At 44.3% G+C, this 567558-nt stretch overlaps 38 protein-coding genes and 2 non-coding genes across 53 annotated transcripts in view; 15 read left to right on the top strand and 25 right to left on the bottom strand.

The window, feature by feature from the left end:
• The window catches only part of s1pr5a (sphingosine-1-phosphate receptor 5a), a 3404-nt gene extending 3011 nt beyond the window's left edge, over window positions 1-393 (top strand). For both annotated transcript variants that reach the window (XM_070922811.1, XM_070922810.1), the window contains exon 2: window positions 1-393. This exon is cut by the window's left edge and continues 2327 nt beyond it. The gene's annotated coding sequence lies outside the window, so the exon portion shown is untranslated.
• Window positions 394-2493: 2100 nt separating this feature from the next.
• On the bottom strand, window positions 2494-5023 carry spc24 (SPC24 component of NDC80 kinetochore complex). Its single transcript, XM_070923762.1, has 6 exons — window positions 5003-5023; window positions 4023-4205; window positions 3702-3846; window positions 3460-3564; window positions 2842-2918; window positions 2494-2761 (listed from the first exon to the last, which is right to left on the bottom strand). Exons 2-6 carry the CDS (start codon window positions 4186-4188, stop codon window positions 2655-2657), a joined length of 600 nt encoding a protein of 199 aa, XP_070779863.1. The 5' UTR covers window positions 4189-4205; window positions 5003-5023; the 3' UTR covers window positions 2494-2654.
• Window positions 5024-6019: 996 nt separating this feature from the next.
• Window positions 6020-12742, bottom strand: kri1 (KRI1 homolog). The gene is made up of 17 exons (XM_070923270.1): window positions 12594-12742; window positions 12395-12471; window positions 12182-12284; window positions 11984-12083; window positions 11244-11360; window positions 11047-11161; window positions 10865-10942; window positions 10668-10777; window positions 10345-10573; window positions 10024-10194; window positions 8848-8923; window positions 8450-8568; window positions 8178-8340; window positions 7962-8092; window positions 6987-7051; window positions 6804-6899; window positions 6020-6699 (listed from the first exon to the last, which is right to left on the bottom strand). Exons 1-17 carry the CDS (start codon window positions 12676-12678, stop codon window positions 6195-6197), a joined length of 2340 nt encoding a protein of 779 aa, XP_070779371.1. The 5' UTR covers window positions 12679-12742; the 3' UTR covers window positions 6020-6194.
• Window positions 7179-7278, bottom strand: LOC139300839 (Z30 small nucleolar RNA). Its single transcript, XR_011598859.1, has one exon. It is a non-coding gene; the product is annotated as a Z30 small nucleolar RNA (small nucleolar RNA).
• A 6737-nt stretch (window positions 12743-19479) lies between the features above and the next one.
• ldlra (low density lipoprotein receptor a) lies at window positions 19480-28951 on the bottom strand. Its single transcript, XM_070923944.1, has 18 exons — window positions 28867-28951; window positions 25534-25659; window positions 25283-25405; window positions 24720-25100; window positions 24504-24626; window positions 24271-24393; window positions 24006-24125; window positions 23789-23914; window positions 23070-23241; window positions 22758-22985; window positions 22549-22667; window positions 22294-22433; window positions 21984-22125; window positions 21179-21316; window positions 20686-21051; window positions 20223-20303; window positions 19934-20097; window positions 19480-19810 (listed from the first exon to the last, which is right to left on the bottom strand). Exons 1-18 carry the CDS (start codon window positions 28949-28951, stop codon window positions 19754-19756), a joined length of 2814 nt encoding a protein of 937 aa, XP_070780045.1. The 3' UTR covers window positions 19480-19753.
• A 4239-nt stretch (window positions 28952-33190) lies between these two features.
• Window positions 33191-47129, bottom strand: smarca4a (SWI/SNF related BAF chromatin remodeling complex subunit ATPase 4a). 4 transcript variants are annotated; one of them, XM_070922660.1, is made up of 34 exons: window positions 47028-47129; window positions 45015-45278; window positions 44506-44638; window positions 43249-43707; window positions 42976-43074; window positions 42640-42895; window positions 42263-42389; window positions 41953-42126; window positions 41565-41738; window positions 41256-41423; window positions 41111-41161; window positions 40857-40987; window positions 40580-40637; window positions 40366-40478; window positions 40057-40204; window positions 39784-39947; window positions 39622-39688; window positions 39403-39513; window positions 39046-39288; window positions 38846-38959; window positions 38273-38380; window positions 38035-38121; window positions 37882-37928; window positions 37617-37783; window positions 37336-37499; window positions 36860-37126; window positions 36239-36316; window positions 35933-36151; window positions 35563-35825; window positions 35267-35375; window positions 35010-35111; window positions 34733-34865; window positions 34516-34655; window positions 33191-33901 (listed from the first exon to the last, which is right to left on the bottom strand). In XM_070922660.1, exons 2-34 carry the CDS (start codon window positions 45234-45236, stop codon window positions 33869-33871), a joined length of 4929 nt encoding a protein of 1642 aa, XP_070778761.1. In that variant the 5' UTR covers window positions 45237-45278; window positions 47028-47129; the 3' UTR covers window positions 33191-33868. The 4 variants fall into 4 exon arrangements, with proteins under 4 accessions (XP_070778761.1, XP_070778762.1, XP_070778763.1 ...); XM_070922661.1 differs by having other exon boundaries at window positions 35267-35372; XM_070922662.1 differs by having other exon boundaries at window positions 35267-35372; window positions 36899-37126.
• Window positions 47130-48298: 1169 nt separating this feature from the next.
• Window positions 48299-49957, top strand: LOC139299912 (galactose-3-O-sulfotransferase 2). The gene is made up of 3 exons (XM_070922863.1): window positions 48299-48417; window positions 48634-48957; window positions 49048-49957. Exons 1-3 carry the CDS (start codon window positions 48299-48301, stop codon window positions 49955-49957), a joined length of 1353 nt encoding a protein of 450 aa, XP_070778964.1.
• Window positions 49958-50876: 919 nt separating this feature from the next.
• LOC139299766 (cysteine protease atg4da-like) lies at window positions 50877-57325 on the bottom strand. Of its 2 annotated transcripts, XM_070922665.1 has the most exons (11): window positions 57242-57325; window positions 55438-55685; window positions 55255-55338; window positions 54998-55171; window positions 53910-54207; window positions 53757-53821; window positions 52796-52923; window positions 52404-52482; window positions 52225-52301; window positions 51799-51918; window positions 50877-51671 (listed from the first exon to the last, which is right to left on the bottom strand). In XM_070922665.1, the coding sequence occupies exons 2-11, from the start codon at window positions 55625-55627 to the stop codon at window positions 51489-51491; spliced, it is 1398 nt and encodes a 465-aa protein (XP_070778766.1). In that variant the 5' UTR covers window positions 55628-55685; window positions 57242-57325; the 3' UTR covers window positions 50877-51488. The 2 variants fall into 2 exon arrangements, with proteins under 2 accessions (XP_070778766.1, XP_070778767.1); XM_070922666.1 differs by lacking the exon at window positions 51799-51918.
• Window positions 57326-59500: 2175 nt separating this feature from the next.
• On the bottom strand, window positions 59501-89409 carry LOC139299911 (microtubule-associated serine/threonine-protein kinase 1-like). Its single transcript, XM_070922862.1, has 27 exons — window positions 89380-89409; window positions 89242-89273; window positions 77781-77875; window positions 77068-77143; window positions 75545-75617; window positions 73101-73261; window positions 71916-71991; window positions 70944-71153; window positions 70238-70339; window positions 68414-68546; window positions 68251-68318; window positions 67699-67775; window positions 67320-67528; window positions 66337-66475; window positions 66122-66254; window positions 65197-65362; window positions 64943-65044; window positions 64129-64251; window positions 63697-63806; window positions 63428-63588; window positions 62992-63251; window positions 62667-62891; window positions 62347-62576; window positions 62118-62240; window positions 61874-62007; window positions 61583-61770; window positions 59501-61167 (listed from the first exon to the last, which is right to left on the bottom strand). Exons 1-27 carry the CDS (start codon window positions 89407-89409, stop codon window positions 59501-59503), a joined length of 5103 nt encoding a protein of 1700 aa, XP_070778963.1.
• A 22112-nt stretch (window positions 89410-111521) lies between these two features.
• Window positions 111522-121140, top strand: rtbdn (retbindin). Its single transcript, XM_070923194.1, has 6 exons — window positions 111522-111681; window positions 112929-113108; window positions 113243-113342; window positions 113896-114024; window positions 114950-115046; window positions 119742-121140. The coding sequence occupies exons 2-6, from the start codon at window positions 112949-112951 to the stop codon at window positions 120096-120098; spliced, it is 843 nt and encodes a 280-aa protein (XP_070779295.1). The 5' UTR covers window positions 111522-111681; window positions 112929-112948; the 3' UTR covers window positions 120099-121140.
• Window positions 121141-126258: 5118 nt separating this feature from the next.
• junbb (JunB proto-oncogene, AP-1 transcription factor subunit b) lies at window positions 126259-128073 on the bottom strand. 2 transcript variants are annotated; one of them, XM_070922723.1, is made up of 2 exons: window positions 127803-128073; window positions 126259-127710 (listed from the first exon to the last, which is right to left on the bottom strand). In XM_070922723.1, exon 2 carries the CDS (start codon window positions 127700-127702, stop codon window positions 126791-126793), a length of 912 nt encoding a protein of 303 aa, XP_070778824.1. In that variant the 5' UTR covers window positions 127703-127710; window positions 127803-128073; the 3' UTR covers window positions 126259-126790. The 2 variants fall into 2 exon arrangements, with proteins under 2 accessions (XP_070778824.1, XP_070778823.1); XM_070922722.1 differs by having other exon boundaries at window positions 126259-128073.
• Window positions 128074-163636: 35563 nt separating this feature from the next.
• On the top strand, window positions 163637-175446 carry hook2 (hook microtubule-tethering protein 2). Of its 3 annotated transcripts, XM_070922776.1 has the most exons (23): window positions 163637-163681; window positions 164567-164649; window positions 165192-165264; window positions 165416-165466; window positions 165568-165700; window positions 166072-166139; window positions 166465-166530; window positions 166673-166753; window positions 168627-168793; window positions 169137-169277; window positions 170415-170616; window positions 170781-170891; window positions 171598-171685; window positions 172031-172097; window positions 172462-172599; window positions 173371-173458; window positions 174007-174012; window positions 174161-174195; window positions 174287-174369; window positions 174462-174565; window positions 174784-174891; window positions 174982-175053; window positions 175318-175446. In XM_070922776.1, exons 1-23 carry the CDS (start codon window positions 163637-163639, stop codon window positions 175444-175446), a joined length of 2139 nt encoding a protein of 712 aa, XP_070778877.1. The 3 variants fall into 3 exon arrangements, with proteins under 3 accessions (XP_070778877.1, XP_070778876.1, XP_070778875.1); XM_070922775.1 differs by lacking the exon at window positions 174007-174012 and having other exon boundaries at window positions 172034-172097; XM_070922774.1 differs by lacking the exon at window positions 174007-174012.
• A 2740-nt stretch (window positions 175447-178186) lies between these two features.
• On the top strand, window positions 178187-179906 carry trir (telomerase RNA component interacting RNase). Its single transcript, XM_070923612.1, has 3 exons — window positions 178187-178944; window positions 179264-179335; window positions 179421-179906. Exons 1-3 carry the CDS (start codon window positions 178663-178665, stop codon window positions 179526-179528), a joined length of 462 nt encoding a protein of 153 aa, XP_070779713.1. The 5' UTR covers window positions 178187-178662; the 3' UTR covers window positions 179529-179906.
• A 611-nt stretch (window positions 179907-180517) lies between these two features.
• LOC139300200 (ubinuclein-2-like) lies at window positions 180518-189185 on the bottom strand. Its single transcript, XM_070923214.1, has 17 exons — window positions 188738-189185; window positions 187848-187976; window positions 187630-187731; window positions 186854-186985; window positions 186603-186709; window positions 185993-186488; window positions 185381-185451; window positions 185155-185284; window positions 184843-184949; window positions 184581-184691; window positions 184349-184492; window positions 184170-184220; window positions 184036-184078; window positions 182505-183800; window positions 181623-181830; window positions 180961-181029; window positions 180518-180694 (listed from the first exon to the last, which is right to left on the bottom strand). The coding sequence occupies exons 1-17, from the start codon at window positions 189056-189058 to the stop codon at window positions 180648-180650; spliced, it is 3564 nt and encodes a 1187-aa protein (XP_070779315.1). The 5' UTR covers window positions 189059-189185; the 3' UTR covers window positions 180518-180647.
• A 1866-nt stretch (window positions 189186-191051) lies between these two features.
• On the bottom strand, window positions 191052-193665 carry rpsa (ribosomal protein SA). Its single transcript, XM_070923283.1, has 8 exons — window positions 193626-193665; window positions 192858-193029; window positions 192641-192759; window positions 192116-192361; window positions 191681-191809; window positions 191412-191571; window positions 191282-191320; window positions 191052-191189 (listed from the first exon to the last, which is right to left on the bottom strand). Exons 2-8 carry the CDS (start codon window positions 192988-192990, stop codon window positions 191095-191097), a joined length of 921 nt encoding a protein of 306 aa, XP_070779384.1. The 5' UTR covers window positions 192991-193029; window positions 193626-193665; the 3' UTR covers window positions 191052-191094.
• Window positions 192439-192578, bottom strand: LOC139300847 (small nucleolar RNA SNORA62/SNORA6 family). Its single transcript, XR_011598867.1, has one exon. It is a non-coding gene; the product is annotated as a small nucleolar RNA SNORA62/SNORA6 family (small nucleolar RNA).
• Window positions 193666-195387: 1722 nt separating the features above from the next.
• LOC139299713 (mitochondrial glycine transporter A-like) lies at window positions 195388-198557 on the bottom strand. Its single transcript, XM_070922570.1, has 7 exons — window positions 198487-198557; window positions 197540-197664; window positions 197341-197425; window positions 197029-197208; window positions 196709-196877; window positions 196417-196577; window positions 195388-196234 (listed from the first exon to the last, which is right to left on the bottom strand). The coding sequence occupies exons 1-7, from the start codon at window positions 198499-198501 to the stop codon at window positions 196112-196114; spliced, it is 858 nt and encodes a 285-aa protein (XP_070778671.1). The 5' UTR covers window positions 198502-198557; the 3' UTR covers window positions 195388-196111.
• A 1946-nt stretch (window positions 198558-200503) lies between these two features.
• Window positions 200504-231002, bottom strand: LOC139299712 (myosin-9-like). Of its 2 annotated transcripts, XM_070922568.1 has the most exons (41): window positions 230846-231002; window positions 219187-219518; window positions 217533-217689; window positions 216350-216377; window positions 216151-216244; window positions 215485-215505; window positions 213948-214040; window positions 213772-213835; window positions 213518-213616; window positions 213260-213403; window positions 213065-213160; window positions 212683-212954; window positions 212399-212572; window positions 212053-212226; window positions 211786-211900; window positions 210414-210601; window positions 209994-210115; window positions 209837-209906; window positions 209588-209748; window positions 209221-209329; window positions 208950-209081; window positions 208507-208713; window positions 208251-208388; window positions 207894-208017; window positions 207625-207796; window positions 207229-207441; window positions 206975-207119; window positions 206681-206887; window positions 206431-206535; window positions 205915-206067; window positions 205533-205781; window positions 205229-205441; window positions 204918-205130; window positions 204523-204684; window positions 204291-204419; window positions 204102-204190; window positions 203890-204013; window positions 203547-203755; window positions 202829-202937; window positions 202418-202590; window positions 200504-202240 (listed from the first exon to the last, which is right to left on the bottom strand). In XM_070922568.1, exons 2-41 carry the CDS (start codon window positions 219511-219513, stop codon window positions 202132-202134), a joined length of 5883 nt encoding a protein of 1960 aa, XP_070778669.1. In that variant the 5' UTR covers window positions 219514-219518; window positions 230846-231002; the 3' UTR covers window positions 200504-202131. The 2 variants fall into 2 exon arrangements, with proteins under 2 accessions (XP_070778669.1, XP_070778670.1); XM_070922569.1 differs by lacking the exon at window positions 215485-215505.
• A 5992-nt stretch (window positions 231003-236994) lies between these two features.
• On the bottom strand, window positions 236995-241830 carry txn2 (thioredoxin 2). Its single transcript, XM_070923368.1, has 4 exons — window positions 241778-241830; window positions 240068-240345; window positions 238120-238243; window positions 236995-237902 (listed from the first exon to the last, which is right to left on the bottom strand). Exons 2-4 carry the CDS (start codon window positions 240343-240345, stop codon window positions 237786-237788), a joined length of 519 nt encoding a protein of 172 aa, XP_070779469.1. The 5' UTR covers window positions 241778-241830; the 3' UTR covers window positions 236995-237785.
• A 9003-nt stretch (window positions 241831-250833) lies between these two features.
• Window positions 250834-256257, top strand: LOC139300112 (CCN family member 1). Its single transcript, XM_070923108.1, has 5 exons — window positions 250834-250884; window positions 252122-252335; window positions 253042-253482; window positions 253980-254158; window positions 255952-256257. The coding sequence occupies exons 1-5, from the start codon at window positions 250834-250836 to the stop codon at window positions 256255-256257; spliced, it is 1191 nt and encodes a 396-aa protein (XP_070779209.1).
• A 2971-nt stretch (window positions 256258-259228) lies between these two features.
• Window positions 259229-265896, bottom strand: ddx39ab (DEAD (Asp-Glu-Ala-Asp) box polypeptide 39Ab). 2 transcript variants are annotated; one of them, XM_070922719.1, is made up of 10 exons: window positions 265848-265896; window positions 264683-264900; window positions 264240-264367; window positions 262457-262733; window positions 262207-262325; window positions 261936-262067; window positions 260818-260927; window positions 260489-260633; window positions 260148-260295; window positions 259229-259767 (listed from the first exon to the last, which is right to left on the bottom strand). In XM_070922719.1, the coding sequence occupies exons 2-10, from the start codon at window positions 264888-264890 to the stop codon at window positions 259751-259753; spliced, it is 1284 nt and encodes a 427-aa protein (XP_070778820.1). In that variant the 5' UTR covers window positions 264891-264900; window positions 265848-265896; the 3' UTR covers window positions 259229-259750. The 2 variants fall into 2 exon arrangements, with proteins under 2 accessions (XP_070778820.1, XP_070778822.1); XM_070922721.1 differs by having other exon boundaries at window positions 264683-264895; window positions 265848-265882.
• Window positions 265897-267377: 1481 nt separating this feature from the next.
• LOC139300774 (volume-regulated anion channel subunit LRRC8D) lies at window positions 267378-271075 on the bottom strand. The gene is made up of 5 exons (XM_070923959.1): window positions 270746-271075; window positions 270060-270638; window positions 269643-269893; window positions 268649-269026; window positions 267378-268500 (listed from the first exon to the last, which is right to left on the bottom strand). The coding sequence occupies exons 1-5, from the start codon at window positions 271073-271075 to the stop codon at window positions 267378-267380; spliced, it is 2661 nt and encodes an 886-aa protein (XP_070780060.1).
• Window positions 271076-282896: 11821 nt separating this feature from the next.
• On the top strand, window positions 282897-285815 carry LOC139300662 (zinc finger protein Gfi-1b). The gene is made up of 5 exons (XM_070923819.1): window positions 282897-283164; window positions 283474-283643; window positions 284995-285144; window positions 285246-285411; window positions 285507-285815. Exons 1-5 carry the CDS (start codon window positions 282897-282899, stop codon window positions 285701-285703), a joined length of 951 nt encoding a protein of 316 aa, XP_070779920.1. The 3' UTR covers window positions 285704-285815.
• Window positions 285816-286888: 1073 nt separating this feature from the next.
• Window positions 286889-298807, bottom strand: engl (endoglin, like). The gene is made up of 17 exons (XM_070923036.1): window positions 298696-298807; window positions 297134-297251; window positions 296553-296725; window positions 296085-296222; window positions 295733-295907; window positions 294899-295070; window positions 294650-294794; window positions 293965-294157; window positions 293559-293728; window positions 292613-292768; window positions 291340-291423; window positions 290981-291235; window positions 290140-290670; window positions 289144-289288; window positions 288976-289077; window positions 288649-288763; window positions 286889-287461 (listed from the first exon to the last, which is right to left on the bottom strand). Exons 2-16 carry the CDS (start codon window positions 297204-297206, stop codon window positions 288651-288653), a joined length of 2625 nt encoding a protein of 874 aa, XP_070779137.1. The 5' UTR covers window positions 297207-297251; window positions 298696-298807; the 3' UTR covers window positions 286889-287461; window positions 288649-288650.
• A 3373-nt stretch (window positions 298808-302180) lies between these two features.
• On the bottom strand, window positions 302181-317235 carry pkn1b (protein kinase N1b). The gene is made up of 22 exons (XM_070922411.1): window positions 317109-317235; window positions 314267-314567; window positions 313618-313763; window positions 313352-313472; window positions 312329-312474; window positions 311551-311764; window positions 311232-311426; window positions 310759-310868; window positions 309670-309813; window positions 309367-309442; window positions 308311-308452; window positions 307557-307647; window positions 306108-306199; window positions 305649-305721; window positions 305022-305113; window positions 304712-304888; window positions 304495-304557; window positions 304307-304383; window positions 303984-304126; window positions 303436-303543; window positions 303224-303304; window positions 302181-303150 (listed from the first exon to the last, which is right to left on the bottom strand). Exons 1-22 carry the CDS (start codon window positions 317196-317198, stop codon window positions 302947-302949), a joined length of 2886 nt encoding a protein of 961 aa, XP_070778512.1. The 5' UTR covers window positions 317199-317235; the 3' UTR covers window positions 302181-302946.
• Window positions 317236-338795: 21560 nt separating this feature from the next.
• Window positions 338796-367777, bottom strand: prr36b (proline rich 36b). The gene is made up of 5 exons (XM_070923830.1): window positions 367656-367777; window positions 352341-353063; window positions 351872-351950; window positions 343130-343353; window positions 338796-343033 (listed from the first exon to the last, which is right to left on the bottom strand). The coding sequence occupies exons 2-5, from the start codon at window positions 352963-352965 to the stop codon at window positions 339918-339920; spliced, it is 4044 nt and encodes a 1347-aa protein (XP_070779931.1). The 5' UTR covers window positions 352966-353063; window positions 367656-367777; the 3' UTR covers window positions 338796-339917.
• A 7102-nt stretch (window positions 367778-374879) lies between these two features.
• Window positions 374880-381093, bottom strand: mcoln1b (mucolipin TRP cation channel 1b). The gene is made up of 14 exons (XM_070922580.1): window positions 380952-381093; window positions 380008-380090; window positions 379819-379968; window positions 379507-379668; window positions 378897-379053; window positions 378274-378355; window positions 378074-378170; window positions 377876-377975; window positions 377662-377768; window positions 377269-377418; window positions 377070-377171; window positions 376835-376957; window positions 375720-375926; window positions 374880-375014 (listed from the first exon to the last, which is right to left on the bottom strand). Exons 1-14 carry the CDS (start codon window positions 380992-380994, stop codon window positions 374880-374882), a joined length of 1698 nt encoding a protein of 565 aa, XP_070778681.1. The 5' UTR covers window positions 380995-381093.
• A 1130-nt stretch (window positions 381094-382223) lies between these two features.
• On the bottom strand, window positions 382224-384846 carry LOC139299720 (trafficking protein particle complex subunit 5-like). Its single transcript, XM_070922582.1, has 3 exons — window positions 384794-384846; window positions 383146-383441; window positions 382224-383055 (listed from the first exon to the last, which is right to left on the bottom strand). Exons 2-3 carry the CDS (start codon window positions 383413-383415, stop codon window positions 382759-382761), a joined length of 567 nt encoding a protein of 188 aa, XP_070778683.1. The 5' UTR covers window positions 383416-383441; window positions 384794-384846; the 3' UTR covers window positions 382224-382758.
• A 1591-nt stretch (window positions 384847-386437) lies between these two features.
• On the top strand, window positions 386438-389570 carry pglyrp6 (peptidoglycan recognition protein 6). Its single transcript, XM_070922763.1, has 5 exons — window positions 386438-386504; window positions 387191-388012; window positions 388132-388342; window positions 388427-388721; window positions 389489-389570. Exons 1-5 carry the CDS (start codon window positions 386438-386440, stop codon window positions 389501-389503), a joined length of 1410 nt encoding a protein of 469 aa, XP_070778864.1. The 3' UTR covers window positions 389504-389570.
• Window positions 389571-391468: 1898 nt separating this feature from the next.
• Window positions 391469-408160, top strand: wizb (WIZ zinc finger b). The gene is made up of 16 exons (XM_070922762.1): window positions 391469-391576; window positions 391669-391870; window positions 392161-392236; window positions 393169-393317; window positions 393421-395046; window positions 395560-396000; window positions 396672-397082; window positions 399114-399263; window positions 399754-400317; window positions 400408-400857; window positions 400990-401490; window positions 402272-402847; window positions 402958-403169; window positions 405667-405988; window positions 406663-406828; window positions 407286-408160. The coding sequence occupies exons 1-16, from the start codon at window positions 391469-391471 to the stop codon at window positions 407656-407658; spliced, it is 6327 nt and encodes a 2108-aa protein (XP_070778863.1). The 3' UTR covers window positions 407659-408160.
• Window positions 408161-435848: 27688 nt separating this feature from the next.
• Window positions 435849-441015, top strand: LOC139299598 (prostaglandin E2 receptor EP1 subtype-like). The gene is made up of 3 exons (XM_070922412.1): window positions 435849-436086; window positions 437660-438583; window positions 439938-441015. Exons 2-3 carry the CDS (start codon window positions 437708-437710, stop codon window positions 440211-440213), a joined length of 1152 nt encoding a protein of 383 aa, XP_070778513.1. The 5' UTR covers window positions 435849-436086; window positions 437660-437707; the 3' UTR covers window positions 440214-441015.
• Window positions 441016-441765: 750 nt separating this feature from the next.
• Window positions 441766-452539, top strand: LOC139299599 (interleukin enhancer-binding factor 3 homolog). Its single transcript, XM_070922413.1, is given in 17 exon segments — window positions 441766-441811; window positions 443326-443416; window positions 444224-444447; window positions 444575-444749; window positions 445142-445286; window positions 446723-446814; window positions 447947-448042; window positions 448343-448454; window positions 448583-448680; window positions 448761-448872; window positions 448997-449110; window positions 449389-449588; window positions 449761-449931; window positions 450034-450315; window positions 450803-450935; window positions 451049-451096; window positions 451653-452539. Coding segments are annotated over 16 exon segments (2052 nt in total). The 5' UTR covers window positions 441766-441811; window positions 443326-443413; the 3' UTR covers window positions 451700-452539.
• LOC139299909 (interleukin enhancer-binding factor 3 homolog) lies at window positions 451789-454222 on the top strand. Its single transcript, XM_070922858.1, has 3 exons — window positions 451789-451861; window positions 452662-453075; window positions 454059-454222. Exons 1-3 carry the CDS (start codon window positions 451789-451791, stop codon window positions 454220-454222), a joined length of 651 nt encoding a protein of 216 aa, XP_070778959.1.
• Window positions 454223-455934: 1712 nt separating this feature from the next.
• farsa (phenylalanyl-tRNA synthetase subunit alpha) lies at window positions 455935-463486 on the top strand. Its single transcript, XM_070923039.1, has 13 exons — window positions 455935-456087; window positions 456298-456435; window positions 457431-457529; window positions 457632-457750; window positions 459446-459538; window positions 460408-460536; window positions 460625-460740; window positions 460830-460914; window positions 461003-461102; window positions 461515-461683; window positions 461987-462064; window positions 462291-462405; window positions 463009-463486. The coding sequence occupies exons 1-13, from the start codon at window positions 455941-455943 to the stop codon at window positions 463112-463114; spliced, it is 1494 nt and encodes a 497-aa protein (XP_070779140.1). The 5' UTR covers window positions 455935-455940; the 3' UTR covers window positions 463115-463486.
• A 2332-nt stretch (window positions 463487-465818) lies between these two features.
• Window positions 465819-466902, bottom strand: LOC139299908 (uncharacterized). The gene is made up of 2 exons (XM_070922857.1): window positions 466674-466902; window positions 465819-466126 (listed from the first exon to the last, which is right to left on the bottom strand). Exons 1-2 carry the CDS (start codon window positions 466900-466902, stop codon window positions 465819-465821), a joined length of 537 nt encoding a protein of 178 aa, XP_070778958.1.
• Window positions 466903-470367: 3465 nt separating this feature from the next.
• On the bottom strand, window positions 470368-475681 carry gcdhb (glutaryl-CoA dehydrogenase b). Its single transcript, XM_070922804.1, has 12 exons — window positions 475628-475681; window positions 475057-475172; window positions 474691-474720; window positions 474415-474555; window positions 474193-474255; window positions 473606-473776; window positions 473314-473443; window positions 472592-472808; window positions 472261-472364; window positions 471975-472100; window positions 471603-471763; window positions 470368-471445 (listed from the first exon to the last, which is right to left on the bottom strand). The coding sequence occupies exons 2-12, from the start codon at window positions 475157-475159 to the stop codon at window positions 471372-471374; spliced, it is 1320 nt and encodes a 439-aa protein (XP_070778905.1). The 5' UTR covers window positions 475160-475172; window positions 475628-475681; the 3' UTR covers window positions 470368-471371.
• A 1735-nt stretch (window positions 475682-477416) lies between these two features.
• On the top strand, window positions 477417-494553 carry LOC139300787 (choline transporter-like protein 2). Of its 4 annotated transcripts, none has more exons than XM_070923974.1 (22): window positions 477417-477503; window positions 484236-484284; window positions 484383-484456; window positions 484555-484639; window positions 484944-485028; window positions 485184-485301; window positions 485431-485481; window positions 485635-485758; window positions 485907-485990; window positions 486131-486243; window positions 486988-487119; window positions 487224-487323; window positions 487513-487605; window positions 488519-488603; window positions 488854-489116; window positions 489288-489382; window positions 489676-489779; window positions 489889-489962; window positions 490098-490168; window positions 490691-490779; window positions 490935-491019; window positions 493725-494553. In XM_070923974.1, the coding sequence occupies exons 1-22, from the start codon at window positions 477476-477478 to the stop codon at window positions 493829-493831; spliced, it is 2109 nt and encodes a 702-aa protein (XP_070780075.1). In that variant the 5' UTR covers window positions 477417-477475; the 3' UTR covers window positions 493832-494553. The 4 variants fall into 4 exon arrangements, with proteins under 4 accessions (XP_070780075.1, XP_070780077.1, XP_070780078.1 ...); XM_070923976.1 differs by lacking the exon at window positions 493725-494553 and adding an exon at window positions 491568-492192 and having other exon boundaries at window positions 485184-485297; window positions 485421-485481; XM_070923977.1 differs by lacking the exon at window positions 477417-477503 and adding an exon at window positions 482408-482447 and having other exon boundaries at window positions 485184-485297; window positions 485421-485481.
• A 6931-nt stretch (window positions 494554-501484) lies between these two features.
• Window positions 501485-516484, top strand: LOC139300040 (ral guanine nucleotide dissociation stimulator-like 1). The gene is made up of 17 exons (XM_070923013.1): window positions 501485-501826; window positions 504621-504910; window positions 505822-505866; window positions 505987-506186; window positions 506312-506469; window positions 506556-506804; window positions 506958-507061; window positions 507419-507503; window positions 509068-509139; window positions 509803-509889; window positions 510552-510584; window positions 510952-511073; window positions 512167-512256; window positions 512515-512644; window positions 513222-513560; window positions 514395-514509; window positions 514617-516484. Exons 1-17 carry the CDS (start codon window positions 501803-501805, stop codon window positions 514754-514756), a joined length of 2283 nt encoding a protein of 760 aa, XP_070779114.1. The 5' UTR covers window positions 501485-501802; the 3' UTR covers window positions 514757-516484.
• Window positions 516485-539631: 23147 nt separating this feature from the next.
• On the bottom strand, window positions 539632-541519 carry nfil3-2 (nuclear factor, interleukin 3 regulated, member 2). The gene has a single exon (XM_070922855.1). The coding sequence runs from the start codon at window positions 541435-541437 to the stop codon at window positions 539632-539634; it is 1806 nt and encodes a 601-aa protein (XP_070778956.1). The 5' UTR covers window positions 541438-541519.
• An 11304-nt stretch (window positions 541520-552823) lies between these two features.
• Window positions 552824-556072, bottom strand: nfil3-6 (nuclear factor, interleukin 3 regulated, member 6). The gene is made up of 2 exons (XM_070923265.1): window positions 555856-556072; window positions 552824-554977 (listed from the first exon to the last, which is right to left on the bottom strand). The coding sequence occupies exon 2, from the start codon at window positions 554865-554867 to the stop codon at window positions 553638-553640; it is 1230 nt and encodes a 409-aa protein (XP_070779366.1). The 5' UTR covers window positions 554868-554977; window positions 555856-556072; the 3' UTR covers window positions 552824-553637.
• Between the last annotated feature and the right edge of the window lie 11486 nt (window positions 556073-567558).

Here is a 567558-nt window from a genome sequence, read left to right as displayed (position 1 = left end):
TGTGGACAAAAATTAGAGCGTTCGGCGCTTTCTTGTTGGAGGCTTTCTTGTTGACCATGAAATGAGATTAAATCTGTTGTCCTTGTGAAAGAGCGCAGATATAATCTTGTCCCACACAACAAGAAGTCTGTCAAAGCCCAGACGACAGTGTGTGTGGGCTTCAAAGTGCTGGGGAATTTCCTTGTGGTCATAGTGACATAAAAATGGATAGTTTGCCAGTTCTAATATTGTACATACATGTAAAAGAGAAAAAATTAACTGATTTTTTAAAAAGTATATTTTGTAAATATCTATAGCCTTTTCTGAGCTGCGTTTTGTATTGTAAAAACCTCACTTAAGTTATGATGCCAATTTTATATGTGCACTGAATAAAACATACGTGAATGATGTTTACATGGAGGTTTGTTTATTCTTTATTCTACGAGTCACCTGATTCGGTTTTCAATCGTTGATATCTGAAAGTTTCATATCTCAGTGATCGGCATCCTTCCCCTTTCTCACTGCTCAACAGAACTTGAATATATACGTAGCACTCACCATTATACAAAGTACAGTAAGATGAACTACAGAAAGAATACAAATAATGTAAATTACATCCATAGATTAACTCAGATAATGTCTAATAAAACTATATCTATTCCACATATTGAGACAAAACTAATATGTATATTCTGTTTACATTATCTCGTTAAGCCTCAATAGTTGGTTGCTGGCATGAAACTAAATGCTCTGCGAATACTGAATACTTCTTTGGCCCCAAATGAAAACACACATTCAAGTTTATTAATATAAATGCACCATGCACATAAATATGCAGAGGCCGGAAAATAGAAACAAATGGCACTGCAATAAATCGTTTCCCTGTGGAGCTCATTTTTTATTGACACTGTGCCACAGAGGTAACTTTAGGTCGGGGCGATGCTGAGGCCCTACGAAGGAATATTCCATAATAAACCATATCACACTTCAGTTGATGTTTAGTATCAAAAGTACACTAGTTCATAGCAAGTTAAGCATCAACAGTGAATCTAATAAAAAAAACCCAAGTGATGATTAGTCGTGTGCTACTTAGTAGCACTTAGAGTATCAACGCTGAAAGGTGCAAACTGAAACCTCAACACGGACGACTTCGACAAGATAGTGATGAAAGTGTAAAATTAAAGACTCAGTCTTGCCTTAAAAAAAGCCCACCTCCATGTAAAACCATGTGTTAACCGCTTGATGTGAGGAACTGATGCAGTTGCAGAAACAGGCTGCTGTAGCTGGTGCTCTGTTTACCGTAAGGAAACCACATATTGGTGCGTGGTTCTTCTAAGTTATGGTACTTGTGATTATGAGCCACCTCGACAACGTGTGTCATCCTGCCCCCTCTTAACCACTCGCCATGCTGCAGTGGTACACAATGGCAGCTTCAAGTCCTTTTCAGAGGAGGAGGAAGTTTCAGTTCTCAGTAAAAACACACACACACACAGTGTTTTCAGCAACTTGTCCTCATTACTGATATACAATGATGCCACCACTATCACGCCGGAGTTTTGACAAGTTAGATTGTTTCATGTGGTACAGTTACAGTTATAGACGCTTATGGCAAGAATGTGTTGGCACAGGTTGATTCGTAAATACATCAGTAACAGATTTAAGTGTCAACCTGTAATCAACAATATTACTTTTTTAAAAACAATAAAATGTCCTCAAACTCATCTGCCAATGTGAGCCAGGCTTGCATTGGCTAAACCAGTGACTCGGCGTGTGCTACTCAACTAAAAACAGCCACACTTGTGATTTGATTTAAAACTATATATCCACATATTTGTGCCAGGGATGGAAAATAAACAACAGCCAAACAGGATTACATCTGCGTGATCTTCAGTAAATTTACAATCACCATTAAACTGCCCATTAATCTGAGTCAGTTGTCACCACATGTAGCAACTGACAGTGCAAACTAGTTAGCAAGCAGGCAGAGACATGGAAAAAGCAATGACCAAATGATTGAAATAGATTGTTAAAAGAAAGTTATGACATGACTGGTAGTGTTGGTGAAGGGGTGCTTGAGCTCACGTGACAGGGATGTGAAGATACGTGAAACATAAACGTTTGGCCTAAACTTTAGTAAAGTAGTCTGACTAATCCACCTACAAGCCTCTTCTACATATTTCAACAGCATCTCACAGTCTTCCTCAGCAAAGGGGTTTCGCTCAGTTGTCATGGAAATGGCTCAGCTGTCATCATGTAACCCAAGTACGGAACTATAACAAAACCTCTATTTGAAAAACTGCGATTAAAGAGTTTATCTCTCCGCAATGTCTCATCTGACTTTGTGTGATTCTGAGGAAACCATGCAGGCATTTACAAAACAAAACTAAGTAGTTCTGCAGTGACATCTAGTGGCCGACACCCCACTCAGCCTCGTCCAACACACATAAAGAATCCATGTGGCTGAAAGACAATTAGAGAATAACTACTGAACCAAAGGTCGGAGATATTTAATTTTTGAAGTAATATGAATGTTGTATAGAACATAAGAAAACAAACACATTTACAGACAAACAAAGACAATGGCCACAACATTTGTGAGTACTTCACTTTTGTGAATCATTTGGTCAGAAATCAGAATTCTGATTCTGATTTCTAACACCACCACCATCCTTCATCTACCACTCAGTGCTGACAAAGCCCCACAGCTGGTCGCTTACGTCACTCCGAGGTCGCATGGAGGTGTCAATGTTGATGGGAGTGGCCAGGTCTGCACCGTAGTGCACTGCAAGAGGAGACAACAGTCAATCTGAAGCCACGCATGCACTGACACAACACACAAGATATAACAGAAAACAGCTGTACCTCCTTTTAAGATGTTGGGCTGTGTGTCATATTCCCACTTGATCTTGGTTATTAGGTAGAACACCTGAGCCACATATCTGATGAGAGAAGATTAAAAACAAAAATCAGAAAATACATCAAACTACTTACAACTCCCACGAGCAGTCCATTACTGTCAACTAATTGATTCATCGTTTCAGCTCTAAGCTGCTGCCTCACATGTAGCAGACAACTATTTTCATTTTTTTCTCGTGTGTAACTTTCCCAATCATTCTGCAATAATGAATGTGTGGATATAAACAAAAAATTTACTTAGAAATGGAAACATTCAAATTGTTACATGATGGCTAAAAAACACACTTTCAACTGGGGAGATTCCTGAACTATTGAAAAAAGGACTCATCATTTCTATCCAATGTTATACAAAGTTGAATCAACACCTCTCTGAACAACTTCATAGACATAAACTTCAGAAAGACAGCATCTGCTACAGGACCAGAAAACATTGTAGTAAGTAAGTAACTGATGCCGTCAATAAGAGGGAAAAGGTTAGAATGTTCACATTGAGTTTGTGGTGACTGAAGGCAGCAACAGCAGCGGGACAAAGGACCATTTCATTACTCAGTGTCTGAGACTCACACTGCCGAAGGGATGACCTCAGTGGTGTCTTCATCTACTTCGCTCTGAAGAGTCTGAAGCTCATGTTCGGTGTTTCTCAGACTCTCCAACTCTCTCTGCAGAAATCTGGAGGAGAATTAAGGATGCTAACAAAGAAAAGGGTAAATAACAGCAAGACGGGATTCCTAAATGACACTGAAAAGATTTGGAGTGTTTTTTTCATTGCATTTTCCACAGCGAACACAGATGTATAAAAAGGATACTGTAATTCTGAGTCAGTGATCTGGCTCTTGGCTGTGCACTGCCTCAGCTGCTCATGCAGGCTGTCCAGCTCCCCCTCCCTTTGCTTCTTCTCCTCCTCCATGTCCAGCAGCCTCTGGCCCGCACTCTCCTCAATCTGCGCCACGTCTGGGGACCGAGGACAGAAATAGTGAGGTGACACAGGAGTAAGAGATAGATGATGAGGATAAAGATCAGAGGGACTCGGACCAAGACTGAAGTCTTTATGCGGCGGTGATAATGCACCTAAAAGAGAACACTGACAGCTTAAAAACAGTAGATCATTAAAATGTCTGATTTCTTGCCTTTTAAAATCTGCGTCACAATCTTTTTTTTCTCTAGATGTTGGTCAAAAAGGGCCTGATGTTCGTCTTTCACTTGTCTCAGTTTCTCAGGTTGGCTGCTGTTGATGAAGGCCACCAACACCTCCCCCGTCTCCTCCAAGTCCTGAAATTTGTGACCTTGAGCCATCGTGGTGGCGCTGGCAGCTGGACAGCACATGACAGAAGAGGTTCGACTGAATATATTGTGCGTTTTGTTCATCCAGGCTTGTTAAGCTTCACTTTTTTTTAACGTCGATAAACATGCAAACAAGTGGTGGGAAAAAAATATTATTATAAATAATACCAGTGTAATAATACGCCAAAACCTGTAAAGATCCTGTAACTTATCAGCAAGTGCATTGTTCTTTTTTTGTAAAAAAAAAAAGAAAAGGTAGTAATTTTAAGAGTTGACTTCCTGATTGATACTTAATATAATACTTGGTAGTTTGTACTGATAATAATACATAGTAGTATTTTGGTTTCATAAGAACAAGTACATAAAGTAGTATCTTTAACTCTCGGATAAATGCAGTTGAAAAGAAAGTTAAGTATTTTCCGTTATGAAGTGAAAAGGACAGAAAAGAAGAAATGTTATAAAAATCTGAAATATGTACCAGTTAGCTACAACGAAACTGCACGTGAGAAACTAATTTTAGGAAATGTATATTCATTTACAACACTGACCCACTCGTTGAACGTTTAATATGACAGTGAAAGCAACACACTAGACACATAACACTCCGGATAAAATGCACGAAGCGCTCGCTGTGTTTTGTTTACAACGTTAGTCATACAAAGAGTGTTGACGTAGGCTAACTTAGCTAACTTAGTATGATAAAACAAAACTGACACACAATTCAACTTAAAGCAACATTGTCGACTCCATAACTAACTAGTAAGAATGAGGTTTGTGGGAGATAATAAGCTCATATTTGGTAAAAGAGAAGCAGACGACAACATACCGAACAGCTCTTTTCCGGGATTCAAATTCAGACTGTGAGCGCGCCTCTTCTTCTTCTTCTTCTTCTTTGGTTGTTGGCGGATATGGAGCAGCCTCTCGCGTGCACAGCGCCACCTACTGACCGGGAGTGAGCTGTCACACTGCAATACCATGTACCTGTGGTACCATACTCTCAATACTACTAACACTACTAATAAGTACCAAAAGGTATAGTGTGTCCTACGTTCCTGAGTTTATGAAGTAAAGAAAAATTCAAACAGCCCTTCCTTTCTCATTATATGTCATCCCCATTCAATCTCTCCAGTTTGTTTTGACATCCCACTGGTTTGGTATATTTCCTCCATTTACTGAAAAAGTACAATGCATTGGAATGTGGTTTCAGTATGTAGTTTGTTTTAAATGATTTGATGTATAGTGCATAAGAAATATTTGAAAAAATCTGAAGGCTAAATGTAGCAGCACTATCAGTTTATGCACTGGTTTTTAGTTTTTTTGTGGAAATGATAGATAATTGCTTAGGGTGCACCACCTCTTCTTTTGATATTCAACATTATATTCTGGTATCCTTAAATGCGTTAGCATGCTGAATATGCCACCAGTTCTGGTTTATGAAGGACCAAATTTAAAATACAAATGATTAATAATTAGGAAACCTATGAGATTTATTTAATCATTTCCTCCAAACCTTTTGCTTCTTACTTTCAGGTAGCAAATATTAAAATGTTTAGTGTGGCCCAGACACAAAGGTAAAACTAACTTTCAGGGTGGTGCGTTTATCCATCCATACATGTATTTTTGCTCCAGATGTGAAGGGTTGCACCTCTACACAACTGCTTCTATCCAGTCCACACATAAGCATGTACTGTTGATGCACAGGGATCAAACTTTAACTGCATGTTTATTACAGTTTGTAAAATCTAAACACAATATAAATGTAGCAATAAAAATAAGGTTCAACCCCATAATCTAATTTCATACTCAACTGTAAGTATAAACATATGAACAATTACAGATAAAAATTCAGCCATTTAAACATTTTCATCATATTTCTTTATGAGAAGGGTCCATGTGAAGCCATAAAACAATGAAAAATGAACAGTTTTTTTCATATTGTATTTCATTCTTGGACCATAAAAATCAATGGATTGTCCTGTCGACTGTCATCGGAGATGGCGGCTCAGTGCAAGCAGTCATCACTCCTTGTTTTTCTGCTTCTCTTTCTTCTCTTGTGCTTTTCGTTTCTGCCTGCCGAGCTGTCTGAAGAACAGTCTCTTGGGGTTCAGACCGTAGGCCTTCAGTCTCTGTCTACTGAACTCCCGGCCGCCTATTTTCACCCCGACGGATCCTGACGCGAGGCGTCCACCTGAGTGCTTGTGCTTCTTCTTGGACCATTTCGGCCTCTCAGTCTTGTTTTTCACCTCAGCAGCTTTATCTACTGCTTCCTCGGCAGTCGCCGCTGTCTGGGGCTCCTCTTCCTGTTTCATCTTCTTCTTGGGTATCAGAATCTCTCCCTCCTCTTCTTCGGCGGGCTCGTCCGCTGCCTCTCTGAGACCTTGAGCTAGTGTCTCTTCTGTAGAGTCAATAATGGAGGCGGCGTCACGCTCCTCTGCTCCTGTGTCTGGCTTCTCAGCGTTCTTCAGATGATCTCTTCGCTTCTTCCCCACCTTAGTCTTAGCCTCCATCTCCTCTTTATCTTCCCTGTAGATTCAATTCAGATTAATACAGTTACATACGGCTACAGTAACAGCGGATTTCTTGTCAGGCATCCAAGCTGATTAGTATGTGCATTGTGTTATACTCACTCAGAATACACAGAGCTCAGAACTTCTTTCTTCTTCTTTTCATTCTGGGCCTTAATTTTATAGTTCTTCAAATCACTCATCTCTTCCTTGTCAGACCTGCGAGAACACAAGATGATGCTAGTGTCGTAGATGAGCCGAGACAACAGGACAGGTGTTACACAACATGAAGGAGAGAGCCAGTACCTGAACATGCAGGTCTTCTTCAGAGAGCACCAGTTGTTCAGCTCCTTATCGTTAGCATTTAAGATCTGAGGGAAGAGCCACAATCTTTCATTAGGTCAAATCAACAACTCCTGTCTTTCTGGGTCGACTATTTCAGAGGTTATGTCTGCTTTTAATATTAAATTCAAATTCTGTGTCTGATCACGGGGTGGTCTGCTCAGAGAGAAGATTAAGTTGAGATCATTCCCTGGTCAGAGCTCTCCCCGGAGGAAAAGCAATACCAGATCAGTCACCTCAAGACTCATCACTGCAGCATTATCAACCAACGTCCAGTCAGCCCACACAACAGCCATTTTTCCTCCTTTTGTTTAAACCGTATTACAACTGACTGTTCGCTAAACCCCTCCTCTGAACAGCCACTGTCCAATCGTAGCTTAGCAGCCGTAAATAGGCGTGGTCTGTCAAGCTTTGGATTTCTCCGTGTGTTGAAGTGGTGTGTGTGTGTGTGTGTGTGTGGGGGGGGGGGTATCTAACCTTTCACAAACACAAGCAAAAGTGTAAGGAATGGATTAAAATGTGTTTATCTGCTCTATCGTTAGCTGCAAACTGTTTACTGCAGAGTTAGCAAGTGTAACTAGCTTACAATATACTGCAGTGAGCTAGCTTTACTTCCAAAGCCAAGGAGCATACCACTAACTAACTCCATTAGTTATGTTAGAAAAGTCGTGACCAGCACATCCACTGTGTAGCGCTTCCCCACCGTGTCCTGGGTGCTATCAGAGTTTTTGTTATTGTATATCTGGGGAAGTTTACACTCCAGCAAACGTGACCCAAGATGGCGTTACATTTTTAAAATCCCATTGATTAGTCGTCATCCTCAAAGCCTTTCCTCTTGTGACATTAAAACTGAAACATGCCGTTTGAAAATAGCAACAAAGAGGGGCGGGGCTTAGCAAACAGTCAATTATTTTGAGTTGGAGGTCCTGCTGGTCTCACCTCGTCGGTGGTCAGGCCGAAGTCGTTGGGCAGGACCTGCCTGTAGCGGAACCTGCATGGGAGGTCGTCAATGACGTCCTCGTAGTCCAGCTTATAGTACTCATCCAAGTACTGCTCGAAGCTTTTCTCCTCTGAAACACAAACAGGCTGCAGTTAGACAACAACCGCAACACAGGGCGGTTATGTTTCAATGGCAGGACGTTTACTGACACTCACGTGGATCAAACACAGGCTTGTTTTTGGTGACGACCTCTGCAAAGTGAGACTTTTTTCTCTTTTTGCCCATTTGTGGCATATCCTCTTTCTTCATCTTCATCCTCTCCTTTTTCTTCTTCTTCTTGGAGGCAGCCTGCTGGCTGGGGTCGTAGTCTGCATCCATCTGTTTCAAAAGCATGAAGTTCTCTTTTCACCAGAACAAAATCAAACATGACAACATTGTCCAGCTGAGAGGATAAAATGATGCTTTCAGTAAAAGTGAGTTGACTAACAACGAAGTTTTCATCATCGCAGTGGGGGCCAGAGTACTCCTCGCCGCCACACTCTCCTTCCTCTTCACCGTAGTCCTCCTCTCGTTCCTCTCCAGTCCATGTGTCCCAGTTCCAGTGCTCTGTTGCACACACAAGAAGCCATGGCTCACATCTTCAGACTGTAGGTTACATTAATGCAATTAACTGAACTAAAATTCAACCAAACTGCAATCTACCTCGGGGAGAGTAAACATATGAATAATTACTCGTAGTCAAACTAGTCATGTTTTAAATCTGGAGTGTTGATATGAGTTTTCATTCAGGGCCATCTGCAGCACATGGCGATTACCACAAAGGTGATGAAATTGCTACAGCATTCCAATAAAACATCAGCTAACATGAAGAAAGCACAGGCTCACCCTCAGGTTCATCGTCATCATCAAACTGAGGCTTCTCCTCTTCTTCTTCTCCGTAGTATCCATCTCCGAAGAATTTCTGCACACAGGAAGAAAAAGAAAAGAAAAAAAAAAAAAGAGGACTTTAAATGTAACTAGAAAAGGAAACATTTTGTCTTTGACCACCAACAGGAAAGTTGGCTGCACTGAGGATCGAACCACCCAACACGCCTCCCAGACAAACTGATCTGCAGGAGCACACACACACACACACACTTGTTGCTGACCACTCCAATCAGCCAAACACAATACACCTGTGAGCTGGAAAATGACAGCAATCAGTCCTCGATTTCAGACGTATCATTTAAAGCTAGCAGACGTTTTTTTTGCCGGTCTGTCGCTGGCTGATTTAGCGAACGTTAGCTTCACGTCTCTGTCTGACTTTTTAATGTTTCCAGCTGAGGGAAAGAGTTCTTAAATAATCACTTGACGGCTACACACGTGATATCATGCTAAAGCTACATGTCCCAGGGAAAAAGTCAGCATCCTCACCAGCGGGTGACCCATGTTGACGGAAGGGAAATAAAAGAAACAGCATTGATCTTGTATTGAAGTGTATTTTTTTCCCTTAACTGTTTAGCTGCTTGGCTTAAATACTTGGACAAGCAAGACAAGAGGTTAGATTTACACTTTTTTGTATGTACTTTTGAAAAGTGTGTTTCACTTTTACTGTAACAAGAGAAAAGGCTTTCAGGATGAGGACTAACGCATGTGTTGGGCAAAAGGTCAGAGCCGCTAACATCACACTAAACTCTGATGTGACAGCATCCAGGACTCCAGCTTCCACACAGCGGAGGAATACTACACCGTGGATGTACAAGTCATGAACAGGGCTTTGCTGGGTTAGGTCACTACTGTACGTGGCTAGTTGGTAATCCATTCCTTACATTTTTGCTCTTGTGTTTTGAGTCCAGGCAAGGAAATAAATTCCTATCAGCTTCAAAACTCCCTAAACTCTTCTTTCTACAAGTGTAGAAATCCAAAGCTTTGACTGACTTGCTGATACCTACTTACAATTCCTGAGCTATGAGTCACTGTTTGGTCAGCCAATGAAGCGAGCACACAGATACAAATTCACGCAGAAAAACTGTCTTGAAAATCGGTCATCGTCTGTCTGTATCCGTGTGTGTATACACCCACCTGCATGAGCTGGTCGTGTTGTTGCGGATCAAAGTCTCCCTCCAGGTCGACCTGGCTGAAGGCGAGCTGCTCGTTGCCAGTCAGCTCTTGGAGCCTCTTTAGCTTCTCCATGATCTCATTTCGCTTCAAGTTCTTCAGCTGCTTCAGCTGCTCCCGCTTCTGCTCTTTCTCCTGAAATAGTTGTAGGGAAAGGGAGCGAAAGAAAAGCAGAGAGACAGGTTGGTTTATGTTAGCTAATGAATGAAGGCATGTTAGGATTTGGTGAACACTAAAGGTATCGAGGGCTTGGCTACATATATTTTTTTTATACATGATACACACCTTTTGCTTCCTTTCTTTCACTTCCTCCCTTTTGCGTTTCCTGCTGTCGTCTTTGGAGCGCACGGAGGTGGCGATGCTGCGGGGGTAGGTCTTGATCTGCTGAGCGTCGGGCTCTTCAAAGCGGAAGTTGTAGCTTCTCTCAAAGTCCGCCTGCCGCTCCAAGAAAGTCTCCCCTTCCTCTTCAGAATCCTCCACATCGTCCTGGACCACCTCATCGTAGGACGGGATCCTTAACGCGCGAGGAGCGTTTATTGTACATATTGCAACATTGCAACTGCGTATGAATAGGACAGACACTAACATCCGTGCAGGTAGCAACATACCGCTCGTCGTCGTGGTCGCCATCTAGGTAGCCCTTGTTGAGGACATAGTCTCTCAGGAAGCACTCCTTCTCATCCAGCTCGGGGTCATTCCAGTAGTCCCGTAAGTATTTCTGTCTCAACAAAAAACAGTCTAAGTTAAACACAAGCCTCTAAATTCATTTCTTACATTCTCTCTTGTATATTTCCAACACACTCACCATGTCCTTCACCTCATCCGCACCCTCGAGGTCAGCCTGGCCTTTCAGCCACTCCACATAGTCTTCCTCCTCTTTATCCTACAAACATACGGGAGTGTTAGTAGTAAGACGTTTATTCTGACCCGAGATGTTTGTGTATGTCTCAAGGTGATTGACTGAAGTAACTGCCGACAGATTCGGACCTTCTCTTCCTGTGTTTTGATCCTCCTGGTCAGCAGCTGAGATCTTTCATCCCTCTCGCTGCCCTCCTCCTCCTCCTCGTTATCATCATCGCTCTCCTGGATGAACTGACGGAAGCTGAAGAGAGAAAGTTGTGGTTTGCATAAATAGCCTGCGAGTTATATTACCAGAGACACCTTCAGGTTGTTTTGAGTCTCACCTTTCCCTCAGCTCCCTCTGCTCCTGAATGTAGCTCGGAGAGGCAGCTCTCTTTTCTGCCTCGATTCTCCTGGCGATGGCCTCCTCGTCATCACTGTCGTCATCATCCTCATATTTGCTGTACAATTAAAATGAAGACGTTATGGGTGCAGGTAAATAATATTGGTGACGAAGCTACCTAAGTTATACATGCAAAAATGATGTTGCCAAAATAAATAAAAAGCTGATATCTCATAATGATATCTACTAATAATCCACTTGTGAGTAAACACTGTCAAGAGTCTCGCGTGACTGAAACAACGTGTACATACAACACAAAATAGTAAATAATCTGATTAATCCCAATCCAATCAAACTGTTTTCAATTGCCCTTAATAGGGACACATCTCACATGCACTGTGCAATACAGGACAACCAGTGATTGATGTAATTAAATGATTGTGACAGACCCAAAACATCACAGTTCCAGGTCCTGTAGCTTTATGGTTGCTACAGTATGTCGTTTTTGCGTTAAGAACATGTGCTTTCTTCAGCATCCCGCACAAGGTCAGTCAAACACAATTTGTTTACATTGCATATCATCCCAAAGTGATATTTTCTAGTGACCTTATTACCTCTCCTGGCAATTTCTAACAAGGACACCTGATGTGAGCAAAGACGTGTGTCTGTCACTCTGAGATCTTATTGCAAGTTGACCGATTTCCTACACCTGGATGAACAGCACATCAGCAGCTCGCTCACCCTTCCTTTTCCAGTATGACTTTACGCTCATAGTCCTTGAGATACATGGGCTTCACGGCTTCCTTCGAGGTAGAAGGCTTCTCCTCGCTGGTGGATGCATCTGAAAGAGAGAGAGAGAGAGTTGGATCTCCTGTTTATAAAGATAAAAGACGCCCCAGGAAGCTGTGACAGCGACACCAATGACTGAAGGTGAATCACCTTCTGAGTAGAAGGTAGCATCTGTCTGGTAGATCTTGGGGTCTTTCTTCTTCAGCAGTGACAATGTTCTGTAGAAATCCCTTTCAACTTCAGGGTCCAGCTCCTGGGGGGGGGGGGGGGTCACAACAGTGAGACAACCTATTAAACACAACGGCACGTTACTGAAACACCGTTACCTGTTGCTACTGAAAGAGAAGGAGCAGCGATGCTAACCACTTCACTGTCATCAGAGCTGGACTCAGACGACTCAGAGCCGCTCTCGCCCGCTCGGTCTCCGTACCGGTCCTTCACTGCACAACAACACACACATGTTAACATTAACGACACAGCGTCGTAGAAAACAACTTAAAGCTAGCCGCCCGTCCCCACGCTGGCTTGTTAGCCACCGTTAGCTAGCGGCGACAACACTTACGTCTCTGCAGCTCCTCTTTCTGTCGGTATTTGTCATATTTCTGCGCGAACTGGGAGTTGATTTTCAGTTCCGACCTGCCTGACATGGTTTTAATGAAGGAGACAGCTTTAAGCTACATTTAAAAGTACACACTGGTGGAAGGAAGTCGCTCCAGCTGCAACATGCGCGTGCGAAAAGCTGAACCACGTGGTTTCCGGTGTACAGCTCACGCGTTACATACAGTGTCCATTAGGGGGCGGACTTGTGCTAATGTTCCCTAATAAAAATTGTCAAAAAATATTGTCAGCTTCATTAATGTTGCTCACCACTTCAGCCTTGAAGATGCGACTTGTTACTGTGAAACCTCAAACAAAATGTTGTTCATTTTCATATTTTATAATTGGGTGAAACTCACTTCTTAATTAACTTGGTCTTAGAAACAGTAAAAAAAAAAAAAAAAAAAAAACACAATAGCTTCTTAAACATTATAGAAATACATTTGAATGAACCCCTGAGAAGAAATTAATTGCATTCCTCTTTCATCTTTTTGAATCTTTTCTTATTATCTGCAATGTTTTTTATCCATTAATTTACTTTTCAACTTGTTTTATTTTTGTATGTATTTATCTTTCATTTCATTATTTTATTTATTCTAATATTGTATTCAATAAACATTATTTAATAAATACTTAAACTAAGGTGTAGTCTTTATTGTTATAACAGAAATAGGCATTAACCTACACATGAACCTACAGATAGCACAGAGGCTACAAACTAAAGTTTTGTAACTAGCTGTAACCCAACATTACTCACAAATGAATACCCACAAACTGGACATTTTAATCATGTCAACAGAGAAATGTTACTTTTTGTTCAATTCAACAGCCAACATGTCATACTATTTAGGCCTGTCCTGTGCACCTTTTAGTATCTTTTAAGACTTGGAAGACGTCAGACCAAAAATGTTCCCACAGATCTAGTGTTAGCTATATGAAAATGACATATTTTAAATATTTTATTTTGAATATGACATATTTTCCCATTTAAAATCAATTAGTAGGGCTTTGTTTACAATACGAATTGTATTTTAAGAATAGTATATACAACTTCACCATTAAATTCCAGACATTTAACCAAAACCACTCAAATATAGTGTATTACAAATGTGGTAAAGCTCTCTATCAGTGTTTATCAGTCAGTCACCTTCACTGTGTGTAAATAAGTAAAATGACCAGTAACCAGTGATCGGACAGGACGCTTTGTCTTCCCTGGGTGACCGTAGAGGATGTTTACACCATGTTGGAAGAGCCGAGGGGGCGAGACTGTGTGACGCATGAGACTAAACAGTAAAATGTCATGTCCCATCAGAGCAGACTGGGATGTACAAGAGCTTCCAGAATAAACCGACTTTGACTGACGTGCCACAGATATGTCTCATGACAGCAGCCATACACATCACGGATGTCCCCTGAAACAGAATAACACAACTCAGCAGATAAACACACAGCTTTGTGTATTGTGAGTATTGATCATCCACACATGCTCTGGTGCATGGCGTAAGATGAAACAACAGTATGGTGCAAAAAAGACACAGTAGTCCATCTCATATCCTTTGTAATGTCCCTCTAAATACCTGTTGAGGGAAAAAGGCTGTTTTGTCAGTGACTGAAAACACACATTGTCACTCCTGTTTTTAAATCTGGAGGACCTCCACAAAGCCAAAAACTACAGACCCATTAGCATCCCACCAGTACTTTCAAAAGTTGCAGATAAAGTCATTGAACAACTGACAACTTATCTTAACACAAGCAGTTTTTGTTTATAATTATATACAGTTTGGAAACAGCTACCTCACACCTAACAGAGCAAATCAAATCTTGGCCTGTTAAAGGAGGAGTAGTTGGTGCTTATCTTCATACTTGCTAAAGCACTGGTGTCTTCATAGCTGTCTAATTGAATGCAGGGTGCTCAAGCTAATGATGCAGTAACACGACGTGGATGACGGGTGTACATCAAGGATCAGTGTTGGGCTCCCTGTTATTTAGTCTCTATTATATTCATGATCTTCCACAACAGTGTCACAGGAAGTAATGGCAGATGAATGCCGATCACACTGTTGTATACACATATGCAAAGTGTGCTGAGCCAACAGCTGCAAAGCTAACAACTGCTGTGGAGTTTTGATTATATTCACATTTGTGTCTTGTGTATGTACTTATTTGCATCCTTCATCGCTCTCCTTTCATGTCCTATCTCATAAAGCCCCCACTTATGTGAAAAAAGAAATTGATAAAACTAGAGGGTTTTCTGAGGGGACGATTCTGAGAATATACGTGAACAACTTTGATTAAATATTGTTAGCGGCGTCATTGGTCAAGCTGTTGTCTGGTGAGCGGTGTGCGCCTCCCAAAGGAGGCTGGTCTCTCTGACAGTCTGAGCAAAGGTCAGTGAGGGTCCAGGGTCTGGGACTGGCTGCCCCAGCTGTAACGTTGTATCCTCACACTTTGGGAGATCACATGTCTTAAACAATAGGTGGAATTTGTCGGGACCTGCTCAGAAACGTCATCAGAATGTATAATGTGTATATTTATATGTATGAATAATGTTATGATGAATGGATTTATGTGATTGTACAAAATGGGATATCCTGTGTGTCACCAAACTAGCTTTGATTGTCTAACTGTTTATGAATGAAGTTGAGTCATACACATGTAAAAGTAAATAAAATGTGCTGCAATCAGACACAACTGTCTTGAGTGATGTTCAGGCTTTCTGTCAAACGGAAAAACACACATAGCGAGTAGAAAACATGACTTCAGCAGCATTTATTCCATTCATCTGTGGAAGAAACTGGACTGATCCAGCCGGCTGTACACAACCTCTGTGGTGGAATTAATGATTAATGGTGTCGAGGGATTCAGATGAAACTTTTCTTTGAAAAACAGATATTTCCGGCAGTCTGTGCAAACAAAAACAAACTGTGCCGCAGGATTGCGAGCCTGGATAACTGCTCGGGAAAGATTCACCCTGATTGATGATGTGGCCGTATTAATAATCATATACAGTGTTTAGATTTTCCACAGGGGGGGGGATCTGAAAGTCTTTTCTTATCTGTATGTTTAGCCACATGTCTACAGATGTGTCACTGCATCTTATCAGCTCAACACTTCCGCTCTTCCTCAGCCTTGAACTTTGCACATGACATGCCTGTGGGGGGGGTTTGACCACCGGTCGGCAGGGTCACAAAGCTGTTTGTTTTCCTCCTCTTCTCTGGTAGCTGTTGTTGTGGCTCGCTCTCAAAGCTTCCACAAAACATATTGTACAGCTTATTTAAGTTATGGCCACATGATTGTCAACGTAATTTCATTTTTTAAGAGACGGTAACTTAAATCTCATTAAATGAATAGTCCCAAACTGCTCATGAATATGTCTACCAAGCATCATTATACTGTGTGCTTCACACAAGCACCCGACAATTTACCAAGTTAGTCAAGTTGACAATGCTCCAATAAAATTATACATTAATCAACATGTAAATAAAAAAAGCAATAATATAATGTATAAGATTTTCCAGCTCTCATGTATTGGCTATTATATCTTTTACTTGTATGTGCAAATAAATACAAATAAAGGAGACTTTTACACACTGATAGTGTTCTTGCTTTTCCTGTCTGTGATCTTAAAGTGTTTCTAAGAAGCTGTGCGGTTTTGCCGTTCTGCTGTGACGGCCTGACTTTCTAGGAATCGGGTCTTGTTTTCCATAGAAGAACTACAAAAGCACAGCAGCCAGCCCCCCTGAAAAACAGAGAGAGAGAGAGAGAGAGAGAGAAAAAAAAAAAACCTCACTTCACGTTTACTGCCATGTCTGCATACCAAAGCTGTGGGATGAAAACATTGGAATATGCTGCTGTACATTTTTCAAAACCTCTCATCTGCCACGTACCTTGACCAGCATTTCAGAGAAGAGAGGAGGAGGAAAGTAAGACTCTGCTTTGCACCGTGTAGTAATAAAGGAAGAACGTGCCAATAATACAACATCCAAATCTGTTTGAAAGAAAAATAAATCATGACCTTGTCTCATACTACTTTTTCACTTTACACGAGCTCTGCTAAATTGAAAATTAAATGAACACCCAGTTCCTTATTATATATAGAGAGCTCTTATATTGTTTAAGGCAGTGATTCCCAAACAAGGGTACTTGTACCCCAAAGGGTGCCGGGGTGTGTGGAAACACTGTAGCTCAACTAATTAACTCATTAAATCAAATTAAACGCAACCAACTCAACTAGTGATTTGATTAAAAAATATATCCAGATAGTTATGTTAAAGAGGATAATAGGCAGCCAAATGGGATCACAAATTGGTGTGATGTTGATCTTAAAACGTACATTTTCAATAAATAAACTGCCCATAACCTGCATGTGTGAGCAGGGAAGTTTAAATCGATTTCTAAAAGTAATGGATGAACGGTTTGAATAGTTAACTAAATGTAATAGATGGATGGTCAAACTAGCTAGATAAAAGTAATGAAAGTATTTGGATAAATGGTTAAAACGTATTTTGCTCTCATGCTTTCATTCATACATGTCTTGTGAACATCTTTCAGCAGCCTGTCGGCTGTCGTGTTGTTTTCTGTATCCCTTTATTTTCTGTTCTTACTACTGTACTTGCTGTTGCATCACTTGAAGGGAGAAGTGGAAAACATGGGGAGAGTGCTCAGCACAAGAGCATTTAGTTTAAAAAAAAAAAACGAAAATCAACCGGCAAGAGTCTAATATGAATTTTAACACATTATGCATCGAAGTAAATTCAGACATGAGTCTTGAAAAACTGAACCAAGAGAGAAGTGATTCTATAATAAATAGAAGCATTTATTTATGTACATCAAATGTTTAAAGTTTACAACAAAGTCTAAAACACTGACATTATTACCAAAAAAAGAACAAATATTTACATTTATGGACATTATATTTACACTGTTAGTCAGTGATTGTAAAAATGACTTTATGTACAGCTTCACTAGCACTTTTTTCTACCTAACAGCCTCACGGCGGTCATCAACCCACATCACAATAACCTCTTTGTTAGGTGGAGCCTCACTTGCATGTAACACTGCCACATCCCTCAAACAATTCACTGTAAACAGGCAGACACGCTGATTTCATACATATCTACTGAGTTCAATAGCACCAACTTGAACGTGTGAACAAAATATGTCATTAAAAAAGGCACACATTTGTCAGCAATACAAATAGATGAGCTCGAACTGCTGGTGGGAAGTGTGTTTCAAAAAACCAGGCACATGGCTTTCCTTTTTGTCAGGAATGCTGGAATACGGCAAGTTCAAGTTCTGGTCCTCCGGGAGGATGTAAATATACACGTGCCATGGCACAGAGCATTAGACACGGCCCCGTTGGTCCCACGTGGGTTGCATCAAAGCTTTTTCGGCCTTTGAGGAATGCGCTGGTCCTCCCAAGAGGGGCATGGGGAGGGAAAATTTAAAGATGGTTCTCCAATGCGCAGACAGCCGATCACAAATCAGGAGGATGGAGCAGAAACTCAGAAATGACAGACAGCTGCTGAAGAACGCTGCGCTGTGTCGTGACCATATGGTGATATGTGAAATCTTAAAGCTATCACAGAGTACAATATAAATCAAGGCACAGACACAGTGTGTGTATTCTTTGAGGTTAACTACGGCAGTGTCTTTAGGTCCCTTTGGATGATATTTGCGCTCCACTACTGAGGCAATACACACTCATCATTATCAGACTTATTGAGGTCACGCTGGTTAAACTGGCACATGCTGTTTTAGTATTACATTCACCTGCTGTATGCTCAACTTTAAATCCGCTCTAGTGTTGGTGTTTGTCTTGGGGTAAAAGTCAGGTTCAGATGAACAAAGACAAACAGGTGGTATCCCATTCTGGAAAATACACTTATTCGCCTTCTTGGCCGAGAGTTAGATGAGAGGATTGATTCCACTCTTGCGTTTGTGTGTTCGTATGGAGCTAGGGGCATAGAGTGATTAGCTTAGCATAAAGACTGGAAACGGGAAACAGCTGGTTTGGCTCTTTCCAAAGGTAACAAAATCCACCAACCAGCAATGCTCTCTAATCGCTGTAATCGTTAAACCTTGTTTGTTAAGTACATACAGAAAACGTAGTGTAAAAACGACAAGCCTTAATGCTAAGCTAAGTTAATCGCCTCCTGGCTCCAGCTTTGTAATCAAAGGAATAGTACGACTTTTTGGGAAATATGCTTGTTCGCTTTCTTGTCCCGAGTTAGATGATAAGGTTGATACCACTCTCATATCGGTTTGTTAAACATGTAGATGGAGTCAGCCAGTTAGCTTAGCTTAGCACATAGAGTGGAGGGTAAACAGCTAGCCTGGTTCTGTCCAAAAGGTAACAAAATCCACCAACCAGCATCTCTGAAGCTCAATAACAAACATGTTATATCTCGTTTATCATGTACAAAAACAACCAACCGAAAAAGGGCAATTCTCCGTTTTACAGAGGATTGTGCGCCAGGTTACTCCAGGAAGTTACACAATAATATGCACAAGAGATGCTGCTCGATGGGTTTTGTTACCTTTGGACAGAGCCAGGCTAGCTGTTTCCCCCTGCTCCCAGTCATTGAGCTAAGCTAAGCTAACCTGCTGCTGGCTGTAGCTGTATATTTAACGTACAGACGTGAGAAACCCAGAAAGCGAATAAGATTTGATAAGGTTCCACGAACAGACAAAAATAATAAACAGTGATATTTACAACACTCATTTGTGAATTCTACCTTACACGAGAAATTCCCAGTTGTAAGATGCATTAAATGAGCTCAGTTAAACTGGCAAGACATTATGTGTCTTTGACAATGACACAGTTCTCCAGTTATATCATCAGCATCAGTTAGAAGTAAAACAAAATGTTAGATTGAGGAATCCTTCATCTGATAATTTGGTATGATGTGGTGAGGATTGTGAACTGTTAACGTGACAGGAAAAATGTTTTTTTCACCCTGGTTTTTCCACTGCAGAGCGCCTGTTTGTCTGTGAGGATATAGTGGTTCAAGCTTGTCTGATACTGGCTTTGACTTCCATATCTTTGTGCTCAGTGAGGTAAAAATACAAAAGGACGTCCAAGGTAGCTTATCATCGAGGCGCTTCTTCCCACTCTGCCCGACATCAGTTTTCTGTGAAGGCTGGATTGTCTGCCTCTTCATCCAAGCTCACAACTTGTCTCTGATGGGACAGCAAATAAAGGACGTCAGACACAACATATAATGTCGCCTGTGTGTGCCGATTACAACAAAATGTATGAAGCTGCTGAAGGGAGGGATCCCACCAGATTTCATTAGCACTCACTTTTGGGTAGGAGTAACCATCAGGGCTGTGGCTCCTCCAAATGTGCACTTGGTCCTCGGTGGTCTTCTGATAGACAGGGTTGTCGAAGTGAATCGTGTTGGTGTTCTTCAGCCTGTAGTTCCTCCATAGCAGCACGCTACCGACAGCCACCAGACAAACGATGGCTACATGAGGCAGATCGAGAGACCCAGAGGGAGATGAGACGTGGTGTTTGATACTGTTATCATTTCAAATAATTTGCTTTTTCTGTGAAGAAGCTGCCTTTGCAGCAGCTGCCGGAGCAACTCACCCAGAGGTAAGATAATATACAGAGCCATTGGGGTGGTGGAGGCAGTGTTGGGTATAGCTGCAGCAAACCCATGTCGTAAATCTGAAGGAAAGGTAAACATGAGAGAAGAAGTTAATGATACATGAAGCTGACCTGCACTATACACATTGTATGTCAGAGCTGAGGGCAATGCACTCAAAGTCCTGCACTGCTGGTCTTTTTGCATGTTTTTACCCTGCTTACCTCAAAGAGTATATAGTATATATTTCCCCAAAACGTACCATGCTTACCATTCAGATCAGGCCAGTGCAGTATGAAAATCAACTTGCAGAGACTTGAAAAATGTTTTGAATATTGAAATTACTTGCAGTTGGGAACTGTTTTGCATTTGCCTGTTCAGTGGTGCCTTCAAGTTCTTGTGAAAAACTCAGACATCTAAGATCAGCCGCCCACACAATTTGAGCATTATGGTACTTCAACTTGCCTGGAGAGGTGACCGGAGCCTCTGTGGTGGTCTGGAGAAGTTTAGGCTTCATCGGCTGGGGTGACGGGGTCCTTGGTTCAGGTGTGGTGGCCCGTACAGGAGGCTTGGTGGTGCCCGGCACAGGCTTGGCCGTCGCGCTGGTGATTAAAATGGGCACTGTGGTGGTGCGGACCAGGGGCTTAGGTGTAGTATGGAAAAGTGGCTTAGGTGTGGTATGGACCAGGGGCTTAGGTGTAGTATGGAAAAGTGGCTTAGGTGTGGTATGGACCTGGGGCTTAGGTGTGGTATGGACCTGGGGCTTAGGTGTGGGGCTAGCTGGCACTGGTGGTTGAGGAGGCTGCACGGGAGCTGCAGGCGTTGGCACAGCTGGTAAAGTACAAAAACAGAGGAGGAGGAGTGAGAGTCAGAAACAGGACCGCTTGAGAAATCACTAAAGAAAATAATTTTCTTTCGGAATTTTCTTTGTGTATTTGCTCTTTGATCATTTACGCACCAGGTACACATGACCTCATATCCGTGGCTAGCATCATGCTATCTGGACAGACACAGGTGTATTTGGGGGGATGTCTGCCCACTTGAGGAGCTGCCAGGCACAAATATTCACAGCTGGATACCTGGCACCAGTCTCTCCCTGCAATGGAAAGGAGGTGATGAAATGTTAGTCCAGTTTGAGTGCTTTACATGTTTTGAAGCCATTATCAGCGTTATCACACTTAAGCAGTAGTTTGACATTTTTGGGATATTGGGATATTCTTTTTGCTGAGAGTTAGATGAGAGGATTGATACCACTCGCATGTCTGTACATTAAATGTAAGCTAATAAGCTTAGCTAATTAGCCAGTGGGCTGTTAGCTTAGCTTGGCTCAAAGACTGGAAACAGAGAAACAGCTAACCTAGCTCTGTCCAATGGTCACAAAATCCAGCTACCAGCACCTCTAAGGCTCACTAATGAGCTGGAAACAGTCTTGTGCTAAGCTAAGCTAACTGGCTGCTGGCTCTAGGTGGCTACATATTTAGAGTGGTATCGATCTTCTCACCAAACTCGCGGCAAGAAATCAAATAGGCAGATTTCACAGAACTTCAAACTGTTCCTTTAAAGTCCATCGAATTGGCAGTGGATGACAATGTTTGGCTAATATTCAATATTTAATAAAAGGTCAATATCTAATGACTATAATCTGACATGCAAACTAAAAACCTGTTAATTCTGATAAGAGCGCTCAATGACAATGACACAACCAAATAAATCTGATGTTTGCCAGTTTTTCCGAAGCGGTAGGTGACGGTGGTGTCTCTTACCAGCAGGTTGTTTGAGGTTATGGTAGAGAATAATGTCTTCTGGTGATGATAGGTGCTCCGCCACCGGTGTGATGTCACCACCCGTCAGCCTGTTTGCACTGAGGATGGCGTTGTTACTGACGTCTGTCCAGAAAACACTTTCCTAGAAGCACAAAAAACAACCAAGCATGAACATTTAAGAGATTGGGGACAGAGTAGTAGCAGTGAGGGATACTACTGTTTACACGTGCCGTGAGGAGTTTATGGCATGTTGTATTGGACAGGCTCTGGGTTGATGTGTAACAGGGTTTATCAGGTGGTGAACGTCTACCTCAAACACAGTGAGTCCCAGAGGGTGAGCCAGCTTGTGTTCGTCAATGATGAGGGTGCGTCGACCACCGCCCTGCACATCGATACTGGAGAGGGTGTGCAGCTTAGAGTCCACCCAGTAGAGCCGCTGGTTCAACAGGTCTGGGGAGGAAGCAGATGGGGGGGGTCAATAGGTCAGACCAGAGTGACCCTTGACATTCACATGAATAGATTAAAAAAACTACTTGAAACCGGAGAGACATGAATACTAGTTTACCAAGTGTAATCCCATTAGGCCACTCAATGTTGTCAGTGACTAGAGCAGTGCGGTCTCCTCCGTTAAGACCCCCCTTCTCAATCTTAGCGGGATTCCCCCAGTCAGTCCAGTAAATGAAGCTGGGAGGACAAAGATAACATCAATTAAAATACTGAAATCAATACATTCCATTAGATAAAAAAAGAGTCTAAGAAGAAGGAAGGACTTACTTGCTGTGGGGGTCGACCACAATGGCGCGGGGTTTAGATAAGTCTTGGTGGAAGAGAGTTTTGCGGCGGCTACCGTCAGCAGTTACCACGGAGACGGTGCTGCGAATGCTGTCAGTCCAGTACAGGTTACCATGGATCCAGTCAAAAGCGATACCCTCTGGAGCATCGACGTCGCTACCGACGACTATGCTGTGACGAGTGGAGTCTTCAGCCGAGTCCATCTGAGCTCTGGATTGAAAGTGAAGAGCTGACGTCAAGCAGGAGTAAAAGAAACAAAAACACAACTTTCGTTCTGATTTCGTGCTCGCTCACCTGTAGATCTTCTTTAGGGAGATGTCGGACCAGTAGATCTCTTTGGCGGCCATGTTCATGTCGAGAGCCACAACGTTCTTTAGACGGGGGATTACTCTGGTGTACTCACTTTTGTCCAAAGTCATCTTTCTGACTTCGTGGCGGTTGGTGAAGAAAAGGTAGGCTATTGTACCTACAAAATCAGAGGGACAAATGATTTCTTTTAAAGTTTGTTTAAAGGTCGAACTGAAATTTCAGTGAAATACAGACTTAACGACTCAACAGTGAAGGGTCCTCCCAAATGTTGAATGTCATAAAGGGACAGATGCCTTAAATTGCTAACATCTGATAGCTAATGCTGTGTATCAACGATTGTAGGCTGTAAAGGTCTGTACCGTGCTCCAGTTAGTAGAGCACCATAGAAGTTGATAACCCAGTTAGAGGCCCGACGCTTCAACACTGTTTCCACAAATATGTCCATGAACGGCTTTATCCTCTTTTGGAAAATTAAGAATTATGTAGTTTCTTGTAGTTTATATTTTCTCACACAAAAAATGCGGAGAATTCAAATTTCAGAAGTTCTCTAACAAGTATCCAGCCTTGCCCTGACTAATCCACTCTGGGAACATATGAGGGAGTTCAATTCTTTATCTCCATTAACGTAACGGGAAAAATGACACTTTGGAAGACTATTCCTCATCTTTGAACATCCAAGTGTTACGTAGAGAGCTGATATTTACCGATGGCCTTGCAAGCTTTGGTTGCCGGGTCAACCTGGTAACCCTCCTCACACTGGCATTTGTAACTGCCTATCTGATTGATGCAGATCTGGCTGCAGGTGTCCGGGTTGGCACACTCATCGATATCTGATTGAAAGAAGAGGGGAAAAATTGAAATCAAACAGGATCAACGCCGAGTCATTGAGTCCGAAAGAATTACGGGACCCCCCCCCGTTACCTTCACAGCGTTTTGTGTCAACCAGGCGATAACCAGTAGGACACCGGCACTCGTAGCCGATCTTCAGGTCATTACAAATATGAGAGCAGCCGCCGTTGTTGTACAGGCACTCATTGGAGCCTGCAGAGGGAAGAAGAAAAGGTTCACCATCTTTCTTTCAGAGGTTGAACAGTAACTAGCGTTCTCAAGCTGCCGACACCCTCAATTAAATACAGAAATGTAGTAATTAACCAGACAGTTGCGAATGAGAGGCCTCTGTACTCACCACATTCCCTAAGAGGCTCATCTGACCAATCCCTGCAATTGCGTTGCTTGTCACACACCTTCTCCATGCTGATACATTCCCCACTGCGGCACTTGAACCTGGTCGGGCCCTCACAGTGTGTTGCTGTGCACGAGAAATAAAAGATTCAGTCATGGACACAGACTAGAGATGTTGGGGCTCATTTGGTTGCTAGTGATAGTCAGGATAGGAAGGGTGGGCAAGGAGATTCGCACCATTGACACAGCCAGTTTCATCACTCATGTCCCTGCAGTCGTATTGATGGTTGCACTGGCGGCTACCATGGATGCAGGTGCCATCGCCGCATTCAAACTCATCTGGACGGCAGGTGGGACGAGCTAGAGGGATCCAGCAGGTAGAGATTTGGAATGACTACAAGAGATGATGACTTTATGACTAAAGACAGCATGTAATCGACAGGAAAAACTTACCACAGGCAGCTTCGTCTGATCGATCGAGGCAGTCAGCTCCTCCATCACACTTCCAGCTGCCGTGGATGCACTCTCCACTGCCACAGCGGAACTCCAGGGCTGAACACTGATGAGTGCCAGCGGTGTCAGGTGCCTTTGTACCGCAGGTCTGGGGCCACTCGTCTGAGCCGTCGGCGCAGTCGGCGTCCCCGTCGCAGGCCCACAGGCGTGGAACGCAAACGGTGTTGTTGCACTGAAAGGATGCAGCGCTGCAGGTGACGGGCGGGCAGGAGGCCTCGTCGCTGCCGTCGTCACAGTCCGCCTCGTCGTCACACACGAAGGAGGACGACACGCATTGGCCATTCCTGCAGCGGAACTCGGCATTGGTGCACTGCTTTGGCGCTGAGAGAGAGGAGACATAACAGAGAGTAATGAAAGACCAGGAACACTTCAGAGCAGGGAGGAAGGGAGGGGATGAAGGCTGTGGATTCTGAGAGCCATAAAATAAGATATATCACATGTGATTGAGGAAATGGTGAGACAGATGTGTGGGCCTCTTGCTGCCTGTGGTTAACTCCACTTACCACAGCTCTCTTCATCAGCTCCATTCTCACAGTCAGCTTTTCCATCACAGCGCCAGGTGCTCGGTACGCACTGGTTAAGGCGGTCCGTGCAGCTGAACTCTGTCGGCCTACACGTTTTGGCCACTGGAAGTGAAACGCACATAAAAAACGGTAAGCGAGACTACGTAATCATCAGACTGAGGGATTGACAGGTATGTATGCAAGGCAGTGACAAAGTCCATTCTCATGTTCGAGCGCCACACAATACTCACTGCAGGTACCAGGAAGTTCATCCGTGCCGTCTCCGCAGTCATCTGTGCCGTCGCACACCCATCGGACTGTGATGCATTTCCCATTCCCACACTGGAACTGCTTCGTTCCGCATGTTGTCAATGCATCTATGACAGACAGACATAAACACACAGTTCAGCTAAAAGGGCCATTGTTTTGGTTATCATCTATCAGGGGCCAATACAGGAAGACTCCCCATAAACACAGACGTGGCTGCAAATGAAAAGAAGTAGAGTCACGTAAAATAATGACTCTGCAGAACGCTATTAAACAAGACTAAAAGGCTACAGCCATGCTAGCTGCACTGCGCTAATTGCTAACGCTAGCTTCACAACGTGCGCACAATGAAAATGCTAACATGCTGATGTTTAGCAGATATAATGTTTTTACCGTTTTCACCATCTTAGTTTAGCGTGTTGCTAACATTTGCTAATTACCCAAAGTAAAGCTGAGGCTGATGATAATGTCAGTGGTTTTCCAGCCATAAACCAAAGTTTTGACCACATGATGATGCTAAAGGAAAAGTTAAGAGATCAACAAAGTTATTACAATTCATCCTGCGGGGGGGGGGGGGGGGGGGGGCATGAACATCTGTACCAAACATAATGGCGATCCATCCAATAGTTGTCAAGACATGTCACTCAAACGCACAAATGTGAACCTCACAGAGGTGCGAGAGGAAAAATCAGGGGATCAAATGACCAAAGTCATTAGGCCTCATCCTCTGGGGACCATGAATGTCTGTACCCGATTTCATGGAAATCCATCCAATAGTTGTTGAGACATGTCACTAAAAAATGAAGCTGTGTCATCCCCGGTTGGGTTTCATGACAGCATGGGAGGGGCTATGCCTTCAATGGTGTCAAAGATGGTGATAAATATGCTGCCAGAGGAGAAAAGGAGCTGAGAGGTAATTACTCTGGCATGACACACACATGAACAAACGCACACGTGCCTGTTGGCACTTGTTTAAATAGGGCAGATAAATGGTTAAACTACTGATCAAACAGGGATACTTACTGTACCTATTGTAAGCAGTCCAGCCTGCGCTTATCAGGCTTTATCAGGGAGCTGCTGATATGGCTACGTTCATAATCACAATAGGAACCAGCATTCACGGTTCCTGCCGGCAAACATTCAGACACAGAGTGGCTCTCCCAACCCCCATCTTTAATGGACCCAATCAACCCACTGAACTGGAAGGAGCAATTAGACTGTACATCAGAGAGACAGCCCTTCATGAAAAGGTACTAGAGGCCATTCCTCCCTCTGGCCTCCGGGGGCTCAGAGCCCTGGAGTGCCACCTGTTTCTGAAAGGGGGCACAGGGGGGTGTTCACCAATAGCAGCACACAGCGCCAGCAGCTAGGCATTTAGCCTCTTCATAGCCTGATACAGAAAGTGCAAGGTTGGCTTTTTACCAAACAATTATGAAATATTTACGTGTAAGCATTTCCATTTCCATAAGTTTGTGTCGGGGGAAGGATAAATCATAAATTATGCACGGCTGTGAATGTCTTACAGCACAGCAAATCATAACAGCTTCTTGGTGAAGTCAAACATCTGGTGCCATCGGTCATGGCTGATGCTTTAGCAGTAAACAAGAGGCTTCTGTGGGTTGAGGAAATGGTTTTTCGACACTAGTAGTATTTTATATGACACCAAGGTGTTATGGCTGACGGTTGAGCTAATCACTGCTTTATGACTGCATGTGAAAGGTGGAGCGTTATTGCCCTTACCATAAAGATAGTCATCATTCTCACGTTGGCAAACCTGCTCTTATCGAAGGGACATCCTTGTGGGAAATACAAAAGAAAAGAAAAGCAGCACAAAACTCTCAAGTGGTTTCTCTCAAGGTCGATTTCAAACTTTCCTTTTCCCTCAGTGGTGGAACCTCACTTTACAGATCAGCTCTCATTCCCTGAAACCAACTCCATGACGGCTGTTTACTTAATGGGCTTAAAGTTCAGGCCTTGCCAGACAAAACGGGCCGACTGGCAGCGTTAACATTGATTGAGGGAAATTACAAATGTGCTCACACTCGCATTTGTTGCCCCATTCTGTGACGTCTGGTGTGTTTAATTGATTGGCCGTGAGGTGAGCAGAGAGAGCGACAGGAAACTGCTCCTACTGTTGTAAATATATTAGAATAATGTGTCCGGAATATATCAGGCGATAGGAAGGTTGAGATTAACACAAACATGGGTGAGAGGCAACCATTTCACAACATGGGGGGAAGGGGGGGGGGGGGCATACACGTTTCCATACAACACATGTCTCTGAGGCTGGTGTGGAAAGGTGGATGGGTGACAACCAGTACCAACATGTTTTTCACCACACACACACGCACACACACACACACATTTCCCAGAACCAACATATACTGGGAAACAGGTCTGACAGTGACTCCACGTCAGACGGAGCGTACAACCAAAAGTAAAGGAATGCTGCCTGCAAGACAATGTCTGTGTTTGTGTTGGCGGAAGAGTTGGAGGGCCTCCATTCATTTCCACAATATAGGGCGTTTCAGGTGATGGGAACAGGCTGGATATTGCAACATGTAGGAAGAATACACTACGTGAAGTTGCAATGCTGATAAAAAAAAAAAAAACAACCCCAAATGCATCCAAAGCGCCCCCCCCCCATACATTTCCTACAGTGATTTAAATGTAAGTGGCGCCCATTCCCGCATTATGAATGGCAACAGCTTAAAAAAAAAAACGGCTTTTCAGAAACCCCGCTTGACATCTTTCCACAGACAGTATTCACACACACACACACACACACACACTCTCACACACACACACACACACACTGCTCAAACCTCATTGGCTGCACGAGCTGAGCGCCAGAGAATGAAAAGCACAAAACACGCAGCTTCATTCAAAAGCCGGCGAGGATAGAAAAGAAAAGAAGAAGATCAAACGTACAACTGAAAGCTGCAACCATCAACAAAAAAAAAAAGAAAAAGAAAAAGGACTCATAGATTCATAGAAAAATATCACGTTCAGTCGACGTGAAACATCTTTTTTTTTTTTTGTTTGTTGTTGCCCTGAATATTCATTGTGAAAATAAGCGAGAGAGATTTGACCTACATTCTGGGAATGACTGCGCCCCCACCCCCCCGCCACCCCCATCACCCCCATCACCTTGCATCCGGTGCTGTCAGAGGAGTGGGCAATTTAAACCCGCACTCATCATCCTGTTTATAACGCCATTTAAACACGCGTTTGTGTCAAACAACAGCAAGCTCTCATTGACGCAGATGCCAAGTCACCAATGGCGACAGAACATGATACGAGAAGTTGGAACTTACTCGTCTGAACAAGGGAGCAGATGAGAAACAGCAGCGAGGCGTAACGCGGCCGCCCCATGTTTTCCAGCCGCACCGGAAGACGCATCTCCTGCACACTGGAGGTCTGTGGTGGTCCCTTCTGCGAGCAGCACCGTCAGTAACACAGTCAGTAACACTGTCAGTAGCTCTAGACGCTGCCTTCCTGCGCTCTGCTGTACGAAGGGATGCTCCCGCCGGAGGACCTGGGGAGGGATGCTCTGCACACTGTACTGTTTGACAACAACATCAGACCCATTTCAATGTGGTCCAGGGGTGGGCGGGGCCCGAGAGGGGCCCGAGAGAGAGGGAAGGCGGGACCTGGAGTGGTGTGATTCCTGAGGCAAACAGCCCCAACAATTGGGAGGCGGGGCGTCAAAGAGATGGATTTTTTACTATGAGTTTAACCCTTTCAGAGAGGCAGGATACACTAAGTTTCATTCGCTGGAAGCTAACTCGAACTAGCCCAACTGACTCTCACTCTACCCTTACCCCCAAGACATGCTTCACAGGGGCCTGGCCAGGAATTTGGGGGACCTGGATGAAAATGTCTCAGGGGCCGTATTATGACAAGGGTTAGGGGGGGGGGGGGGGGGGGGAATAATAATCTGAGATTTCGAGAATAAAGTAAAATAAATTAAGAGAAAAAAAGTCATAATATTTCATCTTTTACGTGCCAAATGAGGGATGTGGATGACCTGAAGTTATACCACGCAGGGGGGGGGGTCTCCAGACACAGACCAAACCTATGAGTATGCTCATAGGAAAGTGACTCTACAGTAACTATACAGTAGACTAGCAGTAACACTTGTAATACCATGACTTAATGCTCAAAATATTATGACTTTTCTCTCAAAAGAATACAACTTTTTTTTCTGAATACATGCCATTCTGGCAAAAACATTTCGACTTCATAACTAAAATATTATAAATATGAAATATTAATAACTTTTCTCTAGAATCCATGTGACTTTTTTTTTCTAGAGATTGTTTTCCCTTTCCCCCCCCCCCCCCCCCCCAAGATATTCTCAGATCAGTTTGATTCGTGGTGTTGTGAGTGGGCACCCACTTTCAAGTAAATAAGATGTCCCCAGTCAACTGGTTTGAAGTCCAAAATGTGTCCCCATATATGGCCTGGGACTGTCTATAAGATTGGCAGCTGGCCGACTCCAGCAGACGTTCAATATTTAAATAAAACCAAACAACCTGGTCAACACAAAGCAGTGGTCCACTTCATATGGCGCCGTTATACGTGGGGAAAGGAGATAACTGACTTCCCCAGAAAACACGTGTAATGTTCATTTTCTTCTTGTCATTTCTTTGATCACTAAAATACCAAAGGTAAAAGATAGATACAACAAACTAACTGACCAAAATACTGACACAACAAGCTCATTTCTAAAAACAGTCCACAAAGTCATTACACCTGCCTTTATCTTCATAGGACCACTTCCTGCAGAGAGGTTGGTCACCTCTCGCAAAAAAAAAACAAAAAAAACAGCATGTTGTTTCAGGTTCAAAGTCTTTGCTGGGTCCATAAGATAGTTTACAATGAGATCTACATCAGAGGAGGCGCGGCAATAAAGTACATCTAAAGAGATAAAACCCGAAAACAACAACCTTGAACCAAGCGGGGAGAGCGCCATACAGTTCAGGAATACACCTCTGTAACTGAAAACAGATAAATAATCCAGATGTTCCCTTTGAACATACTGCACGGACGAGGTACTGGAACCTCGACGAAAACAAGAAGCTGAAGCAGGGAAAATATAAATAAGTTGGTCACAGTGGTAAGTAAATACATTGACCCTGTTACTATCACAAGGGAAGGGTTACGCATTCAGATATCATGGAACCCCCCCCCCCCCACTGGATAGTCTTCATTGGCCAAGTCCATTTTATGATATCATGTGTGACCTTCAGTGTGAACTGAGCACGTGCGAGATCCTCACAGTGAGAAGAAAACACCATCCAGTCAGTAATCACAGAGTCTGGTTACCTCCTTCTTCACTTCAGAGCTGGAGATCTGCAGCGCACAAGCCACACATGGAATTCAAGGCTCAAGGCCAAGGCTGTCACGCTGCTGCCAGCGATAATATATGTACACGAGGGAAGAAATAGAGACAAGGTGTACGTGTTATAGACGCAGTGCGCAGATCAAGCACCCAAAGCTTTATCTAAAAGTGCCAAAATATTCGGCACAAGTAGAAGTCTTTCATTCAACAGCTCAGCTCAGTGGAGTGACACAGTGAGTAAGAGGACAGGCAGGGCATCAGGATGAAACAGCCTCTCCATTTTAAAACCTCCGCACCCCAGAGCCGTGTACAGTACAAGACACACATTTCCTGTCCAGTGTTGGCCTTTTCCAGAGCGTGAACCCGCCCACCTCTAACCCCGCTGTACTGCACATTGGGGTGCATTTAATAAGATGTGACAAGGAATTTTCAGGCCTCTGCTAAAACTGGGTCCTTTGGGTGACTGACACGAAAAGCTCTAACTTCCTGTGGAGATGTTCGCCGATTGCTGTGTGGCCCCGTCCCAAAACATACACACACACACACACACACACACACACACACACACACACACACACACACAGCCCATCCTCCTCTCTTTCACCCCTTTATGAGACGCTGATTGAAATGATAGGTAGAAACTCCTGATGACAAAGTCAGTATTAATAGAAACAAGAGTGCCGGTGAACTGGTGAGGTTCCACACCCCTCTACTACAACACATGGCCTTTCTCAACCTCCTCACCTCAGCCTCTGTAAACAGTTTCTGGTTTTTCCAGTATGCCCCCCCCCCCACCCCATCCCCTTCTTTCACATTCATCGCTTCACCTGACAAAGCAAACAGTGTGTTGGCTGCAACTGATTTTCTGTCTCTGTCTTCAATTCAAGTTCAGATCAGGTTCTCCCAGATGCAGTTGAGCATGTTTCTGCGGGGGGGGGTTGATGTTCTTTGTTGAGCATTTCAGACATAACTTTGTGTGAGTGTTCAGCTATCCATCATCCACTGAAAATGCCATTTTCTGGGTTGCCCTGCTGTTATCGTGGCTCATGGATAGGGGAGTGCTGCCCAGTAAATGACCCATTTCTTGGAAGAAGTTACATTTGGCGTCATCAACTTGGCCCGGCAAAAAAGATAAGACTGACACTGTGTTGAAAGGAGATGAAACAATAAAATGATCGCGGGGGGAAGCTGTTGAAAGGCCTCCTGTCCTTGTTAGTTTCAGTCACATTCAGCTCAGATTTATTCCAGATTCAGCAAAGACATCCTGTAACACACACAGCTCCTGTCTAATCTTTTAGGTGAGTAACACAAATAGATCTAAACAGAGAATATTTATCATGGAAATGGCGAAGGGATCCTGAAATAATGACAGCCGCAACTGTACAAACACACATTCACACAGGAAAATGAGTCTGCAGGGAGAGTCGTGCGGAGGTTCCTCTAAAACCAAGCCGAGGCATGAGAAATCACCCAGAGCAGATACATAGCAGATATAACCCGTCATGTTTGTTCAGGTGTTGGAGGCATGTGCCCCTAGATACTATGCAACATCACGTGCGGGAGAGGAGATGTATGTGTGTCAGGGTCATGGAGTAACCTCCGAGGAGTGAGGAGGGTGTTGGAAAACGAAGACTACTTGACTAAAAGAAGTATAGCCCCATGTTGAGTCAGCTGCAACACCTACAGGATGTACAGGATGTCGCCATTGAAAATGCACGAAAACTAGTTTGCAAGCAGCTATCGGAAGATTTATCCAAGAGTAGTGGATGGTTGAAATAACTCCAGTTAGCCAAAAGTAATAAACAGCTCAAATAGGGAAAAGTAATGGCTAAACATTTGAAAAAAGGGGGATAAAAGTATTAGATAAAGGGTGAAATAGCTGCAAGTAATTGATGAATGGACATCAACATTGACAGTTTACATTGACACTTACAATTAGCGTGAAAAAATGGACAATATCCACTTTTATATAAATATATAGAGATATAGAGATAAATAGTTTAAAATCAGTTCAAATGAACACATTTGGAGCATGACTGGTGGTGTTGATGAGCGGGGTACTTCAGATTATCTGACTGGGTTTGATAACCACTATAATCTACTGTTTAAAACAAAGGAAACGCAACAGACACCAGGACTAAAAGTGAAAAATGGCCGTGACTTGACCGAAAACTGTGTTGTACCTGAAACATCACAATGTTCTCAGTAGGCCATCTAGTGTACAGATGTGATGAGTGCAGTTCAGAACCTCGTCCTGGTGCGTTTTGACAAAAGAAGAAGTCAAGAACAGCAGATTAATTGAGATGCCTTTATTGTACTTTTTGGAATCCAGTGACACCGACACGAGAAAATGGTCCTATCCCTCCCTCCCCCTTTACATACACAACCTGAGAGGGAGGGGCTGCAGGGTGGGATGTACCGTGATCCCGCTTGTAGTCTTAAATTAAACACAGAGATAATAGTGAAGACACATCCAGGTGCATTTTCACAGACACGCACGACATGCATTCAAAAAGGGACTTCAGGGAACGCAGTGACTCCTGGTTCACACGTACGCTTTGTCTTAAAGTAAGAGACGACAAAATTAATACCACTTAAAAAAACAGTTAGCTGTCTTTATGGCCCACGATCAGTCTATAATTCAGGCTCTGTCAATATTCCACTTACAGGAGAAAACAAAAAAGGCAAAGAGACACACTACTATTCATACTGGGAAAAATGGTTTAAATATGGAAGTGGGTGGTTCATACCTTTCATATTTTATTCTTCTTTTTTTTTTTTTTTTTTTTTTTAAATTGGTTTTTAATTAATGGTATACTTTAATGAGAATACAATTGTCTCACTAAAAATCAGCTCATCTAGGTAAAACTAGGCCTTCTCCACTGACTGTCTCCCTGCTGTATCTAAGTAAAATATATAAAGTCCAGTCGAGGGGCTCAGTGGGCCGTTGGTCCGATCACGAGTGGTTCACTTCAGTCCTCCTCGCTGCCACTGGCCGAATGCTCCTGAAACACACCACAGTAAGGGAACCAGATTTACTTGCACTGTCCGAGAAGTACACAGAGGGACGGGGACGGAGTATCCACAGGCAGTATTACACATTTAAACGTTACAATCAAATAATGTGTGATGAGTAATGGCTGCCTCCCTATTCTGATCTTGATTACAGCGAGCCAAGGAGTTTTTTTGTCACCTTAGTTGTGGCTTAATATAATTTCAACAACTGCATCATTATGGCTATGCAAGAAATTCAGTTTGTTAATGCTTTTCGATGCATACGGACCTGAACTCTGGAGAGATTCGAGTCAAGTTTTCCCCACAGCAGTAAAATAACCAGCAGATACGTACAACACAACCAGATGAAACCCAAAAAGTCAGAACTTCGCAGTATTCCTTTAACTGATAATCATTTTCATTATCGATTCATATGGGGGGTTATTTTCATTAATTGTTTAGTCTCTAATATGTCAGAGAACAGTGAAAAAGCCTCCGCTGAGGATTGTCAAAGTGCTACTTTATTTACAGCACTGAATAAAACGTAAACACATTGTCAGCGTTCCATTCAGGGAGGGGGTTTAAGCTCAAAGACTGACGTCGTTCCTGTATGTTCAACTCTCACCTCTTCCTGTTCCTCCTCACTGTCGTCGTCGCTCACCACGGGTTTAGCCCGGGCACCGCGGCCCCTCCGTCGCTGTCCTTTCCCGCCTCGCTCTCCTTTTTCTTTCCGGCTCAGCTTGATCTTCACCTTCACTGAACGAGCTGCCGGAAACGGGGGAATCATTAACGCGTCTGTGTCTACTGTGCAGCGTAGAGCGCTTTGTGTTTGCCATACTCACATTCAGACTCGGAGCCTTCGTCTGGCTCCTCCTCCTCCTCCTCACTTTCCTCTCCTTCGCTCTCGTCCTCCTTCTCGATCTTCTGCCTCACACTAGTGAAGACAGACTGCAGCACAATGGAGTCCTCGTAGATCTGGAAGGTTTACAGGAGGAGAGCATGTTACCCTGCAGTGCAGAGATCTTTCCTTGGCTCTGGTCACCATTCAGTCACTGACTTCTTGTAAATACTAGTGCCTTTAAGCTTATTTCACTATTGGTAGATGTCTGAATGACTCACCAGAGACCCCTCCAGGTTGAAAGTCTGGGCATTTTGACACAGCAGCATCACATCCTTCTCCAGGTCGTTCAGGCTGCGGTACTTGTGGCTCCGGATCCTCTCCTGATGGACGGAGGGAACGACAGAAGGCAGCAGTCAGACGTACAGTAGACAATCACATGCAAAAGCACAAAGGAACAACTGGTAAACCATTTTCTTTACTCTCTTTATTCATCTTAACACGCAGAGCAGGTAGGCAGGTTACTTCTTGTCCTTACCTTGATCTTTCTGAAGTCCACCGGCTTGCGGATGAGCTCATAGTACTCCGGCAGCTCCTTACGAGACGGCAGCTGGATGAAGACCTCACTCAGCTGTCGCCCATTACTGCTGAGACAAGGCAGCTGGGATCTTAGTATGCATCATCACTTAATAAATCACTCATTTTAATGTTTTTCTTCAGATTATAGTCACAGTCACACACACACACACACATATATATATTTCTGACAGTCCTCTCAGTGAGGTCAAAAAGCACTAATATTAGCTGGTCTGCTGGCAGAGAAACGGTTCTCACCCATCCTTGTATTTGATGACAGCGTCGACGATCTTCTTCATCTTCTTAGTGAGGGAAAGAGGGTTGGGGGAGAGCTTCTCAGCAGGCGGGCGGCCACGTTTCTTCGCTTTCTTCACCTCCTCGTCCTTGTCCCGCCCTCGGCCGCTGCTGGAGCTGGGTGTGGCCGGGCCGATGTCATGGTCCCGGTCTCTCTTGCGCTTTCTGGTGGTCTTTTTGTGGCGCACTTCCTCTTCGATGTCCTCTAGATTCCCCTCTTCTATGGCCTGTGGTGAGGAGAAATCATCATTGAACTAAGCCAATTTTACACGGGTTCACTTTAGCCTCATGCGACACAAAGATGCTATATTTTCTAAACATGACGACACCCCACCTTGAGCCATTGTTTCTCAGTGAGCGAGTCGCTGTAGTCCACTTCCTTGCGTTGGCGGGATCCTCTGCCAAACATCTTCTCCTCCTCCTCTTCGCAAGTTAGCCTCTCAACCTCAGCGTCGTCTTTCAATATCCAGCTGGGCATATCGTCCTCCTCCATCAGACGAGGCTTCCTCTTAGGGTTGCGGGCTTCCTCGCGGCGTCTGTCTAGATCCATGCGCTGGAATAAAAAGAGCGCAGCAGGGGGTCAGTGGAGTCAGACTACAAAGTATCTAATAATATCAATTCATATGGAACTGGGACTAACCATGAACTGTTCAAACTCCTCCTCACTTCTGGCGATCATCTGATTGACAGTCTCATCATCAGGCACCTCGTCCTCCTCCTGCAGACCAATGAGACCGCGTGAGCAACAAGAGACTCAAGGCAGATTTATGTGGCACCTCAGAGACAAGTCTCTGAACTTATGACTCTCACTTACACAAAACGGAAAAAAGTCATTTAATGCATGTTATTCTTTACCTTAGGTAGGCATCGTAAATATATCTTTATCTGTATTACACAACTAAATCTGAGCATATTCAACTGCTTGACTTAGCACTAGAACTAGATTAAAAAGTAAAAAGCAAGGGGAAAAGCCAACAGCAGAAAGAGGGAAAAAAAAAGAGGAATAAAAAGGGGAAAGTTTGTATGCTAGAGTGAAAGATAAAGTATCATATTAACCATCAAAGGTTTGTGTAGAAGTAGAAATACATAAAGGAGAAAAGTCTGGATTGATGAAAGCTCACAAATCCTGAGAAAAAGGGGGAAATGAGGAAAAGAGACAGAAGAGGAGAAAAAAAAAAAAAAGAGAGGAGAGAATGAAAAGGTGGGGCAGCGCACAGGGGGGTGGGTAGGCAGTGTGGGAACAGGTTGAGATCACACCCACCCACGCCCCCCTAGAGCGGCAGCCTCCTCGAGCCCCGACCTCGTCCTGCTCCTCGTGCTCCAGAATGGCCTGTAAGAAGGCCCGACGTTCAAAGCCTGAAGACTTCTGGTCGAACATGCCGGCCTGGATGACTTTCTGGTCCACGTTCAGTTTGTACTTGGCCGCCGCCAGGATCTTTTCCTCCACGCTGTTGACGGTGCAGAGGCGGAGCACGCGCACCTCGTTCTGCTGCCCGATACGGTGGGCTCTGTCCTGGGCCTGCAAGTCCTGTAGGAGTACGCACATGTGATTAGAACAGGTGGAGCGATTGTGTGTGGCGATTTTGTTACTTTTACACGATATTAAACAATAACCGTCCAAAGGACGCCACATTCGTGTTGTTGATGATATGGAAATTCATTGGACTCGCTGGACCACCGGACTGCCAACATAACTGAGACGTGTGCTGATGCCAACATATATTTGCATTTGAGTACCTGATGTGGGTTCCAGTCACTGTCAAAAATGATGACTGTGTCAGCAGACTGCAGGTTGAGGCCCAGGCCTCCTGCCCTGGTGCTGAGCAGGAACACAAAGTACTCAGAGGCCGGGTCATTGAATGTCTTCAGCAGCATGCCACGGTCCTCTGCCTTGGTGGTTCCTATAGGAGGGGAAAAGATTAGAGTGTTAAAAAAGTGAATCTCAATCGTTCCATATAAAGATACTTAAGAACAGGCAGAGCGCATTCTCATGTTGGACTTGGTCACAGGTGTCTCACCATCCAGACGCAGGTACTTGAAGTTACGGTAGGCAAAGTAGTCCTCCATGATGGTCATGAGTGTGGTCATTTGACAGAAAAGCAGCACTTTGTGGTTTGTGGCCCTCAGCTTGGGCAGGATGCGATCCAGCAGCTCAAACTTCCCAGAGGAGCGGTACAGGTCAGGGCTGGACGGGAAGAAGGAGCAATATGAGGGAAGAATGAGCCAGTATGCAACATATAGCCACACCCACACAAGACACACACAGCTTCAAGCTCTACGTACCCGCTCACAATTCCTCCAGAATAACCAAGATGCTCAGAGAAAGACTCCTGCAAACCAAACAAATAACAAATGGTCACAATCATTTTGCTATGAATTCTATCTGCATGGTTTGTGCTCTTCTAGCGTGCTACAGGTGGAGCCTCTGTTTTGTACCTCAATGTGCTGGAACATGTAGGGGTGGTTGCAAATCTTTCTCAGTTGCATGATAGTGTTCATCAGGGTCTTCGTGCCACCTTTACCCTACAAAATTTAGAAAGGAAAAAAAAAACACATTTAAGTTTCAAGTTATTTTTGAGCTTTTAAAAAGACATAAAATTGTACTATACTTTAAATTTCTACAAAATAATGTTTCACCGGTTACATTTAAAAGACATTTTCTTCTTCCCCTTACCTTCTTGTCTTTTTCTGACCCGTCTGTGAGCAACACTCCCTTGGCCTGCATGTGTCTGTACAAAACCCTCTGCAGGGCTGACATGTCGCACTTTATCACGTACTCCACCTATAGAGCAACAACATGGGAACATCTTAGGAAAGCCACCAAACTACATCAACTACTTGAAGTAGTCAGTTTATGAAAAAACGTTTTGATAGTTAGCCAACTGTTTGGCTAAACAGTTGCAATAGTTGGCTACAAGTAATAAATAAAAAACAATTAGCCAAGTAAACTGTTAAATGAGTTAGTTTAAAATAATGAAAAACTGTAGAAATAGTTATCCGTGTGGATAAACAGTTGAAAGTTAGCTAAATGTAATGGATAAATAGTCTGAGCCTCTGCCACTACGAGTGGTAGCAATAGGAAAAGCACATTTGACAAAAACAACCTAAACATTGTCAGTTCAATTGTTTGTAACAATATCTACTTTTATATAATCAAGGGCTATGCGAGTACATGAAACAAAAAAGGCGGGGAACCACTGATCTAAAACATTCATGGAGGAATGAAATCATTTGGATGCGGGCTGACCTTCTCAGGCAGCTGGGCCTCGACTTCTTTCTTGAGTCGGCGCAGCAGGAAAGGCCTGAGCACTTTGTGTAAACGTCGAATGATCAGGATGGTCTCTTCTTCATTCAGGTCAACCTTGAGGGGAGACGAGGAGGGTACATTCAAAATCCAACAACAGCTCATTGTTATGCGGAGGTCTATTTGAACAGACCACAACTCACCTTCTCTCCAGTCATGGCAAAGGGGGCGTTGAACCACTGTTCGAACGTACTGCAGCTCTTGAAAATGGTGGGCAGGAGGAAGTTGAGTAGGGCCCAGAGCTCAGGCAGCTTGTTCTGCAGCGGAGTGCCTGTGAGCAGCACACGCCGCGGGGCCAAGTAGTGTGTGTTCAAGACCTGGGTCAGCTTACAGTGGTGGTTCTTCATACGATGGCCCTCGTCCACAATCATGTACTTCCAACGAAGCTTTGGGAGGAAATACAGAAGTTAGAGAGAGAGTGACAAAAGACTGAGAAACTGATGCACGAACTAACGCAGTTTGTATGCAACCTAAAACTAAGTCGGAGGATGCTCCCTTACCTTTGCTAGCACTTGCTTGTCTTTGATAATGTACTCGTATGTGGTGAGCAGCACGTTGAACTTGCCACTGCGCAAGATGGGAACGAATGCACGACGAGCAGCTGGAGACCCCTGACAATGAACAGAATTGTTTTCCATTGAGGTTCAACAACAGAACTGCATAAATGTAATTGTGTTTTTTTTTGGTCATGACTGAATATCCAAGTAGCTGCCACTGACCTTGTAGGAGATTTTCACGACAGATGGCGCCCACTTATCAAACTCATAGACCCAGTTTGATAGAGTTCTGAAAACAAAAAAGACACAACAGAAACGTTTTTTTTTAATCTGCTTAACATTATGACACCCACAGGGAACTGAGGAAGACGTGTTGGGGCTTACGAGAGAGGTACAATGATGAGGAAGGGCCCGTTGAGGCGCTTGTACTCCATGAGGTAAGTGATGAGGGCAATGGTCTGGATGGTTTTCCCTAGACCCATCTCATCAGCCAGGATGCCATTCAAGTTGTTGTTGTAAAGCGACACCAGCCACTCCAAACCTTTGATCTGAGCAGAAGAGGGTCAAAGTTAGCTCCAGTTTACTCCGCTCATTAGACCATGCACTCCTGCACAAATAATGTTATTCTACTCTTTACAGCATGTCCTGGTTGGATACCTGGTATTGCTTAAGCTGCCCATTGACCAGCAGTGAGGACTGTTTGTCCACTTTCTCAGTGACAGCATGAGCCACAGCGTAGTAGGACTGCAGGCCTCGGTTGAAAGCTGCATTACCGTACTCATCATCAACATCCTGCTTGGCGTGTCTGGTGGAAACGGGGAGGGGGCACAAAAAGAAAGCCTAAGGTAACATATCAATGCCTTAAAGGTATCTTTGTGTTGTTTAATCATGACTCATTTATTGCGAACAAAACAGCGGTGAAGCAGGAACTAGTAACGCCTATGAGTCTCAGTGGTTCCATCTTACTCGATGATGTGCTGGACATCCACTTCAGATACGTCCTCACTGTCAGGGTCAGGAATCTTCTTCTTCTCCTCTGCTAGAGCTGACGAGGGGTGAGGCTGCTCCTCTTCATCCTCCTGCCAAAAAGAAAAAAAAAAAAAAAAAGGGTCAGAAAACTGTTGGCATGAAATTACAAGAGACCATTGAGCTTTGATGTAGAGATCACTGTGCTGTGTACCTCCTCCTCCTCTTCTGAACCGCTGTCTTCGCTGTCTGAACGCGGCGCTACTTCGTATCTGCAGGGGAACAAAATGTTTTGGACAAAGGTTGAGATAGAGAGATACAATGTGTTTGTCTCTTCTGTTCTGCCAAAGGACAGCCACTAATTCATGTAACACTCTGTGATGTGTGTTGTAACTTTTAACCTTCATTACAGAGCATCAGCTTCCAGCAGTACAACTACAATCTAATATCTCCCTTGCTAAAAGGTATTAAGGGGCAGACGTGACACTGACCCCGGGTTCATTTCAAGCCAGGCCTCCAGCTGGCCTGCCTTCGGTGCTTCCACCCCAGTCAGGATCTTTCCACTGTCCATATGGATGACCTTCACCGGTAGGTCACTCATTTGACTGGTCTCATCCAAAGGCTGGGAGAAGACAGGAAATGAGAAACATTCATGAGAACCGGAAGAAATATAAGCATGTTAGAAATATCAACAACCTGTTATTAATAATGACATCTTATTCAAGTGATCCTCTTTCACACTCACCTCTCCATCAGGTCCCAGGGCAGCAGCACCACCCTCCACAGGCTCTGGCTTCTGAAAATGTGGAAAAAAACAAACAAATGCACATGTAAAAACGCAATTCTAACAAAGAGACAAAGAGAAACCCTAACCCTTATGAAACATTTACCTTCTTTTTCTTCTTCTTTTTCTTCTCTTTGAGAGCTTGCACGGCTTTGTGGGCTCGCACCAGCTCGGTGAGGTTGGCCACGTACTCGTCCGTCTGCTGCAGCAGGTAGGCCAGACGCTTGTCTTTCTTTTGGTCGATAAGTTTACGATAGCCTTCTTCATCTTCAGCCTGGGGAAAGATTCACAGACATGTTGGATGCTTGTGTTGGACTAATATATGTCTGCCACATATTTCTGGAACTGTCCACCTAACAGCAAACACAGACTTGTGCTGTATTTTAGGCGTCTCCTTAATAGATTTGAGTCTCACCATCAGCCTCCGCATTCTCTCCTTTTCAATGCGCTCGTTCTCTTTCTTCTGCTCGCGCTCAGTGTTGGCATGATAGGTGGCGACAGCTTTGGTGGCCTTCTGGAGCTTCGCTGTGATGGAGCGGTGGTACTCCTTGAAATCCTTGGCGTGCTGCAGGATGCTGTTGAGGTATTCCTATCAACAGAAGGACGCACAAAGCCACCACTGTTACTCAATACTGGAAATAATGAGAGATAGAAATTCAGCTTTTTTTTTTTTCCTCCTAAAATGAAATCGACCTCACTGAAAATAAGACATGGGTTTCATTAGATACAAGTGGGAAAATTATGCAAATGGCCAACTGAATCCCTGCTATAAACCACCCCGCTTTACTCCACCCACAGTGTACCTGGTGTTTCTGGCGTCGTTTACGCTCCTGTTCGATCTTCTGCTGTTTCTCCAGCTTCTCGGTGATGCGGGCCTCGCGTAGAGACTGGCGTTTGCTGCGTTTGTAGGCCTTAGCGTTGAGGGCAGTTTCCAAAGCTGTGTCCCGACGCATGCAAACCACCACCTCCTGACGCAGCTGTAGGCACGGAAAAGTCAACATATTAAGTATCTATCAGGATCAGGATCAGTTACGCTGGAGGCTGATTTAGTAAGCAGACGTTAAATATGTGCTACACTTGTCTATAGATACTGTAGGTAAAAAACATGGCTACCTGTCTCTGGAAGTTCAGCAGCCTCAGGGCCTTGAGCTCGATTGTGGCCTTGGTGCGCAGGTCACCAGCTAGAGAGCCAGGCAGGTTCTCCAGCTCCTGGATACGGTGAGCAATACGAGCCTGTAGCCTGAAGAACACAGATTTTAAAAGTCATATTAATGATGACCAAAAATTCAAACCACTATTTTTCTCCCCTTCAGGATGATCCTCCACAATGAGAAGGCAAAATACTGGAAAAATAACTTAAACTCAACTATTTCTGACGAGGGTTACATGAGGCCAGATATGCTGTGGTATATGGGATTGTTCTATTCAATTCAACACCGCTCCAGTGTGTTTATCCACATTATTCCCCCCACCCTGTCCCTCTCCCTCACCTGTACTCTCTCTCCTGGAGGATCTCCACTGGGTCCAGCCCGCGAGGTTTTTGAATGGGGGTTATGCGGTTCTGCTTCTGGTGAAGCATCATGGGAGGGGGCTGGGCAGGCTGTCCGGGGGACTGCGTCTGAGGGGGCATTACTGGGGAGGCAGCAGGGGGCACAGAGGGGGGAGCGGGAGAGGGTCTGCCAGTGGGTTGAGGTGGAATCAGCTTCTGAGGAGGGTTGGATGGAGCAGCAGCGTTCACCATTGGTCCTAGAAGAGAGAAATCAGTAGAGGTCAGTTTGGCTGCATGTGCACATAAACATACACAGTACTGACTGGACTAAGATTACCTTCAGGCCATGATTTAGGGGGTCCGTTGGTAGGCTGGCCTTGCATACCTGGGGGAACTCCTGCAGGTCCCGGAGGCGCCATATTGGGACCTACCATGCCTATAACAATGAGATTTTTCAGGTAATTAGTAAATATTGGGACTGCTAAAAACAGCCACCAGGTGTCTCTGCTGAGCTATCAAATATTTAGCTTTCTTTGTTTAAAGCTTATGTTACAAACGTGTACAAATGAAACGCATTGTAAAAATACACAACATAGGCTTCCTGACTCACCATGTGGTCTGTTGTAGTTGGCCTGAGCTGGTCCCGGACCAGCCCCAGGCCCACCTCCAGGCCCCGTAGAAGGTGGCATGTTGGGCATCGGCGGTTGCTGCATCCCTGGCATGGGCCTCTTCCCCTGCACGGCCATCTGCAGGTGCTCTGGTAAGGGCTGACTGCGTGCCAGCATCTTGTAGGCCATAATCTGGGCCCGGAGTTGGTGCAGCTGGTTCTGGTTAAAAGGGGTGGGTCCCCCTGCGGCACCAGGTCCACCTCCCGCACCACCGGGTCCCCCTGGACCCTGGGGACCGCCACGGTTAGGTTGACCCATACCCTGGTTAGGGTCCCCGCTGCCCTCCATAGGGCCAGCCCCAGGGCCAGAGGGACCTCCGGGCATCATAGGACCAGAAGGAGGGCCGTTGGCTGGGACAGGGCTAGGTGCATGTTCCGAGCCTCCCAATGGAGAGGGGTAACCTGGGGAACACCGAACAGATGCATGATGGGTATGCCAAAAAAAAAAGATTTAAATATTGTGCTTAAAAAGTTCTTCATATGATAAAAAGGACATATTGACTATGAGCTTCAACACACTTTAACAACTAAGCCAGATTTGGCCATAATGACAATTAAAAGCTATTAAGTGACACGCAGTTTTATTCTCTTTAGTTTATGTCGTTTAAGTCCAAACTGTGGGCAGAAAATGTCGACTGAACAAAATGCTCTTCACCTCTCTGAAACATAGAACCATCTCCACATCATACACACTGCTGTCACGTCGTGTTAGTGTTCCTATGTGCGTCTCTGGCTTCCTATCGTCTTCTGCTTACAGACTCTGTGGTTTTGTAGATGCAGCTACCTTTGTTGCTGTCTGAAAGGGAAAGCCCCTCAACCCCGCCCCTCTTGCTGTCCTGCCCACTGCTGTCTGCTCAGGCTGCCAAACAAGCAGCAATACAAGAAGAGAAACCGGCTGGATGGGTTCACACACACACACACACACACACACACACTGTACAGTACGTCTGCGTGACTGAGTTATCTGTTCTTCCTGTGTGGAGCTTTTCAGGGACAAAAAGCAGATCCTTCATTACCCACTGCGTGTTGACTGTGTACACAATTCAAGTTATCTGAGGATTCAAACTGGCAACCTTCATAAGGCCCGCACACTGCGAGCACACAGCAAAGATATTAACACAGGAAATGTATTTACTCATGTTACAACGCAGCCTACATAAAACACTCACACACAATACTGTTGTGCTGCTGATGTGTTACCTTGGGAATGTTGGTCCATGGGGCTTGGAGGGGGTCCCATCCCACTGTGCCCCCCTGGTCTCATGCCCATGCCCTTCATCTGGCCATAGCGGGGGTCATCAGGCATTCCCTTCTCGTGCATGGCTTCCATTGGCTGATTAAAAGAGAGAATAATCATACATGAAGTTAATTTCGATACGAGGTTGGAACTTTTATTTGACAAATGCCACAAAGCTGTGTCGGTTATACAGTCTTAGTTTTTAAGCTACATTGTGAAAGACGTAAACTCTGAAAGGTCGTGTTTAGATCAAGACTGTCAGTAACAGTTACCAACACATGAGCAGGAAATTACAAAATAATTAGCAAACAAATGGAAAGTTAGTCGTTACTGAGAAATCACAAAACGTTAGATCAAAATATGAACAAAAACATTACTGAATTTATTTAGTGCATTTTCAAACTAAGAGGAAAATATATTAATGAAGGGAGGGTAAACAAAGGAATAAAGAAATAACAAATAGTTTTAGTACTTTGTGCATCTGGTGCATGTTGTCCTGAGGATATCCTGAGGGTCCCTGTGGAGGGTGGGGGTGTCCAGATCCAGGAGGTCCTGGGCTGGGCCCCATCATGCTGTGGGCTGAGCCTGGAGAGGGACCCGGGCTCGGGCCCATCATGCCTCCTGGAGATGGCCCTGGGCCTGGGGAGGGTCCAGGCCGAGGTGTCCCTCCCATAGGGGGGTCAGGGGTGGACATCTCTCACAGGAAACTGAGAATGCGTGCCAGCAGCAAGAACCCCTGTGAGGAGAGATGACAGCAGGAATTAAGGCGATGATCAGGATCCATCTGTGACCAGATGAACATGCAGATTTGTGTACATTAAAAAAATATTTCTCACTGCAGTAGTCATCCAAGTCCATTTCAAAATGATTATTTTAGAAGTGCACCAACTTTGATTACAATAGTAGATATAGCAAAATGGCCATGACAACTCTTTATCTTCTCTTAATTTAAGTTAATCCATTTTCATCTTTCCTGAAGCACGAATTCACCAGACAAGGTCGGCTGTGATCTGCCGAGGCCAGGAGGTACCAGCCAACGCTCACCAAAACACAACAAGCTCCCAACACTGTAATATTACATTATAATGAAAAACTCAAACATTAAGTCTCTTTAAAACTACTGTTGATCACAGTCACACATATACTGTGTAGTCAACAGTTAAGACAGATGGGCGGTGTGCTCTGAAAGTACTTCTCATAACCGCAGTGGATCATGGCTCATGTTAAGTAATTATTTTAACAAAATGATGCTGTTGTGTTTTTCAAATGGATCGTTTGCTTTGCAAACCACACACACCCACACACACACACACACACACACACACACACACACACACACACACACACACACACACACACACACACACACACAGCCTCTCTGCTGTTGTGTGAACTAGAACCAAAACCTCGAAAACCACAATAGGAGAAAAAAAAAAGAAGTTTTTATGTTGTTGTGGGATGCACTGAACCTGAACCCTTGTTAATTCAAATAGTGACAGTTGGCGACATTTCTGACTTGTAAGCAACAAGTCCGGCACTGAAGAGATATCACTGTATCTACATAAAAGTAAGCTTCATACACACAGTGGGTCTCCAAAAGATCATTTAAACTGGCCCTTCATGGATCACAACTATGGTAAAGAAAAAAAAACATGTAGACGAGGCTGTGTTCAACAAGATTGCTTCCCATTCTGATAACGTTACACACAGAGACGTCTACTAAAAGTGATTGAAAGGGCAGCTGTTCAAAGTAAAACATGTGTGTCCGTCGAGTTGTTGCAATGTTTACATTTACAAGGAAATAACAGTTAACTTTGGTTAGCTATTATTAGCATTCGTAGCTTTGCTACTGTTAGCCAGGCCTAGCCGGATTTAATAGTCAACGTTACATTATGTTCGTTCGCAAACTGTAAACCCAGAGTTTTAGCCTCCTGCTTCACATAATGTAAGACAAGTTTGCTGGTATTCACTGAGCTACTGGTTCGCTCGTAAAATTGCACTAAATTAGCGGTAAAGCTACAAAGAACACAAGCCCCGACTCGGACTAGCCTGCTAGGTAAAAGCCTGTATGGATACCACAACATAAGCTGGCTGCTGACGGTGCCTAGCATGCTAGTGAGCTAGTTGGGTTAGCCTAGCCGGCCACGCTCCGCCAGGCCAATTAGGCACGAAAAAATGTGTTGTTTATCGAGATGTTTGGCCAGATGCGGCGACATGTGAAAGGTTAGAGCATCCCTCGTCGCCGGGGCTGATTGATCCAACGCGCCTCCCGTACCCTTGGCTCGGTGCGCCGCTCTAAGCACATTTCCAAAAACAATTTTCATTCATTGCACACTGTCGCGCCACAGCAGCGGCACTGTAATGTCGGTCTCATCTTTTTCTCAACAAAAAAAATACCATATAAAAAGCGCATGTATCCTCTCACAGCGGCGCAAAACACAGACAAAACTCTCCGGCGCACACAGCACATTTGTGATTGACTTACACAAGTGGTGAAAGGTGATGTTTGAATCCTCACCGGTTGCGACGTCTTTTGGTTTTCCTCCTAGCCAGAAACAAAGACAGACCTACCCAGTTGGTTTTTTTCCTTCACCCCCCTCTCTCGGTAGATTGTATCGCAGGGACCGGCCTGTGCGACTCTGTAGCGCCCCCATCCGCCGCCTCACTCACTTCCCGCATGCCCAGTAAAGGCTGCGCTACAGTGGGGGATGAAAAGAGCGAGAAGCCCGGTGTGGGGGATGGGAGAGCGAGTTACACACAGTACTGTGGAGGAGACAGCCACAATGAGCGTTTAGTAGTGGCGCCTTTACCTCAGTGTGAAAACACTCAAATGCTTTATAATACGTGCAAGAAATCAAAGTCCACAGGGCAGTGAGGAAGTAGCGGGGCGATGCAGAGAAAACAGCATGTTTTCAGTCGGTCTGTCTCATTACTGCCGGCCTGCATTTCTATGCTTGTGCTTGAAACACACCAATTATTCAATAGCCAGGGCTGCAACTACAGATAATGTTCATTATGGATTCATCTGACGAACACTTTGTAGATCAGTCTGTTCTGTTTATGTTTGTTTGATCTAAAAAAAATAGGAAGAAATATAGTGAAAATTGCCAAAAGATGACTTCTCCAAAAATAAGCATTTTGTATATTTAGTTCACCTTTCCTGTTAACATTACTTAAATTGTTATGCTAATCGAGTAACAAAATTGTTGCCAATTCATTTTCTAATAATCAACCAATTGATAACTAACTGTTTAAGCCCTATTCAATACTTTTGTGTACTACTCTAAACACGCTTTATTTGATTTATATTATTTACAACACAGAGTCCCTTCTTATGTTGCTTTTGATGGACTTATACTTACATTTACCTACAAAAAGGAGGCCATGCTATTTATTTACCTTAATGGTAGAGTTGAATGCTTTTTTTTTTTTTGTACTAATCAGTTATTGTATATATACGTGTATGCACAGCACACACACACACACACACACACACACACACACACAACAAAGATCTTCAAACGTTCATCATTAGTGTCCGAAATATCGTGAAACTTCTACGTCCTCCTTGTATGATAAACAGTTACTCACTGCTGCATGCTGGAGGCATGTTAACATGTGGCTGATCAGCTTAAGGAAGGTGAGCTCAGAGCTGTGACAGTGGCATTAATCTGCAGAGCCCCATGCTGAGGAGGAGCTCTCCACAGAGAGGAAACCACCAAAAGGCAAAGCGCGGCCGGGTTGGACTGCTGAGAGATGACCCTCCACTGGTTGGCCACCCAGCTTTGGAGATACCGTGTGGCAGGTCTCATGGTGACCTTGGGGGTTACCTGTCTGCTTATACTTGTGGGTAGTCATTTGTTGCAGCATTCAAGGTAAGTAACAGGATGTAACTTCTGTCTGTATGGCTCAGTCTGCAGTCATTCTGTAACCTGTGACTGTATAAGAATGACAACACTGAGCAATGTAGAATAGTTTGAAATCCAGTTTACATTTATTATTTCAACAAGGCCCAAAATCTGCATCACACTCATTATTGTGAAATATTGAATTGTTTTGTTGAATCCTTGTATTTTCGTTTCTTTCCAAAGCTCTCATGATTGGCACAGAGGTTGGAGTAAGCGGCCGGTGAGGGACAGAGAGGGACAAGCTGCCAGTGCCAATCAAAGACCTAACAACCAGTATCGAGACCACAGGAGGAGAAGTGACTCTCAGCCCTCTGGTGCAAAAGCTAAAAAAGACGCCAATCTCTACAATATACTGAGGACAAGGACACGGAGTCCTCCTGTAGTTTTCCTCAAAACACACAAGACAGGAAGCAGCACCGTCCAAAATATGCTGTTCCGCATGGGAGAGAGGGACAGATCCACGTTCGCGTTCCCTCACTACACCTACCAGTTCAACTATCCAAATAAGTACGCCACTGTGACTACGCTTTGGTACACATATCCTGAATCTCTGTGATGGTTCTGCTTGACATGATTCTTTCCTTGTCCTGGTTTCAGATTCAGAGCAGAGTTTGTGGATGAGTTGCCCGATGGTTCCTCTCAGTACGACATACTCTGTAGCCACATGCGTCTAGACGCGGGACAGCTGAAACAGGTGATGCCGCCTAACACCATCTACATCACCATCCTTCGAGAACCTCTACGGACATTTGAGGCCGTTTTCTCTTATTACACCTCCACTGTTCCTGCTTTCACCTTAGCCAAAAAGGCAGCAGAGAGAGCAGAGCACAAATCGGCATTGTCAGTTTTCCTGGAGTCCCCAGAGTCATTCTGGGACCCTAAAGAGCCTGGTAATGGCCTGGGAAAGAACCCCCAGAGCTTTGATTTAGGTCTCAACAGTCGGCAGTGGAACTCTTCCTGGCCGGCTGACCTGATGCTGCTGGAGGACACCTTCCAGCTGGTTATGATCGCAGAGCATTTTGACGAGTCCCTGGTCCTCCTGGGGGCCCTGCTGAAGCTGGAGCTTGAGGAACTAGCCTACGTCCGCCTCAACGCTCGCTCCCCTCAGGATGTGATGCCGCTGGACAACATAACCAAAGCCAGGATCCGGGCCTGGAACAGCCTGGACGTGTTGCTCTATGACTTTTTCCTCCAGTTCTTCTGGGAGAAGGCGGAGCGGTATGGGCTGGAGAGGCTGAACAGAGAGGTGGCTCAACTGAGGGCCTCCACGGACACAATCAGACAGAAATGTGTGGCCAGGAAGGGGGTGCCCCCTGGGGAACTGGAGGACCTAGTAAGACCATGGCAGACTGATTCGGTCACCATCTTGGGTTATCAGATACAAGGGAACCTGACCAAGCAGGAGCAGGGATTCTGTACCCGTCTAGTATTACCTGAACTTCAGTACCATGCCCATCTGTATTTCCAGCAGTACGGGCGGGACATGAGGGCTGTGCCTACATTGTAATGCATGTAAGGGACGGTATGAAAATGATCAGGGGTGGTGATTTTTCTGGGAGAGCTGGGTACAGTGTTTCAACTTTTACTAATCCCAGAGTGATATTTTTATCATTGATTCTGTGAAAGTCCATGAGCCCCAACAGAGTTGGCACCTGGGCCCAGTGCACGCATTAGGTGTCTGTAATAGGCCTTACCAGTTAGAAGCTCTTTATTTAACAAGACTACGAGTCTACAGCCACGCTAGCGGCTCTATAAGGCTGTACTTAGGAACAGAGGTGCTTTGAGCTGAAAATCTTGGTTAAGCGCGCTGACATATGGTGATTAGCAGGAAACACAAAGTTCAGCTGAGGCTGACGGGTATGCTTCGAGTTTAGCAGGTATCTAGTCATAGAAATTTAGACCAGATGATGACGCAAGATGAAAAGTCTCCAAATTGATCATACTTCAACCTGAGGGGGACATGAATGTCTGCACCAAATTGTATGGCAACATATCCAATAGTTGTTGAGGCATCTTACTCACTAATGTCAACCTCATGGTGGCGCTAGAGGAAAAGTCAGAGGATCTCAAGTCAACAGGATTCGTGCTCTGGGGACCATGAATGTCTGGACATGGTAATCCTACCAATATTTTAGTCTGGACCAAAGTGATGGACCAAGCGACCGTGCCATCCATAAAATGTATTTTGTTATGTTATGTAGATATTGAGGGGAGGGGGTTGTGCTTTTTTCTGAGTCAGGGACAGATTCCAAAGAAAATATTAACAATGCTGTGGAGGACCTTGCTTTTTTATAAATTAAAGATTCTGCTTGCCTGCCCACCCCAATAATTTTCATACAGTCCCTAAAAGCCCAGAAGGCAGCACTTCAAATCAACACTGTAATTATAGTTTCCTTGACGGTGTACAGAATCAGAATATAAGTTCCTTTCTTGTTCATAAACTGTTTATTCACATAAAAAACAGCAAAAATGATCCAGCTCAAAAGAATATTTTCAGTAAATGTTGTCATTTTCCTGCGAGAGTACATTCACAACATTTAACTTCTTCTAAAGTGAAGTCATGTTTTTTCGAGTCCCATGTTAACAGATATCCAATTTTCTAATCCACCCAAAGGCAGCACATCCTGTCATATGACATGAAACAGTGAGAGACTGTGTATCTCACAGTAATACTTGCCTTAAGTTTGTCCCAGGGAGGAATTCATCATCGCTATTATTATTCTATTTTTAGTCTTTTCAATAGATGAAGTTAAAAGAACTCATGGATCTCATGAACACAAATGGCCAAATAGAAAATGTCCTTCATCCTTCTGTCCTTCAATTGAATGATATTCATTTCAATGTTTGGCTCTTAAAACAATAAATAAAAATACAAAAACAGCAATAAAAATATATTAGTGTGATTAATGATACCTTTAGGGAGTCCCCTGAGGTTGTTACTTGTGGGTGTGGAGGACATTGTTTGTTCAGTAGTGGCTACACAGTGTAACTGTCCCATCTATGTGTGAGCATTGATCATTTATTTGATCTCCTTCTGTTCATAATAGAACAAATTCGTCCAAGCTGTTGCTAGTGTCGACTCTCCTCCTGTCATTCTTCCTCTGGATGTAGGTGACAATGTTCGTGGGTGTGTTGCTTCCCACCTCCTCCTCCTCCTCCACCTGACTTTTTCCTTCTGAAAATATAAACATGGGGTACGTCTCTGCAGATGTGGAGACAGCCTATGGGAGGACGAGACGGAACAATAACTCCACCAGTTACAGCACAATGCAGATTCAAATCTTTGTGTACATTCCAAAAGCTACACAGCAGCGTAATAACAAGCCAAATGTTCCAAATAACACATACCTCATTAACAACTGTGCACAGAGATTCAAAGTCCTTTTGGCCCTGAGCATAGAAGCCTATAGTACAGCTGGGGTCCATGCGAGAGAAAGCCATTTTCCTGGGATATTTACAGTGAAACGACTGCAAGTGGTGCGGAGAGGAAGCATGAGAAAAGATCTCATTAGAGTCAGAGAAAATAGTCCTATAAGGTCTGATGTGGATGTTATCGATTCGACCTGTAAACTCGAGTTTATAGCAGTGATACCCAACCAGGTTAAATAACATGACAGGTGGTGTTGATGAAGGGATACTTGAGCTCATCTAATAGGGCTGTGGGGGTATAAAAAAAAGGTTGGGGACCACTGGTTTACATGACCGAGCACAGCTGTCACAGGAGGGAACAAAACAGAAAGCAAAAAGAAGAAGAGAAATGGTACTTCCTCATACCTCCAAGGGAAAGTTCTCCTTTGTTATGTCCACTGTGGGCTGACAGTAGTGAGGGTCCAAGTACAGCAGATGGTCATCTTTTTGCACAGCAGGGCCAGAGGCAGAAAAAAAAAGGGAATGGACTGACATGAAAAAACAGCTGAGCGCAGTAATTGCGGCGTACAGTGTACTGCACATACCCTGGAAGCCGACGAAGAACAAAGAGTGCTTCGGTTTGCCCCCAATGATTCCAATGCAGCATTGTAACGTCAAGAGTTTCTGTGGAAAAGAATGAGGAATGAGTTCTTTGTACTTGCTCGACACTCATTCTTTTGCTCGATTTAGAGCAGAGATTTCTCTGTTTTCAGACTACAGAGAAACACATGCAGGGGGATGATGGTTTATTACTGAACTGCAACCACGCTGTAAAAATACTGTAATGAGTTACTTTATAATAAATGATAGTGCAAGCTGTACTGCTTTTTCAGCAAACTCCCTGGAATCCCCTGCAAAGACCCCACTTTGACACTGGTGTCAAAAGTGTTTACACAGAATCACCCAGGAGTTAATGCATAAAATATTGCTTGGATACTTTGACGCAAGTGATGTAGGAGGGATTGAGATCTTGTCCTCCAAGTCGCACAGGAACCAGGATGATGACGGACTTCCAGGACTGAGGGAGAGGCCGCTCGCACAACCTCGTCACGTCCTCCAAGTAGACTGAACACAGAAAGACAGACACACATGCAGCGAACTGACATGATTGTACTGGCTTACAGCAAAGCTACTGTATTATTACTACTACTATTGTACTGTCCTGAACGGGTTCAAATCCCGTGTGGCTTAACAAAGCTTTGTTGGCTAATGTTAACAGGAGCAGACAACGAGTAGTTACATTACAGCTACCAGAGAAATATCCATAGCATCATAGATTTCAACCACACACGCAGCCGCAGTCCGAGCAATAACCACAGCTTCACCCAGCACAGCCAGGCAGAGCAGCCGCAGCTGCGCTCACAGCCAGTGGCTGTATACTGTCGGCGCTCGGCCTTTTGAAAGGAGTACTGAGCTGTAAATGTAAAGTGTCAGATCATCTCTCCTTTGTGTAGAATGTGCAGAGCAGTGTGTTATAACTGGACTGGACCAACACACTAACTGCTCCTATGGATCAGGGGGAATGCAAAAAAAAAATACTGCAAGGGAACGCAAAACCGACCCGTGACCCTTCAGGGCTCCATAAACTTCTACTGAAGTTCAGGAACACCAAACACAGAGCGGGTTACTACCCAGTCTCCTCCTTCTCATAGCAAACAATTCACAGCTCAAAAGAAAGCTAATTTCATTTTACGATGTAATTCAGGATGGCCTTGTTTCACAAACTGCTCCCTAATGTTCAACTCTCTGAATAAAATGGAAAAATAAAATACCTCCTCAATAACACAAAGGAATGTCTAAACAGCATAAAGCACTGATCCATTTCTTTATTGGCACAGCTGCATTTGCTATGACCTGCAGAGGAGAGAGCAAATACACTGATGAAAGACATGACTCACTGGTGCAATCTTGAGCAACATACACGACTAGATTGGGAGGGTCTGTCGATGCTGCCACAGCTTTCCTGAAACAAAATGAAATTTACTGTAGGATGATACATCTTGATAAAAGCTGGGATAACTGGACGGGCATGTCACGCCTTCAGGTCTCACCGGAGGATATGTGCCGCGATGGAAGGTCCGTACCAGTCCCCGGCCTTCTTCCCTGAGCTTTTGCCGAGCTCCACCAGCTGGTGTATCCCAAAGGGGGCTGTAGGATGGTCTGCAAACCATGATACCACCTTTCTGTGTTTAGCCTCCATGGATCTGTCCAGGTGGGAATCCAAGCTCAGCTTTCGACCCCTCTTATTGGCGGCTTCCTTCAGTCCACGCTCTCCACTGTCTGTGGGGCGACTCACCAGCAGGTCCATGTCATCTCTGACCGCATGGTGGCTCCCAGACCAAGTCCAACCTCCAAATGATGTAAGGATAAAGTAATATGGATAGAGTAATATGAGTTTTGTACAATGGCACTAAAACAAGATACCTGATATCTACTTGAAATGTGTTTATCATACGGCCGGGACAGACTGCTTTGTTTTCCTATTGTTGGTAACATAGAGGAACCTCTGTTATCTCTCACAATATGTCATCAGGGGTGGAGGGAACAAGATAAAAGCGTGTACTGTAAAACTGTAAAAGAGTACAGCTTTTGATATTTCAAGTATGTATGCGTCACTGTTATTCAACTACTTAAGTTTCAGTCCAATCACAAAAAAATGAACTTTAGTAAATGTAGGATTATATTCATAGATTTGGCCATGAGTAGACTCTAAGTGACCTGCTTCTACCCATGTTCAGCAAAGTAATCTCAATATCATCTTTATTTTGTTCTCTTGTGATGTGATGACACACAAATAAACAGTAAAATAACTGTACAATGTGTGTGAAGTAAGGTCTTGGTTCTCCATTATCTGGCTTTGAAAGATAATTCCCTCTCATAAACATTGCTTTATGACCCAAAACCTATATCTATATTTTGTGTGCATTTTGAAGCCTATTTGTATTCACTGTAAACGTGGCCACACTGTACCGTACTACGTACTACATATTACGTACAAATTCCAAAAACCTGAAGCTGTCTTTTTGACATAGCCTAGCTTAGATGCCCCTTAACAGTGTCCAAACATAGAGTACAGTATCTGATGATGGGCTATTGGACTACATAGGTGACATTGCTTTGTGCCTGTGTGTGTGGTCACCTGGTGACATCAGGTGCAGGAGCAGGCCTTGTGCCAGCAGCATCTGCCCCGTGCGTAGAACACAACTCCAGCCGCTGTCGGTGGTCAGAGAGCAGCCAGCCAGCTGAGGGAAACCCCGTCTGTACGTCAACCAGAGGAGAGACCTGAAGGAGCGGCGGAAGCGCTCTCTCTCCCCTGACACAGTTACAGAGCTTGAATTTAAATTTCCTGTTGCTTTTTGAACCACATGATCATTTCAGGAGGTATGAAGGCCTCACCTTGATCCCTGAGCTCATAGGATTGTCCAAGCATGACCACAGGAGAGCTCTTGCTGAATTTGGATTTCTGCTTCAAGGACCAGCCTGAAACGTTAAAATGGGAAGAAACTGTTTTATCTCACAAAACAAAAGAGAGCAGTCAGATCTGCTCTTATTACACAGTAATAGAGCGGTAAAACGGACCATATTTGACACTGTTCCATGCTGAGACCAACTTGGATTTGAGTTTGCCTCTGTCCTGTGCCTCCTCTATCCTGCTCACTGCCAGGCCCTGAGGCCCAGCAGATTCAGAGGACAGGAAGAACCAGTCGTCCATTAGGTCATCTGATGGGGACTGGCCCTCGCAGTGAGCAGAGGAGGTGCTGGGATTCATAACAACTGGAGATGACCAAGACTGAGGGTGAAGAATGACACCATATCTCCACAGCAGCCTTACGAAAACACACACAATGGAAGGAACATGAAACAACATTATAAACACGTGACACAAGACCCTGATGGACGATGCAGCCATGCACAGTAAATAACTTCTGCCCCTGGAACTGATGGGTTAATGTTACCCACAGCAAAGTCACTAATTCTCCATGACAGTAAGTAAAGAGGGAAACCATGTGACTGCACCGTGTGACTCAAGGAATCTCAGATATGCCAATTTAGCAGCAGCAGGGGAGGTGCTGGCAAACTACTCTCACTCACAGTTGGCCTGCTCCCTCGAAAACATCACATAGGTAGATACAGGATGACTGCAACAAGCAGCACAACATGAGCAGCTACATAGGTATATGATGTAGAAATCAGTAGTGCAATCACTGGTTGAAAAAGTACTCCACTTCCTCTACTTAAGTAAAAGTACCAATACAACAGTGTAAAAACGCTGCATTACAAGTAAAGGTCCTGCATTCAATCCTACTGAAGTAAAAGTACATTAGTATTATCACAAATGACTTTGATTATTAAATTAATTTGTCAATACTTATATACATCAACGTGTACAGAGTATTTTGCTGTTGTAGCTGGTTGAGGTGGAGCTAGTATTTTATACACAGTTTGGTATTTTAGTCCAGTGGTTCCCAACCCAGGGGTCAGATCCCCCCCAAAAGGTCACAACAAGATAAATCTGAGGGGTCGCAAGACGATTAATAGGAAACGAGAAAAAAAACAAGTTCATCTACATAAATCTGTCCTTCATTTTTTCTCCAACTAAACACTGCTTCTTTGTCACAATCCAAAAAGGCTGGGAATCTGGTTTAATCTTTACAAATGCTGTGTATTGTATAAGATTGTCATATGTTTTATATATAAAATCTATACAGAAAATAAACTGGTAACTATAGCTGTCAGATAAATGTAGTGGACTAAAAAGTACAATATTTCCATCTGTAATGTAGGGGAGGGATGAGGTAAAGTGGCATAAAATGGAAATACTAAAGTAAAGACCAAGTACCTCAAATTAGTGGTGAAGTACAGTACTTAAGTAAATCTACTTAGTTATTCTCCACCGCTGAGTGATATATACTACATGCTTTGTAGTGCTGATAGAGAATAACTCAATGACAACTCTGTAAATGATTTAATCATGACAAGTGACTGTAAAATGCTGAAGAAAAATGGCCATTTGTCCTTTGTAACATGTTATTCTACAAGATGAATTAAAGCACACACTGCGTGTAGACTATGTGTTATCTATGTATGTGCTGTCTACGTCACAAACATTAGCTATCTTACTCATACAAAAGGGCATATGTTAGTATACAACGCAATTACGCGAACAGTGAGACGTCCATAAATATATAGTGCACATTTTACAACCACAAATATGGGAAAAACTACAAATTAAATATAACCCGAGGTCTAAAACCGTTTCGTGCAAAACTGTCATCCGTGTGTAAATTCTCCATTTCCAACCGCTAACTAACCGCATCTAACTCCAGAGCGGCCAAACTAAGAGCATTTATGAACTTATCGGTGCATGACAGTCATATTTTACCTTCATTCGGGCATCGTCATTGTGTCTCCTTTAATTACAGCAAGTCATTGAATGAATTTCACGGAAGGTGACCGTCTGTTCTCGTTTCTTTGGCATCAAATAAACTACTTGCTTGAGCTTCGAAAAGGGGCATCGCAACGAATTCGCACTCACTTCCTGTTTATACTGGTTACGTGTTGGCACTGCTGTGATTGGCCCACAGAGGGCCAATGATAGCGAGCCCCCGACCATCCTTCTGAATGATCATTTTATACACATTATGGTGTTTTATCTCCAAAAAGTCAGACAGGAAGAGGGGTTTCTCTGCATTTTATTACATCTCTGCACTATAGGCTTTTTTGCATTGGTTTTTCACAACGGTGGCTAATAATAAATGTGAAGCAATGTAATGGACAACAGCAGTCAAGAGATAGTTGTAAAAAAGAAAAGAAAAAAGGCAAACAGACAAAGAAGGACAGCAATATTACAAGTTCAGACTTGTGGAATGACAGCGTCAAAACTACACACAATGGGGTAGCCACACAGATTTGGTAAATTTCTCAGTCTAAATGTAAAATTTATAAATAACTAATTTCAGTAGTAAAGCAGAAATTCACTAACTGGTGCATGTAAAAACGTTTGAATAAATAAAAAAAGTGTAATAAATAGAACAAATAGAAAAGTAATGAAATAAATATATAGAACAAGTAAAAAATTAAATAAAGTGCAATTTTCTCAGATCACACACAGAAACACAGATGTTAAACGTCCAAACATTGGGTTAATGTCTGATGACCACTACACCTTAATGGATAAAATAAAGACTTTTTACGCTCAGACTGCAAAACTCATCTGAAATTGACCTAAATGTGTTCATCAACAAAGGAATTATGCATCATGAAATGGAAAGAACCACAGGCAGAAGATATCAGACTACACCTATCTTTCTTTGAAACCTCAGGACTTTTGGTGTCATGCGATGCCGCCCACAAGGTGGCAGTCTGAGACAGGTCTGAGCCTGGTGTCCCAAAACTATCAAGATCGTTTTTCTGTAACACACGAGAACAAACAAGACCTCACCACTAAGACGCTCTCAACATATCTACTCCTGGCTTCGTGTATAGTCTATTACTATATCACTGGCAAGGGTGCTCAGTTTTATGGAACTGGGCACTGTTGGATTGCATATTATTATACATTTAAGTGTAAACAAAAAAGAAAAATCACATTATCCCTAAATAAAAAGACTGGCACTTTCCTTCACATATAACATTACACAATATACCGAACAACTGCATAAATAGAAAAGAGTGAGTGAAAGAGCATTTCTAGCCTACTCCCCTATAAGTGCTACTTTCCTTATGGTTCTTGACGCACTTTTTCTCCGAACACACTAGTATATTCACTCAACAGCCTAAAATATATCATTGCACATTTCACTACGATCAATGGAGACAACGTTTACGACAAAATGCGTTTGCTTGGCTTATTGCAACCCTTTCCTCTGTCTTCTCTTCTTGTCTGGAGCACAGTGTAAACTAAGTAATTGGGGACACTCGAAAAAAGTGGCGTTATTAGCACATTGCATAGTGTCCCTGTGCAAGTTCATCTAATCTACCTCTTTCAATTCCACTGAAATTCAGCCCTTAAACAGATCTGAAGCAAACCCGCTGATTCACCCTCATTTTGGTATCTTGGTCCAGTTTCCTGTATGTTTGTTCTGCTCCTCACTACACGACACAAGCCTGACCTCTTTTAGTAACTGAACTTGAAGGAAATACAGTATGTGTTGTTCTTTTACAATTACATCCGAACCAACCGATGGCACTGGAGCTGATCTGAAACGTGGGTAATGCCCATTTATAACAGAATCCCGCTTGTTTACACGCCGTACAGTTTGCCTGTTGTGGTGTGTTTAAAAGTTGTTCACAGTGTTCACCACCTTAAGGTCTGCGTTATATTTTTCATCTTATTTTTAAATAGTCTTTCATTCTCCATGTGCAGCGTCAGACATGCATTAAGACATATGCATTTTTTTTTCCTATATACAACACGTTGTGATGAACATACAGTACATACACGGGCCTACATTATGATACCATGAGCGCACATTTTCCAACATGGCTGTCTACATGTCACATGTCATCTATTTGGTGTTATTTCTTCAGGCATTTATGTCTCCCCTCCGTTTCAAAGTCATGTTACTTCATGATATGTCAGTGTGATGCTACAGTAGAAGGCATTGCATGGGAGAGTCTCACTCTGTCTGCAGCTCTCTTATCACGAATGATGCTTGGAGCTCCGGCTGTTTCCTCTGTCAGACTGGACTGTGCCAGCGCTGGCTGAGGTCGCTGTCTGCGCCCCCCGACGGCCGCCCCCAGAAGAACCCTCTGGTTTTCCTGGCCCGCTTCCTCGCTTCTCCTCACTCGACTTGGAGGTGTCTTTTACCTTGGCCCCCTCTTGTGACCCTTTCATAGGTCCGAGCACTGTTTTGGCCACGCTCGTGAGCTGAGTGACAAAGCTGGCTTTATCCCCCGGGGACATGGGGCGAGACTTGCTTGAGCAGGGCGAAGCTGCATTAGAGGAGGGCGACATGGGATTCTCTTCCAGGACCTCCAGGTGGGCCCTCTCCTCCTTGACCCCGCGGTAACTGCTTGATACCTTCTCCGCTTTGGATCTGGCAGCAGCTGGCGCATGAGCTGCAGTGTGGGTTTGAACCTGGGTGGGAATTGGGGGTGCAGGTCCTTTGACCTTGGTCGTCTCAGTTGCATTATCACTGCCACCGGTGCCTCCTTTCTCTCCGGTCTCTGAGCCTTTATGTGGCTTGGACTGCTCTGCAGATGATACTTTCTGCATGCTTCCTTTGTCTGCACCTGCAGGGCCTTTCGCTTTCTCCTCAGTCTTCTCCTGAGCTTTAGTTGCAGGTCCGCTGTCTGTCTGTGTACTCCGCTGCTTGCTGTCTTGTTGTTGGAGGCCCTTTGAGGTGCTGGGAGTTGAGATTTTCTCGCTGACTTTAGTCTTGGAGACCGTTGCCTCAGAACTTGAAGCGCTTGCATTTTGAGGTTTGTCCCCTGAGCTAGGCTTGGCCTCTGCAGTGGATGAAACCACTGCTGGACTAGACTTGGTCTCCACTGCAGCTACACTTGTGCTTTTCTTTAAAGCCTCAACAGTGGATAATGTTTTACTTGTTGTGTCAACAACATTGGTCTTGGGCTCAGCTTTAGCAGCTATGCTCTCAGTTTGCGACCCGCTGAGCTCAGACGCTGCGGTTTGCGTATCTTTCTCTCTTGCTGTGAGCAACGTGTCACGGCTGAGCGGTGACTCCTGCCTTCCAAGCCTCCTGAGAGGCTTCAGGCCTCCAATCTCCCCTCCCATGGGAGGGGAGGGGGAGGAAGATGAGGAAGGAGATGGGGGAGCAGGGCCATTCTCTCCTTCCATCTCTAGCAGGCTTTGCAGGCTGTGCTCACAGTGGAAGGACTCCCTCCTGTAGTCCCCATGTGCCACCTCCAGGCTATGCTTGCGTAACGACACCCCACCTGTCAGAGGAGACGGCGACGACGACGATGAAGAGGAGGAAGGCAGAATTGGTGCCCCTAGCTTTTCCGCCGACTGCACCCGCTGCAATAGGGGCGACCTGGGAGGCTCAGCACTTTTGGGACGGGGGCGGGCGACAGGAGGCGAGGAGTGCAGCTTGACAGGAAACATCTGTGTGGTGTTGGAGCTCCCTACAGTGTGGCCAGTAAGAGGTGGAGGAGAGGAGGTGGTCGGGGAGGGGGTGTGAGCCAAGGGGGACAAGGGGATGTTGCCGGCAGACTTGCAGCGTGCAGAGCGGTACTGTCGGTGGAGTTTGGGAGACAGGCCGTGCAGGGAGCTGGGCCTCATGTGGTGAGAGGCTGCTGGGGAGTTCGGGGTACTGGTTGCTGGGGAGCTGCTCTGGGAGGAGGTGCCTGAGGAGAGGAGAGGAAACAAACTTAACGATCACAACATTGCATTTCTGTTTCGTCAAGAATTTAAATTCTCATTAAATTTCTCTTTTGTTTCTTATACTTTTTAAATATTTGTACTCTTCCAGAAACTATGTATTGGATCAGGACAGAAAAGAGAAAATGGGATGACATGAGATAAAGGACAAGAGCATGATTAATGAGTAACTTAACACCCCCTGAAAATGTTGTTTTTGCTGGCCTCCAGTGGTTTAACTTCTCAACTTGTTGTCGTGATGTAGCAGTGTACTCTAATATACACAGAAGACGTCAGAGCCTTTCTGTTTCGTGTTTTCAAAACATATTATCTTCAAGAAGTGTTTGTTTTCAGGCCTATCAGAAAGCCAAATGACATTTATTCTAGGCCTTCCACACTGACCCAGGTAAGGGGACTCAAGAGTGGAGCGGTAACTCTGAGTGGGCGAGCGGGCGGAGAGGCTGTGGGTGGGGGAGCCTGGGAGACTGTCTCCAGAGGAAAGAGAGCGATTCAAAGAGGAGAGGCTCCGGCTGGTGTGGAGCAGGTTGGACTGCTTGGTGATTTTCCTGAACAGGGAGCTGCGCTTCTTCCTGAAAAGACAAAAACAGAATGACACGGTGAGGAGAATAAAGGCATGCACATGAAAGATGATGTATTCTTGTAATGAAATGCATCTGCTCTGCAGTAACGCACTCTTGTCCCTCCTTGGCTCCTGTCCTCTTGCTGCGCCGCGCCATCTTGGATTTATAGCTGGACTTGCGGGCAGGACCCACTTTTATAGAGGTGTTCTCAAATGGAGTAGTCGTTACTGTCACCTTGTTTCCACTCTGTAGATAATATATATATTTACATGAATCACATTATTTTATAAGCAAATGTGAACTGAGCCATCTTATAAAAAATGTATATATAAATTAGGTCGGTAGGCAGTGCTCACCTTCAGGATGAGTTCCACCACCTCTGTATGGACCAAACCATGGACTGACTCCCCATTTACGTGAGTGATGAGGTCACCAGCACTAAGTCCAGCCTCCTGAGCAGGACCTCCATCCTCCACATGCTGTGATTAGAACAGAGGACTTAATGAAACAGATTTAGGCATTTACACACAAAAGCTGTTTGTGATTAATCCATCAAGAACTCTGCACACGCTCTTGCTCTCTCACCCAGACCATGTGATGCACACTGTAGACATCACTGTCTCCCATGTAGACTCTGATGGCTCGGAGAGTGAAGCCATACTTCTTCCCGGAGCGGTGGATGGTGATTGGAGAATGCGGGATGTTGACCATGGGAGAGTAGTCTCTGCTGGGGGAAGAGTCCCGGGAGGAGGGGTTGGACGAGACGGAGCGGGGAGACATGGGGCTCGCTAGAGGGGAGGCGCCATGTTGTTCCACTGAGGAGAGAGGGGTGGAGTTAAGGTTACGTCACGGGGTTTATCTCTAAATATGTTTTTTACAGTTCATTTGCATTCCAGTGCATTTACCTGCAGGAATGATGACAGACAAAGCAGTGGCAGAAGCAGATTTGATGACTTTGGTTCCCGGTCGCGAGTTGCGTTTTTCTCCTTCAGCTGAGAGCTGCTGGTGGCGAACCCTCCGTAGAACCAGGTCAGTGGTGGCCCCACGTGGCCCCTGTGGGTCTGGAAGCCCCAGAACAGTAGCACTGCCTGGTAGAGGCAACGATGCATCAGCAGGTCTCAAAACCTTGTCTGTGACATGGAAGTGATACCCAACAGTAAATAAATGCTCTTGTTATAAATCAAACTGTTGCTAGACTCAGAGATGTAGTGCCGCCTCATCCCTTCTTACCTCCAGCTGTGAGCCCATTGCTATCTTTAAGGAACGGTCTCAGATCACCTTGAGAGGTGACGGCACCCATGGCTCCTTCCAGGGAAGTCCCCCTTGCCTTCACGGGAGGCTGTCTCATTTGGACAGGCAGCTCAGAGTCGACTTCCAGAGGGGAGGCCAGGCGGTGTGTATCCATGAGAGCCGAGAAGCGTCTTCGGGCCCCGGATGGTGGGCTGGAGTCACTCTCGATAAAGGAGGTCTCAGAGCAGGACAAGCGCTTCCTGAAAAAGCAAGGCAGTCGTGCTTTGTTATGTTAAGTCATTCTCAATGAATGTGTTCACTGGTATTTGATATTAAATTTATTGTGTGAGGATGACTCTCTATTTAACAAACCAGACCTACTATCAACTTCATTTGAAAAACAGTTTCTGCCCTATTTATTGTGTGCTGCACTCACATCTCGGGCGAGCCTGTCCTCCAGCTCTTGTCCCTAAGGGTGAGGCTACCCAGGCTTTCTCTCTTGGCCACTCGATCCTCCCTGGGGACCTTGTGCTCCCGTAGAGTCACGCCAGGGGGTTTATGCTCCAGCTGGGACAGATGCTCCATACTGCTGTACACCTGCAGGTCCGCACGACAAGAGAAGTCGACTTTTTTGGGGCAATGATTGCATTTTTATGTGGACTGATGAACAACCATAACATTCTCCATGTAGATAAAAAGAGTGACCTTGCTGAAGCGAGGGGAGCAGGATGAGAAGCGATGTAACTCCACAGGCTCGTCGTCGTTGGTATCGTCTTCATCGTATGACTGAACATGATGGTAGCGCTCAGACCGGGCTGTTGAGGAAAGGTACCAACACATCATAGCTTTAGGGCAAATATTCAGTGAACAGTGGCATTATCTTTCTCTCCGTGCTCCTCACTGTGGACTGAGAAGTTAACCTACATGAAAAGCAAATTACACCAATAACTGCCTTTCTACATTTACAGCGGTTATCATGGTAACATGGGAGACTTAATGAGGGTGTTGTGGCAAAGATGGCGATGATTCAGAAGACCCCGAGTTGCTTTGATGAATAAGGTTTTCCTAAGATCAGGGATCAAGGGATATGTGGTCCGTGCCTGGAATACATTCCTGAATTCCCAACAGTAGACTTACTGTCAAAATAACTGGTGTCTTCCTCAGACTCCAGGTGAGGAATGAACTCGGCCTTCTGTCTCAGCAGGCTGTTCCAGTTCACCTCTGTGAAGAATGAGTGCTGCCTCACTTCAAAAGCACCACCTAGAGGGCAGAGGAAAGGGGGGGGGGGGGGGGGGGGGGGTAAAGAGGGGGAGACAAAGACAGACAGGTAATAACTGCAGCCTTAAAGCAAGTAGAGGCACTTTGAACCAGACAGAAGTTGACTTATTTGGGTAAACTGAACCTGTGGGCCTACAGGAAGGATGACAGTTAGGGTCAGCAATTCCCAACCAAGGTACCCCATGGAGTATGTGGAAAAATGAGTAGCTCAGCTAATTAAAAAGTAGAAATAACGATTTAATAAAAAAAAAAGAAAATCATATTGAGTCAGCTGTAAAACCTCAACATCATGTTTTGAGATTGACAGCGCATGCCTGAAAATGTGTTAGCAAGCAGGCAGAGAAGTCTAAACTAAAGATAGCTAAAGAGTGGATAAATGGATAAATCCAAATAACTAACGTTAAAAGTTTGAAACGTCCAGCTTCTTCCTCACCAAGTGGTAGTAATACGAATGCAAACTTGAGAAAACAACACTGACAGTTCCGTTGTATGAAAAATGATTGTAACAATAATATAGTTCATGTCTGTAGCGTTAAATAACATCCAGTTTAAAATCAAACATCTAAAAAAAGGTACCACTGGTCCAAGCCAAAAGAAATACAACAGAGACCAGGAATAAACGTGGAAAATAGCTGTGACTTCAGGTTGGGAACCAGCGATCTAGGAAACTGACCTGTGCCCAGTCGAACCAGTGGATTCGTCTGCAGAAGGGAGGAGATCAGGTGCTGGGCATCAACAGGGAGAGCCTCATCCCCTTCTGGCCACACTATGTCATCTACCAGATACAGCACAGAGAGAGGGAGGAAGAGGAGGAGGACATGAGGAAACACAGTTTTGGTGAAGAGGTGAAGAAAAAATATTTGATTTAGCCATGTTTAATGTGTCCATCTAAAAATACTCGTCCAGCTCAGACCTTTGACCCCTCACCTGTAATGACCTGTCCGAACAGCTCCTCTGGAGTGTCTCCAAAGAAAGGCACACAGCCCACCAGGAACTCATACAGGATGATGCCCATAGCCCACCAGTCCACTGGCTTCCCATAACCTTGACGAAGAATAACCTCCGGGGCGATGTACTCTGGAGTTCCACACACCTAAAGGAAAAGCAGCAACACAAGTCCTGTGAATTACATGCAACCCTGGCCCGAGTGCGTTTTTGCTTCTAATAACTTTATTGTAACATATATTTAACGTCACATAATTTTACTTTGATGGTTGTTGGTTCTGAAATAGATGTAGACTCCACAGATCAGATTATTCTAAACCAGCGAGTCATATCAGTTTATTTTCGACCTGTTTTAAAACTCCATGTACATCATAGCTATGCTGACCCTGAGTGAGAGGCACATGTGTATGGAGCATGCGTACTCCTGCCTGGCTAACTAGATCACTTCAGAGATGCCAAGACAAGATGAAAGCCCCGGTGAGGGTTTTCATGTGCAGATGGGTCTGCGCTGAATGCAAACAGATTTCTGGCCGGCCGTAACGCGTTCACAAGAAATAATGAGGCTTGGATTCAAAGCATGAGCACAGAATAAAAGGCTTGAGAAAATACACCTCACCTAAAAGAGAAATGATTATAATAACTGAGGAAATACCGGCCTATTGTTCTGCCAACTGTTAACGGCCTCATTTTTTCATGCCTCAGATATGCCTGGCACACAATGACAGGGAATATCTTTGCATAGAAATGACATCAAAGGATGTTTCATATCTAAAGTTTACTTGGATCATGGTGTCGTTGAAGTACATTAAAATGACTTCAACAAACTGTCGGTGTAATATGTGGTTACTTCAAATGGACTGGGATTTGAGTATACAGCTCTGCCATCGTCTGTATGTTATTGTCATACCTGTTTATCCAAAAATTCCCGAGTATCCTTCTCAATGTGTCCCTCATACAGGTTGGTGGTCAGACTCATCAGACCCATCTTAGAAAGGCCGAAGTCTGTGAGCTTGATGTGGCCCATTGAAGTAATCAGGAGGCTGAGAACAGAAACAGCAAAGTAAGTTCAAGCTTTTGAAATCGCTCTTTGCGGCAGTTTGATGAAAACGAACTCCGTCTTACTTGTCAGGCTTGAGGTCACGGTGCACAATGCCATAGTTGTGTAAGTACTCTAGTGCTAGGATGGTCTCTGCAAAGTACATGCGCGCCATCTCCACAGGCAAAGCCCCGATGTTCTTCAGCAGAGTGGCACAGTCTCCACCTGCCAGCAGAATTTGTTATTTGATTAGTCTTGCTGCTGACATGAGCAATTACCATGAATGTCTCCTGGTACCTCTTGTCCCAGACCATTTTGGTTTCCACTTAGGCTGATGAGCAGCACGCACAACAGAACGCAGCCATGCAATCAAGACGACTGTGATGTCAGTGCAGTCAAGGATATCTGGCACATTTCACTTTGACTGGGCATTTGGAGTACGTTCACCTTACTGACCAACTACTCTTTTAATATAAGACTCAGACCATTCTGTTACCTATGAGCTAGGACTGTAGTAAGATAGCAGTGCTATTAGATTATTAGCCATGCTAGCATTGTGGCTCGATCTGTCGCTCCACCACTCCTGACTGAAACATCTCAACAATTGTTGGATGGATTTCCATGAAATTTGGTTCAGACATGAACCAAATTTGGTTGGTTCAGACTCAAACCAAATTTGGTTCAGACTCAAGGTGGACTGTAATCACTTTGACGAGTAACTTTTCATCTAGCGCCATCATCAGGTCAAAATGTCCATATGTCCACTTGGTTTATGACTAAATACCTGCAACATTCCCATCAGCCTCAGCTGTACAGATGGCGACCATGGTAAATATTATACCTGCTTAACATCAACCCGCCAACATTGTCATGAGCATGTTGCATTGTGGGAGAATAGCGTCCATCAACAGCACACTCAAAAAATGGCTGTGTTTACTACGCATACTGTCTGCTTTGAGTATATTTCATTTTGCCATTTTTGCTGTGAGAACACACTACATGCTCAAAACCTGCTTAGAATTAGTTTGTTGAGGGGATTTGGGACACAACATTAGTAAGATATTCTCACCTTCTACATACTCCATGACCATGCAGAGGTGCCGACGGGTTTCGAAGGAACAGAACATGGACACGACAAAGGGGTTCTCTGCGAAGGTGAGGATGTCTCTTTCCACGAAGGCCTGCTGGATTTGGTTCCTCAGGATCAGGTTTTGCTTATTAATCTTCTTCATGGCAAATCGCTGGCGTGTCTCCAGATGACGCACCAGGTACACAGCGCTGGTACAAACACAGACACACACACACATTATATTTTACTTTATGCCCTCTGTGTTGATTGCAAAATACATTTAGGTCCATGCCCGACTTACAGATGTAAAAATGAATCACTTCCATATCAACACGTCCTCATTAGGAGAGTGAACGGGACTTCCTAATGCTCTACTCACCCGTATGCTCCATTACTGATCAGCTTGATGGTCTGGAAGTCTGCTTCTCCCGGTGGTTTCATTGCTCTAATCTTACCCTGTGGATCAAAGATCAGTGATTAAATATGATCTAGTGGTTCTGGCTAACATGGCTGCTTAACGTGACATTAATAAATCATTAATATTGTCTCAATCACTTATTCTTTTGCCACTGTAACTTTGGTGATGCACATTCAAATCATCTGTACCGATAACTGTGAGGCGTCGTCAGTTCTGGACTATATCTCCCCCCATCTCATTTTTTTGTCTACTCAGCTTAATTTTAGCAGTTGGAGGCGAGCCTAATGCTGGAGAGATGGCCCGGATTAAAAGGAGGGGGGTATCCTGTTTTTTGTACTTCAGCATAAATGATATAAGCATATATGCCAAGTCATTAGCAGATGAAGCAGACATTTTCAACAAGAACAGCAAGGACCTTGGTGGGCCAGACCTTATACTGACGCTCTGCTAAAGTAAGGAAAGGGTGGATGAATGTGGAGAAATGACCAGAGTGAGGATTATCTCGGATCTCACCTCGGTCGAGTCATCTGTTTCAGGTGTTAGCGGCCCCTCGCTGTCGTAACTATCGAGGTTTACCATCTCTGATGACAAAAACATGTCACTTTAAATCAGCTGTCAGTTCATGTATTTTCTGATAAGTTAAATCTCGATGCTTTACAAAGTCTCTCTCCTTCACCTTCAATAGGGTCTCTGGTCAGTCCCAGCTGGCTGATGATGTAGCGAGGAATGTCCGTTTTCATCAGGTGGCCCTCCTTGGCGTGGTCCTCTGCCGCCTCCAGCAGATGGTAGAACTCCTCAGGATTAAACTCCTGGAAACCAGAGCATTAAGGCTTGACCATGATGTCATCAGGTGGAAAGGTTTGGAGCTGGTCCATAAACGTTCAATTAATGACATTAAATTAGGCTTTTGTTTGAGAAATTGCTTCCAGATAAGTTGATTTGGATGTGAATCACAAAATATTTCCATTTTAGCAGTTTTTTCATGATTCACTGCCTCTGGAGCAGTTCCAACATTCGTTTCTGGAAGACTCCATCACTGCAGTCTGTGCTGCTCAGCCTTGGGCGAGACTTGGGTGAATTCACACAATTCAGAAGTCTATTTTAGGACTGATACCCCACTGAAAGCTACATTTTACACATACGTGACATGACATTTAAACATGCCCCTTCATTCAACCCAGCCCAAATCATTAGGTCAGGGCACGGCGTCAGCAACAGACCAGCAGCAAATGGTAGAAACATAGCAGCTTCCTCAGGAGAGCTCGAGCACCTGTCTGCTTGCCAGAACGAGAGGTAAGGGGGTATATTTGTGCCATACTTCTGAGCTTATGACAGAACATTTTAAGCACAGAACTTTTTTTTGTTTGCTCACACATGAGTTATGTTTTGTAGATAAATTATCATAACACAGAGAATAATTCAACTTAAGCAAAAAAAAACAACACCTCAGAAAAACCCTGACATTGTGTATGTGTGTGTGTGTTACATTGTGCCACAATTTCAGCCAACCGGAGAGTTGAAGTGGAACATTTCTGTTGTTTTGTCTCCAGTCAGCTCGCTAGTAGAATGAGAGAGGTTGTTATTGTGCCCCTCTCTTTGCTCAAATTTAAAGATTTTATGTGTGATAATAACTTCTCCACAAAATCTTCCTGGGCTCAAAAAGTCCCTTCGCATGCTCGGATACGAGGCACAAATGTGTGAGCCCCCATGCTCCACCAAAGACGTCCTGACCTGGCCAAACATTGGATTGACATGCTATACTGCAGAGGAGGGTTTCATCTGGCCGCTGATCCGAACGTGGTTGCTAACGACGGCAAAAACGTGTCATGGATCACTCACACACACGCACTGTAATCCCAATGCAGCGACACGCCGAAAACGAGGGTGGAATTAGACGGATGAATCAATTCTCCATGTCACTGTTTCAGCTGTCGCTCATAATCAAAAGCCGCATCAGCGTGGCATGACTCATCGAGAGGGACGCAAGACTGTTATGAAACACACATGGTCACCCAGAAAAAACAACCAGCTAGACACTCACACACACACACAGAGGCATCCTCCAACTTAAAATGACACCATGGTCACGGTCTGTCTGAGTCAGGCTGGAAGGCGGCCCAGCAGCAGGGGGCCGCTGCCTGGTATTAGTCGTACTGTGGCAGGACAAATTTTAATCTAAATGCAAATGTCTCCGCCATCCAGACAGACTCGACCTTTACTTTGCTTGTGTTTGCTTGTTTTGATTTTCTACCCATGCTGCTGTGCAATACATCAGAGTGATTAAATGCTTATAATGGGCTATCAAATGAGTATCTGTGCTCATGTTTATTTAAAGATATTCAATTTGTCTTTAAGTCACAAGAGGGACGTGAACTGTGAAATGTTCTGCGATGAAGGGCGGGGCTGCGATGAGGATTGTGAACATCGCCATAGGATTTTGACAATGACGGGTAAATACTGAAAAGTGTTTGTGTGCGTGTGTGTGTGTGTTTTATCTTACCAGACACTCCAGCAGCCTGGCAGGTCGGGAGATGATGATGAGAAGCTTCTTCGCCAACTCTGTGACGAAGGCTACCTCGGAGCTCTCTGAACGCTCAAAGCACTGACAGAGAGAGATACAGACAGAGAGAGGTAGAAAGAGAGAAGATTAACATTTATAGAAGACAGACAGACAGACAGAGTGACACAGGCAGAACAGGTGTTCAAAAAGCTGTGAGATATGAGAACACAGATACAATCAAACCAAAACCAGCCACACACCCAGAGCAATCACAGTGATGCAATCAAGCTGCATCAAGCAAAATGGGGTTGGTGATGAAACTCCTTGATACCTGTTATCTGCTCTGGCAAATCACAAGCACAATTAGCCTCCATTTACCGCGGCCATTTCAATCATGTCTCTCACCAAAGGCATCGCGAGTTCGACTGAAATTAGACGACTCGAGCTGTCCATCAATAACATCATCCCAACCAGCAGAGGATAGATGGATTTGTTTCTGTGTCCGTTTTGGTTGTGACTCATCTCATACATGTTGCCGTACGATGGAGTTGCTTATTTACACATCCAGCAGACACGGAGCAACATTATCATTCATTTGGAATCAGGGTGAATCTAAGTCCAATATTCACTCTCCTTTTAATGAAGTTATTAGAAGGGGCAGTCCGAGCTCTTACAGTCTGTTGGCATTTTATTTTTTCAAACTCACATCATGAAGTAGTTTCTCCAGGTTCTCCTGCAGCTCAAAGAAGTAGACAGAAGTGATGAGGCCCTCGCGGGCTTTGGCCAGGCAGTCTCTGGACAGCTCAGCTATCTGGTGGTGAATGAAGCTGAGGACTCCGTCGGCCAGTGGAAGGACGTTCTCAGGGGAGAAAGCCTGGATGAACTCGGCCAGCCTCCCCTCCATCTGTGCCGTGGCCTGGAGGTGGACAAAAGGTGGGGGGCACGAGAGAACAGGAGCAATACGTTGGGACAGAGAGAAGGATGGAGGATGGAGAGAAGAAGAAGAAGAAGAAGCGACAGAGATTAAGTTAGGAAAAAGACCCAGAGGTATGTGACAGAAAGTTCAGAAAGCAATTTCATTTGTGGCTCGGCTGATACAATGCCATTTTTCCCCCGTTGGACTTGTGTGAGAACAAATCCAAAGAGCCTTCACCTCAGATGAACTCCATACTATAATGCCCAATTTCCTATGGCTTGATTTTTATCGCTGTGGAGGCTTTCAGCCCATTTCCTTTTGATACCAACCTCAGCCCGCCAACAGAGTGAAAGGGAGAAAAATGAGGCTTTTATTTGACTGTTCATAGCTGTGGCAATATTTATACGAGCGGTTAATTAATAAACAAAATATTCTCTCTGACAGGGTGAACTTATCGCGACTTGGCAGTGTCACATAATCCTGTTTGCTATGGTTTAGCAGTCCCCGTGGCTCCCTTTTTCAACTGTGTTTGAATGTGTGATATCAAACAGTGGTATACACAAATCACTGAATGTTCAATCATAAATTATACCCCTTTTTATTTCTCTTATGTTTGAGTTCTGACTTGATAGGATTAGGCAGTTATTGTGTCTTGAAAGATTAGTTTAATGCTCTGTAGGTTTACGGATTGGCTCACTATTGTGTGTATTTTTATGGAATATGATGTTTATCATGAAGCAGCTTTGCATGTGTGTGTCTCACCTTTGGAAAGCGCTCTTTGTACACATGGTTCATCATGACGATCTCATTATCGTAGCAGGAGGAGGAACGCCCAGGGCTGGGGGGGGGGGGGGGGGGCAGAAAAACATGGAATACAGTCAAAAAGATTTGGCTTTTCCACACAAAATGAATTCAGTAACATACTTCAGTGTAATGTCAGCCATCAGTTACGTAGCCAGACTATAACAAATAACACACTCCTTCTCTTAAAAATGAGGTCAGGTCATGCTCAGTTCACTCCAAGGGTTTTTTTTCTGTTACAGCCTTCTTGGTTTGGTATGACCAGTAGATTATGGTTGCTAATATTAGCTAATGCTAGAAGCTTAAGCTAGATGTTGCTTTGTAACTGACATTACTGAGTAAGTTTGTTGACTTTATGTTATTGTCACTTAGGCTTGCTTTAAATGAAGTAAGAGACTTGTTTTATATATTATTCAAACTTTTGCTGAACAGATAATGCCATAGAGCCAACTCCAGGACAACTGTTTTGATCATTTGAAAATAAAATTGAGTTTTGATCTTGAACTTAAACTAAAATACAACTATGTATTCAAAATAAAAATACGTGTAGGAAAAGTTTTTTCAGTTTAAACATAATTTTGATTCAATTCTGGAATTTGCTTTTGAATAAATAATGTATTTTTATTTTTCACTTTCCTATATATATACACATATATATTGATATATATATTGATATATATTTATATTCTTATATATATTGATATATAGCTATAATTTTCTTCTTTCAAATTATCAAAACTATTGGCCGGGATTTAGCTCCATATAATGCTAATACTAAAGCATAGTAGCACAAGCAGAGCAAAATAACAAAGGCAGCAAAATGTCAGTTAAGGCAATATCTACCTAAAGTTTGCCAACATTAGCCCACATGAGCTACTGGTTTTATTGATAAATTCAACTTTTTATCCGTAAGAGGAATGTTTTATTTCCTCCTTTAAAAAGTTAAAGTCTCACTTTAATGATAAGCATAATTCCACATGTTGGCTTCAAAACAGGAAAATTCTCGTGGTTATATAAAAGCAATAACAAGATCAACCAGGGGCAACCCCTGTAAATCTGCTTTGAAAGCTCCTCTTTTCAAAAGAGGATAGTGCTTTTGGGCAGCTGAAGCCGCTGTTTAATCTCATGGGTGCTGCTGCTGCTGACCTGAGACTGCGGGAGCGTGGGCGCATGTGGGGAGAACAGCGGCCCCCGTCATCATCTGTGATGCTCTCAGTGCTGCCAAAGTGCTTGGATAAGAAGTGGAGCTCGTCCATGGTGGGCTGGAAGGGCAGCTGGTGCAGCCGCTCCTGAGAGGAGCTAGAGGACTGCAGAAGGGAGAAGAGGAAGAGGAAGAGGAGGCAAGAGGAAAGGGTGGAGGACGAAGAGGAAGGGTGGGGAGAGGATTAGGAGGGGAAGCAGAGGGATAAGTTGGAAGGGAAACAAGAATATTAGATAGGGTGGAGCTGGACGGATCAAAAACAAATAAGTGCCAGAAAATTCACGACAACAAACTGACAAACACTTCAGCATGTGATGTCCAGCCTCCAACTGTGGGATAATAAGCAAGAAATAAATCGATTATTACAGTACAAGTTGTCTTTCCTTGTGGTAACCACTGATGACAAACGGAGAATTGAAATGTTAATGAAGTTGTCCAATGAGCCTTGGGTCAGACCCATCAATCTGTCTCACCTCCTCATCTGCCTTCATCAAAGGGGCGAGACTCCGCCACTTACTCTGCTAACCGAAAGATCGATCACTGATCAATCACAGGTGACAGACTAATTGAAATGCCAGGCTCAAAAGGGTGGATGAAACAAGCTTGGAGACATTTTTCTTTGTCTGTTTCATGCATGTCAAGGTTTTCTCTACTGATTGTATTGAGTTTGCTCCACCTATCCATTCCTCTAACCACTGTCTCGGTAAGTTTCTCGTTGTGGCAGTGTTTTTGCGCTTCACCGGGACTGTGGCATCTTTATACTTGGATTTTCTGTTCAAGTCTGAGTTTTTGTAGGTGTGGCTCTCTTGTCCATCCAGCCACAGCAGCTATTTTATTGTTTATGTTCATAATTTCACAAACCTTTGGTGTGTTTCCGAGTATCTTTCCGAGATCTTTTCTTCTAACTCTCTGCAAGAAAGCGAATAATCTCCCAAAATGTCTAAACTATCGCTTTAGAAGTAAGAATCTGGCTGACGTGTTAGCAAGTGAAATACGGTATCAAACAAGGATAGAATTCTTAGAGTGAAAATGTTTTAGATGATCACTTTAAATGCAGCAGGGAAGTGAGGAGCAGACAGTTTTCTGTTCAGGGAGGGGAGCTGGAGGAAGCACTGGGCACCACAGCTCAGTCTGATTGATAGAATTCAGAGCATTTATTTTAATGAAATATCTTTTTGCTTCTAATGATAGTATCTGGCTAAATTAAGCCCGTGGTAAAAATGACTGTGGAACAGAATGTGCTCTATCTAATGCCAGCTTCTCCGCTCTAGTCCACGTTTCTCATGTCCCTCTCATCCCACCGGCCTGGCGCTCATCACTTTCCCCTCCTGTCCTCCTCAGTCATCCATCCAACCCTCCATCCACAGCCAGATGGAGAGCAAGAACCAGCCTCTGACGTCGCTGTTACGCAACGAGACACCCCAAAAGACATAAGGGAAAGAACTACAAGTGACAGCATGCTGGAGATGGAGAAAGTTTAAATGTACTGTGTGTGTTTTAAGTGAGGGATTTGACGACAGATGATAAAGCTTGCTTTATAGTCTACTTTAAACAACAATGCAATGACGATGATGGAGTGACATAAAGGCATGGTGGGAATCTGTCAAAGGTTACATTTGTGCCAATTATAGTCATTTATCTCTGTATTTCCCAACATTTTATGTCTGATCCCCAGTCATGTTCCAATATGTTCTTCTGAATGGATTATAAACTGCATGTTATTAATATGATAACAATAATCAATATAAAAGTGAATATTGTTACAATAACTTTTACAATTGAATAGTCAATGTTTTTTCGAGGAGTGAGTTCAAGGTCAAGTTTGTATTCGTGCTACTATTATTTGGAGTGGCAGAAGCTACATTTCAACCTTTTAGCCACTACTTTTAGCTAACTATTTCAACTTTTAGCTGTGTCAACTGTTTCATTACTTTAAGCTAACTATTTCAACAGTTTATTCAGTACTTTTAGCTAACAATTTAAACTTAAAGCTAACTGTTTCATGACTGTAAGCTAACTATTTCAACAGTTCATTCAGTACTTTTAGCTAACAATTTAAACTTAAAGCTAACTGTTTCATGACTGTAAGCTAACTATTTCAACAGTTTATTCAGTACTTTTAGCTAACAATTTAAACTTAAAGCTAACTGGTTCATGACTGTAAGCTAACTATTTCAACAGTTCATCCAGTACTTTTAGCTAACAAACAATTTCAACAGTATATCCAGTACATTTAGCTAACAATTTGTGTTCATTAGCTACCTTTAGCTGACTATTTCTCCAGACGTTTAGCTAGCTTCAACTGTTAACTAACCCTCTGCCAGCTGCAAAAGTACCCCTGGCTGGGAATCACTGATTTATGTGATGGGAAGGGAGTGAAGTTAGTTACCGTTGAGCTGGGAGTGTTCGTGCCATACCCAGAAGAAGGCAAAGATGCTAAAGACCATCGCCGTCCGTCCGCTCTGCAGAGAACACAAATGTTACATCAGCCCAGTACGGTGCATACATTTGATCATAAAATCCACATATTAGCTTCCATATTAGCTTAGCTGTATTGTGTTAACTGTATCCAATATCCCACAGCCTGAAGAAAATATTGTTGAACTGAAATACATGTGGCTATTCGTGTTACCTATGTAATAATACATTTGACTGTGAGACAAAACCCTGACAACCTATTTTCACATACAACCTGGACACCTGTCTCAATTTCAGCTGCACTGAAAAATGTCATTCAGCAGACCAATGACTTATAACACATCTAGTTTGTCCCAGGGGCCTTCCTCAGTGAGGACAGCACATTCATTGTGCTTCTGTGTGCCCCGACCGCACAGTGACAGGCAGGCAGAAGGATTTGATAAATGAGGACAGAGGATTTAGAGGAGCGCCAATCCCCCAACACTGTGTCTGACTGAGGAGAGATCGAGGTAAATAACCTAATTGGCCTTCTCCACATACATCTCTGCCTATAGAACCCATGAGAGTGCATTCTCGCCCTTGTTGATGCATCCATACTACCGCCTGACCCTTATTGAAGACCCTCACACTACTGCAGTCACTTTGGCCTCTTTAGATATGATATAAGGGCTTCAGAAAAGCCACAAGAGCGTCAATGTTTCAGTTAATCTCAAACGTGTTGGATGGGGTTGAGGTCAGGGCGCTGTGCAGACCAGTCAAGTTCTTCCACACTAAACTTTATGGACCTGGCTTTGTGCATTGGGGGGGACACATGTTGGAATAGGAAAGGGCCTTTCCCAAACTGTTGGATGAACACTACTTTCTAAAATATCATTGTATGCTGTAGCATTAAGCTTTTGCTTAATTGGAATTAAGGGGCCTTAGCTTAAACCAAAAACAAAACATCCCCAGACACAGTACAGTACACAATAGTATGTGGACAGGGTTATATAGTGTATTCATGAATGCATGAACAGGCATATTTGCGACACATTGAGCAACCTTCTACTATAAACCCAAGTGTAAAAACACATTCATGTGAGCAGATGCACACATTCATGGCCACCCGTCCACACACACACACCAACACACACGACCTTCCTGCTTCTTCGACGGAGCAGCGTGAATAAGCACAGAGGCACTGTGAATGTAATGGCTTGGCCCTGTCATACATGAGTCAGCCTGTTACACTGCGAGAACCTGCGAGTGCAGCGGGAGGCTCCCTGCTCCCCAGGATGTGCGAGACCTCGCACAACTACAGATCCACACCTCGTCTGTTCTCTGATGCTTGCCCGCTCGCTCCCCTCCCCTCCCTTTGCCTCACGCTGACTTGACTTCTGTCTGTCTGTCTGTCTGTCTGTCTGTCTCCTGTCTCACTTTCTGTCCCTCTCACATCTCTGGCACAAAGACAAGTGAGAGTAAACATGTGTAATCAAACTCAATATATGTAGTGACCTTCTGGAGGAGGCAAACGAGAAGTGCGCCGGGTTGCTGGGAGAGAAGTTTCGTGGGCTGTCCAGAGGGCTGCTTCCTGGTGGGACAACAAGACATGCACAGAGGATCAGACACAAATGTGGGAAAAGAAGACGTGACACAGAGTAAACAAGCCTTTTCATTCTGTGACCAATTGACCACAGGGAAACTAAGCCGACTTTAAACCTTATTGCCATGGTTTCCTCTTTTCCCCCGTGAAGTGTAGCACTAAAGCTGACTCAGGCTTGTCCGATTCTGTGGTTCAATAGGACAATGTGACTATTCATAATCACTGGGTAGGGTTTGAAGGGGTAGACAGGTGAGAAATTGATTTTTTTCCAAGTCATAAATAGATTTTTAGACCGATGGATGCTTTGTAGCCTAAGCTTTTTATGTATCCTGTCTTACACTAATGTGGGTGTTTTGATTAATGCACTGAGAGATTTGATTGGGGGCTTTTTCATAGATAAAGGAATCAAGCCATCTAATTTGAGAGAGCAGCCAAAGTAAAGACGACGTACAATCTACCAGTCTCCACAGTTTCGGGGGTCGGAGAGTATGTGGCACCCAACATATGAGCACCTTAGTTAAGTAAGTAAGTCAAATTGAGTCAACTGAAAACTTCAGATCTAGACACTAAAGCAAGAAGCGGCTTCTTATGGTTTAACTGAGGTGTGATGTGTTACTATACGCACCGAGGTGTCCAGGGAGCGGAAGAGGGGAGTGTGGGCGAGGCAGCGTGGGAGACGTGGTGGTCAGGATCAGACTTTTCCTGTTGCTTGTGCGGCAACTATAAAGAAAAGGAGAGAGAGAGAGAGAGAGAGAGAGAGATACATGGAAACATGAGAGGATATTGCAGCAAGAGTGTGTGAGTGCTGTGTCTCTCTGCTTGTCGCCGTGCATGAATTATGTGCCTACTCTCGCTGCGTGTGTATAGGTGCAGTAGGAGCGGCCATGTGCAAATGCGTGGCTCGCTGCAGGAGCACAACAGCGATAAGGGGAATTCAATTTCCTCAGCCATCCATCCCCGTCTGCCTCCTCTCAGCCGAGATAAGAAAGAGGAGAGAGTGCGCAACAAGATGAGAGAGTGGCAAAGTTAGAGAGAAAAGTGGCAACAAATGAGGGAGAAAGGAAAAGATAGCGATGAGAACCGTTTAAAAAAAAAATGGACTCTGTTCCCAGAAAAAACATCCACTTTTCCATGACCTCAGTTAATTATGTTTGGGGCGCTTAAAAGCTGTCATTACCACACTGAGTCACCTCAGATCTGCCTGTGGACTCCAAACAGATTCACACTGCACATGATATTATTGTATCTGACTCACACACCATTAGGTAGTAAATTGAGCCAGCTTTTTGTATTTAAGCCCACTTATTGTGCTGGAAATGCTCACACATCTAATTCGAAGGCTTTTAAAACATGTGCGGCACAAAGTGCTTCGGTTTCCACGGCGGTGAGGGGGAATAAATAAATGCAAATACAAACAAAGAGGAGAGAACAGATGAAGGGAAGAGAGCCTGGCCAACCTGGCTTTCCCTCTCTCCTCTTTCAGACCCTGTCACATGGGTTCACATGTGAGCAGGACGCACGGCCTCTACACACACACACTCTCACAACTTCAGTGTAGAGACGCGATGAACACAGTGAGCTGAAGACGCACAGAGGCGGAAGGAGAGGGAGACACTGGCTGAAATACTTCTAACATCACAGTAGTGTTCTACTTCACATCTGGGTGCCAATCGTTCATCCCATGATAGAATGAATAACTGATCTCACGAGGAATTTGTACGACACAGAAAAAGAACTGATTTACTAATATCACACAATAAACCTGTAAAAACTTAAAAAAAACGTTCAAAAACAGAGCACATTGCAGCTTCACTTCCCGTGGATCCCGTGGATATAGATGGAGACACACTGTTTGTGGCTGTGTGCTGACAGGCTGTCAACCAGCGGATTGAATGCATTATACATTTTCATCCCTGCATTGTAGGGGTGTGACACACAGCTACTGTCTGTGGCTGTTTATGTCACAAAATGTGACCTTCCAGCGGAAGTGTTAAATTGTTTTCAAGTGCCATTTATATTCCTCATTCTCTTAGAGCTATGTATACATATATATACATAAGTATAACTGACAACAAAATATACTAAATAATGATTTACCCATGTTCCTGAATGAATCAAATAGTAAAACGTGATTTGTATTAGAACCCTATCTTAAAATAACTCTGCTGGCAATGAATAACGTAAGGTTTTAACAGTAAGAAAAGACAGATTTCCATTGGGCCATATTGCATGATTTTTCTGGGGTCCAGATGAATGTAAAGTTGATCAAAATGTTCTACGATTAAAAAATGATACAGCCTATATGCAAGGTTGTGCATGCAGTGGGAGGAGATCCACATGGAAATAAAGTTGGAATGAAGTTGTGAAAAAAAAAATCAGAAAGCTATACACAAAAACCTGAGAAGCTCTCTTGGCCATTTTTGCATGCCCTTTTAAGACGGTCGCTACCTTCAGATCATCAGCTTCTCTCAGGTATCAGGTGGTGCAAGGTGCCAGATCATGAAGTAAAAATAATGCCTGCGAAACTATATCTGTACATCTATACTGTACATCTGGTGAAAACTGATAAAACGTTACTGAGGTCGAACTGAATAGTGAACTTGATACCATCTAGTGGTTTTAGCCTATTTGTTTTAGATTGGCTGTCGGAGTATTACCAGCAGCCAATCACGCCTGGCTTTTTCGACCACTGATTGAGCTTGTTACTCTGCAGTCCGATAAAGGAATTTAATTTCATATTGCCACCTAAATTATTACAATAAGGTCAGAAAACAACGGCAGCAGCATCTCATCCATCTGTTTTCATTATTTTAACTGCACGTGGGATGTCCTGATCGATCAGATCTATAACTAGCCTTATGGATATTGATCACATATGCCAATAGGTTGGATTTAACGTGCAGGTCCGATAACTGCTGTTGTGCCATTTCACACTTCCTCAACTGGATCAATTATATCCTGACATTGTTCTATAACCTTAAACCTTTTTCTCTGAAGCTGCAATAATCTCACTGTCACACACTCGCTGCCCCACAGCTGATCCAAATCATCTCAGTGAGTGTGTATATGTGTGTAAATGTGCAAGGTTCAACATAGCTTCACTGGCTTTCATTGCCTTCAGAGTAAAGAGGAAGGCAGAGAGAGACTAAAACTAAAACAAAGTCAAGGCGAGCAGCAGGACTGTTCTTTGCTAATGGATTCTCAGTGCTGCAGGAAATCAATGAAGGTTCGGCTGTAAACACACAAAAACACACAAGCGCCTGGCCTTGAATTTCCCCTGTAACGCTGTCAGTATTCGGTGCTACGTGTCAACATGCAGACGCTGACTGCCGTGCGTTTACTTTACACATCCAGCAAGTATGCAGCTGCAGAGTATGCAGAGTCCAAATTTCAGAGACATGCCCGGGGTCTGTTTCTTGCTCGATGGTCATTCAAGATCAAGAGTGGGGAGGGAGGGAGGGAGGGATGCACTCCACTGCACTCAGTAAGTCTGGATTCTACTGGCTGTTGCCGAGGGCTGGAGAGAGGGGATGGAGGTGCGGAGGATGAGGAGGGAGGTGTACAGAAAGATAGAGAGGTTAGCTGGTGCCGTCGTGACATGAGAGCGAGATGAGGGAAAGCAAATGTTTCGGGAAAAGGAGGGGGTGGGGGACTCAGTTGAACAAAACAAAGAAAAAAAGTGAGAAAAACAGGAATTAGAGATGCAGGTTGAAAGCGCTCTCGGGGGTGCTCATCACCCGCACAGGCGCAAGGTAAACATGACCCAGTTTTTTTTCACCATCACACACACATGTATATTTGCACACTGCACACAGGGAATATTGTTCACTGGAAGCTTGAGCAGATGACACGTGGGGGGGGGGCATGGCTCTAACAAAGCCAGACAAACAGGAGCCTTCATCCTCTGCATGTTCATACCCCTCCCTCTACTTAACGGCAGGGGGACCATTAATATTGATCAAACCAAACCGCCCATTGATGTGAAACCGCACAAATGTATGCGATATACGGAGTAAAAAATAGAAGGCATGGAGGAGGAGGGACTGGAGCAAAACACAGAGACAGATAAGACAGAGAAAGTAAGGCTAAAAGCAAGAGCACTTCAAAGGGAGGAAAGAGAGAGGCGGAGGCAGAGAGGGAGGACAGAAGTGCTGATGAGGAGTTGGGGAAGACTGGTGTGTTTACCTCCACAGCGTGAGGAGAGCAGCGAATGAATGGGAATTGGCCGGAGATTGAATAGCCGTGTTGGTGGAAAAGATGAAAGGGACGGTTCAGGAAAAAGGGTGGAGGAGGAGAAAGGGACGCAGAAACAAGCAAATGTTGAGTGTCTTTCCATTTTATTTTCTTGGTGAAACTCACTACACTCATGAAGCGTGCGTCAGCCCCTTTTTCTTTCGCTGTATACATGTCTGTGGTAAAGTTTTATAACTGCATGAGGGGACCGCAGCACTTTATTCCAGGAACAAAAACCAGAGGAAATTTATTTGGCTTCTACAACCCTGGAGGGAATGGGAGAGGAGGGAGCCACGGTCACATGACGGCTTGTTGCTACGCAGCGTGCGGCAAGGAGGCTTCTGATAACGCCGACCAGGGACCACAGCGAGGGAGAGGAGAGGGGGGAGAAACACTGCTCGGTATAGATGTCACTCAAGTTCACTGTTTGAGGGTGGAGGGACTGGAGGAACAATTTTGTGACACAACATGAACAAATGAAACAAATCACCTACCATAAGGTAAAGAAAACCAGAACTCAATGGGCCACTGGCCTGTGACAATAATCAACAATCAGCCGTATCCTTCTCTAAAATGAAAATTATGAAAAAGTGGAAGAAAAAAAAAAAAAAAAAGAACCACAACGCGAGATGGGAGAAGAGATCAATAGGGGCTTTTAAGAGTGGAGGCGGCAGCAGCAGTAGAGGAGCAGAATCACTCACAGGGAAGTGAACCATGAACTCACCACAAAAACAATAACCATCAAGGAAAAAAATAAGGGAAACCAACATGGCATGCAAACAAACAACTGAACCAAATGACAGGTTCTGACAAAAGAACATGCTGGATGTGTAAGGGCACTGAAAGGGAAAGAACGACATATGTGCTTGCAGTTTGTGCTGTAGCAAGTTATAAAACGTGCAGACATTGCGGCATCTGGGAGATGTTCTCATAATGTAAATATACAATTTATGGTGGAACAGATGAACTATCTATAATATGTTATATGTCTTGAAAACAGTTTCAGATGCAGACAGTGAGCTAGTTAATTGCAGCTTACGTTAGAGCAGAGAAACACACCGTTTAATCCATCCCAGTTTGGTTTTGTCTCTCCTACTACAGCCCCATATACACCGCTTCAACATGCGGAGGAGCCCAAAGCTTGACGGGCCTGTCGTGCCTAGTTACGGTTGCTAAACTATGATTGGACAATAATTAAGCAAACTGTCTATTTACAGTTATATAAAACAGAGAAAGAAAGCAGCAATGAATTGATTATTTAAACTGTTGACGATGCATTTTGTGTAAATTGATGGCAATTAATTGGCAATTGATCAAATAATCATTACAGCTGTAGCGCTTTTGGGTATGATTAGGCTTGATGTAAACAGTACATAGAGTGGTGTATGTTCTTTAAATAAGTAAATCTAAAAACATTGTCTACCGGGTCACGTGAGCAGCAGTAAAAGGCACAGACAGAAGCTAAAATGGCCATGGTGAGGGCCTGAGGCACAACACTGTCCTCACACAGCTCCATCACAGCTCCACTCGACTGCACCAAGCATTGTGTTAAATGTCAAAATCCTCGCCTGGCCTAATACACAATGGCCAGGAGAAAACAGACACAATGACCCTCCTTTTGTGCCTCTTTCCTTCCCAGGTTCCTCAGCTCTTCGGGGGCCCAAACATCCCTGACAGCGCTTCAAAGCCACTCAGCCGGGATGAAACGCACTATTTTCTTGTTGTGTTTTTTTTTTTTCTTTCTTTCTGTAATAGCCTCAAATCTTCTGTCTCAGTCTGGGGAGCTACACAGCAGCTGACAGTAGCAATATCTATCAAGTGCGGGTAAATTCAGTGCCGTTGAGAAGCCTGTGTCCTCAAAAGTGTTTTCCTGTAAGAGAAGCCCTGAGAGGGAGACAGCGGAGGAGAAGGAGGATCAAAGAGAATAAGAGTACCATTACTCCGAGAGGAGGGGAAAGACAGGGTCCTTTACTGAAATCAGGAGCTAATGGGAGATGTAGCGCCTTCTGTGTAAGCTCGTGTGCACTGAACCCTGTGCTCTTGGGGAAAGATGCAGCACACAGAGGGAGAGACTCTACAGTCTGACTCAGGTGTCACGTCCTCCCACTGACCTCCTTTGGTTGGCACGTAATTGGTGAAGCGAAGCGTAATGGCTTATTTAGTTACAGAGGAGGAGAGTTTATGAGCAGAGGACGCGGGTGCGACTGTGTGCGTTGAGAGGATGCACTGTCACTGTTTGTGCATGCAGGGTGCGCTTATGTCAGTGTGTGAGCTGTCTGCCACACAGCACAGTGCACCTGAGCCAAAGCACCTGAGGGAACCACACACACACACACACACACACACACACACACACACACACACACACAAAATATTTAATCTCTCCAATTTACTGCATTGATATTCAAGGCACTCCCCCACTTTCCTTTAGCATCCAATCACTTGATGGTTCGCTAACCGCTGCTCTCCTTAGTAACTGTTACTGTTTTTCATTCTGCAGTGGCAGACTTACCCCTCGAAACAATGGGACCCTGATTCAATTCTGGCGGGTTTTTGCCAGCTGAAATGATAAATGTCGCCAGCAGATTTTATCGGCCCAGCTGACTCTTTAAAACGGTGTCTTACAGTAAATATGCACGGGGCTAAACACGTGAAATTATGCTAAAAGACCTTTGCTTTTGTGATTTGGGAAAGGCTAAAAAATAAGACACCAACCTCCAAACTCTTACTTTAACCTCCTAAGACCATCACATTTTGGGTTGTCTATACCATAATACTTAATTCTGCTCATATGGCTTATACGAGTGTCCCCGTATGTGGACATCATTTTTCTCAAAAACTACACCATGTCATGATGCTTAGTTTTTATACTTATCAGGTCCCAATAAGCCCAGATAGCATAGAGAAATTAAAAATGCATACCAAACAAGAGCTTGGGTCTTAGGAGGTTAAATTCAGAGTATCTCTCTTACTACAGCGGCATCAGCATGTGGAGAAACCCAAAGCTTAGTCACGGTTGCAAGAGCTATGACTGGACAATTGCTGTTCGGGGCAGAGGTTTGGCTAATAGTCACTTAGTGAACGTGCTCACGAGCACAATCTCCTAATTAAATAGGCGGTTATGCCCGGATCTCTCCTCGCTGGACATGGACAGGACAAATGCAGAAAGGGTGAACGAAAGAAAGGAGGAGGAGAGAAAGTGAAAGAGACTAAAGAGAGAAGACAAACAGTGAGAGCGAGGCAGTCAAAGCTAGTATGAGTGTGTTGCATGCTCACGTAACCTTGGTGAGCTGGTCCCTAATGGAGGAGCAGACACAGATATCACCCCAGGGCCCTGCGCTCTATCTCAGTCTCTCCTCCTTTCACCTCTTGCACAACACTCCTTCCTTTTTCCAACTCCTTCACTTTCATTATCTTAATCACTCATCCCCTTGTTCTTCTCTCTTTCCTGGCTGTGACGTAATAGCCTTTCAGCAACTAGAGGGGAAACTGTCTTTCACTTCACATATTACACAGTAGTCATTTTAGGCATTTAGCTCACTCTGCATACACTGAACCCATCCCTGCATTTGATACACGTTGTTGGATTTTCAAAAACGATTCCTCCTTGGGTTTAACTGCAGGAGTGTGGCAGAGACTTGTGCATTATTTCCATCTGTCTGCCTGTGTGTCTGGGCTCAGGTGTGCCATAGCGAGTGTCTCTGCCATAATAGAAGCCGGTTTAATCCACGATCAGCGGGGGGAGAATGAAGTCACTCCATGAAGAGACTCAGCACGACATCCACTACTGCCGCCGCCGAAGAGGAAACCCCCGCTGCTTGAATGTCAGCTCAAATTTTCAGGCTGTTGACATCAGAGTGATTAAAGGTATCAATTATAAGCACAAAATAATGGTGCTCATATTATTTATTTAAGAAAATGCAACAATGGGACATTTTGTTGATCCCTGCAGGGAAATTCTGTTTTTACTTGCCGTGCTTCGCAGTAAAATCAAAAATGCTGTTGCAACTATGGCTGGTAGGGATTTGAGCTGGGTCAAAAACCTCCCCCAAGTGACCCGACAGATCATCCGACTTCAGAAAAACCTCTCTCACCATCAGTGACTCAGACTCCGGAAAAGTCCATCTCGAACTTGTGCGTCTGTCTGACTCATCGTTGGCTCATGTAACCGTTGACTGATCACTTCAGACGGTGAATCAGACTACCTGCAGGACACTGGGATGAGTCACAGATTCCCCCTTTCAATAACTCCATGTTACAGTCACCATAACCAGGGCCAAAGATGTAGCGGTAGAAGAAACTGTGAATCTCAATCTGAAGGTTCATTTTTCAAACGTCGATATGTCGCTCTGTTTATTTCTTGGACGTATTTACGTGATCAAATGCAATGCATGATGACGATTACAGGAAATGTGACTGTTAACCGGATTGTATGCCATTAAATGAAGGTTGCCTTCCATCATACGACAAGGCTAAGAGTCTACGGCCAGGCTAGCAGCTCTGTGAAGCTTCACTGTTAGCTCACATCGCCCAGCTGTCGCGCATAAAACAACAACAACACTGACATGCTTACGTTTAGCAGGTTCCGAGTTAGTTTGGCATGTTGCCGTGCTTACGTTAGCTAATTAGCACAAAGAGCAGCTGAGGCTGATGGGAACGTCTGATTTGTTCTGTCAATGACCTGACGATGGCGCTAGAGGAAAAGTCGCGATCACCTAAGTCAGTAGGATTCATCCTCTGGGGACCATGGAGCGACCGACCGGCTGACCGCGCTGTCCATAGAGCCACGCTGCTCGCACGGCTGAGCAGTGATCACGCAACCGTGCCGGTTTTAAGGACTCTCTTGAAACAGACATTTAACATTACATTGATTTGGATGAATATCACTTCAGTAGCACACTACCACTACTATAATGCATATCGTACAACTTGAACAACGGTTTCACATTGCACCCTTTGCTCGGACTTCATAAAGTGACCTACACACAACCTGCAAGACCTGCGGGTAACCATATACTGCAATACACAAGAAATCACTGTGACTCCCAACATGCACACTCAGCAGAACAGATCAGACATCTAAAACCAAGTTAGACACAAAGGCAAGCAGTGACCTCACACACTAGTCACACTGTCAATACGAGCCTCTTTGCAACGTACACTGCAGACTCACACAGAGAAAGGACGGAGCATCAGGGAGGCTACCACACCTCACGTCACAGAAACCCAAATCATCTCCACTCTGCCTGCGTCTCTTGCTGTACCTTTTAGTGCGTCGGAACATGTTGCTAGTCGGGTATCTAGGCGTAGCTCCGAGCAACGGGAGCAGCAGCAACAGCTGAGCGGTGAGGCAGAGCAGTCAGGAAGCAGCGCGACTCTGGGAATATGTCATCGCAATGCAAACACATACTGTAGCTCCCACAACCTTTAGATGTGCGCCGGTGTCTGAGAGTCAAGTGTGGCCAAGAACCAAAGGAGAGAGAGAGAGGGAGGGAGGGAGGGAGGGAGGCAGATAGGGTGGGTCTATATTTTAGAGAGGATCAACAAAAGGCAGCAGGGGATTGTGGGTCATTTTCTCAAGGCTAAGGTGGCGTGGTACAGAGTGTAATTTTGTTTTCCTCCTTTTTCTTTGCTCTCAATGTCCGTGCAGTGAAAGAACCTGATGGGGAGTTAAGAGCTTTTACTGCAGGCGATGGACACCATGAATGACTGAAGCAGAGAGTAAAGGGGGGGGGTTAATTTATCGCAGCAGAGAGTGAAGACACGACTAAGAGACAAGGTCATGTGGGCTGTTACATAACTGAAAAACAGATGTTAGAAAAGAATCAAAGATCGAGAAAAGCATTACAGATGACGATGTATGCCACACACACACGCACACACACACACACACACACACACACACACATACTCTGAATGGCTGTGTTTTACCCATGAATGGGCATTGGCGGATTGAATGTGAAGCCCACTCCACCGAGCTCATTCATAATGGATGGTGGGGCTGATAGCGTCCTACACAGGGAGACGGGATGCGATGCGAAGGAGACGGACTGAATCCAAATGGAGGCCGTCTCAAGAGAGAGGGCCATGATGGTAGAAATGGGAAGTGTGAGAGACAACAGCGAGATGGACAGGAGAACAAGGCCCGTACACAAACAGAGTTGGTCTGTGGCTTCATTTCATGTTTGATTACCCGTGATGACTTGGGATGAGGGGGGCAGCGTGGAGAAGATGGATAGGACAGGTGAATGGGGACAAGAGGGTGGAGACAGAGATAGTGGGCTGTGACCACTTACACACAAACATAGACCCAGACACACACACACACACACACAGATTCACTCTTACTCAGTGGAGCAGAGAGATTATAATGAAACACTTTAAGAGCCTCATTAACACGCTATTAGTGTTTTTTAATACTCTCTTCATAGTAATCTGTACATCATGCAGCGATGGAAGAAATGTTCAGATGCTTTACCGAATAGGAAATAATGAGTTGCATGAGAAGATTGACACCACTCTCACGTTTGTACGCGGAACATGAACGGCCAGCAGCTGGTTAGCTTAGCTTAGCATAAAGACTGGAAACAGGGGGAAACAGCTAGCCTGGCCCTGTCCAAACAAAATCGTCCTACCGACACCTCTAAAGTTCACTAACAAACACATTGCACATCTGACCTAAACCTGCATTCAGTCATTTTTTTGACCACGTGGTAGCAGCAGAAACAACCTGTGATATATCACCCCATGGAGTTGTTATGACGAACTGGTTGGCAGTTTTTTGCTGAGCAGGTGGCGTACAGTGGATGTTTCGAGCTCTCAGCTGCCTGTGGAGACTCAACCAAAACAAGAAACGGAAAAACAAAACAAGGAGCTGAAAGACGCTGAAATGCTGAAGGGAACTGCAGAGTCAGGTGATAATTCTCTGAGGGTTCATCACTAATACTGCGAACCTTTTCACATTTCATTTCATCTATTGTTGATATGAAACGTACTGGAATTATCCAAGTAAAAGTACTCATTATGCCGCAGAATGGCCCCACTGTTTTTGATATTATTATATAGTGGATTATTGGATTGTTGATGGATTACTGTGTAAGCTACTATTAACTATTATTCACACTGTTAAGTAGTTTAATCTATAAAAATGGATCATATTCTATTAACTAATAATATGTTTTTATTTTAAATCTCAATACGCAGAGAAACTGGATGTGCAGAACAGTGTGTGCTTTGCCGCTTTAATCCTTATTTTGTCTTGCTGTGAGTAGTGTAACTGTGCCGTACGTTTTACTGAACGTGTGCGTGTCTGTTTTACTGCATTTCAATCAATATGCGGCTGGTTTTGTAGTTTTTATGTGCCCGTGGGTTGGCTAAAGCTGACCGCTAATATACTGATAAACCAACAACCAGACTAACTCTAAGTGTGTGAGAGGGAGACAGAAAGAAGAGCAAGAGAGGGGATTTAGAAAAGATGGATAGGTAGAGTGCAGCTGGAAAAGCTGAGGGGAATAGGAACAGATTAATAACCAAGCAATAGGAGGAGATAAAGAGCGAGTAACTGAGCGACTGGAAAAGGCAGAGCAGCTTTCAGCACCATGGACAGCCTCCAGAGCTCGCGGCTGGCCTTAATCAGACTCCGACAGACTCCCGGCATCGCCCCCCAGCCGACCTCCTCCTCCTCATTCGCACAAGGACCACACGCTCCACCACCACAAACATCAGTCAAGCAATCATGCTCTGCAGCCTCTCTTGGTGTGATTGTTTTTCAACATGGAGGGACCCGGTCTCTCCCCAGAGAGGAGAGAAAACGCAGAGGGAGGGAGGGAGGGAGGAACAAAGGTAACACTCACCTGCTGTTCTTGCGAGGCAGAGGCAAATCCTTCTGGAAGAAAGACAAAGAAAAAGAAAGAAAAAAAGAGATCAGGTACAGACAAACTCAAATGTACACTTGATAAAACATGCCATTTACAGACTTGACAAAGGTCTACTAGAGCAACAGGTGGGGTGCTGCAACCCATGACTAGTAAACTGGCCTTCATGTGTAAAATGTGTGTAATTCCTCTTCAAAGTCACCGTAAGCCTTTTGAGAACAAATTCATTCTTAAATGTGACGTCTTTCCTTGAAACAGGATGTTGAGATTTGACTATAAAACGAAGGAAGGAAGGCCCTGAATGCTGTATCAGGTAGAGAGAAGGGGGAAGGGACTGTATTGTTGTCATGCTTTTAATGGTTTGGAGGTTTACTGTTAAATCAAATGACGTAACCATTACAATTACAGTTGTAAACTTCTGTATTTTAGTTTGGATTTATCTGTATCATACGGCATGAGGGGTAATGCTGGGCCCAGATGAACCCAGACCCTTTGTGCAGTGTGTATTTCTATGGTGACCCCAGGTTGGCTGTGTGCTACTTTGATTAAACAAATTAATTTAGGAGATCCACCTTAAGGCCTTTATCATGTCCGTTGAACTGTCCAACCAATAGCTTAGCAACCGTAACGGGTTCTGGATGCTATCAGCGTTTATGCTAACGTTAGCAGGTTTATTGGAGCAGCTCCAGCCAGCGTTACGTTTGTCCAACACATCCTTTAGTCCACATTAGCTGCACAGCGAACACAGCGGGTTTTTAGAGGCCCCTGCAGGGTTCTGGGGCCCTGGAGAAGTTGTCCAGCAGGTAATCCAGACTAATAAAGTAATAACTTGAACCTATCCTGGTTAACCTTGCAAATGTATGTACATTTTGTATTTGCTTCTATGTTTGTTTTCGAACCAATCAGTCTGTTCCATTTCTGCCACTGAGCCAGCCCCCCCCCCACCCCCTCGCTCTCCCTCTCTCTCTCTCTCTCTCCTTCGATCCTCCCATCTCCTGAGTCCAGATGGACAGAGTACATTGGGCTGAAGCAGCAGCAGACACTCACTGCGCAGAGTGAAAACACAGTGTGAGCAGAGCCAGATCTCATGCCAGCACAGCCTGGCTCTTTACAAAACCCTGCACACTGAGATAGAGAGAGTGGGAGGATGTAAACAAGGATGAGAGGAGGGGGGGGGGGGGGGTCATGCTTTCTTGCCCACAGCCTTAGTCTCGAGCCTGAGTATGTTGGCCTTCAACTGCACGTGTGTCTGTGTGTAAATTACACAGCAGCAGACGCAATTAATGCATTTGCCGCTTCACACCTCCTCCTGTCACACGCAGGGTAATGATGTTAAGGTGCTGTTAGCGTCACATCGACCGCCTTCCAACCACAGTCAATGCAATTATTAGCTCAACCTTCAGATAAAGATTTTGTGTGTGTGTGTGTGTGTGAGTGAGCATGTATGTGTGTGGACCTGCTGCCAGTGATCTCCTGTGAAACACAAAGTATGTATTATACTGTGGCTGAAAGCTCTGTGTTACAAGGGCAAACCTCCGACACAGCAGAGTGTTTTCATGTTGTCAGTCACCATCCATAAGGTCAAGACAATGTCACGGATAACAATAATCGGCCGAGCGGACAGCTGAGTAGCGAGGCGCCACGATATAGAGAGTGGGAAACACTCCCCCGATAAAGAAGAATTGAAAGTAATCGTCTCGCCTTCTCCTCACCTCAGGATCATGAGCCAGTCACAGGTTACACAGCGCTTCCACTGCATGTGCCGAGACGTGTTAACAGAGACAAATCCCACTTTGCAAGGACAACTGAATATTCAACCTATTGATCCCTCCTAACTTTGTCCTTCATCGATCAGGCTAATTGACCCTGAGCCGTCAGAGCCGAGGAGACGATGGCTTACAAGAGGAAGAGGCGTCAAGAAGGGCTTCTCAACGACGAGGAGGGTTAACTACACAAATGACTGGACCTGACAGGCAGTGCTATTACAGAGCGGCTACACAGTCCAGTGTAAACACAGCCACATAAAACCTTTTCATGTGTTCTAAACACGGAAGTCACCAGTCCAAAGTCCCCCAACGCTCCGCCTTCCCCCCGCAGATACTTCTGACCACAAGAACTAGACGTTTTAATTTAATCGTTGTTATTTTATGTATTTTCAGCAAATAAAATGTACCATGATGAAGGTCTAAATACTGTTCCAAAATCTGCTATAATCCTGCCAGGATTCAATTCTGTATAAATAAATAGTGAATCCTTGGCTTTAAAAGCAAAATTCAAATATATAGACTCTAACAACATTGCAATCACTCAATCAAAGTCACACCATGTGTCATTTTTTGGTACTCGGGTGGCGAGCTCTAGCAATGGCAAAGTCTCCAGTCCAGATGGACACATCTCAGCAAGTACAGGATAGACTACCACAAGGTTTTATACAGACTTTTGATGTGCCCGGAGGATGAATCCTACTGACTTTGGTGATCCCCTCACTTTTCCTCTCGTGCCATCGTGCTAGGTTTTTTGCTACCTGCTTCAAGTGTCGCAGTCAAATAAAACAACAGGACTGTTTTGGCATAAATAGTCCATGTAGAACTAAGTACAAAAAGAAAATCCAAATGCATTAAACCCATTAGCGGAACAGAGCAGACTGCTATACCTCTTTTGTATCTGAATCCAGACCTGTGAACATCTGCTTACTGTCTGTCTGATGTCCCTCTGTGGGGCTCTTTAATGTTCAGGCATGTCTAGACAATAAAAAGAACCAGTTGGCACATTAAACAAAGTGCCTGAAATAATAAATAGGCACCATGAATATGATGCCTCCATCTTCCCTTCCTCACATGACGTCTCCCCCTGGTTCAAGGCTGCGCACAGTAAACGTAGCAGGCACAGTAAAAGTAGCTGCAAATGCAGAATTATAACTGTAAACTGTGCAGGACAGTAGATTACATCCCTGCGCTACGGTAGCTCAATTATTAAATCCTCAAGTGGCATGGTCTTTATTAACCCAGTAAAAATTCCATTAAAGTAGTCCTGTGTCACCCTCACTTACATATTATAATTCTTAGGAATCAGTGTCACGTCGTATCTGCCTGAATTTCTCCTCATAATCCTCAATTCCACTTTAATTTATGAAAAAGGTCAGAAAGCGACAGCTCATTCCCCAAATCCAATCTAGACTTCGTCAGTGGTCATTGTGCCAGGAGACTAGCACACCAGTCCGCCTCTAAATCTGCCTTTTGTGACTCACAGTCTCAGCATTTCCACAAAGTACAGAATAAGCACACAATATATCATTAAGGAGATGATATCCACAAGGAGGAAGCCTGAGTTCTCTGTGACGTGATTCTCCTGTGGTGTAATTAGTGGCTCAGGATGCGTGGCCGCATCTCCCGCGTCACAGCACGCAAAAAAAAGATTGTTTAAAAAGAAAAAAAGCATCGTCTGAGGCTGATGTGCAGCCCGGTTTAGAGCTAAAGGCTCTCTGGGTCCTGCTAATGAAGTCTGGCTGTGGTGACGGGTGACTGACAACAGATGGGAGGCTCTGTCACAAACATGACATGCCCACCGATCACAGATTAGAAAGCAACACAATTCCACGCCATATTCGCTCCCATTTTCTGACAGGAAACGGCTGCTCTTTCTATCCAGGTTTAGCTTCGTCCTCTGGCGGAGTGAGCTGAGGTTTTGAGTTTATAAACGATTGCCTGATCCCCTTTTAGTCCCAGGCTAGTCCCACGCTGACAGGAGAGTAGGTGTTTATGTGTTTGTGTAAAAAAATGCTCTCACTGGAGGGTGATTCTGCCACTGTCTTGTAATGTCTATGGTTTATGTATGAGCATTCTGCCTTAAGATTACTTCAAGTGCTTACAGATACAGATTAATGTTGTGCTTTTTAGTATCTAACCTGCAGATGGCCTATTTCTGTCAAAGCATGTTCACTTTGACAACAAACAACCCTGTTTATGGTTCAACTGTATGTACTATATGCGTGCGTCTGTGTGGGGAGGCCTGTTTTTATGTTTTGAGTCATTGCCTCGATGCATCATCTGTTAATTCCCTCAACCTCAGGCAAGAATGTAGAGATGAAAAGGATGTTGAAATTCAAGTTATTTTCATAAACCTTATTAACATCCTTTTAATGCAAAAATGTCTCTTTTGTTGTCTTGAACCAGTGGGCAGATGTTAGTGTAACCATTAAAAATGATGATAATGGGATTTGTCTGGCATGATATTCTTCAGCTAGTCAGCTAGTTTGCTAACCAGTGAGTCAATCCGTCATCCCTCCATCCATTCAAAAAGCCAGGGGGTAAAACACTTTGATGCAGGCAGTAAAACCGTAGCTGAGACTTCAAAGTCCAGTGAATTCTGTCTCCTGGTACACGTTTCCCTGCCATAAACCTATGAAAGGTCCTTTGCCGTTGTGTCCTTCAAGTCGTTTGCCTGCACTAAAGGAATAAAAAAGCCCCCGTAATAATGAAATGGCATTAGCAGAGCTGCATGCCTATAAAGCACATTGCTGCTATGTCAGGACGAGGCAGCCGGTGCAATCATTTTGTGGACACGCTGCACAAGAAAAATGGTGGGGAGGAGGCCAACAGAAGAAGAACAACGGGGATCAATCAAGGAGTGTCCTGCTGCCAAGAGACAGTGACCGCCCGGGCCAGTCATCATCATGTACAGCAGTGACTGACTAACCGGTGTGGGTTTGACGGATGGAAAAGGCGGAGGGGCTGATGGGTAGGGATGAGGGATGTGTGTCATGCATAGTAGATGGTCTGGTGCTCTTTATGTTTGTGCAGCCATTTATTTTGTCATGTGAACGCCATGCCTGTGGTAACAATGACTGGTGAAGAAGACCTGTGAATGCTAAACTTAAAGTCGAACTGAAAAGAAAAAAAAAAATCAGTATTCTATTTAGTCAAAACTGTACTTAGAAAAAAGAAGACGTGGAAGTTTTATTTATTTTTTGGCAGCAATAGAGCCCCCTGCATTAGTGTTCTCCAGGGGGTTTGAATATTCGGTTATGATTGACGATGTCAGTACTTTTCTTAATTTGACTGGTCCGATATCTGTGTGAGCGGGCACTTAAAATAATTCATAATGTCGCTTCCAGTTCCAACTGCCACACGGGTAGCTAACCAGTTAGCAGCTGATTAGCCCCATCTGTAAGTTTGTCACTCTGAACGTTACCCTGTACTTTATTCTGTATGTTATTCTGAACGTTACTCTACGTAATTCTGCATGTTATCTATTTCGTCTGATTTGAATCATGAAGGGAACGTGCACAGTGTTGAGGTCACAGGACTACAGATTTCCAGTTTCTGGTCATTTGCCATCGCCTCAACTGGACCCACGAAAAAGAGACAGCTAACGCTAGCTAGACCCGCTGATAACTAGAACTATGGGCTTGTTATAAAAGGGATAACTTCTTATCAGCATTCAGTTCAGCTTTTCATAGAATTATTTATTAAGCTAACCTAATAAAATGGTTATTATTTCTAAATATATGCTTTGTACGGTGGGACATGCATGATGGGACATAAATGTGTGCCAGCAAGCCAAATGCAGGGTCACAGAGTGCAGCCGGCACAAACATGTTCATTTCATGTTAATCATGTTGAAGCAATGCATCATGGTTGTGACCTCTGACCCCAACTGCAGGGGAGTGGGGTGTGTCACCATATGGTGCTGAGAGAATGATTGTGTGTGTGTGTGTGTGTGTGTGTGTGTGTGTCAGAGAGAGAGAGAGTGACGGTTGGGATGATGGGACTCGGGGGAGTGACAAGGCAGTTGAATAGGATACGCAGAGCCAATCACACGTCAACACACAATTATATAGACACTCACACACACACACACACACATATGTAATGACATCACATGGGTATAAAGCACCGTGCAGATAAGCTAAATGCACAAGTCTACACACTCTCACACACACACACACACACAGACATACACCAAATCACTCCGCTGGCCTGCCTATATCTATAAAACGTCAGTGACTTTGTGAGTGTGACTCTATGATGATTAATTCCCTGCCAGCTCCTGTCATACATCACAGCAGCAGAGCAGTGAGCTGAGCGCCGGGGATGATGAGACATGAAACCATCAGCACACCTCACTACTAATCCTCCCCTGATTCCTTTAGACCCTCTTCCCTCTCTCTCTATCTTTTCAAAGTAACAGGGGTCAATTTGCCTCCAAGCGGCTCAGAGGTGCAATTCAGAGCACTCGCTGACAATTCTTCTTCTTCTTTGTTTTTTGTTTTTTTTTAGCAAAATAACCACCATATTAAAGACAAACTGACTGAATGCGAGAAAATAAATGCACACGCACATACTCCGCCCGGCCTGCAGGCTGCTCATCTCTGCTCAGTTCACTTGACTGAATCACACAAAGATGGAGGAGGGGGGGGGGGTGTATGACCCGTGGTTAAGCAGGCTGCTTCATAATGGATGAACACAGTCATTTGAACACGTCATATGAGTATGCATGAGCGACGATTCATTACCATCATTTTGTCAAAGAGACAGTATAGCCTGCATGAGCTAAACTGAATAAAAAGGATCCTGAAATGAGATTTTTAGCGGTGACGGGGGACGACAAGTCTAAATATCACAGTAATTCTGCAATTACAGCCGAAACAACTGGCCTAATTAAACTGGTTAGCCAATTGACAGAAAATAAATGGGCAACTATTTCAAGAACTGATTAATCAGTAAGTCTGTTTTTCTGGCAAAAATGCCAAACATTCGCAGCTCCAGCGTGAGGATTTGCCACTTTTCCCTTTTCTCTGGATTTGGACTGTTGGTCGAGCGAAGAAAAGCTATCTGATCAGACATCTCTGTGAAACTGTGATGTGCACTATTTTCTGATGTGTTACAGACCAAAGATCATATTCAGCAGACTCATACACACATACACACAAATGCACGTTTGGATCGTGTATCTACTGTATCAAAGCAAAGTGTAATATTATTGCTGTATTCTTCACAGATAGCCGGTTCCATTCATTTTAAGTGGCAGTGTGAGAGCTAACAAATACCATGATGTGGGCCATGGTAGTAAGGTAATAAGGTAAAATCAACTTGTGTATTTGCTGTCTCGGTGTATACTGAGGCCTGTATTACATTACATTGACAGGTTGCACTTGCTGCCGTAAGGATTCCTCTTATAAAGCCATAACATTCAAAGGGAAAATCACACTAACTTGTCATTACAAATGCATAAAGGAGTCTGACTGTGTGGCCTAGGGCTGGAAACAATGGCAAAGATGTTTTTTTAGTAGAGGAAGAGACACATCACAGGGTGATGATGATGATGATGATGTTGTTCAGCCAACACCAGCTCACCTGCAGCCTCCGGCGCCGTATTATCCCCGAGTCATCCATGGCGTAACGACGAGCGGCGGGGCTCCTGGCGGGGATTTCCCCTCACTGGAACAATCCGTTGACCCCTCACTAATCTGCGTGTTGATCCAGCAGGGCTGCGGCATCCACCCGAACTGCACGGCAGCGGCGGCGGCGGCAGCGGCAGCGTCCAGGCGCACTCGGAGCCAAAGAGGCGCACAGAGGGAGTCCCGGTGTCACGTCGAAGGAGCCCAGGAAAATACACAAATGTCAAGCAGTCCCATTCCGTGTGGTTGAAAATGTCTCCGAAAAAATAGCGGTTCTCTCAGCCCCACTTCTGACCCGTGTCCTGCGCCTCAGCGTCGCCGGCCATGCTGCTGCCGTCCCTGCGCTCCCTCTCGGAGCATCCTTGACATTTTGCCAGATGTTTTTGTGCGCTTTGATGCCGTCCAGCCGAGCGACTGTTGGGCCTGAGCAATCGCTGCAAACACAACGTCCATGCAGGATCAGCCGAGCCGGCACTGCACCCAAGTTCCTCTGTTGTTGTTTTTTTTAGCAACAAACCCCCCACCCGAAGAAAAGCGAGCTTTCTTCCAACGTTTGGTCACAAAGGACAACGTGTTCAAAAGCTCGGCGCAGGCGAAAACAACCAGGCGATTATTTTTACACACTACTGCACCGGAGTTGAGCGGCGCTGCTCCGAGACGCGCCTCATCCTCGAGCTGAGCTGTCGGGCTGACATTGCCGCTGATTCGCCGCGGAGGAGCCTGTCTGGTCCCGTAAACATCAGCGCGAGAGAGGAGAGCGCGCCCTCCACCACCCCCCCCGACCACCACCCCCGCCCCTCTTCTTCAAAAACACACAAAGTTGGAACTCTGGTCCGTTTCACTCATCCAGTCGCTGCTCCTCAGCCTTCGCTGCCGGTGAAACTGGCGACAGGACGGGGCGACAGCAGCAACGCGATAGCCTGTTTGTAACCCCTTCCCGGGATTCCCTCTCGCCCCTCCTCCCACACGCACAAGCGGAGGGGGGGTCTCTCCTCAGATGAATGAAGGAGATTGCCTGTCGAGATTGCTGCTGCTATTAAATCCTGAGCATTGCTCACATCTCCGGACACCCGACGGCAGCATGGGTGTGTAAATGATGTGTTTGAGGCCGGCTGGAGCCACATTCAGCACCACAGACAGCGACACGGGGTCCACAGTAAACCGACAGCGTGGGGGAAAGTTGCCCGACGCTACATGCGACCATTTCAGTGAGAGTAACCGGGTCCTGTTAAGGGTTAAGAATCCCTCGTACACGGTGGTTTACTTACTTAAGTGCAATGCGGTCCACGTTTTAGGTTAATTCAAGAGACTGAACCTTACCTTAAAGTGTACGGGGCTACATTTTGAGGAAGAATGTTCCTAAAGTCCTAAAGTTACATTATTTGGAAGGTTTTATTTGTTACAGACGGACTTCAAGAATGAATAATGATGAATTAGTCTACAATAAGTGCACACACACACACACACACACACACAAAATAAATATAGGCCCATGACGCTACTAGTCAGCAGGCGGTTAGCTTTGCTTAGCATAAAGATTAGAAACAGCTAGCCTGGTTCTCTCCGAAGGTCACAAAATCCACCTAACAGCACCTCTACATCTCACCAATTGATAAGTTATGTTTTTGTTTATTTGGTACAAAAGAATGAAGTGTAAAACTGGCCCGGACCAGTCACTTCCTGGTCCAGGTCTTGTGTGGAAGAATGCTAGTGTTTCGCTTCCGTTAGCATTGTGTAGCGCAACCCACAGCGCGCCCCTCCATTAGGGCTTAGGTTAGATTATGGTTAGGCATGGTCGAGAGAACTGGTTGGGGCGAGGGTTACGTTAAGAGGAAACACATATTGACTGGGAAACAGAACTAGTTGTTTTTACACAGACAAACAAGAACATGTTGACTGGTGAGCTTTGAAGGTGCTGGTAGGCACATTTTGTTACCTTGTGGACAGAGCAAGGCTAGCTGTTTCCCCCTGCTTCCAGTCTTTATGCTAAGCTAAGCTAACCGGTATCAGGCTTTACTTATAGCCTATATTTAGCATATCGAAGATGAGAAGGGTCCTAAATTATTAGCTGGTCTTGCGGCCCTGTCTCGTCTTGTCATGTTAAAATGTCTCTCTCTTAGATTATTATTTTAGTTTCTCTTGTGTTCACATGCTGCATATTCCTATTCCTAAATTTTGTTAAATCAAGTAAACAAATAGGCCAATTATTTGCCAGTTATCCTCCATGTGTGCTAAAACTATGATTTTATTTTTTCACGTTCGTTATGTCATGGTTCAGCTAAGGTGATAAAACCAGACGCAGGTAACAGAGCCTCTGCATTATTGTTTGTTTAATACTAAGGGATTCCAGTTAGGCTGTAATTTAATCTCTCATCCACATGACCTCTGTGACCCCGAACACAGGATTATGGTGTGTGGAGAATAGATGTACCAACAGTTCACATACATCTGCGTCACTATCATTTAGTGTGTATCAAAATATACAGAATGTGCCAACTACTGTTTATTAATGTATAGTATTATATGTCTAAAACAAGATGCCAGATCTATATCAGATAGATACTTCTGTGATTGACAGGCGGGGGGCCCTTTGGTAGAGTCATTGCATAATGCCTTGCTGGGGATTAGGACTTTCACACAGTTTTTATGTAACATATGGTCCGAGCTGCCCACACAGCCATGACCTTATCAGTGCCAGGCACAGGGAGAGATCTGCAACAGAACGTCCAAGCCCGACCCATGCTGACCAGTCCGAGAGGAAATGGGCAGGAAGGCTGCGGGGATGCTGCTGGTGTGTGTTCAAATGACTGGCTGACATTTCTTTTTCTTTTTTTGTGAAGAAAAAGCTGTCTGCAAATAATTTGTAGCTTGACTGACAAACAAAGTGGCCCATTGACTTCATTTTCAACTAATCTTTTCCTCAAAAGGTAAAGCGAGTGTCTTTAGCTATGCTAGCAGCATGGCTCTATGGGTGGCCATGTAGGTTTGTCGGTCTGTCTTTCAGTCCGCTGCAAGCATCCAGACTTAAATATCTCAACAACTATTGGATGGATGGTCTTGACATTTTGTACAGACCTTTGTGGACCCCAGAGGATGAATCCCACTGACATGAATGATCCTGACTTTTCCACTAGTGCCACCAGCTGGTCAAAGGCTTCACTTGTCCTGGAAAGTTTCTCAAATTTGTTGCCCCCAGGATGAATTGAAGTCATTTTGGCAATCGATTAACTTTACCCTCTAGAGCCAAGTCAAAATCTACATTGTCCAATACTATGGTTTATGACCAAATACATGTAAAACTACAAAAAAACAGCAGTACTTTGAGTACTTTACTGACATTAGCATTTAGTACAGCCTCACAGAGCCACTAGCATGGCTGTAGACTCTTAGTCTTGTTAAGAGATGATACAAAACCAAGAAACAAGCTAAGATAAGCAAAACGTTGCAGACAGACCTCATACAGTTACTAGTAGACAGAAAATCACATAAAAATAAACATGCATGGCTAACGGCAAAAGATAGATAGATAGATAGATAGATAGATAGATAGATAGATAGATAGCAGAATGTGTCCAGAGATGCACAAATCTAGTACAAAAAAAAAAAAAAAAGCCCCAGTAAGCAGGCTGTTCTTTGTGTTATTTGTTAGATTAAATGGAGCTGTCAGGGCAGTCAGACAGCCAGATCGTCTAAGTGCCGATGGCTTTGCTTTGATCTGTGGTCTGTATGCTGTGTAAACTCTGACAAACAGACAAAAACTCTTGCAGCACCGTCAACTCCCGTTCATGCACAGAAAGCCTTGCTGCCTTTCCGCTCCTCTCGGCTCTGTCGAAGTCATGAGCGTTGCTTGTGCCGCAGTGGAGCCTGTGGACACACAAAGCAGGCCGGAGAGGCTATTGATTTCTGCTCCGGCACCGGCTAAACTCAGCTTACAGTAAAAGGCCAAGCACAGGTGGAAGTCTGGCCGGGGAGACACACTTCATTGAGCTTCATAATGTCGTCATTATGGTCGCTGTAAAATGAACTGCTGGTGCTCATTGGGCCGCTGAACACAGAAGTGATGCTGCTCTCATATCCTCTTACGTAAGGATTTTGTAAACTCTTTGGAGACTAACAGCTGTTCAGTTGTTGATCCTATTCATCACTGCAAAAATGAAGGACAATCCATCCTAATTACCTCAGTAGTTATATTCAAAAGAAATGCTCACATCTATCTTTAAAGTGGCTTTAACCAATGTTTTTAGATTAACAATGGACCATGTGACTACTTGTATGTGACAGGGGATACTCCTGGTGACTCACCTAAAGAATTATCACCCGACTCGGCAGATTCTCTAAGCTCTACTGGGCTTTATGACATCTTTGGGCTCATTGTTGTTTTTTTACTGTTTTGGTTCAGTCCCACAAACAGCCGATGGACAAAGTTAGCAACTAGCTGTTGAATATGGCTGAGCAATTAGCAGCAAAGAGCCAGATATTTCAGTCAGGAGTTGGTGGAGAACAAAAACAGAGCTAAAAGAGATATTAGACCTGCCAGGTGGCCAGAAACATGACTCAAATGAGCGCTAATGTCGCTGCGTATCTGCTGGTTGAGTGAATAGGCGGCTGTTAGCTAACAAGTTCACCATATCAACGTAAAGAGTAACTTAAAAGCAGGCTGAAAAGCAGTGAATTGCTGCCCCCTCTGGTTGACAGTTTCAAGGATGTTTCAGGTCGGAAGTGTGCCCTGTTGCATCTGCAACCACAACCAACAGCGATGTCACAAGGTCACTGAAGCAAGGTCAACAAAAACAAGATGTTCAGGGGGTGTTAAGTTACGCTTTAAAAGGTGTTAATATACCAGCGTTGTGTTCACAGCTTGTTCCCACTGCTCCGAGTGCAAAACTGCGAGTTTAAAGTCGTTTAGTATTATGAAGTTATGGATGGTAGATGTCCGCTGTACTTTCTCCGGCCTCCGAAATGTAAGGATTAGTGCCATTACATGTCCCATTACAAAACCTCACATCATTGTCCAACTTTTCTAAAGACAGAAGATTGGACAAAAGTCCCTCTTGGTTTCAAGCACAGCACTGCTGTCATCTGAACACCTCAGCCACCTCAGTGTCAGTGTTGTCAGGGATTGTGTGGCCTTGAGGAGGATGAAACCCTTTTAAAATCCATAAGATGAACAAAAAGTTCATCATCACCACGTTGAAAGCAAGTGTGATTCTGGTATGTTCCACACACGCACACGCACAGAAAGTGAGCAGATGGGAACCACGATGCTTCGCGGGTCACAGCCTCCTCTCTCATCCAGCAGCACCGCAGAAGAACAACTGTACAGCTGCCAGTCCTCAGTGCACCCAGCGTCAGCACAAAACGTGAAACTAACATACAGTATAATTATGTGTCCATGAGAGAATCCATAAAACAGGCTAATTCATGCAGCGGGTGGCACTCTTACCATCACTGGAACAGTATAGAAAGGAAATAGGAAGTTTGTGTTTCTACAATCAGGTCTTCTGTGGCTCTGGGGGGCCGGGGGGGGTTTAAACTTCAAATTTAATGAAAGACGACACTGAGTTGCATCATGGTAAACGTAGGGTCCAGCGTTTGGGAAGTTTGACTCATACTAGAGAATGAATGTCAGGATGTTTTGGCCTCCACTGCTGTGATCATTCTTTTTTTAAGTCTGCCTCCCACGAGTCCCCCACCGCCAAGCGCAATACTAAATACCGGCTGGAGAATACCTTAAAAACAAATGTATATATCATATTAAATTATTATTGCTAAAGCTGACAGACAGTCTAACATAGCCAAGCTGTGTAGGTTGCTACTCTTACGCATAATAACCCTTAAAGGCCGCCTTCACTTGAACCGAATATTCTATTTTTTGGATTAAATGCAATTTTGAGATTTTTTTTGACCAGTTAATTGAACTTCTTTTGTGTTAAAAAAAAACCCATATCAGGCACAAGTTATTCATCAAAGCAGAATATTTGAATAGATGTCAAAACATTTCTGGAGGGGATCTTTAAACTGCACAGCTCCTTGCCATCCCCAAACATAATTGCATCTCCTCTGAGCCCTATGCCGTGTTAAGGTTAATGTGCAACATTAAAACACGGTGTCATCTGAAACACTGTAAGTCTCAGTTCATGTTTTCTGCGTCAACAACACCAACCAAGTCCTCTGTTCCGAAACACTCTGTGCGCCTCATGAGCTCCCACGTGTGTGTGTGTGTGTGTGTGTGTGTGTGTGTGGACTGGGCGCACATGCGAACACACACACACACACACACACACACACACACACACACACACACACACACACACGATGCCTGTGTTGAGGGAGACCTCTAGAGGATCACCATTACCAGGAAACAGACACAGCGGGAGCAAACAGCTTGCTGCAAAGGATCAGGACTGTAACAATGTAAAACAACGAGTGTGTGTGTGTGTGTGTGTGTGTGTGTGTGTGTGTGTGTCACTATTATGGCAATTATGGTGGATTAGGTGAAATTATTATAAGCTTCTTTTAGCTTTTTGTCTCACCTGCACGGTCCGTGTTCGGCTGCTGTTGTGTGCTGTCTTACCTCCGAACAGCCGCCACTATGACGCCTTGTGGTGAGAGATGGCAGTGCAACAGAGACGTCGCATGAATGCTTGCAAAGTATTGTATGTTGCTCTGTGTGTGTGTGTGTGTGTGTCATATGTAATAATAATCGATTTATCCTCAAATATGACAGTGATTCATCCAACTAGCAGACAAAAATCAGTCTCCCACCTTTTCTGTTTCTGTTGAATTGTACAAGGCAATAATCTGGGATTACAAATTTAAGCAGGGATATTTGTCCTCCTGGTTGATTTAATTCATGCTTGATTGATTTCTTGGAATGCTAACAGGATGTTGGAGCAGTGTTTTGGTCTATTTTCACACTCATTCACAAGTACACGTCAATCCCTTCATCGGATGAATTAGAGTGAGCACTGGAGGTGCCGCTTAATCTGTAAGACGATCACGGGGTCACGATGGGGTCAGAGTTAAGCACAAACACACACACACACACACACAGTACTGGTGCCTCATTAAAGTCAAGGTGGCAGCTTGTCTTAAGTCAAGGGTGTTTAGTGATTGTCTTGTTATTCCTGTCTGGAGAAGATGGATTTTCATTGCTCTTCTTTCTCTAATGCAGTTCATAGTGTTTGTTTCAAAATGTTTCCATCTCATTCTTTATTCCCTCTGTGTCACTCTTGCCATCCCTCCTGCCTGTCTTTGTGCTACAGTCTTTAATTGCACACACCCACGGACTGACGTCACCAATTAGAGGGCTAGACAGAATTGTGTATTGGTAATTGGTAATCCTGGTGGCCACTGCGTCTCATTCTGAATCGGGAGGCACCTCTCCCAAAGGCCCGGGCCCAGCAGGATATCCCTAAACCGTCCTCAGCGCTGCATCACACTCAGCTGCTCCTGACGAATGGACACCATGGTAAGAGGATTGCTCCGTTCACTCCGGCCAAAGTCACAAACCCGTGCACACAAGGTCAGTACATCCAGACATGTCATGTGCAAATGATGTTAGAAAAAGTGCAATCAGAAGAGGCCCTGGTCTATTAATCAAAGCAAATGTATCCATACAGCAGAATTCATTCACAAGGCAGCTTTAAAGTGCTTTACAGACACTTAAACTGTTAACAAACTAGAACAAAAGACAGTGTGCAGATATATACAAATGTGGAGGCAATATTGACATAAACAAGACTAGCGCCGGAGGAAAAGTCAGGGGATCACTCAAGTCAGTCGGGCTCATCCTCCAGGGGACATGAATGAGTTTCATGGAAATCCATTGAATAGTTGCTGAGATATTTCAGCCTTGACTGAGGTGGTGGCTGACTAACAGGCTGACATCGCCGTCCCTATAGAGCTAAAAATGAAAATTAAAGCAATAAACACAAGGCAGCAGAAAAGTGCAGTATTGTGCGGCAAAGCAGTGATATATACAAGCAATATGATTTTAAACTCTTTTCTGTGACAAAGTGTAAGAGCTGAAGAACTGTAAGATGGGCTCTACTCTCTTTGTCAGGATTTTTTTTTTTGGGGGGGGGGGGGGGGGGCATATATACCAGGAAACACCATTGCAGGAATCAAACTTTTTGGTAATGAAGGCAAGTATTAGTTTTTCCAGGTCAGCTCTGGACACAAGGTCTCTTATTCTTGTTCTAAAAGGGTTAACAGTATTAATGTGGTTGCTAAAGCTGAGGTCAGAGTGTATGACTGCGTCAAGATTCCTGACTGGATTTAAGCTTTTAACAATTCAACAGTTACTCCTGTTTTGTCTGTATTGAGTCGGAGAAAAAGTTCTGCGTAACTACGACGGGAATTACTGTTATTGTGAATAACATGGCATGTGTGAACACATGCAGAAATAAAACAGGACCAAGAACCCTGTAGAACTGCGTATAAAGGATTGTTCAGACCTCCAACAGAGACGATTAGTCCCACACAATATTCTAGTCATCCGCCGCACCAAAGTCCAGAAGAACAAGGGCAGAGTGCTTGTCTGCGTCGAAGCTTGTGAATAGATCATTTAAAACTTTGAAAAGAGTCATCGCAGTGCTGTGACTCTGACTGAATGCAAACAGGAAGATGTCATGAAGGCCATTGGTAACTAGATCATTATTAAGCTGATGGAAAATGACTTTTTCAAGGATCTTTCGCATGAATAGCCTCCCTTTGCAGCCTGTGAGCATTTTTAAAGTGGGTTATCTTGGTTTATGGCAGTGTAAACAACACCGACGCTGGGAGAGCTTGAGCTGTTTCCTTTGTACGGTATCAGCTGATCTGCGGAAAGATAAACCAGGGAGAGAAGAAAAGCAGGCAGAAGAAGTGACAGGAACTTTGTTGTATTATTCATCATTACTTAGCAAAAGCAACAGGGAGACAGAGCAGTCAACAAAGAGACAGAGAGGAGAACAAAGTGCTTTTAGAGAGCAAGCTGATGACTTGATTACAGTCGAGGCATTTATTTCGTGTGTGTGTGTGTGTTTGTTTTAGTGTTTGATATGAACGGTAATTGGGTGCAGCTTCAAAGCAGCATTGGCAAAGACCCAACCAGTGTTTTTAGTCCCACAAACAGTTGATGAAAAGACCTACACACACACACTCACACACACACACACACACGCAGCTAAGCCTATTACGATGACGCAAAGAGCCCTGCTAGAGTACACAACAACATCCAAAAAAGAAGCTCACAACTGCGGCTTTGAGCTCAGACTGATGCAACCTCCACCCGACCTCTTACATGTGGATGAAAATGCTCATGTGGTTAGTTAACTGTGAGCACTGTGTGAGGGTTTGAAATATCAATCATTTAAAAAGACGTGGACGTGGAGCGTCGAGCTGCTGCTGCTGCAGACAGACCCGAGAACAGGAGTGTTGCAGAGAGAGAGAGTGGCAGGGAAGGCGAGGTTTGTCTATTGATCGGCTCCCGCTAAAGTGTCATTTCGGAAGCAGAGTTATGGGACAAACACAGCTGTTTGTCGGGACGTTCGCTTGCCATCCATCTTCCGCCGCAGAGCCTGAGCTTGTAACACAAACATGAATCTGTCACTGGATGTGTTTTCCCGAAAGTGCACCCACACACCTCAAACATTAAGCTTTGTCTCCTGTGTGCGTCTCTTTGTCCCCTCCTTAAGGACAAGACTCAGTCTGATCATGATTCAGTGTTTCATTTTCCTAGCTAGTGATTTCCTTCTTGTGCGAGCAGAGGAAATGAGATACGATAAACAACGGACTCCGTCCCAGAAAGCAATAATCTGGATATGAGGGAGATGATGAGGAAGACAACAACGTACAGAAGCAGCTGCTGTGAAGTCACAGAAACTGATTTTCACTCATTTCATCAATTTTGCATTTGTGCTTTGTTTTGCACTTCCTAGTTCCTTTGGGCACTAACAACAAAAATACATATATCATTTTCTATCTGACCCCACAAGTTTAAAATTGTGAGCCTCCACCAAACGGCTGATACGTCCATTAAAGGTAAACGTGCATGTCTCTTGCAGCAGCTGAGATGTCCATTTGCAGTAAATGAACACTTTTAACAATTTGCATAGTTTTATTACCTGTGGCAATCTCTTCAAACACAAGAGTAGTCAGTCTGGACTCACAACTGTCATTGAGTTTAAATTTGGATCATTATTACAGCTATTAGCAGCATCACCCTGGATTTACCTGATGTCCAATGACCAAAGTCCAACGTCCAGAAAAGTATAGTGGTATAATCATTTAAACAAATGGAATAAATGGAAAGACTTATTGGATTGACAACAATCTATAATCAGTCAACTGCCTCTTAATCACATGCACAACTGTTAATGTTAGTATTTTCTGATTTCCAAGGACTTGCAACACTGTAAAATGCTCCCTTTAAATTCTTACATTACATTACATTTCAAAAAAGAGCATTTTTAGCCCAAATTGGCTCTTCATCAGGTACAGAGCTTTCTAAATGTAATAAAGTAAAATAAACATTAAAGATTTATCGTGTCTCGAGTCCTTGGGAATGATGGCCCAGTCAGGTTCAGTTAAGTACAACATTTTCAACAATGTATCACAATTTAAAATGTGCTCCATAAGACCATTGAATGCTTAAAACACAATAGGGTACATGTAGTAACTTTAATACTTGGCGTACAGGTGGTTTAGTTTCTCAATGGATAATCTGTATTCAGGGTTTTATTCTCTGGTGCTGACCTTGGTCCTGAAATACAGGGAAGAGCAGACTGAATGACTTCTGTTCGTTCTATTATTGAGCACCGTCGGTACAGTTTGCCCTGCAGGCTGGAGACCTTGTTCATTCTGTCAGTCGCCAACAGGTGCTGTTGACGTACTCTGGCACCCGGCTGAGTCAGAGGATTTGACGTACGCAAACACGGCAGGGTAGATAAAGAAGCATGTGTGGAGAAGGTAACCAGGTGTTCTGAGCTTCAGCAAGAAGGACACCATCCATCCTGACAGGCAGGCAGACAGACAGACAGGCAGGCAGGCAGGAGCGCTGACATTTTGAATTCATCAACCCTTCCAGGAGTTAAAGGAGCTGCCCGTCCGAGCCACAGGTATGGAGCCCATCGCTCACACAGTGGAGGCAGCAGACACTCACTTACAGAGGCGAGGCTGGAGGTTTGTGGCCAAGCGGGGAGCCTCGTCGCAGTTTGTGGGGAGCACCATCATGGTCTTGTCCACTTATGCCGTCGCCTCCCTGGCTATGAACTTTGGGAAAAACATCCAGGAACGAAGATTGAGACCAAACGGCAACTAGCAGCGATGGCCTCATCGAAGAATCTGGACTCAACCGCATTGGCAGAAAGAGCTGAAATGAACAGAACTCAAACGGGTCACTCTAACTCATCTGAACTGCAGGGATGTGAAAGAAAATCTCAAATCAACTACTGTCAGTCAGGACTCCTGTAGAGACACATTTTTTACAAAGAAGACAATATGATCTGGCTCCAAAGTAAGTGTTTCACATGAAACGGGGGTCCTGGCCACTGATGAATGCGCCTAAAGACTCTGTTTGCAGTGCTGCCGTGTGACCACAGGGTGGAGAACTGGGACTTCTTCATGACGACAACAACAAACCACAGGCTCACTGGAGAGTGGATGTGTCTGCCAGCTCGACAAAACAGGACAGCGACATGGCTGAACACAACCCTCTCAATAGATGAGACAGCATGGAAACAAAAGATATTCAGATGCTCTACGACTGGCAACTAGAATTTGAATTATTTGTCTGTGTGCTTGGATGTTTTGTTTTTTTTATCTTTGTCTTGAAATTGCCTATTCATTTTCTTCAATGCCTGTTTGATTGTGTGACAGTGGATTGCAGATGTCTATGTTTTGAATATAATGTCGTATTTCTCAAATGACTGTACAGAGAATGACTTTTATTAAAATCCATGTTGGGTCGAAACACTGTCTTTGAATAAATGGTGAAATATATTCCAGTTTGCAGATTATTTGTTGTCACCTCACACACCCGCGTCGGATGGACAAGCATTAGGACAAAAAACGTCACAGTGGTAGGTTTTAGAAGGTACAAAACGGGAAGAGTAGTCCAGTCCAGGTAGACATGCTGCACACTAGCAACTAACGCTGGCTTTAACTCATGTAATGAAAGAATAACATAAATCTGAGTCATTGCTCTTATTTATCCAATTGCAAACCTCAGACAGGTGATATTTGGAACATTTCGTCTTTGCAAAAACCTTCATTAGCAACACCACCGATTTGGTATTTGACCAGTGACATTTCTGTCGACTGAAAGGTCACTGAACTTGACCTTTCTTTGAGAGTGGCTACCACACTCGCTGTAGTTGTGGTTTTTGGCTTTCACCATTAAACGTCAGAGAGAAATATAAACCACAGCTGGCTGAGACAAAATGCAGGATCATTTTACAACCAGATAGCATTTAATGAGTTCAGGAGGTTTTCCATGTTTCCACGTGTAGGATAATCTCGGACATCCTCTGCTTTGGATTTCCTCTTGATGAGGAAATAGAGTCAGATCCTGAAGTCTCTCCGACTTTCTTCAATATGATTAACATGCAATACACCAGTGGTTCCCAACTTTTTATGTCTGATGTACCCCACAGCAATCAAGTTCCCCCGATACCGCCCGTCATGTTCCAAATATGTTATATCTCAACAGTTCAACCATTACTTTACTTTTAGCTAATCATTTCAAGCGCTTATCCATTACTTTTTTACATTTTCAACCATCGATCCATTACTTTTAGCTATGCCGACAGCTTATCCGCTACTTTACTTTTTGCCATTTCAACTTTGCTTTTAGATAACAACTTCTCTGCTCACTTGCTAACTCGTTTTTACGGACTTCTCTAAAGATCAGCATCACAGTAATAACTCAACTGAATTTGATTAAGAAGTTAGTTGAGTTAACAAGTTGAGCTATCCGTGTACTATCAGCACACTACTACTACTGGGGCAGGCCCACAAGTACTTTTGGTTGGGAATCACTGCAGTACACAGCCCGTCTTGTATTCCTGCTCTCATGAAGAGCTTTCAGACAGGTTCTCCACGTCTCACCTTTCATATTATTTCCAAACTTCATGCAGATGGTTAAAGTGCCTGCCATCCTGGAGAAATAGGTCAGTGGAACAACAAATCAAAGAAACCCTAACTGGCGGAAATGAATGTCTGTCAGTTAGTGAGTTGACAAGGATGGGTGACACTGTTTGCCAGCTGAGGGCCGGCCTGAGGCTCAGGCGCAGGCAGTGACCCAACCTTGTTAAATGAGAACGACAACAAGGGTACACAGAGAGCAGCGATGGCCTGCTTTGTCCTCCCCCTCTCTGTTCCCTGAATAGCTCTCGCACAAAGGATATCGTTATTCCTCCTCTAATTACCAGATGGAGAGCTGTTTGTCTGCCTCTCGCTCCTCTGCGCTCACCCCCAGAAATAAAGTGCACTGTGGTGGCGACCCTCTGCAGTTATGAAACAGTCTGGTGGACAACAGGGCCCGGGCGAGCCCTCATTTCCTCCTTCTTTAGCTCGTACAGTACGAATCTCGAGTCTCCAGTGGGACCATTTCATCTGCACTCAATCTGTGTGTTTATGCGATGGCCAATCTGTCTGGTCCCTTCCTGTCCCTGCATGGTTTTGTTGCCAAAACCAATCATGTCTTAGGCATGTCACCAATTTCACAGTCTTGGCTTTAGGCAGACGTATCTAGGCCACAAGACACTCTCCATCTGCTCTTCTGTGGCCGAAAGCCTTGGGAGGTCACTCAGAGAGAGAGAGAGACAGAGAGACAGAGAGAGAGAGAGAGAGAGAGAGCCAGCCAGGGATTAGGCTGGTACAGCAGGTCCAAGGGGAGGTGAGATTAAAAGCCAGGAGAAATAACACACACATGGTGGAAAAACACACTGGCTGGCCGCGCTCATGTGCCCATAAACACCCCATCCAGACCATGTACTTTAGTGCTGCCGTCAAACGTTTAAAATGTTTGGCACCAAACGAAAAGAATGAACAACATTGCTTTCAGGGATTACACCTTTTGGTAGCATTGCTGGCAAGGTCACAAGCTCAGAGGTCGCACGCAGGTGACCCACATGCGTCCATTGACACAGGTGGACAAAAAACCCCCCCCCCAGCAAAACAGCATCCAGAAAAAGCTGAACTGAACTGAAGTCTTTATTATAACAGGAAGGGTTTTGCAACTCGCAGCAGCTTCCCGAGTGAGTTTGTGGTGTTTTGTTCCTGCAGAGATTTGTGTTCCTCGCCCTCAGCATATCACGCAGTATTAAATCTCACCTATACCCTCCTCTAACCCTGTCATCTGGAAAAAGCCCTGACCTCGTTGTGTGTGTGTGTGTGTGTGTGTGTCGAGAGAGAGGAAGCCCAGGGAGGACAGGTGTGACTCAGCACCACCTGTGAATGATCCTATCAAAATCAAGGGCAACACATCCTTTATGGAGTCGTTTTTTTTGTGTGTTTTTTTTGCCTTTAAATCAATTTGAGTAATCGTTTTTGTTTTTCTCTGTTTCCATCTACGACACTGCTGGGACAAACTCGGATGGAAGGCTGTCAACAAGGAGGATTTGGTAAACATCTCATTGGGAGATTAACAAGGAGGGAGTCTTTTTCTGTGTGTGCGTGTGTGTGTGTGTGTGTGTGCAAGAGAGGGAGGGGGGAGAGGGAGAGAGAGAGAGAGAGAGAGAGAGAGAGAGGACTTCCCAGCATGGGGCAGAGGGAGGGGGTGAGCTGCCTGGTGGAAGGAACTGAAATGTCCTTCATATAAACCGGTGACAAAGTGGCGAGCAGCGGCCCCCGGGCAGCAGAGATCACAGCCAGCACAGAGAGAGGCGGACGCAGAGAGCGAGCAGGAGACCGGAGCACCGAGCACCGCGTCCAGGCGCTGCATCACACCACAGCAACACACCGGGGAGATCCACAGAAAAGCATCAAAACAGAGGAAACTCATCCGGACGGAGAACCCTTTACCCCGCCGACAGGTAAAAAAAAACTCAACAACAACAACAACAACAACAACAACAACAACCCCGATCTAAACTGTTAGAATAACAAATAGATTAAGAGAGATTAACACCTGATTGGTCAGGTCGTCGTAATGTTCAGAGTAACATTTAGAAGGGTGTAACATCATTATCACAGCAGAATGACAGGTCCATGTGAGGATACTACATATATATATATATATATAAAAAAAATTAAAAATCATTGTGCCACAGCTGCTACACCAATTGAAAAAAAAAAAAACCCATGAAGCGCCTTGAGGTCAGTGTGAACTCATTAAGAAGCACCATAGGAAAAACTGGACATTTCATTTGGTCATTTTGTTCCAAGGTTTTGGACAGCTGCGTGATTATTTACCTGTTTGAGTCGCAGCTTTTGCCAAGATGCTCTTAATATGTTGTAAATCATACAGGCTACTACTGTCCGAGCCTTACTTTTAACATGTTTTGTGTATCTTGGTGCCCGTGGATATATTTTAGTGATGAAAGAAATGTATCCCGTGCAATAAGTTACAGAATTTCATTTTTCAGTTTTTTTTCTTTTCAATGTTGGACCAACTGACTCACATTCAATCACAAATCATTTCATTGGTATTGGTGAGAAACTGCATAAATGACTGACTGTAGCCTATTGCATATGCATTTTTAATTATAGGAATATAGTAACAGCAAACTGGAAGTTAGGAAAGTAACCCAATGTGCCAAAAGCTCTCAGTGTTTTCTGCATTTTATTGCTATATGACACTCGTTGTGTAAAATCAGGGCCACGCTCGGACCTGTCCAGGTCCAGGACGCGGCCGTGTCCAACAGATTTGTTTAATTCGTGTTATGTGGGCTACACATCGGCCAGCCGCTTGTCAGATTAAACAGCCGGGCATGTCATCCAGCTCAGCACGGTGCCTCAGTCCCACCTAATTAGGCTCACCCTGTCTACTGGGTCACCACACGCAGAGCTCACACGGAGCTAAACAGCCTGCGCCTGATGTCTCACTCACACCGTGTAACTCACTATATGGCATAATTGAAACGAGGAGGCGTGAGTAATAACTTAGATGCGTTTGAGTTTTGTACATGTCTCGACAAGAGTTTTTTTTTTTCTAATTCTAAATCGTGTATGAACGTGTGGCATTGGATTATGTGTGTTCTTTTTTTTTTTGCGGGGGATTCAGTGTGCTGTGTTTGCTCTGCCTCTGTCCAATGTCCTGAACCTTGTTTTTTTTTTGCAGACCTGTTCGTGGCTGTAGAGATGGGTGTCACCTCTCGCCCCCTGCTATTGGTTTGCGCATATTTCGCGGCTGCGCTGATTGGTGGAGCCCGCTCGGAGGGGGTGTGTCTCCAAGACGGCAAGCACAAGTCCACGCCCAGCCCAGAGCCGCACCTGAGGGAGTGTGGGCTGTATGCTGACAGTGAGTGACTGTGGGGGGAGGGGGGGGGGGGGGGGCTTGAAACACTGTGTTTAATGGTGTAATGATAAAAATACCAAAGTAAATCTCCTGACTGACAGCTGTCTGAAATGTTCTCCCGTCCTTGCTGCTGACAGATAGCTGCTGCACAGAGGAAGACATCCAGGATATCTCCCACGTTCCCTCTGCTAGCAATAAGAACGAACCTTGGGACAAATGCGGGCCTCTGAGCTCCGAGTAAGTCATGACTACTCGTTGGTGAAAGGTCGTAGTGTCGCATTGTTGTGTCTTTCAGCTCATTGTTTTTGTTTTATGGCCAGCAACTAAAAATAAGCTTCCCACCCTCAACCAAACCGCTAACAGTTAGCAGCTAACGCTAGCTAGTGAACACAGTAGCCGCTCAAGGGCAAGATATTTCCCCAAGGAGCTGGTGGAGACCAAAAACAGAGCGAAAACAAGAGTGAATATTGGACTTACATTTGTTAGGTGGCCAGAGAACTTGAATGCTAATGTTGCTCTGTATCTGCTAGGTGTGTTGCTAGGCAACTGTTTAGGTTAATGTTGTGCTTACAGCCCATCTTCATTGCCCCAATCTGTTATTGCATGTTTGAGTAGCTTCAGTGTAGCAGCAAATACCATGATCACCTCCGAGGTCATGTCATCATGCCTGCCTTGTGACCAACTATGCTGAGTCAGCCTTCCCAGGTTCAATAAAGGTTTAAATACAGATGTCAGCATGCATCGTGTTAGTGCTAACTGCCCCCCCCCCCCCCCCCCCTCTCTCTCTCAGGTGTGAAGGCTTCCTGAAGCGTGTGTCGTGTTTTTACCGCTGCTCCCCCGATGCCGCTCGCTGGCCTCATCCCCACCGCCGCTCGTACATCCAGGCTGTGCCGCTCTGCCACAGCTTCTGCCGTGATTGGTGAGGTGGCCAAACACACACCGCCAAGCAAACCTTAAATCAAAACCAGTGTCTGTCTGTGAGGATTAGCGGCCAGTGTGACAACGGCATACTGTGCTAACCATAGTAAGACAGAGCGTCTAATAAAACTGTATGACACAGGTGAGACCAAGGTTACATATATCAGTCTTTTCTTATAAAGTGGAGTAACGGTGGCTCCCAAGCTGGGGTTCACAGACAGTCAGGGGAATGAGGAACAGCTTTGTGTCGTGGTTGCTTTGCTTTTACACACAAATCAGGATCTATACGTTCCTGAGAAAAAAATAACTTGCACTAGCAGTGGTTGCTGTCACGTAAAAATATGAATAGTGGCCAGTATACTTTCTTATAATTACACTCGTGTGTGTACAGTAAATATGACTCTAACTCACTGATTAGAATGTCACACCTCGTTTATTTTGTATGTACAAAAACTGGTTATGGTTTTAAAGAGAGTGAGGACTCCAGGAAGGTACTGTGCCCTGCTAAGAAATAGTCTGGAACATAACCTCTCACGAAACAGCAAATTGTTGTTACACGTCACTTTTTGTACTGATTAAACAAACAAGATGAAACCTGTTGATTAGTGAGCTTTAGAGGTGCTGGTAGGCAGATTATGTTGCCTTCGGACAGAGCCAGGCTAGCTGTTTCTAGCCTTTATGCTAAGCTAAGCCAAGCAACTGCTAGCTGTAGCTTCATATTTAGCGTGCAGACTTGAGAGTGGTGTCGATGTTCTCATCTGACTCTCAGCAAGAAAGCGAATGAGCGTGGGAACATAGAACCATTCAGACACAGTGGGCCGCTCAGTTGTCTGGTACGCAACATGAATATTCAAATGAGACCATTACAGTTTGATGTTTTGCCATTTCAGATGTTTTATATTGAGAATTTACATACCTTTCTTCAGGTTTGATGCCTGCAGGATGGACATGACGTGTGCTCGTAACTGGGCCAGAGACCCCCGGGGACAGAACTGCACTGGAACCTGTGTTCAGTATCAGCAGGTAGGCTTTTGATCTGTGATTGGCTGCTTACATAACTTGGAACTGTTTTCTTTGAGGAGGGTTGGCATCAGTAGAAATCAGACACTCTAGCAAGCATGGCTTGGATGGATGGTAATTAGCATCCATGTCTACCCACCGCTTTGGTCCAGACTGATATTCATGCTGCCCAGGGGATTCATCTTGAGTTTAGTGATCCCATGGTTTTTCCTCCAGGTTGACTCAACAGCTATTGGATGGATTGCCATGAAATGTGGTACAGCCATTCATGTTCCCCTCGGGATGAATTGTAATAATTTTGGTGATCCCTTAACTTCTCATCTAGCGCCGTCATCAGGTCAAGGTTTGGTAAAACACGGTCAACATTACACCTGCTAAACATCAGGATGTTACCATTGTCACTGTGAGCATGTTGCCATGCTGGTGTTAGCATTTGGGTACAGGTACATTTGTGTAGTCTTGTTGTAAAAAATATCATATATAATATAATGGGTGTAGCATTAAAATGTAACCAGCTGTTTTATTATTAGCAAGAACATCATGTGAGTACCTGAGATTTTCTTGCCAGCGAAGGAGGTGCCACAGGTTTGAATCCCATTGACAAACCTCAGAGCTTGTCATTGGAGCCGTGTGGTGCAGGTAGAAGGTCGGATACTGGGTCACAGTAGAGTTAGCTTGTTGGTGGTCAAGAGAGTGTGCGGTAAACAAGGGGTTAACAGCGCAGGGCGGCACTGTGGGCTGAAGCATGAAAAGGTTCGGCCCCGCTTCGGTGGGCAGAGGCCAGCTGGATGATTTAAAAAGAGGCAGAGTTACTGAGGGGCTGCTGTGCAGCTGAGGCCGACAGTGTACTAACTGTCACACAGCACGTCATGACACTCTATCTGTCTGTCTGTCTGTCTGTCTGTCTGTCGGTCTGTCTGTCTATGTATGTGAGCGTGTCCCTTTTGTCTCTCCTTCTTCCTGTCTTCCCTCTTTCTCTCCTCTTATATCTCTTGTATGTGTCTCTCTGTCCCTCTCTCTCTCACACACACACACACACACACAATTACAGTGAAAAGGGCACACCAACAAATGAACCCCCCCCGCCCCCCCAGACACCAGACCTATTAAGGCTCTCTGGTGGATAGTAGATGATTACTGGAAATGACAGATTTGTAGTAAGAGAGAAAATGCAAAGAGAGAATATCTGAGTGCTAGAGTGTGTGTGTGTGTGTGTGTGTGTGTGTGTGTGTGTGTGTGTGTGTGCCTCTGCGCCTGTGTATTTCGGTGCTTTGTCTGCTTGCATTGGCCCATTTTCATGTAGGGCGCCACTAATGGCACAAAATAGGCTCCAATAAATTTAAAGTAGCTCTCAAAACAGAGTGTTTTAAACGGCTCCTGAATACAAAGAAATGAGTCCCCTCATTCAGCACATTCAACAAATCACCCCTCCTAGAGAGGCCGCAAACAAGTGCCTGCCTCTCGCAAACATTTTTAGAGGTCACGGCAGTAAAGCTTCCTGTTGTTTTCCCTTCAGCCGGCAGAGATGGGGAGATTTCACAGTGGCCTCGTGGTCTGAGCTCACAGCGCTTTAGGCCACCTCAGGAAAGCAAAACCGCAACAGACATGTCACCACATGAAGACTTCTCACAACTCTGAACTTATACATAGAATACACAGATTCACTGCTAAAAACTCTTCATGACACCTTTTCAAAATCCTGAACAGTTCACCCGATAGATCGAAACAAACTGGAGGTGTGTGCGTCTGTGTGTAGGATAAATATACACAGATACAGTCTGGATTTGTAAATGCTGACTGCAGTGGATGTCAATTTGCATAGAAACAGGCTAATACATTTAAAGGCATGCATAGGCAGACACACACACACACACACACACACACATCCGCTGCATGCAAACATCCCTCTGGCACTCGGCACCTCACTCTCTCTTTGTACTCATTGGTAACATTATTTGCCAGCCAAGGTCTGATTTATCTCAGCATTAGACACTCTTCCTGCTCCGGATTTTGTGGGAATGAGGTTACATCTGCAAAGAGAGGCCTGGGTCCGTGCCGGACTCTGGCACAACACACATCTAGAGCGGCATCTGTGTGAAATGATGGTCTGAAAGGAAAGGAAAAAAATATCATATGTGGTTTTACAGAACATCTTCTGGTAACTTTAGAATATGGGAGTAATATTTTTGACACTGTGAGTACTTTTTAAATGACCAGGTATATAATGAATAATTACAGAGTATGTACAGGGCACCGATAGGAGCCTCTAAGTCCTATCACAGTAGCTGTTTTCACTTTTCATTATTAATACTATATATTAAAGCCAGAATACACGATACTTGTGTAGCAATTACCTTGAAAAGGGGCTGAACAAGAGATCATTTTACAGCTTGCTCACCACGGACACAGTAATGAGGACGTTTCCTCATTCATGTTCAATGCTTTGTCCTGACCGTGATATTCTGTCACTAAAAAGTAAGGGCCAGTACCTCGGCTGAAGTCCCCCATGCAGCCTTTTCATGCACGGCTGATTCAACAAATTGACACGTCATTTGTTAAATTTCATGGACAGCTCGCTACAGTGATCTGTACACTGTGTGTTGTCCAAAGTAAAGTTAATACTGTTTGTTTGTGAGTGAGGTTTTTCAGCTTTGGATGTGACAGACGATCCCAAAGGTGCATGACTGTTCCCCAGTATTTCATCATCATTTTAAAAACATACGCATGTCTTTCCTATAACTACAGCTATGGAGGTGCAGCCTATATTTGCAGGCTTAGCTGGATGTTTTGTTCCCCGGCAGCGATAATTATGTAAACTGTATTAATTAGCGTCCCCCTAAAACACAAAGATGTTACCCCTGTATTCTCTCATCTCTTGTCTTCTTCCCCTCTACGGATTTCAGTCCTTTCTCTTTTCCGTTTCCTTTTCACACTAGGTGTAATGTCATTTCGGACAGCGAAGGGCAGAATTGAATACGATAAGGATAGGAAGGACAGGATAGAGCCCCGGGAAATTTCACTATCTCACTTCTTCCATCACACCATGTCGTCTAAAGCCACTTGTGCTTGTACTGAATTAGCTTTGGCAGCAAACCATGTCTGCCTGGGGAAGGACACACGTGTGTGTGTGTGTGTGTGTGTGTGTGTGTGTACCCCTGTGTGTATTATGGGGTTGCTGTGATAAGACCTAAGTGTCAGACAGGGAGTACATGTAGTGGAGAGAAATAGCCGTCATCTTCTTTGTCCTTCGAAACACGGTAAATATCTTACAGCTTTCTCTTCCCTGAGCACCCTGTGCGACTCAAGTCTTAATCCCCCAACAGACAGGAGGATGAAAGGAAGCAGACGTTGAGGGGGGGGGGGGGGGGGGGGGGCTGGGAGAATAAGAGAGGTACACAAACAGAGTGCAGCAATAAGCGAGAGCAGAAGGAATTGCAGTGAGGAGGTATATTGGAAGTTATGTAGGGGACAAGATGAGCTGTAGTAGGAGACAGAGACGCCGACTTGGCAGCTCATCTTAATGATGGTTATGAGGCCGTCACAAGAGAGAGAACGGGAGCTTAAACACAGGAAAGCACAGCGTGTGTCGCTGAAACTTCACTAATTAGCTTTCCCAACTATTTCTAAGTGTGTATAGGCCCACGCCGTTTACAGTCAAACGGCTTAAATGTTGAATTGTGATTTGTTTTTTTTGCAGCGTTAAGCAATGTCCCTTTTAATCCGCATACGTGTCTTATTAGAGAGGAGTATCATTTTCTTTATGCTCCAGAAAACACAAAGCTAATGTCAGCAGTAATTGGGAGTTTTTTTGTCCCCTCAAAGTAGAACTTGAATTTCTTGTCCGATGGCAACAGAAAATGTTAGTTTGGATCTGTCCGTCCTCTCTGTGAGGCTCGACAGAACCGTCGTGCAACCGTAGTGATGGCGCCGAGATGAAGTCTGACTGATACCAGTGTGAGCTTTTCAAGGTCATCGTGTTTTATAATTTGCTCTCAAGGCTGGTGGAGGCGAGGCGAGAGAGGCGGACAAAAAGACGCTTGCGAGAGCAGCTGCCAGGTGCCTGCAGCCCCCCCCAACACCTGGCAGAGGGTGTTTGTTTTCAAGGCCGGCGCTGCCCTGAAAGGCCAAAATCAATTATTCCAGTGGATGTTTGCAAGCAAAGAAAGGCTGTACTTGATGTATGTTGCAAAAAAAAAAATGTAACATCTGATTTCAAAACAATATTTCCGAAAATCTGCATTATTACAAATGAAAGGCCTTGCAGACCCACTTCAGTTATATCCTGACCCACTCACGTCGGAGTTGTGCAAGGCTGTACTGGGATTTGTGTGGGATGTGAGGTCACCGTGTGCTAATAGGGATGATAAAGGAATCTATTATTTTATCATATTTTATTATGTTGTGCATATAAGATTAAAACATGTATAACATTTGGGAACATGGGGACTCCATAATGAAACCTCTGCAAGTATGAGTGTTCTGCATAATGAGTACATTCGGCTGGTGTACTTTTACTCATGTAGAATTTTAAATGCAGGACTTATAATATATTTTTACATTGTGGGATTCTTTGACTCACCAGTGCCCATTACCCATTACCCAGCCATCATTTTGTCAGAGGAGGTAGATATCTCTTCACTCCCTATTAATTTTGTATGTGTGTGTGTGTGTGTGTGTGTGTGGTGTGTGTGCATGTAGATGTACCAGCACGGCAGGGATCTCTGCGAGAGCCTGTGGGGGGACGCCTTCATGACAGTGGAGGACGAGCCAGAGGAGTTGGGAGAGGCGGGAGAGGTTGGAGCGGAGGGTGACGGCGGCCGCCCCTGCGGCTGCCTGACCCTCAGTCCCTCAGACAAGGACGTGATCGCCGCCCTCAGGGCCCAGCAGGACGATCCGGAGGAGCTGGACACCACCAAGAGTGGCCTGCCTCAGTACCGGGCCCCTTGCCAGACCAAGCTGCCCCTGCAGGCCAGGAGCGGCAGGAAGGGGAACTCTGTGCTGCGTAAACGCTCTGTCGTGGTGGACGACGTGGAGGGGAGTGGCAGCGGCTTGTAGAGAGGGGCGATAGATGGCAAAGTATGTAGAGATAATTGTCTAGATCCTAACATACAAAATCTGTCTCTTGAAATGGAGTTGTAACTTTGCTCCCCTAACTAACCTTACCACACAAACCTAAGCTCTCATTATCATTATCATCACATTCTACACTCTAGTCTCTATGGTTTTAAATAATATCTGGTAAAAGACAGACTGACAAGCTTGTAACACTTCCAGTTAACAGCTATTTGAACAACCTAAACAGCCAGGGTTTTAAAATAAAACAATTAAAGATGCCACAACTGAATGATACAGTATGTTCAAAATCCTCAATTCTGCAAGGGCTCTGACTTCAATGATACAAATATTGATAATATCTCATAATAGCTGCACAAATGTTTTATTGCCAGCTAACAAGGTATTTTTTCTTTATCAAGGTCAGACATTTTATTTGCTTTGTGTGGCTCAGCACAACACATTACCGTACGAGGTGTGTGAAGTCTTGCACGCGGGAAATGTAAAGTCCTGTAAAGTTTTAGCGCCTGTGCATGAATCAAACATGTCGTCATTAACCAGCGGACTCTTCATGACAGTGTTGTAAGCATGATGTACCTGCACTTCACTACCCTGCTACTCTTTTCAATCATCTAGGTGACTTTAATCTGTGCATTAGTCTGATGTTAAACGCAGATCTTGCTGTTGTGATGCCGTATCGTGCAGTCTACACGTCATGAGGTATATGATAGTGGGGAAGGTCACGCAGAGTAATGATAATAATGAATGTAACTTAGGCTTTCTAACAGAGACTACTGGCCTGAACGTAAGGGATTCGTATTGATAATGACAACAGAGAGGTATGCTTCATGCCTGAGGGAAGGTTGTTGTGGTAGTTCGATCATGTATATCACAGATGTACTGCGGATGTTTCTTTTATAATTACGTCATGTATTTCTAGAGCGAGGCACTGATACATGTCAATGTTTTGTAAAGGGAAACTGATTGCTGAAATGGGTGTTTCTGTGGTTTACGTTCTCAATAAAGACAACATTTCTAAATGCCATCCCTGAGCCTGTCATAGTTCCTCAAGCCCCTTTTTCATCCAGAAGTCCCTAAAACAATGAAAGATGATGCATTACATTAGATTGATCCTTGTGTTTCTGTGTGTATATCCACGTCAGGGAGACATAGAGAACAATAAAAATATTTTCAAGTGTTTGTTGATGTAATACTCATTTCATCCACAAGAGGATGAGGTGCACCACTACCCCATGTTCTAACCAGGACCTTCCAAGTGAGTGTTGATGTCTCATGCACTCTAAACACAAGATACACTGTACGCTGTGTGTTAGCAAGTTATGTAACATTACTGTCACATTCACTAATTAAATCAAACCCAGCAACCATGCCCCCCCCCCCCCCACCCCCGCGGTGCTCGCGATGCTGAGATACTGAGAAACTTTTGACTGCAGCGTTGGCATCTTGAAACATGGCCCCCGCCTCCACCTCCACCATTATGGGAGCAGACAGTGTCTATGTGATGTCTTCTCACCACTGTCAGCTCCCCCTATTTACTGACATAGCATGACAAGTGTGTTTACCCTCCTGCCCAGACAGCTGTCACTCAGTCTTGCCCTTTCTTAACCTTAGCTTTAAGGGAGAAATTCAAATAGTCATATATTTAAATAACTATCAGGACAATTTATTTGAACACTGTCAAAGTCTGGTTTTATCATACGGCCACATTTTAAAATAAATGCCTTTTGGGCTTGGAAGGATTTAAGTCCTCTGCAGCAATTGAACTGACGGCCGGACATCTATCTGAATCCAGCAAATAGGCCCTCCCCGTGAATAATGTTTAAGTTAACCAATAATATCACAATGTGGCATGTCTCTGCCTCTCATTAAAAGTGACTAACACGTGGAGTTTACACATAAATCATCGTGGAGACGTGTTTCTCCGTGGAACAGTGTGTGCCCTCTGCAGGTGAAAATACAGTGAACACAAGCTGTGCGTCATGTTGATAATGCCACACACCACTTGACATTTTTCTGTTAAAAGGAGGAACAGTGTGTGTGTGTGTGTGTGTGTGTGTGTGTGTGTGGGTGGGGGGGCTATTTCTGTAGTGAACTGGTGCTACTTGATGATGTTAGCTAATAACAGTCCTCTGTGAAAGTCATCATCACAGCAAAGGACAGAGCTGGACAGAGAGGGTCACAAATGAGCGTCGTTCAGCACACACACACACACACACACACACACACACACACATTGAAGTTGATGACTGCGAGTATGTGAGCGCCTCAGTGATTAGACAAACTGTAACATAGATGAGATGAGGTTGTCGTTTGAATTTGACCTTCAAAGCCCAAAAACACTCTCTGCCTTTGCTTTTCCCTTTCACTTACTTCCTCTCACACATACACATGGTGCATCTGAGTGGTGACTAATGCCTTTGTGTGTCTTATTCACGTCCTCTGTCTGTGGATTACCCTCACATCAAAGAGGGAATATACAGTACAATGCTATATACACAATACAGTATGGAGAATACCACACAGTACTTTAGGGACTGTATGAAAATTGTTAGGGTGGGGGGAGTGGGGTTGGACCTTATGTTTCACACAAGACCCTCCACAGCATTGTGAATATTTAATTTGGACCTTTGGACTTACCCCAACCTGAACCTTAATATGTTAATGTAATAACAGTTACATTAATTACATTACAAATGCATTTGTTTTTAGCAATTAAAAGAAAAATATATATATTTATATACAAATCTGGTGTGAGACAAAAGTCAGACTACATTGCCTCCAGGAAAAAAAGAAGTACATAAGCCTCCCCCTCTTTTCTAACCCCCCTCCTTCCCTCCTAATTTTCATACAGTCCCTTATTGAAATGAAATACATAATGTATTGTAATCCTATAAGCTGTGCAGACAGGCAGGTTTGCAGTTATAAATATAAATGATGAATGCACTCTCCCTGTGTAACAGAGAGCTGTTGAAAAACATCATCCCATCTCTCCACAGTAAACCAGCAGACTGACATGAAGTATTGACGCAACAGGGGGACTCATTTGAACTTGAATTATCACACCCAGCTCCGATGACAACAACACACTTGTGCACCTACTGCAGACCAAAACTTCACTGAGTCGCTCATTCAGGTTACATTCCGAAAAATAAACACATAACAAGTGTCCTGCAGGCCAGTATCAAGAAGTCATTATATAAAGTAGAAGTTGGATGAATTCTTTGTGGGCTTAACATACCTCCCCCACACACACATCTTCCTTTAGTAACCAAAATGTGCCCTTTACTTGCTGATAAATAGTTTGTCAGTGTGTGTGTGTGTTCATGATCATAGCAAAGGGAGCCTTTGAAAGTAGGACAGCTATAATTGGTGCTAAATCTCTCTTGTCTGCTGCTCAAGAGTTACTCCACTAGATGGCGACGTGCGACTACCAAGACCCTTCAAACTGCACTGTGATTCACTGACGGGTTCAGGCTGTGCAGTATGTGTGAATCTATAGACCTGCTCTCCGGGGCTGCTGTAGTGTTAACACACCAACACACACTGGAAGGTGACCACGTTTCAACAAATGTAAACGCCAGCGCTCTGTTTGCTGTATATTCAGTCCCAATGTCCAGTAGGTCCGGCAGCTTTGTCTCGCCTCCCAGCCAAACTACTGGCCTCATCTGAGATGCCCTGATACATTACTGCCACTGGTGCATGATTGTGTTGAATTCATGGGACATGATGTGTTTCATGTATAAGAACCCCCCCCCCATTATCATCATAAGAGAGCTTTAAAATAAAGAACCTGGCTGTAGGCTTCAAAGTGAAAACAAATACAGATTATATAGCCTTAACACACACAACAGAATGTATAACCCTACTTCAATATGGTTTTTATGATAGCAGCAAACCTTCCTCAAACTAGGTCTCATGGCAAACCCCCCCCCCCAAAATTAGCCGTCTGAGTGACGCAACTTGTCATCCAACTTCTGTAAGAGCCTCAGATGGTACAGGTGGGAGGAATATTCATGGTTCTCGAGAAGAAGAAGAAGAACAGAAGACCGGAGGAGAGAGGGAGAGAATGAGTGAGAGAGCCGGGCCTCTGTCTGTCTGTGGGAGGGGAAGGGGGCTCGTGGAGAGGGAAAAAAAAGAAAAAATAGAAAATCAAACCCACCCAGAGCTCTTCATACGTCACCGTTCGCATCACAGATGTTCCCACAGACACTCAGTGTGGGTTGTGGGCCGAGGCGTGTGGAGAGCCAGCATGGCTTCAATTGGCTTGTGTGTGTGTGTGTGTGTGTGTGTGTGTGTGTGTGTGTGTGTGTGTGTGTGTGTGTGCTTTGGGAGTGTGTGTGTAATATGTAGGCCTCTGCTGTGTGCGTGAATGGAGACTATTTGAAAGTATTCCTTTGAGTAGGAGCGAGCAGCAGAAAAACATCGAGTGAAATAACAGTGGAACAGAGATGTTATTGGTTTTGACTCTGGTGACACTCTCATATTATTGTATTCATGAATATTTCACGGGAAATGAAACTTCCTTCTGGGCCACAGTGACACTGTTATTGATTCTTATCATACATGCTTGAAACTGTTGAAACAAAAACAGGCACTGAGCTTAAAAAATAACGTACATCCCCTGATATATATATATATATATATTTTTTTTTTTTTTTCTTTTTTGATAAAAACAAAAAAGTCACATAAAAGGAGAACTTGTGTGGGCGTGCCTGGTTCTGTTTCCACGTCCATGGCAAGAAAAAAATAACGAAATAGGAGGGGGGAGGGGGGGGGGGGGTTGTTATTGATGGAAATTAGGCTATTTAAATGGAGGTGTCGGATAAAAAGAGGTTCAAAACTTCCTCTCCAAAACAGCTCGAGGTGAGAGTGCGCTCACAGACCGCAGCCTTCTCTCCTAGGCTCGTTTGAAGTGGTTTTCGTGAGTACTGAGAGACGTCTCTCGGTCCTGGGCCGGCCGTCTTGTTGACTCGTACGTCACGGGCTGCTTTAACAGAAATCCCCCCTGCAGCTTCCCTGAGACCAGCGTCTCTCTCGGGCCAACGGTCACAAAAAGCACTGACTGTTTTTAACTCCGCAGATTGTCCTGCGGGGGCTCCGAACGGCCCCCTAAGTCAGTATGGTGAGCAATTAGTCTCCCCTCCGTCACCCCCACCCCCACCCCCCCCCTCCCCTCATATTATCATTATCATCTCTGTTTGGCGCATCTGAGGCCCGTGAAAACATTTAGTGACCCCCCCCTGGCTAATGCTTCGTGACTCACTCACATCGTACTTAACGCGGGACTTTCCCTCCCCTCCCTGCATCCATCTTTTGCGCCTCCGGTGCCGCACATATTTGGCCTCTGACGCGTCCCACCAGAATGTTGTCCTTGGCGCACCTCCATCCATCCATCCATCCATCCACACAGATGTTCCCGGGACGCCGACTCTCGCCCACCGCTCTGCCAAGCGGCGTGCCATCTTTGAGACGCCCCCGACATTCCCGAAGCCACCGTCACTTCCACTCGTGTGCGAGCTTTCAATTACACTGACACCTCGATTGCGGCTTTCGCGCCGTGAGTGGCACCGGCAGCTTTGGACAAAAGGACGTTGTGTTGAAGGACCGCAAACGCCGCATCGCCGAGGTTTTCACCTACTTCCTGGTGTCCCTCGGCAAGACGGACAAACTTTTAACCCTCTACCTGATAACAAGGCTGCGCTGTGTGTGACATGTTAGTCTAAAGAGAGGAAATTCCGCCAGCCTCATGGAGGAGCTCGCAGACCTTATCGATGCAATAGAAGGGGGGGGGGGGGGGGAGGATTGAGATCAAATCTGGCTGCATTACCTGGGCGGGGGTTCCCAGAAGTCCTCCCATATGACGAAGTATTCACCAACATGCCCGTATATGGACATGCCCGTGCGTAATTAGGAAAGGCCTACGTACGCGGTGCTACGCTCTGTGCGTAAAAACACCGAAACCAGAATGTGCTTGTGTAGGGGTTCCTCACCGGGACCCATAGAAACTGTTATGGTTAACAATATGGTAGGAAAGGAACCTCGCTCGTCCTCCCCACTCTTTCCTGCATGTTTACATGTGTGCCGCGTCTCTCCAGTGAAATAAATGTATGTAAAACAAACACTCCAGTCAGTCAGTTTCCGTTTCATTTCAAGACACTTTACTTAAATACACATCACAAATAATAATAATAAAAAAAAAAAAAAAAAAAAGAAGACAGTGTAAACATTGGACATCATTAGTTTGTCTGGATCAACCGGACGAACAAAAATAATTTACACAATGAATAAATGCAGCATTGCATGACAATATCAGTTGCAAAAAAAAAAAAAAAAAAAAAAAAGGTACAAAGAAATACAATAATCATTTCCCATTTTCTACCATTAGTAAACCCGACTTCTGGGCCTGTGCCCGCCGTGTTGCTCAGTGTCTGCTCAGTCTGGATGCTGCCCCTATGGTGTCTAGGGTTGAATGGTCCTCTGAGCGATGTCCAGCATCCGGAAGTACCATTTCAATCAGTCTTTTCACCCTAAATAGCCTAAAAGAGTTGTCTACACGTCGCCCTCGGCCCTGTGATGCTGTCAGTGCAGACAACACACCGGCCGGTGTCCCAGTGCTGCGTGTGCAGAACTTGACTCCAGTGTTATCACTTTTCAGTCAGTTAGAAGTCTCTCGCTTAGAATGCTTCCATCTTGCTCGTGAGCATCAGCTGACAGCCGCTGCTCACGTGCGTCAGGACCTTCTGTTTGAGCTGGGCGACTTGGTCCCGGAGCACCGATGCCGTGTTGGAGAGCCCCGCGTTGTCGTTCTTCAGACCTTTCACCTTGTCCTCCAGCCGGGCGATGCGCTCCAGCTTGCGCCTCCGGCATTTGGTCGCCGCGAGCCGGTTCCTCAGCCTCTTGCGCTCCGCCTTGATCCTCTCCTGGGTCTCCAGGTCGATCGGGGACATTGGGGGCGAGCCGTCGCTGCTGAGGAGGTCCGGCACGGTCTGGGGTTCCTCTTTCAGAGCGACGAGCCGCTGCGGATGGAGCCCGGAGCCGTGGAGAGTGTGCTGGAACGGGTGCGCGCCGTGCGTCGAGGTCTGCGGGTGGCTCTGCTGGTGCGGCGGCAGGTAGCTGATGGTGGCTGTGGGGTAGCTGGATGCGGAAGAGAGGCTTGTGTTCGGGCAGTAGGCGTTCAGTGTTGTGTAGATGGGAGGCTCGGGCTGCAAGGCGGAGCCGAAGACACTAGAGGCCGCCGCCGAACACGTCGTAACTCCACCGGCTCCGATGGACACGTTAGGAGGGGGCATCTGGTTCATCTTGTGCAGCTCGTCCAGGGCTTTCACAAACCCCTCGGCGAACCCCTCCTGCTCATCGGTGATGCCCCGGTTGTAGAAGTACTGGCCCGGGGTGGGAGTGGTGATCACGCCGTTACTGTTTTGGATGATGAGCCTCTCCAGCTCGGGGGATGCGAGCTTCAGGGACCCCACGTCTTGCTGCCCCCCTTGGTAATGGTCTGCCTCGGCTCGCAGCTGTGATTTCAGGTTGCGATAGGGCTCTGTCAAGTTCAAATTCATATTCTGCTTCAGCAGCTTGTAGTCGTGCATGGCTGCATCTGAGTGGCCGTAAGCCGACAGGAAAGAGTCGTCATGATAAAAAGGCTGTTCCATCTTTGTAGACATAAAGTCGTAGGGACAGTAAGCTTACCAGCTGCTCACAGAAACGCAGTCTCTGGATAATCAACAAATGTCAGTGTCAACAGAGAACATGCGCCCGTCGGCTCTCTTCTACAGCGTCCCAAAATCACAAGGGAATCGAGGATCACTCCAAAAAGAGAAAGAGTGAAAGTCCAGGGTCCGACCAAAAAAAAAAAGGTGTGCGCTGCTCAGTGTCAGCTGCTAAAAGTCTCTTCCAGTGTCCGATTGTTGAAGGAAAAGTTACAACTCGGAATCCCTACTGGCTGGCGTGCTGGTCTCGGTGCTTGTTGAGGTGTGTGCGGACCGGTCTCTTCGTGCCTTTTTATATAGGCATAGACACACGCTTGCTGCCGGGGCAGTGAAGCGCCGCGATTGGCCGGCAGCGCTGCCTCCACGCCCAGCGAGAGCGACGTCATGTGACGCTGATGCCGGGAAGAGGCGACTGTAAACAAGCCTGTAGGCAAGAGAGCGCACCGAGGAGGCATCGCAGCGGAGACCGGTGTCAGAAATAGAAGAGCCCACTTCATTTACGCCGCTTCTTTTTGCGCGTTTATAGGTTGAACAAGCGGTGGTTGCGTAAGCGAAGAAGTGAGAGTACTTTGTCGGGTCAAATCACTGCTCTCACTGCATTCGCACATGCGCTACATTGTTAACAGAAAGCGCCTTTTTTTTGTCAGAGTTCGTCTCATGAAACCAGCGTTACACCGAACACAGATCAGTTCGTCTTCAGCCTGGTGTTGGGTCCCTTACATAGGAATTACAGCCTATATCAAACGCCGGACAACTGTTCTGTTTATTATGATCCATCCTGTGGAGGAAGTCCTGATGCCTTATATGGGCATCATGACGCAGCAGTTCCTCTCCGGGAGAACCGGGAAGCCACGCCCACCGAGGGGGGGGGGGGGGGGGGGCTCATTCCAGCAGCAGTGCTGCTCCTGTATAAACCCCATCCATGAGAGTGAGTTGGGGGCTTTCTGTCTCAGCAGGGAGGAGCAGTGAGCGTCCATCTGTGTTTCACTGACCAGGACAGATCCTTTAAAAGGAGCTGTGTTAGGAAACACCCTAGAGCTCACCGTAGGAGTCTTTTTATGTCATTGATGCCGACATTAAAATCAGATTGATTCAAAATGCCTGGATGCCTCCATGTTTAGTGACACACACCACTGAGGCAGCAAACGGAGTCTGTGATCAGTGACGGCACAAACACTTCCTCCTTCGGTATCCCGACAGGTTCGTGAGGCACTGCTGATGTTGGACACGTTTCTTGAAGCGTCAACTCTGCTTTGATCCCGAATAGAGAGGGAACATTGTCAATTATCTCAAGCGGGAAGGGCCATGTTCCGTGAGTTAGACTGTTGACCTGCAAGGCCGGTTTCACAAAGATTACCTTTGATTTTGGTTTTGCTGTCTACAGGTAGAAGTGTTGTGGTTCTCTCTCTTAAGAGCACGGTGCGCAGAGAAAGGAAATGTGATTCCTCAATAGTGCACCTGTTTCGGCCGTGAAGAAGGGAACCTTTGTCTCCTGTTTGTAATTCTTCCAACGCCCACACTAACACAAATACCTCCCTGCACCAATGTATCCCGTATCCCTGCACAGACAAAACAAGTCAGGTCGGATGCTTTGCTTCGGCAGGCGCTAAATCCTCTGGCTGCACCTGAGGGATGAATCTCTGATCATGTTCAACATGTCGTGTATACCGGGAAACACATCAATAACAAGTGTTTTGTTTACAGGTGTCAGCTGGAGAGGCCAGAATAGATTACATATTATACAGCTGAATAATGCAATATAGAAAGCGACAGATGATCAGTCAGTCTGGATCAGGCGTACCCCTTCATCCCCACTGTCACGTTCCAAATATGTTCTTATGAACGGATTACAAACTGGATGCTATTTAACACTATTCATTTTTACAAAAGTTAATATTGTCGCAATCACATTTTCACAGCGTTGGAACGGTCAGTCTAGGCTGATTTGGTCAAGTTTGCATTTGTACTGCATCCACTAGGAGTGGCAGAAGCTGAATGTTCCAACCATTCATCTATCACATTTAGCTATTTCAACTGTTTATCTGTCACTTCTAGCTAACAATGTCAACTGTGTAATCCTTACCTTCAGCTATGCTAACTGCTCATCCGCTGCTTTAACCATTTCAACCGTGTATCCATTACGCTCAGCCAACTATTTCAACTTCTCTGCTCGCCCGCCAACTAGTTTTCACTGCGTGGCAGTTGCAACATGTGGCGACAACGGACTTACTGTCGGTTCACTCAGGATCAGTGTCACACCCATTTGTGAACCTACTTGGGGTTTTCATACAAATACGGATACAAATATATTTCACAAATTATCAGTCACAATTACTTATTTTTGGTTCATTATTTGAGCTTTCCACGTATCCCCTGGGGTACACGTTTAACCCCTGGGTGGGAACCACTGGTCTAGATGACAGAATGAAACCCAGAAAACTGCCAAATTAAACAAGACTATAATCATATTTGAATATTTCAAAACAAGTGCAGCCCCACCTTTGATTATTTAACCTTTGCCATTTCATCCACAGAATGTCAGCTTGTGTGTATCCAACCTGCGCTGGAGAAGGGGGCTGGATCACGTCTTTCAACAGGTTTTCCCTTTGGCAGGGAACAGCCATAACTACCCTGTAACAACATGTACTCGTTGTAAAAAGCACATACAAATATATTTGCTTAGACAGACCCTGTTATCAGGTTTAGGCCTAAAGGGAATACTCCTGTTAGGACAGAAGTTACGCAACAGCTACATCAAAATGTCACAGAAAGGAGAATACAACTGTTTACCATCTTCTTGACGTGACTTGGAAAGTCTGAAATCACCACTTTTAGGGTCTCCATGCCTCATCATAATGGCCTCATCTCAGGTAATTCTCTGGTATTCAGAGCGACTATTTTAATTCAATGCCTTTTTGTCAGTATCCATGGGAATATGAATAAACAGGGGAAAACAACAGTTCCTGGCAGTGTTGTGTCTCCACTTTGCCACCTCCCTTATAAATTCTATTCTCTGTGCAGCTGCCTGTTTCTGCTGCTGCCTTGCTCCGCTCCGCTCTGCTTGGGTTTAAGTTTTATTCAGCGTTGCGGTGGAGGTTGACCACAGTCCCAGTGACATTTTGGCAAAGCGCAACAGTATAGGGTCCAGAGTGGTGAGTGTTTACGGGAACACTCGTGAGGTGGCACCGTGCCATCGTGCCAAATGTTAGTCAAAAACACTCATGTTACCCAACCAGTGGGAGAGACAAATGTGTGAACGTTGAGACAGATGTACGACGTGTTATAGATTAATATGCGACATTGTTTTTGTCCTGAACAATCTCTATTAATCACCCCATCATTTATAAACAGCAGTGCTGTGAATTTTTTTGGGGCGGATTCGGCTCTAAAACAACGACATGTGGTGATTAGCTGAACACTTCAGTTATCAGGTTTCAGCTTTTGCGAAAACCAAAAAAATGTGGCCGACGTCTTAGTCACATCTTGATTAGTCACATCTCTGTTTAGTCTGTTTAGATTTAGAGTTGTTCTGCATACTCAAGGACAGAAATTCCTTCCTCTGAGTTCTGCTTTTTTCTACAGAAGTCCTACTTATCGGCAAAAACTGCTCCAGGATTTTTGTGTTGATGTTTTTTATGCATATTTTTTGGGCAAACTTTCAAAGAGTTCCAGGGCAGGACGAGCTGCTTGGCAACAGACTCGGTTTTAACAGTCGGGATCACATGGACGAGTGCCAAAACCAACTGAGTGTTACCTGCTCTTGTTCCTGGGTGAGTTTGGGAAAGGCAAGGCCTGAGGGTGAAGGGAAGCTGTTTACCGAAAATTAAGCAAAGTGTGAGTGCGTGTGAACAAGCACGTATATTGCTTAGGGTGGAGTATTCATGAGTGTCGAATTTTTCATGACCACGATGTGAACATCTGCATGAAGGGAGTAGATAAGAAAGACACATTTCTTTCAGTGCAATCGTTTATCCATTGTCTCCCACATCTCCACTGCGGAAAAATGTAGTAGAGACTCCCATAATAAATAATGTAGAATGGACTTTAGTGGCTCCCAAAACAAGTAGGAAATAGTTTATGATGTGTGTCAATATTAGTGCACAACCACAAGGAATTAAGTGCATCTTTTCCCTCCTCACTTATCAGCCATTTCCTACACACAGGAAAATCCCCTTAATTTCTTCACCCTATAGATTCTGACTTTTAACAAAGCAGGCTTTCACAATAAGGTGCTTATGGTGGGGATTGAGCTCTCCTCACCTCCTCCTCTCAAACCGTCCCATTGTGCCTCGCCACCTCCGCACAACTCTCCTTTTGTCAGAGCCGGGCAGCCTAGCCTACTTGTCGTCTGCCTCTCCAAAACACCGGGGCCCTTTCGGTCGGCGCGACGGCTCCATCTCCGTGACTCAGAGCAGCTAGGGCAGCCGGGGCCAATCAGAGGTCAGAGCCCCGAGCTCGCTCCTCACTTCAGAGTCTTTCCCCTGACCTTCACAACTCCTCCAAACACCCACTCAGCAGAAAAGAGTGTGGGTTAGCGGGCGGGCAAGGGGAAAGAGAAAGACATGCTCAGTCAAATGAGGTTTGTTTGTAAAGTGCCCTCTTGACAGAGCGGCTGACTCCTTCATTTGGACATAATGGGGCCTCTCATCCATAGCGTTGCTGTTCTCCTTTGTGACTGTGGTCACTTTATTGCCAGGTCTATTAATAGAGGGATCCATCATCATTTACATCATCATCATCATCCTTGTCAACATCACATGATGGCCTGATGGTGTTTTCCTCCACTCCACTCTATTAATCCCAAACAGACGATGTTGATCTATTAACACTTAGCCTGCTGATGTTACTCTCATTTAACCTTTGTGTGCCACTAATCTGAAGTTCATGAGCTCCAAGCCTGACATGCATCAGCGCATCTAATATTGCGTGACAGCATCAATGTAATAGCATCTTTAAGGTCTCGCAATCTGCCTTAGTATTGTAGAGGAACTGGAATTGTGTTGAAGTGAAAGACCATGTCCTAACTGTACTGGTGCTTGTTTTCAAACTAATAGAATAATTATAGAAGAGATCATGTTTTATGGGATTTGATTAGATTTTTACTTGACTCATGAGTGTCTAATAGGATTTATTTTTAGCTACGCTAGCAGCATGGCTCTAGGGATGGCAATGTCAGGCTGTTGGTTGGTCTTTTGGTCAGTCGGTCCACTAGCCTGGCATCGTCAGACCAGCTCGCAAATGCAAATTAGTCTGGGACCTCTCAGTTCCCTTTCGATTTCCAAGGGGCGTTATCAAAGAGCGCTGACCAAAATGCCTCTGGACGCTACAACCAATCAGAGCAATGGAACGTGTGATGTAGCGGTAGGCTGCTAGGCTAGGTAGCCAGTTCCAACATCCAATTCATATGGCTTCTAGTTCAACAAAATACACAGATGTTTGGCATGACATGATTTAGAAGCCAACACTTAACATTTGTACGTGACATTAACTACCATCCAGTTCTTAATACTGACGCGGTTCAGAACACTCCACATCAGCGGCAGCTAACGGCGCTCCTCTGTCAGTCATCATATCAAACCAGCCCCATTTTAGATGAACGGTTGGGATTGGCCCGACCTGGGCCAGGTCGGATGGAAATCTGTCTGAACGGGAGCTGGACGTTTCCGCCAGAGTAAATAAAACATGAGCTCGCAGATTAGTCTGGTTCCCAGGCTATCGGTCCACTGCAATATATCCGGAATAAAATATCGAAACTATTGGAACGATTGCCATGAAATTCTGTAGAGACATTCATGGTCCCCAGAGGATGATATTTAATCACTTTGGTGATCCCCTGAGTTTTTGTCTAGCGCCGCCATGAGGTTCACATTTGTGGTTTTTAGTGAAATGTTTAACAACTATTGGATGGATTGCCATGCCATTTGGTCATTTTATTTCCCCCTCAGGTTGATCCCTTAAGTTTTCGTCTAGCGCCATCATCAGGTCAAAATTTTAATTTGTCCAATACTTTGGTTTATGACCAAAGACCTGAAAAAGTAATTACAGTCCCATCAGCCTCAACTGTACTTTGTTTTCACACTAAACTAAGATGGTGACCATCAGCAAGATAGGGACTGTACATAAATTATTGGAGAGGGGAGGTGAGCTGAATCCTGTATTTCATTTAAAAAATGCCCTCCCCAGCCCTATTAATATTTTATTTGGACCCTTCTCTTGACTGCTTTACCCGTCCCCTAATATCTCAAAGCAATATCTTTATGACAAACGTGAAAATACAGCCACCCTCATCTTGTCATTTTGAGCACGTTAGCATGCTGAAGTTAGCCTTTAGCTCGAGCACCACTGTGCCTAAGTACAGCCTCACAGAGCCACTAGTGTGTCTTTCGACTCTCTGTCTGGTTACATTTTTATTCATTTTTTTATGTATGTATAAATAGGACTGATTAACACAATTTCAACGCGGGTTTGACAAATTGCTGGACTGGAATCATAATATATCAGACACAGTGATGGACACATGTAAGACTCAAAACACTGCCAAAGCAAATTAAAAAAAGATCTTGTGTGAAGAGATAGTTGGAGGGAAAAAGACTGCGCCTACGCCCATGCTCGCGGCAGTGAAGCGGCGAAATCCAAATGGGCTGTAGTGGAAAATCTATACATCTATCATTTGGAGACACATTTAACATGATATGTCAGTGAAATGTTTAAATTGTTCATCTTCGCTCTCAACGGGTATGTGCCATGAAATCCATGCTGACACCAAACTACATTTCATTTTTTTTGCTGTTTTTCCCAGCAAAGTCAAATCCTCTCATCATTTTGGAGTCAAAAAAAGGGCAACTTGTCTTTCACGTCCCCCAGAAGACTTCTGTGTGAATCAGCCTTGTCACAACCTCTTGCTCACTTCTTTATGATAAAAGGAGGCGCGGGGGTAAAAAAAGCCTGTTGGGCAGCCTCATCGTCTCACGCACAGCGCTGTCCATGGCCGTGCTAACAGACGGGACTCTGAGATCTCCTTCGTAAGGGTCCCGTGTCCATCCTGCTCAGTGAACCTGAAACTGCCCTTTAGGAGCTGTTAGTCAGGTAGCTGACCGGAGCTTCGGGGGGGCAGCCTCGCTCGCAGGCGGTGGGCCATGTCCTGCAGAAGTGATAGGACAAGTGTTAGTCAGTCAAGAGTGTGGGTCACCGATGTCAGCGCCAGAGGTCGACATGTCTGGCTGTGTCTTACGGCTCCATTCGACCCCGTTTTGCCGTCTGTCCTCTCCTCCTCCTTCCGTCCCTCTTTCTCTGTTTATCGGTCTGTAGTGCAGGAACGTGCAATCGCGGTAATGAATGCAGAATGCGCTCTTAATGATCTTGCCCATTTCAGGGTTATAAGTTAAAAGCCAGCGAGCCTGTAGCACAAGAGGACATTTAGCGTAGCAGAGGGGAATGCGGGGGTGAGAGTGTTGTGGCATGAGAGAACAATTGGCTCCAGATCTTTCCTCTATGCGGGAGTGTGTGTGTGTGTGTGTGTGTGTGTGTGTGTGTGTGTGTGTGTGTGCATCTCAGGGGAGGAGGGCAAAGAGATGCAGGGATTTGAGATAGCTGACACTTTATCCACATAGTCTTGAAGTGGCAAATAAAAAAAAACAAAACTGCAATTCCTCCTCTCCAGCGAAGTCTACACACATTTGATCCCAGTGTGTTTGCCGTCTGCCAAGCTACTTTGAGATTTCCTTTGAGTGGGTCTTCTCAGTTATGGTTTTGGCTCAGTCACACAGCCACAGCCGCTCAGCTATGTGTGTCTCTGTGTGTGTGTGTGTGTGTGTGTGTGTGTGTGTGTGTGTTTCCTCTTGGTTCTTCATCTGCCACATGGTCAAAACATGGCTTTGGCTTTTATTAAAACAAAATGCCTCCAGAGTATTGCCATGTCAGCCTCCGTGGAGCAGGAGTTTTTTTAGAATAACGTAGATCATCAACCCGAGCAGTTATTTCCCTCTTTGGTAGATTTTGAAAGCAGCTGCTCAATCATTTCTGCTCCCACTGCACCCACATCTCTTTGATAACCAATAAAATCTCCTTTATCAGAAATCTGTGTGTGTGTGTGAACAATCGCATATGCTCTGCAAAACTCCCCTTTCTCTCTTTGCCCGTCAGCAGTTGTTTCTTGTCTGTGTTGAGTCTTATCCTCGGTGTCTGGTCCATTTCCTGGTTTCTCTCCTAGTCAGAGTCCAAACAAACACGGCGGAAACTTTGCAGTGCCAGACGCCAGGACGTCATACCGTAGGTAAAGCCAGACCAGGGAATCCCTCCAGGGGGGATATGAATGATAGGAAGGTCATGACCTTGACGGGAATGACGTCACTGGTTCGACAAAGACGAAGAGATGCAAAGTTCGGGCCGATGACAGCGGAGTGAGTAAGTATCAAGTCACACACACACACACCCTAACACCTCATTAAGTAATATAAACAAACAGCAACACAATCAATCATATGACACACATGTGCTTTTGCTCTGCTTGTGTCGGTCCCTCAGGTTGAGGGATAGTTTGGAGAAAAGGTGCAGTGCCAGCAGTTTCTGGGGGCAAACACTCACATGCAAGTTTTTTTTTTTTTTCTGTCAACATAAAAGACCACAGATTCTCTGACTTAGTCTGCGTCGGCAACTCCTGTTAAGCCTCGGGGAGCCTTTGCGTGATCCTGTAACCGAGCGCCATTCCCGACGCCTGGGACCCGGCACGTCTTAAACAAGCCTGGACACGGACGCCCTCGAGTGAATCAGTGCCTGTAAAAATCATCCAACTCCCCCACAAACACCCACATATTTCATCCGCTCACCCCTCCTCACACAAACACAGACAGTGCGCTCCACTCTCGCTCACAGTCACACTCTTACTCACACATGTAAATGCACTTTTGCTGGTGCACCAGCTTGAACTGAACAGACACACACACACACACACACACACACACACACACACCCCATAGTGCCCCTGTGCCTCAGCTCGGCCTGTTATCAGACATGTTTTTTCGCATCTCGCCTCGGCTGAAAATTATTGTTTGCGTGTTCTGCGCCCCGGACAATGATCTCGTGCAGAATAGATGCCGAGGTTAGCATTAAGAGCAGTCTGCAGCTTCTGTTGGGTGGAGGCAAGCAGAGACAACCACAGGCAGCGCAATTAGCAGTTTGTGGTCTGTTATGTGGCGCACTAATCACCTCACATTTAATGTAGTTTACCTTAAGTAGTGCATTTAGGAAGCTCTGCTCCAAATATAGACTCTCTATGGGCAATTAAAGAGTCTCGTTTGGTCACAAATTACTGCTTAATTGTTTGCATGGCAGAGTTGTTTACTAATGTTTCAAACAGAGACGGTATCGGACCAAATCTGAGAGGTTTTGAGGCAGTCACAACGTTAAGAAAACACTTAAAACTCTTTGGTTCTTGTACTGATTAAACCAACAAGATATAACTTTATTTATTAGTGAGCTTTTTTTGGTGCTTGTAGGTAGATTTTGTGAGATGTTTCCCCCGTTTAGCTAACCGAGCTATGAGAGTGGTGTCATTCTTCTCATTTAACTCTCAGCAAGAAAGCAAATTACACATATTATATACATGTTTACCAAACTATTCCTTTAATCTTACAATTATGTGTAACACAGAATTACCAAACCAAACCCTCTCAAGGAGCCTAATATAACGTGGTCGGTTTAATGTGGACCAAAACACAGGGGGGAAAAAAAACTTCAACTAGTTTTCCCTGAAGTCAAGAACAAACAACATCTTCCCCCTTCATATCTCACTCTGAAAGTTTGGACTTAGTCATCTTCACAGTGCCTGTCAAACAGTTCACTGCTTTGTCATTACTCATCACCGTGTCAGTCTGGGCAAAGTCAGAGGTGTCCTCGTTTTCTACCTCCATAATAAAGAGAAGTTTGTTGTGCTGCATCTTTGCAGAGCTGCACGAGCGCCATCCTAAAAATGAAACACACTCGCTGGTGGAACAATCTTAAGGAACATATAGTTCAGTCGTTGCCTCAGAAAGCACTATGCAGGATCGTGTTTTCCACATGAGAGAAAAAAAAGGAGAGTCTGATGTGCAAGACCTGATGTTTCCTGTCGTGGCTGCCCGTGTTTTGAAGCGCAGGTTTTAATGGGGCTTTTGCTCGATGTTTCACTGTAAAGCGCGAGGACAGAAATAGCTAAACAATGCCTGGCGGCGAGAGGCTCGCATCCATAATGACCCCAGCCTTGTGATTGAAGAGGCCCCTCTAAAAGGCAGAGCAGGTGGAAGTGTAGGTGGTCTCCCCCCAGCACTCTCCTAACACTGCATATGCACACACAGCTGCCCCACAACCTGCACAACACACACACACACACACACACACACACATGCAGGCATACTGCTGGTGTGTGTGCTGCTGTGGATGTTTTTCACTCCCTCACTCTCTAACTCTCACTCTCATAGATACACAATCTCCCTGGTTCATTTCATACCTGCACAACTATTAGCTACCGGACCCCCTCCACACACTAAGTGGCCCTGTTTCACTTCATTCTATTTCAGGGTCTCTCTGTGGCTTTGTGATTAGAACTCCTATGATCCGCTCTTGAGAGACTGATGCTAATCACCAACTCTAACTGCACTTGCCTCCGAGTTCCTCTCATTTTATTTAACATTGTACAAGCGTGCAGCACTCTTGCATCTCCCGGAAGACAGAGCAGCTGTAGGGAGCTGTCAACTTTCTCTTCTGCTGTGAGTAATAACGAGAGTTGTACTCTCATGCCATTGACGTTCTGAGACAGCGATGCGGTGCAAGTGACTGTTTGAGAGTATCTCCGTTCATCTATTTGAAACGCAGCAACGCCCCGAGACACTGGAGAGGAAAATGAGTTTCGGTGTCAGATGCAGAAGAGACTTTAAGAGCAGACTTGGCTGGCATCTGCGCAATCGGTTGGCTTCTACTTTGTCCTACCGCAGGCACTCGATAACTGACTTCTCAGCTCAGCTTTTGCAGTTACTCACATAGAGGACTGTTCCAACTGCGCATTTGTGCGTGCGTCTAACTTTCATTTGATGCTATCTGGCCGTAACCTCTGCCAAGACCATGAGCATTCAAGATCTGTGACTCACAAACACTCTTGACACCCGATCCTGAATATATGGGCATGTGTGCGGCGGCTCAGGATTGAAATGGAAGAGTAATTTTGGCGTTTAAGTGTGGTATTGGATAAGTAGATTGGTTTCTTTGTGCTTACTGACAGATAAGCGCGGATGTTGTGTGTGTGTGTGTGTGTGTGTGTGTGAAGATGATTGCATGCAGGTGGATCCACACACAGATGTTTCGCTCTGCTGAGTGGCTCAAAACCCCACATGCACACACTGTGGTTGTCTCCCCCATCTGCTTCTCTTCCCCTTCACATACACACATGTCTACACTCGCATATACTGTTTACTATAGAATAATAGAGTTGTTTTGGGAGAAATGCTCATAAGGCAAAAGAGTTCAGAATGTATTATCAATCATTTTCTCTATGATAAGTAATATTGACCTTAACCAGTTAATGATATTTTAGGCCTACATAAGCCGCTTTTTTTGTGGGAGTCCATGCTTGTTAATGAACCTCCACTGTCAGCGCATTGATGAATAAATGTAGAAAAATGTAAGGAGAAAGACGTCACCGTGTGACAAGTGTGGCATAACAACAGGGCAGCAATGACCTAACCTACCCGGCACCAAACGTCTGTCAAAGTCAGCATTTAGCAGCTTAATCAGTGTGATATTGTTTTTCCTGAAAAACCTGATGCCCCTGCGAAGGTTTCAAGCTGCTGTTGGCACCTCTCTCACAAGTGCAGGAAAGGGCAAAATCAAGTGTGGCAGACCACTATCCTCTCCAGAAGCAGGAGGACCCCCCCACACCCCCCCCCCCCACCCCGGAAAAGGCCAACCTCTAGTGTGCCCCCTGATGTGAGAAAGGATGGCATTGAAACTCAAAGTTTAATGGGTTAAAGATGTTGTGTTTTATATGTTTTTGTACAAAAATGATACAAATTAAAACTCATATATGCAAATTGATATTCAATTTCTTTTTTCAATGTTCAATGAACAAAATTAGAATTTTCTGGCAATGATTTCATGGTTCAGGCTTTTCGGGGTTAAAGAGCCAGACACTTCCCTCAGGAGTTGGTGGAGACCCAAAAAACAGCTCAAATGAGAGTGAATACTGGACTTACATTCACCAGGTGGCCAGAAACATGACTCCAAATGAATGTTAATGTTGCTCCGTATCAGCTGGATGTATTAATAGGCAACTGTTGGCCATATCACCATATCGACTAACAAGGTGGTAATGTCCCGGTGCTGTGCTCACAGCCTGTTTAATCAGGTCATCGCAGGTTATTTATGTGTTTTAGTTACCTAACCTTAAACCAAACCATCATTTATTTGTCATTATATTTGATTAACCTTAACCACCCTGTAGTTGCAGATATTGTCGAGAGTGAGAACTTTTTAAACGTTGGCTTTGGCATCTGTCTATGCTCCCATATCTGTTGTTTGCTGTACTTGTTTTTTTCCCCCTCCCTCAGTTTGTCTCCTTCTTCCACTCTTCTGTATCCCCATTTCACCCTTAACCATCCTTCTTTACAACATGCACCTGTGCTTCAACTCCCTCTAAATAGAAAAACCTAGCCCACCATCCCTGGTCCGCCCCCCCCCCCCCCCGGATAACACAAACCATCTTGCCAATAGCCTTGATCAGAGGCACCATGTGCTCGCAACCACATTTGCTCACAGCAGGGGCAGCGCTTCAGACTGATGTGTGCGTGAGTGCAGCCACTTAAACTGGGCCATTCAAAGCCATGTGGACCCAGCAGGTGCCTCTTCTACCCTATTTTTGTTTTTTTTGCATATACATAACCCCCTCTTTTTACCCAACGTCTTCATCCTCCACCCTCTCCCCTTTGCTAGCAAGCCTTAGCCATCCACCCACATCCGCATATCAATTAAGAAGGATCAGAGAGCAGAACAATGTCCTGAGGCAAATCATCTGCAGCATCAAACCTAATTACGTTAGTAGTGACTCTTTCACACAGGTTGGTACGCTCGATCAGCTGGCTGAGTGTCTCGTGTGGTAATGAATGGATGTTGTCTAACGTCTGTCAGGCGCTTTTCAACTCCCGGCTTGCGTACGGCAGCAAGGAGGAAGTTGTATTGAACCTAAACTCTATTAGTATTGATTGCAATATCTGCGTCATTTTTTTTTTTTTTTTGTCATTCAGCCCGGCTTCACTGTGGTGTAGTCATGTCATGTCCCAACTAACCCCTGTGTCCTTCCTCACAGACGCGACTTCCTGCGCTGCTGCGGTAGTAGGGTTTTCACACAGGATGTTGAGGGGGCAGAGAGGATGTTCGAATTTTGCTCGCATCCTGTGGTTGTGTGTGTTTGTGTGTATTCCTGTCTGTGTCTGTTATTTAATTCGGTGGAAGACGCAAATGATAAAGGACAAACGTAAACTCTAATGTGTGAGCTGATTGTGCCTGCGATAGACTGCCAGCAGTCGCCTCTGCCATCAAAGGACACACGACTGCACAGATTATTAACGTCTGATTTTCCACAGGTCAACCTTTTCCGACTCCTACCTGTTTATCACAGCCGAGGTGTTTTGTGGGTGTATTTCATATCTGACATTTTTTCTGATGCTATGTATTAGATGTTTTACCAAATGTTAACATTACCCACTGCACGGACGTCACTTTTTTATTTTCTCAGAAAACAAGCAGAACAGCTTCACAAGACTTGTTTTACAGCTGCGTGACCTCGTCAGCTGCAGTCTTCGGTGGTTTCCTAGAGATTGGAGACAAACCTGAAGGCTAGCTGAAACCTACAAAGACTGAACAAACCATGTAAAGAGATTGTTTCCACCATCTTGCACAGATCGTTGAGTCTTTGACAGTCAGCAAGGAGTATAAACCACTCGACTGAGTAAATGCAGTAGACAACACACTGAACGACTGGTCAGCAACCACTGGAGCTCTGGAGGGAGACGACCCCAGCAAACACGCCATCGGCTGCCAATGTTGGTCGCGAATATGAAACATGTTTAAGAAAATCTTAATGAGAACGACTGCCAAAAAGGGCTCACCTGCTGAACATGTTTTGTTTTCTGTTTATTAGTATTTATTGTAGTAATAAGGCTGTACTGGTTAAATATACCAGAATCACCCTGTACAGACTTACACTGTCATAGAGGAGCTTTCCCCCACATTCCGGTGCTTTGTCCTGATAGAAGTATATTGTCCCTCAAAGGTAACGGCCGTTACCTCAGCTGGAATTACTCAAGCATGCTTTAAAACAGCACAAGTTGTTGCTGTTGCCAGGTCACGTCTGTGTCAAGACCACAGCTTCCATACACCGCGAGGCTTCCTGCGGTAAAGAGCCCCCACCCACCCACCCACCTCCACATCCATGGCATCATTTTGAACTTTAACAGGGCGGTTAAGAGCAGACAACGAGTTTAAAGTGAAGTTAAAAAAGAGTTTGTTAAATAATAGAATTAAGCATTCCTTTTTTAAAAGTAAAGTTCTTGTTTTGTGCTGTAAAGAAGTGATTTCCCACATAATCTGACCTGATGCAGGGAGCCGCAGCGATGGTATTGCTGGTTTACTGCCATGAAATTTTTAAAAGGTTAAAGGCACATTGTGACTATTTCAGTGAGGTCACGTGGTGAATACGGGACCTATATCAAGTAGGCAAGTGAAATGTATATATATATAATATATATATATATATATAAAATAAAATGTACTGGTTCACTTTGTGTTTTCTAATGCTGGCCTATCAGCTTTGTTACTCACATCAACCTGTGTGACCATCCTGACAAGTGTGACATGTTTGGGTTTCTCAGCACAGGTGAAGAAAGTGCTTCATTTAGAAAACATCATGATTTTTGGCCATGCTAGCAGCAATGGCTCTAGGGTTTGCACTGTTTCTCGGTTGGTTGGTCCACCACTTTTAATCCAGACTGAAATATCTCACTCCCTCTAACAACTATTTCATGAATTGCTATGACATTTTGTACAGACATTCATGGTCTCCAGAGGCTGAATCCTAATGACTGACTTTCCTCTAGTGCCACCATGAGGTTCACCTTTTAGTTTTTTAGTAAACTGTAGTTGATGATCCCCTGACTTTGCATCCAGCGCTGCCTTCAGGTCAAATTTTTAATTTGTTCATTTTCTCAATCAAACACCTGCCAGTGGCAAATGTTAGCATGCTACCAAGCAAGACTATGGTGAACATTATAGCTGCTAAACGTCAGCATTAGCGTTTAATTGTTGGTATGCTGTTATTAGCATTTAGCTCAAAGCACCAAGCACAGCCTCCCTCAGCTGCGAGCGGACTCCTCGACTTGTTAAAATTCTAAATACACTTTAGCCCACCCCAGTGTAATCACATAGACAGGACAAAATAGGTAGAGAGAACCATCGTAGCCATTGACGGAGATCAGGAAGAAACAAACGCAAAGCAAGACAGATACACAGACAGGCAGACATGGGCAAAGACAGGCAGGCAGAGAAGCGATGAGAGGAGGCCGACAGGAAGGATACAGGCCCACAATGGCTCGTCTGCTCGAGTGCCAGAAGAACGTAAGAAATAGGAAGAACGGCATGAAAAGAAAGGAAGAACAGGAGCCACGGGGTCAGACAGTACACAAACCTCAGACTGGAATACTTTACACAGTTCCCATTGAAGTAGCCTAACCCTTCTTTTTCCACCGGTGCCATTGTTAGTGAGCGAGGCTCAAAAACACCAGGTCTGAAACTCGGCAGACAGCCGCGGTTAAAACAGGAGGAAGGCCATTGAGCCAGAGGTGATTGTGCGCAGTGCTGCCTGCAGATGATACCAGAGGGTTTTACAGGAATGTGGACAATGTATCGCTGTTTGTTTGTGTATTTCTGTGTGTGTGTGTGTGTGTGTGTGTGTGTGTGTGTGTTCGTATTGCTTGTGTGTGTCATGGGGGAAAACGTGTGTGGGTGTACTCGAAGCCCTAGGAATAGCATTTGCGTCGTAAATGCTCTGTTTAAAACAATCAATATCCACTCTGGTTTCTACACAATAAAAGAGCATGAGGTGTGTGTTTTGATGTGTGTGTGTGTGTGTGTGTGTGTGTGGGGCTGTGCACTTCCATGACGGGAGCCCTGATGCGGCAGGGTGAGCATGCGTGAGCGTGTGTGTGGGCTGCGGGGCCACCCTCTGATCGTCTCCTTGGCAGCCGCTGTGCTGAAGTGCTCTCTGGGTGCTGAAGAGGCCTCCCAGAACGGGAAGAAAACGCACACACACTCCAAACTCTTTATCAGAGCTGACAGCCTCTTTTTCTTGGGCTGGAGCGGCATAGCCTAGATGCATCTCTGCAACTTCGTGCCATGTTGTGATGCACGCACACGCATCCATGTACATGCGCACACACACACACACACACACACATGAACCCAACCCAGCTCCCTCCCTCCCCCATTCGCCTCCCCTTGTGTTTGATGTGGTCTTTGGAGAACCATGTTTAAAGAAATTCTTCTCCAGCTTTGAAGTCGCTCTGTGTTTCCCACTCTCGTTCTGCCATGTTTCCTCTTTTATCTTCTGACAGTGTGCGAGTTGGGAGGGAAACAGGCCGGTGTGGAACAAGATACTCGCCCCACATGCGCTATTTACCATGTGTTGTACCTGTGAACTTGAGAAGTTTCCCAAGCAGAAGCTATTGTTTTCTGTAAGATATGGGTATACCCCCTGCCTCTTGCCAAAACACTGCGGTCGCTTTCTTGCTTTCTGCCTTGAAACAAATGCCTCGGGAGCAAAGTTTTGATGTCATTCCAGGCATTTATCAAACGCCATTCGTGAGGGAAGCGGCTCTCAGCCACGTCTGGTATGCTTCGACAAATATGCCGGGTGTCATTATGGCTTCTCCCTCTACAAAGATTACAATTACTTCAAAGCATCCATGTGCAGCTAAAGAGTCTTTGCTATCACTCACACGTAGAAAAGTCATTCACAAGCGGATGGATGACACCACAAGAGTAGAAAACTCTCTTTTTCCAACATGGAAAAAGAAAGCCATCCACCGATGCTGACGTGGCCTTTTTTGTTTTTTTCACAGTTGAAAATTACAACACACGCTTGGCTTGGATAGAGAAATTGAATACATCATGTGATGCAGATGTTGCCACACTATGATGGCTCTTTCCACTGAATAAGGTTGTTGTGCAAAGTCCCAGCTGGTTAAAGACAACACAGCTGCCACACCTGCGTGAACTTCAGCTTGAGGAATCTGCGCTGATTTATTTGTTCTCAGCGAAGCGTAAATGGTCAGTGACAGCAAACTCTCATGGAGGAGATGAAGCTATGTGAAGTTTTCATTATAGGAGTACTCAGGTCTAAAACACAGTAGTCCAGTAATTACAGAAATGGCCGGTGCACTCGCAGGGACTAATTTGCTCCGGCCGACTTGCACTGACCTTCCTCACCACGATGAGCTAGTTCACCTCACAGGTCAGCGGTGCCCACATCAATGTTTGCAGCGCACAGATGCCACAAATTGTTAATCATGCTTGTGATCTGCGTAGGCTACATGAAACAGTGACAGTGTTCGCGCGACTCCTAATAATATTTACAGCACACGTGTGACCGGCTGCTTTATCAGAGCTGCACTGCAGAGTTTCTGTTTTTAATGAGAGGGGAAATCTCAAACCACCATCCTGTAATCAGTCATCAGTTACGGAGCAGCCTTTTGCAGCTTTGGGATCAGGTGGGCTCCTTTGATTTCTAATCTGGTGGATGTGTTTATTAAAACTGAAAAAACAGTGGCAAGGGATAAACACAGCGTCCTTTCACTAGACTGCAGGAACAGCCCCTCGGGTTCCTGGAGACAGAATATGAGAGTATGTCATATTCAGATTCACGTTCACAATTGACCACTAAACTAAACTAATTGTCCAATTATAGCTTAGCAACCGTAACTAGGCACAGCGGGCCTGTCCTTTGGATTTTGAGGCTGTAGTAAGAGTTTGAAGGCTTGTGCATTTTTTTCATCTCCTTTCCGGAAACCAAGCGTAAGCAGCGTGTTTATCCAAACGGAACTACAAATGTTAGCATGCCCGGCTAACCAGCTTACTACCTACTGTAGTAAAGGCAAGGGGCGTGTCATTAGCTAGCTGCATGTGGGGCTACAAGTTCCACTGAGGTCCATCCACTGCAGGAGCGCTCAGGTGCTTTTATGTCAGAGTTTAGAGCAACGTTAGCGGTTCTCTATTTGGTTTGGGGAAGTTTACACTCCAGAAAGAAACCCACTAGATATCCCTCATTCTCAGATCCTTTTCTCTTGTCAAATTGCTGTTTGAAAATATGAACATTAAATCATAAATCCAACCGCTGTGTTTCTTTGTCAAAGTACATTTTTCTGCAATAAGCTTTCAAAGCATCCAAGGGCTATGTTAGAGCAAATACCATTTTACTAACAGTTTCATTTAAAATACTATTCTGTCCGTATTTCTGTGTTCCGCATGGATCATCGCCTGGTGAGGATGTCTGGGTCATGTAGCTTTAGCATCAGTCTGTTAGCATTCATCATTCATATCATGTGTGCAGCCATCAAGAGCACGTTTAAGACCGTTTTACGGCTTCACCTTTCAAAACGAATCAGCTGGAAACATTCAAAGGTCATCTTGACAAAGTGTTCAACCAACTCACACTTTTACTGTTCATTAACTGAGCTACAGCTGATAAAAACTACTTGTGACACACACACACACTGGATGTCAACTTCAGGGCCACTTTATTATTATCAGTCAGCCGCTGCTGCTGCCACCAGCGCCACCGTCACCCCTGCCCTTCCCTCCATGGCAACACAGACAGACAAACAGGAAGCAGCTGTTGCCAGGGAAACAGCCAGAAGGTCTGCAGTGCTACAGTGTGGCAGAGAGTGTGAGTGAGGTAAGAAACGGGAGAAAAATGTGGAGGGAAAAGGATTGCTGTGGTGGTGGAATCTAATTAGACTGTGACAGAGGATAAAAAGGGATATTTCCAGCATCCAGCTTGCGTCGATGGAGTGAGAAAATGTGTGTTTTGTGTGTGCGTGCGTGTTTGTGTGTATATATACTCTCGTTTGCGCAAATACTGTACCTGCGTCTGAGCCTGGGAATAGGCTGACTGACGCACAGAATGACAGACAAGCTTTGGAGTCCTGGCAACCCTGCTATTTCTCTCTCTCATCGCCCTCCTCTCCCTCGCTATCTTCCTCTTCCCCCCCCTCCTCCTCGCACACCCCCACACCTCCTTCTCATCTCTAATCCCTCTGTCTCCTCTCTGCCATCTCCCCTCCACGTCTGTCTTCTCCCTTGGCACAAAGTGATTGCATATGGATCGTCACATAATCCGATTCTGTCACTGAGAATAGCTTCGCCTCTTTGGATCACTTATCCATATAAATTAACAGGTTGGACCCAGAATCATAATTTACCTCAGTATTCGCCGTGCCGCTGCAAAAAGGCTCATTGTTGGGAATTAGTTTCACGGAGGCTGACACGGCTCTCACCTGTGAAATGGTGTTACGAAGTGGATAGTCTGGTTTTTGGATCAACATTAAAGAACGGGCTCGCTCCTCCGAGTCTTTACTCAGCGGTGACATACAACGCAAACCCCTACGAGCTAATTTTAAGGCCACCTGACTTTGATCTTGTGCCGAGAAAACAGGAATCCACCCAGAGCTACTCACGTTAAAGCTTTTCATGGTCGAGTATACACACACACACACAGACACACGCACGCACACACACACACACACACACACACACACACACACACACATTCGAGGGGAACTAACAATAGATGTATGGAATCAGATAGCACAGAATGGAAACACAATACATACTTTTCCATCTGATCTTCATATCACCATGTCATGCATCACCTTCAGTCATTTAACTGTATAAAATAATGTTTCACCAAGAACAAACAGTTATAGTTGGTGAACACAATGCAGTGTTTTTCCAACTAAACGGGGACACGGCTCCTAGATTTTCCCCCTTTGTTTTGGCAAATAACCTTTTCCTGTCTCTGTATTTTTCCATCTTTCGCTCAAACGGCAGCCGTCCCTACTCTCATTTTCGGTCTGCTTGTCCTGGTCAGCGCCCCAAAGCTCTCACAAAGGATTTATGAGAAAGGCCCTGAAAGCAGCAGCTCTTGTGGCAGGATGCCGAGTCCAATACACTCTCACCGCTCCGTCAGCAAAGGTAGTTGCGGGGCGCCCCCGAGGCACCAGCCGTTTTGGTGTGAATAGATTTAAATGATGTGTAGGGGCTGGACAAAACGAATAAAACACCTGACAGAATAGTGCTATATCAGCACAAGCTATGACAACAAGACTAAAGGTGCCAGTATACGTTATACTAGTGTTTGTCAGACAGTCAAACAGCTTCAGGAACCCACACCTCTCTAATGTTGGATTGAATGCAGTTATTGCAGATCATTATACAGTGAACAAGTTCTTATCATTCAGTCCACATCCTATTCGTTTAGTTTGCGGCGTATTTATCTGTTTGCGGTGTTCAGCTTATGCAACAGAGCCTACGGCAGTGTTGTGATTATCAGGAGTAGTTTTCCCTTCCAAGACACTTGACACATAAGACTTTTCAGAAGTCGAGTCATCAGGTTTAAGTTGTGTACGTCAATGAACAGTGTTGCTCAATCAAACCACAAATCAAGGAAGCTGTGACCTCACCAGCACTCTGGTTTGTGCCAATTAGCAGGAGAAGAGAGCTATAAGCGACACGGCACAAAGTTTAGAAGAACGCAGCATTTTCCCTACAGAAATATAAGAATAGCCTCCTAATGTGAGTCACGAGGCCACGAGGCCAAGGTGGTGTTGAATATGTAGTTGTTTTCCCCCTTCATTTCATGAAATGTGTTGACTGACCTAAAAACCTGCTCATGCCACTTAAAATGAAATGATCCATTCAGTGTATTCTATGAACAAATTACTCCAGTTTGCTTACTATTGTTACGGTACATGGAGGCGTGAGTTCACACATATGCATCCTGTGTCGTAATCTGGATATAAAAAAAGCACAGTGATCGCATAGAATGACGATAAGCCGCTCTATCATCTTAGCACACCACCTCTTTTCAGCACACACACGGCATCTCACACCTCCTCAACACGCGAAGATCATGGGTGGATCTGACCATAACTGAGTTATTTTTGGGCTAAATGACCAAGTCTGCTAAAAATAATGCAGAAAGGAAGTGATAGCTTTCTGTTTTAAGCTCAAACGTCAATATCAAGACAGCTGTTCAGCTGTGACATGAGCTAGATATCACGCGCATGATTTGTTGATTACCTACTTTACCACTATGGCTCTTGAAATGATCTTTGTTTTCAACCTGTCAGGGGTCTTACAAGCAGGACTATTCTTCTCACCCATCACAGTTACTCACGCCAGGTGAAAACCCCTCTCTCTTTCTCTTTCTGTGTGTGTTCTCTGACCCGGTTAATGTCTGCGTTCCCCCATGTTGACCTGGAGGACCACACGGGTGCCAGACCTCCGCAGTGATGATGTCAGACCACCAGAGATGTTGGAGGGAAGATGGAGAACAACAACGGGGGGGGGGGGGGTGAGGAGAGGAGCAGAGAGGTGAGGAGGGAGCTCTTGGTGAGCGCGACTGAAAATCAGCCAAGCAGGAAGTGCTCAATTTTGAGTGAGCATGTGAAATCTAGACACAGGCACGGGGACAGACCCAACTTTTCATGTTGTACATCACTGAACAATGCTCCTTAACCCCAAGGCAGAGAAGACAGCAGAGTGTTAAGTATTCATATTCGCTGACATAACACAGTAGCTTGAGTCAAGATAGTGAGGGAGATAGCTTTCTCAAACAAACTTTCTCTGTGCATGAATGTGTGTTTCGTGTGTCTGGCTTGTCGTGGATTTATAAGGGCAGGCCCATGAGAGGTGGCGGAATCCCCCATGGAGCGTCAGGGGAAGTCATATTTTCTCCCTCACATGCTCACATGGATGTCAAACACTGAACGTCACTGGCCTGGATTCCAAATGCCGCCATCACTCAAAGCAAAACCATGAATATTTACGTCCATATTTGTGTGTGTGTGTGTGTTTGCATACCTGTGTATGACATACATCAGTACAGGACACACATCATTTGCATATGTCAGCGTGTGTGTGTGTGTGTGTGTGTGTGTGTGTGTGTGTGTGTGTGTGTGTGTGTGTTTGAATCTTGGATGAGTCACAGGTGAAAACCCAGAGTCCCACTGAGGTCCCCATCTCATATGAGTGGCCTCTCCATGGAATTTCTGAACAGGATATGGGAGAGTTGGAATCACTCCTGTGGCATCTGACTGTTTTCTGTTTGTGGCGAACCGGTCTCACTTCCTCTGCCTGACCCTAACCTGAAAAGCTTGACTCACATGGATGCACCAGAAGATGTTGTTGCTGTACCTACAGACCAATATCTGTGTAGAATATAGCTCATCATAATCAGAGGATGTCACTGCGACTGTCACTAGCAGATTTGATCCGCTATAGCTGGCTGGTATAAGCTCATGGTTGAAAACTGTGTCATCAGCTGACTTTTTGTTGACAGCTGATTCATTTTCAAATGAAAAATCTGGGGGGGAAAAAAGAGTCTAAAATAAGCACTTGATGGCTACATACTTACTAATATTGTGCTACAAGAGTGTGGCTAAATTATTTGTCGTGACCCCACATAGAAAAATAATGTAGTTAGTTAAAGGTCCCACATTATGCTCATTTCAGCTCTCTATTTTTATTCCACTTGAGTAGCTTTGCATGATTCACTGTTCAAAAAAGTCCTTATTTATCTTCTACTGGCCCTTTATGCAGCCCCTCAGCTCACCCTCTGTCTGAAACAAGCCGTTTTAGACAAACTGAACAACCTCCAAAAACCTTTGGAACTTTACACGCCTCGATTGCCTGTGGAAGTACCCCTAGGTTACGATGGTAGGTAGTAAGCTAGTTTGCAGCTTATTTTACAGATACACTGTTCAATCCAGCCCTTACACTTTTATATATACAGCGTTACATACACATACTAGAGCTTCATGCACACCACTTTGTCATGTTGAGAAATCCAAAGCTTGACGGACCCGCCGTGCCTAGTTACGGTTGCCGAGCTACGATTGGTCGATCACTGTTTGGGGGAAGGGTTTAGCTAACGGGCAGTTGTACCTATATTTGGACCTGGTTGAATTTCTCAATTTCTCTCTTTAGGACTATTCTATTAGTAGATTCAGGGTACGGAGATGGTGGCTGACTGAGAGAGAGAGAGAGAGAGTGTGTGTGTGTGTGTGTGTGTGTGTGTGTGTGTGTGTGTGTGTGACATCTGTACACTTACCAAGAGAGGAAGGAAGCATGAGAGAAACAGATAGCAGATTAGAAAGGATGGATAAACAGCCAGATAAGACTTTATTACTCTGTAGGGGGAAACGCCGGCGGAGCAGTAGGAGTTGTAAAGAGGAACGGCTTCTTTTAGAAAATGACTTTTTACATTCTTCATCTTCCCTGCTGTTAAATCACAAGGCTCTGCATTAATGACCTACACATGCACAGATATTAAATTCATTATGGCAATCATGTGCCGTATCCTCCCTCCCTCTTTCCTCCTCTCTCTCCTTCTCTGAATCAGCCACTCCAGGCCGCAGCTGCCAGCTTCTAATGGCTTCCAGATCTCCATCTCTTCCTCCCTCCGTTCCCCTTCCCCGTCTCGCTGTTTTTCTGCAGCGTTTCAGATGAACAGGCCAAAGTAGAAGTGGAAATCCGCTGTACTTCAGCCAGTGACTCAGCTAGCAAAGCACCCGTTTGAAGGAAAACCACAAGCAGGGGTTTGGAGAAGTAATGGATTTTGTTTTTCATAAATCACGGTAGAGGTTGTTGGGGGGTTTTTTATATTTCAAACGGAAGGTCTTTGATGAGTGCATTAGTTAAATATGTGTGTTTGTGCACAGGGGAACACATTCAGAGAAATGCTGTTGAAGTTATTTACCTTTACTGGAAGCTGAAAGAAGCTTGTGTGTAATTGCCATCAGACAGGATTTGTGCTTTTAACTTAGTACAGGCTTATTCATGTGTGTATATAAGTGTGTGTGTTAGTGGGCCTGAGGACTAGCTGTGTGTTACACAGCCACAGAGAAAGTTAGCATTTTAAGCATTTTCCACTGAAATAAAGTTCATTTTTCACTCTCAGTGATGAGAAAAACGGATGTGTTTTAGATTAGATTTATGTGTAAAGGGGATTTTTTTTTTATGTCTGTTTATTGTAAAATCAATTAAGCACATACACGTGGAAGTAGTGGGGGGGCGGGGGGGGGGGGGGGGGGGGTAAAGCAGGGGCGCCATGCAAGCTGTTGTTATGAATACAATGTGTGTTTAAGACTGATGATGGACAAACGCCTCCCGACAACAATTGGCACGTCTCCAAATGGAGCCTGACAGGTGACACAAAGCCAATAAGGCCTATATGTCACATCCAAACTAGCACACACACATATTTCAAGCCACATATTGCGACTGTGTGCATGTACTGCTTTAAACTAACTGTGCACAGACCGAACACAAACAGGCTGACCGTCTACCACAGCTGACAGACGCGAGAGACGCTTGTCCACAAGAGCAAACACTGCCTTATATCAAGTGCCCGATGACATTTTCATGGTAACAAACAACTTTGTGAAGCAGGCCAGTTTTATGCGACTATTTTGATTACTCACTCTTAGTCACCATCAGCAGCAGCAGCAGCAGCAGCAGCAGCTTCGAGGCCTCATGTGCCACATACCACAACAGCCGCACTGACACAAAGAGTCCAGTAAGACTGAGGCCTATCAATCAAGTGAGGTCACTGCGGCCGAACTGAGAGGAGAGTGGGACGGCCGCCCTTTTGTTGTACGTTGTTGTGTGGCGGCCGGTGACATCATCCTTTGTGGAGTCTGTCATTAAAGAGTGATAAATATCCTGTGTGTGTGAGTGTGTGTGTGTGTGTGTGTGTGTGTGTGTGTGTGTGTGTGTGCAGCACTGAACAGTGGAGAGAGAGGCTCTGCCCCTGGAGCTAAATGGCCCCTAATAGGAGGTTTGAGGGTGTTATTGTGCTGCGTGCAGGGGGCCCCACTGGGGAGAGTCCCTAACCGCAAAATGATGTCGATGATCAGTTGGTGGAACAGAGTGCTTTAAGGACGAATGAGTGGTCACACAAAAGAGCTGACATAAAAATAGGAGAAGAAAGTAGAGCAATTAAATCTGTGGTTTTCTCCATGAGAATTTATGCACTTTCCATTACGGGGTGCTCCTGAAACTGCTGCAAAAGCTCCTATATTTGAGCCCTGTCATCATTTTACAAGCGTTCGTCAGCATGTTATTGTCACACAAGATGAAGTTAGCAAGTAATAAATTCTCAGCATGGTAGCAGATATCCACTGACTCATCTCACCCACTGCATTTGACCTGATCACAGAGACTGTTTAACACACTCACAAGAACAAACCTGAGTGACAAACCAATGGTTTGAGCCAGCAGCGGTTCAAGTCATTGCATGCTTATTATTTTTTATTTTTTCATGTATGCTGTAAGTCCTAACTTGTTATCTCCTCGGGTTTCAAAGCGTGCGCCAACAAAGAGAACTCATGATGGTGACAGCCGCCGCAGACAGCTGTGACTCTGGCAGTAACGCTCAATGTGAGACGCCTGTCAAAAACTCAAGAGGGTCTATTGAAAGCATGACGGGGCAATCTGCCGTGGAGGTATTTAAGCTCTGCTTTGCCAAAGGGGGGAGCGCCGGTAAAAAAGAAAAAGTGATGACTCACCAAACTTCCCAAAATCCCCCTCCCTCCCCCTTACTGGTTTACGGGAAATGGTATGCTGTTTTTTTTTCCCTCTCCAGTCTCAGACGTTCATCTTCTTGACAAGCTGCGGGGTCAGGCCCTGGGTTAATGTTTGTCTGTGGGATTGTTTCATCCCTCTCCGTGGGGGCCAATCCGGCGAACGGGTTTAATTATGCGAGGCGGACATTTGAAAGTTTGTTAGCAGTGTGGGGGAAGACATGAATAGACGAAGTACTTGCTTGTGAAACAGATAAGCCTTTGTTCTGCACCATAACCAGGCCTTTTATACCAGAGATTTACACTGGTGAGGCTGGGATTTACCAACTGCCATATTATTTCACAGTTCATCTAAAAGGGATTAGAGGATCAATTCAAATGAGCTGCTTAGATTCATGTTTCCTAAAGAGATTTTAATAGGCTGCACTGTTTCAAGCCACACAAGCAAGCCATTTACAAATAAATTAAATAGTGATTTTGTGGCATTTAACCTACATGGAACCAGTGTGTATGTTATGTGCAAGAGTGGGACACAATAAAAGAAACACCTCAGCAATAATAGGCCCGTGTGCAACTTGTAATGTTCATACAGTATGTGAGAAAATAAATTCAGCAAGGTCCACTTTGTGCTTTTTTTCAGAGCTTTGAACAGTATCTCACTGTCTTCATCAGCAAATGTAACTAGCTCAGGCGCCATGATGCAGCCTAAATGTGGAATGTCAGTCACTTGACCTCCCTCTGGCCGCTCACTGACTCCTGATGACCTTTGACCCCTTCACATTTGATGCTGTGAGCATTAGTGTGGTGTTCACAGTGGTCATTCAGTCTCTTGTCCAGGGTTTCTTGCTGTTACACTCTTGTTTTGTTTGCCACAGCTGTTTGATATGATGTCATTATGATGTCATGCACCCATCCAGTCTACCTCTCAGGGCGGGTCCTGTCTTTAGGGTGCACCAGCAGAGCTTAAGGTGTTCAGCGGTTTGTGGTAAGTCTGTTTTTATTTCATAATGGCATGTTTCCAAATTACACTTTTATTTCATGCCACTTTTTTTTTTCACATTGACACTTTTCATCACTGTGGTGTTGTCAGTGACCCCCCAACCTTTAACTCCAACTAACTAGATGCTTCTGTAAATAAACACTGCAAAGACACACAAAATAACCTCTCCTTTAATTTATGAGGCTTAACAAGGCTGCACATGCTAAATACCTAGCTATGGCTTAAAATTGGCCTAAATTCTGTTATCATGATAAGAAATGATGAAATAACAGGTAATGATCATTTTAATAATTTATTGAATTATTGAAGTATTTTAATTTTGAACACTTTGGGGCTCAAACCACATTTGTATCCAGAAACTGACGATACAAACTAATAATTCTGTAAAACATTAAGATTCTTTAGTTATTGGCATTACAAACTGAAATAAATCTTTGACTTTTGTATTGAACTTTTGAACTTCACCACATCTCTCATGTTTGAAGCACCTCAAAAATGTCATCGGTGAAGACAAAGAGGTTATTCCACAGATAACAGTAACAGTGTACGCCACTGCGGGCTGGGAGTGGGAGTGAGATCCTGCTGCTCTCTGTGGTTAAGGAGAGCAGTGTGCTGGGAGGAGTTCAGGCTGACCCCACAACAAGAGTTGAAAGTTGGTGCGAGTTATCGCTTCAGCGAGGCTCCTAATCCTACATGACAACTCCCTTTTCAAACACCTTTCAAACTGAACCTTTATTCACTCTCCTGTAATTATCTCTCAAACCACAGGTGCTATCACTTCCTCTTTGTGTATATATCTCTTTGTAGCAGCAGAGTGTGGCAACGAAATACCTTTTACTCTGTTGACCTTGAGATAGCCATCGCAGCTTCAAAGGGGCTTTGAATTTGTGTTTAAATGTCCGACTCACAGCTCCTCAATCACCGACTGGGTTTTTGCCAAACGGAGGATCAGAGACACGACAAGCTTACACTGGATGACGGATTCTTAAGAAATGAGACAACATGTGGGGTCAGCAGCTTTCACTCTTTCAGGTCGTCACCCGCCGGTGTCTCATGGCGTGTCATTCTGCGGAGCTTCCCTTCCATCACTTGTGTGTGTGAGCCGAGGGGACAGTTAGTTCACCTGTGTCCAGATCAGTCACTATAGGTGGTTGTCTGAATGGATCAATCTCAGTTTGGACAGTCAACGCTAGCTTTGTGCTGACAGTGCTAAAGACAGATGGGTGAGCAACAAGTGGGCAACCAGCACAGACATACATAAACATATAGACAGTACAAAACCGAATCAGCAAGAAGGCAGTTTCGAAATCAAAAAGAATCAAACATATACCAGGTATTACAACTCATGCATGGATAATTGTTTTATATTTTCACCCTAAATCATGTGAACGCAGTAAGAAAACAGGAAAGTGAGCACTCGCTTTTATTATGCTTTGTTATGCGACATAGTCAAATAAATACAGCTTTCATTTTCATTTGAACTTTGTCAGTAATTGGAATATTGAATTTTAATTTGATTTGCTGTGCATTATGTGCAGAGAGTGAAATGAAATGCAATTCAATTTAAGATTTACAGCGGGATAATTTATGCAGATGCTTCCGCTGTGTGTGTGTCTGTGTATAAGCGTTTGCACTGTGCGTGTGAGCCTAATTTGTTGGCCTGCGTGCCTGACTGGAAGCACTCTGATGTGGATGAGGAAGGACAAAGGAGGGGGGGGGGGGGGGGTTGCTGGGGTGGCTCATCTCCCTCCCCTCCCCTCTCCTCCCCTCCCCTGTCCAGTCTCTCCTCTCCCGGCAGTGTTGAGGTTAACAGTGGAATTACAGTCAGGACAGATGCAGGCGTGTTGATTGCGGTGGACAGGTCCAGTAAACAGTGCCTCTGTGCTGCTGAGTCAGGTGGAGTGTCACTCTGGGTGAAGGGCCGCGGCTTCACCCAGGCCACACTTGTTGACAACCCACTCTCTGCCCTCAAGAGCCCGGCTGTTAGAGGAAGGGCATCAATTAAGCCGGGCTGGCCGCAGGAGACTGAGCGAGGGACTGAAAGGGTGAAGACTGTTTGGGTGTGTTTGCTGAGAGTGTGTGCGGACCAAAAGAATAGGGAAGTTGTGCAAGGTTGAAGGTGTGGTTGACTTTTTTTTTTCGGCATGTGTTGACAACCCATAGGAATCTGGTCTCACACCCAGCAAACGGTCAAGTATGGTGGCGTGATATGTATTTTAATGCAACACCCACACGCCCATATTTGCATTGAGAGGTATCAGCAACTGTAATCGTGCTATGGTGGTCTATAGTGGCTGTAAAGAGAACCTTTCCTAACATGAACTAAAAAGACTTCACTTTGGAAGATCCCCTCTTGATTTGTCTGAGTCTGAATGATGAGGCTTCAGCTGAACTTTTACACAGACTGGGGATTTTTGTCCCCCATCACTTGAGCTGGAATCACATTAGAAACGGACTTTCAGGGCCAGTATGGAGAGAAGGAACAATTGCAGGGACCAATAACTCTTTCAATGTACGTATGGGCATGTAAGCTTTGTTTTAAGATGTGAAAATGTGAACCTGTCCTTTGACACTGACCTTGTGCAGCACACACAGGCAGAGAAACCTGACAGTTAGCGCTACCTTAGCGATAACTTCACTCAGTCTCTGCAGTATTGACATAGGTGGCTCGCTTTACTGGGATTACAGGCCTTCCAGCAGGCCCAGTCTTGTTCACCACACACCCTGTCAGTCCAGCCAGCCACCACCAGCACGACCACGCCACCAAGTCCCGTCACACACGCGGCACCCCTGTAGGACACAATATTCTCATGAAGGGTGTGTGGAGTGTATCTGAAAAGGCAAACAAGGTGGAGGAAAGATAAACTGGGCTGGTGTCGACGAGGTGGAGCACACTGCACGCTCCGCTATTGTTACCATTCGTGGGTGTACAAGGTGTGTTTGCTGGTTTGTGAACATGTGCTGGGCGGAGCAGGCTTAAGCACCATGCCACTAACCTGTTATTAGCTCTGCACGGTAATTATTGCATTCATGACCACTAAATAACACCATATTCAAACTCCATAATCCACACTTCAGGAGGTGATATTTGATTATGTAGCACTGACAGCGATGTGGACTGCCTCCGTTGTATGGCAGTAACATAAACAAACAAATTAGCAGGCCTCAAAGTGCTTGTACAGTATAAACAACTGGTGAATAAAAGTGAGCAAAGCTGCAGTTTCTCTAAAGTCAATTTTATTTGTATAGACCCTTTAACAATAATAGCTTTAACAATTCATAGCAACATGTACATTTAATACTTCACACCAAATTATTCTCAGTAACCCTTCTGTGTTAAAATAAATGATATTAACAGTAGTGACACAGTAAATAACATTGTCATGTCATTTATTTTTGCCATGCAAGCTCTGTGGATTGCAATGTCGACCTGCCTGTCGATTGGTCGGTCCATATCTCAACACCTATTGGATGAGTTGCCATGAGGCTTTGTACAGACATTCATGGTCCCCAGAGGATAAATCCCATTGACTTTTGTGACCTCTGACTTTAGTTGTTGTGCAAAGAGTAGGTTGACATTTTTGGCTTTTAGCATAATAAAAAAATAAAGATTTTGGTGCGGACATTCGTGGTTCCCAGAGGAAGAATTCTACTTTGGTGATCCCAACTTTCCCCCTGAGCGCCACCATGAGGTTCACATTTGTAGCTTTGAGTGAAATGTCTTGACAACTATTGGATGGATTGCCATGAAATTTGGTTCAGACATTCACGTTCCCCGCAGGATGAACTTGAAAATTGTTGAGTACTTTGGTTTATGACCAAATACCTTCAAAACTACATGACATTCCCATCATCCTCAGCTGTACTTTGTGTTTAGTGCCTATTAGCTCATTTTAGCATTCTAACACACTAAACTAAGACATTAATGAGGTAAACTTTATACCTGCTTAACATTATCACGTGAGCGTTGTCATTGTTTGCATGGAGACGCTAGCATTTAGCTCATTACAGCCTCACAGAGCCGTTAGCATGGCTGTAGACTCTTGTTGTAAAATAGCTACGACCACGGTCAATGCACTGTGTTTTATGCATTGAGTGCGTCGTAGAATGATTAGTCATCTGTGCAGGAATTTACCTTGACTTTTCTTTATAGTTTTGAAAAAGTACGTACAATACAAATCATTACACATTTTTCAATACCGAGTCTATCTCATCTTACTGTAATCATATTGTGCGTGACAGGCACAGTGCTTGTTGCTTCTGGGCAGGTCGACCCCTTCTGCATACTGTCTGTGAGCCCATGTAGCTGCATCCTCCAGAGTCCCAGTGTCTCATAGAATACACTTCAATAGTTCTATTTTTAGATGCACAAGTGTCGTGTCAAAACTGTGTCAACAAAAAGCAATGAAACTACTACTGCTGTGTGTCGGCTCTCATAAAGTTTAGTAGTCTGTGTCTTCTTTCAGGTGCGCTCCGGCACGAGCTAATTTTTATTGTCGAACCAACGAGTCTCACGTTGCCCAGAGGAGTAGTGCACCTGATACACTCAAGGGGATTGGCCCTAATCACAAGGACACATGGAGGGACTCTCCCTGAGAAGAGGCGCTTGTTACCAGACTACTGTGAGTCACTCGCGCTGGCCATGTGCTGCCTGTTTGTGTGTGTGTGTGAGAGATGGTGAGGCATCGAAACAGAAAGCGAGACAGGCAGGGACTGAGATGGGCACTTAAAAAACACAAACAAGAAGTAAACCAAAACTTAATTGTGCAGTGAGAGTAAAAGCAAGCAGAGAACACCTGTTTTGCAGACACCATGACAATGATGGATTGTGTTGGGGGTACCTGCTACCACATCGCAGCTGATCCCCGCCCCCCCCCCCCCTCCTCCGCCTCCTCCTCAGCCTCTGGTTTGATGTTACAGCGGGGTCAAGCCTGAGTTTCCGCTGCTGCCATGAGTCATGTTAAGATTTAGATCAATAAGTATGAGGGTCATTTAGTGCCTGTTACATAACGTGAGTAAAACTGCTGCTGTTTTTAAGTGGCACAGACACAACAATCACTGAGTCACCAGAGGAGAGCTGAACTAACTGGCCGTATATTCCCTCGTGTCGGAGAAATGTGTTCAACCAACAAGTGCTGAATGCTATAATTCAACTGAGATTTCAGAACTGGTTTTTAAAGGTCAACAACCTGTCTGTATTGGCGTGCCATGTATTTCAAAATGGACACTCCCTGCCAGGTTCCAGAGGGGAGGTTATTATTGACTACCTGCCCTTACCAAAGACAGCTGATAAGGCAGTGAGGGTCATAAATCTCTGTTTTTCCATCCTCTGTTTTATATGTTTTGACAGCATGTACCTATATAGGTGACCTCATGTCTAGAAAGGGGCTTTCTGATCAGACTCGTGGGTGTTTTTCACCTACAGCCCCACGCCCTCTTTTTTTATTCGTGGCCTGTCCATCTTTGTTCCATGGTTTTGTTGTTTTCCTTTCCCTATAACACCTGGGAAAGCTGCAGGGGAAATAAAACCGCTGCCAGCAGTCCAACACATTCCAGCTCCAAATGCCTGGGCACAGCCGCACATCGCTGGCATTCCTTCACTTAAAGGTGCAGTCTTTCTTTGTCTCTCCACACCACATAGTTCATTCAAACTTAAGTATGTGGGGGCCTTATTGGCATGAGGTTTTCACAACTTGTTGGTGACTTTCATGGCTGAACTATAACCTGAAAATGAGGACCTAGGGGACAAATATAAGGCCATTGTGCAGTTAGATCCCACACCAGACTTGTTTTAAGACACATAAAAACACTTGGAATAATAAGTTGTGTCTTATATATTTCACACAAGAAGTTCAATTACAAATTCTTAAAGGTCCTGAAAACTAATTTTCTCAATCAGCTTCTTACTATAAGGGATGAGATCCTACATGAACACACTATGTTCTGCCAAAGTTAGAACACTTTTAGTTTTTAGTTTTTTAGAGATTTTCTGTATTTCTGTTTTTCTCTGTGCTCTACTCACTGGTTTGGAGTGGGCGGGGTTTATCTGGAAAAGGTGATGTCATGTGCTCTCGTGCTCCAATCAGGATTCTAATTCAACATTTGAATCACAAACTGATGACAGTTGGTGGGTCGTTTGGCTGCTGTCTACAAATCGAATGAAACCACACCCACACAGTCCTAATGAAGCAGATGAAAGAGTTCTTAACTGTTAAAAAGCCAAATTTTCCGGGGCTAGACACAAGATATCTCCTACTTCACAGAAAGGTCCATTATCAGTGTGTATGCACTGGACGCTCACACTTGTTGAAGTTGCATACTGGATGTTAAACTGAGATTTAAGGTGAGCACAGAGGAATTTACCCCCCTTCAGCAGATGAATGTGAAAACGGCCTTCTAGTGTCAAACTCTGCACAGTGGAGCTCAAACATCCAAGTGATGTAACCATAAGAAAAACACATTTTTGTGGAGAGGGACTTTAATAAATAAAAGCAAAAGTGTGAAACATGTAGTTTTAATCTACTATTCAGAAGAATTTCACAAAACCACATGTCCTTGTAGATATGCTTTCAGGAAGGAGGTAGAATGCAATAGTTAGTTAGTTTGGTCTTTGCACTTAAAGATTTTAAAAAAAGGAACTATCCTTGTTTTTTTTCCAAACAAGAAAACCACAAGCTTCAAAAAAAGGAATAATTACTCAATCTTAGCTGCTGGCCCTCCCACCTCCACCCTCCTAGTTCCCCCCAGAGGGATGCAAGTGCGTCAGTGTGGGGTTGGAAAAGAGGAGAAGTAAAGCCTTTTGACTTTCAGGAAGGAAACGCATCTGGGGAATAAGGAAAGAGAGAACGGGTGAAAAGAGGAATTAGCGTGGAGGAAGAGGAGCTGGCCAAAAATAGTCAGCCTCCGCTCGAGCTTTGCCTCGCCAGAGCCCCTACCACACCTCCTTCCACTCAAGCATTAGTCAGCCCTGACCTATCCCTTAGTGGGTGACTAACTTATCCTCTGAGCCCCCCCCCCTCTACCCGAGTCATGAACCTCACTTCCTCCCAGGTGTCTTAATCCAGTGCGGGGTTGTTCAACTTAAGACCCCCCCATCCAGCTTTTTCCTCTCCTGAAGCAAACATATACACAACTGCCCTCATAGGACTGGAGATAGACATTTTACCTCAATTAAAAACTGTGTTTCCACTGGCACGCTGTGGGCCTTAACAGAACGAGATAAACATGTACAAACAGATGAAATGAAATGATAAAAATACATAATCAAAGTTCAACTATAATCAACTGAGAGATAACAGGAGTTGGTGTGATTGAGGTATGAGTTATAATAACAGCTGGTGGAGGGGAATGGGTAAACATGTGCATTCCTCTGGCTAGGAAACCATCTAGAAAAACAGGAACTCTGGGCCAGACAAATTTGGTAAAGCCAGATATAAAATGGTGCTGTGACCAGACTGGTTTTGGATGGGAAAGACCGGAAGAAAAGCAGATGTTTCATCTTACGCAGGTGTTCAACAAGCATAGTGGACTTGGTACACATGGGTCGGGTTTGCCAGAGCAAACAGGAAGCTGTGGGCAGTGTTTGACTGTGATTGGCCGCTGAGTTTGATTTGTGACTGCCACAAAGACCGCAGGAAGGAGACGTGTGGACAGGGAGATATGCAGATCACTGAGGAAAGGGAGTACGTGAGTTACAGCATGTTATTAATGCGAGAGAGAGGCTTCTGACAGAAACCTGCTAAAGTCTTTCCTAAGTTGTGAATCACAAACCAATGTGAACTGCTCAATAGGTTCCCACACTAGAGGCCTTTTGATAATGCCCAAGACAGTCTGGTAGTCCTTACTACAAGAAAAAAGACTCACTGTGGAACATTGTATCACAGGAGGTGTCACATATTGAATTAAAAAAAATGCCAACTGTAAACTAAAGAATTGATTTATATTATTCCTGCTGTTTTAAAACTCACATTCTGGCTACTCAGTGAATACGTCTTTTTAGAAAGATTATACAAAACACCTGTCATGGCCAGTGTAAGGGGCAGCTAGTTGTGCATCAGCTGTTTGTTAACTAGAGCCATCCAGTGGTGCTTTGAAGAACTTTGAATACAGCAAAGAGAAAACAATGGGTTCTTCAACAGAGATCTTCTGCCTTGAATAAAAAAAAGACTAGAACTACTTTTCGTAGGTGTAGCGGAGAGAGGGTGGCAGGAAATGATTAATCAGTTATTAATCAAAACACATTCCTCCCTTTAACATGTAATGCTGGGGGAAGTATTAGTCTCATTAGAAAATATTGTTTTTGATTGGTGTTATTTATTTTTGTGGTTTTGGATGGCTCCTGGGTTGTTTTAAGGTGCCATTTATGTTGGTTTTAGGATGAAGTCTTGTGCATTATTGTGTTAGAAATGTTATTCCTGATTTTATAGTCCGTTTATAGTTTAATTAAATAACGTTAATACAGTTTATGGGATTTGTTTGTGTTGTCTGTAACTCATTGTTATTGCTGCCTGTCACGGGCAGCGATGTTTCATCTCAATACGCTTCTCCTGGCTAAACTACGGGTAAATAAATGAATTTGAAATGTATGAAATTCTTTTTAAGTCGCCAAGCATTTAAACCAACGCGATTATGAGAGCTTGGAAAGACAGCAGGCTATTATTATCATCATTATTATTGTTCACCATGACCAGACAAGCTGACCCGCAACATAATCCGTTTCCATGGGAACGCTCTTAATACGGAAGCTCGCTTGGATAACAGGAGCTGAAACGCAAAAGGGGGGTAGGAGCAGCAGGCAGGAGGCCATGGCTGGACAATGACTGACGTGGAAAGTGTAGGGAGTGAGTAACAAACTTCGGGGGGAAAACAAGTCCTGAGAGCAAAAAATCCACCGCTTCTCCGTGAGCTGCTGTGGGTTTCACTGCGCACAGCAGAATGAGTCTGGACAAAGCAGAGCTGTGTGATTCACTTTTAACCTGGGTAAGTTTGGCAGTAGCGAGCTTTCCTAGCAAGGCTAGCCGCCGGGGCTAACAGGTGACAGCAGGTGTTGGCGAAGTATGCGGAAAAATAACATCACTTTTGCAGCTGAAGACCTGGCATTATCGATAAAAAAAAGCTACTTTGTTAACTAAGTAGGTTAACGTGTAAGCGGTCGGCAGGTATGAAAGTTGAGTGTTTGGAAGCTAACTGTCGCTAGCGAGCCAAGCTAACTAGCTAGGTAAACACATTGGAAGTTTACTCTTGGGGGGGGGGGTCTGTCTTACTCTGTTATCTGCACCAAAGGGACTGCGGTGTCAGCAAACTGCCAGAAAAACAAACAGCTTAGTGTAAGCTGAGAGACTTGTGCAGTAATGTTAGGTTAGCCAACATAGTAACTTCTCAAGCCCAGGGAAAATCCACCTGTTTGGCACTTTTCCCTCACAGAGGCAAGTGTGGGACCAAAATAAGACACCAACTAATGTTAATAGCTTAACACGTTAGACTGGAACCCCCCCATAACTGCTTAGTATCAGTCGTTTAAGTAGTGTTTACAAAGGTCGAATGGGTTTAGACAAAGTTATTTACCTGCATTAACTTTGTCAATGGTTTTACCATAATGTTTTTTACTACTACAGGTACCAAATCGCTTTTTAGTAACATTAAAGCTCTTTCTTTTTCCAAGAAAGTATTGGCATAATATTATTATTTATATTAAAGATGGCTTTTGCACACATTTAACCTAAAAAATCCCATGAGTAACGCATTCATCAACATGTATCGATCTGGTTTAGTTTAAAAGTAAAATACATCTGTGCGTCAAATGTATAAGCTTTTCTTTTAAAAGTTACCTGACTAATGACTCATTCTTAATGTCTTCATTCTCAGTTACAGACGTTTCAGGTGCCATCATGCAACGGCAAGCACGACCTAACAAGTGGAGTGGCCATCGCACATGTGCTGCACAGAATGTAAGGGCACGCTTATGCACGATTATTTATGGCCATTGTGTTGCTTTTGACTATGTAAGGGCACAACATGAAGTCAGAGGAGGCAGCTGATAGAAATTCATTCAGAGCCTACTCTGAGATTTGCTTATCTGTGAGATTTGCACTAAATTGCCCTTTGAATTGTATGCTGCACGTCCGTTATCTATGCAAAATTTAAAGAAGAGGCTGGATTTGTGAGGTCATCTTTTTGAGTTTGCTCAGCTGCTGCCTTGAAGCGTGGGTTTGATTTTTAGAGTAAGCCAATCTGTCCAGGCCTCATGACCTTTATAGCTTATGGAGGGGTATCCATGAATAGACGAAACAACTATTTTTGAAACAAATGTTCTTTTATTTTAAGGTAATTTTAGCTTAGCGTTATTCCTGTGTGTGACATGTGACTTTAATGAACTGTTGTACTCAAATGTCGTTGAGAGGCACAGGGCCTCGTTGCCCTGTGGCCTCCTGTGAATCTTGATCTCCAGAGATCTGTCTTCACTAGAGTTCTCTTGTGCTCTCATTAACAGAGACCCCTCCTGGTTTAATGAGACATGGCTAGGCAGGATCAAGGAGGAGAGCGGGGAGAACTGGCGCCTCAAGGTAATTTGTGAAACAGTAGGATATGACAGAAAACCTTACGGCAACCTAGGGTGACCAAGTTTGTTTTTTTGGTTGTTTTTTTTTACTTCTTTTGCCCTGATTAAAATGAGGATCAAGATTGTAACTCTGATTTTTGTTTTTGTTCTTTCAGGTCAGCAACTTGAAAAAGATTCTTAAGAGCATGCTGGAATATTATCATGATGTAAGAATATTTATTATTTGTACTCCCTTTTGCCACTTATAGTACACTTTGTTTTTGCTCAAGGCTCCACCCTAATGTCTCGCCTTACTCTCCGTGCACAGGTGCTCGGTCACCAGGTGTCAGACGAGCACTTGCCAGACGTGAACCTCATAGGAGAGATGGGAGATGTCACTGAACTGGGCAAGCTGGTGCAGCTTGTATTGGGCTGTGCTGTCAGTTGTGAGAAGAAACAAGGTAGGCTGTGTGCTGTAAAACAGAAAAGGCAGATGCAGCCATCTGTGAAAATAACACACAGGATTAACTCAAGTCAAATCACATGGTTCAGTCATTGGCTGATCATCACAAGTTGATAAACTGACCACATGCCCCCCCACACCACACCCCACACCACCCCACCACACCACACCACACACCCCACCCCACACACTCACACACTAAAGACCATTTTACAAATTACAATAGTTGGTGTTGTGTACTTGGTGAGCACTGGTTGTCTGTAAATAGTGTTAGATGCTGTGCTGGTTTGCTTTTTTTAGGAGAGTATTTGTGTTAATCTGCATTTGGCCGTACCTTTACCGCTCTTTGTTGTCTTCTCCTAAACACAGAGCAAATCCAGCAGATAATGACACTTGAGGAATCTGTCCAGCACGTTGTGATGACAGCCATTCAAGAGGTGAGTGAGCCCCCTGCTTATCCATCTCGCTTCTCTCTACTTTGCTTTAATCCCAGCTCTTAGTCATGGTTAATTCACTATCAAAGCAATCCGGATAAGTATAAGACTGAACAGAGTCCCAGAAACCCTACTCTGAGATATTTCAAGAATATGTTTATATGTTTATTTTCATTGGCACCCATAGGACTGGGAAAACGTTGAACGTGGGAAAAAATACCTGTTCCAGTTATTCAGAAAACATAATAAACCTGCTTTTGGGAACAAGTTCTTGTATTTTCCTGTTATTTCAGCTTTTCAATGACTTTCTTATGGCTGCTTTGTTTAGCTCTTATCAAAGGAGCCTTCATCTGAACCAGGAAGCCCGGAGACCTATGGGGACTTTGACTACCAGGTGAAACCCGCAACACTCAGCAGATCTGTTACATCCTCCTTTTGTGTTTTCCCTCACTCTTTTCATTAATGTTTACTCCCTCCTACTGTGACTAGTATGACATCTCCTCTGTCTCCTTGTTTTATTGGTTGTGTGTTTGCAGTCCAGGAAGTATTATTTCCTAAGTGAGGAGGCAGATGAGAAGGAGGACCTGAGCCAGCGCTGTCGAGACCTGGAACATCAGGTTGGTACATCAAATGAGGTCTACATCTTACATGGCAAGCATTTCCTGAGACGTTTTTATTATTAGTATTATTAGTCCTGGTTGATCTGCGCGACACCCGTGGTTACTGGTGGCAACATAAAGTGCATTTTAATACATCAGGACCCAGAATTCTAGGGGCAGCAAACACTCCTTGAAGAGAAATGTCAGCAGCCAAACAAAAAGGAGTTGGAGACCCAATGCCCCAAATTTCTGTTGTCTTGTTTTGTAGATGCATTTTTGATGAGCGATAGCTGTCAGTGTTAACCTCGGTGGCAACTACATTGCGAGTGTTTTGCGAGTTGAACTCTTTTAATGTGAAGCAGCAGTAAGAAATATTGGGTTAGCGTTAGCAGCAATTAAATGCCGCTCTGATACAGTGTTAGTAGAGGGAACAGTAAGGCTGATATCAATGAGATAAAAACAGTAACGCTGGATTACGTGCTGCACTATTTCTTGTGAATCCCTTGAGTGTAGGTAGGCAATTTCAATCCAGCACTGGAATGGCGGATTCCACCTCTAACTATGAAAACGACTATATAGAGAGGTAATTACTGAAAGTAAATACATTGAATGGCTATTGCTGAGAAACTGCTGTCCATAACTAGTATCAAAAACAGGGTTTGATTCCATGAAAATCTTAAGGACCATAACTTTAAGATGGAACTCTTGGGTTTGTCTTATTTGTGTCTAACAGAGGTGTTGGCATCTCAAAAGGCAATCTATTTTGTGGTTTTGGTGTGATTTATAAAACCATTTCACCTTTTCTATACCTGCTTTTCAGATACTTTGAGGCCTAGTTTTGCTGTACTGTGGTTGCAGCATGTTGTTGAATGTGTGTGCCTGCTGCTGCTTTTGTGCTCTGGCCCTTATTGATTAGTCCGCCTGAGACTTTGTTTGTGTTCCCGTGGCTTGTTTTTGCACCACTGACTGAGAGGGGACTAATTTAGTATTTTTTAAAGATACATTCTAGTCAATAGTTGCATAACATCAAGATAAAACTGACACATTGCTTGGGATGGAGCAGTAGCCAACAATAATTTGTACTGCTCTCAGCCCACATGTTTGTTTACTTATTTAGCCCACGCGTTAGGCATTAGTCATTTGTGTTGTTTGGAAAGCTATTTACTGTTCCTGGTCCTGTGCTAAAGCATGCAATCTGTCCTTAAAGTTCAGTATAGGGTTTTGCTGTATTCAAACTGGAAAGATGTCCAGCAGGTAAGTACAAACTCCCCCTTTTTTTTTTTTTTTTAAATATTGGTATGCCAGCTTGTCTAACTGTAACCTCAGGTCAGCCTGACTCAAACACAAACATTATGTGAGCATATTGTTGCAACTCTAAACTGCAGTCTCTCTCTTTCTTAATCCAACCAACTTCATCGGCCTGAAGTTACAACATTTCTCCCCCATGAACTATAACAGTATAACCAATTATATTAATGAGCTGTGCATATTCATCTATGTATATCGTGGAAATCTAGTTTTGACCCTGAGGGTAACGCTAACAACTTCACCATTGAGAAAGTTCCCTCTGCCTGAGACCATTGCACATCAGCTGACTAACTAGCTTTTGACGACTGAGCATGTGAAATGAGAACAAAGCATGTGTTCGAGGTCCTCTAAGCATGAAAAGTGGTGAGTTTGTCGCTGTGTATCTGTGTTTTTCTCCTGTGAATCTGTCGCGTGTTAGCACTGTGACATCCTCATGTTTATTTTCAGAAAGATGTCGGTGTTCTTGATGTTATTCTTTCCTGATGCATCTTCTATCTCTTCTCTTTCTCCCTCCCTTTGCACAGCTGTAGATTTATCACTTTACACCTCTTTTTAACAATGTCCGTCCTCTGTTCCCCCACAGTTGTCGGTGGCTCTGGAGGAGAAGTCGTCCCTACAGGCAGAGACCCGCTCCCTGAAGGAGAGGCTGAACCGCTGCGACTCTCTGGACGCCTCCACCACTGCCATCACCGGCAAGAAGCTACTGCTGCTGCAGAGTCAGATGGAGCAGCTTCAGGAGGAGAACTACAGGTACAAGCACTACACACACACACACACACACACACACACACACATAGAGTTGTTTAGGAAAACAGTCCAGGTTTCTATCTAGTATTTAATGCATAAGGAAACACTCATCAGGCCTTTTACATAATAGACATTTTGACATTTACATAATTTTGCTTAGCTTGAAGCTTCTAAAAATTCAACAGGCATAAGTCATAGATGAGTTAACATCATGTACACATGCAAATCAGATGCTATTGTTGAGTCATCTTGCTCCGTTTACTATCCCACAATGAGTCTATTCAGTTTACTCAGTTACACAAACCACTGCTCTTATATATATATATACATATATCGTATATCTCAGACTGGAGAACAGCAGAGATGACATGCGCGTGCGGGGAGAGATACTGGAGCGCGAGATGACGGAGCTGCAGCAACGTAACGAAGAGCTGACCAGCCTGGCGCAGGAGGCCCAGGCCCTCAAAGACGAGATGGACATCCTCAGGTGAGACCAGCAGCAGCACTGAATTTATTGTGGAAGCCAAAGCAGTGCAGGCCTTTTCACAAGCTGACACAAGTTTGTAAGAAAGTCGCCCTCACTGGGCGTTAACATCACATGGACACTGAGGGTTTTGTCTTCTCTGCTTTGTAGCTTTCCAACGGAGCATTTGAGATTGGGCAAAGTCAAACTAGGGAAGAGTCGCTCCATTGAGGGCTTTTTAGAATCAGAATTAACGACCCAAAGATTGTCCCTGTGTGAAAATGTGAAATATGTATTGGCTGAAAATTATTGTTGAGCCAATAGTTGGTCAACTTGTGGAAATGTTAGGAATAAAACTAACTTTAATCAACCTGTCCTTTTATTGAGGCGGGTCAGTAAAGCACCATTTTGAATATATATCTCTTGTCTCTTTTTAAAGTCAGGTGATATTCTACATTTTTGTTGCTATCACCAGATCCCATGAAAAGACCAAAACACTGAATTGATCCCTCTAACAAGTATTGCAGCTTATTCCTCTGTGCCATTAAAAACACATCAATGAGCTGCACTGTTCACAGGGCCTTTATTACCATGAACTTGGGCCCTGTAGTTCATTTTGAGTCAGTCCCACATTGTTCTGGTGTCGTAAATGCTCACTAGCGCGTGTTTTTGTGGCTGAAAATAGTCCCAACAAATGCACTATTTCCTCCTGTTTAATTAATGTTCATTAAGATCTACAGTCCTTTTTCAAAGTAGACACAAATGGGCTTGGTGCTGAGACACAGAAAGGGAAGGGACTTGAGAAAAAGTATTGAGAGACAAACTAACACATTATTGATTTTGATCTTTTCAAGGGATTTATTGACAGTATCAGAAATGCAGAATAACACCAGTCTTTTCCTTTAAACAGTAGTTCATCTATTATCAATTTACACTCACAGAAACAACTCCCACACTGCCCACACACAGACGTCCATTCAGCTCCTCTCTCTGACATCTGTGTTGATAATATGAATTTCATGCATTGACACTGGCTTGCGTCAGAGTTGTTGGTTTTCAGTAGTTAAGTACATATCCACACGGATGTATTGTGTTTGACTAAAAGTCATATTCCTGTGCTGGTACTCAACGCCTCCCACACTGTCCTCTCCTCCCCCTCAGGCACTCGTCTGACCGGGTGAACCAGCTTGAAGTACTGGTGGAGACGTACAAGAGAAAGCTGGAGGATCTGGGAGACCTGCGCAGGCAGGTGCGCCTCCTGGAGGAGCGCAACACCGTGTACATGCAGCGCACCTGCGAGCTGGAGGAGGAGCTCCGCAGGGCCAACGCTGTCCGCAATCAGCTGGACATCTACAAGAGACAGGCAAGCCGTGGGCTGAAAGGAGGAGGGAGAGTGATACTTGTTCCTGTGTTGACGTCCAAGTGATGTTAAACACAGTCTGGCTTGTGCACGTGTTTGGAAAACCTTGCAGTTTTTATGGAGAGCTCTTGCCAACGCACACTGTTGCTATGCTCTCTGACTTGCAGGCTCATGAGCTTCACACCAAGCACTCGGCAGAGGCCATGAAAGCTGAGAAATGGCAGTTTGAGTACAAGAACCTTCACGACAAGTATGACGCACTGCTGAAGGAGAAAGAAGTGAGTCGGTGAACATTGTCAGGAAACAAAAGTTCAGTTGCGGTGGGGAAAGAATGAGCATATGCTGTGCTTTTACTGTGTTGTTTTATCTGTTTGTGGTGACTCTGTCTGATATCATGGTCTCACACTAAAGCCCTGTCACACCACTAGACAAGATGCAGTGATATATAGTTTCTATTTCATTGATGGCGGTCCTGTGAGGATCAACATTTGCTGTGACTATTACAGGACAAAACATCCCTGCAGGAGAAACTGTTGCCAGGCAAATATCGTACTATTCTTCAGTGGACTCCCACATCCTGTGTCAATTCTAGCACCTTCTGCAATCTGACAGGAGTGATTAATGTCCTCGGTTACTTGTGGGAGTAATTAAGAAATACATACTGTACTGACATGAAGTGTACATTTACTTCTAGGGAATGTGTGAGCGTCTAGATACGGGAAACTTTTTTGTTTTATGTAAATCTGATTTGCGTCAATGACTGCCCGTAGCCCAAATGTAAAATGACATTTCCATGAAGTTATCGGGGCGCCGAGTTGCTTTGTTTTATTTAGAATTTTCCTTTCCACACTTAGCAGGTTCACGCTGGATTGATTTTATAGAATCCTTTTTTGGTGGCCTAATAATTCTGTCAACATACAAACTAAAGCATTCTGAATTGGAGCTGACGTCTGTGTTGCGCTGTGCTTTGTTTTTTTTTTTTAGCGTCTGATCTCGGAAAGAGACACGCTCAGGGAGACAAATGACGAGCTCAGGTGTGCACAAGTCCAGCAGAGGTGTCTCAGCGGAGCCGGTGAGTTGTGATTGTACTTGATTTTAGAGACAAATAACTAAATTATGTCAAGATGGAAAAACAATCAAATTCCACTATAAGACATTTTCCTTTAACATGCCGTTATGTTATGTTAGTAGTAAAGATTTACTACAGCATTTTAAAGGATCACCATTCACAATTTTGTAGCAGTATGTGTTAGTGGCTGACTATGAATTAACCATGTACAGATATATACATGTAAAGATGTTATGCGAATGTGTTTATTCTCAGATTAAAACAAAAATACACAAATGGGTCTATTTAATAAAATATGTGAAGTTACCAGCTGACACAATCTCTCTCTCTCTCTCTCTCTCTCTGCAGGAGGCTTGTGTGACAGTGGTGTCACAGTAGGAAACCTGGCTGCAGAGATCATGCCTACTGAGATCAAGTATGTCTGTTATGCTGTATCTGTGTGTTTAAGCCGTGATTCGGGGGTTAATGTGTACGTAGCAGCTAAATTTAAGCGTAACAGATGAGATTTTCCTTCTAAACCTGTAACAGACATGCATTGGTGTCACTATCAGTAGCCCACTTGTGCCCTATATTAATCTTCTATAGTCGGGGGCGCAGTTGGCGCCCGAAATAGTGACACATGTCAGTGCTGCACATTTGGCCTGGGCGTTGTCGGATAGAAGGCTCGGCCAACTCGACAGAGTTTCTCCCACTCCGTCGCTCTCTGACCCCTTTCATCTGTCCTCCACTTCTTTCCTCCACCTCCTGTTCCCCCTCTCTTCGTTCTTTTCCTTCGGCAGGGAGACGGTGGTGCGTCTACAGAGTGAAAACAAGATGTTGTGTGTCCAGGAGGAGACGTACAGGCAGAAAGTGGTGGAGGTGCAGGCTGAGCTGGAGGAGGCTCAGCGCTGCAAGAACACCTTGGAAACTCAGAACAGGTAGCTGTGTGTGTGTGTGCACGTGTGTGTGTGTGTGTGTGTGTGTGTGTGTGTGTGTGTGCGTGCGTGCGTGCGCGTGTGTGTGTGTGTGTGCGCGTGCGTGTGTACTAAGTAATCATTCCCCTTCTAGGCCACCATATTGTGTGTTCCTGGAGGTTTGGCTGATGGTAGGAGTGATATCTGCCTAAATGTCAACTCACCCTCTGGACTGTGTGCTCAACTGAGCTGTGTGGGCTGGACTGGAGGACAGACAGCAGAAAGCCAGATTGTCCCTTAACTGTGTGTGTGTGTGTGTGTGTGTGTGTGTGTGTGTGTGTGTGTTTACATGCCTGTGGGCATGTGGACATGTGGGTGGACTGTGTGTCTGTGTGTGTGTGTGTCCATGCAACACCAGGCCCAGGGTGTGGGAAGCATCCTCAGCAACAGTAACAGGAGGAGAGGAGTGGAGTGAGCATGCTCAGTAGAGCAGCAGTGAATGGCCAGGCAGCATGCTTGGTGGAATGATGAAGACTCCCTGCAGCAGATGTACAGAGATCCACATGATCCTTTGCAAACATCTTCCACCCACAGAAACAACTTAATAACCTTGTGTTTCATCTTTACCGCCTGCCTCCCTCCTTCTTCTTTGTCACTCTTTCCACAGTGTTCCTGAAACTGTTTCATTTTCTCTGTTTCTTGTATCTTTTTTTTATTTATTTTTTTAATCTTTTTTGCACTTTCTGTTCCTAACCTTTCTTCTTGTCCCTTCCCTGTCCTTGTCTTTTTCCAAAGATTAAACCAGCAGCAGATCTCAGAGCTGCGTTCTCAGGTGGAGGAGCTCCAGAAAGCGCTCCAGGAGCAGGACAGCAAGACCGAGGACGTGAGTGGAGAGACCTCCTCCTTCCTCCTCCTGCCCACTCTCCTCACTTTCATTTGAACTCTTCTACAATCCAGTTGACAGAATATTGAGACACAGTGTGTGTGTGTGTGTGTGTGTGTGTGTGTGATCACCTTAGATGATAATTATCATTATTATTATTCATTAGTGTTACATGAATTGTTTTCAGTGAAGTATGAAAAGAAAGAGCTGATATACACCTACGGTACTGTGAAATTTGAACGGCAAAGATATGAGCTTCATGTCATTCCTTGACGTGATGAAGTCAAAAGAATAGCTTTGTAATTGAATCAGAAATGTTTCAGGTGGCACTCATCATGTGCGAAAGCATAATGATTGCACGGCACACTGAGTATGTTGAAAGCACTTGACTGTCGAGGACCGCAGCGTTTGTTCTCCTACTTTGATACATGTTGTGTGGGAATTTAACCCATGTTTGCTGTGGTGATTCACTGTTAACGCCTGCCCCTCTCTGTCTGTCTGTCCGTCTCTCTCCGCCTGCCCCCATCGACCAACTCTGCCAAAATCAGGCCATCGTAAGTACGGCCCACCCTCTGTCCAACTGGCCCGTGATTTAACTCTTTGGCAGCTTGTACTGTGTGTTTTGTGTTTGTGTGTGTGTGTGTGTGCCATTTAGAAAGCCTTGTTTAGTTTAAAGTGTTTTTCTCTTTTTCTTCTTTAAAGTCCTCCTTACTGAAGAAGAAGCTTGAGGAGCATTTGTAAGTACTCCGCTGCTTCTTACAAATTATTATCCACGCGGGTTCCAAACAAAAGTGAATTCACGTACTCTTGATGTTTTGATTGTTGCAGGGAGAAGCTCCATGAAGCTCACTCAGATCTCCAAAAGAAAAGGGAGGTCATTGATGACCTGGAGCCCAAGGTGGACAGCAGCAGTAAGTCATCTCATGCTGTCTAGTTCCTTCAGTTGCTGCCCCTTTGAGCGCCTGCCGGTGTCCACGCTGTCTGACTTTTCCTTCCCTCTCAGTGGCAAAGAAGATAGATGAACTCCAGGAGAGCCTGCGGAAGAAGGACGAGGACATGAAGCAGATGGAGGAGCGATACAAACGCTACGTGGAGAAGGCGAGAACGGTCAGTCTACTTAAACAGAACATGCTGTCCTCAGCAAGTGGCTCTAAAATAGAAATCTGAGGGTTATTCTTTCACTGGTTAAAGGGGAACTGCACCAGTTTTACACATAAAAGGAGTACTACTGCATATGTGAAAAAAGTTTTGTAGTCTGACAAGGTTATAAGAGTACAATGCTACATCGGTGGAGTATTCTTTTTAAGAAGTGTCCTTTTGTGCAGGTGATCAAAACCCTGGATCCCAAGCAGCAGCCGGTGACTGCGACTCCTGAGATTCAGGCACTGAAGAACCAGCTGACGGAGAAGGAGAGAAAAATCCAGCACCTGGAGGTGAGTGAACCTTTTTTTTGACATAAAGAGACAAATAAGGTCACTGTAGCTCTGTTAAATCTCACTAATGCATCATGATCTTCTGCGCAGCATGACTATGAGAAGAGCCGAGCCAGACATGACCAGGAGGAGAAACTCATCATTACTGCATGGTACAACATGGTGAGTGAGTGTATGAATGCATAAAAACATGAAGAAGGCCTGAGGCATTTTATGGTTTTCATGTGGAAAAAGTTAATCTCAGTGATTTGTTTTGATCCTTATAGTTTGTACCGTCTTTGGTTTTATGAAACTGAGAGAGGAGTTTTGAGGCCAAACAAGCAACAGAGACACAAGTCCTTACTCCTCACATCCATCATTTTTCCCACCCACGCCTGATCCTTCGCTCTTCCTTTGTCTTCCTCTCTCTCTCTCTCTCTCTCTCAGGGGATGGCGTACCATCAGAAGGTGTCTGGCGAGCGGATCAGTCCCTCTAACCAGGCCATGTCCTTCCTCGCCCAGCAGAGGCAGTCCACCAACGCCAGGAGAGGCCTGGCGCGACACCACCCGAGATAAGACGTCCAGGCGGGAGAACAAACACGCTGAAACGCCGCACAGAGCAGATGAGGTGATCTGCAGTGGACTTCATCTGGACTCCCTTTAACCTTATTTTGCCTTCATGCCTTTACTGGGTCACTGCACCTCAGAGTATTCCTCATGCTGCTACTGCCCCCTGCTGGCTCTTGATGGTACGAGAATGTTTCGTTTTCTCCGCGGAGCCCCAAAGGAGAGCGATACTACTGTGTTTAACTCTGTGTGACTGTGAGTTAACGTCTAGAAACAGAAATGAATGGATGAAGGAGTTGTAGAGCCTGCACAGAGGCTGTCTCACCTTTTAAGGTGACTTTATTTCCTTTCTTTAGGGTCTGTTTTAATTTTTTTTTTTCTCTTTGTTATATAATAGAATGGGATGTGAAGTAGTTTTGTCAAGGTTACAGTTCAAATGTGATAGACAAGAGAGGAGTTATTAAGGGTTTATTAATTACTACTGTAAGTGCTGAAGAAGACAAAGGCTATAGACTGAAAACAGATTAACACATTCAGCCATTAGTACATCTTCTTGGTTTTGTTCTTTTTGTTTTGAGCTTTTATTTTTGTCTTCTTGATCATGTGTTTTGAGGTGAGTTAGTTTTTTTGTTTTAATTTGAAGGACCTCGAAAAGATGTAATGACGATGAGAGTGTGTTAATGGCTTTAGTCTTTCTTTTTTCCCCCTTTTTATTCACTTGAATCATTTTCTCTAAACTTAATATTCATAGCAAGAATTTGTAGAAGATACACCAAAGCACTTTCCTAGACAGGTGGGTTTGTCCAGTGCCTCGCAGAATACTAAAATGACTCCCTCTATGGATGAAGTTCGAGATATCCACAGTGTCAACCCCTTCTCCCTGTCTCATTGGCACAAATAGATTTTACTTCAAGAATACGTCACACTGCAGGCTCATTTTCATATGGCTGGCGATAACGTGACGTGTGCATATGATTTTTCTTAATGTTCTCATTTGTTCCCTATAAATTTGATTATTAATTCAAGATTTTTTTTTTTTCCATTCCCTTCCCTCTTCCCAAAGATTGAAACAGGGTGTTGGTTGTGGGTAGGACATAATTGCACTTGACACTGATGTAAATACAGGCTAACGAAGGCCTCCTAGTTTATCACAAAGACTGGAAAACCAGAACACAATGTGATCGAGTCCATAATGATAAAAACACTAAATATAATGACGCAGCTAATGGCTGTTTACCGCTGCTAGACCTCATTTACAGTTTAACTGAACTGGAAGGATATGTATTCGTCAATACGCTGGAATTCTTTAGTTGTCTGTTGACAGGAAGTCAACCGCGGATATAAAGGTTGAGCCTGTAATAGATGACACATTCATCAACACTACGTCTGTTTGTATTCACGACTTCATTTTCCTTTTCAACAGATGTAGTCATTTTCGTCTGCCCCATATCAGAGCTGCTGTTTTGTGACTTGTACTTGGTCCCTGTGAATGTCTGTGCTATGGTCTAACACTGACCACAATCCTGCTGTTGTGTGCACACATTTTTCTACTGATGTTTCATTGTTTGAGTTGATATTTATGCCGTTAAAGTCACTGTCTTTGCTACACGTGTGCATGGCTTGAAGGGGTTAACGTTTGGGTTGTCAGTGTTTAGTTTGTGTGGATTATAGCATAGATTATAGCAACACAGGGATCTGAGGCAAGTTAAAGATTTGTAGTCCTGTCTGTTCTACTTTTGCACTACAAATAAATGAGATCTTAAGATAAGAGATGGTGGTCTGGTGTAGTCTCTGCCAATACATTTAAAGTAACCTGAAGAACAACCTAACAGTCCGTACTGACTGAACCATTTATAAATACTCATCCAGAAGGATCTGAGAAAGAAGACTGACCCAGGTTTTATCACCTTGGTCCTTCTTGTGGGTACACTTCAGTTCTGTCATGATCTAAAGGCCAAACTGATTAGTCAGACTTCTCACATCCTTTGTGCAACGGCCTGAGCAGTGGAGTGAAATGGTGAAAGCATTGTTTATCTCTCACACCACTCTCAACGAGCGTGTCTCAAAGACTTGATAACCGGCCTACCTAAATCTAACTAGCCAACAATGAATCACTAAACAAAATCGTGTAAAACAGCATGTACCAACAAAATGGCATGTTGGACACAAACACAGTGCTTAACTGCAAAATGTTTTGTTTCATTTTACAATTTGCTGTACATTTCTTCAGTCTAAAATGTCTGAGAGATGTATCCTAGAATTAGACCATAAAATGTAGCTGAAAATAGTTCAGTTTACCTTACTTTTACATTACCTGAAATCCACTGTGATGAATATGATACACCTGTATGTACAAGCCTACAGTACTGATTCTACCCTGAACTTTTTATTAACAAAAAGCCCAAGGGAAAAACGAATATGAGATTTTATTCATTCCAGGGTAAACAGGCCAAAATAGGTAGAAACAGTGTCAAACAGCTATAGAGTAATACTGATTTATAACCTATCATAGTGAAGGCCAAAGGTTTGTATTATGTTGTGCAACATGTTTGAATGTCAACCCAATCACAGCAACAGTAGACTAATAAATATGCCAGTAAGGATATATATTTTTATTTTTAAATATCAGTTTCACTTCCGGCACAGCAGGGGGCGCTGCAGCCGCGACGTCATCAACGGAAATTAAACATGGCCGACAGCAACTGATGGATGGCGAAAGTTAGCGAAAAAGGTCGGTAAAATCTGCGAGCCTCCCAGTCTGTGCTGCACGTATTCGAACTTTATTGTGCACTTTGACTGTGTTATTGTATTTGGACTCATCCCACACATGAACTGGAGGTTCAGGTTGAGTTTGTTCGTCCGTAAAGGCCTTATTATAAACCGGGCATTAGCCCGCAGTATTAGCCACGCTAGCAGCCGAACCAGCGCCTGCTTTTGTTTTTGTCTGGGGGTATACGCTAGAGGGCTGACATTGTGAAGCCGTTTTTATGTCGCCTTTTGTCCAATTTTTTCCCCTGAACTGGACTGTGTAACTGTTCAGTTAGACGCCGGAGCTTTTTTTGTATTGTAACGTTATAGCGGGTGGGGTCCTGCCCGTCTTGCAGCGTGTTGGCAGCGCTGTTTTTTTTCAGGCCAACTTCGCAACAAAGCCATACTTTCCAGAAGACGGACACTTGCTTTCAGCCGCCGGACTGTGCCTGTTTATGAACATTACGCCCAGGAGACATGGATTCAAAGCGCTCACACGGCAAACCTCAGACAAGCGGCGGCAGCGGCGACTCCAGCCCCGCGTCGCCCTCCAGCAGCCCCGCGCCGGCATCAAGCAAAAGCCCGGTTCCCGGGGGCAACGTGTTCGCTAACGACGGCAGCTTCATGGAGATGTTCAAGAAGAAGATGGAGGAGGAGGAGAAAAGGAAAAAGGAGACGCAGCAAACAGGTGGAGAGGCGAGAGCCACCGAGCAAGGACAGACTTCAGTGGAAAAGAAGCCCCCTCCCGTGACGAGCTTTGTAAGGGGTTTGGCAGTTGTAAGATGAGATAGCAATAGTTCAACACATCCAAATTGAAGCACCATGCACTGATTGACAGTCTTGCTCTAACTGGCACTTGAGTTATTACAGTGCTTTTGTTATATTTGCATTATTTTATGAACAATATGTAGTATTCTTAGACCAGTCAAGACTAGGGATGCTCCCCACTGATGATGGTTTCGCTGGGGGTGTGGCAAGAGACTAAATGTAGACCTTCTGCTCTGGTGTAGTCTCCTTCATTGGCAGTCCATCTGCAAGGGCTCCTGTAACGGTTTCAGTCTTCTATCCCCTAACCCAGGTGGGGAAGCGCAGAGGCGGTGTGTTCCTAAAGACCGGCATGGTTGCGAAGAAGCAGAAACACGACACAGAAGTAAGTGGGGTTTGGTTGTGGAGTGTTAATTTGAACTGTGCAGTTTCTGACTCTGTTAATCACCTTTGTTCTGTCTCTCTTGCAGGCTGAGCCGGGCAAGAGCGATGCTTGGTCAAAGTACATGGCTGAGGTCAAAAAGTACAAAGCCCACCAGTGTGGTGACGACGATAAGACCAGGCCTCTGGTCAAGTAGGGTTCCACAAGGGTGAACGTGAAGCAACAATGATTTGAGGGGAAACCCATCTGGGAGAAGCTCCGGCTAATCCAGACCTTCTCACACTGCCAGTTCAAGTTACCCTTCACATCAAGTCTTTCACAAACTGCTTAGATTGACAGACCTTTTTCCCTTTTTTGTATTGTTTTTTTTTTTTTTTTGTCTTGCTTGTTATTTGTTGGACTCTGGTAATTTAATCTGGTGTCAAAAGGTGTTTCAGCAGGTTGCCGTACATTATTGATCATTGTTAAATATTTTCAACTTTGTCATGTCGGGGTTTAGTTAGGGTTCATTGATTATTAAATTTGGATTTAATAGCCAAATCCAGGTGTCAATTAAATCTACACTGTCCAGTAATGTGTGGTGTTGATTCTGTTACAGACACATGTTGTAGGGAGGAAACAAGGCTTTAAAGTGTTTTAGACTTGCATCAAATGACTCCATTGTGAAGGGAAAGGTTTTAATTAAAAGTAGGTTCAAGTTCTATACAGAAACAAATTCATTCAAGAATTCATGTACAATGAAAAAGTGTACAGCTCTCATTGGAAAAAAAAGCTCAAATTCAATTTGCAGTTTACATTTCTTACAGGTATCAGTGATAATTACATTATGATAAAAACAGCACCAAATAGATACACTGACCATGCATCAGAGAGGGAGGAGACACACAAAGGCACACTTTCAATCCCACCAACCAAACGCATTCAAACCCTCATATACACACACACACACACACACACACACACACACATACCCTCACCTAAAAATCCCAATTCATTCTTTCTCCCTGTCCACAGTGATATAGGTCTATCTTGTAAACATTGACAAACTGTATTTGTCATTTAACAATTCTATGAAGAATAGTATTTAAAAGTTATCAAATTGTTTTAAAAAGTTATATTTAACTGCGGTATTCATGAAAAGTTGAGCTGATCTTCTCAGATCAATTATCTTAAGTGTAGCCCAGTCATCGTTTCAGACCTCCCATTACAAGTGGTCTGTCTCATCTGTCATCCAAAGTCACGTTCCATCCTGATTTGTCCCGACACTTTGCCCTTTCATTAGACAGCATCTGCTGGGCGTTGAACTCCAGCTGTATCATAGAGTCTTCCTCTTGGCATCCCCTCCCTGGCTTTGACTGACATCTGGACAGGAACAATACAGTTCTTTAAATGTCAGTGAAAAGCATTGATAAGCAGAAAAATACATTATAGAGATCTGACGACAACTAAAATGACTACATTTAAAAAGGCATGCTGCCACCAACAGACAAGCAGAGAACAGAACAGGACCAGACGGAAAAGGACAACCTGGGACGCAGAACACCAGACACTTGTGAAGGGAGAAAAGGAAGGCAGGGGAGGGAGTAAATGGAGCAGGCTTTGAGGGTGGAGGGAGGGTCAGATTTTACCTGAGAAAGCGAGCTGCAAGTGAGGAGGCAGAGCAACCTGAGACCCTGACTGGAGACTCTTATACAGATCTGAGGAGACAGGACAGGGGAACAAGGAGGGAAGGGCAGGGAGATGAGGGTGGAACAGATACCAACCAAAATAGGGAGGGGGGGGGGAGGGGGGGTGGAGAAGAAGGAAGGACACAAGGAAAAGGAGCAAGATAGCGTGAAGGTGAAGGGCAGGTAATGACAGCCAAACAGGAGGGGATGAAGACAGAAGAAGTATGAGGTAAGTGAGTGACAGGTGGGGAAAGAAACCAGTACAGGATTTGGCATCATTTTGGTAGGAGTGCAGAAAAAAAATAGAAAAGGGAGAAATTTGGGGAAATTAAGCAAACAAAATGGAAAAATGTCAAACAGGAGAAAAATCACAAGCTTACATCTGACATACAATATGGCGATAAAACATGATGCTGGAACATACAACACAAAACAAGGCCAATACAGGAACATCCAAACAGACAGCAGAGAAACCTACACAGAGCGCCTGCCTCGTGTGTAAAAATATATAAATATTTCAATTAAATCACGCTGACAGTATTTTTACATGTTACATTATTTTTGAGATGCATGTGTGGTGCGTAATTTAGTCTCCATGTGTCTGCCCTGGGTGCATCACTCACTCTGGGTCAGGGCAGAGAACGATGCATTGCTACTGGCTGCAGAGCCGCCGCCGGCTGAACTGGAGCCTGCTGTACCCAGCGGAGGCAGGTTTAGCAGCGGGGGGAACTGGAAGGGAAGGGATACGGGCACCAGGCCCCCCAGCATCCCAAACCCCAGGGGAAGAGACGAGGCTGAGCCGAGCAAGCTGCCGCTACCTGCTGTGGAGACCTGAGCAGAAACGGGGGGGGGGGGGGGGGGGGTGTTAATAATCAACCACCTCTACAAGGCCTTATTCAGGTAAGCCAGTTTACAGGCAGTTTGATAGTAAAAGTACTATCAGCAAAAAGTATCAAGTAAAAGTACTGTAATGCTTTTAAGCAGCAGAACAGCCCCCGTCAGTATTGAACTATTATACTAACAGTCCAAAATCCAAAGATATTCACTTTACTATGAAGTAAAACAGAGACAAGCAGCAAATCCTCACAATGGAAGATCAGGAACTAGTGAATGTTTGGCACGATTAACCAATTATCAAAACGGTTGTTGATCAACTAATCGATTCATTGACTGATCATATCAGCTCTATAATGTATCAATAAAAATGATCATAGGTTTTGTGTATTAAATCTGAATCTGCACAGTAACTACAGCTACCAAGTAAATGCAGTAAGTAAAAAGTATAAAGTAGCACAAAATGGAAATACTCCAGTAAAGTACCTTGACATTGCACTTCAGTACAGTGCTTGAGTAAATGTACTGAGTTGCATTACACCACTGCTCACCACTCAGTGGTTTGCAAATACAGCCAAAAATGGCCTGCATGATAACAGAGGTTTTAAGCCTTCTGACTGATACTCATCAATGTCTGTGGATACTGATCTGGACGTGCTGGCAGTACAGACCTGTGGCAACTGAGAAGAGACAGATGACGATGGGACGGACGCGACTGGCTTGGCCCCCTGAGGTGTCCCGCCCCCGGGCCTCTGACGCTGGCCTGGGTTGGCAGAGGCCGTTGTGGGGGAGGCACTGGATCCTGAATGCTTGCTTATGGATATGGTGTTAATAAGGCTGGTGTTGGTGGTGCTGTTGTTGCTGGAGGTCTTCTGGCCGCCTGGAGGAGTGTAGCTGCCTTGCCCCGGCTTGGTTGCTCCTCCTTGGGCACCTGAGAACTGCGGGCGGAACCCTGCTGGGTTTTTGGGAGAGTACTGGTGTATGGAAGGGGTTGCCTGAGACCTGGGGCTTTGAGAGATGGAGGGTGAGGCTGAGGTGGTAGTGGTCACAACGGGGATGGGGGTGCGGGGCGTGAGCTTGACGATCGGGGGGATGCTGCTGTGGGTGGACTTGGTGAGAGTAGCGTGCATAGGGGTGATGAAGTTAGACTGAGGCCGGGGCTGCGGCTGAACTCCAGGGAGAGTCTGAGAGAGGGACGGGGAGGATTTACTCTGTGGGGTCTGAGGCAGGCGAGGCGTCTGGAAGGTTTTGAGGGTCATGTGTGAGGGGGGTGGGAGGGTGTGTGGCCGAGACTGAGGCGATGTAATGATCAGAGTGTCACCACCGGTGACTCTATTATTATTGCTGCCTTTGAGGAGGCCAGATGGGGGCGTGGAGACCCCTGTCTTTAATCCTGGGGGCACAAGCGGGGACGCGGTGGGTGGTGGACGCGGTTTAGGCGTCGACGCCGAGGCAGGCATGTTGACTTTAGCCACACCCACACTCAAGGGTCTCTGAGTGTTCAACACTGAGTGTCTGTGCGCCTGCACCGTGCCCTTGATCACCCCCATCCCATCCACCCTCACTGAGGGCAGAGGAGAGGACGTGATGGAGGCGGGCCGAGACAGAGAGGTGGAGGAAGACGAAGAGGTAGAGATGTAGTGAGGTGCGCTGGAGCTGGGAGTGCTGACAGAGTTCTTTTTCAGCTGCTGGATGAGAGGCGAGGCATGGAGAGAAGAGGGGTTGGTGGCAGTCTTGGGTCCATCGGGGGACGGGGGGCCGTCCCCGTGGGCCAGGCCTTTGGCTGCGTTGCCGAGGATGGCCAGCGCCTGGGAGATGGAGTCCAGGGAGGGAGCTGCCAGATCCTCATCCAGGGAATCGAGGCATATGGGCTCAGCCGGTGACTGATGCGGTCGCTTGACAACCTGGGCTGCAGGGGAGGGAGTGGCACCTGCTGAAGGCGTGGACCGCTGAACCCACACAGCCTCCTGAAAGAACAGATCACACAAAAAACTATATCACAACCTTTATCACACATTTCCAAGTCACATTAAAGGATAGGTAATAACATTACTCACATGCCCACATGTACACTTAAAGACGTTTTAGTCGCTGCGACGCAGCGCTGCGTTCACACACACAGATATGAAGCATAATAACAGATAACCATATCTTAATCAAAAAAAGAAACCCCTTAAGGTTGATCTAAAAGTCAAGTCTAACCTTTGGCTTGGCCTTGGGAGTAGAGACCATCCTTTTCTTTGCTCTGGAGTAACAAAAACAACAACATAATTGAGTGAGACGAGTCAGTTAAGAGTTAATTGAGGAATCGGTTGATAATAAGTCACGTGACTCACGTGTAGCCTGTGAGGTGACCATGAGCCATGATGCTCTCTTTGAACAGCATCCTGTAAACACAAATAAACATGTCGGGAAATATCAATACAAGAAATGTTGGCGTGGAGGAAATTTACTAAGACATACATTACAGCAGGTACTTATTACAAACTGAATGATCTTAGCAGGACACACACACCTGGCCTGCATCCAGCCTTTAGGCCAGAGAGGTTTGACTTCAGTCTCCATGAAGGCTTTGAGATAGTCTTCGTGAGACAGCGAGTTCTTGCCCTCCAGCTCATAGCAGCCCAGCTTCACCCGCACCAGGTTACACAGCAGCAGCCTGGAGAGCGCACACACAGTCCACAGTGAGTGATCCATCATCACTGCAGAGGGCAAAGTGATTGCATTTACGGCCATTTGCAGCTGACCTGAGTTTGTCGTCCCAGATGAACTTCTTTCGAGGGCCCATCACCCTCTTCCCTGGTTTCTCCTCATCATCATCCTCTGACCCGTTCTTCTCCCCCTCCTCGGACTGCTGCCTGCGAACAGAGAAATGAACATCACATAACCTAACGGCGCACCTTTAGAGGTGATGTGGAGGGAAAAATGTTAAGAAGAAAACAGATACATTGAGGGTGATAATCTGCGATTCAAAATAAGAGCCACAGCTGTCTCAAGACGTGTCTTTACTTTGCCACTTTAGCGATACAGTCCATGTTGTATCGCGCGATCTGCTCCGGCATCACACTGCACACCGCCAGTTTTAGCTTCAGCAGGGGCGTTCGAAGGCGGTCATCCTGGGCGACGGGGATAAGCACAGTCAGAAACCACACATGCACGCTAAATATAGGATCGGATAACGTGACACAGCCAGCAGAGACAACAGTAACAAAAACGAGCTTTCACACAGTTACATTACCCGCCAGCTCATAGGCTCTTACCACTGTTTATGTCCTGAGAAATACTTTTCTAATCAATTTAATGAAACTGAAAATGGCACACCTGTATGTTGAGGCTGAGCTTCTTAAGGCGTTTGAGCAGGGCTTCTTTATTGCAGGGCACGAAGGCCTCCAGGTGAGAGTAGACGGCCGAGCGCACCTCTGCAGGCTGCTCCTGCACCTGCAGCTCAATGCTGCCACACACACAGAGACAGATGGACATTTACCGCCATTTACATTTGTTGTTTTTATATCAGTCTGCAGCTATTGTAAATGTGAATGGTACTCACTCCAGTAGGATGTTGTTCATGTCCAATGTGAAGAATTTCTTCCTGCCCTCTTCATCAAACAGACGGGACGCCTGAGTCAAGAGAAAAGAGACATTAGACAGACCTAAGCAGCGTGTTTGTGTCACAGACCGGACAAACACAGCTATCAAACAGGGGGGAGCATACTGAAGTGTTTAACCTCTTTGTGCCAAATGCGGTTTTCTGCAGCAGTGACATAAGAACAAGAACGTGATTTGTATCATGAATATTCCAAATCAGATGAATCTACACTAGAGTCTCAAAGATTACTCACTATTTTGATTGAACTGGTCATTTATGATCAAATGACTAACATGCTCTGGTTCCAGCTTCACAAATGTGAGTTTTTTCTGCTTGTTTATAACATAATACATTTAATGTCGTTAGGTTTTAGATGGTTTAGTTGGTCCAACTGAACAAGCAGTATGAGTACATCATTTTGGCTTCGTTATTACTTCACTATTTTGTGACATTTTATAGACACTAACCAACTAATCAACAGAAATAATCTGCAGATTAATCAATAATGAAAATAATTTTTGGTTGCAGCCTTAATGTAAAACATGTGATCCAGTGGAATACTGAAGTTCGTACCGCTCTCAGGTCTTCGATGCGCTTTGTGAGTGGGCCTGGGAGTCCACTGGGCAGAAGGGGAGGGGTCATCACGTTACCCTGCGACACTCTGCTACCACCGGCCTTGTGTCCCATGCCAAAGGAGCCGTTCTCTCCCTGCACTGGACTGGAGGGCTGGGGAGAGTCCAGCATCCCAAAGTCCAGGTCGCCCATCATGTCCTGCAGGATGTCGTTATTGGCTGAGCCTAGCAGTGACATCACAGTGGGGTCGGCGGTCAGGTCAGCCATGTTGCAGTCGGTGCTGCCAGCAGCCTTGGGGTGGGCGTTGATGAGTGCGCTGTTGGCGTTGGGCACTTTGGTGTTGGGTCGTGTCAGACCGGGTGCACCCAGGTTCTTCTTGCGAATCTCCTCCTTCTCCCTGGTGAAGCGACGCAGCATGTTGGCCAGGTGGATGGAGTCCTTCATCAGCTTCTTCCTCTTTTTCTTTTCTGGCCGATGAACATTCAGGGCTAAAACTCTGCCAGCACAGAAGACACAATAAGAAGTAAGACATTTAACTGACTGGCACAGAGAACATGTCGTGAGTTTAGTGATTCACTTCCAATGAGGACAAGAAAAATTAAAACCTCACCCGGACTTTGGTACTTTATTCTTTCTGGGTTTCTTTTCCTCCAGAATTCCGCCATCTTGCTTTTTCCGTCGTTTTTTTATCACCCGCTCCTCACCATCTTTCATCTTCTACAAACAGGTGCAAAAATATGTGGTTTATTAATGTGGTATCACAAGTGGTTCACAATGCAGTAACAAAACAAATCAGAAAACTTTCATATTTTACTATTCAATGTGTATAATCTGCCTGTAGGTGTTCATACAGGAACCTACCTGGAAGTGATTATCCTCCGTGCCTGCGTTTTCTCCCTCAGAGTCAGATGCTGCTCTGAACTGCAGAGTGCCTGTGTTGATGTAGAAGCCTCCATGTTTTGTGGTGAGCGAGGCCGGTACCAGCTCGTCATACTGAGGCCAGGGGAGAAGTATAATTATGGTTAGTTTTCCTATAGTTTCCTTCTACTACTGCGTGGAGCGCCAACCTTTTACCACGGCTTAGAAAAACAACAAAAATTACACTGTTGTTGTCCCAAATTGATTCCACATATTACTTAACTGTATGTACTTTATACCACTACCAATCCTTGCACTTAGTATTCAAGACAGTAACAGATGCTACAATTAAACTTTTTTCTTTGTCTTAAAAAGGTCTTTCTGAAGCCAGGAGTAAGGACCTAATTTGCATTGCAGACTGCGTTGTGGGACAATACCTTCGATTGCCACCACACTCAAAAAAAATTGAGTGTCCTTAATTGTGTTACTCTGCCAGTGCGATTATGTGACAAACTCAAAATCCACTAAGAAATAGTGTGTAGTAACTGGAACTGGAGAAATGCAGACCAGCAGTGATAAGATCAATTACATGTGGACAAAGCTTCACACTCAAACTTCAGATCATCACAGACCCCCCCCCCCCCCCCCCCAAAAAATTAAAACCTAAAACGTCTGACTTTGGAAAACAGTTGGATGTATGATGGAAGTCTGGGCTGAGCGCTGACTGTTAAAATATAAGTGGCCACATAAGAGTAATGCAGAAAGTGGTCAGAACTCACAGCCTCGGAGTTGTCTATGAAAGGGTCCGTCTCATCGTAGCCATAGCCAATGTCAATGAGATCCTGCATCCTGTCCTTTTTCTTCTTCTTTGAGACGCCGCCCTGTAAACAAAGGGAAAACATTTCAAATATATATATTTTAGACATCCTCCTGCATGCACAAGATCCACACAGTTACAGCTGTAACAATATATTCATATATCTTGAGATACACTCACATATTTGCTCTCAAATTTCTTGGCCAGCAGTTCCACCTCCCGTCTCTCCCTCTCATCATCAGCAAAGGGGTCGTTGGGGTCCAGGGGAGGGGTGAGTCCTTTAGGGACTGTTGAACCTGCAAGCTTTACCTGCGGAAAACAAGGAAATCAGCAAAGGAATAAGATGGGAGCGAGGGGCTTCTGAAATTACAAGATTCAGACTTGTAAATAGAGTTAACTTTTCTGAAGGCTCCGATATATCCAACTTGCCGCTTCGTAACACAAAAGTGTTACTGAAAATCGAGCAAATAGGGACACATCAGCCAAAGTAAATATTATGGATATAGTGTCATGTTGTCAATGCACATTATCTGTGACCCTCCATCGACCAACTCTGTCATAAAAATGTCTTGAGTTGTTTTGTGACGTGACCACTTTCAAGTCGTACACATGGGATTTTTTTCCCCATCTCTACCATCCATCCCATATGAATGACATGGACGCAGCATTAATCAGATGGGGGGGGGGGGGGGGTCTAACATAAAAGGAGCATCTAGTGTTTCTGGAGTTTCACTCATAAAAAGGGACTACACTTCAAGATATCTCAACATCTGCCTCACCAACTTTCTGTCTCTTGCAAGTGCCCCAATTTAATGAAAATATAACATATAAAAATGGCTGAATTCCCCCTTTAACGTGCAACATTCATCCTACACACCGATTCATTTCCTGTCCAGACTAAAATTAAATATTGAGCATAAGAATAGCACTTCACTGGGTCACTCTTAAGTAAACAACAACATATGTGTGACATCTCAGCCTCACACACCAAACCCTCCGGAGGTGATGCAAGGTTAGGCCCCTCCTGCCCGCACCATGGTGCCTGCTGTGTGTCTCTACTTTCTCCTTACCTGAGTAAGAGTTGAGTGGACCAGCTCGCCGTAGTTGAACTCGGCGGACGCTCGTTCATTTGGCTCGGTCAGCGGGAGGTTGAGGCGAACGGTGGGTTTCGCCTCCTCGGTCTCGGCGTCGCCTGCTTTCGTGTTGACGTTACCAAACAGAGCCCCGCCACCTCCTGACCCGACCGCCGCGGCACTTCCACCTCCATCTTTCCCAAAAGTGATGTCGACGGCCTCGTCTTCGCGGCGGCGTTTCTTGCTGGACTCCGGGGTCGTCGGCGAGGTGTTGAAGGATGAGATGGTGACGAACGGCACTTTCCTCGGCTCTGCCATTTGACGCTCTCCGTCCGACGACCGGGCACGCAAAACGGGGAGCGCCACGCTCCTCTGAGCCGCCGCTGGCTGGAGAGCTAAACCTGGAGATGGTCGACAAGTACGGCTAGCTAGTTGCTGTGCTAGCTAGCTTCCTAAGAATGAGTGCTGCAGGCAACACAATTACTTTTATCTCCTCCCAGTCCGTATTAATCCATAAAGTATAATCCTTGGCACCGACCCCGTCACCTACGAGGGACTTAAACAGAGGGAAATCGCAGTTTTGAGTGCTTCCATGAAATCGGTGGTTGGCTACCGCAAGGAGGATTCTGTAGTAGCCATCTTGATCATTATTATCATTATTCAGTGGCTGGGCGTGCGTATGAAAAGAAAGCGGAAGCCGGGGAGGAAGGGGAAGTGTCTGTCCAATGGCAGCGCTGAAACACGCCCACCTGACACACTAGCGCGAACGTGGAGGAGATGATTGTTCTGTACAGGCGGGATGTCCGGATACCCTGAATGCCTCTTGACTGTTTACTACAAGGACAAATTGTATGTTTGCTGTTTTTTCTGCCCTGGTTGCTCGTAATATCCGGAAAAGAGAATTATGGGTGAGATTCACCCTTCTAATGAATTGCCAAGACAATTTAACATTTGACAGTTTTGCAATACTACAGAGACTACTGGCCATTCGTTCTTTTATCGTACTAGTACACAAAGCTGTTTGTCACCCTTAGATGTCTGAATTAATACAGTTACTATGCAACTACTACACTAGAAATATCAAGTTTGGAGTGCTTTTTAAGAATGGGGATTTTGCATTTCTTATATACAATATTGAATTATTTCGGCAACGTTTTCCACTCATAAATGCAAATGCACAAAAATGAAATGCATTAGATGTCTCTTAGATATACGAGGGGTAAAGGCCCCAGAAATACTCTGTTATCACACAATTTATCCCCTGCTTTGATTGTGTTGTTTGACTTTTTCAGTTGTTTATTTGTGTTACATGTTCCTGTCCTGTCTGCTCACTCTTCTTTCTAGTGAAGATGAAGATTCACTGCAAATGTATATGGTATATATATATATGTGGTTTCAATAACGAGGAAAAAACTGTTACTACACTGACAGCGCACAGAAAACTGTATAGTATAAAGTTCAGTGAAGGCACCTCTCAAACTAAGCGATTTCATGGCAATAAGACACCTTTTACTTCATCAGATAAGTACATTATTAGGTGCCAAAGAGGTAAAGCTATATAAAAAGACTTTTTGTCCAGTGTCAGCTAGAGTCATTGGATGAGTAATGACATCAAATCTGTTGGCCGCCTTCTTCTTCATACAGTCCAAACCATGTATTTCACCTCGGTCCTCAAATGCACCATTTTGTTGAACATTATTTTTAAAAAGGACAAAAAGTTAATGAGAAAACTGTTTTGCACCAAGAGAAGCAGCATTCTTTCAAGTTGAAGTTCTACCAGTTTTTTCTTTCCTTTAACTCAAAGTTTCAGCCCATTCCTTCATGTGTAAACTGGCTTTGTGTTACATGCATGTTTTTAAGTTAAATAGCTCGTCAAGAAATCCTTCATCCTTCAGTGTCCAATGAGACCGTCCATTAAACTCAGACAGTGGGGTTTCTTCAACAGCCTATGCAGCATTTGGGGTCAGATGCAAGTAAAAATAGGTCAGCTAGTATGTGAAGTTGCCTGGATCTCTAATAGCCGACCGAGCAACACACCCTTAGTCAAATAATCTTCAGCACATGATGTTCCTTATTTACATATTCAACTTGTGTGCATAATCTCACTAGACCCAGCCGATCTGTATTTCGTCATTAGTGGTAATTTCAGTGGTAGTGAGGGATCTGAATGCAGAAAACTGTTATTCTAAGTGTCACAACTTCCACTGGCTTCATCTGCATTTGAAGTTGAGACTATTGGAGTCAACAGTAAATATCAATCATGTCAATAATACCTTCAGTAAATATCAAATGAACCAACTGAACAACAAAGTCTAAGTGTAAAAAACACTTTTATTGTTGCCATAGTCAACGATTTAAGACCAATCAGAAGTGGCGCCACCCCACTCAGTTGTCTGGGCAGTGGGGGCAGTGGACCAGTCCTCGGTGGCAGGCTGAGTACTCCAGTCCTCTGCAAGGGAAAAACAAAACATATCGACTTAGTATTAAGTAGAGAAATAAATACTTTACATGTTCAGATATTGAGATTCCATATAAACTCACCAGCGAAGACTTCGCCGGTCTTTGCCACAGCTGGAGCAGCTGTAAGAAAGTCAAACAGTTGAGTGCCAAATAAGGTACAAACATCACATTTTTGTCAGGTTTGAATAAAGAAGTTTGGTCTAGTTCTTACGTGCAGGGAACTGCTGGATGGGCACAGATGGCACAGCAACACCCTCAGACCAGTCAGCCACCTCAGGTTGGGTAAACTCAGCTGCAGGGGCGCTCCATTCACCCTGGAACTCCTCCTTTCCAACAGCCTTCTCAGCTGCAGCCTGCTCCTCCTTCTCAATCTGCATTGAAAGTAAGTGCATTAGAGTGTGCAAATCAGCTCATGTAACCATTATATGCAGTAACCTCAAGCCATTGCACATTTCTCAAGGTGCACTGCATTCATCTTACCTCTTCAGGGTCCCTGTAGAAGTACAGATCTGGCATGACCTCCCATGGGTGCTCCCTGGAGATAGTTCCCCTCATCCTGAGAACCTCCCTGGCCAACATCCACCACATCAGACCGACAGAGTGGTGACCCTGCAACAGTCACAGATTGGTTATGATAACCACAAGTAAGATACACACCTGCTGTGATTGTATGTCTCCATAGATGCACAAAACTGTTTGACGTTTTGTGGCAAGACCTCTACCTCCAGCCCCCTGTGTGGTTCAGAGAGGGGAGGTTGAGGCCAAGCATTTTTATTTAGCACACATCCTACACCCCGCACCGCACAGACAGGACAGTGCCGGGCTCTAACAGTGTGCAAGATGCAAGGGTCCAATAAAGTAGAAACAGGAAACATTGTCAGGATTAGTTAATGATTCTGATTCAGTTGATCTAACCTTGTTGTTACAGGGGATGGCAATGTCCACGTATCTCAGTGGGGAGTCAGTGTTGCACAGGGCAATGGTGGGGATGTTGACGTAGGAAGCCTCAGTCAGTGGCTGATGGTCAGCACGAGGGTCGGTCACAATCAGGAGGCGGGGCTCCCTGAAAGCTGCCTGAATCTGATTGGTGAATGTACCAGGGGTGAAGCGACCGTGGAAGGTGGTGGCACCGGTGGCAGAGGCGAACTTCAGCACTGCTCTCTAGAGGGGCCAGAACCAACAAGTTATACTCAAGATCTCTAAATGCTAAATTCTGATCATTTTCATTTGACAAACTGAAATGTGGCTCAGGTCACTATCAAACCCCAGTCAAGGGACAACAGTCCTCATGGTGTTAGCGAAAACCCGGCCGGGTCACTCTCGCACACTTCCGACACCTGAACACCGACATCAGTGCCCGGCTTTAACAGTGTGCATATCATAGTTCATGTGCTAATGTCCAACAGAGTATAACATGATATTTATCATGTTTTACTGTACCTGTCCAGTGTTCCTGGAGGAGATGACGCACACATCAGCTGGGTTTTCAATGGCAACAATGGCCCTGGCAGCCAGCAGCAGCTTCTCCCAGGTCTTCTTCAGGTTAATGATGTACACACCTGGTGATTGAGGAACAAACGGCATGAAGACAAATTCTGACTTTGCAGTCACGTATTACCTTTCATAGTATAAACATAAGCAGGGCAGTGCCACTCACCGTCGCTTTTTCTCTTGTAGACATACTGGTCCATCTGGAAGTCCAAGTTGGTGCCTCCCAGGTGGGTCCCTGCAGCCAGGAACTTCAGCACATCCTCCTCCTTCATTTGAAGGACATCCAGACCTCCGGACATCGTGACCACTTTCCCTGCGTTACGAGTTAGATGGGAGAGCTGGGGGAGGGGGGGGGGTGAAAAGCATTGGTCAGACAATCACGGCAAGTGTGAGTGATAATGTTGACAAGCAGTTTAGACCAAAAATGTGATGCATTACAACCCATTCAGACACCGTTTATTTACTTAATTGTTTTGACCAAAGCGGTCAGAACACAATGTTAGCTAAAAAATCTGAAGCTCATGAAGGGTCGAGCTAAAAGGGAACCATGACAGGATAAGTATGAACTGCAGCCTTCCGGATTACAGGCGGCCTTTAAGAACGTATGAAACTAACCAAACCACTTCGTCTTATTCTTACATCTCTAATGGCACATTTGCCATTGTAATTCACTTGGGCACGCTACGACTATGACGTCTGACCAGTATTTGTAACCAGGCGCGAGGTGAACACTGAAATGAGCGCGTGTCAATGGCTAACAAGTTAGCTATGGACGTTAGCATTATCTACTTTAGGATAATTTCACACGATAATGACCAGACAGGCAGGGTTTATTCTGCCCTGCTGCGTGCTTTATGGCTAGACTATCATTACTTTGTGTCCTCGGTGTCAGTTAATGGTTTAATACCAAAATACGACGGTTTAGAAAACTCACCACGAAACAACGCCGTATGGAAGTCTGACCACACGGTGAAAAAGAGGGCGCTGGGTGGAAATGACGTAGTATAAATACCACATTTCCAAGCGTGTGATTGGCTGCTTATTGTGAATGGGGCGTATGCAGTTCTGCGGCTTCGCCACCAGATGGGGCGTTATGCCATGTGCTGTAATGATGGCAGCAGAGGGGACTCGAGGTCGGACCGCGGGTCGGACGAGTATCCCATATTAAGACAATGGAGATGGAAAGACCATATTAAGACAATGCTGAGACGCTGACTTCTCGGTGAAAGACTCCCCCATGTTGCAACTATATTTGCTAGAGATAAAGAGTTCCAGGCAGAGGGGACATAATATGTACACAATGACACAGCGAGTTGAGAAATCATTTCAATGAAACGTGTCTTATGTGCAGAAAGTTGTGTATTATACTGTAATCCTGCAAAGACACAAAAGACTTTGATAACGTAATAATCATGGTGGGAGACTGAACAGGCTCACAGGCAGATAAGTGGGTTAATTGTGTGAATTCAATTGATTGATTTCAAGGACATTAGAGGCGATGGATCTTACAAATAAGGCTATAAAGAAGGAGCGATGTGTCACATGGTGGAATAACATGTTTTGGAGTTGTGTCCTGGGAAAAATTGTCATGTGTTGTCAACACACTCAGAGTCGTTTTGTTCAGTCACCTCAAAACAAAGACATTGGCTGCCTGAAGTTTTGTATTCAGCCTTTCAAACGATATAATCCATACATAAGGGCACAAAATCCCATATTAAATGACTGATTTAACAACAGTGGAGACAGTCATTTGAGGTGACACAGTGGCATACGGATGTTGAAATGCAGCACAGAAGACAAAGATCATGGATTCATATTTTGACACAAAATCAAATAAAAAGCAAGAGCAAAAAGTCTAATAAATAAATAATAAATAAAAAGTTTAATAGTAAAGATTTCTCTAAGTAGCTGATCTTACTTAACTCTGTTTCAGTAGATGGCTCATCCTAAATAGTTTGATGCCTTTCGTTGGCCTGACAATCCTGCACTCCTTGTCCTATTTGATATCATGTCACCACTCCACCTCTGTGGCTTATCTCAGGCCTCACAGCGCTGCGATAAGTCTTTGGCCTTTATGTTCTGGCAGTCCGCAATATGCTGAGCAATATGTTTTACACTACAGCTGAACAAGCAAGTCATCCCACTGGCGGAGTCCGCCAGTCTTATATCCTGTCCAATCCATGAGAGAAGTAACAAATCATGCAGTCCAGGCACCTGAACTTGAGTTTTTAGGATAAAGGCTTTTCATTATGTAAATTATTTAATTCAATTCCTACCACTGCCATCTGACAACTTAATAAAGGTAACCAAAAGTATCAGAATTATGTATCCGGCTGCCTATTTGTGGCTCTGCACACAAGTAGGACGCACGTGAAACGTTGGGATGAAATGAGCTTAATGTGAAGTCTGTTGAGTCGCAGTGACCCCTGCACAGCCCGGGCCAAGAATTCAGTGTGTCATGAGACAAAGCTGCCATTTCTGAACTACAGCACTTCAGAGGTCAGCCGGGCTTCAGGCACTGACGTGAGGCTGTCGAATCATTTACACTGAACATATGTGACATCAAGACTCATGTTCCACATGGATATATTGTGCAGTGTTTTATTTTCTTTCTTCAAAAATCTTTAAAAAAAAAAAAAAGGTAAATATTTTCATTTACAATGGTAAACAACAAATATCAAAACAAAAATCATTATATTTTAAGGCAGCTGAATGTACTGGGCAAATACTACAAGCACATATCATTTTGTTTTACAAAGACATACAGGAATATAAATAACATTGTGTTATTGGAAAGGCACTGAAGAGCCTCTCCAGGTTTTAAACTGTGCCATGGCAGAACTGCTGGGGGGGTTAAAGTGCATTACAGAAGTCTGAGCTGTATCTGGGACACCGTCTTCTTGAGTAATGATGGATTGCGTCACTGCAGTCTTTTTGAGATCACGTGGATTTGTTCCACAGCTGAGAGGCAGGAATTCCCACCGAGGCGTTTCGAAAACGTGGAAAATCTGCGTTCGTCAAAACATTCATTAAGGATCAGAATTTTTTTTTACAACTTGTAGTGCAATACAGGACATCATGGCATACCAACATCATTAAAATATTTTCCAAAAATCTGGTTCCTGAACTTCAGCCATAGAGCAGCAGTTCATGGCGCAAACTCTCCACATCGCTCTCCTACAGTAATGTGCGTGTTAGTCATTTAGACAACAAGCGGGCGCTTTCTTCGCCTGCCAGTCTTCCTCTTGTTGCGGTGAAATACTTTAAGTCTCTGAAAGCCTTTGACACTCTTGTGAGCAAAACATCCTCAGGTGCATCTCCACTGTAGCAGCTCCTTCCTGTTCACTCATTACGGTCTTCACTCTGCGACTTGACTTTTATCTCCTCCATCCTTCACAAGCTTCTCATCAACTCTCCCCTTCAGGACTTCAGTCCGAAGCGGGCCATCATCTGCTCATACAATGTCCATGCCATGGCGGCCATCATGGTCCTCCTCAGTGCCCGTGGAACTGCCCCTCTGAAGAACCCCTGGGGTCCATGTTCCTGAGAGAGAGGAGAACGAGGACAGGCGTCAGATATAATCATTAATATTATAGTATTAATAGTATGTATCATACAGTTAAAACTGTTCAACCGGGTTTCCCTGAAGTGCAACTAATGCTGGCCTTGAAATCCTTGAAACAGCAAGATAATGAAGCAGAAAAAAAGAGGAGTGAGACAGTTACCATATAGATGTATCTGATAGCCTCTGCGGTCCTCAACTGTGGATTCACTTGGACGTGTGTTTTAACCACATCAGCAGGTTGCGTGATCAGGGAGGCCAACACACCCGCCAGGATCCCACAGCTGAAGTTAGCCAGCGGGGCGGAGGCAGACGTGCTGATTTCTTGGAGGAAGATAGACAGTAGAGACGGTTAAAAACAATTCCCTGCTTGGTTTTAGATGTACAGAACAAACAGAGTCTAAAACAAGACGTGCTGCTGGTCATTACTGAACGGCCTCCGGGTGTGCGCTTACCTTTTGGCAACGAGGCCTTGGTCTGGCTGTAGAACATGACGTAGATACCAGAGAAAGGAACATCTCTGAGGAGGGTGGCCATCAGGCCGGAGAACAGCGCTGCAGCACCTTCAGTCTGACACACACTGCGCAGAGCCCCCATCACACTCCCATAATTGTACCTGCCACACTGAAACACACACTTTTAGCTTAGTTACAAATAACATGTCCAAATACAGACGACACACAAAACTAAAAACACATGCTGTGGGGGTGCATCTGAACAAATGTTTGGTCGTAGCATTGGGGCATTCAGGGAAAATCTGTCTGCCTGTGCTTACTTCAAAGCGAGCCTTGATGACAGTGACCGGCAGCATGACGACCCCTGCCACCGTCCGGGCCCCACCTCCCAGCAGCACGGCCTCCACGGCCCGAGGGCTGCTGTCCTGGAAGAAGTGCTGCTTTAGAGAGTAGTAGGTGCTGAAGTAGATCCCCACTCCTGGGATGGTCCGAACGAAGGACTAGAGGAGCAGACGGATGAGAGAGCAGCGTCAGAGAAGGGAAAATCTGAAGCTGGGGAATTTCTTTTACACTCAGAAGACTTTCAATAAGACAGGGGAGGTGGGCAAAAGACGATATTAAGATGTTCTAACCGGTGAAATTCCTTTCCACAGTCCCAGGAGCCTCTCTGTCCGCACCACGCTCAGGAGCACAGTCACCATGCCCACTCTGCCCGAACTGAAAAGGTGATCAATGGTAAATAATGAATTCTGCAGCGTTCTTCCAGTCAATATAGCAGTTTTTGGAAGTCACACGGCAGGCGACGCAAGCATGTGATACTGACGGACTCACCCAGGCTGCATGCCGCTCTGCAAAGTCTGCAGGCGGGTCTTGACCAGGTCGAGAGGCTGGAAAAGCAGCGTGGAGCAGGTCCCACTGAGGGAGCCACACATGAAGGCTTTGATAGCTGGGTGAGCCTGAGGTGAGGGGTGGGGTGGGGTGGGGGTGGGGGGGGGATACAATGAAAGTTAAGACAGGAGGTAACTAATAATCTTTTGATTTACATTGCCTGCTAAAAACAAATATGTTGTTATCAGATACTGAAGCTTGATTTGTGATACAATGCTGGGAAAGAGTTTGTGCACTCCTTGAAATCTCTTTGTTGAGCCACAAATTTATTTCCAAACCAAACTAATTTGTTTAATAAATACATTCTTTATAGAATGGCCCCTGGGCCCCAAAGCTATTGACATTCAACACTTTATCACTTATAGTAGCTATGGACGTAACATTAGTCATGACATGATTTCATTTGAGGGTGAACTTTGCGAGTTTCTACAAATTTTGTCAGATTAAAAATGACCCTCACAGCTTGGATGCAAGTATATTGTTGTAATCAGGAAAATATTTACCGGACAGGTTAAACTAAACATTTCAATTCTAAACTGTTTTATTTCCACAGCGTGTATACACTGTGCCAGAGTCTGAAGAGTGAACTCTGCCATGTCTAGCCTTGTTGTATTATTAAACTGTGATGCAACAACACACAGTTTGCCTCCTCCTTCACCTGCCCTCCTTCACTTTATCTGCAGCTCTACAACCACCTCTGGACTCCCCTGGTGCCCGGTCAGACACAGGAGGGTAAAATAGGTCATCAGTATGTCAGACTGGTGTTATCGGCCGGACAGGATGCCCCGACCTCGAGAAAAGGCGCGACAAGGATGATCCTTCTGCTCAAACCTCAGCACTTGTGACTTATATCAGGTGAACAAAAAAGTTTTTTCGGCTGCAAAACTCACCAGCGACAGTTCCATAGTTCTTTGGGACGACGACTATGTTTTCTCGACACACAAAAACCTTCTGTTCTTCCTCCTCTTGTCGAGAGTCTTGACTCTGCTGCTGTCCAATCTGAAACGTTTGCACACCTAAGAGGAAAAATGAGAGATGGCCTCTCAGTAATGCTGTCAGTCGCTTAAACAACAGTCTTGGAGATGACGGAGCATGTGCACAGTCCTGCTGTCTGTATCGGGCTGCGGATCATTACACACACACACTTCAGGATAAATATACAGATCACCTGACCGACGCTGTGTTTCTTATTAGCAACCAGCCGACACACAGCTGTTCATTAACTAACCAAAGATCACTGCGCTACATATTAAGATGGATCTCGTGCAAGTGACTCATGCTGCATGAATGTGAACACATAATGAATGCAGTGTGTGTGTGTGTGTGTGTGTGTGTGTGTGTGTGTGTGCAGAAAGCAGGAGGCACTGGATTCATCTAGGCAGGGATGGATTCAGCACAGAGGGTCAAAAAAGTCTGATAACAGCATGAGTGGCACACACGTAGGCTGCTTCAACCAATCAGGTGGTCAGCAGACATACTCTGTTACTAATAATAATAATAATAATAATAATAATAATGCCCATACTTTCACAGGATGCAGACAGAAAGAAACCAGTTAAAGACCAGGTGTGCTGCCAGAATGATCCATTTATATCAAACAAACAGCATAAAAAGTCTTCAGGCCTGTCCTTCTGTCGCTTACCCTCTCTAGCTGTCTCCGCAGGCCCTGTGCAGTACGGGGAGACTGCTGCAGAGATTGATATCACACGTCTGAAGCCATCGGTTAGCTATAGCATAATAATTAATAAACACATAGAGGACCCGGTGAGGTGGTCGTCTTCTTCTTCTACTACCTATGACGGGGCAGCGGCGCCCGCACCCCACTGTCGTGTCGCAGTCAAGTTTAGCCCGAAGAAGAAGAGCAGCGAAGTGAAACGCGAGCGTGAGTCCTTCTGAGCGACTGACAACTAGAGCACAGACACACCTGGACCTCGGCCGGAGGGAAAGATGCTAACTGGAAGTCTCGTTGATAAGTTAACCGACCGGTTCCTGTTTGACGACGCGGCGTGTCGTAACTGTGGGAAGGCCACGCCCACACAGGAGCTGCTGGCTTCTGATTGGTTAAGCAGCGGACTATTGGTGACTGTTAAACGAGCGCCGCTTGAGGTGAAATAATAAACGCGTATTGATCCAGGAACTTGTCTGCACCTTTAGACAGACTATTTAGTGGAACACAAAACAGCACCCACAAAGAGAAGATAAACGGATAAAATAGAATGGAAGATTTTTCATTGGAATTTAGAAAAAAGTTCTCTGAAAGAAAGGACAAGGACAGGATATTATTTTTAATACTGAACTAGCAACTAGAGGTGTAAAAAGTACAATATTCTCCCTTGAGTTTAAGGGGAGTAGAATTATAAAGTAGCAGAAAATAGAAATAGTATCCCAGTAAGTGCCCCAAAATTGTATTTAAGTAAGGTAACTGAGTAAAATCACTCAATAATAAGTACTAATTAAAATGACTCAATTACCTTAAATAACTTTAAAGACCCATATTTTAGTCACAAATGTTCTAGTAAGATTTAAAAAAAAAAAACCCCACTTCTTAACAACGCAGTATTATTTTGAAGTCATCGTGTTAATCGGGTCATGAATAGAGTTCAACTGAAGGCTGTCTTATAATAAAATATGTAAGAAGACCAGAAACTATGAAAGAGTTCTCACCCTAATCTTCCATCCTTGTTTACTTTGTTTTACTCCAGAACCGGTTCTGACTCGCTTGTGCTCCGCCTGTCCCTCATGGAAGACCCTGACTGCCCTCTGCTGGTGACAATACATCATTTCATAAACAACAACTTGGCCTCAGAGGAGTCGCTGTCTGGACTTCGACCCCGTTCTCTCTAATTATTGAGCTTAAAAATAACCACCTGTATGATATTCTTATAAAAGACACAGGAGGACAACATGTAGCAGTTTAGAAAGCCTCTTTAATTGCAATAATACCAACATTTCACAACATGATTTCCATTCCAGAGGTGCAGACAGACAAACACTACAGAATTGTTGGAGCATTATTTTTCTTTTTTGGATTCCTTCGTTGTTGTTGTTGTTGTTGTTGTTTTTTTTAAGTGCGAAAGAGTGATCCTTTTAATCAGGAGCTGTTATTCATAAGTAACAACACCACCTTCCTCTCACTTCCCAGCAGTGTGAGCCAAAAGCCGCCCCTGAGCACAGCCTGTGAGGGGGGGTCACACCGTCCTGAAACAAAGCGCTTGCATCTCTACAGAACGGGTCATCTGATGCATCTACTCAATACCCGGCCACATATCAACTCCCCCTGTCTACATGGAGCCCAATCAGGTCAGAGTCTGGTGTGCATAGGTTACAGTGAATCTGCCTCTGCTTTGTAACAACCTCAGCAAGCTGTGCTCTGAGAATACAGTGTGTGCTGTGAGTAATAAACTACCCCACCACCCCATGTCAACTTTACCTTGAACATTAACAAAAACACTGATAGTGATAAATGTAAAAATCAATGCAAGTCCAGAAAACCAACCACCCTGCCCAGTAGGAGTCAGATGCATTTAAGGCCTTAGTGTGTTGTTGGCAGTCTGTGCATTCACTAAATGAGCATGTGCACGGTCTTTCCAAAACTTTCAAGCTTCTCTGTCAGTGTTGAAAATCACACAAATGCAGTGGTTTATAATGTCTAGGCTAAAGTGTTTTTTTTTTTTTTGTTTTGTTTTTTCATCTCAGTGCAAAATTAAGAAATTTCAGCACAGTCACAATCAAAAGCCTTCAGTATGCGTCAATGAGTCTCCAATTGTGTTACCTCCAATTTTACGTTTCCACATGAAATGTGTGGGCATCAAATCATTAAGCCAGAAAGCGGAGTCACGAGTACTAACTGCAGCTAAATTGATAGAATACATTTCAGCATATAAACCTTCATTATAAACTGAGGCGAGAGCGCGAGCATAATAAACATGAAGCACTTCCATTCTTAACCATTATAAAAACTTCTGCATAAAATACAATTCTATAGATTGAGATATTACTTTGGTCCCCTTCCAGTAATCCGTCTTCATTTATGTATACTTCTTTCTTTGTTTTCTCTTTACTTCAATTAGAAAAATAGATCCTAAATTAGGACTATTATAATTGGAATGTTTCCTTATAAAAATATCATTTTATTTTCTTATTTTTCCCAGAGAACGAAAAATGAAGCAAAACAAAAATTTGGCCCAAAAATAAACATGTGTGTGTGTATATTTGTCAGCATGGTGATTGTCCGAGTGTACTGGCGTCTGTGTGCGTCTGTGTGTGTGTGTGTGTGTGTGTGTGTGTGTGTGTGTGTGTGTGTGTGAGTGTGAGAAAGTGTGTTAAGAATGCATAGATTGTCAGTGTTGAAGAGATCAGACAGTCGCAGGACTAAACTTGGGAGGAATCAGGCGAATCCCTGTCTCTAGTTTCGACAACATTCTTATGCTTGTGTTCCCCTGCGGCCAGTAGATACAGTATGTGTGCTCGTATGTGAATTTGGGTCGGTCTATTTATGATGCAGTTCTAAAGGAGTCAAGTGGCACTGTGGCTGTTCATTCAGGCTTGGGCTCAGAGGTCTCGCTCTTGGGCTCGCTGTCCTCGTCGCTTTCGATGCCGGCGCGGGCAACAGTGCGGCGCACAGTGAAGGGGAGGTCGCCACGCCTGAAACGGGAAAAATAAAAACAGTGACCACAATAATTCCCAACAGAAGCATATTATGATCATATCAAAGGATTCATTGAATTAATGCTAGTCTGAATGATAGGTCTGCTACAGTGTTCTGTGTAGAAACAGGATACAAATGAAAGCTACTGGGTCTCCAGAGTCCCTTTTCCTCACCTGAGCTTGTTCTTGAGGGTGGTGACTTCACGGTTCATGGCGTCTGCAGACTCTGTGGCGTCCTCCAGCTCCCTCTGCAGTTTCCTTCGGTTGGCGTTGGCTCTCTGAGCCTCTTCCTCGGCCTCCTCCAGCTGACGCTTCAGCTGCTTCATGCGAGAGTTCAACTTGTCGACCTATAACGTGATCGATGAAGTTTGAAAAAAGTACTGATATTTGCTCACCCAGATGTACTATTACACTGATCCATAATACTCACTCTGCGCTCATTTTGGCACAATTTCAGATATCATAGATCAGTTAGCAGGAATGTGGAAAGTACAGATGTAGATCTACGTAAACATTAGATTGATTGAGGGAGACAGAGGTAACTGTTGCTCATCAGCTTGACAATGGTGATGGGAAACCTCTGACCTGGTCCTTGTGCTGCTCGGTGTTGCGTCTCTCATCCTCCACCTGCAGGATGACTTCCTTCAGTTTCTTCTCTGTGCGTCTCACGAGCTTGGTGGCACCCTGCCTCTCCCTGAGTCGAGAGCACAACATCGGTCAGACTAAAAACACAACGTCACATACTGTCGGCTAGTGAAACCTGGTGGAGGAAGTCTTCAGATCGTCTTCTTAAGTAAAAGTAGCTATACTGCAACCTGGAAGTAGCGTTTTACTGTTGTGGCTGGTTCAGGTGGAGCTCGTTTAAACTATTTTATATAATGTTGTGTAGTTTAATCGATTACAATGGATCATATATTGCTCATGTTTTGTATGTAAAATCTTAATCTGATAACTAGTAACTAGAACTGTCAAATTAAGTGTGGTGTAAAAAATACAATAAAAAAATTAGCAAAGAAGAAGTATGAAGTAGGCAAAAATGGAAATACTCAAGTACAAATTTGAAGTACTTTTACGCTACTTAAGTACAGTACTTGAGTAAATGTACATATATACCATGACTACCACGAGAGTTTAAGTGATAACTAATAGTTGGACATTAATAGAGCTCAAATACCCATGAGACCTTTCCAAGTGTTCAGGAAACAACACCTCTATTACTTTACATTAGAAGTGTGTATATAATGTGGAATAAATGTGCAGTCTTGATTCAGCTGTCTCTCATTTCCATGGCTGAGGCTTTCACCTGGTCTCCATGTCCAGCTGTTCCTCCAGCTGAGCGATCTTTGCCTCCAGGGCGGCCATATTGGCCTTGTACTTGGACTTGACTGTTCCCTCCAGCTCCTGCAGCTTCAGTTTCAGCTCCTTGTTCTGACGCTCCAGCTGGGCACGAGCCCCTTCCACACGCTGAGAGCTGCTGCGCTCTGCCGTCAGCTCCACGTTCATCTGGTCGGACTAGGAAATAAAAAGTTGGACAGGGACGCTTCGAATCAATGTTTCTGCTGGAATTGCACTACTAGGTGTTGAATCACTTGAACGCCGCATAAAAACCTGTACGGGCTAACAGCTGCTCTGTAATCTCCACTGACCTGCAGCATTGCTTTCTTCAGCCTGTCGTTGGTCAGCTCAGTGTTGCACTGCTCCTCCTCCAGCTCTTCCTCCAGCTGAGCAATACGAGCCTCCAGCCGCCTCCTCTCCTCTGCAACCTGAGCACTGAGAGACAGACAAAAAGTGGTCAATAACAGGAGATGCACACAACTGAGAGTTCTGCCATTTTACTGCGGCTTGAGAGACGTCTTACTTCTTGGTGGCCTGGTTGTTAATCTCATCCTGTAGTTCGTCTCTCTCCTGCTGGGCCTGTCTCTTTACTCGCTCCGCAGCTGCCAACTCCTGCACAGGGACCAGTGAGAAAAGAACATTAGGTTTCATTAGGCGTGAGACGGAGGCAGGGGAACAGAGGAGAGAGTGTTGAGGAGGCGTGCATGCCGACCTCCTGCATCTGGAGCATGTCGGCCTCCATGCCCTTCAGCTTCTTCTCCGACTCCTTGCTCTGAGCGAGGATCTCCTCTCTGGACATGCGGGTATCCTCCAGCTCGCGGATAAGATCCTTCATCTGGGCCTGCGGAGTCAGAGGAGTCAGTCAAACTGGGAACAAACTACATGGTTTGTATTAAACACGCAGCATTTTTGTTGTGCTGAAGATATTTCAACAACAGACTCACTTGGAGTTTCTTCAGCTGTTTCAGGGCCTCGTCGCGGTTCTTGTTGGCCATGTCAATGCCCGCCTCCAGCTCCTTCAGGTCAAGCTCCAGCTTCTTGCGCGCGGCCACGGCTGCAGAACGCTGCTTCCTCTCATCCTCCAGCTCCATCTCCATCTCCCGCACCTGCAGCATGCACATTAAATATCTTTTTACTTGTGTTTCTGAGAAGCAAGTCTATCAAAAAATGTGATATAATAAACACCAAGAACAAGAATACTGATCTAGGATCTGGGACAATAAGCTGACAGGGCTGCACAAGTATGGATTAAGAGGGTATTTTTATAGAACCAATTTCCCACAGGATGCAGGAAACAGTTAATCTATATGATTTGGTTCAGTCTAAATCCCATTAGTACCTGTTTGACCAGTGACCTCTTCTTCTCCTCGCCCATCTCGTCACGTCCTGCCAGGTCTCTCTCATACTGGGCCTTCATGGCCTGCATGTTGACCTCCAGACGCAGCTTGGCGTCCTCTGTGGCCTGCAGCTCGTCCTCCAGCTCCTCCAGCTGAGTCTTCATCTCCTCCAGCTGCTGCTCCAGAGTACGCTTGGACTTCTCCAGCTCGTGGACCTGTAGGAACGGGGAGGAGGATTTTGCGGTGAGGACAACGGTACGAACAGACCACACAGGCACACGGGCACTTCTGAGCACACGTTTTCCAGACTTACATTCTTGCCAACGTCGTCCTTAGAGGATACCAGGTCCTCCATTTCAGCTCGCAGCAGTTTGTTGTTGCGGTCCAGTTCCTCCTTGATGTCCATGAGAGTGTCCATCTCACGAGTTAAAGCCAGCGCCCGGGTCTCCTTCTCACGGGCCTCAGCTTCAGCTCGGTCACGCTCCTCTGCGTAGCGGGCAGATATGTTCTTCTCCTCTGCCAGCATCTAGAGGAAGTCAGGATGAAATTTAAAGCCTCTAAAAATTTAGGTATCCTTCTATCTTTGATGTTTATCCATTTCACACACTCCATCTCACCTGGTCAAACTTCTTCTGCTTCTTCTCCAGGTTGGAGACGATCTGTCGGAGGTGGTCCTGGTCTACCAGCATGTCGTCCAGCTCCTGCTGGAGACGCGTCTTGGTTTTGTCCAACTTCTCAAAGGCAGCACATTTCTCCTCCAGGCGCTGGCATGATGCCTCCAGGTCCCTTTGAAGCCTCTTCTTTCCCTCCTCAGCGGTCTCCAGGCAACCGGCATCCTGCTCGACCTTCTTCTTCATTTCCATAAGCTATAAAAGGAAAGAGGTGGTGTCACTCAAACATTCAATGCTGTGAGGCAGATGTGTGCTTCAGGAAATATCCCAGAGGAGGTAGCAATAGTTCAAATGATTAGTGGTTTAGTGCTGGAGCGTTTTCTCTTACCTGAGCCTGCACCATCTGAAGCTGCTTCTCTACGTTTCTCTTGGCTTCTTCTTCTTCCTCCAGCTGTTCTCTCAGGTTGTTCTGTTCTTCCTCCATCTGGCGCAGACGTGTGCCATGTGACAGTTTCTGGCGTGTCTCTTCCTGGAGTAGCTCCTGTTGTAAAACATGGACATGTAAAGCTGAATTATATGTAGCAGACCCTTTGATGATTTGATAACACAAAGATTTTAAACAAAAGATATTTCATATAGAAGCTTTTCACTGGCCAAATAAACATTTAAAAGACTAAACCAGTTAAAGCTGCGCAGAGATACAAACAGGAAACATTTGATAGATAAAAGTCTCAACTGTGACAAATTGATTATTAATTAATCTTTAAAATCTCTAGTTCAAATGGACATGCCCTATATGTGCTGAAAGCTTCTGAAGGAAGGGAAAGATCTATTTAGTTTTACACCAGGGTAGTGTTACCTCTGAGCATACAGGAGGCTATAAACAGCATGTGTATCTGCGTACCTGAACATCCTGCAGCTGGGACTCCACAGCAGAGCAGTCTTTAGTTGCCTTGATGGACTTTCCCTCCACATCACTGAGCAGGCAGCTTACACTATCCAGTTCAGCCTGTGGACAAAGGACACCAAATGAACCTCTGAACAGAAACAACTCATCCCCTCCTTAAGTGTTCAATCTGTATGGAAACAGTCATTTAATAAAGACCCAGCTTTAGCAATGAATATCAATGACAGAGTGTTTCAAAGAGTTGTACCTGCGCTTTTGTCAGTTTCTCGCCCAGCTCGATCCTCTGACGCTCACTCTCTGAATGTTTGAGCTGCAGCTCCTGGACCAGGCCTTCAGCCTTCTTCCTGCGATGCTCGGACTCTCCCTTACCTTGCATCAGCGTCTGCAGCTCGATGGTTAGCTCGTTCCTCTCAGACTCTAGAGCCTGCTTGGCCTTCTCCATGGACACTTTGTTCTGCGGGGAAGGACAAGTGTTAACGGTTTCTGCAGTCCAAAAACAAATGTGCATTAAGAAGAAATCAAAAAAGATTTCCTAAATTACCCTCTTGGCCTGCTCCAGCTGCTCGTTGAGCTCATCGAAGGCCTGGCCGTGTTTCTGTCTCATCTCAACCAGCTGTTGTTCATGCACTTTGGCCTCTTCATCCAGAGTCTTTTTAAGATGCGTCACCTCTGTCTCACGCTTGGACCTGAGCAGGGAGAGCAGAGGTTAATCTGCTTGTGTCCAGATGTGCTGCCATGTAACGTAACGGGCCAGAGGTTTAACCGTTGTAGCCACCACTACACCAATATCTCTACCTGAGTTCCTGCTGAGCCGCGGTGGAGTCCAGAGTGTCCTCTAGCTCAGTCTTAAGGGCCTCCAGCTCTTCTCCCAGGTCCCTGCGGTGTTTCTCTGCCTTGGCGCGGGCCTGCCTCTCCAGGTCCAAATCCTCCTGCAGTTCAGAGAGCTGAGCCTCCATCTCACGGATCTTTTTCTGGGCCAGGTTCTTCTGTGCTGCCTCCTCCTCGATCCTTAAGGGAGGAACAGGTCAGCCAAAAAATTAGTAAATGGAGCAGGGGGTGGGGGATCTGTATCAAACCATCATCCATTTGATTAAAAGAACCTACAGTACTACTACCGACTGATGAACGGAGTGCAGCGCAACAGTGACAAACAATTACTCAAAACGATGAGCTGTAGAGTCCCATACTGACCTGGCCAGAGCTGCCTGGAGCTCTTCCTCCTTCTTGGCTAGCTGGGCACGGAGCTCAGCAATTTGGGCCTGCAGCTCAGCGATCTGGTCGTGTATCTCATTGAAGTCACCGTCCAGCTTGCGTCGGTTCTTTTCCAGCTCCTGGCGCTGCTTCTCCTCCCTGCGCAGGCGGTCTGACAGAAAAAACAAAAACCAAATGAGATTATAGGGGGGAAAAACATTAGGATCTATAATGGCTATCGTGTAAGTGACTGCACGTTCTCTTCCTACCCTCCAGGTCTGTGATCATGGCCTCATGTTTGGTCTTGAGTTTTTGCAGGCTCTTGGATTTCTCCTCCTCTTCCGCCAGGTTGGTGGTGAACTCAGAAATCCTCTCCTCCAGCAACTTCTTCTCCTGTATTCACGAACAGCGGAAACAATAAGTATCCCCAGAGATTTGTTACGTTTGTCATTTTCAGAGCAAATTAGCAGAAAAATGATTAGCAGTTAAATCGAGCGCAGTAGCCGCCACTAGCTCCATCGCAGCTTTGTCAGTGTGCTTTCCTCAAAAAGAATAATGAATAATCACTACTCTAATTGACCAATCACAGTGTCCATCCCTATGGTTTCAGTGCTTTTCATCCTAACCTTGTTTAGTTTGTTGTTCTGGTCATCGAGAACCATAACATCCTCTTCTATCTTCTTCATCTTGGCCTCAAAGGTGACCTTCTCCAGCTGGAGCTTCTGTCTGGCCGCCTCCTCCTCATCCAGCTGCTGCTCCAAGTCCTGCGTGCAGATAAATGATGGGAGGGTTGGCCAGGCAACTCAAACAGAAAGTATTCTATAAAGTGTTTACAGTGCATACATATTTAGAGTTTAGAGTGAGTGAACTTTTCTTGCTTACTGCAATATTTTGCTGCATCTTCTTTTTCTCTGACATGAGATGAGAGGCACGCTCCTCCTCCTCCTCCACACGGGCCTCCAGGTCGTGGAGGATCTCCTCCAGCTCCTGCTTCCTGGCAGCCAGACGGGCTCTCATCTCCTCGGCCTCGGCACAGAGTTCGGTTTCTGCCTGAAGCTGCTCCTGCAGGGCCACCTTCTCAGCACTCAGCTGCAAGCAGAGCAAAAAGATGACTTTAATATATTGCACAGTTAACTTAAATCAAGGATAAACAGCACTAATATGACATCCAAACAACCAAGTTCCTCCACCATCATCCAGCTATGAATATGATATGGAAGGGGAGGGTGTTTACTCTATATTTCACAGCTCTACATTTCATACAGAGTTCCTGACGTGAAACAGAAAAATGAACTTCACTGAGACTGCGGTTTCTAAAAATGTACCTGCTGCTGTTTTTCCTCCATCTCCTGGAGCTGCTGCTCAGCATACAAATGCTTCTCCCTCACTTTAACCAGCTCTTCATCCTTAGCCAGCATCTCTTCCTCCTGCCTGCTGACTTGCAGCAGAGGCTTCACCTGAGGACAAAACGGTGGAAACGAGGAGAGTTACAAAAGACATAAGGGAAACATGGGCAAAAAGGGGGTAAAGCAAGGTTGTGAAAAAGTACAGTAACCAAAATGTGAGGATAAGATGTTGTAGAAGACTGAGGTTCACCTTGGTGAAGAGCCTCCACCACTGCCAGTTCCTGAGTTTAAGATAAGCAGCACAGTTCCTCTGGATCACCTTCATTGCAGTCAGCTGCTGCTGTCTCTTGGCAAAAGACCTACAAAGCAATATTAGACACAGACTCAGACTTCATATTACCTATGCAACAAACATATAGCCGTATGCTAATGTATACATCAATAAATAAAACATTTCCTTGGATTATTGTGACATTACGAGTTCACTACAGCCAATTTCTTACACTGACACCGAGCAAAATGAAGACTGAGACGCAGAAAAGGTCTGAGAGAAAGTGTGTTGAGTGTGCTTAAATGCTGAACAGTAGAGTCAGAAAGTGGCGATCGTCTAGTCTTACTTGCGGGCCACGTAGCCTCTGCACCAGGCCTGGAAACTGATGATGATGTCTGTGATCTTCATGTCCCTCTCCTCCTCCAGGTGAGCGAGGACTCCGGCTCTGAAGAACACTTTACTCTGCCCGATCCGGTACAGGTTGGGATCCAGCTCCAGACTTTTGATCTGACAGGACAGGAAACGCACTGATCAAATCACACTGCGCAGGGACTAGTTATTGTGGAGCTCAGCTAGAATTTTATAGACCACTTACCATGATCACACAGGCCTGCTTTCCATCCATGAAGCCCTTGGGGATGGAGTTGGGGGTGAGGATTTCATACCTTGGAGAGGGGCAGATGATAAGATTTTTATTCTTTCTTACACATAGAGAACAAGACGTCATGGGATCAGTGTTATTATCCTGTTACCTCTGTCTGAACTCCTGGAAGACGATGCGGTTGGGGAAGCCCTGTCTGCAGATACGGATCCCCTCCAGCACACCATTGCACCTCAGCTGGTCCAGAACCAGGTGGGGGTCCAGTTTACCAGCCTGAGAGAGGGAACATTTTCTGATCAGCAGTGTGACAAAAAGCAGTTTATAACACTTTTTGACCAAAGAGGTCCAGCAACGATGGAACCAGAGTCCCTTTTGCAAATTCCTGTTTGTGTTTCCACCTCGTTTAAAGAAGTGCAAAAATAAGGCAAATTAGACAAGTGCAATTTTACCACTGTCTTTACACCTGGAACTATCATACAGGAATTAGTCCCTAGTTCCTTCAGTCAAAACGCAGCTTAGTTCCTGAGTTCCTCAGGATGGAAATGTCCTAATAGACTCATTTCTCTGATACCTTTTTCTCATGGTTGGGGATGATGCAGCGGACAAAGTTGGGGTTTGTGTTCCTCAAAGTGGCCATGAGCTTGGACAACTGCTCTTTGTACAGCTGGCCCACTGTGCGGAACATGCCCTTGCGGGTCTTAAAGGCACCGGGCATCTCGGACATGCCAGACACCTTATCCAGGCCCACAATGCGGTCCACTGAAAGAGGGAACAATAGAGAGAAAAAATAGAGAAATAGAGAGGAGAGAGACATCATGTAAGAAGCCGGAGGGTTTTAATTTAATTATTTGAATATTTAACCAGGCAAACTCAAACCAAATGCATGTCACAAGGAAGAATGAATATGTCCATTGTCTCTCCACTTTCTCTTGGTAAACAAACACCAGGAGAGAGTAGAGGTGGTTCACAATACCAGGACCAGTGAAACACCACACAAACACTGAGTGAATGCAGAGGGAAACAGGAGTCAGGAGTAGGATGACAAAGTGGAGTCACAAAAAGCCAGTGAAGCGTGGAGAGATTACACACCAAAACGAGAAAAAAAAAAACATTTCAGTGCAGTGAGAGGAAGGGGCTGGTCAACTGTTAACACTGCCAGTTTGTAGTTCTCCGAGTGGAAACTATGTGTGATGGTTCAATTAAATATGTATGTGTGTCAGGAAGGTGGCAAACTTTGGCGGTTGCAGTGGGCATGTTTTTTTGTGGTGATAAAACAAAAACCAAACCAAACCCATGCAGTATATACCCATCGCTGCAGTACCCATGACCAACACCAGGAGTCCCCAAACAACACTATTACACAGAGGGAGAGAAGGAGAGTTCAATGACAGAGCATCAAGTGGTAAGACGACCAGAAGGTTTTGTTACTGCACACACAGCTGGTTAAAAGACACAGAAACAACTCATAAAATCTTTAACGTTTAAACCCAAAACACAAGTTTGAACATTTAGGAGAAAAGGGGTAGATGGCAGGAGGGGGTGGTCATGGTGGAGATTAGCATGTTTAAAACAGGCAGCAGGGCGCAAGAGGGAAAGACTAAACACATGAAAAAGAAACCTCGTCACCTGAGTCTGAGTGTAGAAAAGGAAAACGCTGATAAAAATAGGCTCTCTGACAACTCTGTACCTCTGAGACCCAGTAAAAGAAAAAATGACAGACAAAATTGGGCCATACAGAGGAAGAAAGTGATGGAAACACGTGGGATTTGAGAAGGTAAAAACAAAGGTCCACACACCAGACAATAAAAGAGAAAGAAAGCACTATGAAATGTAAAAACAGCAACAGGAAGCCAACATGAAATATATTCCCACGTCAAGCACCGCCCCCAGAGAATCAGTGATTCCTGGGATACCACAGCAAGCGAACATCGTCCTCAACTCACCATCCCTCCAGAGCTCAGACACAAACTTGTCAGTGGACTGGTTGAGCAGTGTAGCCACGTTGTCGTTCAAGGGGTCCATGTTCTTCATCAGCCACTCATCTGCCTTGTAGTCCACCTGAGGAGTAACATTTGGCACTGAGACTCACATACCTTTGGGACTTTATAATAAAGTTTGAGAAGTGCATGACAGTACGTGTCTAAAATAGGTGAAAATGTATGACAAATTAGGCCTCAGCAATGTATTAATGATGAACTACGCATGTTTACCTTGCCAGCATAATGGAGGATACAGAAGTCTGCTTCATCCTTCAGTTTCTTGGGCTTAAAGAACTTGGTGTGTGTGCCCTGCTCCTGGAGCACCTTCTCCACAAAGCTCTTGTCGGTGGCTTTGGGAAACCAGCACTCCTCATCCAGCAGAGCGAGGATACCAGGGGGACTGGCCTGCACACAGAAGGGAGAGCGCAGATGTTACTGCATGAAATAGAAAGGCCCTGAAGTACTGAACACAGTGGATGAACGAACATGTTCAAGTTCCAAAATAGCAATAAACACTTAATGTTTGGCCAAGCAAAGAAATTAAAGCCTGACAGGAGCGGAAGATTTCCAGACTCACAGGTTTCTCTATGAGGTCGATGCAGGGCTGCAGGTCCAGGCCAAAGTCGATGAAGCTCCACTCGATGCCCTCCCTCTGGTACTCCTCCTGCTCCAGGATGAACATGGTGTGGTTGAAGAGCTGCTGCAGCTTCTCATTGGTGTAGTTGATGCACAGCTGCTCAAAGGAGTTCAGCTGCGGGACACAGGAGGAAAATGCTTTCAATGATTTTTAAACTAAAACAAGGTTGTATGATTTTTAATACTACACTGTCAAGTCATGTGCAGTTTGCCTCACTTATCTACCTCAAAGATCTCAAAGCCAGCGATATCTAGGATGCCGATGAAGGAGGCTCCCTGTCTCTTGGTCTTGTCCAGGGCTTTGTTGATCCTCATGACGAGCCAACGGAACATCCTCTCGTATGTGGCCTTGGCCAAGGCCTCCACAGCAAACTCTGCCTGCTCCTGGGTCTGGGCCTTCTGGACGTAGTCTCTGCCCACCTTGATCCTCGGTGACAGGATGGCCCTGGTGAAGTCTGTGACATTCATGCCCATAAGGTGGCTCACCTTCTGGGCAGCTGTTGCAGAAGACAGGGGAGGACAAAAGAGAAAAGGTTGTGGCTACTGTACAGGATGGTAGCTTTGCAGCAAGACATAGCCATCTATTTCAGGTTATGGTCTGACTCACCGGTGTTGTCAGGCATGGAGGCCTGGTCTGTGTGGCGCTCCTTCTTGAAGCTCATATTCCCAAGCTGCAGTACAGACGCCACCACCTTCAACATACCTGTACAAAAGGAACAAACAAGAGCATAAACATGGTTTTGAATTGAAGCATAAAAGGAAGAAAAAAAGTTGTTTTAAAGTAATTATCTGTCTGCCTTACCTATCTGCTCATCTTCAGGGATACTCATGATCTTCATGGCCTCCAAGGTCTCTGTAAACAGGTCCTTGTCCTGCTGCCCAGGAATTGTAACGTTCCCGTTGGAAAGGAAGCGGTAGTTGTTGTAATTTTCAAGGAGAAGTTCATCTGAAGGAAAATAATGGTAAAATAAGACGTTAAAAACCTCTGTAAACCTTCAGAATAAAACACAAATAATCATTACTACTCTGTAAACAGAGAGTTATGTAATATGTTGCTTACTGCGCAGTTTATCTCCGGCCCCTGTGAGCAGGTAGTAGAACATATGGAAGGTCCTCTCATCTTTGGCCTGGCGAATGGCACGGGATTTCTCCAACAAGTCTGGTGGTAAATATGTCAAGGACAAGTTTTCCGATACCAACAGGGCTACATTTCCAAATCAGTTTGGAGAAGATCCTGCAGTGATCCCTAAAAAAGGCATTAAACACGAGGCCAACGACAAGGATGTCTTCAAGCAATGACAATATCAAGGATACAAGTTTCAATATTGGCACCAACGATGTAACCATTGACATCGAAGTTGATCCTGATGAATTTTCCCTGGAAGAGGAAAAAATACAATGAATATTTAAGAGAGGTCTGTCGAACAGTCCAGTTGGAAAACAGCAGTTAATAAGAAGTCTGAATCACAAGATGTAGCATTAAGTCTTACGAATCGGGAAGAGTTGTCGTTTTTGACTGTCTTGGCATTTCCAAAGGCTTCTAGGATGGGGTTAGCCTGCAGCAGCTGCTTCTCTAGCTCCCCCTGGTGGAAATGAAAAGAAGAGCAAGGCAACGTATAAAGTACGTTTTCCATTTTCCCACCAATACCACCATTAAATCAGGATAGTTCTCCGCCATAGATTCGCATCTAACAAGACCGCGTCACTAAAATGGCTTATTGAGACTTACTTGAGAACCTCACATTATAATCTACTTTTCACTTACTACAATGTTACTTCATTTTAAGAAAGACTAGTCGCTTCTTTTTAAATAAATATACTGACATAATGGTGCGTGTTCATTTACCCATGATGTACTTACGTCTGCGGAGAGGGGAAACATGGAGCGTACAAAACATTTAAACAAAAAAAAAGTGATAAAAAGGAGGGACACCATATACACGCACCAGCAATACACACAAACACACACATCGCACCCAAGCATTTTCCCCCCACACATATCGCCATGTTAGTGCCCAAATCTGCAAACACCCAGAGACCCCGATCAGTAACCCATCACCTGTTACCCAGAGCAGAATAATCCAGTGAACGCCGAGCACAAAACAAGGAGTCCTTTCAGCTTCAATAGAACTTTAAACTTCTTCCTTCAAGCTATACTGGCTTTCAGTGAAATGTCTGCACTTACACAGTAGTTAAAGCATACAATTTGCACCCATTTCTTTTCCGCAAAAGCATTTGTGCTTTTTAGCAAGGTCTTGCCAAAGCTCACACTACTGGCTGACGATAACTTACATCCATCCAGCAAAAACACAGAATGACATCAGCTAAAAATCCAAAAGCTATCGCTGCACTGATTCATACGTATAGCCCATATTACACGTTGAGATTAAAGAAGGCTTATAAGAGTTCAAAGCAATGACACTCTACTGTATGAATGTTTGTCAGAAGTCTGTGAGCTACCTTTAGAAAAGATCACTGATTGAAGGCCCTGGATTGATAACCAATCACTTACAAAAAAAGGCCATCACACGACACGTACATGTGAGATATCAGTGTGTCAGTCCAGAGCGTGTTGAACATGATGTTGGCAATTATATAGTATTAACACAACCCCCACCCCACCAAGCAATTTATGCAAAAAGGGAAAAGCACAGTCAAACTTTGGACTCGCACAGAGTAGCAACACAAATGATGAAAAATTCAACCAGACAAATATATAAATACATCTAACACACCAACAATTGCTGTGTTTTTTCAGCAAAGACCCCTCCCTCTTATCCTACTATTGTCTGGCTGAATTCTTCACAGGAACACATACGGCTGCCACTGATCTGCAAACAAACTTCCTCCCTACTTCCTATTGGCTGGCAAGACATGTCACCTCTGCCCTTAATACAAAGTGACTCCCACAACAGTGTGCTCCAGCGAAGGAGGGAAAGGGAGGGAGGATGACGGGTGAGGGTGGGGGGTGGAGGAGGAGGAAGGGGATGACAGAAGCAGGTGAATGGAGGGAGAGAGTTAACTCACATGTGACAGGATCGAGCTGTTCTGTTGATGGGGAGAGAGAAATACAACAACCTCAAAAAAAGGGATGATAGATGTGGTTTTCATCAAACCCCACTGCATCTATCATAAAGCTGGCAGGCCAGATAACAGTAGTGCAGGCTTCCCAGCAGAGTCTGACGTAATGCTCGACTGCTAGGTGGTCGGCTGAGTTTTATTTCTGATGAGAAGATGCAGTAAAATCAGCAAAAGTGAATACATCACAGATGAAGTAAGGCCTCTGGTCTGTATAAAATGTCAGAGTGCTAGAAGCCTTTAAATTTGCACTATGGTTTTTCTGTGCCTGCAGGGCTATTATCGTGATTGCCACCCCTTTATTCCTTTGATGGAAGTCCTTCTCTGTGGCAGCTGTACCACAGAAAAATTTGTCTACTGCAGAAAATCAGCTGTTCGAATACAACAATGCGATGATGAGTTAACAAGCATGTACGTGGTTGATCAAGTGTGGAAAGAGAGATAGGAAAAACGCCGTTCCTGGAGGAATTAGGGATTGTGTCTCGCTTGAAAATGAACCAAATAACAAGGGAGCGAAGGGAGTTAAGTTGAAAGATATAATGGACTAGAGGATGTAAAAGAGTTATGGGAGGAAGGTTTGGAGGATGAACTGTGTGGACGAGAGGCAGGACTGACCTGATCTTTCTTGGTCTTGTGAGAGGAGGCGACGTGAGCCAGATACTGGATGACCTTCTTGGTGTTCTCTGTCTTACCAGCACCAGACTCTCCTCTGTGAGACAGAGTCAAAGGATTTAGAGACGAAAACACAAAGAGTGACTGTCAAGAGTTGCTAAAAAATAATAAACAACATGTCATGTGGACATTTGTAACTCACGTGCAAAGAATGGACTGGTCTTCACGATCTGCAGAAAAGATGCAAATGTTGATTATGCAAACTCTGCAGAACCATGCTGCATATTCTAAGCGAGCATATGTTATCACCACAGTGCATACAGGAAGTACATTGGCCACAGACAGGAAATCAATATCCGGCTTCCTGTGACTGGAAAGAGGTGGTTTCTGACTAACTGTCTAATTACCCTTACTGTGGTCTGAACACTTTGTTGGAGCCAAACATGGAGAAAATGAGCACCAATGGGACAGAGGGGAGTTGTTTGGGTGGTGTGCATGACAGACAGCTCAGCACATCAGGAAAAGAGGCCTAAAAAAGGGCCTGTACTTAAACGCTCAGAGAGTACATACAGGAGGTGGACTAAAGAAACATTACAATACAATAGCCCTGCAGGAAATAACAATTAGGTCATGTTCAGCTTGCAACTGTTCACGCCACAAAACAATATTCATGTAATGGTAAAAGTCTCTAAAAAGTAACATGACATATGCAAAACACAGGAAGTCTGCATTTGCAAAGTAACAGGAGCACTTAACAGGATATTTCAATGTAAACTAGTCTTAAAAATTTAATTGAGCTGCATCAGCCTCAAGAACCGTCAGAAATATTATGAGCTAATCCAAATTAGCATCTATTGCAGATTCTTTTTTTTTAAACATCCCTGTAAATCCCTCCAAAGAATGGGACAAATGTTCTGTATGGGAGACACACATGCCTCTATTTTTAAATATAACCTTTGTTAGCTAGAATTGAGAGCATCTGGTGTTTTCTGAGGCCAGTGGGGCGAGTAAATCACATGAAATAACTTGGCTAGTATCGAATCCACTATTCTGCAGCGAGACTCCATTTGAGTCTTCCATTTGAAGACCCAGACTCATATACAAGCTACTCCCAAGCACCTCATTAAAAGTTTTGGAGAGTACTGATACAAATAAAATGCCAATATTACGGTATGTATGTGTAAACCTAGTCTCTTAGGAGCCTTACAGTTTACAGCTCTGTGTGGTACCACTTGGAGAACAGTACATTCATTGACAATGAAATCTATAAACAGGGACCCATATTACAAGCTTGGGGATGCTAAAAAACAAACAAAAAAGCACACTGTCATTATTTCCCCCTAAATGTTCTCATGCAATATTAATGACAGTAGACGGTGACTTACCCTGCATCATGCTTCTGTAAGCTGTGTCAGTGATGGCGTAGATATGAGGCGGCATTTCATGCCTCTTCTTGCCCTTGTACATGTCAACAATCTCCTCTGAGTAGATGGGCAGGTTCTTGTAGGGGTTTATGACAACACAGAAGAGACCCGAGTATGTCTGCGGGACAGATAGAGGTGGCATTTAAAAAAAAAAAAAGCTGCACTTGAACATGGAATAAGAAGAAGTAGTGAAGGTATCAGTGGAGGAGGTGGGTTTGGGTGTTAAGTGGGATAGATAAAATTACTGGACATGTGAAAATACCATGAAGGAGATTTGCAAGTCTCCATTTAGTGTGCAGAGCAGAATCAGGATCATCTGCTAATGCGAGTGCTTCCCCCAAAATGTGCTTTTCTATAAAAATCAGAGAAGTTGTACTGCGCACTGATTTAATGATAAGGCCTTCCCATCCCCCCATCAACACAGAGCTGACAGTTTCTCATGAACTCTGATTTGTTATCCTCCTATATTATGTAATCTCAACCCCACCCTGCTGCAAGTTTAAACTGATGGTTGACCTTGGCATTGTAAAACTACTTGAGCTACTTGACAGGTTAGCCAAGTCATATCTCAGATCTACATAGTAGAATTATCTTTTTGCTTTGAGGCCAACATTAAGACTTTCCCCCAGTCCTTTCTATAAACTCCACTAAATCTTTTCTTTTGTGTTTCTGACTCATTTCTCCTTCTACCATAACTTCTGATTTTTTTCTATGTGCTGCATTCCTGTGCTGCCCTCTATCAGGACATCTGTATCAGGCATATCTCCCCCTGTTGTACACCCACTCTCCCTTGAGATGGGCAATCTAAAAGACTACAGAGCCTGGAGGCACTCTAACCAACCGTGGCCTGGCTCTTTGGAGGGAGTGAGGGAGGGGCAACAGGCTGTGTTGATATGACCGGGTCACACCACAGTCAACGAGACCAAATCCCTCCCAGCCCAGCACATGGGGATAAATAACATTAATTATAGGGGCAGTAATGGCAGTTAAAACACGATGTACATTCTGTGTCCATCTCTGCAAAAGCTGGACTGTGAAGCCCCTCCCTCCTCCTTCCCCTAACTCTGTCTTCACATCTCTCATACTCTGGACTGCATTGTTCTCTGCAGCTTCCTGTTTACAAGATAACTCCACAAACAGAGAAGGGAGAGAGCAAACAAGACAGCACTAGAGGGAATAGAGAGACGAAGAGAGTGCAGGAAAAGAACGCTTGCATACCAGTATTGATTATTGTTAACAGACTGCACATTTTCTTTGCCGTGGCAATTTACACACAATGGGGTGTCCTAGATAATGAGGAGGTTGGACAGGGAGATGAATTGGTTTGGAGACTGGTGATGGCACATTGTTTTCTATAAGCCACTGGGGATTTTGTAACAATTAAAAGGAAAATGTTTTAAACCATGTCAATGAGACCAAGTGTTGTTTGGTGAACAAGCACATCAAGAAAGTAGTAGCAACACGATGCGGAGGAGAACAAGAAACGTCTTGGGAAAAACACTCGAAATGGAACCATAGCTAAAGAAACGACAATTAGCCCCATGCATCACTGCTTTAGAAATTACATTACAGCTAAATGAAGTACAATGTGCGTCCATGACTGCATCATACTCACATATATGAGACCAGAGTAGTATCTCTCCTTTAGGTTGTGAAGCACAGAGGCCTCGTTCAGGCAGGTGAGCTCGGCCATGTCCTCGACCTTGCTGAACTTGGGCGGGTTCATCTTCTGGATGTCGTCCTTGTTCACCTTGATCTTCTTCCCAGAGTCTGCCAGCTCGACCACGCACTCGTCGCCACGCTCCTCCTTCACGGAGCCAGCCTCGAAGCCCAGGCGCTCCGAGGGCACCCATACCAGCTTCTTGGTGGCCCAGTCAGCCTGTGCCAGTGGGTTGTTGACCAGATTGCGGTCCACGTACAGGAACTTGTCCGCGGCTGACATCGTAGCTGTTTGGGAGAGGTAGATGTGGTTAGTGTATGGAAATGGAGAAAATCATTGACAAGTCAGAAACCCAGACATCAAACCACAAAAAATATAAACAGATTAATTCTAATGATCCTTTATATATGTTTAAATATGTCTTCAATAATATCTGTCAGGAGAAAAAGCAGGGTAGTTGCGTAAAAAAGGTTTCATTTACAGGACCAGACCTTTGCTACCCTTCCATCTTCACATGCAATCACTGAGGAATGCAAAGGTCACCACTGATGGGATGTACAACAGGAAGAGTCTGCCCGAGTCAGGTCAGGTCGACATAAAACACCACCATGTCAAACGAGGCTCCGTGTTACTTCTTGGCTAACAGCTGTGAATACTTAATCAAATTTCCTGCTGCTGGAGCATCTGAGTGACAGAGGAGAAACATTTGCCCAGGATCAAAGGGATTTAAGTTCATCTCCCAGCAGCAGACATGCCTCCAGTTTGGCCGAGCGCTGCAACAAACACAACTGTCTGTTTGCTGGTGGGAAGCCTGTGAGGGAGCACAACTTTGTTGTCGTTCCTACTGGTTAGTCAGGATATCTGTTCAGAGGAGGGCAGTTGACTGAACAAATAGTTCTAAAACCAGTAACTAAAGTTTGCATCCTGCTTCAGAGGAACCGTAAAGATAAAGGATCAAAGATAAAAAGGAACAAGCAAGTTTCAAAACACCAGAGTCATCATGTTCTTTGTAATTGACTGTTTCTAGCTTTCGTAAAGTAAAGTAAAGTAAAGATCTGTTGAGTGTTTCTTGGTTATTCTTCTGATTTAGTACAGAACCACATTGACCACAAGTTTTCTTGGTCACTCTCTCTTGGTAGCCTACCATCACTTTTTATGTTTTCCCTTTTTTTAGACTTTGATATTGGGTGTATATGTTTTTAAATTCCCCAGGCAGTACCACCATCTCCACCTCAAATATTCCTAGGTCATCAGTAAACATTATGCCGGGGGCGATGACTTTTTAGGAGGCAGGGGGAAAAAAACTGGAGCTAGGTTATTGTGGTCACAATGCAGGTAAAGCTCTCAATTTCCAAAAAGCTCTCTGCAGTGGAAATAGGCCACTAGTGAAACTCCTTGCAGTCAGGTGAAAAGAAGTATCTGCCAACTCCGTGCGCGTTGAAAAAGGCACATGATGATCCACATTTTTGCAGGCCAAAGGTAGACGTCGGTTGGAAACTTGCCAACGAGCTTCTACAACAGCTAAGTCAACATTTGCTGTGCACTTTAAATACACGATTTATGTAACGACTGCACTGATTATGCACTTGGAGGACTGTCTTCAAACTATTTGTCTGTGTTGCAAGCAGCGATGAGCAGATTGAGGTGGGAGATTAATTGTCAAACTAGATGAAAGCTTCCCATAAAATGGTTAACATTAAATGCTGTGTGCAGGAGTTTCATATCAAAGATGACCACACCGCCAATTGTTCAGTATCAGTATCTTGTATAGACATGTGGACGACAACCTCTGCACAATCTGTTCTTGCTTTGATACAACAACAAAAAGCTCACGAATAACGTCTTGTTGACAAGGAGTGCTGCGGTGTAACCCATATAGAAAGTGACTCGACGAGTATTACCAGTATCGAGGGAAGTACTTGAGCCAACCCGCCCTGCACTAAAGCAAGTGCAGAGAGACTCAATTAACTGAACATGATGTGCTTTCACTGACCAGGGCCCCAGACCATCTCAATTATCATTCCAACACAGCAGGAGCATGACACCGTTTTCCCAGCACCACCAGGGTCATTAGCCTCTGTCAATGTTCCTGCACCTCCAACGCAAATGTGGGAGTTGCTCTATAAAGGCTTGTTTGTGTATGCTTGTATGGTTGTGTTGCCCATACGCAAAACCTAGGGGCGGGGCGTATATATATATATATATATATATAGTCTTATATTTATCATCACGAAATAATATAGTCCTGGTGCCAAATTCACGTGTATTTTCAAAAGGGGTATTTCAGACTACAACCAGACAGATACTAGATTTTTGAGGCCAATACCAATAATCAGGAGCTTTTAAAAAAATCTGATAACAATAGTGATTCTTTTAGACATAAACAACAATCTTAATACGGATCCCTTAGATTTTTTATTTTGACGAAGATGCATAATGAGCGAGACATTTTACAGTCAGTGCTCTCTGATGGACAAACAACGTAATAATTTCTAAAAAAGGACCTCAAACCTAATTTGGCATTTTTGTATTGCAATTTCTAGTTATCGGCCGACATACACTGATACCGATATATCTAGAATAAGTTAATATAGGGTAATATAAAGGCCTGGTCGACTTATCGGTCTACCTCTGTTTCTGGCAAAATCTTTGCAAAACTCCATCAATTATGCTCTTGCATAATGCAAACTAACTACGCAGCATTCCTTAGCTGTACTGAAAAAAGTTCAGACCCTTGAGACCCTTTAGAAAGAGAAATGTGGAGGTTGCTGCGTTTAACAGGGTTATGTTGGCCCCGTCTGTTCCAGCACATTAACCCTGCTCTGTGAGAAAGAAAGCAGAGGGAGAGCTATTCTTCTCATGACCTGCCTCCCCTCCGTCCTCCATCACCGCTCTGTCACGCTGCACTACAGCTGACGTCCATCATTGCTCAACCCGCCTCCAAAAACTCATCTCTTGTGTACCGACCCCATCCTGGAACAGAACGTGGGGCAAATTAGTCCTGCTGTATGTCTCAGCTGGCTACACGCTGCCCTTCTCTGCCTTCAGTCACCCTCCTCTCCCTCTCCAGGATCCTAACACCCCCCCCCCTTCCCCTTCTGTTTATCCAGTCTTTTCAGGGTCGCATTCCTCCCATACTCATTCTTTATCAGGGAGAGACAGCGAGCAAAGGCATTCCACAAATTTCTATCCTCTAGTCTCCCCCCTTACATCTCTCTCAGACTTATTCTCTGGCTTCCCTTCCTGTTTTTTGCCTTTAGGGGTTTCATCACTGAGGGGAGATCAGCATCACCTCACAGCTGCACAGATCGAATAGACCTGAGCGTGCTCAGTCCCTTTGTGGATGTGTCCGTGTATGTTCCCATGCTCCTTTAAAATTCACTTCATCAGTTGGCCCCATGCAGGGTTGAATATGAGCCACAACTGATTATAATCCCTGTAAGCTTTGTTGTCTGGCAAAAACAAGAAGGGAAGTAGAACAGGCCAAACACGCCCGAAGTTCTGGTGTTGCTTTAGCTTGCTATGTTTCATCATAATACCCAAGGTGTAGGGAGACATGCTGGCCACCATTAAAACAGCATCTCAAGACACCATGTGTTGCTGCAGTCAAATGGCCAAAAAAAAAAAGCATGTATTGCTTAAAAACAGATTCATATTACTAATTGTAAAGACCATTCACAAGAGACTGCAGACCACAGATACTTAATGTTGCAATAGAGAAACGGCCTGATCGTATATTTGGATTAGGGCTGCAACTAACAATTAATCTGCCAATCTTTTTCTAGATTAATCGTTTAGTCTAGAAAATGTCAGTGTAAAATGCCAAAAAAAAGTCCTCCTCAAGGTGACTTCTGAATATCTTAAAGGTTTTGGCCTGTTGGTCAGACAAAAAACAAACAAACAAAACAGTAAAACCTTTCAATTAAGAGGCTAAACTTAGGGACCGTTTGGTATTTGTGCGTGAAAAATGACTTTTGACAGTGACAGTGTCAAAATAGTTGCTCATTGATTTTCTGACGATCAACTAAGCGTTTCAGCTCTAATTTGGACATTATTTATAGTCAGGTCTGTTGATGTCTGCCTCAGTCCATCTCACATGCTTGCCACAGATAACTCAGTGACACACTTCTAACTGCCTCTCCAGAGAGCGTTATGAGGACTAAAATTACTCCACCAGCTATTCTAGTTTGACAAGCGCTGTTCTATATTGAAAGTAGAAAGAAGTGGAGGGATAAAGAACTCCAATCAGACAATTTTAGACGTAGGCCTTCCCTTGTGGAGGCTAACAGTTATAGTAAGACATGGATGTTGACTTTGTGATAAAACAGCGTGCATTAACACTCATCCCGCCCACCCCGACTTGAGTTTCATGGCTCAGGTTCCTGCTGCCGCCCTGCCAAGTCCTCCATAATCCTGTAAGGATCAAGGTTTCCCCGATTCGTGTCACTTTGCGACACAGCTGGGCTGTGAAAGCATTCACTATCTATTCTGTTGAGACCCATTTACGATGAGATTAGCTGGTCTAGATACTCGTAAAAAGGATTACTAATTAATTGAATACATGGCAGTAGGTACAACACACAGTCATCCCGATACCAACCCTTGGCAAAAATCCCTGAACTTTATGAAACCTGACTGAGATACCATTAAAGGATTATGTTCTAAAAATGCCAAAATGAAAACAGAGTTAGCAGTGTCCTGTCAAAGCAGCGGCCTGCTTGAAAGAGGAAGAGGAACCATAAAATAAATAACACAAGGAAAAGGCCAGTTTTAGAACCGGCCTCATCACAGAGACCAGAATGTGGTATTGCAAAGAGGAAGTAGCGCAGTAGCCAGGACTTTGAGAAAAGAGGTGGAGGAGGAAGAGGGAGAGGAGAGGAAAAGGGAAGAGCTACAGAGCGTCCTTTTCAGTCCCGACTGTCCCGTTTAGAAAGCAGGTCAACCTTGATCTTTATAAAACTGAGGCCATCCATCCATCAGTCAGACTCCCTCTCATTCCTTTCCACCTCACCGACTCTCCCCGAGTCACTGCAAAACCCAGGAGCTGCTACAACCTCTACCACAGCATGACCATGTAGAGTCAAACCCTCCCGCCCCGGCTACAGGGAACCTATAAACCAGCTGTGCTGCGTTGACTGCCCCATTGACAGGAATATTAATAGAACAGGACAGCAAAGTCAATAACACTGTACTCCCACCAACTGCATCCCCTCACAACATCCCAACTAGCTTAAGCCGAGCCAAATCCGCACGTCCTCAGCTGTCCTCCTCGTGCTGTGGATATTGTTTTGCACTGTTTGTCACCCTTGTCTGTTTGGCTTCAACTGTTTATCTTACCCTTTCCAACAAATACGCCAAATCTTCTAGTGTCAGTCCCTCGTGAGTCTTGGCTTTACCACTTCCATCCCCCTCACAGTGCAATGATGTAGTGACTGCGAGTTCGCTCTCTCTCTCTCTCTCTCTCTCTCATGAAGGTGAGAGTGGGTGCCAGATAGGGATTGGAAAGGTACTGAGTCAGTCAAAATTCATTATGGGCTCACACGTCTGCTCTCTCCCTCCCCCCTCGTCTTCCTTGTGGGAAGGGTGGGGCAAGGAGAAGAGAGGGGAGGAAAGAGGAAATGACAAACTGAGAAAACTATTTTGCCATTTGTGGAACTTGTTGTGTGCGCGAGTCTTTCAAGGTGGCGTTTCCTTGAGCACACGCTGAGTGGCTCTGCGGACTGAGACGTAAATTAAGCCCTCGCTGGAAAATAACCGCACTGCATGACAGATCCCCATCACTTTCCACATTACTTTTCACATTCCTGCCCCAACAAGGATCCAATTTCACTTTCAACTGTAAGCTGGCCAATGCCATCCACCATCTTACCAAAGCCCTCGGACAAAAAAGGCTAGGAACCACTGGGGTAGGTAGATGAACTAAAGTACCTCTTCATCATCACCACCTAATTTCTATTTTATCAAAATTAGCTCAGCTATTCCACAGTCTTTCCACATACCCCCTGGGGTACAATACCCCTGGTTGGGGACACAACTGCTTCTGGTGTTGGACCATGCAAGTTAAAACACTCTGTATAAATGTTTGAATGATTTGTCCAATGGGAGTCAGAAGGAAGGCCCATTGTTAAATGACAGGGTGGACAGATAATTAGGCATAGGGTGTTGGCCTGATAAGCACATCATTTCCTGGGTCACAGAACAAATTCCACATCTATCCCTCTATCTGATTACACCATTGAATGCACAACTGACTGGTTATTTGACAAAACAGAGCAGATACTGCACCAGTTTGCCCTTTAACTAAAACACTCAGTATTGACCATTAGAAAAAAATAGATATATGATTACGTAAGCCTTCAGACGGTGAAGGAATGTGGAGGGGAGTTAAGATACAGATTTCAGTTTGTAAGCAACACTTTTTTCTGTGGAATGCTGTACTGGCACAGCTAGATCTTTCATTTCAGACAGACCCAGTGAAAGAAAAGAAAATCTGCTATTACCACTTCACTTCTGCCTTTATGTTCCCATAATATTCATCCCATCTCTGCTACCAGACAGCCCTCCTCCTGCTACTTCACCTTTGTGGATCATCGTGTGGGTCCTTTTAGCTATATCACCTGTTATCTCTACCTCGGGCACTCCCTTTGAGTCACTCATAGGCTATCTCGTTTAAACAATCATCGCATGAAACAATGCATTCACAGAGCTCGGAGAGCCACATGCTCGTTTGCCTGACATTTAGTGTGCAATACAATTTGGACTGACATGCGAAAAACAGGTCCAATGGGGGACAGAAGATAGACCCATTAGGCAGCATGTTTCAAAGAGTTTGAAGTGTCTGCCATGAATGTGTTGCACAATCTCCCGAGTACTAACCACTTCTCTATAGAGTCACAAGCCAGGTGTGCAGCTCACACACCCCCAACCACGGACAAAGTCTATTTTCTGGCATGTACAGTGCTTTACCACAATCACCACAGAACAGATCTCTTTTCTGTTTTAGGGTTATTATGTAGTGCCTCTCAGCTTCTGAATAAATGCACCACTTCACATTACATAACCTGTATTTACACTAATGAGTCAAATGCATTGCAGAAGAATATCACTAAAAACACTGCCAGCGAAAATAACTTTTCAAAAACTCTTTTCTACAACTACAACTCTGACTATCACCAAAACATTAAACTGCCACTCCTGAGAGGGCTAGACTGTAGGTCAGTAATCTTTGATCGAGCATTACCTCATCATTTATGCCACCAAACAGAAAGCAGTATTATCTGCTGAGTTGCAGGTAATCAATCATCATCATCATCAAATCTCGACCAGTCCTTTCTGTATATAGTCCAAGTCAGAGCGCAACCATTTCCTGGTATTGTTGGCTTCTATTGAAACCTTACAGGTGCGTGCTGTGAGGGGGGAGGATGAGGAAAGGATGGGGTTGTGGCAAAGAACACAAGCACAGGAAAAGAGGCAGGGGAGGGAAAATGAAGGAGAACGTTGACAAGGAACAGACATCACCGAGAAAGGTCTGACGAGGAGACTGAGACAACGAGGAAATGTATGAAATAAACGGCAGTGAAAGGAAGTAGGAAACCCACAGTACAGCACTACGCCAGACATATCCTTGAGCCCAGTCAGTTCAACCCTTCTGGCTGAGGCAACTTAATTATGCTGTTCATGTCAACCAGAAGAAATGTTTGGGCACAACAAAAATAGACGAGACATTCAAGAAAAAAAAGATCTGTTTGAAAGAGCTGAATTAAAGGCCACCATTAGTGATATATGGTACAATGTGCAGACAGTATGTGTGCGAGCTGTGTTTGATGCTGTCTGCATCACAATACATTTAAAAAAAAACAAACAGACATTGTGTCTATTTCTGGATACACAAGTGAATTCCACCCAGTGCAGACTATGAGCAACACTATCACTACATACTGAGAAATGGCATGATCAGCTCTGCCATGGTTAATGGAGAATCTTAACAGTCTCCGCTCTGACAGGGATGTTTTGCCTGCATGAATGAATCTCAGCTGACTGTGTAGGAAACTAGGATATGCATGACACTTCAACAAATTATCAACAACAACAACATGTATTACTAGAAAATGCATGTGTAATTTACAGGAAAAACAATTGGCACAGTCCAACTGACAGCCTCCTCACCAACTCTGTTAACATATTGTAGAGGGATTTGGCTCAGACTAGGGTTGCAACTTAGGCCAATTTTCATTGGTGATTAGTCTTCTAAATATTTTCTTGATTAATCAATTCCTTAAGTCGATAAAATGTCACAAAAAATTCCTACTTCCCAAAGCATAGCTAATATTTTCGATAGCTTGTTTTGTCCGACCAACAGTCCAAAACCCCCATGATATTCAATTTAAAATCATTAAAAGACCACGGAAACAAGAAAATATTCACATTTGAGAAGCTGGAGCCAGTACATTTTTAGCATCTTCGCTTAACAAAATGACCAACAATTAATCGAGTTTCCCAGCCTGCGTTATCAGCGTTTTTCTCTTGTCTTAGCCTGACAATTTAAGTTTAAAGGGATAACTGAACCTATGAGTGTAGTTAGAAGGTTACACACAGCAGATAAATTATTATAAATACTTCACATTTGTTCAAAGAACCATGAGACTGAGTGTCACACTCTCATTTGCTACAATGTCCTTCAATGAAACCTAAACATCCACAGCCATGTTCACACAGACTGTATCACTTTGAGAAGATTGAACAGCCTCGCACACCAGCTCCTTGTTCACATTTTAAGACGTCTGTGTGTAATTTTGTCCAGCCTGCAGTACATAACTCTCCCGTGGGGCCACGAGTATGGACATTGCTGACACACAGATGATGGAATGTAACGATCTCTGCAGGGGGCTCCACAACAGTCCTGAAACTGGCAATAAGCGAGAAGAACTGGCCTCCAGAGAAGCTATTGCACAATGAGTCGCAAGGGCTTAATTCATGACTCAAACGCAACAACAGGAAATGACATACTAGATGTCATCCAATGTGGCCCTTTAAGGCTAGGTGTTACTTATATGCGTTTCTCAAGCAACACAGCAAATGACGAGGACTGCTCTACCAAAGAGTGGGTGTATCATCCGGAGAGACATCACATGAGAGATGACTTTGATAGAACAAGCTACAAATGGCTACACACACACACACACACGTTTGTATTTTTTAGCTACTGTAATTACTACTTTAGTGTGAACCATCATTTGCCCAATCCTTTCTATGCCTGAGTATCAAAAAGATATTAATGAGGTAAGCTCACACTGAGGTTTAATAGCTACTTGGCAGAAAACATAAGCAGAATAGTAAAGTGTGTGGTTCTGATTACTCCAAATGAGAGCATAGAGGTGCTGCTCTCACTCTCTCCCCACTAAAACTTTGTACAATAAGAAGCAGCTTTGGGGAAAGGAACGCAAGAGTTGGGAGGGCTCTGATGCCCAGTCTGACTTGGGGTTCATGCATCATCTTTTTTTCTTGCAAATACTCACACGCCACACAACTTGCAATACTCAAAGTCAGTAGGGCGTGCAAGCATACCAGAGTCTGTTTGTTTCCCAGAGCGCAAACACAATGATGTGCCATCTAACAGAGCAAACACAAATTGTACTGACAGAGCACCACATTTACATAGGTGAACAACGACAAGGCACGGATAGGCCTGATGAGACTGTGACACTTTATAGATCCGAGGAAAGTTCAAACCTGTAAAAACCTCTGTCGGAGAGTCTGGCCTGTGGGAATGAGTGTTACTTTAAGTGTTGCTGTAACATGTGAATGTGTAAATAGGCTAAAATGTCATAGGGGCAAGGCAATATGGGAAAAGAATAACAATAATTATAAGACGCTCTTCTACCTAGAAGTTTCCTGATCCACATTCTTCACTCTAAATAATGCCACTTTGTCTGAAGCTCTTTACTCATTAAACTCAAGACTTGCTGAATATCATGTTTGTATTTTATTTATCTAATATTGTTATTCTGTTTCTCCATATTGTAATTTTACAGTTACCCTTTTGGTCTACTCTGTATCATGGCATTTATTAATATCGGTGCGTCCTGGAAGAGGGGTCTGTTGCTCTTCCTGATGTTTCTCATGTTTTACAGTTTGTGAAGCCCTCTAAAGCAAATTTGTGATTTGAGACTTTAGGCTATATAAATAAAATTGTCTTAACTTGGCTTGATATTGATATATCCCATAAAATCGCCATGGAAAACTCTTATGTTGCCTAGCTGTTGTTCATCACAGTGGACCGCACTGTAATTAGAAGACAAACCTGGTCATTTTCAGCTGGCATTCTTGTGTATTTCAGGAATCATTCTGGCATGAATCAGGCCAACTAATATAACAACCAATGCCCATCTACCTCTGTAAAATGCTTGGTCATGTTTCAATTATCAGACCAGATCCCCGGTGGATCCCCAGAGTCTGTTCAGAGCTTGACAAAACTGCATTTTCCTACTATGCACACACCCTGGGCTTGGAGTAACTTACAAGCCAAACTTCATTTGGAAACGCTTCCTTCACGCGAGACATTCAAATGCCACATCCAAAACGTGTTTTATGAACTCTACACTGTAATTTTGTCCAGGTATCTCTTTTTAAAAATAGACAATGTATCTCAAAATACTTAGTTATTTATTAAAGTTATAGAAATAATAATGCTTTTAAACCCCATATTACAATTACAGATAAAGAAATATTGATATACTGAACTTTCATAATTTTTCTCTTTCTTTTCAATATCCATAATACTCCAACTTATATGGTTTTGTTCCATCAAGGAGGCCCACATGTTAACATCTAGTGAACTAAATCACAGTCAAATGTATTGCTCGTTTATCGGGGGTGGGGGGCTTGAAAACCCCTCAAGGGCCCCCGTATGCTATCAGCAGGAGTATAAAGAAAGAAGCACACAGACATGCAGATGACATGGTTCAGTGAGGTCGCGCTGGTCGGCGGCGGAAAAGCACAGCGCCGTTTCTTTTCTTTTTTTTTCAGTCCACCGGTGAACCAGTGACGTCATGCCGCCAGCCAGACATATTACCGGCCACACACAGCGTCGGTTACTGACCGCTACACAGCGAAAAGTTTAACCCAACCAACAATTAATCATACGCTTCCCCGTGTCCCCCGGTGGAGCCGCTGTACGTGTAGCCTCAACTCACTTTTCTCATTATTTCCACTTGAGCTCAAACTCCTCACCGGCCTTTTCTGCAACTCATTCAAGCGAATCACTTCCTGTCTCTGCAGTTGTGGCTTTTAGCTTCTCGCCAACTGCCACACTGCTGATGCTGTATTTGACGACCTCCGCCTCACATATCGCACACATACGTACGTGTATTGAGGTTTGAGGACTATCATAAGTGTACTCGGGTGCTGTAAAGTTAAAAAGAAACCTCGGTTTAAATCTGTTAAGGAGGTCCCGCTCCACCCAGCGCGGTTGCTGAAGTTGCAGCAGTGAACTAGTTAGCAACCGCGCTTCCTGGTTCACTGCACTTGCTGGAGTGACGGGCAATACTGAACGGCTTATGGAAGGAGTACATAGAGAGAGCATGGCAGACAAAAGTGCTCAAGTTGGAAATATTACCTGCTTTTTGGGTGCAGGACGCCTTTCAGAGGGTGGCTAACAACAACCGGGTGGCTCAGTCAGCGTCGCCGTGAGTCAAAACTTCTTTTCCTGTCGACAGCAGCTTCGCAGAGAGTCCAGGCTAAACTACAGTGCTCGCTTCCTCCCTCTCTTTCTCTACTTCAGTCACTCTTTCTATCTTTTTTTTTTTCTCTCCCCTTCTTCCTTCTGCCCTCCCTCCTCCACTGGCTGCTCACTGGTTCGCGTAATTTCACTCAGTACGTAGCCAGCCGGAGCCTGGGTGCGGTCCAGGACCAGGCGGGACCCAGCCCGTATGTGCCGCCCCTCTGGCCAATGGCTGTCGCGCTTTGATAATCCACACACTTTTGGACCAATCATGTTATCCGAAAGGCGCGCACAAGTGGAGGGGTGACAGCCACTGGGCAGGGCAAAAAAGCGCAGAAAAAAACTGAACTTGAAAGGGTTGAGAGGAGGGAGGGGAGAGGGACGGGGGTACAGATAAAGCTGTGTTTAATGAGAAAGGTATGTGCATACTAAGGATTTTTATGACCATATAAGTACCAGTCACTCTCAGGATGGACTGCATCATCCAGGATCTCCATCATGTGTCAACAGGGTCCAGTCTTACCGCTGTCTGCTTTCAAAACAAGTAGCAGTGATGGCTCCAAGTGTTTGATACTATTTCTACTGTTAGGCTGCCAACTATCAGACACATCCCACTGACACAGACCTGTCTGGGCTACTCTATACTGCTGCTCATATCACTAATGTAATAGCAGTAGTAGTAGTATTTGTTTTAACTGTAACAAAAACTGTCAATATTGTAACCTTGTTGAAACTGTACACTTGCCTTTGTCTGATATTGTAACGAAGATGATGTATTCATAGGCATTATATTAAAAGTACTGCACTTTATTCATCCATGCTCCTTTCTCCCCTCCAAAAGCAGGTCAGAGGTCAGCGGCACAACAGGGCCTTGAACCTCTCACTGTTGAACAATTTAAAACTCTCAGGGATTATGTCACTGTTAATAATTTCACCCTAGTGGCCCTGTTTCCACCAAGGGAATTAAAATATCTTAAATAAACGACTTTATATAAACAGTTTGCTCTGGCTTGCTTTAGTTCTTAGATGCAAGTGGAAAATATTTGGATGATTTTAGTAAACTAGAGATGTTTAGAATCTATTTTACATGTAAATGTACAGCTAGATGAGTTTAAAACACTCTCCTCTGACATGACAACGTGACTTCTTTTTTTATTTTATTTCACAGTGTCACTTTTAAATCTCAATAACTCCACTTTTCAGCATGTTGTGTCAGTGCTCGTGTGCTTGTTATTTTGCATTGACCATTTGCATTTATTCAAATGCACCAGTGCACCTGTAAAACAAAGGATTAGATCACAGGAGCTAACAAGACATAAAGTGCAGTACAGTTATGTGATTTACTCTCCCAGATTCCCATCACTCAAACAGGTGAGCCTACATTCATGACCAGACACGTTAACACTACATGGGAACCGCTGCAGGTGATGATCTAATTAATCTGAGGGAGGGAAACACTTGTTCAGTCTACAAATCACTCCTGACATTTGTTTTTCTCTGCTCTTCAAAAAGGCTTGACTTGTTCTCGTGAAGTGGAAGCATTAGAGAAGAACATGTTTATGTAGGTGAAATCAAATATAAAGCAACAGATATCTGGAAAATGGTTGTTTAAAATCCATGTAGAAAATGAGGAAAGTCTGGCACTGGTAGGAAAAAGGAACGGGTGGCGGGACGGTGCAAGAAATCTGAACAAGAAAGGGATGAGTGAAATGATGGATGTTGAGATGAAGAGTTCTGCGGTGCCACTGCCAGAGTCCACACAGAGGAGTGGAACAGTACAATGTGAACCGGTTTACTTCAGATACTGTCCTGGGATTCAGACAGGGTGAACTTCAGTGGAACCGAAGGCACAGAGCCAATGCACATGCCACAACCAGCAGGGAGATATTAGCAGTGGAAAGTAAATATTTTTCACTTTCCCAGTGTGAAACATGGATTGAAAAATCTGCAGCTTTTTTCAGACACACAAATTAAGTCAAAGTCAAAGTCAAATTGATATATATCGCACATTTGACACAATGTGAGCTCAATGTGCTTCACACACACAACAAATATGAACATATTTAAATAACACATTTTCCCATTTTACCCATCAAGAGATCAATTTATAGCAGTGATTTTCAACCAGGGGGTACATGTACCCCATGGGGTACTAAATGCAGTTGCCAGGTGGTACATGGAAAGATTGTAGAGTAGCTCAGCACATGTTCAAAGAATTAAAAGTATGATCTGATTAAAAAATGAATATCCACATACTGAGTCCCCTGTGAAACTTTAACACCACGGGTTGTGAAGAGTGCGTGGAAAAAAGGCAACTCCGATTTACCCCAAGAAGCCACATCACAACAGGGGCTCAGGCATGGCTGGCATCCACTGACAAACACAGGAAAATCACATTTTCTGTTCAATGTGTGATTTATGTTCGCTACGTGTCATTATGAAAGGAATGTGTCTGTGTGTTTTCCTATACGTTCAGCAGCCCGGGCATCACATGTATGCCGAGCAAAACACTGCACATTCAGCATGCCGGCCTGGAAAATTCAATAAACCTCACACTCGCTCCCTCTCTGGGATGGATGGGAAATATCCGAAACTTCAGCCCAGAGGTCAGAGGTCACCCTGTCACCCAGTACTTGAGCAGGACCAGATGCCGAGAGAGGAGAGGGGCCTAGAGGAGGAGAATGAGGGGGAGTGAAAGAGAGAGGGGCTACTTACATAGAAAAAATATTGAAATAAACAAATTTGAACTCAAAGCTAACTTTCAACATAACAAAAAGTTCACATATAATAAAAAAACTTGTGCCAAAAAAGCACATAAGTTACACAGAAATGGCACGAGACACAAAACAAACTGAGCTGGGCACAGAAAGAAATTTAAACACAGGCATGAATTACCAAATATGGACACTTCTGACCTCACTATCTCCCTCCCTCTCGCAGCCTCCCGCTCTCCTTTTCACTGTGACCTAGTCTCTCTCTCTTTTTCTTCCAGTCGGTTGTAATAGCAGCAGGGTGTGTCTGTAATTCGGGGTGTGTGAAGCCATTATGTGATCCAGTAAGAAAGAAAGGAACCCATTCAGTGACAGCACGTTATTAAAAAGGGTGGCATGTTAACTCACTGACCACTCTCTCGCTGTGTAATTACTTGTGTGACTTCATGTGTGTGTGTGTGTGTGTGTGTGTGTCCGTGCCCCCACGCATGACACATATACATGTATGTATCCAGCAGCTCAGGTCTGTGTCAAATTTGAGATTAAATGGTTGGTTTAATGCTCATGTCTGACCCAGAGCCTGCTATCTGACGTACACTGAGAGAAGATTCAGTGTGAACACATCGCAGTTCATTCCAGCTACCAACCCTTCCTTGTGTTTTGTTAATTCCCCGGTCATGTACAAACCCCCTCGCCTCAGTTCACACAGCCTCTTGACATGATAAAGCAAAGCGTTGGTTTGTGTGCTTTTAAGATTTATTCTGTCTTCTGTCCTTTTAGTTTCGCCCTGTTTCCAGCCCCCCCCCCCCCCCCCCCTCCTCCTTTCCTTAGTAATTAGTACACAGGAAGGAGTGATAAGACACATGTTGACTCACAACACACAGGAATGTGGAGTAAAGGCAAAACACACACAGCTTTCCCTCTTTTGTTCAGTTGCCTCTCTGCTCATTCATCTTCTGCACTGATTTTTTGACGACATCTCTAATGCACACTAAGTTGACATGATACTGTAAGCCGCGTGTGTGTGTGTGTGTGTGTGTGTGTGTTGCATGGGGAAAAAGATGGAGTGATATAAACAGCTACAGTGGTGGCTTTGTCCGTCTCGTGGTTGGTATTTTTCTGGAAAAGAAAGGAGACCTAACAAGGTGGAGGGCAGCATGTGTTTCAAATATAAATACAGCTATGTATTTACTATAAACACAGAATGCTCTCAGGCTGTGCCAGATCTGGGTGTTGTTACAGAGCTGCTCGCTCTCCCACACACACACACACACACACACACAAGTTTCAACACAAAATCATGCACTTCACACACTAACACACAGCAAAAGCCTGTGGATCAGAGACAAGCAACTTCCAAACAAACACACAGCGAACATTAACAGTTTCAGGCTCTGGGAAAGGCGGGCAAACTGGGACAGAGTCACTGGGAGAAATCTGCAACTCTGCCTCTCGGCCCGTTTGCTCAGCAGCAGCTGCTGGCTTCCCCTGTCTTTTTTTGCCTTATATGGTCACAAGAGTGGTTGAGTAAGAGAGAGAGACAGCGGGAGCGAGGATGGAGGTGTGGTCTATTGTTTTTGGCGGAAGAGGTGTAGGGTTACGCGCTGCTCTTGAACCTTTGGAGCTTGTCGTCATCTATTCAGTCAGCTCTTTTCTCCGTCTGAAGGCAGACAAAGAGGATGAGCAGACAACATGGTGTGTGTGTGTGTGTGTGTGTGTGTGTGTGTGTGTGTGTGTGTGTGTGTGTGTGTGTGTGTGTGTGTGTGTGTGTGTGAAGGGGGGTCAGCTTGCTTCATGAGTGTGAATCCTGAGGCCTAGAGATCAGTCACTTATTACTAAAAAGCAGACAGAACAGGCAGAAAGTGGTTAAAACAGCTGATCATTAACAAAGGGTGCTGTCATGCAGTCCCAGACATCTCACAGCTATGCAGGAATGTCTTTCATCCCTCGCACAACAATTGCATTAGGACATCTGGATCACTCGCTTTCCCTCACACCTGCTTATGTAATGCCAGTGGAATCCCCCCTATTCAGAAACCACTGGGTCTCTGCCTCTGGTTGCTACTGAGCAGCTCTGTATGAATACATCCTCCGGCTGCTTCGTCTGCGATGATCTAACCTGAGCCAGGACCACTAAAAGTGCAGATGGAACATGTCAAATGATGTGCACTTAATAAGCAGTGTGGCCCTCTGTCAGCTGCGGCGGGCTCTGTAATGACATGCCGGGATGGGAGGGCAGACATGGGGTGGGAATGTTTTTCGGTTAGCGGGTCGTGAGAGAAGAGGGGATGATGAAATGATGACTGGAGGGACTCTCTGCCTGCAGGTGCTCTCCTGTCTCCTTCAGCCTCGTGTGACCTCATTTGCTCGAGTGTTTCTGGCAGGCAATGACACAGAAATGCCTTAATCCTACACTCCACAGAAAGAGTCCTTGCATGGAAGGTGTGTGTAGCAGCACTTCGCAGTAAAACAGGCGAAACACTAGAGAAGTATATTACTTATTTTGTCTTATGTAAACACTTTAAATGTCCTTGTTGTTGAAAGTTGCTGCACAAGTAAACTTGCCTTGCCCTACAATGTTGATTATTCATGATGCCCAGTGATAACCAGTTGGGAACCATGGCAACCACAGCAACTTCCAAATAATCAGACAGCGCCAAAAGCCAGAAGTCTGGCACAGGGGGGGGGTCTGAGGCCCCACACTGTGTTCAAAGGCTGGAAACAGACACCTTTGGACAGGCGAGAGGCAGACAGGTGAAACTGAAAAATGACTTGGGGACGCCACCTGTGTGCTGGAGGGTCAGAGTCTGTCTGACCACAGTGCTTGTTGACAGCCGACGCTGATGGAGGAGAGGAAGGTGGTTTGGTGGTGGAGGATGTTTTGGTCAGGTGTGAAAAGCAAGACATTATGAAGTCAAGATTAGAGAGGAAGAAGGCAGACGCTGTTGATTTGGGGTGTGTGTGTGTGTGTGTGTGTGTGTGTGTGGGGGGGGGGGTAACAGAAGAGGTAATTTAAAAGGGCAGTAAGTGGAGGGTGGTGTGTAGGCGTTCCAGTTGCACTGATGACAGGGTTGTGACAGCGTGAGCAACACCTACATGTTCAGACAGAAGGCGGAGAACACTATACACATAGTAAAACAGGGACTAATTGAGAGCTACTTCAAGTTCATCATTCTAACACTGTCTCTCATCCGTTTCCCTTAAACTCAACAACCAACATCACATTTCTGCAAAACAACCAACACAGGCAAAGTGCATAACCTATTGCATCAGTGTTGTTGGAGACAATAAACCTGGTCTTTTTTCCAACTACACACAAAAACACAATTCAAATACATCTTTTGACTCCTTTATTACTTCACTTGGTCATGTTTCCGGTACATAGAGTTCATTTCGGTAATAAACTAAATCAAACTCATATTTGCAATTCCTGCTTGACGTAAGTTTCACAGTCAGGACCCAGAGACACACATACACACACAGAAACACACACACACACAAACACGTCTTCCTTTCTCATATTATTAGGCATAATGGTGTAAAATGACCATGTGAGGCGTCGTGATGTTAGAGAAACGCCTCCCTCGTGTGGACAAAAGCAGGAACTACAGGTAACACTGTCACAAACCTCATTCAGTATTGTCAGGTTTTAAGTTAACTCCTCTCCACCACTAAAACTAGAAGTGTTCATCCCTCATGTTATACAGTATAAGTGCAGTACAGCTGTGTGTTTTCCCATTCTACAGACGTTTACAGCAAACTGTAACACACCAGTCCGGCTGCTCTAGTAGTAAGAATAGAGACAACAGAGCCGCCACATTATCAAAGAGAAACTGAACTGCTGCAAAATGTAGCAGGGCAAGAACTAAAAAGCTTGACGGAGGCACACACCCATCACTAGACAAAAGCAACAGAGGGAGACGAGAGAGACGGAAGCAATAATGCAAAGCTGAAGCGGTGTGTCTTGGGATGGGTGTGAGCATTTGACAGTTTGCCAGCTGGGATTGTGGCATAGTTTTGTTGCTAAACAGGCTCAAAATGACGCCTAAGGGCTGCAGACCGTGCCAGAATCATACAAAACAGCACCGTAGCGGTGGTGAGTGGCAGGGCGGGGGACAGCCGGTTTATTGTCCAATGATCTTGCTGACAAATGAGTCCAGCGCATCATCATCTTTGATCCCCACAAAATGGTCGACGACGTCACCTCCCCTTATGGCGATTACTGTCGGAACGGCAGACACCTGGAGGCAGACCAAGTTTCGGGTTTTAAGACAACACTGATAATATTATCACTCAACAGCATGTGATACATCAAGTACAGTGACTGCAATGATGTCCTTTAGCAAAGTTTCATTCACGGCAGATAACAATGGGTATTCTCGCCAAACTACAAAACTCAAAGTTTGGATGGCAAATTAAAAACTGGCAGTAATGCCACAAAAACACTGCAAGTCTCACCCCGTATTCGATAGCCAGGTCTGTGTGATCGTCTATGTCGACCTTTGCCATGGCAACACGGCCTTTCTGTTTTGCAACAGCCTTCTCCAGCCTTGGTCCAAGGATCTTACAGGGACCGCACCACCTAAAAACACACAAACAGAACCAACGTCAAAGGGTTAATTCACAGAAAGACAGGAGAATTGAGTACTTTAATAAAAGTATAATAATCCAATCATGTGAATCATGGATTCATAAAAACAAAAATAACGCTGGAGTGTGTGAGGATGTAACGTTTGGTAAATACAATTCCTCTCTCCTGCTGTGTCGGCTGTGAAAAAGGCCTATAGCTTAAAGAATAAAATGATTAAGAAGACTTTATGCCAGAGGCTGTTTGCTTCCATTATGACATAACTGAATACTGAACCTCAGGTAACAGCTTCTCATTGAAAAAGTCAAAAACGAAACATTTCAGAAGAGGACCTGTAAAACATGGAACAACTGAATTTGTGTTAAATAATGAAGGCCCCTCTGTAGGACTCAGTACATCCAGTGGCTGTCTTTCAGTAGCTGTTGTGTAACCTCACATGACTTGAAAGTGGAACCCCCACAGTCAGTTGTGTGCACGTGTATTTATTTTTAACAGCAACACACACACACAGTGTATGTAACACCTATAGCCATTTAAAGAGACAGGGCAGCTGTAAAACAAGGTCTTTTCCAATGTCAGTGCCTTTAATGATCTCCTGGATTAAACTGCTCCAACACAGCGGCCTTCAATCCTGGTCAGCAGAGTATTGCTGGTTTTCTAGCATACCAGGTTTAATTTAGGTTTCATTACAGCACAATCACCTTGTGAACACAGCCTGGCTAAAGACCAGCATGGAAACTCTACCAGGATTAGAAAAAGAACCATGACAGAAAACAAATGCTCAAACTAGCTGAAAGAATGATTTTAAACGTAGCATTTATTAGCTTTTGTAAAAGGCAAAATCAGTGTCATCTGTAAAATCTAAAGACAGAGGTTTTTATGTTGCGGTTATTTGCTTCATTAGTAGTCCTACCTAATTCTACACCATTTTAGCCCATCTACAGGACTGTAGCGCTGCAATTAGTTTGTCAATTACCCAGTTATTCTATCAACAGGAAATCTGTAGGCTATCCTTGGGCCTAACTTAACCCAGTTTCACACTGGCACCTGCTGCGTTTAGTCGATTTTCAGGGGATAACCCTTCTCTGGAGGAGGGCCAGCAATCCCCGAGCTAAAGCCCACTTTTGTAATGTGCCAGGATTGTGCCGAGGTGAAAGCTTTCTTAGTCTGGGGCTAAGTGCAGTGTGAAAAGCCTATAAGAGTTGCTTGTTTTTCTTAATTCCTGTAATTGTAATTTCAAATACATTTTACAAACACAAAAATTACACTGGGGAACAATTTGAAAAAAAAAATTCTGTTGAGTTAGATTTTTATGCTGATTAAAACTAAAATTGGCACGCTGATTCCAAAATTGCAGTCAGTTTTTTTCTAGCACGTCAAGTTTTTTCTCCACAGCTTACCCTCCAGATAAGCAAAATTCCACTGATTAGCTGTAGTAAGACTTGCCAGCTGATTACGATTGGACTCATCTACAGCTACGTGGCAACTTGTTTGTGCAGTCGCAATTGAGACAGTGCGGTGAGAGGTGTGTGCAGCTCCCAATAGGTCAGTACTATCACACACATATCTGTTAAGTACAGTATTTTTCATATTTTTTAAGAAAACGGGGATCCTATAGTTCAAACACTTGACGTGATAGAGAAAAACTGAGATCAGTTTTGGATTCCGCACCCAAAGATTAGTTAAAAACAGCTGTCAGACCTAACTCAACAAAAATTGTGTTATGTCAGTGTTATCTAACCCCACAATACATTTGACCACTTTAATTAGCCTATACCTTCATACAGTCATCTACAACCATCCCCCCAGGGTACTCACTGTGCATGGAAGTCAACTAGCACGGGCAGTTCGCTGTTGATGACCCTGTCTGTGAAGTCCTCGTGGTCCTGAACATTGAAGGAGACTTCGCGGCGGAAGGTGTGAGGAAGGGAGCGAGGCCGAGCGTGTGACGGAGAGAGGAAGGAGACTCGGGTTGTGGCGGACTGCAGGGAGGTGGAAAAACAAGAGGCGGGGGTGGTGGCAGTGGATGCTGGGAGGCAGCGGATATCTTTCGCCGAGACCGTCCAGATTCTACGCACTAGCAGCCTGTGAGCCATCTGTGCGAGAGAAAAAAAAAAAAAAGAACAGAAGAAGAATGTTGATTAATAGACTTCATTGTGATATCAGGCCAGTTTGACTGCACAATGCCTTCAATGTACCACAAGAGAGGACAGCATGTTTGTATCATTTACATGTGTTAAGCTGAAGCACAAACAAGGGATGACTAGATTCTGTCATGAATATAATGTCATGATAGCCATAGTTTGAATCCACTTTAAACCGAACGTGTATATCATGCAGCGTTACAAGTCGGCACCAGTTATTTGCCAGGACTAGGATTAGATCGATAGTCGATAGTCATTCGACAGAGAATTAATCTGTAATCAATTCATCAGTTAAGTTACTTTTTAAGCACAAATGCCAGAAATTCCCTGGTTTAAGCTGGTCAGATGTGAATAATTGCAGGTTTGATGTGATATCAAAGCTTCCTATGATCAAATGCATATCTTTGGGATATTAGTCAGACAAAACAAGACATCTGAATAAGTCAGTTTGGGAATTGTGACAGAGAGTCCATTATTACCTTTTATAGTCCAAACAAAACATTTGATAATCTGCAGAATTAATTGATATTAGGGCTGCAAATACTGATCATTAAATTGATACCAATTGATAAACATGTTGATTATTATCATGTATTTACAATTTGGTGTATAAAATATCATCAATCACAGTTTTCCAGATTTCCTGATTATCAAACAGATTCATATACTTCTAGATGAATCGACTGATTGTTTCAACTCCACCGAGTTACGTTTAGTAGCAGCCCTTGATGAGACGTTATCACTGTTTGGATGTTGTCATCGTTTCTGCACCATTTTGACAGAAGAAACAATAAAAACCACCATAAACATGATCCGTTAGCATCTGTTGCAGAGGCTGCATTCGTCACTTACATAGTCAGCCTTGTAATGGTGATTTACTCCATCAAACACAACTATTAGCTAGTATTTAGCCACATGATAAGTTAGGCCGGTAAACCCGTCTACTGTCAGTCTTTAGAAGTTGAGTTACATGAGGTTGCCATCATTAACAGATGCCCTCTTAACACAGCCATGTTGCCCTGCTGTTATCACACACTCAAACGGTGCAGAAGAAGACACAACCGCGATTCAAACATTCAACGTTTTCTTTATGGTTTCTTTCTTAACAACAGCCACGTTACTCCGTTCCCCACCCACTTGGTCGGAGGTATTTTCACGGCTTCTTGTGTTTGCTGCGTGTCTACCGGCGACCCGTTTCCTCCATTAACCTACGTTACGTATGACTTTGCCCTCTTCGTCCTCCTACTCGTCCTCCTCCTCCTCCTCCTAACCTTACCCACCGTCGCCTCCTCTCGTTGTGAAACACACCGACACTCAAACCGGACAGTTTGGCAACACATTGCCTACATGAATTAAAACAATAGCGAGCATTTCCACTGTTTACCTTGCTGCTTAGCTGGCGCTGATCTTGGCCTTGCGGACCAAAGAAGTGCTTCCGCTTTGGTGCCGTAGATTAAAAACGGACCGAGAAGCTTTTTATCGCCTCTCATGGTGGCCGGACTGTGAGTAGCGCCATCGCCTGGCCAGGCTGGGAAGCACAGGGCGGCTCTTTTACTAAAAGAGGGGAATTCAGCCACGAAAACAAGTCAGACATGTTGTTTCTGTTGTACCTATTGTCAGTGGTGAAAAGTGGAAAGTACATTTACTCAAGTACTGTGCAAGTATAGTTATGAGGTACTTGTACTTCAGAATTTCCATTTACTTTATACTTCTACTCCACTACAATTCAGAGTAAAATATTGTTGTGTGTACCACTACATTTATCTGACAGAGAGTTACCAGTCACTTTACAGATTTTATTTTAATTTTACATTAAAAAACATGTGAAAAGCTTTTAGAATACAATACGTTTAGTTTAGTTTAGTTTACATACAGTGTAATTGTTCCCAGTTTACAGTGCAATTATTTGTACTTACAGCGTACAGCAGCCTACATACTGATACATATATGTGGGAACAAGAGAAGAAGATTAACAAGTGGGCAACAATCTGGCGTTAGGAAGGAACTTAAAGAGAACTTGTACTGTAAGTATTTTTAACTACTGGCTACTAATATGAGCCTGACCATCCTTGAGAGCCACCCACAGGTCACAAGTGCCAGCTGAGACTGGTCTTCCACAGAGCTGCTGTCGGGTTTTGTACAGGGAGAGATGTTTGTCTGTGGTTTTGCCGTCCGGTCTGCTCAGTTTTGGAAATAGTTAGTTTGAGGTTAGTTTACAATTAGAAGAGCTATGCTGAGTTCTATTGAGTTTATTATTATTATTATTATTATTATTAATAATAAATAATCCATAGCTTTTTGCACCATATTTTAATTTTGATATTGTACAATGACTCTCAATAAAGTTTAAAAGACTGTAGTGTTAGTATCCTTTACTGTCCATGACAGTTACACTGTGACAGGACATAAAATCGATCATCTTCTACAATGGCCTTGGCTGTAAGATGAACACTGGTTTTCAGCTGTATTTACTGCAGAAACCTCATCATGAAAAAAAAAGATCTCCGATATTTCACAAAAAAGCAGCGATTAGAGAGAAGTTCAAAGAATGAATTCAAAGTCGTGGCGCAGAACTTTGTTCTCTTACTTTCTCAAGACCTCCCAGAGTTGTCTTGTCCTGGACTAAAATACTATATATATATATATATATATATATATATATATATATATACTATAAGTGTATATAAATATCATATAACGCAACACAATAAACAACAACTCACAAAATAACATGTTATATTTTGATTGTGTAATCCCCTCAAATGAAATAAGAATGTGGATTTAACACAAAAGATTTAACATGTTAATTAGTGAGCTGCAGAAGTGTTGGTGGATTTTGTTACCTTCAGACAGTGCATGCTAGCTGTTTCCCCTTGTTTTCAGTCTTTACGCTAAGCTAAGCTAACTTGCTGGCAGCAGCTTCATATAATACCAACAACTCTAAACCTTAGTGATAAACATGTTATTGTGTAATCTGTGCACAAACAGAATTGTAAAAACAATCACGTTGTGGTTTCATGGGGAGTTACGTGCTGTGACTATTTCTTGACGAGAGCTTAGCTTTATGCTAAGATTGGCTTAAACAACACTTGGATCCTGCATTTTTGTTGTTATGAATATAAACAATATATAAGTAATGAGTTGTGTGTGGATCCAGTCCTTTTCAGTAAAGGAATAACATCCCCGAACGATTAATTCATAATTTATTGAGGTGGAATAGTCAATGGACTGCGCCTTTCATGTCCAAGAGGGCAACAGGATGAAAGAGAGGGAAGGTGGGTGTGCTGTTTGGAATAGAGATGGGTGTCAGTGGAAAAAGTCAGACTGAAAAAGACTGAACAGCACACTGGACAGAGAGGACCACAGATGAACCATCAGATGAGAGAGGATTACTAAAGCATGGAGTCATCGTGGTAAACCATGTCCAGGACCCGATGATGAGCATGGGAGGACGGAGGAAAAGCCGCGGCTCTTTGAGTAATTTCTACGAAGAGGATCACGAGAATCACAAGCGTCCTCTGTGCGGATGAAGACTCCGATTCCCTCTGTGTTGCATGGCTGATACATGTTTTACTCTGGTATCACACCTCTGCTCACCTTCTTCTACCTCCTTTAAAACCAAACTGGCTCCATTTGGACACTTTTAGGTGAAGCCGTTGCTTTGATAAATTCAGTGCAGGGTCTTTTTGATCACCCTCACGTTGGACCGGTTTGGATGTGTCTGAACACTTTTCAACAGGATGCATAAAAGCATTGAGAGGAAAGCTGGGATTTCAAGGGCCTCTTCCAGTCTTCGCCCTCCTCCGCTGTTTCGCAGCATCGGGCCGCCTGGGCTCTCTGCCAGCCTGCCCCCACACCGGCGACTCCGCTCCATATTCTGCAGGTCCAGAGCTGTGCTGCCTGCAAACACACGCCCCACTGAAGCCTCAGATACACACACCTTTACGGACATACAGACTGGCAACCAGGCTCGTGCAATTATGTGTCCACTGGGGTGCAATGATGTGCTCTCAGAGGATGTTCAGTCCAGCATGGTGTTGAACGCACTTCAGCCTGATGTGGACTCAGATCTACACAGGAGAGCTGTGTTTAGGTCAGGGGTTTTTGCGGACACATGGTCTATAGTGTCAGCGAGCCCTCGGGCACAAAGACAGGACAGACAGCTGTTTTCTCACCTCTGTCCATCTGCAGGGGCCAATGGCAGAAACAGAGGCAGACAGGGCAGATTGGTGACTCCACTCCAGACATCAGAGGATCCTGCGATCAAGGATAGCATCAAGCAGCAGCAAAAGAGGAGGAAGAGGAGCTATAAGGTGGACTGTGCAGGGACACAGAAATATGCAGTGCCATCACTCACAGAGAAAGAGGAAGAGGCCAGGCTCTGTGAGTGGTTACAAAGTCTGGGCATTGCAGACAGTAGTGAGAAGGACTCCGTCACTGCAAACAACCAGCAGCGGCTCTTTGTGTCCAGACGCAGGGGGGCGACGGGTCACCGAGAGCAAGACACAGCGGGTAGCCACAGGAGAGACAGACGCCCCCATTTCCTACCTCCCATCTGCCAGTCGGACTCCCTCCTACATGTGTCCCTCCTGCTGCCTGAAAACTCCCCCCCGCCCTCACCCTGCACCCACCCAGACGCCCCCGTCCATTCCCTACCCGTACCGCTGCTGCAGCCGCTCTCGTCGAGGAGGAAGTGAGAGGCTGTCGGGCAGCCAAAGAAGGGAGACCGCTGACTTCCTCAGGTCTCGAGGCTCTGGTTGTCTCCTGTTTTGGATTCATGTCTTGTGTTCTCACTGGCTCTTGAATGATTTCTTTAAACGTATTAAAAACATTATGGATACACTAAAGAATCTGTGCAGGTTATTCTAAACCTTAACTTCATGCCATCTTGATCGTTCCCCTGTACTTGCATTTAATTAGACTAATCAAGAAGTGGACACAATAACATGAACACCTGTGCAGTCTGATGTAATCCGGCAAAACATCTCTGCAACAAACTGACCTCAGTGAAGATGTTATGGGTTCGTTGAGTAGTTGGTGGAGCTGTTGCATCTGTTTTGATTGTTATGTCATGTTTTTTACTCTAGAGCAGTGATTCAGATCAGAATCAGAAATATTTTATTGATCCCCGGGGGGGAAATTAGACTCCCAGCCAAGGGTACCCCAGGGAGCCCTTCTGCTGTTGCCAGGGGGAAAGTGGAAAGACTGTGGAGTAGCTCAACACATTTGAATAGAATAGAAATTACATTTAGATTTAAAATCACACACATAGACACCCTGTTTTTCTGTGTTGTGCCCTCATTTCTCCAGCAGAGGAGGCTGTCTGTGGAACCGTTAGGAGGTAGCTGGTGGGGGGATGTTTATTAGACTGTGGCCGTTGGGGCCTGAACAGAGCGGTGCTCTGTGTCCCTGCTGAGGTGGGATCTGTGTGTCAGGACCAGAACACACGAGCCTCAGTCCTTCTTACCGCTCGCCTCGCATACCCCTCCTGCACATGTTTACCCTCAAACGCAGCCCAAACTGTTTGTGAGTGAGGCTCTTTTTTCAAGGCAGCTCGCCCCCCAGCCCTCTTTCCGCCAAATAAACATTGCACCGGAAATTGCAGGGATATCTGGGATTTTTGAGGGGTCCCGGTGGAAAGGAGGAGAGGGCTAGAACAAGGGTGCTCTCTGTGACACCTTGGAGGTGAGGGGAGGGCGAAGACGCAGAAGGAGGGGGGGGGGTGTCCAGGGGGGAGGGCGTGACCTTGCCTTGGGTGGTTGGTGGGGTGGACAGCATCAGTAAGCTACATATCCACTGACGAACAGGTACAGGTGACCCAGTTTCCTTTGACCCCATCAGGAGCGCCAGGGCCCGCAGTGCGTGCTAAGGCTGACCTCGCTCATCAGAGAAGGCGCTGACCCGGGGCCAAAGGTCAAGAAGAAGTGATACTCTGTGACGCAGAGCAGACTGCACTGCACGTCTCCTCGCAGATAACGACTTCTTGTCATCGCTGCAACTGCTGCACCTGATCGCTCTCCTCTTGCGGCTGTTTATTCCCACTCCCATCCCGGCTGCACAGGCCTGCGGTCAGGAATACAACAGCCATTGATGAAGCTGAGGTTTCATAACAGCCCCTGACAAAGCACGCATGAATGGCAGGGTGTGTGTTCCTCCCCTTCCCCGTCGCTTTTGTGTGTGTGTGTGTGAGTTTTGTCCCAGCTCACTCTCCATAAACCCAGACGTCTTTATTTGATAATAACAGCCTGGTATTGGAAAAGCACACAGTATAAAGCCTGTTGTTGAGCAGATTGCGCCAAGAGGATGATTACAGTTGATGACCTTGTATTTATTTCAATTAGTGTGAAACTGAATCCACCGGGTTTTTTTTTAGTCTCCTCACATGTCCTTTTTCTGGTCATCTTTTTTTAAATGTTGTGACTCCTCTCTTTCTGTCTACGCTTACCACTGGCCTGTAATTGGGATATTCTGACTGTCTGTTCACATGTACACCATGTCTTGATTATAGTCAATTAGGCCAAATGCAATATATATACATATATATATATATATATATACATATATATATATATATGTATATATATATGGGAATACATGAATCGTATAAATATACGTTCAAATGAATGCCTTTCTCTTCTGTCGTTGAAGGTTTGAGGGCATGAATATCTCAAAACACAGAGCTATGCATTGTATTTATGTGAGCATGAAATAGAGCAAATGTTAACAGGAATGTGTGTGGAGGTGGACACGTGTATGGGACGACACACCTGACAGCTGTATGAGTTTTGCTGTGTGTGTGTGTGTGTGTGTGTGTGTGTGTGTGTGTGTGTGTGTGTGTGTGTGTGTGCATACCCTCCCTGTCATCCTTTTCCCAGCTCTATACTGATCTATGTTTCAGTGTTTGGGAAGTCAACAGTAGAGTTCCTGTTCTTGGTTTAAAAATAACTTTGCGACTTAAATTCCTAGACCCCCCCCCCCCTTCCTTCTCTCATCCTTTCTTACTGGCACTCTCCTAACCTCTCCCCCTTTGCTTGTTTTTCATTCTTTTCTCTTCTGTTTTGGAACAGGCTGTGCACTTTGCGCCCTGCTATTTCTTTCAGACACCTTATATCTGTCCATGCTAGACAATCCATCCATCCAGAGTCCAGAGTGATATCTTCTGGAGTTTTTTAGGATGTTACAATTGCTTTGACATAATAAAGCTTTGCAGCTAAATGTATTATCAAAACATTATTTGTTGGAATTCCAAATACAGCTTTAATTTCCTTAAACGACGAAAACCCTGTCTCACGATAAAGATCTTAAAACATGGCCGAAAATGAAAAGTGATTGTATGTGTGTGTGTGTGTGTGTGTGTGTATACATGTTCATATTTATGTGTGTGAGGAGTCCGAGGAGTGTCGCAGCAGGTGTGGCAGGAGCTCTCCCAAACAAACACTCCACACCTGTCTTCCTCTCCCCACCTCCATTCCCCTCTTGTATAAACACACTCTTTCTCACAGAGCCGCCATCTTTCCGCTCGACTCACTGATGTTGTGCTCTTTGTGGCAAAGAACCAGACGTGAAAAGTGAGCTGCTTTTGTTTCCCTGACCTCGCTCTACTATCCTGTTCTATCTACTTTCTTTTTTCTCCTCTCTCACCGCCTAATATCCCCCTGGCTGCATGCATGTGCCTCACACCTCTCTCTCCCTCACCCCTCAGTCTTTCATTTCCACTGACTTGTTTTCGAAGGTTTGATCTGTTTCTCACCTGCCGCTACCGTCTCCCTCCGCCTGCCGCCTCCAACCATTCCTTTGGCTTTTTAATAGCAGTGACAGGGAAGTTTTCCAGTGAACTCTTAAAGCAGACTTGTGTCACTTTAACCATTACGAGTTGACGTTTGCTGTCAGCTCAGAATGTAAAGGTCACAGCACAGGGCAGGTTCCCAGTAGCAGTGGCTAATGAATGCCTCTACTTTGGTGTGTTGGAAACTCCGCATGTTTGTTTATTATGTCTAGGATGGAAGACCAAAGAGGAGAGGTCGAATTCTTTGATGAGTCGATGGAACTTCAATATGAATGCAACAAAAACATATTTCTCTCTCTGTATGAGTGTGTGTTGTCAGGGCGGGTGCAAACAAACAAACAAACGCAAGCTTCAGAGAATCCAGTGGTTTTTCTTGCTTCATTTTCTCTCTATGTGTTGGGCCTGTTTACACGGGCCTGTTACATCACCGCCACGCTCTGACAGAGAGAGACAGATTGTGTGGGAAGAGGATGGAAGTTTGGTGAATACATCACTTTGCTCTCTGTGTAGGCCTCTGTGTGTATGATGGTGCGTATTAGCCACAGTTTGTGCTTCAAGTATAGCCATTACACAGTCACAGAGTCACAGCGAACTTTAGAACAACACTTATTGGTATTCTGTAGGTCTTTCCAGAATCCTCCTTCTAACCATCTGGATGAAAACATATTGAGTTTGTTGCACAATTAGAAAGACATTTTACCCAACTGTATTTCCAGAAATTAGCCAGAAATTACAGAGCTCCTTGTTCTTTTTCATTGGATGGCTTGCCATGACATTTTGTACAGACATTCATGGTTCCCAGAGGATGTATGACCCCCTAACTTTACCTCTGGCATCACCAGCAGGTGGTTTTGAGGTTCACGTTTGTGGTTTTGAATGAAATGTCTCTGGATTGCCATGAAATCTGGTGCCTCTAGTGCCACCATCGGGTCAAATTTTTCATTTTTCTAATACTTTGGTGTTAAGACCAAATACCTGTAAAACTAATCACGTTCCCATCAGCCTCAGCACTCTGTACATTTTTTTTATTGTGCAACAGAACAGAGTTCTTGAGGTTTCTGGAAAAACCTTCAGAGCAATCGCAAGAGTTTTTAAGCGACCTTCTGGGTTTGTCAAGCATCGCTGGGTATTTCTGGGTAAAATCCGATGCTTAGGTCTGTGACTTGAATGTAATGGCGATACATGAGAGGCACACAATGGAGCTAGGGGTGTATGTGCTTTTGCATGTCTGTGATGAGTGCTTTTGGAGTTAGTTGCTGATATGCAAATACAGGTGTGCTTGCAAGAGGTGTATGCGAGTGTACATATGTCTGTGCAGCACAAGAATGCACTACTCCACATGGCACCATTTGGTTAAGTGCAGGGAGGTGGTTTACAGAGGATGAAGGGGGGTGATGTCTTCCCTGTTGACACAAATGACTGCAAGCATCCCTCGGCTTAATGATACATTTTAGGGAAAACTGCAAGGGAAAACAACAATTTAGACACCCACAATCCCTCTCACTGAATCTCAACAAGCGGCCCACTGCGCGTGCCTGTGCCACCGGTGAACGGTTGAATGTAACGTTAGTGTGTTTGAGAGTGCATAGATGTGGAATATGTATTTAACCCTCACACATAGACTATCAGTGTGCATCAGTGTGCAGCTCAGGTACTGCAGATGGCTGGTTTCCTGTGTGCGTGTGTGAGGGGATGACAGGAAGATTATCCAGGCGGTCCTTACCTCCGCTCTGCACTCTTCAATGAAAACCCAATTTTTGTCTGTTTACATGGGGAGCTGTTTGTGCATGTGTGTGTGTGTGTGTGTGTGTGAGTGGAGGTGGCCTGGGAACCTCTGAGTAGGTAAAAGGGATGTGGGGGCTAAAGACAGGATATGGAGGGAGGAAAAGAGAGTGATGAATTGCACAGGAGATTATCATAATCATTGTCAACATCACTATCACTCAATCATGTAGTTATACCCAGCTCCAAGGAACACTCTGCTCTCCTTGCATATGTACTTTATCTGTCCAGCTCTTGTCTGAAAGTATTTTTATAAAGTGGGGGAAGGAAATTCCTTGCTGTTTTCCATGGCTGCCCCTGGTATTAATGTAGCACAGACTAGCAGCTGAGTATATTTATTTTACTTTTCACAAAGCAGCAGCCGGACAGAGGTATGCGTGTGAAAAGAACTTTAAAGCATCAAAAATTATTTTCGCTCAAACATAAATAAATAAACACCCAGAAGCCAGGTCCGCTTTGGAATGTAGTAATTCTGAATTTTTATGAATGACTGCATTCATGCTTGGCCACGCCCCCCCCCCAAACCTCCGCGCTCAGTGTTGGAGCACCAAGCCCCGCCCCCCTCCCCTCCCTGTTTGGATACCTTGGCCGCGCGCCTGCCTCCTAATTGGTTAAAGGAGGTCCGGGGTGGGCGTGGCTGCCATAAAAAGCACGGGGCTGATATAAAGACGAGCCGCAAACTTTGATCGATGAAGATTCACAAGTGATGGAGGACATCTGAGGACCGTCGCGCATGTCGGATTTGTTTAACCTTTGTGGACAAAAAGCTATTGTTTCTAAACCAGTGGAGGATTTATTTTCCTGTGATATAAATTGCTGTTGTTGTTTTTTTTTTTTTTCACTTATTCCACTTCCACCAATCAGCTGACAGCATGAGGATACTGCTATTATTTGGTGTCCTGCAAGCGGTGACAGTCGGCTTGGTAAGTGTGTGAAGTTCACTTTCTGCCGCTGCTTCATGTAAACACTGAGGAATAAAGACTCCCGTGCCTGCACTCTACTGTAGCAGCAGCTCCGGCGGGTTTGAGCTGCTGTCGTCTGGTTAAATTATAGCCTAACCTTCCATCCATCTCTTTGCTGTATAGTACTGCATGTCAAAATAATGGTCTACTGAAATCCTGCCCCACTATTCGGCTGCACACCAGCGATGAATAATGTAGCTACCATACATTGTAGAGTGGTGTTTCAGAAGGTGCTCAAAACCTTCAGACACACTATTCCCTGTGAACTAAAGTCCTACTGCAATCAAACATACTGCAATCTAAAAATACTCCAATACTTTGAAAATGTCACTTTTAACAGAAGTGTGTATCATTAGGAAAATGTACTTAAAGTATCAAAAGTATCAATTCCCCCTGTGAGTTTCATACTTTTGTATATTATTGGATGACTTATTAATGTGTCAGAAACATTTCACTGTTGTTGTTAGTCAATGTTCGTGTTCTATAAGATCATCATATGTTTTGTCTTTAAATCTAAATAAACTGATGAAACTTGCCACAAACGTGTGTCTATCAGGGGTGTCTGAAAAAACTATATGTACATAAGCTTCCATCTCTCTGTAGGTCCAAAATTACACTACAGTAATATTATCCAACAGTTATACAAATGGAGATAAAAATACACTTAAGGTCAATATGTGACAGTGACAGTGGCACACCAGGACCTGGCCTTGGTTCAGACAGTGGCAGAGTCAGGAAGGGATCCTTTTAGGTGATCTGACTGTGGACAGTCAGACTAGCAGCTCTCTCTGATCTCAGTACCAATAGTTGTTGGAGTGGCTCTGGTGTGTGTGAGTGTGTGTGTGTGTGTGGAGAGAGAGGGGGTGAGAAACAAAAGATGTAGGAGCAGGAAGGTGGGTGTGGGGGGGGGGGGGGGGGGGGGGGTACGTACCTTTCATCCCTGTTCGCCCGGCGAATGCCAAGCGGAAGGCGACAGAGGGTTACAGATATCCCTGTGGGGTTTGGGACAGTGCTGGGTATTCAGTAAATGTTTAAGCCTCACACACTTTGAGGAATTTCTGTGATCTGTGAAACATGAGTCAAACTATTGTCCCGCTTGGTTCCAGTGTGGCTCCTCCTTACATGCAAAATGCACTGCATGAAGTTGGTTTGCCAATATTCAGGTTAACTAAAGTGCCCTCTGTGTCCCCTCCTGTAGGTGACGGCTGGCTGTCCAGTGGTGTGTGAGTGCCCGGCAGGGCCTCCGTCCTGTCCCCCAGGGGTCAGCTCAGTCCCGGACGGCTGCGGCTGCTGCAAGGTGTGTGCCGCTCAGCTCAACCATGATTGCCACGAAGGACGGCCCTGTGACCACCATAAAGGCCTGGAGTGCAACTATGGCAACGATGTGGGCCGTACCCATGGCATCTGCAGGGGTACGTACCGCAGGGGCGGAAGGAAGGTTGAAAGAGAGAGGGGAGGGCGAGGGTGGAGGGGGGCTGGGGGGTCAGCTGCAGGAGGAGTTCTTGGGTCTAGATTGGGCACAGGGTTTGGGGTTTAGCTCGGGGTTGAGTGAGGGAATGTGTAACTTCAGGGTGGGGAATCTGGCTTCCGAGCCAAGCGGCTGGAGTTTCTCTTTGATAGGGGCTTCGGGTTTGAAGCCCGTGCCACGTTTCAAAAACAGAGCACCTTCATGAGCTGCCATTGAAACAGGGCCAACTCCGGGATTTATATAAGTAGTTCAGTGTGTACACAAACAGCCCCATGAAACACACAAACACGCATGCACGCACAGTGGTATTTTTATATGTGTTTATTGGGGGGTGTTTCTATATAAAGGGGGGTATCCGGGGTGTTGTGTGGGGAGTCCCTCTGCGGGAGCGAAGGGGAAGGACATTGTAAACAAGTCAAAATTCCTCTCTGTTCTAAGAATAGAGCTTGCTTCATAAATCTGGAGATAGTGTGTCTCTCTCCTTACCTTCTATAATACAGATACATTTACGTACGAGCCCCTTCCTGTTTGTTCACTTTTCATCTGTTTCAGAGTTTTCTTTGGATCAAGAATATTTGATAGCTGAACTCTCAGTTTCTGTTCTTCAAAGTATTTTTGACCAACCTGTCTGTTTACTTCCTTTCCCTCAGCAAAGGCAGAGGGCCGCTCATGCGAATACAACGGGCGGATTTATCAAAATGGCGAGAATTTCCGCGCTGGTTGCAAGCACCAGTGCACCTGCATCGATGGGGCAGTGGGCTGTGTGCCCCTTTGCCCCAGCCATGTGCCCCTGGCATCCCCTTCCTGTCCTGCTCCGCAGCTGGTCAAGGTGCCAGGCCAGTGTTGCCTCAGCATCGACTGCCACAGGGGGACGACCATCGTGCCCCCAGTGCACCGCCGACCCCAGCCTCCAGCGTACCCGCCTTACCCCTTCATTCCCTACCCGGCCTACCCTTACCCAAAGCCGTACCCGAAACCTTACCGGAAGCTGTACCCCTACAAACCCAAAAAGGAGAAGGACACCCTGGGCAACGAGCTGGTGGATGTGGGGCGCAAGTGGGACAAGCCACGTGGAAACAAGCACCTGGCGGGTAAGAGAGGGTGCCGCCATGTCGCCTCAGAGTGCTGTCTGTTTCCCCCGCGCAGTAAAGCATCATGTTTATGTTTTAACCATTTTAGCCTCCTGACGCACAAACGGCCTCACTGTGAGCCTTTCCCTCTGCATCTGCGTGTGTGTGTCAGCATTTATGTGAGGCTTGTTTTCCACTGGCTCCTTGCACACCAGAGGTGCTCTCTCTCTCTCACACACACACACACACACACACTGCTCTCACACAGCACATACCTCTGTCACCCAGCTTTCCCCTCTCTGTAATCACCCTCTCTATGCGTCAGTGTTGCCTGTTCAGTGAATGAGGCTAGTGTGCTTTGCATCTCTGGACCTCTCCTTTTCCCTCTCTCTCCCACTGCCCCCGCCCCCCTCTCCAGCTTTACTTGTGCTGATCTCCCTTCTCTTCCTCTGACTCTCCATATTTTGCATCGTCCATTGTCGCTCTCCCTCACATGTCCTCTGTTTCATCTCTCCTAGCCTGGAGGCAGGTGGGAGATCAGTGCGTGGTTCAGACTACTTCCTGGTCCCAGTGTTCTCGGAGCTGTGGGATGGGCATCTCCTCTCGTGTTACCAATGACAATGCCCGGTGTAAGCTGATCAAGGAGACGCGTCTGTGCAACATTCGGCCCTGCAGCTCCATGTCTATCCCTGTCAAGGTGAGGAATGCGTTTGGTGCCATTAAGATTCTCTTAAAGGGATGGATTGCAGTTCTTCCCCTAATGGCCCACGGACATGCAGTCCAGCCACCATGCTAAATAGATTCAGGAAAGGATTGCTCTCAAGGGGTCAGATTGGTATTAATATCATGGCATGTATACAGCCCCCGCCAGTGAATCCCTCTGTAGCTGGAGCCGTTTCTGGTCCATTCTGTCTATTCACGGTTCTGTTGCTGTGTGGGGAAACATCCTCCGCAGTGTGACGGCAGAGCTGATTTAGACCACGTTTCCCCTGTGCAGCTTCATGCTCAGTTCATGGTTGTCCGAGTCTATATGATATAGTTTAAGAATTTGGGAAATACTTTCTGCCGGAGAGTTCCATGAGCACTCACATGTCTGTATGGTAAATATGAAGCTACAGCTAGCAGTCAGTTAGCTTAGCTTAGCATAATGACTGGACACCAGGGGGAAACAGGACAGCGGGACCGACTATTTCTTGGACGGGAGCAGTAACTTCCTGAGAAGTAGTCCGGCACCTACCAGACGTTTGTCGCAATCTCTGATAGCTTGTTTCACAAATTTTCATTTGAAGTAGCTGAAAATCACTGCAGCTTTGCTTTAGAAATAACACAACAAAATGTCCCTTTACACAGGCATAAATCCCAGAACTTTTCAGAGACGTGACAAAGGAAAAGCGCTCCCTGTGGGGGTTGTGTTTGGAGCTCTCCCACGCTGAACCTGCGACACTGTGGCTGTCAGCTGCACTCTGTGGCTCTTTGCTGTGTGATTTAAAGAGCGCTCGATTCGCCCACTCTGCTGCTCTCTCACATTTCATACACAGCACTCTCTCAGAAACATTCTGCCTCCCGCCATGAGCCACTCATGAGGTTGTTATGCACCTGTTTCTCTGTGCTCTCCCAGTGTTTGCCGAGTTGCTGTGGGTGTTAATGTGTATCGGTGTCAATCCTCAACTATTGTTGGCATGTTCCTCTCGCTGGCACTCATCTGTTGTACCGACCTTTTATTTTGTTTTCCCCTGTCTCTGTATTTAACTGGATTAGCTTTGTTTTTCATGTCTCAGAGCTTGAGTAATGAGTTATTTCATTTTGCTGTGCAGTTCTGGTTACAAGCAAATGGCAATATAATCCTACAAAGCTTTCGCCTGCTCTACATTTCTACAGAGCGTGTAGCATCACAACTGCACCAAAGAAAAGATTTCTAGCTATGCTGGCGACTCCAACGGGTCTGGCTCTGTGGATGGCAATGTCAGTTACTCAGTCGATCCACCACTGACTGAGAGTCCAGAATGAAACATCCTGAAATTTTGTACAAATTTCATGGTCCCCTGAGGACGATTCCTACTGACTTTGATGATCCTCTGACTTTTCCTCTACTGCCACCATGATAGATTGCCATGACATTTGGTGCAGACATTCATGTCCCCCGTGGGATGAACTGCAATAACTTTGGTGATCCCTTAACTTTTCATTAGTGCCACCATGAGGTCAACATTGTAATTTGTCAAATACTTGCAAAACTAATGACATCCCATACTTTTGTTTAGTGCTAATTAGCAAACGTTGGCATGCTAACACACCAAGTGGTTAACATTATACCTGCTAAACATCATCATATTAGCATTTTTACGAGCATGTTAGCATGCTAACATTATAATTTACCTCAAAGCGCTGCCTCATAGAGCCGCTAGCATGGCTGTAGACTCTTAAGGCTTGTTAAACTCCCTTCACCGGAAAACTGAGTCCACTCTTTCTCTCGTCTTTCTCCCTCCACAGAAAGGAAGGAAGTGCTCCCGTACCCATAAGGCCCCCGAGCCACACCGCCTGTCCTACGCCGGCTGCAGGAGCACTCGCCTGTACAGGCCCAACTACTGCGGTGTGTGCAGGGACGGCCGTTGCTGCTCACCCCGCCGTACACGCACTGCCAGTGTGACCTTCGCCTGCCCTGACGGCGAACGCTTCAACAGGTCTGTGATGTTCATCCAGTCCTGCAAGTGCAGCGACGAGTGCAACCATCTCAACGAGGCGGCCATGCCTCCACAGCGATGGCTCTACGGAGACACACACAAGTTCATTGACTAGCGGTATCACCCCCCAACCTACATTCCCTCACAAAAAAAAGACATTAACTCCCCCATAGTGATCCCCATTATAGAATAGCTGTCCTTAGTGTATCTATGAGTAGACGCAAGCGAGGTGCACACGTCAAAACATCTTTTCTGGAAGATTATTTGGGGAGGAATGGGGAGAAGAAGACTGAATCAGATGGGCGCATCTCCAACTTGGAAAGAGCAAAGTGACCAGCCCCTGCTGTAGTGTAGATAAAAAGTTGTTTCTGGCCTGGCCCAGACTTCTACAGACTGTGATAAAAATCTTTATGGAAAACATGGATGCAACCAGCCGCCATGTCACTGCCATGCACCAAATGTCCCCTGAACTCTGAGACTTTTGTTGGGGATGCTGGGACAAGAGCTGACACACACACACAAGCATAACTGTTGGTGTTTCTTTTGTTGATGGTGTAAATTCACATCACGGTTACTGAGCAACAGGTCTGACCTGCCAATAGAAAGCTGGCCTGACGTTGCTTTGGAGCCAAATATGAAAGCAGCTGGAATCATATGTCTTTACACGCCAATAACTTAGTATTGATAAACCAAATGAAGACTCATGGGGACGACCTGACAGCAAAGACTGGGATCGAAGATGGAGGAGCATCTCAGATGTCCTGACAGGAGGGTGGCTCGTGTCTTTTTATGGTATTTATTCACTGGTATTTATTGTTGAGACAGACATGATGACACAGTGGCCTGCCACCAGGGCAGGCAGGGCTGCTATGTTTGGAGCGTCAGCGTGGCTGAATGGGGCTCTGAGAGGGACAAAACAGCTGAGAGCTGTCAGCCATGACAGGGAGATGAGGACTCCCACAGATCCGGGGCTTGACCCCGAAGTCGCATCAGAGGTCACGGCGGTCAGAAAGCCATGTCTAATGGTGGATGATGAAGGCTTACAGGAGAAGAGGAGGTATGTACTAGAAAAAGACAGAGTTGAACCTGATGGGTTGAGGCTTTGTACGTATTAATGGGGAATATGTCAAAAGGTTGTTTACACAGCTGGACTCATCCCCTGCCTCGCCTTCACGAGAAACCGAGACATTTAGCAAGCACCAGAAGAACAAGCCTGGGATTCAGGCGCCAAGAAGTCGACCGCCTAATTCTTTTGCAAATTACAATCCTGACTCTGAGGGGCAGTGAGAGAGAGAGAAAATCAGCCACTCTTCTGGTTTGCTATAAAAAGAAAATAAAGTGTACTGAGGTAAACATGTAATTTGTGACTAGCGGGTGGAACCGCTCTGGTGCCCAATCTGGCCTGTAATCGAGCAGCATGCCAGCTCACTGAAACAAAACAATAACTCGTGTTTCTTCATGTTTAAGTGGCGTCTGTTTCTGAGAAATGCTCAAATGTCGAAGGCTGTGCTGTCAGCTGACATCACTGGCGGGAGCAGAGAAGAGCTTTTACAGCCCTGCAAAGGACGGAGCCAGGGCTGCCAGAGGACGATAAGAGCCTATTTCTGAGGACATTTCAAACGAGGGGAATTCTGTATTATTCTACCATTTTTGTGGCCAAAATCGTTTACCATGACTGAAGCACCCAGAACATCTTTCTTGACTGGGACTTGGGTTAAAGTTCACGCACCTTACAACAGCCTTGATCCATGACCTTTCACCTTTTATCTCATGCAAAAGTAATAATACAGAGGGACTGAGAGGTCATTTCAAACTGATTTTTTTATCTTTACTGAGTACACATTTTAAATGGGTGATTCCAAATTATTTGAAGCACCATTTTATCATTTCAGATGTGTTTTCTCTCGTGCCATAAGAAAGTGGCTCAGACATTTCTTCAGTTTTCTGTGAAACTGGAAAATATTTTTGCATTTTCTATCTCTTGGCTGCAGTGGGCTTTCTTATTTAAGAGACACTGCGTCCTCCGGGCCTCACAACCTTGTTAAGGGGGTTTTAAACGTCATGTGATTAAATAAAAAAAAAAAGTGTTTGGTAATTTGTTTGCCACGTTGCCATTGCTATTTGCCTATGTAGATGCTGTGGTTTTGGTACTGTATGTCTAGTTTTGTTGAAGGACACTATAGAGCAGCTATGTACAGATGCATTGTTACCTTCTTTGTAGTTCTATCTGCTGTATAAGGGCCAATCCTTTTACCCAGTTATACTGAAGTAGTCCATGTATAGTTTAGCACTGAACGAGGGAGGGTTCAGATCCTTTATGAGCATCAAGTGCCAATTGGAAGCATGATTGTATGTCTACTCGTGTACATTAACACCATCTGTAACAATGTCATGCTTTTTAAGATTACATATTAAAAACTGTTTACAAAGAGGCAAAAAAAATCTAGTTTCCACGTGCCTCACAACTGTTTCCCTTGGACACACATTTGAATTTTGAGTGGGAATGAGGTCATCACTTTGCATTTTTCAATAAAGAAATTTTCACTCCGACAAATGTTGAACACCAAAGTGATCATTTTCCTGTCATGTAGATAAAATGACCCAATGATGAGTTTCAAGTCAGTCTACAGCCATGCTAGCAGCTCTGAGGCTGTACTTTGTGCTAAATGTTAAAATCAGCACGCCAACAGTGCGTTTCCAAAGTACTGGACAAATTATAATTTATAATTATATAAAGAGTCGGTCTAGACCTGCTCTATTTTGTAAAGTGTCATGAGATGACTTTGTTGTGATTTGGCGCTATATAAATAAAATTGAATTGAATTGAATTGAATTAAAAATGTCACCTGATGGTGGCGCTAGATGATAATCTTCAGGCTGCTTGTAGTGCAATATTCATTGATATTGGCTAAATCCTCAAGGCTTTTGATTGTGTGACAGGCATACAAACAAATTAACGACATTGTGATTAGTTTTAAATATTTTTTTAAAATGCCAAAACAAGATACATAACAAGCATCAATTATTTCATTATACAGCGTGCTAATGACACTTATAATCAGAATTGGCAAATTCAGCACTAGGACTCCACTTGGTGACTTCATTTATTTGAGGCATTCAATTGGAAATTCAAAGAAAGAGCTGCCACATGAGCTAAACTTAACTCACTACATGACTACTGTATACCAATCAACTTTTGCAATGGGGTGGGGGGACAAAAGCACACAACTTCTTATACAAACCAGTTTGAACATTTAAAAAGAGGGCTAAAAATCACTTTAACATGTTCCTCAGAACTACTTTTCTATACGTTTCCCTGAAGCTCTGCTGGAGATTGAAATCAACGAAAATGGGGTAGAGACTATAACCTAACAAGAGACCACAATAGTAAAAATGGCATTTTATAAAAAGTTTTAATTTCATCAAGCAAAAAAAACAGTAAAAGACAAATTAAAATCAACCATACCAGCCCCCCCCCTCCCCAAAAATAAAAATAAAAGTCTGGTGAACACAGGGAACGAGCAGAGCTTTTAAATCAACAGTGAAGTACGTCTACTTCCAAATACAAGACAGGATCCGTGGTGGAGACTTCTGCTTGGCTGGAGGACTCATCTGGACTGCTCGACTATAGGGGGGACAGAGGAGGAGAGACGTGAGTTGTGCGCGTCAAAGATCAGCGTGATGAGCAACAGCTGAGCATACCAACTGCTCACCAACAGGTTAAACATGTGAGGGCAGCGTCCATTTGATGAGAGCCCCGCGGTTACATGGCAGCACCAACTGCTGTCTCTTGTTGCCAAGATGACTCTGGAGGTTTATTACGTAAGCTGATTATCTGTGGGGCAACCTTCAGCTGATCTCACTGGATTAAACAGCCCAGCGAGACACAGCATCAAGAATTTGCAGCGATATCATGGTTTGATAATTAAGTGCATTGAATCCACAAATTACAATCATTCCAACTGGTCGGGCCAACATCAGGCATTCGGAAATGGAAAGACTTACTGTAAGAGGAGATGTCAATCTCATCCGGCAGCTCGGCCACGTTGACCTCGAAGCGGTCCTGCACATCGTTCAGGGTCTTGGCGTCGGTCTCGTCCGACACAAAGGTTATAGCCAGCCCTTTGGTCCCGAACCTACCAGCACGGGCAACCTGACGGGTGCAGGGGAGTGAGTTCAATCAGTTTTGGTACACATGTACCAAAAATGTAATACTTCACACATCTATACAATCATGCAGGTTATGGCACACCACTACGGTATTACCAGGATGTTGCAAAGATGCCGCAGCACACAAACATTAAAGCAAAAAAACAGGCGCAGTTGTTTTGCTGTGCAGTTCTCACCCTGTGCAAATAGGTGTCAGAATCTTCTGGCATGTCGTAGTTGAAGACGATGTTGACCCGCTCAATGTCCATGCCTCGGCCAAAGAGGTTAGTGGCCACCAGGATCCGCCTTTGGAAGTCCTTGAATTGCTGATAGCGAGACAGTCTGTGGGGTGAGAAGGGGCAGGAGAGTGAGAATTAACACAGCTGCTGCAGGCGTTACTAGAGGCAATGATGTGTTGAGTTAACTGATGAGGCCTCATGCTCCATGAACACTTAGCATTCAGAGCTCCATAGATCATATCTTTATGAGAGTTGGTATACAAGAGGAAGGTGTGTGTGTGTCTCACCTCTCCTCCTGAGCCATTCCCCTGTGGATGGCAATGGCAGGAAAATTTTGGTCCAGCAGAAGCTGAGCCAAAGCGATGCAGCGCGCGACTGACTTGACAAAGATCACCACCTAGAGGCAAAGCAAAGGTATTGAAATGCAGCTGCTGAGCCAGAAACCCAGACGAGACTCCTACAGATCCCGAATTAGGGATTTTAAAGTACAGTGGAATGAATCTCAATGACTGAACAGCTTTAAAAAAGGAGTTGTTTGACACCAACTTTCTTACCAAGAGTTTAATGAGAGGCTTGATACCACTTTCCTGTCTGTAAGTTCAATGTCAGGCTACAGGCCGCAGCCAGTTAGGAAGCACCAAGACAGGGAACAGGGGGATCCCACATACCACCTCTGAAGCTCCTAAACAAGTCGTATCTCATTTGTCTAATTTGTTTAAAATAAGATGATCCTTTATTAATCCCTCAGCGGGGGGAATGTGAGTCAGACCATTTCTTGGCCGGGACCAGGCACTTCCTGAAGTCTCCACTGTTCAGAGCCAAGAAACAGTCTGGCACATAACCCCCGTAAAACCATGCACACTTTTCACACTTACGTTTTTCTACGGATTAAGAGATAACATATGAATTAGGGAGTTTTAGCGGTGCTGGTAGGTGTATGCTGTTGCCTTTAGACAGAGCCAGGCTAGCTGCCCCTGTCCCTTTCCAGTTTTATGACAAGTTAAGCTAACCAGCTGCTAGCTGTAGCTTCATACCTTCTGGACAGACGTGAAAGTGCTATAGACATCTCGATAGTGGCAAGAAAAAGGAATAATGCATTTCCCAAAACAGCAAACTATCCTTCAATTTAGAGTGTGCATTTAATTTTAATTGCACTCAAAATTAGCAACATGGTAAAACTCCCTAACTTATTTTACAGGATTTTTTTTGGGAAGCAACTTTTCCCAGTTCTGTAACCCCAAATTACAAGACTTTCTACAACTGTGGAAACCATGGCGATAGGTGCTACGGTCACATTAATACAATTAGAGTGTATGTTTGACAATTCTAAAACTTTCTAGCAAAACTTTGAGTTACATAATATTCCAAATGATACTGCGACAGCAATGCAGCTCCATCACTTTACCTGGTTGAACTCCAACACGTCAAGCAGGTCAAAGAGCTTGCGGTTCTTCTCGCTGTCCTTCAGCTTGGAGTAGTACTGTTGCAGGCCGTGGAGTGTGAGTTTGGTCTCGTCATCCACAAATACTTCCATGGGCTGTACATGAGATGACAGCGGGTAAAGTTAGGTAAACTACAGTTGCAATGTGTGAAAAATTCAAATGTGCAGCAGCAGCTTTCCTACTGATAAAACAAACTGTTCAGGGAAACTGAAGAACACTTCATGGATCACTTACATCTTGCATGAATTTGCGGCAGACTGGTCGGATCTCCTTACTCAGGGTTGCGCTGAACATCATGACCTGCTTCTCATGAGGTGTACTCCTGAAGATGTCCTGTACGTCACGCCTCATATCTGTTACACAAGAAGAAGGCCGGGGCATACAAATGATTAAATATTGTGTTTGGAGGGTGGGTGCCCTCACCAGATACACTGATGTGGAACCAATGAGAAGAAATGTCGGCAAATACTCGACCAAAACGCACCTAGCTGCTCCAGCATTTTGTCGCACTCGTCCAGGACAAAGTGCTTGACGTTCTTCAGAGGGAGGGTCTTGTTCCGGATGAGAGCGAGGATGCGGCCCGGCGTTCCGACAACAATATGAGGGCAGTTCTTCTTCAAGACGTCCTCATCCTTCTTGATGGCCATGCCACCAAAGAATACTGCTGCCTTTACTGTGGGCATGTACTTGGAGAAGCGCTCATACTCTTTACTGATCTGGAAGGCCAGCTCTCGTGTGTGGCACATGACTAATACAGACACCTGAGGAGTAGACATACAGGAACACGGACTCAGAGACTGCATCATGAATTCACTGAAATGTACAGTGAAAACTTTAAAAAGACAACGTAATGTGCAGTTATAACAGCAATTCTGACATGATCATTCAAGGTTGGCCGATTTGATGAATGTAACGGCTGTCAGCAGAGTCCAGCACTGCTGTTTTTTTGTCATCTTACCAATTTAATGGTCTGCTCCTTGGGAAATAATTAAGTGGCAGTTGGAGTTCAGAATCCATGGGCCTTATTATGCACGTTCTTGTTGCACTTATTTCCAACTAGTCTTTCAAAAAACAGGGCAGTGAATCATTGACTGAATTTATCGATTGGTGCTGAATAGCAACGGCAATTCATAAATCTTATTTGAGAACTAGACCAAAAGCTACATGGGCACCCTGACCACTTCATAGCATAGCGTGGGAGAATACCCTCACCAGGGCCAGATGGGTTCAGGTCCCCTGCCACGCTGTCCGTAATAAACACACGACTAGATCCTTAGACTCCAGGGTATATGACGGATTTAATGAAGATATGAGACACCAATGTTTCCCTTGTCAGACGTTTTCTCAATATGCCCTTTTCCCAAAAACTGTATCTACATCATCCTCCCACTGCATGAGATTGTGCCACTTTCGGTCTCAGCGCTCATCGACGCTCTTGATTCAGATACTATTATAATTTGTATCATGTTTGATTTAACAAAATCAACTGGCTAACTGATACATTGGTGTCTTATCTTATATTCCGCAGGCCTTTATCATCTCCACTCCATGTTCAACATGTCCCTTCTCTTTTTAACTATTATGTTTCAGCCTATTACAAAGTTCATGAAAAATAAAAGGTTTCCTGTTAATTAATACATAGCAAAAAATATCCCCACCTGTTTGTTCATTTGGAGGCTGCAAATAGTGTTGGACAGTTGTTCAGCTTGTCTTTACAGCTCATCGCTTACAAAGATCTCAAGGGGACTTACTTTGTTTAATTGTAAAAGAATATAGGCTATAGGCTTATGTTTTAGTAAAATTAGATTTTCACATCAAAGACGGCAGATGTCAGAGGATACAGTGAAGGCAAATAAATTCAAACAGAATAAGTGGGGACTCGGGACTCCCGCCTCCTGCATGCACAGCGCACACACCTGAGTGAATACATCGGCAATTGTTGGTTATTGGGCTGATGGTGGCCGGTTGGAAATGTTTAAAACATTGCCCAACCTTATTATTTGTGCAGTCTTTGTACCGGCACAGAACAAATGTTTAGCAAAACCCATATACATTGCACTACCATTTATATCCATGCTTTCCATCTCTAACTTCCATCAGCCGAGGCTGGAAGGAAGCCACTGAATATAAATGCACCATTGTGCATGCTAGACAAAATAGCAGGTTGTGATTACATTTGAGGGTGTAAACAAATGCAAGTTTGAAACACAATGATCCCTTTACTTAATTCAATACACACACCTCGTGTGTTGAACACATGTACTGACCTGTCCATCAACAGGTTCAATCTGCTGCAGTGTGGCCAGCACAAACACGGCCGTCTTGCCCATACCAGATTTGGCTTGGCACAGGATGTCCATGCCCAGGATAGCTTGTGGGATGCATTCATGCTGGACTGGAGACAAAAACATTAAGCAAGTGCATTCACATTATAGGTCAGTGCAGCAAGTATTTCAGGCTATTGTACCGAGCGCCTGGACATGCATCGTTATAATGTGCATTTTATGGGACACAAAGCAGGTCCAGCTCCTGCAAATGCAGATATCTACAAAGGCTATATTTACAGCAACTTACAGCATGGTGTTAAACAAAGACTTCGTAATGAAATTAGGTAGGAACTTCTCTAACAATGAGCCACTTGTACAAGCCCCTGTTAGCCATATTCAACAACAAAAAAAAAAAAAGGTACACACAAACAAATGACCCTCACCTTCAGACGGATGCTCAAAACCACAATCAATGATGGCACGGAGCAGCTCTGGTTTGAGCAGAAAATCTCTGAAGCCGGAGCTGTGGATGGAAACGTAGGAACCCTTCACCTCCTTCTTGCCTGCAGGGGCTTCACTCTCAGGGGCTCCTTGAGGCTCTTCATCTTCTTCATAATCGAGCAGCTCGTTATCAACATCATTCTCAGCCATTGTGTCTAGACTGGGAAAACAAAGATCGGTGTTTAATCTGTTTCGGTGGCTTTGTCAGATCATCACCTACCATGGCTGAAACCACCCCCTGGCTGGGTTTTACGTGGGGGGGCTGTTAAATAAGCCCACCTGTTGTTGCCGTTCTTTGTGCCAGGTTTTACCACGCGTTTTTAAGTACATGTAACATCAAGGGTACAAGGGTGGAAATGTATATTTGCCTCCATGATTTCATTTCGCATAAACAGTGATAGTAATTCTGATGATGTAAACCATACACTGAATATTGGCAATGCTGTATGTATCCCGCAACCCCATTATAAAATGCGGGGCCAGTGAGTGAGACATGCTAGGCTCTTTCGCTAAAATCAAGAGGACGCACATATTAGACCAGGCCTACATTAGAGTGCGATGAATGCAAATCAAAGTTGTACTCTTAAATAAATACAATATCACATACAAATCTGGTCAAATGCAAAAGCTTAGCCGACACTTACAAACGTAACCAAAGCTTAGCTTCTGAGCCGTGTACAACACTGGGAGGCTATTGTGTTGCATAACCATTGCTAACGTGGCAAGCTAACTTGCCACATTATTCTGCTAATTGACCAGCTATCCTATACGAATAATATAAATAGAAAACATGTAAGTAATTACTAAGAAGGATTTACACGGAATATAAAAAGGCTACGCACTTACTGAATATAAACAAATCTAAAGAAGATCGGTGGGTTGGCAAAGTTGCCGTAATCTAATGCTAGACTACAAAACGCTAGCTAGGCTAGCTCAGTGGTGCCCTGAAGCAAACAATTAAGAAAGCTATTTCCTTCCACCAGAGTAGCTACTTTGTGACTTTATCAACATCAATCTCACTTGCGACTTCCTCAACGTCAGACACATTTTGAAAACTCTCTAGTTACCACAATAAATACGATATATTCCATGATATTGCATCCTTACCTTAACGGTGTTAGCTACGCGTCCACCTACAGATCAAAACCGCATGGGAAGGCCTCAGTTGGTTTATACGAGTAACCGGAAGTTCCGCCTCCGCTGAAGCGCGTTGACACCATTGGTGAATTTGGACAGCCACCGGCAAAAGTAGTCAGCGATTGGACAAAAAGTGTGCCGCAGTCCAACGCAGTTTAAAAAAGCGGGATACAGCGGCGCTTGACTTTATGTATGGAAAGCCACGAGGGACACGGTAAATAGTATTAAATAAATAAATGTGCGCAATGAAATAAATGAATTAATATTATACAAAAAATAGTAGATAATTGGGAACGGTAAAGTCGTAATGTAAGATGTTGTATATTCTAATGCTCAATTTAAGAAATGTAAATTGAGTTTCCCCATTACAGCAGCTTTCTTGAATTGCTGAAAACTGTAACAAGTATTATTCTATTTGAGGCATTCTCTTCAGCTCTGAAAAACAAACATTTCTTATTTAGTAAAATCTGGGACTCATACTTGGATTACATGGGCAAAGACCGGAATCTAGCCTGGAAAAAGGACTTGGATCTCCAGAAACCATTGTGTATGTTGCTGGTAAAATGGCACCTATTTGTGTAACTTGAATGTGTGAGTGTGACTGTTATACATTATGCACATGTAAAGAAGCCCCATTCCCTTCCTTTAATTCTAATTTAATTTAACTTTATTTGCCCCTGCCTCGGAATTAACACATCCTGCGCCAATCAATTGAAACATTTTATCGGAAGGCTGGGAGAAGTTAACTGTGTATTCAGGGTGTTCACTGCCCTCCAGTGGTCACAATGAGAAACTGCAACACAAAATAAACAACATGTTTCGTTAATACCAATATGAACAATTCATTATCAGTGCAAACACCAGCACTAGTATTAAAAATAATTGTGTTCATATAGAGCTGTTTTAATTTTCAGTGATCAGAAACAAACAGATCAACAGAAATTATCAAGAAATAATCAAGTTTCTACCTTAATCACAGTTAGAGGCTACAACTGCACATTCTCATATATATCGACTTCCAGTAGTTATTTCCCCATACCATTATGGAATAACAAGATGACTACAGTAAGCGCAACAATTTCTCTGACAAGGATTTTAAAATAGTAATGAGATTTACAGTGGTGGTGTATTTTGCGTGTTTTAGCCCATTCACTACAAATCATTCATACTTTTAAATACATTTGCAAATGTATTTTTAATCTTCCTGCAAGCCATTGGTTGACACTAATGTCAGTGTAGAATAAAAATCAAGGTGCAGAGCGTGCACTGCGTGGCATAAAACATAAATGCAACAATAATAGTTGTTTAAGCCTCCCAATAAAAGGGCCAACAGGCAAAATACATGTCAAAAGAATACCTAATTCAATTTTTGCCAAAAACATTGCAAAAGCAAATCCCATTAAAAAGTATAAAAATATATCAGTATACAAAAAGGCCTCACTAACAGAATACTATCAGTGTTAGGATACTGTAAGCAGTAAGTAGCAGTAGTGATTAGTCTTATATCTGTGATTCCAGAGCAGAGGAGAAGCTCCACTGTGTAGGAGAGAAGTATGGGAAACTGTCGGACTCTGGCCGGGAATGACCCTCTGAGTATGTGCCAGAGGGGGGGCAAGAACGGCTCAGCGAGTCCCTGACATGGGGAGGCAAAGAAAGAAACAGCCAGTCTTCCACCAGGAGACCACCTCCATGCAGCCCAGAGCAGCAGCCCAATTCAGCAGGCAGTTCCTCCAGATTGTTGCTGCGCAAGTCCATCCTGCCCAACTGACTTAAAGCTGCAATCCCCCTGGGTAATGAACTAAGAGAGTTGTAAGCCACATTAAGGATGCGCAGCTCCAAACAGCTATTGAATAGCTCAGGAGGAAGGCGCTCTAGCCTGTTCCCGCTGAGGTCCAGCTCTGTAAGCAGCTGCAGTGCCTTTACCTCTGCAGGCAGCTCCTCCAGCAGGTTACCAGCCAGAAAGAGCCTACGAAGGCAGCGAAGAGTGAAGAGTGCTGGGGGAAGGCTCTGGAGCCGGTTATTGGATAGATCTAGGAGCTCCAGGCCTCGCAGCACACCAACACTGGCCGGCAGCGCCAGAACACGGTTATAGGCAAGTCTGAGGCAAGAAAGACGTCGCAGATGAGCCAGGCTAAGCAGTTCCTCCAGAGTTCTCAAGTTATTATGCTGCAGGTTGAGAGTCCGCAGGTTGGTGAGCGCCAGCAGGGCAGAGGGCAAACGCTCTAGCTGGCAGTCCTGCAGCAGCAGCTCTGTCAGGTCCACCATCCGCTTCAAGCCTGTCAGGACAAGCAGCCTGGTGCCCTCGTTGTAGATCTCCAGCCTCACCAAGCTGCCTGCCACCTCACACAGCTCCCCAGGGATCCGCTGTAGCATTCCTCGAATCACCAGCACACGGAGGTGACGCAATTGGCGGAGGCTCCCCAATGCCCAGCTGCGGCCCATCCCACCATCACTACTGAGGCGGCCAGAGAGGTGGAGCTCATGCAGGCTGCGGAGGGAGAGGACCCAGCTGGGGATCTCTGACACCTGAGTAAAGGTGAGGTGGAGGACCTCCAGACGCTCCTGGAAGACTCCAAGTGCACTGGGATCCACAGCTGCTGTGCAGTGGTAGAGGTGGAGCTCCCTGTTGTTGGAATAAACAATAAAATACTTAATTAAAAGTGTTTGTACATCACAGAGTTATCCATATACTTGATTTTTAACATGAAAATTGAAATAACATTGATTTGATGAAAATGTGTGAAGCATGACTGCACCACCGTAAAACTCGCCTGAGTGAGGTCATGTTGGCCACCTGCGCAGCAAACCTGGCATCTGTGATGAGCTCCAGTTTGAGGACCTGAAGCTGGCTGAGGGTGAAGAGGGCCGGAGGGAGGCGAGGCAGGGCCACCAGCTGCAGTCTGGAGCAGCCCTCTGCATCCACACTGGTCATGGCACGAAGCTTCTCCTCCCCCCAGCGCCTCTCCAAGCTTTCCTCCAGCAGCCTGCTTTCACTGACAGGGGACAAGAAGACGGACAGACGCTGGGCCAGCAAAGGGTCATACTGGTCTAACATGTGTAAAAGAAAGGCCAGGTCATTTCTCAGGTCAGGGACATCTCTCAGGGAGCACAGCTCCTTCAGTGAGTGGAAGGAATACTGCCGTAGAGAGCTAAGTAGGGCACAGACCAAAAGCCAGAATGAGAAATACTGTATATCACACAGAATATAGTGTAGCCCAAAACACAGCATTACACTCTAATCCTATTATCAGGCCTCTGGTATGCTCAACCTCATGGGCATTCTTCTGTCTAAAGGCCCTTTGAACAATCACAGCCTGTTTAGTCTACTTAAAGTCTCAACAAGTTATTAATCAACCATTTTACATGTTTATCTTGGTCAAACAATGTGACAAATTACATAAGCCTGTTTAACCCTACAATGCCTGCACATCCATGTACAGAGTCTCCCCCTTTCCTTCTCTACATTTAACATGTTTTAGCCCATTTACCACAAATTAGCCAGCCTTGACTTCAGTAAAGTATGAAAATAAATGTGTAGGCGGGTAATCCGTCCCATGGAACACGATGATTTGTTATGTTTTTTATTGACGTTGAATAGCACAGTTGAACGGTGAACGTCTTGAATTAATGGCATCCTGCGTGAGATACTGCAGAGTGGAGTGATGATTCTCTGTGGGTTTGTTCATGTAAAAAATATTGATTAGTGCAGCTCAAAAGTTGATCGAAATAATCAGTTTCATCCCTACTGTGCACGAATGCACTCACCTGTGTAAAACCCAGCCGAGGGTGTAAAAGTTCAGCAGGCCGTACAGCCCCAGCAGGGTCAGGTACGCCACCAGCAGTTTACGTAGAAGGGAGGAGAGCACGTGGATACACTCAAAGGTAGTGTAGCCCACCAAGGCGTGTTCCTCAGGGTGGCAGGTGTGGGTGAAGGAGAAGGAGCTGAGAAGAGGGATGGTGTAACTCACGATCAGCGTTACCATCAGCAATTTGAATATCGTCTGAGCCAAGTAGACCTGAATGATGAAATGGGTTATAACGAAGAAAGTGACATGTGTTCAATCAAGCTATTGTAGTATCATCTGACTGCAGGTTGTCATAAATATAAAGTCCTACAACGTTACATCATAAAACATGATGATAGATGATATTATACATCTTCTAGACGAGAGGATCTCTCACCTTATAGATGGCATCTGAGCTTTCGCAGTGGGACCGAAATGTCCTGACCCTTTCGAACAGTGCCCTGGCCTGTTCCCCGTCACTTTTATCCAGACTGATTACCTGCCTGGGACTGTCAACCATGACCGAGGGCTTGGAGGAAGGAAAGTGCACAGGGTAGCCAAGGGATACAGAGGACGTGGTGGAGTTACAGGAGAGGGTGGATGGGCATGGGGAGGGAGGGTTGGCATAGGACGCACTGTCTGACCTCTTCAAAAGTGGGCTGTGTGTGCCAGAGTCCAAACTTGATCGTCTTGTGCGGGTCACCGGGGGTGAAGATGAAGTTGAAGAGGGAGGAGGTTGGGGCGGTCGTCTCTCCTCCACCACCACCTCCTCCTCCCGGGCGGCATGGGACAGGGCCTGAGATGTCCAGGGCGACTCGCAGCACTTTGCCAAGATGGCCAGGAAGTGCTCTATGCGGGCCGAGGTGTGGGGGAAGTGGAGCCAGAAGAAGCCGCTGGCCACCAGTACTAGAGACTGCAGCAAGGCCATGTAGGGGAAGAAGCGGGAGCACAAAGGCAAGGCCTCATGGTAGCAAACCTAAACAGACGGACAGACAGATTCAAACTACAATATTTGCTTGTTCGACCTCTAAGACACAACGTTCACCCTTTTGTAAAGGCAACTAAAGGCTAGTATCACAGTACCTGGCTAATGTAAACGTACTGCTGGTAGACCAGATGCGTGCGTCGACCCCGGGCTGTAGAATGAAGATTTGGGCTGATGTTGCGTGGAACATGGGTTGGGGGCTTTGGAGATGGAGTCGGTGCCACATCCCCACTCGCATTTGCGGCGACAAGTGGATCCACGGGAATGCACACCACTCGGTCCCTGGACAGCTGCTCAGTACAAGCCAGGACAGACGCCATCAGCATCAGGACCACCAGGTAATCCATGAAGACCTCCCACCAGGGCTTCAGCAGTTTAGACCTGCTCTGATGCTGGTTCAGAGGCGCCAGCTCTGACAGGGAAAACATGGCGACCTCTGGGCCCTACAAGGACGACTGTAAAAAGAGTTGTGAAATGATGTAGTGATGTACAAAGATTGTACAAAGAGCCTTCAGTGTCGACGTGTAAACAAAAATCTGGGACTCGTCAGATTCTGCGACATTAGAGGGTCAACAATGGAAACAATACTGACGCACTGAGCAAACTTTAGCAGATGTAGTGTTCGGGATCTACAGGCAGAACTAGACACCTACTGGCCACCACTTTCTGCAATAGCATAGAACTACTGTATGTGACCACAGCCTGATCCAGGAAAGAGCCATCTTTAAAGGCCCCAAAAACATACTTTCTAAATCAGCGTCTTACTATAAACTTCATATACTGTGAATATGGTCCCACATGAAAACACTATTCTCTACCAGAGTTGGAGGAGTTTGGTTTACTTCACATGAGAGATTTCTGTGTTTGTGCTTCTGTCCTTGCTTTTGGAAAATGTCATGTTTTTCCCGGCACCAATCAGGATTCAGTAAACTCAATAATAATAGTACAAACATCATTTGACAAAATGTCCATTGTAGGCAACATCTCTAAAGTCTGCTACTTGGCAGAGGGACAAATCAGAACTGAACAATTCATGTTATTTTTTACAGCCCAGGATTAACTTTCACCTACCTGGGTAAATAACGTGTTCTCCTGCTTTTCTCTCCCTCTCCTCCGATCAGCTCACAGCCGCCTCACAGAAACTTTCATTCCGGCGCTGTCTGGTTCTGCCGTGGAAAACTCCTGAAACTTACAACAAACTCCTCCTCAGCTGGCCGACACACAGCTTTTCAACGGTTGCCTGGGCAGCCGAGGATGTGTGGCCGAAAAATCTAATTCAGCACTAGAAGCCCGTTCAAGACCCACCGGGGGCCATGCCTGCACCCTTTAACTCCTTCAGGCCTGACTCTGAGGAAAACATCCGAAGCATATCAGACTAGAACCACCGTCACAAGAAAATAAAGTACTATCAGAAAAATGTATTTCTATATGCCAAAAGTAAAAAAAACTTTCTATGTAGAATGGCCCCTTTCGGAGTCGAGGTGGAGCTAACTTTACCTTCTTTATATACTGTTGGGTAGTTTAATCTCTATTTTATATACTTGATACATGATAGGTCCTGTATGTAAAATCATAATATGGAACATATTAAGTAAACAGTAACAGTATGGTGGTCAGATAAATGAGGTGGAGTAAAAAGTACACCATTGCCATCTGAAATGTTGGGACGTAAAAGTATAAAGTAGCATAAAATAGAAATACTTCAGTATAATACCTTAAAGTTGTACAGTACTTGAGTAAATGCACTTTCCATAATGAGCTGAAAGTGTGTAGCAATTTGTCAATTTAAGTTAGAGATAAACTTCCATCAGGAACGGACTGATAAAATACTTTGTGATAACGTTAAAACATTTCCTGTGTCCCTTGCTGCTAAATTTGGATTAGCACTACTTCAGCCTCTTTCCATGCGCAAGTTGTTCCCTACATATTTCATTACAACGTTGCAGCCAGCATTTATCCAGCAGGGGCTGCTGAAGTTACTGTGCTGTGAATTACACAGCTCTACTTTGACTCCACACATCTGACCCAGTTGATGCTGCAGCTCTCAATGTCACGCTACTCTTACCTCCTTATGGCTCGGTGTGTGCTCCTGTAGAGAAACCAGGTTTGTTTCAGACGTTTAACGTTACGGAAGTGTGATGGCAGAGGAAAGTTATTAAATTGACCAAGTTCTCGCGTGATTGCTTGTGTGTGTGTGTGTGTGTGTGTGTAAAAGGGTCATGTGTAACTCAGTGTGTTGTTCCCTTCATATTTGGGCCAAGAAGAATCTGGAGCAAAGACTCAAACTGACAATGAACCACAATGTGATCTACTCTACACAGCTGGTGTGTGTGTGTGTGTGTGTGTGTGTGTGTTTTCTGTATGTCTGTGTGTACAAGTGTGAAAACGCGTGTGTGAGTGATGGAGTGAGTTGGAGAGTGTGGGGTTTTAGAGAGCAAAGAAGGAAAAGTGATGAGGTAGCTGCCGCAGCGGTGGCAGACAGTATGTGTGAGTGAGATTGACATGTAGTGTTGCCACAGAGAAAAATCTTGAGATGAAGTGTGAAGACAACACCTTAGTACCAGGATTACTGCATTTTTAAGACTCGTTTTAACTCAAATCAGCGACAGAGGACACCTGCTGTAACCAAGTGCAATCATCAGAATCTGACAAACGGCGTAAAGAATCACAGTTTGGTGTCGTACTGACAGCCTGTCCGCTCGGTGCTGTTGAGAGGCTGTTTTACATACGTGTATATTACAAAGGTAGTAGGTAGGTAGTGCATACCGTATAAAATACTATGCTCAAATGAAGAAGAATTAATCTGATCCTCATAACATTTCTGCACACATCGCTGCATCCGGTTAAAAAAGATAAAAATAAAAACAAGACCAAGAGCCTACAGCCATGCTAGCAGCTCTGTGAGGCTGCACAGTGGTGCTTTGAGCTAAATGCTATGTATGTTTTGCAGGTATAGTGTTCACCATCTTAGTTTAGCGTGTAAGCATGCTAACTTCATGCTAACTGCTCATAAGCACTAAACACAGAGGACAGCTGACGCTGACGGGAATGTCATTAGTTTTGGTCATAAACCATAAAGTATTGGACAAATTCAAACTTTGACCTGACGATGGCGCTACATGGAACATTAAGGGATCACCAAAGTTATTACAATTCACCCTGAGGGGAACGTGAATGTCTGAACCAGATTTCACGCCCACCCATCCAATAGTTGTCAAGTCTTTTCATACAAGATATCAACGTGGCACGAAAGGACAGGTCACTGAATCACCAAAGTCAAGTCTGGACCGAGTTGCTGGACGGACTGGCTGACAGGCATTGACATCTACTGCATAAGGTTTTATGGGGAGTTACATGCTGTTAATATTTCTTACCTTTATGCTAAGCTAAGCCAGTCGCCTCCCAGCAGTCCACACTAAGCACCCAGACATGACAGCGGTATCAATCTTCTCGGCTAACTCTCTGCAAGAAAGGGAACAACTGTATTTCCAAGAAGTCCTTTAAACTAAATGTGTCATTGCATCCTGTAGGGGTCCACTATAACACTGATAAACAAGATAATATTTTACTGAAAAGTAATCACAGACAGCTTAACATGTTTCATCTCTTTGCCCATTTTTTGTTCAAAGAAGACATTAAGGTGCCATGATCTCACTGCAAAAGGAACTGATTGATCTTTCAGTGTCTCTTTCAGGGAAATATGGCTTTAAAATTAGACAGCAGGGCTGTGGTGTGGCAGGCCCCACATAACATGGGGCCGATATCCTATCACCACCCTCGGTTTGAGAGTTCTGCTGCGAAAAGGCTTTGCGGCTTCACACCTCTTCATTTGCAATGCACACACACACACACACACACTCCGTGCCTATGGGCAGGGATGTTTTGGGTGGGGTTGTGTTATGTGACAGGACTCACACGTCCATGTTGTGAAAAAACATCACAAGCACGCTCAGGCCTCAGCACAATATCTTTAAACATGAGCAAACCGTTTAGACATGACACACATTGTGTTGCAGACCAAATGGTTTATGGCAAACACTGTGTAACATTCAGAAATACTGACTGAGAAGACTAAAGAAGGTTCAGGATCTAATGGTTGGTTTACTGTGTTCAAGGATTTTGGAGATAAGATAAGAAATTGGTGTGAAGACGAGGTTGTTTGGATTTATTATGATTTTATTTGTGTTAAAAACACCAGTTAACAGAACATGAATATGAACAAGACAATAAAACAATATACTATGGTACAGCATGTATTAAACAAACGAGACATAACACGTTAATTAGTGAACTTTAGAGGTGCTGATCGATGGATTTTAGAGCCAGGCTAGCTGTTTCCCCCGTTCCCAGCCTTCATGCTAAGCTAAGCTAGCCTTCTACTAGCTGTAGCTTCATATATGAGAGCGGTATCAATGTTCTCATCTAAGTTTTGGCAAGAAAGTAGATAAGACCATTTTACCTTATGTAAGATTGAATTATGGTGATAATTAAATGATTATGATGATTATGATAATTAATTATCATCATGTGCCAAAGCACAAGCTATTAGACAAGACCATTTTTTATGAGCATGGCTCTGGGGACAGCTTCTGTCTCTGGGTTGGTCTGTCCACTTTGATCCAGACTGAAATATCTCAACAACTACTGGATAGATTGCCGTGAATTTTTCATACCAAATGATACTGACTTTGGTGATACCCGGACTTTTCCCTCTATCGCCACCATGAGGTTGATAATTTTGTTTTTTGATGAAATGTCTCAACAACTGGATTGCCATTAAATTTGGTAGAGACATTCATGTCGCCCTCTCCAATAATTTGGTTTGAACTTTTAGGACGTAATGATTTAAATAAGGACCATTTAAGTGTTCGTACTGGGAAGTACCTCAAAGAAGATGATCCGCTGATTTACAGACGTCTCTTTCACAATGTAAGTCTTTTTTGTTACAGTGCTATTGTCGTTCTAAATGAGGGCAACTGTCTCGACACCAAGGTGAATATGACATTTACAGTATATACTTATATAATAATAATTTATTTACTATTTAGGCTTGTGGTTATATATTCAGGCGCTCTCTCAGTACACCACCATCAAGTTTGCCGACGTAGGCAGCGACTGTCTTGGGTACCATGTCGCTGAGGAGTTCTCACACCCCCTTACCTTTCTGTCACCCTGCATGATACAAATCTCGGCTGCCTTTGTGGTAGTGGGGATGCCCATCTGTCGGCTCAATTTGAGAACATGTCATCATCGTCATTATCATCATCATCAATATCACCGTCATTTTCCTCCCTTTTATGGTGTTGTGGTAGCAGCTTAGCAAGAATGGAACATATTCAGGCAGCCAATTTATTTTCAGAGACCCCACTGGGAGAGCACTTCATCTGACGACACGATGCTTTTCTTCCGCGACTCCTTCGACGGAAAACACTACAATTTAATCTGAATCTGTGGTGTTTTCAATCTGACAGCAATTGATTGAAAAGAGTAGGAGGATGTGATAAGCCGTAACAAAGCAAGAAAAATACCTCAGCAAAATACTTGTTTCCTGTTCAGTGGGAGGCACAGACCGAGCTGACAGTGGCGTGGCTGCACTTTTGAACATGACCCTGTGATGTGGAGTGATATTGAGAATTGGTACAGTCCACTGTTCCCATGGTTATAGTAAATATAGATTTGCTGTTTATACGTCATGTACTGCAAAACAATTCTTCTTTCTTCTGTCCCCACTGGCTCTCTTTTATATCATGTATCGCTGACTTTTGTGAAGTCTAATTCCCTGTAAATGCTTACTCAATTACACATTTCCCCATTACCAACATCGAAATCTCACTGAGCGCTCAGATCTTTTTTTTTTTTTTTTTTTTTTAATTTCCTTTCCCTAACGAGGAAAAGAAAGTCCTGCACTGTCTGTAACCTTCGCCCTTTTGCCAACCAAAGTGAGAGAAAGTTGAAAAGTCATGAGGAAATGAGTGTAAAGCTGGTGGGTGGGGGCAAACTGGTGACAGAAAGATAGAGAAGTTGTTGGCCGTGAGAAAGTGGCACAGCCCTTCACTCGTCAAGTCCCCTGACTGAAACCACAGTGCGCCATCAGCCGCATCTACAGCTACACAGATAAACACCAGAGAGCTGAGACTGCGGCCTGACCCTGACACAGCCTGACAATGTGGTGTTTCTCTTTCTCTGATCACTGGCGACAACTCACTTGATGTAACGATGTTAATGTACTACAAAACACCTACACTGTTGTCACGAGTGGCATATTGAGAGAGTCCTGAATGGGCACACAAATGCATTTCCAAATATCAGTCACCTAGATGTGCTTTGTTGCTTACTTGGCATCAACAGATATTCTTAATCTAACATGAAAATATAGAATAGACAATGACAATGGACAACTGTTATGCTTCTGTGCTGTGATGGCATCTGTATACACGTTTCTCTCAGTTGTTGCCATGTTAAAACTACTCACTTTGTTCAGTATTATTGGGCTCCAGCTTGCTAGCAAAACTCATCCCAGCATACATGTAGGCATGTATATAGGCGCAGTGCATAGGGCATCTTCACCTGTTGTGGTTTCATCTTTATTTAGAGATCTGTGATGTGTTGGATGAAGATGCACAGCCTTTATGCAGCAGTCATGTTTTTATTTTATTTTAAATCATGTTTTACTTTGCCGTCATGCCCTGTAATAACGTCTTGCATCACTGATCATCGCTGATCTTTAGAGAGCTCTCTCCAGAGCCACAGAAGATTAAAACTAAAACTTCAGCGACCATCAGCTACTGGTCATACCAGACCAAGGAAGGCTGTGGATTGAATGGGTTAGGCAAGGTTGCGTTTAATTGCTTATGAACTTTTCTAAATTAAAACTTAAATTAATCAAGAGTAAGAATGTTTTGTTCCTTTATTTCTTTCAAAAGTCACATAGTTCCACTGTAATGTGTAAAATTGAGTTCCCCTTTAAAGAGATTGGAGAGGGTTGTAAGACACCAATTTACTGTGTTTCATTTGATTACTGATATAAAAGCAAGGCAGAATTCACTTGCTAGTGTTTGTTTTAGAGGTGTTAGTACTAAAAATAAACCCTGCACCCCACCCTATGGTTAGAAGGCTGGATGGCAGCTGACAGCTTTCGTCAACATTTTATGGGAGGATTTCTTAAATGTTATAATTTGAAACACAACTAGAAATGAAGTAAATTATAAGCAGCATTTATTGATGTATATATTCAAGACCTTGGGTAAGTCATATCACCAATATACCACATTCCTCCCACATAATTACCATACATAGTCAGATTTAAAAAATCATAACAAGTGAACATCAGAGACAAAGCAATAGGAAAATTAGCTTTTGACTACACTCGCACTCCCTTCTTCCCCTCCCTTCCTCCCCGAGTTTCAGGTTCCTAGAAAGGCAGTTTTCTACCACCATCAGGGGAACAAGAAGCCCCTGAACCCTCCAAAACAAATGAGGCAGAAACCCACCAAACCCACCAGCCCGTCTCGGCTCCCTGCACTCCTCTCGTCTGCTCTCCCTAGCAGCCCCTGGGAGAAGGTTGCAAGCCCCCACCACATCAACCACAGTGCTCTGACATGCCTCTCTTCATGCACATCAAGGCGAACTCAGCTCTGTTTTGCGCTGCTCACACCAGGAGTCAAGTGAGATGTTTGCAAAAATACAGCCACATTGAGAAATGCTATGGTTTCAGTTCATATGCGGCCCTTGATGATTTGATTCAATCTGAGGTCGGCTTCAGATCTCATTACTTGACAACAGATATGTACTTGCAGAATACTTTTTTTCATGAGTAAAAAAAACACAGTGATTGTTGAAGTTGAAGGGTGTGTTGTTATTGTCTTGTCAAGAAATGGTAGCTTTGTTAGTCAGAAAACTAATTGTAATGGGGATGTTGTGGGGTGTTATTCTACTGCAGTCTAGCGACCCTCAAAGAATCGTATTCTTTGGTATGATTTTTTATTTTTTCTTCCATTAAAATAGTGTAACTAGCATGGCTAATCTATTGACACACTCACTGCATATTCATGTCATGATTTTATGTAGTACATTTATTTTTATGGCTGCCATTCCTCCAATTAGGAAAAGTGTGGGGTCAGCAAATTTATCCAAAAGCACACTGCGTTGGCCAATCCAAGTACACATTCAAGATAGATTGCTTTGCAAAGTAAACAACTAATTCCACTGTTTATTTCAACATCATCACGGCAGAGGATAAAAGGTGAAAGACAACAGGTTTTAAACAGTTGAGAGCAACCAGAGATTTGCCCAAAGCTACATACTGCAATAGATCATAGCCTCGGCCCCAGAGGCTTTGTTAGGTAAAGGAGTATATCATCTGCATATGAAATTATTTTGTATTCTTTTGTTTAAACCAGATAATGCCTTTACCGTTGATGGCCCTATTAGTGGTGTGATATGTCAAGCAACGTGGAGATTGTATTAATCCATCATTTGGCAACCTGGATAAGTCGGTTGTAAAGATTAATTAGCAATATTTTGTGACTTTATGTGATATTCTGCTGTCAATCCATCTGGTCTGGCATTTTATTGTTTTGTATGAAGAGAAGAGATTTTCTGACTTCTTCAGTCGTGAGTTCTCCTGTTGTTATGTGCTAATGTGAGTAGTTACTGTTTTTTTTCTGCTCTGTTTCGGTTAATTATCCACTTCCGTCCACTAATTAAACCCCACTCATGACAGAGTGAGTTGTGTTGTCAGGTTTATGTAGTAAACAATTTGAACGAAGTACTGAGTAGCTTTTATGGCAGATTTCCAGTGGGTTCTGAGGGTGCAGTGAAACTTAACTTCTTTCTCCAGTGTTTCTCCAGCTTTATAATTAATTAACAAATTTATTTTTTTTGTATTTGTAACTGGTAAGAAATGTTGAAGATGGTACACCACACAGTTTATAAATGATAAAGGCATCTCTAATAGACATAACAAATTTGAGTTTAAGGAAGCCAAGTACAAGTTTAGCAAGGCGGTGAGGGAAGCTAAACGACTGTACTCAGAGAGACTACAAGACCAGTTCTCCTCCAACGACTCTGCTTCTGTGTGGAGGGGGCTCAGGCAGATCACCAACTACAAGCCAAGAGCCCCCAACTCTGCTAACCTCTGGAGAGGATGAGTCTGCCTACAGGTGGGAGATTGACCACCTGGTGACCTGGTGCAACAACAACAACAACCTGGAGCTTAACGCTTCAAAGACAGTGGAGATGGTTGTTGACTTTAGGAAGAGCGCAGCCCCACCCGCCCCCATCACCCTGTGTGACTCTCCAGTGGACACTGTGGAGTCCTTCCGTTTCCTGGGCTCCATCATCAAGCCAGGACCTCCGGTGGGAGCTGAACATCAGCTCCCTCATCAAGAAAGCCCAACAGAGGATGTACTTCCTGAGGCAGCTGAGGAAGTTTAACCTGCCACAAACAATGCTGGTTCACTTCTACACCGCCATCATAGAGTCCATCCTCACCTCCTCCATCACCGTCTGGTACGCTGCTGCCTCCACCAAGGACAGACGCAGACTGCAGCGTATCATCCGCTCTGCAGAGAGGGTGATCGGCTGCAACCTCCCATCTCTTCAGGACCTGTACTCCTCCAGGACCCTGAGGAGAGCAGGGAAGATCGCTGCCGACCCCTCCCACCCCGGACACCATCTGTTCGACCCCCTCCCCTCTGGCAGGAGGCTGCGGTCCATCAGGACCAAAACCTCCTGCCACAAAAACAGTTTCTTCCCCTCTGCAGTCAACCTGACAAACTCTCACTGACCCCCCCCCAGAACACAAACACAAGCTATACGTTATATTAACGTACATCACCCCTGTCCCCACTGCGTTACATTAACGCACCCACCCCCTACTGGACACTTTATCTGGACACTTTACTTTATTCTGGTCACTGCACTGTTTGTTATTTATCTTATCTTATTTTTATTTTTATTTTTATTCTTATTCTTATTTTACCTTTTATATTCTACTTATTTGTTATCAAAACAATAGCACCTTCAGACCACGGCAAATTCCTTGTAATGTATGTTACTTGGCAATAAACAGTTTCTGATTCTGATTCTGATTCTGAAATAACAACCGATAATTTGTAAAGGTTTAAAAGCACATTGTGATGACTACAGTTGTTTAAGTCAACCATTACTTTTGTACTGTATTAGTGTGTACATGCAGAGATCTTGCGTTTTGGCAGTCGTGTTTATTTCTGATTGTTCAGGGTGTCTCCGGGCCACCAGCCTTCACCCGTAAAGGATGCGTGAGCCTGCGGCTTTTAAAAATGCCAGTGCAGTAAGATGGACCTGTAGGTGTTGGCTAGGGTAGTTTGCTGCCGCTAATGCTACGTTCTGGTAAATGTGTTCAGGGGGCGGATGCATCTTGTTAGGAAGAAGAAGGAGGAACTTGCATTGACAAGCCACATGCAGCATGATGACTCGGTACATCTTTTTTTTTTTTTTTTTTTTTTTTTTTACCATTGGGCACTTTTTTCTTTTACCATGAGTGTTAAACTTTACACGTTGTTCTTAAATGATCATAGTGTACTTCACACTTTTCATGTATTCTTTAAATAGTTACATGTATTTTAGTACTCATTAGCAAGTGAATGTGCAGTAAATATTTGCAATTACAGCTTTTTAAATGTTTTCATGACATAATAATTCATTATGGATTCATAACTTGTAAATTATGTATTACTTGGAATGGCTTGCAAGGTAGAAAACCAATTAATCAGTCATTTGAATATGTCTATAAATGATATGATAATGCATCCATCCATCCATTTCTATAACCGCTTATGCTTATCATCCCAGCTAACATTGGGGGCGAGAGGCGGGTTACACCATTTGATAATGATTATCGTTAATTAAGAGCTTATTAATCACTTATAAATTATTGTTTTTGTAAAGTGTAAAATCTCTGCCTTCTTTACAAGCTTTCATTTAAAATAACTTATTTTTTAATAATAAATTATTTTCAAACTCGTCCTGACAAAAAGGTTAGACAGGCTGTAGTTCAGTGCAGACACAGACACAGACAGACAAGTAAAAAGGAGTGTAATGTGTAATTGGCACCTCAACAGTAAAGGTCCACATGTTCACATGAGAATGAATGCTCAGTGCATTTATAAGTCCACCCACATGAACACTCATTATAGTGTTTCATGACACCTTCATTCAGCCGTGAGTCCCAAACCTGAAGTGTACAATCGACCGAATCTTTGGAGAAGACAGAGATGCTGTCATGTTTTTATAATGTTGTTACAATAAGGGTAGCAAGTTAGACAGTTTTCCCACAATCCTCAGCAGCCGTTCAAAATCAAATCAAATCTCTTTGTGTCATGTCATCAGGAGATGGGTGTGAGAAAGAGAAAAGAGGACGTTGCCAACGAAGACACAAGAAGCACTCAACCTTCAGCTGAGCAACACAGAGGTAAGATCGACTCTTCAACTAGAGTCTCACTCTTACAGTATCAAGGTTATATTCAATTTATACATTTTTCCACATTCTCTTATGTACCGACAACATGGCAAATTTCAATGTGCTGGCACGCTACAGCTTCTTCCGTGCAACTTCAGGTTGTTGATATTATTTTACATGATATTACATGACTACATAAATCATCTTTATAACAGAAGCTCATACAAAATAGCTGACAAAAAAAGTTTGGGGAAAATGATCTTACTAATGTGCAGCTCAGTTCTGTTGTCTCTTTTAGTTTTTCTTTCGAGCTTTCCTCTTTCGTATTTACCTACCAACTAACCAACTAATAACAAAGCAGTTTTAGGAGATGATTTGCCAAATATCTCATGATAAACTAATAAATGTAGCACTTTCTAAACACACTTTATTGATTTCTTTAATTTTGGTAACGTGGAAATAAAATTCCCTGATTTAAAACAATCCTGCTGTTGTTCTAAATGTCTAAATATGTAGTAGATTTAGAAAAATGTACACCAGTGTCAGTTTAGAAGTTGCCTGAAAGCACCGCAGCAGGGTTATCCTCAATGAAAGCCCTGAAACCTTTGTGCAGGTGGCGGGCTGTGTTTGTTAAGGAAACCTCAAGCTTTGGCATCGTAACTGAACATGCACCAACAGGTGCGCGACATCGGAGTGTGTGTGAGGCTCCATGAGTGACATGAAAGAGCCGACTTCTCAGACTCCTGCTGGTGTTATTCTGCAGGATTTTTACCTCGTCTCCCATCACCTCCCTCAGTCAAGACTCCGCCATGCCGCGGTCCTTCCTCGTCAAGAGCAAAAGGACTCATCTCCTTGGCCCATCGAAGGACTCCTGCAGACGACACTCCCAGCCCCAATCGGACGCCAACCGGCCCGTGCAGCATGCGATGGGACCGGACAGGAGGCATCCTGAAGATGCTGTGCAGCCTCTGTCCCCTGTGTTAGGGGTCAAGGACCTTCTGGCTGAAGCCTGCACACCGTGGGATGGAATAGCGGTCCGGTCTCCTAGTGCCCCCGCAGATGATCCTTGGCCTCCAGGTACGCAACACTTTCATTTCTTGCGACTGTGAAATTGTTATGAAACTACAGTAAATATACAGTATGTGTTCTTTGGGTGGCATGTGAAAGTGCTGTCGGTTGATTCAGTTTACTCAGAATAAAGCTGAGAGGAAGACAAGAGGAGGCCTTGAGTTATTGGAGACATTCGTTTTTATAAAAGAATGTGCAACTCAATATTCAGTACTCATTTTTGTACATTCAAGGCCACAAAATGCGAAACAAAGATCCTCCTCTGTAAACTAAAGACATCTCCATCATCATCATCATCCTTTCATTTTCTAACAAAAGCCCCCGTGGAGAGCAGAGACGCTCCTCTGCCCTTCTGGCCGCGCTCGGCGGACAGACCCTGGGCATCTGAGAGAGAGAGAGAACTGGAGAGACTGGTCTTCATGTTGCTCAACCACACAGCGCACACTGACCTCAAATCCCCCGTCAGTGAGTGTCCACTCTGTGAAAAGGTAGGAGGCCTCTGGATTGTCCTCGCTATCTCTGTCTGTTGTAGGCAGCTGTTGGAAGTAATGGAAGAGGAAACCAGAGTGACGTCATTTATTCTGTGGCGATATCAAAAAGAGAAATGCTCTGCGCGACTCTACTTCTGCACTGAGTGAAAACTAAGGATCTACAACAACAAAGACATTTTAAATACATCTCAAAATGTCTGCGGGTAGAAGAATGTCATTAGAAATAAATACAGGTCACTGCATACATTTATAAACCTAATTCACAACAGTTGGGAGAGTCAGGAATAGTAAAAAGAAAATCTTTACAGATTACAAACAAATCTGAAGCCTTTGAATGTTCAGTTTAAACTGATACTGATGTCAGTATCCTGTCACAATATGCCAGCTAATTAGATTTTTTTTAATAACACATAACACAAACAAACAGTTTGGATAAGGATCCCATTAAATTGGCTGTTAAAGAATTGTGACCAGGATATGTTGAAAAGGAGTAATAGCAGTTGTAATAGTAACTATAATAGTAAATATAAAAATAGATATAGTTGAAAAATAAACTTGCCACTGCTCTCTTGTGGACAAATGATGTAATAGCGTTGCTGTTTCTAAATGACCTCAAACAACTTCAAACGTCGCACATACATGAACATACAGATATATCTGCAATTAGCTGATATCGGTCAGTAATAGCAGGAGAACGGGGTTTGATTCCTAACATGCTTCTTTTAACCCAGACCGTGATCTTTTCCTACACTTAACCAAGTAGTTCTGCTAGGTGTTGCTAAATTGACCTCGTTCCTAAGCGAGGCAAAAACGTGACACTGGCATGGACATGAAGAAAAAAGAGGGAGTCGAGATTTTAAATCACTGGCAGAGTTATAGTTTTCAGAAAGGGGGCCCAGAATGGCCAGCTAAATTTCATGGGCTCCCCATTGATTCTGTCCTATCAGCCCTTCTAAAGCTCACTAATTTACAACGTTTATAGCTCTCTCTCTTTTGTTTTAGTCCTAACTGAAGTGTAAAAACGAGAAATTGCCATTTCCTGGCTGTAAGTTACTGATCCCAGTCAAGAAATAGTAATTGGTGAGCTTCAGAGATGCTGGCGGGTGGATTTAGTTATCTTTGGACAGAGCCAGGCTAGCTGCCCCCCTCCCCCCCTTTCCAGCCTTATGCTAAGCTAAGCTAACCGGTGGCTGGCTGTAGCTTTATATTCGACGAGAAAATGGGCCGACAATGGCATCAATCCTCTCATTTAACTCTCCAGAAAGCGAATAAGTGTATATATTTCCCAAAATGTTGAACCATTTAATTCATCCTTTCCTTCTTCACTTGCTCTCTCGGCCTCCCTCAGTCTTTTTCAGAAGTGCTGATATCAGGAGGGGGCCTGCAGGCCCACGTTTGCAACACCCTCTCTGTCCCATTGATGAGATCGCCCACTGCCACAGACATGCCCCACATGCCCTTCGGCTTCAGAGCGATTGGCAGCTGTGGTAGAGCTAAGGTACAGTGAGAATGTTTACATGAGCACATCATATCATTTTTATTACAAACAGGAGTCATTGCGAGCTCTGGAAGAAACGTGTGTTGTGTACGTGTGTCCAGGAGCGTAGCTTTGGCTGCAAGGTGTGCGGAAAGGTGTTCAAGCGCTCGTCCACTCTGTCCACGCACCTCCTCATCCACTCGGACACGCGGCCCTACCCCTGCCAGTACTGCGGCAAGAGGTTCCACCAGAAGTCAGACATGAAGAAACACACCTTCATACACACAGGTGGGCCAGTGAATAAACTCTGCTGTTAAAATGCTCAAACTCCCACTCTGACGCTTTGTGTCCTGCCCAACTTCATCTCCCTGCTCTTCCCTCAGGTGAGAAGCCACACGTGTGCGAGGTGTGCGGTAAAGGATTCAGCCAAAGCTCCAACCTCATCACCCACAGCCGAAAGCACAGCAGCTACCGGCCGTTCAGCTGCCCCCGCTGTCAGCGCAGCTTCCAGCGCAGGGTTGACCTGCAGCGCCACCAAGAGACGCAGTGCGGCTATGGAGACATGTACTCTCAAAGCTGAGACCACGAAGCAATGAAGTGACGGCAGAACTGGGCGAAATGGCATTTGTAAATAATTGTTCAGTCTGTTCATAACCTCCATGCTTAAACATGGAAGGTACATATCAATAAAACTCGACTGTGTAAAGACGACGTTTCACCCCTTTGGTTTGTGCTTTTGAATTTAAAAAGCTCCATTGTTTGAGTTGAGGATTTGTGCGTTCAGCAGGAACATAGGACGCCTCCTCACAAGATGAGGCATCTTTCAGGAAGCTCATTCACACAAATGACTATTGCGTTATTTTGCCCAGGATGTACCAGGCAGGAGTGTTCTCGGAGCAACATCATCCAGTCAGTGTTTTTCAGGAACTAGTTTCCTCAGAAAGTTGGGCGAATGTGACTGTAGCTCGTGTGCATGTGTATCCTTCCATCACTGAATGAAGCCTTAACACACTGCAGCTGGACTCCCGACAGAGATCACTGATGATGATAGCCCACACTCACAGGATGCACTTCCACTACCGCATGTGCAGGATGTCTATTTTCAAATTACTTTCTAAAAATGAAAAAACACGCACGAGTGAATTTTGAGTCCCATTTCTAAAGCACAATGGGTAGATGTTACATTAAAATACTCAGATTTAAAGCTGCACTAATCAATGCTTTCATGTCAACAATGGATCCAAAGACTATGTTTAATGTGAAAGGGGTTGCTCATTGTGAGGAACCCACAGAGAATTAGCCCCCAGCTAAGTTGTCTGACTATCTTCCAGCTCACTGTTTTGGTTTAAGGTTTAGCGACGTACCTTTCATGTTTTGGTTCACTCTCACTGCTCTCATTAGGTTCTTTCCTACAAACACTGATTTTTTTAAGATTTTTTTTTAGCAAAAAAGCTTTAAACACTACCTGCTCAGGACCCAACAGCCGACATTTAGCATTTAGCTGCTAGAGTATTTTTCTCAGGAGTTAGCGGAGAACAAAACAGAGTTAAAACGAGAGTGAATATTGAAGTTACATTCATCAGGTGCATGGCAACATGCATCCAGTGTTGTACTCCACTGCCCCTAAGATGCCTAAGATCCTTTATTACTGCTTTAAAAATTAAATATATTTATTTTACAGTACTGTATACCTATTCACAACACATTAACTTCCTTTGTTTTATTTGGGCTGCATGTGATTTGAGAGTGAAACAGCAAGTCAGAGTGGGCTCTGAGCTCATTTATTACATCTTATTTGCCACATAAACACAGAAGAATTCACATACAGATAAATGCAGTTTTGAGATCCAGCTGATTCACAGTTACATTTTCACACAATGACTGTAAAACAGACAGTTACACACAATAACCTCTCAGTCCACCTTTGACCTTGTGTTCTGTCTCTGAAGATGACGTGGTTTCTGTTTGAGTCAAGTTTAGATGCTGTTGAATCAAGACGAAGGCCTCTTCATGTGACGATTCGCTGCCAGTTTTGAAGTGACTTGATGTAGACGGCTCGCGGCATCAAAAAAAACAACGTTTCACTTTGAATCAAACATCAGACTTTTTACAATGCTGCGATGAGTAAGTGCTGGCGATGAGTGACACTGAGGAGCGCTGCACAAACATGGCTCTGCGCACACACACACACACACAGGCAGCTGTGCTCACTCATACACACACACACACAGGCAGCCGTGCTCGATCAAAAACACACACACACACACACGCACACACACACACAAGTTGTTAGAACCTCTGTCCCAGTTCTCCTTTCTCAGATTTGCAGGAGGAAATCCTGAGAAAGAGATAAAAGAATGAAACTGTTCAGACCTATCTGGCATATCGGAGGTGAAATCTGCAGGTGCTCGCCTAATGCTGATATATTTTCTGGAGCTGCCGGCGCTTCTAACCACTACAGTTTATTTTAAATACACTCCTTTGACATCCGGTTCACTCGGTGCAGCCCAGCTGGAGTAACCTGTACAGTTTTACTCTGTAAGCCACTAGAAATGTGTTTTATTTGAACAAACGGGATGGTGGCAGATGCACTTCTGACCGACTAGCAATGACATAACATTGATATTGTTGGCATCATCATTTGGATGGTACTTAGTGTCATTAAAAAATCTAAACATAGATGAACTCTAAGGAAAACAAGAGTAAATAATACTACAAGATAATTGATATTTAGCTAACAAAAGTGTATGCCCAACCCTGCCATTGAACCGGCATGAGACATACTACACATACTCCATACATTTACTTTGAAATAACAATATCGTAAACACACAGGTATGTCGCATAACAATTGGTATGTTATATGAATTGATTTAAATCAAGTGTCAATAGTGTGTCTTTCAATCACCAGTTTCACATGTGAGTTGAGGTGCAACGTAAGGCAAAAGACAGAACTGAAACGAGTCAGCCCTGAGCAAAAGACAAAAATACGGTCTGATTTGTCATCGTTCCAAGTCCAGACAGGAGTCTTTGGGTTCCTGATGACTGCTCTGTACCCGCGGCACATCTGATGGTGGAGACGATGTTTCCGTCTTCAGCGATGATAAATTCCCCCATACGCACAAATATATGTACAAATTCAAGAGTAGTTTCAAAACACCGGAACGAAGTAACGCATTTGGTGATTCCCCTTTAAAAGAGAACGCCCATGATTTTGCATTGCACTCCTGCGTCACCGAGAGTCACCACGGACAGTGTTTTTTTTTTTTTTTTTTTTTTTAATCGATGCACATTTATCATCCTTGTAAAAATCTGGTGCCTATATTACCCACAATGCAACGACAGCTCAGTCAGAGATTCAGGTGTGTTATGCTAGTAGTGACATCACTTGAGGCAATTTATCAGGCTTCACACAGCTCCCTCTGGAAGCTTGAAAAGGCTTTATACAACTTTTGCTGTACATATGCAGTAGTCCTCCCCCAGATCTATAAACAGACCTTAGTGTGTAATATTGGTGGATCTTACCTCTACACCAAGCTGGAGGACTGATCAGACAGTGAAGGTGGATTCCAGATGTTGTGGACTCCATGAATCTGGTCTGTTAAATTACCTTCTCCTGCAAGTGATGCTGGGCGTGCCCCTTCAAAAAATGAATGCATATAGTCCCTTTGTTACATTAATCAGTGATCAACAGCTGCAAAAGATATCAATGGATTTGATGATGATAAATACTTTTAATTTGTCCAGTTAACATGTCAAATGTGCTGTACGCTCAATCGACTTTGGATTTTCGGATGATTACGCATTCGGCACCATACATTTTCAGTAACAGAAGGGAGCGTATCTCATTACCTGTGTAGTAATAGATGCACCACAGCCCCCCCATCAGGCTGACACCCATCACAAAGGCAACGAAGACAATTCCCATCACCGGTCCTGTCTGCAGCACAGAGCCTGGAGACAGAGTGCTCATGAGGGAGGTTCAATAGTCTCACAGTAACACAGATGAATGATACTCACTGCTGTGCTCTGGGTCGGGACTGGCCAGTGGGGAGACACTCAGTCTCTTGGTTCTTTGGCCAGCAGGGGGCCTCTGCAGTTTGGGTGCCAGTGAGCTAATAGGCTGTGTGACCACCATGGGCCTGGAGAGGTTTCTGGTCTCGCACTGGGACGAGAATACAGGAGAAGGTCTGTATGTTAGTTAGGCTGTTACCACCTTGCAGAGCCATGATACCAGAAGGTGGTTCGATACTAAGTGGACAGGATAAATAATTATCAACAATTTCTTTTTCACACTTCTTTTCTTTTAGTTTTTATATTTCATAGCTATGGCATCAACTTGCACAGACAAACAATCCTTCTGGAGGTCTGTGAATAGTAAACATTTTGCTGTTTGAGTCAAACTTGCATTAAAGCAGTATTTTTACATTTTGGGCAAATACGCTTTCTTGCTGAGAGTTTGATAAGAAGATTGATACCACTCACATGTCTGTACTGTAAATATGAAGCTACAGTAGGGCAGCCAGTTAGCTTGGCTTAGCTTAGCTTGAAGGCAGGAAACAGCTGGCCTGGCTCTGCCCAAAGGTATCAAAATACACCTACCAACACAGCTGAAGTCTTGTTGTCACCGTGAGATTTGACAGGCAACCAGGTAAGGCTCCAGGAAGTCACTGCTCCATAACCGCCCGTAAAACCACAACATGTCATTTTTACATTTCAGTTTTTGAACAGAATAACAACACAGATACAATGTGTTTATTGGTGAGCTTTAGAGGAGCTGGTAGGTGGATTTTTGGACAGAGCCAGACTCGCTGTTCCCCCTGTTTCTAGTCTTTATGCTAAGCTACGCTAACCGGCTGCTGGCCGTAGCTTTATATTTAGCGTGTGGTATCAATCTTGTCATCTAACTCTGAACAAGAAAGCAAATAGGTATACCTCCCAAAATGTCAAACTATTCCTTTAACATTCCATGTTACTGCACGCGACAGGAGGCTTTATTCTGCATGAGCGTGTTACCTGATGTCTGGGTGATCTAGACACAAGTGGAGGGATACGTAGCCCACCCTGACAGCCACTCTTTACTGTTTCCTTCGTGGGTTCCCCTCCTATCGAGTCAGAAACACACAAGCGCAGGCTGCAGTGGAGGAACTGCATAGAGTCATTATAAACTGGCCGCAGGATGAAACTAAACCTCAAGGGCTGCATCTCCTCCTCTGCTCCCAGACGAGTGTTACTCCACTCCTTCCTTTCTGGTGCTTCTCCCCCTTTTCTTTCAACTTTGTGTTGCTGAGAGACATCTCCATCTCCATCATATATCCTGCCTTTTTTCAGTCCCTCTATCTCTTCCATTTCCTCTTCCAGTTCACCGTCACCTTCGGCCTCTTCTTCCTCTTCATCTTTTGTCTTTGCACCGAGCATCAGTGAGGGGTCCGAGGAACAGCCGTCGCTAACAACAGTCCAGAAACTGGACTTTTTTGGGTCTGACAGAGGAGAGACAACACATGACTTCACCTCCACGACATCTGCGAAGGGCCCTTTGGCTGAAATCTGCAGTACGACAGATAACAAAACAGTGATGAAGAAGACTAGAAGATGTATGACATGAACAGGATCAAAGGAATGCACCATGCACCATGAAGTCAGTCAGTTTATACTGTTTCTCTGGTAACAGAGTGCTGAGAGTATCATCAGTAATATCATTTGCCGCGATCAAGATGTATATCAGAGTTTAGAACAAGAAAATCAACACCAATGAAGTTCTTGAGAATTGGTGTGCGTCAAAATGGCAAATAAGCATGGAAAATATACAACACACACACACACACACACACACACACACACACACACACACACACACCTCAACAAAGACACGGTGGTCTGCAGTGATGACACAGGGGCCAATCCGCCCCTGCTCGTAGCCCTCAGTGACAAAAAGCTTCAAAATAAGAACAGGCCCAGGTCTGTGTCTGGGCATCGGTAGGTGGCTCAGTCCTGGATCAGGCCCTGGACCCGCGGGTGCCCAGGGGACCAGCCCCGCTTGAGGAGTGTAAACATCGACATCATCACTGTTGGCAGGGCCGGGGGGGGCGGGGACTGCAGCCAAACAGCTGAACTGAGAGGAGAAACGGGTGATTACAGGTTATAAATTAAATCCTCAATGTATTTATTGTACCAAAATGAAGACGACAGACACATGCGTATGCACAGATAGCTCACATGTATGCCGAGTGGACTTCTGGACTTCTTGTCTGTCCCATTGAGTGCCAGAATGGTCTGAGGCTTGTCTCTCCATAATAACACCTGGACAAAGAGGACGGAGGAGAGGGAAGCAGAACGGTGTGCTGTATGGGATGATTCACTGCAACTATGGTATCCTAAATATGGCCAACAGAAGACTACAGGTTAAAAATAACGTTCTCTATTGCTGTCTATCTCCATGCTGAGTTTTAGCTCCACTGCTGTTTTCTGTTGACATGCTTCCTCTTGGGGGCATCAATCACAAATAATATGAATTTTCATTTTTACGCTGATGACACCCAGCTGTCCGTACCAAGAGCACCTGGAGATAATCTTGTCACTCTCATTAACTGCCGTGACGGGGTTAAGTGCAACACTTTCTTGCAGCTAAACAACAGTAAATCCAAGATCATATTATTCGGCACTCCCCACTCCACTCAGCTCTTCTGTACTAATTACGTATTATTTCAGTCCTGCTTCCTCCACTTAAAAAACATACAGATTACATCTTTTCTATCCTCTGCTAACCTGGAAAGAGTTATCCATGCTTTTATTTCATCCCGTTTTCACTGTTTAAGACAGAGTCATCTCTCTTTCGATGGCAGTTGTTATTATCTGGCATAAAACGTGATTATTACAGTCAACAGGAAACATATTTTTACACATCATAGATACATTTTTCATTCAGTGTTTCAACACACACACCCCCACACCTCTTCCAATTTGCTGCCACTGAACCGAGACTTTCTCTCACTTAATTTGCTCCTGAGCAGCATCCTATTTTTAGGCTTTAACTAAGAACAGGTCATGATGACCTGGGTCACGAGTCTCAAAGGGGACAATTACCACTTACTATTATGTCCATTATGCGCTTTGTGTTTTTGTTTTCACCACAGTCTGATAAACTTTGACCTTTGCCTTATTTTGAATCCAGCTGTGCTCTAAAAGCCTGTTTCTGCTGTTTGGTTTCTCAAACCACCTCTCTAATTCTCTCTGCCTCTGTTTCTGTTGGTTTATGTAAATAATATGAACAATGATAACGTAGACTTTTAAAATCTCCCAGAATTTTATCAAAGGTGAATGAAAAAAAAGGAAAAATAATGGATTATATTATAAATTCAAATGGAACACATTGAATCTAATTCTGTAAAAATATACGTAACATAGGGTTTCATAGACAACAAAGAATTAAAGATACAATCATTTTATATATCTCTTATCCCTTTCTGTCCACATTGTTTTTTTATCTCACCATGTTTTTGTACTGCACCCCTCTGGGCTGTCCCAGGAGCAGACCGTCAGTCCCACAGGAAATGACTGGGAACACCAACAGGAAATGGCTCCCATTAGACTGAGCCTGGCACGTCGAGTCCCGTAGAGTCACGGCAGCCACTGGGACAGACAAGCTCTGAAGAAGGGAGCTGATGTGAGACCACCTAACTTTCAAACTGAATAATCTCTCTGTATAACTGGAAGGTAGTTGGTCACACCATTTTAACCAGAGTCTACAGCCATGCTAGCAGCTATAGCGAGTCTATACTTTGGGTCAGTGTATGGGGCTTTTTTCCAATTTTATTCAAGAGCGTGGTCTTCCAATTTGAGGGCATGACTTGATTTCACATTCAGAATTTGTAATGCTTTCCCTCAAAACCCTGCCCTCGCACTCAAATCGCCCCTGCTTGCGCTTAAATGTTGTTTCTTGATTTCCTGCGCTCCAGCTTCAGCCCTTCTCCTTCTCACTCAGGCTGCTTCTGGGCGCTCATGAAAATCTGCTCTCTGATATTTTTGTGCAACAACCTGTCAAAATTTCATATAATAAAGCCAAAATATCTGAGTGCAAGCATACAATTTGAGCAGGATAAAAGCAGGGGCTATGGGGAAAGACCAAGCTCCTGAGTGAAGACATAACATGTGTTGCTTTTAGCTAAATGCTAACACTAGCATGGCAACATGCACACAATGCTAACATGTTTAGCAAGTATGATGTTCACAGAGTTAGTGTATCTAATTGATGTTTATAGTTAAATTTAAATAAATAACTTTTTTATTTAAACATCTTCTGAATGTGATGTTGACACTACAGTAACTTAATGCAGATTATAGTGAAACCACTGGATTATATTGAGTTGTGGTAGCTAGCTTCTTTCTTTATGAATTGTTTACATCTAACGCTGCATCTAATACTGAGGTATGAAGACCTGCAGGATGTGTTGGTCCACGGTCACGCTGAGGCGTCCGTCTTCACACTGCACTGTGAAACTCTCCTGGCCCCCTCCCGCTCGGCCTCCGCCGTTCAGCCACTGCCTCAGCCTGCGCTCCTCAGCCCAGGGAGGCCTCACAACCAGAGGGTTCATCACTGCAACCACGTCTGTGGCACAGACAGAGAGGAGACACAGAGACAGCCAATGTTCACACTTAGACCTCAATGCCCATCATTCAACATATATGCATTGATGGAAATATTCTGGGACACAGAAGAGCAAGCAAAGAATTCTCCTATACATAAAGGAAATTAAAAATAACTAGGGTGGATTACAACATAAAGCTGGAACGTTCAGGTCACTCACACAGTGATGGAAACAAGAGACACACAGGGGTCCTGACCTGTCCCACCCCCAGCCAGCTGGATCACAAAGCGATTGGCCAGGTCAGCCTCAGTGTATGAGGTCACCTTGGTGTAGCCGCTCTCACTGGCCCACACTAGAACGTCAGATATTGTGGACAGGTCAGAGTTAAGGGTACTGGACAGGGTCAGGTCAGGCTCAGGTGGGTAGGGTGGGGATACACTGTTGGAGGACTACAGAGAGAGAGAGAAAACAAATGAAGAAAGCTGATCAAAGTACAATCCAGTAGAGGACATAATGGATGAAAACGTGATGAAAAACATTAATATGATTTTGCCCAATTAGTAATCCATCCTTTTATCTGTTCGTGGTTTAACCTCATGGTTTCTGTAGGGATGCTGTAAAGGTGAGCTTGGTCTCATGCACTTCTCAATCATTTGTCAGTTACAACTGTTACTTACTGCAACCTTAAAATCCAAATTGAAATGTCAGGCTTTGGCTACATAGGCACTACTTGTTAGCAGGATCAATTCATTGCTGGTTTGGTCTTTTCATGAGTTTTGTTCACAATAAAAAAAAAAATAGGATAATGCCAGCCTTATCCATTCCAGTCACTTTGCTGTGTCTTTACCAAAACGACTCTTTCGGCACTTGTTAGACATTTAAATCAGATGACAAACTCTTAAACCGGTATCTGGAAAAGCAAAGAGAGATGGCCCCCTTACATGAACAGTGACACGACCCCTGACACCATGAGCAACGATGGCCCAGTTGACTGGCACCGAGCTGCTGAGAATCAGCACAACCTTCTGGGTCTTTGAGTTGGCCACCAGGGGCACAAGAGAGACAATCACCTCCACTTGGAGAGAGCTGAAGATGGAAACGGAGAGAGAGAGAGAGAGAGAGAAGATCGCATGGCTCTAACACAGTAATAAGTGCTCTTGGCAGGACTTTCCGAGGCTGCATGTTCTCACCCACAGAGCCCCGAGCCGGCTGAATGGAGCCTGATCACGTGGACTTCAGGGCTGATCCCACCTGCTGGCGCGTCGGTGCAGCCCTGCACTTCCTGTGGCTGCAGGTCAGAGGTCATGTAGTTGTGAGAGAGGAACATGGACTGCAGCTGGCACACAGCAGACAGGGTTGGATCTATAATATGGAGACAGAGCAAGAGGGGTTTTTTGAAAGGGAAGTAAGTCTCACAAGATCTTACTTTACAATCTGTCGGACCGCAGCAAAGCGTCATGTGTCGTGAGAACAGAGAGGGGAGATGAATGATAAGATAGTATGACCTGAATTTTAACCTACAGATCACCAAACCAGTGCACAGATGTTTAGCTTAAAGCGATAGTGTAACATTTTGGAAAATTCATTGTTTGCTTTCTTGTTGGGAGTTAGATGAGAAGGGAGTTAGACACCACTCTTGCATCTGTCTGTTAATATAAGGCTATAGCCAGCCAGCAGCAGGTTGGCTTAGCTTAGCATAAAGACGGGCTAGCCTGGCTCTGTCAGAACTAAAAATGTTTTGTTTTTTGTATGGGTTAAACAAACATGATATAACATGTTAACATGATTTTGTTTGATGAGAGCCAGGTTTCCCCCTGTTTCCGGTCGTTATGCTAAGCTAAGCTAACCGGCTGCTGGCGTCAGCTACATAGTTACTGTACTGTGCAGGTGGTCTCGATCTTCTCATCAAACTCTCCACAAGAAAGCAGATAAAAGTATTTCCAAAAATGTCAAACTGTCAACTATTACTTGATGGTTCAATATGATTTCTCATCACTATGATATTTGGTGTCTTGGTGGCTCACCCTCTCCCAGTGAGACGTAGACCCGATTGCCATGTGTTGTGTGTGTCAGGGAGGACAGGTTGCTGTGGTGTTTCAGAGCCCAGCGGTACAGTGCACGTGGATGAAAAGGTAGCGAATGTACCGTTTGGACATGGAAAAGCATGGTGCGGGACTGTACGCTGGAGTTTGAGGACACCTAGCAGATGAGGACAAAGAAGAACAGTTCAGAATAAAGAAACTGATGCAACGTAGAAACAGCTCGCATTATGAGGCATATCATTTTAATGTGCACTCAATCAAATGAGAACTGGTAGTGACGCCGAGGATCTTGATGGGCAAATTGCGATACACTCTTCTGCACACTGTGACTGACCTGCACCACCACCGGGAGGTTGGGGGGCAGTCTCTCAGCCTCCAGCCACCAGGTGACTGGGAGCTTGGAGCTGAGCAGCAGGTGGAGGGCTCTAAGAGGTGAGGGGAACAGAGACAAAGGCTTCAGCAACACCGTCACCTGCAGACAGAATAGGAAGGTGTGTCAAAAGCTTTTTTTTTTTTTTTAACTCCACAACATTATTCATTGATATATTCTGTTATATGTTTGACTTCTAGTGTAACAACCTTTTACAACACATTTAGTCAGTTTCAGGGTTTTTACACCCAGATGGAGTTGGAAATTTTAAAACCATCTCATTCCGTGATTTTTCCAAACAAAGACCCACCTGACACCCAGGTGCTTAGAGCAGCTAATGTTTAGGGTCTATTGAAATGACTTTGAGAGTGTTCAGTCTGTTGCATTAAAAGCCTTGGATACTGATCTCTTTGGACACTGAGAGCTCTTTACCTTGTTTTCAGGGCTGTTTGTCACTCTCCCCACTGCAATGACATGAGTTTCCTTGTTCCCACGTTCTCTAGCAGCACAGCCCGGACCAGCCTCAAACCTCTCCAGCAGACCCTGCACAGGGTGTAGCTCTCCGACTGGACCAGCCACAGAGCATCGCTCCTCCACACTTTGAGCTGAGGAGGAATAGCAGATGACAAAGTGTGATAATAAATTAAACCATAACTGCAGTGGGGTGTACACCAATATTCCTCTATGTCAAATAACATAATCAGGAGTGAGATCAATGCTCTGCTTCTTCTACATGCATGTTCTGCCTTCTTTCATTGTATCAGGTGACACAACAGGCAGCGTGATGTGTGCATGCTGAGCTTAAATCCTTGCTGGAGGGGACTGGAAAATCTCCCAGAAGAAGCTATGTAACAATTTTCACTTTCGTTCTGACTCTTAAAATAAAGACTGTTTGACTTGTGGCTGCTTGAGCAGAGGAAATATCACCTTTGACACTTTTAATGTTTTCACAACACAGCAATCATTTTTGATGGTCTAAAGATAATGTTGACAAGTCCCACTTATGTTCTTACCTCCCATCCTCTTCCAGAGAAGGAGACAGAGAACAGTCCATCCAACCCCTGACAGTGAAGGCATCATGAACATTTCACTACTAGACTGACTTAATGTGATGACCCCTCTTGCAACATCCTGGTGAACAGAAACAGGCAATAAGACAGATAATTTCAGTCATTTTGTTCCAGCTTCTCAAATGTCAGAATTTGATGCTTTTCTTTATTCACTGAATAGATTTAGGTTTTGGACAAATGGTTGAATTACACAAGCAATTTGAATATGTCACCTCGAGCTGTGGGAAATTATAATGATCTATTTTCAGACTCGTCATAGACAAACTGATTTTCATTTAATTAGCGGCTTAATTAGAATAATCTTCAGTTGCAGCCCTAACCAACCATCCTGGTTTATATCGAAGCCCATTCATACCAGGAACAGAAAAAAATAGATGTAAAGTTAGTCATGATAAAATGATAAAAATGAGTCAATATTTTGACTTTCTAAGTCAAACCCTAACCCAGACTCTTGATTTATTAAGTCAAAATTATGAGGTGGTAAGTCAGAAATGGACTTCCATGGGTTGGCAAGGAATCGGTTTTTGTTTTTTACATCAATCTTTCAAAATGTGCATGAATATCAGTCTGACGTCTGCTTGTCAAAAAGAAAAGATCATCAGCACGCACACTGTTGCGAGTCTTCTGAGAATCCAAGGACGCTCAATTTTGAGCAGCAGGCGATAAATTAAAGAGGAATATATTAAATCAGAGATCTGCAAAGGTTTCATCTGCATCTGATATTTCATTCCTAAATAATAATAATGATAATATTCTAATCAAACAGCAGGAAAATCATGGAATGTAGAACTGAGTAATCGAACACATATGTAATATATAAAACAAAACTTGCAACTTATATAAACAAGGTGCTTAAAGTAAGAAAATATAATTTTCCAAATTCTACCATAAGGTCTCTAATGTGCTGATTATTGTAATAGTCAGTGGTGGAAAGTAACCAAATACATTTACTCAAGTACAGTACAATTTGTAGGTACTTGTACTTTACTTTACACGTTATACTTCTACTCTTTCACTTTCAAGATTCAGATTAATAATACAAAATAGAATCAACTAATAGAGTATTTTCACTTTTGGCTTTAGTTTTGATGCTAATACTTTTGTCCTTTTACTGAAGTACAATTTTGAAGGCAACACTTTTACTTGTAATAGAGTACTTCTAAACTGTGGTGCTTTTACTCAAGTAGACGATCCGAGTACTTTGATGTAGAAGCCAGCCTGTGTAAGTTTATATTTGTCGTGTGTAAAGTCCTCACACTGTCCCCTGAACATGAAGTGCGTCTTTAGAAGACTCCTGTGTCGCTCCTGTTTGTTTTCTTATTTTTTCTTTCTACTTTTCTCCTTTATTCCTTTTATTTTAAAATACTGACTTTTGAAGTTGCGCCCTCTCCAAACATGCTGGTGGAGAGAGTTCTGGTACTTTTTTCCCCACTCTGGAATGACTTTTTTTTGTACAATTTCCTGATCCTGATCCTGATTCTGATGAGAAGAAAAGTCGGACTCACCTGCGGCGCTGCACGGAGGGACGGGCGGACTGCTGATCCAGCTGTTGCTCCAGACTCCACCGTGTGAGGGGCAGTGTTCACCACTCGACACACGCCCCCCTCATTTCCTAAACACACAGCCGCGCGGTCACACACACCCTCCACGTCTTGGGACCACGCAAAAACACTCAGCTCTCAGCCGCGCGTCGCGTCAGGACATCTCCGTCCAGCTGAGGTGAAACATTTCTCAGTGGAAATTCATTTTACACACTGAGTGGGGCCGGTTGTAAAGACACAAATATACTTGGCGATGGGAGGGACCGAGGGATGGTGTGACAGAGTGGAGAGAGGGATGGCGAGGAGAGGGAATAAAGGGCCCGGGGGAAACGTCTCCAAGCGTAGCAACAGGAAGGAGGGCTGCGGGGAGACAAGGAGGGAAGAGGAGGGGAGGTGGGAGGGGTGGAGGAGGAGAAGGCTGGACCTCAGGACTTTGACTGGCGGGTGAAATATTTGAAAGACGCAGGGAGGGGGGTAAACACACACACACACACACACACATATATTCTGAGACATGAATGAAATGCATCATATGACATTTTGCTGCCTTTGAGTTTAGATGTTGCATTCAGCAGCAGACATTCTCCCTTTGGTCTAATGTTTCCAAAGAAAACAGCACTTTGGACAAATAAATAAGGCCAAAAAAACACACCGCAGCCACGCCAGACTCAGATTCAGTGCATGTCATAGACTGGCAGTGCTCTCTTGTTTCATCCATTTATGTGAGCTCCCATTTGAGTCCATGTGTTTGGGTGGAGGACGTTTTGAAAGGGGCACCTCGCTGATTCTAATGTCACTTCACTGGTAAGAGGGAGTCCCACTCCAGGCAGGGGAGCTTTCTAAAAGCAGTCAAAAAAGCCCAAAAAAAAGCCCCAGATGATGTCATAGTGACGTCATCAGGGTTATCTGGGTTTGGCCCTCAGAGACTATGGGCTGCACTCAACCCACGCTTCATGCACACTCTCACACTAAATGTGTCCCACAGTTCACCACGGTCTACCGCTCCACACCTGCCCAGCGGCTGCCGGCAATGCTCCTATGAGCTGGTTTTAGGACTGACATCAATCAACAGACATGAGGAAGTTTAACTTTATGACATTTGGATTTGACTAGTTATGGCAGATAGATAGATAGATAGATAGATATTCTGTTCTTCTTGATGAGACAGATAAGAATAATATTGCATATCTGACACTGTAAATATGAAATACCATATCCTTACCAAAGATTTTGAGTCGAACAAATGTTCTGTTTTAAACGTTTGATCAGACAGAAACCATTAAAAAATGTCGTCTCTTTTGTGCACAGTAAATGCATTTGTATTTCTAGACAACCTAATTTAATGTCTTTATTAATTGTATTGTATCACTCTGTCAGCTGTCGAATCAGACTTATTTGTTCCAACAAAGGATGTAGGATCCAGTATCTTTCGAGTTTGACCCACACTAGCGACACACTTTTCACAATAGAAAAAAACAAAAAAAAAAAAACCTGTCTCTTGTTGGTCCCCAAACTATTTCGAAGTGCATTACTTAAATAGTCGCTGAAGCAGCCTTTTAATGTTCATTTGTTGCAAACATTGTTACAAGTGCAGCTATGATGGCTGATGATGTGCGCACACTGAATTAAATTGCTGATTTGTTCAAATGAAACGTCCATAATCTGTTAGAATTTGCACATATTGATGAGGGCTGTGCTCTCACAAGGCCTTTTAGACAACTGTCCGGATCCAGTGATGACTGCGTTTCCCACATCTACAAAAAAACATTTTTTTAAATGACTCACTCAGTGTACAGTTCAGCTTTCTTAATTGCATTTTGGGACTTTTTTTTTTTTTTACACAGTTTTGTCTACATTGCTTCCGAGTCCAGTTTCAATCCCACTAATAATTCAAAGAATGTTTTTAATGCTGACCATTTCAGGACACCATTAATGATAACAGCTGGGACCCGGCCTGGCTCAGCATCAGCCTTATTGCACACTATCCAACTATCTGCTCACTATTACTCAGAAATGGAAAACATTTGTTCAAACTGCTGATGGCAAAGCTGGCTAGACATGGTGAGCACTCGTATTACATTTTAACCTGTTTTTCTCAGCCGCAAAATCCATCTGAGCATTTGTGAGTTTGGAAAACTGATGCAGACATCAGCTGATGCAGCTTAAGGCAGAGTCCCCTGTCCTGTTGTCAGCGTGACCCTTACACAAAATTACATGTGCAGCTGTCTGCTGCTCTGTGCCAAAACTCCCTTCATATATATATATATATATATATATATATATATATATATATATATATATATATATATAGTAACTGTACAATCAAAAAACTCTCTTTTTGGTAATCAGTCTGCATTATGTCTAGGTGATTGTTTCTGAAGGGTGTCATGAAAAAGAAAAATAGTACCTAAGGAACATTTCCAGGTGTTTAACTTTTAGTTCTGAATCTCTGTCGCCATAATCCAACAATGCAAAGCCTGTTTCTAATAGTGCATCTTCCTCTCTGAACATCTGACTGACCTACAATAACTCACTATCAGCCAAAAGATGGAAGATAAATCCCTCTGCTGCTGTGTGATTAGATGCTGTTCTCTTTACCTCTCGTCTTCCTCATCACTGACCTACTCTTTCTTTCTGCGACTCTCTGCCACTCTGTGCTGTGCTTTTGGAGCAGGTGTTGCCTCAAGAAGCTGCAAATGGCTGCAAGCCTACAAGATCAGAGAAGAAAGGAAATCCTGTCATATGAATGCAGGGATCTCAGTTTACACTTACTGGCATATAAATCGACTATTTCTACTACCATCTTCTCAAACTAGATTTTTATATTTTTATAGATGTACACACACACACACACACACACATATATAACATATGCTCGTTGTAAGAATTTCTCAAGTGTAGATAAATACTTAAGAGTCCACAGCCATGATCATAATGACAGTGTGCTGATGTTAAGCAGGTGTTTCCCAAGTTCACCATCTTAGTTTAGTATGTTAGCATGGATAATAAATCCAACGTGAAACTGAAGGGTGGATCTGCAGTTATAGCGAGATGTAAAGAAGTTCAAAATGGAACGTACAATGACTTCCCCTCCTCCTCAAAAAGTACTGATCACCTGAAAGGACAAAGTGTCAGTGACAATAAATGATCAATGCATCTGCGTTGGGTTCACATCTTTACTGAGTCACAGTTCTGACACATTTCACCAGCAAATGACAGAGAAGGAAACACAGATGGGAAACAAAAACAAACTATAAATCACAAAAAAGAACTAAATCTGTAAAAGCTTTTTTTTGTCATTGAAAAATGATTGTAGTTAAAAATCTGTGTTGTACCGAAAGACAGCGGAAAGAGACGACGATGAAGAGGTGACCTAAGTGAGGTTGAGCACAGACACACAAACAGCCTCCCTCTCCATCCATTAACCCCCCCCCCCCCCCCCCCCCCCACTTACTCTGCTTTTTTTGACACAACCAACAGGCAGCAGCTCTGATCAAACATTAGCAGGGTTTTCTCTTTCCTCTGGCTCCCCCGTGTGTTAATGTACAGGTGGTGCATGATTGCAGCTGATGTGGGTACATTCATGACTGAGGCAGGGTCACCGTACACAGCGAAACACACACTTAGCAGCAACAAACAGCAGAGATAAAGGGACAAGAGACGAGAGCGAGTGCAGGAAGAAGAGACACAAACTGCTTCCTGTCAGATCACTTTGCACTCTTTGACTCTGATTTTTAGGCTCTCTGAGCGGATTCCTTTTTTTATGCTTCACTGTGTTGCTAGGCAGGACAAACAGCAGGGTCCATCATCTCCTCTTCCATTTGTTACATAATCTGGATTATTTTCCATTATCGTCATGACCTCGTCCTCCTCTAAAAGCCACGCAGTGTCACGGATCTGCTGACCCCGATCCGTGACACTGTTTATGTGTGCAACACATCAAATCCCAGTTCACACTCGCTCGGCCCGGCCAGTTCAAAACACACACACACACACACACACGCGCGCACACACACACATACACACACACAGACACACACACACACACACACACACACACTTACAAGAGAGAAAGAGGACAGAGTAAGAGTGATCCTCGCCTCTCATCACCATCAAATTCCTCTCTCCTCGGGACAGAGTCAGCCGTCACTTCTCAGTCTCCTTTCAGAGTTTGTGGCTGGCAGTAGGCAGCTAGTATCCCAGTGACCCCTGACCCTAGCAGAGGTCGGAGACATAGTCAAAATCCTTGAAGTGGTCCTGTTCCTTGCGGGAGAGGGTGCGGCGCTCGCGGGGGGGCGTAAGGGCAGGAGGCTCAGCCGTGAACTCCACGTCAAAGTTGCTGACGTCTTCTTTACCGCCGATGCTCGGGACGAACGGGGGCGGGACTTTCCTCTGAAGAAGCGCCTCCCAGTCCATACCCTACAAAGGACGTTCACATTTAGTTTCTCGTCAAGATGAACTCTCAGTACGAGATTAAAAATGAGACACTCACCCTGAAGAAAGGCTGCTTTTTGACATCTTCAGCATCCTTTTCTCCAGAGCCCAGACGTCTTTCAGGATTCCTTCTCAACAACTAGCAACCGAACAAAAAGAAAACAGTACACCATCATTTAAACAGTATTCTTTGTGGTATTCCTACGTGATAACTTTAACTTAGTTGGGAGCGGAAAGTCGGGAATTATTGGGAGTGTCAGTGAGTCTAACCCGTCTCATGATGCCGATGGCTTCGGTGGAGAGAAAGCGAGGGTAGCGCACTTCATCGTTCACTATGCTGTCGAAAACCTCTTCCTCGTCGTCACCTGGGAACGGAGACTGAAAGAAACAGACGCACGCGATTACTTTGCACTGCTTTACATATTCTACCTCTATGAAATTGGTCTCCGACAGCCTTGACTTAATTATATATGTCAAATATTACAAGTGGATGTTAAAGAACCAGCTACGTTCAGCCGTCTAATCATGAAACCAGCACAGTACTAAAGTTTCATGCACTCAGCTGGACATTTACTGCGTATACATGTTGAAATATTGAGTAACAAGTTATTTTTAAGTATCACATAATTTCTCTTTGGACCTTCAAGCAATGGGCTGCTTGCCGTCTGTTCAAAAGGTACCAAATCGACCTACCACCACTTCTAAAGCTCACTGAATCTAGTTTGTTTAATCCTTCCGCAAACCAAAGTGTGATTAAAGTAAGATTAAGATGCAGTCGTACAGTCATTTACAAAACAACTCTAACTCTGTATTCTCACCTCGCCGACCAACATCTCATAGATGAGCACCCCGAGCCCCCACCAGTCGACTGCTCTGGTGTACGATGTGTCTGTCAGCACCTCCGGGGCCAGAAACTCAGGGGTCCCACAGAATGTGCTGGTCCTGTCCCCATAACCCATGCCTCAGTAAGAGAAAGACAAAAGAAAGGGTGAGGGGAGAGATGTGAGGGGTGAGGACAGAGAGTTACTGACTGTGTGAGTGATGAGAGACATCAATGCTTGTAATCAATTTCCCTTAATGTATGGAACTTTTTCCTCATCTTGTAGAGGGCTGATATGATAGATAAATAATGGACGCTCACCTTCCTTACAGAGCCCAAAGTCTGCTATCTTCACAAAACCCTCTGTGTCGAGCAGCAAGTTGTCCAATTTAAGATCCCTGACAAAGAAAAGGAAGGGTATACCGAGTGTTGTGAGGAGAGTATGTATCCCTCCTGTATAGTGCGTGCCGTGTGTGGAGGGCAAAGGTGGAGACAATCCAAGCACTCACCGATACACGATCTTATGGTCATGAAGAAACTGCAGTCCCAAGACCACACAAGCTGAGTAGAATCTGTCGGATAAACAATGGACAGAAAGACAGAGAATTAAACATACTGCATGTTGACGCATATGTTAATGGCTGCATAGACATAAGACACAGAGCATGGAGCTTTCCAAGAAGGCACACACATCCCGTCTCTTTAAACACACGCAGCAGAACTCACACAGCACGTGGCTCAGAAAAGACGTCGGCATGTATGTGCATCATGAGGTCTCCTCCTGCCGTGTACTCCATGACAAAACACACATGTTCTGGCGTCTGGAAACATGCAAACAGGTTGACCAGGAAGGGGTGGTGGGAGCCGTTGACGGCCTCAAAGATCCGCTTCTCACACATCAGACTGGAGACGGACAGAGGGGAGGGGGGGGTTACGTATGAGGCAGTAATTACAGTATGAGGTGTAATTAGCTTCGTCGTGTAGCTGAGACTTGGGTTGAGGTTACTGAGTGCCGTGTAGTAAAAAAAACTCTTACCTTTCCACTTCATCCCTCGCAACAATGTCTCCCTTCTTCAGGGCTTTGATGGCGTACAAGCTGCCTGTCCTTTTGTACTCTGACAGCAGCACCTGAAGACATTTATACTTCAGTTATTGTCAATAAATCCCATGAAAAGACCAAAACCAACAATGTGCAAGCGTTCGCCACAGTGTCAGTTGGCAAGGTATGAAATGATACAGAAGTAATTTCCAAGAAATAAAACTTGCAATAACTTATTTTTTGGTCACTTGGGGTCTGTGCACCTCCAGCAAATACAGAGCATTTATTTGGAGTCCTGTTTCTTGCCACCAGGTGAATGCAAGTCCAATATTCACTCTCCTTTTAGCCCACTTCTTTAAAAAAATCTCTACCAACTCCAACTTCATTAATTCAACGTACAATAGGCGGTGCTATACCCTGTCTATAGGATAAAACTAAGGCTAGGAGAATCATTAAGGAACCCAACCACCCGGATAACGGCCTTTTCTCCTGCTGCGGTCGACAAGAAGGTACCAGTTACACCAGACCAGCACTGAGAGGCTCAGGAAGAGCTTCTACCCAGAGGCCACTAGGATCCTAAATAACTCTGCCTTCATCCTGTGAGGAAAAACGAAGTTTGAGTACCTTCCCAAAGTGGCCCCTGCCAAGCACTGCTACCAGCTTGAAGTCCTGCAGGCAAAGAGGGCCTGTGCTGGGTCTGAAAGAGAGATTATAGGCAGATTATAGGCAGTGCATGCAAACATAACATGATGTCATATTCATACGCTCACTGGAAAAACATGCCAAACTTCCATAGCAGCCATGTTGCAGTTCAGTATGTGACTCTTAAAGTGTATATTCCGTGTTTCGGCATCCAGCACAGCTATGGATTTCTCATTTGGGGTGACATATGCTGTAATCCACATTAATGATGACTTGGCTTGACCACCAGGTGTTAAAAAAACACAACACAGGACCATATTGTGTGAGGGGGTGTGTTTCTGGTGTCAAGCTGTGTTGGCCATATTTCAAAAAGACATGCTCAGGTGTGGTTTTCATGTCTATGCATGTGTGTGAGAGATAGGTCCCTGTGTGTTTGTGCACCTGCGTAAAGAGTTCTGGGACAGCGATCTGGTTGGCGGCTCATGAACAGGGACATCCGGCGTGGGCGGGGGCTCAATGACCGGCGTCTGTTCCTGTAAACACCACAGAGGAGGAGGAGCAGAAGAAGAAGTAGAAGAAGAAGAAGAAGAAGGAAGAGGAGGAGGAGGAGGGAGGGGAAACGTGAGAACACAAGTAAAATGCAGACAGTATGTGGAGGGAAAACAGCAGAGAGGGAGAAACAGAAAATGAGGACAAAATGGTTGCTAACATCTGCAACGACCTTCAGTCACAACAGACAGTGATGCTCATCATGTCCGGGTGCCAGATCGCCTGCTGGCTGACAGCCTCACTCCTCCCCTCTCCCTGTCCCCATTCACTCCTTCCTCTCTGATAATTAGTTCTCTAAAAAACACCAGAGTAATTAATCCCATAATACTCCAACCCCGTTGAACACACCATCTGCCACGGGCCCTCTCTGACCGTCTCTGTGCTTGTCTGATTCTGTGTCCGTCTGCCGCTCCGGCCTCTAAAATTAAAATGTGCTGTATTGGCATGAACCGGCAGCAGAGTAGAGAATTATTACAATATTAATATACAATATTAACTCAAAATCAGCATACTTGTGATGTTCCTCAAGGGTCAGAGTGAGGCCCATTATTGTTTATTTTATTACTTTTGGATGCTGTTGAAAAAGAATTCAACTTAAAGTTTATAGGGGTAAAGGAAAGCATAAATCCACTTTTTACTTGAAAAGAGAGCTATAAAAATAAAACAAATACAAGAAAACAAAACCAAGTACCAAGAACTAATTAACCCTAAAACCCTCTAAAATTTAGAGATATTGTAAATATAATGTGAAAGTAATTTAATGAACATGGTCTGATGTTACTTTTGACGTCAAATAGGTCGTGTTTTGTAAAAAGGTTGGTGGCAACAAGCCGCAGCTTCACCCTTCACCTTTTAGGTCTGTGGAATAACTGGAGTACTGTTGTTGTCCGTTTTCTCCTCCTCCCCTCTTCTTTCCCTCTCTCTAAAGTACTTCCTCTCTTCATAGCTTCATGCCCCCTCTCCATTCCTCCCTCCCACATTGTCGCCCTCTGCAGATTGTGTTCTTCACACTGGGAAACTAACGCGGATTTGGCCTCGATCAAATTAAAGCTCCCCTCCATCCAATTACATCTCATTAAAGCTGTCTCCCTGAGTTTTCAGCTCTTCGTTTCTCTAATTATTTATCCTCCCCTTTCTCTTTCCTGTCAGGCCCCCACTACGCCTGTCTTAGGTTTCACTGCAGCACACAGAGCAGCGGCCTGTGACTAGAGCACTGTTTTCAAGCCAAAGGCTGCAGGTAGGAAGTGAGCAAAGCAGTAACATGATAGTGTAAAGATGCCCATCTTTCCCCTGTCTGCCTCCCTTCCTCTTGGCCTCCATCTTTGTCTCCCTCTCACTCACCAAGGGGACGGGCGCGTCCACCACATCTCTCCTGGTTTCAGCTTTGGGAGGAGAGTCGCTGTCCAGATTCAGCTTCTCCACTGAGATCTCTCTGCAGAGCACACGCACGGAAAATAAAGAAAACTGATCTGAAACAGCAACTGTTGTAATGCTGTGGAGGAAAATAATGTGTGAAAAAAGGAAATTAATGCTTAATGGGCAACAAGCTCTATTGCATGAGTACTTTGCTCAGGTTTTAAAAACTAGAGGCAACTTGATGTGTTTGCAGATATTCCAGAAACTCCCGAAACAGGTCGCCACTTCACTCTTCAGTTGTGAGATTTATTCATGAGGTTCACTGATTTAGTAACAGAAATGAATGCAAATCTGAAACAAACATGTCTCTTAATTTACATTCACTGAGTTATGCAAAAAAAGTAATGGCACTGATAAAAAAAAAAAGCCAATCTTTTAGACAAATTACAGACATTATCCATCAATAATTGATTGAATAATTCACAATATTGATGAATTAAACTAAATAAATAAATAAATATAAAAATAGATAAATCAAACTTTTATCATGGACTATCATTTAGAAATGAAACGGCTAATAAAAGAAGCATCAGAAGACGACTGCTTGCCTCATTTCTCACCAGAAAACGGTGCCTGAATGTATGACTTTAAATACTTAAATGTATAAAATGTAACAAAAAAAACTTTAAGCCTTTTCAAGCGCTTTTTGCCGAGCAGCAGGCACACACCGGTTACATACCCTGTGCTGTGTGTGAGTGGGCTGCTTGTGAAGCTTGGTGTGTAGGCAGGTGTGTTGCTTCCACTGGGGATGGCGTTCCTCAGCAGACGGACCCAGGTGGCGATGTCCACATTCATCTGACGAGCACGCAGGAAGGCTTTACCTGAACCACACAGGATGCAATATGACTGGATTACTGGAAGGTAAACCACCACAATGGCTATTGCTTCTACATTGAATAACTGTGTTTAGGACAGTATCTGATGGAGTAAGGTCTCCAGTAGCTTGAATGGTGTTAGACAGATGAGCTGTTGCGTGACCTGGGTTTGCATTTCCCATAAATGTTTATAATCCCAGTTCCAGAAAATACCAGAAGCCACTAACACTTTATCTGCAGCAGCGCTTCTCAACTCCTTTACACAAGGCAGGCACCACATGTGCAGTGGTAAACCACTTTGGAAATATTAGACAGAACAGTAATGATGATACATTTGTATTGTAGAAATATGCTTTCACCTGACCTCAATGTTGGGAATAACTGAATAACTTTTTTTTTTTCTTTTGGCTTTTCGGGAGACATTCGGGCTGCAGTGCCTTGATAATGGCTCGACACCTGAGCTACAGCCACACATTCGTGTCTCTTTTGCTGACTGACAAAAGAGTCCTTTCCTACAAGCACATGCCGTGGCAGAGCGACTCCTAATCTGTTTTAAAATTGTCCTACTTCAGTTGAAAGTCATTAATTTTTGGAGACAATCCATTCACTTTCAAAAGCTTTAAAAAGGAGCGCTCCACCGATTTGACACACAACGTTCAGTTTATTCGTCACTATTTGAACTACTCAGTCTGTGAAAACAGTCAGATAATGTCTGCTGACGGGAGCTCTCTAACGTTTGAAAAAATAACCCTGATGATGTCACAGTGATGTCTTCTGGAAACAGATTCCTTAGTGAATCAACAAAAAACCCTTCTATTGGATATAAGTCAAATTTTATATTTTGAAGTTTGTATTCCTTCATGAGTGACAGCATACTCTACTTTTCAGTTCAGTGGCTGTGTGTGTACACTTGAACGCACCGTGCTGTTTAGAGAAGACTTTCTTCTGCCTCTGGAGTCTTCGGCCTCTCTCTATTACTGGGTTAAAGAAAGTCACCTAAAACAAAAGCAATAAGTTAAAACAAAAAGTGTATGTCTGAGGTCAAAAACAGACCGACTGTCTCTTTGTAGTACCTGTGTATGTAAATGTGTCTCATGCAAATACAGGCTATAGGGGCTGTGTAGGCTAATATTTATTTCATAATTTGCCGGTTGATGAATTCAGCTCATGTGATATGTCCGGTGTTGTGTGTGTGTGTGTGTGTGTGTGTGTGAATGTTGTACCTCAGCCAGCAGCAGCCCCTGTGGCTCCAGTTCCAGCTGGACTCGGTGTCTTTGGTTGTCCAGGAACTCTTCCAGCTTCAGGTACTTCAGAGCGCACAGGGAGCGGAAATCTCTCCAGTACACTGCAATCTCCATCTCCCTGGACTAATCACACACACAAATACAAACAGGGATGAGATTTTAGCCTGTAGTTCTCTTTCAGGATTACAGTTCCAAATACAAAAACCTAAAACCCCTCTATGGTTAGAAATACGTATATCAAAGGCTTGTTATTGTGTGTTTAGTCCAGGTTTGTTTAAAATTATAAAAATAAGTGTAAATCAAATTTTAGAAATACCATTTGCAACTTAAGCAGTTAGTAGTTTAAAGTTATAATCCTTAATATTTTCATAAACTCAAAGCACATTTTTGGTAATATTCATGGTCAGCAGCTTTTCAGCAATAGTCATTCAATGCATTTACTTTCAGTAATTAACCCTCTATATAGTAGTTTTCATTGTTAGTGGTAGAGTCCGACATTCCCACACTGGAATCAAACTGCCCTCACATGTACGAGGAATTCACACGGCATAAGGCCGCATGTAATCCAGTGTTACTGTTCCGTCTCATACAGCTGTATCAGAGCTACTGCTAATGCTAACCCAACATTTCATACTGCTGCTGCTGTACATTAAAAGCATTCAATTGGTGAAACGGGATGGCTTTTATTGTGAAGCAGTCAAGAAGTCAAGAAACGCGTGTTTTTCACTGAGGTTAGCGCTGACAACAATCGTCACCAAATCAAGGCCTGAACTTTTAAGGATTATAACTTTAAGCATTTCTTGCATTTTTACAGGGTATTTTCACTCCATTTTTCTCTCCTCTTTCTATAACAAACCAGAACTCATTGCAAGACCTTTTACTATAAACTAAGGTGGCAGTAATTTTTAGGTTTGTGGGGACACATATCTAGGTGACAATCACTTTCAACTGACCTGCTCGTTTGAAAAAGTCCAGGCACTTTTTTGGTGAAAATTGAGAGATTGGTGCAATGACACCAGAGTGAAAGGTTTAATCACACGGTAACAGACTGAGTGTGCAGCGTCTTACTCTCTCCAGCTCTACAGTGAAGGTCTGGTCCCAGGCCTGCTCTCCAACTGTTCTCCAAACTGTCTGACCCACCACTGTGTTCTCCAGCTTCAGCACTGCGCTCACCTCCGCTGTAAAACACACACACACACACACACACACACACACACACACACACACACACACACACACACACACACACACACACACACACACACACACACATACACACACACACACACACACACAGACCAGGTTAATCCACAGCTGCACTTGATTTTAACTGTGGAATTCATTTTAATGAAGGGAGATGTGTGACGGGGGACACGGGGGGGGGGGGGGGGGGGTTTCTTGGATCTGAGTTGTGCAAAAGGTTTAAAATAAATATCAGAAGTATAAAAAAATAACATTAAGTGAAATAATTTGTTTAAATGATTCATTGGAAACTGTTACATTTAAAGGCACCCGTTCAAAATAAGAAATTAAACACTTACAGGAGAGCTCCTCATTCTTGCCGGGGATCTTAAGGCTCATGCTGCTGGTGCTGCGGCTGTAGAGGCCACTCAGTTTGAATGAGGAGCGTCCATCTCCCACAGAGTGAGAGGGAAGAACCACCGGCGTCCCTCTGCTTCGCCCTGGGACGACCTCCAGCAGCCCCATACAGCCCAGAAGGTGCACCTGAAGAGTACCTGGAAGGAGAAAAAAAGTCTTGATTTATAAAGATAAGTGCTTGAAAAACAACCACCTCTACAGGTAAGAAAATGCATGATGCAGCTTCTCCCAATATTTGCACAGTACAGTTTCTCTGTCTACCTGTGAGTGGTGATGGTTTGCTCAGGGTGCTGTATTGGTTATGGACATAGGGGGTGCTGTGGCGGGAGCTGAAAGCCGAGGAGGAGGCCAGCACTAGCTCCTCCTTGATGAGGCAGGCCTTGGGATGATCCTCGGGGAGCTCCAGCAGCCTCTGCTCCAGAGAGCACCTGAGCAGGTCCAGGCGCTGGGACGACTCGCTCAGGCCACACTGAGCCTGCGGACATCATTACATTTTTTCTCCTGAGTGTTTCTTTTCTTTTCTTTACATAAAAATGTATTGATCTTGGTGGATAAATTAGGTTGTTGCAGCAGCAATACTAATAATGAAAATATAAGCTCACAATTAAAATGTGCTAATATGCAACAAAAAGAATATGAGATAGCATAATTAATATTGAAATGAATAATGTGAGGTATGTAAATATGTACACACACATGCGAAGTGGAAAATAATTGATTGCTTTTATATTGATTACTTAAAGGAAAAGTTCGACATTTTGGGAACACCGTTCTTCTGTCTGTACAATAAATACAAAGCTACAGCCAGCAGCAGGTTAGCTTAGCTTCGCACAAAGACTGGAATCAACAGCTAGCTTGGTTCAGTGGAAAGGTAACAAAATCGACTTATCTGCACCTGTAAAGTTCACTAACTGACACATTTACAACATTTACATTACATCTTGGTAAGTCTTTTTCAGAGCATAACTGAAACTACACCGGAACAGCGGACTGAGCTAATTATGTTTTAAACCAAGACATCTCCTGTCGCCCCTCTGACCTCAGCCATGGCCTTCTTGTCCTGGACCTTTCCTGCGCCCAGCAATCGCAGCATGTTCTTGGCTCCCTCAGCCATGGCGTGCTCCACGCGGTAGTGATGCCACAGCTCCTCCACGCGCAGCTCCGCCCCGCACTCGTCCGGCTTACCTGGGACACAGCGTCAGGTTTAGTCAACAACATATGAATGTTACATATGTTTCTGGCCACTCAACAAATGTAAATCCAATATTCACTCTCCTTTCAGCTCTGTTTTTAGAGCGTTTTTGTTTAAAACAGCTGCCGGCTGTTGCTGATAACAGATGAGACCAGTGAGAATGAACTGAAAAACTAAATAAAGCTCCATAAAGTTGAGAAGAACTGCAGACTTGAGTGATAATGATCTGACCCCTTTCACATACAAGTAGTCATGTGATCCATTGTTATCCAAATATTGATTATAGCAGCTTTAAAGCACAGGGCTGGAGAGACAGCATGTGGGGAAAAATAAAGGAGACTCAATAGACTCATTAGAGGCTTGTGCCTCAGTCCTTTCCAGGATCACTGTTGCTCTTTCTGCTGCTCTGAGCTTTGTTTGTCCTTCCCTGTTTATTCTCTCTTTCATCTCTGACTCCTTCCTTCCCTCCACTTCACTCTGTCGTCATCTCTGACTCAGTCCTTTCAGTCTCACTCCCTTCCTGGCTCCCCGTATGTGTCCTGCCTCCTCTCTAACCTCTGTTAAATGAGGCATGGCTTTTAGTTGTTGGGCAACATCAAGGGGATGCAGGAACATCAATAAGGCTCTAACCTGAGCGCGTGAGAGGGCTGTAATGGACAGTGTGTGTGTGTGTGTGTGTGTGTGTGTGTGTGTGTGTGTGTGTGTGTTGACTGGAAGACTGTACACTGTGACGTTCTGAAGCAGGTTATTGATCCATTACCCCCCCGCATCATAAAATATGCAGTGTTTAAAAGCTGAAAGAGTGACAGGTGGGATCAAAGAGGAATTTAAAGATGAGACTGAGGATATAAACAAAAGCATAATGGGTACTTTGGTTGTCCTCAGACTGCTCCGTGGCCTGCATGGCCTTTCGGATCTGCATGCGGATGATGTCGATCTTTGTCTTGCTGTCCTGCAGCATCTGCTGAGCCGTCTGGAGAAGCTTCTTGTCCTGTGGAGAGACATAAATAACAGGAGATCAGAGAGAGAGAGAGAGAGAGAGAGAGAGTCAAGGAGCACAGACTAAATGTTACAGATCCCGCAGTGGATAGTAAAGTGAATAAGAAACATGGCCGACAGCTTAGCCAGATGAATACCTTGGTACCTCCACTGGCATAGATTGGAATCATGTTCTCTGCACCCTGTTTGACCTTCAGCTCAATGTTTAGCTGCCGCTCCAAAGCTGCAATGCGCTGCTGGTTGGCAGACGTCCGATTGACCGACCCCGGAGACTTGGGGGCATCTGGGCAAGAGGAGTGGTTGGAAGGTAAGAGGTCAGGTTACTGTTGGTGCAGTTTTTGAAAACATCATCGTTGTCCTCTGGTAGCACATAAAGTTAGAGACCAGTGATTTTAAATGTTTGAGCCCATAATCTACTACTCTTGGCTACTACAAAAGCATACAATAAGTTTCTATACTGCCTTTCCCTGCCTTTGAGGAAACCACTGGTTTCAGTTTATGCCAGCATTGTATGAAAATTCAGCATGCTAAAGTTAGCATTTAGCGCAAAGCACCACTGTGCCAAAGTATAGCCTCAAAGAGCTGCTAAAATGGTAGTGTATGTGATGTGTAGAAATGAGAAAACATGCAAAACCACTGGTTGGTAAACTAGAAATAGATTATTTCACACAACCCAGAACGGGAAACATGTATGATGATGGTGTTGTAAGTATGTTCTAACTGGCACATCTCACATTGGCACAGAAGCGTATAGTATGAACCACTTCTCCATGGTGGATGATGTACCTTTGTTGTCATCAGGGCCCTTGACCACAATGTGTGCATCCAGCTCCTGAAGCTGAGAGTGGAGGGCCTCCAGCTTGCGCTTGGAGCTGCGGAGCTGCGAGTCCACCTGCTGGGCATTCCTCTTGTCAGTGGTGGCCCTGCGCAGATTCTCCGCGCCCTCCTTGATCTTCAGCTCCTTGCGGATCTCCCTGCGGATCCTCTCGCGGTGCTCGTCCAGGTGCTGCTGCACGCTGGAGTCGGAGAAGTCAGAATTTTGGTCCAGACCCAGCTGTTGGAGCACCGACAGCCCACCTGGATCACTCTGAAGACGGAGAAAAGCAGGAGGGTGAGAAGAAGGCACAAAAGGAGAAGGAGGTTGCGGCAGAATATGAGAGGAGGAGGAGGTGGTGTTGTGATGCGTGCAGAAAATGGTGCAAATGTGCGAATAGAAAGTTAAACTATATTTAGCCCACTGTGTATGAGGGGGATTATTCTATTTGAGCTGAAAGAGAAACCGATTCAAAAGGTGACATCTCCAGCCGAGAGCTGCTGAGCCGAGGTTACGACAGACAAAGCTGGTGACAGTCACCCTGCACAGTTCTGACGAAGTGGAGCACTGTGGGATGAAAGGAGGGCGAAACAGCAACTCTGAGTGAACCCTCAACATGTGAAACCTGCCGAACTGAGACTGGGAGGCAGCATCAAGGTTGAGGCAGCGCTTAAGTGCATAAAGAGCTGAATGCTCATATCAGCTCTCCTACTGATCGACACTAACCAGATTACAGCAGATTAGAACAGCATTCATACAGACTAAAATCAATCAGTATCTTGTCTGCTTCTGGATGGGTCACACATAAACATACACACGAATAGTTCAAATATATAAAGGTGTTAACATAGACCCATAAAGACAATCACACAAAGTTGTGAATGCAGTGTTTTTCACAAGGACAACAACAACAAAGTAAACAACAAATACAGCTCAGAAGTGAAGCGATAAAGAGAGAATACGCAAAGAAGCTACTGATTATGGAACTTTGAATATTATTCACAGTCTTTGTTTTGACTTGTGTACTTATTTGGTCAAAATTGTAATTACCAAAAAGACAAAGACATTCAAAGGTCCCATATTTTGCTCATTTCCAGCGCTATATTTTTATTCTGGGACTTCACTAGAGTAGCTTTGCGTGATTCACAGTTCATAAAGGTCCTTATTGCAGGCTCTCAGCCCCCCCCCCCCCGTCTGAAACAAGCCGTTTTAGACAAACTGAACAACCTCCAAAAACTTGAAGAGTAGTCCTGAGCAGAGCGCTCCAATAACTCAGACAGGCTGAGCAGGTGGATGAGCGCCCCTGTACATGTTGGGTGGTGCTGTGCCTGGAGCAGATGACCTGCTGGGGGCGTGGCTGAGTGCGGTGACTGTATAGCTGTGACATCACAACCTTACGTAAGTCCTGGCGGCTCGTTTAAAGACACAGTTTCTGAATACGGGCTGTGTGCAGTTCTCTGTGGACTGTGGTGTTTCGGTACTTTCACAGTATCTATACGGCACCTAGACCTGCTTTATAATCAAACAAGACATGGAAATCTCACTTTCTACAATATGAGACCTTTAAATATTCTACATTTTTCTGCTGTGATAGCGCCCCCTACACAGTAATGTTCTCCAGGGAGCGTTAATTTTTGGTTTCAAACTTGCTTAACTTTAGCAAGCTAGGTTAACACTTTATGAGTGAAAAACAAATTGAACAGGCTTCTACCAAATGTTGAATGTTGGAAAGGAACAGACGTCTTAAATCAAAGTAAAGATACGTAACCAGCAATAAAGTGGTAAAAAAAACACCTTGTATCAACATTCTTAGTTGTTCATGTTATTGTGCATACATACATATTCTTCAGAAACCTATTGAAAATGGTCTTGAAAGCCTGGAGATGTCATGCATTCATCTGATATTGTGACATTAGATCATCAGATCACATACACAAACACACACTCGGACACTGAGGACTGTCCCCTCCCCACTGCCAGAGTATAATGACGGGGTGCTCGAGGCCTTTCACTGCACCATGCAGCCAGCCATCCAGCTTAGCAGATCTGATTACAACTTCTTAGGTCTCTGTGTCCATCCAGCTACATGCAGGCTGCGGCTACAGCTCTGCTCTCATTAAAGCCATAATCCATCTGCAACACAATACAGTACAACAGTCAGGCACGGCCCGAGCTGCCGAGCAGCCCACATGGAACAGGCCAAGTGCTTGCAGGATTTTAACTGCTGCTTTAATGCAATGTTATGTCATTGCACAAGAGCAGTGTTTTTGAGCATGTTTCACAAACTGGTTGTGGAACAAAGTCATGAAGACTAGTAACACAGCAAAAATGTGTCGTTTTGTCAAGGAGTTTGGTCTGGAAGAACCACAGACACAACATGATATCTTATTAAAGACACTGACATCACAGTACTACATATACCCTTCTTAATGTGGCAAGCCTGAGAAGTTAGTCAGTACGAGCAGCAGCGGAGGCCACAGCCATTCAAGGTAGAAGAGAAAGCAAAGGCAGTAACACACCATGAACGACAGGAAGGGAGAGTTTGTGCTGTAACGTACTCCTGTTCAACATAATACAACTTAATCCCTGGTGTTTTACAACAAAGAACCTCTGGAGCGAGGTGTAAGACAGCTCACACAGCGGGGCGAAATCACAGCAGACTGGAATGAAAACTCACAAGTGATTCGCTGTCGGACAGGAGATGTTTTTACAGGAAGTGAACGAGGAAGCCGACAGAAAAGAGAAGGGCCATAGTAATGGACGGAAAGAAAAAAGGCGGCCATGTTGAGGCCTGCTCTGGCCACGGTTGCCTACCGAAGACTCTGTGTCAGTCTGCTCAGTGTGTACTGGGGAATCAACCGCTTGATCCCCTGGCAGGTCCTCCAGTGTGTCCTCACTGGCCATGTTTGGCCTCCCGGTGGCTTCGCTCCAGGCCCCCTCCCTTGTCTCTGTCCCCTGCCACACACACCCAGCACAGCCAGCGGTGCCAACCAGGCAACAACAAGTGCTATTCCTGCCTCCTTAAAATCCAGGATGTCCTTCCCGCCAGTAATCAAAAGCCAGTCTAAAACCGGAGCGAGTGAACGAGGCGGAGGAGAGGAAGACAGAACAGCACAGACCGAGCCCCACCTCACTGCTTCCTGTTCTGCTCTTTGCCAGATAGAGACCGAGGCGTCATGCACTTTGTACAGACACACACACACACACACATTGGGGTGGTTTTGTAAGTGAGAGAGCTCACAGCCACTTTGCTTCCTGCTACTGGGTCGCCAAAGCGGAGAGGCAGGCTGTTGTGATAGATTGTGGTCATGTTAAATCAGACCATGTATATCTTTGTGTAGAAGGACAATACAGTCAACGTCTACATACATGTGCAGCACTATTTCTATTATTTACACGCGGGTGAATTAAGAAAATATACCACACTGGGAGAAGGGGTCAAAGAACAAAACATTCTCACAATGAAGCACTACAAAGACTTTCTAAAAAGGAACTTGACATCTAAATGAGCTGTAAAAAGGACAGCGCTTCATAACAAGTTGTGTTATGATCCAGCCAAACTTGAGCCGAAGTCACGAACAACAAAAATGACGAAGGGATTCTCTGCTTTTCAATATAAAATGCAAAACAAGAAGCATGCGTGCATTGGGTTCTGTTATGTCCTCTTGATATAACACCACGCCATATGGAGACAAACTGCACACACACACATAGGAAGAGACGGACATTCGCCTGCTGTGTGCAAGTCGACGGGAAGCTCAACCAGCTTTTTGGAAGCTCGCACAAAATCTAAATTCGCAGGAAAAGTGGGACAACCAGCTGAGTCGTCACCTCCGAGACACGAACAAGCAGAGATTACACACTGGCAGCACTGACTGACCGATCACAGACCCCCGGCCCGTTTTCTGATGGCTACAGGCGGCCCCATCGCTGTCCTGTGTCCTGTGACTTCTGTCCTCATCCTGTCAGCAAGAGACACATGGGGTCATGGGTTTATCTGACTCAGACACTCAGCGGTGCGGGGTCACTGACCCTCCGAGCTCTCACTGCGTGGCAGATGGCCCTCTCTGGCTCCATATCTCTATCTGTCGTACGACACGCTTACACAAAAGGGTACACGCACATAGACAAAGAGAGTGAGGGACAAACACAAAGAGTGGCATTCAAAGAGGCACTAAGCCACGTCTAGTTCTTCTTGTCCTCCCACACTGCAATAGGGGAATAGGAAGTGAAATAACATGAAGTTAAGCCAATATAAGGAAAACACAGGCAGATGCTCTTGTTTAGCATCATTTTAATAAAAGACACAATTGCTCTGTGTCCCATATCTACATCTATAAATATTCCCTTACCAAGCATCTGTGACTCTCGGTGCTTCCTCTGTGATATGGACCGGTGGCTGCGGAGATAGCAGCCCCCATCCATCCATACTGTCTCTCACCTTTACAAATATGTCTGGCCGGTCATTATTAACTCCACCGTGACGAACCTGAAAACGTAAAACTTAACAAACCTTAACACGAGCTGCTGTGATGCCTGTGGTGCCAAACTGTCTCGCTCATTGTGTCTGTGTAATAGATGCAGTTAGTAAAACTGTGCTGACCACAGTATCAGGAACTGAGATCACATCAGTTTATACATTCATCTCTTAAAGTTGCAGTCTCACCCTGTTCACCTGGTTAGGACATTTACAGGCACTTTTCACTGCTTTCTTTTTATAAAGCAAACTATGAATCAATTAATCAAGACAATAATTGGCAGACTAAATCGATAATGAAAATAATGGTTAGTTGCAGCTAAAGTGATTACAAAGTACATGAGCGATCTGTATTATTGGCCTACAGTTAACGGGACATTCAGCCATGCTAAAAATGTTGCTCCCTCTTCCCTATTTTTCTCCATCTTATTGCCAATCCATCATGCATTATCCTCTGTCACACATTTAGGTTGCAAACTTCTGCCCGGTGCTGCCAGTGGGTGACAGAAAGCCATCCCTTTGATTAAGTTTTAATGACCCGTCAGCTCATCTTGGCTCATCTGTGTCTATAAATAGAGACTAAGTCCATTTTGTTGGGGCAGAGGCAGTGGGGGGATTCTCCAGTTGCCAGCCTTTACTCATTCAGTCACTTACTCAACAACACCTGCAATTCACACGCAACAATAACAACGATGGGGTTTGGGAGCGGATTTTCAACCTAATTGCTATAGTGTGGTGTTGCCAAAAATAATAATCATTTAATAAATGTACCCTAAGCCAGAGATTGCATGGAGAGATGTTTTTGCAGGGGAAAGCGGGGATTGGGATTTCCAGGAAGTTACCGGCGATGAAAATGTGTTGATTATTAGGAAGATGTGGATTAAAAAGGGTAACACAAGGTCATGACATGTGCTTTAGTGTGTGTAGATGAGGGACTTTTTTGCAATGTGTGGCCCTGACGATGCTTCAAGTGTCCGATGCTGTCGGAAGTTGCAGGGACAAACAAAAGCAGAGGAAAGGAAAACATGACTTCTGTGGTCCAAACTGAATGCTTGATGATGGGCAAAGAAAAAGCGTATAGTTAAGAGTTCAGATGTCTCTTAATAGTGCCATTCATCACTTTGTGTGTGTGTGTGTGTGTCTGTGTCTGTGTGTGTGTGTGTGTATGTGTGTGTGCGTGTGCGTGCGTGCGTGGTAAGTTGTACACTGAAACACTGCATGTGAACGAGAGAGTGAGACAGACAGAATACAGGAGAAACACAACTTTAAATTCTCCTCACATCCTGATGTCTGCACGCAGCCTCATTCAGCAGGCAGTGGATGGGATTTGGGTTAAGAGGGGATGGCTGGGGGGGTTGTTTGGAGCAGGGGTGAATAGTGAATTCCAATTCATCTCTCTAGAAGAGACACACACACACACACTCTTCGCATAGCAGAAAAAACAAAGCAATGGATATCAAATGAATAACAAATAATAGACTCTGATGGAAGGAAAGCTTGAGCAAGAAGACACATTAACACTCATTCTATACACACACACACACACACACACGCGACTAATGTATTGTAACTGGTCGGTAATGAATAAAACAGCACAGTAAGGCAACGTCAGCTGGATGATGAGAGTACTAACAGGAGGAAATGTTGCTCCTCGTTATGCCAACACAGCAGATCAGAGGGAAGTCTGCGTACGACAGAGTTAGCTTCAGGACACTGTTACACTCAGTGAGCAGACCAAGCTGACTCTTATGTGGGTAAGTGGGGCAATTTGACTGTAGATCAGCAGAGTCAAGTGTGATGTTGGTCGCAACACTGCTCAGCAACAACAATTTGGTGCATTTTGGTTGGTTTGTATTGGTAAGTCAAATATTTGATTTGAATTTAACGCTGTATTTAAATGAGGTTCATGATTCTGGAAAATACTCCTATTCACTTTCTTGCCCAGCGTTAGATGAGAAGATTGATACCACCTTCATGTCTATACAGTAAATTTGAAGCTGCAGCCAGCAGCCGGTTAGCTTAGCATAAAGACTGGAAACTGGGGGAAACGGCAAGCCTTGCCCTGTCCGAAGGCAAGAAAACCCACCTACCAGCACCTCTAAAGCTCACTAATTAAACATATATTTATTTTGTTTAATCTGAATGAAAAGCTTTCTGTATCTATTAGTCATTTAGGCCCCAGAATATGTAAAAATAGGGCCCAGGTTTAAAAATACCGGAATAATCCTTTAACCTTAAACAAAAAAAATCACAAAATTACCATAGCCAAATTCCTGGCTGACATCCAGTCTCATATTATGATTTCAACTCTGGCCCTCTATGAATGAGTTAACAGCTTACAGAATGTACCTTGGACTGAGTGTGTGTTGCATGTTAATCCCCAAAATCCCTCATATTCCAGGAGAAATTGCCAAATCTCCTTTTGCCGTTTTACAGCGCAACATGACTGTATGTATATCTGCTGCACTACCAGGGCTCGACCTCTGCCTGACCAGAGCAACACATGCATGAGGGGAGAGGACTCTCCCAGTCTGGGTAAACAGGAGAAAGACTGTGCTGAAGGTTAGGTGAGAGAGTGTGTCTTGTCTGTGTTTCAGTGCACATCTGTCTGTGTGCCTGTGTGTGTGCTGTAGCAGCGTCCGCTCCACAGCTGGGGAGGAGCAGATCAGCATGAATGGCATCTTTGTGAAAGGGTCGATCTTCTCAAGAGACTTCAGTAAACGCTTACGTGTTTGTGTTCCCGGCTTTGTCCATTGTGAACTCTGCGGCAACAAACAGTTGCTCTGTTCAGGCTCCTGAGGAATAAGGCAGCATAAACCCCAAATGAGAAAAGCTCTATAGTCCACATACTTAATCTGCTTCTGTCATGCGTGTAACAGCAGCTTGAGAAAAGCGAGACAGGTGAGGGACACTGAAACTATTCAAAGATACTATTTTGCAGACTGAGCGAAAACAAAAACCTTTCTGAGTGGTTATCTTCTCCAGCAAGCGATGAAGCAGGTACACTCAGGCTCAAATGTGTCTTACAAAAACAGAAAGAGCAGTCAAGAGCAGGCACTGCCCAGCTCAGAGGTAAAAAGGTCCTTGGACTTGAATCCAACAGACATAGCCCACTTTTCTCTGAATGCTCCAGTGAGCACCACCTGCATATAAAAAAGGCAGCAAAGTTGTTGACCTACAACAGTCAACCTGGATAAGGGTGTTACTCAGAGGAGAACTAATGAGGCACTTCATGGCTTTACAGTCACAGCTACTTTAACCACTGTCATGCTCTGGATGTTATCCCTCCAGATTGGGGAGGTGGGTGTTGGAAGGGGACAAAAAAAAGATACATGCAAAAACAGAGAAAATACGTATGTGGTAGAGCAGGGACCATACAGTAAAGAGTAAATTAAAGTATAAGATAAAACGTGAACCATGAAAGTAGGGAAGGTCACAATGGATAAAAGGCACACGCAATGCAACCCTCCTCGTCTGAGCTGCAGAAAGGATGGTAATCTGGTAAAAAAGTTGTTAAATGTTTGATGCAGAGTGTTTTCATATTTGGTTGCTACCAGCTTAAGCGTGAGGCTTGCACAGTGCTGTGTGACGGGGCCATGATGTCTGATGTGGGGATTTTCTGCAGCCGTCCAGACATCTCAGTTAATATGAATAGAATATCCTTCCACTTCCTCCTTCTGACATGAGCCCACAGGGATAGAGTGAAGGTTAGAGACAGGGCCTGGCTGAGTGCCATGTTGCTGCCTGGCTTTCTTACTTTTTTACTCACACACACAACACACATAAACATGCACATGGTGCTAGGATAAGGTATGGGGAAGTCATTTTCCAGCAGATTGGTTAGAAGAAAGACAAAAGGAGCAACACCCCCCTGCACTAAGCATTTTCCAGTGTTGTGTTCAATCATGGATGTTCCATAATTCAGCATCTTACAGCCCTGAAATCTCACAGGAATCAGACAGCCCAAAACATGAATGCGATACAACTGCTACCGGATTTGATCCATAAGCATATCCCCCACTCCCTGGGACAGATCCAAACTCAGATGTCGCGTCAATCATGCACGGATGTCCACAGGAGATTTTACCAGAAAGTCAGACACATGTGTTTAAATCTGTGGTTATTAAGATTTCCTCCAACTGGGCCTGTCTGCCTCTTACTCCTGAATCTGGCACATAACAGGTCAGCTGACATGCTTTATGGCAGATGCTTTATTCTACATGCAATATGCTCCCAAGTCACCTACACTGGTCGGGAGGGGGGGGGGGGGGGGGGGGGCACAGGGAGCGGAAAGAGTCCCGCTATGTAATGGAATGGTTGAGCAGGCATGATGGTAATGGACATGGAAAGCAGATTAAAAATGATTATGGCAGAAGGGCTGAGGGGGATAAGAGGTCCATTCTATAATGCAGATGATTATCCCTCTTTACTGATGCTGTTGATTACGATAGCATGGCACTCATAAACACAGGGCAAAAACAGGAGAAACACACAAGCAGCACGAATGTTTACAGATCTGTGTTATATTAATTAAAGTATAATGGCTGATGAAAACAAGACCCCATTAGTAAAGGCAATGTGCTTTAAGGTCACTGACAGTGGGGGCTCATCTGCACATACCTAGCAGTTTTTAGGTTTTTGGTTTGTTCTCATTTAGGTTTGTGTGACTGTACTACATTACATTGCATTGTTTAGAGGATGAGGCTGGAATTATTCTACATTCTAATTGTCAACAAATCCAGTAAAAACCGACAATGCATTAGGCCATTAGGTGTCACTTTCCTGTCCTGTCTGTGGGTCCTTATGCTCCTGCTGAAGATGGAAATCTTTAAAACAGGTCCGAAATATATAGTTTGATTTTAAAGGTTTTATTTTGAACAACTATTGGATGGACTGCCATGAAATTTGGGCCATAACCACATCCCCCCACTGTCCCCTTAAGGATAAATTGTAATAAAAAACTAATGACATTTCCATCAATCCCAGTTGTACTTAGTGTTTAGTGCTTATTAGCAAATGTTAGCTAGACTAAGATGGTGCACATGGTAAATATTATGACAGCTAAACAGCATTGTCATTGTGAGCATGTTAGGATGCATGATATTAGCATTTAGTGCTGTTGCTAAGTACAGCCTCACGGAGCCTCTCACATGGCTGTAGACTTAGACCTGTTGGTCAACAGTGGAGGTCTACGACACAGACAAATAAAACACATCAGGCTTTGGCTACACAGACAGTACATGTCATTAAGAATAATACAGAAGCCTTATCCAATAATGAGAGAGGAGTTGAACATTTAGGAAGCAAATGCAATTTTGTAATGGGCCCAAAATCAGAGTCATGTGAAAGGAGAGGATCAAGACAGAGTCCATAAAACTGCCCATGACAAATCATGTGGCAGCAGCTGCAAAGATGACACATTATGCAGTCAGTCCTCTTTTCTGTCTCTTCCCTGGACTTTCCCCTGTAGACGCTGCATCCTATTCATTAAAGACAATTTATACGTCTCCAGTTACAACTCTCATAATCTCCCACGCATTGTTGACGGTGGGTGAAAAAAAAAGCCAAACACACAATGGCATCTGGCTGCTATTTGCGCCTCAGTATCTCACTGTTCCAGCAATTCGGCCCCAAAGACTTTAATAACAACAATGGCTCCAGTTTGGGTTACATTTTGGAGGGTAGGCTTGTTGTTGGGCTACTTGTGTCTCTCTTGTGTCTCTCTTGTGTCTCTCTCTCTCTCTCTCTCTCTCTCTCTCTCTCTCTCTCTCTCTCTCTCTCTCTCTCTCTCTCTCTCTCTCTCTCTCTCTCTCTCTCTCTCTCTCTCTCTCTCTCTCTCTCTCTCTCTCTCTCTCTCTCTCTCTCTCTCTCTCTCTCTCTCTCTCTCTCTCTCTCTCTCTCTCTCTCTCTCTCTCTCTCTCTCTCAAGCAGGTAATAACACCTGGTTTTCTTCCTTGTCTGTTCTTCACTTTTACGGCCTCTGGGCTGACAGAACAGACAGTCCACTGTTGAGGGCAGTACCAGGGCCGAGCGCACCGCTGCTCCCACGAAGCCTCAAGTCTGTGCTCCCCTTAAACCCAACACCACTCCTGCAGCACAACACACAGGCTATCACATGACCCCAGCACGGTGGCGGGATAACTCATCTCATATGTGCCTCAGGTGTAACCACAATCAGGTCACACAGCCCAGGTTCCTCTCTACTTTAGCTTCTACTCAAACAGCATGCGTCAACTTCATCATTTTTACTTTGTGCATCATTTTGCTACATCAGCTTACATCTAATTAATCTGTGCGTCTTGGAGGATTGGAGAAGTAGCGACTACTCACAGGGAAAGGTGCTGAACTACTGCAGCTGGTGAGCTAACCGCTAACACGCTAGCCGGCCAGGAGAATGCTAGTGCAAGTCAGTCACAACAGCTCCCCTAGTTTATTTCAATTTTCTCTGAACTGTGCCGATTACTCCAGTCTGGCATTTTGTTGTGGGTGTACATCATCGTTTTCAATGAGGAGTTTTATTGAAGAGGGAGAAAAGCTCTTAGAGCTAACCAGCTTGCTAACCGCTTGCTAACTGTCAGTTAACAAGCCCGTTCAGTTACAGTACAATAAGTTCTCACGGTTTACTCAAGAGATGTTTCTGTGCCATTGACTCCTGTCTCACAGGGGTCTGCGAAACATTGGTTTTTTCTGGAGCGGTTTATACTCTGACTGAGGAGGTGAAATAAAACTGGATGGTAACACACTGCTAACAGCCTATGATAGTCTCCTCCACTTCCAACTCTCCAGCTCTCCGTTCCCCCTAAGGTCAGCACTGTCAATATGGCTTGCTATTGGTCAGCCCTCCAAAGTTGAATGTCAAATAGTTCAACTTGCAGATTTAATTCTATTGGAATAAATTGATTTTGCTTTGCTTTGTTGTGATCAGGCCTTTTAAGATCAAATACTCCCGTTGATGCAACATACCTCTAAATAATATATATATATTGTAAAAACACAGTATATTGTATATGGGTTTTTTATTTCTTGTCTCCATTCATTTATTGATTGATTCATTTATTCAAATGTAATGTCGTCATTTCCATTTTGATTTAGATTCTTTCATTTCTAATAAATAGTGGAGCACTGTGCAACCCGGTATAAAAAGGGCAGCAGTACAATAAATTGATAAAACTTCCATATTTTGCTTATTTGGCTGTTCCAGCTGAGTGAAATTGATTTGCTGAATGCTGCCAGCTACTACTACTTTTTAATATCTGAGGTTCAAGGAAACACTGTCAATTTGGCACACTCAATCTGCTGATGAAGATCATGTGATATAAAAAAAACAAAATATCATCAAATCTTCAGTTTAAAAAGGGACCTGATTTCGTCATCTCTGCTTTTATTCTATTCTGTTCATTCAATATACAACCTATTCTTGTTTGTTCTTTTTACCTCAGTGTTCGTTCAGTGACAAAGTCAGGCCAAACACCACAAGCAGCCCTGAGCCTCACTGCCAACTGGCATTACCAAACTACTTTAGCAACAAATCAATGCTTGATTCTCAGGCGAGCACATGGCTCCAAAATGGCTCCCAGCCTTTGTGACCCTCCTATCCCAGATAGGATCATACTGACAGAAATATAATTTCCAGATATGTTGCTCCCACAATGTAGCGCCATTTCTCCAACTTGTCCTTCTTAGCAACACATTCTTCAGTCCTGTAATACCACAATCCCTTAAAGCCCTACAACACTCGCACAACCAGCTTAGAAAAAGACAAAATGTAGCTGAACACAAGTAACCAGTATAACTAGTTAGTCTATCCATAACCAGTTTCCCTGTTGCATTTCTTTTTTTATTTTCTTCCTCCTCTTGGCTTGGTATCAATGATAACTAATCCTCTGAAAGCCTGGTGGAAGGCTGGCATATAGCAACAACAACAGCTGGTGTTCAGACTGGTCAGCTGAATGGTAATGGGGCTGGTGTAGGGTCAGTAGGAGTAGCTATTAGACTGGCATGGAAACACAGGGAGACATGGATGCTCGCTTGAAGGGATACTTTGATTTCTTTTTTTTTTTACACTGGCATTTAAGATATCAGCATTCCTCCCCGGTAATAATTGGGACTGCTTGACTGCACCCTAATGAGCGATCTTAAGGCTAGACGCACCCATCGGGTTTATTGATGAAGGCCATTAAGACATCCCATCAATGCATCAAAGCTGTACTGCAGCAGTTATAAGCTTGTCTACTGGTGTGTCTGGGAGAGAGACAGATTTCTGCAGACACAGTGTAATCCTGGATTCAGGCAGAAGGGTCTGAATGTTTGGGGGGGGGGGGGGTGATACATATGTGTGTTTGAGTCTGTGTGGGTGACTGAGGGCACTAATGCTACCCTCCTAGGAGGTCAGAGACACAGTGAAGTCCACAGTCCCCTAATCCTATTATCCATAGCAGTGGCAGCTGGAGACACATTACGGTGAGTGTGATGCAAGACATCACTGTGTATTATAACACATGTGAGAGCATCAACAGACCTGAGCTGGCAGCGCTTCTATACGCGAGTGTGCTCATAAGTCTTCAGATGCTATTACAGAAATGGAACAAGTTGCCGCCACTCTCTCGGATGATCAATAAAAAAGTAATTTGGTTGCCTTTGCTCCTCACCACTGAGCGGAGAAGCAGCAGCTCCTCTGACTTACAGATAATAACCACAGGAAACCAACAGAAATAAAGAATTCATGAGACTGTATAGCTGCCTCGCAGTGTATGTTATGTTATTGGCTCAGTGCACAGCTCATGTCCTCAGCAGGAGACTTGATTCACATTCCTTAAAGGCATCTGAAGGAGGAGGCGGGCCAACATTAGCGCAGGAGTGGCAAACCAGATACAGAGGGCAGAAAAGCACTAATAGTTAAGCTACACTTTACATTGATGGCCTCCTTTTGTGCATATATGGATAACGTGTTTTCAACAGTGGGGAGGGGGAGAGCGAAGAGGGGGTCATTTTGCTAAGCCCAGGAGCTGTGATCTCCAATAGGACGGGTGTCGGCTACAGTACAGCCTTGATGAGGCATTCAGGAAAAATAAAAGAGAAGAGGGCGATCAGGCGAGCTCAATCACCACGCCGCCGTGCCCCTGTCCACTCTGACAGGTTCAGCCCATCATCATTACCAGCGTGGCCCCTTGATCTCAATCAGCCGTAGCTCGCTGCCCGTCTACCAGCCCGCAGCAATGACGACTGAACCCCTGTCATTGTCACAGAACGAGGCCGAATTCATCAGATGGGGCAGAAACTGCATAATTGCCGCTCAGGCAATCACAGAGGTGTTTTAGATTCAGTCCTGTGGCCATAAACACATTTAAATGTGTCATCAACACAGCAGGGCAGGAGAAGTCTACAGGTCATTGTGCTGTATATCAGTCATGATCTACTGTAGTTCAATGTATTAGTAGGGACAATACAATGGTAAGCTTACAGATATTGTGCAATAACTAGGAATTACATGTGTACACCACCAATTTAACACATGCAGTTCAGTTTACTTAAGGTGAAGGGTTAGGGGTTAGAAAAATAACCCTGATGATGCCATCTTGGGTCAGGGTTTGGAGAGGTTTTTGAAAGACATGGGCATTTACTAGGCAGGGAAAGTCTAACAAAAGATGCTACTGAGTTGCATTATGGGAAATGCAGTATCCAGCGGTTTTGGATCTTGACCATAGATTCAAAATCGGGATAACTTCCTCTATGCTGCTATTATTACTGGCGTGCCGCTTTAAATGTGCTGCCCCTTATTTACAGGAAGCTTTTCAAGGATCCGTCTGCTGTGGAAACAATGTCAAAAGTGGCCACAGTGGTGCTCTATGGCCCATCATAGCTGTTACTGATGATCCCCATGCCCACATAGGCAGTGCAGCTTTCCAAGAAACACTTGACTAAATGTCAAGGAAGAACCCAGTTTCTACTCACAACAAATGATTCAGCAGAGTCAGAGTGTCACACAGATTGTGTAACAATGGAGTGAGTAATCTGATTTCTGACGAAATAGGAAATTTAGGAAATATTTTTTTTTTTACTTCTTCACACTTGTTGATTGCGAGCTGCGGGAATGACTTGTGTGACACCAAACCCACACAGGTTAACATGTGTAGGTAGATGCAGGAAATATATGAGTGGTCTGTGGTTGTGATTACAAGTATCAAATATTTATTTGAGCTGTGTAGACCTGTACCAAGTCAAAGTATTTAACATTGACTAAATAAACTGAAATGTCCACTGTGGTCTCTGCAGCAGTTTAACATTCTGACCAAAGACTGATGTGCTGGCTCCTGGCATGAGCCGAGCTGAACCGGCATTCAGCCTTTAATTTTTAACGTTTCCCTGCGTCCTGGACTGGGCTGACACCAGGGTAACTGTAACCCAACCCCTCTAAATTAGACCTGAGGCTCTGACACCACAACACCCTCCATGACTCACCTCTGACTCCCCCTGAGGGCAACTACTGTGTCACAAATGGGAAATCATTGCGTTTAACTTGGGAAATCTAATCTATATCAAGGCCGTGGTGGAAATTGTGTTTACCCACTTTTGCGTGTGAAATAAAAAGGTTATAAAGGTCACACTAGTAATGTGAGTACAGTCTTTTTGAAAATATCACTGTTTGTATATGTTGATCACTGGCTGGGGGGTCACAGCAGGGGCTCAGACATTTAGAAGGGCATCAGCACTCCTTCTATTTTACTGCAATATTATTCTGCTTTATACTTTACAATTGACACTGGTTCCATTTTTAAGGGATCTGTGTTACATATTTGGTGTGTGGACTTTGAATAAGGTTGGCATTTACCAGGCATGGAGAGTCTGAAAGACACTATCAAGTTGCATCAAGGGAACTGTAGGATGTAGCAACTTTGGAACCAATTCTAGGGACTAAACCTCAGGTCATATCTTGACCTCTGCAGCTTCAATTTTGACTAAATCTAAATCTGTCTTTTGCAAGTGCCCCAATTTAAGTGCAATGCTGAATGGCTTGATTAGTCTTTCAGAGAACACTACCGCTCATCAGACGTCCGAACAACAATAGTCTGAATGAGTATTTCTTTCACAGACCTCCCATCAGTACAGACAAGAGTCTATCAAAAAAACATCTCCAGATGTTTCCCCACACCTGACCTTTACACGCACAACTTTATGGGGCTTTGAGCTCGAATAATGCACGTTAACACAGTAATGAAAAAGCAAAGTTGGGAAACTCACTTGTAGCTCGTTGTTATTGGCCATCATGTGCGGGCGGACAGCTGATTAGACGGCGACGCCAGGTGACTTCTATTAGTGTTTGTCTCACTTTACAGCCGTCAGATCATTGTAGAAATCGCAGCTGAAGTCCTCCAGTGGTCAAATACAAACAGTCCAGCTTTGGATGTCCTGTAATATAAAAACAAAAAAAACAATCACTAGTCCCGGTGAAGGCGCAGTTTGATGTACCGAGTTGCAGGAAAAGCAAATGAATAAAATGTTAACATCGTGGCGTTTGGAGGGACGACACAGGAGCAGCGGAGAGAGGAGACCATCACCTCCTGGCAGCAGGATGTCAACTCTTGGACTCTGGTCTGCATCACGCAGTGCAGTCTGTCCTGTAGTAGTCTGAGAGAGACTGCTGCTGCAGGCTGTCTACTCATCCTCAGGGAGGAAAACACCGAGGGGAAACCCGAAACCCGCCAGCATCACCGCCGTACTCTGCTCTGCTCATTAGAGCAAACTGAGGCCATCTTCCCCCGCGGCGGTGCACTCCTGCTCGGCTCTGCGGAAAGCTGAGAGCCGGTGAGTGATGCTGGGGAGGAGGGAACAAATGTTAAGTTAGTTTAGGAAGAATTTTTTTAAAAAGTCACTTCCGGTTACACCCTTCAAAATAAAACTAGCATTGTATGTCAATGCACGTTTTACAACTATGATAGAATACAAAAAAACACATCAGCTACACGAAAGCTAGCGTAACTTAACATAGGCAACTTGACTCACGAAAACAGTCAAGCTAGCAAAGTCACCAATACCGTGCTCAAACAAACAAATTACTCACAGCCAACACGGTCACAGACGCATTTCCTGTGGTAATTGGAAGTCCTCTTTGACGTACAACATGTATAAAATCCCTTTTTACCAACAAAAACAACCGCATTCCAGTTTTTGACAAAGATAACATACCTACAGGATAACTTCGGTTACTCTGGTGACAGTTTGGGGCGCACCACTCATCTCTGCAGGGGCCCCGGCCGCTCGAGGGCGCTCAAGTTACACACAACAGACCAGTGGGGAAAAGCAATGCGATACATTACATACACAACATTGCTTTACATAAAGTTAATTCCATAGTTACAGCTAATAAATCAAGTGAACTCAACCTTAAAGCCTATTCTTTATTTTGAAACCAACATGTTTCTTCCTGTGCTGCAGTTGGGGCTTTCTGTGTCCAGCTTGGCGCAGCTGTGAATGGGCGCAGATCTCTGCGGCAGCCGAGCGCCCTCCTGCTTCAACCTGAGACCTGTTGATCTCATCTGGACATGAAGCAGGGCCAATTAAAGTACTCACAGTTTGCATGGAGGCAAATACTGCACTGTGCAGCTTATTCATGTATGTTTAGGAGGTTGTTTTTTTTTTTTTTTATTACAGAGCATGGCCAGATTAACCCACTTGGCAGCCCCTGTGCTGAAAGGAGCTGTGGGCCCCCCTGTAAGTTTTCATAATGTGAGGTGTTCAAGAGCACTTCAGCAGGGCGAACACTTCCTATTTACTAAAGGGTTTGTCGCCTCACCCCCTGCTGTCACAACATTTATGTATCAAACTCTCACGTTTCTTCTCTTCTGCAGCATCAGTTGTTGCTCATCTGCTGTCAGCACATCAGCACAGAGAAGGAAAGCCAACCAGCCGGCACTGCACACTACTACAGGAGATGGATGAATGACGGCCTTATTGCCACAAGAGGAATTTGCCGCGCATAAGGCGGCTGCAGCAGCAACAATATGACCACTGTATCACTGAATTCTCTCACAGACCAAAAGGAATGACACGCCCCGAGACATATGCACACTTACTAACTCGCTCACTCTCATGTCTTCATTAAATGAATTGAAGTGGGTAGACTGCAAAAAAAAAAGAAAGAAAAAGGAAGCCAAATGTGGACAGTAGCAGTCATTTAGGAGCAGCATGGCAGTCTTTGACCATTTAACACCATTAACAAAATCAACTTGCTTAAGTTGGATGTGGTTGCTTTATACTGTTTATGTTTGTCTGGTCCTTGATGATGCTGTCTGCAAACCAAATTTCCCTGATCAGACAACAAAGTGTTAAAGGGAATTTTTTTCTGGATTTCATTGACCTCTGACCCCATAAGGTAGATACTACTAGATGCTGGATACGAATGGGAAGTGACCATAAGATACTCCATAAGATATATTACAATCAACACTCACACCTGCTTAAGCGAATTGTTTTTCCTTTGACTAATTACTTTCCAGAGAAGTTTAGGATATCGGCATGATCAACTGGTTTCAGTGTGTGTGTTAGTGGCAGATGATGTGTCATCAGCAAGGTGCAGCAGCATCATCAATTGTAAACTTTCACCAGATGTCTGAATGTAAAGAAATCAGCATCTATGGAGCCAGTACAGGTTTAACATGTTGAACACAGTGTTAGAAGTATTCAGATCCTTTACTTCAGTAAAAGTACCAATACAACAATCTGCATTCAAAATCCTACTGAAGTATACCTAAATCAACTAAATGTACGTAACACATCAAAAGTGAAAGTAGTAGTTCTGCAGAAAAATGTCCCCTGTTGTTGCTGCTTGAGGTGGAGCCAGTTTTATTCAATGCAGTGGTTCCCAACCTAGGGGTCAGGTCCCTCCAAAGGTCACAAGATAAATCTGAGGGGTTTTGTTATGATTGACGGGGGAGAGAGATGGGCCTCAAACAGTTCTTTAAGGTGAGACTCATTTTTAAACAAAGAAATAAGAATGATGATGCTTTCGCTTACAAACAAAAGATGTAGTTTATGAGCAATAAAACGCACCCCGTCTCAACTTAATACACTAAGGGGTTTTGCAGCTGTGGCCTTATTTGGTCTGGTATGACCGGTAGCTTATTGTTGCTGATGTTAGCAAACGTGAGACAGTTATCGCTATTTAACTGACATTACTGAGTTAGTGTGCTGACTTTATGACTCCTCTCTAATTGTGCTACTGCTGCACTAAGTGTTAGCATTTACTATTATCCCTTAATTGTCACTTGTGGCCATAGAGGCAGTTAGACTCACTTTAAACGAAACCGTCTGTGAGGTTTAGAGAGGAAATCTCTCTTTGGTGGAACAAACAACTCATAGACATCTGAATATGTCAAGGAGCCCCAACTTCATGTCCGATCCTGTGAAATACATTTACATGCATTTGCATTTGGTTGTTGCTGCCGCCTGTTGTTCTCTCACTAAATGATCCTTAATCTATTCAATGTTATTTTCTGTATGTATGGCAATGATGCTGACAGAAAGCCTACTCTATTACTACCGATTCCTTGCCTCTGTCTCTTCTTCTGTGTGCTACATAAATATTGTTTAGTCACTGATACAAATGCTTCTGGTGTTCTGCCTCTCATTCCTTTTGTTCCTCTCTTATTTTTTCCATGTAAAGGGAGCGTTAGCGGTCTGACCTAAGCACCACAACACAAACATGGACGACAGATTTCAAGTACTTTTATTTCATATTCGGAGCAGTGACTTTTCATGTTTCATACTGAAATTGGTTTGGCCACTGGCACAGCAACAACAACAACACAAAAAGTTTCTGTAATACAAAAGAAGATGGTGGCAAAACATTCACAAAACAAATATTCAAACTATCAAAAATGTAAACACTGACATTGTATACTAATTGTATTATATGAAAAAAAAAATCAGTGTAAAGGAACTTGAGGCACTGTAGACTCTATTATTAAAACAATATAGGTGCACATATAAATCCACTCTCATAAATGCATGCATTATTATTGTTAGTTGTGCTTGCTCATATATATATATATATATATATATATAAGGTTATAAGTTGTGGTAAACGAGTAAAAACTCTTAGATATGATAATATATAGCAGCATACAGCAGCAGTGGCTACATTTACTGTTTTTACACAAACATCATTTGACAAAGCATGCACAGTGTGACTGCAGTATAAACTGTTAGATGATTTAGAAAACTATATTCTGTACACGCTGCTTTCAAATGTCATAAATATGAATTTGGGATCTATGCAACTCCTCAGAATCATATAAAATTGTGCATTTTACTAATAGTAGCAGTGCATAAACGCTTTAGGTAATACAAATCCCACATCTAATGATTTATTGTAAATCATCATCGTACTGTCGTTGTACACTAGACATTGGGGTTAGTGTCTCCCGTGCGGCCAACAGGTGGCGGTGTTGTTGCTTTTGTTATTATTGTGTCTGTGGTTTCTCTCCGACTGACCTCACCTACCTTGTGCAGACACAAAGAGAAAGACACAGGTGCTTCTTCTCCACGCGTCAGACATTTAAAATCACAGTTACTGACGTGAAGACATCCTGATTCTGATGACCTCATTTTTCTTCTGTCACGAGTTATCAAGCATGTTTATATATGGCGCACATCACACAGCAGAGCAAAATATATGGAGAGTGTGTAGAAAAAAAACAGTCTTATGTTATAGTGAACACATGTTAAGTATTGGGCATGGGCTGAGTGTTGGTACTCCACCCTCCCATCCCCACACTGGTTGCCTTTGCCAGTGTGCTGCATTGTCTCATCTCAGACGTCCTCCTTTCTCTCCCACCATGACATCATCGGTAACCTCGGAGACTCCCTGAACACGGGCCGACCCAGGAAATGAGGTTACAACTTTGGAATGTGAGAGGGAAAGACAGCAACTATACACCCTCCCCTTCCTCCCACCACCAGCACCCTCACCCTCACCCTCCACCAGTCCAGCACCCACCTAGCCGTCCCCTCTCTTATCCCTCCCCATCGCAGCAAGAACAAGGAGGGCCTTCTTCTCTCTCACGCCCCCTCTTCCTCCATGACTGACGACTCTATAAAGTCCATGAAAACCTGGTTGTCCAGTGAAGTCACAGTAACATTTACTGACAAGAGAGCCACTGGATGTGGGTGGGCGAAGGGGGGTGGGGGGGGGTTATATCACAGCATCGTCTACACACAGGCCTTTTCACACTACACTACTATTTGACGCACACAAAAGGTTGATTCAAATATGTTTTTCCACACTTCACTATGAGGATTCACAAACGTGTAAATCTAGCAACAGTACTGCCACTTACCTGTGTAAATACTTTGGCCTACACAATAAATAGAAGAAAAAACGAGTGCAATTTGTCATAGCTCGATCTCTCGTTTGAGAGGGTGACCGATATTTGGTCTCAGTATCTGGTTGTGACGCATATAAAACAGACTGTACAGTGGAGCGCTGCCCCCACACAACGCATGACATCAGTGTTTCTAAAGCAGTTACAGTGCATACTTCAGAGTGAGACAGCTGAGGACCGATATTAAGTGCTTCTGGTAAGGAAACATGCTCTAATGTGAGATTACAGTATGTGATATGCATGTCTGGGAAACAGGAAACAGGGACACGGTGCATCTACAGTGTGTTCAAAGAAGAATGAGGACGCTGATCTGAAATCAATTTGAAGTCAGGTTTGGATGGTCATATGATGATCTGACTTGTGATAGGATTAAAGGGATTAATAATTATTCACTAATCTTTCCTCGAAATCCCTGCATGGCTTCAGATATGACAGCATTGTGTGACATGTTTTACAGTAGTGGTTATTTCAACACAAATCTTTCACTAAATTTCAGTCTTAGGGTGTATTGCACAAGCATGATTACAGGAATGGTGTGACATTTTGGGAAATACGCTGATTTGCTTCCTTGCGGAGCGTTGGATGAAAAGATCAATACCCCTTTCATGTCTGTCCGTTAAATATGAAGCTACAGCCTGCAACTGGTTGGCTTAGCTTAGCATAAAGAAACAGGGGGAAACAGCTAGCCTGGCTCTGTCCAAAAGTAAAAACAAAATCCACCTACCGGCACCTCTAAAGCTCACTTGTACAAAAACATCAAAAGTGGTTTCACGAGGGGTTAAAGGCCAGACTTTTTCTTGGCTGCAAGTAGTAACTTCTTGGAGTCTCTCCTGGTTGCCTGGCAACTGCTCCATAACCATTCCCTGTAAAATGGTGAATTGTTGTTATTACTAATTATAACATGTTAATTAGTGAGCTATAGAGGTGCTGGTATGCAGGTTTTGATGCCTTTTGGACAGAGCAAGGCTGTCCAAAGCTGTTCCCCCTGTTTCCAGTCTTTCTGCTAAGCTAAGCTAAATAGCTTCTGGCATGTTGACTGTACATACATGGGACGGGTATTGATCTTCTCTCTCTGCTAACTCTCTGCCAGAAAGGGACTAAGCGTGTCTCCCAAAATGTTTCCTTCCTTTCCTTTAATTGATTTATTGATTTGTTCATTGGTCTTCAGTGCTGGGTCTCCACCTCCACCACAGTCCAGTCTCCAGGCGGAGAGCTGCCCCGGCTGTCCGGGGAATAGCTGCTGACGGAGGTGACTGTAGCGGCAGGAGGGCTGAACTGGGGCAGCATATTGGGCCACATGCTGCTCTCCAAGGGACTTAAGGTTCCGCCTGTGCCCACAGGGAGGAGGAGGAGAGGAGGGCAGCCTCCGTCTCCAGACAGCATCAAGGTCTGGTTGATGAGCTGCTGGACCATGTCCACCTTCTTGTTCCACTCCAGCTCCTGTGGAGGCACTGGACGCAGCTGCCTCTGGAAATCCTGTGTGACACTCCGGGAGGATGGCCCCCTCTTCACTACCCCATGTGCGTTCCTGTTCTGCTCTCCTCTGGCCTCGTCCTCCTCGTCGCTGGTTTCCATGGCTTCATAGATGGTGCAGAGCCCAGAGGATGGGGAGAGCATGACTCCAGTCGGGCTCCTCCTCAGCTGCTGTTGCTGTTGGATCTGTTTCTGCTGCATGCGATACTGCTGCTCCAGCTCCAGCTGCCACTGCATAACCTGCCTGCGGTGCCGGTGCTCCTGCTGCTGCTGTTGCAGCTGCAGCTGGAGGAGCTCCCTGCGCTGCTTCTCCAGCTGCTTCTGCTGCTCCAGCCTCAGCCGCTCCTCCTCCAGCCACTGCCTCTTCTGCCTCTCCTGCTCCTGACGGTGCTGCATCTCTCTCAGCTTCTCCTGGTGCTGCTCCAGCCTCCTTAACTGTTCTCCACCAGTGCGACTGTCAACATTGGTCTCTATCAGAGGAGGAGAGGACGCGATCTTGGCAAAATGTGCTGCAAGAGTCGGATCAATGGGCCTCCTGTTGCCTGGGACCAATGCCAAGTAGTGGCCATTGGCTATCGGAACAGTGGTGGTGTGGTTCTGGTTCCGGTTGTCTTCCCGTGAGTCCGTTTGCAGCTTGCGATCCACTTCATCTGTCTTCTCGTCTCCTGTGAGACAGTCAACATCACTTGGTGCATCCATTAGAGATGCATGCATCAAACAGAACGGGTGGAACAACAACAGGGACCAGGAAGAAGAGGGTTCAGGAGAGATTTGACAAGACGGCGAAGGTGAAAACAGAAAAGGGGCTCTCAAAATAAAGTGACACCCATGACACAGGATTACTACACACTGTATCTACAGAGCAGGAAACAGGAACAAATCATAAGGTAATTACTGCATGTTTTCTCTCTGAAGTTGCACTTTCTTTGATATATTTTCCCTTGATTGCTTTAATGTAAACTACAGGTACCACACCAATATCTGCTGCTTCATCCTCTTTGAATACGTTATTTATCATGCAAGACAGCAGTCATATATACAGACAATAGGTATTTGAAGAGACAGATGAAAACATGGGCGATTAAACAGAAAATGTCTACGCTAAAGTAATGTATGGTGTAAAATGTGAATACATGTACTTGTTTTGTGCCATGCATAACCACCATGTCATGACAATTATGCTAAAGGCAGCTTTACTATTATTTTAGGTGCCCCTACGTAACTGTATTTTAAAAGGGAAAGCAGTGGTGTCCCAAAAGACAAACCTGAAATAGGACTTGCAGAATCTCGTGAATATATTAACAATTTAGAAAACTATCAAAGGGTGTGTGAGATTTTGATGCAGGGGTCTGGGGTGTTTCTTCCACGTCAGGGTTTGGATTAGAAGGAGCGGGCAGGTCAGAGGAAAAAGGGGGAGAAGTGTCTTCTGGAGCTTCAACATTCAGATGCCTTCAAGTTGCAGTACATCTGTGTGTGTGCTGAATGTGTGAGTGGAACATTCAGGAGGATGCAGGCAGATCTGATTTGAGAGTTCAAAGCACTTGTGTATAAAAAAACCTTGATAGTGCTACGGAGCAATGTTTTGACTAGTGGGTCCCTTTGTGTGAGAATGTTGATCTGATTGACAGTTGGTGGCGATAACGCACCAACAAACGTAGCAATGCACCAACAAAGGCAAAGAAGAAGAAGAAGAAGACTGCAAGTCAGCAGACATGGGTGTGAACAATGTATGATTTAAAATATTCGGCTTTGCAAATGTTTTATGAGAAGGGAAATACATTCAAACACGTTTGTTAGACCTCATGGATACACAAAAACATCCACAGGGTACCTTGAAGTGAGTGCCACCTGCCAAAGTTGTGGTCTGAATGTGATGCTGGTCAGCTAGTGTTGAATCTGAAAATGTTAGGAAGGCATAAGCATGCTGGAAAACGGGGCACTGGGACACCATTTGGATTACCTCTTTGATTTGACCAAAATTCCATTTTTAGATACAACACCATTGTACACTGTTGCATCACTTCCTGTTTACCAGTTATTCCCATGGTGAAGAGTAGGAGACGCCATGGGAAATTGGTTGTGTAAACATACAAATACACAGCTACTTGAAACACAAGGACAGTAAGTTCAGGCATGCTGGATCCATAGGGAAAATAAGAAACAGGAACAAAATGCCTTGCAATGATGTTTTAATGGAATTTTGAAAGATAACCTAGTGTGAACCATCCATTTATGAACATGTCTAGTGTAGAATTGTTTCAAATTCAAGGTAGTACACAGTCTTGTTAGTTAAACATGCAATATACTGTTGAAATAGTAAACCAAACGCCCACTATGAAAACGTTTCAGCGAGTGTAAAGCTCAACTGTGATAGCGATGTAGGACAATGCAGGGTCTCATCACAAATAATAGGCTAGTAGTTAGTCTCTGACAACACAAATGATCAGCTAACTGAGGCTTGAAGCTTAGCCACTTAAAACCAAATGCCTGAAACACATACTGTACGTGACTGCACGTTATATACCTTAACAACCTATGCAAAGAGTGTAGAGCCTCTTGAAGCACACATTAAAAACTTCACCAACTGCAATCTAATACTCCCATACCTACCTCAACAAATCTGTAAGGGCAAAACAGCCGTGTTAATATCTAGCCTTTATTTTGATAGCTAAAAGTCTTGAAACAAGAACACAAACTTTTAAAAAGGAGCATTTGACTAGCGCTATGGTGCTGTTGAACATGAAGCGTGTGTACACAGGGTAGGGAGGACCAGGTTTCAACAGAAAAAAACAAACAAAAAACAACAAATAAGCAAATACAAAACCAAAAAAAAAAAAAATCCTTGACATTTGTTCGGTAAAAACAGTAGGATAAATACACAATGAGTCCATTTCATTCCATCTGTGTTTTTTTTTTTTTTCCTTTTTCAGTTTAAAAGCTCAGTCACACTGGACCAATCAGTCAATACCCCATCAGGGGCTACAGGATATGCAGTGTTACTTAAAAAGAACATACTACTAGAAAATGGTAGTAGCTATTGTACATAAAGGAGTTTAAGCCATACACTCATAACCGTGACCATAACAGTATGAAAGAGGGAGGCTTCATTTAAAAATTGCTACAGTCTTTTTTTCCACCTTTGTTCATTTTTTTTTTAAATCTCCTTTCCTACAACCTTGCTCTCCTTTTTTTTTTTTCTTCTAAGCCATCTAAGCCAACTGGAGAGAAAACGAACAACAGGTAAAGGGGGAGGGTTGCGGGGAAAAGGTGCATTCCAGGGGTAATAGGAGGGACTTATACATTACCTGCCAGAAAACTATCAGTCTTATCACATATGGTAGAGTAGTAGGGTGGCTGGCTGTCGCTGGTGTTTCCAGATTCCTGGGCCCCGAGGTGGTGACTGGGCTCCAACGGATCAACCTCCTCCAGGTGGTCTGCTGCAATCTTTCCCCCAAACATGTAGTGGTGCTCATCTAGACTGGGCTGGTTCTCTGCCGGGTGGCCCAAAGGCATCAGGTCCACGGGTCTACCTAGCAGGTCCTCTGCCTGGGCAGCAGCAGCAGCTGATGGCAGGGTCAGCTCCTTGATGAGGGAGGGGTCCTTGGCCTCCTCTGGCAGTTGTTCCTCGTTCTCCAGGGAGAAGATCCCTGGGCTCTTTCCGCAGCTCTCAGCCATGGAGTGGGCGTTGGAGTTGGATGTGGTGCAGTCAAAGCCGTAAGATGCCACAGAATTGGCGGACTGAGGGGTGGCCCCACCCCCATCCTCTTCGCCCTCTACGGCTGTTGTGTCCGCCGCCTCCTCGTCCTCATCAAGAGCAGGCAGATTACAGGTGGGGGGAGGGCTCTCAAATCCAGCACTCTCATCCATCATCACTGGTGCATCGGGGTCATTTATTTGCATCTCCCCCTCTGTGTCGCTGGCCTCGTCTCCTGAGGTGGAGGGAGAAGATGGGGCGGACGCTGGAGCAGTTGGGGGCCCTGTTCCAAGGACCTCGTCGGCAGGGAGTGTCTCAGCCTCCTCCTCTTCTCCATCGCCTTTCTCCAAGTGAATACCCAGGTCCTGCTCCATGTCAGGCTGGACTGCAGCAGGCACTGGGGTCTGCTGTTTGTCAGAGCGGGACTCCACCCCAGAGCTGCTGTCATAGTCACGGAGTTCCTCGGGTGTGCTTGTCTCGCTACTGCTATGGGCGGCCAGAGGTGTGCCACTCAGAGTGCTGGGCTGGGTCATGCCTTCAGCTGGGGCAGCAAGTAGGCCGTGAGCCTCCTCAAGGGCTGAGCTCTTCATCTCCTCATGGGCTGACTGATGCTGCAGGGGCTCTTGCTCAGACTGAGGAGCAAAGGAAGGGGCACTCATGTCCAAACTTGCATGTGCGGGAGACAGGGCGGGCGTGTTAGATTCAGCTGCACCGTGGTCTGACACAGGGCTAGGGGAGGAGACAGAGAGCAGTGAGGCCGGTTGAGCCCAGGGATCAGAGAAGGGGTTGGTCTGGCCCCAGGAGGAGGTAGGGGGGGCGCAAGGAGGAGGGCCAGAGCGATTGAGGTTGTCTAAACGCTCCTCTTCATTAAAGTCATCTTCATCTGCATTCCCACAGCTCTCTGTCACTCCTTCGCTGTGCATCTCCACATCTTCGTCCTCCTCATCCTCGTCTTGCTCCTGCTGCTGGAACACTTTGTGATGCTCCTCCACTCTCTCTGAACTCAGGTCCATATCATCCACCCGCTCATCCTCGTCATCCTCATCTTCCTCTTCCTCGTTGGCCAGGGTCTCTACGTTGGGAGAACCCATGAGATTACCATCTCCCTCAGAGCCACGGAGGCTTGAGTCGACCAGGGCGTCTGAGCTCTGGGTGCCTTCCAGTATTGCTGTGTGCTGGGTGCTGCTGAGGTCAGAAACTCCCTGCTGCCGACTGCTGGTGCAGCTGCTCACATCCTCAGAGTCCATCCCAGACAGCAGGTCGTCACCGTGCCACCCTGCAGAGCCACCAAAGGCTGAGGACCGGACTTGGAACTCCTCAGAGGGCTGAGACGTGCTCATGTCAGTGACCATGGATGAAGGCAGATGGCCTAGTCTCCTCTGTTCCTCATCTTCATCCTCCTCCTCATCATCATCCTCATTTATCTCCTCATCAGCCTTTTCCACTGCCTCCTCCTTTTCATGAGGGGAGATCAGGTGCCTGGAGGCGAATTCATCCATGGGCGAGGTACCCAACAAGTGAGGGTGTGCCATCATACTGAAGGCCTCTGCAGATGGAGCTGTGGAGGTAGGCATAAACAGGTTCTCCTTCTCTTCTTCCTCCTCTTCCTCCTCCATTGTCTCCTGTGCCTCAAACTGTTCCTTATTCTCCTTTTCCTCTTCTGTCTGGAAGTGTGTCACATTGACTAGGCTCTGGGGAGCAAAGTCAGACGGAGCCAGGGACTGGTTCCTGTCCCAGGGATCAGAGTGGATATGCATGTCCAGCAGAGAGGAGGCATTCTGTGGCTCTCTGACAGGTGAAACAGGGCCTGGTGGGGAACAAGGAGGAGACATGACAGTAGTTCCCAGGGAGGGAACTGAGTCATTGGCAGACTCCTCGAATTTGAAAAGGTCCAGCTGGGCTGACAGCTGTACATTAGAGGCGAATTCAGCTCCTAGAATTGGTTCTGCTGATGGCTGAGACAGTGGCTCTAGGGGGATCTCGGGAGATGTTTCTCGTACAGGTTCTGGTGTTGGTTCCCGTATTGGCTCTGGTGTTGGTTCTTGTACGGGTTCTGGTGACAGTTCTCGTACAGCTTCTGGTGTTGGTTCCCGTATTGGCTCTGGTGTTGGTTCCCGTATTGGCTCTGGTGTTGGTTCTCTTATGGGTTCTGGTGTTGGTTCTCGCACTGGTTCTAACACTGGTGCAGAGACTGGTTCTGGCGTGGGGTCTGACGTTTTTTCTTGTACTGCTTCAGTCTGGCTGCTCAGTTCTGGTGCAACAGATGGCTCCACAGCTGCCCCTGCAGGAGATTCTGGTTCCTCTGGCCCGGCAATGGCAGTTGCCGCTGTAGCGATAGCTGCAGCAGCAGCTGCAGCAGCAGCTACAGCAGCAGCGATTTCCTTTTGAGGTTCTTCAGCAGTTACAGCTTTGGGGCCACGTTTCACAGGAGTTGGGGTGCTGCTGCCCACACTCTTCTTGGGGCTGGAGGTCTTGGTCGCAGCTGTTTTGGAGGCAGGGGTCTTAGAAGCATCCTTGGAAGGTGTGGGCTTAATGTCTTGTGTTTTGGAGCGGTTGGGTGTCTTTGTGTCTGCAGCCTTACTAGCAGTGGGCTTTTTGGTGGTGACGTCTGATTTTGAGGCTGATTTGGGGGTCTCGGGTTTTGCCGACTTCGTTGTAGAGGAAGGGCGGGTAAGGGGGGACTCTGCAGGCTTTTTGGTGGCTGGTTTGGTAACATCTGGAGGGAAAACACAGCACAAGGAATGGTTAAACAATGATGTAATTAAACCAAACTACAACAAAAATAGATAGATCAATAGAATGTTTTTTTTACCTTTTTTCACAGGGGTCGAGTTTCTGGATGTTTGTGATGCTGGAGGTTTGCCACCAGAGGGAGTAGTGGAGGTTGATTTGGAGGCAGCAGGCTTGGCAGTAGTGGAGGAGGTTTTAGGGGTGGCAGGTTTGGCTGAAGCTAGGGAGCTCTTGGTTGTACTGGTAGTGGGTGGCCGGGTTGAGCCTGTGGCGGGACGAGGTGATGCTGACGTGCCAGTTGTAGGCCTGAAGAAGAGGAAGACAAAGAAGAGGGTTGAGAAATACTGAGAGGTTCTACAGCATAGTGACCAGGGGTCGGCTAAATGTGCATATCATGAATATCTCTCTGCTGGAATGCTCTAGGCTTACTTGTATGATCATTCAACATCCCCATGAGAAAGACATTTAAGTGAGCTCAATAAGATTTAAAAAACACAAGGGATGAAAATTAATTGAAGGTGACTCAAGCGTTTGAGGTGTCAAGCCATTCACAGCTAAGGGCAAACATGACCATGTGCTGGTCAGCCCTGTTCTACAAGTGCCTCAGAATGATTGTGACAGGGAGCAAGACTTTGACGTCTCACTTGTTTGTCACTTCTATTGCCAGAGGACGACTGCACAAATACGAACAAGATTGCCTGCATAGATTGCAAGGCTAAAATACAATACAGTGGTATGTAGGCATAAGGAGAGGATGGACCGTCCTTAATAATAAGTGCACAAGCCGCCAAGGCCCTGACCTAAATAGCCTTTTACAGATATGGCTTCAGCCCAAATCTAATGTGTACGCCTACTTTAAAGTCCTGTCAGCCTGTCAGTTTTTACATTGATTCGAATTATTTTTCATGTTTTTAAAGCACTTCACCTGCCCATTTATCTGACATGTTTGCAATGTATGAACCAGGACGGCCCCTCAAGTCCTCAGGTACGAGTCTTGCAGTTGTTCTAAAGTGCAGGACAAAGTTTTAGTGAGGCAGCGTTTAGTTTTGATGCTCCGAGCCATTGGAACAGCCTACCTGAGGATCTGTGAGCAGCTCAAAGTGTTATATCGTCAAACGCAAACGTAAAACTTACCTCTTTAGCCTGGCTTTTGATTAGGATGTATTATCATTTATTCTATTGTATTAATGTTTTTATTCCCTCTTATTAGTTATATTTATGGTCTTATTTCTATTTCTATTTCATATTGGTTCTTTCATTTCATTTTTCTTTCTCATGTGCAGCCTTAAATTGGTAGTTTTTATTTGTTCTGCCTTATTATCACCTTCTTCAGTCATCTGTACAGCACATTGAATTGCACTAACCTTTATGAAAGATGCTATACAAACAAAGTTTGATTGACTGGTTGATTGCAACAGACTTCGAGCAAATAGCATGTCATGGGGAATTAGCATTGACTATGTAATAACTCAGTTCTGCCTTTAGTGTATCAGCATCTGAAACACTTGTAACAACAGGCCCAGGCCCAGTTCGCTCTTCCACAAGCCTATGACAAACTCCCCTGAGGGGCTATGAAGTGAGGCAGTTTGGGAGGTGAGTCACAATGGACCCCCAGAGAACATCCCAGCCCCGGTCGACCCTGTCGCTGCTCTCTTGTCTATACCCACTCCCCACAAGGGAATGACACTTGGGGCAGTATGCATCAGCCGGCTTGCTCTGGCAGCCTGCCTGGCCCAGAAGCTGGCTTCTATGTCACATCTGAGCGAAATAACCTACATCTAGTAGTCCTGACAAGGCTGTGGTGTGCAATCTCCTGGGCCCATGCTACACTAACTGCCTGTTTCTAAATAAAGAATTGAGCTAGCACTGGCAGAAAGAGAACAGGGAGGTAGCGGAAGAGTGAAGATGGCTGGGACCATGTTAATCTTTAATACTGAAAGGAGAACAAAAATAACTTCTCCAAATCCCCCAGCTGGAACCATGGGCTGTGTTAAAAGCACACTCATTGTATAAGGGCAATCAGGTAGTGTGTGCTATCCACAAGCTGGCAAATGTAATGGAATACGGTTTGGTAACATGAAATGAGATTAAAGCCCGGGAGCAACGGGTGGCAACACAACAGGGGTGTGGTCATGTCAGAAGTTCAAACAAGCTTTTACTGCTGATCCACATCATTTAGAATTGGCTTTGGGGTAGTGAAAGGTGTGTTTACTGGTACTGAGATTGTTGGGTCACGTCAATGCAGTTGTACTCATATGAAACCCCTGCTGGCTATGCACAACCACTGATAGACTCATCTGTGACTCATTGATTTACTGTGTTTGAAGCTGACCGTGTTTACTGGAAAAATCAGAAAGGTTGAAAAATGCTGATGAGGAAATTTGCTAGCAATAAACAGTATAAAAGACACAGATAGAGCGATGAAAATAATCATCTGGCACAGTGTTAGGCCAAAGTTGCATCAAATCCTTGGCTGAACTGCAGTGCTGGCTAAGGGAAAAATCTTTTCAACAATAAATCAGTGACTTGAATCAGACAGTTTAGTCTGAGCAAATAAATCAAATCTAAAATGTCTCCTCTATAACCTCTTCTCTACTGCAAAGTTCCGTACCCCAAGTTGAAATTGGGAAAGGGTGAGTGAGAAGTTAAGATTTTAAGCCTAAAATTGTTCGCCAGTGAACAAGATGTTGAAAGGTGAAGTGAGAGTAAGCTTGTGAAAAAAAATGTTTGTGGTGCCTGAATTAGAGAGTAAAAGATAAGAAAAAGAATGGGGAGAATTAAAAGACACAGAACCTGGTATTAGAGATGAAGTATGCTGAGGGGATATTCAGAGAGCGTTCACAATAATCTGTCTGATAAAAGGAATATGGATAATCCAGGAAGGCAGGACTGCTATATAGAGCACATTAAATGAACCAGGCCACTGAGGAAGAAAGAGGGAGATAGACAGAGAGATGGGAAGGGGGCAGATAATATTCATCCGATTACACATTGTCTAATATCAATGTCTGCTTCTTGCTTATCAAAGGAGGCAGTCTGCACAGTTGAAAACCTATTACAGTATTTAAGAGACCAGGCCACAGTAAAATAAAGTCTTGGTGACTATGCATGAATACAGTGATGAATTGATGCTTGAATTATTTCAAGCTTCCATTCATTCTGTAATTAAGCTCGCTGTCAGCTGAATGACAGAGAAGACTGTTATTGTAGTCTTGATGATGCTACTTTGCATCTACATTTAACTCAATGGGCTGCTTGTAGGGGAAAAAAAACAGTGTTCATTGTTCCTATTTCACCACAGGCCTTGCTGAGAGACACAACACTATGAATTGGGGTTAAAGCCCAGAAATGCACTGGAGCTGAAAAATCAGATGACTCCGACAGTTAGTTGCTACAGGCGCACTGAGGGACACAGCAAAATACTTGAAGTTCGTCTTAGTCGCCTGAAGATCGTTAATAACATTTTAGCTTTATTGCAGCTACACACCTCCTCAATCATTGGAGCCGAGCTGCTGTGTGTAAAAACATGGTTGCCGGCTGGTGCTGCTTTGTTACAATACAAGAGTGAGGCTATGATTTAAATAATGAGATGCACCATGAAAGGAGCAAATGAGTAAGCAGGAGCTGAGCAAGCATGCAGGCAGACATCTTCCCTGCAGCAAAGACGACAAACTATGGCAGAAGGACCTCCCTCCTCTCAAGGCAAGCAGCAAATTAGAGATGATGCTGTGTTAATTAAGCACCAAAAACATGGTTCATCAGCCAACTGAGGAAGGATGCAGTCTCGTGACTAAGGACACTTTTCTGTTAAATGAACCTGATCAGAGCTCTCCTCTCTAAATGTGATCACGACTATTCTCCCTTTCCTAGTGTGTCTTTATGGGACAATAGGAGCCAGTTGGAAGTCACAGTGTTAGACCTATGCCACAGTTTTTTTTTCATATGTTCAGCTTATGTTTAAAAATAGAACAGCTAATATATGGGTCTGGTACAGAGAGAAAAAAACACTGCTTTCCACAATGTGTTTTCTCCAATATCTATTACATCTGAACACACCCTGGCTCTCTCAAACCTTTGTGTCACACTCAAACATATACGCCTCCTTCTGTCCCTCTTTCCTTCCCTCCCTCCGACTCATTCCCACTAAATCCATTTGGTAATTGGCTCTCTGGCTGCACCTCTATAAAATCATGGCAGCGGAAGACTGCATCACATCGACCACACCCATAGCAGGACGGAAGATTTACAGCCTGCGCAACATGTCGTCTGCTTCATGCTGGACGGTAGAACAGTGTCTGGGGCAATGACCCTGACTGCTGCTCACCACACACACACACACACACACACACACACACACACACCAGTGCTGGACCATTACATCAGCAGTAATTTGCTAGATCACGAGGAGGGTTGCATTCAATCCACCGCAATAAAAATTTATCTTCCCTGAGGGACCATCAATGAGGAAAACAGCATGACTAATGTGGGAACATGGGTGGATGAGTGGATGGGAAGTGACGGCAAGAATGGAAAAAGCACCTGATTGCCCGTCCTATTTCCTCCTCTGAGGTTGTACCATAAGGACTGAGTACCCTTGCTCTGTCCTCTGATCTACTATATATTTCACACAGAGATACCCTCTGGTCCTCAGCTTCTTCTTTCCACCTCTGCCTCTCTCACACACACACATACACAAATTCACGCGCACAACACTCTCTGCATGCACTGCCCTCACACTCTGTATGTATCTCTGGCAGCAGTGATGGGAGCTCAGCAGGGACACATGACTTATTCAGCCATGTAGCTTCCATACCCCACTGCCACCATTTTTGTTTTACTTCACGCTGCTGCATCCGCAGACAGCCGGGCAGGCAAGAGAAAAGCAGCTCAGCGGCACGTGCGCACGTACCACGTGTTCAGCAAGCCAGCGCGTATGCCTCCCTTCCCCCTTTACCTCCACATCACACTGAGTTATATACCGGCAAATGAACACATGCTCTGCATTCTAATTACATGCTGCTCCTATGCAGGCGTCCATGAGCAGCACATACGTACACACAGCGAAGCACCTATATAGCGAATGCACAGTGCGCCGTGTGTCCTGGTGGGCAGTTTGCATGCTGCATACCAGTCCCAGATTATCAATGCATAACTGGACACGAATCATCTTTGCAGCCCCCCATATATTCATATTCAAGCACACAAGCTGACGCATAAACTGTTAGCATACATCCCAGCATGCATAGACATGATCAAACAACACATAATGATTTCTACTTTCTCCATTTGCACACTAATCAGGCTCAAATGTTTACTGTCACAAGCTGCATGCTGTCGGCAATCAGCTTCAAACAGCAGGTGCACACACACACTCACATACTACACATATAAACACCAACATCTTCACTTTAGTCATTATACACACTTCACTACACAGTCATAACCTATGGTGCATAAACAATATATTACCGTCGACTCAGCTTCAACACCCTCTCTGACTCTTTGCTGTTTATGTAGACAGTAAAGTGTAGAGTGTTTGAAGGGAGCTAGTTTCTTAGGTGGTGAAATGTTGTGACAACTAGACTCATCTACACAGAAAATGCTATCTTTCTATCAACTAAAAGTGTTTGTCTAAGAAATTTCTTATATACATGAGCTTTCAAACCAGTCAAGTGTTTTCAAAAAACATCCTGACAAAGAATGGGCTATAATAAATGACCGCTGGCAGCAACAACTAAAAAACCTAATCTAATTTAGCTAAAACCTCGAGCTGAATAGGAGGCACAGAACGCTTGTGAGTGGCCTGCAATTAGATTGATGTCACTTAGTGAACCTGCATTTGCTCTGCATTTTTAGTGGTCTGATAACTGGAACCTGCTGCAGATGAAATTAAATCAATTGAGCTTCAGAGAAACACTGTGTAAACTGAGAGACCCACTGCGGGTGTGTGTGTGTGTGTGTGTGTGTGTGCGCATGTGTGCGTGCCAGCAACAGGAGAACCAGGATGTGTCTCATGTGGCAATTAATGTGTCCGTCGTGCTCCCTACCACTCTGCTGATAGCAAGCCTGAATTAAGGATTGAGGGAGGAAGCAAAAGGGCAAAATCTAATTAAAGCGGAAATTTATGGCCTTGTCAGAGCACATCACACATACAAATGCTGAAGTGCACGCGCACACACACACACACACACACACACACACACACACACACACACACACACACTTAATAAATGCCTACAAGGGTACATGGTGCTGTCAGAGGAGCCTATCGTCAGTAATGGTTATACCTCTCTCATGGGGATTCATATGTAGGTCTACTGCAGCTAAATCCTTCTCTGGGCTACACATCCACTGTGTGTTTCACATTGTACTGACTCACACTAACAACACGAAACACCTCATCTAAAGTGCGCTTAGATACACACTATTAATACAATCTTAACCTGATTACAATTTTAGCCTCGGCTAGTTTTCAGCCCAGTCTCTGCTCAGACTAATTTGTCCATGTAACCTACGAAGCTCGGCTAGTCACTTGATGAGCAAAACAAGGGCTGCGTGGGAGTATGAGCCGGGCATCCTCTTTACTGATGAGGGGTGGAAAGGGGCTATTGATAGGACCCATACAAGCCAGTCTTCTTTTGCCCGACGTGGACTCATATAGTTCAAGGTCCTACACAGGGCTCCGGAGGACAGGTGTGATAGATGTCATGCAACTTAAGTCACATGTTTTATTCATGCTCAATGGTATATCATTTTTGGCATTTTTTACTATTTTGAGCTTATATCCAACATATATAAGGCTAAAATTAAGTAACTGCCCTTATACTGCGATATTTGGTGTCGCTGAGGACTGGAGGCCATTTTACTGCAAACAGGGGATGCTGGATGGACTGTAGAAAGATGTTGAAGTTCCACAGAGTGATGAACTGATTATTTACAGGACTTCTTATGTTAATGTGAGACAGCCATGTCACTCATGAACGTGCACTAGACTTGTGCTTGCTGATTCTTCTGTGGCATTTTATATCCAAAGAAGAGGGGGAGGAAAACTGGGTGAACATGATGAAGGCTATGAATGAAATCACCATGACAGTTCAAAGAGGTCGCACAGTGACCATTCTGTACTGTAGTACCGATTACCAACGTGCCCTTGTGTAATATTCTTAATTAGCTGTTTGCACAGCAACTGTTGTACAAAGCTGTAATCTGAGAATAATCTCCACAATCCAACTGCTATCCGTGGCACATAGAGTGTGTGAGTGTGTGTGTGTGTGTGGGGGGGGGTCATCATGTGAAACACCTTGCCGTCAGGTGGAAGCAAGTTGCTGGCAACTTAGAGTACATGCCATGTCAGAGATCTCTGGTGGACACATTATGTTACATTATGTAACAGAAACATTGTTTATATATTTACCTCAAACATATCTTTGACATTTCAGTACTACTATTTCTTTTTACTTATCAGCCGACATACAGTATATGCTGACACCAATATACTGTATCAGCCCTAAGCTAACATCAGCCTAGCTCTACTGTGGAGGGAGTGATGGATTCTGTTCTCCCTGCATGATCTCTTGTATAAATCTGAGGAGCATCCTCAACAGCAGAGAATTTTCCTACCAAATACAACTGTATAACCACTGGCTGAGAGACCCTGACTAAAGATTTACCATTTAATATGAAATCTGCAAATAAGAAAATGTACGGAAACCTTCATTTTTATTATACTATGTAGGTCTGTCTTAAAAGAGAAGATTGACATTTTGGGAAATACGGGAGTAGATGAAAAGATTGATACCATTTTTCCAGTTCCCAGTCTCTATGCTAAGCAAAGCTAACCAGCTACTGGCTGTATCCAACAAGTTTGCTACAAATGGTCCTATTTGTTTGACGCAAGTGTTTCTGGCTGAACAATGTGTCTACACACAGACATAAACCATGGTGGCATAACAGTAAGGAAGAAAGAGGCAATTGCTCTAACAAACAAACAAACAAACAAGAGGCAACGGGATAAACCCCTGTTCCCAAAGGCTCTATCTGATCATCACCGTCGCAGACAAAGGCCTCCTTCAGCCTCGTCTCCTGGTCTACTGCCAAGTCACCTCAGGACCTTACGCCATGCACACAGTGTGACTCAGGTGAGGAACACATGCTGATATACAGAAATACAAGCTCTCTATCTAAAGAAACAAAAACATTAAAAGCATTCTCCTAACTTAATTCTCCTAACTGCCCCTCCTCCCCTCTCTAAACTGTGATCCTTCCCAAAACTTGTTTTATTAATAATGCTGCTGTATAATGCTTGCTCTACTGAAACCCTGCGAGGCATTCCTCTAAGGCTTGTTCTGACATTGGCTGGTTGCTGGCCTACTTATACCCAGCCCTTCCAAGCCTCTATGTGGGGGATCATTGTCCCTCATTCCTCCAGGGTGTTTTTTTCTTTAACAGGGCCTTCTTTGAACCTGTAGCCAAGTGAAGCCTTTTGAACCAACTGCTTCTCACTTGGCAGTGAGGAATTTTATAATGCTGAACTTATTCCCCTCAATTCTTATCTATGTGGCAATTTATTCGGATTTGCTTCTGTTCTGGAGCAAATTTGCTGATTTGCTAGCAAATCATTGGAATGGCTTTTAATAAAAGGAGCCCACTTAGGACAGTTTTGCCTGGAGGATGTCTGAGAAGAGAACCAATTATAGACAGCTGCCTGTGCTTTCTACAGACACACAGAAAATCTCTTTCAGACGTGTGTGTGCGTACATGTACACACACACACACCCACTCCAGCAAGGGTGAGGCTTCAATTCCACACAAATGTCCGACCTACCTGGTTGTCTTGGAAACAGGGGGCTTGGGTGAGGCAGTAGAGCTGGGCTTGGTGGGAGTTGCAGAGGCAGGCTTGGGAGCTGTAGGAGAGGAGAGAGAAAAAAGTCCAAATATATGTGAAGCGCAATAAGAACAGTATTATATAGTACAGTATAATACAGTATATAGTAAGACAGCACAGATATAGGTCAGGCAGCTATATCTTTCATACAGTATGTCATCAGGATCTAGGGCAAATGCATTTCTAGATTAGCAGCAGCTACTCTGGCATGTCTAATATGTGTGCTGAATTCATCCTATGTGCATCTATCCGCATGTCATCACATTACAATGAACACTCCTCATTACAGTTAGAGCTGTGAAACATTTTCATGCTAGAGTTACTGTGAGTGTGAAACAGCCTACATTCTGGATTACACTCATGTTCTCGCACTGTTCTCTTTTTGTTTTGGGATGACATTTTCACCCACCTGGGGGCTTTTTAGCAGCAGCTGCAGTGGTGCTGGTTTTGACACCATTAGCAGTTGTGGACGGTGTCTTCTTGGCTGCTGTTGTTCCGGTCATCGACTTTGCGCCATTGGTGGCGGGTGCAGCCCCTGTGGCTTTCTTCTCACCCACTTTGCTCTTGGAGGCCAGGGCTCCGGCCGGGCCTGTCGTTTTTTTGGAGGGTGCTGGGGTCGGGGTGCTCTTTTTGACCGCAGCGGGCGGGGTCTTCTTAGCCACTCCATTGGTCTGGGGCTTAGACATGCCGTTTGAGAGGCGGCTCTGGGATGTGTTGGGCCGTGAGCCAGGTGTGGTCTTGGTTGGGTTGGTGGTGCCAGGTTTTGTCTTGGCCGTGGCCTTATTGGTAGTCTTGGCTTTGGAGTCTCCTGAAGTCTTGTTGCTGGTCTTGGCAGCTGGGGTTTCCTTGGCCTGGTCTGGCTGAGGTTCCACCTGGCCTGTCTCTCCTTCAGGCTCCGGCGGCATCTCCTGCTCCACTGGACTGGCGGCCTGGTTGGGCTCCTGTACCACGGCTGGTGCTGCTTCATTCACTGGATTGGATTCCAATGTTTCCATTGGCTCCAGTGCTGCCGTGACAACCCCATCCGGCTTCATCTCCCCTTGAGTGGTAGTGGTCCGTCTCTTCACGGGCGGCTTGAATCTCACAGGATGTCCACAGGTCTACAGGCTTTCTGGAGACAGCAAGGTCTGGTCTGGAGAGAGACAGGATAATATACAGTACAACACAGTTAGTCAACAGCAAGACAAGACATGACAAGCAGTTTGCTGTCTCTCCGATCAGTAGACCGAGCCCCAAGAATGTTGTCAGCACTGGGAGTCAGATTAAGCGATGGCTATTATCTTCTTACTGCTTCAGCATCTCAAACACAAACACACACAGAAATACTTTCATGCAAGCGTCCAAGAGTTAGCAGGCAAACTGAACAAAGGCAGTCATGCAAAAATACAACACAGCTTCATAAGTCATGATCGGGGGGAAAACCTCAGGACAAACAGTTATATCAACACATTTTATGATCAATTGAATGTGTGTACTGTCTGAGGAACCAAAGAGGAGGACATGTCTGCTGCAAAAACAACAAATTCAACAACAAATAGCTTTCATTAATTTCAATGCCAACTGCAGTGCAGTGGCAAATGGTCCCCTCTGTGATGCTAAAAAGCTCAGTGACACACTTGGCCAGAGTAGCTGCTACGGTTTGGCTTCTTTTTTTCTTTGCTTGGTACAAAATGGCATCAGAGTCACTAGTGTGGAAGACTAGTTTTCTGGGATAGTACACTTAAGAGAGTGCAAAAAACTTTAGCACGCAAATTACACACACACACACACACACACACACACACACACACACACACACAGATGTACAGTATATGCCACCTGTTGTATGTGCATATGGCTGACAAAAGCCAAGAAAGCCTGCTTCACACTATTAGGCTAAAATGATTATAAAAAGAAGAGTAGGGTGAGGTGGGGAAAAGGCTTGGATGTATGTGCTAAGTGGGTCAAGGCTTGTACAATAAGAGAGGCAGACAGTTTGACTCATGGGTCACAAACAGCAGTCGGAGACATGAGCAACTGAGAACACGAAGTGGGACGTGAAGCATATGAGGCCTGATAAAGGGCAACCATCTGTAATACAAGCTGTCATACATTGTCTGCATCAATATTAGACAACTGTCTCTTAATTTTTTGTCCTTGGCTACTTTGGGAAGGGTTAGAGGACAAGGATAGTTTTTGTTTTATAAGTTTGAGAGAAGCAAAGGGGGAAGTGGGGAAGTGGAGGGGTGAGGGAGGGGCGGGTAGCAGGAAACTGGCTCGTCAAAGTTTACAAACAGAGCGAGGAGCCGGCTGTGCAGGAGGCTATGTTGTGAGACGAACACTGAGGCAACACAGAGGCCGGCCCAGAGGAAGAGGCTTGGCCTGTGGAGCATGGGAACAGAAAGAGAAGGTGGGACAGAGAGAGAAAAGAGACAGGGAAAAAAACAAGATGTAAAATGAGCTCAGTATTGGCTGATGGTCCAACTCTAAAATCCAGACATCACTAGTCATCCTACTTTCCACTGACCTAAACTTGAACGCACACACTCGCTGTCCTATTTCTAGAAGAGGACAGACATCATCTTTATGCCGCAAGCTTCCTGGAAACAATTCCCGCACACTCTTCATCGTCTTTCTTTCACTCTTCCGTCATCCTTTACTCATCCAACTAAATCTCACATGTCAAAAGGCCTTCTTTCATTCTCCACTGATCCCCCCTTTCTCCCAACCATTTTCCCCTCCTCGATTTCTTTCCTCCCCCCACCACTACCGCTCTCCTTCCATCCCTCTGTTCTCTGTTTGCCTTTGCACAGATGGCCAGAGCAGCTGAGCAGGGCCGGAGGGCGAGTGAGAGAGAAACTGAGGAAAAAATATCCATGTATCCCAAACAACACATAAGAACAGATACACACAGCTAGTGCAACAGGCCGCCACCCAAAACAACCGGAGAGGCTGAGAGGGACACAACGGGTAGCTGCGAGTAACGATTCATGCCGCACCCTTTGGTCACAAGGGGTTTTTAAATGCCAGCGAGGCTACAACATGCTGACAGTTGGTTTAATTATGTTACTAACCGCAACCAGTCGCTGCTTTTGGGACAAAGGGTAGACACTGGTGTGTGTGAGGAAGAGGGAATAGAGAAAGTAAGATGGAGAGTAAAAGTTTTGTTGCAGTCCCACACTGTTTTTATTTTTGTTACAGAATAACCTGTGGTTCAGACTGCCTTTCATTTATCCCCTGCACTCATATTTCAATTTATTAGTTCGCTAAGCCTCACTCCCCTACGTCTGTGAAGCTTTCCATTCTCGTGTGCCAAATAATGCAGTTTGCTAGAATGATATTGCCAGATCAGATTTTAATTATTTAGTCATTTTTGAAACAATGGCTCCTTGATTTCAGGCAGAGAGACAGTCAACAATCATTACCAATTTGGTGTTGATTTTGCTGGCTGAAAAGACAACTGTTGATTGCAGATTTTATCTAACGTTGGTCTAAAATGCTCCGGCTGACTTTTTAATGTTTCTAGCTAACTCATTAACTCAACTCAACCCTGTAAAAGGGTCTTAAATATGCACTTGATGACTACATGATACCGTGCTAAAAGCTACATGGATAAAGCCAAAGTTTGACAGGCCTTCCATGCCTAGGTGTGGTTGCTAAGCTAAGATTGGACAATTGATGATGGTCAATTATTCATTCTTAGTCTCCCATACTGCTACAGCCCATAACAGGTCACAGGAAGTTATTCAGTTAACATGTTGTCATGGGAATAAATGCATTTAAGTTTTTACACGTCAAACTCCACCCACTTCGTACTCCAAAATCTAATATAAGCACGCCACTGTTTGACTTAAGACCCTGTATAGCTATCAACACTGTGACCTAATTCGACCAAGCAGTGAACCAGGAAATATGTTCAATCACCATTCCCTCCTCTCTCCTTCAGACTCTGTTCCCACAGTAAACTGAGGCATCTGGCCGTGCTGTTCATTTCATTGCGCCTCTCCAAAGTACCCTACACTGCTAGTGTGTGTGCGTGCGTATGTGTATGAGAGAGAGTTATAAATCCTGATTGCACAGCCACAGCCAGAAGAACATTTCTCTTTCTCCTGCAAGTCTCCAGACAGCTGTGAGATTGCCCTTCTCTCCCTAGCTCTATTGCTCGCTCACCCGGCCCTACGTCATTAGGACCATCAGTCAATGGTAAGCATAAACAGGCTAGCAACCAGAGTAGGAACATACTTCAGGAACACACTTTTTATCTACTCTTCACAGAAACTGGAGGTGGGGGGGGATTTAAGACACTTCGAGGCACTTTCACTATTTCAGCAGCCGAATAAACAGAAATGACGGTTATGAATTCATGGTTGGTCTGCTGCCAAAGTGAATTTCCTACACTGGCACTCACCCCTTAACGCCCCAGTGACCCTGCACATACATTTCTCATGATTGTACCATTCTTATAGCATCTTCCTTTCCAATTTCCTACTTATTGTGACCACCATTATATGCATTTTTGCATTTGAAAGGCTTTCGACTTACATATGATTGTTTCTTTATTGCATTGTCTTCTTCAATGTGTAGCAACAGCTTTACATTATCTTGAATTTCACCCCTAATTACTGCAGCACTCCCAACATCTTTAGCCCATTTATGCTATTGCAGGTTTTCATTAATAATTAGTAATTCACTTTGAAGCAGACTGAGTGAGCTGTTGCTACAAGGGAACATATTTGGCAAGAGTTAAGTTAGCCTATTCAGATGCTGTAAAATGTTTGCTTAAAATGGTAATGTTACTAAACACTGTAAAGCTGAACCATGATTTCTAAGAACTGGCTACAGTTAAATTCCTCAATAATCATTTTATTCTACCTATCAATTGACAATTGTGCTGAGAAATCCACTTCACATTCATACAATTACACACATTTGGACCATAGAGCTGTGTGGCACAACTCTAGTTTTCTCCATTAACAACTAAGCAGCTTCACTAAAGCAACTGGGGATTACATGTTTGGCTGGTTCATTGGCACCTCAACCACAGCTGCTGATGGTGGCGTTATATCACTCAAGGGGGTTATAATAGGATTACATTACCATACGTTACCTTACATAATGCTACATTGGGATTACATTACTTCAAACTAAATATTAAGATCGACCAGAGGGGACCAATTCAGTGTTAGGTCCATGGTATTCTACCTGTCCCCCCTGCGTTACATTAACGCACCCACCCCCTACTGGACACTTTATCTGGACACTTTACTTTATTCTGGTCACTGCACTGTTTGTTATTTATCTTATTTTTATTTTTTATTTTTATTCTTATTTTACCTTTTATATTCTACTTATTTGTTATCGAAACAATAGCATCTTCAGACCACGGCAAATTCCTTGTAATGTATGTTACTTGGCAATAAACAGTTTCTGATTCTGATTCTGAATACATCTAAAATGTATAAGGCAGAGTAAATTGTAGCTATGGCATCTTTTCCAAGGTAAAATTCACCCTATATCCAACTGTCTTAATACTTAGGCTTTCCTCCAAGAACCAACGGAAAACCCAGATTGGCTCCCGGAAATCCTCTCTAACACCATCTTTGGTCCCGCCAAGGCTACAGCCTAGGCTGTAACACACAAGCTGGCATTTTCAACCCTTAAGGGACGAAATGTATTCAATGACCTGATACATAATGCCTTTTTTAGTTAGTGCACATTTCCAGCAGCAGATTCCAGACAGATGGCTATGTCTGCTACATTAGGTCCATTTAAAAACATTTAGGAACAGTGCACCGTGTGAAATGTTTACAACATGAAAACGCTTAATCTGAAGAGAATGTCTGGTCAAGCTACCACAGACCAGGCAGTCGGTCAGCTGTCTTGAACCTCCTGTGGCCTGAGTGACACACAAATGCACACAAAGGATCTGTAGGAGGAAAACAACTTCAACAGGCTGCCGTTGTTATCCTAAGTATTCAGCTAAAAACAATAGCTGCAGATAGAACAGAGTAGTATGGAAGTGGAGTGGGAGTCTCGTGCTGGTATCCTTTAGGTTTGCCAGATTTTTCACTGTAAACTCCTGAATGTAGTTGACTTTGCAAAAATGTGTTTGTTGGCCTTCACAATGTGTCTAAGTCATGTGGTTGCAGCTTCCAAGCAGCATCCCACTCCAAATTCCCTGAAAGCCTCAATGATGAGCTATGCAGTCACTGAGAACAAAGGAAACCCACACAAGTACGAAGCCACACAAACACTAAAGGCAATGGTCGAAGCACAGGGTCAGGAAAGACCAGTGAAGGACTCATTTTCCCCCCATCCTCACACAACTGTTTAAGTTATACGTATGATAATTAATCAGCATACGCATGACTGATCATCAGCTATGTCTAGTCCATTTACTTAAATGCACTTTTATAGACTAGCCTTAATGTAACAGCCTTTGTTTCTACTAGTTTTAATGTTGTTTTGTTTTTCAGACTTGTTTTAACTGAATTCACAAGTGTATCTATATTCTTATGAATACATTTACATATACACATACTGTATATACATACTGTACATTTTTTATTACTTAAAGTTTTGATTCCATACAAGGTGCCTTTCTTGTTTTTCTATCCTTATTATTAAAAGTATTTTGTATTTTAAGACATTTTGTTAAGTTTGCTTTTTGGCAAAAGCCGTACAGTTTATTTCTGTTGTTGTTGTTGTTATTACACTTAATAGGCCTCAAGCAGAAAGCTAATGATGGGCAAGCCAGCTCTGCAAGGTGAGATCATCCTTCTAGGCATCATCCCTTCCTAATACCCACACTGGGACATGAACAAAATGTGTGTGTGCTCACACTTGTGTGTGTATCCAGACACACAGCAGTGTTAGGGCCTATACTGTCAATAACTGGAAGGCATCCAGCTCCACTGAGGGATCTAAGCTTTTCCGACTGTCTAGACACAAACATGCTGTTCTTGAATAATCAGGTCATCAGCATATTTAAACAGAAAACTGGTACTTTGACCCCCTTTTTGTATCAAGTACAATCTACTACTGTGTGTGTGCAGGGGGGGGGCACATGCACCAAACATGCCTTTGTATGTTTACAATACAGCAGGTTACATTCAAAGAACTGCTCACAGAAAAATACCACATTTCTGAATCTTATAAAAAACAGTGCAAAGGGCAGCTGTGATTCATTATGCAGATTAAAATTAAGAAGCTGCAGTGTGGGTTAAAGCTAAATGTTAAGTTAATGTCAAATCTGCTCTTGGGTTGTGGTGTGTGCTCACGTCTAATCACAACCACTGTCGGTTAGAAACAAGAGACTCTTCGCCTTCTCTACACAAAGGCCTAAATCAAAGTGCCCCCGCTCACTCCCTCACTTTAGCCAACCAACCATCCAAGGCCATGTATGAATCTCCGTGGTAGAAAGTCGGCTCTGCTTTCACAGTACACAACTGTGTACACACATATGCATTCTGTGAGCCTTCTTCTATCCCCGGGGCCTACTCTAAATAGAAGTCAAAGAGAGGGATTGTGGGGGAAGGACGCTGTGGCGGTGGGGGTGGGGAAGACGGCAGAAAAGATGCGAAAAGAAAGTGAGCTTTTGTGGCCAATGTAACCCTTTGCTGATGCTGACATGAACTCACGCTAGCTTGATAGAATTACTCAAGATGATACTAATGTCTTCGTAAGAGGATAGAGGGGCAAAGACATAGGCAGTGAGGGTAGAAGATGTTAGCGGGTCGGGTTTTTTGAAGACATTTTTAATGAGCATCCAGTGGCCTCTGACCCTGTAATTGACAAGCTTTTATCTCCATGAGCAGCAAACAGAAGACACTGAGCTGCGGTGTTTGCTCTTTGACACTGCTAATAAACCGTCCTCTTTCCTCTGACACAGCTTGGGTAAGATTTACAAAGCACACCACGGAATGTTAAATCACAAATGTCGAAGCAGGAAAATGCTTGACTGACAAATAGCTGTTCTTTAAATTTCAAACTTACATATTGGTCTCATACAGGAAGACAACAAAGTGTGGCCACTGGTGAAGTGTTTCTTCCTTATTTCAATCAACCAAACCATGAAAGAGTTTCTTCATGTGAAAATTCATATTATAATATCCTGTTATCCATTTATAAAGTCCTTATTTGGAAAATGATTAACAAAACAATATGATATTAAGTTTCATTTCAACTTTGTCTTAATGTATATCATTACATACATATCCATCCATACATACATATATATTGGACATCAGTCTAACCTTTTAGTTGGTACAACAGCTCCAAACTTGTCTCTTGGAGGAGCTCTGCAAGATTTAAGAAGCACTGCTTCAATAATTTAGCTTTCTTGCTTACGGCCTCTGCACATGGGTAAGTGGGTTGGTGCAAGTGGCCTCAGATTTGACGCAGTTTTACTTGTGACTGTGACAAAAAATTATAAAATAAGGTGGAATGTGAGTATGTTTTTGTGTGTGTGTGTGTGTGTGTGTGTGTGTGTGTGTGTGTGCATCACTCCTCCTCTTTGCAAGGGGGAGAATGTCAGATTCAAGAGGCCACATGCTGGTATGGCGCCTGAGATTGTCCATTCAACCTACTCTAAATCACAACAGCAGTCTCAGTCAACTCTCCACTCTATTTAGGGCTGATTAGGCCCATGGCTTCCAGACTATAAATCAATCTGTGAAATTCAAAATGGTACCACCCACAGAATAAACATTATTGTAAACCTGATCATCAAAAATTAGATAAGATAAATTGATAAGTACAAAATTAATCCGTAACAATTTTGATAACAGATTAATAATTTAATTTACTTTTCAAGGAAAAATGCCACAAAATCTCTGGTTCCAGTTTCTCCAATGTGAGGATTTGCTGCTTTTCGTTGTTTTATATCATTGTAAAGTGAATACCTTTGGGTTTCGGACCTGGGAAATTTTTCAGCAAGTAGGAGGTGGGCACAAACGCACATCATGAGTGCTACAGGGGACAGGGAGGGAGAGAGATCCATCTTCTTAGAGAACTGAGTCAAAAGTAAAGATGTACAGCAAAAACGCCCCACCACTGAATGTTTCATTTACTCTCAGCCAAACCTTGGCAGAACATCAGCAACAGACTAACATCTGCAACAGCTACCATCAGTCACAGGCATACACTGTTTGAGCAGGTAGAGCAAAGTAGAAATGAAGTTGTTTCCGCGGTCAATGAGGACATTTATATGAGACTACACTGTCAAATAAAGCCATCCCATCTATAAATAAAGCGTCCTCATTAGAACTTTTTAAGGGAGTTATGTAACAGCGGTCCACCATCACAGCAAACCACTTCAAAGCTAACACAACTTCTACCCACCATCACTGCAACCACTCTTTCTCTCGTGACACTTAGGATGGTTTCTCTGCATGTCACGCCTCTTCCTCAGCTTCAACACACATCATTGCGGCTCGCTGCGGATCTCCGGAGGACGCTGAAGCCTCTAAGAGCCATCCATGAGGCGAGAGGCTGATTATCACCAAACACATGCCTGATGAGGATGTGCATAAGGATGGAGCAAGAGAAATTATAGGTGTTATGTGTGGGAGTCGGGTGAGGGGTGCATGACACCCAGTTAAATCCAGCTGGGGGTTACGAGTGCTGCTGCTGCCTCCATCTACTTGATGCTAATCACAGCTCACACATTCCCCAAACACCCCCGACCTGAGGTCAGGAAACCGCCTCTGTCCTGCACACAAATAAACTCCAAACAAAGCCTGCTGCTCTCCATGGCATTCCCCACAGACTGTGGGAGGGCTGAGCGAGAGAGAGTGAGGAGGCAACCGAGGGGGGGGGGCAGAATGTAGGCTTCTGTCAAAATGAGTTGTGAGCAAATGTGAGAAATCTGACAAATTATGCAACCCTGTCTTATTCTTCTTCTTTTTCTGTGATTGTTGCAACTTTTGTTTTGTTTAAAACTTTTCTGTAACCTCATGGTGCGTCACTGCTGCTCCAAATACTTTTCTCTGCAGGTTTTATGGTAAACAAAACATATAACATTTAATCTGTACTTTTAGTTAGTTACATTTAAAATTTAAATACATCTAGCAAATAAGAAATTATGATGAAATTGGTTATTATGCTTTTAATGGTGGTATAACAAAAACAATAGCAATGCTATATAAGTCTCTGCTGTTTTGTTAATGCACTAACCCTACTTCAAATCGTATTTAGTTTCTTGATAGAGAGTGATTTATGATATATAATGTTGCTCCATACAGTCATAGCCTTGGAGGCAAAACCAGGCGCAAACGCACTCGCTGCACCACTCTGTGCTGCTTGTTGATTGCTGGCAGCATACGGTAATAATCATTATCATGCCCACCCCAATCCCCAGCAGAAATTACGCCCTTGTCATCATTACACAAATAATGGGGTTCAATCACAGTTTTGCGCATTTTCTCTTGATTCATACGACAAGTTACTTAAAGATAAAGCCGTAGAAATGTGGCCTCCGATGCCATCAGTTATCCACACCTACCTCTTGCACAGAGCAGAGCCACAACAAACAAACACATCCGTCTCCTCCCCTGCTGGTTGTCATTCCTACCAATTGATTTCCAGTGGGTCAATGCACTGCTCAATAAGACAAACTGAGGCAGAACAAAGGCCCCGCTGAGAGGAAGGAACAAGTCTTTTTCTGTCTCCTTGTTTGCTCGGCTGCTGGCGTGTGTGAGAAAGAGCAGCAGATTGTGTGACAGACACCTGGATCACAGAAACATGTGATCAGAAAGGCTGGCACTAATCCTAAGGACTCTTAGGAGCTTCTTTTATAAAGTCCTCAGGTGAAAACTACTGAAATTAAGGTATTGAGACTATATAAAAACATAGCTCTTTGTTAATCACATTTCTCATTGTAATAAAACAATACAACAAATCAGCAAAAAGGCGAGTCTGAGTGCCGCAAATGGTAGAGAATGCCAATGCCCGGCACAGTTCAGGGCTGCACATTGTGTACGTGTTCACACTCCACCCCCCTCGTTCTTACAAACACCAAACAAGCTGATGCACACATACAAACACTCAAACCCCGTCCTTCCCATGGTGCGTCCAGGCTGGGAGAAACTCGGCCCCCTGGGGACGGGCAGATTAACACATGACAGAGCTTGTTAACCCTGGACAAAGAGAGACGCTAATCTTGTACAGTCGGCCTCGACTGTCCTCAAACAGTACACAGACACAGCTACAGGGACAGAGAGAGAGAGGGACAGACAGGAGCCCAAGAAAGACAAGAAAGAACAAGGGAGGGATAGCCAGCAGTAACAGAGGCATCAGTATGTCCCAGAAACTAGACAATACTGTGGGCAGGCAGGGCTAGAGGGTCCATCAGCCCCAAAACAATAAGGGCAGAGACAGAGCCCGACTACAAACAAGGCCCCAACGGCGAGGGACCTACTGCAGCCTGGCTGAGCTCCACCGCCTGCAGGGACGACCAGCAGGGCAGCGCACAGCTCAACTGTGTGGATATTGATCGCGCAGGAGGAAGCAGGGAAACAGGCTAGCAGCTCCACAGATGGGAAGGACAGAGAAAGAGACAGAGACGGACAGAGGAAGTGCATTAGTAAGATGGGCTCCTCTGATGCTGTTAACTCTCTCCCCAGGGAGATAAGAGAGAGAGTAGTGACAGGGTTTTAGCAGAGGAAAATAAAAAGGGGGGGTAAAAAGGGACAGAGACTGTGGGCAAGCAAGAAACAACAAGAAGAGAGACAGAAAACCCGACAGAGAGGCAACACAGAAACTAAAGCTAATTTGTAACTTGAAGAGCTGCTGGATCATCTCCATAATGGGCTGTCTGCCCACAAACAAGCTCCTCTCTGGGGGTAAATGAGATCAGGCCAGCCCAGGACCAGCTGGTGGCTTGGATCAATGACACCAGATACAGAGACGGAGGAAGAGGGCAGAACCGAGGCATCTGGACAGGACGGCAGAGACACATCCGAGAGGCTCCGGCGTTCTCTTGAGAGTTTGACACGCACGCAAAGTCCAAGTGGAATGACTGTGTCCATAAGAGGATTAGGTCCTCCTGTTTGAAGTGGAACAAGGCACGTTCCAGATGGAATCTGATCCCTCGCGGGACGGCACACAGGTCGGATGGTTGACCAGATCAGCACCTACTAACTACAGCTTTCTAAGAAGAAACCACACAACTGGCCTCAAAACACCACAACATCTACCTACTACTGCCAGAAACTCAGCTTTTACCACAAAAGACATACATTTAACACTTCACAGATGGTTGACGATATATCTTTATAGGAGCGAACAAATACACAGACAGGGCACAGCCTGCTTCAAATGTCACCAGGAGAAATTGATATGACAAAGAAATAAATCAGCTCCTACAGCTGCCTATGGTAAAGGGAGTCTATCATTCTGTCAGCACCAGCTTCATTCCACACGTGGCTATGGTGAGGGCAGGCTGGGTAGCCTCTGACATAATCTTGACCACATCAGCCACTGAGCCAGAGCAGCAAACAATGTCAACGTATAGAGGGACCCGTTGACAAAGATATCTGTGAGCCACAGGTGGTAGAGCAAACCTGATGGCTGACGGAGCAACCACCATTTTTGGCCCCATTTCTAATATCTTCAAGGCTGCATTACACCAAACAATCGCACACCGCTAACACATTCTGCCATGTAAAATTTGGTCCTGAAGCCTAGCAACAGGGCTGTGAACCATGTCCATTATCCATCCTCCCACCAGAGGAATTCAGAGCGTCCAAACACAGCAAATTACCGCAGCTGCTGGCAAATACAGCCTCAAAATCGCACCGCCAGTTGCCAACTGCATGCCCTGACAACTGTGACGACCAAGGCTGCTATCATGACTGGGAGCACAGACGACAGCAAAGTTTATCTCTGCTTTATCTTCCCAGCACAAATTTGATGTTGTGCCTGTGGCAGTTTCCTCAAGCCTCAATCGCCCAGAAAACAGAGACGGAAATTCAGCCAAACATGCAATTTCTGTTGGTGTTTTGATAATCTCTAAACAACAAACTATTGTGCTGCTGTTGCCATGGATTAAAACAGAGCTAGAGATGATGGTGGTCATTTTTAATGGCACCAAGAAGTGCGAGGGTCACGGGTTCAGGCTGAAAAAAGCCTGATGACCAGCAGCACAGGCTTGCCCTTGTCACAAATGAGAAGTTCAGAGCTGGGGGGGATTTCATTCAGAGTCACCCCCCCACCCAACATCAGTCCTTAGGCTACGGGCAAGCTGACGCACAGGTCTATTAAAGGGACAATCATCTCCCCTCTCAGGACGGTGGCATGGGGTCAAAATAGGTTATTAGAATTTAAATTGCCCTTAAATACAAGCTTGTGAAAGACATTCTATGTGAAAATATAATATTCTTCAACAGAAGAGGCACAGTGGCAGGTCTTATAGTGGCTCTTATTCCTGGGTAAATGTTAGAAATGCAACTAAGGATTGTCATCATCATTATCAAATAATTGAATTTAGTGGCCACCCAACACTTTTTTTTGTCATCTATTAATCTGCCATTTTCTTAATTAATTAAGGTCTATTAAATGTCAGAAACTAGTGAAAAATGCCCATTATAACTTCCCAGAATCCGAGGTGGTATACTCAAATTGCATGTTTTATCCCACCAACAGTCCAAAATCCAAAGCTATTCAGTTTTCTATCATGTAAGACAAAGAAAAGCAGAACATTTTGTAAGCTGGAACCAGTGAATGTTTGGCATTTTTAACATATTAGATATTATTACTTTGAACATCATTAATTACAATCTACTATGTAAATGATTATTAATTTGTATCAAAATTACAAATATTTAATAGTTTGTCACGCCACACATTGATTTACTTAATCACCATTTCAGCATTAGTAGCTACAGTTTTTTTAAATTTTTAATCCTCTGTATGGAGGATTGTTTCAGACGGCGGTGCGCTCTCCTTCTTATTGCAATGGGTAGCTAACACTGTGGACACTCACACCCTTGATTCTGGCTCGTCCAACAGAGCACAGATCTGCTCGTGACGGGGGACACAGTGATACATCCTATTAAAAACACACCAACAACCGCAAAGAAAAGATGTAACTATAGACCACTCAACTGACATTATTGTGCCCAATTTTTTCCAATCTTTTTTATTTCCTCACAATTGAAATAATCAGCTTCATTTATTCAAGTATAGTTTATGACAAATCCTCTCCTCACACAAAACGCCTCTGGCAGCGCAGTAATCCACATCCTCCAGCCCAGCCAATAATCTTTTTAAGACCATCTTAAATAACTTCATAAAAACAGAGTGTGGTTTTTAATGGCAGCTAAATTTAATTTCACATGATTGCATTAGGCCGCCTGTCTGTCCTCCATTTGCCTGCCTCATCCACCAACACTGTGAGTCAGCCATTCTCTCATCCATGCACAGAGGGGGGGGAGGCGGACTAGCTGATGGCTTAGCCCACCTCTGACTTCAGAGTCCTGGAGAATCTCCAAGCCCTTCGTGGCCGAGCCCTAAAAGTGCTCATATTAGTCGCCCTGGGATGCCATTTACTCAGGATGACATCAATACCTCATGGTAGATGGCCACACATTATTGACCGGCCAATGCCCACCGTGGCCACAAAGATTGAGACAATTTATGTCGCTGTCTGCGCCACCTCAGGGGAGGAGAACAGAGCTGTGGGCAAAGGATAAAGATTTTCAATGCTTGCATGTTTGCAGTTTATTAAATGCTCTTGGCCAGGCTTTGGGAGCTGGCAGTGTTTTCTCCTCCCCATTGTTCTACAGAGGGGAGTCTAATCTGTCTTGTTGCACTCACTCACCAAAAAAAAAAAAAAAAAAAAGAGTCAGTAAAGGAGCAGCCACGGGCCCCTCCAGCCTCAACTATCGTACCACAATAGCCGATCACTTCTGGGGGTGACATTAATCACCCCTGATTTCATGCCAGCTTGAGTCTGTGCACAACCCTCTCTGAGATATTTCAGCTTTCCGCACAACTCCCTCCGAGCTCTGAGGAAATGACTGCTTTAACATGCCACAAATGCCCCTAAGTTGTTCTGTTCTGTTTAGTTGACATGAAAACTGAGTGGGCATCTGCAACATTATTAGCGCTAAATTTGCCCCCCCCCCCAGGCGACTGAGACATTTCTCAGCACTCACACCACTTGGCCCATCACAGAACAATGGGCATCCTCGATGGAGGATGGAGAAGGAGGGGAGAAAATGGAAAAAAGAAAGTTAAGGGAGAGAAAAGGCAGACAAAACGGCCACACAAAGAGAAGAAACATTCTGCAAATGAAAAAGAGCACACATTTAAAGCTATTTATCTGTTTTAGGTTAGCCTAACACGTCTGTGGAGCACTTCCAGCTACCACGCAGGCTGCCACCGCCCCATCAACGCCTTTCAACAGGAATCAAACTGAATCTGAAACAGAGCGGCCCATCGCCAAAAACACGAGGTGACACTAAAACTAAACCTTTTAGACGCTTTCAGCTGCGCATTTAACAGAAATATTCATTCACACAAAGAGCCGCCGTAATTCCGATGCATTGTTTAGTGTTAAAATGAGGAAGCACAAGTAATAACACGGTAAGTACAACTGAGACTCCAACATCAGTAACGGACGACAGACATGACGTTAATTCTCAAGAGTCTGGTTTGGCGGACGTTAATTAGCCAGGCAGTATCTGATAGTTACAAACTGACGTTAGCATGCTAGCTAAAGCTAAAACAATCTCGCCCTTACCAGACAGTGCAGCGGCGAGCTAGCAAAATCCTCTCCAGCTACGCCCTGTGTGAGCCCGTGCGCACCCCGACTGAATCCTCGAGTCAGAGAGAAAAAAAAAGCGAGGATGTGGATAAAAATGAAACCGGGAAACAAGGGAAGAATATCGCGGGAGAGCGAGTCGAGCCGAGTCGACGGACAAGGAACTTGTGGGTCTCGAGCGCCGCTTTTCACAAGTGATGCGCGTTCACTGAAAGGAAGAAAGGAGGAGAATGACGCTTCAGTCCACTCACACACACACACACACACACACACACACACACACGATAGTAGACCGGTGAACGGATGGATGGACAGGCGGAGGAGAGGACAGGGCTGCCGCTGCCTTCAGGTGCTGTTGGAAATGTCGGGACAATGAAAGGTCTACTACATATTTGAAAGAGTGATCATATTGAACTGTGGTAGCAGCAAAAACCGAACATTAATGAGTCAATGTGTACAAAAAACAGGCCCCCAAAGTGGGGCCCAAAAACCCTCCGATTTTTTGTGTGTCAGTTGTAGAGATGAAACTAACAGTTAATAGTTAATTTATCAATGAATCTAATCAATGATCTAAGTTGAAAATTATTTTATACTTGCTTAATAATGTAAAGTCTTGACATTTTGGGAAAATATGCCTATTCACTTTTTAACGCTTCTCTAGATGAGAAGATTGACACCATTGTCATATCTGTAAGGTAACCTTAATCTAAACATGAAGCTGCAGCCTTTTGCCGGTTAGCTTAGCCTAGCATACAGACTGGAAACGGGGGGAGACAGCTAGCCTGGCTCTCTCCAAAGGTAACATAAGCCACCTACCAGCACCTCATTTGTCGAATCCATTCAAGAACTGAAGTGAAATAAACAACGCATAGCTGTTTTACGCCAGAATATTTCTTGGCTGGGAGCAGTCAACTTTACAAAGCTCCACCCAGAGTTCACAGGGGACCCTCAGTTCCTTGGGGATCCATAGCAGGTTTAATTCTAAATGGGATGCAGCTCTTATGAAATAATGTAATCAGTCACACTCTTCATTTCCACCATTAGAGTTGTCTTTGTATGGAGTCGGGATCCACCCTGCCGAGCTGATCAGTCGTGGGTGTGACAAGATTGAAAAGTAAACACATTTCAACAGAGGACAAAACAAATGTTGTTAGTACAGTCAAATGGGCAAACACTGCTATAATTTGCCTGTTGATTAAGGTGGTGTTCTGCTCCCTTTCTTTGCACTACCAACCTGTTCACTGGAAACTAAATAAATGGAGTGTGAATTGGTTGTTTGGCATATTATGTCTGGTGTCGCAACACCCACCACATGAAAAGAAAAAACAGAGAACACGTCAGTGAACTTTATTTTTATTTGTTTAGTTTAATTTTGGGTGTCACTGCCTTCTTGTAAAAAACAAAAATACATTGTACCATAGTCTTCTCCCAGATGTACACAGTGGCACAGAATAGCTCTTCTTGATCACTATAAATGACATTACAGCTATCAAAGTACATTTGTTTCCTTTCAGAATTATTAAAACCATTCTTTACAACTTGAGACTTCAAAAATTGGAGGTTACTACGAGTCCTTGAAGGCAGCATTCACCACGACAGCGCGCCATGCTGAAATTGAAAGGGATGAATAGCGAATAGCAGGGGAACTCTGCTTTCTCTAAGCGCAGCCAATCATCTCTCGGTCTGGGGGATTATTCAAATGAAGGATGATGTCACCTCTTGCAAGTCACCCTTCTCTCTTGCCCAAGTTCCTCCCGGTCGTCTGTTGCCCTCCCTCTCCCTCTTAGGCCCCTGCACCCCCTTTCTGTCCTCTTCAAACCCCTTTCTTCCCTTTTCCATGCCCCACTGCACACACACTCACACACACTCACACACACACACACACACACACACACACGCTTTAACGGTGCATTACTGCTGCCCCACATGCATCAAGTTGCCTGCATTGTCTGCCTTCAATGCGACTGTTGCATCGAGAATTTTAACATTTCAGACCTGTTGATTCTAAAATTGTAATTTAGATTATATTAATGTCGTTCTGACCAGAACAAATTCATTAAATAAATTCCAAATTAGGGGGAAATCCTGCTACTAATATGTGCATAAAATTGAAGGCCATGCGCATTTTTTTTCCCTTTGTCTTAAAAGTCAAATTCCCTGCAAGCAACAAGCAACTAGATGGTCAAGAGTGATGCAGCTTAACATGTGCACCTGCCTGCGAGTTCACAGAGCTGAAATTGGAAGACACTAATTGAAAAGGGTGAGCTCATCCGCAAGACGTTTAAGACAGCAAGGAGCGGCAGATACAGTGTGTTTTCTCTCAGTCGCAGTCAGACACCGAAGGGCGTTGTTTCATGGCTTACGAGCTTTTGTTTCTGCGTGCCGTGCTCCTCATCAGAATGGGGCTTTTCATCAGAGAGAGTCTGGGTGGGCATGCCGCCTGTCTGCCTGTCTGTCTGTCTGTCTGTCTGCTGCGCTGCTGCTGCTGCTCAGCTCCCGGCAGCCGCCTGCCCCCGTCTACATGAGCCAGGCTTTTGTGTACTGGTCTGTTCTGGATGAGCTTCTTTTCAAGTCGAGCCTGTGGTGCACTCTTCTCTTTCCAAGTGCTGGAGAGGGGAGATTTTGGCCCCGTGTTGCTTGTTTGAGGTGTAAACACCAAAAACACACTACACATGCACCTGATTGCAAAAAAAACACATGCTATCTCTCGGTCTCTCTTCATCGTCCTCTGTCAGATTTCCAGAGGAAGTTTTGTTTGTGCTCCTCTGACGAGGATCAGCCCGTCAGCTTATTGTTGCTCAGCGTTATCTGCTCACTTGTCTTGCTGTCGAATCATAACTGAAGGTCAAGTCATACCCACAGAAATACCTGCAGGATTAATCAAGTTATTCAAATAGCTGATCAGACTGAATGTAGTTGAAAGTAACACCCACATACTGTAGCTGTGTGTGGATTTCATTGTGCGAACGCATGATCAGCGTGCAGGTGTGTGTGCAAATATATGAAAGGCATGGAAGGAGGCTAGGAAGAGGGTGGGGACTCCGGGGGGTTCAGTGCCTGCTGGCTTGATGCTGATGGACGTATTGGCATGGTCAACCAGGCGCAACAAAGGGAGGAAGGTGTTTTTTTTTTTTCCACACAGGCAGTGTTGTGCGGCAGCGGAGACAGGAAGGGGCAGGGCTGTGTACCCCGCTGCACAGTTCCCGTGTTATTTATCTCATTGTTTTTTCCCCCCGGCCCACGGTCCAGCTGGGGCAGCCACAGCACAAAAGGGCTGGCGCTCAGTCAAGCCCCAAAAAACCTGGCCTCCAGTCTGGGGTCTGCTACCTCTGACAAACTCTTAGACAACACAGGAGTTACTGAAACAGCGGCAGATACAGGCACGCTCTCACAGTGCTCCATGTATTCCAGCATGTACAGTCAGATTGTACAGAGGTCTGAATCTCCTGCTAGTCAGCCAAGCCACACAAGAAAGCAGCTGGCACCGAGAGACACACCCATCACATCACACACAGCCGCCATCTTTTTATAGAGATATTCATTAATCTTAATAATAAGTGGCCTCAAAATGCATGAGAAGTATTACCATGCATAGCACTTCACACTCTAATAACAGGAATATTGGTACCTTACAACTGGTGTGTGTGTGTGTGTGTGTGTGTGTGTGTGTGTGTGTGTGTGTGTGTGTGAATACCAGGCAGATACAGGTTAGCACACGCCGGTGCAGCTGCTGCTCTCTGAGCACAGCATGGACTCCCTAAAGAGCACAACGTGCCAGCACAGCATATCATTGACGTGCATGATGCTACCGCGCTCGCTGAGAGGCAACACGTGAAGAAGAAAGGTGCTGCAGGCAACACAGAGGAGCCTGAGCGAACCTCATTAATGGACCGTTATCATATATATCGGACATGTTCTCCTGCAGTGTGTGGGCCAGGCACAGTATACATATACTGTATATATTCTACACAGATTATGACGATGAGCTCAATGCAAATCCAGATCAAGAACCCTGTAACCTGTGTCCTTGGGATTCAGATTCCTGCTGGGGTTTTTTTATTCAAGTCATTTAATCAAGGATGTATTTCTGCGTTGCCATGGGAATGAAGTTGACTAGGATGGGAAACCGGCTGCACCCTCCTGTTTGTTTTTCTTTATGGGGCTATTTAATCAGCTTTACCCTGAAACCTGATAATGTTCAGAGCAGGCCGGCCACTTCCTGTCAGTCTGATTCTAAGTGCTTTGTCTCAGCCCTGGTAGCATCCTTGAGTAAATAATGCATGCAGGTACTAAGGATATTGGACAGCCATACCACTCCCCCTCACTAAGAGGAGTGAGTGCGCACACATCTGCCTTGATCTTTGTCCGTCCCATGTGCTCTCTCATTTTTGTCCATTTGCATCTTCAGCGTGTTTTCTTTGGCTGGCACAGCCTGACCCTGACTCTCCTTCCATTTACCTTGTGTTGAGAGGTGGTTTGTGATAATGGTAGACTGAAGGTTAAGTACTTTACTTGTACTCTCAGCATTTTTTTTTTTATCTTTAATGAAGGCAACAAACCCCTCCTTTCCTCAGAGTACCTGTGTTTTAGCTGCTTCTGGGTTGTATTGATTTCCTGGGATTGGTTGGTTGGTGGCTGCAGACAGAGCCTGCTCTCTCCCTCTAGTGGTGCCAGACTACCACAACACGCTCGGGGCTCCTCAGCTTCATGCAATCCAAGCTTTGTATTATATCCAAACAAATTAGTGGATTTCATAAGCCTGATGCTTATGATATGATAAGATTATGATTGATAATATTGTAGATAATTGAACATTGCAAGAAATTGAGCAGCTGGCTATCAAAGCTGTGACGCTGTGGGACAGAAAACATATAAAAACCCTTGATACCTTAACACTGGCCTGGGTTTGCTTATTTCAACAATCTTGACTCAATTCAGTCTTTCCAGTTTATTTTGCCGACATGTACTTTCATTCAGAACGCAGCATCTTCACATAAAAGATTCATTACAAATGAGGATTAAAAACCTGTACAAGTTCCTCCTATACACAAACTGACCTTTTAGCTATTACTAGCTTCTTCTAGGAACGAGGTAAAAAGAATTAAGACAGCATACAAAATATGAGGAAACAAGTGTGGTGAACGACAACACTCTTGCCATTAAATCAAAGTGGCGTTAAAAAGACTTCCCAGAAGTGTCAGGAGAACACTAACAGATGCATTACATTACAGTGCCTGGCTCCATTGTGCTATACGGTTCCCACGTGACACATTAAAATCAAATGAAGCTGTACATCAGTCTTCATTAAGTGCAAATAAACAAGTGTAAATAAACATTCATTAAAAGAAAACACATGTTGTGATTGTAAACAATTACATTAGCATATTCATTAATTTAAGTTAGCACAAGTGAGCAATAAAAAAAAACAAATGTTGCCCTTTAGTCCTGAAACACATTTTGTGCAGTGAACATCCCTCTTCCATTGAACAGTGACCTTCATATGCCTCCACGCAGCCTGCTGGAATGACATCAAGTTTCTATAATATGAGCGATATTCCCAATATTATAATATAACTGCTGTTATTTTGTAGAGATGTCCTAGCTCGCTCACAGATGAAAGAAAATGAGCTATTAGCCTTTCGCACATGGCTTCTATGACAGTGCACTGACAGTGTCCTAGTCTGACACATTATATCAAATACAGACACAGCTCCCTAAGCTGCATACATACTACCCTACAAAACACAGTAACTACATACTTGGTCAAAATGGACTTAAGACAGGCGTCTGACGTTTTGACGTCTTACCACAAAAAAATTATTATACTGTAGAAATGTGTACTTTTTTTTGGGGGGGGGGGGGGCAACAAATCAGCATAAAACCAAACCCCAAGGCTAGAATCTTAACTAAAACTAGAAAATATGACCATATTTCACCAACTTTAGCTTCCCTTCATTGGCTCCCTATCCATGTCTGGCTCCTGTCTGTCCATGGAGTTAAAAACAAGTCAGCTGGCTGCAGGGCCTTTTCCTATCCTCTGGAACAACCTCCCTACTGACATCAGACAGTCTCGTCTTTTTGCCTTAACCTTCAGTTAGTTGCTTATTCTTTGATAACTTCAGGCCTCATCGTTTCTGTAGTTCCTGCTCTCCGCCTTTGTAAGGCAGCATAGTTTAGCACAATGTGCAGCTCCTAAAAATTCATAGTACGACACGCCTCTCTTCCAGCATCACTTGGCTTTGTTTGAATCCTGATTTTCTATAAGAATATTATTTTACAGCCTTGAATGGAGCACTTTAAACCAAACAGTAGAGAGGCTCCATCTCGCGGTGCATTAGCCCGCCCAATCACCTCTCTTTAGAGCAGGAACGGTTCATACATATTGATGCCTAACTGGTTGACTGCAGGGCTCGTCCTTCCTCATGAAGCCATCATCTCCCTCCAGCCAGAGGGGGACGTGAACAAAGGTGACGAGGGGCGAGGAATGAAAACGGGAGTGAAGGAACAGCCTCGACTGAAACTGTTGCAGAAGCGAATGCTTACATACAGCAGTTAATGATCGTTTTTCAGCTTGCCTGCCTCTTGTGTCTATTCCACCTCTGCTATGAAGAGCCAGAGGACATACATATATTTACATAATCAAGAGGTGCAAAAATCCAGTCACCTTGGTAGCCATGTGGAGAATAATATGATAATAAAAGCCCTGTACATTGTGGATCATTCAAGTGAAAATTTGCAGCCATTTTGCTTAGCGGACCCTGAGTCCAGTCTACAGCAGTGAATGTGTTTACTGGCATTATACGTCTAAGTCATCAAAGCCCTAACAAACCGACATTTCAAGAAGAGGCGATAAATTATTCATACAGTACAAAAGCCGAAGCAGGTAATTGGGTCTGTGCGGTGCCTTCTACCGTTCCAGCACAAATTTAAATGCAAAATTCAAACACGGACAACAGAGGACGACGTGGTCCAAGGTCAGTCTGTTCACCCTCAAGGCATTTACCGTGCCTGCTGGGTATCTGCAAAAAGGAGCGCAATTGCACTCAGCTGTCACTGGAGTGGAAATATAGTGCTTTAAAAAGAGAGAGAAAAAAACAAAAACTCCCTTGCCCTTTCACTCACACGTACTTATACACTGCTTACGCCCACTGTGCATCCACTTCCTCTTCCTCCTCCTCCTCCTCCTCCTCTTCCTCCTCCTCCTCACCAGTCACAGCAGCAGAGGAAGGAGCACGATGACCCTTCGGGCCCGCGGAACTTGCCAGAGCTGGGCGTGTCCGTGCACGCTGCTATGAACGTGTGCAGATCGCTGACGCGTACCTGCTCCTGTGTTTGGGCCTGTAGGAAGAAAACGTACAGCTGAAGGTTCTCCGCATATTAATCTTATTCACAATCGTGTTTCTGTACTGAGTTTAATTTGAACAGAAAACAGTGTACGGATTGTCCCCTTATCATACAGGCTCTTTGGAAGGGAATTACAAAAAGAAGAATTTGATGACAAGTGCTATACTGCATGCCACATAAAATATCCAAGTCCGAGTCCTTGGCAACTGTGTGGATTTGAAGTTGAAAAAAAGAACCTACGTGCATCAACAGCCCGTCTTTATACCGGCACTCTTTCTAAATCTAATATACTGTAGCTGGACTTCAACTTTTAAAAATTAAACAATGTTTTGATATTCTAAAAAGGACCCTCGTGCAGGCCTTTTCAAAGTTTCCATCAACACGTTATGGTTCATTTTAAATTTCCATGGCTTCACCTGCCGTCCTTCTTTTTTTTTTTCTAATGACCAAAACAAAAAGCACAGTTTATTTTTACAGTTTAACAAGACTGATTATGTGCATGCCATGCTAGCGGCTCCACAAACTGGTGCTTTGAGCTCAATGGAAACGCAAACATGACAATGCTGCAGGTTTACCACGTTCACCATCTTAGTTTAGCATGTTAGCTGAGTCTGACGGGAAAGTCATTCGGAAACATCTGAACTGATGATGGCCACTGGCATGGCTAAAAAATAACACAGTAACTACATGAAAGCATACCATAATGGTGTCGTAGGCTCCGGTGATGAGTGCAATGAAGAGGGACAGCACCATGTAGATGAAGAGGGATATGAAGCTGTACAGGTAGACCTGGCTGAAGATCCACACCAGTGTGCCGCTTTGCTCCATCTCGGCGAACGTCACAAACATGTCGTCGCCGTTGATCAGAGAGAACAGGCACTCGGACACCATGGACAGGGAGCGAAACTGTACACACGGGGGGAAGTCACAACACACACATAGTGCAAATTAAGGCAAGCAATATTAATGCAGTACCTAATACGAGGAAATGACACCGAGATGCTTTTTCAGCATGTTATAGGAATAGTTGGACATTCTGGGAATGGCTTGGCTATTCTCTCGGGAGTCACCCGACTTAATGGAAATGCAACACTAAATCACCAGAGTACCCCTTTAATTCGTATCTAGGCTTTTCACTGCCGGTTTTAGGGTGGCTCTTTGTGAAATATTTTTGTAATGGCATGGATTTGTTTTATTGCGCTGGACGATAGGGCTAAAAAAAATATCATGTTGCGATTATTCTGACAGATATTTGGGGGAATTTGGGAATTTCATTTTCACTGAAAAAAAAATGATTTGCTGATGGTTTTTGCTGGGTCTGTTCCCTTACATTTGGAGAATATGATTTGTAGGCCAGGGCATCTCTATGGCACCACAACGCTTCATTTATAATGGCACGTTGGAAAACACATTTTATCTTTCTCAAAAAATTGCAGCTCCTGAGATTTGGATATTGCACTTGGACATATTGCGATTTCGATAATATTTTGATTAAGCCCTAATTGCCCCTTTTCAATTAAAATCTTTTATGGTCTAATTTTTTGCACGTGAAGTTTCATTACTTGCTATTTGTGAGGTTGTTTGATTTATGGCAGAGCACAGTGCGCCGACATTGCAGGCAAAAACTATTTATCCACAGAATGTTGTCATGATTCATGTTTAATAAATGCCAATTTTCTTCTCTCATTAATTATACATAGCTACAAAGATGATGTGCTGGAGGGCATTTTATGAAAATTAGCCTGTTCTGACATGTAATTGTGGTCTGAATGACTCATGCCTGCTCATTCCTGCAGAGTGTGTGTGCACCGTACCTTGGCATGATAGGGCCCCAGCACAATCCATCCACAGAAGCAATATCCCAAATAAATGGCAGCTGCACAGCAGCAGAAGCGGATGACATTAGGAAAAGCAGCTCTTAGAGTCACAATCAAGATCTGTGAGATGAAGAGAGAGAGAGAGGGAATAACCAAAATGTATTTACCCTTCAAAGAAAGACTATCTTAATTTGTGTGTGTGTGTGTGTGTGTGTGTGTGTATTTCACCTACGTTGTATTTCTGAAAGAAGCTGAGGTAGCGGATGACTCCCACCCACACCAGCAGAGTGGAGGTCCCCAGTAGGATTCCGCACATGTCATATGAGGACAAGGTCTGCATCAACAACAGCGGCGTCATTAATTATTTATCAGAAACAAACAGTCCATATCACACTTCAGCTGGAGGCGACCATGTTTCTAGCAACTATCACCTTGGACTCGATCCCGATTTTGATGAAGCTGCCGATGATGGTGAACATGTCGCTGACGATGAGCAGAAGATACCAGCCGTTGATGAACTCCATTCTGTCTCCCCAGCACACACTGCGGCCAAGCTTGTGTTTGAAGAACTGCACGTACTCCTGGTTAGGGGCCGATGGAAGATAACATGAGGAGCTGTGTTTAAGTTGACATCAAAATGTAATCACTAATTCATATGTTAGTTTAGTCTGTGTGCGTAGTGAACTCGAGATGAAAAAAGCCCTCAGACTTCACGGAGCACCATCAAAATATATCATCAGACTGAATTTAGAAAGGAGAAGGGTACGGCGTGGAAATGTTACTGTCACAGCATAAATGCATAAATGTTTGGTCCGCTGTCTTACGTGCTGCAGGAGGATGCCTCGGAGGATGGAGCGCCCGCACAGCAGCAGGGACAGCAGGCAGACGAACGCCACCAGCACGTCAAAGAACTCCCGCGCATAGCTCTCCGCTGGCAGGAGAGGAGCCAAGCGAGAGGTAAGATATCAAAGAGTCAGATGAGTGAATATCTCCACAAGTCACGTGTCCATCGCAGCTCATCCACCTCCAGTCACTCACCGTGTCCGGACACGTTGGGGTCTTTACACTCCTTTATGGAGGCCTGGTTCTGTAGACGGATCTTAACTTTGCCGCTGTGCGCCCTGTTATCCATGACGATCTGAGAGCAAACAAGACCCAGGGTGAATATGCCACTCGGATGATTTACTGTACTGGACTGTGCTCATTTGAACAGAAACAACAGAAGAGGTAGCTCACCGTGATAGCAAAGGTGTAGCAGTCAGGGATTTCATTGTTTATAATGGTCTGAATGTTGATGGCCTTCAGCTGGAAGTCAATAGTTACGTTGATCAGCCTGGAGACAAATGTATATGATATGAGATATGAGAAGTCAATATGAAAATAGAACACTTTTCTTATTTGAAATGTTAAAATAAACAATCATAATAGCATCTAACTTGTAAAACTTCAGAGTGACATTCTTGTAGTCACTGTTGCCCGGAGCAGAACTATAAGTCAGTGGATTCACTCCAATGCAGTCTGGGGGAAGAAAATCAGAAAATAGCATTACAGGAACTAAAATATATCACATGGGGAAGTTACATGGTTAAAACCCATACAAAACCATCTTTTTCCACAACACGGGACGCACAAACCATAGCCCTACACTTCCTCAAAGTATTTTAATGCAGGATCGTGCCCCATGGAGCCTAACAACCATTTTTATTTGCCTGGCTTTATTTTTTATAACGCATTGCCAAAAGTCATGTCTGCCAAATCAGCAGATGCATGCAAATAACTCTTTTCCCAAGGCAGAGACATACTGCGCTGCTACTAAAGTACATGGAGAGGGGAAAAAAAAAAAGCTTTTGTGGTGTTTTTGGCGATGGAAACTATTTCAAGCCTTTGAAAGTAGGTCACAGTCGCAGGGCACCTCTTGACATGTGGAGCAGCAGCACAGTGACTCACCGACACAGTCATTTACCGGAACTGAATGAATAACAAGGCTGCCGGTTTTAATGTCCAATACCCAGGGACAAATTCAATGAAGAAAAACACAGAAAGATAAACGTCATCCTACCGGTGACAACATGGGGATCGATGTCAAAGGTGTCGTTGACGGGGTCGATGGTGCCCTTCCTGTAGTACCTCTGGCAGAGGGAGAGCGCACTGCCGTTCACGCCGACGCCCAACACGTACGCATACCGTCCCAGTGAGATCTGAGGCAGAGCCAGGTACTGAAGGGGAAAGTGGAGAAGTGGAGCAGGGAATTACAGCTCAACGTGAGGCATATTAACAGCAGCTTGTCCATCACAGGTATCATATCTTCTTTGCAACGTGGAAAAACCTTTCAAATGCAAAACACTGACTCTGAAACGTCCATCTGAACCAAGTGCAAGTGTTCAGGGTGAGGTCTGGGATTAAAAATTCAATGCGTTGCTTGGGGGTTGTTTTTGTTTTTTTTTTTAGATTAGAATTTTTTGAATGACATTTTTCAATGTTTTGAGCACCACAAATGAAACTCCATTCACTTCCACAAACACGATATCTCAAAATAAAAGCACATAAAACCCCAAAACTATCTGCATGGCAGGATACGACCAGAGGTCAGAGAGAAAACATGTTTTTTTTTGTAATTCCGGGTCAATCAAGCACACTGTACTGACTCCTTGGAGTTATCATCAGGCTACCTGCTCAATGGCAAAGCCGATGTGGCTGTACAGTTCCTTCTGCGTGTGCACGGCCTGAGGAGCGTTGTCCCGGTAACCCTTCAGGAAAAGGTGCTTGAATGCCGCCGTGTTTTCCTCTTTAAAGGTCACCACCATCTGGTTGCTCAGTCCAAACAGCACCAACTAAGAGGCAGAGTCAGGGACAAAGCAAATGAGCTTCAACAGTCAGGAAATTGCAGAACAGTAGTTATGACTGAACCTGCATAGAATAAAACACGCGGGCTGTTACATCACGTCCTGACGTAATCTGTGTGGCACTGAAGCTGCACCCACCTGCACGGTCACAATGATGATTTTGAGCAGCTGCAGGCCCAGTTTGAAAGGCTTGCGTCCCTTGGCGTGATACTTGTCACAAGGGCTCATGAAGAAGTACTTGAGCTTCCTCCTCAGGGCCTCCTCCTCCTCCTCTTCCTCCTGCTGCTGCTGCTGATGCTGCTGCTGCTGCTTCTGCTCAGAGCCCACCAGACTAGTGGGACGGGTGCTCCCACCCCCAAGGAGGTCCCGGGGTCCATAGCTGGCCACGGAGGAGAGGAGCCGGTCCTTCTCTGGGAATTACAAAGAGATCTGTGGTTTCGGACGGGAGGTGAACCCTGAACACGGTCGGCAGTGATAAAATGAGATGTAGCGTTGCACTTTTGTAAAGTTGGGGGACTCACAAGAGACAAAAATGTCAAAATGGAAGCAGAAGAGGCCGAGATGTCATGACTTTTAGTCCCTACTATGACTCAAGCTTTAAAAAAAAAAAAGCTTCCTATAATGCAACTGGAAAGCATCTTTCATTCAGAGCTGCAATAATTAGTTGAATAATGGATTCGTTAGTCAGTAGAATATCAATCACAACTATTTTGAGAATCGATTAAGTCATTTTTTAAGCAAACATGCCAAACATTTGCTGGTTCCAACCTCTCAGGCGTGAGAATTCCCTGCTTGTCCTTATCTTACACTGTAGTTAACTGAATATCTCAAAATAAAAAACATTTGATGACCTCACCTTGGGCTTTGAGTGATGACATCACCAGGGTTATTTTTTTTTCCTCCCTGGAGTGCCTCAGGACACTACACAACCGTTTGATTCCTCATGACAAACAAAATCGGCGGTGTGCCCCTTCAGGCTTTGATTCACCTGTGCATAGGATTCATTAAACAAATGGGATGCGTCCGACGGTGTTGCTTTAACTAGGAGCTGCTCAATAAGTAAAACGGGATGCGACAGGCCAATCTATTTAACGTTGACGCTAAGCATTTCCTTGCAAGACCCGGTATGAATCTCGTCGTGTCATGTCGGCGCCAGCACACGCAAGCGAACAGCCGCGATCAGACATGAGACAGAGAGAGTCAGAGACGCACGGCTACACCGGCGCCATGGAGCCCGACAGAGAAGCGGGGGGGGGGTGTGTTTGACAAACCTGTGGCGCTGTCTTGGATGCAGGTGTAACTTGAGGATGCCATGGTGATGCTCGGACGATCACGCGGGGACGACGGCGGAGACGGACATCATCGGCACGGGCGCCGAGCCGAGAGTGGGTTCATATCACCGGAGCGTGTCGGCCTTCATCACGCGTGAAAGGGATGCTCGGTGTCGCAGTGTGCGGATGACACATAGGTAAACAAATCGCAGCTTCCTTGAAACCACGTGACTCCACCACGTGACTAAGGCACTACTGCTGCTGGGAGAACGAGTACCGTGAAGTGCCCTCCAGTCACCCTGTCAAGCTTTAATATTTGGCAATGACTCACACTCACATGCCATTCCACGTTTGAAATATTTTATTAGTTTAATTCAACATTAACAGACAAATTAACAATGCTATCGATAATACTACTACTACTAATAATAATAATAATAATAATAATAATAGGAAACCCAGTATAAGCTAGAAGTAGATCAACTGAGGTCATTGTATCGGTTCCCCCTTTCAAGTCTTTATGCTCAGCCACGCAAACAGGCTGCAGCTTCGTCATCACTGTGCAGACATGAGAGTGGTGTCGATCTTCTCATCTGACCTGCGTCACATTTTGGAATATACAATGAAGCACATTTCCCCAAATGTCAAACTGGTCCTTTAAAGATTTTTTTTTTGTTGTTGGACAGTATAGACAGACAGGAAATGACACATTGCATCTTAACCACCAGCTCAGCAGGATGCCCCCACCCTCACATACACACTTTTCTTTTTTTTTTTTTTTTTTAAACCACAAACCAAAAAGATCTGCATTTCGTTAATCATATTTTTATTTATTGAGTTGACTGTCCGATTATATATTCTCTACATTCCCCAACCTGAAGGTCTAAACAAAGTGTCAAAGCTTTCTTCATGCTGCCAGGGACACAAAGACAGCCATTATTTATCTAGGTATTATTTTGTTGACTTGAAAGCAATCCAATTTATCAAACTGCTGAGTCTGCTTATGAAACACCATGTGTGCGTTTTGTTTTTAATTACAGAATGTAAAACTCCCCAATGTTACCAATGTCCTCAAAGTCACACACACACAATAATACAAATATAACAAAATATGATACACTAAAAACAGTGAGGACGTGACCTCTGTGTCGACAGTGGTAGCTACAGCCCTGATGATGAATCTATTTTACAGAGATGAAACATGCAGCTGGGGTTCAACTGGAATGAAACAGAGAAAGCTTTGAGCAATAATCTCCCGAGCATTAAACGAGGTATTGTGACACATATGTTTTTTTATTAACATTGCAGAAACCAGGGACGCTCTAATTAGTCGGCCGCCGTTTAGTGAGTCTGTTCACTTTCACCCTCTGAGGCAATGCCTGCACCTCACGATTACACTCCGATTCATTGTTTAGTCTATAAAAATAGAGTAAAAGGGCCATCACAATGGCCCAGAGCCCAAGGTGACATTAATACAAGTTGTTTAATTGAAATATGTTTACCTGTTGGGCTTAAAAATCTGAAAATTTCTGATGAAAACAAAATGATGAAAGTGACGTGAAACTACAAATGAAAAGTGATGTTCAGTAAGCAATTTAGTGTCACTTCACGAGATGATCCAGATTGATTGCTCAGGGCGTGGCTCAGCATGGCGCAGTCATCCATCCATCCATCCATCCAAGAAGTCACCCTCGTCTCATCAGTTACCACAAGGAAATTCAGTCAGGAACAAACACTCGCCTGGACCTGGATGATTTATCTTTGACCTGTATTGATCAACATAACCACCCACTCTCTCCCGCCTTCCTTATCTGCCATCCAGAGCCTTGTCCCTGGCTATGACGGACTCGTTAAACTTTATCATCAGCGTGGTGCCTTTGTGCCAGTGGGCGGTGACCTTGGCGGGGAAGCCGCTGTGTGTGAGGATGGCCTCCACGATGCCGGCCGTGAAGGCGGCGCAGTTCAAGCTGCTGTTCTCCTTGGGCACAGAGATGTACGCATTGATGAGTGGCTCCTTTTCTATGATGTAATAAGTCTTGTCATCGTCGTTGGCCTGCTCCAGCTTGTCAGCCTCCTTCCCGAACAAAGACTTCCAGACATTGACCTAAAAAGGAAAGAAAACGGTTAGAATTCAAAAAGGTAAAAGAAGTTACCGAACTCTGAAACCACCAGCAGTATTGTACATTTGGTCTACCTTGATGAAGAGCAGCATATTCAGCACTTTGGTCTCCCTCTTCCCGTTCTTCTCTCTCAGCACCAGTACGTCCAGCAGGCTGGCTCCCACACTCTGGCCCATGTCGGCCAGGCGAGTCTGCAACTCGGACACGGAGTACACGCGGCTCTGACAGTACTGGACCATCTCGGAGAACAGGAGGGCAAACGTGCTCAAGCTGACTTCAGTCTTGGGTCGGGTCAGGGGTCGCTCCAAGATGTTGGATTTCCCTCGAGTGAACCGGGTGTCCATTTTCTGTCCACAGCACAGGTTAGTATCTACTGACACACATACGCAGATCATTGACAACTGGCTGGGGTTGGCCAGCAGGATTGAACTGGACCCATGTGTACTTAGTTTTTAAACCAACGGAGAGTTTCTGATGTTGAGCATTTTTGGTGGAAATTAAAACATGATCTCTTGCACAGATTTCTCCACACATACTGGCACAAACTGGTCTGCATAATTCAAGTAATTGATTAAAGATGGCAACAGATCGCTAAAAGAAATATATATATTATTGAAAGAGATAAGCGGAAAGTATTGAATAGTTACAGTAGATAGCTAAGAATAATTTATAAACAGCTTAAATAATTTGAGTTTAACCCACGCACTGACCAGAACATAAATAACACCAGTCAGTAAGCCTCTGGCACCCAGGTGTCACATTTGACCCCACATCCATCATGTTGCTGCTTCATACAGAAATCAGGCCTGCAGTTCTAAGATTATGAAGTCTTTTTGCAGGCTACCTAAACTAACACAGGGCTGCAACTAACCAATATGCCTCAATTTATCAATTAAATGCGTTAATGTTTTTTGTCAGATTAATGGTTTAGTCTGTAAAATGTCAACATAGTAAAGAAAATACCCCAGAACCCACATTCTGGCATCATCATATTGTTTGTTTTGTACAACCAGCAGTGCAGAAACATGGACAAAATATTCAATATACAATAATATAAAACAGAGAAAAGCAGCAAATATTCACATTAGAGGGGCTGACGATAGAGATTGTTTTAGATAGCATTTTGCTGGGTGAATGATTTAAATGACTCCTCTCTCATCAAAAGTCTTGTCAATTCATTTTCTGTGGATCAACTAATCAATTTATTGACCAATGGTTTCAGCATTAAACAAATTAACATATATACTTCCATTTATATAGGAGTCATTTACCATAAATGACATGAAATGGCATCACAATAATCCAGCACACTGTACAGGGGAGGTTTCTGCTATTAGACAGAGGGGATATGTGTGGCCACTTCTCAGCGACAGGCTCCACTCAGCGTCCCTACATCAAATTCTCGGGGTTTTGTTACTTTAACAAATACAAATGACATATTCTCTACGCTTTTACCAACACACGGGTAACTGCTGAACTACCCACCGTGCTTCTGCTAAATGCTAAAGCCCAGTTTGAGCCATTCAAGCCCAACAAACCGCTGACCACCACTAGCTGTTAGCTGCCTAGCCACGAATGCTAGCTGGCACTTCCTGTTACGATAACTGCACGCGAGCCCCTCCAGGAGTGGAAACATGCGCGTTTTTTAAAAAAAAACCCACAGTGTAGATAATATGGTATCTATTATTCTTCAGTAAGCGAGGTCTTTGACGATAAACGAACCTTGTTGCTTCTTAATAGATCAGCTCTTGTCCAGTTCTTCTTCTTCCTGCTCCTTTACGTTTGGATTACTCGTGAATTGTAACCAGCATAGAAATTGCACAGCGCCACCTACTGTACCGGCGCCTGCAGCGCCACCTGCACATCATAGACTGTATATAAATGTAAATACCTAAATTAATAAGAATAAGAATAAGCATAACAATAATAATCTATACATATGGTATAGTGTCTATGGTATATACAAAGACAATATTTACAATATATAGAGTACATACAGTGTAATACACAAACAGTTTGTTGAAACAAGCCTTAGCTTTGCGATTATGTTATTAACATGCTCCACCCGTGGCCCATACTTATAATGACACTACAGACTACTGCACATTCTTTATTGAATCATATTTCATTTATTTAGTTTATTTCACAGTTTGCCCATTTATCAGCAAAAAAAAAAGAACAATAAATGAGCCACATGGGTAATTCTTTATCTCTTGTCTCTGGCAAAATGTCAAAACGTCACCATAAAATAGAATAAAGAGATATGTCTTACATGTAATATAGACAACATAATAAATAATGCCAAAGTATAACACAGCAGTTCCCCACACTTCCCCTCGAGATGTTAACTGATTGCAGGTTTATGAAGCGCCCTATTGTTTCCAAAATGAGTCAGACATGCAGTCCATTTCCATAGCAGACAACCACAGGTGAAACAAATATTTATGATGGCTTAGTTCCAGCAATCAGTGCAATGGAGCAATTATTAATTGCTTGACATTAACAGTCATAATGTCTGCGGTGAAAAAAAGGTCTGCATTTTCCGCCCTGGTCACGTGCGCCCCACCCTCAAAAACTGTTTTTATTTTGTATGCTCTCACATGAACTCTAAAGGTTGTTATTATCACAGATTACAGTAATTACAGATCTTTGACCTTTGTTATTTGCATCCCAGACCTTCCGCTATGTGTTTTCCAGACTACATCCACTTCCTGTTCTTGTCCTCATATGACTGCTATAAGCTGTAAGACCTGTGGCTCTTAGTTAGTGCACTTCTTCATTGCTGCATTTTCAACAATACCATAAACCTGACATAAAATCACTGATGCATCTGTGTATATATATATATATGCTGTCACAGCACACATGATTCATGGTTGTGGGACTTCCTCAGTTTTGCAGCCTACTGGCTTTGTGTTTTCTGAACATCGACAAGAACATGCTTATTACCTCAGAGAGGACTGCCGGAGATTTGTACAGTGGTGAAGTGTTTGCTGTTGGCTGATTTTATTCCCAGAAGGTTTCACAAGCAGCAGCCACATTAACGACACAAATACTATGATTGGGATTTATTACAGAACTTGAGAATTTCTCGAAAAATTGCCCAGTTCAGTCACATCGACGGTGTGTGTTATACGCAGGGAGACCTTGAGCGGTAAGGACAAGTGACTCCACACTGCCCACATTACAGGTGCCGGTTTCCCACATTGCTTTAGTCGGCCACACCAACAGACTGAACGCAGGCGTATCTACATTATGTCTACAACTGTTACATAACCACCCACTGCACGTGAGCTTCTATAAATGAGAGAGGCAACAAGGTAACAGACATTGCAAGCTAGGAGCTGAAGGTGGTCACGGCTCAGGATGGATAAAGGCAGCTGGAAATGGACCCTGGTCCTGGTTGTGGTCTTGGTCAGCACGTATGCAGAAGGTAATGACATTTGTTTCTGTTTTCACACAATTGTGAGAGCTGCGCTGTACATAACGGCAATACATCTGTTTGACTATTACTCAGACAAATCTCCAGATAATTGTGTACCTACTCTTTCAGCAATGCGTATTCTGTTCAGCACGAACAATAGCTGAAATATCTACTTTTTCGAGCTCATATAAGCTCGTACATCACCTGCAGCTGAAATGACAGCCTGTAATCATTCCTCTTATCAGCAGAGTGACAGCCAGGGGTGTAGCACAGAAATCTGGGCCCCACACATATGCAGCCTTTTCCATTGTCACGCCTGTACAAATAGCTGAATTAACTGCAGAGGTTAGAAGAGTAATCAGTAATGAAGCGTTTATAACACATTTAAGGAAGTCCTCACAATCTGAAACATCAGCATATTTCAGCCCTTCTATTTTCAACCTGCTGTAATTACGGCATGAAGCTTCACTACAAAGGAACATTATTACTGTTTTCATTATAACTATGAGCATAAGGCAACTTTACTGTGTTTCATAATAAAAGACAATATATACATATATATATATATATATATAGATATATATATATATATTAGGGTTAGGGATATGAACCGAGGGTAAGGTTGTGTAGAGCTGAAGAGATGGGTATTTCATGTGATTGACAGACATTTACGTGTTTTCGGTTCTGGTCTGCAGCTTCCTGGCACATGGATGACTTCATCAAGGCGGTGAAGCAGGTGGAAGACGGGAACCCCGGGTCAGAGCCAGTGGCAGTGTTGAGGAGGCTGCGCAGGGCAGCTGGCCTTAATGATGCATTCATTCAGCACTTCCTCGGCAACGCCGACTCTGGTGGTCCTGAAATGGACGCCAGCCTCTCAGTTTACGTTAGCAAGGCTGTGCATCACACGGTGACAGACGATGCGAGAGAGGAAGGCGTGGTCCTGACTTCTGATGGCACGACTGTTGCCCTCACGCCGCTCCTCCTGGGCATCGAGGCCGGCTTCCTCTCCAAGTCTAGGGGGCGTGTTCGGGGCCTGTACCAGCTCACTCTGGCCAAAGACCTGGACCTCTCTGTCAGGCACAGCTCTCCTCTCCCCCAGCTTCTGGGACCTGACGGCTGCTGGGACAGCGTAACCGCCCCACAAGTCTTCACCCTCTTGGACAGCCCCTCTCTGCTCACCACCGCTCAGGTCAACGGAGGCATGGACGGCGCGGTTCTAGGGATGGAGGTCTCTGCCAAATCCAGACGTCCCATCAAGCTGAGCCGTCTGCTGACAGAGTACTACTGCCACCAGCTGGAAGGCCAAGGACTGGACGCCTCCCCGCGCCTCATCAGCCGACGCCGCAGGGAGAACTTCAGAGGGCTGGTCGCCCCTCCGGTGCTGGTCAGGCAGGTGGTGAAATCAGTGGAGCTGCAGCGGAGACTGAAGGGGCACTCAAAGATGGACGCGAAGAAGAAGACGCAGCTGACGGCTGTGGTGAAAGACGGAGTGAGAGAGTTTGTTCATAAGTACATGGGTGAGCACGAGGTCAAACCGCAAACAACTGTTGTCTTTCAAATTGAGAATTATCCATTTCGACCGTCCATTAGAATAAGAGCAGAAGAAGCTGATTATTATCCCTTTCATCTGTTTCAGATTGCCCACCCATCATACCTCGCTGCATGTGGGGTGCGGAGCCATACAGAGGAACCCCCACCAACCTGTCTCTTCCTCTCTCCTTCATGTACATCCACCACACCCACACACCCAGCCAGCCCTGTCTGACCTTCCAGCAGTGCTCTGCAGACATGCGCTCCATGCAGCGCTTCCACCAGGAGGACAGAGGCTGGGATGACATAGGATACAGGTTTGTTTCAAGTCAAACACACACGTTAAATACACATAAGCGACATTTTACACCCAATGTCTAAGACACTCTGTGCTCCTAAAGCTTCGTCGCAGGCTCTGACGGGTACCTGTACGAGGGCCGAGGCTGGCTCTGGCGGGGGGCCCACACCCTCGGACACAACTCCATAGGCTACGGCGTCTCCTTCATCGGGGACTACGCCACCCGTCTGCCCTCCCAGCATTCCATGGGGCTGGTGAGAGATCAGCTGGCGTCCTGCGCTGTTGGCGGTGGGCGACTGGTGGCCAACTTCACCCTGCAGGGGCACAGACAGGTGGTGAACACTACCTGCCCCGGAGACGCTCTCTATAATGAGATCAAAGGCTGGGAACACTTTGGGGTATGTGCATAGAGCTATTGAATATCCAGAAAAATACACAACAGGTGTAGCCTGCTCCAAACTGCCCTCAATGCCCCGATTGCCTTGCCACAACAGGAAAAGGAAGGTTAAAAGCGCGCAGTCAAGGATGCAAGACCATTAGGGCGCGGCATCCCTCATTATGTCTTTTAATCCTCCTTTTTGGGCATGTCAGGACAGTCAGGGCGCGTCTAATGGTTGCACCTTGGTATTTGCAGGTGCACGTTTTCCTGTTTTCCAAATTTCCAAATTTCCACAGCTGAGTTAAAGTCTGTGTCAAATCAATATTCAGAATATAATATTATATATTCCAAGATTAGATTATATGAAAACAAACATCTTCAAATCAATTTTCTAATTACGGCTGTTACGGATAGAAACTGAGTACATTTAGTACTGTAGTTACATATAATCTTGAGATACTTGTACGAGTATTGAGTAGTTTTACTACGCTACATTATGCTTCAGAAATATTGTACCTTTTCCTTCACTGTATTTATCTGACAGATATAGCCAGGAGTGACTTTCCCGACCTTTTTGACTGATGACCCCTTTAAAAAAGCATTTTACTGCAGAATGAGTACATTTACTTTGATACTTTAAGTACATTTTGCTGATAATACTGTGCTGTACTTTTACTGAGGTGAGATTTTAAATGCTGGATTTGAACGTTTTTGCATTGTTGTTGCTACTTTTACTTAAAAACATAAATATTTATTTCATTTCATGTGTCATTTCCTTCCTTTCAGGAGGTGAAGAAATGAAAATGATCTGCTTGACAGGAGGAAGATGCTACTGAATATACCAAAACCAAAACCCAATAAATATTTGTCTTATTCTTATGTTCTGACTGATGCCATTTTCTTATGAACACTATGATTTGTTTTATTCTACTTTATATACTCCACGACACTCAAGAGGAAAATACTGTACTTTTTACTCCACTACATTTACCTGACAGCTTTAGTTAGTAGTTACAGATGAGGATTTACATACATAGCTTGTCTGCCTCTAAAATACTATGATTTGTTAAATTAAACTATACAGAAACAGCTCCACTACATACATTTGATAACTTTAGTTACTTTGCAGATTCAGATTAATACAAAATATAATCAAAAATAACTTATGATGTATTGTTAAACATTTCTACATATATATTAAGTCATTTACCAGCTTTAAAGTGATGAACACGTTAATGCATCAATATTTATAATCCAATAATACATTATCGTGAAATGGGCCATTCTGTATATTCAGTATATTTTGATGCTAACACTTTTCCATCTTACCTAAAATGTTTGAATGCAGTACTTTTACAGTGTCGCGCCAGTAGAGGGCGACAGATGACCATGTAATACAGTAGTAGGGCGTTTATTGATTTCCAGCATTTAGGGGGTTTTTTTGTGACACAAACTAATTGACAAACTCAATACGGCTGTCTTTATCTCACAGCGAGGGATACGTCCGTGGTATGTTTAGTAAACATGTATATATATATATATATACTTTTTATACATATACTACAGTGGTGAATATGTGGGTCGAACAGATGCTAACAACTGAAACTACATTGGCAGAATCGACAACAGCCACTTCACCTGTGTACATTAAATAATGTCCGACATGAATAAACGTCATCAGTGCGACATGTTAACGCTGCTCGGTGTTGGATGTTCCGCAGAGGAAAGTGTCACCATGATTAAAACGCGACAGAGGAGAAAGCCTGTCGCACACATTAGCGTGGCAGCGTGGAAATGAGAATAAACGCAGGGCAGTCGTAAAAGTTGAACTTATTTAACTTGACTCTGGTGCTTTGCTCGAAACTCTTCTCGTCGCCCTCCCCGTCGACGTTACGTACGCAGCCGTGGCGTGCCTGCAAGCCAAATAACATGGAGTCCTCTGTCTGGCATCTTCAAGGGGTCCATGTAGAAAACCTGAGCAGCGATTAAAAGAGCAAGTTTGTCCATGGGAGCAGTCGGAGCCTCCGGCGAGCATCGTCTCGGGTCGTAAAAAGGCTTCAGCTCCGTCCCTGGAAGTATGACGAACGGCGCTTAAACAGCCTGCCTTCCTCTGCGATCCGCAAAGCAGGCCGATTTCAGTGAGTATTTGCACTAAAAAAAAAAACAACAACCCCACAACAACTGCAGTTTATGGGCGTTTTAGGTGTAAACGGCACCGTGCGTGGGTGCATTGTTGTTAAATAGTCACCTGACAGCGGCTGGGTCGATGTCAGCCACGTCCTCTGAAGCAACAGAGGCCAACCCGCGGGACACCTTGATGTACCCGGGCATTTCGCTGCTTTTTGGAGGGGCAGCAGGAGAGGACACGGGCCCTGGATATAAAGGCCACTTATTTATGTAACCATCTGGGCGCCCTGTTTCATTCTTTAAGACTGGACGTATTGTGAAAATAGGTCAGACAGTCCGGAAAAAACTGCAGCTGCCACACACAAAATAATCAAAAATAAAACAAAAGACAGCCAAAACACGACCCACTCTGCAGATTTGACACTTTCATACTGTCTGATTATGACTTACTATCTGCTGGCTGTTGTGAAAACAGTTTGTATGCAAGTTGCTACAGTAAGTAGAGGCTGTGTTTAAAAAAAAAAAAGGGTGAAACTTTTATTTTGTTCAGTGTGTGTTCATGTTCCCAGAAGAAGAGGAGACTGCACAATGTAGGCAGGCTGGTCACCAGTGGGACTCCATACTGCTCTCTGGGGGACCATGGAGCCAGAAGGGCGACCCCTAACCCCAGGGACCAGCTATGGGCCCCCACCCTTCAACTCAGCACAAAACCCTGTCACCCCCACCTTCCTCAGCTGCACCTTACAGGTACGACGTCATCAAACGTGTCGTCACCGCTGTCGTTTCCGTCATCTGATACGATTTGTAAATGCCCTCTGTGTTTATATCATCGCCTCCAGTCCTCATGTTCTCCAAATGTGAGAGACGGCCCGATGTCCGCCAAATGCTTGTGGGGCCACGCTGGAGGTGAGGGCCCCGAGCGGACTGAGGGCGCTCATCCCAGTGCAGACCCAGGGAGGAGCGCACAGAGGAGATTCAGGTCCTCAGCCTTTCCTTCCTCCCTAAGCTGGGACTCTGACTCCGAGAAAGAAACACTAGATGGTAACACATGGCTTAATATCTATTGGAGACCTGTTGCACACTTCTCAAGAGTAGCACAGTAGTGATCTGCAGCAAAGCTAGAAGTAGTTCTTTATTTAGCTAATATATGTTATATATCATTGTTGTCCGCTTATCGTTTTAAATGTTATTCAGTCTGCAAGTAGTCAGAAGTCTCTTATCTTTCTCTCTCCATGTAACCTGAGTATGCACTGTATTTCTGACTGTGGATCTGTTATGCTGTGAAGTGATGTTCCTGTGGTTGTGTGTTTTGTGTGCTGTTTGTGTGTCAGAGGAGGAGCTACAGCACTTTTCTAACCCTCATGGTCTGGCTGCTCACAGCCCAGGATCTCCTTCTTCTGGACTCAGGTGAGGAGGAGGTGCAGAGGGAAGAGCCCAGCGAGTTGCTCGGTGGTGAAATCAGCTGGGTAGTTGAGTAAAACGATACAGACAGAGAAACATCACACAGGCAGATCATTTCACCCAAACAGATAATGTGCCAACTGCGCAGATGTGAGCTGTAAGCTAGCTAGAAAGGGACGCACCCACTCTGTGTGTGTGTGTATGTGTGTGTGTGTGAGGGAGTGTGCATGTGTGTTTGTGTGGCATCTCACACATTACCCCCATGAAACCACTACGTGTTGTTTTTACACTTTTTTGGTATGGATTAAACCAACGTGATGTAACGTGTAATTCAGAGCGCTAGACGTGCTGGCAGGTGGATTTTGTTACCTTTGGACAGAGCCAGGCTAGCGGCTTCCCCCTGTTTCCAGTCTTTATGTTAAACTAAGCTAACCGGATGCTGGCTGTAGCAACTGTATTCCCCAAAACGTTGCACTATCCCCTCAATTAACTAAACTCTATCACTAGGTGCTAGAGTCCAAATGATATACTTATTTCCAGGAAAGTTCTTATATATTCTTTTAGGAAAATAAAGTGTTACTGGTTTGTTTCCCAACTTGAAGGTCTACATGCTGACCTTTTCCACGCTGCCAGGAACAAAATTGTGGGGGAGAAATACTTCATCCTTTATTCATGTTTTTATTTAGCTGGCCTAAAAGTCATCAAGTTTAAATATACAGAGCCTACAAATACTAGAATAAGCGTGCTTGAAAGCTACTCACTGCATGTATGTTTTTCTCACATTTTGATAAAACCCAGAAAAAATAGCGAAAGCGTGACCTCGGTGTCCTCAATGGTAGCCATGACCCTGAGAATAAGAATCCGTAACTTTGACTTGTTTCAGGCAGAGATGCTTCTCTCAAAGTCATGTAATGTTCTTCCTTTGTGATGCTGTCCAGACTCGATAGTGAAGATGACCAAGAACCTGAAAAACTGCAGCACCTGCATAGCAAGACTGACGTGCCTACCCCCGTGGAGGGGCACAGCGACAACAATGAGAGCACAAAGACAGGAGAGCCAAATACATCTCAGCGTGGCCCTACAGAATGTAAGTACCGCGAGGAAGAAACCAAACCGGCCTGCACCCTTGATATCCTTCTTTTTATCTTGAGGCTTCTTTCATTCACAATTCCTCTGTTTCCTCTTCACAGTGGCAGACAGCAAAGTCTGGAATGTATCTGAGGGAGCTGAGCTGTTTCTGTCCAAAGTAAAACCAAAGGAAGGATGCCAAATGGAGGAGGAGGCGGACAGTAGTGAGGGAGAGAAAAGGCCCAAGGGAAAAGAAACCAAGCAGCCTGAGAGAGATGTGTACAGCTTCCCTGGAGACTCGGACCCTGAGAGTCCCCCTCCTGCCCCCTGGGCTCATTGCACATTCATTCAGCGGTGCAGAAAGAAGAGGGTGCTGCTCAGGCCCTTCTCCGGACTTGGCACCTTGAAGCGCATATTGCCTGAAACTGGCAAGCGGGCCAGAGCGAGTCCTCAGAAATCAAAATCTGCTGAGCCGGGACCGCTGAGTCGAGGTGGAGGGGTTTATGATTTTGAGGAAGTCAACTTTGGAGTGGAAGAACCGATAAAGTTCAGAGACAAAGAAGGGAAAAGAGGCAAAGAAGAAGAAGAAGAAGAAGAAGAAGAAGAAAGCGTGCCAGGTAAAGAAATCTTCACCTGTGTGGAATGTAGCATTTACTTCAAGAAGCAGGTCCACCTGCAGGAGCACATAGCCGAGCACTGTCAGAGCGGTGCAGGGGGCGGCAGGCGTTTAGGTAAGGGCGGCCGCTTTCGGTGTGTTGAGTGTGGATGGAACCTGCCAAATCGGCTCGCACTGGCAGACCACCACAGAAGGCACCAGGAGTCCCGTCTGAAGATCTTGGAGGAGATTGAGAAACTGAATGAAAACGGGAGAGAGATTCAGAATCTCGACAGTAAGGTGGTGAAGCATACGAGCCCAGACCCAGCTATTATGCAAGATGCAAGCTCAGTCTCGATTCCGGGCAAAATGTCAGACCCAGAAATAGTCACATCTCCACCTCTTTCCCCAGCCCCAGTTTCAACACCAGACGCAGACCCAGCAGTTCTTGACTCAGAAGCAACTCCTCCGAATTCAGTTCGGACTCCAGCTCAGCCCCGAGCTGTTTCTGCCTACCGCCGCCGCTTTGTCTGCACCAAGTGTAACTTCAGCACAAGAACCTCCCAGGCACTGGCTAATCACACCAAGACCCACAACAGAAAAAAACCCACACTCCAGGCTGACTCCCCATCCCCTGGTTCAGCATCACGTTTGGCCTCCACCTCCCTGGCCTGTGGTCATTGTGCCTTCCTGACCTCAAGTCAAACCGTTATGAGGGAACACCAGAAACTTGTTCACCCAGAACAGGTCTCCATCAGTGGGGCGCAGGCTGATGTGGGTGCTCGAATTTCAAAATCCACCCTGGATCCTGACCATCTCTCTGGATCTGGATCCCTGCCCGATGCAGCTCAAAGCAAAAGCCAGCAAGGAGCCACTGCCTCTGAGGACAGCACAACACCAGACAGCGCCGCGGCTCGGCCCACAATGCAGGCGGTCTTCAAGTGTGTCGGGAACAGGAGGTTCAGCAGAAGAGGTAAGACCTGGACCGATCTGGCCAAGTTTCTACCGAGGCTGGATGATGACAAGCTGCCAGGCAGTGAAGAAGAAGAGCGGGACGAAGATCAGAGCACAGAGCTTGACGCTGAGCGTTCCCAGCAAGGGGCCAGCTCACCCGTGGGAGTGAAACCGCACACCAGAGCACGATCAAACACAGGTGAGACCCAGTGTCAGACTCCAATGCTGAGGTTAGAGGTTAAGTCACCTTTACACGACTTATTATGTCACTCAAATCAGATGATAAGATGAAAAGATAGTATGCTAGTATAATGCATTCCTTCAGCAACACTAGTTAAGCTAGTTAAGGGTTTGTATGAATAATTTCTGTATCATTTCTGCTGTGTTAGCACAGTTCATTTGAATTAACCTGATGAGTATGATGCGATTATTACAAATAGGAATTATTTGGTTAATGGTCAAAACTACAGAAATAAGACCCAAGTTGTAATAAACCAGAATTATCCTTTAAAGTTGTGAGGTCAAACTATAAATGTTTTTAAAAAAGTGACTTAGGTCAGACAGACTTTGAGAGCCTCTCAGCGGAGCCCTACAGGAGCTTTTACCCAAAAACCCAAGATGCACATATAGTATTTAAGGCACACATAATTGTTTCAGTTTGAGTAGAATGTGCCTTGTTTATTCGAAATGGATTTTTTTTTTTTCTTTCCAGATGACTGTTCAGCACAGCAGAGTGCGACATTACTGCTCCCTCCTAAGAAAAGTGTGAAGGACGAAGACGAGCTGGAAGTGGAGAAAGATGGAAAGGTTTTCTTTTTGAGGAGGAGCAACCGGGTTACCGCTCCTCCTGCAGAAACTGACAGTGACGACGACGACGACGACATTGACGAGGAGCGCGTGCGGCGCTTCCTGTCAGAGGGCATCTTGGGCGAGGACGACGACGAGATTGATGAGGACGCAGAGGCGCTCAAGAGTGTGGAAAGGAGATGCCCCTACTGCCCCGATCGATTTCACAATGGCATCGGACTTGCCAATCACGTGAGAGGCCACCTGAACCGAGTGGGCGTCAGCTACAACGTGCGTCACTTCATATCCCCCGAGGAAGTCAATGCGATTGAGAAGAAGTTCTCCTATCAGAAGAAGAAGAAAAAAGGTCAGCGGCTTGTGCCATGTGTTTCTCCAGGCTTGGCTTTGGATGTTTTCTGAGCAGATTGTAAAGCCCATTGTTGATTGTTGTCTTTGTTTTTAATATACGCTTGGCATAATGACCCTGACATGAGCCACAGCGTACATTAACTAGACCATAATTCTCTTCAGTGCCTGTTTCAGTCACAGTAGCACAAATAGTGTGAAGTTCGTATTTGTTTTGCTTTGTGGAGCGCCCCTCTCTTTAAAGTACTTTTAAACCAAAGTTATCCAGATGAAGAGTTCAGTGGTTACAATTCATCCTGAGGGGAACATGAATGTGTGCAATCAATCCCATATTTCAAGATCATACATTTTTAACCTGCTGGTGACGCTAGAGGAAATGATAGGGGATCAACAAAGTCAGCAGGGTTCATCCGCTGGGGACCATGAATGTTTGTATAAAATTGCACAGCAATTCGTCCAATAGTGGTTGAGACAGTTCAGTGGTGGGCTGGCTGGCAGAGCGACTTTGCCCTCCCCAGGCCATGCTGCCGGCGGGGCTCAAAACCACTCAAACTCCAACTTGTGAGTCAAAGCAATCAAGGATGTTGCTTTGATCCAAGGGGTCGCCAAAAAAAAGCTTCACACTCAGTCACATGTCTAAACTCCCACTTGTACCGCCTGTCCTCTCCACAGTTGCCAACTTTGACCCGGACACATTCAGCGTGATGCACTGCGAGTTCTGTAGCGCTGGCTTCGACACCCGGGCCGGCCTGTCCAGCCATGCCCGGGCCCACCTCCGCGACTTTGGCATCACCAACTGGGACGTCACCATCTCGCCCATCCACATCCTGAGGGAGCTGTTCTCCAGCAGGCCCGACCTCGTAATCCCCACGGCTCCCCCCCGGAGCCTGGGATCTCCGCGGGAGGAGGGCGATGAAGAGGAAGAAGAGGAGAGGGAAATAGAGGAGGAAGGGGAGGGAATCGTTGAGGTAAAGCTAGAGGGGGAGACAAGTGAGAGGACCCCGAGTGCTGCCGTTTCTGATTCACCGCCTTCAGCGTCTCCTCAACAGTGCAAGGAGGAGGATGGTGCAGAAGAGTGTGGAGGTAAGTTTTCATTATCGATTCAAAGTAGCAATGCGCCAAATGCACTTTACTTATTGCTCGTTTTGGATATTCTGTTGGTTGCGGATGTGTTTGACACCTGGTGACCCCTGTCAGTGCTTGCACTTTGAACTCGGCACAGGGTGTGCAGACCTCAGTAATGACACCCGGAGGGGTGAAGAAGACCAGTACAAATGCATAAAGCGGATGCTGCTGCTGCTGTCGTTGTGAGTGCGCCGGTCTGTTTGCTTTTTTTTTTACTCTGAATAAAAACAGGACTGCCTGACCTGGGTGCCACCGCTGTGCACTGGGTGAAGTGTTTGAATCAGGGTGGTGGTGGTGGTGGTGGTGGTGGCTGTCGACAAAATCAGCCATAGCAGAGTGTGTGTGTGTGTGTGTGTGTGTGTGTGTGTGTGTGTGTGTGTGTGAGAGAGAGAGACAGAGAGAGAGAGAGGGAGAGAGAGAGAGTCCCTGATGCCCGTGGTTGATGTGGCACTCGGTGCATTTATCCCAACCTCCGCCTCCACTCGATTGGTCACGCCTTAGCTTAGCGGTGCATATGGGGGCAAAATGGCTGCTTCCACCTCCCCGTAGACCCAAACAATAGCGGAAAAACTGTCTGGCCTCAGCTGCCGGGAGTCCGATGCACTGCGGTTGCGGACCGGTGAGTACCGCGCGCTGTAATTCCCGTGCACCGCGTGCCCTCCCGATCAGCCACGGCGGCGTTGCACTGCGCGTCTCGCGCCGCATCCTCTGCCACCTCGTAGGCAGACAACAGCCATTAAAAAGTCTTTATCATGCGAGACTATGCAGAAGAGAAGCGGTGTCGCGCAGAGCCGTGCAGGTAGCTCATGACATGTATGTCAAAAGCTCACAAAGCGGGTCAGTGGTATTTGTTTCGGGTGTTTCCGTTTTGCTCGCGCGGATAGATTGTGATGATTGCGTCGCTGTTGTTACAGTTAGTGTCTTCTTAATGTCTGTGTGGGGTTTTTCTTTTTTTTTTGATTGTGCACGTCTGGGATGACGTCCAGTATTTTCAATGCTGCAGGATCTCTAAAATTACCTACAGTTGCCCAATCCTCGCCATTTTACTTTGCTTTGATTTGTGATAGAGGACACGCTGTGCTCTCAAAGTGCATGCGTTTGGGCATGTTTTTTTTTTTTTATTCATGGTAAACTTAACAGTGGAAACCCGGTAACTTTGTGCACCGAAAGCGGTCATAGCCCTGTAATCTTATTCCAACTTAAACCGGATCGACGAAGTATAATCGAAGTATCACTTTTACTTGGAAGTGTCGGGGTCTCTCGGTGTCGCTCTGCCTTGAACGGACACAAAGTCAAGTTAGCGGTTTGCCACTTCGTCCCGTTTCATAAAGCCTGCGCTGCTGATTTTACTATTGTCTTGATCATAATAGACGGTGTTATAACGCTGCGCTCCGAGGTGTCACATCGCCGCTCTTTTACAGTCAAGAGATGAACTGACAAGCGCAGAGCCGCCCACCAGACAAAAAGCATTGTCTGTCTCCGCGTCTCTTTTGATTTACCGATTTGTCGCAGAAAATGGGCACTTTTGTCCAATGAATGCCTGACTGCGGGGAACCAAGACTGCCATGTTTGTTTCATACAGTAGTGCAATTATCACTTTTTTTTTTATCTTTTTTCTTTTTTTTTTTTTTGACAGGGATTCATCACTTGTGAATTATTTTCATGTGCATTTCCTCACAGAAGACGTTGCAATGCGCTGTTATTACTGGGACTGATGAATTATAGGCAATGAGCTCACCGGACTGAGTAGATTTATCTGCTCTCAGCCTGCGCCTTTCATTCCTTCTCACTCTTTCAGAAATACATTCACGTGCTTTCAAAGGCTGCCTTTTTTTCTTTTCTCCCCAGAAACATAGAAGTGAAAATCAGCCGTGAGAATGATTTATCGGCAAGCACGTTTTATTTGAAGGTGATTTAATGTCGCTTAATTGGCCTAATTGACATGGCCCCTCCACACTTAATATTGGATGTTGTCTGTGATGTTTTTAGGTGAGGAGGAGGAAGCAGCCGAGGAAGAGGATGAGGAGGACCTGCAGCAGCTTCCAGCTCCGGATGGTCTGAGCTCAAGCCCCGGGAAAACAGGGCCGTGCGGCGCGGACACAGGCGGCCTCTCTCCTGGGGAGGATGCAGACTCCAAGGGTGAGAGAGAAACATGGGAACGCTGACCCCAGAGTGTTGACAGGGGACTGGATTTGCCACAGCGAAAGCCCTATCACGGCTGTCAGCGGGAAAATTGTAAAACCGACCTCAGGTCAGCATTGAGGCGGGGCGACGCTACATCAGAGAGGGCTGTCCCAAGGGAAAACCTGGGAGGTAGACAAATGTATTTAGGAGCTAATGAGAGCACCTCTAACACTTGGCTAGTGTTGCTGCAGCCTGGGTGAAGGCGTAGACAGGAAGGGTAAGTGAGCTGACATGTCCTCGGGGATATCTGCGGCCTCTAAAAGATGCTCGGCCACCTGCTGTTGCTTTGCAAACTTTGCTTTAATGCTGCACTTGGTCAAAATAATGAAATAACGCATTAACAGAATGTCAATGGTACCAGTCCCTCTGAAATATCTATGAAACTTATAAGATGAGTCTTGTTAACGCCCAAGTGTCTCAGTAGCTGTCCTTTCCTCTGTTGCAGTCCACAACTTGAAGTGTGAGGTGTGCGGAGCTCAGTTTGAGACCAGGCGGGGACTGTCCAGCCACGCCCGCTCTCACTTGCGCCAGCTGGGCATCGGCGTTTCAGAGAGCAGCGGGGCACCCATCGACCTCCTCTACCAAATTGCCAAGGAGCGCAGCACAGACAGCCAAATAAGCTCACCTCCTCTGGAGCCCCTCTCAGCCAAGAACTCCTCCCCGTCTGTTCCTCAGAAAGATGAGGATTTAGAAGACATGGACTTAGACGAGAAACCCATTCCTCTCTCCATCCTGGCCAAAGCAGCGAAAGCAGCGCCACCCTCTTCCTCCTCCACGCCCACACCTTCTCCGGGTGCCTCTCCAGCTCCGCCTCATTCTGGCTCCCCTTCCTCAGTAGTGAGGAAAGCCCCCATTTCCTCTCTGCTGCCAGTGTCTTCCCCCTTGCGCTCCCCGGAGCACAAGGCCGGGGGAATGAAGAGCTTGACCTCTAACCTCTCTGCCCCGGCCACCCTCACGGCAACCAAACCCCTCTGGGCACCGCAGGAGAATGACGCTCCTCTCAACCTCAGTAAGTGTCTCTGCCCTCACTGACGTCTGAAAGTTGCATTGTTCGTTGTTCTCAAGAGTCTTAGTTTTCTTATTTCTTCTTCATGTGCAGCACTGGAGGTGGACCCCAACAAAGACATCGTTTGTCAGCTGTGTGGCGCCTGGTTCGAGACTCGGAAAGGCTTATCCAGCCATGCCCGAGCCCACCTGCGGCACTTTGGGGTGGAGTACTCTGAATCCAAGGGCTCTCCCATCGACCTCCTGAACCAGCTCATTGATACCGACGACTTCAAGCACAAAGCCAGTGCATTGCAGCTCGACAGCCACGCAAGACCTCGGACAGACCGACACTTTTCCTCCCCAAAGCAGTCCCTGCTGAGTATCTCCTCCTCTTCCTCCTCATCCCTCCTCTACAAGGTGACTACAGCTGGGGGTGGGTCGACATCCAAAGCTACCTCTTCCTCTGCCTCATCTTTACTTGGCCCACCCGCCAAGCGTCTCAAGTCTTCTTCCATGCGGGTCTTCCGCCTGAGTAGCGGGGAGCTCATGGCCCTTCCACACAGTGAGTGTTTGTTTCGCAGGATTGATGGTGCACTCCTTCACGTGAAGTATCTGTAATAATTAGATCTGTGTCGATGAGGTATAATGCTTTTTTCTGTTTTAAGTATGTTTCAGTTCACTTCTAATCTTCTAGGTGAACCTCCAAAGGAAATAGGCTGCGAGTTCTGCGGGGAATATTTTGAGAACCGTAAAGGCCTCTCCAGCCACGCCCGCTCCCACCTGCGCCAGATGGGCATTACTGAGTGGTCTGTCAACGGCTCGCCAATCGACACCCTGAGGGAGATCATCACGAGGCGGGGCCTGCCTTGCGCTCTTCCTCTAAAACCTCTCAAAACTCCACCTCCGTCCTCTCCGGGCCCCCCTCGATCGCCCGTGTCAACCTCCTCCTCTCCTTCAGCTACCCTCCTCAGTCGCCTACCCTTCGCCTTTGCCCGCCCCTCCAGCCCCCCTCAGCCCGCGATGTCTAAATCGAGCTCCGCTCCGCCAACGTCTTCTAGCGGGCTGATCCTCAAGCTGAAGCCCGAGCCGGTGCAGCTGGAGGTCACCACCCCCGCAGCTGTGGGCAGATCTGCCGGCTTCTCTGGTGAACCTCTCAACTGGGGCAGCTCTGACAACGTGTTCCCCCTCAACTTGGGCAAGTTGAAGCTCAAGTTTCGTCTCCAGGGCAATTTAAAGGAACAGTTTGACAATTTGGGAAATGCTTATTTACATTCTTGCTGAGTGTTAGATGAGAAGATTGATGCCACTCTTATGTGTGGTAAATATGAAGCTACCAACAGAAGCCAGCTAACTAGCTAGCCTAGCTCTGTCCAAAGGTAATAAAGTCTGCCTACCAGCTCCTCTAAAGCTCACTAATTAACAATTCTTTTTTGATTAATTGACAGAAGTATAACAATGACAGTCTGCTGATTAACGCCAAACTATTTCTTGACGAGGGTCAGTTGTCAGCTAACCAGCGGAGACTCCTGGAGATAGCCCTGAACATAACTCCCTGTAAAACAGCAAATTGTCATTTTTACGCTTCGGTTAATTTAACAAACAAGTCATAACATGTAAATTTGTTTCCAGTCTTTATGCTAAGCTAAGTTAGCCGGCTGCTGTGCTGTAGCTTCATATTTACCGTACAGACGTGCGAGTGGTATCAATCTTATTTATTGAAATTCTCAGCAAGAAATATTTCCCATATGTTGAACTTTTCCTGTAAGGAAACTTACATAACACTTTCAAATTCATCTGCAGACGCATTATATTCCTTTGCAAGTCATACTAAAGAAGTAGTTAGTGGATAATTATCCAAAGTGTGCATATTTGCATTAAACCAGTAATGCTTGTAGTGTTGGTGCACTCACACTTTTATTTTGATGTAAGCCGGATCCTTAAAATCATTCTATTTTCCCCCTCTGGTCTTTCCACAGCCATGGCCCATGAAGTGGAGCCTACAAGAGATATTCGCTGCGAGTTCTGCGGCGAATATTTTGAGAACCGTAAAGGCCTCTCCAGCCACGCCCGCTCCCACCTGCGCCAGATGGGCATTACTGAGTGGTCTGTCAACGGCTCGCCAATCGACACCCTGAGGGAGGTTATGCACAAGCGAGGGGTAGGGGCCCCCTCTCACTCAGACCAGGGAGTGAAGAAGGAGTCGAGCCAAGGAGCCAACAGCCCCCCATGGGAGAACGCAGGGGGCACCGGCAGTTCAGATGGTTTGGGTGTTTCCGGCTACCACTCCTCCAAATTCCGTAAATCTCCCCTCAGTTTGCTGCAGTCGGGGTCGAGGCTCCACAAGCAGGGCCTGGGGTGTGCGGGCACATCTGCTACCCCACCTGCAGGGAAGTTTTTCAGGATGTCCCCACTGGGGAAAAGGCCTCTGTCTGAGGAGGCCCACTCAGTGGAGACTGCCCACTCACCGCCACATCAGCTGAAGACTTTCTCACCTCTGCCACATGATTTCTCCTTCAAAAGAAAACCCTCGCCAGACAAGCACGGACACCAGGGTGAGTCACTGCGAGGTTTTTGTTTTTCTATTATGCAGAATCCCGTCTTGTACTGATCTCTTAAAAAAGAGACCTCCCGTCACTTTTCTCCTTTCTCCTGTATTTTTCAGATCCCAGTTGTGAGCTGTGTGGCTTCTACTTTGAGAACCGCAAGGCCCTGGCCAGCCACGCGCGAGCCCACCTGAGGCAGTTTGGTGTGACTGAGTGGTGTGTAAATGGATCCCCCATCGAGACGCTTAGCGCCTGGATGCGCAGCAGGCCGCAGAAGGTGTTGGAGATGCATCGGAGCTACATGCAGGGCAGCCGCTCCACCCTCAAGAAGGTGAGGAGTCACTTGTGAAGCTGGTAATTTATTGAAGTGTAATAACTAATGCAGGTGTCTTTATTAACAGAGCAAGCTCTCAGACTGTATATTTGGCCTCGGACACTTTAGAAAAGTCTGTGGTTGCGAGTGTGAATGCTTTTGTTTCTCAGAGAAAAAAAGCGCAAAATATCAGTGGAAGAACTTGTGCCTCCCACAAAGCTATGCAGCTATACAATACAAGATCAAAACCCACTGTACTACCTTTCTGACACACTCACTTTCCTCCCGGTGCCTTTGAATAGGCGACATGCGTGGAGATCTAACATGCCTCAGCTGGTGGCTCGACAGACATTTTGTGTCTTGGAAAGCTTCAGACGTGTTGTCTAACAGCTTTGAGCCTTACTGTAGATCCTGTGTCTTTACACCCAGCAAAAAAAAATCACTGTGGGGACAGATGCCAGAACAACTCAGCTATTGACTTGATAGTTGCCATAGTAACCAGGGTGCCTGGCAGCTTATGTTTCATCCTCAGATAAATTATGGCATGCTGTTGATGGAAGAAAACGTACGTTTTTTTTTTTCTTTCTCTCCCCCCTGAATTAGTTTCTGGTGCATTTGCGTCACTGTCACACCTTTTCCCTGAGCTGTGATGTGACACACATACAGAATGGATCACCTTTTTAAATGTCCTTGCAATCATATTGTACAGGTTTTTTTTCGTACAAATGAACCCAACTAGGCTGCATGTATTGTTCTGTTAGGCCTGTAAGGACCAAGTAGTGACGAATGGCATAGTTTCAAATAGACCATTTAATTGATTAGTCGATCGACAGAAAATTAATCAGCAACTATTTATTTAATTAATTTGATTTATCATTAAGTCATTTTTCAGGCAAAAACATTTCCTTGTTCCAGCTGCTCAGTGGAAAGGATGTGCTACTTTCCTTTGTCTTATGTGATTGTAAACTCAATTAGCAGTTAACAATTCATTTGAAGACATCATATTGGCTTTAAGAAATTGTGAAGGGCACTATTGCCTAACATTTATTTATAGACCCAATGAAAATAATGGGGCAGATTAATTGATAATCCATTGGTGACGTCTTCAAATGTCTTGTTTTATCAGACCAACAGTGCAAAACTCAAAGACACTCAGCTTACACTGAAATAAAACAGAGAAAACCAGAAATGATTCGCATTTCTAAAGCTGAAACCAGAGAACGTTTGCCTGATGAACGCCTTAAAGGATGAGTCAATCATTTAAATAGTTGACAGTTCATTTTCTGTCAATCAGCTAATCAATTAATTGACCCCAGTACACTGCCAGTCAAAAGTAGTTGAGCACTGTGCATCGTTTAGTATTCATAGTTCCATCTCAGGCAACGTGCGTGTGGATTAATACCCCAAAATTAGAAAACTGAGCAATATCTGAAAAAGCCCCGCACACCCTCGCGGGTGTTTTGTATCCCAGCTGATTAGACCTCTGGTCGGGGGTGAAGTCGGGTGGAGCTAGGCTGGGAATTGTGTGACGGCGTGACCAATAAGAGCGATGAACAAAGCGAGCCAGGCTCAGTCCTGAGACGAGGTCCAATCAGGAAACATAAGTGAGGACACCTGCGTGGGTGGACTGTCGGTGTGTAGGTGTGAGATTTCTCTGTAGAATTATCTTTTATTCATCCGAATAAGAATGAGTTGCCTTTTTCTTGGACGAATCTCAGCTTCCTGTGGAGCTTTCAAATGCATTTCATGGCCTTCATTAGCAGATGAAACCTATTTGTTAACTTATTACTATCATTATTATTTACTTATTATTATTACCGCTGATGACCACGAGTTGCAGTTGAAAGCTTGTTTGTCTGCTTTTACTTTCTAAAGCAGCTCATTGATGCTGATGACTTAAAGCCAGCACGTAAGGATCTCTAATTGCCAAGCTCTCAGACCCCAATTAAGCTAAATAGTTAAATAGTTAATAGTGCACTTGAAAGGTTGGCAGTTATGACGGTACGTTAGATATAGGTCGAGTCCAGAAATGTTAGTCTCAGACAACTGACATACTTTTTTCTACATATATTTTAAAATATTGGGGTACCAATGTGAACTAGTTGACTAGCAGCCAGTTAGTTTAGCTTAGCGAGTCGCTGCACCAGCCAAGAAATAGTCTGGCATGTAACCCGCCCCCCAAAAAAAACACAACATGTAATTTTTACACGTCAGAGGTGCTGGTAGGTAGATTTTGTTACCTTTGGACAGAGCCAAGCTAGTCGTTTCCCCCTGTTTCCAGTTATTTATGCTAAGCTATGCTAACTGACTGCTGGCTGTATCTTCATATTTACCAGACAGACATGAGACTGGTGTCAATCTTCCCATTTAATTCTCAGCAAGAAAGCGAATAAGTGTCCCAAAATGCTGAACTGTTCCTTTCAGATTAATGCTATCCATGTTAAATTGTTAATACAGCTAGTTATGATTAATGATGTAATGCTGATTAGAAAACTCATCTCTCTCCCTCTTCCAGAAGAGCAGCTCACCTCTCACTGCGTCAGCGGATTTTGATCATGTCCTCCCCATCTCATCGCAGAAGGCCTCCTCTTCCTCCTCCTCCTCCTCCTCCTCCTCCTCCCAGTGGTCTTCTTCTTTGGCCGTGAGCCTGGTGCGGCCGCTGAGCCGCGAGGTCAGCCAGGGCTCCTCCAAGACCGCCGAGGGTGAAGCTGGTACCAATGCGCAGGCCGCTCCCATCCGGCCCGGCCGCAGCAGCCCCAGCCACTCGCGGCCTGCCGGCGGCCTCCCGCTTCAAGCGCAGGTGGCGCGCAGTGAGCTTAACGTCCGCCTGCCCAGAGGTACGTGAGGACACAGCATGTGTTTTGCTGCTGTGCACGCAGTCAGGTACATACGAGCGCATGTAGCATACACCCACTCCTGTACGTTCTGTACATTGAGTTTATTCTTGTTAGTGCTGGGCTTGCTAAGCTTCTGAGAGAGAGAAAAAAAACCCAAAAACATTTCAACCATTTGACTCAAAACCTCAAACTACGCTACACTTCAGCAATGCTAACAGTGCTCTCAGAGAGCCGCCAGAATGACTTTGAAAGAAGACTCGGTGACCGCAGCTGCACAATAGCAGGGTTAACTGTGAGATTCTGTTACGCTGGAACAAAAACAAAAACACGGGAGTTAGAGTTAGGAAGAGACCCACAGAACCGTGCCAGCCTTTGTTCTCCGTGACAGTGAGTTGCCTTTCATCTTTTATCCTTTAACATTGAATTGACTTGACATTCATTTCTTTGAAAGGTAGTGAAAGGGCCACGATTTGACATCAGATGGACGGAAGAATGTTTGTACAAAATGAACCTTACAAGTGCAACATTAAATAAGCAAAGAGAAAATGATTGCAGCTTATGCATCTGCTGGCTTTAGAAAGAAAACTCCACCTCATTGGTACTCATTTTGGTGCAGCTCCACTTTGCACCAACCCTGTTTGCCTCCTCCTCCTCCTCCTCCTCCTCTTCCTAAGGTTTTGAGCGTCGGCCCTTGAAGCACCCGTCTTGCCCAGACGGAACGGAGAGGGACAGCGGCCCTCCTAAGCCTCCCCGCACGGGCACCGTCCCCGCCCTGGTGCCCAAGCCACCCACCTACCCACTGGTCAAACTGGTGGGCAAGTTCTACACCCTGAAGTGCCGGTGAGTGAGACCTGTGTGTTTTAGAGCAGGGCTTCCCAGGGCCCAAGAGAACATGTTCGGGCCCCTTAACATTAGAAATTGTGAGACGGCAGCATTAATAGGACTGTCTGGCTAAGTTTTAAATAGTCCTTTAATCCCCAAGCAGAAATCCCCACCCCCACCCCCACCCCCAGCTGAGCAGTACTCTACTTTTAGTTGCTAATGCACTATATTGAGAGTAGTGGATCATTTGGGATTTTCTGGCAACATGAATGAGCGCTTAGGCTCTGACATAACTGCAGTACAAAAGTTTGACCAGAATCAGCTGCTCCTGAGGGAGGCACTGAATTTAACACCGTCAGTTTCTATTTTGTTTCTTTGTGTGAAAACTTTGCTGGAGCCACCGTAGATGTAGATTACTGGTAGCGGTACTTTGCATACTTCCCAGCTTCAATGTGTTTTTCTGTGTCTGCGTCAGGTTCTGCGAGGTGGAGTTTCATGGTCCGCTGTCGGTGCAGGAGGACTGGATCAGACACCTCCAGCAGCACATCCTCAAGATGAACTACAACAAGCCTGCTGCAGCCAAAGCAGCCTCCGCTGGACCCCCTGCCCCAGCTGATGACCCATCCCCGGTCCCGGCCACTGCCCCAGCCTCCACCTCTACCTCCAGCACCACCTCTACCACACCTGCCCTCACTTCCACCCCGACCCGCGCTCCCAACAGCCGCTCCCCTACGCCTCTGGCCGAGTGCCCTCCGCCTGTCACTGCCACAGAGATAGTAAAGGTCTCAGAGGAGCAGCCCACCACCCCATCTCCAGCTTCTATCCCCCTGCCCACCCAGACAGTGTAAGCTCACATTCCTCACTGTCATTTTACCCCTTTCTGTTTTTTCCGTTACTATTTCTTTTCGTCCATCCGTTTCTTTCCTTCGGCCTTCACAAAGTGTTGTTGAGGAGGAGGAGTGTTTCCCCTCCAAAGAGCCCTCTGAGCACCTTTTTGAAGCAGCTTTCTAGACTGTTACTAAGTCCCGTTGCCATGGGAACGAGGCTCTCCAGGCTTCTCTGTGTGTCGGGGATGGATGATTGTGGGAAGTTTCGAAGGTTATGAAGAGAGATGAACCAATGTTTTGCGTTTGCCTTGTTTATATTGAATGTCCAGGTGATGACATGGACCGTTGCTGTACCTCTCCTCCCATTCACTGGGCGATTTAGGGGTTAATGTAGCCCTTTATCAAACTTCAACCCCCCCCCCCCCCTTTCCCCTTCTGAACAGTGCGTTACTAAGACCGGTGAGACTTTGACCATTTCTATCAGCACGCTGGTAGCGCTGGCCTCAGCCTCTCACCCAAAGGTCCTGACTGAGATTAAAGGCCATTTCTAATCATGCTAGTCTTGTGGTCGAGACTTCAAACGCGTGGTAACACTTAGTGTTAAAACAGGCACTTTTAATGTTGACATTGTCACTGAGCACTTAACTGAAACGCCCATTTTAAATGGGTGAAATTTGACAAAGAGTAATTCCGATTGGTTAAAGGAGCAAGAAGTGGAAGCACACCCAAAAAGGGAAGATCCCCCTTGTTATCTTTATAATGTAAAACTCTCCCCAAAATATACATCTGTTTGAATGTAGCTTAAAGCACCTATTAAAACATCATATGCACACATTCATACACAATCAAACATACGCCCCATGTTACTATACCATTGGTAGTTTTACCTTCCATGGTGTTACTACTCCGCAGTCTGCTGTTTCCAGCAGATAGGGCTGCCGCTGTGTTGAAAGCACAGTCGCTTTTTAATCTCCCTCTTCTGGATTGGAGACCTAGCAGGGCCATAGAAAGCCTTCAAGGTTACACATTTCGAGTTTTTCCATTCACAGCGTTGCCATTTTCTTCCTGCCTTTTTCAATTCAACCCAAATTCGTATTTATTTATTATTATGCATCTGAATGTGGTAAACTAGGTCATTTTAAAGCTTAAGTAGAACTTTGGAATGTTTGAAAATAGGTCAGCGGTGCACTTTTACACAAGTGCACAGTGTGAGTGTGTGTGTGTGTGTGTGTGTGTGTGTGTGTGTGTTAGTTTGTATGTTTGTGTACATGCATAGCACATGTGCATTTGTTTCCCATTTTAAAGAGAGAAAGACAGAAGTAAAACTGCTTGACAGGAAGACACCTCTTTAGCTCAAAGCGAACTAAATGTGGGAGCCTGTCTGTATGTAGTCTGACCAGGACTTTTATGCATCCGTCGCCGTGTTAGGATGTGCCAAAGAGTCTGTTTACTCCCTTGGTCTTGCCTCTGTAAAAGCTGTTTACATTGGACCTGATGGTGGAGGAAACTCTGCACAGCTATCGAGTTCCCCAAGGCTCCACACTGAACAATGGACCGAACCAGCGGTGATCTGCATCCACTACATGCGGCGCCGAGTTCCCGCGCAACTTTGAGGGACTCTGGAGCGGCTTCACGGGACTTCATGTTGTTACTGTAGGATTAGATTATTCCAACTAAACACGAACATGAAACCAAACTTGATTTCCAAGCAGGGCTCTCGAGAACTGTCGGCCCCACGGTCCAAACACAGAAACACGTCTGACCTCGGGGCTCTTGAGGCTGAAGTCTGTTTCTTTCTACGTTGCTTCGGAGCGTGTTCATATCAACACCACAGCTGAAGCAATAACTAAAGGGTCCACGTAGGCTGCCGACCTTAACGTTTGTTCTAGTATTGCCCATGTTTGAAACATGACTGTTCGATCCAAACGATACCCAAACCCTTTTATGGAGTATAGATGCATACTATATAACTACATGTACTTAAGACACTGTTGTTGCTAGTAGAGCCATCAGCAGTTCTATTAGCAAGGTAGTTAAAAAAATAAGTGATCTTAATTCCTCTATTGTGATTTGATTTCAACCTTTGATGCTATGTATTTTTTATTGCTCTGTGCATTTCTGTATTTGCAGTCCTGCAAGGTGAAACTTAGAGTATTTTTTATTTCTATCTGTTAGTCTCTCCAAGCTGAAACTTTGGTGCTGGTGAGAATGTCGCAGGTCGGGAGCTGGCGAGTGACTGAGCGCGAGGAAGAAATAAAAAAAACGTTTAAATGTGATTGTCACGTCCTGGTATCATAGGACTCTAATAAGCAGGCCTTGAAGGGGGGGGGGTGGGGGGGCGCTTTGCACGGCGAGATGTGACCCTCTCTCTCTCTGCGCTCACACAGTAACACATGCTGTGGCTGCATTGCCGTGTGAGATGTGAAGCAGAGGCCGGTGCAAGAGTTCCCTTTTGAGATTACCTGAATAAACCTCAGCCGGTGTAACTGGCTGTTTCGTGTGTGTGTGTGTGTGTGTGTGTGTGTGTGAATGAGAGTGTAAAAAGACAGCGAGATGACAACGATGATTAAGAAGAAAAAGATGCAGTTGAGGAACTGTACTGTACACAAAAGGGTTAAGTTTTAAGTGAATCGACTCCAGAACAAAACAAATAAATGTGATTTCAGTTTCAGACATTGAATCGTTGCCTTTATTGTAACAATGCAGCACACGTCGTGTCCAGTGTTGTGTGCAAACCCTTTTGGTTGTAATGGTTTTTGGCCACTAGGGGGAGGTACAATATCAGCTTTATGCTACATGGTTAATTTCAAGCAGATCTGACTTGAACACAACCTTGGATAGAGGGGAAAAACAGAAGTTAGTTAGGAACTTAATTGACCACAATGTGGAAATTGTCTTTGGCTTAACCACAGAGGATACATTTAAAAAAACAAAACAATACGGTTCATTGAGGACTGTCATCCAGACCAAAGCATCACACAGTGACTTTTAAAAGACATGGATAAAGAGGTTCTTGCACTCGGAGACCGAAGATGACGAAACTGTTTCATCAGACACAAAGTCCATTTAGTAGCTGCTCTGGAGCTTTTGATCATTTTAAGGCAACATGGATGAAGAAGAAGTCCTTAAAGTTCTCAGAAAAAACTAAAATCTACAACATGTAGTGGAGCATGTAGCAGCTAGCGGAGACCAAACCAGAGCTAAAAGGTGAGTGAATGACCCTTTTCACACACAAGTCATGCGATCCTTTCGTTAATACAAAAATATTGATCATAGCAGCTTTAAGTTCCAATTTAATGTGGCAGAACTCCTTCAAGAGGGTTCGCTCATAAGCTCAGTGAGGAGACAAATTAACCTGCTCGACACTTCAATGACTTTACTTCATGTTTTATGACAGCAGTTCCCTTACCCCGAAACCCTGGACGCTACTTCCTAGATCAATTCTCATTAACCTGACTCGTGTCTCCAAGTAAAAGCAATAATTCTGGCCGATGATGAGGTTAATGAGTTCTCCAGAATTGACTCCACAGCGTTGTATGCTTGAAGACCTGTTGGCAGTAAATTCTAAGACCTTGAATCTTTCGGTTTTTATTGATCGACGTCAGTGGACAAACAATATAGTGCATCACTATAGTGGCTTATATTTTCTGTCAAAATGTGTTTTTCCTCATTGTTTTACTTGGACATGCAGCTCCCAAACTCAAGTGGACAATGCCGTCTTGTGATCCTGAGAACATCTGTGTGGATCACATTGTTTTTATTCCCTTTAGTTCAGTCAGTGATGGGAAACTCACTCAGTGAGGAGGCTTCACAGGGACAGAGTTCAAGACCTGAACCACAGCTACAGAAGGTTCGTCCCTGCAACATGCAAGTACAAGAAACGGTCGTGTACCCGGAAAAAAAAAAGTTATCCAGCTTCCTTTTAGAGTTTCAGTGATTACAGGATATTGTTAAAAATACTTGGTTCATTTAGAGCGCAACACCTTTGTCTCTCTCATTTATTGTAGGTGCAAATGTTTTCATTAAATGTCTTTCTTTATTTTTATTTCTGCTCTGCTGCTTCAGGGATTGACACAGTTTTCCTGCGATTGTCCAGAGCCATTCCCATCAGACGTAGATGACAAATGAAAAGGATGGAGCCCCCACGGGGAAAAAAAACATTTATGATCTTTAATATCTAAACGAAAAGGGGTCACTCTCACTGTAATTAGTTGTTTCGTTTGGATTTCAACAAAATGAAAGAAATTGCACCATGCCGGTGCAGCTGCAGATGTTACACCGCTGACCGCCTGCCAATACACAAACACCTACAGCTCGTCAAGGGGCTGAAGAAACAAGGCAGCGATGTAATAAAAGTGAACAACCAATGAGACACAGATGGCAATAATACAAAGGAGTTATTTGTTCTGTATTGTAAATAACTCCCTTGAATTCAGATTCCAACAAGAGGACGCAGTATTATGTGTCAAACATGGAATGTGAAGACACATTTTAATCAAGGATTTATCTGTTGACATCTGACACAAGCCGTAAACATTCAGAAATGGCACCAACACAATGCATAAACAACTCAATCCCTAAGCAGAGCAGCAACTCTTTTGGGGGGGGGGGGGGTTTATCACTGCATCTTTAATTCGGAAAGGTCACCAGTTCACAGCTGCAGCCATATTTTGTAATGGGGGGGAAAAAACCCAGAAGATTCAGGACATGAATTTAGATGAAAGCAGGGACTGTACAAACCAGGAAAAAAAAAAGATGCTTTAAGTCTTATCAGAAGATGTTCTGCTGGCAGAACCAAACTGGTCTTCTTTTGATGAACGGCAGCTTCCTGATTACCATGATGTGAATCAAAGTGTGACCGAATAAGTCGCTCCAGTTGGTTCTTCAAATTCCTCAGTCTTTTATCACGCAGCCGGCAGGCAGCATTCCACTTTTAGGAGATATCTTTGCTGCGTCTTTCTAACTGGACTGCACGTGCCACATACCGCTGTGTTACCGGCTCTTTCTGCTTCGCTGTCTCTCCGACACCTGTCGCTGCGACGGTGCTGCCCAGGTGTTTTGCTTTGGTCCCGAACCCACCCCGGTGTCTCACTTGTGGGCTCTGCTGTGTACAATCCCTGCAGGGGATTTGTATTGATCACTCACAGCTGCTGTTTAACATGCTTTTACAGAGATTGATAAGACACCAAAATAAACTTGACTCTACCCATTTTCTGATATCATTCAGCTTGGTTTACTTCAAAGTCAAATCTTTTTCTTGTGGTTCTCCTCTTTTCTCTTTTTTCCCCCTCTGTTTGCCTTATGTTCCCCCGCCGGATCTGGCTGTCGCAAACAACTGCAGCTGTGGATCAACGTCTATCTCAAAGGACTGAAAACAACATCTTCAGTTTACACAAAGTCACTTTGACTACATTTGTTCACATTACATTGTTCCTTACTAACAGTTGACAAAAAGCCATCACAAGAGCCAACTTTGCCACAGGCAACAATAAAAATCAAACCTATTTCCAAGACAAACACAATACGACTCAAAGTGTCCCTGTCTGTAAAAATGAATGCCTGTCTGCTTCCAGCTAATCAGCAACTCTAGAGGCTGTTGACCAAAATTAGCTTAATGGGAAAACAGATCCCAGACGAGCCCCCAGTATTGTTACGAGAATGACTGGGTGTTGGCCCTTTATTAGTGTCTCGGCTGTGGTCACCCTCTAACAAAAAGTGTGTGTGTGTGTGTGTGTGTGTGTGAAAGAAAAAGGAAATAAATTGAAGGCTGGCTAGCAGTGGGTTTGTTTGTTTGGGGCTTGACTGGAGGTGGCGTCAGTGGCTCGCTTAAGCAGCGGCCTCACCCGCCGCCAGCTCAATTGATGTTAGTCGGACACACTGTTGTTTCCAGTTGTGATGTTTTTGGTTGGTCCGAAAAGAAACAAATCCCGAGGTAGTTTCTCAGCAAAAGACGAATAGGCAAACAGGTGTCGGCTCTCTCTCTCTCTCTCTCTCTGTCCAACAGCATCTCAACAAAGTCGACCACCTGCTACGCATGAGCACTTAGTACACCTGGAGCTGTGAGTTAATTGGAAAGCCCTACGCGCTACCATTCAGCCAGAAAGGAAGAAGGAAATTGATAATGTGAACCGAATGGACATGAGCCTACTATTTTGCCAAGAGGAAGTTTTCATTTTTGTGAGCTTCGGTGATGTTTTGTCCATTCTTCTATTTTTAAAGTCTTTCAAAAGTCATTAAACGTTGCATCAAATATAAAAGGCTGAGAAAAAAGGGAGTGGGAAGTCCTTTTAGTAACTCAATCCACTGTGATCAACCATGCTCTCTTCTCATTTCACATCCATTTTTGGTGCGAGAGTGGGAGATAATCCCACCTTTAAACTGTTTAATGTTCGCACGCAACCAATGACCCGCATCGAGGGGATTAAGTGTCTCGACTGATGGATCCAAATATTTTAATAAGTTAATCTGTATCAGGATACGCTCTGGCCCTTTTGGGTCTCCTTCATCTTGATACATCCACATTTTCTCCTTGACATTTGTTTTGAATCTTTCACAGAGGCTAATTCAGAGGGGAACTGAGAGCAGAAAACAGGAAAGGTTTATATCTCTCGGTGGAGATTAGATCCTCGGACCCCTGGGGTGCCACATGAATGTCCCAACTGGACCTATTGTTAGTCTACAAAGTAACACACGGGCGACCCAAGATACCCAGAAGGCCCGCAAAGTTGAGCAAAGGGCAGGAAACGTCAGTATTTCGGTGAGTTTGGAAAACAGTTTCCAAGTAAACAGACTGAAAATAGCAGAACAATACGTTACTGGTCAGACAACCTCAAACACATTTGAGAAAACACTTCACCTATAGGCTCCCAGCGGTTTCCTCTTTTTTGCAAAATACAGAAGACATAAATCTGCGCTTGTTTAACGAGATGTGTCCCACTTGTTGAAAATCCATCAGTCCGACATGTCAGCTGAGGCCGCGTCCACAAAGCTATGAGGGGCTTGTTGACAGACGAATGTGATGGATAATGGTGGAAGAAAAGTGCTGCTTCAGAGCTGTTCCGACGCACCCTGAGACTCCTCTGAGCGCGGAGTCATGTTAGCACGCACCCTGGCATCTGACACGGGCCGGCTTTCATCATTCACGCTTTGCCTGCAAAGCCCACCAGTGATTTGATTTATGAGACACAACTTCAAGTCTAGCGTCCAACTAACATGGGTTTTTAGCCACGGTAGCAGCATGGCGTTAGTCTGTCAGTCAGTCCACTTTGGTCCGGACTGAAATATCTCAACAACCACTGGATGCTTTGGTACAAAACCTCGCAGAGCTGCTAGCATGGCTGTAGACACTTCAGTCTTGTTATTAGGTTTTCTTCTTCTGTCTATTAAGAGTCCACACTCCGCTGGCTGGTAAGTGTAAATGTGTAAAGTAAAGCTTGTTATTTAAAGGGAGTAAGATCCTTTTTGTTTAACCAGAAACAGAAGTCTCCGATGGTTGCAGCCCATTTTGCAGCTCCAATGCAATGGCATTAGCTTAGCACGAGGACTGGAAACAGGAAACAGCACCTCGAAAGCTCGCTAATGAACCCTTTATATCTCATTACTTTAATCCATACAAAAATCAGAAGTGCAAAAACGACACAGGGGGTTACCGGACCATTTCTTGACCAGGAAGGGGCCGCTCGCAGCCAAGAAATAGTCCCGCATATAACGCCTCGTAAAACCGCCATGTTGTTTTTGCACTTTGTCAAGAAAGAAAAATGTCAAACTATTCCTTTAATGTCATATATCATTTAAATTAAACTAAACAAGAAGGAGATGCCCTTACTGCTAGCAGGCCATGAGGTTTCAAAGAGTTCACCAGCAGCCTGCCTCACGTTGTGTGCGGCTATTTCAGATGAACTGTAATTTCGGGAAGAGAGAGGATAGCTATTTTTAGTCCTTGCCCCGTGCAATGGCCTGATCTTGTCACCTCTTAATATTACCGACTCAGAAGATGGTGAGACACTGAGCAGAAAAGGCTTAGCAGTCTGGCACCGTTCCTCCTCATGACGCCTCCAGGATATCATTCATCATCGCGGGCTATGTGAGTGGGCTGGCCCGGGGCGCACATCAAGATGTGACCCGCGGCGTCTCTGTCTGTGCAACCTGACCAGCAGAAGACTGATAGCTCCCTGAGACAACAAACCTGATTTCTGTCACATGCTCCCACAGTCACGGTCCCATTTAGATCACCTCCTCTGGCAGTATCCCTGTTTAGATGTGCACAAAACAAGTAAGTCTTCTTCTAAAACCTTAAGAGTAAAGAAACCCTCAGTCAGCTGTAAGCTGTTATTTCTTATCTACACATTTATATCATACACAGTGTCTTCTGTGTCTGTCCGTGTTTGGCGTTGGGGGTATTGTTTATCCTGGCTCCATGCTGCATCTGTGACTGCTGCTGAAAACACCACTTTTGTTCACAGAGAAACACGCAACTGTGAAGTGTTTGTCTTTTACGTCCCTTGGGGAGTAGATATGTTTATAGTGGATATTTTGGAGTCTTAAACAGACTTGACCGAGAAAACGTCCCTAAATTTATGCACACAGCTTCCTCACTTTGTCCAGATTCTCATGTAAACAGAGCAGAGTGCAATTTGTTCTGCAGTCAGGGACGAGTCTCCGGGTGCAGGTGCCTTGATTTTGTTGTAGGCTCCCATGAGAAGTACTGCGGAAAATTCGTTTCTTCGGAAAAACTTGAACTGTATATGAAAAACTGTCAAAACATTTGATGGTGAACTTCCGATGGATTCTATTTCTGAGGATTAACAGAGAAAACAAGCACACGGCTTTTAGCTGACGTAGAATGTAATATGAAAATCTGACATAAAATAAGTTCTCTCAGATCTTGAAAAAAATAGCTTTGATTCATTCATGATGCACCCGTGACTGGCATCTACAGATTTCTACGAATTCAATAATGTCACTCACCGCCGTTTGTAGTATGCAAACAGTTCTTAAGTTATCTCTGTGGCCAACAGCAGCAGGAATATGCACGTTGCACGTTGTTTCACACGTGGCCCACACAACATGGCTACCTTAAAGTAACAATTCTTTAGATCTCCATCATATCAAACTCTGCTTTTGATAGTAATTATGGTCAGCATTATTTCTGCAATAATGTATTTACGTTCGGTAATCACCTCTCTTTATAGTAGTTTCAGTTGTTTGTGGCGGAGTACGCCAATCCCCCACTGGATTCAAATTGCCTTCACACACACACACACACACACACACACACACACACACACACACACACACACACACACACACACACACACACAAGGGATTGACAGGAAACGATGCATGCTGTTTGTGATTGTTTACTGTTCCGTCTCCTATGGCTGTATCAGAGCTGTATTATGTTACCGCTAATGCTAACCCAACATTTCCTACTGCTGTTGCTTCACATTATAAGCGAAACACAGGGTGGTTCATTGTGAGGTAGTCACAGGAAGCGTAAAGTATTTGTCACAGAGGGTGCGCGCTGACAGCATTCGTTCATCAAATATGCAAAACAAGACATGGTCATTTTTCTGCATTTCTTGTCAGCGTCAACCTTTTAATCGACTAATTTTAAAAAAATGTGTAGATAAAAGGCAGCAATAATGGAAACATGATTTTAGATGTAGCCCTGATTGTTCTCTAAAATAACTTTATTATTATTAGTCCCTCCTGGAATGTAAATTCAACATCACTGCAGCACTTTCACATCTCGCCTGGGTCGCCACTCAGGCTTCGGTTAAACTCAGCGGGTCTCTGCCAGGTTGCTGAGGTAATAACCACCATCTGGAGAGGTGAATGCTGATTGACCGCAGCCTATACAGATCCAAAGCCTATGATCTCTGGAGCAGGATGACAAGGAAACACATTAGCATCTCATCGCCCGCTTTTTAATGGCTCTGTTAATGTCACTCGTTCCACAAAGAGCATCAAAGGTTGTGTGGCTTTCCCGTAACTCTGAGTCACCGCGTGGCCCTTGCTCCCATGTGGACGGGGTCGGGATTGTCAGCTGGAGACGTCCCATTCACGTCAGCTCTATTTCAGGCGTCAGACGACTTTCTGGATTCAGGATTGGAAATTTTATATCATCAAGTTCTCGGTTTTGCCCAGCTGGGCTTCACTTGCGGTGCTTATGTTGTCGTTAAGTTTTATTGTTTGGCCTGTCGCAGTCTGTTTGCTGAGCTGATTAACATATGATATTTAATAGAACATCTATTATAACTGAAGGGCAGAATTTTAAACTCAATCATGATGTTTCATACAATCCGTAGGATCCCACATTTTAGCACTGTGCTCTGACATTTTAACAACTGATGCTTACTGGACTTGTGGAAGCTGTAATTAAAGGTCAAAATGTCAAGCTTTGAAAGGCCATAACTGCTGTGGCACTGGTTCAATAATGACGAAACTTGGAGAGGTGTGCCTCCATAATTAGTTTGAAACACACAAACTGACTGATATTACCCATCACCAGGTGACGACACAGCTGTTCATCTACCAATATGTGTACAATGTACATTTAAATGAAGGGTTATTACTTGACAGTGTCCATGAGAACAGGTGATGTGCTGGACCACACCAGCGTCAGTGGGATGTTCCTCATCTCCTAAAAGAAGGGAAATTCTCTGGAAGGCTCCCGAACATCTCGTCTGCTAGTCTTCATACCTCACTGGTCTGTTGGACGCAGGCCATCATTTTCTGCAAAACATGCAGTGCAGCAAATGCTTTACAATACATTATGAGGCCCGAGGCTGACAGCCATTTTGCACTGACAAAATGGAGCCCGTCCAGCTTCAACAGTGTGGGCGAAGTGAGTGGGATGAAAGCTATTTCCGTGTTATTTACAGACCTGTATCTAACGACATGCTTTCAGCTCTGCGAGCCAATATTGATCTGTTTAGATGCTCTCTGAAGTCTGGGGGGGGGTGCATTAAGAAGAGGAGCGTTCCCAGAGCCACTCCACGGATGAAAAGCAAATACAGTGAAACGTTCATTTGGCACCAGAAGACTGTAAGGGAGAAACAAGATCATAGGCTCATCAATTTCTGATGAATAGAGTGCATAATGACATAAGTGATACTCTCTGCTGAAACACTCATTTTGATTGACTTGATGAATCTTCCTTATTGTTATTGCAGTTCCTCACACGTTTGTATCGGCCTCTAACTATGAAGACGAATGTGCGATTAATATTTTAATGGTTATTGCATAACTTCATTGCGTGGCTAACATGGTGGAACCAACATAATGCCAAAGGGACCACTAACAAGCAACTACTTCCTTACAAAGTTATCTTAGTGAAGCCTTCATCGAAAGAGAGTTCAGGTTTATTAAACTCATATATAAAATAAACCCTTTCTATGGTTTATTTATTTATTTTCAATTATAAAATTATTAGTGCTTTTTGAAAGAATATCCTTGATTTCAGTGTACCACAGGGCTCTGTTCTTGGACCTCTGCTTTTCTCTCTTTATGTTTCACTTCTTGGCCAAATTATATACAGTCAAGGAATTAATTTCCACCGCTACGCTACAAAACTGAGATGCTGGTCATTGGCCCTGCTCGACATAGACACCAGTTTGACCCAATAACAGTAACTCTTGACAACAGTGTGATTTCTCAAAGTTCTCCTCTTGGCGGTCCGTTTGATCCTACCCTCTCTTTTGATCAACAGACATCACAGACAAGACTGCCTTTTTTTTAACCAACGCAACATGGCTAAAATGAGGTATTTTCTGTGCTCGGCTGATGCAGAGATCCTAATTCGCGCCTTTGTTTCATCCAGACCTGATTATTGTAATGTTTTGTTGTGAGGTTTGCCACATGCTAGTACTGAAAGTCTTCAAATGGTCCAGAGGTCAACTGGCTGCAGGGCCCTTTCCTATTAGGCCCCCTTCAAGAATCATCTTTCTGCCTTAACTTTCAACTAGTTGCTGATTCTGGATTAGCGTATACATGTTACTATTATCCTTCCAGCAGGTCGGTCTCGGTCTCAATTAATCTATTAAGCCTTGTACTTATGATCCATGTTCGTCCTGCCGATGACAATATTGTAAACTGTCCGTTTTTCATGTGTCATATGTTACAATCTATTTATAATGTTGTCATCCTGATTGTCCATACTGTTATTTTACAATGACGGTATATTCTGTGCACACGACACCGCATGTCTCCTGGGGGAGGGACCCCTCCTCTGTTGCTCTTCCTGAGGTTTCTTCCCTATTTTCCCTGTTAAAAGGGTTTTTGGGGGAGTTTTACCTCATCGGAATCGAGGCTCTAAAGGGACAGAGGGTGTCATATGCTGTACAGATTGTAAAGCCCCCTGAGGCAAATTTGTGATATTGGGCTACATGGCTTGAAAAAAACTGCCAATTGCCCTTTTTAGCTTCTTATTGTGGGAAAGCCTGGGACTTTGACTGGGAGTTTGATTACTTGCCCAGTTGTGTGTCCACTGCTTTCCTGTTTATCGTTCTTTAGCTGTCCGTACTGAGAACCCTTTTTCCCTGCGATTAGGAGTCAGTCTGAACGGATGTCGATCAAGCTTAATTGAGGCTTTGTTAACAGTACTTTATAATCCACTGATTAGGACCTTTATCTCTCTCTTACAGTCTTGATAGTACAGTATCTCTCCGTAAACAGAGCACATCCCGCCTGAGAGAAAAGTGTGGCACCAGAGATTTCAGCAGCAATAGGGTTATTTCCAGTCACTGTTCTCTATGTGATTTATTCTGTGTGTCTTCTTCCCTGAATGATAATGTTGCAAATTGAACCCAATCCAACGTCCAGTGAATGTGCTAGCTATAATGTGTCTGTCCTCCTCTGTTTGAAAGAAACAGCACTCGGTGTTCATGAGCATGAAAGAAATATGATTCTAATAAATTCCCTGCTGCGTGCCTCTCTTCTCACTCACAGGCTCCATCTCTTTTACTGCGTATTTATTTTCACACATAAACTTTCTTTTTTGTACTTGGATTTCAATGGCCAGTTACAGGAAGAAAAAAAAAAAAAGTGTTTGTTTTAAATGGGGCCAAACATGTGCTGCATGGGCGCAATTACTGAGGTGTTTCTGTGCCAAATGAAAGCACAGGTGTTGGGAGAGCCAGTGGAAATAATGTGGAGGCTGGTGTGCCATCCAGCTCGGTGAAACATAGTTCAACAAGAACTATACGCTAATTTAACAGTTTTAATGGAGAACTTTTCTGGTACATGTAATCTTCACTGTGACCTTTAGCTCTTTGACTACAACACAGTCTGTCCACAGCAAACCTGTCGGAGCAACGAGCAACACAACGTGTTTTCCACTCTTTGTCTCACACGTAGCTGATCAATAAAAGTTGATGTGAGTGTGCTAGACTGTTTAGTCATCACGTTGGAATCATTTGTGATTGTCTGCTTGTTTTCTTTCCACGCCGAATTCCGCACTGAAAACCGTGAAAATACCATCCATCATCATCATCGTCGTCGTCGTCATCATCATCGTCCAAACTTTATCGGGGGGGGTTGACATCATGTCTGCCTGATTTAAAGTCGTTTCATCTAACTTTATTTAGATGTGATTCCAGCTTCCAGATGTTTGTGTGTATTGTCAGTGAGAGTAGTGAGTCATGCTCTCAGGGTTTCTTGACTCCCCTTCCCGCATTGCGGCTCCCTCCAGCCCCCTTCAAAGATTAGCGGGCAGTGAGGCCTCTTTAGGAAAACATTTTTTTATGCCCTCCGCCTTAACACCTCCACCAACCTTCAGATAGGAAGAGAGGATATAACCAGCTTCCTTAAACAGAAGGATGTTTAATTTTTACACATGTCAATGTAACAAGATGTCCCGAGATGGGAAGAAAATTAAACATCCTTTGTCAGATTTAAAAAGTAATATGGTGGACACGTTAAAATGGTCTTTTTTTTTAAGCGAATGACTAGTTTAGACTCAATATTTTCAGCATGCGCTGTGTTTAGCCTGCCTGCTATCCCTGCTTGACCTGCAGTCTCTCCTCTCAGAGCGGAAGGGCTGAACAGAGGCAAGATTGTGAGGATTGCTGGGAATAACAAATTATGTAAACTAATGGCTCCGTAATGGATCCTCTCTGCGCTGCAGTGAGAGACATAGCGGATGCCACGGATGTGACTTTGAACAGGACTGTTCAATTTTAAACACAGAGGGAGGGAAAGTGTAAAAATAACACCAGTAGAAGTGGTGATGCTGCAAATGTCGGAGTATATTTTGGGGTTGTTTATATTTTTTGCGGCTGCAAAATTCCACAAACATCTATCACACCCAGTCTCAGTCAGTTCTTACAAATACACATCAGGGGAGCTAAAAGTTAAATCAAGCTGCTCATTAAACTTTTAGGACCAACGCCATTGTAATTTGGGTTTAAATACTATGGCGAAAAAGCTTCATGTAGCTTATGGTGCAGTCAATATTGTCACAAGGTTGAGAAACAAGCGTGGGAATTCTCCAGGCTGTTTATCCTGACTCATATCTGAGAGGAAGGCAATCAATTATATAAAGAGGACGCATTAGGAATATTCATAAACTTATCTACAAGCAAACCCGCTTCAAACACAAACTTGAGATCAACTGATTGTTGCCATGTATAATTATGTCTCCACAGCAGAAACCCACAGACCCAAGATCGTAATCCATATCTGATAACCTAGGCTCATTATTATTATAATGAATGGGAAATTAATAAAATATGGGTCTAGTAGCATCTACGTTTGGCATGTGGGCAAAGTAAAGTACAACAACATGAGGAAACGCTGGTTAGGATACTGTACTCTACATTCAGAGGTCCGTCCATTTCCAGGGGTGTTCAGAAATCAGAATAATACCAGGGGCCCAGGGCTGACAGGGGCCCCAAGCACGCAAGGAATTATTATTGTAGTGTTGTAACTTCTGTAGTTAAACAAAGTACTGTAGCTTGAAATGCTCAGCCCTACACACGGATGGTTTGAGGCCCCTCATTACTTGTCATTATCCTGTCATTCCTGATCCCGATCTCACCCTAACTATTACAGTGTGATGACAAGATATAGCCTCCAAAAAAGGCCAAACAGGAAATATGGACGCCAAGATCCAGTAATCGGCCTCTGTCCTCGCTCCTCCAGACTAGAGGGAGAGTCTGGTTTGCTGAGATGCTGAGCCCCTTGTCCTTCGCTTCATGCTCTGGAGGAGAGGAGGGGGCAGTGTTCAGTGAGGCTCCACAGCTGTGTGGATGAACACGAGGGCCGCAGCCTGACCACAAAAGGAAAAATACAGCAGGGGCTCACACAGTGAATTCAAGAGAGTGAGAGAGAAGATCATCACGGCAGATGCCTTTGATCTTAGTAGGAGCTCAAACCACAGCCATCAGTTTTATAAGAACCACACAGCAGCATTAAGATACAGACCTTGCCATTGTGACCAATTAGTCAAATGACAGAGAATTTTCTCTTTTCTCTGAACCTCGCCCCCCCTTAGCTGACTGAGAGTCCAATAACAGAGTCTTACATAAGCACTCGATGCCTACATACATGCATGTTGTGCTGAAAGACCGAGGTTGAAGCTGTCCCAGGCAAGAAGTTAGTATCCTCAGCAGCCGATGATTCATGTAGAGGACGTGGAAATAAAGAATCAGCCTGACAGCTTACAGCTCGTAAGCCCTGCTCGTTAAGTATATGTCTGCATATATAAGTAAAATGTAAGATCAGACTGTGTTTTCACAGAAGTTTTCACTTTAAACATTATGAGAGAAAAGACTTTTCAGGCGAAGCATAGAGAATGTGTTTGTCAAATGTAACATTATCTAAGGTCTGTAACACTGACACACTGATGGCATCCTGGTCCGGCTTCCTCGCAGTGGATGTGCTAGTCGTGAACTGGGCTTTTTTCAACTTAACCCGTAGCCCCCCCCCCCCCAAACTAATGCTAGTTAGTTAATGCTGGCTTGAAGCAACGCTCGGGTACAACTGTAGGTAGCGAGCTGGACATGCTAATGTTATACTGTATGTGCAGGTCCAGTTCCTTACATTGCTTTCAATTGTTAGTCACCATTGTAACAAGTATTGTAAAAATACTTTCTCTTGACATACGTCTACCCTCGCTGCGATCCTTGGCCTGAGGCTGTGGAGAATGCATCTCTCACCGAGCTCCACAGTGGCCAAAGAAAAGAGGTGTTGAGTGACAACTCAGACCCTCCCTTGTTTATCTCTGTGCATATCTGGGAGCGAGGCTCCCACTAGAAGTCCTGTTATTAACTCTGAGTTATTGTGCTGCAAAAAGAAAAAGAAAACCATGAAGTGAGCTGGCGACACAGGGACAGTACGGACTGCAGCGTGTATCTGAAGTGGCTATTGTCCTCACATAATGAAGCATACATTTGGCTCTGTTATCTGCTTCCCCTGGCTTCATAAAATGAGGTTACACCACTCAAGAGTGTACAGTACACATGCTTAACAGCAACTTAATGTCTTTTATAAAATAGGATACACAAGCTCTTTTTCATGGTTTTCATTTCAAAACCAAAAGCATGCATATGAGGTGATCAGAATCAGCGTTTTTGTTTTTATGTCAGCATGAGAAGACATGATGTGCAGCCCATGTGAGGGAGCACTGTCTTTTCCTCTGACAATCCTGAAGAAGCATTTGACTTTGTTTAGATTCCAAAGTGTAAAGACCGCGATTTATGGAAATCCCCCTTCCTCACACCCCAGAGTGTGAGGGATTCCTCTTTCCAAGTCCTGTTTATGCTTCCAGTAGGACCGCGATTTAGTGGTTTGTTTGAATGTGTTATTTTTCCTCCAGGTTACAGTCTTTCGATCTTCTCTCTGCCTGGTTTCCAGACAAGGGTCCACTGTTCTGGAAAACAGCGGTGTTGAAAATCATTACCTGAAAATTGTTTTCTCATATTTGACTCGGAGCTCTTCCCGTCATTTGGGTAGCGTTATCGCGGCAATCCTTTCTGAAAAACCATTTGCTTGATCAATAAAAGGCCACGATGGCGACTTCCTCTGGTGTGTGATGATGGGGCAGGTTGAATCAGAAAGCATGATCTCATCTAAAAGGCATTGGGCAAATGACCTCACTCACACCCTGATAGACTCTGAGACATGAGTGGATGTGCTTATTTGCCAGTAAATAATATCTGGAGGCGACAAGCAATTCCCCTTTGGGACTGGAAGCTGTTAAAACCATGACAGGTGTGTCTCAGATTGGGACGGTTGACTGAAGCTCCACATTTTCTGCTGAAAATCCAATAGAATTAAATTCAATTGGATTGTCTCAAAAGAGTCACTAGTGGATATACAAGTAACATTTTAGCCATGCTAGCATTGTGTCTCTATGGACAGCAGCGTCGGTCGGTCGTTCCACCACTTTGGTCCTCAATATCTCAATTGCCATGACTTTGTACCTTCATGGTCCCCAGAAGATGTATCCTAATGACTATAGTGATCCTCTGACTGCCACCAGCAGGTTGACATTTTTTTGGGGGGGGTTTTGTGAATGTCTCCACAGCTGTTGGATGGATTGTCATGACGTTTGTTACGGACGTTCATGTTCCCCTCCGGATGAATGTAACAGCTTTGGGTGATCGATTCACTTTTCATCTAGTGCCACCATCTGGTCAAAATGATATTTTCCATAAGCCTCAACTGCACTTTGTGTTAGCAAATGTTACCATGCTAACATGCTAAACCAAGTCACATGCTGACATTAGCATTTAGCTGAAACGTTGACGCTTTAGAGATATTCACCTATAACAGCACATCCCTTACCTGGTTTTTATTTGTTTTATTTATCAGTGAGGCAAGAGTACATATTCTACACACTATCTACACACTATGAACTGTTACTGTGCAAATGTGTGAGGTGCAGAGACTGCAGACACTTTCAGCACTAAAGTGCAAACCTGTAACTGAGCCAAAGGGAAACAAATAGGAGATCTTGGATCAGTGGATGGCAATTGTCCATCCTATCTGACAATATACAGATAATGTACCGTCTCTCTGGAGTCCGAGCATTCGTCTTCAGCCTCACACATACCAATGCGGCTCCATCATGATAAGATCAAAGTCACATCTACGCTGCTAGGTTCAAAAACATGAGTGACAAATCAAGTCCCTGCAGCTGCTGACAACCTTGTTTGCAGCAGCATCCTAAACTGGAACAACAGGCACTCAGTCAGTGAGTATTTGAGCTCTGGGCAGATGCTACCACATCAACAGCGGAGCCTGTCTTCTTGTCCTCTTCTGTCAACTTCTTAACTCAATTTCAAAGAGGGTTTGTGTGTGTGTGTGTGTGTGTGTGTGTGTGTCCATGGTCTTCATGCTCCTCTGTGTTGTTAGTGTAGCTCTTGGTCCTCTGTAAATAACACTATGCAAATAGGACATCCGGGAAGTGTCCCAAATTGTTGAGCGGACCATGGTGCTCAAGGAAAAGAGCAGTCCCCTGAGGGAGGCCCATTATATTTTGGAGGTCAAGAGGAAATTGCAGCAGGTGATTGGGTGAATGTTACAGAAACGAGAATGATTGCAAATCAAACTGTTTGACATTTCAAGGAAAGGGAGAGGAACATGGAGAGATATTATCTTTCAATGGTGTTATTGTTTTATTTTGTGTCAGCGGGGACTCTGTGTCAGACATGGACAAAGAATGACCTCACATCACAGGGGGGCTGCAGCTATTTGTCGTGTGAGTTTCTATACAAGCTGGACTTCGTAATTCACCCCCATGTACGCCATTTCATAAACGTGACAAATGACCTCCATAATACTTACATCAGCTGTCATGCACAAACATATGCATGACAGCTTATGTAGGCACTCAGTGATTTATGACCACAGGCCCGTGTCAGTGCTTTATTTATTGTGGTTCAAGATTTGCTGTCAAGACATGCACTAGACTGAGGATTAGTTTGTGGGTGAGTCGAATCCTTCAATAAACTTTTTCAGTATATCAGTTAGTGTTAGTTAGTTTTGCAGGGTGAAGTTTGCTGGTGGGAATCACGCTCTGCCTGAAAATATTGGCAAAAAAACTGTTGTCCACCTTTTACTGAAATCAAATACTTTTATTTATTAATTACAAAACAAATCTGAGCCCCCGTTATTGTGAACTGCATGTATGAAGAATGATAAGCTAGACAGGTGTAGCAGCAGGACGGCAACTAAGGGGGCGGGGGTTAGCGAGAGCCGCTGGTGGAGCAACACACCAGTGTCAGCATTATATTCCAGCTATTGGACTTTAAACCTCAACAGGTTGCAGCCTTTTAATCACTCACATGAGTCGTGTTTTCACGTCAGCATGCAGCATGTGACTTCTTGAAACGACTAAAAAATTTGATGCAAAGATTAATCCGAGTCTTCCGCTGCGACGGGAAGCGATAGAACAGATAGAGGGGCGGTGTTGACGTGCTGCAGAGGGAAGAATCTGCAGCATCTGGTCTCAATCGAGGAGGCCACAGGCAGGAGAGAGAGAGGCCATTACTCCCTGGCTGGCACTGTGTGAATGAGGCCTTTAAGAGAGGTTTGGACACGTGAGCCAAAAACAGCCGCTTCAAACCACACTCTGACATTTAAATTAGTTTTTGGCCACGAACATGTCATGCTGCCACACATACACAAACATTTTGGTAGGTGAGTGAGTGTGGCTCACACACAACAACATTCCAGTGTATATTTGGTGAAGAAATTGCCCTTCTCGCTGCAGAAGGACCGTCCCTGTAAAATTTACGTGGAGCCATCAGCAAACATGCAAACTCAGCAAAGGATGCTGCCGTCAAACTTCTGAGAAATTTAAAGTTGAAATTATTTAGAAGTCATACTTATGAGATAATTAAAATGTTTGACATTTTAGATCATGATTGTGAAATAATACGTCTGCATTATTACTTTTATGTAAAAAACAAAACAAAAAAAAGACATTATGTAATTATTCCCAATTTTGACTTTTTGGGTCCATACCATTTATTGATTCTTTTCTTTTCTAGGCAAAAAAAAGTGGCCTACCATACAGATGGTGAAGATTACCTAGAAGTTCTCTCTGTCTGACACATTTGACCGGTAGCTTTGGTCTGTAACAACTCGACCACAAGGAAATCATGCTCGTCTCTGTGGGGGTTCTTGATTGGTGTGTGTTTGTGCAGTCTAGCATGCATAACACACGAGCTAATAACATGGAATTTATAGACTAACTGTAAACTAGATAATTACACAGAATTGACTTCATTCGCAATGTATTGATTTATGCTGCAGCCTGAAGAAGACGAGCAGACCTTTGCTGTGCCTGTTATTTGGACTGTATATTGTGAATAACAGAGCCTCACTCTGCCTGGAGGTGAACAGGGGTCGATGCTGACTAAACCTTAGTTTAAAAGCTCATTTAAATCAGCTCCATTTCCATCTTCATGCCTGCAGATCCTTCTCTTGTTCCTCTGCCATCCTTTTTGCGCTCTTCTAGTTCATCCAGATCAAATATACTGTATGTGGTCCAGATGGTGCTCGACATGAGCTGGAATAATTGCAATTCAACTTTAAGGGTGGTAAAATGGATTTAGTCTGAATATTTTGTTTCCTACAAATCCCACATACATTATGTTACTGCTGTCTGTTGTCCAAATCCTGCCGCATATTTTTAAGTTGTGTTCCTCCTGACTTCCAGGCAACAATTGTGGTATGAAAATCAACTTGAAAACAAACTCCACAAGTTGGCTTTTATAGCCTGCTAAAATGGATAGAAACCAAAGACAACCTAGGAGGCGCAGAGGGGAACATTTTCAAAAATCCAAAACACTGATATGTTTGGAAAATGGTTGGCAGGATTGTTAAGTATATGTGATTTGTGGGAACCGGCTTATAAACATGCAAAAACACTGGAAATTTCCCTTGGACAGAAATAGCAGACCGTTTAGCAAACTCAGGTCTAAAACATGCGATGCACCTTCTTGAGACTCAAAGGTATGAGCTCAGTTTATGATACGCAAGTGTGCATGTGTTGTTGTAAAAGGAGTCTATGTATTCGTAAATTTGGCCCATTAAGTGTGCTGATGTGGGGCAAAGTGGAGGCAGTTCCCATTTTGCAGTTTCCCAGTAGTTTCTGATGTTTAGTCAAAACAAACCATTTAAGAGTCGATAAGCGGAACGCGCACTGTGGCAAAACGCTACCATTTAACAAGCTGCGTCTGTGAGCCCCGGTGTGCCCCCTCGCCGGGTGAGGTTTACCGTGCTGAGTGTGTTTCCATCGAACATGAAAGACCAGGTTGATCTCAAGGCTGGATTTCAACAAAGGGACCTTCAGCTCGCTGCAGAGCACTGAGAACACGTCGTCCAGTTCATTGACTATTTGTGAAGAAGTTGTGAACAGTTTATACAACTGTACAACTCTGTAAACAGGGGCTCACGCTATTGCACAATTTTACAGAAGAAAGACAGAAATAAGACAACCACGCAAACTGCTCTGTGAGGCTGTACTTAGCCACAGTGGTGCTTTGAGCTAAATGCTAATTCCACTATGTTAACATGTTCACAATGCCAGGAATGTTTACTATCTTAGTTCAGAATGTTAGCATGCAGGCATTTGCAAATGGGAATGTCCTGGGCTTTGAAGATATTTGATCATAAACCGAATGATTGGACAAACTGAAATATTTAGCCGATGACAGTACGAGATGAAAAAGTCAGGGGATACCAGGGGTATCAAATGGCAATCCATCGAATAGGCGTCTGGATATTTCAACCAAATGTCAACCTCATGGTGGCGCTAGAGCAAAAGTCAGGGGGATCACCAAAGCCAGTAGGATCCAGCCTCTGGGGACCATGAACGTCTGTACAAAAGTTGTCAAGATATTTAAATCTGGACCAAAGTGGTGGACCGGCCGATGGGCAGACGGACAGATAGGCGTTGCCGTTCCCAGAGCCATGCGGCTGTAACCAAAATGCCCCTCCTAAAACAACAACAACAGCCAGCCTTCTCTGTAGCGGTGAAGTGACCCACACTTGTGTTTCACTGTTGTTCTTAGAAGTAATGAGACATGACAGACAACACAGCTGGACATGCACCGAGCACTGAGGGTTGTTTTCTCACAAATGAGACTCGAAGAAATGTAGCTTCTCTACGGACTTGAAGCACCATCCGTGTGTCGCCGCAAGAATCTGACAAGTTCATTTTTGCATTTGGATTGAACAAAATAAATTGCATTATGATTCTGACTGTGTGACATCGTCGACGCAAACTATTTGAATTCATAGATGATCTCTAAGCATGTATGGGTTCCACAGAAGTCATTTGGGTCTTACATAATATAAAACACCTGGTCCAATGAGACCTGATTACTAAACTTTCCCCTGTGTGCTCTTTCTGAACGGCAGTCTTTGCTCTGCTATTATGTTTGACTTGTGTTGACAAGCTTTGCGGCCCTGCACACCAGGAGTCCAGCAAGGGACTCGACTCCTCTGTGGAAAAACTGAGGGCAGAGAAAAAAAAAATCCTAATCACCCAGGACAGACAATTTGGACTTCACAAGTCTTCTCATAATTTCCTAAAGGTCTCCTTTTAGCTGTCATGGTAGGTCTGATGAGAAATGCCAGCATAAACAGAGGATCTGGAGTCGAAATGTATAAACTAATATTCTTTATATTCCTCGTTGTTTTGTAATGTGTTTTCCCCTTTTTACGTAACATGGCACTTTCTAAGAATGTAAGATATTTCCAAAAAGCAAATCTGTGTGTAAAAAAAAAAAAAAAACTTCCAAGCTGCTGTAACCAGTGGATCAAATGTTACGCGTAATATTAAAGTGGTGACCCGTAGCGACGAACCCACAGAGAACTACCACCTGTGTCTGTGGTTCACTCAGTGCTGCGCAGTTTTAGCATCTTTACGCTCATTGTTTTGGTTTTACAGCCCGCAACTTTACTGTATTGGTTCACTCTCATCGCTCTCATAGGGAAGCATTTAGCAGCTAGAGATGCAGATATTTCCATCAAGAACTGGTGGGGACCAGCTCCCTCATCGGCATGATAAAATAACAAAAACATAATAAACATGCACTACAAAAACAGAAAGGTTGCTATTCTGCCGTAGCCGACCCCCATTCATACCAGAGGAGAAACCGAGATAAGTGAAAATACCAGTCAGTGCAATGTGAAGACAGCTATGGGCAAGGGCAAGTATGAACAAGATTAATGTCACCGCCTGGAGCAGAGTCTGAAGATGCGAGCCCAGCTGTGACGTTTAAAATAGCTCCCACTCACCACATATCGGTGTGCGTTTTAGAACGGGAAAGGAAGCTGTGAGAAAGCCCAGTGTTTCCCTCCTCTGAAGCAACAGTGGTCTGTAAAAACACTGATACATGTAGACTTTCCATCCATCAGTGAGCGTGCATTTTTTTTTTAAAGCTAACTTTGTAATAGCATGTAATGATAATGAAAAATGACTCAAATAAAAGAATCCACATAATTAAGGAAACATTTTTAGAGCGCTGACCGGTAAACTTGAACTTTGTGCGTCAGAGCAGGACATTTAGGAGTCGTTGCAGCAGACACGTCCACTGGGCATTGATGATGCACATATCCTGCAGGTTTACCATTACATAATCACCAACGCCACAACTGCAGAAGGCCCAGGCTGAAATCAGACAGACTTATGCATTAGATGGAGTTATGCATCAAGGTCCTCTGCAGCGGTGACTTCTCTCCCTCTCTGCGGCTGACCTTTCCACAGTGATGCAGCCTCTCTGGCACACAGTGGATCGAGCCTCACATTCATATTCGCTAATGGAGTTTTCATTTGATTTGTACTGTAACTGAATGATAAGTGGCGACCGCTCTTGTGCTGCGGCTATTTCACACTTCGGCGAGTCAAGGAAATGCCCATTCATTACGTACGCCTGGTGAAAGACAGGAATGATAATGTGAGCAGCTTAGTGACTGCGGAGATTATATAGGCCGAGCCAGGCGGACGCGATGGACGGGAAGCAGAGCACAAGTCATGGGAATGTGTTTGACGTGTTTGAATGTGCAAACCCAATCTTCCAATATTTACATGGCAAGTGCGTCAGCATGCAATGAATAATGGTGGCGTTTTAATCCTGTAATGACTACGGCGGTAATGACATGTTGCCCCCCCCCCCCCCCCCCCGAGGAGCCTGACGGAGAGGTCAGCTGAGACACTTTGCAGCTTCTGGTGAGATTAGAAACAAACCAAATCTATGCTGAAATAATGGCCGCGCCTTTTTGACCAATCAGTTACCAAAGAGAAATAAATTTATTACACATCCAGCAGATACGGAGCGACATTAGCGTTCATTTGGAGTCATGTTTCTGGCCACCCGGTGAATGTTATTATTATTATTCACTCTCCTTTTAGCTCTGCTTTTGGTCTCAGGTCACAAAGTTGCAGGCCACAAAACCGAAACGATTAGCTAAAAGACGCTATGAAGCCAAAAGCCTGGAGCTCGAGCGGAGGGCGGTCGGTTGATAACTCTCAGTGGGTTCCTCACGACAAGCGAGCCTTTTCATATCACACATTGAATCCATTGTTGACATACAAATATTGATCAGTGCAGCTTTAAGGTTGGAAAAATGATCTTAGTTCACCCTGACAAGATCATATAAATTCTGTACGTCCTCACTGAAGATATGTGAATGTGAAATAGTCACCCATGATCAGTGTCAGCACGCTCACCTGCACTTTATTTTCACTATCATTAGGCAGTGCAGTGCATGGCGTGAGAGGCAAGTAATGGGTTTTTTTTTTGTGTGAGTGTGATGCAAACACACTCCCCGGGCCGGTGACCGTGCAAATGTGTTTATGAGATGCAGTGTGTACTTGTGCATGAACAGACTGCGCGCCGGGTATGTGTTACTGTAAGTTCCCATGCTCCTGCGACAAACAGAAGCGAGGAAGCTGCGGTTTGCTGGTCACTTGACGGGGGCGTCTCGAATATCCCACGTGTTTAAATCAACTCCCCAGGTTCCTGAGCCTGCAGCTGCCTGGACGACCCCCTTTGCTGCTGTTTTTATTTTGTTGTTTCTGTGATTATTGTTTTTTTTTTTTTATCTTGTACATTTTTGTACATGCAGGACAACACACGATTAACTAACAAATACTGTTTGAAACTGAGATATTGTTGGGAGGGTCCATGGAACATATTAATAATGCCGGGGAGGGTCTTGCTTATTTAAAAAGTGAAACATACGTTTCAGCCCCCCTCCCCACCTTAATAATTTTTGTACAGTCCCTTATTAACCCACAGAGATTTGTGTTATTTTTCTTTTAGTCAGCTTAAAACATACAGTATATCAGAGGAATTGCAATTCATGAGATTGTTTGACCAAAGAAAACCACAAAACTGTCAAGTTAAGTCGAAGCGTGTAAATTTGTTTTAGTAATCTACCAATGACTCATATTCAGCGTGGATTTAGGGGAAAAGGGGCACAATACAAAAGTGAAATGAGGTCACATACAGTCGTTTTGCAGACTTAAACTACATTTTATCTGATTAAAGACCAGAAAGAAAAGAACTCTCTGACTTCTCTCCTCTCACAAAGACCCCGCAACCACACTGCCGGGAAGACCAGAGACACACTTTTTGCCGTGTGCGGTCAGTCGAGGGGTGATTAGGGTCAGCCTTTACAGGACTGTGTAGGCGGCCGAAGGTATCCCCATCCGAATGAAAGAGCGAGACTTTTCTGAGATACACGAGGGTCAAAAACCGCTGAAAAAAATCCAGCTGTGCCTATAAAGACAGGCCATTTAAGACGTAATGCCAGAGACTTTGCAACAAGGGGAAACAACAGTCAGCTCAACCCATTATCAAGGCTTATATCTATTTGATCAAAACGCACTTTGCCTGGGACAGTGAACAATTGATTGTATGTAAGAAACAACAAGCATGACACGCATAATTATACAAAAATGTCTGGACTAAAAGCATGTAATTATGAGGTTTTCAACAAATAAATCCTGGAATTTTTGAGGCTATTTTTTTTTTTTTTTTTTTTACAGAAATGCAGAGCATGGTGTGACAAACAAACTGCAGCCAGCCGTATCTGTCCAGGCTGCCATGTTCTTCTGCTGCTGTGGATTATTTGAAACTGTGACACAGAGGAAGACCTGTCTTATGTTAGACAAACAGTCAGAGGCGCGGGGCACTGGCTTTTGGATGGACACGATGGCCCTCAGGAATAAACACACAGATTTTCCTGCAAGGCCGGTGCTTCTGTGGAACTGGTGGCTGTGTTTTTTCTGGGTCCAGGGCAGTGCCATTCAGCCAGCGGATTCCTGTGTAATGAAGTGAGGCATTCAAAGTCCAAAACCTGGACAAGGTTGGTGCTCCTTGGGGCCTCTCAGTCAGGTGGGGGGTGGTTTTCAGAAACGTTATTGTTCAATTGATGTGTGTTGCTGTCCAGTGGAGTGTACAATGCAAAACCACTCGTAAGACTTATTTACAGCTGTTTTGGTGTGTGGTTTCCTGTTTTATGGTGGGTCCCTTTGCAAATAAAAATATGCAATCAACTTGGCTACACAAGTAAATAGCATCCATGTGGAGTCAGGATGCAGCAGCAAAGTCTGAGAAGCCATCGAGGGTGAAGCTGGCGACCGTCTTTCCATGATCGTGTCCACAGACAGACTCACACAGAGGTGGAAAAAGTTCTTCAAAGCCAAGGGATTCAGTCAGTCAGCAGTCTAAACATATTTTGGTTTCTATTGAAAGTGTCTAAAAGTATTGTGAAGATGTGTTTTTACGTCTAATCTGAAATGAACTCCTTTTGTGGTAAAATAAAACAAGGTTGTTTTTCCATGCGAGTTGTTCATAAAGCCTCAAGAGGAAAGAAAACAAACATTTTTGTGCGGCTACCAAAGAAAAGAAGCTGAAGCTTTTGTGTTAATATAAAACGGCCCATGATAAGCATGCCTCCCCATTTCGTTTTGCAGAGCAGACTTGCTTCCTGCCTCCTAACCCTAATGCCCCGTCCTCTCAGCAGGTCAACTCTGCTCTGCCGTCCGCTTCTTTTCCATTCATGAACGCCGAGGTTCTTCCGTTGAGCCAACTCAGGTGTTAATCGCAGCCAAGGCTCCAGGTTTTACAGCCCAGCAGACTGACAAGGATGCATTAACCCCGGCTAATACTGCTGTAGCTGCACCTGTCTCTAATGGCATGCGGCCTGGCTCTTTGGCAGGCTTTACATGCCTGCAACGGGCAAATTCAGTCTCAGAGTTTAAAAACACATGATTCTACTGTTATGACATGAGGTGACAGTGAAATAAGAAGAGCCCTCGCTGGAGGAGGAATTTCAGATGACTGCAAAGACATGCCTGCTGACCGGTGATGATGGGGATCTTTTCACCATCTGACACTGCAGCCTTGGTAGTTTGTACATTCATCCTGCGTGCTTATCACAAAATGATACTGGGGTTTTACCAATTTGAAAAAGTGCAGTGTGCTTTTCCCTTCCTGAGGTGAGGCCTGCGGCATGAAATCCTAATCTCCCCAGCAGCAGCAGCAGCAGCAGCAGCAGCAGCAGTCAGGCCAGTCTTTTGGAGGACTGGAAAACCATTTGCAGTCGCAGCTGCACATACAGACTGTGACAGAGATGTTTGTAGTGGCGGGAGCGCAGCTGGTTTGCATTGATGGGAGCTGACCACAGGGCCGTTGAGGCTGTTCAGATGAGGCTCAGCAGAGCAGGGGAGTGTCCTCGTTTCTGCAGAATTAACAAACAAAGGGACAGGGGAAAGCGAGTGTGCAAAGCAGCTTGAACTACCTGAAGTCAGTCCAGCCAGCTTTGACTTTGAAGAGTCCAATCTGGCATTAATCGGTGCAGACTGGGACTCCTTCTGGTTTCAGCTGCTGTGATATGAAGTCATGCTTGTTTTAGTTCAAAGCTACATCACTGCTCATAAAAGTGATGCTCAAAAGGAGCTTTTTCCCTGCAGCCTCAGGCGGGTCTGCCCTCAGATTTTCAACTGCACAGGTTGTTGTTGTTGTTGTTGTTGTTGTGGGCTTAATATCGAAGCCCCTACATCTCCTGATTGTTTGGTGAGGTGGAGTCAGGGGCGAGGCGGCCGGATTTTAAATATTCATATCCCGCTGTGGGGTTTCTCTGAGCGGCACAGTCCCTGGTGTCTGCTCCAGTCAGGAGTCACCGCCGCGAAGACGTTGCTGGCTTTCACTGGCTGAGACGCCCAGAGGCCGTGCGGGCGCTCTGCAGCTCCGCCGTATAAAAGCAGCCAGCTTGCAGTGCGAGGTAACAGCGGACATGCTTGTGCAACGTTACTGGGAGGCTGCCCGCTCTGAGGAAAGAGTTTCGGCGTGTTTGCAGAATGAGGAAACACTTCAGAAGGTGTCACAAACAGCCTGGATGTATTTATTTGAAGTAGTTATGACTAATTGTCAGACTCAAAGTGACCCTGATCGTCTCCATGGATTTCTTATTTCTGAGGTAGGTTAAAGATCTTCCATGTAAAAGGACAAATGGTTTTTTTTTTTTTTTTTTAACGTTAACTTTGGTCAAAAAATACTCACATTCGATGTTCAGTTTGGATTTACTGAAACCACTTGTGGTCCATTTTAAAGCATAAAAACATTTCACAGACAGAAAATTAAACTACATAAATTGTGATAGTTTTGAAGGGCGATGCTCCTTTAAACAGGTGTATTGTTTGGCTGTTATCATTATGTGTGTGTGTGTGACATGTATGTATTGGCGTCATTATGTTGAGTCCATGCATCTTCAAACAAGACACATTTTATTCATGTTGATTTGTTGATTAGTCATCTGCAGCATCTCCACCATCATTCAGATGATTCATGGGGTCTACAGCTGATTGACTGTTAATGACACAGCTTTTTACAGATTCCATTTCACACCAAAGGACAAAGTGATCGGCAGGCGTTTTAAACATGGAAACAATTCAAAGTCATTCGAATCATCTGCTTGTGTCGTGCAGTGTGGTTGCACCCGTGCACAGTGCAGCCTGGCTGTGAAAACTAACAAGGGGAAGCTCTCAACTTTGCATCACAGCAAGCTGCTCAGAACAGCAGGAAGCAGGACAGTTATTCAACACCACTGTTTGTTTTTTCTTTTAAATGTTGTCCAGTTTATCAGGAAATTATCTTATTTTAATTCATGTTACTGGGCGCTGACAGAGTGTTTGGCCCCTGACAGGATTCACATTGAGAGGAACTTGTTGCCTTGATAAGATTGAACTTTCCCGTCGTCTTAGCAGCTGCATCTTTCTTTAATACTGCCAAACAATATTTAAAAACCCCCTTAGCATGCAGTTATCCCTTTTCAGTTCCCCTAAAGTGTCTTTTAGACTGGAAAATCCTCTTAGTCCACACTGTCTCTCATTCAAGTGTATCTGATGGAACACAAACTCTTTTGACTGCAAACAAATGTGCATTTTGTTTCTCAGTGCCCTTGTTGCACAGAGTATGGATTTAATGATCTAATGTAGTTTTATTACTGTGGCTGCATGGCTACAATACTTTCAGAGGAATGCGTACACTCAGTGCTCAGTGTCAACAGAAACTGTCCGAACTTGTTCAGACTTTCCGTGTTGTTTCGTATGAAAACACGCGTGAGGCTCTTTGCACCCGAGGGCCAGTTTGTCGTGTTTTACGGTTGAGTCACTTTGTCCTGTAACGGTAATGAAATGCATTATTTGAACTTTGGATATAATATTTGAAAACCTGTTAGGGACTGTATGAAAATGATTAGGTGGGGAACGGGGGCATAAAAAGGGGGAGGGTATTATGACTTTTCTTTTGTCTGAAGGCAGCGTAGTTTGACTTTTCCAGGGAGAGCAGGGTGAGTCTTCGGGATCATTTACTTTTCACCCCCCGGATTTATATTCTATTTTAGCCTTCCCTTGATATAGCCTAGCTAATAGTTACATAAATAGCTACATCACTGTTATGCAACTCAGTCATTGTGTTGGTGATGTGACAGAAAATCAGACATACATCCCTTATCAGTCAGCATATTGATCCAGTCTTTTTCACCTTCTCAGTATTTTCTCAACCAGAGGAACCACATCATGGCCTAGAGCCCAGCGGTGATGCTGGCAATGCAGCACTACAACTCCTCGGGCATTGTTGCCTCTCTTCCCCTCTCTAACCACACCCCCATGGTGCAGGAGCCCGAGGTGGAGGCCGTGGCACATAATGCCACCCGTCCACCGAACAATCCCACGGCTGCCGGCCTCACCATGACCCTGGGCATCCTGTTCAACGTGGTGGCCCTCATCATTCTCGCCAAGGCTTATAACCGCTTCCGTCGGCGGTCAAAGGCCACTTTCCTGCTCTTTGCCAGCTCTCTGGTGGCAACAGATCTGGCTGGACATGTTATCCCTGGAGCCCTCGTGCTGAGGAGATACTCAGCAGGCACTGGGTCCGCAGCTGATCCTGCCTCCAGCTTTAGGGGTGATCCTGCGAACCCGGACGCCTCTTGTCTGTTTCTGGGAGGTTGCATGGTGTTCTTTGGCCTGTGCCCTCTGTTCCTGGGCTGTGCCATGGCTGCTGAGCGTTGCATGGGCGTCACCAGGCCTTTGCTGCACGCCCGTCTGGTGACCACAGCGAGGACAAAGATGGCACTGGCCCTGATCTGGCTACTGGCTTTATGTGTGGCCCTTTTACCCTTCTTCAGCCTGGGTGCCTACACTTACCAGTACCCGGGGACTTGGTGCTTTATCCGGGTGATGGAGGGCACCAGAGTGACAGATCTGGCCTTTGTGACGCTGTTCTCTGGACTGGCTCTGAGCTCTCTGGCCCTGGCCTTTGTGTGCAACACCATCAGTGGGATGACGCTAGTGAGAGCCCGGTTAAAGAAGAGGTCCTGCTCCCAACGCCGCTCGGCCAGGTCCCACGACACTGAGATGGTGGTCCAGCTGGTTGGCATCATGGTAACCTCCTGCATCTGCTGGAGCCCTCTGCTGGTGAGTATGGGGCAAATCATTTAACAGACATTTAATCACAAATATAGGCATATTTTTATGGAATTAAATGTCATCATATTGATGTTTGAGTTGCGTCTGATTTCTCAAATCAGACAGAAAGTTATTTTAGATCTTAGGACATCACAAATAGCTTTGAATACTTATCTGAGTGAAATTTCTGCTCGCTGATTGACTGTTAATGACACAGCTTTTTACAGATTCAATTTCACACCAAAGGACAAAGTGATCAGCAGACGTTTTAAACATGGAAACAATTCAAAATCATTCGAATCATCTGCTTGTGTCGTGCGTGTGGTTGCACCCGTGCACAGTGCAGCCTGACTGTGAAAACTAACAAGGGGAAGCTCTCAACTTTGCATCACAGCAAGCTGCTCAGAACAGCAGGAAGCAGGACAGTTATTCAACACCACTGTTTTTTTTTTCTTTAAATGTTGTCCAGTTTATCAGGAAATTATCTTATTTTAATTCATGTTACTGGGCGCTGACAGAGTGTTCGGCCCCTGACAGGATTCACATTGAGAGGAACTTGTTGCCTTGATAAGATTGAACTTTCCCGTCGTCTTAGCAGCTGCATCTTTCTTTAATACTGCCAAACAATATTTAAAAACCCCTTAGCATGCAATTATCCCTTTTCAGTTCCCCTAAAGTGTCTTTAAGGTAGGAAAAATCCTCTTAGTCCACACTGTCTCTCATTCGTTTATTCCATTCTTTCATGTTTTCCATGAGTGATGTTTACATGGAGTGAAATATTAAAACGCAAGACTCCGTTGTTTTTATGGCTGCACCTTTCTATCAAATGGAAATATTCTGCACGTCTTGTGCATCCTTTTATACTAATTTCCCCAAATTTCAGTCTGCCATATTTAGTATCTTTGGAAACTGTACAATCTTTATCTGAGTTTAAAATAAATATCTGTGGGTTTGAACAAAGTTATACTGCACAGCATGAGTTTGTAATAACCCACCGCCGGATCAGTGAGGTTTTAGATGTTAAACAGTAGCTATTATTGTGTAAGCGATCTTTCTTTGCACACAAAGGAAATAAATGGACACTTTATTAACTGCATTGATACGGCAAAAGTTGTTTCCATTATTTTGTCATAGATTTGGAGCTCCTTCGTGTCACACTGCATCCCAGATTCATCAGGGTGTGAGCTTGAAAAGGATGCAATGCAATTATAACATGTTTGCAATGACGTATTAGCAAAAAACCAAACCACAAACATCTCCTTATTGCATGAAATATTAACTGACATTTACTTGCATATTTGTAGTATGGGTTTCTTAGCTGATACAGGATGAACCTAAACTTGACTTGTCTTTTGTTTTATAGATCTTTGGACTGATGTCAGCCGCACGGTCCTACAGCGGCTCACTGAGCAGTGACAGAGACACTTACAGGGGGCTGATGGTGACGGGTGTCAGGATGGCTACCTGCAACCAGATCCTGGACCCGTGGGTCTACATCCTGCTGCGACGCGCCATCCTCAGGAAGATCTACAGTCTCACTACGAGGCAGGCCAGCTTCAAGGGAAGCACGTTCTGCTCTGTTCGCTGGGATGTCAGCTCCTTTCAGAACTCCGAGAAAAAAAGTGTTAGTAAGATTTAAAGGCACTTATAGAGGAGGAAAGGGGATTTGTCATCTTTCGCTCTGTCACCTGACAGCGGGATTGCCACTGAGCCCAGCTGTGTATCATCTGGGTCAGAATTCAGTGTTAAAAGGTCCCAATGAAAAGAGCTTTCCCTCTTGGCTGATAGGAATGAGAGCCACTCTGGTTTGTGTGTAGAAAGTTTAAGTGTTGGGATGCAAAGTGGTTACAAATGGGAACAACTTGTTCCAGATTTGCAATGTCACTGACCAGCTAATGATAACCTCTTGGGTTGTTGTATGTATGAGCCAGTGTTGCACTCCAAAGGGGAAAAGCCCCAACTCGTTATAAACTGCTAAAAGTGGTTATCAGAATGCAACATGTCCCATATGCAGGACATGTTTGCGTGGCAGCCTGTCCTCTATGAGAGCAGATGTAAACAAAAGGAGATTAGTATAATGCGTTAACTTTTTGTTGAAGTGAAGACTGTATCTAGTCTTAAAAACAAACATCTCAACTCAAAAGTTTTGTCTGTTAGTTTTGTTCTCTGACATAATTTAAAAGTCAGTGACTTGTGTAAACGCTCACATAGGAGAGCAAAAGAAAAGGCTGTGCTTTTACCTCAGCTTGAAGATGTGAAAAAAAAAACACCCTGTGTGTATCCAATGTAGTGCTGTGACATGAATGTGAATGTGTCTTTATGGTGTTACCGTTCCCCCCGTGCGTCGAGGGGACTGAAGTGAAGCTATGTGTTGCAAAAGCTAATTGAATGTGATGTTAAGAAAAGGGAATGTAAAATGATATAATAAATGGTTATCTGTTCGTGTTTCATCTCATTCTGGTTCATAATTAATGTCACATGTGTGGGCTACAACTTTGTCAAGCTGAGGTAATGTTTCTTATATTCATCTATATTGTGCACGCGTAAGGCAAGGCACTCTCAAGTCTAGTCTGTTAGCAGCCGTTTAGCTTAGCATAAAGACTGTGATCCACCAATACCAGCACCTCTAAAGCTAATTTACTAAAAAGTTATATCTTGTTTTATTCAGGCCACATTCAGTGACTGATATCTTTAACTGGACACGCTCATTTAGTAATATAGGTTCTTGTTTTTGCATTATATCATGCCTTTATGTTCTGCGTCGGGCGAAGAATGTGTGTTTTTTTTCTCACTCTCAAGACAATACACACAAGACACAATGAACACAGGCTCTGCTATTTAGATCCATGCAAGGCTGTGGTTAAAATGTTCAGTATCAATTTTCTCGGATTAATTCCCACAGTAACTCTCAACACCTGTATGAAATAAGAATATCCTGGTGTGGTATGATGTGTCAATGATCGTGTGTTAATCGATGTGATCAAAGGCAGGCCCCAAAGATCATTGAATCAATCAGCCAGCTGTTGTATGTAGACAATTCAATTCAAAGCCACCATTACGAACCACGCCCCTGGTTCGGTACCCCATTTTTTACGATTGGCTACAATTGCTGTCACATGCGACTTCTGTCCAATGAGCATAATCATTTTTCACATCGTGGGCGTTTCCATTGGCACTCCTGCTGCCGAGACCGGGAGCTAGCGTGCAGCAGCGTCCGTTAGCAGTAACGACACCACGGTGAGTAAGAAAAATACACGATTTCAGCCCTTAATATAAAAGGAATTAGGTATTAAGTGGCCGCTGAACGCCAAGAGCACTGACGAAGCATGCCAGAGTATTCTAGTGAGTTTATTTATGTGCGCTTCTGAAATGAACCCATTTGTCTTTGTTCGGCTAAGCTAACTTGCTAAGTGCTAACTGTGGCTGAGCATTCAATGGGGTCTCGGACTTGTCTCCTCGACCATTTTGGTGTCTGATAGGCAACAGGCAGTCAATATCCAAATACAGACACAATTTCCCAACAAGCGTTTGCACTTCTATTGTGTTATTCAGTTGACAAACGTGATGACAGGTGATGGTTTTTGTGTTGTGTGGTTCGGTGAGCATGTCGACACTGCTCAGCTTTAAACGATGGGTGATCCGTTTGTTTTTCGTGGGGGTTGTCTGCTAACGTTAGCTGCAGTCGCCAGTCAGGCTCTGCACTGAATTAAAATGGCGTCTGTTTTTAACTTCCCCTGATGGAGCTGTTGGGTCTGGACCCCATAGCTGTAAGTCTACTTCTTCGTAACTCTTGCTCCCGAAATAAAGGTAGGTCAGTGTAGGTTTCAGAGGTGTCGGTCTTTGATTAGCAGCAGCAGCAGGTCAGGTTGGCTTTGAGCAACACTTCACCAACTTGTTGACTGACAAATAGAAATTGGTGCAATGCTTATTGGAAGTTCACCCCATTTACCTTTACTGCAAGGAGTATGTGAGTAACCTGGGTGTGTCAGGATAAATGAATGAGATGTATGAAAGAGATGTTCTGCCTGCCCACGTAACCTCACTATTTCCCCCTGATCACATTATTGCGTTGTAGTTACACAGTGACTGTTCATCTGTGATGCCTGAAATGATGCAAGCGTGATTGCTATTCATCCGTGTAGGCCTGGGTTGACCTCTGCTCAGAGATCAATCATTTCTAGTAGTGCTGCCCTTACTTGTCTGATTATAAGGTTGGTTAGAGGTAACATTTTAAGAAACAGTGGTAATCTGGCTGCATTTATGTATCCAAAGCGCTTTTCAATTCTGCCTCTCAGTCACCCATTCACACACACCGATGGCAGCGAGTTACTGTCCAAGGTGCTGGCCTGACCATCAGGAGCAATTTGGGGTTCGATGTCTTTTGCCTGCTAGCAACGCGAATGTCGGCACCTTGCACACAAAGTAGCCTGTGTGCTGGAAGTCTGAGTTATTACAATGAACCACATTTCTGCATGTGAAAGTAAGGTTATATTTTGTCCCCGAGGCACATGTTGCTGTGCCAACAATCCTCCTCTGTTGCCACAGCTTGTGACCACTTTGTTTGTTTGAGTCTTCAGCGACTGAGAGTGAAGTGTTTTACCCCGTTCAGTGTTGTTGGCCACTGTAATACTTGTTATATAATATATGTCATATTAACATAAATTTCTTTGAATCAAATATGACCCTTCTGTAATGACCTTTGAATTCTGCCTGTTCAGCAATGTTTAAATGTGTGCATGTCCCCCCTGTAGAGACGGACTGCAACATTGTCATCTGCTGCCGAGAAGACCTTTTTTAACTGTCATTCACTGGATAATCACCACGGTCTCTAGAACAACAATGGTAATGATTTACTTTATTTGAAGTTATGCATCTCTGTCATGTGTTTATATGTCTGGCAACAGGCAGGCAGCCAAAGCACAGGGCACACTGGCCTTTTTGTTAAATGTCACTGTTGTTAACAGGACAAATAAATGTGTCACATCTAATTTAAGTCACAGGACTGGTGCCAGCTTTTTGTTACCCCAGTCTGCCTGGGGCTTTAGGAACACATGCTGCAGCGTCCACATCACTGCTCTTTTCTAAATTGGCTTTGGCTGCTGGCTTGTGTAATCACTGGTGTTAGAAGCTTGTCCTAGACATGAGGCCTCATTGTTCAATTTTTTAATTAATCAAAGACTAGTGACATAAAAAGCAGGTCTTGTAATCTTGATAAATGCTTGTTCCAGTTTGACCAAGAGCCTGACCCATAAAGCAGGATTAATGAATTTAGTTGAATAACTGTTCTGAATGAAACCTGGAAAACTTTCAAATCTTTAACATGGACTGAAGTTGAAAGAGCAGCTCTGGGTTTTTATTCTGTCCAGTCATCCAGGTAACTCAGTAAGCCTGCTTCCTGACACAGGCCTGACACCCCCTGTTGTATAAATAGTTATGACCTGTTGTTTAAATTCTCACAGCACAGTGAGCTGTTAATGCATGATCAAATGTAGATGTCACTAAGACCACAATGTCACAATTTAGGGTATGTTTTTGTGAATAATCTGTTTGTTGTTATCTACAATAAATTGGTCTCTGCTGACCCTGTCACAGCATGAACCTCTCTGGTATTTCTTCTACATTAATGATCTTGCGTCTTGTCACCCCTAGCCTCCCCCAATGCGCCACCGCTCCATGCGCGTCTTCATGAATGATGACCGCCATGTCATGGCCAAACACTCTGTCATCTACCCAACTCAGGAGGAACTGGAAAGTGTACAGAACATGGTATCCCACACAGAGCGGGCTCTCAAGGCTGTCTCTGACTGGCTGGATAAGCAGGAGAAGGGAACCTCCAAGTCTGACTCTGATGGCACAGACACTGATAAGGAAAGGTGAGGAGACATCAGGGATGTCATTCCTCATGTCCAGTTGGTAGAAAATTCATCCGCTGGTAAGACCCACCTCTCTCTTTTTGTCTTTCTTGTACTCATCCCCTGTATCTGCTTTGTCTTTTGATAGTGAACACAAAGATCAGGCCACCCGCTCCCTGCGTGGCGTAATGAGGGTGGGCCTGGTTGCCAAGGGCCTGCTACTAAAGGGGGACCTGGACCTGGAGCTGGTGCTCCTCTGTAAGGACAAGCCTACCATCAATCTGCTGAAGAATGTGTCTGAAAACCTTGTTACACAGCTCAAGGTGAGAACCTGGCCCCGCTAATTCAGTGCACTGAATAATGAGATAACATTTTCATTAGAGCCCAACTGATGCTGGGTTTTGATGGTCTATACAGATATTGATATTTGAGAATATAAAAAACAACATTTGCAGACATCCATTTTACATAAAATAAGAAATTCAAATTGCTTGTAATAATAATAACAATTTAATGTGTCAACTTTGGTCCTTGCAAACCATGAAGGGCATTTTTCACTGTTTTTACTACAGCACATTAAAGACCAAACAATTAATCAACTAATTAAATAATAATTGTCTGCGCTTATAGTGGTCTGATCTTCATCACAAACATTGTTAATCAAATCCGCAGTGGCCTCGCCTTTGTTTTTCTTAAATACTTTGCTCTCTCTCAGGCGACAGAAGACAAGTATGTGGTGACCCAGCACATTCGCGAGGCCAGTATTGTCATCAAGAACACCAAGGAGCCCCCTCTCACCCTCACCATTCATCTAACATCCCCATTGGTTCGTGAGGAGATAGAGAGGGCTGCTGCTGGAGGTAAGCTCCTACACCAGGGCCTCAGTGTCTTTTTAGTGCCGCCCCTCCTCCAGCAGGGAGGCCAGGCAGGCGGCTAGGCAGGCAACCAGGCTAGACAGATATTGTTTATTGGGCCTTCAATGGAGCTAGGGGACAAGAATGCACTGTCACATAATGAAACTGCGCTATGCTTATAGCTCTCTAGACACTCTCGTAGTTCCATGTAATGTAATTGTACATTTTTGATGGCCCAATATACAGTATAGGGCAGGTAGTACTGACTGCTGAAGACATGGCTTTCTCTTCCCCCTTAATGATCAAGGTCACCAACGAAATGAAGGCTTACTGAGAATTTAACCAAATACAAAAAGAGAGACCACTTTGTTTGCATGTGTTTTATCATTGATGATGAACAGTTTGCATTGCAGCAAAAATGAGTAGCAAAACATGTGGTGAAACTGGCCTTGGTTGTTAGACCCAACAGTGGGCTATTGACTGTCTCTGATGTTCCTTAGCAGGGAAGGCTCGGGGGTTACAGATAACTACAAGGGTCACTTGGATTCTGCATGTATGTCCAACCACACTCAAAATCCAGGAGATCTGCCCCAGTTGTTAGGTCGTGGTAGACTAAGGCATCATGAAAAGTGTACGTAATCTTTAAGCTTAATTGTAGCTATACAATAACAAAGTAAGATTTCCACTGGTTGACTTCTTGAGAGCACTCAACAGTAGTGAGGATCTCAGTTTAAGCAGGTGTTGAACCTTGACCTTATCTGTAGCCCCGTGCTAACAGCGATGCCCAGTTTGGGTCTTTTTTTCTTAAGCCATCAGTTTTGCTGCAGTGTGGACTTGTTTTGATACCCACTTTTTGTGCATCTGATAACTTCTGCCTGTGGTTCCAATTCTGATTCTCTCTGTCAAGCCTTCTAGTTTGTCAATTTTTAGGGACGCTGGACCTTTGACCAACTGGCCGCTCTCTGTCTCGGAAGGGGCAAAGTGCAGTGTACCCAGTATATGGGCAAAGGGGAGGGGCTCTACCTCCTGTTAACGCCAGAAAAGAAAAGCAGACCTTTTTAAGCACTGAAGCATCCATTTCAGTTGAAGCAACCATGGAGAGACAACCTCCCATTTGATACAACCAATTATCCCTTAATAAATGCACATTTTTTATGCCAGGGATTTTTAAAAAGATTTTTGTTTTTACAAAGTCAAGTAATAACCCACGTCACAATACAGTCGTTCTGGTGGGTTTTAAGTCTAATCATTGTGTGTCGGGCCATGCAAAACCATATTAACTGGGAGGTTGAGAGCGTTTGGTGGTTCTGCAGTGGAGGGGTCCCCCTCCCCTTCCCCCTCCTGCCTGTGGTTTGGGAAGGCTGCCTGTGTACCCCCTGGCCGGCTGACAGAACTCCCCTTGGTCAAACTGTACCTTGTCTTCTTATTCCACCTGCCAATAGAGTCGCTTTCAGTCAACGATCCCCCGGATGTTCTGGACAGGCAGAAATGCCTAACTGCCTTGGCGTCTCTCCGCCACGCTAAGTGGTTCCAGGTTTGGATCTTGTCTTATTTGTCTCTAAAACAGAAGTAGCTTTGAGTTTGGTTTTATGCTGTATGTTCTTTTGTCTTTTATTTGGGCGTTCCATGTGGTTTTTTTCTTTATTTACTCTTTTGAAGTGTATTTCCTGTAGTAATACTTGATGATCTGGATGTTTGTTTCGTAGGAAACCTTTCTCATTACACTGTTGTAGAGTTGCTTTGCTCACTTAACAGGTTCTACTGCAGTGCCATTTTTAAAGAAGTTCAATGCTGCTTTTTAGTCCCCGAGTTCATTAGTCTCCCTCACAGCCGCTTAACTCAATCAGCGAAAAAAAATCTGGGACTAATACACCATGTATCCAGGTGCAATATTTCTATAACGTCAGTGTTGGTGTGAGTTGTTGTTGTTGTTGTTGTTGTTTTTCACATTTATGCAAGCTACTTGTAGAGCGCCTTTTTCTGCCCCATTCTGTAGTTTTGAAGAGAAAATGTTTTTTCTAGTGAGCCATAGTAATAATATTAATACTTCATTGTAGTATTGTAGCCTGTGTCCTCTTTGGCTTTCACACTATAACAATCAGTGCTCCATCTCTGCAGCTTTTGTAGAGTATGTGACCTCAACCTTTCCTGCTCTCTGGCCGTTTCTGTTACTCTGTGTGCCACAAAATCAACAGGAATATTGCACCTTGAGTAGTTTCTTTTGACTGTCACTGACTTAACCATGACCCTATTCAATGACAATGCACACCCATTTTTGGTTGGTTCTCACATTAAAGCAGGGGTTAAGTTTGAGTTGGCTTTATTTACACTTTTCCTCCTGACCTTAAATCACAAGCATGTTTCTCCCCCACAAACAAATGTTTTATGTCTAACTACACCATCAATCATGTTGGCTATTGACTTACAGCCATGAATGTGACTGATCATAAGTAGAGTCTTCCAACATAGTGATCAAACATTATTCTATCATCCAATATTTCCATAATGACAAAGCTAAGCTGTTATAGTCTGTGTGGCTTCATTTTTATTTACTTTCATTTATTTGGATGTTTGTTGCTTTACGCTTCACATAGTCTTCCTCTTTGACTAAGGCTGCTTGTCCTCCTCATGCCCCTCCCCCCCTCCCTCCCTGCTTGTGTCCCCAGGCCAGAGCCAACGGGCTGCGCTCCTGTGTCATCGTCATCCGGATCCTAAGAGACCTCTGCGCTCGCGTCCCCACATGGGCCCCGCTTCGTGGCTGGGTGAGTGAAATTGAAAAAAGTGAAAATCTGATTGCGGCTTCTGAGGACTAAATATGTAAGAGGGAGTTTTCTTAAGACTTGAGTCGGCTGCTTAAAACCACAAAGCCCTCTTTGATGTCAACATTTCCTTTTGACAAAGCTTTGTCTGCCTAGATACAAAAAGGCAAGACACCACCATCACGGTTGTTAAATTGCAGAGATGCTATCCAACGCAGTGACCTAAAATCTCTCCATGTTAGTGGCCGAGCTTAAAAATAGCATCCTCAAACAAAGAGTCTCCCTCCCTCTCCTGCTTTGCAGCCACTGGAGCTGATCTGTGAGAAAGCCATTGGCACAGGGAACCGGCCCATGGGGGCAGGAGAAGCTCTGCGGAGAGTTTTAGAGTGTCTGGCTTCAGGAATCCTCATGGCAGGTATGTGCGTGTGGTCTCTTCTCCAAATATAATTTAATTGAGTTTTAATTGCACGTTTCATGTCAAGTGTTCTGCTTGTTTTCTGTGTTCGAAAGGTGATCTGAAACTGTGATTTCCTTGCCTTGTAGATGGTGCTGGAATCTCTGATCCATGTGAGAAGGAGCCCACAGATGCTATTGGTCACTTGGACCACCAGCAGAGAGAAGACATCACAGCAAGTGCACAAGTGAGTAAGATGGGATGGTTTTTGTGCCTATTCACAGTTTAAATAAATGTGCAACTCACATTTGTCTCTCGTATTTTCAGCATGCCTTAAGGCTGTCAGCTTTCGGACAGCTTCACAAAGTGCTCGGAATGGATCCCCTTCCCTCCAAGATGCCCAAGAAACCTCGTAGCGAGACTCCTATTGATTACACAGGTAAACCAGGCGGACTTACCTGTGACATTCATCACAGTGGAGGCTTTGCGTTATGTTCTTAGATTTATGGTATAGATGCAATGCAATAAGGTGCCTTCTGTGTTTGTGTGCGTCTGTGATGCAGTGCAAATCCCACCCAGTACAGCGTACGCCCCACCAATGAAAAGGCCCATTGAGGAAGAGGAGGGAACTGACGACAAGAGTCCAAATAAGAAAAAGAAAAAGCTGCAGAAGAAATGTAAGCTTGTGCATTTGTTGAAACTGACTTAAAACACAGGTTATCTACCATTTCTACATTAAAATGAACCTTTATAATGGGCTCGTTTGTAATTACAATTTATGAAGCTATTTGAAAATATCGCCTTTTCACATTGTTTTAACACTATAGACTAAAAACGATTAATGGGAGGGGGGGGGGGGGGGGTCAATAAATGATACAGATGAATTGTTATTTGCAGCCCCTACATATAAGTAAAGTGTGTCTTACTGTGTCTCATGCTGTTGCATCAGCTCCAGAGGAGAAGGCTGAGCCTCCCCAGGCTATGAACGCTCTGATGAGGCTCAATCAGCTGAAGCCAGGTCTCCAGTACAAACTGATATCTCAGACTGGCCCAGTTCACGTTCCGGTCTTCACTATGGCCGTAGAAGTGGACGGCAAGACCTTTGAGGCTTCTGGTCCATCCAAACGCACTGCCAAGCTGCACGTAGCTGTAAAGGTGAGCACAGCATTCACAGGGAACATCTTCAAATGTTAAACATAAATAATACATTTTGATATTGCCTCAAACCCACTTTTTTCCCCTTTTTAATTAGTTTTCTTTATTATTATTTGACACCCCCTTGCTGTGTTTAAACCACAATGATGACAATCTGTGTGGACAATTGCAGGTCCTCCAGGACATGGGCCTGCCCACAGGAGTGGAACTAAAGACTGCTGAGCCGGTAAAATCAGAGGAGGCGGTAGTAGCTGTGGAAGAATTGAGGCCAGTAGTAACGCCCATCGAAACTACCACTGCTGCCACAGGAACAGCCAACACAGACACCACTGATGCTGTAGAGGTACAAAGCTGCTCCCTGTGTGTCAGCAAGTGACAGCTGCGTGCATGAAGTTTGAAGTTTTTTTTGGCTCTAATTTTACGGACCATCTCGGTTTCCTCTCAGGCTGCTCGCCAACAGGGACCAATCCTGACCAAACACGGCAAGAACCCTGTGATGGAGCTGAACGAAAAGCGCCGTGGCCTGAAGTACGAGCTCATCTCAGAGACCGGCGGCAGCCACGACAAACGCTTTGTGATGGAGGTGGAGATTGACGGGCAGAAGTTTCAGGGGACGGGATCCAATAAGAAGGTGGCCAAGGCTTACGCTGCCCTGGCTGCTTTGGAGCGGCTCTTCCCTGAGGGCTCTTTGGCTGAGGCAGCTAAAAAGAAGAAGGGACCACCCATGGTAAGCACAGAATAAAACCTCAATCTTAAATCCAGACTCGGTTCAAAGCATTTTCGGTAATTTATCTGTAAATCCCTAAATCATCATCTTCATTTCCTAATGTTTTTACAGTTTTAAGTTCATACACTAATTAAATAAATAAATTAAACCAAGCTGTGTCCTTGGCCAGTGTACACAGATCTTCTTTATGTGCATTAGTGAATAAAATGGAATGGATATAATCGTTTATAATACAATATATAGTAATATATAATGGACAATAGTTTAAATGTTATATATAGTATATGCACATAAAATATATAATAAAAGAATGTGCTGAATGTATCAAACAAAAAATATATTTTTCTAAAACATTATTTTGTCAAAATAAACAATTTTCTGCTAATTAATTTGTGTGTCAGGCTTTAGAGGGTTGGTCCTTATGGAGAGGAAAATTGCTGATCAGCGTTGATGAGAAGTACAAATAAAATGTTTGTTTCCTCTTTAGCACACTCCGGGCTTCGGCATGATGGGAGCCTCTGGAGTCGGAGACGCAGCCGCGCCCAGGGGCAGAGGGAGAGGAGGACGAGGTCGAGGAAGGGGCAGGGGCTTCAATAATGGAGGAGGCTACGGCCAAGGAGGTAGAAAGCCACTTCAACTGTGCCAGACATGCTGTGTGTACTGGTTAAAAAGTCAGTTGACGTGATTAACACGATGTCAAATCAGCGTACTGAATTTGTGTCGTCCTCCTCAGGTGGCTTCGGAACATATGGTTACGGGAACAGTGCTAACTCCGGATACAGTGAGTATTCATTTCACCCATTATAGTCCTGGTTTGACTGGATATGTAGTCTCTGTCTGGGCTGGGGTTAGGCTTTCATTCACCATGCGATAAATCCAGACACATGTCTCAGCCAGTGTGTCAGCACAGATGTTGTTCTGGGGCAGGATGGTGCATCTGGCCAGGACAGCTTTTACCACCTCTCACCTGTGTTGCAACCACCTAACAAACGGCAAACAACACCATATAATGATAAAACATGTTGGGATGTGCCCAGTTCCATGATTTTACATTTCTCTGCTTTAAGCCACAGGATTGAATCTGTTTTTGACAAGCCCCCCTCTTATGAGAACCCCTTTTCTTCCCTCTGGCAGCCTGTTCTGAGGACTGACCTACCTGAGCGTGACAGGAGCAGAGAAATCTAAAAAAAAACTAAAAAAACCCAACAACTCAGTTTGAACACAATCTGACCAAATGAGTCATTCAACTGCCACTTTTATGGCAAAAAAAAAAAATCCAAATAAACAAATCTAATTTTGATATTTTTTTCCCTTCTCTGCCCTGTCTCACTCTTTAGGTGACTTTGTCTCAGACTGCTATGGCTACCACGAGTTTGCGACATAGATCTTCCCCTGTCTTAGAAAATCAAAAACAGTCCTTTTTTAGAGAGGATTAAAAAAGGACAAAATACTCTGTAGTGTTCCAGCAGCATCATGAACTCCCTTCACCACCAAGTCCGCAACCCTGGGAATAAAGCGACAACAACCCCTCCGCCCTGTCTTGCCAGTCCACTTGTCATGTCCTGACACTTCGGGGAGACGATCCGCCACTGCATGCATGTAGCCATAAGTCGCCGTCTGTTCTCTCAACTTGGCTGTGGATGTACCTGAACACCCGGACCTCCCCACAAACTGCAGGGCTGATTTATTATAGATTGCCTCCATGTTATCGGGCCGGGGCTCTGTTTCTGCTCATTTTGGATCATGACTAAGTGAAGGCCTGTGGGAACTGGACAACAAACTGCCTGTTGGATTATTGTCAAGACTGCAACAGCCTGGTCTCTTGCTCTGTCTCTGTACTGTTTACTTAGATGAGAATACTGTTTTTATTTCATGCCTTTCTGTCACTTCAAACATCATGATTTAGCTGTTTTCTATTTTGCTTTTGACAAATAGCCACATTCTTGACATTAAACCTGCTGTTTCTGTGTCATATCAGCAACACTGTTTAGTCATGGCTACACTGAATCCATGATGGTCTTACTTTGGAAGTGTTTGGTAGTTGCAGTGTTACGCCATCTGTAACAGCAAGAGGCACTGACGACCTGAGGCTGTTGGCACTGTGTTTGCACACAGACTGGCTGAATTACAAAATCAGATGTATGTTTGGGAAGGGAAGACTTCTTGCTCTAGCTGTTTTTATATGTTTTTTGGTTTTTTTTAATAAATGTGACATCACCATTAACTACTGTGTTAATGAATTTAATTAATTTCTGAGCACATGACAGAGCCTATATGCAAGCAGTAGCTGTCAAAACGTGTCATGTTATGCCCATTTTAAGATTGTGCCATGCTGTTATTTCCCAGATTACTACAACAATGGTGGTACAAACGGAGGAGCCGGGGCATCAAGCAGCCCATCAGGTGGCCCTCCAGCCAGCACAGCACCAGGATCAGCACAGGGCTCCTATGGTTCGTACTACCAGAACGACGGAGCCTTCACTGCCACTTCTGCTGCCAAAATCCCCAAAAAGAAACCCCCCATGCACAAGGGAGGGAAGTCACCCTTTCCAGGTCCCCCAGGGGCAAACACTGGATCTGCAGGGGGGTACCAATCCAGTAGCCCCCCAGGGCAGGGCTCATATAACCAGTATGGCTATGGGCAGGGAAAGAAGAGTTTCAACCAGAACCAGGGGGGGACAGGTGGATACTCGTACAGCACTGCCTACCCGAGCCAGGTGACAGGGGGTGCAGGAGGTAGCCAAGACTACAGTTATGAAGGTGAGCTTATGGGATTTTTTAAAGGTTCTGAAACCATTTTGAGACGGAATTTGATTTCACATCTTGTGTACCAATTACGACAGCGTATTGCTGCTGCCGAGACAAAGCACTTAGTCTTAATGCAAGTCACTGTCCAGGGGGACATCGTTGCACCCAACGATGCAAAATCACCTAATGTGTAGGCTAATATTTAACATGCAAGCCTCACGTATCGAGGGGAAAAAAGGTCATGACAACACGAAAAACATCTCATTACGTGAAAAAGACAAAACAAAACATTTCTCTCAGAAGAAATTGAACAAATATTTGTTTTTGTCATCGAAGCAACAATACGCTTCGATAACTAATAATAACTAAGTGGGGAAAAACATGATATTCAGTGAAAATCCAAATCTGAAAAAGATCTCATTGTTCAGAGGCAATAATATATTTGCCTTGAGTAACTTTTATACATTATTTCTCTTACTAAAGCGGCTATAATCAATATTAAATCAAATGACCACGTGATGCTCGTAGTGATGAACCTACAGAGAGTTATCACCTGAACCTGCAGCTCCCGTCGGCTTTACAGAACTTTTAGAGAAAGTTTCAGCTAATGTTTAGCTGTCTGGAAACTTTTCACTCTCAAAGCATCCGTTTCAGCAGCAGCAGGTGGCTGTTTTCCGTGACAAAGCTCTTGGAAAAACCCAGCGTACGCTACCTGCTCAGCACAGCAGACTGACTGGTGAACATAGTGAAGCATTTAGCAGAGCCAGATATTTCCCTCAGCAGTGGGTGCACATCAAAAACAGAAACACGTTTTTAAATGAATGATAATGTTGCTCCATAACTGCTGGGTGTATAAAACAAGGAAATGCTTCCAAGTTTGCCATACCAACTTAAATGCCACGGAGTAACCAAAGAAATAATGTGTTGCAGTTTTAAGCCTTATACCCTTTCTTTTAAAAATTGGTTTCACTAACTGTCGCACACTTTCCCTGTAGGTTTCAACAACCAGTCCAATTACAACTCACAGGGAGGAGGAGGAGGAGGAGCAGCAGCAGCAGCAGCAGCCGCCAGCCAGGGCTTTGGCACCAACCACTCTCAGTACCACAACCCAGTGGGCTACGGCAGGGGAGACGGCAGCATGAATTACCAGTACAGATAGACTGTAACACTCCGTCTGTGAATCAGTGGCACCAAGCACTCTGCATCAGTGTCTCAAGCCTTCTCCAAAGAAAGTGATTGACGGCTTGCCTGTGCTCTCTGCCTTTTCCATGTCTGCTTCTTATGTGCTTTTGGGTTTGTATGTGGCACATGTGGGCACAAAATGAGATGTCTGGACTTTGTAAGTGTCAGAGCTGAGTTTTGGCTGAATTTAGTGGTCCTGTTTCAGTGGTCTGGTCAGTGCTTAGTCTTGTGTTTTTAGGTTATTCTAATTTTTTGTTTTTTAATCTCTGCTACCAGTCCTCATCACTAAACATGAAGGCTGATGCTGCATACAAGTTACTCACTCACTGGCTCTGACTTGGTTTCCTTTCTTATCAAGAGTTGTGTGGTGACTGAGTTTTTTTTTCTCTCTCATGTGAACTAGTAAAATCTTGTAGTTTTAAACTACAAAGGTTGTTGTATTTTTTGTAACTATTCAATAGACCCGAATAGGTTGTTCTTTTCTGCATTGTAATTTCTAAATTACATTGATGCTTGTAATTTTGGCTTATTTTGTAATAGTGTAATAGTTATTTTAATAAATGGTTTTTGAGATTACTGGAAAATACTTACATTCTGATGTTAAATCCACGTTTCCGCTCAATGTAGCTTTTTGATTGGGTGGGATCTGTTCCTGTTAATGTATAACAAACTGTGTTTGTATTAATAAATGATTTTTATTTTGAATAGAGGTCTTAATTAGAGTTTTGACTGAGTTTTGATAGTATTTGTACTATTGATTCTAAGAAGGACATTCATGACTTACTTATTTAATAAGGAACATGACTGATTAATTACATGACTGTTAATTGCTCACCAGCTAGAGATTTTTCACAACCTGGCAACCCAAAACTTGTTTTTTATTAATGGCTTCTAACTGATTTTTAACCATTAAAAATCCCTTTTTATAACTTATAGAGGGTGTCTTCTTAGAAAGGGGTCATTTAAAATACAACATGTGTCTGGAAATATATTCATTATCTTTAAGAAATATAAATTATGAAACTATCTTTATGGGCCTCATGGGCTCCATATATGTACGATGGAGCACAGTTCATATAAAGACTTTATACAAAATCATTTTCACAGCATTTGGATTCATACAAAAATGAAATAAATCAAGTCAGTGTGCCGTTTGATCTCCTTTGTGAATGCCATTAGATTTTTAGTCATTTGCATTTGTGAATAAAAATGTTGTCAATGGAATCAAAAGATTAGAAATATACATCTGAAAATATTCTAGGATACCAAAAGTGAATGTTTCCTGTGGTGGAATGTAACTTAGTACATTTACTCAATTGCTGTTTTGAGGTACTTGTATTTTACTTGAGTATTTCCATTTTATGCTACCTTATATTTGTACTCCGCTACATCTCAGAGGCAAATTGTACTTTTTGCTCCTCTACGTTTAACTGACAGCTATAGTTGCGAGTAGATTCAGATTAATACAAAGTATATAACCAATACATATCTTATTATAGATACACGTGTATATATAGTAATTAGAATATATGTGAATACTTCTTCCATTATTAAAAGGGCAGTAGAAAAACAAATTGACAACAGTATTTACGGTACTCCACTTCCTCATGTTTGACGTCGCGCTACTCGAAGACTTTCGGCCTTTGAAAACGCGACGTCACATCCGGTCTCTTTTGTGCTTCGCAGAGCTCCGGCATGGCGGACACCGGTGTGGTGGAGACGCTCCTTCGGCGTATTGAGAAGGTGGACGACGGCGTGGACAGCCTGGAAGTGGCGGCCAGCCTCGGGGTGGACCACCAAGTCATCGTCGGAGCCGTGAAGAGTCTGCAGGCTCTCGGCGACGTGAGTTTCCCGGGCTGAGTGGCAGCGGAAGTCCGACTGTCACCGTCAACACTGTTCAGTTCAGTGTGACTGACGCAATAAGGACAGCAGTGTTACAGAGCTGTCAGTCAGAGCTGTTTATTAAGCTGCATTAAAGTACAACAGTCTATTGAGCCAGTTGAGGATGAATATTAACACTGTTCAATGAGCCGTGTGTTCCCTGCTGTCCAGCTAATCTCAGCCGAGCTGCGCTCCTCCAAGAACTGGGAGCTGACGGAGGAGGGCACGGAGATAGCCGAGCAGGGCAGCCATGAAGCCCGGGTCTTCGGCTCCATCCCACTGGAGGGTCTGGCACAGAGTGAGCTCATGGTGAGTGTCACAGGTGGACAGGTCAGGTCGACCACAGTGGGAGTGACAGACAGACACACACACACACACACACATCATCATCATCACCTGCAGGACTGAAACTGAAAAAGAATCTCATCCTGATTTGGGTTCAGGTGTAAACACGATGTCCTTCTCTTTCTTTATGCTCCTCTATATTCTGCACTTTATGAAGCAAGGATTCCTGAAGTGCAGGATTTGTGTCTTCAAAAGGGAGTAATTGATGTGGAGCTGCAATATCTACAGTCAATCAAATGATCAGTCGATTGACAGATCATTAATCGGCTTAACTATTTTGACAATTGGATAGTTTTTTTTAAAGCAAGAATTGTGAGGGTTTGATGCTTTTCCGTGTCATACATGAAAGTAAATAATATCTGTGGATTTTGACCTTGGTTTGTGGGTAATTATAACGGGCATTTTTCACTATTTTCTGGCATTTTATAGACAAAACTATTGATTTAAAAAGTAATGCTATTATGCTATACAGCCAGTACAACCAAGCACACAAACGTTTTAACAAAACAATGTCCATAACACATGTAAGGAGGAGCATTGTTCATGGGAATGTCCTGTTGTATGATATTTTTGTATTGTGTTTCTTGTATTGTTGACTGTGGTCTTTCTCTGTGCCCCCAGTTATGTTCACTATGTGTATTTCCTCCTATATGTGACTTGAGGAGTGAGAAGGAAAAGATACTTTTGTCATCTGCATGCCAAATATACAATATAGAAAGACATCAGGCTAAAGCCATCTCTTAGCCAGTGATTTAAAGGTTTTTCCAGATTCAATATCCGTGGAAAAATTAGCATCCACAATAAAGGGAAAATGCAAGAATTTTGAAAAGACCACACCTTAGATTTTTGATGTATTCACTTATTTAACATGTTTTAAAATGTCATTTTACTCCTATAAACACATAAATGTTTGCTATTTTCAACGACACTGTTGTACCTCTGTGATTGTTCCCGTGCAGAAACTGTCCTTCGGGAAGATCGGCTTCAGCAAGGCCATGTCCAACAAGTGGATCAGAGTGGACAAGACGCAGGAGGGTGGCCCGAGGATATTCAAGGCCGTATGTTTTAAGTTTACGTCAGCCTGCTAATCGTTGCCTTCTGTGACCTGCAGTCCCCGTTCTAAGTAAGGTGTGTATGTGCGGTTATGTGTTGGCCCCCAGGTGGAGAGCATCGATGACCAGGTCCGAGACAAGCTGCTTGTGGTACAGAAAGGCGACACCTCTCAGCTGGAGGAGAAAGAAAAGAATGAGCTGAAGAAGAGGAAACTGCTCTCTGAAGTGTAAGGCCACACACGAGCGGTGATTGTGTTACCTTTGCCTTCCAGTAGGCGGCAGTAGAAGCTTCGTTGTGGCTCAGTGGTTGCCTTCCACAAGTCGGCATGAGGGTGGGATTTCATTTGAAACAGATAGACGCTCAGTCCTTAACCCCAGTTTCATTGAAGCCCAAGTCTGGTGGGAACTGAGAAGTGATTGTGATTGTTTTGATGCATCCTGCTGCTGTTGGCAGCATTCGTTATGTAACTCTTAATGAGTTTCACAGAAGTATGGCATTGCCTCTTGGCTTCTGTGAGTGCTGTGACCAACGTTTCATCTCATGATGGCATGATTAATAGGATAGATGTTGGACATATGGACATACACATGTAAGATTAGAATGAGTATTGTGTATATATATGTTGCTGTCACCCCAAAAACCCTCAAGGAGTGGGTAACTTCCTCATATTACCCTGTCAGGATGTAAAGTTAGTTTTCGTTAAGAATGTATTGTGCTGTTTTGTGAGGCACAGGGGAAAAAATATTTTGCTTTAATATTAATGTGTTGCCTTAATAGTTATAGCAACAAGGGGAACAACAGGTTTGAAACCGTCTGTTGTGCGTCTTTCCTTCTGTTCAACACTGAAGGCAACCCCCCCACACCTGTCAGTATTAGGGCTCAGGGCAGATCCATAGAGAGAAGAGGATGTGACGTAACACTTCACGAGGAGCCCGATTAGCCAAAGCCTCCACTTTCAGAAGAGACCTGAGCTCCACATTTGAGTTTGAATGTGAAAGAGTGCATGCACAGCGAGCTGCACCGAGGGGGAAGCTACAGACTTTATCATTTAAAGATGAAACGATTAGTTGATCAATCGATCGTCAGGAAAAAGAAGCCAAACATTCGCTGCTTTCAGCTTCTGAAATGTGAGGATGCCTCTCTTTGTCATATATGAAAGCAAATTGGATTAGTTTTGAAAGAAAACAAACAATGTGAACATGAGCTGTAGGAAATTATGATGGAATTTTCTGACATTTTATTTATTTATCTTAACAGGGACAATTACACATGACTGTACACTTAATGTAGAAGTCTCCTCTACACAAGGTTTAAGTGTTAACCACCTCACCCATTCACCCTGTGTTGAAGATCATTTGCAGATAAAGCAACTGATGCATAAAATGTAGTGGAAAGAAGACATTGCCAAAAATACAAAATACATTTGTAACAAGTCCTCTGTACTCCTGGGGTACAGCGGGTCATACATAACAAATGCAAAACTAATCAAGAACCTTAAATTTAGAATGCACATGGATGAGGACATGTTGGATTTTGGTGTTAACGTGCAAAAATATACTCTGGATTGATACCAAGGTTCATATTCTTCTAAAATCCTCTTTACTCAGAAAGCAGTCTCTCATAAACTGGTGCCAGACTACAGATGTACTAAGCTGATCTAAGCGTCCCTCTCCTGGGGGACAATACTATCAGGAAACCACTAAGCATAAACAAAGCATGGCTGTAGGTTTAGGTGAGGTTTACTGAGTAACCAAATACACCACAGCATGTTTTTTTCAATGTCTAAATCCACACTAAAAACACATGTGGCCTTCACATCACTAATGTTTTAATCCCACAACACCTCTGCCCAGCATCTTCACAACACACACTTCACTATAATGCCATGGCAGGTTGAGGTGAATGAATTTCTGTGTTTTAGGACAGTGAAGTCATACTGGATCACTAAGGGCGACTCCTTCAGCACCACCGTCACCAAACAGGAGACGGAGCTCACTCCTGAGATGATTGCCAAGTGAGTGTGAATATTTTTGATGTTGTCTGCTTAATGCAACGTGTGGAAAATTTGTCCCGTCTGTCCTCGTCTGTCTGTCGGTGACGGTGTGCAGGATCTCAGACAGGGGACGTAGAGAAACCTCCGCCCATAAAAGGGGACACGTCCAAAGATGAGGACTTTGTCCTAAAGGCAGGGCTGGACAAAATGATTGTGACCAAAAAAAAAAGATGACTTAACGTAACGGAAGCAAATGATTAATTTAGACGGCCATGTTTGCCACATAAGGTGGAGTTGTGCAGGGGGTCTGCAAGTCCTGGAAAATGTTAAATATCTATCTAAACTCAAGGGTCTTGAGACAGTTAAACATTATTCTTTGCTGTTTTGTGCTGATATTTTGGCCTTATTTTCCATTTTTAAATTGGTATTCAAAAATCTCAAATTGTATGTTAATGAAGCCTTTTGGCGCCACGTAATAGTCACTGTTTCTGTGAGAAATGCAAAACAAGGACAAATAAATAAATAAATAAATAATGGCCAATGGAATCATCATACAGCTTATGCTGTTGTCATGCTGAGGATGAGGCATTAAACTGCTAGCAGAAAAAAAGCTCTGGTCTCAGGTTTGCATGAAATCATGTCACAGAGGGGATTTAGCTAAAAGCAGCATCCAGATGTTCCTTCCAAAATGCCCAAAATTCAGATTGCCGCTGCTTTCACTTCTCTGTGCCGTGCAGATTAAAAATGCTCAAAAGAAATGGGACAAATATTGGATTGTGGAAAACGTATTGACAATAAAGAAGCAAGGATGCTGTAGTTTATTGAAACGGCAAAAGTCAAAGCTTTTCCCTTAACAACTCCTCTTTAGTTGTACTCATGTTGTGTTGCAGTGGCAGCTGGAAAGAGAAGAAATTTAAGCCCTACAACTTTGAGGCCATGGGCGTGGCCCCCGACTGTGGTCACCTGCACCCGCTGATGAAGGTGCGAACACAGTTTAGGCAGATCTTCCTGGAGATGGGGTGAGTAGCCGTAAATATCACAGTGAAAGAAGCCATTTCAAACCCAAACATAAAGAAACAGACAAAATTAACTCTGTGCTGCCTGTAGCTTCACAGAGATGCCGACCAACAACTTCATAGAGAGCTCTTTCTGGAACTTTGACTCCCTGTTCCAGCCCCAGCAGCACCCGGCCAGAGACCAGCACGACACCTTCTTCCTGTCTGGTGCGTGTCACACACTGCGAGTTTCTGCGAGTGCCGTCGCTCTCCAAGTCATTTTATGATGGTTGCTTATTCTGAACGTCACTTTTCAGACCCAGCACTCGCCCATGACTTCCCCCAGGACTACCTGGAGAGAGTGAAGAAGGTCCACTCAGAGGGAGGCTTTGGCTCACAAGGGTGAGACGTAATCACGCACTCGCCTGACAAGTAATCAACTGTCAACAAAGCCTGTGACGCCGTTATCGAACATCCTGCTGTCTTTCAGGTACAAATACGACTGGAAGATCGAGGAGGCTCAGAAGAACATCCTCCGCACTCACACCACCGCAGTCAGTGCACGCATGCTGTATAAACTTGCACAACAGGTGAGCTGCACACACACACACACACACACACACACTTATAAGTATGTTTTGTTTGTAGTAATGTTTGAAAGTTTCAAAACCCAGGTTTGTTTCTTAAATGCATTTAAAGACTTAAAGGCCGTTCGCACGCCACTCTCTTTTTGGACTTACCTTTGGGATGAGTTGGAGTGCAGACTGCGAGCTGGTCCTTGAGCCCGACCTCACTAATACTCTTGTGGCTGAAGGGGAGCAAATCCCTGCAGCCAGGTTCTAAACTCCAAACTGTGGAAAGTCTTCCCTGAAGGTCATTACAGCAGCGCAAAGTTCTGGGTGTAATGTTCAGGCGTCCGCGTACTTTTGACCATAAAGCGCATGTGCTGTACATGCGCTGCCATTAACCACGAGGCTGTCAAACCATCCACCCACCCACCAGGAGAAGTTCACTCCCGTCAAGTATTTCTCCATCGACCGGGTGTTCAGGAACGAGACCTTAGACGCCACCCATCTAGCTGAGTTCCACCAGATAGAGGGCGTCGTGGCCGACTATGGACTCACACTGGGGGACCTCATGGGCATCCTGCATCAGTTCTTCACCAAACTAGGTGAGGAGGGCCGCATGACACTGTGAATATGACTTGATAAGTAACTCGTAAATGGTCTTCTAATAGGGCTACAAACTCCAATGTTCCTGAAGAGTAATTATGAATACACAGTTAGACAGAACCACAACAACAGTCTTAAACGCTGCATTTAAGTCATTATTATTAAGTTATTTAAGCCGTACACCTGCAGACTATGGGATCATTTTATCAAAGGCTCGGAACACAGGCGATGATAATAACAACATTTCCTTCAGGTGGGTTTTTCAAGCGAAACCAATCTGGTCGGTCTTGTTTCTTTGCTAGGAATTACCAAACTACGCTTCAAGCCTGCCTACAACCCATACACAGAGCCCAGCATGGAAGTGTTCAGCTACCATGAAGGTATAGTACAACCCCTCTAGATAATCTACAACCATTGAATACTCTTAGTTTAACAGGCTGCTGTTGAAACGAGTTTCAACCAACAGATCGCTTTCCTCTCTTTTTTTTTTTTTTGCAGCTGGAAAATGAATGAACTGAATAGGATGCAGAATGATTTCTATAAAACATTTAAAGGTTCGTTTTGGTTGTTCCACCGACTGTGTACAATTTCTTTCTCTACATACAGGATTAAAAAAGTGGGTGGAAGTGGGAAACTCTGGGGTCTTCAGACCAGAGATGCTGCTGCCCATGGGTCTGCCCGAGGATGTGTCTGTAATTGCCTGGGGACTGTCTCTGGAGAGGTGAGCACACGGAACTGAATATGAAGTTGTCGTATACAGAGAGAGCACACTCTGTATGTAGACTAGGCTCATTGGCTCAGTGGGTTTGAAAGATCACAGCTGACCTGCATTTTATTTTACTGCTATGTCATACGTTGTCTATAATCTCTCGGATTCCCCCTTTTTAAGGGTTAAAGGTGTGCGATTCAGTCTATAGACGTCATCAGTCCTCTGGCTGTGTAGCCACTGAGCTGTCATGTAACCCACATGTCAGATATTTAGGTTTATTGTCTGAAGAGGATTATTCCTGTTTATAAATGGCTTTAATTTACTATTTACATGATAGATTGGAATTACTTCGTGTTAGATTACAAACTACATGTCATTGTCACACTACTGACGATGTGATTTTTTTTTTTTAACCGGGGGACAACCATCATGGCTAGTCACTATGGAGTGAGCGAGCTGGGAAAGGCCCTATAATCCGGGCTGAGTAATCCTGTTGTTTTTGCTCTGACCTGTCAGACCTGGAATAGACACAACACAAGCACTTTGGCCTCTGTTATGGCGGCATTTTGCGTGACAAGAAGTGTCGCTCACTCAGCCTTCTCCTCTGACCCGCAGGCCCACCATGATCAAATACGGCATCAACAACATCAGAGAGCTGGTGGGACACAAGGTGAACCTACAGATGGTCTACGACAGCCCCATATGTCGACTGGAGTCCTGAGTTTCACCCAACGTCTATCATCATCATTATTATTATTTTGGATGGACCCACCTTACCTTTCACCACGTGACGCCCCATTTCCACTTGAGGAAGCACTCCACCCTCTGGTTATTCTTGCCAGTCCACGATCGGCCAGTACAGGGGGGTCTGTTTTTCTCCCAACAACACTTCAAAGGGCTTCAACTCATAAGAGCAGCCATTGTATGAACTTAATATTGTGCTGCCATGCAAAACATCAGTACGAGTCTTGACTTTGTTACACTAAGAACAGCTATTATTTTTTACATCACCTGCCCCAGTGACTTGTACAGGAAACAATACTACTTTTGGAATGTGACAAAGGCACAATAAAAAGCTTTTTCCAAATACCAATAGCACCTCACTTGTGTGTTTGTTGTTGTAAACATGATATATTGTCATTTGTAGACTTGGGGGAAATAGTTTTTAATGAAATTGTCATATCTCCTCTTTCCCTAACTTGGCTCTGTGAGGTTCTACCTGCAAAGCCAATCAGTGCTCAGAATGAACTCGGGAGGACCAACCACGTTCTGCCTCTTTACAGAGCCACCTCACTGCTCTGTGACCGAGGTTAAAGCTGAAGGGTTGAAACCTCAAAATTGATGACCAGACGCTGAATGATGCTGATACCGAAGCCAACTGAAAGTTGTTGGGTTTTTTTTAAATCTAGTTTGAGTTTGGTGAAAAGTACACTTTTACCATTAGCTACCATGCTAGACAGCAAGCTTGCTGATTATTAATTAGCAAGCTTATTACCCGCCTCATGCTAATGCCTTTTAGCGTAATTCATGTTGTTAATAGCCCTTTTTCACAGCAGACATGTCAGCAGGAAAAGCACACATGTATTTATTAACACTGATGATGGCTGCATTGTTTTATTAAGTCCACTTGAGGGTTTCCTCCTATGACAACGGTCGGTCTGTTGTATTGTATTGAATTTTGTTGCATATCGAAACTGGTGAACATCAATATTTCAAAACCACGCTCGCAGATATATGTTGTGGAAGATTTTTGATGGTGCTACTGTCGGGATGCAGATTACTGCACATTTTTCTATCCAGTTGCGCTGTAGGTTTGTTGTGTCTGTGATGAAAAGGGCAGCCTGTGTTGGGATGTGAGGTCTGTAGGATTACAGTTGACCGTTGCAACCCAATTATCATTGACTGTGTGTTTCCTCGATTCCCGAGTTCAATATTTTTTAAGTTGCATTTCATTCTCATGTAATCCTTTATCTTGTATTCAGTCTCATTTTAAATCACATGTTCAGTACAGTTCACCTCATGTCGAATTCCAATTCATTTCACTGCTGCAGACTGAAGTTCAAAGACAGTTCAGTGCTCAACTTAATAAGCTCTTGCTGCTGTTTCTTGGCTCAGTCTGCCAAAACTTCCCATAATCCTTTCACCTGTCTAGAGAAGGTTTGTTCTTTCCCGACTCTGTGGTGAATAAAAAAAAAAAACACTAAAAGCAAGTAGACCACCTGCTGTTTTGGATGTTGCCGTTCTGCATTTAAAATATTTTAAATGAAAAAATGCATTAAATGGAGTTCTGAATTGATTCAAGCAGCCAAACCAAATCTGCATTAATAAGTTCTGATTTCAACCGTCCTTCAGCTCTTCTTAGTTGACGTCCAAGAACAGGAGCAGCTGTGAGCTTGTATTAAATGAGAAATTAGCTCGCTTTGCCAGCATGCTATGTATACTTTTTTTTTTTTTTTGCTGTGAGCTGCGCTGATGGGCTCTGCATACCAGACATGCATGAGTGCGTGTGACACCTGCGAGAAAAGGGCTACGGGATTAAGTTGTGTTGTGAACATGTTGAATTGCTGGAACTCTGCTAAGTCCCGCTCTTAAGCTAATCCCTCAGTGTCTTGAAATAACATTTTACTCAAGTGTGCGAGGCAGCCAGCTGGTTGGCTTTACAGGTCGGAGGGCGGCCTTGTTGATGTGAGGACGACAGATAATGTAGGAACCTCCGTCGAGATTCTGATCTCCCGCGCCTCGTTCGTGCAGAACCTGAGGCACACATTAAGAGCGAGAATATAAGCGTGACGGAAATACCGTCGGTAAGTTCTGTCACTGGCTAATCTCACGTTGTACTGGTGGATTACATACACTATCTCGCTGCCAGTACAAACACCAGTCACTCCCCAGGAACATGCAGAAGCTCCACTCTCCTATTGTCTTACAGCCACTTGCGAGGCTTTCATGAGAAATACCTTTATTTCACCCACAAAGAAATGAGACAACAGGTAGGCTGTACTGTAACCATGACGGCACGTACCAACATGCAGTGTCTGTTAAACTTGATCTAACGTGTCTAACAGCTTCTCTCTGAAGCTCGGGCACACAGAGACAATATCCAGTGATCTTCTCCAGTAATCCCCTTTGTCCTTGGGTGTCCCCTTCTCACGGTGTTTGCTCTGACTTTTCTGTTGACATGACATGCGAGAGAGACAACGGCCTTGAGTCACATTGCAGGGAAGGAGCGTCGTCACCAGCATCACTGTCAAAGGAGGATGACATGACAAAGTAGGGAAACATGAGATGGGGTTTCTACACACTGCGTAGCCATCTCTTACCGGCCACGTTAAAGTCATATCTGCATCTGTGTCTTATGGTGCTGGGGCTCCAACACTTGATTGCAAGTCGCCAAGACTGTTCATGATCATGGTGCTTGCCAGAGGTCAGATCTCCCTGGGGATGCTGATCTCTCTGGTTGACCCGGGGCTGGCGGAGAAAGTCATTGAGCCGTGACTCGTTGGGCTGTGTGTGTGTGGGAAGAAAGAGGGGATGTAGGGGATGGCAGCCAGCAGCAGCGGGCTGCCCTGGGGGCTCTCATCGTGGGGCAGAGGGATGACCACGTCGTCCTGGTCCCACACGTGGAAGGCATTGTGGGCAAACGGATGCACTGGAGGAGGATGGGCGGAGGCCATCCTCTGCTGGTTGATGTCCTTGTCCTTCTCTTCTTCACCAGTCGGACCCAACATACATTCTAAACAAGGGAGACGGAGGTGAATCAGCGAGGGCTTCTGCAGGTGCCAGGGGTGTAGCTCAACTGATTTCATTTCAAAATATATAATCACACATCGAGTCAGCTGTCTAAACAGTTAGTTGGCTAAAAGCAACAAGGTTGAAATAGCTCATATAAAACCGTTCAAAAAAAGTAACGGATAAATGGTGGAAATGTCTAGCTTCTGCCACTAGGAGAACAAATAGAACCTAAACACTTGACAGTTCAGTTGTATGAAAAAAACACTAACTTTATCCACCTTTGCATAGTTAATAGTGTTAAATGACATCCAGATTAAAATCAAATGAACACATTTGGTGGTGGTGATGATGACCTCTGGGAAAGAAAAACAAAAAGCTTGGGAACCACTGATGCAGATTCAAATGTAGCCTACTGCATTATTATTATTAGTATTATTATTATTATTATGAGGCAGCCAGATGCTGCATGTGCATGTCCAATAGTCGGTTGACTCAAACGAAATGAAGTAAGTACACCTTTAACTTTAAAATGTTCAGAGGGGCAGTACCTGCTATGTCAATGGCCAGGTCCTTGATGAGATGTCCAACAATGGCATAGGCAACTCCGACAACCACCAGGGCGGCCATGAGCAGGTACACCACCGCCTTCGGCAGGGGGATGAGGTCCTTCGTTGGGTACCTGTACTGCTTGTACAGAGGGTCGTCTATTGCCGCTGAATACGAGTAAGCGTGCGCTTCACCGGTCGAGTTCAAGCCGGTGAAGTTATAGCCACTCATGGTTAGTGGTGAGAATGACGGCTTCTTCCTGCTCACTTCAAACTGGACCGTCCCGCAGACATGAGAGTGGTGTTGCGTGAAGCAGTCACGCAAAAAAAAAACAACACACAAAAAACTATTCTGCAAAGAAAACAGGAAAGCTCCACATTTATCCCAATGCGTGTGTGTGTGTGTGTGTGTGTGTGTGTGTGTGTGGGGTTGAATGAGTGAACTCCCACAGGTTTAGTTGTTGCAGGGTTGCTGTGCGGGTCCTTGTGTGAGGCGTTCAGGAGCCGCTGCCTCCCTCTCCGTCCTCGGTGCTGAAGCGCGGGTCCGCCCACTTGGACCGCTCGTCCGTCTGACTCCGCTGCGACTCTGTCCCACATGTCCTCTGACGCGGGCTTAAACGCCGCCGTCGCCCTGCCCTTAATTCCTCCGAGTTTAATTCCTCCCAAGTTACCGAGAAGTCGCCTGGTCGGAAATCAATCAAGCGTTTTCCGATGCGTAGAGGGCTATTTGCGCTGATCCAAGCAGTTGAGAGTTTCCCTGAAGTAAGGAGCGCTGGGGGGGGGGGGGGGGGGGGGGGTTATAACAGGAACACACTACTTTACAATGCCACTAACTAAATACCCGGCAGTCCCACACACTGGTCTTAAAGGCGGGGGCGTTGAATGTAACATTTGCAGCCTGAAACCAACAGCGCCGCTCTCCCCTGAGAATGCACGGTGTGACCTTCAGGGACCCCCAGGGACAACAGGTGTTTCTGAGGTCACAGCTGATGAAAAGCAATTTTGTGACTCGTCTGATTGACCAACACGTAAATATCTCAATCCTGTCATTGGAAGACGGTCACGTATTGTATTGATCTGTGTGTGTTGTGATAAGTTTGGCTTCGACCAGTTAAGAGCCATCAATCTTAGTTCCCTTCTCCAGTGTTTTTATTAATAACATAGTTGTGTAAATAGGCCACGCGCATAACAGTTGAGAACAGTCGATGGTGTGTTTCAGTGATGTGCCACTTACCAACTGACATGAATCGACCTCTGCACCTCATAAAATGTTCGGTTGTAAGTCACAGCAACACGCGTGGGAGCACTGGGCCCAGGTGATGGTACCAGTCAGCCCAAGTGGACGGCCCTGTCTGCCAATTCCACAAACCTGCAAGAGAGGAGCGAACAAGACACAACCACAGAGGTCAGAGGGCCGTCACAATGACTACTTATTACTACTAACAGAAAAACCTCTCTGGCTGTTATTAAATGACACAAATGTGTTGTGTGAATGACAGTGGAAGCTCCAGCCACTGAGGGAGACCATGTGATGTAGGGAGTGGACCTTGACTTAAGAAAGTTGTTGATATAAAAGGATGATATACGACGGACAATAATATATCATTATACAAGATTGTCCTATATGGTATTTATAACCGTGTAACAATAAACCACGCTGGGTTAAAAATGTACATTGGGCTGATGGCGGCGCTCATAATACCATTATCACAAGAACATCTGATGAGACACAAAGGTTGGAGTTATGCGTTATTATGTTCATGAAGTAGATTAGTTCGTTTTAGAATCAGGCCGAAATTCTGCCAAATCGCCTGTCGTTTGATGTCCAGAAAGGGTCCATTTTTAACTGCAGTGAGCTTGTTTTGCTGTTTTTGGAGTGTTTTACACACTGGCTGAAAGTTTTGACTGAGGCTGTGCTATAATATAAATAGAACTGGACTGGTCTGCAAAATTGTCTACATCTTCCTAGATGATTCGTTGCATTCTTTCTCTCTCCTGCCAATCTCAATCTAGATGTCAGATCGTCTTAGATTTAGCAGCAATTAGTTGATTGAGTCGTCAGTCAACCTAATGGGCATGTCTTTGGACTGTGGGAGGAAACAGGAGCAAACAGAAAAGACCAGGACCTTCTGCTGTGAGGCCACAATGCTAATCATTGGGCCGCCATGCTGCCCTGAGGAGAAGTACGAATGCTTTGCTTTTACAGGTGTTTTGCCACAACACCTTTTAGAAATCTTCGCTCCGCGCAACATAAAGAGCAAATGGTCTTCTTCATCCAGGAGAAGCAGCGTCGAGAGCAATTCTTCTTCTTCTTCTTGGACTTGCTGTCATCCGTGTCGTCCAGAACAGTGGCAGGGGCAGCAGCAGGGTTGGACTCCTCAGATGTCTGACTTTCACAGATGGACTCCTCATCGTACGTCTTCTCCAGTGGAATTCTGTTGTGTGGAGGAGCGGGCTGAACCACGATGAGACCTGATGGCGGTGTGCCTGGATAGGCTGCCGGATTCGTGCTGGGTTGAGTCGCCTGGTGACTTTCATAGGTGGACTTCAAACGACTGACTGAACTCATCTTAATATTGCATATTCCCCTCCTCTGGCTGTAAGAAAGAAGATATCTGGAGCTCAAAAATGTTGCTACTACATCAAGAAGAGTGGAAGACGACCTTACCTGTTATCCACAGTTTGAATTTCAAGTTCACTACTTTAGATTTGTGGGAGTACAGAAAGGTAAGCCCTCAATTTGAATTGAAGATGTGCCGTAACCCATCCCACAACCACTCGTACCCACAAATCCCAAAACATTAATCATGATCTTGTGTTTTGGTGGTGTACTCAGAGGATTAGCATGTTTGTCCTTGCTAAATGCTTTGACATAGCCTCTAACTCACTGAGGTTATAATCCAGATGATTATTTGAGATGAAAAGCATCCTAATTATTAGTATTAGACTACCACAACTGCTGCCAGTGTCTGGATGACGGACCATGAGCCCTCTTTCTTTCTACATTTCAGTTCACATCACAAGTGAACCACCATGCCATCATCCCGGACAGACAGGACAGAGAACACACTGTCCATTCGGGGTACAATTAGTCACATCTACACATGCCTGAAAGATGAAAGGCCGTTGGTCCCAAAAAAAAAAAATAAGCAAGCAATTTCCTTATGTAAGCGGCGTGTAGAACACGCCTGGGCATCGTGTACAGCCGGGGATTTGCCGGTTCTTTAATTCCCTCCACTTCAAAGTGGCAGAGGCAGACATGCAATGAAGCTGCAGAGGATGGAGGTCTTTCTCTGTCCAGCGGAAATGCCCCCCCCCCCCCTCCCTCCCTCAAACCCTGATGGATTTGGAGACAAACAGGGAAAAAAAGAGAGATTATCTGCTCAGCACTGAGAACATTTTGTTGAGTTAACTTCTCCTTAATTGTCCAGACATAGACATGTGATATATAATACAAAATGCATGTTCAAGTATTCTTCCACACACACACACACACACACACACACATGTATTTGCACTGGTCAACTGAAACCCCTTGACTACGCACAGGTGGTCTCTATTTAACTAGTTATGTGTAATTATCTGTGAATTTGGAATGCAGGACTTCTACTCGTCCTGGAGTATTTTTACATCGTTGCATTGGTACATATATGATCCGAGGACTTCTTCCACCACTCAGTAAAGGTAACTCCATAACTCTAATTCAGAACTGTCTTCCTCTTTATTTATTTATTTTTTTGCATTTCAAGACAGCTGTCTTTGTTTGTCAACGACAATTTTTTCTGAATTTCAGACAGCACACAACTGAAGTCAACACAACCTTGAGCTGCCCTGTGGACTGGCAGCATGTTTAACCCTACAACCAGCATTTTGATGTGACTTCTTCACACAGCACAGCTTTGTGCTACAGGTTTGTGGTCATGACATGATCCACTTCCATTTAGATTAAGAATCATTACATTGTCACCATGTTGTACTGAGAATGAAATAACAGCTGGCTGGAAGGGCGTGGCTTACCTTATCACTTATCATCTTCCCTGCGGACATTTGGAATACTCAAATAACTTTTATTTATTAAAGCTCTGATCGACATCCTTGACCTCTTTTAAACCGTGCAAAGTTATGACAGAGCCAGTAAAGTGCTTGGAGTAATCACCATGGTAACGGCTCTTATCATCTACACACTAATTACACAGTGACAGGATACAATTAAAAACAAACAAAAAGCTTCACAGATAATTCCAAACAAGTTGTGGCCATTTATGCTTTGTTGTTTTATAATTACAGTATTAACATTTGCATAAATCAGTAACCAGCAGCAAATCTAGATCTTGACCTCATTCAGAACTGTTAATACTTAACTAAAGTAGTGTCCAATGCTATACAATTAATTATACTTTGTCTATAAAACTGGCTAGTAGGGAGCTGAAAAGAAATCTCTGCTATGGTGTTGTGACCGAGAGTAGAAAAATAGCCCTTTTTAAGTTGAAATATCCACTTCTGAATTAATTACACTCCACAAGTTGAGTGACAGACTTACATGTGAGCACTCAAATATATATATATTCTGCAAACCTGAGAGAAAACAAACATTGTCACTATACAGACGAGAATTCATCAAAATAATTTGAAAAGGCGGCCACAGAGTCGACATGCAAGTTACATTTCTGACAGGTTCCTGTCGGCAGCACGAGGTGGGATCTATTTGCCCACAGTGAAGGACTGCAGTCCCGTGATGGCTCTGCCCAGGATCAGGGCGTGGATGTCGTGAGTACCTGGAGGGGGAGACAACTGATATCAAACAGGATGTGTAGGTGGGACACAGATATATATATTGGTTTAATATACCCTCTCACAAAACTACCGTGAAACAATTAAGTGAATCTGTATCTCCCGCCGCCGCCTCCTCCTCCTCCTCCTCCTCCTCCTCACCTTCGTACGTGTTGACCGCCTCGAGGTTCATGACGTGGCGGATGATGTGGTACTCGTCTGCGATGCCGTTTCCTCCCAGCATGTCTCTGGCCTGCCTGGCGATGTCGAGGGCTTTACCGCAGCTGTTTCTCTTCAGCATGGATATCATCTCTGGGGCCGCTCTGTGAAGAAAGCACCATTTTGGTTTTGCATTAGTTTTACCCGGACTGGCGGCAGTGTGGCCGCACCCACGTTTGTACTGTGTGTGATGCCTGTATATGAATTACACTACACAGCCACCAAAATGAGAGGAGCCTATCTCTAAGATCACAAAATGAAATGCCAACACCATGTCGTTCCATCTTATACACTTCAGGATAAAGTCGCCTTCACCTTTTCTCATCGATGAGTCTTCCCAGCTGCAGACAGGACTGAAGGCCGAGGGTGATCTCTGTCAACATGTCGGCCATTTTCTTCTGCATCAGCTGGTTCCTTGCAAGTGGCACGCCAAACTGGAATCTGGTATAGAAAACAACGACACTGTGTTACTTTTTTTTTTTTTTTTTTTAGGTAATCTAATTTAATTAATGCATTAAGAGTGTTAAGAGACTACTGAACACAGAAATGACACAACACACAAAGAGGATATGGCAACACACAGGAACTTGGGACATCTGACCTGTCGAGTGTGTACTGTCGGGCTGCATGGAAACAGAACTCTGCAGCACCCAGAGCGCCCCATGCAATACCGTAACGAGCGTTGTTCAAGCAGCCAAAGGGACCCTGGCAACAGCAAAAGGAGTGTGATGAGCAATTACTGCTGTGTGTTTGAATTGTAAAACACTGAGCCACACTGTAGAATATCACATGACGGTAAATAACAAAGTCGGGGAGTCACAAACTTTGTTTCACGAGTATATTCTGTGCGCAGCAGAGCAGAGGTGCACAGTTATTTAAGTATCTTCCACACATTACCACATCTAGGATGTTCATGGTGTCACTCCACTCACCCCGAGGCCGGAGGCTTTAGGGAGCAGGTTCTCCTCAGGAACTTCCACCTCGTCCATGATGATCATACCAGTGGCGGAGGCTCTCAGGGAGAACTTCCCCTCAATCTTAGGTGTGGAGAGGCCCTTCATGCCACGCTCCAAGATGAAGCCGCGGATCTTCCCATCGTCACATTTGGCCCAGACCACAGCAACATCCGCCACCGGGGAGTTGGTGATCCTGAAGGTACAGGCAAAGGGGATGTTAGGGAGACGCCTTTGTGACTGCAAAGGTAGGCCAGATTTTTTTCTATAAAGAGTAAACAACATAGATTTGAACCTAGAATTTGTATGAAGTTATAAAATTGTTAAAAAAAATAAAATTAAAGCACACCGCTCGATTCATTTAATGAGACCCCAGTAAACCCTAGAATAAAAAGGCTACATCTCTGAGTTTCATACAGTACTTTCACTGACAAGAGCTCCACCATGTGGACAACTAATGACACATAGAGCCCTGTGCCACAACAAAAACCTTTATCTTGAACACAGAAATGTTGCACAAAAATCTAAAACAATGTGTTGGACAAAGGAAAAAAACAAAACCAAGGTCACTACAAAAGAAAGGAAAACGTCTGTCAGTGGTTGTGCACCATGCAGTTTACAGAGAATTCATTCAGACTGGGTGTTATTGAGGCACTGCTCAAGAAACACCTCTTGTTATTTAGCACATCTCCACTACTCACCAGGTCTTTGAGCCAGTGAGAGTGTAGGTGCGGCTGGATGGATTGTATTTGGCTCTGGTTTCCATGCTGCTGGGGTCACTGCCATGGTTAGGCTCCGTCAATCCAAAGCAACCCAGGATCTCTCCACGAGCTGGGAGTGACAGAGGGGGATAACCCAAGAGCTCAGTCACTCATCATTGGGGTTTTTATTGTATTAATATCTGACACCAGGTTATCTATTGTTGATAGACAAACTGGCTGACAATAGACTGTTGATACGTAGTATGTTGTTGTTGCTGTTTTCTCTTCTTACCCAGCTTGGGGAGGTACTTCTGTTTCTGCTCCTCGGTGCCATAGGCATTAATGGGGTGCATGACCAGTGACGACTGCACACTCATGACTGAGCGATAGCCGCTGTCCACTCTCTCTACTTCTCTGGCAATCAAACCATAGGCCACATAGCTTGTCCCAGCACAGCCATAACCTTTGAATCAAACACATGAGGAGGATTTATTGTCAGTGAATGTAAAGCAGAATGTAAAGCAGAATGTAAAGCATTAAATTACTCAAAGTTAGGAAATAAAGTAAGGTTTAATGGACTAAAACTTGTCACAGACACTAAATTTCTCCAAAAACAAACACACAGGTTCAGTGCGCACATGGCCAAAGTCCATTTCAGTCAGTTATGTAAGATACATTTGGCTGTTTTACAATAGAAGTATGGTGAAACTTTATAGTTCACAATAAAATGCTACAATAGACACACATCTGTGGTCCATTCTGTTTAGGTCATCAAAACATTAAAGGGTATATACTGTATGTGGGATTTCCTCTGTAACATACATGCAGTGAGAAGTGAAGAGTGTGCTGGTCAAATCAAGTAGACTGGTCCACACTCACCTTTAATGGTTGGGCCCAGGACACCCATCTCTCCCATCTCTGACACAATTTCTCTGTGGAACACTGGGGGGAAAAAAGTGACACAACCAGTTGTCACATAAGGTCAAGTTAGAGGAGTTACACTGCTTTACTTCAACTAAGAGTATGTCAAACTGACAAAGCGGACAAAGGACTCAAAGGACTCAAGGGCTCAAGCATGACGAAAAACAACGAGTCTCTAACCTTCATTTCTGTTTGCCATAACAATGCGAGGCATGAGTTTTTCTTGGCAGTAGGTCCGGAAGGAGTCTCTGATCATGATCTCGTCCTCTGTCAGCTGGCCCTCCAGGTCCAGGGCATCGTGCCAGTTGAACTGGACCTTAGCTGTCAGACATTTAGAAGAGGAACAATTCAAAAACCTTAAAACCATAGTTAAGAAAAGATGTCCTTGTGAGAGCTTCACATTCCGGACACAATCTTTGAAACAGATTTCAGAAATAAGGAGCTATTAACACCTACGTGCTTTAGACTTCTGCTCAGTCTGTGCATCTGTGGAAAATTCAAACCAGAATAATGATTAGTATCGTGCAAGAAATGCAAGGATTTAATTTGTGACTAACTTTTTGACATGTAATGAAATGCATAGAAAGAAGAAAATCTAAAATAGTTCAGCTTTGTGTAATTATAGCACATTTACTACTCTCTAAGGTACAATCATTTCAAATATAGTTTGCTACTGTGGCTCTCCCTGTGGGTGGGTGTGGAAGCTCTAAACCTTTGCAAATGACACTGAAACCACCTGTATGAAAAGATGCAGCTGTGGGTGGTGAACCGTCCCTTTAAACGATGTTATCTCCGTGGCTGGCGTGGTGTCATAGCACTTACCCCATCTGGCAGGTGATGCGGTTCCCTGTGCTCTGGAAGCTGAGATGATGGCACATCTCTGAGGGTTGGCCAAGAGACGGCACACGGTGCTCCTCAATGCCATGATGAAGATTAGTCTACAAAGTAAACACTTCCTACATTTGATTCACATTCATTAAACTGGTAACTCAAAGTGCAGTTTATTGAACAGTCAACCGTGTAACTTACAGTGAAAGTAAGTAAAAGAAGAAGTCGGTCTATAAACCCTAGCATGAGAAATGATAATACTAGCAAACTGTCGGAAAAATAACAGTAATTCCTTCTCACTGATCCATGCCAAACTGTCCACTGTAATATCTAATGAAGCAACCTGTAAACAGTGCCAAGCTAAGTTAGCTCAGCTAGCCTGTGTGGCCTTAAGTGACTTTAATGTAGCTACAAGCTAACAACGCTAGCTCACGATAGCTAGCCAGTAACTTTGGGTGTAAGCAGCATGATTTTCGAATGACCCTAATAGCAATACACTGTATGGCCACTGTGTGTTGAGAATAGCAGTAAAAGCTATGTTGACAGTTGTATAAGGAGCATTTACCTGGCTACGTGGGACAACGACTCTTGTCTTGGCTTCCCTCAGCTTGACGGCGCAGTACCACTTCACATCAAAACACACGCTGACGTCATCACGTAAATCACGCCAAGCCGGGTGTGCCATATTGAGTGTGGCGTCGTCATTGAACCATACGCAAAGATTAAACCGTGGTCAACAATTATGGTACAAAATCAATCACTGTATCTATGTGAAGGCAGTAAATATAAAATCGGAGACTAAGACATGAAAATATGAGTGAACTCTTTGTTTGTAGCCAGTCATCATCACTGAAGATGGCTTCCTTTACAGGATACTTCAGCCCCTGAGAACGACTCTGATTGGCTGATCAGCAGAGGTGTGGATGTTGGAGGAGTGGGTATATGTGGCTATATTTATTTGTCAGTTCCCAGAATAAAACCAATGCAGTTCCAAAAAAGGGAGGATGACAGTAGCTGTCACATTTCCCAATAGGTTTATCCCTCCAGTCCTGACAGCAGACACAATAAGTACTTCAGTTGTACTCATACCAATACTCCTGTCAGCTGAATGATGTGACTTACACATTCTCTAGACTTATCATAAACAGAGCTACTCAAGGGCAAGTTGTCTGGCATTTTTTAAAGTTTCTTTTCCACTCAAATATACTGCTTGCAGGAGGCCAATATGATTTTTCACTGCAAGCGTTTTCAATAAGGGCAAGCCAAGCATGACATAACAGTACCAGAAGGGTGCAGCATTTGAAAAAAAAATAAACCTCCATGATAGTTTGATTGTGGAAAGAATAATCCGTTTTGCTGCAGCCACTGGTGCTATTGTGATAAACACTTTAAAAGCTGTTTTCGAATATAAGTTACTCTAAAAAATATAATTTAAGGTAGGATAAAGTAGGATATAGTATTCTGAAGTATTCTGAAGTACTATTTTAATTTTGTGCTACTCCTATTGCACTACATGTCAGAGGGACATATTGTAAATTTTACTCCACATCATTCATTCATTCATTTATCTGACAGCTCAGTTACTATAATCTTACTGATTACATGAATGACAATCCATGCACTACACTAATATATGTATAATCCCCTGAAAGGGGCCAGTCATATGTACATTTAGCTTATAATACTTCTGTATTATTAGTTTTTTTCTTTTTACAATTTTGAGGGTTTTTTTAAATCCTGGTATTTCTTATTTTACATGAGCAAATTTGGATCTCCATACCTCTTCCACCTCTGCAGCCTGCAAGCAGCTGTCGTGACTCACAGAGTGCAGAGTCAGATCAGGCAATGTTAGGCCTGTAAGTTGAATTATGAATGAATAGATTGCTTTTATAATTAATGTCGTCTTGAATTTCATCAGGCCAATAAAAGTTATGATGTGCCATTGATTTGCAGCACTCTTTGTCTAAAGAAGACATATTTTCACTGTGAATGAGTAGTGATGGACAAACACAAGTGATCTATAGGTCGTTATATGTCATTAAATATTGAGATTAATTGTATTTGGTGCACTGCCATTGCTTATTAGACAGTTATAACAGCTCATTGGACAGCTACGTCTGTATCAGTTAACGGTACTAGAAATGAACCCAGTCTCTGGACTGTAAACTCCCGCTTTCGCTCAGTGATTGGTTTAGCCCCTTGTCAATCACGGCGCCCTGCGTTTTCATTGGTCAGCACTCTCCTCTGGTATCCTCGCTTTAAATGTTAGCAGGACAGTCGAGATTTTGGAGCGGACTTCTACCAAGTGCTCAAATTGACAGAAACCCCACACGATAACCTCTGTCAAGGCTGGAAATATGCTGTAGTTGTCGCCGATAAGCACCTTTTTGTCCCGAAGAAACACTCCGTTATCATGGAACTGGAGGAGAGACCGAAATATGGTAATTATTTAAAAGTCATGTTTCACTTCATTTTGTCCTGGGATAGCTGCCACTCAGTTGACGATACAGCTATAACTAAGGTTAGCTAGTTTTGTTCTGGCGCAAGACGATAACATTAGTCTTTGTGAGTCTTTGCGCAAATAGTTAGCAAATAGCAATAGCAAATAGTTTCAGTCTTGACATTAATACGTTCATTGTTTACTGCTTTTTTATTGTCGCAAGTTAGCTGGTACTAGTGGACCACTTTCTCTCGTACCTTGTTGACTTATTATGCCAACCTGAATATTAGCTTGTACTTACAGTTGTGGTCAGAGTTCAGTGTGTCCCTATACAGTGTCTGAATACAAGGTTATTTTGTCTGTTTTCAAAATTCAGCTTGTATGTAACGTTAAGCAAACTGGTGGTACAAACTGCCTCGTATATTGTCGGGGTGCACAATGTCCCAATGTATCTTCTGCTTATCCAGTTGCTGCCACATTCCTCAGATTGGTATGGCAGGCAACAGGAGCTTAGCTGACGCCCAGCTATGTATAGAGCTCATTAGAAAAATGCCTCAAACATTTGAAGAGGGTCAACGTTTGCCAACTGGATGCCTTCAGTCTCTCTTGTCACATTAGAAGTATTATGCTCAGTTTCATACACAGGCTTATCTAAAATCTAATTACAATATATCTGCATTGTTCAATACTGTGTCACTAGTTGCGTGGACTCCTGTGAGGTTGTAATTATGCCCTCCTTACCCCAAATACCCCTTGTAATAGTAGTGACACACCCTGCTGTATTCTGGGTGGGTGGGATATACAGCTCTTTGCTGAGCAGGCTTCTGCTTCTACAGGGGAAGTGCATTTCATTGAGAGAAATAAAGCAATAGACAATTGATACAAAAGAAAAAGCATGTTCAGGGAGCGTGTTTAGTTCAATAACCTCATCTTTTGTACACAATAATAGATTAAATGGACTCTTTCGCTTTTCAAAAGAGATTTAGCAATTCATATTGTTCTGCAGCAACATGTCGAGCATGTTTAGCTTTTGCAGGATGTCGACTGTAACGAATGAAAAACAATACGAGGCACTTCTTGTGTCTGCTGGCCTTCATGATGTGGGTTTAACATAATGTTTTCCTCCTCTTCTCTGCACACACCCTTTTCCACTCTGCCTGCCACATGATGGCTAATTGACTCACATTACCAACCAGGCAGTAGCATACTTTATTGTGCTCTTTTTTAATAACCAAAATACTACTACGGATTCGGACAGCGCGACACAGAGTGAGATGACAAATAGGGAGAAACAGAGGAGGGACATCATTGTGTTTAGACTCACAACAGAAGATGGCTGTGACTAGGCTGCAAATTAATGTAAGAAGATAACAGCCTCTGGAAGCTTTCAGTGCAATATGCACATTAATATTTCTCAGCGCATCACGAGACTTTAGGCAAACCAGCTAAAGAAAAAGACAAGGGCACTAACCTAAACATGCCACAGGGAGAGCCTTTCGCAAAACACTGTAGGATCCACCACAGTTTCACATGTTGGAGTAATTTCAGGCTGGGATATGTCGAGAAACCTCAATGACAGGATTGGAAGCAGCCAGACAGCCATGTAGCCATGCCCTGGCGCAGATTAGGTGTAATTATAAGCCATATTTAGGATTGAAACCTGATGCTGAGCTTCTCTGGCCTCTCTTTCATGTTCGTGTAGTTTGTTAAAGCTTGTTTGAGCTAAATTTGCAGATTTTGTCCCGTTTCATTTGTTTTCAGTCCACTTCCTGTTTTTCCCCCCTACTATTAACAAACAGCCAATAACATCTACGTCACTGCAGCCACCCGTTTCCACTTAAATGTGCATCATCATAAACTGGCAAACCGGATCATGTGACTCTGCTAACTGTCTAGTGGCTCTGCCAACTTGCCTACAGTCTGAAATACAAAGGCATGTTCAGAGTGGTGTGAGGCTGATTGGTTATTAAGGTCAGGGGACATGAGTTTGGGGAGAAGAAGAGATACAAAAACAGAGTACTTTGGATGTGGAAGCAGGACCAAACTAGTGAGCTATCCTCTGTATTTATTGCTGAGTTAGTCCTTTTCCTCAACCAGTCAGTTGCTGTGTTTATGTCGGTCTTCGCTGACCCTCCTTATTGATGAGAAATGTTTCTCTTTGTTAATAGGAAAGCAACACATTTTTTTGGAACTTTAACAGCTACTATTAGTTTTCCTCAAATGTTCCTTGAAATGTCACTTCCGCTGTCAGGACTGTGCATTTGTATCTAAGGATGGAGGTCATATAAAGAGATTATTCAGTCTAGTAAATGTCTTTGTGTTTGCTTCCCATTTCCCACTTGTGTCAGTAAATAGTCTGTCTAATTCTGTCCAATTCATATAGCCCACATGTTTGAATTGGATCTTGGTTTCACTTTCTGTCATCTGTGTCTGAGTTACAGAAATAGATACACTGGGTGTGACAACATAGATAAGGGGTGGATGATGTGAGTTCAGTAGAAATGGGAGCATATGTTTCATCCAGACACTGTTGTGAGGTTAATAGAGTCCCAAGAGATGACCGATGAACTGTGTTAGAGGATTAGATTTTAGAGATCAAGACTGTTCCATGTTCCTGCTGTTGTGTGATGGACCATATTTTGTTGTAAGGATACAACATTTTACTGTGGCTATATGTTGTAGATTTATGTGCTATTGTGGTGCCGCTTCCTTTTTAACACCCTAAATAGATCTGAACTTGGACTTGAACGCTGTGCACCCTCTTACTGTAATGAAAGACATGTGGGCGATGGGGAGGGAGTTTACCAGTGGCCTTTGAAAGGGTGCGAGCAAAATGTCGGTTGGCAAAAGCAACTACACCAGTCAAAAGTTCTCAGCCTCCCCAGATTGTGTTGACCAAAAATGTCAAATAGGCCTCTTTCACAGAGCCAGCATGCACAATATCAGGACCCTGAAACTGAAGCAGCCAAATGGAATTCAGCCGTCAATAACTTTATCATGTACACCTGTGCTTTTCCTACTGTGACATGTCAAAACGTCTTCCGTGACAAAGGGCCTAGCAGATTTCTTGTAGATTAAGGATGTGAAGGGCGGTGGCAAGAAAATAAAGAGGGGAAACTGCTCAGGACACATAAGACAATGTCCAAAGTACACACTGTACTTGAGGAAACACAAGACAAGTTTCAAGTTTGTTTTCAGTTTTGATTTTACGCTCGAAGTTCATCAAGTATGATAATACAACCCAGGTACTATTTGACCGTTTATGTGTTCCAAGGAAGTTTTTCCTCCTTTCTAACAGTGGTTAATTGATAAATAATAAATGACACAATGATTAGATACATTAACACTGTTCTACGAATGAAAACACACCAATGCAGATTGTTTCTTTGTAAATGAGTGCCCTTGTAAAGACTCACAACAGTTTGGCATTTCATAATTAAAGCAAAGCTCTTACACACGCAGCAAATATCATTTGTATTTTTTAATGATTTTAGTGAATGCTCAAGGCTTGTCTTGCTGCGCACAGTGGTGGTCCACTGGAATTAGATTAGATCCCTTGGAGAGTGTTTAACAGACTAAAATCGTTGCTCAGTGCCACCAAAAAAAAACCCAAAAACAATAATTCATTTAGCCTGTTTAAAAACTTCACTGCAGTGTCCCACATGTCGGACTAGCTGCCAGTCCGAGCAAAAGGTTGAAGAAGTTCAACAGTGAAAGCACAATAGATGGAAGTAAGAACTATTGTTGCGGTGTGTTGTCTGTTGTGTGTCATGTCTGGTATCGTCGTCCAAGAAATCAAATTTTTGAGAAACTTCCAGGCTCCCCTTCAGAGTCGCTTGTTGAAAACTTTTTTTTTTTGTTATGGAAATTACAGCAAATGGCTCCTGATGGGAATTCCCATGCGCAGCACCATTGGCCATAAAACAAGACCAGAGTGGATGGAAACCATCCGTCATTCCAGCTGAATTTTCTGTTTCTGTCAGCATCTGTAAAAAACATTTGCGGCATTTCGTACTTCTGTGGAGTCTTTGTTAAAATGGTGATTCATTTAACATACTCTGATTGCCTTTGGCTGTTGAATACAGAGCAGAGAGTGATCCAAAATGTCTAGTGCCTGAAAGCAGGAAAAAAACGGGAGCTAAAAGTTGTGTTTTGTCTCATTCGGTCCCAGTGCAGTACGGCCGTGTCCCCACAAGATGGGAGAAAACACTTTGAGAGGAAGAGAATTGAGTGGCTCCTATTTGAGCTTCTGCACAAGGCAGTTTAATGGCAATTATCCAGCATCACCAAATTATAGATTTTCTTTAGCTTAATACTGTGTACTTTTAATTCACCCAAAATATCCTGCACACCTGAATCTACTCATTCCTCCTCCAGCAGCACTGGAGGCAACCGTGCAGGCGGAGTTCCTCCTTGTTTTTTCTGGACACATGTTTTTGATAACATCTAAGCTACTTTTTCCTCCTCTTATACAACAATAGTCCCCACCCTCTCTTTCGCATGCCCACTCCTCTTCCCTTTCACTTGCAGCCTTCCTGTAGATCAGTTCATTTGCCCGCTTGGGTGGCTTTTCATAGACAGAAACACAGTGGGGAAACAGACAGAGAGAGGAAGAGGAGGAGATAGAGGGAGATGCACAGGTGGGGCACAGATTGGAAAGAGGCAGCTGTTTCAGGATAAACACAAGAGGGGGAAGTGAGAGGTGAGGTGGAGCGTTGCTGGTTGCCCGGGCTCACATCTATTCAGGGACAGGTTGGACTGGTTTCTCCCTCCACAATACCTGTGCTTCCCCTGCTGTCGCTCATTTGTACCCGCAGAGAGGGAGGAAGAAGTGAACCAGATAAAGGGCTGTGGAAAGAGTAAAAGGGTTCTCTGTACATTTCAACATTCGGCCCACAAAGGAATTTTACCATGCCTGAGGAGGGAGAATTTTATGGAAAGCATGGTAACTGCTCTTTTTGCTTTAGTTTTATATTGATTCATTGCTTCTTTTTTTTTTCTTTCTGTCTTCATCTAAGCAGCGTCAGATGACTGGTAGATTATTGGTTCATCTCCAGGCTTTGCTTTTCTTACTGCTTAAAAAGTGAATCTGTCTCATGGCGTGTGTGAATTGTTTTTTGAGTGAAACTGGAGCGGCGGTATCAGCATGTCAACATTGTGGGGGAGGAATGGGTGTGTGTGTTTTGTGTGGAACCTGCTACTGCTGGCAGCTTTGCTGATTATACAGGTGTGTGAGAGCAGGGAGCTCTTTTATCAGTGTTTTTCTCTTGCATGAGTATAACTGTGCAGCGTGCAGACAGTCATTGAAAGAGCAGGCTGTTTTTCTGAAACTGAAGCAGTGCCTTATTAAGCCTGCCACCAGCTCCTACAGCTACACGTTGACGTTAACAAGGCCTCCCCTTTCTATGTTAAGTCTGTGATAGGTTTCTTTACTTGTTTGTATCAGTGAAAGTATGTCAAATTTCAAAACAGTTCAACTGTATGAAACACAACACCCATGCTCTTTCTAACAGGAAGCTGAGGCTTCTCTAAAGAGCTCATGTGGTCAATGCTTGCTGCAGCATTATCCTCCAGACCACATACATATTTAATATGCAAAGACGCCACAGAGAATATCATACTCCTCTGTCTAGACTCAAGGGTGTCGGGATCCAATGCTACATATGTGCATCTACATGCCGTGTGGGTTTGATGTTAGTGCTTTGAGAGATTTAAAGCCTTAACAAGGCAGCCATGATGTCCAAATATTGGTGGTTTTTGGATGTAAAACCATTATTTCTGTGTTTGAGTGCGGCGGGTGTGTGCAGCCTGCTACTCTGTGACTTTTGATCAGTGCTTTTTATTTGCTCTTCAGTAATAATGTGGCACCGACCTGCTAAGTGAAACTAATGTTCCCTGATGAATTTAGGCGAGAGCCGCAAGAAGAATTTGCTTGTGACACGCTGACCCCAGATAACCTGCAGCAAACTTAACTATAAGCCTGAGCCTGCAGTAATTATCCGGACCCACAGAACATCGGTTGTTTACTCAGAATCTCAAATTACATGAAGGTATGGCAGGCCTGATAATACAACCTTGTAGCAATGTTCATGCATTGCAATCCCATGCATCAGGGATTCTTAAATAAATGTGTTCAGACAAGAAACTTTGAAACAGTCTAACAGTCCATGCTGTTTTGTTATTATCACAACCAAATTCTTAACAGAAAAACAAAACTGACACTATCTTATTCTTGCGCTTTTTTTTTTTATTTGAAAGAGTGACTTCTGTTTTTGCCTTTTTAAATTCAAGTTTTACCTTCCAAAAAAGTATGCACAATTTATCATTTCTTGGTTTTGGCATAAATCATCAACATGACATTATTGCCATGTCAAATGTACTGCAATTAATAATGTAGGCCCCTTCTTGTGGCTGTACAAGTTATGTTGGCTGTGTCTTTCACATGGGTTTGCTTCTGCTTAGTCACCAGGGAGGAATTTGTTGGGTTGCCAGGCGTGTCTGCCTGGAGGATAAGAGAAGTCATCTGACAGAAGAATGGGTGGAGGGGAAGGGGGCGTACTGTTTCTTAACCTTAAATTACATCCCCTTTTGAAACTCAGTCTGGGTGCAAGGTGCATCTCTGTTTTTAACATATTATGATGCATGTACAGTTGTAGACCTCTCGCCAAGCCATGCTTCTCGTAGCCACAATGCTAAGAGCTCACTGAGTGATAAAGTTTTTTCTTTTATGCAGGTGAGCCCAGGAAGTATGACCCGACCTTTAAGGGCCCCATCCAGAGCAGGTGAGATATAGATGTGATTTTACTTCTGGCTTTTACTGTGTGTAAGTGGCTACAAAGAGTTTCTTCCAACCTTTCCAACTTTGCTCTCTCCGTTCTAGGGGCTGCACAGACATTGTGTGCTGCATCCTCTTCATTCTTGCCATACTGGGTTATATTGCAGTGGGAATACTCGGTGAGGAAACAGCACCTGCAGTTTGGTACTAGCTAAACCTACCTACAAAAATACAAAAATAATTTTGTAACCTTTACCTTCTATTTTTGTGCTTCCAGCCTGGTCCCAGGGTGACCCCAGGAAGGTGATCTATCCCACAGACAGTCGAGGCCAGTTCTGTGGGCAGGCTGGCACCCCACTTGAGTGAGTTTCTTTCCAAATATAGATCATAATTATAATTGTCCCTGTTTCCCTGCTGGACTTCTCACTTCTCACAGCCAGGTGCAGACGAAAATGAAAACACGTCACCACACCATGCTTTATTCACCAAATGTTTTCGGCTATCTTGCCTTCATCAGGGTAGAGTCTTAAAACCACCATAGACACCATTGTCCTGTTCTTCAAAAAGCTTTCATCATAACCCATCAATGCAGCTCACAGATTTAACGGCTTTCATGCACTTCTTCTGTCAGCGTTGTCTTCCACTGACCATTGTGTGTTTTTACAGGAAGAAGCCGCTGTTGTTCTACTTCAACATCATGAAGTGTGCCAGCCCCATGGTGCTGCTGGAGTTCCAGTGTCCCACCACACAGGTGTGAACTCCACCCGTCTCTCATCATGTAGTCTTCTGTAGTGAAATGTGTGACAGCACACTCAAACACTTCTGTAGTCTGACTTCTGACTGAGTATGAACTCACACTCAATAACTCGTAACTGTGTCCTGCTGTAAATGTTACTTCCCCCTCAGATGTGTGTGGAGAAGTGCCCCACTAAGTTCATGACATTAATCAAAGCCTACAGCAACAAAAATGACTTTGACTACTACAAGATGTTCTGCAAGGAGGGTGTGACTAACACAATGGTGAGTTTAAAGCCTGAATTTAGGCCTCCTCAAATGCTTCTTTCCAATGCCGCTCTGCACTTTCAATTATTTTCATTGTCCAAAGGTTTCCTTCTCATGTGTTTTGGATATACTGTGTTTCAGGGCATACCAGAAATCCTGAGGTTAGGTCTCTGTCCTGCCATGCTGACCCCCAGCAGGCCCTGTGAGTTGGGTCTCTATCTATCAGAAAAATATCTTCCTCTGAAAATAAATCATCCAAAATATATCTATATATATATATTAGATATTACATTTTGCATACATAGTGAAAGTTCTGCCATATAAAAATGTATTTTGTGCTTGTACTTTCCTTCAGTCACTCGTAGGTGTTTCCCAGCTTTGGGCCTTAAAGGAGGGGTGATAACTGTGGGAAACAACTCTCATTTTGATGATGGAAGCGGAAGGATGAGAGATGCCAAGGATCTTATGGATGGAGTCAAGTGAGTACTGCTCATCACTGAAAAATCACCTCTTGAAAATAGCTGTGGCCTGGCCTGTCCCGACCTGCCACATTAGATTTTACAAACATTACCTGACGAGGACTCCCATAGTGCTCACACAGTTCAACACACAGGAATGTCTCCACAGGAACGCCACGGTGGTTATTGAGGCTCGTCAGGTGGTCATGAAAATCTTTGAGGATTACACACAGTCCTGGTACTGGATCCTGATGTAAGTCGCTCGCCTGCATTTGAATATCTGCTTCCTGCTTCTTTTTCACTTTGATCCAGTTTGTCTGCAAAGAAACATCAGCTGGTGTCAGCTCACTCTCTGTGCTTACCTCCCCTCCTCACTCCATCAACTCTTTCCAGAGGGTTGGTCATTGCTATGCTCACCAGCCTGCTCTTCATTGTCCTCCTGCGCTTCCTGGCAGGGATCATGGTCTGGATCATGGTCGCCCTGGTGATACTGGTCATAGGATATGGTAAGGGCCACAGCACATAAGACTTAGTCATTATCTTTACCCAGGGGCCTGTTTCAGAAAGCGGCTTTAACAAATTCTGAATGTAAAGTGGCAGTTTGTTGATGTTGTGTCCCAATTCTATACAGTAAACAGTATATACTTTGGCAGTTGGTATACAAAATCTAACAAAAAAATCTACGTATTTTACTATTCTATACCAAAAGGAAATACTGAAGTAAACTTCAGAGAGAGACGGCAAAAGTTATTTCCAAACATGAACAGTTATTTTCTGTTTTCTGAGATGTTTTACTGCACAATTAGTTTATATTTTTCACCAGCTGTGAGCAGCTCCTCCATTTCCTTTGTGCATTGCATTGTGGGAGAATAGTGTCCATAAAGATCAGACTCAAAAATCTTAGTTTTTTTTTAGCATCCCTACTAACAGTTTTGATTGTACTTTTTGTACTGAAAACTTGTTTGGAATTAGTATGTATAAGATACTGGGACGCATGTTGAGTTCAGCACCTGTGCTGTGAATGAAAGAAAAGCCATCATCAATGGAGCGCCGATACGAAGATTCACCACAGCAACGGGTGGATAAAGAGCAGAGTCTCCATTTTAATCCAGTGGGGCTAGAGATGTTAAATGTTTAAGTGTCTGCTTGGTTGCGCAATGCTTCCATGTTTTGTTAAAAAATCCAGTTGCGTACTATTGCCATTGGAAAAAAAGCCTTTGTTTTGTGGTGTGTTCATTGTGACTGTTTAGGCATCTTCCACTGCTACATGGAGTATGCTAGCCTCAAAGGAGAGCCAGGCGCTAACGTGACTTTACAGGAACTGGGCTTCCAGACAGACTTCACAGTCTACCTGCAGATCAGACAGACCTGGCTGGCCTTCAGTCAGTACTCGGCACATACTCTACATCTTTATAGATTCTGACATGCTGCTGTAATATTAGGACACCCGTATGACCTGTCCCTCTGCCACCATTTCTCCTTTTAGTGATTATCCTGGCCATTGTTGAGGTCATCATCATCCTACTGCTCATCTTCCTCAGGAAGAGGATCCTCATTGCCGTTGCTCTCATCAAAGAAGCCAGCAGGTCAGCCTTCACATTAGGGCATTAGAGGAGTGGAAAAACAGGTCGATGAAAGTCAATGTTGTGACTTGAAAATAATTTTACTGTGACTCACAGTAATGGATTAAAGTGTCAGACTAATGGCAGAGATGAAGAAATGGAAATAGAACTCATAGTGATGATAGATTTGTTTTTGTGATGATGTGTTTACAGAGCCATCGGTCATGTGATGTCGTCCCTTTTCTACCCACTGTTCACCTTCGTCCTCCTGGCCATGGTCATCGCCTACTGGGCAGTTACTGCTGTGTATCCTTTCAAGTTACTGTCAGTCAGTATCATTATTTAGAGTGGACTGTAGTCAACAAGTAGGAGCAACAGGTAGAGAACATTAACACTAAGGAACTGCCCTTGAGCCAGGCATTTAACCACCAGCTCCTACAGTGCAGTGACTGCTGTCAATGAAGATCAATGAAAAATAGAACAATGAGTTCTTGTCTTAAATAACTCCATTAAAGATAAGTAACAGCTTGAACTTTGACATATGAGACAGTTTGTGACACAGAGGCACAAAGGAGATGACCAATCACTGTCTTGACAAACAACAGAATGTGTTGTTTGGTAATGGAAGTTAGTGGCAGCTCCGTTTTGGGTCATTTTAAAAATGTGCAACGTAACCATCCATTTCGTTTGGAGGGCCGGTCACACAGCAGGGGGCGACATAGTAACCTTAAGAGAATTAGGCTGAATCTAAATGTGGACTGAACCCCTGCAGACTTTTGTACCATGACGTGTTTGCTTAAAAAGCGCTAAGATGGGACTTCATACCTCAGTCGTTTCCATGGATATGAATTAAAATTCCTGACCCTGTATCCCATTTTTACGACACAGCACAAACAATTTATGAGGCATGTGCAGGGTCTCCTGCTTCATGTAGCTGCTAAACACTGCTAATATTATGCCTACGCATATTTTGCAATATCAAACCTCACTATCAATAAACATATACCTCAAAAATGACAAATATAGATGATACATTATTATTGTTAATATTTCTCCTTTCCTTTACATTGTCACATCCATATAGCTGAGATTATGGGTCACTGCTCCCCCATGTGCATGTCAAAAGTGTGCCAAAATGAGCGTAAGGTAATGGCTTATTAGCGGGATGTTGAATGAGGTTGGTTTGTAGTCATTTAAGTTCCTTGACAGCACTGATCAGCTTCTTGTCTACCTCAAATGAACCCATCTACAAAGTTTTCAACGAGACGGCATGCGACCACTCAAGAAAAACCTGCGACCCAGCTGTAAGTTTTCTCATTCCGTTCGTCAATTAATGTTGGAACCTCCAAGAAGTATTTTTTAAAATCTTACTACAGCTTTTAGACAACTTCATTGTTAATTAGTTATCCTCATATTGACCTTTTGCACCCTGAGTCTTCCCTTAAACTTTCACTTGTGAATGTGTTTTTTTGACATCATCATATTTATGGTTGTGCCATAGAAATCTGTGTGTGTTTTATAAAAGGTCTCTATATATTCTGTATGTGTGCTCAGAACTACACAACCAGTCCTATGAAAACGCAGTGCCCCGACTCCGAGTGCCTTTTTGCCTTCTACGGTGGAGAGACCGTTTACCACAAATACCTGATCGGCCTGCAGTTCTACAACGTCTTCCTCTTCTTCTGGTGTGCCAACTTTGTCACGGCTCTGGGACAGATGACCCTGGCCGGGGCCTTTGCATCGTACTACTGGGCCTTCGTCAAGCCGGATGACATGCCTGCCTTCCCAGTGTTTTCTGCCCTGGGGAGATCTCTCAGGTGCGTTTGGAGGAAGTCTAACATTTGTGGATTTTCCTCTATGTTGTCTCCCTTGCGATTGTCTTGTGATTTTTTTGTTTCGTCAGTAGGTCTTCTTTCAGGTGACACACATGACACACAACAGTTGCTGTTTTCGTACCTTGCTTGAAAGTCACTTGTATCTTGTTTTAGGTATCATACAGGAACTCTGGCGTTCGGCTCCCTTATCCTCTCAATCATTCAGATCATCAGGGTTTTGCTGGAGTATCTGGACCACAAGCTGAAAGGTCTGGTACTGGTTTTGACTACAATACCATCCGTAGTTTGTATAGCATACAGACCTGAATCAAGCAAGAACCTTTGTTTAACCTGGCTTGCAGGGGTTTACTCTTGTTGTAGGGGCTGCTAAAATATCAGTAAAGTGTCTGTTAGTTTGCTGCTCAGTGTTTCTTTCTGCTTGTTTAATTAATGACGTGCAACAATGGCAAAGGTCAGACATAAATCTGTATTCAAGTAACTAACTACCTTCTAATGCATCCTTGGGATATCACTTATCTGTCAATCATGGTATCATTCACAGGAGCCCAAAATAAGTTTGCCAAGTTCCTGCTGTGCTGTCTGAAGTGCTGCTTCTGGTGTCTGGAGAAATTCATCAAATTCCTAAACAGAAATGCCTACATTATGGTGTGTGCTGTATTTGTTCATTTCACTGTACTCAGCCCATTTTTAAAATACACACGAGTTATTTGTAATGTCAAAGTATTTGAGTGTAATGGGTGTGTTTGGCCTCTAGGTGGCGATATATGGCAAAAGCTTTTGCACCTCTGCCAGAGATGCCTTCTTCCTCCTCATGAGGAACATGATCAGGTGAGTGTACATGGTGTTTGAGATTGTACAATTCTGCACAAATATAAATGTATTTTTTTTTTCATGTTCAGTCCCATATAATTGGCAGTCTCTTTTATTTTTGCAAAGGATAAATGATTCTCTTTAATACCCCAGGGTGGCTGTGTTGGACAAAGTGACAGATTTCCTCTTGTTTTTGGGCAAACTGCTCATTGTTGGGCTCGTGGGTGAGTCTTTTTATTTCACCCTTATTCTTCATGCAAGAATTCTCCATTGACCATATACAGTATTTTAGATGTGAGAAGCATTGCATGTGATATCTATGCGGTATGTGCGCATTGATGCTGATTGCCATTTTGGATTTATAATCATATAAATGTATAAACTATACATATCTCAAAAACTGCAGGCTATTTGTGATAATGAGCTTATTTGTAACCAATCAGTCTGCAACATGGAGCATTTAGAAGCTTGAAACGAGTTTGTACTGTATACACGTCCTGTGTTATAAATTTAATGGGCTACCATAGACTTACCATATAACTCGTAGCAATTAATAAACTACATGTAATCATAATGAGCTTACATTTGATCAGCTGGCAGTACTGAACATTTTGACACAGTGGCTGGAATATACTGTAAATACAATGGATGTCGAAGGGGATTGTAGCGCTTAAAATACTGCATAACAGTTCTCAATAAGAAAAGTCATGGCAGCTGTCAAGAATGTAACATGTGTCCTTCCACAGGGATCTTTGCCTTCTTCTTCTTCTCTGGGAGAGTGGAGGCCTTTGAGAACACAGCTCCCCATCTCAACTACTACTGGGTACCTATCCTGGTGAGTCTGCTGGTCCTTTTTACCCCCAGGAAAAACATTATAATCGAATCAAAAACACAACAGGATTGGTGTATAATTATTTTTTCCCTGCTTGTTTTTTTGGTTCTGATCCATGATGTTGCTATATCACGATATGTTCTTGCTGTCCTCACCAGACTGTGGTGATTGGCTCCTACCTCATTGCCCATGGATTCTTCAGCGTGTACGCCATGTGTGTGGACACTCTTTTCCTCTGTTTCTGTAAGTAGCACCTCTTCAGTCATTGTTGACTTCCGTGTATTACTTATAGATTGTCCACACAAGTGTCTGATGAACTCCCAACACAGTATGTATTGCAGATATGTTGCATTGAAGAAAGGGCTCAATGTGAAATGCCAAGCTTAATAATCAGCTGAATCAAAACTTTCCTCACTTCTTCAAGTCTCACATTGCTTTTGGTGTTGGGCTGTCACTAATTAAAAATTGCATGAATATGGTGTGCCACACAAGATTTCACCACCATTTCAAAATAACAGTCTGTGGCTTACAGTATGTTAATCTGGAAATGACTGCTGCTTGGTGTTGAACTTTCAAAATCTGAAATGCCTGTGGGTGCCTTTGCTTGCTTGCTATTTGACTTTCTTTCTCTTTTTGTCTCTCCCTTCTTTTATTCTCACTTCCCACAATTCACCACCTCCCCTTCCCCTTCCTACTGGCCCTTTTTAACACCTTTTTTTTTTAACCTTGATTTCAATTCTAATTTTCTGTTCCATACATTAACACGTACAAAAACACACACACACAATAAGGTGAAGACCTGGAACGCAATGACGGCTCAGCCGCAAGGCCTTATTACATGTCCTCAACTCTTCATGAGATCCTGTGGAAGAACAAGGCAGAGGATCCATCTTCGTCTTCTGCTCAGCAACAGGACGATGAAGACCTCCAGTTGAAACAACAGCAGGCTGAGGAGGAGGACGCAGCGTAGAGAAGAGGAGTTTTGTGGGCAAAGACACTGTTTGCGAATGTCATCAGATTTTTCACTGAGTTACAGACATAACAAAATCCATGCAACACTTTTTGAACCGTTATAGATGATTTTAAATGAATAAGGAGCTGGTACTTTGTTGTTGCCCATCGGGAAATTCTCCTTTGCACCTAACCCACCCACAGAGATTCAGTGTTTCCTCTATGCACAGCGGAGTGGTGCAGATTTCCTTTTACTGTATCTGTCAACACAAGGAAACTTGGGAATTAAGATGTTATGGCTTTGTTTTCTTAATTGACCATTCGCTAAACCCCTCCCCCAAACAGTGATTGTCCAATCATAGCTTCACGACCGTAACTAAGCTTTGGATTTCTCCACATGCTGAAGCGGTGTGAATGGGTTTGGATGGCGGTGTCCTTTGTGTTAGCTTTCCAAAATTAAAAACGTAAGAGCACAAGTTTATGGAGTGTTCATCTGCTAGATCTACAAGATGCCATCATTAGCATGTTCAGCTAGCTAGCTAGCTTACTACCTACAGTATTAACACATTGCTAGTTCCAACGCAAAGGAGCATTTCATATTACATTATCAATGTGGGGAAGAAAGTCTTGTTCACGATAGCACATTCACGGTGTGGAAACCGGTCCAGGATGCTATTTCAGAGTCAAGGCTAATGTAGCGACTCTGTCCTGCTCTTTATTGGCATTAGGAAAGTTTACACACCAGCCAAACTCATTATTCAAGGTAGCATTATGCCCGCCAAACACATTGGTTAGTCCTCATCCATCCAAAAAGCCTTTTCTCTTGTATTGTTAAAAGTAAAACAAACTGTTATACAAGCTTGTATTATTACTAGCCGTAAAGCATAACTCTGTATTGTATAAGTATGTGAGCTAAGCAGCCAAACAGGGTAATGTTCAAATGAAACGGCAGTCTAAATGTGCCAACATTGCAAACTGTGGTGTGAGAGAGCTGAAAGCTTAGCAACAGTAACAGAGGGGGTTAGCAAATGGTCAATTGAACGTCAAGCATGTCTCTAGGAATGAGCGCTTTAAAATGTGCACAGGAATATTGTTCGTGGGTTATTTGTGGCATGGTTAAGACGATAAAATGGTGGTCTCTCATCAGAGGTGATAACACCCAGGTCTTTCCTCACTTTTGAAGACATGGTGCTTGAAATGTCTGTAGTTAGTTTAGGGTACTTTTGAACATGTTGAAAAACTGAAATGGTATAAATGGCTCACTCTGAGGTAAACGGACATTTCTAAACTCTGTTTTAGCCTTTTTAATAGTTCTTCCCACTGCCACTTGCCAGTAGAAACTTGAAGCCGTTCATGTGCCTGATTTACAGTGTTAATATCGGTCTGTTTGCACCTTTGACTTAAAATCTTAAGGGTACTTAATTGTTTACAGTTTATGCAATCAGAACCACGTGATCATGAGTGCTACTTCCTTAGTACGCTGCACTATAAATGCACTTTAATTTCTAGCCATAACAGGATTTTATCTGTATAAATTAATACTGGGGATTTGAGGCTAGCTGCTTTGTAGTCTCTTATGTTGAGGTTTTTACTGTATAGCAATGTAGTTTTGCATTGTGCCTGGCAGTGTAGTTGGTTTAATAAATAGTACTTGAGGCAACAAGCCTCCACTGCTTACAATGAAGGAATTGAAACTGTTGACATGGATGCATGTTGTTGGTTATTGTCTGAACTATTGATTAAAGCTATATATACACGTTTGTTAAATGCAAATGAAACTTTGTTTTTCTGCTGAACTGAAAATGAGCCAAACCAACTTTGTCTTCCAGATTCACTAGTTATGAATATTAGTTGTGAAGCTTGACCCTCATTTTAAAGTACTTGTCTCTGTTTTGGCGGCAGAATGTGCTTTGCAAAAAAGTAAAAGAAGAGTGTTTGAAATGAAAACTGCGACTAATGGCTTTGGCTTAATACCATTTTATTGAATCTCTTTCCAGTGGAGGATCTTGAGAGGAACGATGGCAGTCCAGAGAGGCCCTACCTGATGCCCGAGAGCCTCCGGAAAATCCTGAATAAGAAGAACAAGGCCGAGCCGGCTGAGTAGAGCACCTCCTCTAACAGCACAAGCCTTAGTGAGGCGACTCTGTGGGCTAAACTTGACTGTGGTTTTGTTCAGTGGAAACAGGCTTGGACAAGAACCTAATGCCATCAGTCACCAGGAGCCTACAGGTGACAATCAGTAGTGTCATCCATTGTGTTTCATGACTACCAAATGTGTCATTCCCACATGTCTCTGTTTCTTATGAAACAGATACTTTGGTTTTTCAGTATGTTGGATATTTAATTTAGAGCTTTGTGGATTTTAAAATTTTGGAGATTATTCGTTTCTATTTTGAACGCAGTTGATATCCAAACACGTTTTAAGTATGTTGTAAAAACTTTTTTTACCAAAGACAGCTGAATTTGAGCATGTTTTATTTTTAATACGCGTTTTACATGAAGGTAAACTTAAATGTAATCTATTAAAGTTGTTTAATATGTTTTTGCGCTTTTATCTCGGTATTTCTTTCTTTTTCAAATGTGTAATATTTACCCTTGTTACCAAAGCCATCACACGGCCACTCATGCCACTTCGCGTCTACATATGCATCTACAATGAGACTCTTGCATAAAGCATCCGATGCAGCTCTTATCAGCAAGCTAATGGGGAGAAGTATAAATAGGAACAAAGCTAAATTTATATTGTAATTGATGTATAGAGTTATGTTTTGGTGCTCGTTTCATGTTTGAGAATGTCGTTGAAGTAAAACATAGTTTTGTACACGATTGTGTGTGACTGTCTCTGCTTTAACCAATTATTCATTTCCACCCCGAATGCTCACAGCTGCTCTCGGAGCTGTTCCCACCATGATCTTTGCTGATCAGGTACCTTTCAGGTGCTGACGATGAGCCCAATCTGCTTTGTTTTACTTTGTGGAGATGGTCATTTGAAGTAGCGGTACCTCAATGTATCTTAGTGGGGAATTGTACTTCATTGTCAGGTATCGCTGAAATGTGTCCTACAAGACAAGCAACCCATCTGGTGTGCCGGTATGTGGTGACAGGAATTTCTCACCTGTCGTGCAGTTTTAATTGCCATGGTTTAAGGGGTAAATTAAGCATAGAAATAGACGAAGGAAAAAAAGGCTCAGCAGTTCAGACAATTGACAAATTTCACATATTCACATATATTGAGAGTCTGAAAGGTTTGTAGAGTGCCGAGTAGTTTGTATGTACTGTTGCCTTTCATTTATGGCACTTTAAAAGTTTTCTGTTATAAAATTTACTTTCGTCAATGTCAGGTTTCGCGAAGATGAAAAAAATGGTCTGAATTGCAGACATAAAAACCAAACAGCACATCTTTGTATAGTAATGAAAAATTAACAGGAATAAGCAAATATATTGGGCAATACTTTCCAAAAAAAGAACAGTAGAAGTACTGCTCCAAAACAAGTATACGTTTGTTTCACCATCAAGTCCACAGAAAGAGTCATTCATATCAATGTCATTTGTTATTTTTTGCAAATGTTTTGCCGGATAGCATCGATGGAGAAGTTTGAAACAAACATCTCGAGGTTTGTTTGTGATCAAGTGTCTCGAAGACAAGGTTCAAACTTTTCCCCGCCAGATATTCGAGACAAACCTGGAGTTGTATTGCAAACGCGAGTGCACACATCTCCCTCGGCACGACACACACTCCCAACAGCTCTCTTCTGCCTGCTGTTCTATTATCGACCATGAGATGGAGCGTGTAATCCTTGCAATGTGCTCAGTTTGTCCCAGTCTGCTCTCAGCGCAGCTCAGCCGGTGCAGCAGAGGAGGGCCTTATCTCTGGTGTGGCTGCCATGCCGGCTTTATCTAAGCGTCACCTGACGGTTGCGGGAAAGTTTCGCCATGCTTGGATCCCAGTCACCCTTCTGAGAGTCATATCGGCACCGCATCTCAGTGCCGACACATGGGTCAGGTGTATTGGAGACTCTCATTGCCCTATGGGTGAATTGGTGACAGCAAACACCAGAGTATAATGGGTTGGTCGACCTATCCGTGTTAGCTCTGTAATGTACTGCTGACCTGCCCAGGATGTTTCCCTACACACTCAGTAAGAAGTTCCATTTTTCTGTCACCGTGAATAGGACTAAATTACCAAGTGTGTTGAGGGAAACCCATGCGTCACTTGGCACTTAACAATGGTACGTCACTCCTGTTCCACTGTCACATAGCAAGCCCTCTCCACTGGCATGTGACAATTCTTACTGACATTTTTTATGTTAAATAAAGGTTGGTAATGAAGGTAATGAGGTCTGAGTCATGTTTTACCACTGTTCCTTTCGTGTGGAGAGGTACAATGAGCGCTCATCTTCCAACTGTTAGCATGTCGTGCTGTTTTTATGTGGCGCACAGCATTAGCATACCATTAGCCAGCAGTAATATGCCAGTAAGAATGGTCACCTGCTGGTCAGTTGAACAGCAATGACATACCAAGTCAAAGTGGCATACCACTAAAAGCCGGCATATGACACGAAAAACAAAGGCGGCACACCGGCGGTATGCCAGTGGTATCTTCCAGTGAAACGGGAGTGACAAGCCATTTGTAATTCGCACATAGCTGTGGCATACCAAAAACCAACAGTGACATACCACTCAGAATCCACATATGCCACCAGAAGGAGACTGGAATACCGCCTGGCCACATTATCGATCAAGGCGTCACTCTGTTTTCCCAGTCGGCAGAAGAGCTGACATGTTTGCGCTACATTTTGTTGTCCGACCCTGCTCTTTGTGAACAAAAATTGAGAGATCATTTTTCAGCGACTCGCGTAACATTACCCACTTTTATTGTGTTCTTTGGCCTGGCATCAACCCCTTTGTGGTAGCTTCAAAAGGAACGGGTCGATTCTCGCTTTTCATCTCATTATGCCGCACCTCTCCCGAAGGTTACGTTCATTCACTGTAGACAGTTTTTAACCTTTGCACAGTGAACTCCATCAACACAGTAAATAACACACTCAGGATTGCAGCCGACCCATTAGCATCATCAGTGCTCCCAGGGAATATGACTTTGTTTCATTTTGTTTGCAGTCAAACAGTGAACGATAATTCAGCCGTCGAATCACAAAAGATGCTGTTTTCTTAGCAGGTTTTGCGTCAGAGGTCCTGAGTGGCTGACGAGGCTTGTTGGCCAGTGAGAGGTCTCTTTCATTCCAGTCTCCATGGAGAACACCTGAACAGCCTGAGTGGTTGAGTCATGAGCAGGAGTGGTGTGGACTGGTATGCACTCTGTGGCCTTGTCAACCCTAAAAAAAATGTGAAACAGCCTTTTGGTAATGCCTCAGTATGTTTCCATTTCAAGCATTTTTATGTTAAAGAAAGGTTGGTAATGAAGGTAGTGAGGTCTGAGTCATGTTTTACCACTTTTCTTTTTGTCTGGAGAGGTTTGCATTTGGAGACAGCCAAATGAAGCCCGAAACCAACAACATCTGCTGGGATATGTTTTAGCTTGTGGAACAGCAACCGAAAGAGGACAGACGTGAAGGCAAAGACTGGCCCCGTTCTTTATGAGGATATTTCTGTTATATTGTCTTGTTATTATTCTTGTGCTGTATGTGGGACACAAACTTAGATACAGCAGGATATGTCACTCCAGACTTCGGTGGATCACAGAGGCCCATGAGTAATATTAGAGTCAGGATAAAAGTGTTTTCATTTCCTTTGCTTAATCCTGCACGAATTGATTATTTGTTGTCCATTTGGGGACAGCACAACAAACTGCAAACATTGATATTTAAGTTGATAAAGCAAACGTGTTACTAACTTATTTACATATCCAGCATCCAAGGGGCAACATAAGCATTCATTGAAAGTTTTGTCTGCTGTTTGGTGCTGGGCAGGTAGCGAACAGTGGGTTTATCAGAGCTTTCTCACTGAAAACAGCTCTCTGCTGAGGTTCTTCACACTTTTCACATTAAACATAGTTATGTTTTTTTCTCCATTGTTAATATAAGAATATTGACAATTGAACTTGTGTGGTTGCCCAAACGCTGGTGTTACATTTAAAACATGGCTGCATAAATCACTGGAACGACAGCATCGGTCAGTTAACCAAATCCAAATGTGCTGAAGTGACGAACATACCACCGATGAACACTTTTATGTTTAAGTCTTCACTCAAAGGCTCAAGACTCAAGCCCCCTGTCATGAGGCTCACGAGTGTGAAGGGTTTCAAAAGGAATTTGTCTCTTGAGCTGTGCTGATAAAGAACTGTCTGTCTGCATTCCTTAACACTGCTGTCACAACTGTACGTCAGCCTTCCTCAGAAATTCTTTGAATTCTTAAATCCGGAGATCAAATGCCTGAATTCTACAGCTGGTAAATGGACTTCACTCATGCAGCGCTCTTCAACGTTAACGCTTCCCAAAGCGCTTCACGGATTGGTCTCATTCACTCATTCACACTGATCGCACTGGAGCTGCCATGCAAGGTGCTGGCCTCCATCGGGAGCAACTTAGGGTTCAGTGTCTTGCCCAAGGTCTGGAGTCCGTCAGCCAATATTGTCGACCATAACAGGTGTGCCAGAGTAATAAATGTTCCTCTTTGGCCCAATCACTGACATTTTTGGTTTTTAGTGGCATGTATTAACAGCTATTGGATGGATTGCCATGAAATTTGGCACGGACATGCATGTTCCCCTCAGGATGAAAAGTAAAAACTTAACTCCTAACTCCTTTTCTATCCAGTGCCATCAGCAGGTCAAAATTTCAATTTGTCCGATACTTTGGTGTGCGACAAATACTAACGAGATTCCCATCAGCCTCAGTTGCACTAGCATGCTAACATATTTAACTAAGATGGTGAACATGGTAAACATTATACCTGATAAACATCAGCATATTAGCATTGTCACTGTGAGCATGTTAGCATGTTGACATTAGCATTTAGCTCAAAGCACCGCTGTGCCTAAGTTGTCCTTCAACTCGACTGGTAATGTTCAACCTTAAGACCTCAAGAAAAAACTGGAGTGCTCAAACTTTCAGGGCCTTCAAGGCCTTTCAATTGAACGTATAGATTATATTAAAAGAGATGACATGTTAATAGCGGGTGTAGGTGGGGCTCGTACTGTCTGGGGTCACATTTGTGTTTATGATGCCATCACTATCAACAAAGGCACTCGGGAGAAGAACCACGCCTAAAGGAGTCAGAGGGTTCAGAGCACTGCTGTAACTGTTCTGGCTGGATAATGGAAGAAGACGAAAGATGAACGCCACTTGTGTCAGTTGTTTCAGTGCTTTTGTGAAGGCAAAAGATTTAAACATGACCCCCGTGGTGTATGATACATGTCTATTTAATACATGACTTCTAACCTGAGGTCAAAACATTTGGCGTTCGTCCGACAACTTCCATATGTGGCTCAGTGGTTCAGCAAGCCACAGGGTGAGACAAGTCTTGTCTTGACTACATAAAGAGCATGTGATGTTTTTGTTGTCCGTTACATTTGGACGGGAAGAGTGACGCATGGCAAATTGCCACACTCAGGAGAGAACAGCCATCCATAGAAAAGTTAAGCATGTTTTCACTCTCTTGGAAAAGCCACTGTCATGTACTGTAGGTCAGACTGTGAAGGTGTTGCCGGAAACATAAACACACGCTCCCTCACTCACTCACTCATAGGTGACCTGGGTCAGGGTCTTATTAAATTGTGATTTTCATAGTTCGGGGCGCAAAAATTAAATAATACTATAAGCAAGGACCACCAGTCCACCAGGGAGAGGTGATGAAAGTGTAAATCGCAGTATTAAATCCCTTACAAATCCATAGTAATTCTTCTTCACTTGCCTCTGAAGTCAAGGTATGGACAAAACCAAATGGGTTTTGAATGTAGTTTTCATCATGAAAAAATGTTTCAGTAGAACTGTAGCAGTGCAAGATGTGAGTGAAAACCTGAACAGTCTAACGGCACAACATTAAAGGGGCACTCCAGTGATTTAGTATTGTATTTCCATAAAGTTGGAGGCCTTGTGAGATACAGATTTCTAAAAAAGAATGGTAAAAATTGAAGCAGCAGTGACCAAGATATCCTGACTATTTGTCCTTGTATGGGTCAAGCTCCAAAAACAGTGAATCCAACATTCCCCATAATGCAACTGGGCATTGGACTGGCCCCTCCCTGCCTGGTAAACATCCACATCTAACAAACTCCACACCTCCAGTTTGTAACAGGCTTTCTGTTCACATTTTTTCCAAGCCCTAGCCAAAATAACCCTGATGACATCATTATGACATCATCAGGGTGATTTTTTTTGACTCCCTCCAGAGCCAGAGACAAAGGCAAAATGCATTTTAGGCCACTCTAAATGTATTATCTGTTGAATTATCTGTTGACGTATGTGCAATATAAACATCAGTAGTGTTATTTATGCAACTTACACCTTCCTCTAAGCTCGGGAGTCTTCACCATGCATTCAGTGTGTATAAGATAGCAATCCTCCATTCCCACGATCTCACTCTGCTGCACTGCTGCCATCTTATCAGTGTTATAGATCACTACAGGGGACAGTCATATGATCCTGACAATGTTCTGCCACTATAGGCTTTCATAAATGTGTCTGTGCTTGTGTTCTTGTATTTCAAGAAGCCCTGCAACCGACCCATCGCACAACAAGGGGACAAAGAATTTGACCTTCACCTGAAGCAAGTGAAGAGAACAAGGGCCAGTCGATAACAAGTCCCCCTTCACTCAGAAATGTGAGTTTCGCTTATTGTCACCTCACTTGCATGTTTGAGCTTCACTGTGCAGAGTGACGTTTTCACATTCATCTGCTGAAGAGGGAAAGTGTATCTTTGCTCACCTTAAATGTGACATTGAAGCTAACTTTGGCTAACTGAGGTGGAGCAACTTTTAACTGCTTTGTATACTTTTGGGTAGTTTAATCTGTAACAGTGTACGATATTTTATGAACTGATCATGTTTTGTACGCAAGTCTTAAAATTCTGACGTTAAAATTGAACTGCATGTGGTTTGCGCTCTTTTACAAGTACTGCATTAAGCATTACCAAGCAGGTATCACGCAGCAGGCTAACTCCTGTCTGAAACAGAGGAAAGCCTGGCTCTTAACCCAAAAAAAATATTAAAGGTGTGGTTTGACATTTTGTGAAATAGGCTTGTTCACTTTCTTGCTGGGAGCTAGATGAGGCAATAGATACCACTCTCATGTCTGTACGCTAAATATGAAGCTACAGCTAGCAGCCGGTTAGCATAGCTTGGCAAAAAAAAAAAGCTAACCTCCGCTGGTTGCCTCGTGGCAGCGACAAGACTCCGGGGAGTCATTGCTCTTGGCCAAGACATAATTCACAATGTGACATTTCTGCCCTTGCTTTTGTACAAATTAAGCAAACGAGATGTAACATGTTAATTAGTGCGCCTAAGTAGAGTTTGTTAACTTTGGACAGAGCCAGGCTAACTGTTTTCCCCCCAGTTTCCAGTCTTCAAGCTAAGCTACGCTAGCCACCTTCTGGCTGTAGCTATATAAATATGAGAGCGGTATTGGTTGGTCTCATCCAACTCTTGGCAAGAAAGCAAACTCTTGCTAAAAAAGACAAGCGCACACACAGACACACCTCCTCTCACTCCTCCTACACTTGCTAACACTTGCAGCAGAGAGTCGCCTCCCACTATAAAGCCCAGTGAGTTTCAGTCAGACTGTCCACAGTCACAGAGGAAGCCTCCCAGCGGGCTCCGGCGGATTAATACTAATAATAATCATTTCACTGCACGGAGAGAAAACATAGAGCGTCACACGGGAGCGGCCCTCCACATTTCTATGCAGGCATAAAATGTAGCGAAGACTTTACAGTCAAACTCGTCTTTGTAATTGTAATACAGCCGCGTTAATGTAGTCCCAAACAAGAGAATACAAATAAAACGCCTTTATTATATCGAGATGCAGCCCTAAACTTGCTTGTCTCGCAAGGTGGAAGTTGATTTTCAGTCCAGCAATTCCTGTCAAGATGGAGAGCAGCGCTCCCTAGGCGGCCTGGCGACATGGGGAAATGGGAGTTGACAATGGTAAGACAAATGTTTGACGTGAGCTATGAATGAACTGATCCATACATGAAATCAGCGAAACAGCAGAGTCTGACCAGTGTTGATAGTGTCATGTAGTTCCATAGAGCCAACCAGGGCTTGTCAGGGAGCACTCTCTGTCATGTAAGTACATGCAAATATGTTTTTGTTCTCATTGATATGTGGAGAGATCCCTTGTTGGAGATTAGCTGGCTCTTGATGCTTACTCTTGATATGTAAATGAATTTTTAAATTTCTTTTTTTTTCCTTTTACAATCTCTGTAAATGTGTCCTACCTGTAGTCAATGTATCAGTAGGAACCTGCAGTCCACAGGCTGTCTGTACTGAAGCTGCAAAAAGGTCTAGCTTCAGTTTGTGCCTCCCGTGTATCAACATTATATTGGAGTCACAGAGTTGAGCATCAAGTTTTTTCTGACAAAGAAGTACCCGGCAGTGTTTGGAAAAACCCAGAGGTTCTTTCAGAAACACAAGATTCTTAACAATGACATTTCCCAATCTAGGTTGTTATAGGTTACATACCTCCTGCCTTTTTGTTGTTGTTGTAAAACTCAACTCTATACAATCTTGGAAAGAAACATCAATATAACTGCTGTTTCATTTTGGTGCGTGCTGTATGTCAGCTAGTATCTTTGCTTGGATTAAGAAAAAGAGAAACTTGAGAAACGGCCTAAAAGTCTGTGTTGTGGGACGGCAGACACGAGCGTTCCTAAACGACCTTCTTTCAACCTCTTTCAGTCCTTTTTCAAAGACTGCCGTGTTTATTTTTCAGAGAATGAGATGCTCAGCTCTGTGACTCAAATGTGACAGTAATACATGAGAGGCTCAAACGGAGGCTGCGACGGATCAAGTCTATAACTGCGTTTGAGTCGCTGTCACTCAGGACAGGCGAGTCCTCCTGCTGCTCCATGATCAGGGTTTTCGTTCATATGAAATGCTGATTTATGTCTGGCTGTTAGCAGAGCTTAGTACCACCATCGCTCACCCAGACTTGGACACAATGCACAGTTTCCCGTCAGTGCAGCTAACAAACGATCCTAGTTTCTGTGAGGGACAATGGGGTTTGTGTGATACTGGTGAGCACAAGCAAACACAGATGTGACACATTTGTCTTTTTTCTTAAAGAAATTTAAATAATCATTTACATAAGAGGATGCGAGTCCTCTCATGTGGATGATTGCATTTAAATCATTATTATGAGCACAGGCAGTGTCTTTCATCTCCACTGCAGTATTTGGTCAATGATGCTTGCGCACAGCAAGCATTACTCCCATATTGAATGTCCAGACATGCTTTTTACGAAAAAATTATAAGCTCACATTTTTTTGAACGCCATGATTGAGATCGAAAAGGTCATGACGCACGTGAATGTCTGCTTGCTTTCGTTCCAGGGCCTCTGTGTAGATTTGCGAAGCGTTTGCATGTGAACCAGATGGATTAGACAGGAGTCATGCAAGAACTGTTGTTGACGCATGGTGTTGTTATGTAAGGCAGTAGGCGCTTAAAGTGATTTTACACATGAAGTTTGGTTCACTGGTTATAGGGAGTATAACTCAACCCGTGACAACAGCTGTGTGATGTCTGCTGTTTCTCTGGAGGAGCTTTCTAAGGCCTGAGAAACCCTGATGATGTCATGGTGATGTCATCAGGGTTATTTTGGCTTGAGCTTGGAGACTAAGATTTTTGTAAGATCTGTGTTGTAAACTTCATGTGTGGAGTTTAAAAGATGTGGTTTTACCAAACAGGGGGAATGTTATGAAAGATGCTACCAAGTTGCATCATGGGAAATGTAGGATCCACTACTTTTGGAGCTTCACTCAGACTAGAAACAAAGGTGTCTGATGATGAGGTAGATGTCCCCTTGAAAGAGAACCCATTTCAGTTTTGTTACCTTGATTTTTGAGCCGTGACCTCCGCAATGCAGTTGGCGTTCAGTCTTCATTGGTGGTAGTTTATAACATCAAAATAAAAACCACATATTGTCTAGTTTAGTGGCTCCTTTGAACCGCTGTGTGTGTCGTGTCAAGTGCTGTTGAGCATTCTGGAGGAGCAACTGCTCAGACACCGATTGATCGCACTCGCTGAGATCAAACAAGGCCTGACGTCTTGTCTGAATATGTCATGAGAAACCAGTGTGTTTGAACAAAATCATGACACTGTCCACCAAGGCTCTTCTGGATGAGTGGTGGTGGATGGAAACTGGGAGCTCTCTCGACATTTAGGTTTTGGTGTTTTGCTTTGATGTACTAACCTTTCGATAATCCTGTATTTGTCCGTAAACATTCATGTGAACCTACAAAATTCTGGGAAATTTCTGGTTGCTGTGTTGCAGGGAAATTGTGGAAATAAAAACTAAACACTGGCAAACACCTGCATGTTAAGTGGACAAACATCTGATAATTATTACCATTGCACGCTAACCTGTTTGTGCGGTCATTGTAGGCTTGGCATGATGGTCAGCAAAGTGTAAGCATATATTATGTAGTTGCTGTGGTTCATGTGGGCTCAGTATGAGTCTCAGTGGTGTTGTGTCACGTTTGTGCGTGTAGGTTCACCTGGCTGTTGGCCATAGTGGCATGCTGCTATTTTTACCTCCTCACTGTCCAGCCTGACCCTGATGTTGTGACCAGTAACACTACTAGATATACTTCTGTGTATTTGACCCGTACCTGTATATTTTCGAGAAACGAGCAGCAGGGCACTGGGTGGTAGCCACTCCCTCGTGTGTGTGTGTGTGTTGGTGTAAACTGTAAACATTATTTTCCTCTACCATCCCTAGAACCCAGTGCAAGAGTGGGGTGAGGAGTTCGAGGACGGCGCAGTTTATGGGGTGACCCTGCGTCGGGAGCCCGTCCCCTCCTCCCCCAGCCTGGGTGAGGCGAGTCCATGCTGCGCCTTTGTCCAGTACCGAACCTGCAAGGTGCGGCGTCTGAAGGCTGCGACCCTGGACCTGCTTGTGAATCACCTCCTCGACCCCGACTGCCAGGAGCAGGACTACGGCAGGATCTTCCTCTCCACATACAGAACCTTCACGGGTACCTCAAAGCTCATAGAGCTGCTCTTCCTGAGGTACAGTCACTTTTTTTTTTGTACCATGTACCGAGAGTGAGAAGACTGACACCGCTCTCATGTCTGTACGGTCAAAATGAAGCGACTGCCAGCAGCCAGTTAGCTTAGCACAAAGACTGAAAATCTGCCTGCCAGCACCTCCAAAGCTCACCAATTAACACGTTATATCTCATGATTTGTTTGTCTGTACAATAATTGAAGTGTAAAAGGCTAGCTTCCAGGCTAGCAGTTTCCCCCTGTTTCCAGTCTTTATGCTTAGCTAACTGGCTGCTGGTGATAGCTTCATATTTAGCATACAGAGGTGAGAGTGGTATCACTCTTCTAGTTTAACTCTCCGCAAGAAAGAGAATAGGCGTATTTCCCTAAATGTCGAATTATTCCTTTTCCATGGTTATCTTAGTCAGACTTTTCTTTTCAGTTCCCCCTCATTCACATTCAAATTCAAATGTCCATTCAGTTTCTCCCTACTTTGGGTTTCTGTTTCTCTTTCAGCCACTGCAAATGCTAACGTCGTAGCATGTTTTAGCCTCTTTCTCTGGTTACCTACTCCTGATCAGATCGTGCAGGCTCCTTTTTAAACACGATGAAGAGCCGCAGGTGAAGAACCGTCTCTTTCGTGGTTGATTCTGGGAAAACAAAGTCACCGTGTTGCGTCAGGGTCTTTTTATACAGTGTTTCCCTGACAAAGCAACCGTCTCCTGCCAGCTTTGATGTAATAATAAGTACCTGGCAGGTGCTCATTATCTTGAGGCTTTCAACAACAACAATTATGCACAGAGCGGTTTTAGACTAGGTGGCATGAATCGAGGTCGGGTTTAGGATAGCTGCATGTCAGGAACAAATATTTATTATGACAAAATGTACAAAAAACAGCCTGAAGAGTATAGCTAAGTCTTTTTTTTCCCCTCTAGAGACAATGCTGCCTTAGATCTGGACAACAGCGAATGCTACAGCAGGTAAGTGAATGACTTTTCAGTGAGCTTGAGCCCTTATGCGGTTATTTTCTAGTGTCACTCTGGCTTAAAGTGTCGTTTGAATAGTTAAACTGTAATGATTCTTCCACTGCCCCCCCTCAGCCCTCTGTTGGCCTTTGTCCAGACATGGTTGGATGAGTACAGCGAGGACTTCAGGGATCCTCCGCTGCACGCGGCACTCAGGCTGCTGTTGGATCACCTGAGGATCAGCTCTGCAGTTCATGACAACATGCGCAGCCAGCCCAACTTCTGCTCGCTGGCTGCGCAAGCTGAGGCGCTGCTCAAGAGGCTGCAGAAAGAAGGTGATCCTCCGCAACATGACCGAAAGTGACAAGGCCTTTGTCCACGTGCCACACCATCATGCTAGCTGTCGACAATGTGGAAAAACCTCCCTTTTTCCTGACTCCTGCTCTGTGTGCTTCCTCAGAAGCTGAGACAAATGTCAGTCCTGCCCAGGCAGATCCGGAGCAAGATGAGGAGGGTTCTGGTGATGAGGATTCAGGGTGTGAAAACCCTCTGGATCAAGGGGGCATCATGGATTTCTCCGCTGCAGCCATTGCCGAACAGCTCACCCGAATGGACTCTGTATGTGATATATTTTATGTTCCACATTCGTATTGTTTCATATTGACGATTAAACGGCTGATGATTGGTTTTCATGGCGTTTCAAGGCTCTGTTGGTCAAAGTGGTGCCTTACCAGTGTCTGGGCTGTGTGTGGTCGCAAAGAGACAAGAAGGAAAACATGTCTCCCACCATCCGAGCCACCATTGCGCAGTTCAACGCCGTCACCAACCAGGTCATCATGACCCTGCTCTGCCCGCCGACAGACGCCACCTCCAGTCCCACTTCCTCCCGCCGGCCTCCCACTACACCAGCTCAAAGGGCCCGCATCATAGAGAAGTGGATCAGAGTAGCACAGGTCAGTCAAAAGTGCCTGTAGACTGTATGTCTGTTTGTATTAGACAAGACTTCATGGACTTCATTTCTAACCCTTTTATAAAAGATACACATGATATTGCTATTTGATTAGAAATGAAGTGAATCTGCTGAATGCAAGTTGCTTCTTCCGCAGGATTGTCGTCGGCTGAAGAACTTCTCCTCTCTCAGGGCGATCCTGTCGGCCCTTCAGTCTAATGCAGTTTACAGGCTGAGAAAGACCTGGGCTGCTGTTAGCAGGTAGGGTTGGGTTATGGCCATTTCAAAGGCCACAACTTTTATCCGTCTCTGTGGTTGTGTTTATAATGTGTTTTACATAATTGTCCCTTAATGAGGACATTGAACCCTCATCAAGTGCAATTCAATGTCACTGACGGAGCAAGTCAGCAAACGTCTCGCTTTTGGATGACCCATATACGATGTCAGGTCATGAACAGTGCAGTAAGACATTATAATGTCAAGGATAACTGAAGCATAACTTCATGCTGTTCTCTTTATGGTGTAAACACCTGGTCACGGACCAAGTTAAGTATCTGGTTTTGGACTAAATAGCTTCATATTTACCACGTATTGTTCTTTTTTTTTTTTTTTTTGTAGGGATAGCATGGCCACGTTTGATAACCTCTGGGAAACCTTCCCTGATGAGAACTGTGTTCTGACCAACAGAGAGCTGCTGGTGGAGGTGAGAAGGAAAAACAGGCTAGCTTTACCTCAGCGTTTACAGTGTTGACTGTGCGACGCATCGGCTGTTGGAACCTATAAGTGGGTCAAAAATGACCAGTGTTAGAATCAAGGGTTTTTGTTGATAATAAATACATACCATCCTCATAATGTTTCTCAAAAACTTAATTTGTATTCTACACAAGCTCATCATCATCATCATCATCATCATCAAATTATCAAACTTGCAAACATGAGTCTGTTTCTCTATCTCTCTCTCTACTAGCTGCTAAGCTAACTCATTTATGCCAACAAGCACAGTAATGTTAGCTAACAAGCTAATGTTAGTTAGTTATAACTATAGCAGAGTCATTTGAACGTAATAGCAGATTCTCTCAGATAATTCTCTTCTTTAAGTTATGCTCATTAGCTATTAAGCTACATGGTTATGGGTAACTGGATTCTAATAGCAGATATTCTTTAACATAATCGTAATCGGTGTATATACCTGACCAAAGTAACTATTAAGGAAGAAACATTCCTTTGATTTCTCATAGAAAAAGCATACAGTTCATTTTTGACCTACTTATGAGTCTAAGGGTTAATGTTTACCAGTGCAAACAAGGCAACCCACTGCAGCTGTTACATACTGTCAGTCCCCACAGTCAATTTGAGATCGGGGGGGGGGGGGGGGGGGGGGGGTGTCACATAAGTGATCTGAACTGAGGGCTAATTAACTAATGTATCACTAATAGAACCCGTATTGGGTCAGTTTTCAGCAGAAGACACAATACTGGAATTACACATAGGGTCTTTAATATAGAAACATTTGTGACAATAAACACAACACAGGACATAGTAGAAAGAATGTTTCACATATTGAGAAACGTGTTTGGAAATGATCGTCTTCCTGAGCGCTCGGCGTACATGGGTTTCTCTTTTGAATCATTAAAATGATTCATTTTTTTGAGTAAATATTTACAGAAATGTTTAACAGAGTGTTAATGGGAAACTAGAGGCCTCCAGCACATTGTGTTCCCTTTTTCTTTTATGAAGCCTCCTTTAAGCAACTGCGTCAGAGGCGACTTGTGTCTAGTTACAGTGAAAAGGACTCTGAAGTCAGTAGATCATAGACACGCCAGCACTCTCAAGTACGCAACAACCGAGCAACTTGCATTAGTAGTCACAATAACACTCAAAGAGATTCTTCACTGGGAAATCATTTTACATGTCTCACTTTTGTTAACTTCTTCGTCTCACACAGCAACTTATACATTTACTTAAAGCCTAACTGCTGTTCTTTTAGACAGATATTGCCCTCAAAGACCTTAGAGAGAAGGCTTGGTGTGGCCTCCCTCCCTTTCACAACATAATTATTAAACACGACATCCAAGTTAATGTACAATATATCTCATTCTTGTATTGAAGAACTTGCTTCATAAGCCAGTTTACTTGTATGTGCTTGTTTTCATGCATATAATTGATTTTTAAAAAAAAAAAATTGAATCACTTATTTCTGATAATGGGCCGATGTATGTGCCCATAACCTTCAACTGAATATGGCTCCGTCTGACCTACTTTGACAGGACGGAGGCCAAGCGACCGTGGATAACATTTCTCCAAAGATATCCAAGCGGAGTCCGATCCCCAGACAGATGGTAAGCCATACCTCAGGCTGGGAAAATGAGCGAGACGTTTTGACACGAGAAGAAGCCCAGAGCCATATATCACCGTGCTCGAGTGCAACCCAAACACTGAGCAGCAACCTTCCTTTCCTGCTGCAACAAATCTGCTGTTTCACAGTAGACATGTTGCAAAATGTGATCATTTTTCATGTGAAATTGTCTTGGGGTTATAATTTTACCAGAGGCAGGGTTTAGTTTCAGCTTTTCATAAAGACACATGCAAAATCTCCTCCCTTTTTATTATACAACACTAAAAGCCACAAGAGAGCTGATTTCCCTCAGCGTGGGTGGAGTATCTCTGGCATGGGAGAGAACCAAACCTATCTTTAGCTGGCTCGGTGTTGAACACATTTCAAACGGCCTCACATCACCAGGATTATAGGACCGTAATAATAGACTAGACCGGGGTCTTTGATGAGTCATATGCACATTCTCCTGGACTGTAACGTGAACCCACAGTGCTGCTAATTGGGACTTTCCTTGTGTGAACGTCGTCCGATCTCAACCCATTCAGTCAAAAAAACAAAAAAAAAAATGTAATGACTGTATTTAAAAGACACGAATAACCAGATACAGTGACACAGGACACCACTGCTGTAACCCTAATGGGCAGTGTGTTGACGCGTCTCTCTGCAGAGTACCTCCAGTGGAGTGGTTCCTTACCTGGGCACCTATCTGACCGTCCTCACCATGCTGGACACTGCTCTGCCAGACACGGTGGACGTACGTAATGTAAGCTTAATGTTTCACCGTGTTAACATTCAATGGTTAAGAATATACTGCACAGCAAAATATCGCATCATGTTATGTGTTTTACTCCAGGACATAGCAGTGGGTAATACTTAAATTCCCCCCTTTTTTTTTTTTTAGCATTCATAAGCAGTATTAGTAGTAACACTTCTAGTTTATTTTACTTTTTGTTTTATTTATTTTTATACACACACAAATGCAGAGAACGAAAAGAAATCTGTATTTTTCAGGTTAAGATTTTACAAACAAAACATGTGATCATTTTATAAATTGGTGATGAACAATAGAATAATAGATTTAACTACCCAAAAAATATATAAAGACGCAATATATCCTTCTCATATTAAATACGGAGACATATTCATGATCATGATTACAACTGTGTTATATTATTTTGCCAGTGATACATGATTCAGCTTTTTATACACCAGTTACGGATGATTCACAGGAGGTATTATAGTTGTTAATGGCTACATTGACAAAATGTATTAATAATGTTCATACTGCTTATAAATGCCAAATAGGGGATGTCAGAATATAGTGTTACCGTAGTGTTTTTGTTAATTTCTTGATCCAGTTAATCACTCATATGTGCAATAAATAAGTGCTGTACTAACAATCTACCCCTTTGACAGGGTGGACTCATAAACTTTGAGAAGAGGAGGAGGGTAAGTGGTTCCTCTTTGTGTCATCTTTTATGTATTCCCCTTTTTCTTTATTCTTTTTTTTCCCCCACAGTAGTCAAAAACAAAGTACAAAGGTGTCCACATAACATTGTGTCAGCACTACACGCTTGTGTGGGTGGGCGTGTTCTGTGTATTTGCATTGTCAAAGTAAACGGAGAGAGGGACATTTTTTTTTTAGTCCATGACACGCTGAAAGCTGGAGACCTTTTGGTTATCCTCTTTAAACATTTACCTCTATCTCTTTAAGGAGCACTTTACTCCAGCTTTGTAACTGTTCGAAATACCATCATGTTGCCCCAGACATGTTTTGCACCTCTGTTTATCCACCCGCATTTCGGTCTCCCTACAGGAGTTTGAGGTTCTGTCGCAGATCCGTGTGCTGCAGGCGTCCTCTTCCCAGTACAACCTGCCCCATCACCCCAGAATCGCTGCCTGGCTGCAGAGACACAAGCTGCTCACTGACCAGGAGAGGTGAGCTGAAGAAAGCGTTTTATTCACCCCTCCACATGACGTGACCTGTGATTGGATCACAAGCAAAGGAAAGCCCAATAAAAGATCAGTTACATAATCTGAAATACGCATTGTAAAAATTCTTCTTCTGTCATTAAAGTTCACTCTCCATGTGGACAAAGAAAGGTGTGTTGCTCTAATACTAACATACCACTCCAAAAATATGTCGTTAGGTGCAGTATGCACAATAATCTATCAAAATGTCCCGTCATACTGAGTAATGGAATCTGGTCAGTTAATCAGGTCTTGTTATCAGTGGAGACGTGGGTGTAACCCTGTCACTGCCTCGCCATAAAGAAACCACTTGTTTGACATTTATAATGCAATAATTAGCTACATATAACTTAACTCTAGCAATAATGCAGCTCCCAACGCCAGATGTTGGGGAGATTTCTGTTACGCAAACTACAAAAAATGTATGCAAAAGAGGTGTGTTTGGAACTGAGGAGAAAAATGATCAGCTGTGGCCGCTGAACAGATGACGAGAAGTCTGCTACCTGCAGAAAATACCAAAAACAAACAAGCAAAAAAGGATAACCATGGCAGCATAATAAAGGCATCTTGTGCATTATCTCTTTAAACCTTTTAATGGTCCCACCAAGAAAAAAACAATAGCAAATTCTTAGTTCCTTTCGGCACTAAAAAACAAAAAAACAAAACAAAAAAAAAAAGAGTATTTCCTATACACTTCAATGTGGACACACCCTTTAGGTAGAAGTTGCACTGCTTCCATTGATCAGTGTCGTGGCCAATGTCCATGACTTAAAACAAAAGATTCAATTATTAAAATGTATCTTTGTTGAGTTATTATTACCAGTATTAGCAGCAACACCCTGCATTTACCACATACCAAGAGCTGGCCTGGTTTTGAAAACCGCAGTGCAGCCTGGGCCCTGGGTACTTGAACAGAGCGCCAGAGACGGCTCAATTGGGTTGAGGTAACTACAACTAATCCTGTGGTTAAATGCCTGTGGACTGACGAAGCAGTAACAAGAACAAAGTTCTCCACTGCACTGGAAATCCGGTGCAGCACTCATTTATGCTTTTCTCACAGCTACGAGTTGTCGAGACGGCTGGAGCCTCCAGTGGACTTGTGTTCGCCAACTCCCTGGAGCCACCGCACACTCACAAAGAAGCTGTCCTCGTGAGTATCATGCTCAAAGACACACAGTACATACACATCTTACTGTGCACACAGACAACACCTAAACACTGAAGTCACTGTGAATACCCCCCCCTCCCCTTTTTTTTTTTACCACAACATGAAAGCAATCAATTGTTTTTGAGTGTGATTTGTTGTATGCAGTGTCGATACAAATTCTGTAATATTATAGTTGCATGTAAAAATTAGTTTTTTTAACGGCTTCTTTGAGACAAGCTCAAGTTTGAACACTGTCTTCAGTCTCCTGACAGCGAGCGATGGATCGAAAAAACTCCCTGCTGACCAGATCAGCGTGACGTCTTCTGGATCCAGTGGATCTGAGATGGAGGATCTCTCCTCCCCAAACTCCGCCTGTTCCATCCGACTGCAGGTAAACAGCTGTTTGTTTGTGTGTGTCTGTGTGTGTGTGTGTGTGTGTGTGTGTGTGTGTGTGTGTGTGTGTGCGCGCGTATCTGCCTCATTGTCTCTTAGCCTTGTTCTCTCTCTATCCTTTGTCCTCAACTGTGCTAACAGTGGTGTCTTTGTTGAACGCTTTGTCATGCCGGGCCTTCATCTAATGTGTGTCTGTGTTCAGCACAACAACCATTATTTACACTTCACAAACAAGCGTCCTGTTTTAAGTAGTCAAACAACCCCCGAAGCATTTCTAATGAGAAGTAAAATACACTGAATGGCTTTTCAAACTGGGAATCTTACATAATGTCCCTTCACAAAAGATCCCCTTTAAAGGGCCATCGAAACTAGAGCGAGCCCTCAACGAGTGGAGTTTCAATGGTGCAGGTCCTCAGCTGAGCTGGAGTAGGGTTTGTTGAACGGCGCACAGTTCTCACTGCTGCACCGCGGCTCAATAGCTCACTTCTTCTCTGCGGAGCAATCAATGCTGAAACACTACAAATGCTATGAACCCATCTCCAGTGACACTCACCCTCCTCCCGTCTCCTCTGCAGTCCTTTCACAGCTCTTGCAACAATGTGTCGGAGGCCTTCTCTTCCTCCTCATCCTCGTCTTCCTCGTCCTCCCCCTGCTCCTCCGCGACTTCCTCTCCGGACTCCCCCACCCCTTCCAGCTCCTCCTCTGTCCGCCGGAAGGATCTCTACTCTCCTGCCACGCCCGGCGGCGACGGCGGCGGCGGCGCTCGGCCGAAGCCCGCTCCGGCCTCCCACCACAAACGCTCCGTGTCCATGACCTCCCTGCCTGTGTACAATCGTCAGGTGGCTGACTCCTGCATCGTCAGGGTGAGCGTGGACCTGGGCCAGAACAACGGCAACATGTACAAAAGCATCCTGGTGAGTTTGTCCTCAACTACTGATTTCAAAATATTGCTTTTCATATCCAAAGATAGAAATTTAGTATGACAGAGTTAATTCTTTCTGTGTTGTACTGTATATACGCTACTATAGTGGTGGACTACATGTACTCAAGTGCTGTGCTTAAAATCTGAGGTACTTGTACTTGAGTCTATATTTGACCTTTACTTTACCTGAGTTTATATCCATGTCATGCTACTTTATTCTCGAAATATTGCACGTTTTGCTCCGCTACATTTACCTGACTGCGATTGTTGCTAATTATTGAACAAATTGAGATTGTACATTCACAACATGTGAGGAGCTTATAAAATATGTATGTTAGGTAGTTACATGTACCTTCATCTCCACAAACAACAACAGTAAAATACCTACACATAGCAATAATGTAGTAACATCATATACTTTTGATACTTTTTGGTGATAATACTTCGGCCCTTTTTTAACATTTTCAATAGGGCTGCGACTAATGATTATTTTCATTTTCGATTAATCTGCCAATTTTATTTATTTTTATTTATTAATTGTTTAGTCTATGAAAATTGTGCAAGAAATTCTCAGAGTCGATGGCGTCAAAAAGCTTTTTTGTCCAGCCGACACTCGTATTCAGTTTACAACGTCATCCAACAGAGAAAAGCAGCCAATATCCTCCCATTGGAGAAACTGCAACCAGAGAATGGACCGAGGTGTTGAAAAATGGCTGGATTGATTAATCGATTATAAGAATGGTTGCTGATTTTTTTTTTTTGATTTCCTGATTGATTCATTAAAGTGTGCTTTTTAATAGCACTTCTAATTCTTTGTCTTTCATAGTTGACCAGCCAGGACAAAACTGCGCAGGTGATTCAAAGGGCACTGGAGAAGCATCACCTGGAGCACATGAACTGGCGGGACTTCACCCTGACGCAGGTCATCTCCCAGGAAAGAGGTCAGAGCAGAATGACTCTGCTATCAAAAGAGCTGTTGAAACAGTGCTGGAGGGGGAAAAGGGAAAACACCCCTTTTTGACCATCTATCTTGTTTTTCTGTTTTCAGAGTTGCTCATACCAGACAAAGCAAACGTCTTCTATGCCATGTCCACGACGGCAAACTATGACTTTGTTTTGCGCCAGTTCCCCAAAGGCCAGAAGAAACCACTGAGAGCCACGTCAAGTCTCGGACGGCACACAAAGTAGCACCTCTTGTCTACAAATTCTGCACTCGGAAGATGAACTGAGGTCATGGGACGCTCCCGGGGGGGGAAGCGGTCTTTATTTTTAAACGTTGTTTTACAAGAAAAGTATGTTCTCCAAGATGGTCCATCCTTTTTTTAAAAAAGTAGTAAAAATGTGAAGTTTTTATGGTAAATGACGGCGATGCAAAAGCACTTTATGACGAAGAATGCTCGCCTCAACAACAGGAACTGAGGGAGCTTAAAAAAAACATCTGGGTCAGACGTGCTTTTATTTCCTGTTGGAATAAACATGGTATGAATCCTACAAAAAAGAAGAAAAATGAACCCATTCCTTGACTGTTCCAGTAGGTGTGTTGATAATGCTCACGTGGTTTTAAGTTAAGACTAGATGTCACTTCCAATAACTGTATGGGCAGAAACACACCCAGAGAGCAACACGTGTCTCCACCAGTGACCTATTTATACATGAACATTGAGAAATGCCTGGCCATTTCCCATCGCAGCTGGGTGCCATTAATAACCTGTGTGTTTTATAAAGGGAATGGGGGTCAGATGCTGTGTGAAGGGCGTACAGTCGGTAATGAACTCCTGGGGGGCCCTCAGCAGGCTGTCAGCCACTCGAGATGAGATATCCCGGCGTGCCTCTGTGTTGCCGTGCCAGTGCCATCTGAGGAGTGGGTGGGGACATTCTCAGCAGGGATCGCTGTGTACCCGGCGAGTCTCGGTCCGACTCCTCCGGCGTTGCTGTGATACTCATTGTGTGCGGCTTGCTGCCCCGACTGGAAGGATGGCATTCTTGAGCCTGGGTAACCATGACAGCAGAGACTTTGATGGACGGGACGGGATGTGCAAATGGCTACTGTATCTAGATAAGACAACAATAAGGGTGAACTGTTGTGTGTGTGCGACTAAGTAAGTTTAGATTTTTGCAAATGTTTTGTATTTATTTTCACTCTGGTTCCACTGTGGTTCACTTTGATCCTACTGTCGATTGCACCTTCATTTGATTAACACATTGTGGCGACTCACTAGGTGGCTTTAAGTTGTCTCTGGACTGGTTGGAACATTATTTAAAAAAAAAAAAAATCAAAACAAGGTTTATTCTGAAACAGTTTTGATTGCTGAGGTTGTAATTTTAGAAATGAATATTTGAGAATATTTCAAATGTTAATGAAAGTTTTTTTTTTTAACTTAAATTGTATTTAACAAATAAGGCTCTGACTTGTAATGCCTGGATGTAACTGGTGCTTAAGTGCTTAAGTGGCTTTGATTTAAAGCCTAACGAGGAGTTCAGATGTAATCATTTCAATGACGCCAACTGACGCCGTGACTTTACTGAGATAGTTGATCATGATCATATTTTCTTACAGTTAAAGCTGCAGGGAGTGTTTGCAAAGAGGAAGTCCCCTTGGAGTGTCAGGGAGTTGAGAGCTTTGCTCAAGGACATAGATGGCTGTCGAGGAAAGGAACAAACGTCTCGTTGCCCTCCTCTACCTGCAGGGTCTCTACAGATCTGAGGCTTTGAAACAGTCATCACTCCCTCAGAAGCTTACTTCTCCTCACACTTTCTTAGCAGTTGAGACGTGGATGGATGGGGTTTCTTGCCTTATAAAAAAAGGCTTTTTGTTCACTCTTGTGATTAATGAAGCGAATGTTACAGTTGTAGAACGGAGAGAAATAAAAGAGAAAAAAAATGAACAACGTCCTAATAAACACTTTTTCAGTCCTATTTGTCTGATTGATTTCTGCTAGTAAGCCTAATGTATTGTGGGTAAAGTGGTTACGCTTTGTTATAAAGTTGCTGACTTCAAAGCTAAAATATAACCTAAAATTAATATCAACATTATCTTTGGAAGGAGTGTTTGCGGGGCAAGAATAAGGTTTTTCTATCCCTTTTTTGATGTGGAGTCATTGTCACGTGAACAATGTGATTTTTTCCCCCAGTCATATAAGAGCTGAAGATGTGTATCAAGACCAAGATATTCTCCCAAATGAAAGTCAACATGAATTGTTACAAAACAATTAATTATTCTATAATGTAATAGAAAATGTATGTGGTGTGCTATTGGACTAAATGTCTTCTTTTTTTTTTATTGAACCTCAAATACAGGCAAAGTGGAGCATCAAAGGTATATTCCAATAAGAATGAAAGCAAAAAGTACAAAAAATAAAACCTATAATAAAAGAAATGAGTAACTGAAATACAGATGGCAGGGTGTACATATAGAAAGTGCATGGTTGATAAGCAGAAGCAATCATTAAAAGCGTTAAAAAATTGTGTGTTCTTCTGGTTAAATATTGTATCTCAAGGTTAACTTACTAGCTTTTTCCCAGGTCTTTCAACCACCACATTGTTTTCGATGGATCTCACAGCTTGTATTTGGAATTTAAGGTCTATTTTATTAATAAACAGCAGCTTTAAAGATTTTCTTGCTTATGAATTAAATAACCTATTACTGAATATCACAAGTTGAAAATGCATTCAAACTATTATATATTTCATCAAAAATTAAAGTAGCTTAATCAATTTAAAAAAAAAAAAAACAACAACTGGCAAATATAATAGGAAGATGAATCACAGTTTCAAACAGAACAACAAATGCTTAATGGAACGTTTTCATTTCCGGTTACCTTTTCCCGCTTCGCGTGACGTCAGTGACCCCTGCAGTCCCTCGTGCGCGGTACGCCACAGTGTGCGCGACTGCTCGAGACCTCATCTTTTACGCTTTCAAACGCCCAAAAAATACAACTGCGCATGCGTTGTCCTCGAGCCAGACACGCGGGAGGAGGCTGCTTACCAAAGGTAAAAACCAAAGTGTTCGCCCTCCTAGCTAGCTAAGTTAAAAGAAAGTGGTCCAAAATAGTTCAACTCATGTTTACAAACCCTCGACAGTAAAAGTCGCCACCAGATAGCGCCAGAGAGCTGCATGCTCAGCCGCTGGTGAGTTTATTAACCAGCAAACTGTATTGACGTCGAGACGCCGCGCGGGTGCAGTAGCATGTTGGCAGTCGTGGCTCAACACATTTGGTCCCTCGGTATATTTTGGCAGCAAGGTGCCTGTTGTGGCTTTCAACACTACAGAGGTATTTTGAATGTAGATGTTTTGATCATGAAGTGGTTGTTACGTAAGTTGAAACCCTCAGCAACTGGCGCTCCACCCCTTTTCATCCCATCAAGCCTGCATGTGAAGTTGGCTTTGAATGGAGGTGAGTTCATAATCTCTTTTAAATAGAAAACATAACAGCATCTCCATGGACCAGTAGTGGATTTCTATAAAGAGGCTGTCCTCTATTGAGTGCTGCTGGCCCGTCCACCCATTCAGTGCACTTGGCTGCAGTAGACGCACACTCAGCAGAGGGCTACGGATTTGGATTCATTAGATGAGGACTTGCCTTATGGTGTGTGTGTGTGTGTGAGAGAGAGTGTGTATGAGAGAGAGTAGGAGGGGTGGGGTGTGTGGGGGGGGTGCACAGGTCAGCAGTTCTAGAGGAGAAACAGGACACTTCCCCTCATCTCATACTTTCTCATGTATTATGTATGCCTGTGATGTCCGGCCGTGAGCTTGGCTGTGTGTGTGTGTGTGTGTGTGTGAGCTGCATGTGGAAGTGCACATTGTATCAATACCGCCCTTTAGCCCTGAGAGATCCGAAATGGTATTCATCTGCCACACAAGACATTCAAGGTCTTATCTGGATTTGTCCAGGAAATCGGTGTAGCGAGTCTCTTAATGAGGATTGATGAGACATGGAGTCTGGCTGCCATTAAAATCGACGGTCTTCACCTCTGTTGACCCAAGAGTGTTTGAGGAAGTCAGGGGCGTTTCAGTTCGCGACTGCTCGTATTCTTAATGTGAAGTCAGAAGCCATTTGCACTCTCGAAGATCTCCATAGGCTCATGGAATATTGATATCAGGTTGCCTTATCTTAATCTAAAGGCTCAGTGTATCCCCTGTAGCTTTTACAACGGTGACATCCAAGGCTTCTGCCTTTGTTTGCACAAGGCGTGATGACATCCTGTGTATTGGGAGAGAAGGAAGTGTAGCATATGCGGCACATAGTGAAACAAAGCCGTGTGACATTTACTTACACCAGGATGAAGTCCAGCATGTGAAAGCACTACCTTCCGTAACGCACTGATTGCAGGCACGTGTAAGGGTGTGGAAGCTATGAAAATGTTAGGCAACACTTACCTCAGATCCCTGCCAGAGTTGACCTCGTAAAGCTGGCGACAGACAGCTGCCCCCTGCCTCACCTGGGGGGCTCGCCCCCCCTGCCCAGTGGGAGAGAAAGGCATTCAGCTGTTTTTACAGATCAGAGCCAGAGGAAAGGCAGCTTGTATGTGTGTGTGTGTGATATGTGTGTGGAGGTCTGTGAGTTACTGCCATGTTTTCAATGTTACACATGTGCTGGTGGCTGTAAAAGCTGTAACAAAGCCAGCTGGTAGCCCTGTTTGCATGTGTGGCTCTGCACACTGGTGATCGACCTTCTTCCCCATTCTCAGAAGACGTGTTGAGAGTAGCCCACGTACTAACCTCATACACACACACACACACACACACACACACACACACACACACACACACACAGAAAAAAAATTCACACCATGTATACAAACATTGAATCACCATGAGTGACAGTCGTGCCTGTTTGCACTCATGCACCCCTAGATATTCTTGGCTGGGTGCAGATTGGCTGTGCCATATGCGCACACGCTCATGCATATGCATGGAGGGCTAAAAGTGACTCCCCACTTCAACGCAGACATTTACGCGTTTGCATGCACACACTTAAACTCATACAGAGATGTTTTGCCGCCCACTTGTCATGCCGTAGCTTTCCACCCTCACCTACTGAAATGAATGTAGGATGTTGATCTGGATTGTTAACCCTTGACTCACTTGTCACACGCTGGACGCTCGCGTGTGGAGCTGGTGCAGTTATGTTGCTCTATTTTCAGATTTCAATCACATGGTTTATGGATTTATCTCACTATGATGAGGTGCTGCTGCGTCCCTCTTCCTTCGAATGCTTATACTTAAAGACTATAGAGGATGTGCTCTCGCCTACGCTGTTTGCACTGCATATATATTATTTAATAGTTGAAACTGACCTGGTATTGAGGTCATACTTAAATTTGGTTTACAGTATATATTATATACATGTATATATTACATTGCCTTGTAATGTTAGTTATTTTAAGTCTCTGCTATTGGAATATGATGAAGAAAAATGTTCAGAAGAAATGCTAAAAACCCCCAAAACTGAGAACATATTGTGTTATTAAGCACACGTACCATCCCAAGCAACAACCTGACCAGAGCCCACAGGTCTGTTTGTGCTCAGTTAAGATCTGAGATGAACTGGACAACTGAACTCCGTTCAGTCCCAGAGGAGGACACAAGGTGTCACCTGTGTGTTTTGGATGAGGCTGAGGACGAAATGCTTTTTATATTCTACTGTCCTTTTTCATCATGACCTTCAAGTTACGTTTGACTGACGAATGTGGATTACAGTACAGATGTTCACATACCAGACGTTTAACATAGCTCAGTTTCTTTTGAATGCGTACCATCAATGTATGAGATGGTGTTGTGTTTAGTTTGTTATTGACATAATGTGTTTGCCACATGTGTATACAGAAGTATGTAGGTAGCAGCTTAAGTAGTTACTTGTAAGCCCATGCGAGCTGACCACCTTTTGGTGTGTCACACTTAATAATATTCAATTCATATACTACATACCACAGTATAGTGCTGCTCTTAGGTAAAACCCACATTTGCCATATTTGAGTCAGTGTGATGACATGCGAATCAATGAGAAAATGTAGGTCAGGGTCATGCTTGCTTTTAAAATGTTGAATTATTCTTTTTGTTCCACGTACATGTTTATCCAGGCAAAAGAGTCCTGAAGTTTGCCTGTTTTCCACTCAGGAGGCTCTGTGGCGACCTGTTTGACTCGTCTCTGAGGCAATGCGTCTTCCATCTTCTGGCCAATCAGGAGAGACTTCAACGCGCTTCCTCCCATTATTTCCACATTCACTTGGAGGGGGCGTTCATGTCTTTCCCATACTTTCCAGGCTTCTCTGTTTAGTGTGGTAAGTGTTTTTGCAAGTGTGTGTTATGTGAATTGTGTGTGCCTGTGTGAGTGTGTGTTTGTCTATTTTTAGGCCGCTGGTGTACTTGCACACACTTTACCTTTATGGATGGATATGTGTGTGTGTGTGTGTGTGTGTGTGAATGGAAATGTGTGGAGAGCCAGCCTGGTCCTGTATGAGTCATACGGTGACGCGAACAGCTTCATTCACTCTCACACGCTTTGCCCGAGCACATGGCTCTCTCTGTCCTTCACCCTTCCTCTCCCTCTCTCCCACTGTTTCTTTAAGCCTTGCTCCTTTTTTTCTTTCTTTTCCCTACCCTTTTACCAAGAACCCACCCATTTCCTGAGCTCTGCCTGTTGCTTCACAGACAATGGCAACCATTTTTATTCCCTGCTTTAAGTACCTGCCAATAACCTAGTTTCTCTTGAAAAACAACAAGCTGAACAAGCATGAGATGAGCTGTTTTTTTTCTCGCTCTTTTAACTTTCAACTGCCCCCCTGTTTTTAACCAGATTTTCCGTCATGCAGTATTTATTTTTTACTGCTTTCTGTCCAGATAAAGTATGGTGTATCCTGCTGCTTGAGAATTTTCATCGCCTCTGTTGCAACTCATCGCATAAGTCTCGCTCGAGCTAAATGTAAACATGTCCCAACTGCTCATGCCGTAGCTGCTGTTAATAATGGAGCTGTCTGTGCAGGAGTTGCTTAAGAGCTGAGAAAAACGTTTGCCATGAATTCCAGTGGGGTTTTTTGGAAGCGGAGGTCTTCTTAGAAAACTGGTCGGATGGGATCCGGGGTCAAATCAGATTTGGGATGCCTCTCAGCCAGCTCACGTACATGACATTTAGAAGCTACTTTCCCAGTGTAAAACACAAGATGTTCTCTGTGAACAGCTACCAAGTTGCCAGACCGGAACAAAAACGTTCTAGCATTTATTTGATCACGGCTGAAGGTCACTCAGCAGCAGAGCATTTGAACTAACGCAGCTGTACTGTTTATTGTCATCGACGGCGTTATGAGAGGGTCTGAAAAACCTGGTGTTACAGGTTCAGTGACCCACATACTCTAAGCGAAATCCCAGCTTAACTCGTCTTTCTTCACTCGCAGAGGCCTTCTGGAAATGCAGCCTGTGTGTTTATCTCTCGTCTACTTTCTTCTGTTTGTCTGTGAATCCACCACGATGTGTCAATCATGGCAAGACACAGCGTAGCCTTGGGACTACAGCGTGAAACCCTGCCAAAAGTGATTTTTCTAAAAATGTCTCTCAGTATCTATTCGTGCTAAATTCTTGTGATCACACTTTGGGATTCGTCACCTCCTCTGCAACTGTGTCACCTCCAACAAACCTGTCGAATGTGAACTACTCGCTCACTGCGCTGCTTTGGCAGCCGCCGCCGCGTGTTAACAATGACGGAGCTCATGGTGGCACACCTTAACACAGCGTGTAAGTAGTGAATCTCCTCTGCTCCAGTTTGCTCCCATACCCACCTGCTAACTCAACCATCCTATGCCCTTGACACAGTTTGCTTGTCAATACGTGTGTGTGCGCGCTTTATGTAACTGCCCGCCTTGGCCCCAGTAAAGGTGTTACTGTAACACGTTGCTTACTGACTGCATGTGAGCAACCGCTCACATGGGGCCTGCCCCCCCCCCCCCCCCAGGTGTTTGGATTAGAGGATTGTGGGCGGGGAGGAGCAGGGAGGCCCTTAATGTAAACTGACTCCTCTGCTGTCACTGCGTACACTTATAGCCCACGCCTGCCTCTTTACTTCCTTCTCTCTCACTCTGTGTCAAGGCTCTCTGACTTTTATGTACAGTTTTTTTGCTAGATTGCGATGACTTTATTTCTTCTGTTATCTTATCTGGGTTTTTTTTTTTTTTTACGGTCAGTGAGCATGCTTCAGCCCCTCCTGATGGCCAGTGAGACCCAGTGCTGATACACTGCATAAACATTTCCACAGGCAGCTAACAGGGCTTCAGCAGTTCATTCCAAACACGGGGTAAAATCTGCTCCGTTGAAACCTCAAACCTTGAAACACTTCTTTCATCTTTGATGCAAGTTACGCAGTTGTTTGGGTGTGTTTCTGTCACCAAGACATCAAGGCAACGTGCTCTCTATTAGGGATGTTGAATAATACAATCAACCAGCTGACATTGACAACGTAGCAGTGATGATACATCGGTACCACTTTCTAATAAGGTACGCTTTATGGAGGTTTATAATGATATAGATCAGTTGTCAGAAATTATTAAGAACAAATGTTGATTGACAGGTTGTTATAAATTCTTTTGACCAGGGTTTGGCCTTTTGGTTTGATAATAATGCAGTTATAACTGTTGGAAAGCCATGAATAAATGTAGGGCTTCAACCAACAGTCACTTTCATAATTGATTAATTTTCTCGATTGAAAGGTGACGTCTTCAAATGTCAGTTGAACAGTTTAAAACCCAGTTATAAGTTAAACTGGATTTTGATCATTGGTTTAAAGAAATCCCAGAATGATAATGGGTTGAGCCAGAGCGTTCTCTGAAGTGGGGAGATATTTTTATATGAACAACAGACCACATCACTGCTTGTATGTGAAAGGGGTCACTCGCAGTGACAAACCCACAGAGAAATGAGCCCGACCGCTGTTTCCCTCAGCTCTATGGAGCTTTACAGCGTCTTTTTCTTCACTGTTGTGGTTTTACTATTGTGGTCCACTCTCACGGCTCTCATCAGTGGCAGCTGTTTACAGGGAAATAAATACACAGCTAGCAACTAGCTGGTGAACATCGTGGAGCATGTAAGCAGCTAAAGAGTTGGTGGAGACCAAAAAAGAGCTGAGTAAGTAAGATAAATATAGGACTTACATTCATCCGGTTGCCAGAAATGCGACTCTAAATGAACCTTTAAAGGTGATCATTTGTACATTTTTGTATACAGCTTGTTTCTGCTACCACCAAGTGGTAAAAAAAAATCAGTTATCAAAAACACACTAATTTAAACCAGAGAACGTCCTCATTGCAACTTTTATAATTTTACTGGCTTAACCAGAGACGTTGCACCTGGACACTGTCAGCAGTCCGCACACTCTTGAAGGGCAGTTTATGAGGTTATTGCACAAGGAAGCACCCCCCCCCCCCCTCCCCCTTTTGTTGTTGTCTCTCTGTTCACTTCGTCCTTTGACACTCTATACAAGAAACAGGAAGTGCTCCTTTTGTCCGCCGGCTGTTTGCACTAATTCAGCATTGAGGGCTACAGGTGTAACCTTACTGGCCTGACTCAGTGCGCTGTAGACCACACGTGTGCGTGTGTGTGTGTGTACATTGTGTACATTGCATATAGGTATGTGTGTGTGGTTGTGTGGCTTTACGGGGGCAAACAGCAGGGCAGGAATATGAGCCCCCCACTGCCCTCTTTACGGTCACTTGAACCAGGACGGCTCTAGACAGATGGATGGGCCTGTTGACACTAATCCACTGTATGAGGTAATGGAGTTAGCCTGTGTTTGTGCACTCCTTCCCTGCCACTCCTGACTTACTGACTGACCTACTTAACCAACAACTCACGTGGCACTAAAGCAAGCCCATGCTTATTTGGTGTTTCTTTCCCAGACGTTTAGGGGACTGTAAGATGCAGTGTGTGTGTGTGTGTGTGCACTGGTCACACTGCCACTCCTGCTGTTTGTATACATGTTTGTTGGTTTGTTGAGATAAGACCCTGAATTGATCTTTGATTAATTCTTGAGGTGTGTGCTTTTCTCCTAGGATTCGTGTGTGTGTGTGTGTGTGTGTGTGTGTTTGTGTGTGTGGGTGGATGGCAGAGTTGGTTCAGTGATTCATTTGTTCATAATTAATGAAACCAGAGCAGAAGTAAAATCTTACTAATTCAAAAAAAAAAAGCCATCATATATTTATTGAAAACGATTGGATATAATTCTTATGAAACATTCAAAATACATGGTGTGATGTATTGATAATGCAATGGTAATTATTCTGACATCACGTTGTCCATCTCGCCCACACCCAATTTGTAATAAGAAGAGGGTGTTCAGTACATTATAAACTGTCCTCCTGACCTAGATAGACATGTTCTTTACTCTAGCCGAGCCCAGCCGATACATATTAGCGGATTATAGCTATTATCTATAATTATTTATGAAGTTTACTATTCAAAATGAACTGCAAGCCCAGCCCAAAGGCGTTGTCGGTGTCCAGTGGTGCGTTGAGTTAAATGCTTACATTGCTGCGCTAACATGCTCACAATGACAATGCCAACATGCTGGTGTACAAAGTTCACCATCTTTCAGTTTGTGTTAGCATGCTAACATTTGCTAAGTAGCGCTAAATAGAAAGTACAGCCGAGGCTGATGAGAAGGTCTTAAACCAAAGTATTGGACAACTTACATTGTTGACCAATATTTGTCGGGACATTTCACTAAAAACCACAAATGTGGCACGTCATGGCGTCACCGGAGGAAAAGTCAGGGGATCACCTGTGATAATGATGAATAAAATCTGATTAAAATGTATGTGATGACTTTTATCTTTTATGACGGGAAAGGCACACTTTCAACAGATGAATGGCTAAATGAAGAGAATGGCAGAGGACTCACACATCACGTTGAAAATGATTTAAGTTTGGTAGTCTCACCAGGTGTTCTTAAAAAGCAGATATTTCCTGTTTTTCAGACTCTGGGCAGTGCAATAACGCTTCATGTTCACTCAAGAGGCCCTACGTGCGTCCCAGGATGTGAACATCATCAAATCCAAATCAACTTTATTATATGTAGTTTGATAAGTTTGCCAGTTTCACGTGAGGTCAACTTAAAAGATCCAATGATATTTAGTGATAAGATACATCTAATGAGTGTGTGTGTGTGTGTGTGTCTGTGTGTGTGTTAAATGTAGATGGGGTTTTACTGTAATTGGTGGTCAGACAAAAAAAAGTTATGATAATGATTCTTTAATATTACAAAGGTCATAGATTACTTTATGATCCTCCATAACTCCATTAAATCTGATTCAAACTGGAGCCTCGTCATGACATTTCACCTCATCTTTTCTGCACTTCAGGGCCTTTTGCATAACACACCCACTGAAAACAAAATGACTAAACAAGTTCTTACTTCTCTATTTCACAAGAACTCCCTGCACCCTCATTATAACGTTGCGTTCTTATTTCTTTCTCTGTCGAAATAGTGACTCACGTCTATGCACCAAGGTCGTGCAGATGTGTGTGTTAACAATGACCAGTTGTTACAGCATGTATATCTTTTTTAGACCAGGAGGGGGAAACTTATCAGAGGGAGCAAGAGACTGAGAGAGGGTGGGTAGAAGAAGAAGAAGAAGAGGAAGAGCATGTGATAGAGAACGATGGTGAGCTACAGAGACACGGACTGAGATACAAGGCCTGCCATTGTCTGAGAGCTAGTGCCTGGCTGGCACAATAAACCAGATCCACATGGAAGCCTATGAGGAATCCAGGCTCACGGCCCAGTTCTTTGTCTGTGACAGGAAGCCATAGCCACTGTGGGGAGGGATAACATATCCTGAATGTCCTGCTCCATGTCAGTCAACAGGACTCTGTCTCTGCACCTGCATCCAGTGTGTGTTCATATTGATCCACTATAGTCAGGGACAAAGGCGGACATCCCTGCTAGATTCCTACCTTATTCTTCAACAAAAATCTCTAACTGTTACCTAAACATAACCATATCTGATGATATACCTAAACGCATCCACCTGAAAACTAAACATATTTATAATGCAGATTTTTTATCTTTAGGTTTATGAATAAGTTTTACTGTTTTTCTTCTTCTTCTTTATTATATACATAATATTAATTTTAAACATGGCAGCGGCGTGGCTGTATAGATGGTAATGTCAACCTGTTGGCAGGTTGATCTGTACTTTGGTCCAGGCTGAAATATCTCAACAACTGCTGGATGGTTTGCCATGAAATTTGGTACAGATATTCATGGTGCCCCCCCTGACTTTTCCTTTTGAGCCACCAGAAGGGTGGATTGCCGTGACATTTACAGACATTCATCTTACCCACAGGATGGATTGTGAAAACTATGGTGATCCTTTTAACTCTTCATCTCGCGCCACCTTTGGGTCCAGTTATTTGGTTTATGACTGCTTGCAAAGCTAAAGACATTCCCAATCTACTATCTGTTTTGTGCAAATGGTAGCATGCTAACACGCTAAACTAAGAAAATCATCATGGTAAACATTAGCTGCTAAACATCAGCATATTAACATTTTAATTGTGAGCATGTTAGCATGCTGACATTAGCATTTAATTGATGTACAGACTCACAGAGCAGCTAGCATGGCTGTAGACTCTTAGTCTTGCTTATCGTATGCCTTACCCAGTGGTTTCCAACCTGTAGGTGGATACCATAGACTGTATATATTTGGGATTTGGGAATTTCTCTAATCCATACTGGCCGTGAAGAAATGGGAATGGATTCTGAATTTCAGCTAAAGCGCACATGTTAGCCGAATTAAGTGGGTATCTTACAAAATGGCCGTCTCTTTAGTGTGAAATTCCCTATTTGTGTTTCCATGCTGAGCCGCGGTGGAGGGGTACGTCCCGGTAGTTGCATTGCCAAGACAAAACACTGTCAATAAACCTACACACAACTACCGGGATGAGGATACCGACTTGATTTGTCTAACAGAACAATTGTCCCCCATTTCTTACAGTGTAGTCGTAGTGATTGCTTCACTGCCTGTATAGAGAGAAGGACAGTAGACCAGTACAGCGACCAGTAACTCTCTCAACATACATATGGCAGGTGAGTATCGTATTAATGGAATGCTTAAAGGAGAGTTTGATGGGAAGATGGATACGCTAAATATTTTGTATGTGGATTTTGTTAGATTGTGTGCATTTCTGGCAAGAATGTGGCCAGTGTTTCTTCCAGTGCGACTCCACTGATGTTAATCCAGTGTCGCTTTGACCTCTGACCCTGTTAGGAAATGACTTTTTTGTTTTCCTTCTGACACCTGATCCCAGAAACAATCTTGCACAAGGCTCTCTGGAATGTCCGCTCACGATCCTCTCAGGTCTCACTCACCTGAGGCTGGTCGTTTGCCGCTTTGTGACAGACTGGATGGAACTGGATGGGAAACTAGGTTCAAGTGTGTGTGTGTGGGAAGAAGCTTCAGTTACACCGTGACACACACTGGAGCTGTGGACGTATGTATGCGTGTGATTGACAGCAACGTGAGAGGAGGCAGCAGACAACGTGAGCAAAAGATGTATGTTAACAGGGCTGTGATCTGTGTGTGTGTGTCACTAGATGGAGGTCACAGTGATATCTATGCATGTAAGTTGAGTAAGACGCTGCACACAACATGTAATGCTCCAGCAGTCAGCCTGTTTGCCAAGAAATATAACCACTGTACAATCTGTCACACACAATGTAAACAGCCCCCTTTGAATTCTTGCATTTGTTTGCCTCATCTCTCTTTTCTAAGCAAAGGCCACTGTGGATTAGACAGTGCTATTCTGTGCTGTCAGTCTAATACAAAAGCTTCTTTTTGTACCGAGTTGCGTAACAGGCCCCTGAATGCAGTTTAGCTTCTCTGCTTTCAGATCATATTTTGGTAAACTCTCTGGGAGAATTTTTCTTGGAGGTTGATCTCCTCTCCCCTCCCACCGCATCCCCTTTCCACTGTGAACTGCCTCGCTGCTGTGTGCAACACCTCTGCCACTGCTCCCACTGTGGGATCCACGCCTGTGTTATTGCCGTGCCGGTCAGGTTTCAGGTTGAAATGTGAAGATTTGTGTTTTCAGTCTTGCCGGGACTGCCCCATTATTAACTTTGCTTTGTTTCCAAAACATGTTCAAACCCTTGAATGGGCCAGGAAACGCTGAGGTCAAACAGTGAGCTCCTTTATCAGCACTTAGATTTACGCACACTTTCATTCTCCTCAAAATCTCCTTTATGCGCATTTTGAAGTAGCGCGTTAGAAAACCCGTATGGAAACGGCAAAATTAAGTATAAGTTACTCAATTGTGCCTTTGCCGATTAAGTTCTGAAGTAGCGAACATTTAACTCACATGACTGATAAGCTGTTTCCGCTGAACCGTATTCATTTGTCTTCGTCTCCGGACAGCATGAAACATGGCCAATACTAGCTGACATGAAAGAATAATTCAAACATTCTCAATACGAGCAAATTCCATGGGTTAGATGGCCAAGGAGACTTGTTTTGTTTCCAAACTCGCAACCTCTGCTACTTCTACTGTTTACTGGCGGATTACAAACTACCCTCGTTTATTCACGCCAAGCCAGCTGACGGAGACGGGCCTAATTCGCATTTAAAGTTCAACGTGAACTCGTACTTCACACTGCTCAGCTGTCGATGCACAAGCCATGGTTTAACTTTGCTGGTGCGCGAGTCCTCTTGACTGCGGCACTGTCTGCCAGTGGTGTGATGGAGAGAGTGTGCTTCCCCCAGTATGTGACACACTGCCCTGAACAGCAGACTCATAACGGAAGGCTGTAGTCACCCACCCACTCCGGTGCAGTCAGCTGCTGCCGGGAGGCCCCAACCAGCGTCTCTGCTCACATTCCAGTCTGAGGAGGGAATAAAAATCACCCCATCATCTGCTCCTTCTCTCACTCTTTTTTTTTTTTTCGGACTCCATCCCACTCCCGCACCAGACATCAAATACCACCTTTGTTCTTGTCTCCTTAAAAGGTGGCCTTGTTTCTGCCCCACAGACAAACAGTCATGGCACTGCATTAGCACTGGGGAAAACTAACTGAACCTGCTGATAGATAACGGCCGCTCCTAAGAGGGGTCGCAGCGGAGACATGACATTCCTGCAGTCGGCCGTTGAGGCGGAATCGAAGCCAGCTGAGACATGTGACTACAGTTTAGTCTGTTGGTTTGTGATCCCACAGGCTGCTGTATATGGTCAGGATTCTAGGAGCGGAGAGGAGATTTCCTCTGAAGTCAGGGAGGGAAAAGGGGGGGGGGGGTCGCCAAGAGACAGAGCCATGTTAGGAGGGCCAAATCTGAATTTTAAGCATTCCCTCCTTTGCTGGAGCTTCTCTTTGACCCTGATCAACCGCTCCCACTGCACCCCTTTATCCCTCTGTTACCCCACAGCCTCGCAGGCCTCAGCTGCTTTGCTATGGCACGTGGGTTCACTTGAGGCTCCGCTGCTTGGAAACGTATTTGGTGGAAGGGTAAGAGAAAGACCGGGGCCGTGCAACAGAAAGTAGGAGGAGCTGACCTACATTTTGCCAGCGTGGAGGCTTTAGCGCTGTGTGCATACCCACAAAGGGCTGATTGACTAACACCTATTTTTGGTTCAAATTGTGACTGTCAGGCATCACAAGATGTAAGATTACACCAGATGGTTGGTTGAGAAAGCATTTTAGCATGTAACAGCTTTTTTTTGTTATAATGTTTTTTTCAATTGGTGAAGCAAGACAAATCACAGGTGATTTAACAGAGACAGATGTGGCCAAAGGAAAAGGCCCAATGTTCTATAAACTGAGATGGTGAACATGGTAAAGATTATACCTGCTAAACATCAGCATGTTAGCATTGTCAGCATGTTAGCATGCTGCTTAAGAACAGCCTCACCGAGCTAGTGTGCGAGTGTGGCTGTAGACCTGGAGCCTTGTTTCTACTGAAGATCTGGTTTAAAGAGTGCATGATCACTTCCTGTCTGAGTCAGGTTGTAGCCTGGTTCCCGACCACTAAATCGCTGCCCACATCTCAGATTAGTTTAGTGATTCAAGGAGGTCTGGTGTTGTGCCCACTGACAGCTGTTGGATAAATAGTTGAGCTTGTGGACATCATCTTTCCACATAGCTAGCTGGCTAGCTACCTACCTATCATGAAAAATAGCAACAGAAAAATAGCCATAAGCGTGTACACAGCTGTCCAGGTCCTAAATCGACATGTTTACTTCATAACAATCCATCCCACATGAATTGGCTGACTGATATAAGGAAATGTGAACAAACTGTAAACATTTGGATAATCTTTGGTATTTTATTCCATTTTATTTTGCTTATATTTATGTTATGGTGATTATAAGTGTCAGCAAAAGCTTCTCATTCATCTGCGTCATTGCTTTTATAAGTTGTACCCTTTTTTGTTTTCCTTTTGGCCCTTTCTTGACGTCGTCCATTCAGCCTCAAGGAAAGATGTCTGTACACACCAGTCTCAAACATGCATCATTGAAGACTGTCGAGACAACATGTGCCGATGTGATCTCTGCAACACTTGTTGTTTCGCTCTTTGTTTCCTTGTTCCTGCCACTCCCATTGTCTGTGAGCACATCAGACGTTTAGCACATACACACCGACGACACCTTTGATTGTGCCTTTCCACAAGGTCACTGAGGCTGGAGCCCTTCCAAAGTCAACAGTACGCATAACACATGGCCAACTGCCATTTCCGCGAGGCTCGGTGAGAAGAAAAAAACAAAACAAAAACATTTTTGTTTTGGGTGAAGAAGGTTTGGCCTCATCAAGTCTACAGATTGCTGATGAAGCTTTTGAGTTTAAACCTAAGTTACAGACCGTCATAGAAATATCTGTTAAAAAGGTTAAGAATTTTTTTTCTTTTCTTTCCGTCTCTCGTTGCTCCTCCTCCCGAAACACATCACATGTGACTGCTGACCTAAATTTTTAGCCATGGATGGGGAATTGAAAACAAAAACAGAGGCCAGGCGAGTGAGGGTAATTTGCCGTGAGTTCGCCCTCCCCTCACATTCACGCACACATACACATACTTATAGACATACACCCACTCCCATGCACATAACGCACACACACTGTACCGTCCTGGCCCCCCCCCCCCCCCCCCGACTGAGCCCTCTAAAATCAAAACAAACATTCCACACACTCTCCCTGCCCGGATCCCACAGTAACACAGACGGCCGAATGTTACTCAAGTATAACTACAGGCAGCAGGTTGCCCAGTATTGTGTAATACCTTCAGCTACAACACTGATGGCTTGAGATATACCCTCTGTGAACAGAGTGCAAAAAAAGAAGCAGTGCTTTCTTAGTAGACAAAACACAAAACAACTAAAAATACCGCGACAGATTTTAACACGTCCAAAGTGTTATGTTTTTCTAAAGTGTTGCTTTGGCACTGGCCTTTTTTTTCCCCTCTTGATAACACGCAAACATTTTATCTGTTTGCACGTCCATGCGCTTCCGTGCTATTGTGATACTCATTACACATTACCAGTAAAAGGGTCATTATGGTGTGTGTCATAAAACCTTTGATAGCCATCAAGTCAATATTAAGACGAGGTTAGCACAGTTTCATTTATAACTATATGTCCGCTCTCCTCTAACAGGCCTCGATCTTAATGTCAATGTTTTCTTCCACTGAATTTTGCAATGATTGTATTAAAGCTTATCGTCACACTATATAAACACATTCCTTTTCAGTTACTTAATCGCTGTTTGTTCCCTGTGGCAAGCCATTAAAACCAGGACGTTGGCAAGATAATAAACGCCGCAAACAATTTAGCTGAATTAGAGAACGTACGTACACTTAAAATATATTATTCTGGTCACTAGATAATAAATTCAAGGTGAAACAGTTGATGGAAAACAACTTGTTTTTGTCTTTATCGCCACCACTTGCCAGACTATTTGATGTCAGGCAGCATCAGTGCTCAGTGTTATTGCAGTTGTGTAATCTTGGTGAAACAATGTTGCCCCACTCTTTCTAGCTGTCTTGGCCTTTGAAATGTGTGATAGCTGGCTCAGCGATGTAACTGCATTATAAATGTTAAAAGTGATTATAAAAGTAGTATTGCACAACAGACCCCTTTCAACTCTTGATCAACAGAGGAGCTCCAGGTTGTATGCCCGTATGACACCATCACTGGCCTGCCCTGCTGTACGAGGGCAGGCGTCTCCACCTGAGAGTGTGTGGGTGGCTCTGGAGGGCTCGGGTGGAGCTGCAGATGAATGCACAAACAACAGAATTTGTGGTATTTGTGTCACTCCCACCTCTCTTACATCACTTCTGTGAGTTCACCCACTGTTTGGCAGGTGGGGCTGGTGTTTGGGTGGGGCTGCAGTAGGGTGGTATGCTGAGCAGATTTTTCTGTCCCCCCCCCCCCCCCCCCGGCTGCAGTTAGTTGGTGGCCTTGGGGCCCAACAGGAAGGAAGCCCATGGGGCAAATGACACAGTCGGCCCTTTGTTTTTACGCCCTGCCATGTTTTCCCACTCCCTCTCTGAGCCCTCTGGGCCTCCATCATCATTCATTATCTGCCCCCTCGCCGACTCCCCCCCTGGACTGTTTTCACTCTGGTTATTGCAGATTCTCGCTCATACACCTGCCTTTTCTTTCTCCATCTCTCTCTGTGTCTCCGTCTCTCCCTCTGGACTGATTTCTCCTGCACTCCTAATATGAGCTGGCAGAACCTGACATTGCAGTTACAGCCAGCAGCAGGTCCGCTGCTGCATTTGCATTCTGCTTTGCTTAGGGGGAGGACTAGCCGTGGGGATCCCGCTGCAATGCAGGTGTAGGTGGTGAGAGGTAATGGAGGCACCGCTTGAAGGTTTTATGCCCCCCAGATATCAGGACTGAAGATCCTGTTAAAATGGGTCTTATGAATATAGTGATAAGTGGATCAGAGGGTGAGGATTAACTTACTTGTTAGATAAGTCATGTTCTTTTCTTTTCTCAGGCTGCTCCCATTTCTTATCACATGGTGTTACTCACACACACACACACACACACACACACACACACACACATATCTTTTTTAGTTTTCAGCTTGTGTCTTTTTATGCTTTGTGAAATAAGCGACTAACTTTGTGAGTCAACTCGCACTTTGGAGGGGAGACGCAGTCCACAGGCTGCAGGTCACAACGGAGTGTGTGTGTGTGTGTGTGTGTGTGTGTGTGTGTGTGTGTGTGTGTGCATGACCTAGAAAGTATGATGAAGACAGTGAAGGTAGCGGGGGGGGGGCTGCAATGGGCCCACAGCTAAATCGAGGCAAGGCCACTCCCTGTCCCAGCTCTATTCACTGGGCCAGCCGCCTCAGACCAGTTTGAATGTGGGTGAACAACTGCACGGAGCCTTTAATGTGTCAGCCGCCTCGTCGCTCACTGCTGCTCTGTGCTAAAACTAAAGGTGCCGTCACCTTCACCGTGGGAGCTCATCTCAAACTGAAACTGCATGCTTAAAAAACTTTCGATTTTTGCTTTTTTGTCTCTCTCTCCTCCCCCACTTCATTTTACTGTATTTATCCACCGCTAACTTTGCTTCTCATCACTCTGTCCTCACATTTCTACCTCTTTACTGTTGCCGCCTCTGATCAGACAGCACTCCCTCTGCCTGTAACCTCTTCATAACAAGCGATGAGATGTGTACTGAGCCTCAAGCTAAACTCTAGTTATGTAAGCAGAAAGTCTTTTTGATCTTTTTCTTTTTGCTTGCTCTTTTTTTTTTTTTTATAAGAAACCACTACGTTCGTTCTGCTTATGTAATGATAATGATATTTAGTTCACCATACTATAAGTGTAATGAGAACTTCCAGTGTCAGATAGTGAGATGCTGGGAATTGTCCCTTTTAGGGTTGTTAATGACAGAGAAGTAGGTCATGTCATGTGTGCTGAAACTGTGCATCATCATTCACATGCTGCCATATACTGTGTATGTTTGCACCTGCACATGCACGTTTGTGTGCACAGGTGTCTTTGCTTAGACAATAGAATAAAGGTTACAGGTGCGGGTAAGAAAGGGGTCAGTGATGACAGCAGTTTAAACTTAAAGGGACATTTTGCCATATTTTATGTCCAGTCTGTGTTGATGGTAAATAGTCAATTGAAGCAATACATTTTTCAGTGCATGCTCTATTGAATACGGCTTGCAGAGCATGTCGTGCTGCACGGCTAATGCAGCCGCGGCCTTGGCTTCTCTCTCCGCTGCATTTCTTCTTTTATACTCTGGCTGAATATCTGAGTCAGCCAAAACACTGTAAAATGTATCCTCGTTTGTAACGTCCTCTTTTGGAATGCCACTTTCTTGCTGTTGGAAACGTAGCTACTTTGCAATACAAGTGAGCAAGCTCGTAGTTCTTCCTTGCCCCCAACTACGCCAATGCAAACGTCACAGAGAACATCGGCAACGACTGAACGCTTTATTCACGCCGTGTCCCCGAACTCCGATAGATAGACATAAGGTTGAAAATTGGCGAAATGGTCCTTTAAGTCTGGTGTGCTGCCTGAGTTTGCTCCTTATTTGCACACAGTGCAGGTCACTGTAACACCTGTTACAGTATGTGAAGGCACATGTGACAGACTTTGAGTTTTGTGGTTACAGTGTACTTTACAGTATTCAGTCCTGTTACCTGAATCTGACCTAGCTTCGCAGGCATCCTGGAACCTGCCCCAGAAATGTGTCAGAAACATGTAGTGTGTCATCTTGGAAACAAACCAGATCTCTGCAGTCCTGGGGTCCACTTCTATTCTGCTCTCTCATCCTTCTCTCGCTCTCTCCGTCACCCCCTTTCCCTCCTTTCCTGCTCCACTAGCCCTTTTCCCCCGGGCTGCGAAGGGGAACCAGGTAACACGAGAGCCCTGTTTCTGCTCTGTTTGCCAAGAGCCTCTCTGCTGCCAGAGACAAACAAGAGTGACACGGTTGGAGCCGTAACCTTCATCGATCCATCCATCCACCCGCGCGCTCCCTCTCCCCTTCTTCGCTTCTCCTTTTCCTCTCTCCTCCCTTCCGAGCACACTGACCTACTTTCCTCCTGACCTGTTTATGCAAGCTCCGGTGCAGCAGCCGTTCAAGCCAAATCAGGAAAATAGAGAGCGCAGCATATTTCTTCCTTGCAGGGAGTGTCACCTTGGTACGATCCCATGGGTGCTACGTTTGGGTGGTTATCGTAAGGAATTCCATGTTTACTGAACAACTCCACAAAAGCCATAATCCCATAGGGACGGCAATCTGTGTGCTTTTTTCTCTCTTTTTTTTTCTTTTTGCACATGTGTGTGAGAGGGAATGTGCGTCGGAATGTGTGTGTGCATGCATGTATTTGCCTGTGTGTGTGTGTGTGTGTGTGTGTGTGACTGAGAGCATTGTGAAGGGCATTGATGCGTCAGCCTCAAAGAGGTGCTTTGTTTGCAGGCTTAGATCAAGTTGGTGCACTGGGTTAACTTCCCTCCCCTCCCGTACCCCCTCCTTCCCCCGTCACTGCTCCTCCCTTTGCCCTTTATGTTGTTATGAACATGACCCCGTTTTTGGTTCATAAGAGGGCAGGAGACAAAGACAAAAATTGGTTATTTAAGATGTGCTAAGTATGTGCTTACTGGGTAATGCACCCATTTTGTTAAGGGACCAATTGTGTAATAACGCCATTGCAAATTCACATTATATGATATTGCATTGAAAGGCAGATGGACTGTACTTGTATTTTTCATTCATGATTATTAATATTGACCTCAACTACCTAACTACTCGTACACAAGCTGTGCCGTATAGCCTGCGAGTCTGGACTTGGACTTTCGATAACACGGCAGCCTTTTCTGTGTCAGTACAAAGAATGCAGCGGGACTTGGCCAGGAGGTTGGCGGGACAGTTGAGCTGGCAGCAGCAGTCAGAGGCTCAGACTGTCTCTGCCCCGGCTTTGTCCTGCACATCACACAGCGCTGACTCAGACATAGGCCGTTTTACTTTGAAGCGCGGTCCAGTTTGTGTCGCTCCTCTGCTATAAATAACCTGGATTGCGTGCACACCTGTTCAAGTTGTTGAAACAAAAATTATCCTTTGACTTTGCGGTGTCTCATGTTAGAGCAGAGATGTGCTTTATGACTCAGGGTGATTTTTAGTCATTTTTTTTAGCTTGTTACTCACCACAGAGTCCTTTTTAATGTCCACTCAAGGTCATGTGGAGTATGTCAAAAGCACATGAAAGCGGTTTAATCATGAGTCTCTAGTGCAGAGGCTATAATCAGAGGAGTGTGTACCTATGCAAGGGTTTCTGCCTGATGTGAGTGCAACATTTGATGGTATTTCCATGCGTTCAGCTCATGTCTATTAGTAGAAGTAGGCCAGTGTTACATCAGACAAGCTTGCCAGGGAGTTTGCTGGCCCCACCGGGCAGAGTGTGTCACTGCGAAGCTCCTCTCATTTCAGATTAGCCTCCGATGTCAAAAGGAGTGCGTTGCCCATGGGGAATGGGAAGCTCTATAAAAGGCCATCTCTGCACACTGGAAACTGGGTGTGACTGTCAAGCTTTTGCCTTTGTCTAAATCTTCAAAAAATAGATAACCGTACAGCAAACAGGGGCATGTCTTTACATCATATGGCAGTATCAAGCAACTTTTTACCTGTCGTCAAGGAATATAAAATAAATATTAAAACATATGGCTATTATTCTTAATTGCCCTCATTTCTTCCGTTTGGTTGCCGATGGTGATTCATTCTCTTATGTCAATCAGTGTGTACTGTATTACCCAAGTGGTGGTTCTGGCAGAGGGTTTGTAGAGCAACCTCGCAGTTGATAGGATGATGAGCTGTCGGCTTGTGTGTGTGCTGTCTACAGACTGCCATGTTCGCAGTCACTGCTGCTGTGTATGTGTGTGTAACATCCAAACAGGCGTTGTTGCGCTGAACCACATGAACACTGGTGAATGAACGGAGACAAACAGGCCCCTTTTCATGATATGTTGATAGGGTCAACATTCTTTTTTTATTTTATTTTTTCGATCTTGAAATGCTCCCATCTTCCACAATGAACATTAGTGTCTTTACATACATATTCATGTCAAAAGGAAGCGATGGTAATGACCAACCAGACCAACCACCACCCATCTCTAAACACCACACTATCTTTGCCTGTTTTTTTTTTTTTGTCCTTCTTTTTCATAAAACCATCAGCAAAACCACAAACATTACTGATTAATACACACTGAAAAAAAGGGGGAAGGGGGGAGGAGGAATGAGGCAAATACATGTCATCACAGTCAATAGGGGAAAAGACACAGTATAGAGGAAAACAGAACAACACCTTGACGAAAAAAAAAGAAGATATAAAACCAATGAAAGAAACATTACAGTGTTGTTCGAGGGTGGGGGTGGGGGGGGCTTTACATTTATACACAAGCACCAAAAAGCCAAACATGGTACATAGACTTGTTAAACAAGGATCCAGTGCAGGCAATTCATCACTGCCCAGTAGCAGAACTACCACGAGAAAGGGATGAATAACCCCTGAAATGAATAATGGAGTCACATGGGAAACAAGGGGCGTCCTTTTCTTCGTTAATTTAAACTCAGATTGTTGCTGGGGATTTTCAAACGCTGGCACCAATTGGAGGGTTAGAGAAATTTGGTTTCGCCTTAGCTTTTATTTCACAATAACTCAATTATCTGGCGTCTAATATGAGCCTCAGGGGCCTGCTTGGTCACACTACAAAACCTCATTTCATGTCAATAAATGTACATGGAGGGCCCTATTCGTATCGTACACAAGGGGAACTTGTTCAGAACTCAGTGCACTGTAGTTTGTTTACATGACTTAACTCCTCCAGCGTTTGCCCCCAAGCATCCCATGCCGACATTACAGTTCAAACTCAAGGCTGCAGTATGTATCTATAAAGGTCTGTACACATTGTCCGTCTATGTTCCTGTGGGCTTTTCTACAGTGATGGGCAAGTGGAGAAGAGGGAAATAAATACATTGGGCCAGTGAACAACAAGATATGGTTGATAAAGCTCAAATATACTAAAGGCTCATAGCCTGCAGCTGGTGAATTCCACCTAACATTTAAAGGCTGGTTAAAGGTTTAGAAATCCAAACATTTTAATGAGGTCCTTGCCTCAGGAAACAACATGTTCTCCATTCAGTGCTGTTGGCGCTCCATACTGGACGGCCATTTCTGTGTAAACAGGGCATTAACAAATGATTAATGCTAAAGCTTAACAATCAAGAGAGAGAGGTGTTTTAATTCGAATGGGTCCTGTGCCAACAGTGGACAACATGGCTGTACAGTAATTGTGATTTATAATAGGATGGTCACTTTCAAAACCCTCTTTTACCATTGCAGGTACGTTGCGTTTTTGTTGAATTTGTATTCAAATTTCTTTGTAAAATATATATTTATAATAGATACATATATTCATATACACAGTAATATACAAACCAAGTGCTTAAAAAATAAAGGTGATGGCGATCTTTCGTGAAATAATGGAGATGGTTGGGGAGAGTATGGGTCGGTAGAGGTAGGGTCTGGGAAGAGGTATGGAACTTAACATTTGTAGTGTTGGTGCTTCTTTGGTCGAGGGAATGTCCCCAGTGTTCGTTTGCATTTGATTTGAATTAAGGCAGATAGCCATACATGTGTATGTTTGTCTACAGTCAGATATGTACCAAATTTATAGTACTGATAAAGCTTAAAACTTATCGTTTTCCTACATTCTTGTTTGCAAGTGATCAAAATGTTGATGTACGCTGAAGTATGTTGTTGGATGACAAAAGTAGAAAAGTAGGCAGTTCCATTCCTCCTCTCATCACATAAACAAAAGTGCTTCTGTAAGTATGAAGAGGATGTAAGAAATGACAAATCTGTACAATATATACAAATATGATACAGCCCTACAAGATGTCCAGCCTTTTTGGGTGATATTGGGGGTAGGGGAGAAGAAAAGCCCAGCTTCCTGTCCCGGGGGCTTGAGGGGAGGATTTGATTATAGGGCAAAGGCATGATGGCAGGGTAGTTCTTAGAGGAGAAATGTCTTTTGTTTCGGTTGTTACAAGTTCTAAAAGTGTATGTAACCTAATCTCGCCTCTTGTTTCGTCGTCCACCTGTCTCCTTTTTCCCGCTGTCCTTCCTGGCCCCCTCCCCTGAGGCCGCCTGTTTACAGGCTCCACTCTGGCTCTCTCGGTTAACGTTCTGCTGTGGCATGAGGGACAAGTAGGGGTGCTGGGGCAGGGGGGGAGTTGTAGCAGAGGGAGGGGTAGTTGGGGACTCCTGGCCGGAGCAGTTGCCACCACTGCTGCCGGTGCTCATGGCCCGGTGTTTGAGTCTGAGTTTGTGAGGCAACGCTGTGCCCTTCACCTCCCCCTGGGGATCCCGGCCCTGGGCCTGAGAGCAGGCCCGGGAGGAGGGCAGAGGCGAGGCAGGCTGGTGGAGGCCAGTAAGATGTTGGTTGTGGTAGCTGCCCATATCTGAGCAGGACGAGGAGGGGGACTCATCATCATCCGTGGAGGCCTCTTTGTCAGAGCTGCGGGGATCTCCATCACTGGATGAGGTGTCCTTGCCAGAGGAGCTTGATTGGCCTTGGTAGTAAGCCTCTCTCCCAGGCCCACCTTCGTAGGTAAGCACAGGTGGCTCCTCGTCTTGGGCACTGAGGTATGAATGATGAGACTGCTGGAGATGGTGGTACAGGTGGGAGTGGCTGACCTCCTCCACTGGTTTGTGGAGGAGCTCTGCAGACGAGTCGCTCTCTTGCTGCTGCTCCTGCCGCAGGTGTTGCTGGGGGAGTTGGCAGCCTCGGTACACCTGTCTCTCTCCGGCCTCATTGTGGCTGTCTGAGAGCTCATATGGAGGGGAGTCTAATGTCTTCCTCTCCAGCTGTTTTGTCACCTCAGCCAGTGTCTCCGTGGAGCTCTCCGTAATGGACTGGGGCCTCGTCAGGGCGTCCACAGGATAGGAGGCGCTGCTGGAGCCGTACAGAATGACGCTCCTCTGGGCAGCAGGTGGGTTAGGGGCAGGCTGGCTGACAGTGTTGATAGCAGTAACAGGCTCCAGATGGGGTTGTTGTTGGTGAAGGTGGTGGTGCTGCTGCTGCTGCTGCTGTTGGGTGTGATATGCAGCCTCCAGCTCCTGAGAATGCTGCTGGATCTGGTGGTGGGTGGGCACAGAGGCCAGACCACGGTGGATGTTGAACATGATCTGGGTGGTGGTGCCATTGGCAATGTCCATCTCCAGCCTGTCACCTTCCTGTTTGATCTCAAAAGGAATTGGCTCTGGGCTGTCCCTGGAGGAGGCGTCGGACATGTCAGAGAGGGAGCCGCGTGGGGAGTATTTCACCAGCTGCCTGTGGCCCTCGCTGCGTCCTGACTGCTCTGTTTCTGAGGAGTCAGAGTTCATCATCACCTGAGAACCGCTAGAGTAACCGCTGGAATAGTACTGAGCAGAGGAGGAGGAGGATGAGCCTCCTGTGTTGTTGCCTCCACCAATCTGCTGGCTATTTTCAATGTAGGAGGCGGTGCTTATGAGGCCAAAGCGCAGCTTCAGCTGGAGCAGCTCTGTCTTAAGTCTCACATTCTCATCATTCAGTGCAATGACGCGGTTCTCCAAAACCATATCATTGAGGCGTCGCTTCTCGCGGGAGCGCTTGGCGGCCTCATTGTTTTTGCGGCGTTTCTCCCAATAGGAGGCGTCCTTCTTCTCATCAGAAATGAACTCGCGCTTTCGCCTGCAGCTCATGTTGGGTTTGGGCTTGGTGAGGCGCCCCGTGCGAGCTGGACTCCCTGGGGCAGAAGGAGACTCTTCATAACCACTGAAGGTCTCAAGGCAGTTTAGGTTATCCCCTGAGTTTTTGTTTAATGTTTTGAGAGCTGAAGTAAGATTTTCCATTCTTGTCTAATGGCAGCCAGTTTGAAATGTTTTTTTGGGCAACTGGGGTCAGAGGTCAAGGGGAGGTGGGGGGTGGTGACAAAAACAACCGTTGAAAGTTTTCTTGGTTCTTGGTCTGTTTATTGAAGGTTCGGTGTGGTTATGACAAGAGGGGACTCAAGTGTCCAAATTAGCCAGAAAGATAAAGAACAGCTGGAGCTCAGCATTAGCAACCCTCATTTATCCTCCTGACGTGTTTTTGGTTCAGTGTCCAGACTCTTCCCGGTCTTCCTCCTGCTTTTCCGTTGACGGTTGTTAAAGGTTGAGCATGAGAATCAGCGCTCTGAGCTAAGCTGGTGGAGAAGTGTCCTAGATCTCCATAAAAACAGCAGGATGTAGGTCGGCCCGTCTACCTCAGCGTGTCAGTCTCTTGGGGAGCCTCGCTCTCGCTCCCTCTGTCTGTCTCGCTTCTCTCCGCAGTTGACTGCAAGATGAAAGGCTGCAGAGATAAAAACAGAAAAAAAAAAAGACATGTTAATCCATGTGGACTGCTGGAACTCCATTATGCATTTCTTTTACGCCGTTTGTCATTCCTGCTTATGTTGTTGTTCCTTTAAGCATGCATAGTGATCAAAGGCGCATTTCTACATCCGAACAGCTTCCCTTTGCTGTTTCGGCATGTCTGGCTTTAAGTGACAGTGGCAACCAATGAATGGCTGCTTGACCTCACTGTCTGACCTTTTAGCCCCCGCTATTGATCTGCTCTGTGTGCAGCCTATGACCCCTGACCCTTGAGCCTGGTGTGTTGATGTTGACTTTTGTGATGCAATGAGGACATTGAGTCCATTGCAAGGCTGAAGATACTGTTTCATCTCGTCACCCAGTAGTTATAAAGGCGCCGTTTAAATATCTGAGCTCACATTTATTGAGGCAGCTAAAGGCAAAAATAAAAGACTGGTAATTAGAAACGGCATGTACGGCAACTGAAGCAAGTGCACACATGAAATAAATAGTGTAACACCGCAGAAATTGCATCAGTCTAACGCATGCTGAGAGCACAAGACTAGATTGTTTTAGGATTAGCTCTTTTTGTTTGCCTGATGAGTACTTGGGCCAGACAGAGCAAGGGGTGAGTCAGACACGGGACTGGTGGGGTTCCCTGGATCTGTTTTAGAACATTTCCCAAATGAGGGACAGCCCCACTGCTTTTCCACTAAGAAACCCCATCCACAAACACAGCTACACCCCCCACCGTGCGTTCATCCGCAGAGGAATGTGGCAGCATTCTTCGCCAAAAACAACTCAATGCCAAATCAATGATGCAGAGTGAGCAGATAAGGCAGACAAAGGCAGCAGCCACTGCAGGTCAAGGATAAAGAAGCTGTGACTGGGGCGAGAGATTGGGAGGTGCGCGGGCAGCAGGGAGGTGGAGCATTGATAAATATAGGTCAAGGGCCTCTGGAAAGAAAGGAGGCAGGAGGCGGGACACGGGCAGGAATAACCCGGCCTGTTAACATTTGAGTAAAACACAAGGGTGGTCGAAAAGTCTCATAACTATGGAGATGGATGACTCTGAGCTCACACACAGCAGGGAGCCCTCTGTAAGGCGCATGGCGGGCGTGCCTCCAGACAAAACCAGTATGGCGTTGCGATGATTAGGGCATGACACAGATGAGTTCAACAGAAAAGTGCACTGGGATTGAATGAATTTACACGATCAGATCGGCAAAGTGACGGAAGTATTGAAGGTCAAACAAATCAAAAAGTGCTGCCTAAAGTGTCTATGTTATATGTTTTGCTGTTTTCTATTCAAATGTGTCCATGATAATAGAGCCACAGTAGATCCCATCCATTTTTCCCAGCTGCAGTAAATGTGTGTTACTCAACATCTGCACCAGGTTAAACCACATAAGAACTATTACACTGTCTGAATCTGTAATCTCATAATCTGGCATGGTGTTTGCGCTGGTTCTGCTCTTCCCCAGGATCTGACACCGTTACGTAACTACAGGCGCACCCCTCACAATGAATATGGATTTTGAATAAGGAGTTTTTTAGCTCTAAAATGCAGACAATGGAAGTCATTTCCAACGGAATCAAATCTAATGCGAGAATCCACATTACATATTTATGTTTGGAAGTAAAGGTGCTGCTGTCTGGATTTTTTTCCTCCTCTGCTTGGCTGAATCAGCCTTTGACATGTGGCTGTTGGGCACGAGAGAGAGAGAGAGAGACAGGGAGAGGCTTTTTCTCAGCATGTCCCACTGACCCAGAAACTGTGGGCCGACCGCACTCTGTAAACACGAGCCTCGCTACCTCCACTGTACGGCTTGCTGGAATATAGGTCAGCCTGAGCTGCGGAGAGGTGAGGCGGCAGGAGACCAGGAAAAAAAAAAGAAAAGACAAAAAGAGACGGGAAGACAAAACAAAAAAAAGAAGGAGGCGCAGAGAATGAGAGTGTTGACGGAGGTGAGAGCAAGTGGAGTGGAGACAAAGAAATACAGGGAATCAATGAGGCAGAGTTAAAACAAAGAGAGGGATGGAGATGAGATTATACTGTTAGCTGGGCGGGGGGGGGGGGGGGGGGGGGGGGGGGGCCAGAGGCGATTGCGACAATGTTGGTATTGCATCAATAGAAGGAATGTGTCACCCATAGCAACAAAAGGGGTCGGGGGGGTGGGCAGAAGGGCCAGCCAATCATTTCTCTCCCTTCCTCTGAACCTGTGGCTTGACACGGCCAAAAGCAGATGGTGAGAAAACAACGTTCTGGAACAAAAGGAGGGTGATTGACGTCACAGAGTGCGTATATTGCATATCTCTCCTTCCTACAGTCGGGATGAGCTCCACACATGAATGAACTCTTGTGTTTAATTAGCTCACAGTAGGAGTCTATCTCTCCCTCAGTAGCACCCCTCAATATACAACCATGTGAAGGAGCGTGAATCCCACCGACCCACGAGGCCTGCAGTCCATTAGTCCATTTCATTCACCCCCTCTTTGCCGTCACAGTCACAGCAGATGCTTAAACCCACAACAACGGGAACGTGGCCAATGAATCAATAAATCACTGCCGCCAAAAGCAAGTTCAAGTGCAGCCATCTTATTTGCACGCATACATTAAATTTTCCAGCTCAAGTGTACAAATCCTTCCCCCTGACGCGAGCAAGCCTACAGTGTATTCGCACACATTTCCTTGACCTAGATTACTCTCTCCAACGTATCATATATTCTTCCACGTGTCATCGCTGGGTCTCTGCGGCACTTGTGGAATGATAGCACAGCAGAAGAATCCAAGTTGCGCTCGCTCGCTCAAACCGCAGGGGCCCCGCACCGCGAGAGTCTAAATGTGGCAGCGAGCTTTGGTGGAAACAGTGGGACCGAGTTCAAAACCCCCTGCACGTGTTTCTGTGGAGCGTTTCAGGAAATGGGAGCAGGTCTAAAATAAAAGGGGAATGATGAAACTGTTGACCCCCCCCCCCCCCCCCACACACACACACACACACACACACACACACACTTCACCCCCTCTCTTTGGAAGAATGCAATGTATGGCACGTGGTGTAGGGTTGGGGAGGGGGTCATGTGGGTGGGGACTGCTTGAATTCCAAGTCTGGGTGCTGACTTTATCCTTCCAAGAAAAAGAAGGAGAGAGAGGGGGGGGGGGGGTAATAGATCGGGCTGCATGCCAGAAAGGCGGAGTCCTATCCGAGCTGGAGCCTTGTTCCACGAACACACGGCCATATAACCCCTCTCTCCAAAAGGGAAGAGAAAAAAAAAAGGGAGCAGAGTGACTCAGTCCATGTGTTGCACCAGTCACATGTGCTCCCGTGGCCTACTAAATGCTGTAATTCGCCTCTGTGCTGGTTCCAAACCGCAGCACAATAACAAAGCGCGGCCCTCATCTTTTACCATCTCCCATGTGCCAGGAAACCCCGAGAAAGTCAAGAAGCCACAAAGTGGGACGGGATGGAAAAGCGCTCCGTGGTCCTCTGACCACCCCTGACCCCTCCCGGATCTTTATTTAGTAAAGGCTCGGATCAGAACCTTAACGACCCACAGTTGTCTGAGTGAGCAGCTCAGATCAGTGATGCAAGAGGCCGAAGATGTGAAATCCCCTCTCATAACTGTAACACGTTTTGATAAGCGAAATGTTATTTATCAAGGTCGCGCGGGGGCTTTCCACGGTGTGCCAGTCTTCTATTTCTGCATGGCTGCCTCGTTTCTTTGTTATGGCGGGGCGAGGATTTATTTTGGTGGGGTTTCGACTCTGCCTTTCTAGTCAGAGGCGGTTGTGCGCCCCCCCCCCTCCCTCCCTCCTCTCCCTCCCACAGGACTAATGTGACCTACATTCGTAGCTGGCATAGAGACCCAGTGTGTGCGCCAACCGCGGCGAGCAAAGCGCGGCGCCGCACGGCCACAGACGACGGGTTTCCACCGATTGCATAATCTGCCCCGTTCATTTTAATCCATTTTAATTATTTAATTCATTTATTATGCAACCTGCATAGCCTCGTCCGTGTCTCCTACGCGGTGTGTTGCAGCCACAGACGCGGCACGCCGTAGCACATAATGCGTAAATCGCTCCCAGCCATGCTCCACTCCGCCGGGCAGAGACACGCTGCCCCGGACGCCGTCACAACTAGATCCGTTTTCTTTTTAATGTCGAACATGGCTTGTTCACGCTGCTGTTACGTGTGGATTCTAGGGATGTAAAGTGTGCATGTGGTGCCTTAACGCATGCCACTGCTGGAGAGGAAGGACCGTGCCCACGTGCAGTGTCTCAACCACAAAGCCGGCGTGGAAAATGACGCCAGGAACGTAAAATATGACATAAAATGTCTTTGTGCCTGCAAGTTAGGACAACATTGCACACCCCCTTACTGAAGCAGTGCTGGACTGCAGCCAAACGGAGTTGTTAATAGCAGATCAAGTCCATTTAAAGGCCGTCATGTATTGTTCATCACTCTGATAGGTTGGGCGCAAAGCAAAACGCAAAACACCTAACAAACGCACAGCCCTAATCATTCACGCAGCAGCCCATTGAGGGGAATCTGTTACCCCGCATGCCTCCTTTGTTGCACTGTCTGACAAATCGTCTTCATGCATATTCAATCGGATCCTCAGTCATCCGAGGCGACCGCGTGGATCCATCTGCGCGACGAAATCCAAACTCAACAGCAGACAACAAAACAATCTGCACCTTCTCGCCTGCTGCGCTATCAAAATGGATACTGCTGTAGTAGCGCGTCACCCGAGCTGCACGGGGACCCAGATAGCCACACATCTGACCCACATTCGGGTCCAGATGTTCTGCACCTCACCTGGCCGCGGCTGCGCTCACCAGAGCCCGTCAACTTGGCCAGTCTCCATCCTGCCCGTGCCCGTCGGTCCGAGGCCGAGGGCGTAAACAAAGCGAGACACGTCAAGCCGTCCACGCGTAGAAACGTCCAGGGTGGACGATCGTGCCCCGCCGCCGCGCTGCCGGACTGGATTGCGTGGTGGTGCTGCTGCAGACTGCTCGCCCACTAAAGGGTTAACCTGCTGCACAGCCGCGTTAACCTTTACAAAGAGCTGCTACACGTGACGGAGAGAAGTGTGTCCTCGGAGCCTGCATGTGATTTTTCCAGCTGTCTGCACGGACTAGCCTACTGACCCAAAAGAAGCCGAGTATAAATCAGTCCAACATATGAACCTGACCCTGAAGCCTATAATAATACTAATACTAATACTACTACTAATAATAATAATAATAATAATTACTGTTCAATAACTGATCAGAAAGCAGGTGTGCTGTTAAACAGACACTGGGATAAACAGACTAAACTGGCCCCTAAAAGCACCACAACAGACTGCGGATATGTGACTGGGGGTATGCACCATAACACAGCTGTGTGTGTGTGTGTGTGTGTGTGTTGACCCTGCCGCATCACAACTGTGGCACCGCATCCAAAACATCCACCGCAAGTCGCCCTCCCTGCGTTTCCACCAGACGCACCGCACCTTTTTTTTTTCCTGAAGGAATCCCATAACCTCTGGCCACCGCCCCCCCACCCCCCCCCCCACCCCTTCCCTCACACGCACAAACAGACCCTCACATAGGCTTTCAGAAGTGGGGGGCAGCCTCGCCTCGCCTTGACATTGAGAAGATGCACCAAAACAAACACTCATGGACCAAAAAGGCAGCGGCGAACTCCTCACCAAAACAAAACAAAATGCTAAAAAAAAAAACCCCCACAATATTCAGAGCAGCCTGTGTATCTATTAATGCCACGATGCAGTTATTAATAATGACACAAACTTACCCCCTTTTTCCTCTAAGAAATGATCCACAGAGGTCCTCTTTCCGTCCAACAATCCGCTTTGCGCATCGGCCACACACACACACACACACACACACACGCCGTCCGTCACTTTCTGAACACCAGCTCTTCGATTAGTGCAGGTATATGCGAGAGTGTGAACACAGTGCCGCTTGTTTCCAGTGCGCTCCTCATGTCATGTTTGCTCCAGTTCCCCCCTCTCTCTCTCTCTCTCTCTCTCTCTCTCTCTCTCTGCTTCCCTCCCAGAGTCTCTAAATGTATGTTAGTAGGTCAGTTGTTGCATAACAGGACGCTTTGGGTGCCTCGTCACGTTTTTTGTTTCCCTCTCGGCTCTGCCCCCTCCCTCCATCCTCGCCTTCAAATCCTGTTGCAGGAGAGGAGATGCAGGGGGAGGAGACAGGCCTGGAAGGGGGAGGGGCTAGGCTCAAAGCCAGACTCGCAGTCAGATGGAGGCCTTAGATACTCATAATAAGGTTACTAGACATTACCAAAAAAAAAAAAAAAAAAGCAGCAGGCAGTGGAAAGGCACACAGAAACAAGCCGTGAGCAAAGAAATATAAAAAGAACCTGTTTTACCCACCGCAGCCGGTGTTTTGGGAAAAGCAGACTCGCATCCTTTGCGGAGGCTATACTTACCAGACTTTGTCTAACAGACCCATGTGGCTTTCTGAGTAATTGTGTGCTATTTCATCTTTTTTTTTTCCCTCTGGTGGTAGACCAGATTTAAGTTAAAGGAATAGTTCCACATCTAGGGAAATATTGGCTATATTATTGAGAGGATCAATGCCACTCTCGTGTTTGTATGGTGAATATACGGCCCGGCAGCCAGTTAGCTTAGCGTAGCGTAAGGACAGGACACAGTGGGAAACAGCTAGCCCGTAAAGTTGTGATCAGTATTTTGCTTTTTGTACAAACAAAGCCTCTAAGCTTCAGAGGTTTGTTATCTTCAGACAGAGCTAGGCTAACAGTTTCCTCCTGTTCCCAGTCTTTATGGTAAGCTAAGCTAACCGGCTGCTAGCTGTTGCTGTATGTTTATAAGACAAACATTAAGGGCGGTATTGATTTTCTCATCTAACTCTTGGCAAGAAAGCGAATAAGCATATTTCCCAAAAAGTCAAACTATTGCTTTAAGTGCCTTAAAGGCCCCCTCACTGTCCTACAGGCCTGGACAGGCAATGCTGGACCATTTTGTCAAGTACAGTACCCGAGAAGCACAGTTTTGAGGTACTTGTACTGTCCTTATGCCACTTTATGCTGCTACTCCACTTCATCTCAGAGGGAAATATTGTACTTTTTACTTTTTACATCAGTCCAACAGATATAGTTGCTAGTTATAAAATATGTAAAATGCAAATGTAAAATATGCGCTAAATTGGATTCGCACCACCTCAACCCATCGCAGCATTATAATTCTACGTATAACTTAAGGCATCAGTAATGATAATCAAATAGCTATAGAACACCAAGAACTTTTAATTTAAGGCAAGTTGTTTAAAATGTAAAAGTATTTCAAAACAAAACTTTAAGCACTGATCAATGCATCCCATTTTGGAAGCTGATCATATGATCTGTGTTGAAAGTAATCAGCAAAATATACGGATAAATGTAGTGGAGAAGAAGTATAAACACAGTAAAACTGTACTTTAGTATATTACTTCAGTAAATGTACTTTCCACCACTGGATTAGCAGAATGGTGTATTCATCTGGTCGACAGAAAACAGAAAAGAAATATCTGTAGCAGCTACAACCCAGAACCACTCTGTAGTGCACCATCAAATCCAGATCACACTGGACACGGGTGCAAGAATTGTGGGTCCACACCTTGTAACTGTTCATCTGCATACATGTGTGTTTGTGTGTGTATGTGTGTGTGTGAATGGGAGGGTTTCTTCCGTCCCATGGTCCCTACCAACCTGGTGTTTCTGCATCACCACCTCCAGGAAAAGACTTATTGTGCAAACTCACAATACGTTTTCAACTCAATATTGTGACACTGGCTCTCTAGAGGAAACCACAGACACTATTGTCACGAACACAAGTGGAACATTTTCGGTTTAATAGCCTCAGAAGCTGGCTTGGCCCTCACAGTGTCCGTCATTGTATTGTTGAAAAAAGCCGAAATCGACTTCCGCCACACGGTGTTGACTAAGCTGTGCTGAACCGGCTCCTCGGGCCAGAATGCAGCCATATTGTGTAATCTGAGGTGTCTGTTTTCGTTCATCTTGATCACAGAGCAGGAATGTGTGTCACGTTGGCAGGGAAGAGACTCGCGCAGCTTCCAATAGCGATTTGCAACGTAGAGAATAGCAGCTGTGCAGTTTTGGATGGTCACTGAGGCAGCTCCACGTGTCAGATAGCCATCTTCCTCCATCCTGCTCCAGACTCAGGGATGGTAACGGTCTGCTCAGTGTCTCAGTTAATGTGCAGTACACTACATTATCCGCAGAGTGATTTAAGATGGGGGGAAAAAAAGCGCCTGAATGGAAGCCTTGAGGGCTGACGTCTGCTGCGGATGTGTTCATTATCTCCCTTTATCTTCAAGGCTGTACTATCTTTTGCATGGGAGTGTGTGTGTATGTGTGAGTGTATGTTCAGAAAACTTGTGCCCTTGGTTTTTCATCCTCGCATCATTTTCCTTTCCCACAAAGATGTAAGCATAGTTCACCATATTACAGTAACATTTGTGTTTGGTGCATACAGTTACATTAAGTGCAGCGATTATTCTGTGTAATTGGATTGTTTTGTGTCCTTGAAGGGTGCTAAGGACTTTTCACCTTTGATACTGCAGTAATCACTTGTTCTTGTGTGCGTCCACGCTCCGGTTTGTTGAATCCACTCAATAATGCCTGTCTCAATTATGCCAAGTGGCCATTTTTTGTTATTGTTTCTAGTTCTTGATTCGGTGTGTTATTGTTCTTTTATACATGCTGTTACAGCTTATAAATTAGTCCAGCTTTGTGATTTTTTTATTTTTATGTTTTAGTCTTATCTGCCATTCACACATACATCCTGTGACACTGCATTATCAGAGGGTAACCCCCCCCCCCCACCCACCCTAATGTGGAACCTCAAATTTGAACTAAATGTGGATCCCCATTCCTTTGCACCTCTTTGTTTCCTCCTTTAGCTGGAGGAGACAAACAGCACTGGAGGAGCGGAGGCATTGGCCGTGAACTTGGATCCCCCTCCCCCCATAAAACCACACACACACTCTCTCTCTGTCTCCGCATCACTCCCTCTCTTTTTGCACCCCATCCTTATCCCCACCCTGCCCAACGTTTTCCCCCTTCCAGCTATGTCTGCAAGCGTTCCCATGGCAACTGTCGCACTGTCTGCCTAGCAACAGGCTTTATCCTTTCACTGGAAAAAAAGGGGGTGAACAAAATGGGGGGGGGGGGGGTGATGGGGGGGTTCTGTTTTTTTTTATTTTTATGGATGCATAGATGTGGGTGAAGACGGCAGCGTAACAGCAGCATGTTGCAGTAGATTCATTAAATGAGACTCTTCCCTCCGCTCCACACCTGCAGCGTCTGCCTCGCCTCTACCTTATTACCTTTCCATTTCACCACAGCCTCCTGCAATTCACTTAGTCTATTTATACTTGCAAAATGGTGCTTTTCTTATCTGTTTTGGGGAGAATTAGTATTAATATTTAAAAAATGATATATGTGCATATATATATGTATAGTAATAAAATGATGATGACGCATACCAAACTGAATTCATTATCTGAGGATTTCTCATAACAAAATAGCAATGATCTTAAATTCTGGCATATGTATTGCATCAAATATTTTCTCTAAATTCAATTGACCTTTTTATGCTGGCATAAATCAGCTTCTGCACATTTCTACCTGCATACACACATAAAAAAATGCACGCAGTGCACAGTTGCAGTATTTAACTATCACTCATCACCATGCCAACTAACTTGCTAAGCTGCAGGAACAATAAAAAAAATGCAGTGATCCATAGCATGAGTTACATCAAGTGGTAGATGGTGAGACTGGAGGACACTGCGACGCTGAATATATTGTCTTTGCTGCCACCTGCTGACTCCAAAGTACCATGATTTTTCTTTTCACAAATTCCCAACTGAAGGAGGGAAAAATGGATTCCGAGTTGATCCAAAATTGTATTGAACTTCTGGCACTTTGACGCTGTGTGTGTAATTACAATAGACAAAAGAACCACAAGAATCATTATCTAGACTGAATGTGAATTCCCCTGTTATAATTAAAGCTCTCGTGTTTTGAAGGTTTCTAATAGAACTGTTGAGTAATAGCAGACACACCCGCTGTCTGTCTCTGTCTCTGTCTGTCTGGCTGTCAGACTGCCTTGCCACCTTCAGGGGCTCTGGGAGAGAAACTAGCCAAGTGCACAACTCCTCTCCTCGCCGGCCTGCATTTGTCAGCACTTGTCAGCCAAGACATACCCTCGTCTTGTTCTCTTTCACTTATTCTCTCATTATCTGTCATTAGGGGAAATTATATCCAGGCTCAAATGAGCAATGTGACTTTTTGTGTGTTCACTTTAGATGTTTAGTTTTATCGCTGTATGCTATTTACAGTAACGTATGTTATGTAACAGTTGGGCATTGATCTGTCGATTCACTCCAGTGATTTAGTCCTGCACCCCCCAAAAAGTTTGGGGACTCACAAGCAACAAAAAGAATAGAGGAAATTGAAGTTGCAGAGGCTGAGATATCCTGACACTACACTTCCCATAATGCAACTCAGCAGCACCTTTCATTAGACCCCCACTGCCTCCTAAACGCCTAGTTCTTGCAAACTCAGCAACTCAAGTTTTCTGTGAAAACTGAAGTCTCAAGCCCACGCTGATAACCCTGATGACATCATTATGACATCATCAGGGTTTTACAGAAGACTGTTTTTTTCAAGTTCTTACTTAATCAGAGTCAAGTTTATCGCAAAGTAGGTTTTCACATACAAGGAATTTCCTTCGGTATATTGATGCATAACAATAAACATAGTAAGTAGAAAACATAAAGAAAGATAAACTCCATGTGTAAAAGTGGTGGAGTGCCCCTTTAAGGTTTCCTCGAGTAATAACCAACTCAGTGCCGTGACGTTGAATCTGTCAAATGTATTTATTTTTTAATATGAAAATGTACAGACGGACAGCAGACATTAAACTTGTCATCACCTCGGTACAGATAACATGACACTGATAAAATGTATTCAAACTGGGTATGAGCAGAGACTGCAGTGAGAAGTGGAACACCAAAAACAGTCCAGCCGAAGAGGAGCTCCTTGACACGACCGTGTGACACATAACAGGCAGTGATAAACAAGCCTAACTCATGTTTAGTGTGCGCAAACTGATTCAGGACAAGACCAATGGAGGTTTTTGACCGCTAATCATTTTTATGTCTGTGTGTATTTACCGTCTGTCTCCAGCAGACCGGCGTCAGCGGTGGGGAAACATGCGCAGAAGTCATACCAACTGGACTGAATGTGGCTTCAGGACCACCAATCTCTTAATGGTGTGAGTTAAGCTTGCATTGCAATGATGTGACGAAAACAGTTTTATGTTGCGTGTTTTTAGTGGTCACAGTGTAAGGGATAGAGAAACTATTACACACTCACTACTACGGATAAGACTCGCTGTCTGAGCAACAACACGGACTGGAGCTGAGATTAAGTAGTTGTCAAACAGCAGGTTATGAGATGAACGTTTATAGACATTTATTACAGTATAATACAGTATTTGAAATAAAAACAACACACTGCTAAAAGTTTGTCAGACTTGACAATTGAGTTTTATCAGTCCTTGTGAACCTCTGCTTGGTCCAGCGCTCCTGTTCTTTGCACTGGCCCTCGTTCAGCGAAGCTTTCTTTGTCCTTAAAAGTCTCGTGGCTGACTCACAGCGCTGGTCCTCAGTTGACTTTGGCCATGAGCTGCTCTGTGAAAAGCTTCTTCAGCTGGGCCACCTCCTCGCTCAGAGAGTTGAGCTGAGACTTCAGGTGAGTGTTCTCGTGCTTATACTGGACCTCGGTTTGGCCTTGCGTCGGAGGAGGCTGGAGGCCGTAGCTGGCAGCTGACGCGCTGTACTGAGGGGATTGTCTCCCCCTCCTGCCTTCCTCCCCCTCCAGCTGCTGGAGCCAGGAGCCAGTGCAGTGCCCTCCTGATTCGCCTCCACTCAGTCCTTTAGGGGCCTCTCTCGGACCTTCCCGTCCTGCTGAGGATAGCGCGGGGCTGCGCCTGGCGCTGCTGTTGTCGCCTGCAGCATCACCCAAGTCCCCGCTGCCGGACGTCTTGAAACGCAGCTTGTGAGGAAGGTTTTTCATCACCTCAGCCTGGTCGAACTTCCCCCCAGTGAGCCCTGCAGTGTGGTGGACATCAGCAGGGGAGTGGTGGAGGTCATAGCCCAGCTCCTCTGCCCTGTGTGGTGATAATTTCCCATGGTCGCTCAGCCGGTCTTCAAAGAAGATCGGACTGCCCACGCTGGACCCACCTGGCGTAGAGAACCCAGAGTCCTCCGACATGTTGCCAGCATCCCTGGAGCCCCTGGTGCTCAGCTGGCCTGTCTGGTTGTTGGGATGTGAGGCTGTGGGGGGGCCTCCATCCCCCCTGTGGAGATAATAGTGAGGAGTCAAGGTTTGAGCGGTGTGGTGAGGAGCTGTGGTGAGGGGCAGAATAGGGGCGTTTGAGGGGTCTTTGACCAGACCAAAGCGGAACTTCAGAGCCAACAGCTCCGCCCTGAGACGAGCGTTTTCCTCCAGCAGAGCCAGGACGCGGCTCTCCAGGACTATGTCGTTCACACGCCGCTTCTCTCGCGAGCGCTTGGCTGCCTCGTTGTTCTTCCTCCTCTTGTCCCAGTAGCCCTCGTCCTTTTTGTCGAGAGGGATGAACTCGCGCTTGCGTCGGAGGCTGGAGGAAGGACTCTCTTTGCGCTTGACGGCAGAGGTGCGACCCAGCAGCGAGCGTGCCAGCAGGCTGCTGGAGGTCAGGATGGACACAGCCTCGTCCGTGAAGGACAGAGGCCCCGCTCCTCCTCCTCCTCCTCCTCCACCTCCACCCGCTGTCACTGATGTAGGGGACTCCAGAGCCGTGAGCACAGCCACCTCCTGCTGCCCCCTCATCTGCTGGGACTCCTCCTCAAACATCACGCCTGTCAGGGGGTCGAGCGAGCCTTTTCCCGGGTTTGCTGAGAGCGGAGAGCCCTGCAGTGTGCTTGACTCTCAGGATCTCTGGGAGGCGGGGACAACAGTGCCACCTAGTGAGCAAAGTGACGGGAGGAAACAGGAACGGGGATTTAGTGGTTATGCAAGAGCCATTACAACACAATATTATGTAACCCCATTACATCTCTCCAATAAAACTGGAGCGACCTGTACCATAACCTTGCATGCCTCATCAGACGTTCAATATGGGCCAGTGCGCGCTGGCAACGCAACGCAACGCGAATCAGCCACACCAGACTTTACTATAAGCACACAGCACCCGTTTCAAATACAAGATGATAAAGAAGTCTAGCCTACAATGCGACATTCACCTGTAAAGATTCACACCTACGTGTGTGTTTAAGACCTAAACAAACACGTACGGGCTCGTGTTTTTGGGGCGCTTCCCCTCGCGTCCTCACTTCATTCGATCGGTCATCGTCATTTAGGCCAATTAAAAGTCACTCGCGATCGGTTTCCGGTCAGACCGTCTCACTTGCCTCATCAGCACTGACCCACATGTCTGACGGGGACACGCCGATCTCCAGTCGGTTGCTTGTTGTTTATCTGCGCTGTTCTCCTTTTACACTCGGCAGCGTCACTGGCATGTGAGACTTTGAGTTTAGATTGACAGGCAATTGAAAGTTGTTCTTTTTACCCCCCCCCCCCCCCCCCCCCTGAACAAGTTGCAACTTCTGCCTCGGTGTAGCCGTCTTTATGAATATACAAGTATATATGAGTACACTGCAGCACGTTTAGTACAATAATGCTTTTCATGAGCGAATAAAACGCAACAGAATGAAAAGTGAAACTTGTTCCCACGTCAGCCTGAAGTGACCGGAGAGAGTGCGCGCTTCTTCTGTCGCGGTGTACTGTTTTATTTAACCAAAATGATAACTCGAACGTCCTCTGTTTGAAATGATGATGTTACCTCCGCAGAATGATCGCTTGTCTCCGCTTCTCCACGCGTCTCTCGGTCCGGTTCAGAATAAGAAGCGCCCCTCTCGGTCTCTCCCTTTCTCCGGTGCAACGCCGCAGTTCAACCTCGCCGTTACTTAATATTATCACCGGCGCGGTCGCACCTTCACTCTGCTCCACTTGGAAAACCGCAGCTCCTATTTGTAACGTCGAGTTCAGCTCAGGACGGTCCCTATCCCCACTTGAACCAGCGGGGCCCTTTTTGTGTGTGTGTGTGTTTCTGAGACCGCCTCCCTCCGTGCCCCCCCCCCCCCCCCCCCTCCCTTCGCCATCCAAAGGAGAGCTCCTATCGGCTTTCACATAACATAGCAGTTCAGGCATCATCATCATCACCACCATCATCATCATCTGACCTCCCTCGCCCCGCCCCCTCTGACAGGATAATCTTCTCATAACAATTAGGTAATGTTGCGCCTCCTGTTCCCTCTCAGGCACTTGCTGTGAGTCAGTGATGATAAGTACATGTCAGTGTATAAATCACAGGGTTTTTTTTTTATAGTGGCGTGGCCTGTGATTACAGCGCTTCACATAATGCTCCTCTTTAACACACCAACGACATACATATCATTCTTCTATCAGCCGGATACTTCATGACTCTTTGGCTCACAGACCTGACTCCACATAAGTCTGTCTGTATTTCTGTTGTTGTTCATGAGAGGCCTAACAGGGAGTTAGACCTGTCTGGGGTCTAATCCCCAAACATGTAAGATAACATACTGTGCATGTTTTTGTCCGTGAATGACTGTTGACTGGCAAACAGCTTTAATATAAGCGTGTTCATGCGTAGCCCTTATAGCATGTAGAATGTATGTGTTTTGATAGGCTCAGAAGGGAAGTCTAAAGGAAAAACTGGTTGATTTTGCAATTATTATTTTCAAACATGCAGCAGTTGGGTCTGTGGGACCACAAACAATGAGGAAGTAAACCTCTTAAATAGCTAAGTGAATGCTGAACACATTGTGATCTCTCGTGGCTCCGGGACACGAGGGGCCCTCAAAGCCCCCCCCACGTTCACTGCGTGTTTTTGGTAACTTGGCTAATCGCAAAGTTGTTGAGGAATTTGCACATCTGAAGTGCAATGCAAACTAAAGGGAGTCCTGCATTGTTAGCTACGTTTGTGGGCATGCCTTGCAGAGGGACGCTGTGTTAAAGTCAAATTATATGAGCTTTGATATTTTAGTTGCTATTTTGCTCACGTGATGCACATTCCTAATGAATTTCAGTGTTTTACCACAAACAAACACAAACGATTCCAGCATAGGATTACGTGTTGCACAGGACTGAATGTGAACTTGGAGGTGACAGGGTGCGTACACATTGCTCCGAGGGCAGTACGTGAGGAGCAATTTTTTTCCCTGAGGTCATCCAACTAGGTTAAGCCGGTCATGCATGTCTCAAGCAGGTGTTAGGATTTTTGAGGATATGAAAGTATGAAACATTGTTTTATTGTGACACTGTTTCCCTTTCCTTATGGTTAGAGCCAAATTACACAATCCTTTCCAGGAAACCTCCTAAGAAATTTCTAGGAAATTATTAAGAGATTACAAGACCCAGAAATGATGGATGAATGAAATAAAGGTTCAGTGAGGCCAGACAGTCGCGGCCTGGAGTGCTGGTGCTGCAAACCCTGCAAAATAGATACATACGTATGTAGTTCACAGCACATGATAATGCATGATGAATAGCAATTCAACACTTTGAATAACGAGCAGTTCGAAATGTGTCTGTTGGTTTTGACAGCATTTCCATGGTTACAGATGTCAACGGTTCAAATCTTTATCTAAGTAGTGTCCTGAGCATTACACAACATCACTCATTGTTACCCCAATGTGTGACTGGTCTTCTGTAGTGCCTTTGAGTGAGGGACATAACACCCATACTGTGTGTGTGTGTGTGTGTGTGTGTTTGCTGATAGCCTGCGAGCACCTACACTTGTATGTTGGGCAGCAGGCAACACGTGGCTTTGTGTGCCGAGTGTGAGGGTAGCATGAGGGCTTCGGCCGAAAGCCTCAAGTGACCTCTGTTTTTACATTGAAGACTGGTGCGTTTGTGTGTGCACAGGAGACAATGAACTGCATGCACTGTATCATATCACATATGTAAACCCCCCGAGCAAACATGCTCAAGCTGACAGAGAGATACGCTCAGAGCCCCTGGCCCCTCACTGTTTGGCCACCTTTGGTTTCTGATAGAGACAGAAGCCGGTGCCTGGACAGTCACAGTACAGCAGCTGCTGTTAATGTGGAATTTTCCACATGGATGTTGCGTCAAAACACGCTTTCCGGCTTTGGTTAAATCATATGACTTGTGAGGTGTTAATTACAGCAACACAAGGCGGTTTGAGAGTGTCTTTGTAATGCTAGCGACAGCTCAGTTTTATTAAAAGTTGATGGAGATTAAAGGAATAGTCCGAAATTATGGATAATACACTTATTTTGCAGAAAATTAGATGAGAAGAATGGTACCATTGCCATCTCTGTAGGCTAAATAGGAAGTTATCACTCGCAGCCCGTTAGCTTAGCTTAGCACAAAGACTGGAAATAGTGGGAAACAGCTAGCCTTGCTCTGTCCTAAGGCAACAAAATACTACCAACCAGCACCTCTAAAAGCTCACTAACTGGTCCTGCTTCCAAATATTAACCAATCATGAGTTAAATTGTATAATGAAAGATATTCCATCATACCAGTCATTTCAGTCACTGCAACTACAGCTGATATTTTATAGCGAGTTATATGAGTTATTTCTATATTGGGTTTTTTTTTGTTTGAGCTCAAAAGATGAGAATTTACCAGTGTGTTCGGTTTATGCCATTTACTGGGCACAATAGAATGACACCTATCTGATCCTGAAAGGCCTCCCGGGTTAACTAACAACAGAGTGCATACGATAGCAGCTTAGCAACGTCACTGAGTGAAAGAGATTAACAGTGGGCTGCATCAGATTCTCCATCACAGAATGCACGAAAGCCTCTTAAACTACATGCGATGACGTGTCACACAGACTTTGTGAACTTCCCAGCTCAATAAAATGGATCACTGGCGCAAACAAACCAACAAGCCGTGTGCTGATAGTTGTATTTAATGGAGTGTGCCAATCCGATGGCCAGGCAACGGCCTTCAGGCACACTCATAACATGATTGACTGGGAAATGACATAGGTAGAGTGTTGGCCTTGTAAGCTACTGGCACCTGTGGGTCTCATAATCCAAAGTGGCAGGAGGTCTCTTTGTCTAAAACGACAAGTGAAACCTGGATATTATAAAACTGTGAAACGGAAGATACTATTAACTTAAAGGAAAGTGCTGTTAGTTAGATATTTCAAATAACTGAAATTACTCTCCACCTACAATATATCTGTATCTCTAAATGAACTCTTTGTTATTTAACTTAAAGATAGAAGAAATTCCATTTTTACTCTCTCCTCATTCTTCATTTAAATTGATCAATTCTAAGCTACAGCTGTATAATGAAAGAAAGAGAGAGTTTAATGGTTGTTTTTTGTAGAACATCTCTCACAAAATCACAATGTCTGTTTGATTTCTGCAACAGGAAGTGAGTTACACCATGCATCAACAGTTCAGCTTTTGAAATATGTGTATGTAACGCATATACTTGAGAAAGTGGTTTTGCCTGAGGCTTCTTTGGAAATGAAACAAAACAAAAAAAAAAAATCGCTTGTTAAAGAGGATCTTAGCACAACACTTGTCTCTAAGACGAAGCAAAAAAAGTGTCACAAAATGACCTCTATGTCTTATGATTTGTTTGATAAGATACAGACAGAAAGACTTAAGACAACTTGAGATGAAGTAGATTCTGCGGTTCCTGGATTCTTTATTCTGTGAAGTGAGCGTGTTGTTGCATTGACAGTTTTGTTTTTCTTGCGTTGCCTCGAAGTGCATTACCTAACAGAAGCATGAGCAAGTCAATCAGGACCGTGTTGCAGTCAAGTGACTTAGTGGGAAAACAACATAAAGAGAGGAGGGACCACATGAGTTCAAGAAGTTCGAGCTGAATTCTTGACATTCTAGCAGAGCCTGTTATGGAACGGCTCACCTTGTAGCTCTGACCTGCAGGGGAAAAAGGTCGCGTAACCCCGTAAACAGAGCATGTTGTCTCAACTGAAAAACATCTCATGTCTCGGGGGAGGTTGCCAACATTTACCGGAGGACTTTTAAGTCACACTGACTGCCGGAGACTTCTAAACTTGAACAGTATACACAAAATAACGATGAAATATGACAACTAGAAGAGTCACATTCAGCTGGTAGTACAACGCTGAAGTGTGAGTAACATATAAGCATCAAAGTTTATTCCATATGTAAGTAGCTAAAGGTTCCTCTACATGGATCAACAACTGGTGAGGACGCTGGCTGTTTGCCTGGGACATGCAGTTTTTTTTTAGCATGATATCATGTATGTAGCCATCAATGTGCATATGTGTTTCATAATGACTCCCCTGGAAACAGTAAAAAGTCAGCTGGAGACAGTGTTTTCAACAAATCTGCCAAGAAGATTTATTACTTTTGTCTACCTCTCTCTGAAGTCAAGGTTATTAACTATATGTGCCGTGCGAGAATGGAGCAACACATCTTCCGACAGTGATAAAAAATGAGCTAATAGCAACATTGCTACGGTAACCCGGAGACTCTTTTAGTCATGTGCACAGCAGGTCACCTAGACACAAATGTGAAATTTCTCTACAGTACAATTCAACAAAGGTTTAGGCTAATAAAGTTTCCAGTAATAACTAATAATACAGCTAAAACAATTAGTTGATTGTCAATTTGTCGTTTGACAGAAAATGAATTTGCAACTATTTTGATAGTCAATTCATCGCTTAAGTCATTTTTCAACGGAACATTCATTTGTTCCAGCTTCTCAAATGTGAGGATTTGCTGTTTTTCTTTGCCTACATGGGAGTAAATTGAATATCTGTGGGGGTTGGATGGTAGTTTTGTTTGACCAAACGTCATCTTGGACTTGGTGGGCATTTTTCACAATGTTTTGACATTTTATAGACTAAACAATTGTCTTATTTGCAGCCTTTAATGAAGATTTACTTCAGTTTAAATGGATTTCATGGACCAGTTTGTCTTGTCATTGTATCCGAGATTCGAGACGTTCTTTCAACTGCTTATAAACGCAACACACCAAATTTCGTAACTCTTTCCAGGAAACTACCTAGATAATTATTAGGAAATGACGGCAAAATGTACATTACCCCCACCCGTGCAGTATCAGCAATAATATTCTCTGTTTCTGGACTATTTGTGGTAGTGGCAGAACTGTAAATGTATTTTAATAATGCTTGTAGAGCAATGGTAGAGGCTCTACCAGCCTGCCTGTAAATACAACTGTTTGTAACACAAACATCTATGAACTGCATTCAGAGTGGTATTCCGCAGCCTCAGACACTATCATTTTTGCATCCTGGCTTTCTCCATAATTCATGCGCTCTGGGGTGGATTCTCTATCTGCAGCAGCGGTGGGCAGCGGCATAGATATAAATATCCGTGCCCTGTTCTTGCCAAGTGGGTGGCACAGACAAGACTCACAGCAAGACTGTTTACATCAGCTGACCGGCTTTACAAAAACAGCCACCGGGAGTCAGACAGATGAGCTGGGAGGTGTTAGCCAGAGTTGACGGGCAGAGACATGTTACGTAAAGTGCCCTGCAGGAGGTGGTGGGTGACGAGCTTAAAATACACTCTGAACCAGGCCACAGGGGAAGTCCGGAGAGGAGGACAGGGCAGGGAGGAGGCTGTCACTCTGCTGACACAGTTAGCTGCTGCAGGAAGAAGGTCACATAGATAGCCATTGATCGCATTCAGCCGAGTGTCACCTGTCAGCACCACTCTGATCCTTTCTCCTGCCCCTTCTGTGTTTTATTTTCATTTCTACACACATTTTGTGTCCTTCCTCTTTTTGGTGTTGTTTAAGAAAAGCCTTTGTTCGGGTTTGGCTCAGAAGAAAATCCCTCTGCAGTGACACAGTGTGCTGCACCAACGCAGTCTCATCAAAGTACTTGCCAGCTTGGCCTTATTTCACCTGCGATATAACGTTATCTAATGTGATAACATTCAGTGTTAGTCAACTGGTATTATGAAAGCTATGAAAGATAAGAGGGGCTGTCGTCTACACTGCCAGTAATATTAGATATTAACAAATACAGATTTCAGGTTTCAGAATGAACACATCATTTTTTTCTGACCCCCGCACATGTTTATCACATCAAATCAAGTTCTCCCTCTTCCCCTCTGTTATCTTGGCTCGGCTCCCTCTCTTTCTACAATTACACACTGAATTATACACACTGCTCTTGTGACATATTTTTGCGTCACTTTTTAACTCTGCTGCAACAGTGAAAATGCCTGTAGCATTGCCCTGAAAGAAAATATATTTTTGGATGTAAAAGATTGATTCCACTCCCGTGTCTAAATGTGAAGCTACAACCAGCAGCTGGTTAGCTTAGCTTAGCTAACACTTCCTGGAACAATTTGGTTTTTAGTATGGATTTAACAAATGAGATATAACATGTTAATTAGTGAGCTTTACTTTTGCTGCTTTTGACAAAGTCAGGCTTGCTGTTTCCCCCTATTTCCAGCCTTTATGCTAAGCTAAGCTAACTGGCTGCTGGCGGTCGCTTCATGTTTATCGTACCGACATGAGCGTGGTATCAGTCTTCTCATCCAACTCGTGAAGCAGCCTATTTCCTAGAATTACAAACTATTAATTTAAATGTAGTAGTAAGTAAGAACTTTATTTTTTTTTTGCCAAAATCTGTTCCGCTATGCTTCCAAATTTAGATCTAGCAAAAATGTGTCAAAGCATTCTACATACAACCAAATTTTGCCGTCTTGATCATTATGTTTTACGGCTGGTGACTAAGAAAAATGCAGAGAGCTATGCTCATGTTATGAATCACCGCTCCCACGAGATATGTATGCAGAAACACATTTATGTAACAGCTTGTCTATACCACAGACACACAGTCGAGCCTCTATCCAAGGCTCATACACATGAGAGATGTATTGCGGTAGCTATAAATAGGCTATGACTCAGTTTGTTTGACTTGGGGGGCTGTTTCATAACAAGCAGTGCGTGTGTCTGTGCGCATGCGGGTATGTACTTATTGATAATTTGTTGTCAGTGCAGTCCTTAATGTCCTCAAACCTAAATATGCTCTCCCACCAAATGCTTCGACCAAACTCCACCAGCCAGGTGATGTTTCCTCTGTTTGGGAAACCACAAGCAGGTAACCTCTCCAACACAGTGTCAACACAGACCCTGCATGTCTGCTCTGTAATCAGACAAAGATTTCCGCATCATTGGAGCGCTGGGCCCCAACACACATTAGAGGAAAACATTTGGAAAGGCACTTCGACCGATTGTGAGTTAGAAGCCAAGAGCCTCAGACCCGCTTCCCTCCTCATGCTTCTATTCTTGGGCTCTGAAATACGTCACGCCGTTTCCAAAGCAACCACTTTTGATCGTTTGGGGCAGGGGGTGTGGTGGCTTATGAAATGCTCATAAAACAAATCACATATATTAGAGGGGACGTGTCTCAGGAGAATGAGGATGGATTAATCAAAATAACAGGAAAATCTGCACAACATGCACACAACTGTAGAAAGAATGACAAAATTGACGAGGTTTAATTACTGGTGGGTTTCTTTTCTGCAACCAAATGTCTTCTCAGATCTGTCATAATAGCTGACACCGGGACAGGGTCAAGCTGTGTCCTGAGGTGGTCTAGAGAGGAAGGAGCCATGTGACATAATGATGATGAGTTTGTTATGTTTTCTTCTGTTGACCCAGAATTCAGAGCAGCCACAGCGCTCTCCAGCCTGCTGCTCTCCCTGTATGCTTATTAGAGTCAGTATTGAAAGTACAAAACCCTCCCCTTTCTCTGATGCACCCCTGGTAGCTTTCACACAGACCCTAAAAAAAATAAATAAAAGCACGCTTGTAACAGTGTATTTGGAGCAAATATTTAAAAGTCACACAGGGCTTTCTCAGGCAGAGAGGTCTGTCTGTCCACGTTACTGAAAATGTACTGTAACTGCACAATGTTGACAGCACTATCAGTCATTTCAGATAACTCTGTGTGCGCTCAATAAACAACATTCATCCCGGCACCTGCTGTTTTGTAAACACACCATTGATCTAACTCAGGCACTGATTCACATCGCTGTCATAATTAACTTCAATTCATAACCAGAACAGACATAAATCCCAGCGTGAGGAGGAGTTTAGGTGTCGGATGGTACATAACATATTTGATTAGGTGTCAAGTGGGCAGACCGCTTGGATAGAGGGGGGTGGGGGGGAATAAATTATTCAACTTGGGAACAAAGGGTGTATAGAGGAGGAGTGCATGGCCATAGCTGGTTATGTAAAGCATGCTGTGCGGTTGCATAATCTGGTCATAATCAGAGGGTAGTACAGATATAGATGGCCCAATTTCCACCGTGGTCATTCCAGCATGACAGTGGCACAGTGTCCCGAGTGCTCAGGTTCACCCGAGGCGGCCTTGGCAGAGGGTTTGATATCGTTGGACGTCGGCCATCACAGCAGTGCTCGCAAGTCATTTCCCATGAAGAGACAATTAATGCTGCATATATTTTTGTTTCGCTGCGTGAATATGGAGAGATGTTGAAGTCGTTTCTGGCGTGAGACATCATTCGTTTGTTTGGTAATCTCTCCGGTCTCTGAAACCCTTTGCCGTGACACTACACAGGATACGCAGCGTAGCACAGCCCCTCTAAGCCATGTCACACAGATTATATCCAAAGTAGACATGCGACGATAGAAACAATGTTGTTACGTCTCCTTACACTGCCCAGCCCCTTTGTGTGTATAATCCCTCAGTGTGCCACTTACAAATCACACGGGATATTCATGCATTCATTCATTTCCCTTTCTGTTTTTCCTTCCTTTTTTGATAAATCCGTTTTTTTTTTAGAAATCAGTAAAAAGTGGTGCTTCTTATAACTTTGGATCTTGGCTCACACACAGATTCAGGCTTTTTCCTCAGTGTCAAGAGTAATCCGGGCGATTGTTGTCTGTGCAGTGTGAACAGTAACTGCTAGCAGACATACTATGATGCAGATGTGCCTAAATGGAAACAAACCAAAAAAAAAACAAACCAGAGGTGCAGATTGTTTGAAGGCTGGTGTTCAGATGTTCGGCGAGGTTCATCCATCTTATCTCATCTTATTTTGACCTCATGATCCAGTAGTGAAGACTGGCACTTTTGTGTGACTTGACTGTCCATGGGAAAGTTAGGGACTGTCTCAAAAGGGTCGGCAAAATGGCGACTTTTCAGATTTTTGTCAACAACTTAGTCCTATGATAAGCAATAATGTAAGATCAGACTGTTGTATCGTCCTAACATAACCTTATTTGGCTGCTTGTGTGCTTGTTTGTATTGGACGGAGCTACTAACTCTGATAGCATGCAGGACCAGCCTCCACACAGTAAGGAAATACTACACAGCGGATTTACTAGTCATGAATGTGGCTTATTTTAACTTAACCTGTAATCCCTCAAACTAACAAAAGTGCATCTATTCATTAAGAGCACTTACTCTGTTACAATTTCATTTTTTCTTCCTGTTCAGAGCAGCATCCTCTGTACTTTGACGGCAGTTTGGAAAGCTTTGACAATAATATTACAGGATAAATCTGAGACTGCATGGTTGTTCCTTTTATTTTGTATGTTGTCCAGAAAAGTCTTATTTGTCTTTCAGCTGCTACATCATGCCGCCATGGTCTTTATAAAAGAAGAAGCAGAATTTTAAGCCAAGTCTTGCTTCTGCGTGAGTCTCGGGTTTCCTGAAATCCCTTTTGCTCAAAGCGCACAGTATCTCCTTTTCAAATCCACATAGAAAACATCATTATTGTGAACACAGCAGAACATAGATGATAGAGACATCCGGCAGAGAAGTCTGGCAGGTGATGCCCCATGAAGACTTCTGTCCAAATATTAACATTCTGTCACAGCTCCATATACTATCACATTGTACAATTATATTGTATTCCCCCCGGGGATCAATAAAGTATTTCTGATTCTGATTCTGATATCATGGAACAGACATGAACAAAGCCTCATTTATGCTCATGATATGAAGGTCAGGGCAGTCGTAGGAACCTAGGGTAAAACTTTCCACACTAAGGAACACAGTGTACTGCAGAGTGTACTTTTCCTGACCTTGCATTTCTTTTTTATTATTTAATAAGTCTTAACTTAATCCTGGTACAGGAACCATGCTGGGTTTATTTTCTAATATTTATGTAACTTTCTATATGCTGTGACGCAAGAAGACTTAATCCCATTCAACAAGTAATCTTTTCATTTGTTTTAGATTTTCACAGCAAACATTAGTGCTCGGTTGTGCTTGTTTTGTTTTCCTTTAGGAAGACAGAGCCGTATAGGCAGTTGTATTGTCTACAGTTTGTATGTATCTGACTGTCACTCTGTTGACAACGCCTCTTGAAATTTCAAGCATTTTTGTTATAGACCTAATTCCCACCACGGCCCCCCCACCACGCTGGAAGCTCTGAGAGTGGTTATTGTGGGATCCCATGGGAGGCTTCCTTTTTTGGTTTTAACATTCACCGAGGATGCAAGCTTCACTTTTATGTAATGCCGACTGCCTCCTAATCCCAGCGGTGTTCCATACAGTGGATTGAAAGGATTTTCTTGAGAGTCGAACGAGAATACTGTCATTCCTTTAAATCCTAAAATAGAATGGGAGGCATTTCAGCAGCAGCCACTGGAGAGGCAAACCATGCAAAAAGGGCTTTGAACAGTTGGCTGAAAGAGCTTAACCCAAAGTGAACTGTTCCCCCGATGTTCAAAGCCAACCCTACCCAGGCCAGCGGCCAGGGGATGCACGAAACATTTAAAATACCAGCATCTTGTTCAGGAAGAGTCCCTGACCACCCTGCTCATCCACTGATCTGACCACTCACCCTAATAGCAACTTTTCCTTTTCCTTTTCCTGCATTATTACACAAATGATGTAGTCCCAAACTACTAGAAGCTATAATTCAGCCAGCTTTTGGACTTCAACTTCAACTGAAGAAAATTAGTTGGCATGGCCGTGTTTTCATTTTTGACACCCTGCCACCCTCAATACAAAAGCAGAGTGCAAACTAAATAATTATGTGTAATAATTATCCTCATTACTAACCGAGTACTTCCTAAAATCCTCAATTAGACTGTCATTGAAGCAGCTTTTGGTTTAAGTACCAGCTACTTTCGCAAAGGCAAAAATGACAGAGCAGCTTGCGGTTATGCTGTCGTGGCCCAGTCAGGAGGATGTTTGCTCTGAACCTCTTTCCCCTCTTGGTCACAGAAGATGGCCACTTCTTCGGAGAGCATTAGTGAACTGGACAGTGACTGGTTTGTAGGGTGTATTTATACATATTTATTTAGATCAAATAGTTCACCTAATCATGAGTGTAACCATTTCACTTTGACTCTTTCACAACTGCTTCTCAGACTCGTCTTCAGAAGAGATTTACTGGACAAATTCTGAACACAAGTAATCTTACCTTGACTAAACTGATATTTAGCCTTATCAGTCGCAGTGGAACAGTTACCATTTAAAGCATATGTGTCAAACTCAAGGCCCGCGGGCCAAATGTGG

This window comes from Enoplosus armatus, chromosome 17 (assembly GCF_043641665.1).
Source record: "Enoplosus armatus isolate fEnoArm2 chromosome 17, fEnoArm2.hap1, whole genome shotgun sequence".
NCBI classification, from domain to species: Eukaryota; Metazoa; Chordata; class Actinopteri; order Centrarchiformes; family Enoplosidae; genus Enoplosus; species Enoplosus armatus.
This window is presented reverse-complemented; position numbering and strand designations above follow the sequence as displayed.

Coding starts and splice junctions, on each gene's coding strand:
- spc24 (XM_070923762.1), bottom strand. CDS start 4,188: ATGGCTCAAGGTCACAAATTTCAGGACTTGGAGGAGACGGGGGAGGTG. Junction 3,847..4,022: donor TGTGACGCAGATTTTAAAAG/GCAAGAAATCAG, acceptor CTCGGTCCCCAG/ACGTGGCGCAGATTGAGGAG. Junction 3,565..3,701: donor ATCACTGACTCAGAATTACA/GTATCCTTTTTA, acceptor ATTCTCCTCCAG/ATTTCTGCAGAGAGAGTTGG.
- kri1 (XM_070923270.1), bottom strand. CDS start 12,678: ATGTCAGGCAGGTCGGAACTGAAAATCAACTCCCAGTTCGCGCAGAAA. Junction 8,341..8,449: donor GCGATGATGAAAACTTCGTT/GTTAGTCAACTC, acceptor CTTTTGAAACAG/ATGGATGCAGACTACGACCC. Junction 6,900..6,986: donor AAGAAGACCTGCATGTTCAG/GTACTGGCTCTC, acceptor GTGTTCTCGCAG/GTCTGACAAGGAAGAGATGA.
- ldlra (XM_070923944.1), bottom strand. CDS start 28,951: ATGCGTCTTCCGGTGCGGCTGGAAAACATGGGGCGGCCGCGTTACGCC. Junction 23,915..24,005: donor TGACACAAAACGCTGTGAAG/GTAACGGGGGGG, acceptor TCTTTCAATCAG/ATATCGATGAGTGTGCCAAC. Junction 21,317..21,983: donor TAACCTCAAACAACCTGCTG/GTAAGAGACACC, acceptor TTTCCATTGCAG/GGAGAGACTGGTGCCAGGTA.
- smarca4a (XM_070922660.1), bottom strand. CDS start 45,236: ATGTCCACCCCTGACCCCCCTATGGGAGGGACACCTCGGCCTGGACCC. Junction 40,988..41,110: donor CCCTGGGACCTGATGGAGAG/GTGAGTGTGAAA, acceptor GTCTTCTCCCAG/CCTTTGGATGAGACCAGTCA. Junction 40,479..40,579: donor GTTCAGAAGAGGAGGAGGAG/GTACACAGCACA, acceptor TCTTTTTGGCAG/GAGGATGAAGAGGAGCAGCC.
- LOC139299912 (XM_070922863.1), top strand. CDS start 48,299: ATGACCCTCCACTGGTTGGCCACCCAGCTTTGGAGATACCGTGTGGCA. Junction 48,418..48,633: donor CATTTGTTGCAGCATTCAAG/GTAAGTAACAGG, acceptor TTCTTTCCAAAG/CTCTCATGATTGGCACAGAG. Junction 48,958..49,047: donor CAGTTCAACTATCCAAATAA/GTACGCCACTGT, acceptor TCCTGGTTTCAG/ATTCAGAGCAGAGTTTGTGG.
- LOC139299766 (XM_070922665.1), bottom strand. CDS start 55,627: ATGAATCCCAGCACCTCCTCTGCTCACTGCGAGGGCCAGTCCCCATCA. Junction 55,172..55,254: donor CTATGAGCTCAGGGATCAAG/GTGAGGCCTTCA, acceptor TAACTGTGTCAG/GGGAGAGAGAGCGCTTCCGC. Junction 52,924..53,756: donor TGTTGCTCAAGATTGCACCA/GTGAGTCATGTC, acceptor TTCTGTGTTCAG/TCTACTTGGAGGACGTGACG.
- LOC139299911 (XM_070922862.1), bottom strand. CDS start 89,409: ATGGGTTGCAGCACCCCACCTGTTGCTCTA. Junction 77,144..77,780: donor TCCGCTCCCTGGACACCTCG/GTGCGTATAGTA, acceptor TTGTCCCACCAG/GAAGCAGCCCTCTGGACAGC. Junction 73,262..75,544: donor CGAACACTCCCAGCTCAACG/GTAACTAACTTC, acceptor TCCCTTCTGCAG/TCCTCTAGCTCCTCTCAGGA.
- rtbdn (XM_070923194.1), top strand. CDS start 112,949: ATGGGTGTCACCTCTCGCCCCCTGCTATTGGTTTGCGCATATTTCGCG. Junction 113,109..113,242: donor GTGTGGGCTGTATGCTGACA/GTGAGTGACTGT, acceptor TGCTGCTGACAG/ATAGCTGCTGCACAGAGGAA. Junction 114,025..114,949: donor CACAGCTTCTGCCGTGATTG/GTGAGGTGGCCA, acceptor ACCTTTCTTCAG/GTTTGATGCCTGCAGGATGG.
- junbb (XM_070922722.1), bottom strand. CDS start 127,777: ATGTCTACAAAGATGGAACAGCCTTTTTATCATGACGACTCTTTCCTG.
- hook2 (XM_070922776.1), top strand. CDS start 163,637: ATGAGTCTGGACAAAGCAGAGCTGTGTGATTCACTTTTAACCTGG. Junction 168,794..169,136: donor CTTCAGGAGGAGAACTACAG/GTACAAGCACTA, acceptor CGTATATCTCAG/ACTGGAGAACAGCAGAGATG. Junction 171,686..172,030: donor GAGGTGTCTCAGCGGAGCCG/GTGAGTTGTGAT, acceptor CTCTCTCTGCAG/GAGGCTTGTGTGACAGTGGT.
- trir (XM_070923612.1), top strand. CDS start 178,663: ATGGATTCAAAGCGCTCACACGGCAAACCTCAGACAAGCGGCGGCAGC. Junction 178,945..179,263: donor CCCCTCCCGTGACGAGCTTT/GTAAGGGGTTTG, acceptor CCCCTAACCCAG/GTGGGGAAGCGCAGAGGCGG. Junction 179,336..179,420: donor AGCAGAAACACGACACAGAA/GTAAGTGGGGTT, acceptor TCTCTCTTGCAG/GCTGAGCCGGGCAAGAGCGA.
- LOC139300200 (XM_070923214.1), bottom strand. CDS start 189,058: ATGGCAGAGCCGAGGAAAGTGCCGTTCGTCACCATCTCATCCTTCAAC. Junction 185,452..185,992: donor GCATCGAAGACCTGAGAGCG/GTACGAACTTCA, acceptor CTCTTGACTCAG/GCGTCCCGTCTGTTTGATGA. Junction 181,030..181,622: donor GTTCTCTGCCCTGACCCAGA/GTGAGTGATGCA, acceptor CTGTCTCCTCAG/ATCTGTATAAGAGTCTCCAG.
- rpsa (XM_070923283.1), bottom strand. CDS start 192,990: ATGTCCGGAGGTCTGGATGTCCTTCAAATGAAGGAGGAGGATGTGCTG. Junction 191,810..192,115: donor CCATCCCCTGTAACAACAAG/GTTAGATCAACT, acceptor TGACTGTTGCAG/GGTCACCACTCTGTCGGTCT. Junction 191,321..191,411: donor CATCCAGCAGTTCCCTGCAC/GTAAGAACTAGA, acceptor ACTTTCTTACAG/CTGCTCCAGCTGTGGCAAAG.
- LOC139299713 (XM_070922570.1), bottom strand. Junction 197,426..197,539: donor CAGAGCGGCATGCAGCCTGG/GTGAGTCCGTCA, acceptor TCACCTTTTCAG/TTCGGGCAGAGTGGGCATGG. Junction 196,878..197,028: donor TCATCAAGGCTCGCTTTGAA/GTAAGCACAGGC, acceptor TGTGTGTTTCAG/TGTGGCAGGTACAATTATGG.
- LOC139299712 (XM_070922568.1), bottom strand. CDS start 219,513: ATGTCAGCCGCGGACAAGTTCCTGTACGTGGACCGCAATCTGGTCAAC. Junction 216,245..216,349: donor GACCAGTCCATTCTTTGCAC/GTGAGTTACAAA, acceptor TCTGTCTCACAG/AGGAGAGTCTGGTGCTGGTA. Junction 205,782..205,914: donor TTCAGATGGTGCAGGCTCAG/GTAAGAGAAAAC, acceptor TTCCTTTTATAG/CTTATGGAAATGAAGAAGAA.
- txn2 (XM_070923368.1), bottom strand. CDS start 240,345: ATGGCTCACAGGCTGCTAGTGCGTAGAATCTGGACGGTCTCGGCGAAA. Junction 238,244..240,067: donor CTAGTTGACTTCCATGCACA/GTGAGTACCCTG, acceptor GTGTGTTTTTAG/GTGGTGCGGTCCCTGTAAGA. Junction 237,903..238,119: donor ACCTGGCTATCGAATACGGG/GTGAGACTTGCA, acceptor GTCTGCCTCCAG/GTGTCTGCCGTTCCGACAGT.
- LOC139300112 (XM_070923108.1), top strand. CDS start 250,834: ATGAGGATACTGCTATTATTTGGTGTCCTGCAAGCGGTGACAGTCGGC. Junction 250,885..252,121: donor AAGCGGTGACAGTCGGCTTG/GTAAGTGTGTGA, acceptor CCCCTCCTGTAG/GTGACGGCTGGCTGTCCAGT. Junction 252,336..253,041: donor TACCCATGGCATCTGCAGGG/GTACGTACCGCA, acceptor CCTTTCCCTCAG/CAAAGGCAGAGGGCCGCTCA.
- ddx39ab (XM_070922719.1), bottom strand. CDS start 264,890: ATGGCTGAGAATGATGTTGATAACGAGCTGCTCGATTATGAAGAAGAT. Junction 262,734..264,239: donor TTGAACCTGTTGATGGACAG/GTCAGTACATGT, acceptor TCTACTCCTCAG/GTGTCTGTATTAGTCATGTG. Junction 260,296..260,488: donor CTGACACCTATTTGCACAGG/GTGAGAACTGCA, acceptor TGCACCCGTCAG/GTTGCCCGTGCTGGTAGGTT.
- LOC139300774 (XM_070923959.1), bottom strand. CDS start 271,075: ATGTTTTCCCTGTCAGAGCTGGCGCCTCTGAACCAGCATCAGAGCAGG. Junction 270,639..270,745: donor AGTACGTTTACATTAGCCAG/GTACTGTGATAC, acceptor CCGTCTGTTTAG/GTTTGCTACCATGAGGCCTT. Junction 268,501..268,648: donor GCCAACATGACCTCACTCAG/GCGAGTTTTACG, acceptor TTCCAACAACAG/GGAGCTCCACCTCTACCACT.
- LOC139300662 (XM_070923819.1), top strand. CDS start 282,897: ATGCCGCGGTCCTTCCTCGTCAAGAGCAAAAGGACTCATCTCCTTGGC. Junction 283,165..283,473: donor AGATGATCCTTGGCCTCCAG/GTACGCAACACT, acceptor TTCTAACAAAAG/CCCCCGTGGAGAGCAGAGAC. Junction 283,644..284,994: donor AGTGTCCACTCTGTGAAAAG/GTAGGAGGCCTC, acceptor GGCCTCCCTCAG/TCTTTTTCAGAAGTGCTGAT.
- engl (XM_070923036.1), bottom strand. CDS start 297,206: ATGTTCATGATGCCTTCACTGTCAGGGGTTGGATGGACTGTTCTCTGT. Junction 295,071..295,732: donor CTACGTCTCACTGGGAGAGG/GTGAGCCACCAA, acceptor TCCATATTATAG/ATCCAACCCTGTCTGCTGTG. Junction 293,729..293,964: donor GCTGGCTGGGGGTGGGACAG/GTCAGGACCCCT, acceptor TCTGTGCCACAG/ACGTGGTTGCAGTGATGAAC.
- pkn1b (XM_070922411.1), bottom strand. CDS start 317,198: ATGGCCAGTGAGGACACACTGGAGGACCTGCCAGGGGATCAAGCGGTT. Junction 308,453..309,366: donor AGTCTTCTCTAAACAGCACG/GTGCGTTCAAGT, acceptor TGTGTGGTTCAG/GTAAAGCCTTCCTGCGTGCT. Junction 304,558..304,711: donor TTTTCTGAGCCACGTGCTGT/GTGAGTTCTGCT, acceptor TTTATCCGACAG/ATTCTACTCAGCTTGTGTGG.
- prr36b (XM_070923830.1), bottom strand. CDS start 352,965: ATGAAGCCGGATGGGGTTGTCACGGCAGCACTGGAGCCAATGGAAACA. Junction 351,951..352,340: donor TGCTGCTAAAAAGCCCCCAG/GTGGGTGAAAAT, acceptor CCTCTCCTACAG/CTCCCAAGCCTGCCTCTGCA. Junction 343,034..343,129: donor CTCGACCCCTGTGAAAAAAG/GTAAAAAAAACA, acceptor TTTTCCCTCCAG/ATGTTACCAAACCAGCCACC.
- mcoln1b (XM_070922580.1), bottom strand. CDS start 380,994: ATGGCATCCTCAAGTTACACCTGCATCCAAGACAGCGCCACAG. Junction 380,091..380,951: donor CATCCAAGACAGCGCCACAG/GTTTGTCAAACA, acceptor TGTAATTCCCAG/AGAAGGACCGGCTCCTCTCC. Junction 377,769..377,875: donor CCCCAACGTGTCCGGACACG/GTGAGTGACTGG, acceptor CTCTCCTGCCAG/CGGAGAGCTATGCGCGGGAG.
- LOC139299720 (XM_070922582.1), bottom strand. CDS start 383,415: ATGGACACCCGGTTCACTCGAGGGAAATCCAACATCTTGGAGCGACCC. Junction 383,056..383,145: donor ATATGCTGCTCTTCATCAAG/GTAGACCAAATG, acceptor TTTCCTTTTTAG/GTCAATGTCTGGAAGTCTTT.
- pglyrp6 (XM_070922763.1), top strand. CDS start 386,438: ATGGATAAAGGCAGCTGGAAATGGACCCTGGTCCTGGTTGTGGTCTTG. Junction 388,013..388,131: donor GTTTGTTCATAAGTACATGG/GTGAGCACGAGG, acceptor CATCTGTTTCAG/ATTGCCCACCCATCATACCT. Junction 388,343..388,426: donor TGGGATGACATAGGATACAG/GTTTGTTTCAAG, acceptor GTGCTCCTAAAG/CTTCGTCGCAGGCTCTGACG.
- wizb (XM_070922762.1), top strand. CDS start 391,469: ATGGAGCCAGAAGGGCGACCCCTAACCCCAGGGACCAGCTATGGGCCC. Junction 391,871..392,160: donor CGAGAAAGAAACACTAGATG/GTAACACATGGC, acceptor TTTGTGTGTCAG/AGGAGGAGCTACAGCACTTT. Junction 405,989..406,662: donor TAACGTCCGCCTGCCCAGAG/GTACGTGAGGAC, acceptor CCTCTTCCTAAG/GTTTTGAGCGTCGGCCCTTG.
- LOC139299598 (XM_070922412.1), top strand. CDS start 437,708: ATGCTGGCAATGCAGCACTACAACTCCTCGGGCATTGTTGCCTCTCTT. Junction 438,584..439,937: donor TCTGCTGGAGCCCTCTGCTG/GTGAGTATGGGG, acceptor TTTGTTTTATAG/ATCTTTGGACTGATGTCAGC.
- LOC139299909 (XM_070922858.1), top strand. CDS start 451,789: ATGAACTCCCTTCACCACCAAGTCCGCAACCCTGGGAATAAAGCGACA. Junction 451,862..452,661: donor CCCTCCGCCCTGTCTTGCCA/GTCCACTTGTCA, acceptor GTTATTTCCCAG/ATTACTACAACAATGGTGGT. Junction 453,076..454,058: donor CCAAGACTACAGTTATGAAG/GTGAGCTTATGG, acceptor CTTTCCCTGTAG/GTTTCAACAACCAGTCCAAT.
- farsa (XM_070923039.1), top strand. CDS start 455,941: ATGGCGGACACCGGTGTGGTGGAGACGCTCCTTCGGCGTATTGAGAAG. Junction 456,436..457,430: donor TGGCACAGAGTGAGCTCATG/GTGAGTGTCACA, acceptor GTTCCCGTGCAG/AAACTGTCCTTCGGGAAGAT. Junction 460,741..460,829: donor CGACACCTTCTTCCTGTCTG/GTGCGTGTCACA, acceptor GTCACTTTTCAG/ACCCAGCACTCGCCCATGAC.
- LOC139299908 (XM_070922857.1), bottom strand. CDS start 466,902: ATGAGTGGCTATAACTTCACCGGCTTGAACTCGACCGGTGAAGCGCAC. Junction 466,127..466,673: donor CCTGGCCATTGACATAGCAG/GTACTGCCCCTC, acceptor TCCCTTGTTTAG/AATGTATGTTGGGTCCGACT.
- gcdhb (XM_070922804.1), bottom strand. CDS start 475,159: ATGGCATTGAGGAGCACCGTGTGCCGTCTCTTGGCCAACCCTCAGAGA. Junction 472,809..473,313: donor CTCACTGGCTCAAAGACCTG/GTGAGTAGTGGA, acceptor CTGTACCTTCAG/GATCACCAACTCCCCGGTGG. Junction 472,365..472,591: donor CTAAAGCCTCCGGCCTCGGG/GTGAGTGGAGTG, acceptor TGCTGTTGCCAG/GGTCCCTTTGGCTGCTTGAA.
- LOC139300787 (XM_070923975.1), top strand. CDS start 482,414: ATGCCTGAGGAGGGAGAATTTTATGGAAAGCATG. Junction 489,117..489,287: donor GCCCTGGGGAGATCTCTCAG/GTGCGTTTGGAG, acceptor ATCTTGTTTTAG/GTATCATACAGGAACTCTGG. Junction 490,169..490,690: donor GCTCATTGTTGGGCTCGTGG/GTGAGTCTTTTT, acceptor GTCCTTCCACAG/GGATCTTTGCCTTCTTCTTC.
- LOC139300040 (XM_070923013.1), top strand. CDS start 501,803: ATGGGGAAATGGGAGTTGACAATG. Junction 507,504..509,067: donor ACAGAGAGCTGCTGGTGGAG/GTGAGAAGGAAA, acceptor CTACTTTGACAG/GACGGAGGCCAAGCGACCGT. Junction 509,890..510,551: donor CTCTGCCAGACACGGTGGAC/GTACGTAATGTA, acceptor CCCCTTTGACAG/GGTGGACTCATAAACTTTGA.
- nfil3-2 (XM_070922855.1), bottom strand. CDS start 541,437: ATGGAAAATCTTACTTCAGCTCTCAAAACATTAAACAAAAACTCAGGG.
- nfil3-6 (XM_070923265.1), bottom strand. CDS start 554,867: ATGTTTGAGGAGGAGTCCCAGCAGATGAGGGGGCAGCAGGAGGTGGCT.